This window comes from Rissa tridactyla, chromosome 1 (assembly GCF_028500815.1).
Source record: "Rissa tridactyla isolate bRisTri1 chromosome 1, bRisTri1.patW.cur.20221130, whole genome shotgun sequence".
In the NCBI taxonomy this organism is placed as follows: Eukaryota; Metazoa; Chordata; class Aves; order Charadriiformes; family Laridae; genus Rissa; species Rissa tridactyla.
In genome coordinates, this window is record NC_071466.1 from 125,620,527 (window position 1) to 126,197,242 (window position 576,716).

Here is a 576,716-nt window from a genome sequence, read left to right on the forward strand (position 1 = left end):
TATGGAAGCACTGACGACTCAGAACAGCAAATGAAGTCTGCTGAAGCAGCTAGTTAAAATATAAAGTGTCCTGAACAAATGTCAGGGCCAACAGAGTATGCAAAGAGGTGTAGCGAATCCCAATAAAAAGTTCCCAGTTCCCTGAAAATAGTACCACCTCGCCTTTAGTGCACACTGTGACGATAATCATGTTTGCCAATCACCCAGAGGCTGCGGGAAAGCTACCCCGGGAAAGCTACCCCAGAAAACCTCACGAAGCGGCTGGCACCTCTGAATTCAGCGCACTGTCTGGGTTGCACGGTGATAAATGGGGCTCGTAGCCACACGCTTAGTCCAGGAAATGTAGAGACCGGCTTCATTCCCAGACACTGTCCTGCTTTTACACTAAACGAGGCGCTAGTCCCATGGGAAAAAGAGTATGCAGTCAAATGACTAAATCATGTCACATAATACACATTGCGTGGGAGAAGGGGAGAGGGAGAGGGGGCTGAACTACGCTTCCAAAGGCAGCATTAGGTCTGGATTTGTCCGGCTTTGGAGAGTTTAACTTCATAAACCTAATGGTGTTCTTTCGACTTTTTTTATGATGCAACTTCGTCTTCCTCATTGTTTTGTTAATTTTTGTTCTCCCCGTCTCTCTCTGACTCACTTGCTGCGTTCAGCACGTACCTCGGGTGAGTCAGGAGAAAGGGCTAAGCCAGGGGAGGACACCAGGGTGAACAACCCTCTGGACGGAGACACGAGGCAGAAAGAACAGGCTGGGAAAACTGTCCAGTTGAGCAGTGACACGAAAAGCACCAGCTGTAGCCCGGCCTAGGGAGAAAAAGGGAAAAATGCTTTTCAGGGGAAGAGGGAAAGCGAGAGCAGGAGCACAGCTGTGGAAGGGGAGCATGGAGGGACGAGGAGGTCAGAAAGCCCATGTCGCTACACGGCATTGCCTCCTGTGACCCTTTTCCCTTGGTTTTGCTGCAGAATGGCAAGTATCCTCCCGCTTGCCGTACGGAACAGGGGCACATGGTTGTTGTGGTACCAGCCTTCATTCCATGGCACACCAGGGCCAGAAAAGCTCTGGTGCAAAAAATCTCCCCCCAAACACACGTTTATCACACACATGAAAGAAAAGGAGCATTAATAACAAAGGAGCGCATCCAAGTGTCATGAAAGTCTGTGTCCGGGTGCAATATTCCCTGGAGACAAACGCTTTCCGCTTGGTCACTGTCCTCCCAACCAGCTCCTTGCAGGCATGGCCACACCTCCTGTCTCACTGGGAACTGGATCCTTTGGTCTCCCACCTGGCTGTCACTTAGCGAATCTTTCCCCTCTCCAAGCACCTAAATGTACAGCACCCCCACCCCAGGTCCTTGCCATCCACCCAAAACACTTCTCCCAAACCAGCTCCCTCCCAAAGGCAGCTCTGGACACTCTCCATCACACTTCTCCCCAGGGGCATCCTAATCAGATGGCCCAAAACCCATCCTGAGCTCGTCATCCCTGGCCTTGCCGACCCTGTTCCCAAACCAGTGGCCAAGCCACAGCTGCAGCGGTGCCTCAGCGTTAACTCACTCGGCTCTTCCTCCCCTTTGCTTAAATCCAGAAGCAAGGTAGGCAGGCCCACTTCCACAGTGCTGGCTTCCCTCTGGTCCTGCCTCTCCACCAGGTTTCCCACAGCATCAAAATGTCCATTGGCCCAGGAGTTCGTATGTATTGTCACAGATGCCTTGTAAGCACAGGCACGCTTGAACGTGAGTTTGAACTCGCAGGGCGATGTTGGATGTAGTTGGGATCACAGGCAGTCAGCTAAGCAGCTTTATAGGAAAAGGCTGTGGTAGGGAAGCAGGGGAGTGACAGGGACAAGGCTGTTTCTGCACAAGAAAGTTGAAGGAAAATGGAGAAACCCAGGGACAGCTTGAAAAATGATAGTTTGTGGTCAGGCAGGGGGAGTGGTGGACAGAAACCCACAGGACGGCATACTTCTCCTGGGAGATGCAGAGGTACAAACATCTCATTGTCACCACATGTCAGTGTATATTTATGTATTTTATATATATATATATATGTGTGTATATATAAAAAATGTTATTTGGTACCTTGGTGAACAGGCACAATAAGAATGAAGTGACCAAGTAATTTAGGAAGACAGTGATTTCGGTAAAAGGGAAAGAGAATGATTTTTGATCCTACTGAAGTTCCCAGACAGAACATCCTCTTTAAATTGAAAAAGAAAGGCCAAAAAAAATAATCTATCAGCTATGTTTTGACATTCCTGTGACTTACTTCAAATATTTTAAGAAATACAGTCGTTTTACCTCCTTTTTTTTTCTGAGCAAATGTATTTCTTTATTTGACAGAACGCAGGAACGGATGCTGCCAACGTGTGCGTTTGTGCTTCATTTCACAACCATGACTAATCTTCCTGCAATTAGCATATTTGTATGCATTTGAAGAATGAAGTTCAGTATGGCTACATGTCTCCAAGTTTCCTCTGAAATAACAGTGAGAGACTGAGGGCTGTAACTCACGTTAACTGTGCAAACAAGCTGAGTGGTTTAAGACTCCCTGCTGCTCCCCAGCCGCTTATTTCTGTCCCTCTGCCAGGCGCACCCTCAGAGCAAAGCAGACCGACAGGAGCGCATCCCTGCCCTTCCCCGTCACAGTTCACAGCCCAGCAAAAGGACACAAACCTCCCGACATCGGTCTGACTCTGAGCTGGACCAGCTGAAATACGAGTGGATGTGCCACTCGGCTCACTTCGCTACAGACTGCGGTAGAGTAGAGGTTGCCTTTGATGAACGGAGATGTTTCGAAATGTATTTTAAAACATAGCTTATTTTCAGCTATGTTGTGCATGAGAAGTAGCCGTAAGGTGTTCATTGGTTTGTTTGTTTTTTTTCTGGGTGACATAGGAGAACAGGAGAAATGGAGATTTTTTTTACCAGTTGAGGCAGTGTGAGATCTGGGTTTGAAAAGTCCATCTGCACACCTGACAAGTAAAGAAGAGTCATGAAACTATTCATGGAAACCTGCATAGACCTGCTAAATGTAATTTACACACTCTGGAAGGAAAATGTTCCTATTAAAAAAAAATAAAAGTTGTTAAAAGCAAAGGCTTTGATTAATCATTCTACATTTATGTTTATAGAATAGCATGTGCTGCTTATAAGAAAAAAATGCTACTGCTTTTTCTCAATGAGAAACTTCTGACACCACATATACTTATTCTGGCAGAATAAACCTGGGGCAAGAAATATATTATCTTTCCTATAGTAAGGATTAAGAGAGAGCTTCCCAAAAGCTTTCTTGTATTTGACGTTGAAAATACAGAAAGCAAGACTGAGCACTGGGAGCAACAGATCCCTTAGTGGTGATAGGGACATTTTGGCCAACAGGAGCAGCTCACCAGCTATGGGCAGGCATCTGAGGAAGGTTTCGGAGAAGCGTAGGCAGACTACCCACCTTGGTTCTGGGTGCGGGGTGGAAGCTGCTGAACCCCAGGGCTGCCTCAGAGATGAAGAGCAGCTCCACTGGGTGTAAAGGAGGAGCAGCTCCCTCGGGAGGAGCTGGGTGAGCTGTCTCTGGTGTTGGCCACCCGTTGACCCCAAGGAAATGCAGCAGCCATGGGGACCTCCATCCCTCTGCAAGGGTTGCTTCTCATCCCTCCCTTCCAGCCTGGGCATTCAGTGGGCATGTGGGTGGCGGCACCTGAGGCTACACCAGCAACTCCCCAATGGATAAAGAGGGGGATGTGGTTGCATCATGGAAACAGAGGGCAGATCAAGAGGACAGTTTGGGAAACACCTGCAGTGAGGAGCTGCCAACTGGTGATTCAGCATTACGGGGTTTCAGGAGCGAGATCAAGCTGGCCACAGGGAAAATACCGCAGTCCCTAATACCAGACTGAATTCTGCCATGTGTTTCAGTGGGCATTGGTTTCCTTCGTATCAACAAAAGTCATACCTGAACAACACAACACAGGACAAAATTTGACCATACAGTCCTGTGCATTTTTTTTTTTTTTTTGCTGTTGTCTCCTACTGGCACTGTAATTAGTTTTAATCTCAAACTCATGCTTGCAGTGGACTACAGTGCATGTTCTCATTCTGTATCGACAGTCTCCCTCTGCTGGAAAATGGCTATATATGTTACCTAGCCATTTAACGATGGTAAGTGAAATAACTTGTAAACAATTTATTTTGTATCAAATGTGTAATTTTTATTTACACTGTGCAGAGAATTGTAAAAATATTTTTACCTCTTCCCTAAACACTGGCATGTTTTTATGACACACACAGGCAGAAGGAGCTGGGAGTTAGCTTTTATCTTCAAAGCTGGACTCTGAACTGTATAAAAAGCTACACCACTTACAATAACCTCGTAATGCGTTAATCCACCAGTAAACTTTTGTTTTCTTTCCTCCTTCTTCTGTAACTGGAATCAAGCCTTGAATATTTCCCCTCCGTAGTCCTAAAGGACCCTCTCTTCTTGACTTCTTCATCATGGATGACAAGAGTCTGCCACTGACTTTACACAAGCACCTGGACACGACATGTTGGACAAGTTGGTTTCTTTAGCAGCCACTTTTGAATACACTGTTAGAAACAAATGGAAAAGAGCACTAGCAAACTGCATTTTGATGCAGGAATTGATGTTATTTCCCAGGACTTCTGAGAGGTGTAGCTGACATATTTCCTTGATAAATTAAGGTCCCTCGTCCAAATAGTTACTTAAACAATATTAAGGAAATGAGGATACTGTCATTAGGTGAAGTCCTGCTATCCTCAGAATAACTTCATCAGGATCCAGACCAGATACATATTTTTTTTCCAGAAGAATGTGGTATCCACTACTTTCTTTTTGCTTATTTGACAACAGACCAAAAAGCCTTGAGACAAGGTTCTGTGTTTGAAAGTGCAGCTAGTGTAGCAGTTACACCTGCTTTTCTCACTCCACGCCACCAACATATCTCAGATGCCACCCACAGAAACAACCTCCAATGAGAGGAGTACTTAGTCCTCGGTCCCTTTCCTGAGGTCATCAATAGAGGCACAAACTATGCCAGACAATTTACCTCTGTGGAGAGGAGTGAGCCAGACTGACTGAACCCTTCAACATCGATTAGCCGGGGATTAGAAGAACTGTTTGCTCACCTCCGCAGTGCCAGCTCTGAACTGTGGCCATTGAAACACCCAGCTACTCGCAGCTCCTTCAGAGCACTGGTGTTCCCCTTTTCCGCTAAAGTACTCTCATATAAAGAATGACCCACACTGGCAGCAGCAGCTCCAGTGTGGCCCATCATCTTCAACTTTGGCCTTTCCACAGCACAAAATTTCCCTAAAAACCATCACGGATGATACTGAGGAGCCTCCCACCTTCTAGGCAGCATCTGATAACGTGGGATTACTACAGCAGCTCCACCACGCACACACACATTTCTTTCAAACGCTGGCATTCAAGGTTTAGTCAGGGTCTGGAGAAGTTGATATATAAACCCCTTCCTCTACTCTCTACATCGCATGTAATAGAAAATAAGGCCCTGGGAGTTTGTCACGATAGCTCTTTGTGAAAGCTGTGCATGCAGTGAAGTTCTGTGCTGCTGCCAGTCCCCAGATCATCATGACAAATAACACACAGATCCAGATCTTCCTCCTTCAAGTGAAAGGAAATTTTTATCAGTTTTAAACAAGTTCAACTCAGAATTGCTTTTGATTAGTTAGTCAAATTGTAATGAATAACCTGAATGAGCAATGAACACAATGAATGATGTTTGTTGACCATATAGTTGAGACACGGCTTATACTGCTGTGAGACTAAATTCTTTCCATGCAAAAGAAGTTAAAGGAAAATCTGAAGTTGTCTGAAGTGGTGTCATCTCCAGCTGTGGGTAGGTAGAACTTGGCGCTGAGGAGGAGTTCATGAAAATTTTGAGGGATCCCAAATTCTGTGCTAACCTGTGATTTCCATTCCTGCACAGGTGAGAGCAGCCCGAAGTTACTTTGTTCTCCATGAGGACTTTTTATTGCTGCTGGGGCCATCAGTACAAAGTAATGCCCTAACCATTCCTCTCTCCCAGGCGCAAACTTGTGCTAGCGGTGGGAAGACTAACCTAAAATCGCTCTAGCCGCTTTCTGACAGCCAAAATTATCTGTGTAAGAATCCTCAGGGAGCAGACCCACTAGATTTAAGATGCTTATGTGAGACATTTAACATGTATTTTGTGTTTATAGGAATAGCAGAATATCAACGGAGATCCATTGCATAAAGGTACAGGAAGGGTTGTTTTCCAAAGGACCAAAACCTTAGCATCCACCCCATATAGTGGCATATGGTTGCAGGAAAGCCCAGGGGAATAGTATTCATGAATCCTTCTGCTCAAGCTTTGGAGCAAAAGAGAGCTCCTTTTTGATATTTCAGTATCAGGAATAGGACCAATTCACCAGGCTGAGAGCTCTATGTAAGGACTCCATGTGCTTTCTGATGAAAATTCATGTGTGACTGTCACAAGTTTTGGTGGGTCTTCTCTATACAGTAAAACTCTATCAACCTGTTTAGAAATTGCATGAACTAAAACATTTCAACAAACATATAAGAAGGACAAGCATGCATCACATATGACAGAATATTAGTCTTTGATGCTCCCTGTACCACTTTTTTTCCTGTTTTCTGTCTGACCTGAGAGACAAGACACAGCTGAGAGTTGTCTTTTTCCAAAGTACAGTAGAGAATGGGCTAGGATTCAGAGGGATCCTTGTAACAGGAGGACTATCATCTATCAATCCAATCTAAAACAACAGACTAAATGAAAATCAACACCCTACAAGCAATGTTTTCTACAATGAGAGGGTTTATTTTAGCGTTTGTTCATACCCAGTTACCTAAAGCTCTGGCACAGAAACTGCAAGCAGGGCATTATCTATCAAGTTTGTTGGACTTCAATATTCACTTTTCTCATTGAATGACTATATTTTGGCTGCAGTATCCTACTGGACATATTTCAAGACCTGTTTGTTCTCAGCGGTTTTTGCAGATGGCCGTATAAACTCAAGGTCCCATGATTATGATTCATTTCTGTGCGAATAATTTTGGTTATCAGGTTTGATTATAACTCTATGTGATTTTATACTATTCATATATACACTGAATGCATTCAGAGCCAGGACTGTGCTTACCCAAATACCTTCTTTTGGGCCAAAGAACAAAAAAGTACAGATGAACATTTTCAGTGTTTGTATTTAATATTAGGTTTCTTTTTTAATAGGTAATATATTCTTGTTCAGTTATACATTGTGGTTGGTTTGTTTTATTTATGCATTTAAATATTTTCCTTTTTTTTCCTAGAAAGCGGTGTTGTGAGCATGTATATAAATACAGCTATTGCTTCCTTTTGCCTTTGTGGGGTCTGGCACTTTATAGACTAATATGTGATATGTTAACAAGTACCCAAAATTTAATCCATCCTCAAAACTATGCTGCAATTAAACAATACCTCAGAAGCACGCACGCATGAATATTTTGCTTTGGGTGGGAATGCGCACCTAAAAGATGAGGTAACCACACTTGACCTCCTCTTCTTAGCCCTCTCAAAAAACACTGGGGTATAACTGGATCTTGCTCTTGAAATCCTGGTACGTACCTGTGCCCTAATTCCCACAGGAACACTTTCTAGTTAGCCTGAAGCAGTGGGAAGGATCCAGAGAGAGGAGCGTTTTACCAGAGCATGGTCTCCCACCCATGAGACACAGCAAGTTCAAAATGTCCTTCACAGGCCTCTGGGTCAGGTCAGCTTTCAACAGCCAGCCCACCGTGGGAGCGTCCTGCACATTCCCCTCTGTTGGGAAACTGTTTCAGGTTTTCAAGAGTCTCTGTTAATAAGCATTTTGGAAATGGTATTTTTTGATCCCTTTGCCTTTGCTTCCCACTAACTGACCTCCTTCATGTCCGAAGTTTGGATTCTCATGCAACAAAAGCAAACAGTGTGTGCCTAGGAATGGACGGGTGTGCAGAAAACGCCCACAGCCAGCCCAGCTGGTCGGGGAATTGGGGGTGGGAATCAAGGCAGTGACTATTCTTTTTGTCAGTCACCACCGAACCAGTGACCTACTGTGAAAATGAAAACCCTCTGGAGTCTTTCTGACTGCTTCGTACATCCCAATCCCACTTTCTGTGGAAACAGAAATATCAGCCGTGATATTCCAATCAGATTGCTCTTCGGATGATTACCTTCCTTCCCAAATGCCCAATTAGTTATGGAATTGTTGATTTCTCTGGAGAATGATTTCATTCTATCATGCAAGTTTCAGTCTTTCTAAGTCATACTATTGTGTCAGACTACATGGGACTAAACTGGAAAGAGCTGTTGGTCCAACCAGGAATGATATGAAGCAAGAGGAAACACTTCTGAGTAAACAGTTTTTAGCAATTTAAGGAGGACAGTGTCAGAGGTGTTATTTAAAAGCTTGCATTTCCAGAGTCACACCACGGGGCTGATGGGCCAGTTCAGAAAGGACATAAACACTTACAAACTCTCCCATTTGAGAGACGGGGTTCGGTGATAAACATGGGAGCTGTTTGCAGGCAGACCTGCTAGGCTGCCTCCGTGGCACCGAGCCTTGCCTGTGCTTTGATGGAGATGGTAAACAGCAAGTCGTAGCCAGGAACACATGGGTTTTCTATTTTAGCTCTTTTTGGTGCTTTCTTTTCATCACGTGTGGTGTACCACCAACATGTTGGTCTCATGAATACAAGCTTTTTGCATATTGTGCTGGGATACAGCTGGACCTGTTGAGTTAACCTGGCTGGAAAACAGGAGGAGGAGGCTGGTGCTCTGAAATCGAGACAAAGCTGGTGCAGCCATGGTGTTCAGCTGTCATGAGATGTGAGGGCAGGCTGCTACATGAAAGGATGTATGTAAGAGGTTTTATCTGAGGCACTCAGGCATAGCTGGCCATGTCCCTTTCTATCCAGGTCTATTGTAATGCAGTCTTCAAATTAAGGCTGTAAAAGGAAAGCCATCTGCATGGAAGCTTTGGCTGACAGAAGAATTTACTGAAAATCCAAGCTGGATTGGAGAGGAGAGAAACTATGCACAGGAACAACACCTTTCATTCAGATTTATTAGTTTATAATATACGTCACCAGGCAAGAAGCAATTTACAAGCATCAGCAAGGGTGAGACTGTTTTCTTGTATATCCCCCCAAAGCCCTACTTAAAAAGAAAAACAATCCTTTAATGGAGATGTGTTACAAAGTTTTAAGGATACCCTAAGCTTTTAAAATGTTGAAGATTCAAAATTAAGGCTCTAAAGTAAAATAATAAGATCTTTGTTAATTACAGAAAGTCATAGGAAGAATAACCAGCAGACTTTGACTTTTTCTCATGACTTCATTAGTCTTCACTCTAACTGTACTATCCAAAGCAGGCTTTCTCTATACTAGGCCTGGGGAAATTATTCCCAAAGAGGGCAGCATTCTCTGTAGGGAAGACTTACATGTTGAAGAAGAGGGGCACCAGGGGAGGGGGTGTTGGGGGTGTGTATCTGTTTATGAGTGTGTGGAGGTGAATTTCCTCTGCATAGAAGGAAATCTTACTTATAGTTGGTGAGATCTACACCTGAGATTAGATCTTCGGCCAGAAGAAATAGAGTTTTTCTAAGCCCTGCTTATTATAGACAGAGCCAGTTCCAATTCCCTTGGTTTGGCCCTAGCTCTAGAAAAGGGAAAAAGTGAAAAGGGTTGCAATCCATCACCTGTGGCAAACTCCTTGAAGAGATTATGAAGAAGTGTGAGAGGCAGAACACCTCTGTTTTTGCTGGAGAGCTTTCAGCAAGGCTTAAATTTTGATGGGGCAAAACTAGACATGTAGCAAAAGATATTGATAGCTATGAGTCAAGGCTATAAGGTAGTAAATGGAGAGGGGAAAGGCCACAAAAGAGACAAGGTGATGAGGTTAAAGTTGGGAGAAAGAACTAGTTGTGCAACCAGGGAAATGGGACTGAGGACATGGGAAAGGACTGGGGATGCCAGAGAAACAAGAGTCATATTGCCTGTAGCAGTGAGGGAAAGCAGAGAAAAATGAAATATAAGGAAGGTGTAGAAAAGAACTCGGGGACTTCTCTTCTATTACTGCTGTAAATTTGGTGTTGAGAGAATATAGAAGAAAAAAGATACCTATTTCTGAGCCATACCAAAGTGAATGTCAGGGCCAGGAAGCAGGTGGCAGTTTCTGTGTAATTTTTCCTTCCTAAACCTACCAATAAGCCCATTTTCAATTAGAAGAGAAACATAAGGCTTTGGATGACTTTGCACAGCTCTGTAATACATACATGCCCTTCTCTTAAACGAACACATCCACCACTGTCCTGCTGCAATGCTAAATCTTCCTGAAACCCTCTTATGGTGGTTCATTGCTAACTTGGATCTTGCTCCAGATACACTCCTATGACAAGGATCACATTCCTAATGGAAAAAGTAGAGACAGGAAGGTAGTAACACGGTGTCAATGATGCAATTGAATTTTACCTTTATTCTACAGGTCAGGGTTTATTGTACCTAACAGGCCTCTTCTAGTCAAAACAAAACAAGAATGCTCCCTCTGCTCTTCAGGGAGAGTGTTAAAATTCATTATCCCAATGCATGCTAGCCTGTACATAAATAACTTTTCTCAGTGCTTGTTTGTGATGGAAACCGTTCGTTGAGTTTTGCAGATACAACTTCTGAACCTTCCTCTTCTTTCTGCGCTCTCCTTGGCTCTGATTTCTCTCCCATTCTCTTGTGAGACTTGCTTTTTCTCAAATGCAATCTCTCTCTTTCTGTTCTCTCCTTCGTGCCTTCAGGTTGCTAAAAGGCAGGAGAAAAATAGCAGGGGATTAAAAGCAACTCCCACATGAACAACAAAATCTCATTTTCTTATTTCGCTAGTAATATATAATAAAATATTCCAGTTACCTACCTCAGCCAGATCAGCTTTAACATGATGGGCTCATATTCAAGGCCCCAGCCAGTCACTCTAAAACTTGGCAAGAGACAACATGCTTTTAATTATACCCTGTGCCTGGGAGGAAGGTCACCTGTACGGAGGGCTTGAGGGGGAGAGAGGAGAAAGGAGGGGATAAGGGAGGGACTCTCAGATTTCAGCCCAGACTTCATGTTTCTGTCCTTTCACATGATCGGTCTTTATGTGCCGAAGACTATTCAGTGTTAGCTGCAAAGACCGCACTGAAAACAAGTGCTGAAGGCCATGAAGTGTCCTCAAGGCCACTTTTATAAGAGAAAAGCAATATGCAGGGAAGGAGATGAAATAGGATTACATTTCACCCACTTTTCTTTTCTTTTAACCTGTGTAGTCATGTAAATGGTGGTTTGAATTGCACCCATAGAGCTCTGAGTGCAAAAGTGCTCCATTTGGAGCTATGAGTCTAAGCCCCCTCCCAAATTTCCTTTCAGATCTCTAACACATATTGCTCAGTTCTTTGAGATTCTCAAGCCCTTCACATCTCCCAAACTTCAATAGTGACTGAAAGAATGACAACAATTTGGTCTACTTGAAAGGCAGATTAAAATAAAACCCAGCACACCCCACTGCAGATTACAGAAGGGTACCAGAATCCATGTTTTTAACTGGAACTGAAGCTGTATTTAGTGCATCATGCTCACTATATCTACCATACAACTATTATCCACTCACAGACTTTCTAGCCATAGGCACTTTTGAGAAATGATAAATGATAAACTAGACAACCACTAGTGAGGGTTGGCAAATGAGGCAATGTGAAGTTCCAAATGAAACAAATTGCGAGTAGTTCCTAAAGGGGAAAAAGAAGATTACAGAATGCACTTAAAATCTTAACAATTGCATAACAGAGTTGTCATCACCATAATTCTGCATATTCTTAAAAGACCGGGCATGCAAGGACGATAATTGTGGGACTGATCATGTAATGATACTGCTTATTGAAAGGAGATTTTTTTCTGCTCTTGTTGCTGTACAGAAGGTCTGCAAAGGGAGCTGAAAATTATTTCTCCATACAAAACTGTCAGTGTCAACAAACTGAAAAAAAGATACTTCCCTCTGTTGTTATTTGGTGCTGATGTCAAGTGTTATTCAAGCACAGGCTTTTTCAGTAGGGTGACTTAATTTGACAGCGTTCTTCTGATACTTAAAAGCAAGTTAGTGTTTATTACTCTTCCTTCCATTGTATGATACACCAGACAGTATGCATCATAATAATAAAAACATGTTAAAGTGTCATAGATAAAAGGTTGTTATTGGCTATTTCACCAACACAAACCATACAGAAAATGCTCGTGCCTCAGGATAGAATGATGGGGCGATGAGAAGGATGAAATGGGGGGAGAATCCCCTGCTTACAGAGAAAATACATTCAGCCACTTATAGCAATGGCTGCTGCTGCAGCTCTGTGGTGACATTGAAGGAAGCAGATGGATGGAGTCCCAAGGGGTAAAAGAGAAGCTTCTCAAACACCATGATGTCTGGCAGTCTCACAGATGACACTGTATATGGTTAAACCAGGTCAGCAGCAGCAAGAGAGCTGGGTCTTATGGCAAAAGTGAAAGAAACTTGTTTTTATATTGTCACGTTTTGTTGGCACAGCTGTAGAAACCTCTGAAAACATTGCTGCAGCCAGTGTGGTATTTTACTTTGAAGATACACATTTTTTAATAAGTCTAGATGCTAACACTACATCAAGAATTCTCATACTAACAATACTACCACTTTAACCTTTTTTGTGCTACTGTACGGACCACATCATTTGAGAAATTCTAATTCAAGTTTATTTCTGCTCTTCCCCCAGCAAAGCCACAGCAATTACACCAGGGATAAAGCTGGCCTGCTGGTTGGTTGGTTGATTGGTTGGTTGGGGTTTTTTCTTCTGAAGTGATCTTAAGTTGTTTTTTACCTACCAAAGAAATGGAGCGTTTGCTTTTGAGGTGCAATTGCTTTTCAAAGGACTCTGCAAATTCCTGCATGGAGTTTGATCTTGTCTCTGGGGATGAGCTGTCTGCTGAAGGTGTTCTGCTTGCCTTCCTGTGGCAGTGGCATTTGACATCTTGGTCTTCTTGAAATTCCTTGGAGCCCTTGAGATGGCCTGAAGATGAGCCTTTGGTAGAAGCATGAAGTCGTGTTGTATGGAGGGAGGAAAGCCTGGCCTGAAAAACAAGAGGTCTTTGTTGAGGATTGAATATTAAAGCAGAGCACACAGGGTAGATTCTCTCTGCCACAGAGTGCTCTCTGAACAATGGTTCAGAACGAATGACCTTGCCCAGACTCCTGTGTCTTTCCTTTCATGTGCAGGAGGATCACACTGCCAAGACCTTTCTTTCCAGGAGCAGCAGCAGAACTTCCTTTTATTTCTGTTTTTGAGTACCTAAGTTTTGGCATTTCAAATGTAAAGTGTGCTGGGCCCTTTTAGTGCCCACTAAAAGGAACCCGGACCCTTCATAACTTCAAAAATTCAGGCCTCGCATTTGGCGGCAGGCTCTAGGCAGGACTCTCAAGAAGCAAAGACGCAGACTTTTGTGTCCAGATGAGCCAGATACTGGGTTTGACTCACAGGTGCTCCGGGTCTTATCAGACATTCGAGTTCATTTAAGCGTGACAGGGACCATTTCTAGCTCAGTTGTGTCAAATTTGCAGCATGGCCTATGTGCAGACAAGATGCTTTATTGTCCAGGTCTGAATTTTCTGCTCGTTTCTTGGGCACGTTTGTCCTGAACTGATGAGGGAGCGCTTTCAGGGCACTGGGGGACACATCCCTAGCACAGAAATGGTAGGAAACAGGCTTCCTGCAATTACATTTGTAGGGCTAAAGCGAGGAGGGAGTAGAGAGTTGTTTAGTTTCCATGTGGTTCAGTTTTCCCAGGCCTGACATGGAGATAGAAGCTATTGATCTGCATCAGCTGTGTTTAATTGAATGTCTGTAAAGGAGACTAAACAGATACAGAACTGCTGTGACCTCTGGAGATTTATTTATTTACTTACTTATTTGTTTGTTTATTGGTGGGTTTAGAAATAGACAGACCTGTAGGCCACCACATAAAGGCAGGCATGCCCCAAACCCTGCCAGCTGTTGATGATTCTTCAGAGTAGCTGAACACCAGCAAGATGCAGGTAGTGAAATCTATGAGAGAGAGATGGGAGGTACCGAAAATGAGACCCCTGCAGGTGTCAGGTTAGGGCACTCCAGGCCCCCAGCTGCTGCATGCATGTTTGAATGCATGTATGTTTTGTATAACCCTGGTGCTAAGCCTTCAGCTACTGAGTAACCCTGAGAAGCTCTGCTGGCTTCGAGGGAGCTGTGATTGTTTATAACAACCGAATGTCTATCACACAGATCCCAAAATGCTTTCTAAGAAAATCCAGGAGAAAACCCTGCACTCAGAGTAGGGTTTGTTGTGGGTAGTGATGGTGGTGTTTGTTTTGGTTTTTTAACAGGCAATGGTGGAAAGCTAAACCAAGTTGGTACAGCGGCCACATGAATCTACAAACCTTGGACTTCAAGGGACCTGAAACATCTCCCATGTACATTTGCATTTATGCTGGTCCAGATGCTATTATAAATGTATTAGCACAACAGGGACACGTGTAGCCTTTTGATGAATGGTGAGACTGTGCATCCATATGGTTGTGATTACATCACATTAGATAGGCTTGACGAGGGGTGCTAAAAATAACAAATTTTACACCTGACAGAAGCACCTAATACTGAAGGGTTTTCAGATCATACAGTACTGGTTTAATTTCTTTTCCAGACAGAAGCTTACTTCAGTAACTAGTATTACGGACTGCCTCTGAGAGTAGTGGTAATGATTTCTGCCATACTATTTTTACTTTGGTTTCCAATCAATCAATACAGCTGTAATCTCTGTAAGGTCATATTGTATTGTTATTTTAAAAAGTGTCAAAGCAATCACATTGTGCTTGAGGGACAGGAGTACACATCCTATGTCAAGTTCAACAACCTAAATGTCTTCTGTGTCATTTTAATGGCATCAACATATATTGTTTCCTGGAAATAAAAATTGCTTCACACTAAAAATCACTGGTGTGGGGAAAAAGAACAGGAGGACAGCTGAAACGGGGGATGGTGTTTTATCAGTCTTGTTTTGTAATGTTTGTAAATGTTTTATTTTACTAAGACATTGATTTTTAATTTCCCTTCACAGAGAGAATTATAGTTAAGCCCTTAACAAAGAGACTGCAGTTCACATACTGATATGGCAGCAATGGTCCATGAAAAGGCACAGGCCTTCCTCTGAAATGTGTATCTGCCTCAGTGGACTAAGGGTAAAGCTACACATACATATCTATGCAATCATATTACCGTGGCTGTTCCTCCTCTCACAGGGCCTTTGCATGACACATACCGCAGTAGCTAGGAGGACAGGACACTCGTGCATGTTAGCATGTTGCTGTCTTACAGACACAGCCCTAAAGAGGACAGCAGCCTTAACGCGGCTGCTGAAGCACGAACATTTTGTGGCTAGTAACTTACACAGTACATTAGTCTTCTTTTATTTTTTTATTTTAAAATGGACTCCGTGGAGAACCGAGAGTCATAAAATGAAACTCAGCAATGAAGCAGATCTGGCACTGACTTTAGATAAAATCCATGTGGCTTCCTTCCTGTTTCTTAGATTTAATACATGTGTTTAATACATGCATTTGGTGCCAAATTGATTGCTTGGTAACACTGCAAATAAGAACAGCTAAAGAGACTCCTTTAATTTATGCTTCCCCTCCTGAAGTCTCAGCAGCTGCTGGCAACAGAGATTGCCTCTGTATCCGCACACTCTGTTGTCCACCCACTGCTGCTGTCTTCCCTTGCCAAAGGTCTCTGAGCTCAGCCGTGGTATCTGCTCCTGTCCTTGCCTCAGCAGCTGCCTTGTGCCTCTGGTACCTCTGGCGTACATCTGCTGCCTTTTTAGTGAGCTCCTCTTGGTCTCTGGCTCCTAGGATCTGCCCTTGAGTAGCTCTTAAACTGGAGAAGTGGGGAGGAGGTGAAACACGGGAAAAGGCATGGGAAGGAGGAATGAGAAATGCTGCCCTGTATCAAAATGGGGAATTTTTGCTGATGTTGGAAAGACAAAAGCATCCAGCATGTTCTCAGGGGTTGTTTCTCCCTGCCTTTACTACTCCCTTTTTCTGCTTGAGCCTTTGTGTAAAGACTAGTCATGCTTAATGTATTTATTTACACAACAGCTAAACTTTTGCTAATTGCCCAGCTAAAACACACAGAAAGTATACTAAAAAAAAAAAACAAACCCAAAACACAAACAACCTCAAGAAATAGATGTGAGTATAATTTGCCTATTCTCTTTCTCAGTTTCTGAAGGAGACAAGATAATTGCTTCCATCTTTTAGGCTTGATCTGAGGGCTTGCACAGCTGTCAGTAAGGAAATTAATCTTCAGAGTGTCAGCACGAGCATTGTTTGGTGAAGTTTACGCAATGACCCCAGTATTTTAGTGATATTTTGGAACATCTGACATTCAGATGCTGTCCCACAGCTTGCCTTCCTTAGGAAAAGCTTATAACCAGGCATATATTCCCATATTTTGGCCTAGGCTCCAACTCATCTGTACCAACGATATTGCGGTAGATGTTTGGTCTGACTTTAGATTAAATGTTAGTAACTTCGACAGCAGTCAGTTGCTCTGCTCCCACTCTCAGCTGTTTCTTATCAGATTTTTTTGCTGTGAGCAGCAATGTCTACTTGAAGGTTTATATGTTTATAGGGTTGTAAAACTCTTATCATTGCTCCTTTGCTTCCTATCGTTCCCCCACAACAAAATGTCTGGGAGGTAAGAAATTCTCCTGAACCAAAATGATGGAGGATAACTAGAATGTGTCAAGGAAAGTCATAGCCGAAGGCTTCAAAAAGCTGAAGGTCAAAAAGGCTTTAGACACAGTGAATGTGTCTAAACACAGTTTGCCTGGGGAACAAGTTAACTAAAGGAAATGAAAACAGATGACTTGGTTCTCCCCAGGCAGTTTTCACATTCAGTGTGGGGCCACAGCAACATATACAACTCTGACACTTTTCAGGGGAGCAGAGATAGAATGCAAGCTTTAGCTTGTCTTGCCTGTGTTGAATTCTTCTTGCCCGAAGGTTGAATATAGTTTTGTGTTCCCCTCTGCAAAATGGGAATGACAATAGCAAACACATTTTGCGAGGCTCATCTCAGTAATGTTTGTGAGGTATACTAAGATACTGAGGAAAAAAAAAACATAATAAAAATTGTTGTTAGTTTGGGAGTTGTTCTACAAAGCTTTATCCATATTTCGGGGGGGGGGCTCTACCATGATAGGATGCCACAGGAGTTTGCCATTGTGTTTGAGGTGAGAGCAGTGGCTTGAGTGTCTGTCTTCACCACAGGGAAAAGCTACAAAGACCAACATACTACTTTGGAGCTGAAAGTGATTTCCAGCGTTATGTAATACCACCTTTTGTGCTATACTGCTAGCATTTTGCTATGTAATACCAAAACGCTCCTAGTGCAGATGCAGTTCATGCAGGCAGGACTGCACTATTTCTGATGCGCCATATACTAGCCCTGGAAATGAGACAAAGTGTGCTGAAGTGCTGTTTTGGCAGCGCCATTGTATCTGCAAAAGGAACTTTTGCCAACAGCTGTGTCAGTCAGAACCTGATGATTTTATTTTCAGCAGGACATCGGGGTTACCTCCATTTACGATGTTGACACAGAAGAAAGGCTACACTGTTATCTGCAGTGGAGGGATTAACACAGTCTGATCCAAGTTATTAATCCTCCTAATTAATAGCACTGTTCTGACAAAATGAAGACAATATTTAACTAACACTGGTAAGTGTTTTGACTCTTACAGTAGTTATCATTTATAATAACTGTGTAAAAAATACACATCCAGGTCAAAGTTATTGCTCCCAACAAGGAAATGTTCTTTCAGAAGGTATTTCTAAGGAATTATTAGTGCCTGTTTGTTTAACTTCTATATTTGGTTTAAGACAACAGGTTTTAGTGGTCTTTACTACCAACTAGTCAGAGATTTCCAACTAAAAAAGCTTCATCTCAAAATTTATCCCGGAATCATAAAATTCCCAAACAAATCTTCCCTTCTCGTTCCTCCAGTCAATTTCTGGCACTGAGAAATAGAGCAGTTGAAACATATATCTTGTATAGTACTACTGAAGCAAGACAAATTTGTGTGGAGCATGAATGTAAAGGCCAGACATAATTAACTGTACAGGATAACTTTAGCTTGTTCAACAGTAATGTCAAAAGTCACTGTCTTAACTTTCTGTCAACAAACTTAATGCAGGTTCTAGGTGTTGATTCAGGAATGCAATTATAGCAAAGTATTTGAATAGCTATTAGCTAAGCATATAAATAGCTTTTGAACAAACTGAGTATAAAAACATGCTTCAAATGAAATGTATGTGTACACACAAAACGGCACACACAAATATATGTGAAGATGTGTTCAGCATCTTGCTGAATAGGCAGTGATTTAAAGTACATTCTTACACTTCAGTCTGTATTGGGGACAAAAGAAATAGACCTCTGAAGGACTAAATTAAAATACAGTAAAATTAATTTTAAAAAAATTAATAAATGTTCTGTTTTCAGGCATTTTGATGGAATCCATCAGCACAGCTCTAGCTCAAAGTCTGTCTTGCAATCTGTGACCAGGGTGAAATATAACTGTAAATAAAAAATGTGGCTGATCAGTTCAAAACTAATGAATGAAGGTTACCTCTCCAACTCATCTGTGAATTCGAAAAGGGGGGAGGTAGTTTTGGTCTATTTTGGTTTTGTTAGCCAAATTTTTTGAAAACGAAAAATCCCACAGCTTAGAACATGGCAGCTCCAGTGGAGGAGAACTTGCAACTGAAAATATAGCATGGCAGAAAAAAAAAAGTTTGGAAAAAGTTAGCTGTTTCTCCCCAGTATAACAGCATTTGCTTTGTTGCAGCCATAATGATCTAAAGATATAAGTGAAAAATGACTTGTAAGGAAACACAGTATCTTTAGTAAGCCAACTGATGTAGTTGGAAAAAAAAAGAGACAGGTTTGGACCACCTAGACATTTTTTTAGGGCTGAAATAAAAGCCACAGCCTTCAAGTAAAGAGCAGTCTGGGAACAGCTGCTTTCAGTTTAACTTCGTTTTGATAATCGGTTAGACAGTTGTGAGCTGCCTTAAAAAACTGCCTCTGCCTTTTCCCAACTGTTTTGTAGGTTTAAGAATAAAGAACGTGCTTCTCTTAAAATCTTACTTCACCATATAATGTTATGCGTTGTATCTTAATTTTCAGAGTTAGATGTTCTAAACAAGGGACCGCATCTTCTAGCTTAAATTAGAAGTTACACCTGCAAAATCCCAGGGAGTAAAGCATACATCTTCTTGGAGATGGTATAGTTGCAGAATTAGGTCCAAATCCTGTGATTATGTAGTTTTACACATGAGAAGAGACTCATTGAAACCAATGTTTGTGTGCCGGTTTCCAAAATGTTTTGATCTCTGCCAGGTCACGCTTAGCAGACAGAACAACACTGTGATACATAGTTAGGCAGTTATTACACCCTTTGCCTTACTTTTCTGGTCCTATCATCACTTATCTTGGAGTTTTCCACTTTTCTTGTATGCCGAAGGCACCAGAGGCCTGAGTCTGGCAGGGAGCTAAGTTCAAAACGCAACTAGCTGCTGCCAGTAAGAACTGAACTTACTGAGCAAGGTGTACCATACTCATCCTCATACATCTCTAGGGCCATGCCCCTGGGGATGACACTTAAATTTATACATAAACCATGCACGCACAGAGAGAAAACTGCACACAGCTCTTACCGGAAGGGAGGCTCTCCTTTCACTGAAGGGTCGTTTCTGACGTTTCTTGTGGCCTCTACCCTCTTTCTCATTCTCATCGATCAAGTTGTGGCCCCAGAAGCTGCTCATCCATTTTGCAAAGGAAATATCATCATCCTCTTCATAGTCCATGTACAGACCCTCCAAACTTGAGAGGGTCTCGAACCAGACAAGGAAAAGCAAGGTCAAATGCCACCGCTAAGCCAATAGCCTCACACTGTTCTGCCAACCAGAGGAAGCGGAGAAGCACTTCCAACCACTCTCTCTGCTCTCCATCCCCCAAACCCCATCCCACTGCAGCCCTGGGCACTGTCTAAACATAAAGTCAATCCTTTCTCATCTCTTTTCAACAAGGTTTCTTTTAACCTTTCCATTACAGTGATGTCCAATATGACACTGCCGCAGGGGCCTGGTGGGAAGGGAAATGTGTTGGCTACTCCCTGTGTGTTGCTGTTGAGGGCACCAGCTGTCAATACCAATGGAGAATTGCCCACAGTTACATGCCTGGGAGGCGCATACGTGAACTGAAAGTAGGCTTGTGATTTTGAGAAGCAGAATTGACGTATTGATGATGGTTAGAAGCTGGCACAGCTACTTGCAGAGGCCTAACTAGCTCTGTGGGAGGGAGGACAAATGGCCCGCTCTTCCCATCTGCCCTCCCTCCTGACTGCTGTTGTCTCTGCTCTTCCTTTGGCATTCAGGAAATGTGGTCTGTCTAGGTAGAAGAAAGCTCTCCCTGAAGAAACTGCTTGTTCATTTTTAGGTTATGACAGCCAGCATGAATTTGCATTGGCTGCTTTTTACCAGAGTCATTTCATCTGGCATATCAGGGTTGTGGGAGGCCCTGCCTCACTTGAAGGCACACGGAGTAAAAATGCGTCTGATTTCTCCTTTTCAGCCCTGGGTGTAAGCCATATAGGCTTTATCTATACCACTAAACAGAATAGGGCTGGAGACTGTTTTCTGGCCCTGAGACCAAGTGGCTAGACTAGTCATATCTATCCTACATGGTGCTTATGCTGTGGGTCTCCTAAAGGCTGTATGGACTGCGCTGTGGCTGTAATATTTTGTGTAGTTTTTGTGTCTTTTTTATGTCAAAATATCTAATATAAGAGGAAAACACTGTTTCGACCCATAAAACTGTTGTTTGTGTAGCATGAAACTGGAAGATGTGTTACATGCCTTGGGACACAGCAGAAGGACACAGAGGAGGCTGAGATGGAAGAGGAGGAAGAGACCCAATTCTAACTTTCTATTGGAAGCAGTCATTGTTGTGTGCTAGGTAGCTAGAGGTTCTCCTGGTGCCTAGGCATTGCTGTGGAGATACTAGTTGGCCTTGGCCTGAAGTAAGCCTAAATGCTCGCAATTTAGCATTACGGAGAATCAGTGGCTCAGCATTAAACCTTGCTCCTTGTCCCCAGACTATTTAGGAATACAGATGTAGTAACCAAACTCCAGCTTCATTGATGTGGGTGTAGGTGTGAGGTTTAAGTACAATACTCTGATGTAGGACTCTTCATTCTGAATAAGAGGGGTGAAGGGACCAATTGGTCATGAATGCCTGTGTGCCCGAGTTTTACCCTGTCCAGGGCAGACAAGACCATGATTAGCATGAGGACCTGAAGCACATGGGTGTGCAGACGGCATATCCTCAGATGTTGTATATTAGAGCTTGGAGGCACAACCAAACGCGCAGCAGGCTGCTTTCTCAGCAGAGGCACAGATGGACAGGAGCAAGAGGAATACCTAGAAAACAGTACAGTAAAAATACACCTGAAGCAATAAAAAGGATGTGTAGGTGGATTCTCCAGGTGCACTCCTGGCCATATTCTGACAGCCTAAATTTGACTTACACCCTTGAAGCTACCAATCTGTACAGGTAAGGCACATCTGAACGCCTATGCTAGCTCATAGGAAGCATCCTGTGGGTGGAATTTAGGTTGTCCCAGTAGGAAGCTATCAGCCTGTTGATACATATTTTCTATTTTATGGTTCAAGTTTCTTCTTTTCTGACACGTGAGGCAGAACTGCAGCACATCATGTGGAGCAGGAAATGCTCTGACGTGCTGGGACAGGTGACAGGGAAAAGTGGGAGAGAGGCTGTCCCACAGCTTTGGCAAAACAGGCTTACATAAATAGTAATAATCCATAAATTAAGGGAGACACAGCTCAAGCTGTTTACTACCAGGCACCAAGATATATTGACTCATAGTCCAGCAGAGAAAATTTTAATTGGGCTCCTGAGGTATTTGCTTTGCAATTTTACTGTTGTTTTTATTTTCAGTCCTTTTTTTTCCTCAGTGCAATATGTGTCTTAACACATTCCTTCCGTTTCCCTCCTGCCTACAATGAAATTTCTAGGTATGAGATGACTAGTGTTATCCGAGTATCAAAAAGTATCAAAGACAACTCCTCTTCACCCTCAGCTGAGTGCTGCAGGGAAATCAATGGAGACAGAAACATAAGCTTCCTCCGCCTGCAGGTAAGGATGCTGAGTAGGCATAGACATGCATATATATAATGCACATGTATACACAACATATATAAAATTCCAATATTGCATATTGAATTATTTTTATGACAGATTCAATTAATAATTTAAAGGGACAATATTTATAAAAAGGATAATTTTGCCTCAAGATCATAGAATCACAGAATGGTTAGAGTTGGAAAGGACCTTAAAGATCATCTAGTTCCAACCCCCCTGCCATGGGCAGGGACACCTCCCACTAGACCAGGCTGCTCAAAGCCCCATCCAGCCTGGCCTTGAACACTTCCAGGGATGGAGCATCCACAACTTGTCTAGGCAATCCGGGCAAGTAAAATGTTCCAGTACAAACTCCTGGAAACTTCGCATCAGGCCTGTGTGTTGGATGTTGGCCGTCCAGAACGTCCTCCTCCACAAAATTAATCCGAACCCAAAGATACGCTCAGAGTTTTTGGGGCTAACGACCCCCGTACAGCCAGCGCCGCCCCGTGCCCTTGCACACCCCCACGCCGCCCTGGCAGGTGGCGGCCGCTGGGGGCGCCCTGCGGTGACACCACCGCTCCAGCAGGTGGCGGGGCCGGGCGGAGCGGCGGCCGGAAGTGCTCGCCCGACCCCTGCCCTCCCGGCGTTCCCCGGGTGTCCGGTGACCCCTTCCCTTCCCTCCCTTCTCCTCCCGCGGGCGGCGGTGTGAGCGCGTCATGGCCGCCTCGAAGCCCGTGGAGGCGGCGGGCGGCGGCGGCGGCGCGGGGCTGTCCCGCTGGCAGCTGGCGTTGGTGCTGGGAGCGCCGATTCTGCTGGGCGCCGGCGCGCTCTACCTGTGGGGGCGGCGGGCGGCCCGCCGGGGCGGTGGCGGCGGCAAGGGCGCGAACGAGCGGAAGACCCCCGAGGGCCGGGCGAGCCCCGGGCCCTGCGGCGGCGGCGGCGGCGGGCAGCCCGATGGGCCCGGCCATGAGGAGATGGTGAGCGCGCGCCCGGCGGCCGTTGGCCCGGACCCCCTCCCCGCTCCGCGCGCGCGGCGGCCGTTAGTCCCCGCTGCTGTTGGGAGGGGGAGTGGGAGGAGGAGAGGGCGAAGAAGCGCCGGTTTTAACGGGAGGGACACGTCAAAGTGGCGGCCCCGGCCGCCGAGGACGCGTGTGAGGGAAGGGAGCCACGCTGGGGCGGCCTCCCCGTGGCGCGCGGCGTGGAGCAGGCGGCAGGTCGGGCCCGTGGTAACCGGGGAGCGCTCGTCACGCGGCAGCCGTTTAAGGCTCACGGCTTGCGCCCCGCTGCGCTGCCGTTGGCGGTGCTTTGGTCGGGGTGCGTGTATGTGTTGCGGGGCTGGTAGGTGGAAAAGTGCGTGGTTGGACGCATCTTGTCAGGAAGTCGGCATCAGGCAGGTGAGTGTGGATCCGACAGCGCCCTGCCGTTGGGCGAATGTACTTCTGCTTCCGAGGTGTAGAGTAGCTACGACTAAGTTGCTTCCAGGAGTAGTATTTCGAAAAGGAAGCCTGCGACCTATTGTGTGTTCATCTGAGATGCTGGATACAGCAGAGCAGAAAGAAAACACAATCAAAATCTCTTTAAAATTAAATATTTCCCATGAAAATGCGAAAGCCATACAGTTCAAGCGGCTGAGACTTTGCAGTAGAGTTTGCCTCAATAGATATGCTTTCAAAACTTACCGTTCTGAGAATTTTTGGATAAAACAGTCTGTACAAAAATTGGAGGACAACATGGAAAATCAGAGTCTAGATGAGATTCGTGATTCTCTTGTATACTTGTATGTGGAAAAATGCCTCTAAAATGCCCTTTCTACACAACTGCAGTCACAGATGTATCATGACGGTCATGTTGTATTACTGAGGTGAGGTTACAGTTGGCAAGCCTGTTTAAGGTGGTGAATTTGGTAAATTTGGTTATCTTACTTTGATAAGAAAATCGCATTAAGGTATTCCTGCATTTTCTTCTCCTATTCTTGTGTACCACCTGAAATGCTCAGAACTGTCAGACCATAGTTTAAACTTCCTGTCTGAAATGACCAGGAGAGGAAAAAACCAACTTCGGGAGACTGGAAAAGGTCAGTTTTAACCTTGAGCATTCTAGTGATGAAGACTAGTGTTATGCGAGTAGGCGGGCTGAAGCAGGAACACACGGGAGTGGTGAGGAGGGTGTCAACTTCCATAGCTAGTGAATCATAGGTACCCTCAGGCATTCCTGGAAGCTAGCAAGCTGCAAAACCTATGCTGGACCTGGAGGCAGTTACTTGAATACAGTGATTTGTTCCTTCATGGGCAACAGTACTGAGCAAGTAGTCTACAGAGGACAAATTCAGACTTTGTTTACTGTGGTAACTTTGGCTTGTGGCTGCAAACAGCATCTGGCGTATTTATGGCAGTGTGCTTGTTATGTGTGAGCTCTGGTTTGCAGGCTGCTCATGACCTTTGTGTAGCTGCAGTGACTTTGCTGTTAGTATGTCAGCTCTGGATTTCTTGATTGTATTTCTGGATTGCAGTATATACCATTAAGTGGTTTGTAGTCATTCTGTATTTGTACTTGAAGCAAGCTCTTACGACGTTTAAAACACTTACATAGCACTTGATGTAAAATATTGGGTGCCTAGCTCTTTTGGATCGCTCCACAAGTTAAATTACTGGAAGGCTCTGTGCATCTAAGAATAAGTATCTGGTTGAGTGGTATGATCCGTAGTTCCTTGAAGAGTGTCAGTGCTTACTGTAAAGAGATGAGAGTTGTTACTTAGGAAGACTGTACAAGATGGTATCAGGTTTGCCTGATTACATGAGGCAGTTGTCCAGCTGGTTAAAATATGTCTGCAGCAGGAAAATTAATATGGCTGCAGGTTCCCTTGACTGCTTTATGTGTGTGAGGATTGTCTTCCTGTTCCTCATATCCATAGAGTTGATGCTATGTAGTTTTCTTGTTTTCATATGTATTTTGTTACTTATGGATATTACTGAAAATACAGTCATTGCAGGTGCTTTACTTGTTAACTACCTGCATTGCATTGGTCTGCCTTTCTAATGCAGTGAGGTATTGTTTTAAACTCAGTCAGATTTCACATACAAATCTGTACAGTGAATAAGAGCCAATAATTCTTTTCACAGTACAAACACAAGAGAGAAGTCCTTTAGAAAACACATAGGTCAATAATGAATGGGTCACCAACAGCTCTGTGTGTGTGTGCATGAGGTAACTTAGTTTTATTCTCGTAATTGTAACTTAGGACCCAGACTTTTCTGTGCATTTAATTAAATCAGCTTTTGTATCCATTTGATGCTCTGTTACTGTTTCTGAAGACATAACCTTGAATTTTATTTAGGAAGTATCTCGGGTCTAAAATCTTCATTGCTACTTATTCAGACTTCTTACTATTCTGCATGCAGTTTAACCTTTTGTTTTACCTGCTGCAGAGGCCTTGCACTTTTTCCCCAGGCTGTGTCTGCACTAAAGGATTCTCCTGGCATAGATGCACTGTCCAAGTGTGTGATCTGTGACTGATGTTGTGTTGGCAGAAGCCCTTAGCATAGGTGCTATATTGGGAAAAGCTGAACTACTTCTGAGATTCCTTCTCCTGTAAACACAGCTCCTCAGCAGTACAGTAAACTGGTATTTTGGACCAGTTAAGTCCGATGATAAAACTGCATGTATGGATGACTCAAAGGTCAGGAAGTCAAACTGCATCTGTTAATTACAGAAGTTGTCATTATTTCTCATAATTTAGTTGGAATGTGTTTTGGTTGCTCAGTAACAGCAGTTGTTTTTTATGTGCTCTCTTAGTTTGTAGTGAATGTTGTATAATTTAAACACGTTGGAGAATTAAACTGCCTTGTGTTCATTGCAATCATTGTTTGATATCCACTTGATTCATGTTTTTTTACTTATTCCATGATAGCTGCTTAGCAAGTTTATTCCTTCCTTGTCTGTCAGGAGGAGGCACTGGTTAGTCAGTGAGGTAATGTGTTGGTTGCTTCAGTATTTTTTTCTCCCTAAGTTGAAATCATTTCCTTTCACAAGTCTGTGATAGTCCAAATCTCACCCCTTACCTCTTTCAGCAAGTTCCTAGGTTAACCCTCTGTTTTTGGTATGCGAGGAAGCATCGAGCAGAGGTTCTTGAATTGTTCAGTCAGCCACGTGGCATTGTGTATTGCAGACAAACCCGATGGTGTCCACAGCAGTTCACTGTCTTTGCGTGTTTTCCTTCAAGCTGGATATAGTCACTTGAGTGCGGTGGTGGGGTGAATGTGGCCAAACTCCTTGGCTTGTGTGGTGCCAGATATTGGGATCAACAGACAACTACTATGGCTTCTTTCCAGGATCTATTTTAATAGCAATCGCTGAATGTTGCCTATCTCACTGCTGTGGCATTAAATCACTATATGAACAAATTGAACTCCTTTGTCTAGATATATTAATGTTGACACTTATTCTGAATTGATCTAAGCAAAGTATGTAAAAAGCAATTTCTGTTGTGCTGTGCACCTGTTGCCTAATAAATCTCACTATCAACCTACTTTAAGTCTTCTATGTTTCATGCCAGCTGTAGTGGACCCGTGTAGAAACTCTTAAATGTGTATAATAGCAGTAGAACAATTGTTAGACTCTCTGCAGCTCACTTGTTCATGGTAGGCATGAGTGGCAAACTCATTTGAAAGGAAGTTGACTGATGGAGAACACTGACAAATTTTACTGTAATTTTAATTATTTCTTACTATAATACCTCCTTGCTTGCTTTATATCTTAAGCTTGTGTGGACATACTTTTTCTTGTAGTGGTTTTAGTGCTAAGGAGAAGCTTAAAACCACTTATACTTGGTTAGTACCTTTCAGTATAGGTCTGAGGTAAGACTTGGGATGAACATTAGTCAAAATGAAGAAGGAAGATAGGTAGTCAGTAGCAGCAAGTATTCAGAACACAACACTTCTTTTGGTGCGTCATCAAAAGGATCTCATCAGGAGGATCCTCTCACTTGGAGAAGAAAGAAGACCAGGGATTTTTTTGCAAGCTGATGATTTAAGATGGCTGAAACAGTAGTCCCTCTCCACGTCATCCGCCAGACAACGGCTCACGCAAATCCTTTTCAACCAAAAGAAAATGCTGAAACTCGCTGCTCGTGCCTCTGTTGTGAATCGCTGTCATCATTGGCTGGCAGCATATTTCTTGTTCTGCTTTAAAAAACAATCTCCCTCAAATACATAAACTTCTGAACTGCCAGTTCAGTTGCTGGGGGTTACCAAGCTTTATTATTCTCACAGCTGGCAGTCTGTTGGTGTTAAGTTGCTGTTGTTTGCATGAAATTTCTGAACATTTCATGAGGAAGGCATATTTGCTGAGGTTAAAGTAATAGTTCAGAAATCTTTGTCAGTGCTGTCTAGTCTTTAGACAGTTATCAATCTTGTTGTTTAGTTGCCTAGATAACTGAATGCTGCTCAAATACACAAGTGTCCTTTGGCTTAAACTCTGTAATAAGACTTGTTAGTGAACAGTTGCTGAAAGAGGTCCTAAGTATTGAGATGTTATTTTTTACGTAACTGCAGATAACTTCTGAGCTATTTGTTTATACTACCTTGGCAGGTAATTGATTATGAACTTCCATTCATTTTATTGAGCTAGTTTGCTTGCTGTACAGATTCTTTGACCAGAAGATGACAAACTGAGGTTTTTGTGCTCCATGTGGACCTTCACCTTAGGGACAAAAATTGCCCAGTGCACCACATAGAATGGCAGTGCATCAGGTAGGAGAAGCAGTGAAATTGGAAAATAATGTCTAGAATTATTACCGTTGCAAGGAAGTGGAAGAAGGTGTGAGGTTTTTTGGTTACTTGTGCATGAGGTACATGAAGTTTCCTTGCATAATGAGTTTTGTATTTGTGTGAATCTTTGTTGTAGTAACTGAGAAGGACAGGAAGGCTGAGAAGCAGCAGCTTTAAAATTTCATCAGGGTTAAATCTAAAGCTTGTCAAACTTTCAAAAACTGATATTATGTTAAGAATTAATTTCCGTGTTCTTATTTGTGCTATTATGAAAAGATATTGCAGCATATAATGTCACATGAGTTCTTTAATATCTTTTTTTCTAAAAAAAGCAACCACAAAAAATCTTCTACCAACAACAAACAACAAAAACATACCAAAGCAAAAGAAGAGACCTGTGATATTTAGCTTTTTAGTGGTTTTGGCTTCATCAGTTATTTAAATTTAATATGTAATTTAAACAGAAATCGACAATCTTTTTTGAAAAAAACAAAAGGTTATGAATATTCTTTAAAATTTCACAAAATTAAAATAAAAGCTGTATTTTTGTTTGTTTGTTTTGTTCCATCAGCTGATTGGTTATATAACAAAGCTGTAAATTAATCCACTATTTTCTGCTATGTGATCTATGGTAGAAGAGTTTTATGATTACTAAGGAAATAAATCTCGTCGGGATTGTTATTTAGAAAACGTGTTGAGCTTAAAACTTGGCATTGTGTTTTATCAGCATTTGGGCTTCAAGACATAGATGCAACACTTTCTGATTTTTTTAATGCACAATTTCTATACAGTCTGTGTGGGGTTTATTTTTCATGTGTATGAGATGCTGAGCGACTTTATTTTTTTTCATCAAAGTCCTTATCAAAATGGGCTTAGTGATGATACGGAGCTGTATCAGCCTTTGCGTTTAAAATGTTGGCCATTCAATTCAATGGTGTATTGCATGCATACTGAGGACTATTGGAGAATAGTGTGACTAAGGTTGCAGAAATAAACCGTCTAAGAGCCAGGAGTCTAGTTTAAGGCAGCATAAACAAACAAAAAGTTGATTTCTTTCTTGCCATGGGTATTATTACTGACTTTATTACATGATAGCATCTTGTGCTTTAATTCCTGGCTCCCTACCCCTGAATTTCTTACATCATGCAATGTATGGGGCAGAGAGTAACCATGGAGTTAGCAACTATTCGATGATTGATTTCTGTATAGTTGGTTGTGTGGTCTGTGGTCCTGCTACTGTTATTATATAACTCTGTTATAACAGAGTTACAAATTTTAAGGGGTTTTCCTGTGGCATCATTCCAATACTTTCTAAAGTTTTTGGTCCCTGTTGCATGTGCTTAGGCTTGTCTGAAGACTTCATGCTTCCCAAGAACCAGCAGAGCACCAGTGACAGCCCCAGAACTAGATTTCTTCCTTCCAGTTACAATTCCTATCCCACACCTGACACTGGAGCAGCCATTGAAGTCCTCATGTGTAGCATGTGTCTCTATGCAGGGACTGTGGTGCAGGACTATCAAAGCGCGTAGGATCGAGCAAGCTTGTTGTATTTGAAGCTAAATTTAGGACATACTTGAAGTAAATGTAACCTTTCTGACTTTGGTTGAGTTTTAAAGAAACAATGCATCAAATACACAGTTACTTGGCTCTCAGTAAAAATACTTGCACTCTGATTCTGGTTTATGTATCCATAGAGTTACGCACAGTGTACGAAAAACGGTGAAGTTAATAATCTTTTAGCAATTTGCATGTAAATCATTAAAGAACAAAAATGTAAAAGCCCTGCAGATCATCTTGTTTTGTGAACAATGGAGGTGGTGCAGATTAATTTGCTATAAGCCCAGTGATTGGTGGCCTGTGAGAGAAGAGCTTTTCTGGCAGTAGGGGTTTTGAAGAGATTCTCTCCCTTTTATGGTTGAACTGGTAAGTCTCTCCTCAGGAGAGTGCCTGTAGGATATTTCTGTTCTATTTGAATGCCCGTTTTTATGTAGGAACCAAGGCTGGCATCCATTATCTGATTCTCCAATGGTATGATTGGAAACCAGGCCTTAAAAGAGGGATAGTACAGCAACTCCTGGGTTCCCTTCAGGTTTTCAGTTTTAAAAATCATTTAGCTTCTAAAAATGACTGGCATGAAATGAGCAGACATCAAGGGAAACAGCCTGATGAAACGTAAAGATGCTTTGAAGTTTGTTTTATGGCAGTCTAGGTGTTGTTTGATGCTGGCAGTGGATGGGGCTGTGAGAGGAGGCAGAAGTATGGTCAAAGAGCAGCATTGACAATTGCCAGCAAATCCTAGATGATCTTTTCAGTGCGTGTGGCTCAACACAGGTGAGACATGGTGAATCCTGCAGCTATTGTTTTAGGTTTGTATTCTTTGCCTCCTCAGGGAGGTTGGTAGGATGCCACGTGTGCTCATACCTCTGTTCATTTCAGCCTGGTAGGTTACCCTGAATTGCCCCAGAATGTTGATCCCTGTAGCTAGTCTGTGAAAGAGGAGCAGAAATCCAGAAGATAAATGTTGGTGTCTTTTGCAGCTCTATTTCTTGAATGTGAGTCATATCCCTTTGATAAAGAGAGGCTTTTTACATCTGGTTCCTTATAAACCACAACATTTGATAATTGATCTGTAAATTTGGGGTTACAGGTAGCAGTGTTTGTTTTTGCAAGTATGAAGATGGTCAACAGACAGTTCAGAAAGTAAAGAATCATTTAGCACAGTCATATGCCATTTAGCAAAGTTTTCCATCCTCTGCTAAGAATGACAGACCATGATGGTACATCACTTTCTAATAGCAGTTGAGTGAAGCAGGTTCTCTGAAGTTGTAGAGGAGATAGCTGTAAAGTAAGTTAATTTGTCTAGTGCATGGAAGGCAAAACAACTTTCTTTTCCCTACAGGTTTTATTTTTCTTGCTCAGTAGGTCTTTCCACAGAGTGTTTTCCATGTTTAATTCATAGTTTGCCGAGTCAGCTCTGGTCTTATAGGCTGTATGTATTTCAGTAAGAAACTTGTCCTATTTTAATTGCTTTGAGGGCTTTGTTGTCTTCACGTATTTGGTCTGTGGAGAAATAACATCTCATTGGTTCTTCTCATTACTGGTCACATAAGGTTAAAACCTGTTTAGCTTTCCAAAGAGAAATCACTGCATTGTTTAATACCATCGTAGTGAATCTTTTGAAAAGTTTGTCTCCTATCTGATATGCTCATGAAAGAAAATCTGTTGTGTTTTTCCAGGAAATGGAAGGAGGGAGATTTTCAGAAGTCTAGGCTAGAGTTTACCACTCAGATCAATTTTATATCTTTGAAAATCAGCCCTTGAGTGCATAGTTTGCGTGCGGTGATGCTTTTCTTATTGAACTGACCTATCACCTTCTTTTTCAGAGCCCCCTTGATAGAGCCCAAGCAGCCAAGAACAAAGGAAACAAATATTTTAAAGCAGGAAAATATGAGCAAGCTATTCAGTGTTATACTGAGGCTATCAGCCTGTGCCCTCCTGAGAAAAACCTTGATCTTTCTACCTTCTATCAAAATAGGGCAGCTGCCTATGAACAACTGGTAAGAAATTAAAGATAATTATGCATTTATTCAAAGAAGTTGCATTGTAAATTGTGTATTTTATCACTTTTCCACTGAAAGATTCCAGGTGGTGATATCTGCTGCCTTCACAACAAGATGTCGTTGCTTGCAGGTTTTTTTGACTAGCTCATCATATTTTTCCATATATAAATAAAATTATTTTCTGTTAACTGTTTTCAGTCTATTTTATATGATTCTTACATATCCCTTTCTGGTAGAAGTTTTAGTTTCTTATCCTCTGGAACAATTCTCTTGTGTAGAAGTTAATTTTGCTTCTCTTTACTAGAGTGTTTCCTTAACTGTTAGGTAAAAGGCCACATATTTTGGAAGGATGCTACTTCAAAAATTAAACAAAAAAATCACAGAAATCCTACTAAAGCCCAAGACCTAAATTTTGCACATGTGGAAAGTAACATTTACTTGATAGCTGAGTATACTAGGTATTAGTTTTGGTAGTCAACCAGTGTTGTCTATTATGGTATCAGTAGATTTGCTTATGAGGTCAAGTTGGTGAGCTGTATAAAGGAGTGGAAAAATCGGCTTTGTACAGTATAACGTATCAAGTGAGAGACTGTGTGATTAGAGAAATCTAGACTTGAAATGTAGAGGAGAGATAAAACAGTTCTTGTCTAATTAAATGCTACTTGTAACACTAATTCATGGCATAATGAATCCCAAATGTGTGTGTTCTTCTTTTTCAGTTATGGAAAAAACTAGTTTTGATAATCAATTTTGCAGATAAATGGATTTTAAGTTCTTAATACCCTTGGCCACCTTTACTCCTACGTATTCATTTATCATCCCTTTGTAGCAACATAGTGTAGTAAATTGAAATAACAAATTTTTAAAAAAAAGTGTTTTAGCACTTTGTTAAACTTGTTTGTTGGTTTTCATTATGCTTTCATCTTTTTTTTTTCTTATTTGTTTTGTACCAGTCTTTCAGTCCCAATGTTACCTCCTGCGAGCATCTTCACATCAACTCATTATCTTCTCCCATGTGCTTTGTACAACTGTCTGGTTTCGTTTTTCTGTAGGAATTCCTTTTCTGTTTTGTGGCTCTTCTGGTGCAGGTGGCTTCCAGTGGTGCCTGGCAGTTTCTTACTGAGAAACTTGCAGCAATAGAAGCAAGCAGGTAGAACCAGAGCCCTGGGAACTGCAGCTACTGTTAGGTGGGCATGACCCTGGAGTTGGTAGTGGAAAGCTAATATAATGCAGCTGAGTAGGGCCTCTCTCATTGTGTTGTTTTTCTACCCACAGCAAAAATATACAGAAGTGGCACAAGACTGCACAAAGGCTGTTGAGCTTAATCCTAAATATGTAAAAGCTCTCTTCAGACGTGCGAAGGCTCATGAGAAGCTAGACAATAAGAAGGAATGTTTAGAAGGTGAGTGTCTCTTGACATGTATACTTAAAAGTGGAATTAGTTCAGGCGTTTTGGAGATGGTAACTTATGGGATTGTTTTGTTTTTACTTCTGTAACTACAGTAATACAGAATTATTTATTTAAACCATTCATAGCTACTGCAAATACATTTTCTTCTCTTGTAAGAAGAAACCTTTTCCCATTTTTCAAGCTGTCATCTGCTTACATGTGAAATAACTGCTGAGAAATTGATGTTACTGTAGCCATTCAAGGTATTCTTTTTCCAGGAAACTCCCTAAACTTTAGAATAGAATTTGTCTAACATGCTGAGTGTATAACCCAGACAATAGTCATTCTGCTTACATACAGTAAACACACTTTTTTTGCTGTTTGTTTTAGAGAAACGGTACTACTACAGAAACCAAGGTGTTTGTGGAGGTGGAGGTACATGGTCAGAAACAAGAGTATTACAGTCATTTAAATGCATTTGGCAGGTATTAAAGGGAAAACAGCTTCAGTAACATTTCATTCTGATGTATAACTGTTAAGGAAAATTGGAACAGGTTTAACCTTTTTTTTTTTAATATTAACACTATGTATTTGGCAAAAACTACTGTGTCAAATCCTTCCAAATACTATTCCTAACAGAATATATTTCGAAGTGTGAGGAAGATGTGACTGAGAATTCATGGAAAATTAAGGAGAACTACAGGTCAGGTGTGTTGTCTGAGAGCCATTTTGAACTAAGGGACACTGCTTGAAAGGACCCATTTAAATTTCATCAAGTGAAATCATTGCTGCTGATGTAAGATTAAAAGGCAAATGGAATTTTCAGCTGTGCTCGTTATCAAAGAAGGACAGAAGATAAGGCAATGCTCTGATTGGCAAACCTAACTGTTAAATTAATTTCATTATATGTAACAGCTAAGAACTAGGTCTGCTAAATTAGAAGTTAAATAAGCTGTGGAAATTTTATTTATCTATCTATTTATTTATGTGCTGGCAGAATGCCTTTCTGCCCTGTAAGACCATAGTGACTAGAAAAGGACTACTTCGGTCATTTGTTATAGTCCTTTGCAATCATTAATTAACTAACAGCGGCACTTTGGGTGGTATAATAAAATCTAAACCTCGTGTAGTTGCAATAAGCTGGCAGATGATAAAAGCCCCAAGAAAGATCGTGTCCCTGCCATAGTAGGATAGCTTTTAAATGTAACTCCTTTTTAATGTTTGTAGCAGTGATGTTTGTAGCAATTATTTTAAACCTTGATTTGTGTTTGATTTTTAGCTTGGATTTTTCAGATCTGAAAATTACTTACCTTTTTTGAACTACACTGGTTTTCTAATACAATACCGCTTTTACCTGCCAACCGCATACGGCCAGTAAAATCCCAGGACTAGGGTATGTCCATATAGTGGAGGAACGCAAAACCAAATAAAACCACAAAACATCCCCCACCACCAGCAAGAATGCCCTCCAGTAATCCCTGGTAGTATAATTTGGGAAAACGTTGCTGCTTCACCCAAGTCCAGGCACTAGTTTACATCTGCCTGCTTTAGGCAAACCATGTCTGCTAAGATCATATAGCACGGTATTACTGCACACTTTCACGCTCTTTCTGGGTGTAGCATGTTTTCCCGGGGACTCCAATGTTCTTGACTATACCAGCCAGAGTTGTGGGGAGATTCTGTGTAAATGATGGCATAATAGTACCTATAGCAGTGTAGAATTACAGTAACTATGCTAAAACTCCAGCGTAAAATACTTGCTTTTCAAGTGTATTCACAGTGTTTGAATTTCAAGTCCAAACTCTGTTCATCTTCACTGATGCTTAAGTGAAAATTAAACAGGAAAAATCAGTAGTAGTATTGCATTAACTAGAAGACCCATAGAATAATGTTAATTTACCATAAGAGCACATTTCACACTGCAAAGCATGATTTGGGCAGCAATGGGTTAAGATTTGCAGAGGTGTCTATGTGTGAATGAAAGTGATGTGATATGGGCTAGCACTTTAAATGGGCCAACAAGGTATTTCTGTTACACTTGCTCCATTCCAAAGTCCCAGAGGTGAGCAGAAAAATTTGAGATATAATACGGGAAGATTTCTTAAACTGAGGAAGAAGCAAGATATGATGGGACTGAATGTGAATTTTCAAAATAGAAAATTAGGATCAGTCCCAGAAGAGAAGCTGTCTTAGCACTTTTGATGCAAACATAATATGAACATAATTGCTGTCCTCAAAGTTTCAAAATGGTGAAAGTCCCTGCTGGAGGTAGACATTTTCACTGTTCATCTAAGCATGTTTGTCTCTAGATAAAAATAAGTGTAACTTCTTTCATTCAGTGTCACGAAGTCCTTTTATCACAAGATCATTTTGGATGCAAATTTGCGTCTTGGAAAACATGGTAAATACAGCGAACTGGAAACAGAGGTTTTTACCCTGAAGAGGACATGTACTAGTTTTGCAGTGACTCACTGTAACAATGGCACATGTTAGTGTACTCCAGTGACTAACAGAATTTGTCTTTAGTCTGACTTTTGTATGTTGTTTCCTAGACGTCACTGCAGTCTGCATTTTAGAAGCCTTCCAAAACCAGCAAAGTATGTTACTAGCTGATAAAGTTCTTAAACTCCTTGGAAAAGAAAAGGCCAAAGAGAAATACAAGGTAGGACTTGTGATATTGCTGACAAATTCTGATTTCACCTGACTGGTTGTTGAAATGTTGATTGTTGGCGTTCTGTCAATTGTAAGCAAGTCACTGTCTTCATCTGCTGAATTGTAAGAATCGACACAAATGGTTTTGTACAAAACTACCATTTTACTGGTGTTGTTTTCCTTTGGGACCTGTCCAAAGTTTTTGAAACCTCAGTAGGGAAAAGAGGTCTATTTCTACTGATTGTTTGCCTTTAATAATCAAATTTTTTATGACATTCAGGAGACACCCTAAGTTGGTGTGCTGCCCTACATGGGGCTTTTCTGGACTTGCAACATAATGGAAACAGGACATGTTGGAACAGCAGTAACCAAATTTTCAGTTGCACATCAGGTGGTTGAGTCAGGTATGTGTGTTGAGATAGGAAGATTTATAAATAATAGTTGAGAATATGTAAAAATGTTGGTTCCATTCATAATGAATAGCTTAAAATGAGAAGGAGGATGATTGAAGACTTGTCCCCACAAGTTATTCTTGGTTTTATAAATAGAAATTTCATGTAGGAAAGATTAAGTTGACACCAGAATTCCTAAGTTTTAGAAAGGGGCAAAATAATACAGTTTTAAGGTTGTGGTTTGTGTTTGGTTTTTTTTGTTGGACTTTTTTTGTTTGTTTTGATTTGGTTTGGTTTTCTTTTAAAAAGAATAAGAGAAGCAAAAAAGCATTGCTTAAAAAAAAAAATGATGCAGTGCAAAGTCACATCTTTTTATTAGTGGTCAGACTTCCTGATTCTGTCTTGAAAAATATGCCTTCATCTCCCAACTGCCACAGATTACTCGTGGCATTCAGTTGCAGGCTGTTTCTGTTCTATTTCTGTAAATAGGTGCTCATACTTGTACTTTACTGTTTTGGCACTCAGTTGTCTTTGTGTTAATGTTTGGAAACTGCAGAAAAGAGACCTATGGAAATGTAGGGGTAGCCAGGAGCAGTCATTTTAAGTGGCTGTAGGTTTACAAAAAAGTTGGGACAGACGTTACAACATTTTTGCTTGTTATTAAATCATTCCTGCCTTGTTTTTGTGACAGTCGTTGAAGTACTGAACTCAGTGTTGGTTTTGAGATGCTGAATTTCTTTCCTGTAGAACCTCAAATAAAGCTGTGATGTTGAGCTACCAAAAAATGAATTGTGCTATTAGTGTGGTGGTGGTAGCATCATCAAATAGGTGTGCTTCAACTAGGCAGTATCATGGTGTACCTTAATAAAGAGTTCAGAAGAGTGCATTCAGACTTTTCTTGCAGGAGACATTGAATTATAATTCTTTTGTGCAGTGTTCATTTTGAGCAAGAAATATTTCTTGGATTTTGTACCTGAGAGATGTTACTTCTGGGACTTCAAGTAAAACATGTAGTATCTGGGCCAAGCTCCATGTAGAATTAGGATCTCGCCTCATTAGTCTCCATTGTAGTGATAGACAGCAGCTTCTGTAGGACAAGTTGGAGAACAGGGCAAATTGCCATTCAGAATATTTGAATTCAGGCTCACGGTTAAACTGCCAGCTTGCATTTTCCACCCAATTTCTGTGCACGCATACTACTTTAGTGCCTCTACCCAATGTCTTACGATATCTTAAGAGTCCTCATTTCTAGCCACACGTGCAGAAAGATACTATCTCCCTTCTCGTTTGATTATCTTCACTTTATTTCTACTGGTGATCGGTATTGCATTGTGATCTGAAGCTTAAATAATTCCCAAATGTCAAACTGCCAGATCAAAAATATCAGACTATCAAATGAGATAATGGAAAGTCATACATTGGTTCTTTTATGAGTGATTTTTTTTTTATAGTTGTTTATCCATTTCCATATTTACCGTGTGATCTTGCCATCTAATGACTTGAAATAACATTATTTGTTTCAGAATCGTGAGCCTCTGATGCCCTCACCACAGTTCATTAAATCCTACTTCAGTTCTTTCACAGATGATATAATCTCCCAACCTTTGCTTAAGGGTGAGAAATCAGATGAAGATAAGGATAAGGAGGGAGAGGCTTCTGAAGTAAAAGAAAAGTGAGTACAGTACAGTTGGGAATTGTTTGGTATTGGAATTAAGTTTTCAGTGATTTTGATATTCTGCTCAGTGTTAACTTGCTGTTGGTTTTTATAGTACCTGGCATGGGAAATTCTGTGGTAATAAAGTGAGCCTATGAAATGAGAACAGTATTAAAAATGAAACTTTTATAAAAACTGAGTGGCTAGTTCCAAACTGGAGGTGTCCTTGATCCACTAAACAGAGAAAGGGCACTAAGATTGGGAAGATCTGCAGAATATTTATTACAGTACCATAGTAAAATTTAGGAGATGGGAGGACTGGATGGTGCTGAGTGATGCTTCTGCAGAGAGGAATGTTTTATACTGAGAGAGAGTTTCCAAGAAAGAGAGCAAGTTAGTCTTTGGATTGAAAGGGAGAAGACAATCTAGGAAAAGGGTCTCCGTTAACAAAACAATGAATTTACAGCAACTGAGGCTGAAAGGTGTTGGATCTTTCTGGAACCAAATTGCATATAAATGTGAGGTCTGTTCTGATAAAGAAAAAGCTTCAGCTTTTTTTTTTAAGTGGAGTTTGAGTACCACATAGGTGTTCCTTTAACTTACTATGCTGTTTTCCAGTTTATTTTTGGAAGATATCATTGCTGTCAGTATGGAAACCATTGGTACAACGTTATGATTTTTTTTTTTTTTTAAAAGTAAGACAGACTGTCCTGATGTACAGGCAGATTCACTGAATCCAGGACACTTAGCTGAGGACAAGGCAGTGCTTACTGTCATTTTTGCTGTGAAATCCTTGCTTCAATGTATAAACTGCACATTGCTGGTTTTAATATTTCACTTTTCTGACCTGGAATTCCATCCCAGACCTCTTGTAAGGCAGAGATCATCGCTGTCCTTAATGTGAAAAGAAATTTCAAGGGACAAATGAAGCTCAAGTTCAGGAGCTTTAAAACGTGTTTCTTCTTTATTTCCAATGTCATTTGGGTGTTTTTTGGTCTAAATTGTTTTCAGTCTGTGATGGCTCCATCCAGGAATATTTGTGACTTTACTTACGATGCTGGTGTTGTAACCGAATATGGCAAAAGTTAGTATTTGTTATGAGTTAATGAATAGTCTGAATTGAAATTGCAGTGTTCAGTAAATGCGTGTGTATATACAACTGTTCTTACATCATTTACAGCTCTGGCTATTTGAGAGCAAAACAATATATGGAAGAAGAGAACTATGACAAAATTATCAGTGAAAGCACAAAAGAAATTGAAGCAAAGGGAAAATACATGGCAGAAGCTTTGCTTCTGCGAGCTACTTTCTACTTACTTATTGGCAATGCAAATGCTGCCAAACCAGACCTAGATCAGGTCATCAGCATGGAAGATGCAAATGTGAAGGTAAGAATCTGTCACAGCTGGATTGAAGTTTGGATTGAGAAAATGTAGAAGTTAGATGATAAACTTGCAGTCTAGTTCAAGAGCTTGTTTTTCCAAGTTTTCAGATACTTTAATGGGAGTGTTCTGGTTTGTTTACCACTTTGTCTTTTTATTCCTGACAAATTGTTTTTCAAGGGCTGGTTTATTTTTGAGACAGCTGTGCTAAGTAGTACAAGCTAAAGTACAGAGGAAGTTAAATGAATCGGAGGCTTATCTAGTCTGAAAAATCAGTTCATAAATAAGAGAAAAAACATTAATTGTACTTGCATATTGAACTGCTTCAGAAAATGATGATCTATTTGTAAGCATAGGGAACCTGTCTTCTAAAGGATTTTTGGGGGGTTGAAAATCCACTGAGGTGGAAGCACAGGCTGACATATTTGAAATTAAGCGAGGGAGTTGATCGTTTAGAGTCAATATGAAATTTATTCCTGCTTAGAATGAATGAATTCTGTCAGTGGGAGAAACTAGTCAAATGAAAAATTTACTGTAATTGTAACAAAGCCTTAAATCTGGAGGAATGTTGGAGTGGCTAATGCTTCTTCAAACTCTTTTTTACAGCTCCGAGCTAATGCTCTGATCAAACGAGGAAGTATGTATATGCAGCAGCAGCAACCTGTGCTGTCCACTCAAGACTTTAACATGGCTGCTGATATTGACCCTCAGAATGCAGATGTTTACCACCATCGAGGACAAGTAAGAAACATTAGAGATTTTGTCCCAATACTTGAATATTTCAATTTATACTAAAAGAAAAATAAAGATCAGTACATCATCAGAGACACTTTGTACTGTTTGTGGGAGAAAAACACGAACTCCTAATTTGGAACTCTTGCAGAATAAACACACGGTCTAATTTGCAGGTTCAGGTCAGGCAGAAGCAGTTTATTTCTGTAGCTATAGGAAAGAACACAAATCGATATGAACTCTGACTAAAAAGCACTAGGGGCTTGTATACGTTTACAGCAGATAGACGCTGCTCCATGAAGGGGCCTGATATGGCAGAGCAGCATCTGCACAGAAGGAAACTTTGTTACAGCAGATGTAACATGTGTTCCTGATAACTCGCCATCTGCAACACGGTGGCCTGGACTTGTATCTGTTCAGCTCCTCCCGCTCTGGCTTGTGACACTGCTGTGTCCTTAACTAATTTCTAGGCATAGAAAGGCCTGCTTCCACTGAACGGTAATATAAAAGATGCTGGAAGAAAAAGGAGACACTACCATGTGCAGATATACTAAGTCATATTCATAAGGAAGACTTCCACAGATCAAGTGCCTCTCTCCATGAATTCGTTAGACCTTTTTTGTGCTCAGAAATAAAAATGGCATTACCTGTTGGTTGAAGGGAATGAAAATTTTCTGCAGATTGAAAAATTAGTGTTTTACAGTAGCTTCACAGTAAAGTAAGAGAATGATGAAGTGAGCTCCTCTCTTGTGGAGGCATGAGAATGTTAAAAAAAAAAAAAAAAGTTGAAATGCAAGCTGGGAAAGGCAAAATGTTTTGACATCCAAATAGTCCACAGACATTAACTACAGCAAGGCAAAGCGACTTGAGGAAATATAGCATAGTTTTGGAGACTGGACATAACGCTAAAGCAGTAATGGCAACAGTCTAAAATGCAAGCATTCTCAATCCCTTACACAGGGACATTGCCTTTTTGTGCATGAGGCCAAAGTTTCACTGGTGGCTCTGTTATTTTATGGCAGTGATTTTTAGTCATGGGTTTTGTGGGTTTCTGGGCAGTTCTAAAACTGAACTGGAGATGATATGGGTAACTGATGCTAACTGAATTATCACTTAAGCATCTGAAGCACGGATTAAATACAGAGATAGGATTTTCTTTCATTCTGGCTAGCTGAAAATCCTGCTTGACCAAATTGAAGAGGCTGTGGAAGACTTTGATGAATGTATCCGATTGCGACCCGATTCTGCCTTGGCTCAAGCACAGAAATGTTTCGCCTTGGTAGGTAACATGCTGGTGTTTATCTGGGTGCTTTTTCTTTTTAAAGAACTCTTGAAAACATACTGTGTTTCTCTGTTTTATTCCCATTTATTGGAAAAGTAGGGCAACAAACACCTTGATATCTTTTAATAATAAGGTAAAGAAATAATGAAAACGTTTCTTCAGTTGGAGTAAAGGTTTTCCACTTTCATTTTGCAATGTTTGTTATTCAAACAGTAGGTCATCACTTCTGTTTTGCGGTAGAGGAACGCAAATCTTTGCTCTAATTTTATCACATAAAATTGATTTAAATAAACTCTCAATGTTGTGGAAAATTGTCTTCAATAAATTGAAAGCAAACTTTCAAGCTAGTACAATGCCTCTGCGTGCAGGAATCTTCTGAGAACAGCTTTGCATGGTGTGAACAAGGAGGAAATCTAGGCTTGGAATTTCTAGGCTTTTGAAATAGAGGGAGGCTATTGGTAACTATCAGGCCTTATGGCTTCCTTCTTTCACCTTTCTCCTCTCCAAGTCCACTCTACCAGAGACTTGGACACATGGTAGGTTCCTAAGAACAGATTTGGTAGAACATACAGGCATGTCGTATTGTGGAAGCTGTAATTGTTGTGATGCATGCATGTCTTGGGGAAGTGGGTGGAGGTCTGAAGAGGTGCTTTTTTTTTCCTTGTGCGGTTGTTTCATTTTTTTTTTCTTTTTTTTCCTTTTTCTGTCTTGAATAGTATCGCCAAGCTTATACAGGAAATAATCCTTTGCCTGTGCAAGTAGCCATGAAAGGCTTTGAAGATGTCATAAAAAAATTTCCGAAGTGTGCTGAAGGCTATGCACTCTATGCTCAGGTACATTTTTCTCTGTCTTAAAGAAAATGTTGTATTTTCTTGCACCTTTTATCTTGGATAGCATACATTTCTTCAAATAATATATGAAGATCTTTGAGAATAAATTCTGAGATAACACATGCTGTCTTTAATAAGCTACCTGAATTTATGGGTATGAGTGTTTTGGGGTAGAGAGGAATTGGGGGATAAGAATATAAGTGATGAGTGTCAGGGGTGGTGGTTATTAGGAGACAGAGGTCTGGCATACACCTTCCCCCTGAATTCCTGCATGTGTGTGGTATCTCACTTGATGGACGTCAGGGATTCTCTAGGTAATTGGGGAGTTAAATGTATGGAACTAGGGTAACAGTTTTGTTCTGCTACAAATGCCATATACTGGTCAAGCAGAGTTTAGTACAAATCTTCAGAGTACACTTGAAACGGGAGACTGTCACTTTTTCTCCTAGAAAACATACTGCTGGTTCTAGTGTGAAGCATGCGGTGTTCTGGTTTTAAGTAGGTAGGCCGTATGGATCCATTTCTTCTTTTGAAAGAAGTATATTTGAAAAAGGAAGAAGTTGAGATGTACAGGTACAGAGTTCTTAGAGCAGTTTTTACTTGGAGTACGCTTACCATGTTGCTTGTGGATCTCCCACTGCAGATGGTACTGTGATCAGTAATTTTTGCACTTAAAGCCTAGCAGCTTTCTTCTACAAAGCCTCAATTCTGAAACTTAACTCTGGCAACTGGTGTGCCTAGCCTGCCTTTCAATAAGATAGCTATATTCAATCTCACATCATGAATATAGTTTTAATTAGTGTTACAACAACTAGCCTAGTGCGGAGCACATGTTTTGGTTGCGTATTGACATATAGGCTTCTCTTTTGATGCAGGCACTAACTGATCAACAGCAGTTTGGCAAGGCTGATGAAATGTATGATAAATGCATTGACCTTGAGCCAGACAATGCCACTACATATGTTCATAAAGGGTATGTATTGAGTTTGCAATCTTTTTGGTCAAGAGCAGTAGGACGTTTAGATGAATAAACCCTAATTGAATGTTTGTATTTGGGAGTTTAGCCAGGAGAAATAACCATGTGAAAACAGCTTAGTGCTGTTAAATGTACTTCTATAGTTTCTCTTGACTAAACTGTAAATTAAGTTTCAGTAAAGTTTTATTAGTGTTCATTCCTAATTCAGTATCTACTTGAAGTACATGACTCTTACTTTTGCCCCATTTAATTTAAGCTTGGTGCTGAAATTTTCTCTTTTGTAAAACAACTTGTAGCAAGTTGTCTTGAGAGGAATTTGTCTTTAGACTCATAAACTGTTAACATAGCTTATTGAAAATGACTTTCACATATACATTTTTTAAGAGCAGTGAAATTACTGTTGACCTTGCATTAGGAATTAGAAACATTTGGGATCTATTTTTGGCTTGCATGATCTTGGTTACGGGAGGAATATGTGAAGTTTGTTCTAAATTTTCTCTTTTTCTTCCAGTTTACTTCAGCTCCAGTGGAAGCAAGATTTAGACAAAGGGTTAGAACTCATAAGCAAGGCCATTGAGATCGATAACAAATGTGATTTTGCATATGAAACCATGGGAACGATTGAAGTGCAAAGGTAATGTTGAATTGCAGTCTTCAGAGTTCTTAGTTACTTTTGAAATTATAGCAGTCCTTTGGATTTCCCCATGAATCTTAAGCTTTTTGTAAGATCTTCTCCCCAGTGCTGTGCGAGGTCAGCTCTTACCCAAAATCCTGACTTATTTTCTGTAACTCTTAAGGAAGGCCTGCCTTTCTCTATGGCATAATTTTGCTTTATGATACGATAAGTTCCCATGTTTGCCAATTTCTAACTTACTGGACAGCATGCAGATGAGTCTGTCTGTGTTTAAATACATCCCTTCTGCATTTGAAATTACTTCCTTAATCATTACATCATTACTAGTGTATCTAATGTAGCCAGTAAACATACCTTACTGGACCTTTTGTACTGAGGATCCTGAGCTATAATCTGAAGCCTGACCATTGGGGTTTAATCATAGAATCATAGGGTTGGAAGGGACCTCTGGAGATCATCTAGTCCAACCCCCCTGCCAGACCAGGGTCATCTTAGAGCAGGTTGCACAGGAACACGTCCAGGCGGGTTTGGAATGTCTCCAGAGTTGGAGACTCCACCACCTTTCTGGGCAGCCTGTTCCAGTGCTCCATCACCCTCAAAGTAAAGAAGTTCCTCCTTATGTTTAAGTGGAACTTCCTATGCTCAAGTTTGTGCCCATTACCTCTTGTCCTGTCACTGGGCACCACTGAAAAGAGCCTGGCCCCATCCTCCTGACACCCACCCTTTAAGTATTTATAAGCGTTGATAAGGTCCCCCCTCAGCCGTCTTTTTTCCAGACTGAAGAGACCCAAATCCCTCAGCCTTTCTTCATAAGAGAGGTGTTCCAATCCCCTCATCATCTTGGTAGCCCTTTGCTGCACCTTCTCTAGCAGTTCCCTGTCCTTCTTGAACTGGGGAGCCCAGAACTGGACACAGTACTCCAGATGCGGCCTCACCAAGGCAGAGTGAGGGGGAGGATGACCTCCCTGGACCTGCTGGCCACACTCTTCTTGATGCACCCCAGGATGCCATTGGCCTTCTTGGCCACGAGGGAACATTGCTGGCTCATGGTCACCTTGTTGTCCACCAGGACTCCCAGGTCTCTTTCCACCGAGGTGCTCTCCAGCAGGTCAGCCCCCAACCCGTACTGGTGCGTGGGGTTATTCCTCCCCAGGTGCAGCACCCTACACTTGCCCTTGTTGAATTTCATAAGGTTCCTCTCTGCCCAACTCTCCAGCCTGTCCAGGTCTCTCTGTATGGCGGCACAGCCTTCCGGTGTGTCAGCCACCCCCCCAGCTTTGTGTCATCGGCAAACTTGCTGAGGGTGCACTCGATCCCCTCATCCAGGTCATTGATGAATATATTGAAGAGGACTGGACCCAGTACTGACCTCTGGGGAACACCACTCCTCACTGACCTCCAACTAGACTCTGCGCCCCTAATCACTACCCTCTGAGGTCTGTCTTTCAACCAGTTATCTATCCACCTTACTGTCCGTTCATCTAACCCACTCTTCCTAAGCTTCCCTATGAGGATGCTGTGGGAGATCGTGTCAAACGCCTTGCTTAAGTCAAGGTAGACCACATCTACCATCCTCCCCTCATCTATCCATCCAGTCACGCCATCGTAGAAGGCTATCAGATTAGTCAGACATGATTTCCCCTTGGTGAATCCATGTTGAGTACTTCTGATAGCTTTCTTTTCCTCCACATGCCTTGAGATGACATCCAGAACGAGCTGTTCCATCATCTTTCCAGGGATGGAGGTGAGGCTGACCGGCCTGTAGTTCCCCGGGTCCTCCTTCTTGCCTTTTTTGAAGACTGGAGTGACATTGGCTTTCGCCCAGTCCTCAAGCAGCTTGGCTGGTCTCCAGGACCTTTCAAAGATGATGGAGAGTGGCCCAGCAATGACTTCTGCCAGCTCCCTCAGCACTCTCAGGTGCATCCCATCAGGGCCCATGGACTTGTGAATATCTAATTGACCTAACTGATCCTTCACTCAATCAACTTGGAAGGAACTCGGTCTTCCTCTTTCCCTGTTACTTTCTCCAAAGCCTGGGTCTCCTGAGGGCTGGGCTGAGCAGTAAAGACCGAAGCAAAGAAGGCATTCAGTAACTCTGCCTTCTCCGCATCCTCCATCACCATGGCTCCTGTCTCATTCAACAGTGGGCCCACAACTTCTCTGGTCTTCCTTTTGCTTCCAATATACTTGTAGAAGCCCTTCCTGTTAAGCTTGACATCCCTGGCCAGGTTTAATTCCAGGGCGGCCTTGGCTTTCCTTGTTTCATCCCTGCACGCTCTGGCGGCATTCCTGTAACCCTCCCAAGGGGTCAGTCCGTTCTTCCACTTACTGTAGACCTCCTTCTTCCACTTGAGCTTTTTCAGAAGCTCCCTGCTCAACCATGCAGGTCTCCTGCGTCCCTTCGCTGATTTCTTTCTCTTAGGGATGCACCGATCCTGAGCTTGGAGGAAGTGGTCTTTGAATACCAGCCAGCTTTCTTGAGCCTCTTTGCCTTCCAGAGCCCTAGCCCACGGGATCTCTCCAAGCAGTTTCTTGAAGAGGTCAAAGTTAGCCCTCCTGAAATACAAGGTTGTAGTTTTACTTCTTGTTGTTTTGTGCGTAGTTCCCATGATCCTGAACTCTATCATTTCATGATCACTACAACCTAGGGTGCCCCCTACCTTAATGTCCTCCACCAGTCCCTCTGTGTTTGTCAGTACCAGGTCCAGAAGTGCTCCTCTCCTTGTTGCCTCCTGCACCACCTGTGTCAAAAAGTTATCATCAACGCACTGGAGGAGCCTCCTGGACTGTGCATGCCTGGCTGTGTGGACTTCCCAGCAGATATTGGGGTGATTGAAGTCCCCCATTAGAACCAAGGCCTGCGATTGTGAGGCTACCTTCAGCTGTCTGTAGAAAGCCTCATCAGCTTCCCCATCCTGATCAGGTGGCCTGTAATAAACACCCACAACAGTGTCCCTCATATTTGCCTGCCCCTTAATCCTTACCCATAAGCTCTCAACCCTCTCTTCATCCGCCCCTGGTGAGAGCTCGATGCATTCCAAATGCTCTCTCACATAGCACCACGCCTCGCTGGTCTGTCTTTCCTGAAAAGAACGTAGCCATCCATGACAGCATTCCAGTCATGTGAGCTGTCCCACCACGTCTCAGTAATTGCAATGAGATCGTGGCCCTGCAACCGCACACAGATCTCCAGCTCTTCCTGCTTATTCCCCGTGCTGCGTGCATTGTGTATAAGCATTTCAGAGAGGGAGTCGTGTGTGTAGTTTTGACTCTTGAGATGTGGTGTGCCTTCTGGCTTTCAGAAATACTGGCACACCGGCCCACGAGCGCTGAGCAACTACGCCCTGGCACCGCACCAGCAAGCCCAGTACCGTCCCCACCCCCCTTCAAATAATGCCAACATGACTGCAGTTTCCACACTCACAGGGTAGAGAGGAAAGACTAACACTGTTCTGTAACTGCATATTGTGTTACAGTTGGGCAAAAGTTTGGGGTGTAGCTGAGAGTATAGTAGAGTCTCTTTTTATGTGTCTAGCCCATCAAAAAGGCAGATGATTAAACTGCTGCCATCAGAAATTTTGCAAGCATTTCCTATTTAAATAATGTGAGCTCTTGTCTTTGCTAGTTTTCCTCTTAAGTATACAAACTCTTTTCAGGGGAGATGAGAGTTCATTTAATTGTCCCAGTATTATCTTTGTAGTAAACTTGGTGCCCTGTGGAGAATATTTTACCCCTTACTACCACCCGTGGGGGCTCTCAGGAGGAAGGCTGTTAAACAGCTGTCCTAGTTGCTTAGGCTTGGTAACAACTCCTCTCAGTTTGCTTATCATCATCGTCACAAGTTCTTGTGGTGGTTCCTCCTGAAGTCCATTTAAGCTGTTAGTAGTGGAGAATGTAAGTCCTGAAGGAAAAAAAGATGCTGTAGAGATGAAGATTGCTTTGCCAGTCTTAATTGGACTAATTTTGATTTATTTCAGAGGTAATCTGGATAAAGCCATTGAAATGTTCAACAAAGCTATCAACCTGGCCAAATCTGAAATGGAGATGGCCCACCTCTACTCACTCTGTGATGCTGCCTATGCCCAGACAGAAGTTGCAAAGAAGTATGGATTGAAACCACCAACACTGTAAAGAAATGAGGAGGAAACGACCTTCTAAAGTGAAGTTGCCCACTTCAGCCAGCCCTAAAGACGCTGTTGCAGACCATGTTGAATGGTGGAACTTAGTTTTTTCCCGTTCGTGGTGTTGTCATTTGCTACGTCTGTTAAATGTTTAGGTGTTGTGGGAGTGGTTGTTCAAGGAAGTATGCAGTGTTGCATCTTGTTCCTTCTGCAGCGAAAACCTTGAAGCGTGTTTAAGGGAAATAAAGTTGCAGGGGAACAAAAGGAAGATATTTTGGCCATGCAAATAAAAACTTCACACTGGTTCATTTGGGGTGACTATGTTGTGGGCGATTTTTGCTTTATCAAAGAATATTACAGCATGTGGGTTTTTTTCCTGTTGATTTTAAAGGTAATACTAGTCAGTGCTGTAAAATAGGTTTCTTTTTTATATGCAATTAATCCTTGAGGGTTGATTTTAATTTTGCAAAAAGGAAAAAATTAATTTTCAAACTGTTTAATAATAGAGGGGTTTTTTTAAGTCAGTAGATGTGGAGAGAATCCCTGTAAATATATGCAAGCATGCACAATCTTCACTTAAAGCCCTTCCCACCCTCTGCATAACGTACTTAGAAATAGTCCTGTGGCAGCTATTAGGAAATTAATTTGATAGCCCTTATCTTTACCCCGGAAAGCCCTGGCATACTGTGCAGGAGAGCTGGTACACAGGTTGGCTGGGGAAAGAGGTCAGGCGAGGCTGCTTCAGTGGAGACTTTACTGGAAGAAAGGCTGTGTTCCTCTGCAGCAGTCCTTATGTGAATGTCACAGGAAATTGTTCTGAAGGGTTCAGAGGGGCTTTCAAGAACAGAAAGCACCGCTGGGAGTAGAGCTGCCAAGGTAAGGTCATGCTTGCATATAATCTTTGTAATATCTGATGCTCTTGCTTCAATGTAACTGCTAATAGACAGTCTAAATTCTCCTCAGTCTCTAGGGGCTGCTGCGTTCTGATCTGCTCCTTGTAATAGCCCTTTGCAGGATTAAGTGAGATAAGGAACAAAGCATAGGCTAAAACTTCAAATAACGGATCTAGACTCTGTAATGGTTTCCTTGTTCTTTAGACCCTGTCTAGTCCAAGATTACAAATACTGTAGGAAGGAAGCAACTGTTCTGCAAATAGCAGACTGGCAAGTTATTAAATACTAATATCAACTGTCTTCCTCTAGCTCGGAACTTCTCAGAGGGCTGTCTTGCTTTAGTCAGTCCATCTTGCCTCTCCCTGGATTCATGTGGCTGGATAAACCTCATGCAAATACTTAACTGATGTAGCTTAATTTACCATACACTAATTTGGGCTTCTTCCCATCCTGAAATCATAGATTTGCTTGTGCTGAATTGTCTAATGTATTTCATCTCTTAAAGAAATTAACTGTGCTGTGGTCAAACTGTCTTGTTCTCTAGTTGTGCCAGCTTCTAGCAGCAGCTTGTATTTTCAACTTGACCTTCCTTTCTCCCAGCAACTACAGTTGAGAATTCAAGTGGTGGAGAGTAGACACAGAGCTCTAATGGTTCTATTTTAGCTAGCTCAGTAGGTGATCTGAAATCATAGCGTTCGTGTAGAACTGAAGGCATTGGAAGGTACTGGCAGCTTCTAAGGGCACTGCACATAACAAGTGTCAAACGTCTTCTGGAACTTCCAGTCTCTGCATCAATTACCCGAGAACAAAAACATGCCGGACTGGCTGATGTGTCCTGTTCTCCCAAGGAGTTTTTATTCGCATGGCCTTATTTACATTGGCATTTTCTCCTCTTCACCCTCCCTGTACCCCATTCCTTACCCCACCCAATCAATTAAGGGAAAAAAAGCATGTGCTGTCGAATACTAGCATTCCAAATCATCACAGACTTTTGCCTGGTCTTGAACTAGTTTGAAACTGCACTGAAAGGATGCATTGTCTGTAATTTTTTTTTTTTTTTGTAAATGACGTATCACCTGTAAACTGAAAAAAAATAAATATTACCTTCAAGTACCTCTCTCTGACATGTATAACAACAGGTTTTGATGAAAGTGTTCTCTGCAGTGGTGCTCTCTGTGCTTATTTGAGGAAGAACTAATAACGACTGACTCCCTGTCATCTTCTCTCACTTCAACTTTTAAGAAAAAGTGAAGAGATATGTAATTAACAAGTCTTATATCTGATGGCTTCCCTCACCCACAGAGGTATGATCTTGAGAGCTGGAGACTACAGGGGAAGAACTCCAGCCAGGAAAGCTGGGAATCTGAGTAGCTGACACCCTGCTAATGTGCATATGCGAGTGGATCCCTTTAGTGAAGGGGATTTTCTTTTTAAAGGGCTGATATAGCGTGCATGTGAACTTTGAGAAAAGCTTTCTTTAGTAGGGATCAACAGCTGAAGTGAACCAAGTATTACTGCTATTTAAAAAAAATATAAATTGTTGAAATAACATAAGAAGCTAGTACTAAAGAGTTGGATAAAACTGGTGTATCCTAGAGATTCTGTGAAGTCGCTTGCACACATAGTTGTCTTGCATCTTAATTCTGATCATGTAAAATCCTAGTTGTTCATGTTAGAGACAAGTTTGCTGGAATGGAGATTAGCAATTGTGACTTGAATCTAGGATCTAATTGCAGATGGAAAATGAAGAGGGAACTAACATATACTAAAGAGTTGTACTGTAACTTATTCTGGAACTATTAAGAGCAGCTTAGACGCAGCTTTAACCAGGCTCCCCAGCCGCAGGGGTAATAACACTGCCCCATACAACAGGCATTACTGTGTTTTCTGTCATTTCTTTTAAAAGAATTTAAACTCTGGCAGGCTGAAATTCTGGCGCTAGTTCAGAGCTGTTTAGTGGCTGGTTTTCTATACTTGCAGAATACTGGTGCATATGTATAATACGGATACTTTAAGTGCCTGTTTTCTACCAACACAGAGATTGAGTATTGACTGCTTTAAGCATTACCTAGCTGAAAACTGATTGTGTACTTTTTGCACTGAAACGCCCAAAAATTCAGAGTCCCATTTGTATCACTTCAGAGTGGATTGCACTGGTGACCCCTAAATCATCCCACTAAAACAAGGTGCTTAGATGTTGCCCTGACAGACTGAAGAGGACTGAGCTGGTGTCACCTCTTCAGCTGAGTTCACCAAAGTCACTTGCTACAGATTTTCATCCCTTCTCTCCATTTGGGATTCCAGGGGCAGAGGGCCCAGGCCATGGATTCCGTTGTCTGTTGCAGACTGCACTTTGTGTTTTTAAAATTAAGTGGTCAGCCCTTGAGAATCCTGCTCTACTTTAATCCTCCAAAGGTAGTATTTAGTTCCTGCTCTGCTGCATGTTAAACTAGTGTAGAGAGGAGAGGGAAAGACAGATGGAGTAGTTTAGAAGAATGGATGTATAATAGTTTCTATGATTTAGAAGTTGGAGCCCAGTGATGGCCATCTTGGATGCCAATTGTTGAGTATGTGGGAGGCATTAATCTAATGCAGGAGACTTGACTCAAATGGTAAATTGTTAATTTTTTTTATATTTATTTTTCAACAAATAAATCTTCATTTCACCTTATGCTCTGTGGCTTGTTTCTTAAGAGTTCCAGTACAGTATGCGCACCAAAATGCAGGGAAAAGTACAGACCAAGAAAGGCCTGCTGGAATAGATAATGCCACTGAGTGGCATGATTAATAATCAGTTTGTTAGTTTCTTCATCATGAGCAATGAAGTAAGGAGTATTTCCCATGCAGCTGATCGGAGTTGGCCTCCAGTAGCAATAATGCATTTAAACACTGAGCAATTCTAGTCCCTGTCATCTGGAAGACTTTGGGCAGAAACAAATGGTGCACAACTTTTCTAACCCTTTTGAGTGACTCCCCTCAGCCTTTTTGGGTGAAGAGGGCCAGGCAGCAGAATTAAAGCCCATTCAGACATTACATTAAGGAAGCAGTATGTAGAGCAAAGGTGTGGTGACATACAAATTCCTTTAATGCAACAGTAACCTGCATCACCTCAGCAATAAACAGGAATTGCAGTAAGGAGAATTTAATACGTACATATTCCCAGCAGGACATGTGAACCAAAACCTGTTACAGATTCTTCTATAGCAGTAGTTCTGTCTGGCAGCTTCTTGCCTTGTCCCCAAGTAGTACAGAGCAGAATTTATCCTTTTTTGCTTAGTGTGTTGAACTTTAAGATGTCCAAGTTAGAAGTTGGGCATTCAAGGACATAAGAAGGACAGAGATGGAAGAATCGTGTTTCTAGATTACCTCATAATTCACTGAAAATTCACAATACCAAAGCTGACATCAGACGATTTCCAGAGAGAACAAGGTTCCCATTTCTATGTTCTACAAAAAAGCCCCAAGAAGGTAACAAAAACATTGTGATGCATAAAAAGCAATGATGTTAACTACTACTGTGTTGAACTGATTTCACCTCCATCTTTAGTATTTTATAGTATTTTACAGATAGGATAAAGTATATGAGGAGATATAAAAACTGTATTTGAATCAATTTTAGAATTACACCACCAACTTGGGATTTGTTTTGTTGGGGGGGTGTGTGTGTGTTGTTTTTTTTTTTAATTAACTGGCACATTTAGCAGTAGATGGTGGAGCAACTAGTAAGGGAATTCTTCTGAAGGTGAAAGGAGCAGCCATTGTGTCAACTGAACCTTCCTTATTCACCCAGCTTCACTTTTTCATCTCTATGCCATAGAGATCACAACGCTTCTGGCTCAAAATAGGAATTTGTTGACGTATTTCTGCAAGCTTCTTCAGATCTACAGAAGGGGAAGAAAGAGCTATTAGAACAGCAGTCAAAAAGGAACACTCCTGACTTGCTCTGAGGTAAGCCATGGAAGAGAGCAGCTTCCATGGAGAATGGGGCTGCAGCGCACTGCAACTGGGCAGCCAGGGCTGAAGGAAGCCTCGACTTTGCTCTTTGCTAAGGTGGCAGCTTCCCAATAAGTAAGGAAACTGGAAGAGTACAGTCAAGCGCTGCTTGTTCTTGCTTTAATCTAGCAAAGGCGGAGGAGGGATGGGAACACTGCATCATCTGTAATTGCCTGTGCAAGCCCACAGACTTAAAAATCTCTCCTTAGTCTCATGACCTGTACTGAAGAAAAAAAGCAGGGGGACTTTACCCTTACCTATATCTGTGTATATAACTGTTTCCTCAGCCCCAGCTTTGGCTATGACTTCACCCCTGCAAAATTAAGCACATTTGTTCACAGCATTAACAGAGGTCTCAAGGCATCAGTCCAGTTGCTGCTGTATGTACAAAAGGGAGTTCCTACCCTTGATGTCTACAGCTGTAAAGACAGGGCTGTCCTAAAAATAGAGTCATCATTCATAACTCTGGCATGACAGAAATGGCTTCCAAGCTTTATATGAGGCACGCTTTATGTGTGACATACACATACTTAACATAAGGAAGATCAAGAATCACGGTAAGAGCAACTATGAGAACCAATGCATGTGAGCATGCAGTATACCTTGGGGGGACGAAACAACTTCAGGGACAGCCATATAGGGCAAAAACTAACACCTTCACCTTTCAGATCCTACTGGCTTTTAATAGGAGTATACTTTTACGCTGTATGAGCTACCTAACATTATTTATCATGTCTCCCACTAGGTGTTCTGTCACCACTTTCATCGTATGAAGTTAAAAGCTCAAGACATGGATAAAGCTTTTCTTACTTTGCAATCATCTGGAAGAGAACTATCAGTAGATTTATTTGAAAGAAAAAATCACTGCCTGAAGGTTTGGTCACTCTTACCTCCTGTGCACCTGCCTGACTTCTGCTTAAGTCAGAACATGTCTCTTATCTAGCTGAAGACATTCTTGTTCCTTCTTATTCAAAGCAGTGTTGTTCTTTGAGGAAAGGAAATAGTTTTGTGTAAGCTGTTTAAGATGGTTCAGCTTGGCACAGAGTCCATAATGCATAGTATGTAATGGACTGAACTCCAGGGACAAGTTGAAAACATCAGAAGCTTAACTAATGCTAAATATTAGGACTAAGTAGCTTCTTCACTACCAAAAAGAAAACATACTGTTAAACTAGCTATAGTTTCTTTCTTGTTTTTCAGTCAGACAGTTTTAAGGGATGATTTTGAGAATGTAGGCTTAAGTCTCAGGTGCTTTTTACCAAGAACTTATGACATTTTTAAGAGTAGATGGAAATGTGGGACTGAAATGTGACTGTCAAGTAAAACATATTTTTTAACCAAGAAAAGGTGGGGTTTGTGGGTTGTTTTTTTTTTTTTAATGAACTCACCATGGATTTACCACAGTGCTGTGTCCCCAGGCAACATAGGATGCTTTCTCATCTCTAGCAGGAGATACAGTAGCTACGTAGACTTGATTATCAACAGCTCTGTGTTCAAAGAAAGATGAGGGAAGGGGAAAGTTAATAGAATTTTTTTTTATACCAACAATTAACTAAGCAGAAGGGAAAGAATTCACTCTGAAGGGCAAGCTATATATTGTCCCCAGGCCTAGCCAAAATTGTAAATGATATGACGATCAGAGAAAGCAGAGCCTGGAAAGAGAAGTCTCTAGCACCTGCTCCAGAGTTAGTGGGTAGAATGAATTACATGTTCACTCAGTATGCAGCAAGGTTGATTGAAGCTGACCAAATGAATAAATAACACTGCATTCAGGAATCTCAGGGTCTATTTCTATCTGTAATTAGAGCAGTTCTCAAATGGTAATTGGCTCTTCTATCTACAAGTTCGTGTGAAGGGTGCTTACAGGGAAAAGGGTCCTTGAGAGGGCATTACTGCGGAGGGGCTGGCAGGAGTGAAGGATAAGCATTTCCTGCTTTTCTTCTTGACAATAGAATCATTTTGGTGTACCAAGCAAGGCTCCAAGGGCAGAGTGGCCCTGCAGCACCACTTCTGATGCATAGTGTCGTTTGGAACACAACAGCTCAGTTCCACATGCTAAATCTCCCTCTGGAACAGGAGGATAAGCTGTTACTTTGTTCTTACCGTCCCCTTTGCAGCAGCTCCCAATGAGCTGGTCCTGTTGTCATGTTAAAAGCCCCTGGATATATCAGCAGCTGGCAACCTTTGTTAAAAGAAAATTAGAACCCAACCATCATTAAGGGGAAGACTGTTTAACCCTAGAGTGGCCCTTCACATTGAGACTCACGGCGAGTATTCTTTCAGTACTTCCTGACCTCTGCCCAAAATGGAACTAAATGGAGCCTGTCCATGCACGATATGGGTGATTACTTATGTCAGCGAAGCCCTGTGATACATTACCAAGTGCGGGATAAACCCATCACTCCATCAGCAAACGTGTGTAGCAGGAAACAATTGTTACTTTACTCAAGGAGAACAGACACTCATTTGAATCACAGTCTTGGCCACAAGAGGCATGTTGTGTTACTGGGCAAGGGTAAGAGTGCTGGATCACGCAGGTTGCCCAGTATGTACCACCCTGAAACAGCCCCGCATAGTTCAGACCTCAGTGCTAACCATGCTCCATTGGGTGACCCAGCCTCACCTTTCTGCCCGTAGACTTGAGCCATCTCAGCAAATCTGATATCGTAGCAGATGCCCAGGCCCACTTTACAGTATGCTGTTCTCAAAACACAAGAGACAACAGTCAAATTGCTATCACAAGTACAAGAAAGCAATCATAAGACACCCTGCAGCCATCCTGCCAGCTGTTATTTTATGTGTCTCACAGTAACAAGAGGAACGATATTTAAATGTGTATCCTTCTCTGTAACAAGCCTTGGCTATTTGTGGGGGAGAATTCATGCTTCATGATGAGGGGAAGACTGTGAGCAGCAGTCCTATCTACACTTTAAAAAACAGCCATTTACACAAAATCCTGTTACAGCAGTTCTTTGTGTAATGTATTCCTCTCTGATTTAGCTGCGGGTTTTTCAATTATTTTATTTTCAAGAAAAGAATGCACTCACTGCTCTTCATGGACTAAAGAAAATACATGTACTTTTTTCCAGCACGCACACTGCAAGACGGAAAAAGTGACCAGGGGATATGAGATTCTTCAGAAAGCTCAGTAAACAGGAGGTGTTACTTTTTGAACACTGGGGATGGTGAGGGGAGTAGGTGTCTTGCTTTTTTATCTGATGTGTTTGGTTCAAGAACGTTGGAATGGGATTTACAGTTGTTATATCCATTATTATATCATCCTGACATGAAACAATGTGCCAATGTAGCTGTTTGCTACAGACATTCTTTTTCCAAACCATTTCTGTAAGAACCATTTTAAAGATGTAACTGCCATAAAAAATATACAGTAACTTCTCTTTAACAAATCAACAGAACCACTATTTATTAAGGGAAGTGCCATGCTGTATGCTTCAACCCTTTCTACTCCTCTGTCCTTTTGCAATCACATTGTCTTTTAAAAAGTTTCAGAAGTGACCCACGCACTTGGAACAAACTTAAACCTATATGTGCCATGGTTGTCAAATGCCTAATATAAATCTGATAGTCTAAAAATCCATTGAGGGGAGGAGAAGGGGGAAGGGAACTCCAGAATGACTGTAGTGTTATTGTGGTAGAGCTCCTTAAAGGGACACCTTGTCTTATACTCACGAGTATCAAACATGGAGAAGCTATTCCCTGGACTCAATGTTTCAGACTCTTTGAACTGTATCTTCCCAGGAATATTAATGTCAAACAAATGAACCTGTAATTATGGTATGAATAATAACAATTAATAACAATTTATCTGCTTGGTATTTGAGCCTCTTTCTATTAGGCGTGTGATTTCTAGTTATCATTATCTAGACTGCTTTTTTGTCAGGATCACAACTAACCACCATGTAAGATTGTGAGATCTCCTAAAGATAATTTAAAGCGGTTTTCTTCTTTACAGAAATATCCATGTCTAAAAAACAAACCAAAAAGGACTGACCATTTTAAAAACACATACAATCTGTGTGACCCAAGTGATGCACATATCAAATCTTTATATCGCTTACTGAATAGAATGCCCTATCCTCCCATTCAGTAATAGAGAGTAGTTAAAAATAGCTAAAAATATAACAATTACTTTGTAGTATGGCTCTATATCTTCCTCACGGAAAGAATCCCTGCAAAATAGCTAGATATCCTGATCTAACAAGTAAATTTGCAAAACAAAGGATACTTAATATTCTGCCATCTTACCTTCCTATGCTTTGCCAACATTGCACCATCAGGCCCAAAGACAGTACATGTATTATACAGCTTTCCACCATCCTCTTCTGGAATGGATCCTTTGTAAAGGCAAGAACAAAGGTTTCCCCCATTGTGTTACATGGAATTTTGATCCAATGGCACTGATAGACACTGCCCACTTTACCCTCAATGAGATGCTCACTAAAAGTAAACTACCTCCAATGAGATATATGCTGCACTCCCTTGCAACTTCTGAGAGCTTTTGTGTTGATTCCCCAGGGATCTTCTCTGCATACTCCTTAAAGTATTGGGTTCCATATGGAGAATTAAAGCATTCCTAGAATTTGGAAAAGGAAATGTTAAAATCCACCAACACCACTGCAAGGAAATGTACTTGACCTTTCAAACTCGTCTCTATCAAACAATGTTCTCATACAATCTTTAGTTACAGGAGTTTAGTTTACAGGAGCTCAACAAGCAAATCAGAAAACATCAGGAGGCCAGAGAGACCTTAACAATTATAGAAAATGCAGTGTGTGTGTCGGTGTGAACGCACGCCAAACAGAACACAAGCCAGGAGTATCGTGCAAGCTGCAAGTAACAAGGCTAACACATTTATCAGTCTAGACTTAGCAAGATCACAAGGGATGTTCTCATCAGAACAATAAACCAAGTCCTACCTAGCTCATTTGACAAGTTACAAGTCAAACAGATCCTCTCAAAACTGTGAAATGCTTGTGCTTGGCCACAGCCCACGATTTCTTAATTTTCAAAAGAACCTTTGCAAAAGCATGCGTTTCTCAAAATCACTTATTCTTTTGCTAAAACCATCCTTTAAACACCATTTCCTCACAACTGAACAGTGTCTCCTGTCCTAGGCTCCAGTTAAAGATTTGCCATCTCTCAGAATCAGGCATGTAATCTTTAGACAGCAAGATCAACAGAGCAGTTTAGATGCCTAAACTAGGTGGCTAGTGGTATTTGAGATGCCCAAGATACCCAGAACTCTGAGTTACATTTGCCAGCTCTGTGAGGCTGTGAGACATCCTCCCACCGCTTTTTTTGTCCCCTTAAAGGAGTGCAGCTGAAGAGCACAGATAGGCTATCAAACAGTACCAGCACCTACTCTTCAGCAAGTGATTCCAAGATGCCCAAGCATCCGCCTTGATTGTTACCTTTCCTTGCTGGAAGCTGTAACAAGATCCCCCAAAGAAAAAAAAATAATCAAGCTCTGAATAGCACAATAAGCATTTATGCCTTAGCTGCTCAAGCAAACTTCTTAACAACTGTATTAGATTCTACTGAACTGGAATAACTGAATCAAAACTGGATGGATGCTTTTGCTCCATATACAGACACTGGGACAGCAGGTGCCAGCTAACCCACAGCAGAATTTGTAGATGGAAGAGGCAGGGAGAGAAGTCTTTGCAGGCTGTCAAATGACCTTCCCAGGCTTTTGAAAGCTGGACCGAACTTCCAGGAAATGAAAGCAATGCCCCAGCTGCCTCCACCTTCATCTTGCCAATTGCAGTGTCAGTGCGGGTAGTACTGAAACCACGGGCTCAAGAGAAGAGGCAGAGCTCTGCACAAGTTTGTGGTAACAGTGCATGGGGCTGTTCATAAATTGATGCTGGAACAAAACTGCAGCCTGTCTGCACAGATCACCTAGTCCTGCGCTCTTCAAAGTGGTAAGAATACAGCAACAGATCATTGGATTGCTTTCTATCAAGTTCCAGATTCAAATGGATTCTGGTTTTATTTTTTATCGATAAACATTACAAATTGTTTTTCTCTCCCAAATTTTTCCTGGTTCAGAAATGAAAAAAGTTTAACGCATCAAGACAAACATGTCACAAGAAAACTGCCATATGCCTCCTCAGAGGTGCAGATTATATAGTCAGTGCACGTTACTTCTGTTCTTTATGTAGCGTGAGTTTAAAAAAAGAAAAAGTGGAGGGAAGAGAATATTTCATGCCCATGTCCTAATGCCAGTACAAAATTTACCTCCCAAAAGTCTGTGAAAAACCTTGCCTTTGTTTGACAAGTTTTACTCCAAAGGCATAAATTATCATTGGTAAAGTGAGTATCTCAACTAAATATGTCTGGAAAACCCAATGTTTGTACACTTGATGAAACTAGCAAATAATAGATAATCTCAATGTAGGAGGCCCAGACAGAATAATTAAAGGTCACATTTGCAACGCAAGAGCTGTGTTAGCGCAGAGGAGCTGGGAAGGTTGCTTAATACTTTGCCTGTGACAGCAGGAGGGAAAACATTCTGTGTGTAAAACATTCACAACAAAAGTTCACCCAGAGAACTTTGCACTCCTAAGTCAGGAGCTGCATGGCACAGGGGTAACACAAGAAGCCCCAGGAAGAGAGGAAAAAAGCTCAAAGCTGCACTAGGAAGGTCACCTCGCTGCCAGCACACTCATCTGTGTGAAAATTCAGCATGGTAATCACAGCTGAAGACCAAAATCAAACGTAAATCAGAAATGGTCAGTAACTTAAAGTGGCTTTATGTTGCCACACAACGCAGTCACAAGAGAACTGTGTTATAATCATAATTCAGCCACAAATGACCTGCTGGAAATGTCTTAAGTCTATTTTGTTTTTCATCTACTATCTCATCTGGAATGATTATGGCAAAGAGAGTCACGGTATACCTGTTTTCTTTCATCATCATATCAACACTCTTTAGCTGAAAAGCACCTTTTCCTACAATTCTAGTACAGAAGGCTTCTGCAGTGTCACTTTTGTGAATTCAGAACTTAGCAGTGATGGAACTGCCTGGGATTTAAACCAGCAAAAACTTAACCAGGATCTTATACCACAGAAAAGACAATCTGCTTTTTTTTTTTCTTGCTTCTTGTTTTCCCCTTTCTTAAGTGTGCTGCTAGACAGAACCCCTGTTTTTTTTTCCTATTTTGCAGCCTCATACAGCATCTAAGCTATCCAGAGAGAAACAGGAATATATAATGCATTAGTAACACTAGAAAGAGGTTTCCAAGGGTTTGAGGTGTAGGTGCTAAGTAGACCATGATCTTTACTCACAGGTAGAGCCACAACTTTTGCTCCTTTAGCTGATGCTTCTCTCACCAGTCCACAGGCTCGTTGAACGTTATCTGATTTAACAGTAGATACATGAAGCTGAATAAGAGCCAGACGGAAGTCTAACGGTAGAAAAGAAAAAATTAGTCAGCAGAATTCCCCCAGGAAACACGCCTCAAAATTTGAATTCACTAATGAGCATTTAACAAAATAAATTTGCTTACACATTAACACATACACGAACATCTTCCAACTCATTTTGCAGTCTGTCTATGACTCTGGAAACAGTCTCTTAACACAGGGAGAACATTCAAACCTAGGCTTGCTAATGGGAACTGTACATCATCATCATCACTCTGCTCAGGTCAAAGATCACACAGTTCACGTGCTAGTAACACTCAGTCCAGACAGTACCCAGCCCAAGTTCTAACAGAACATACTGTGTGACAGAAAGGGAGACCACTGGTCACCCAGACCTGCTTCTTCCTTCCCAGTTTGCTACACACTTTGTGAGCCTATCTTTTTGTTGCGCCTGTCACCTGATGACAACTGCATGTCCTAAAATGCCACTAGCAAACTAAAGGATTGGATAATACCAAAAGCACCAAATATGGGAATAGTTTCCTTTTATCTCTCAGATCACACCAGGCCTGGGAAATGGCTATAAAAAAAAACCAATAAAGGTAATATCTTTCCTGATCATTTCTTTGCAATATGGTTTCTAGCCAAGAGACAACTGCAAGTGTTATCATCAGTGTCCCTCATACAGTCAAAGACCACTATAGGATAAAGAAAAAGCTGCAGGCAACACAGCCTTAGTGGTCACAGAAACAGGAAGAACTGATTCAAGTGAAGATAAGATCAGATCAGGAACAGTCAGGCAGAACATCTATCTTCCTACTTTAGTTCTTACTTCAGTAGCCAAGCAGCTAGTTTCTAGAGGTTAAGCAAATGATTAATGTTCCCTTCACCACTCTTCATGTGAGATACTCTTAATATTTGCTTTATTGAGTAAACAAAGCTGCACTGAGATTTTGAACTGAAGTAACCATAGTTAGCTTCCAGACCCGCCTAGATAACCATACCAGGAATGTGTCTAAAACTTTACCACGTTTGTGGAATGTGTTTCAGCTCAGAGAAATTGGACACTTAGAGATTTGCATTTCAGCATAAATTCACTTTTGCAATAAAACCAAAAAAGTATCTACTAGGGGAAAATTTAACTAACTTTCTTCCCATAATGTTTAAAACACGAAGACACCATTAATCTTATTTTCCATATGCCACAGGTTTGGAGTTCGTTAAAAATCAAAACAAAAGCTCAGTCACAACAGAGTACACATACCCACAATTTTGTTTAAAAACACTGAGATGTAGAAGTAACAGAAATACAGAGAAATGTGGAACAGTGCTGTAGAGGCCCGAGATCTCTTCTTCCAGCCTTGCTAATCTGCCTCAAAAACTTCTTCAGAAGCAATTCTTAGGATAAGCCTCTAACGATGCAAACCACACCAAGATAAAAGTGTATCGGAGTCAAACAATGGTTTGTGTTCATACCACTGCAAAACTTGGTGGTTTTTTTTTTTTTTTTTTGGAAAACATCAGGAACTAAGCACATCTGGTTTGTTCAGCTCAAATTTCTTGACAAGCCGACCACTGCAGCAGTACCCAGAGATGCATAGCAAGCGGCTTCTACCAGCCTGTGGCAAAGCGGGAGTGCCCACGGCAGCTCCCTCTAGCAGCTCCATTATTTCACACCCCTTCGAAGGCTCGGAGACAGCACCCAGGAATGAGGCCTTGCCGGTCCCGAACAGGACTGCCCACGGCCCGTCCCCACGGTCAGACAAGAGTGTAAGGCCCCCACTGGGGACAGCGAGGGGCCGGCAGCGGCTGAGGGGGGGCCGGTGACTCCGCGGAATGGCCCGGGACGAGCGGGGAAGCTTCTCCTGAGGGCCCGGGGCGGAAGTCCGGAGCTCCGCTGGAGGGGCAGGTTCTACCCCATGTCTGCCCTTTTCCCCGCGTCCCCGAAGAAGGAAGGGAGGGAGGGAGGGAGGGAGGGAGGGAGCGAGAGGAGGATGATGATGAGGAGGGGTACGAGAGGAAGCGACCGTTCGAAGTAACCGTTGCTCCGCCCGCGCCGCCACTCACTGGCCATGGCTCCGCGCGCCGCCTGCATCCCCGCGCGACCCCGGCTCCGCCCTTATAGGGCCAGGCGGCGCGCCCGAGCGCATGCGTGCGGGGCCTGCCGCGGGGGCTGCTGGGAAATGTAGTCGCCCCCGTGTCCGCCCCCACTCTCCCCGCCCCCCGCCAGGCGGGCGGCGCCCCGGGTCCAAGGGGTGGTTTAAAAGCGACTCATATACTGCTCTTAACAAAGCCTGGCTGGGTCCTCGATCCCATGTCGCAGCACTTCCCCGCACAGTTTGGCGCAGCCGTAAAAACCCTGCTGTTTTCATTACTAGCTTTAAACACCGCGTGCTGCCCTTGACTCAACACAGAACACCGCTGCCTCAAGTGTATATTTGAACAATCTTAGGCCTTTTAAAAGCGTGTTTGTAGAATTGTAGATTCATGTCCGGAGGAGGGCCACGAAGATGAGAGGGCTGGAGCACCTCTCCTCTGAGGACAGGCTGAGAGAGCTGGGGGTGTTCAGCCTGGAGAAGAGAAGGCTCCGGGGAGACCTTATAGTGGCCTTCCACTACCTGAAGGGGGCCTACAGGAAGGATGGGGAGGGACTTTTTACAAGGGTATGCAGTGATAGGATGAGGGGTAATGGCTTTAAACTAAAAGAGGGTAGATTTAAACTAGATATAGGAGGAAATTCTTTACTGTGAGGGTGATGAGACACTGGCACAGGTTGCCCAGAGAGGTGGTAGATGCCCCATCCCTGGAAACATTCATGGTCAGGTTGGAGGGGGCTCTGAACAACCTGATCTAGTTGAAGATGTCCCTGCTCATCCACATGGGCTTGGACTAGATGACCTTTACAGGTCCCTCCCAAGCCAAACTATTCTATGATTCTATGTTGTGTAGAGGCAGTATTTCTCATGCAAGAGTATCTCCACAAGTTGAAAGCACGTGACAGCAGAAAGGGCAAAGATAAAACAAAATGGGTAACCCAGGGTGATTACTCTCTCACATGTGTTCACTTTCAGGAAACACGTGCAGAGAGATAAAGGATGGGAAGTGCATAACCACCATAAAATGCATAACCACCACTACTTGCAGCAGTTACAAACCTCCCTCCAACAGAAAAACTGTTCAATCTGTGCGCTGGAGCAGTAAAGGGAATGCCTCATCCCAAACCGACCAAGCCAAAGCATGGCATAATTACCAACAATGGACAACTGCAGATGAGGGGACGCAGCAGCTCTTTGGCAGGCCTCCCTCCCTTTTACACCTACCCATGGTAGTAGAAACAGCATATATGAACTTTTTTTTTTTTTTTTTAACAGCACACCTTGCAGGGGTCCAGGTGCAAAGAACAGCTGTCGCCTGAGTTCACACTCTTACAAAGAATAAGAAAGTGAAAAAGCAGTAAAGCAGTACCACCCCTTCAAGGCAAAAAGCTCAAGCTAAAAAGCCACCGTTTCCCAGGGTTCAGAGTGATACAGTGTATTTCTCAAGTTTCAAAACAGAAACATCTGAAAGCACTAGATACACCCAAAAGAACAAGTTACATACTATCACCCCCATTCCTTGCCAAAAAGGCGAAACTTTTCAGCCATGCAGCAGACTATGCCTATGTTAAAAAAGGTTATTTGACAGTATCAAAAGTTTTGAATCTTCAGCCAAAATGTAGGTGCAAGGAAAAGCTACAAACACTGCTGAGACCCAGGGGTAAGGCCTAACGGGAACTAAAGTGGAAGAACAGCAAGTAATCTTTACTTACACCTGATGAAGGCCATGTAAGTAAAAACACATCTCCACAGTCAGAGTATTTTTGGAGGTAATACATGGAAAGTTCTGTACAAATTCTCATACAGATCAGAATCTAAAAGAATTTGTGAGACAACTGAAGAGACGCCAGTGAGCACGGGAGCACTGACCCTGGCTACGAAACACATAGGTAAGAGCTTCCATTTGGCAGGAAAGCTTACTCTGAGAAGAGCATTTCTTTCCTGCTACAGACCTCATTTCTGTCCCCAAAATAAATAAAAATAAAACCCTAGCAACACAGCACCTGTCATCTTATATTCAACAATACAGACAGCAGTGCATGCAAAAGAAAACAAGAGCCTGCAAACTTCTGACAAATAATTTTAAAAAAATTCCTTGAAGATGAAAGGGACACGAAGTAGCATACTGACTATTTTGAATTTTCTTTTCAAAAACTGTCACTCCAGTACTATAATTGGAATTCCTGCTTAGCAATACAAGTTTTGTAACCAACATGCTAACAACAGATCCATACACTATGAGGAAAAAGCAGCCTCTGAACTGTGGGTAGAGATGTATAAACCACTACTGAATTTATTCATGGTTTGTACTGAGCTTTGTAATATAAGGAGCCTGATAATAACTTATACATTGCCTTACAAATTGCAAATAATTAGCCTCTTAATGGCTTGGATTATACATTTCTACACAGAAGAAACTTAAGAACTGACTTACTGCAGCTTTACCTACTGTAGATCTAAAAGCTATTTGTTGTCCTCATAGAGAAGCATACACATTACCCACTTTCCGCATTTAACACCCAAATACACCTATGTAACAAATGAGTGTACTTTTTACAATTTCACCTGCCCCAAGAACTAGGAGAAATGAGAGGTATCATTTTATCAACATTTTCATAATATAAAAAAAATGATGCTGAGAAGTCTGGTATTTATGCAGAGACCCTTTCTATAATTTGACCATGCGATAACTCATTTTTACCTTTCTAGGAATGCTTACTATGGCTCACTCAAAAGTATTTAATTAAATTAGTCTAAGTCTAAATTCCAGAATACTTACATTAAGATGTCACTGACGGTAGCTCCCTATGATCCATGATCAGCTTCTTCCATTCCAATGATCAAATTCACTTCCATTTACAAAATACCTTTAGGAAAAACTGTTAATTGATTCAGACGATTCACACAGTATGCAATTAAATGCTTTCTGACAGAACAAGTTATGTTCAAATTGTACTGGTTTATTTACAACTGTAGTTTATAAACAGTAACACAAACATCTTTACATGAAAAAAATCTCATTGCTGAAGTAGGCACAGAGTCAGAGACTCTTTAGGATATTTTCAGAAGGGAGCAGGAAGAGGAAAATGTAATACAACAGCTGCTGGGCAAAACTAAATACATGAGTGTTGGCCCAGGTGCAATTTCATGCAAATATCTCCAACAGTTCAAGTTCTATTGGTGTTTACTCAGTTACTAAGAAGAAAAAAAAAAAAAAAAGGAATTAGTTCCAGAAGTAAGGTGCCCTAGCTTGATTCCTAGTAAAATAACTTAGAATAACTGTTTTTTATAAAGGTCAGTTTAATTTATTTTACCTCCTGATGATCTACCAATTCACAGGTTTTGATTTAAATACTCAGAAGACTTCACGCAGCAAAGCTGATCCCTATTATCTTTACTTCACAGTTTTTGGTAATTTCCACATCGGTCTATAAAGGTGTGATGCCTCGGCCATAAGGACATCCCTGTACTGAGCTTTTTAACAGGAGAACCATTCTTGGAACAAGCGGAAATCTGCTGATAAACAATCACATAGCTGCCATCTCTCAAACATTAACTAATTTAGAAGATGTTAGTTAAAAGAATATAAGCAAATCCTCAAATCAATGAAGGCAACAGGTAATGAATACATCTATCACAGGTATATAGCACTTGAATCTCTTCGCTTTATTCGTGCGCGCTAATTTTCTTGCTGAACACACCTTCAATCAGCACATACACAATTCTGTGCTGAACTAAAGGTTTCTAAATGTCTAATTACTATCTTAAGACATCTTGTTTCTGAGGAGCAAGGTACCTTGTTTTAGACTGTCATATTCTGTCATTAAGCATTAGGTTCAATTTCAATGCACACACTGGTCTTTACAAGAGAAACGGCTTCAACCTATGAAATGTAAAATTTTGCATAATTAAAAAATCACAACCCTGTAGTAAAAGCTTATTGTGCACAGTTCGTTTTGATATTTAAAAATACCCTTACAACCAGTTCGAATTATTTAACCTAGTACTAGATAAGACTTTTTAAAAAGTTAATTTTACAAATTGCTTGCATTTTTCCCATTTATCTGTAGCCCAACCTGGACTTAACCATTTTTAATGAGAAGGAACCAGTATTTTTAATATTTTTATCTGCTCTGCACATAAACCCAAGTTTTTAATCGATCCTTGATATTACCCAGTAAGCAAAATCAAATTTATAGACTGTAGGCAGTGGAGACATTTTACTTTCAAGGGACAGTAATTAAAAAACCCATTCTGTTTTCAACTGCTTCTCCATATCTGGCAGTGCTTCATTCTTTTAACACACTTAATGTGAACACAGACCACTCACATTAAGGCTGCATTAAAAATGAAACAAACTGACCTTTATAATAAACATTTCAAAACAAAAAACCAGAACAATACAAAAATTAAAAATCCTGTTCAGAAATTGATAATAATTTACCCTATCTTAAGCCTGCTACTCAGGCACTCCCATCAGCAAACAGAAAAATTCTCTTAAGTTAGTATTCAAGTTGGGAAACAGTCAGCTTGTGTCCACATACAGTATCTTGGTTGCTTCTTCTTTATAAACTGTTCTCTACAAAGTCTTTAGTTATTAACTCTCCAAGGCATCCAATACTTTCATGATCTGTTGTTTTATGGCTTTGGTAGCATCACCTGCATTAGGAATCAAATACCTTAAAAAAAAAAAGATTAGAAAAAGCCATCATTAATTCACTATAAAATTTTTGAGTATCAATTCCATAATTCTTGTTTTGATTTTTCCTCTGGCACTAACTAGAAGGAAGGAGGAGGGGAATATATTAAAAATGAAAAACTACTGAGAAAATATTATTTATTTCCTGTTTATACTATGAAACACTTTCCATTTGTGAACTTAGAACTGCTTAGGAGTGCTTCACAGGCCATCCTGGAAAGGAAAAGTTCTTTATTAATTGACAACAGTATAGATCTGGCAGTTCCAAGATCTCTAGAGACAGCACTGTCCAACTGAAGCATGTCAGTTCTTGTTTGTTTGGGCTTTTTTAATTCTTACAGATAGCTCTAGATCATTTGTTTATGATCCTTTCCCTTCTAGATTTGCTCCAGTCAACAAGGTGGCGATGAAGTAATTCAACAAGCAGCAAAGTTCTCTGCAACATTTTAAATTATCATTGTCTGACCTACTAGCAAACTAATTTCACTGTAAGTAGCCAACAGGCAGAGAACAACTTCCCTAGTTAGCTGGGAAACTCATCTCCCACCTTTTATGGAAACAGAGCACCCACTGCACACAGTTCTCCCCAAGGAAGAGGATGAGTAAATGTCCAACTGATGTCAGCAACTTTGTTAAAACAGTGCCAAGAAACAACAGGCTACGCCAGTGGAAAAAAGCCCAATACACCCATCCCCTGGACTTCCCCCCAGCCTTAAGCAAGCAAATGTTGAGCATGGCAATATCTAACTTTCAGGAACCATGTTTCAGGGGTTCAGAGTTTTGAGGTCAGGCTTTTAGACTCCTTGTATAATGCATAGGAAGAGTTAGAAGTCTCAAAAAAGATACCACAGAAGAAAGATTACTCTCTTAAATCACTCTCTTCACAAATCCATACTTCAGGCTGCAGATAGCTGTCCACTTCATTTTCATTTAAGACACCTTACAGAAAGAAAACACTTCCACACATCCCATCCCCAACAACTGTCATTGCAGACCACGGAGTTCCCTTCTGCTGTGTCTTGTAAACTCTCCTCATTCCACTGGCAGATCTTTTTTCTAGTTCACATCTGAATTATCTATACCTAAATAAAAAAATACTACTTTTGAACTCAATTATGGGAACTACAGCATGCCCCTGATTTCCAGCTGACAGCATTCTGTAGATCATTACTACTTAGATCTTTGCTACTGAGATGGCTTACCTTTCAACCGCCAAAATTTCTATGCCTGAAGTATTGCTATTTCCATATTTAAAGGTGATCAGTTCCGGGTGTTTCTTCTTGGATGTGATTTTGACTACAGAGTTGAGTGCCTGTCGAGACTGTATGTAAGCCAGTCCCTTTCGTGATGGAATCTCTCTCAAACAATACATATGAGTTGCTGTCACTAGGAGATGACTTGAAGAAAAAGAAAAATACAAATTAAATTTGCTAATGAACTACATACCAGCTATTTAGAAAGCTAAATTCTACAAATAAGCTACAGGGAGAGAGCTACATAAAACAGTTCCCAAATCTAATTTGGAAAGGTCTACAAAATACTTCAGATTTTCCTTCACAGTACTGTATCATAGCTATTTTTGAAAACAAACATAGCATCCTCAACAGCATACAAAACCAGAGTGAGCAGTTAACATCACCACCTCAACACAACAGCCACGAATGCTATGAAAAATGATCCCAACGACCAGTAATGTGTCAGGAAATGCACAGAGTAGGGAAAACGCCTCCAGCCTCTCTTCCGTCCTTCAATCATACCCTAACCCCATCCCTCCACCTACTGAGCAGCAACTCTACATATGGAGTATCAGACCTAAGTTGAAAGGATGTGCTGGCACTCCATCATTGTCAATGAATGTACAAGCACTAACGTGCAGATGCTGACCTGCCATCTTAGCTCAATACCCACTTTTGCTTTCTTCACGGAAGGCATGCATGTTCAACTAGTGGTGGGAACACACTAGTTAAGTTCCAACTCTGCTTGAGAAGTCATACTATGACAGCTTACTAACCATACACCAAATAAAAATAAATCTAATGGGAAAATAAAATTAATAATAAAAGACAAGAACAGATCATGATGCAAGAGAACGCCCATCAAAATTTTCTGTAATCCAGATTCAACAGGATTTGTACTTTTTGTGGAAGATAAAATACAGCAAGCATCATGTTCTGCCCTTGGAGGATTAACAACGTCACTGAATATTAGGGGCAAGATGGGTGCGTAGTACAAGGCACAGAGACAAACAGACAAGAAAAAAGGAGGCACACGTACTTGGATCTACCTGGTCTTGAAAAATAAGGCTATGTATATTGAGAATATTTTTCTTTCTATCTTGTTTTGCAAAGCAAAACTTCATACAAGGACTTGTACATAATTACCATTCTATAAGACTGCAAATATAAGAATGCAAATATAGTGGTAATATTTTGTTCTAGGTTGTTCCGCACCTTCATTTCCTAGTTTAATATCAAGAATAACTTAAAAGCCCAATATTTTTTTTTAAATGTGTATCAAGACAGACATTTTCATTAAGCTTAGGACTAATTCCAGTACCTGGGAAACATATGTCCATTTTCTTTTACTTCATTACAGGGGAAGTTATACTTCACATCAGGTTTATTTATCCATGTTTGGATGTTGACAACCTCTTTTCGATCATCATCTGACATTGAGGAGCTATCAATTTCATCTATTTTGAAGGGAGGGGGTAAAAAGAAAAAAAAGAAAAGAAAAGAAAAAATTTTCACACATCAGACAACTTTTCAATTCACTTAAACCCAGAGTAGCTATACGGGTTCAAATCAAGGTCTACCTAGACATAAACAACTGTTCAGAGGGAAGAAAGAAAAAAGCACGAGTATCTGATATTCCTCTTTAATTCTCTCTCAGCAGACAACTATTTTCAGCTCAGGGGATTTATTAGGCTGTTCTGATTTATCCATTCAGTATAGTTTAATAGATCTCTTTTACATGGACTTGTCCAGACTATCCTTGAAGCCCTGTAAACTTTTTGTATCTACAACACCAATATCTTTCAGCATGAAGTACCAAAACCACTTTAACTACATTCCAGGAAAACCTCCTCTTGTGGCTTCTAGTTTTTTGTACAAGAAGAAACAAACATCTGTTGATGCCTTTCCATGCCAGGCATTATTTTTGCAGGCTGCTTTTCTTCCCTTAAATTGTCTATTTCACCTGACAGAAGTTCTAATATTCAGTTATGGCTGTTGTGAAAGCTATTTCACATCTTTCCTCACCCTTCTTATCCCTCTCTGAACCTCTCCTGTTCAAACATGCTGTTTCTGAGATAGAGGATCAAGATGCACAATATTCAATGTGTGGGTGAACCATAGGTTTATACAGTGACATAATGACCTCTGTTTTACTCTCTGTTCCTTTCCTTGTAATTCCTAGCATTTGATTTGCTTTTCTGACTGCTAATGAGCACTTACTTATTATAAACTTACTGCTCCTGGACACAGCCAAACCAGTCTACCATTTTGTATCTGAAGCTAGAACTGTTTTTGTTTCATGTCTGTCTTGTCTCACATTAATTCATACTGAATTTTATTGTCCCATCACTCAGACTAGCAAGACTCCTTCAATTCTTCAGTCTGCCCTTACTACCTCGAATAAACTTGTGTCATTAGCAAAAAATGGTTGTCTTCACAGTTAAAAAGATGTCACATTGTAAGACAAAGATGTAAAATACACTCATGATTTAGCGAAACTTAATAATTTTGTTTAAATAAGCTAATGTAAGTAAAGAGGAAAATCTTCTACTTACCAGTATCATATTCTTCTTCATCTCCGATGCTGAATACTGGTTTCACACCACGGTAGGGTTTTCCTACTCTGTCACTGCTGCTGATATGTCTGTTGGCAATGAAAAGGGCAGGAGAGGACATGGGATAGGAGAAGAAATGTAACTGTCAAGCTGATAGTATGACTCCTACAATAACACATCAGCAAAATGTAAACACAACTGTGCAACTGAGGAGGACAAGAGAGTTTCATGAAGCTGCTTGCAAGGAAGCTGTGACTGGGCCATCAAGCTATTTGGTTAGTGAAAGCACATATTTCAGTTACTTAGCGAGGCTGACTGCTGCAACAAATAAAAAGTGAAAAGAAATACTTCTTTGTTTCAGGAAGAACTTCTGGTCACTTTCTCAAATGGCAAAATACATTAGAGACCTGAAAACTGACAAAATGCTATGAAATTTCTAGCATGAAATTGAAATACTTCTGGACAGTCAGGACAGCTTTACAAGGATGCCAAATTGGGATGAAGGAAAAAAAATAAATTAAGACTATTAACGAACATGTCTGGAAGCTCATTTTTCTGGTTAATTCCTCAAAAGATAACAAAATACCTTAAGCACTTCAAAGTGGGCTTATAAACCACCCACTGTAGCGTGAACTCTGACTTCCTGTCCATTACTTTTTCCATCATGAACCAAATCCTGAAATCTTTTGTGAAGCAATCCCTACTGCTAAAATCCCAGCATCACTAGGATTTCTGCGAAGCTATTGACCTCAAAAATAACATTTAAATCTATTTCTACGGATTATATCAAATGACACAAACACACACAGTTGCATCTTAATGTTTTGACAGTAACAGTTACAAATCCTGAGATATTTTAACGGTCCAGCTCAGAGTACTGTGATTACATGGTCACAGCTGTCATGTTAAAAAGTTCTGGCCCTCAACTGCTGAAAATATCTCAAAAATATGAGAAAACCTAAAGGTTCAAAGCCACAAAATACATAATTCCTGAAAAAATAAACACTTCCTGATCTTAGCCTTTAGAATTGGCAACATGTAGTAGTCTAAAGAAACAAAACCAAACCAAACCCCACCTGTTCCTTTCCCCCATTTCAATTTCTATAACCTCCCTCCCCGCAATGTGTATTCATATTTCCTATGAACTACAAGCCCTGGTTCTTGTTCTAAGTGTATTCACAAACTCCAGTTTACATGCTACTGTAGAACCAAGTTGGAGAGGCAACCTCTTTAGTAATACATAAAGGAATGCCAGTACTTATGTATACCTGAAAGCATATTTGAAATTTTAAAAAAAGAAACCTGAATTTTCTACAGCTAATGTAGACAAAACAAGGAAATGTTTAATAGGAAAAAGAACCCCAACAAACAGAAATGCATTCTACAATGAAACAAAAAATAAACATACAAAAACATGCTCATTAGTGTTGAAGACAATAAGCATCAATGACACTGACAATTCAAGAAGGCAGTGCTTCCATATGGAGGATTTGTAAATATGCTTTAGTAATACATAACCAATTGAGTAAGAAGCAGCACATTTAAATAGTGTCAAATTGGATTACACAGAGAGGATTTAAGAGAAGATCTTCTGGGTGTTTATAGACCAAAGTTAGTCAAGACAAGAGAAAGTAAAAAGCTACTTTATAAAAACTGGGAACATCTTAAACTAGAAATGGATTTCCTTTAACCTGTTTGCATGGAAGGCTACCATTACATTGTTACAAATGGAATGTGTAATTCCATTTAGCGGCAAACCTGCAAAATTAAATATATCGGTGATAAACACAAAATGGATCTAATTGAATGGATGGGAAAAGAATGCCATTGCAGGTTTTTAAGAAGCGCAAATTTGAGAATAGTCTAGTGATCCACAGTGTGAGCAAATTTATTACTGCATCTTCCCAATGAAAGAAGATGAGCAATGTCAGTGAAAGGAGCAAGTAAATAACTGAACTATAATCTCAATATATCAAAACTTCTTGGTTACAAATACAGATTCAAGTGTCTTTCAGTTATCAAACAGAGCCATCAAGTGTTTTAAGTTGGAATTTTAAGACTTTCTTACCGTATTCTAAAAACTGATAAACAAAACGTGGGGAGAAATCCCCATGATTTCTAGGATTTGTAAATTAACAAAAATATATTATATGCTATTGGGATATTCCCCTTTTTTTTTTTTAAAAATACCGGTTAACATTACTGTTGGTTTTGCTCACACACCACCATTCTGTAATGCTTATGGATAAATCCTATCTCAAACTATTTGCAAACTACTTGAAAGAAGAATTGGTCCAAAATCCTTGAAAACCCAATCAGCATTTTAGATCTTCCTTAATTCTTCCAGCACCAATCTTCATGCTTTTCAGCCTATGAGGGTCAAGAGCTATAACAGAGTTCCTAAAGGATAACCAAAGTTCCAAGGTGATTACACATGAGCTGTCCTTCATTTATCATGAGTAATTTTATTTAACCTCAATTCACAATTTTTATTTCTGAAATAATAAGGCAATAAATCCGAGTCAAATGTGGGACTCCACGTTTGTGTGAAACACAGTAGTTACATGAAAAAGATGAGGGAGAGATGCAAGGCATGTTTACCTATAACTCAGCATTTTTCTTTCCCCAGTAATGAGCACCTCTGCTCTACCAATATGTTCTAACACCATGTGATGAGAACCATAAAAGTTCCAGATTTCCAGGCAGAATTTCTGTATGGATTCCCTGTCACGTCTAAGCTCTGATGATGCTTTATGAACAGTTTATAACAAGTCCCTTTCATAGTTTAGTCTCTCCTGTTAAAACCTTAAGGCATAATCTGTTCAGTAATTGCTCCTGGTGTCTTTCACTAGTACAAGTCACTAATAAAATGTATATAGGAAATGACAAGTAAAAAAAAAATCCATAAAAAGCAATAGTAAGGAAGAGAACAGAAATAACAAAGCAGAAACTAAGAAGAAAGCACTGCCAATACATTCTTTTCCTTCCTCTAGTCCCCTGACCAGTACTTGTAAAAACCAATAGCTTTAATATATTCAAAACCCCTAAATTAATATAAAAATATGTGAGCAATTTTGTCAGTGTAACCAATGCTTACAAATATTGCAATGCCATGCTAAATACAACAAAGGTGGTTTTAGTCAGACTGCTTAATTATCAAGCTTACCGCTCCAGGCTTGCTCTGTCTGGCCAGGAAATATTGAAAGGTATTCTACAGTACATTGGGGCAGAGGACAGAACAAAAGAATTAAAAAAAAAGTTTAAAGGAAAAATCTAGATAAATAATTGAAATGTTCTATATTGGCAATGTATCTTCTTCAAGGAGGATGCTTATAAAAGTGATGCTTCATGACAGCTAACCACGAGGTAGAGAAATATTTGTAAAAATTCTATTAAAAGATGCATTTTTTTCATGGTTTGTATGGCTTACATATAAGCCTTGCTTGAATTCGTCACACAATAGAAGCTACTACCAAGTTTTATTTAAGAAATTTTTGCCCCTCATTGTGAAATAATAATTAAAAAAAATAATTTTCCAACACCAAAAGAAGCAACAATCTGTACCTTCTGATTAGGTACAAGACTACTAAAAACTGCTGTTTGTTTGGCACGTGTTTAAAATCCTGCTATCAAACATACGCTAGCTCTGTAAGATTCTTGAATATCAATGTCTTAGCAACACAGAACTCCAAAGATTGCATTTTAACGAACTCTAAAACAGGCTATTCAATTAAAGCTTTGACAGATGAAAGCTGTTATTCTTTCACCTAGTTAAGGTAAGCGTTTGGAATGATTACTTCCAACTTTGAAAGTATCTTAACATTTTTGCACATTCTTGTTCCCAGCTCTACTTGAAAATACATAAAATTAAAAAGAGTGGATTCTGGGTTTGAAAAGCAGCTTTACATCAGGGCTTGAAAAATCAAGATCTTAAAAAAAAAATAAATTAACCTCAACTTGACAAAATGGGGCAATAAAAAAGAAAACCAAAACAGAACAAAACCAACAAAACAAAAAAACCTGTCCAGAATCTTTCTGTCATTCACCCATTCCATTAAAGTCAAGATGGAGAAATAAATGTGAAACCATTCTTGACTTTTATATTGAATACAGAATTGACATATTCTAAGAAGTCAAACTAACCATGCAGTGACAAATTCTAGACAGACATTCAAGAGAAAAGGCTGCTTACACTGGCCTTGCAATACTAAGGCAGCACAGTAGGCTTACAGTGTTATGATAAAATTGTGAGGAAGGTAGGGATAGGAAATCTAAAAGCTGCACCTGGAAGATAACTTTTTTCCTAATTAGCACAGTCTTCACATTTACAAAATAGCCACCTGAAATGGGAAGCCATTCTTCACTGCTAATTCATAAGTGACGCACCTGTCCACAGGAGTAGATGTATTTTCAATAAAACTAATAACTTTTTCTTTCACATTCACAGATTTAGTCTTCAAAGCAACCGTCATTTTGTTCACCAGGGACTTTACTCCTTTTCCATCACTTGAACCATTGGGAGAATCACCCTGTAAAAGTAACTCTTCTCAGGATTAATCATGTAAAAATACTGTTATTTCATCTCTAGTTTCTTAAGAAAGGCAACAGACTACAAAACAGCAGTCTACTTTTTGGTAGTCAGAAGAACATAAATTCCAGCATTAAGTTCTATTAAATGACAGCAACGATATGTGTCTGAGGTAAAGATGATCTAATAAAGTAAGCTTAACAAACCTTACTACTGAGCCCTCTGCCATGCAAATCTAGAGAGGAAGGAATTCTATTAATGATAAATTGTATCCAAATTAAAAGCCAAATTCCACGTACAACATATCAGCTATAAAACAGAGACAATTTTGAGCTTTCCCATGAAACTATATGGCAGTTTTATAGTAATTTATTCCCAGAGTGAAGAAGCGCCGGGAAAAGAATTGTCCATTACATACATTCTGCTGGAAAATGACTACATCAAGTTCCTCTCTACAAGCTCTTGCTGTCAAGAGGATAAAAATGTTTAGGTTGCCTCCAACTAGACAGCGAATATAGTCTGAAATTAAACACAGAACTGAAAACAATCGTGACTTGCAGCAACGTATTTTACAGAACAGAACGAGGAATATGAAGAAAAAACGCATTACACCTGGGGCTCCCATCCCACTGCCACTTGTGCTTAAAATTCACTTACATCAACAGAAGAGTTTACGCTACTTCTTGAGCCTGAGGTACTAGCAATCCAGTGGCCATATCCATTTTCTGGTCCTTCTACATTGATATCTGCTAAGTGCTGCTGGAGAGCTGTTGAAAGACCATTAAAAAAATATTCAGAACGACACTGGAATTAGTCTGTTGGTGAAAATACTGTGCATCCAAGACTAATCAGTAACAATTTTTGCTCCACATGATTTAATAAAATAGATAAATTCAGATACTTTTGCTAGTACAAAGGCACTAGGATAACCTTTATTTTACTGAAGATTACAGCTAAAATATAGCAGCAATTAAAAATAAATCACTGCTTTGATCCTAAAGATAGCTATTATGACACCACTCATATTGACCAGAGATGCTTCTATACTCTTGTACAAGAGTGCTACCCTTATTGTAGCACAGATCTCTCCGCTGTTGTAGAGCCCGACTGATTTCAGCAACACAAAGCGCTGAATTATGAACTGATGATTTAACAAAACACAGCAACAATTAATAGTAATTATGAAGTAGCATCTTCATATGGATCTGCGGCTAAACATAAAGAATAAGTTAGAATAAAGAGGGAATTCCCCCACTTCTTGTATTAATTTTTCACCATTCAGAAATGGTGGGTAAGCCATAACAGCTAACTACAAATGCGCAAGTGCAGAGTGTTGACTTACAGAAAACAAAAACCTGACAAATGAGACTTATTTGCTATTCATTTTGCTGATTTCTAGCCAAAGCCTTATAAAAATACCAACAGCGTTAAGATATCAAGTTTTGTCAAGTCAAAGCTCACTATTAATAAGCTTACCCATAAATCCTCCTTTGGCAATGCTTACATACTCCTTATTTTTCTGCAACAGAAAAGACATTTTTGGTTGAAGCAAAAATCTGTGGAATGGGTTTTGCAAGCATGGTAATGAAACGTGGGTTAATTTCATAAAAACTGTAAACTTGAGTAATGTAAAAAAACTCTTAAGATTTTAAGGGGAAAACACTTTGCCATTTAGTATCAGTGACATGTGCAGATACACTTTATTTCAGCTAATTAAAATCCACAGCAATTTAGCTGTACCTGTAAGAAGTGTGCTAGCACCATGTTCATATACATATCTTCTTCCTCTCTGCCACTTCCCATGAAGCAGAGATGTTCCCCACCAGCTATGGAGCCAGACTCAATAGACTGTTTTTGTGCTTCTAATAGGGATTTTACAGATTGTGCAAATTCTGATGGGTTTTGAAGCATCTGTGGAACGAACAAACAAGTGCTGTTTGACATCAACATACTGTAATACAACCTGTGAAAAGACAGAAACTTTCAAAACGATTATAATTTGTTGAGCACAAGCAAGGCAACACACACACACAAAAGACCGCCTGACCCAGATCTCATGTTATGTAAAGAACACTGAGAATGGTCCTTTTCTTCCTGACTCCACCTTGCTCTCCCCAGCTAATATTTGTTAGTTTATTTTTGCAGGCACCAAGTAATAGTGGAAAAAGTTTTTCCAATTTTCATGTTGCATTAAGTTGGCAATATGGCAGAGGGACTCGTTTCTATATCTACACATGCTTGAGCACAACATGTTCAAACTTTGCAGTTTTGAAACCCTTTACAATACCGAGAATTTCTATGTGACAGTAAGGTGATCCTCTTGTTGTGTGCCTGCTAGGCTTATTTCATTTAATTAGCGAGGTTTGGAAAAAAATTTACAACCAGGAGTATAGGGAGATACCTGGGATTCATAGTACTCTCAAAAAGTTAAGGTTGCGGTCTCCTCAAGGCCTATTATGCCTTTCTAAGTACAATATTAAGACTTTCTAAATACAGATGAAATTTGTGCTTCCCCCTGCTCTTGTGGGGAAGGCACTTATTTAAATTAATAAGGAAATATTGATCTGTACCTGGGGGGGCAGGGGGGGAGGTGAGGGGAGGAGGTTGAATTCTCATTATCTAGCCTTTACACAGGATTAAATGACTAAAAACAAAGTAACAAGCACACAACCAAACCATCAGTAAGTTAACCTGAATTTTAACTGGGGTTTTCCTAGAGCCAAATGCTGCTGCTTTATTATACAGGTGTTAAATCTCACTACTATCTAAGACTACCTATAAATGTGATGGATTTCAAGGTGCTTTCCCCATTGCCTCCTCTTAAAGTAAGTTGTGTGTACTTTGCACATACAAGCGTATAAAACACAATGAAGTTCTATTAATAGCTTTTAGTCGCAAAGATTATTCCCTACAATGTTTTCCTGTCATTAGACTCCTAATAACAGACGAATCTGGTGACATTCATCCAGCGTGGTTCATGAAGGATCCTAACCATGCCAACTGACACACACTGCAGAAGTTAATTCCAATATGCAATTTAAATATATATGAACTAATCCCATCCAATTTAAGAATTGTTTTCATGGCCTTCTTTTTCATATATTACTAGGTTTTTAAACTAATAATTTATAATGCTTATTTCTACTTTATTGAATATGATACTGAATTAAGGCTAGCAGAAGGACACCCATGTGTTATGGGGAAAGTTTTTTCCTAAATAATTTTTGAGCTATATTAAGATCCAGAACATTGCATCATAGAATTGTTTAGGTTGGAAAAGACCTTTGAAATCATTGAGTCCAACTGTTAATCTATCACTGCCAAGTCCACCACAAACCCACGCCCCCAAGTGCCACATCTACAAGTCTTTTAAATACCCCCAGGGATGGTGACTCAACCACCTCCCTGGGCAGCCTGTTCCAACGCTTGGCAATCCTTTTGGTGAAGAAGTGTTTCCTAATATCCAATCTGAACCTCCCCTGATGCAACTTGAGGCCACTTCCTCTTGTCCTGTCACTTGCTACTTGGGAGAAGAGACTGACACCTACCTCACTACAACCTCCTTTCAGGCAGTTCTAGAGAGCAGTAAGGTCTCCCCTCAGCCTCCTTTTCTCTCCTATATAAATACACTTGTGCAAATAATACTGAATAATACATCACTGTAATTAGAGAGGTAAAGATAACAGAGTCAGGACTGAGCTTCTTAACTAAGAAAGGTAAAAAAGCCTTTTTTGGGGTATATACATAAAAATCATTCCATGCAGCATCCATAGACTGCTTGAAATGAAATAGTAGAGGGTTAATCTAGAAGTGAAGAATACACTGTAAGTCAGCTGAACTATAAGTGATTTGGGGAAAAAAGGTCAGAGAAAAAAAAAATAGGATTGAATGTTCAGTTAGGAATTCATAATCAAATGGAAACTACAGCAAAATCTTTAATGAAGTAATTAGTCCGTAGTACATCTCAGTCCCAAAATTAATGCACTTTCTCTCTCATATTGTACTGCAAAAATTTTAAAGAAGCAACCAAATCCCTTCCAAGACATATGCTCCTTACAAGAAGGCTGTAGTAAAACTGGCTGGGGGAGGGAAGCTACTTGTTAAAATTAATGACACCTTTCATTAGAAATTTATGATGCTAAAAAGAAATTTCTCCTCCAAGCAATGCCTAGTCTGTAGCCTGTATGGGTTTTTCCAGTTCTAAGCAGAGATTTGGAATCCCAAATTCTAATGTCATTAAGGACTAAACTTCTCAGTAAGGTGATGGTTCCACCAGTCTCCTTTAGAGAAGCTAACTTTTGAAACCTCATCACATAGCTAGACACTGCAGTACATAGACTAGAGTCTAAATGAAGTATAATTTATTTTTCAAGACAAACATTTAGCTCTCCTTCTATTTCACTCAGGATTCAAAAATCAGTAAAGAAACAAAAAGTATACAAACCAAATCCGAGTCTAAATGAAACGCTGTTGATAAGTGTCCAGCATTGTATTGCTCTGCAGGACGACAATCCACTACAAAGAACCTTACTCCTTCCTGAAAGATAAAGATTTGACCTGTTAGAAAACGTTAAAATTTTTTAATTATTGATGGGAAAGTACATAATTCAATTATATTTTAATACTAATTCCAATACTACAAGCCCCCCTCAAAGGGGCTAACAGCTATCAGAAAGTCTTATTTAATTGGATTAACCTGAACATCTACAGTTACCAGACTAACAACCGTATTCTAATAGTGATTTCCCATTAATTCATCAGTTTGCACACCAGAAAGGTTCACCCAAGTGCATGCAGTGTAATTATTTCACCCCTCTGAGAAGAAATATAGTGGGTATAAGGGCACAAATCAACAAGACATCAGAAGGGACAACTCTGAAGTCCTAATTCAACAGTCCATTACTACTCAGCACAGCACATAAGGATAGCTTTATATCTCACTGGCTTAAGCAGGATATAAACAGACACTTAACTTTACTTGGACTAGGGAAAAAAAAAAAGCATGCATGATGAAACCAGGGCCTCGAAACTGCTACAAAAAGCCAGTAGTCAATAAGAAACGCTGTAGTCTACCTATACTATTATCCATATATTGGTCTTAAATACTCTAAGGGAAGTCCCTGCATCTAAGTATGTCTGTAATTAACTACAACAGAAATAGCTTGAATAGTATTTTTTTTGTTTAAACCTTTCATTGACAACAGACAGATATTTCATAATGTCATTCTCAAAAGGTACTGATAGCGGGTTTTAAATTTTCTCTACAATAGCTACATTTGGAAAGGAAATAAAATTAGTGAGATAATACTTTAGGCTCTCACTCCTCAGATTCAAATCAGCTACATTAAGCTCCCCTGTTCTGTAGCTCTAGTTGCTACAGCACAAATGCACTGTAGTCAGCAGATCACTTACAAGACAAGAACATATTTTCCTGAAATAGCAAATATTCATCAGTGTTGTTAGCACTCAAAAATATTTGTGATACGCAAAGTAGTAAGTGATTCTTTTCCTTTTCCATAAAATCGAGTGGGGGGAAGAAGAGAGTAATTCAGTATACTGACTCCTTGTTGCTGATTTGCTTGAAGAATCTCAGACACAGAAACCGCTAGACAGAGAGCCTGGCTCAAGTCTGTGTCATCATCTTTGAGGCCCAGCAAGCTGCTGCCAAAAAGACTGTGGTTGTCCTAATAAGGCAAGAGGAAAAAACAAAAAGTTAACTGAAGCCCATTGTCTTTAGATGTAAAGGCTTAAAATAAAACTATATCCACGTCACAAACATTAAGCCTGATACACGTGCATCTTGCCCAGCTAATCAGATTTTTGATCAACTGAAATTCTTTCTGAAAACCATGGCAAGGCCTGAACTTTCATTATAAACATGCTTGTTCACCACTCTGACCATGCTAACATGATGAAATACCACTGGGTATGGTACTGAGGTATGGTATGAGGCTGAGGTACTCAATGACTTTTTTGCCTCGGTCTTCATGGCAAGTGCTCTAGCCACACCGCCCAAGTTGCAGAAGGCAAAGACAGGGACTGGGAGATTGAGGAACCACCCACTGTAGGAGAAGACCAGGTTTGTGACCATCTAAGGAACTGGAAGATGCACAAGTCCATGGGACCTGATGAGATTCATTCATGGGTCTTGAGGGAACTGGCAGATGAAGTGGCTAGGCTCTCGTGAGACCCCACCGGGACTATCGCATCCAGCTCTGGGGCCCCCAACACAAGGACATGGACTTGTTGGAGCAAGTCCAGAGGAGGGCCACAAAGAGGATCAGAGGGCTGGAGCACCTCTGCTACGAAGACAAGCTGAGAGAGTTGGGGTTGTTCAGCCTGGAGAAGAGAAGGCTCCGGGGAGACCTTATAGCAGCCTTCCAGTACTTATAGGGGGCCTACAGGAAAGACGGCGAGGGACTCTTTATCAGGGAGTGTCGCGATAGGATGAGGGGTAACGGTTTCAAGCTGAAAGAGGGTGGATTAGATATTAGGAAGAAATTCTTTACTCTGAGGGTGGCGATGCACTGGAACAAGTTGTGGGCGCCCCATTCCTGGAAGTGTTCAAGGCTGGGTTGGATGGGGCTTTGAGCAACCTGGTCGAGTAGAAGGTGCTCCTACCCCATGGCAGGGGGGTTGGAACTAAATGATCTTTAAGGTCCCTTCCAGCTCTAACCATTCTACAATTCTATAACATGTTTCACTTAACCTTCTTAGCTTTCAATGATCCTCAACAGTAAATACCACCAGAGTAACACGATGAAAAAATTGTTTTAAAAAAAAAATCATTACAGTGAAATATTCAAAGTTACTGTCAGCAGAAGCTTAAACAGTCACCAAGAAGAGGAGGATTTCAAAATTACTTTGTTATTACCTTCCTGAAAGAAGCTGGAGTTTTGCTACAGTAATATTGTGCCAAAGAGAAGAGATCTTCTATATCCTCTAAATCGAGATTGGCTGGTGAAGTTTCTAAGAATTCTGAGATACACAAACAACATAAGCACACCATTATTTCAGACATCAAAAAGAAGCACAATACATCTTTTCACATCATAAAATGAGTTATTTTTAATACAGCCTAGCACAATTGAGTTTATTGATTAAACATGAATGTTGATTCACTCTCCAGGGGGAAAGAAAAGATAGAGGAAATACTCCTTATCTATAGGAAACCCATGCTATTTGCTAGAAGTTCAAGCATTCTACACAAATTATTTTTTACCACGCTCTTACCTCTGTATAATTTTAGCTTTCAGTTGTAATACTAAGTCAGCTGCCTTTTCTAGAGGGCTGACCAAGAGAATCCTCTAAAACAGAGTACTTAATCAGTAATACCTAGTACCTGAAACAATCAATACAGTATGTCCAAGATGGTACAAGGGCGTAGTTCTGCAGTATATAGCAAAGACGCGAAATTCAAGGCGCCCTCAATTTAACTACTAGGAGATTATTAATTATATTATGGAATGTAAAAAACATAAAAAAGGCTGGTGCAACAGGCTCACAAGAAATTTAGTGTAATTTCTATAAAAACAGAAGAGGGTAAGACAAGAACAACGAATTAGGCTCAAATCGAGTGCATACAAAGATAATAATCTTGAAAAAGCAAGAAGTGCAGTAGAGTTAAAGGATTTGAAAGTTCCTGCTTTGGGCTTAGAAACACGGTGATTGTTTCAACTACTCCAAACTGAAGTATAAAACTAGGTGTGGGAGTGCCAGAAGGAAACACAAGAAAACAATGTTAAGGACAGGGCAAATGTGATGCAACAAAAGAATACTAAGAAAGGATTTACTGTGTGAGGGAATTCATTAATGAGAAAATCACATGGAAATAATTAAATTATTCAGTTATTTAGTAATTAAAAATAATAATCAATGGGGATTATACTGGGTAAACATTTCAGTAGCAGCTATGTAAGAGAAGTACTTACTTATCATTTCTTCTTTATCTGATTGTTGTGCTAAGATAACATCTCTGAAAACAGTAGTCACAGACATAGATTAAGTCAGTAAAATCAAAATGAAACAACAGTGGATTAAAACTGTGTCAGCAAGGAATGTCCCAAAGAATTAACTATACACTTACTTTGCATTGACAAGGATGATTAACATTAGAAAATAAATAAAGAATGGATCTGCTTGTTGTAGATATCCATCCCATATTGCCTGAGTGACTTCAACTGAGCAGTAATATGAGAAGAGGCTTCCAAGCTAAAAATTTGAAAAATAGTGTGAGAAAAAGCAACATTTTTAACAGAGACACAAGATATCTAAATAAAATAAAACCAACAAAATTACATTAAAATATACATTTGTACCATGTATTGAAGGATGTTTCTACCCTCAGAAAAAATTTTTATTGAGACAGTGCAGTAATGCTACAGATTATCTGTGAATGAATATGCCTAGTGTGAAGGCAAACTCAGCTGTGCATTGTCAGCCTTGCAAATTCAACCAGAGATTAACACAATGAGGCTGGAATCCTGTTTACGCCATAGCCACTGCTAAATACCAATTATACCAACAAGACAATAATAAGAGAATATTATTTACGCAACTAGCTTAGCAAATAAGACTTTGAAAAGATCCTGTAAACAACATTCTTTTTATTTTTCACAGTAGAACCAAGCTAATTGAACATGGTTGCACATTAGTTTGACAACGTCACTTAACATCATGTTATGATGCTTTATGGCTGAGTAATTAAACATTTGCAAGCAACAGAAAATTTTCCTTACCATTTAACAAACTGTTTGCCTGCCCCCATGTTCCCATTTAAAAATACATCCTCTCTGATATGCAAAGTTCAGAGTGGATAAAAGGTAGGAACTTCTTTTCATACAAATGCATACCAGCTGGCTTCACTGCGGTCTTACTGAACTTGCTGACACATACAAACTCCATATCAACAGAGCTACAGCTTTCAAAAGCTCAGTATCTGGTTTTTAAACACGATATTTCAACACTTCCTAGTATACTTTTATAACAAAAGGTAAGAAGATCTATCCAATTCTGAGTCAAACACAACTGAAGACAAAATGTCCCTGACCAACAAGGCAATGAAGGTCTCTGAATGTTAGAAATACCTCTTTATAGATTAAATTTTTTGACAGATGAAACAAGGAATTTTAACATAATCTCATATTATAAAATGAGGTTTAAGTTTTGATTTTTTTTTTTTAAAGACCGTACACCAGAAAGCATAATATTAAGACTGCCAGCTACACTAGCTCATTTCCCTACCTCCTTCAAAGGGAAGATTTTTTCCTAATGAATCAATAAACTTTTAACAAACAACTTCAAAGCAGTTTGTATTTACTAAGGAAAAGACACGACTTTGAAGGCTGATGACTGGCAAAAGGCAGATTTTCCAAATATGGAAATTCTTCCTGGACACATTTTAATATTAAAATTGGTAGCAGCCTTAAAAAAAAAAATCACCTTTAAAAAAACCAAACCACAAATACAGATCTCGCAGGTTAATAATTCATTTCAGTCTTATTTCTTTAACTAAAAGTAATGAAGTTACAAAAAATTTTACAAAGTCATTGAAAGAGCCTAAAAGATTTCATCGGGCATATAAAGCCTTCTCTATTAATTTACAGAGTTTGCCTCTGCAAGCACTGTATCACAATTTTGTACCGCATATACTAAGTAGCATTGAAATATGAGAATTTTGCTGCTTTATGTTGTAGCCCTGCTACACAAACTTCATTAAAAAAAAATGATTGAGGAAAGCGTCTTTATAACTACCCCCAACTCGAGACAGTTTTCAAGTTAAGGTGAGGAGGAAATGACCAATTCTTGAAGAGATGTAAAATACACATGCCTAAATTCTAAAAGACAAAGCACTGTATCAGGCAGTCAAACATATCTATTAACATGGAGATTTTTAAAACAATCAGTAATTTGACTTTAAAAGACCCATTAGGCTATTTTTTAATCCATATCTACAATCGTACAGCTGCCCACTATAAAAACTAACATCATGGTTTCTTACTTTTTGAGTATGTCAGTTGCTCTCATTCTAACTTATTCCAAATACCTCCTAACACTAGTGGCTCAATTAACATCCAGCACAATAAAAACATGACATTAACAATATCTCATACCTTATTTTAAACCACCAAAGACAAAAAGCCCACACTATATAAAAACATGCAATTTATTTCAATATATGGAGTTTTAATCTCTTGTACTACTCTTCCATAAACTCGCAACATGTACTTAAATTTTAACAGAGATTTATTTCTCATTATGTTTCCCTACTTTCACTTTATTACCCAGTTGAGTGCATATGAGTCTGGAGTCATCTTCTTGGTATCAAGAAAGGAGCAGAGTTCAGGCTCGTGGTACTGAAGAAGCAGTCTAAATAGATGAAACGGTCTTCCTTTCATAGAACAATCCCTAAAAAGTAGCAGTGAAAATAATCATAAATCCCAAGTAATATTCCAGTTGTCAGACTTGCAGTAGCAATTCTTTATTAGTTGTGATTATGTAATTTCCCATATTGTTCTTTTAATTCACAGGGACTGATCATGAAGTCAACTTGCGTCAAGAGTTAAAAAAACAAACCAAAACAACAAAACACCCACAAACACTGAAAAGCCCACTATATTAATTATGCAGGAGAAAGAAGGAAATACTGCCAATACTTGACGGAGTATATAATACAGAAGTATTTTAAACAGATTTAAATATCAAAACGAGGCTAGCATGGTATCAGTGTTGTTAACTAAAAACAGAGTTAAAAAAATATAAATCATTCTAACATGGCAGTCAAAGGAAATTTAAAAGATGCTTATTTCATACATTAATAACAATTGTCAATTCATCAAGCAGGAAATACAGGAGTATTTAAAATGAAGAAATACTTGTTTAAAGACACTAAGAACAAATCTCAAGTGTTCAAAAAGTTAAGTAAACTTATGTGGGACTCGACACACAGATCTCCAAACACAAATATCACCCTAACTTGCTCAAACAAGGGTATGTCTGTGGTGGTAAAATGGAAACATTCACAGCAAATTAAACACGGGGATTCTTTTTTGAAATTATCACAACAACTCTGACTTTCCATTAAGTTAACAGGACAAAAACCGTGAAAAGAAGAAAAATATTCTATTAATGAATTTAGCATAAAATTCTAGACTTGCAAATTACTTTCTGTTCCAATTGTTAATATGGTCAATTATTCCAGTCACTCAGTCAGTCATTCTTTACCACCTTTTAACATTAAGAATGGTTATATACCCAAAAATAACTTTAAAAAGAATCTTTCCGCGTTTCTACTGACAGTGAAACAACCTTGTTTAGACATTTTTCTTAACTGTTTCGCTCCGCAGTTTTTTACTTCTGGTACCTACTGTAGTAATCAACCCCTAATAAATAACCAGTTAAAAAAAAAAAAAACCAACCAACACAACAAACTAAAACCAACCAACCAACAACCCCTCAAAAAAACAACAAAAAAACCCCACTTGTCAAGAATTGTGACTGCTTGTACCTATCCATCACCTCCTAGGCTAGAAGCCCCACGGAGGCATCAGGCTCAGCCATTAGAAGGACTGGTAAAAAACAAAAGCAAAGCAAAAACAATTAAAAAAAAAGTTTAGCTAAGGATAAAAAAATGAATTTCCCTGGAAACTAACCTAAGCTTTACTTTAGGAGAGAGTGGTTTATTGTTGTTGTTGGGGTTTTCTGTGAGGTTTTGTTTTGGTTCTTTTAACAACAACAAAAAAAGAAGCTATTTTCTACCCTCCATTAGAGGTAACATTGACATCAGGTAAGCAGATGAAATGGACTTTTCTCACCTGGCCCCTGGGATAAGACACACTTCCACTATCCACTTGCAGCTTTTTTATTAGTTCACTACCTTACAGGCTCTCACATAAATCATTGTCTACTCAGTTGCATATCTGAGATGGTGCTTTCTTCTACTTACGGCCCAAAAAAATACTTCCATATTAACTGTTTGTTAATTTTGAACAGTTCAGAAAACTCACTATTCTATAGGAAAGGCAGGACGAAAAGAAAGATAGGTACCCATAGGACACTTTATACCAAAAACCTTGAGAGTAACAGTGTTTCCAAAGAAAAAACAGCAAAACCTCCCTCATCTAAAATAACCTATTATGGTTTTTTTTCCCCTCATCTTCCTTTGACTTGCTAGAGACGCTCTTTAAAAAAAAAAAGATCAATATGGTTCCAACAGATTATACTGTACATTTCCCTCACCTGTTGTCAATATGTTGTTAGAATAAATTCCCAATAAATTTTTCACAACAGTTACAAAACATGAGAAAATGTGAATAAAATTGTATGATTTAAAAAACAAAAAAATAGCAATAAGTTAAAAATGAAACTTTTATTGAATAGTAATGATGGTCCAGCAGTCAAACGTCAAATTGAGACCAAAGTGACCTAAGCGGAGACTGGCAAGTCTACTATAAATTGCCTTTCTTTGCCTTTTATTCTCCCATTAGAAAAAAAAAAAGAAAAAAGAGAGAGAGAGAAAACAGTCTACATCTCATTGAAACACCACCCAGGTTCCTACAGGGAAACTCAAATACTAGACACTCTGAAAGCTTTCTACAGCTGAAAGTACACGAGTTACGTGACCATAATGCCACTATCCCCAAACAGTTCACAGAGCCCAGCAGTATTTTAAATCAGAAAGGGACACAAGCTGAGTCAAGTCACAGGACCAATAAATGTTTCCTGCCACAACACCAAACATGCACTTTTCCTAACAATTCTATGATGCAATATTACGGGCACACATCCACCAGCTGGGCCAGAATCTCCTCTCCAGGGAATCAGACTAAGCTCTTTAATTACAGACTATCCGTATATTATTTCACAAGGTCTTAATCAGAAGACCCTGTAGCCTCACTGGAGTGTCATGGTGCTACTCCAACATAAATAAAAAATTATTTTAGTGAGAGCACCCATATAACAGCACGAAGAGCTCCTATTTCATATTTTCTATTAAAAAAATACAAAATCTAACAACTTTAAAAAAAAAAGTCACTTCCTTCACAACTCAGTAGAATACAGGGAAAATATCAACTACTTCTTCTAAAGAGATTTTGAGACTTAATTAGTGCTTATGAAGTACATTGAAACGACAGGGATAGAAGTATTTCAGATATTAAGAATGCTAGGAAAGGAAATAAAAATGCTTTCACAGAACTTACATGAATTAGATATATTTTTTTAGGAACTATCTCAAATATTTTTGATATTGCATGAAATGACAGCTGTTTACTAAAAGACACATTTAATCGACATCAGTGACATGCTAACTCTTTACATCTTAAACCAACTCAATCATCTCCTGGACTTCAAATCAACAGGGAAAGATAGTTCAATTTATTATCAAATGCAGGAATTTGACAGCTTTGCTACAAACAGTGCTACTCTAGCCAAAACCAACATGCACATCCTTTCACGCTAATAAAAACGGTATATAGGCAAAATAAAAAGAGTTTTACCTTGGAATGAATTTATTCATGATAGCATAAAAGCAGTTGTACAAATCACTGCGTGGCAAACGAAGGTGCACCAGAGGTTTGAGTAGATGTATCCAGCCAAGACAAGAACTGTATTTGACATTGCGTGATTTACAATAAAAAGTAATAACAGACTCAATATCCACAAGTAATACTGACTTCTCCTCTTCTGGCACTGACAACTGGTCTGAAATAGGTACAGAAGCATAAACCATATTAATGGCCTTTCAAAGAAATGGAATGAGACTATTTCATATCACAATTGCACTAAGAAGGACTGCTTGGAAAGAAAAAAAAAAGGCAACAAAAACAGACAAAAAAATAGCAGGTTGGATTAAATGCTTACAGAAAGGCATTCAAAAAGGCATCAAAATACCAGTGATTTTATAACCCCAGTAGGATAAGGCATTTAAATATAATTTAAATATCACAACAACAGGATTAAAGCAGCTTGGCTTTTTCAGGATTTATATGAAACAAAGACGTAGATTCTTTTAATGCACAGAATGCCCCTCTTCTATTCCTATTTGATGTGCTCAACACATAACTTATGCTCAGCTCTACAACAAATTCATTTGAATCTCAACACAGATCAACCCACAATGCATACCTCCAATTCCTCAAAAGCCCACTGACATGCAAATTTATGAAAATCAGTAGCTTGAAATGAACTAAGCTTACAGACTTAAATTTTAGTATTAAAATATAAATCACATTTTTAATCTCTACTTCAAAGTAATTTGCCTAATGATACTTTAAATCTGGCGTTGTTAGGGTAACTATAAAAAGAGAAATTTATTTACATCTACACCTGGCTTTTAAATTTGATTTGGTACTGTTGCTATCAGAAGATACACTAACCATGAACATATAATCTTTTATACAACGTAGCACACGGTTTCAAATTCTTACAAATGTTGTAAGGTCTTAAATACTGTCATTATTCAGTTTGATACATACACAAAGCTCAGGTTTTCATTAGTTCCAAAGCATTGTTCTGCACAGACTCTTACTTAAAAGGCTGACAACGCTTCAGAAAAAATAGATTCATCGCCTCAAGTGAGGCGAATGCCAATAAGACATTCTGAAATATGTCAACACCATACCCCAAATTATGATTTCCTCCATGTGATGAAATAAATAACTACTTAGCTTGCTTAATTATACTGGTATTTATTTTACAGATTGTAGTGAAACCAGACTTTTGTGTAAATTCATACCATGTTCAGCTTAATATTAAATACCTCTTTATATTTTTAATAACAAATGTAATATTACACTTATGAATTATATATTTCAGAAATAAATTTGTTTTAATCCACTTAGATTATATTGATTTTACTACAGCTAAACTGACTAACAGTAAAAGAAGGGGAAGAGATGCCTATACACTATGTTAATACAGTGGCATTAAAAGTGACGTTTTCCCCCCTCGATTATGAGAAGCCCATGAGTCTCATTACTGTTAAAGAAAGTTTTTATTACTGAAGTCTTTAATATTTTCTCATCAAAGCCAGTCAATATTTGGTATTTCCTTTCCTCTACCTCGCAGGAAAAAAAAATAAAAAATTGTACATAAAATTCAAATGCCACCCAAAGAGTTACTTTAAATTTGGAGACTACTTGCTTTACTAAAACATTGAAATAGAGAGATTTAATCCAATCAAAATAGAAATCTCTATGTAAACTTCATTCTGAACTAACTTAATATTTATTACTTCAATAAGTTTAATATTGTTATGTATTACAGAATATTTGCAATAAAGACAAAAGGAGAACTAACAGACATTAAAGTGCTTAATTTTGTATGTTATGAATACTAATTGGGTGGTTTTGCTATCTGCCAGAAAAGACACTGTGGTTAAATAACACAGTAGAATTTTTCCCCCCCTTTCCTTTATAGGACAGAGAGAGAAGGAAAACAAGTCCCACTAGATTCTAGAGCTAGAAAATGTATAACTGCATTTTAAAAGTAGTATGTATGTGTGTATGCACACATCCATGCATGCAATAACTCTATTCTCTCCCTTAACTTTCAATTGTGCAAAAATAAATTAAAGCAGGTAAGAAAATATAAGTTTCTCTTACGGATGCCATAAGAAGTATCCCAATTTATAAGTCAGCATTGACTCCACCACCTGATGACTAACGCTGTTGCATGGTGTCAGGGATTTGGCCATTTTTGCAACGCATCGCCAACCAGATCTTGTGGCAGCTCCTCACAGACATACCGGAATATTATTTCCAATGTCCTGTCAGCATCTTGCTTTCACCAACACAACCTTTCATTTTTGCTGAAAACAGCATTAAAAAAAACCCCAAAACCTTTCAAAAAAATAGTCTTCAAATTCAAAGTGTTTAATATATTTCTTCCCTTAGAGGTTATATGCATTTTGGTGCTACACCAGCTTTTCAGATTAAGTACCAGTCATTAGACAATTAAAAAGTTGAATGACACTATAGAAAGAGCATCTGGTTTAAAAGATGGAGCTCGGAAAAAAAAAAAAACCTTATTTTTTTCAACTCCTGGAGCTTTCCTCCCATTTGGCTCTGACCATGCAAACCATCACTTAAAAGCTATCACTTCAAACTTTCATGACTTCCAGTCCTATTCAATATATTCATCAATGACCTGGATGAGGGGATCGAGTGCACCCTCAGCAAGTTTGCCGATGACACAAAGCTGTGGGGGGTGGCTGACACACCGGAAGGCTGTGCCGCCATACAGAGAGACCTGGACAGGCTGGAGAGTTGGGCAGAGAGGAACCTTATGAAATTCAACAAGGGCAAGTGTAGGGTGCTGCACCTGGGGAGGAATAACCCCACACACCAGTACAGGTTGGGGGCTGACCTGCTGGAGAGCACCTCGGTGGAGAGAGACCTGGGAGTCCTGGTGGACAACAGGGTGACCATGAGTCAGCAATGTGCCCTCGTGGCCAAGAAGGCCAATGGCATCCTGGGGTGCATGAAGAAGAGTGTGGCCAGCAGGTCCAGGGAGGTCATCCTCCCCCTCTACTCTGCCTTGGTGAGGCCGCACCTTGAGTACTGTGTCCAGTTCTGGGCTCCCCAGTTCAAGAAGGACAGGGAACTGCTAGAGAAGGTGCAGCAAAGGGCTACAAAGGTGATGAGGGGACTGGAACGCCTCTCCTATGAAGAAAGGCTGAGGGATTTGGGTCTCTTCAGTCTGGAAAAAAGACGACTGAGGGGGGCCTTATCAACGCTTATAAATACTTAAAGGGTGGGTGTCAGGAGGATGGGGCCAGGCTCTTTTCAGTGGTGCCCGGGGACAGGACAAGAGGTAATGGGCACAAACTTGAGCATAGGAAGTTCCACCTAAGCATGAGGAGAAACTTCTTTACTTTGAGGGTGGCAGAGCACTGGAACAGGCTGCCCAGAGAGGTGGTGGAGTCTCCAACTCTGGAGACATTCAAAACCCAGCTGGAAGCGTTCCTGTGCAACCTGCTCTAGATGACCCTGCTCTGGCAGGGGGGTTGGACTAGATGATCTCCAGAGGTCCCTTCCAACCCTACCATTCTGTGATTCTGTGACACCACCCATCTCAGAGTCAGAGTATAGGTAGGATACTACTGGTTTTTTACAAGTTCTTTCTGATTTTCTCTGCCCTCTCATAGCTTTCTCTAAAATGTAAACATCATTCTGGTTATTTAACTCAAATAGCAAAGCCCTAAGACAACTGAGAGCACAGAAGTTTTTGTGTAGGTGATCTAAACATAACTGAACTTACCAATTAGCTCTTGGCAATCCTTATGAATTATACTCTGTTCTGGTAGGTCTAAGGAGCCATCCCAGGATGCTAGGCTGTCCCCCTTTCCTACAACATTAAGCGCAATCTGGAAAAAAAAAAATAGAAAACCCTTTAAACAGTATCCTTTTGTAGTTACCAAATTATTGAACTCAATGAAGAGAAAAATCCTAAAACTGAATCAACATACATGCATATTAAAATTCCAGTACTACATCTCTTCTGTATAGATGCCTGGTAATTAAGTCATCTACCTCAAAACAAACACAATTTCAAGTATTTGCTGCTTCTTGATTTAAGTTTGTATTTACCTTCCAGACTTTGGCCCTCAAATCAGCAGGCAATTGCCTTCCTTGAATGATGTTTCTCACAGTTTCAAGATCACAGCCTCCTTCTTCCAGAGCGTCTGCAAGCTCTTTTTCCCTATAATAATGATATGCAATGTGCTTACTAAAAATTAATTATACAATATTATTTAATATTTATCTATTAAATAGCTGTTGACTGTAGGCTACTATCAGGCAAAACTCACATATATATGTAAACATATATTATAAGACAATTTGCCAATTACTGAAAATAAATATTTGCAAAATGTTATTTATTCCTTTGCTTTTAAGGCTGCTTGTTCAATTTCTAATTCCATTACATTAACATATGAGAAAATAGTAAGGTCAGAACATTTTTTGTTTGCTTTCATGAAGTGGCAGTGTTGCAAAATGTATCATAAAACCACAAATTTAGTTGTCATTTACAGATGCACAGCAAATTTTCACTCAGGCACAAACCACTCAAAGCGAACACTACACCTAAATTAGATGGCAGAGTTCTTTTAAATAAAATACTACATGACCTAGAAAACAGAAAACTTATTTCACAGGTTTAGAACAGTCAGATTTTAACCCCATCTTTCCCTGAAATGGGAAAGAATCTTTTAGTCAAACTCAGGTTTACTTAACTATAAAGTTCTAGTACCGTAAGTGTAGACATGTGCACAAAACTGAATCAAAACATACAAAAATGTTAATAATAGTGTAGAAAGTAGCAAAATACACAAATTCGCAAGACAGTCAAACAGTAATGATACTTAAATTGCCATAGTAAAACGGCAAAAGTTCAAAAGCATTATACGTAAGAAGGTACGCATTCAGAAATTATTACTTTACAATCTCTCCGATAACTTCTGCAGACTGTTTCAACAGTTCCATGCCTTCAACAATGAGAGAATCACATCTGATGACTTCAGGAATTTCAAGATTATGTAGCACGGCAGTGGCAAAACACCAGGTTCACTGGAAAAATAGCAATGGCAGTGATACATAGGTCCTGTAGGCAAAACATCTCCCTTACTGTGTATCCTCTTAATACTGTGATTCTCTTAATACTGTGTATTCTCTACTAGCTCTGACATATGCCTTAAGAAACCCTTTGCTTCATACACCTGAGGAGTTAAACACACAGCTGGGAGGTTTATAGCCAGGGCAAAACACAGAATGTGATTGTTCATTCAGGACAGATATTCAAGTATGAAGATGCATTCATCCATTGTGAACAACACATCTATTTATACATGTGCAATAACAGATGTTAAAGTGTTACCAGTACAATTCCCAATTAATCCACATGTTACATACTATGTAGCTGACTCCAAAACCCATCGAATGTCAGTTGTTGAGCTCTGTCTGTTTCTTTAATTTGCATATATCCACAACTAACTCCTTGATATAAAACTTCTCAAGTTTGGTCTTCTGAAAGCTAAACACAGATTACTAATTTTCTAAATATCACCCTTTTTGATAAATAGTTTAAAACCTCAATCCTGTAAGAATGCATGCATATACTTAACAATAAGCAATGAGCTAGTCTTAAGACATCTCAAAGTATTTACAAGTTTGCAGAGTAAGCATTTTCCTTGCATTGTATCAGCCAGTTTCTTTGACAGTACTTTTTGGTAGCACTTTAAATCATATTTCAAATATACACTAGGGCACAGCTAATAGTCTGTATTCTTGAAGCAATTTTGCAAATTTGGATGAAATAAAGTACAATTTACAAGGAGACTGACTTGCATTTTTTTCTTGTATTTTTATTATTTAAAAAAAATCCCAAAGCCCACTTATTATAGAACTACAGCCTGCACGGGTGAATATCCCTTTCCTGAGACAGAAATGGAGGTGGAAAAAATACATAAGCACACTTGCATATCCGTCACCTATCCTGTTGTCCAATTGTGTATATAACAACCAACACTGGAAGAATTAAATCACCATAACAGTTCAGCCTGAATAAAAATCAAGTATTTCCAGGACATTTACACAAAGAGACCTAGCACCCAGCAGAACTGTATGAACCCTGGGATGCTCTAACTTGAACAGAAGCCAAGACCAAACACCAGCTGAAGAGAGCTAGATGGTCTTAGATATATTGCAGGTTTCTGTGCACACTATGTATGGCACACAGAGTAGAGGGCAACAGCTAGGCCTTGAAGTATAGCACACAAAATACAATCAATTGCTATAAATACTATCCAAGTATTAAACGGGCACATAGAAATGAACGCAACAGCTGCATGGACATTGCATTTTAGGTGGAAAGTTCTTAAATTGCAATACTTAAATTTGGTTTCTATGTCCTCCAAAGAAAATTATCTGGGAAAAAAAAGTAATTTAATATATGTGAAACAACATTTAAAAATACATTTACACAAATTACAAAAACACATCTGACAAATAATGTTTTAGGGATCCATGAGTACTAATTCTACCAGTTACTTGTACCTAATATTCACAGCTTAAAAAGCCATGCATGGGTTAACATCAAGATCAACTTCAACATGTTATCTGCAAATGTGCGCTTCCTCTGTTTCTTTGATAATATATTACTATTTGCAAAATCTTCTTCCTAAGTACTGTCATCTGCATTTTATACACTGTGAAGATGACAGGCAAATGCTAGTTTTACTACTTCACTTTAAAAAGTAAGAATCTGATATGCCCATCTCCCACATGAAGAGATCTGATGCATTACCAAATTGAGTTAAACGAAGTAACAGCGGGGGGAGAAATTGTGTTATTCTAGTTATGATTTAATTAGCTATTCTTTTCCTCCATCAACTCCCAAGACTGCTCACAGGCTAGAAGTGAGGACTTCTCAAAGATTAAGAAAAATTATTTTCTAATAAGTATTCTATTCACAGTAACTTGCAAAGTACCATGAAAGTGATTTTGATACTTAACACATGTCCACTGGATGTGTTTTACCTTATTTCAGTTTGCACTACAAATGTTCCAGCAAACTGCTAGCAATCTGGATCTTTGTCTTTCATGAGTGAAGATCAGCTAGGAAGTCTTCTGTTCATACAGACAACAACTATTAAATTTATTTTGGAAAGAATGCAGCATTTCTCTTTACAGGTAAACTCCTCCACACAAGAACATCCTTCTCTCTGCCCTACCAGGGCTCCACTGCCTAACTCTAGGTGCTACCCTAAATTTTGGTGAGATGTGTACAATTCCAGCCTATATCCAAGCAATGGCCTGAAAGGTTAATTCCTACAAGACATACTGTTCCAAATGACACAGTGCATAATATTGTCATTATAGTGAAAATACTATGGGGTAAATTTCCGTACTTAAGAGAAGGGTCTCTGAAATTCATGCCAGTCCAGTGACATATTATAATCAACAGGTAAACTACCTATGCAGATATTTTTAAAGCCAAAACAATTAAGATGTGAGAGTGAGCTGAAGGCAATAAGAAAATAAAATTGATCAACTGATGGGAATTCAGCTTCACTTCTTTTTTTTAAGGTCCTATTTATTTTATTTACGTATGACTCTGAGGTAGTTAGTAATAATAAATTATAAATTAATGAAGAGATTAAGAAATCGTGGGGATGTGAACAGCAGGAAAAAGACAGTAGGAAGTGTTTTGATAAACTACAAATACATAGGAAAAGATGCATTGTATTAAGAAAAATACAATCAGTCAGTAGATTACAATGTCTGGAATGTATCTGCTGAAGTCATTACGCCTGCTAATTTGTTATAAGGAAAGACAGATAGATCCCTTTGAACTGCTTCTTACAAGTCAAAGTGCATTTTTGGAAAAAATGCTTCAAAAGTTTAAAGCTTTAATTTGTGATGGGCACACTACTAATACTAATTTATTACTTTAAAAGCCCAGCAGGTATTTTCTACATGTACCAAATTCATTATCTAAAATAATCTTATCGGTCCAAAACAAGATGATCGCTCTTTTCCCATATACACTGAATCTACTACTACACACCTGCCTGTTAAAGATATTACTCAGTGCCGTAAAAGAGGGTTAAAACACACTCCCACTTAGATATACTGCTTACCAAACTGCTTCCCATATACTTGACCACTGATCTGATGTTGGTGTAACACTTGAAAAGCTTCTTTGATTATTTTCTCCCACATTCTTCAAGTTACGCACTCATGGTAGCTGCTCACGATATCCTGTAGTATATCCACACTTGCAGTGTAAGAAACAGGATTTCTTAAACATCTTCACATATCATTCCTGTTTTCCTTAAATCAGAAGCAAGGCTGCTACCAGCTGAACCCTTGCCAAGAGTATCATCAGTTTTAGTTTCTGTAATTATCTTTAAGTTTCTGTTGTCATCTCCTAGGACATCAAACACATCCAATCTGCAAGATTTTGTGTATTTCTGATAACTGTAGCATGCAAAAAGAAAGACAGACACATATACCACAATACTGCCATCGGAATTATGAGGGCCGCCTGTACATATCCATGTTAGTGACAGATTGGACTAATTTATTCTAATATAATTTTATTACTTTTGTTACTAAGAAGGTAAAACTAAACTGCATTTTAAGCAAAGTACTTTACTTGAAAAAGCTCACAGTAGCATACAGGTTTATAACATGCAGTAATCACAAAAAAGCTTTGCTTAAAAGAAAACTGGGCAAGTGAATAGTGCTGATGAACATTTCCGAAGTCAATGGCTACTATCAATTTATTTTTATAGTCATCATTCTACCTTCCAACAGCAAAGAACATAGCTTCCCACCACAGAAAAGTATCTATATAAAACCTTCTTTTTTTTTCCCCTAGAAATATGCTTTTATATAATCTAGTTCTTGTGGTTCCTACTTTTAATTTAGGATTCTCCTAACTACCAGAAAAAAGCCTTAACAAGAGCTATATTAAATTGAAAGTGATGAGCAATGCGTGTTCTCTATTGAAAACAAACAAACAAAAATCAATCCCTCACATTTACTTCAAAATATCCATTGTATTCAGAACGCCATTGAATTTTCTTTTTTTTCCCCCAAATAGACTTTTGGAGAAAAACATTAATTGTGTGACATTTTTTACCTCTATTTTTTCCTTGAGTGTGTTAATTTCACATTTAACTGCAGAGGATATTTTGTTCATATGCTTTCAGAAGAAATACCATGGCTCCAAGCACTAATAAGCCAGATTCTGAATACAGAAAAAAAAAACCCAACACATATCTACTAGTTTTGTCACCCTGTTGTCTGAAACAGTTGGAGTGTATTTTTGGACCCATAAGATGAATGATTCCAATGCAAAGTTAAATGCACAGGAACAATTCCATCTGTGGTTAGATTTAGTTAGTTAGTTATATTTAGTTTAGGTCTTAACATTCAAAGTATAGATCTTAAAATAAAAATACTACTTGATCAAGTTGCCTGACGCTTGAGTATTAAACAAACATCTGCAAAAAGGTTTTAGAAATTAATTCATAATGGTTTATATCTTTATCTGTTTGAGAACCTGAACAAGAAACATGAAGTCTAAATAATTTATTTCCTTGATAAATGAGAAGAGACAAAACTGTAAGTATTGTATTGACTAAAATTAAGGTTAAAATAATGAAATAAATAGACCAAAAAAAAAAAATTAAGATTTTACAGCACAACTTGAAAGCAGTCTGCCTCCTTTGTGTTTTACAGTATTCTTAGCTCTGGACACAGATATGTTTTCCAGCATAAAATACAATACAGCCAGTAAATTCTCAGGTTAATTTTTGATAACATACCAAATAGCTAAAAATAAATATTTAATAGACAAGGTCTGACAGATTTTTCTAATTTTTAAATCAAAACTGTTGATGAACTTCCTGTATTTACTGAAGAAATAGCTGACAATCTCATCTTTTAATAACTCTGTACAAGAAGTCTGGGGTAGTGGGTGGGGTTTTTGTTTGGTTTTTAAATTGTATTGTACAGTGGCAAGTTTCCCTGGTTTTTATTAAACAAAACACCAAGCACTCTGTACGGATGTTGAGGGTTTTAACTCATCATTGGTTTGTGCCCCTTCAAATCACTTACACCAGCACTGCATGTCAAGTTGACACAGGAAAAATAAAAAGGGCTTTTTATGTTAATAAGCATGTCTAGATTCTACATACTCAAGGTGCAGTCACAGTCTCTGAACAAAAAATTACATCTGCCTTTGAATCCTCCTTAGGAAAGCTAAGCTCATTCAAAAGATACATATCACACTAGTAAAACAACAACTGCTCAGCAGCATTCAGATATGTATACAAGACAACAGGTTAAGTCAATAAATGAAAAAGAAAGTATTTCACTGAAACTTGCATTAAAAAAACCCAAACAAAACACAACAACAAAACCAAAAAGCCACATGAAATTTCTAAACAAGCAATAAGGAATACAATTTTATGTTGTTCACAGGGTTCAGCTCTAATAACAGGATATATTCTTGCATATTAATGAAGCATTTAAGCATAAACTTCTTGAACTGTTCCCATAAAGACTTACAAAATCTCTTCTAGTGATGTCTTCAAGTTTGCCTTTTCTAGTAGTACCAGCACATCAAATTTCCTGTAATTACATTTTGAAGCTACCAGTCAGAACGGCAAAATGCAGCTTGTGCCTTGAAATATGTCTGGAAATCCCATTTGTGCCTTGTTCTTAACCAGGAATTTTAGCAGTTTGTTGTGATCTGGGAGATTGTAATATTCTTTCAACATTAGTAATGAAAGAGATTTGAAGTATTTTTTCAGAAATATTTCAACACAATTCTTATTCAATGTCCAGGGTATCAAAGTGTCAAGACCACACTGTCAATGAGTCTATCCTTAACTTTGTAACTATAGGTCCCAACAGTCAGGTCTGTATTTAGAAATAATGCTTATGCAACACTGGATCTACAGAAAACGCTTCATAAATTTTGAAGCTGTAACTAAAAGAAAAAAAAAAAGGCTAAAAACCAGCACCGATTCATTTTCATTTGCTAGTAAGAGATACTTAGTTGTTTTATTCAAGAGCTGTATTTGTGGAACCAACCTACACAAAGAACAGATACCAGCTACACCTGCATGCATGTCAATTCCGGCTTCTTTCAGTGAGATAACTAAGCGCAAAGAAAGCTGAGAATAGTTAGCAAGAAACTTTGAACCTGCCACATAAAATAAAGCCTAGAAGCAAAAGCATCAGATTCGAAATGATCATAAAAAGCAGGTCTGTAATGTAATTGTTTGAAAAGCATCTACGTGGAAAGGACAAAGACCAATGCTGTGCCAGGGAACCACAGAAGGAAAAGAAATCACATGCAATGCAGAAGCGCAAAGAGAAAAACAAAGTGAAGATGCACAGGAATGGAGATGTGCTGTGCAATAAGAATAGCTTCAGTGTTTAAACACAATGTTTATTTAAGCCTCGGCAGTCTTAAGTGAATACACATGCACAAACACTAAAAATCACATCACTGTTACCACCAAAATGATCCTATACTCGCTCCAGAAATAGTCTCTATTCTTGTCCTATAGGTTCAATGTAAAATCCATTGTAAGTAATAGCTGCAACAGAGGAAAGTGGCGAGCAAAACCATTCAGAAAACAAGCCACGACCTACTGTTGTCACCTGTGCTTGAACAGGTACGCAGAGAAAGGGGGAAGCCGAACTGAACAAAGCAACCCCACTCCAGGCAGCCAGACGCACACATCCAGCAGCTCCTACCGCCCATTAAAGCCGTCATTTCAAACTGGAGCAACCGCCTGGCTCCAGCCTAGGCAGGGACAGAGGCCGCCCCGTCTCGCCCTCGTTTTGACGGCGGCGCTTCCTCTTTCGAGGCCGGGCAGCTGCTGACCGTCCGGAGGCGTCCGCCCGGTTCTCGGGCTCGCCCCAGCCTCCCACCGCGCTGGGGCCTGTCAGCCCGGCGGGCGGGGACACAGGGGAGCCGCCCTCGGCCCGGTCAGCTCCCCCAGCTACTCTACCCCGGCCCAGCGCTCCGCGGCGGCGGGGCCACGGCCTCACACTCCGAGCCCGGCGGGCCCCGGGGGAGTGGGCGAGGGGGAAAAGGCGACGTGCGGGGGAGAAGGAGTTAAGCCCCTCTCGCCCACCGACCTCTCCCCTTCCTCCCCCTCGACCCCGCTGCGGAGGGGACGGCAGGGAGCGGAGGGGAGAGCACCGGCACCCCCCGTAACTCACCAGCTACTCGACGGCGGCGCCTCTTCCCCTTCCGCCATAGCTGTTGACGTGCCTCCTCGCTTAGCCGTAAAGCGCGGACGGGTGGTGCTTTTTTTTTTTTCCCCCTGACGCCCTTCCTCACCACGCGCCGGCGCCCGTCCTCCGCCTCGCCCCGTGCTGTCGCGAAGTGAGGGGCGCCCGCCGCAAAGCGCGGAAGCCTGGCACAGGAGAAGGGCGGTGCCTGCCTGAGGAAAAGAGGCGGGAACCGGGAACTGGGACGGGACGGGAACCGGGGGCCAGGGCGGGTCGGGAATCGGGGCTGGGTCAGGGTCAGGGTCAGGGTCTGCCGCTGCTGCCGCGCCCCAACGGCATTCACCTGAGGCAGCTCAGGTCACCAGCAGCTGCCCAATGCCTTCCACTAGAAGGCTTCGGGATCGGTGTCCCCGGCAGGGAAGCCGTTCTGTGACGGATTTGAATTATTGTCGGTTTTTGTGTTACTTTCCGTTTTCATAAAGGCGGACTGCTATGCTTTGTGTAGGTTTGATTAACAAATTACTTCCCTCCCCAGAGTCAGCATCGTGCCAGGCTATGCTCCATGAGCCGCAGGTTAGAATTCACAGTTTTTACGCAGAACCCAGTTTCCAAAGACTACAAACACCGGAAGGCTGTGCCGCCATACAGAGAGACCTGGACAGGCTGGAGAGTTGGGCAGAGAGGAACCTTATGAAATTGAACAAGGGCAAGTGTAGGGTGCTGCACCTGGGGAGGAATAACCCCACGCACCAGTACAGGTTGGGGGCTGACCTGCTGGAGAGCACCTCGGTGGAAAGAGACCTGGGAGTCCTGGTGGACAACAGGGTGACCAGGAGCCAGCAATGTGCCCTCGTGGCCAAGGCGGCCAGTGGCATCCTGGGGTGCATGAAGAAGAGTGTGGCCAGCAGGTCCAGGGAGGTCATCCTCCCCCTCTACTCTGCCTTGGTGAGGCCGCACCTTGAGTACTGTGTCCAGTTCTGGGCTCCCCAGTTCAAGAAGGACAGGGAACTGCTAGAGAAGGTGCAGCAAAGGGCTACAAAGGTGATGAGGGGACTGGAACGCCTCTCTTATGAGGAAAGGCTGAGGGATTTGGGTCTCTTCAGTCTGGAAAAAAGACGGCTGAGGGGGGACCTTATCAATGTTTATAAATACTTAAAGGGTGGGTGTCAGGAGGATGGGGCCAGGCTCTTTTCAGTGGTGCCCGGGGACAGGACAAGAGGTAATGGGCACAAACTTGAGCATAGGAAGTTCCACCTAAACGTGAGGAGAAACTTCTTTACTTTGAGGGTGGCAGAGCACTGGAACAGGCTGCCCAGGGAGGTGGTGGAGTCTCCAACTCTGGAGACATTCAAAACCCGCCTGGACGTGTTCCTGTGCAACCTGCTCTAGGTGACCCTGCTCTGGCAGGGGGGTTGGACTAGGTGATCTCCAGAGGTCCCTTCCAACCCTATGGTTCTATGATTCCATGATACACCTATGAAAGTTCAGAGGAAAAAAAAAAAAAAAGGCTGAGGTAAGTAATACTTTGAGTAACAGTGCCACCTTATGGTAAGTTCACGTCCTTGCGCTTTGCCTGCTGCGGGGACAAACCCCACTCTACACACCCACACACCGCCCCCCTACCCCACACCCTCCACACTCACCCCGGTCCCGTCCCGTCCCATGCATACCGTCCCGTCACACATGCCGTCCCGTCAGCGGCCGGCGGGGCCCGGCGCCCCCGGAGGCGGGAGCGGCCGCTCGGGAGGTAACGCAAACTCCTCCTTCACGCGTGGTTTTGTCCCTCAGGAAAGACTGGGGGGGAATAATCTAAAGTCAAGGAAGTAGGTGTTTTACGGCATCGAAGCAGGTTCAGGCAATTAAAAAAAAATACATATCTATTGCGAAGAAGAGGGTAATATTTTTAATTCTTTTCCTCTATTTCACGCTTCATCTATATTTTTCACTAAAAAAAACCCCCACAAAAACAAACAAAAAAAACCCCCCAAAAAAGCCCCTATGCATTTCAAGCACCTACTTTTATTACTTAGGGGAAAAAAATAATATTTGTAAAACGCCCATGAGGCATCATTTTGCCCCCCCCGCCCGGGGCCGCCTGGAGGTGCTAATAGCGGAGGCGGGGGGCAGGGGGACGGGACAGTGACGGCCCCCAGCGGCCCCGCCGGGCGGGCGGTGCCAGTGCGCAGGCGCGGCCCGGGGCGGGGGCGCGGCCAGGCGCGGGCGGTGCGCGCCTGGCCCCGCCCTCCTCGCGTGGCGGCAGCGGGAGCGGTGCAGCAGCATCATGGGGGACACGCTGGAGGAGCCGTGGTGGGAGACTCCGACTGGGGCAGGCAGCGGTCCAGGTACTCCTCTCCTGGAGCTCCCCCCTCCTCACGCCGGGCTTGAAACAGTCTCCCCGAGGGCCGGTCCCCTCCTTCCCGGCCCTCCTCCTTCCTTTTCCTTCTTTATTTTTTTTCCACTTCCCCCCCTGTCCCTCCTTCCAGCCCCCCTCCCCCGCCTTTCCCCTCTCTGCTTTTAATTTGCTTCTTCAGGTTCTTCCCTGTCTCTGTTTTTCCCGGCTGGCTGCCGGTGGCGGTTTTGCTTGTAAACAAAATCTCCGCGGCCAGGTGAGGTCTCATCTCTGACCCTTCAGAGACCCCGGGATAGTTAGAGGGGGAAGCGGCAAACGAAAATCTCGGTACTCGAGTAACGACAGGAGCCCACTCGACAAAAATACTTTTAAGCGGATTTTAAAAAAAAAGGCGGGGGGGGGGGGGCGGCGGAGAGGAAGAAAACCTCTTGCCTTTGAGTTCAGAGCTTAGCTATCCCCTGCATTCATTTCGTTTCTGTGTTTTCTTCCAAACCGAGTTAGTATGATAAAAGGATGTTGCATAGTGTGTGTTGAGTGCCGTTACCGACGTGAAGTTACTTACGGTTCTGAAGGGCATCGGAGACAGTAAATCCATAGTAGAGAGCCTCTGGAGGGAAGAGCATCTGTGGTACTCGAAAAGCATCGCCCATGTGCTCACTGGGGTGTCTCCTATCCCCCTTGCCATGCGTTACTGTGAAAGGGCAGGAGTTAAACACCTTTTTCTCCAGACGTTGGTCTTTGGAGTATCATACTGTGGCTGATTTGTCTCTTTTCCTGATGGTTATGATATATGGCTCCTATACTTGGCTTTTTTCAGTGTGTCTTAAGGCACTTTACAGCCTGTGGTTGCATCTGTAATGTTGAGATTTAATGTGGAAATTTAGGTATATCTAGGCAACGAAAATTACTTTAAGAATTGATAGGGCCCTATTTTAATGATTTTTTTTAACGATTTTTTAAAAATATAATATTGGGAAGAGTTGGGAGTTATTGGGCGTTATCTGCACCTCTCTGAAGAATCCACATCTTCCAGTGTCTTGACGATGGTTGCTTATCTCCTGTGAAAAGGTAGTTGGAGAATAGTTTGAGAGGGAGTAATATGAAAATTGTATGTATGTAATAAAGAGGGGTCACAAGGCCTAATAAGGCTCCTGAGCATTCCATTTTTATTTTAGGCCTCAGGTAGGTTCCTTAAACAGTTCCAGTTTCCATGGTAAATGCTCTTCATTAGGAATTTTTCATTCAGGAGTCCTAAATATCTTAAGAGCCTACCTGCACATTATGCCAGCCAGAGGTTTCATTTGGGGTGGGTGGTAATCTGATTTTTATAATGTTGGCAGCTTTCCCTCAGAAACTGGATCCAAGCAGGACTTGGATGATAAAACATTTGACATCTGACTGTGAGATGAGACTGTGAATCACAACTCTTCTTCCAGTTAAGTAAAACTGCTTGGGAATTTTGCAATTGTGTTGTTGAGCTACTAAAATAATTTGGGTGGGAAGGAACCTATGGAGGTGTCTAATCCATCCCTGTGCTAAAAGCACTATGTACGCTTTACTCGAAGAGCGTTCTTTGAATGTGTTACGAGTAATGATTACAGGTGAGTGTTGTGCAAACCATATGTTCTGCTGTCTATATCCCACCTTTGTAAACTTGTTGGCAGGTTCTTTATGTGGAGCCTGTTGTTGTATTAAGTTGATACAAGGCATCAGTAAAGTAAGAAGAGCATCTGTTACTTTTATTTTGTGTAGCCATTTTTCATGTACAACAGATGTAAAATCAAAGGTTAATTTGTACCACATCTTATGGATATTGAAAAATGCTTTAAAATCAGTTGGCACGAAATAGGAAATCAGGGTTTATAGTGTACAATGTAAGCAGCAGTACAGGAAAATAATTGCCCAGTAGTGAGCACTTTTGACAGACCTGATCAAGTTTATCTTTGTGAAACATCAAGTTTCATTAACAAAAATGTTTGCTATCCAACTTCATTTGTTGACCTATTTTAAAAAAGCGTCTCTGCCACAACTGTAGGTGCAAAGCAGAAGAATTTGAAATGTACTTTTAAAATACTGATCATTTGCCAGCTCCTTTAAGATTAGCCCTAGAATAAGTCCTGACCAGTGGAATATTCTTCCTAATAACTCAGCCCTCAAAAGTGTCTTAGATTTTAGCAACTTTTAGTTAGAAGAGGCTATTTTTAAGATGAATTGTATGAAAGATGTTCAGACTCATTGAAAGGGTATGAAAACACAAAATACATATCCTAGTATATGGCTATATAAGTAATACTTAATTTGCTTTTGACCATGTTATTGGAAATCATTATTTTAAAATCCATATTAAAGGTAGTCAGTCTCACTTTGAGATGTGAATGTTTACACTGCTGCAGGTGGTTTATAGATGTAAAAAAAACAAACCTACCCAAAACCCAATAAAAAAACCGTGAAGGGATTAGCCATCTATTTACCTTGTCACATGACACAAACTAAATAATCTTGCTCAATAACTTCTTCAGCAAACCTTTAACTTTGACAGATTTATGGAGAGAGAGGTTAGAGATTGTTGTCTACTTATTAGTGTTGTTTAGTGTTGCGCATGTCCCAAGTCATTTAACTGCAGGGCTTCCTTCCCTCCCTTTTTCCAGCTTGTGTCACAACTATGTCCAGTCTTGAATGTGATTTTTACATTGCATTCAGAACTATAAGGGAGAGGATAAGGAATACTGAGGAGTTTGTTTAGTGCTGGTGAATGACAGCAACTTTTTCCTCTTCTCTCCATGAATGGAAAGAGCACTTCTCACAGCACTATAAATGTCCGTATCTTGCCTGTAGCCAGCATGCCACATCTCCCAAGCAGTTTGAGGGAGCAGGATGGACTTCTGTTTTTCATAAATTCGTCCAGTTTCCTCCTTTTATGTTACCACTCCTTGTCTTTCGTTCTCCATGCTTTCTTTGTCTCCCTTAATCCCGTAAGACCGTAGTATCCCCATTTGTCAGTTTTAGATCCTTAAGTAAAAGCCTACGTGGTCCATGTCCCTCATAGGAAGAAATTAACTGTATTCCAAGACAGGAGTAAAAGACAGGGAAACTCTTCTATGTCAGCAGTACAAATAGGTGAGAAGAATAATATGGTACCATGGAGGATGATTTGACAGTTCTTGTGGGCTCTACAGCAAAGGATGTTATTGTGGGAATTAATTTATTTTGCCAGAGGTTTTCTTTTCTTTCTGTAGACTGGCAATAAAGGGTGCCAAATAGCATCAATTTGTAATACGTGATTTGCAATTACTGAGAAGCAGACTGTTCATTGTAGGACATTCAGTGGGAGTTCTGTTGCTTGGTTGAACTGAGATCTGTTGGCAGACCTGTATATGGAGAAGTTTGGTGGTTGGTGGAGTTTTTTTTTTGGCTCATTCGTGAGTTGCCATACCTTCTGATGAAACTTGTTCTTGTATTGAAGATCTCTCTGATAAGCATTCCAAGTTGACAGCTGCTTTTTGAAATCTATGTTTCTTTGCATCTACATACAGTCATTCTGCAAGTTGCAGAACATATAATGGTGTGCTTCTGTGAACTTTATTTGGATCTGAGCATACATGACGTGGAGCCTCGTAACTTTTTAGTTACCTGCCAATTTAGTGAATAAAATTTGAAACCTTTTCTTTTTAATATGGAAGAGTCATTCTTTAAGTTTTGCATTTTGACACAAGTGGGTCTTGTAGGACATAAGCTGAAATAATTTTTCAGTAGACCGATCTTTTTAAACTTCATTTTTTAAATATTCCTAGAGAATTTCTTGTGGAGCTGTTGAAGTTTCTGTTGTGGGTTTGCAAAAATAGTCACGCAGCTGAGCTAATGTGTTGTACTGTCTCAGTGGTTAAGTTAAACTTTTAGCTGTGAAATAAAAGGGAAAAAATTGGGTAACTGAATGGATCAAAATCTCTCCTTGCTTCAGCAAAAGAATCGCGATTCTGGCTATGGCACTGTGATCACCACCAGCTTTTGCTTTATTTAGGAATTAGAATTTGGCAGTTCTTAAAGAAAGACCTATGCGAAAGGAGTTTTCCCACAAATTATCAGTTGAGCCATTTAGACTGTTGGAATGCACTCTGTTAGGGGAAGAAGAATGAGGGAGACATTAATACCAGGGAAATAAATTAAATTTTATATTCTAAAACAGTAACTCATGTTAGTTGGTATTACAGAATTCCTGTGGGAGGTTACTTGCAGTAATGGTATCTTGTTAGTTTTAACTTTCTAAAGTGGAATAGCGAGAAATTTTCTTGTCAGAGCAACGATTGCTATTTTTTGGAAAATTGAAAACAACGAACCTGTAGTCTCTTCGAATGTTTTGATTTTTTTGTGTGCATTGGCTGAAAGGAAACTCTGAGTGAATTTGAGTGAATGTCTTTTAAAGAAGTTGTGCTTTAAGAAAGGTGAAAAGGCAAATTCTCTCATGGATGAACTAGAACTACTTGTGCTAAGAGTTTGGTTAAGAAAAAAAACTTCACTAAGAGTTATGAATGCAGTTACCTATTCAACTTGAATGTGGGCAGTTGAAAGGAAGGACAAAATTGTGGAGGAATGCAAGAACAAAGTTGCACTTCTGTGTAAGTCACAGCTTACTGTTAAGCTTGGCACAAATTTTGATCAGTTCCAAAATACTGTTTAAGTGAACCAAAAAGCAAATACTATAGTCCAAATAAAATGGTGAAAGTTTATACAGCTAATACAAACATCAGCCATCTCAATTCTTGCATCTGTTTTTCCTAAGATAACATCTGCACGATTTGGAGTGGGGATAATCACAGTAGTTAACTCATTGAGGGGAGAATTGTTCATCTTAAAATGACACTTTTAAAGTGATGCTTGGCACAAGAAGGAGCTCTGCAGTTTCTTTAAGTTCTACACATTATAAAAGAGCAGATTTCTCCATACCTCTCTTCATTCTGTCTTTACTACTGAACGTGAGATACCAATACCGAAACGCTTGACTAGGCCAAATTTGAAAACAAAACGGTACCTCCTTCAAGCCATCTTCATTTGAGTGACCATATGTTTTTATAAATCTACTGAGACCAAATTAGTATTGTTATTTGTGGAACATGTTAAAAGTGAACTTACAGTAGAAATTTATTTATGTCTTGTGCATCTCTACTGTGAGGGCCAAATTCTGGAATTGTACCAGAAAAATGGGAGCAGAGTTTGGTCCCTGCAGACATGCAGCTACCTTTGCCTCCTAAGAATTTGGCTGTCTCTTGATGTATTGTGATTGGTGACCATTGACGTGCTGACCATGTGGATGGTTTCAGACATCTCCCCAGTGGAAACAACTACCATTGAGATTCAGATTCCTTAAATCCATTTTAATGTCATAGATTGTAGAAAATTATTTACCTTCTCCCTCCGCTTTGAAGACAGGTTTTAGACACAGTCCTTATAATGCGTAGCTTTCCAGAACTGCTGTCTTGGAGTGGTTTGTTGAGATGTCCGGCAGAAATTTTGATGGGTACTTTGGTTGTGCTCGTAGTCTTTGGTTTGGGGATCCGAGTTGGAATTGAATGACGGAACGTATCAGTAATCTTGAAATAAACCAAGAAAATAAGTCATGCATTAGGGAGGAAAGATTGTATATTTATCTTGTCAGTGTCTTTTCCACATTATAAAAGTAAATGCATCGTGCTTAGAACTGTTTGTCTGAACTTGCTTTCTCTCCTTGGTAATGAGAGTGTAGCTATGTATTTAACTTACCTACTTGACTGATGGATATCAAAGAATCTGAATTGATTGCAATCCAGAGTATAAATAAGAGGAGTATTCTGTCAGCCCACTGAGTAGGGCAGCAGCCCCAGGGGCTGAGTGGGTGATGTAGTGCAAAGGCTGTGAACTGTGTGACTTCTCTGGGTGAACAATCAGAGAACTTCAACATGCAGAAGCAGGTCTCGATTCAGTCCCGAGTAGCAGGTGCTACCTAGCTCATACTTTACTGTAAGAGATCACTCTTTGAAAGTGACCACAGTGTACACAAATTGAGTGTATTTGTAAGAGAGAACTCATATTTAATTGCAAAGAAGTAAGTAGACAAAAAGTTAAAACTAGCACTGAAAAGGGGCAAACACCTGTAAAGGCAAGGAGATTGTTTGAAAGGTACCATATCTGAAACTAGAGTTAAACATGCACTACCCATCAGAAAAGCTTTTTACATCACAGGCTTTTGTACCTTTTATAGTTGAGCAACAGAGTAGAAGTTCACTCTGGTGTATTAAGTACAAAGAAGAATGAGCTAGATCAAAACAAGTTTTGAGGAACAACTTTCTAGTAGCCATAAAAGCCTGTCTGGAATAAGTATTTCTTTTTTAAAAATGTATCAGAATTCAAAAGACTGCCATTTGGCTGTAGATAGAATCATAGAATTGTTAGGGTTGGAAGGGACCTTAAAGATCATCTAGTTCCAACCCCCCTGCCATGGGCAGGGACACCTCCCACTAGACGAGGCTGCTCAGAGCCCCATCCAGCCTGGCCTTAAAAGCTTCCAGGGATGGGGCTTCCACCACCTCTCTGGGCAACCTGTGCCAGTGTCTCACCACCCTCATGGTGAAGAACTTCTTCCTAACGTCCAATCTGAATCAACCCATCTCTAGTTTTAATCCATTCCCTCTAGTCCTACCATTACCCAACATCCTAAAAAGTCCCTCCCCAGCTTTCCTGTAGGCCCCCTGTAAGTACTGGAAGGCCACTGTAAGGTCTCCTTGGAGCCTTCTTTTCTCCAGACTGAACAACCCCAACTCTCTCAGCCCGTCCTCATAGGAGAGGTGCTCCAGCTCTCTCATCATCCTCGTGGCCCTTCTCTGGACGCGTTCCAGCACGTCCATATCTTTCTTTTAGTAGGGGCTCCAGAGCTGGATGCAGTACTCCGGGTGGGGTCTCACAAGAGTGGAGTAGAGGGGGAGAATCACCTCCCTCGACCTGCTGGCCACGCTTCTCCTGATGCAGCCCAGGATACGATTGGCTTTCTGCACTGCTGGTGCACACTGATGGCTCATGTTGAGCCTCTTGTCCACCAGCACCCCCAAGTCCTTTTCTTCAGGAGTGCTCTCAAGCCAGTCACTGCCCAGCCTATATTAGTGCTTGGGATTGCCCCGACCCAGATGGAGGACCTTGCACTTGGTCTTGTTGAACTTCATGAGGCTGGCATGGGCCCACCTCTCCAGCCTGTCAGGGTCCTTCTGGATGGCATCCCTTCCCTCCAGCGTGTCAGCTGCCCCACACAGCTTGGTGTCGTCAGCAAACTTGCTGAGGGTGCACTCTATGCCACTGTCCATGTCACTGACAAAGATGTTAAACAAGACCGGTTCCGGTACTGATCCTTGAGGGACTCTACTTGTCACCGGCCTCATTGTGTATGACAGGAGTTCTCAAAAGGATAAAGCTGAGCCAATATCATATCATTGCATGTGCTCAGTATGGAATAATTCAGGAAAGTTTGCACATCACAGGTGTGCTTAATGGATCATGAGTAATGGGAAAAAAAGCAGCCTGGGGTAACTGAAGTTTGAGAACAAAGAGATAGAAAGAAGAGTAACAATCTCCCAGAACAATGTGATATTTTTCCAAGAGTTCTGAAGGTGATGATTTTAAAATTGCTGAATCCTTATTAGTGATGTGCAATCTGCCACTGAAATTGCTGGTGATGCTAGAGGGATGTGATGCCACTTCTAGAGTAAAGCTTCACAGAATATTCGTAAGTATGACTGGTGAACTGATCAAACTGCAGAAATGACAATAAGAAAGCATGGTCACCAACATCTAATTTTGCGATGGGAAAATAGCCGCACTTCTCGTTGAGGATAATATTCAACTATGTGTTAGTCAGATATTGTTACATAGACATATGGTATCAGATTGTCTAATAATGAACCAGGCAGTATCTGTGAATGTTCCCAGGCAGTGGAACTGTTAAATTGTCAATAGTGTTGAGTTGTTTGAGTAGTCCACGCCCTGGATCTAGCTCTGGAACAATTCTGAGACATAGCTTGGGAGTTAGCCCAGAGGATGGTTCATTTTGAGGAGGTTATTTGTATCTGGGTAGGCTCTTTCGGAGGCTCAGGAAGTCTCTGGTAGTTTGGGTTGACCCATGTCTGAGGGACAGATGTAGGTGCCTTTAAGTTACTGTTATAGAAGTGACCATTTTATATTATGATTTTTCAAAAAAATGTGATAGTGGTCTCTAACAAAGGAATCTTGGGAGAGCAAAGTTTCTATGGGAAAAGAAGGAAAATTCTCATGGTTAAAAACTGGCAAGTGGATAGGAAGCAGACACCTCACAGACGCCTGTGATACTCAACATATAAACTGCATGGGAAGAGAGTTAGTACTGAAATTATGATATTTGCATACAGTATAAAAGGGAGGGTATTAGAAGAAAGAGATGACAGTAATTCATGGTGTTGAGTAACAAGGTGATAAAAACATGTGTCAGTTCAGTGATAACAAATGAAAAAATAATATATGTAGGGAAAACTAGTTTGCATACGGTAGTAAATATGACATCTCTTGTCACGCAGAACATAGATCCTGGAGTCCCTGTAAATGGTCCTCATTGCTCAGCAACTGGCAATTGACAAACAGGTAGAAGGCAGAGTAGGATTTACTCGGAAAATAATAGAAGAAAACAAAACACATCATTTTTTTTGGCGTGTAAGTCCAAACCATGACTACGTGGTGAATGTTTTGCAGAATTTTGTCCAAACAGCTCAGAAAAGAGTATGGCAAAATGCAGAAAAAGGTGGCAAAGATGATAAATTATGGAATGGCTTCTGCATGAAGATTAACAACAACATACACTAAACCTTTTCAAGTACGGAAAATAGATTGTGGAGAGAAAAAAAAATCAGAAAAATCTAGCATTATGGTGACTAGGGGAATTCTCTCTAATAACATGCCTGAGAGGGCATCCATTGAAGGTGGGTTAAAGATAAGTAAAAAGTATTTTCACTTGTCAATGAGCTATGAAACTCTTTGGGACAGACAGTTTTTGAGGTGGTGATATAAATTGGTTTGGAGAGAGTTTAGACTGATTCATGGCATCCATCAGGGACTGCTGAACACAAAGACATCATGTAGATTTCAGCTGTGGATAGCCGTAAGCTGTGGACTGCTAGAGGCTGCATTTATTACTCTGTTTGCCTGATATTTAATGTTTTTTTTTCATAAGCGTTTACTGCTGGTCGCTACCAAAGATGAGATACATAGATCCTGGGTCTGAATGTGTATAACTCCATTCATGATTTTATTTTCAAAATCAGAAATTTAAAATTTTTAGCTTTTTTTTAATAATATGTTGAGAAAGAAAAGAGTTTGACTTTGAAAGTGAGAAGGAAAAGGGAAAATGCTTCCTTTGCTCTGTGTTCCTTGAAGATTTTACCTCTAGATGGCAGCAAAGTTTGTCTTTTGTATTGCATCCTAGTAGTTTCACTAGAATCCGACTGAAACTTGTTAAATGCTGAATAAAAAAAGTCAACGTGCATTGTCATGGTACTCTTGAATTTTAGCACTCATATTGTTAGTGTGCATGGAGAAAAAAAAAAAAAACCAACCAATCGAAAACTGACCCCCAAACCAAAAAGCATTTTGCTTCAATTACCAAAGGCACAGTGTTAAGAAAGAAGGAGTTAATGTTAGAGGGGATAATTGTATTACTGCTGTATGTACTACTCCGGTGTACTACTCAGTACTTTGAACAGTTTGCCTTCTGACTATGTGGTATGGCCTGGTAGATGAGCCACAGTATTGAGAATAAAATGTTTGGGTGGGCTATTCCTAGCAGTGCTACTCTCTGATGTAAATTTAGAGACAATATAAAAGGTGTCTCAGTTTCCTAACTATAAAAAGAATTAGATTAACCATCATTTGCTAAGTATATTGAGATGAATAGATAAAAATATTTATGTAAAGTCTTGCATGCTAAAATGTGATTATAACTCTAAGAAAGAGTTGTGGGGTTTTGAGTTGGGTTTTATTTTTGTTTGGTTGGTTTTTGGGTGGGGTTTTTGGTTGGTGGTGGGATTTTTTGTTGTTTGGTTGGTTTGTTTTTTTTTTTTTTGAGAAGTGTTCCAGTTCAGAGATTCCATAGGGTACAAAGTGGTTGGAGGATTCTGTCTGTAGTTGATTGACATCAGTGTTAGTATTTCAAGAAGGTATTTGTAGGCCTAGATTTTTACAGGTTTTGTGCGTTTAACTGGTATTCAGGCTCTACGGCCTTTTAAATCAGAGGGAAGTTAGGTATGGAAACACCCCTGTGCTCTTGCCTATAGTTCGTGACGACTTCTAGCTCATTAAAACCATTCACAATATGGCCTTGTGAGCCATCAGATTTCATTTCAAGCAAAAATTTTTTTTGTGATTCAAAATGATGTTCTATTTTTGCAATTCTGAATGACAGTATTGAATACATCTGAAGTACTATCACAGTTCTGAGAATTGCATTGTAACTGATGACTTTGTCAAGGTTTGGTTTGCTTACAGTTGCTTTCTTTTGTGTGTTTTACGTTTGCTTATAGCCACAATAACTGAATTGATGCAACTCCTGGCATAGGCTCAAACCTGAGGTTAACAGCTGTATTATAGGGCTTTTTTTCTATGCGGGTAAACCATACCAGTTAAATTTCTGTGCCAGGACAATTAAACTCGCACTTCAGTGATTGTACCAGTCTAACTGTTGTAAGCAGGGATTTAACAAACTGTCCATCTAGTTCTCTTCCTCCTCTTTCAGCACTTAAAAATTGGTTTATTTTTCATCATTCATGATATAAATTCTGGAGAGGAAAAGCTGAATAACTTAAATTTAAGGAAAATACTTGTTGACACCTAACTTTTTGGGTTTAATTGCATGTGTAGCTAGACCACTGAACTTCGTTTACTTTTTAGAACTTGGTACTTGACAAAATACGAATCTTGGATATGAGTTGTAGAAAGAACATTTTGGGTCAGTTGACTAGATCAATGCTTAAGCTGTTCCTGTAAAGAGGGAATGGCATCATGTAGGAACTGGCTGGAAAGCACTTGGAAGTGGCTGTATATCAAGTTCTGCATTGGTTTAATTGATGTGTACTGAAAATTCTTGTGGGAATCCTCTTAGTTCCTTCCCTACTACTTAGTGTAGAGGCATGTAAGCAGATATGTTGGCTATGGCATGCTTGTATGTTGGGATCTTAATTTTGTTTTTTGGGCAGACCTGAATTACTAAAAGAAAAAACCCTCTATATAGATTTTGGTGGGCTTTTTCAATTTGGTTTTTAACTCTTATCTATGTATGGGAAGTCTGCATGCGCACCAAGAATCTCTTCAAATGCGTCCACCCTTTCTAACAATTTGTTTCCTTCTTCAAGATGAACGGTTTTCAGTCTCCCCCATTCTTTTTTTGACACTCACTTGTTTTCTGAATTTGCTGGCTCTGTGTTCATCTTTGCTGTTTAGTTATGGCTCCTTGAGTTCCCGTCTGTAGGCCGCTTTTTATTTTTGTTATCTTTCCAACTGATAGAAGAGGAAATAAGATACGTTTATCTTTCAAAAACCAAGCTGAGCTGCCTTTCATGTTCTGGGGAGCCCTTGTGAGTTCCCATCAGTGCTCTCAAAACATCCCTGGAAATGAAATGTTATTCTGGAGCTATCTGAGTAGTTGTGTGCTTTGCCTTTACTTAAAGAGTCTAAACATAGCTAAATAACTATCGGCGAAGACAACCAACTCCAAAGACATTAAACTAGCCACATTTTTTAAATGAGAAGATTATGTGGTATGTCTGTCATATTAGTCATATTAGCGTCATATTAGTCATATTAGCATCATATTAGTTTAAGGTGTTGGACTCATAAAATACCAAAGTTTTTGTCAGTAGTGCTTATGGTTGTAGAAATAAGCAGTTAAATCTCATTTTCAAGGCAAGCAATGATCTAAGAATTATGAAAGCTGCAGTTTTCATAAGGGTCTTTTAACTTCCTCAGTTTTAAATTAACTTCTGAAGTAGATGTCGATAGCCTGTAACAAGAATTGGCAGGAGAAAGGGTGACACTAACGAGTGAGAACTCCTGTGTAGTGGCTGTGTTTGTTATTTCATAATGAATGACAGCAGGTATTTCAGGGACTGGGACAAACACTCCACGTGTGATCCACATGTGACAATTGTGGAATTTTCACATATGACTGTGAAAATGGCCCTTCTTAATTTCAGGAAGTCAACTGTGGAAGCATCTTATTTATATGGGCCATCAGCTATTTTACCACAATACAATGCTTGTCTTCAGGGGAGTGGGCTAAAGTAAGTGTATGGGGGGCGGGGAGCCAAGGAGAGAAAATACGTCTGTTTCTGTGCTGGTCAAGTAGTTCTCCCGCCTTTGCTCCTAATCTTTTTTGGGGAAGTATGATGTATGCTTTGCTTCCTCTTTTAACTGTATTCATTTAAATAGGGGGGAGTATGTAGTACATGCTGTAAAAGTTTTCTTATTTACCTTCCTACAGTCATTATAGAACTTGATCTAGGAGAAGTAACTTTAGATAAGGTTCTTTCTCACTGCTTAAATTTTTAGTTTAAGAAATAAATTTTTAGTTTAAGAAGTTTGAGCAACAGAGAGTATCATTTTCAACCTCAGTGAAAGTGGCCAGGGAATGGTGCTGAAGATCCTTTACACAGAAGTCCACGTATCTGTACGTGCCTTTTGCCAGTTTGTTCCTGGATGATTGAATGCAGTCAGAATGTAAGCCAGGTCTGCAAATGAGAATGAGTGAAGATGAAGCGATAAACCTGAGTATTCCCTTTGGTTTCCCAACAAGGCAGCTTTGGCTGAAATTCCCAGTTAGGCCTCCTCAACTGCACAGGGCGTTCCAATATTTCCTTTTCTTTCACTAGGTCCTGGCATCTGTCTTCTAGGAATCCAGAGGGAAAATTCTCGGTTGCTTTGCATTTCCTTTTATGCAACCCACTTGTGTGCATGACTATATCGAGGAGCAGTGTAAATAATCCTTACACTTATTAATGTTGGTAAGACTTTATCCAGAGTATTGTCTGGCTTGGGGCAGTGCATTGTCACACCGTTATAAACAACTCTGCAGAGGGAAAATGATTAGTACAGTTGTAGTACTTGAGCTATTAAGTGGGAGAGCAGTTGGCTTCATTTAATCTGGAGAAAGCAAAACTGAGGAAAGACGTGATAATTGTCTACTAATATGTGAAAATCTGTTGCAGAGACAATAGTTTTTGAAGTCCAGTGGAGGGATAGGAAAGCAAATACTGGATTACAATTTCATCAAAGGAAATATAGTTTAGAAATTACCAAGATTCTTAATGGCAAGGATATTTCAGCCCTGCTATAGATTCCTGGGGTAACTGTGAACACATGGGAATAACAATTGTCATTGCAGAAGTTTTTTAGAATAGGATGAATCAGGCATTTGTTTGGAAGGATTTAAGTCAAGTTTTAGTAAGGGAATAGGCTGGAAAATGTCCCGAGGTCCCTTCCAAGCCCTGTTTTCTGTGATTGCTACTCTTCCTCTGATATTTGGCCTATTACAGCACTCTTGATTTCAATAATATGACGTATTTGACAGAAAAATCTATATTAATATCAGAAATAATTTTCATATATGTGACACGATTTGCACTCATGTACGCAAATGTACCACAGTGGTCTTATTTCCTGAACACCAAGTTTAAATCTACTTTCTGGTGGGAGGGAAAAGAAGCACGGTTGGACAGAGCTGGAGACAGGAGCTGTATTCCTAGTTACTAAAATTCTGTTATGTGCCTTGCTTTTCGTGGGACGTGTCTTCACTGTGAAATGTGATAACCTTTTAAACTCAAGCTAGTTAAAGACTCATTTTTAATAGATAATTGACAAGATGCAGAGAAAGGGAAGGTTATGTTGTGGGTCGACTGCCCTAGGGCAAGGATTTACCTGGCACTGGTTGATCAATATCTCCGTGCAGTTGCCTGCTCTCTGAAATGAACAGTTGCGTGTTGTTAGTTCTCTTCCCGTTGCCCCTTGAAACAAGGAGGGATCTCAAGCATCTTGTTAGGGCACCTGGGGTCCCTGAGAAGAGGACGGACTTTTTAAATACTAAGTACACTGCAGTATTAATTCTCTCCAGGTGAGGGCAGTGCCGGCACTTAAATGTTTCTGCTGCTGCCTAACTTGGTGTTTTTATTGAATAGAGTATTTTACAAGCCTGTGTGAGATCATCAGTTCACTTGGTTTAAAGCTGCGCTGCCACTTGCTGAGTAAGATTCTTGGCAGCGGTTCTTACTCTGTACAGATTGTGGGCAGGTAGGGATATATGTGTTTGCGTGTTCTTAAAAGTAGTGGAACTGTGCGCATACCTACACACACCTCTTAACGTGAAAATGTCTTCAGTAACAATACTGTCTGTTCAAAAACTTTGAATGTATTTTTCCCATATTAGTTAATATATATGTTGAAGAAGGATACGGGGTAACCAGGTTGGGCACAAATGTGTTTTGCATGGAGAAGGAAAAAAAAAAACCCTCTGCTTTTACCTTTGTGGCTTTTTTTTCTGTCTGGGAGCAGGCTGTTTTCTTCTGTGAAAGCCACATTTAAAGGTGTGTTAACTGGAGTCCTATTTTAAATATATACTTACATAAGTATATATATTCATATACGTATATAAAAAAAATGTTTAAAACCAAAACCTCTATCTCTTGTCCAGCCAAGATTGATGTTTCTATGGGATAAAATGTGACCTATAATGGCTTGAGTATGAAACAATAAAGGATAAGAAATTCTAGGTTCTAATTACGATTGAAGCTGCCTTGCTGTGATTTTCACAAGTCAATTAACTCCTCTCTTAAAAGAGGAGTAATTTCTTCTTACTACCCCAGAAGGATGTTAATGGGACTGGTGAATGTTTGTTGTATATTTGGAGTGCTTTGTAAAGTATTCGCATGCCAGATTGTATCTCTTCAGACAACAGTGGTAGCATCTCAAATGATGAGACCAGGGCTTTGGCAGTGATTCCACTATAAAGCGCTCATACTTTTTGCTTGCCCCTTCAGATATGCTGGTGTATCTCTTTTGTAGAGCTGTGCTGCTAAGTGGATCCTGCTTTTTTAATAAAGAATTGTGGAGTGCGGTAGGGTTTTTTGTCTTGTTTGTTTTGTTGTGTTTTTTTTTTTTGTTTAAAGTCCAGGTTAGTTTCTTGACCTGGTTCACAGTGGTGCCTTCCTGAGCATTGATGGCAGCGTAACTGAAAGGGGCCGTATTTTGTGATATGGGATGTGGTAGGGGTAAGGGAGGCGGGGGGAGCTTCTTTTGTCCATCCCTGTATGAAGACCCTGTGATGTCAGGCTGCTGCTTGGCAAGTGGAGAGTCATTGATTAAAACAGCTCTCTTTTGTACTCAAAATCTGTTTGACAGCTCTGATATTTGATGCTTTCTGGCTGCCCACAGCATGGTAGGTCATTGGGTGATGTACTAACGCAGAGAATTCAGCGACATCTTGGGGCCACTTGACTGCAGGTTTGTGAAAACACTTCATGCTGCTTAAACTCTTAAGGTTGGTCTTTTTGGGGGGGCAATTTCCCACTTACAGTACTTGGTGTTAATTTTAAAATGTCTTTATACACACGCTCATGCTGTACTTGACCCATGAGATCCTTTTCTCTTCTGTTTCTTGGTAACATAATGTTTTGGTAGTCTTTGCTTAAGCCTGGAGATTAGGCAGTTGTCAGTTTTTGTTTTGCCTGTCTCAATATCTGTTTCCTAGGGACAGAGTCATCCTGCAGATGGTTACTCCATTTCCATCACCTAACCCTGCAGCGTCCATTCAATCTTAATCAGAAAGAGTGCTGTACAACTCTGTTTCTGATTATTTTTTCCCCACTGTGGGGAGCACGCCTTTTTAAGCCTTGCATGAGAAATTTACATAAAGGTCTCTTCTTATTACAGCCTTACATTCTGTCCCCAGACACCATATTATCTACTGTGCTTTGGATAAGGAAGATTAGCTGGCTGCTCCTGTAATTTTTGTCAATTCTATTTCTTAATTAGCTTCTTGAAGAAGGTTTTTAAATAACTAGAAATACTACCTCTCAGTTGATGGATGGGCACTTTTCTCTCAGAATACCATCATTTCTTCTTATTCTCTTCTTTTTCTCTTTTCTTCCTTTTCCCTCCCTCCCCTCATCCATCCTCCCTGTAAGGACAAAACCTACAAATGTTTCTTCTGAAACATCTAACTGCATAAAAAGAATGACTTAAAAGTGCTGAGCGCCAAATGTTTGTGCTGCCCTTGCTTGTGTTCCTTTGCTCACTCACTGAAATAAAACTGAAAAGATGAAGGACAGTGAGCTGATAACTTCTGCCATTTTCTATCAGTTAATTCTCCCTTTCTTTTCCTGGGTACTTAACTCAGTATCCAGGGGAAAGGGTTGATTTTTAGACTTCAGAGGAGATGCCTGTTAAGAGTTTTGGAAAAGAGAAGCATCGATGATATGATCTGCTGAAAACTGCTTTTATGCTGTCTTTCACAGTTTAATCAATCCCTCTGATATATGCTACTTACTTTGTGCCCATATTTTCCTTTAACATTTAATTGAATTGTTACATAACTGTCAGATTTTAGGGTTTTGGGCAAACACTGAAAACAAAAGTGTCTCAGCCTCCAAATTAACAGCAATACTTACCATTTATGGAATGCTTGAAATTCCTGGAAAAGCTGCCTTACTCGTTTGAATTTTAATATGATTATGCTTGCTTATTTTTTTTTTCCAGAGTGTTTAAATCAATTTGCAGACAACTCATTTTATTTTCTCCTTGACCTGCTGTTTTCTCTTTGTCTGCCAAGAAAGTAGGTGAATATTCCCACTCAGCGAAATAGAAATAATCTGAAATATGGAGTGCTGAGCAACTTGAGGTTAATTTGTAATAGGTAATTTGCTGCTTATTATTAAGCTATACTTCCTATTTGTTATTTTGTGATAAAACTACAGGTAGCTTATTTCTGTTCATCAATTAAGTAAGTTTCAACTCTTGACAAATACATCCAGGTGTTTAATTTCTCTGCTGTGTGCTTTGAAATAGATCTCGGGAATTTGAACAGGATGAACAGGTTTTATTCTGCAAACCTTATTTTTAGTCAAAATAATTATTTGATTTTTCATCTGTTGAAACGAATGACAAAAATTCCACTGTGAAGTCAGTTAAGATCTACTCATAGATTGTTTCATCAGCAGGGGAATATAAGCATCCCTTAATCAAGGTGTGTTTTTAGGAAAATGTAGCAAGTTCATTTACAGGCAACGATGATGCTTCTTATTTAGGAGTTAATGGTCATGAATGGCTCCTTTCTTTGTCTTTTGTTAATTGGACAGTTACTGGTAAGCCATCATCAGTGTAAGGATTAAGACAGGAACAAAAGTACTGTCCTGTTTAATAATTAAACTCATAAGTGGTGTGAACTCTCACCGAGGTTTTGTATTCATAATAGCTTGGGAATTGTCCAAAGGACGAAGTGTGCTTATTGCTGTGTCCTGATTTGTGCTTTTCTTTTACAAGATGTAATAGACGGCCAGGTGGTTAATGATCAACACACTTCTGTGTATTTTGGAACACAGGTATAAAATGAAATTTTTTTTTCCTACAAGATTTTTAAGTCCAACTGAAGAAAATATTAGTGCTTCTGGAGGACAACTGTTAATCCTTTAATTCTTGGAAACTGTGGTGTCTGTCAGTACACTGGCAAGTGTGTACTTCAGATGCAGTTATTCAGTACCATGCTTGTAATGTGTCCCTGCAGAGATCTTGGGCATGGATCAGCAGGATATGCAGTAGAAGTGCAGAGAACGTGTTTTGAATGGACTGCTTTTTAATTTTGAATGAGCCGTGCGGTTAAGAATGTGTAACCTGAATGTAGCTAAGTAACTCATTCGTATAATTAGCACACTCTAAAATTATTACAGTCTTGACTTGCCTAAGTGCTGCCTGCTGTCTTGACCAGTAACTTTTGCTGAAGTTGGTGGGAGCCAAAGTTTGCTTTGCAGAATAAGAGTGTGTGCTTATTCTGAACCAGATCTTAGTCAGATCTTGCTTTTGCAGCCAGTGGAGATAAACTGAGACAAAACAAGTAAGAAGGACCTCTTATGAAGCCCAGTAACTTCAGGACATGTTGTATCAGCATGACATTAAGCTAGGCTTGTGCAGGCCCATGTTTTGTCTTTTGTAAATTGCCACTGTGCAGCTGCAATACATCTGTTATACCTATTTCTATCACATATCTTATAAGTTAATATTTTTCCTTCCCGTTGTTAATTTTACTGAGAAAAGCTTGTATGGGTGGCAGGCTTTGCTTTTCAATAGAAACTGTTCCTTCTAAAATCAGTTATTACCTACAGTTGCAATCATTAGATTCCTGTCTATCAAAAGGACTTCAAATGATAAAAGTTCCCTTGTTATGTGAAATGATGTGTCAAAGTTCTTTGCTGAATCAACTGCTAAGTTATACTACAGAAATGTTGGGGTTTTTTTTCCTCTAGATAATGGAAACACAATAAAGATAGGGGGTTAGTGAATAGGGACTTTCTGCTTACTTGCAAACTTCCTTGTTGATAAGGAGGTTGTGTTGTTTTTTTTTTTTAAAATAATTTCCCTACCTCCAAGAGCAAAAGATACATAGCATTTAACTTCTTAGAATAAGAAGCAGCTTTTCCAATTTATGTTTGCCGTTTGCAGCTTTTGAAAAAGAGACATTTGAAAATGCGTTTCAGGTCTTTTGGGCTGATTTACATTCTGTGTGAAGTTGGTCCACTACTAGCAATATTTTCTGTGAGTTTAGGATTGACTGCTTGGCACACACATAAAAGGTGGAATTGCTTGTGTTTTTGTCCTTTTCATAGGCACTAATGCTGTATCCATCATTGAAATACCTCAGCCTGTTTTGTCCATTCCGTATGGTACTCCTGTTTACTATGGTTCTAGAGGTGTACATGTTTGGAGAGTTGGTCTATTGCAACTGCATTATGCTTGTGTCAAGCCGATTATATGAAAAACATGAAGGTGTGCCATAGTTCGCTAAACTTGTTTCTTCTTCACTGTGCCTGTGTGATGTATGTTGATGGCTGGGAGCATAGATGAGATTTGAATATTATGTGTGAATCCATTCTTCTGAGTTATCCTTTGGGAATGTAAGTGTTGCTGTTTATTGTTTTACAGTGTACCTAGACAATAGCAGTTTTTCTGCTAAACACTAGCATTTGTATGGGAAAAATTGCTTGCCTTGTTTGGGGAGAATAATTTTGTGATACAGGCTTCTGAACTCAGTTCAAGGAAATGTTTAAAAAGAGTTTTAACCAAACAGTTAGAAAAAAAAAAAAAGGGAAAAAAGATGGGGAGAAAAAGTGGTGGTTGTGCTCTGGAACATATCAAATATACATCATAAATTTGTAATGAGAAACAATACATAAAAATTTTGAGTGTTTTTGTGTGATACACTGATAATTATCTGAAATGAGAGGGCTAGGAGGAGTTGGGAAATAGCAGGGAAGATAATGAATCAAGTCTTATCTGAAGTTAGCAGGCAATATTATGGCTTAATTCAAATTCTACCATACATGCAAAAAAAATACAAAACACATAACAAACAAAAATATTCTGCAAGCAATGATAAAAATAATCAATTATTTACTGTTTTTGTAATGTTAAAATATTTTATCAAGGCAAGTTGCAGTCAAAAGTAATGTGAGTTATTTTGAAAATGGAAATACATAAAGATGCATTTATACAAGTGCAAGACTAAATATTTTACATAACTGTATTTCAATGAGAAGATATACAGTAAGTGCACACTTGATAACACTAAGCAGGCAAAACTTAAAGTTAGTTCCATATACTGTTGTATAGTTCATGCACAGATCTCTCCCAAAGTAAAGGGGCTGTTCCAAATAACTCTTGCTGGGATGAGAAACAGGATGGGTTGCTGGTAAGGGTGTCAGCATGGATGGGGGTCAGTTATAGACATTACTTACTGTAATTTGTGATTGCCGTGGGAGAGGAGTGGCTGTTGGTGTGATAGTAATACTGCTGGTGATTTTATTGGTGGGCTTACTGGGTAGGCCATTAGCTAGTGCTGGAGTTCTGTTGTCTTGCACCGGATTACAAGGGTTGATGGGCTTGGAATTGGTGAGAGCTTGGACGTAAGGGCTTCCTAAATGGATGTGGATTTTGTTATCCTCAGTAGTTATTACACTTGATCCCGTACTGTTAGATCTCTGAAACTGCCATGATGACTGCCTGTCTGGGGATACTCTAAAAACGGTGTGCTTGGCTCCCATTTCCAAAGGCTCCGTGGAGATTATTTGTTCCTGAGAACTTGAGCCTGGTAAAGCCAAAGGGGACATTGTTCTTTCAGGAGTTAAAGAGCCACATGATTCAGGAGTTTGAGATCTTGCAAAAGTAGCCATAGTAATAGGAGAAATTACTTGCTCTGGGCTAATGTAACCTTCTGCTGCTTTTGATTTTACAGGTGTTAAGGAGGCGTTTTGAATAATGGTTATTCTTTGCTTTGGAGTGCCACAGTTGGGTATAACTGCTGTGCTTGTGTAGGAGTGAGGACTTTCAGTGGTAGGACTAGTTATTTCAAGTGTCGCTGTGTTCTGTCCGTGGTCTGGAGTTACTTTTATGTGAAGAGGTTGGCCAGGTGTATGGCTTAGCACTAGGTCTCCAGTCTGTGCACAGCTTCCATTTTGCTTTGTATGAATCTTTCCGTTTTGAGGATGGCTCTCTTTGGACTTCATCCAAGGGATCCATAATTTTTTATTCACAGTATTTGCAATGGATGAGTTGCTTTTGAAAGACACAGTTTGTTCCTCCTCATTGTTATCTTTGTCCTCATTATCACTGTCTTCATACAGCTGTCCATTAATGACTGTCCGCTCTAAAGGCATGAGGGTTTTGTAATCAGGTGGTTCATTGTCTGCTGGATCTGTCTGGACTTCTTTAGAAAGAACTTGCAAATCGGATATTCTTCTTCCATTGAGACCCGGCCTGAAGTTCTTGCTAAAGTGTCTGTACCTCTCCAATTCTTTTGTGAGGCTTTCCATTTCTCTTGCCAACTCCCTGTTCTTGTTTTCTTGCTGCAGGAGTTTCTTCTGTAAGACTGTGTGATCACCTCGGAGGTGACAGATTAGGTCTTCTGTTGCCATGTATTCATGAATCTTCTCTTTCAGTGCATCTACTTCTCTGGAAAGATGACTTGATTTAGCTTCCTCTTCTTTGAGCTTCCTAAAAAGACGCTGCTCTTGATTGGACTCTGCTTTTTCTGTTAATTTATACCTAGCCACTTCCATTTTCACAGCCTCCAGCTCCTCTGATAGAAGCTTGGCTCTGTCCCGTTCATTGACATATCTTCGTTCTAGAGACTCAAATTCATCTTCAGTTTTCATCAGATCATCTTCTATAGCCTTCATTTCTTTGAGCTTCTGCTTAAGCCTCTCAACTTCTTGAGAAAGCTCTTTGATTTTGTTGTTCTCCTGCTGCAAGGAGGTGCTGGATTTAGTACTCTCCTTAAGTTTATTTTTAAGAAACTCTTTTTCAACAGCTTCCAGTGACTGAAGTCTTTTTCTTAGAATATTCACTTTGGAAACAAGATCACTTCCTTTCTCCTCTTCTGCTTTGAGTTTGTTTTTCAGTTCATCTCTTTCTTTTGTAACACTGGACACTTTCTCCTCTGCATCAGATTTTGATTTCAGTGCCTTTTTGCTTTCCTCAATTAGTTTTTCTGTAACCGACATCACTTTGTTTTGTTCCACCTGAAGCTGAGAAGTTGCAGCTTGCAGCTTTTCTTCTGTTTGCTTTATTTTTTCACCCATAGTTTTTCTTTCATCCACAAGCATCACTGTTAGACTCTTTAGCTTTGTTAAATCTTCTTTAAGTGTAGACTCAGTTTTTTCTAACTTACTTTCAATTGCTTCAAGCTCGCCAATTCTAGCTTTTAAGCCATCCAGCTCATGGGACAACTGCTTTGTTAACATTTTTTCTCTTTCTAGGTTGCATTTCAGGGAGTAGCATTCCTGTTTGCTCTTGCTGAAAGCATCTTCTAATTTCTCCAGCTCCATAATTCTTTTGTTGAGTTTGTCAACTTCTCCTTTAAGGTTCTTGCTCTGTGATGCTTCTTTTTCTAACTTTCTATTAAGTTCTCTGCACTGATCTTCCATTTTTATGAGCTCTTCATCTTTTCCTTCCATCTCCAGCAGTCGTTTCCGTAGTTCTTCTACTTCAGTCATAAGTGTGGAGTTCCCACACTCTCCCTTATTTATCTTATCCCTTAGGTCTTGCAGTTCTTCTTCTGCTTTCCGTAAAGTTTTATTGGTCTCTTCCAGCTCATCAATTTGTCGGCTGAGAGCAGTTAATTTTAGCCGTAGCTGACGGTTCTGACTGTCTTCATTGGTTAGTTTGGCCATCATTGCTTCTTGGTCTTGGGAAATCTTACTGCTTTGGGCTGGAAGTTCAGCCTCCAGCCTGCTGGCTCTCTGTTCCTGTTCTTGAACTTTTGCTTCAGCAAAAGCCAGCTTCTCGTGTGCTTGTTCTGTGGAAGTGGTTAACTCTTGAATTTTTTGACTTTGTTGATTCAACTGCTCAGTGAGTCTTTGCTGTTCATCCACCACCATTAAAGCAAAGGACTTCAGTTTGGTCAATTCTTCTTTCAGTTTAGCTATTTTCTTGTTGCTTTCCTTCTCTTTTTTTGCCTGATATGCTGTTTCTTGTTCAAGAAGCTTTTTCAATCTGTGGGAGGAAATAATATTACATTTTGCAGCCATTTTAACGGGCATTTAAAAACACACCTGAAATACGACATTTCTGCCAGATGTGCATGAACATCCACTTGTAACTACAAGCAGACCTCGCATTGTAGTGTCTGGGGCCCATAGGCCTTACTTTACACGCTGGCAATGGACGCTTCACTATGATCATTTAGACTTAACAACTTATGTAATTATGCATCTTTTCAGCTTTTGGCGGGTATCAGTGCGACACAACTTTCTGCTATTCTGCAGTGGAACAACACTGATCTTGGCTGTTTGCTGAGGCTAGCTATGTGCATAAGAAATGTGATTATCGTAGGGATTGAGAAATTAAATCAGTGCAGCCCTCAAGGGCAGGTATAATTTACACCATCATAAATCTCCTAATACCTTTAAGTTACTTATAAACCATCCTGATGTTTTATGATCTTTTATGATTAAACCTTATGGATGTTAAAGTGCATGAAGGTAATGTAGCCACGCTAGGCGGTTAGTCAGGCCGCCTGATGTCAATTTCGAAGCAGCGCATCAGAGTAAAAGTAAACATTGTAGGTAAGCCAGTCCTCAGTGAAAATGCAGGCTTATGACCTTGTATCACACACAGACAAAAAAAATGCAGTCAGCAGATAAACAGGTGTCCAGGTTGTGCCTTTTGAACTTAAGAAAGCCCAAATGTCTTGCTGTCTGCCAGGTTTGGATTCAGTCTTATATCCAAAATTTGCAGATACACCTAAGTGCAACCCTGCTTGTACATGGTTATCGAAGGTTTTCGTAGTGGTTTTCCAAAATTAGTTTTACAAGTTTATGCTTATAATCAGTCTTTACCGAGACGCAAAGTACTTAATTTTTTAGAGACTTGGGATAAGGTTGTTCATTTGTTTATGTAAGATACTAAGCAGCCTCCAAATACCTCAAATAATGGGTTCTTTTGTAGACTTTTCTTTGTCAGGGAGTTGTTTGTGGAGTTGGTCTGAGGTATGATTGGTTTGGCCACCACATTTGCCTTCTTTCAATTAGATTTTTCCCACAGCCAACCTATAACTATGTTCTGGTATTAAAGAAAAGCGTGAAAAGCCTAGATTGAAGAAATGAAGTATTAGAATTTGTATGCTTCACTGTTCATATATATGGTAGGTATCCAGTTGTGTAGATTATGCAAGGGAAATTAATTACATAGCAGAACTGTACTTGCACAAAATGACTGCTTCAACACTTATTAGTTGAGGCCCCTTGCTTTTTTTTTTTTTTTTTTTTCCAGTTCTTCTTCCCCGCCTTCTGAAATATGATGATGACTCTCTAGAAGTTGCTGCTGGAACATAAGATTCCTGTTCCACATTTGTCTCTGGTCACTATTGTGATGCCCTTGACCATGTGGTGAGCCTTTACTGCTTCCCACTGACAAGTTCCTGTTGCAGCCATCCCTTTAGTTCAGGAAGAGCTTAGATAACAGCCTCCTTTGCACAGCTCTTTATTAGCTGTTGACTGACTGGAGGCATACATTTCTGGGCATTTAATAGGCTGCCTCAGCAACATCCCCTTTGGCAGCACTGTAGTTTTCCTGCGTGGAGAAAGGAAATCCCTGGCATTCTACAACTGTCCATCAGACTTGTCGGATTTAATGCTGATATTGTATAGAAGTCTATGACTATGAAACTTCTTACAACACCTTCACCATCTGCCCTCTTTTTATTCTAGTGCAGAGGTTGCACTATATTGAATGTAATGAAATGCTTTATATGAAAAATTGATGGAATGGGAAGTAGCAATAAACAGAGTTGATATCAAAGACTCAAACAGCCCCAAATTCTTTACAACAGTCAATTAACATAATGGGGAAAACAGACATGAAAAAGTATAAGTGGAGAGGGAGCGGTTTGTGGAATGAGCTTGAAAGAACGCTGCTGGGTGACAGAACAAATAAATGGGGAGAAGACTGCGCCATCTTCAGAGGCAGCTTTTTACTGTGTTGTTGCTGTATAAACTTTTGTCCGCTTTTCAGTGCTACTTTCAGTTTGAGTTCTTTTTGGTGTAAAAATCTCTCTTTCCTCTCCACCCTTGTCTCTAAATGCTTTAGTAGTGAAGTTCAATTGATGATCTACCGTTGCCATAGATATAAAACCATAACAGAAGCATAACTAACAATTTCATTTGGAATGAACTCAGTTTTTGTGTGTGCATGAAGTTAAGACATCTCATATTAATACTGCTAAAATAGACTTGGGCTTATAAGCACTTGATTTATTTTAGCTTGCTTCACTGTAATTTATTTTTGAAAGGCAAATTTAGCTGAAGTGATTAATACAAAAATTATTCGGTGTTTTACCCAACACTTCCGTATTAACTAGTTGATATCTTTCTGGCCAAATGAAACTGTAATGCTCCAGTGACTGACGCCCCTTAAATTGCTTTAGAAAGAAAAATCTTAAACCAAATGGTAACCAACAACTGTAATTTTCATAGGGATGCTGTGTAATTTTTTATGAAGCAAATAACTGATTTTATTTATTATTTATGCACAATTATTTTGACAGATGTTTGAGTAAATAATCCCAGCAGTCCTTGCAGTGAGCATCAATCTGTGTACAATTTTTATTTTTTTGTCTTCTCTTCTGTTTTTTTTTCTTCTATAACTTAATTCCTCAAGCTATCTGTAATGCTTAAGACTTGTTTCAGTAAAGCACTTGAGGTTCCAGCCCAAACTGAGTGCTTGAGTGAGCTAGTCTAACCCAACCTCTAATCAAGCCTGTGTTGCAAGGGTTATTTCAATGAAAGTGCCTAAATTATTGGTATCTGACCTGGATCACTGTATAAACTGAGAAGGATTTTCAAGAGATTCTGTTTCATTGGTCATGCCAAAAGACTTTAGTGTATTTAAAAATGTTTCCTTCATTCAAAAGATAAAATGCAATTTTAAGATTCAAACAGAAATGCAAGCAAATATTTCTAACCCCTGAGATCTATTTCTTTTGGAAAAAAATACTATAAAATCACTCCATTGAAGTTATGTTACAGAGCATAGTGCATAACTCACAGAAGCTGCGAGTTAAAAGGATTTTAACGTGTTTCTAAAAATAAGAAAGGGATGTATTAAGCATGGTATGTGTATTTTTTGATACTGTGTAGTTAAATAAGGTTTTGCACTTGTTTTTGATAACTATATGCTTATTCATGTATTCCTAGACAGAAATAGTCATGTATTCCTATACAGAAAATGCCTTCAACAATGCTGAATAGATAATGATTTCTTGGACAGAGTTGAGATTGATATTGGAAGAAGTCAACTGGGAATGTGTTAATATTTGCAGAAGAATTTTTCATTGGCTGCTGAATTCCCAGTTCATGGTTCAGTAGGTCACAGCAACTTTGTCTGCACACATTCACTTAAGAATAGTAGAGGACCCTAAAATCTTTGGGGGTTTTGTGTTTGTTTGTTTGTTTTTGTTGTTAGTGTGTTTATTTTCATAAATTCATCACTTGCTTTTGGTCAGCTCCTTTGGGGAACCTGACTCCTGCAGGTCAGGGCTTGATTATGTATATCATTTGAACTAAGGCAAATCGCGTGTTTAATTGAAGGACTGTTGTAACTGATAATAGCACTTTGTGATATTTTGCATACTTTTGTGACAGAATAAAAATACTTTGTGTTAAATTCATCCAAGATACTCTCTTCCTCAAGAAGAGTAACAGCGTATTTGAAAAAGCAATTTTACCAAAAATATGCAAAGGTCAAAAGAAGTTGACTTAAAAAAATAATAATTTAAAAAAGAACAGGCACTCCCCTATCCAATAAAATACTTTTATCATTTTCATTTTGAGTTGAATTTCATGTTCATATAATTTCACCTTAGGCAGAGGTAGGTATAGCATTTAGGCAAAGCTTTCACAGGTAATTCCAAGCAGTTGACTTCACAGGACTACAAGAACCCTTTCTGAATACAGGCCAGCAAAAACAGGCATTGGAAATTGGTTTTATGAACATGAATGTTAGATAGTTAAACAGTGTCAGGGCAGTGTCTTACTACTTTTTCTTCAGCACTTCTGTTATAAATGACTGCTTTATTGTGGGCTACTGTTGTACTTGTTTGCAATACCAGTTGCCTGCTTTTTTTATTTCCTTAAAGGAATTGTAGTTGTCATCTCTCCTCTGTTCACTGCAAGTGCTTTCCTCAGTATGCATATTATAGCTTCTTGGTGTTAATATCATGCATGAAATTGTGTTGTCTTGTTTTTCAGGTTTTTTTTTTTTTCAAGTGCATATAGCTTTGGCTACACTACATTAAATTTAGCAATGTCATAACTATGTGTTCTCTAAAAGACATCAGGACTCCCTAAACAGTTCATTGTCTTCTTGGTGTCATGTGATATTATTTTGACTTTAAGTGGGGTTTTCTGTTTTCATGGGGGTACCTGTGTTACATTGATGTTGTTTAGTTTATGTTTTTACAGGATTCTAAGGGGGCTGCTTTCCCTTTGAGATTCAGGGAAACTAAGGAAAGCATGGGAGACTGAGATTGCAAGACCTTTTTTTTTATTTTTTGAGTTTCTTCTAGAATGAATTGTTGTTCTTAGAATAATTATTCTAAGAATAAAAATGGTGATTTTTTTTTTTCCCCTTAAGCAATCTTGCAAAGATAACTTTAGAAAAGGCTGCATTCTTTAAGGATGCAAGTGAAATAGGTGTTGATTTGTAAAGCTGTACTTCTAGCATTCCTTCCACCAAAACATTGAGGAGATTTTAATATATACCTTATCAATATCTTGGGTTTTATCAGATCATTTTGCAGAAATGACTGAGACTTTGAATGTCTGTGACTTTTGTTTTGTAGATCATAAAAAAAATTAGGTTTTTTTTAATCTAGCTCATGTGCTCTTCACCCTTCCTCAGGTAAAAGATGTGGCTTACTAGAGGTTCTACAGGTTATAACATGAGGGAGACTTGCTTCTAAAGTTTTTGGACATGTGCTTGAATTTCCCTCTCTACAATGCAAGTAAAAACACTAAGCTGAAAGCTTTTAAAAGTAGATGAAGTCATGCCTCTTCGGCTGAGGCATTCTTCCCAGTTAGCAATAAGCCATGGTCTGGCCTTTAATAAGAGAAGGAACATGCTTCATCATTTCTGGTAAATCTTACAAGTTGTTGTAATTTTTGACACCAATACAGTTAAGTACTTATTTTTGGAAGTAAGCCAGTCTGTCTGTGCCTTCCACAGCTTATGGCAACAAAATTTGGATTTGTTAAAATGGCTTTGTGGTCTTGGGGTGGCTATGCATTTATTTCTTTTTTTGTTGCCTACAATTCTGCTTATTGATGTGTAATTTTTATGAAGACGTATGTTATAACTACTTTTATGGCTTCTTTATTATCTTTATTGATGCTTCTTTTTTCCCCCTGTCATAAGAAGGTCAAAAGCCTTTGAAATTACAGCAGCAACAACATACCATAGCTGTTGTGTAATCTGTTGGCTTTATCTGAATCAGTCAGCACTTCCCAACAGAATGTGAACACTTATTTTAAAATTTGTTTTTCAGTGTATTGTTTATATGTGTATATATTTTAAATCATTAGTTTATACTAAGATGCAAACCTCCACAAATGGTGTCTCAACTGTAAGAGACTGTGTATAAAGCAAATTTCCTGATAAGGAAACTTATTTTATAAAATGAGGACTTTTAATGAGGAGGGTGTGAGTTCTGCTTATTACTCCACAAACTACCACAGAGCAATCATTGTTTTATCTGATGCATAAAATGCTGACTTGCTTAACAAGTCTTAATAAAAGTCATATATGATGAATGGTGTTGCCAGTTCAGGGTTAACTTGGGCAAAATTTCAAATGGATAACCATTTTTAGCTGTGATGCTGAGTAAACATACGCAGATAATATATTCTTTTAAAAATTAATTAATCTGGAACAGTAATGTTGTTTGTGACCATGATTTCACAACTACTAAGCTGCTGAAAGTTCTTCCTGGTGATATAGGGATATTGATGCTCATAAATGTTTTGAAATCCTGTATGAATTTGGTGACAGTAAATGGCATGAGACATTTTTAACAAATTTATATTGGTTAATTTAAGATTTAAGACTGAATTAACATTCACTTTTAGTTGGAGTAATTTTAAATAAGCATTAAAATCCAGTTTTGTTTTATCATGAAACCTCAGTTTAAGAAAATAATTTTCTATCTTGAATTATATCCTTTCCTTATCTAGATGTTCTTGGAAATCACCAAGCAAAACATCAGTCTTGTGTAAAAAGTATTAATGCTTTCTGTGGCAGTAACTGTTCGAATGTGCAAGGTGATAATTATTAATTCTGTCCATTCATTTCTAATCTTGTAATGGTAGCCATCCGCAACATCTGCGATTATGATAGGAAGGTGCAGGACTTCTAGGTGGGAGTGAAGAAGTTGATACCTTATTAAAATGTTAGCAGGTTTGGTGGGGTTTTTTGTTGTTGTTTTTTTTTTTTTTTTTTCTGGACTGCATATCTTGAAAAACAATTGTAAATGAGTGCTGACCCGAGGAGATGACAATATTAATGAGCTTTACTTGACGTTAGCCTTAAAAACTCTGGGTCCCAGAGTTCAACTACTAGAAAACATAGCACAATGAATGGTGAACTGGACTCTGATGTGTCACCATTTTTGAGATGCGTTCTTCTTCCTCATCCCTCTTTCTAGATTTAACAGCTGTTTGAGTTATTCTTTGAAGTCAGTATCTATTACTGTTGGCATTTCAATGGTGTATAATTGTGCATGTAATGTAACTGTTAATCCTCCTCTGAATCTAAATGCATCAATAACTTAACCGACTCAAGGGAATATGACTTGGGTTTTGTTGGTTAGTAGTTTGGGATTTTTTCATATTACCATAGTGCATATTCATTCCCCCTGTCCCTCTCTGCCTCTCACTCCCTCTCTCCACACTGCCTGTAAAGTCGGAAATAAAGCAGTAATTTCAGATGCAACACCAGAATTTGGAACTCTTCAAATTTACGTCAGCCAGGAAATTATAGTTTTGCAGATGGAAAGCTTTCAGAAGGAAATGGAAAGATGAACCACAAGAGATGTGGTATAGGGGTCAAAGCAACAAGACTGAGGCAGAACGTCTCAGTTACTAATCCAGGTCCTGCTTTTGTCTTTTCTTCATTTTTAATAAGTAAAATTTTGGGCCTGAACTTCAGATTTATTAAAATGGAAAAGCAGTGTTGACTTACTGTAACAGATTATTTTGTGAATTAATATTGACACAGACGTTTTAATAGTATGGTAACTACATAAAATAAACCAAGACAACTACTGCTTTTTATAACTTGTGATTTTTAAATGACAGTGTCAGTGCAATGATTGCATTTGATGATTTGATATTTAATATTGTATGATAAATTAAATTGATGGGAGAGAGCCTGTGTCTTTATGAACCTAAGTTTTGTTTTAAATGTATACTTCAAGCATTACTGCTAGAACGCTATTGCTTGACCACAGTTAGTGAGATGTCTTTAAAATCACCAGTGTTATAAACCACTCAGTACTAGAGATAAACAGGACAGTGTTTTTCCATTTCTTTTTTTAATTTTTTTTTTTTCCCCCAGTTCGTGGGCAAGTGAATGTGTTTGCATTGTCTGTTCTGAGCGTCAGTACCAGTAATCGTTGCCATTGCAGCCTACTGCTAGGATTTAGCAAGTGAAAAATTGTAGCAGGAGTTAATTGAGCTCCAGAAAACTGTCTTTTAGAGCCCTGCCTGCCTTCCCCCCTGTTCCCCATCCAAAGATTAGGCACAAACAAGGCAGTGCAGCTTGCCCAAGTTCTGGAGATTTCTGGTCAGGCTGCTACTAGCACGGATTGCCCCAGCCATGTGTGTTTAGTTTCTATGAGGCAAATGGTACTTAGTTATCCCTGCAATGCTGTGTTTACTGTTGATGGAAGTGTAATAGTTAGAGGGCCGAGTTTTTTGTCTTGGCTATTTATTCTATATCCTTCAAGTGACTGAGGAGTTTGCAGGAGTTCCGATTCCCTGAATGAGTCAGTTCCTTCAGCTTTGTATAAGTTTGTAACCCTTAAGTCATCTTTCTACACTTTTCAATTTAATGATAATACTCATTTTAGATTAAGAGAACAATCTGAGCTTTTTTTTTTTCCTTTAAGCAGTATAAATAGATAAATCCTGTCTTTAATTTGATTGTGTTGTTTTTGTTTGTTTATTCTGTATATAACATCATAGTGTGTAGGTTCAAGGTGGACCTCTGTTTATGGATGCTTTTTCTGGGGGGCAGTTGGGAAAATAGATGCTTTTCTGGTGTCTGATTCACCTGGGGCTGTGCTAGTGCTGCTGCCTTGACCAGAACTGGGCATAATTGTGCAAGGATCCAATTCATACAAACTTTTTTAACTTCAATTAGTTAATATTTTTGGTATGACAGAAAATGGCACTCAGCCAACAATAACACATCATGTTACTCAGAGGAGACTGGTTAGTCGTAAATGTCATTTTCCCATAACATTTACAGGAACTGGATGTTCTCTAAAACAATTTTAACACACATTTTATATAGAAATAGATGTCTGGGGCCACATTTTCATCCATGGGCCTAACGGGCACTGTGCCTATCTCTTATGCTAACCACGGCCTTATTTGTATATTATCAGTCACCAGCAGTGGTAACATTTAGAACTTCCCATACTGCCACACGCACTTCCTCTGTTGAACCGAAGGCATCCTAAGACAAAAGTAAGCCATTTTTCTGGTGTGCTCACTTCCTGAAGTAGCTCTGTGTATATGTGTAATAAACTCTGAGTGTTTGAAGACTGGGATTGGGTGGCACCTCATTCCTTTTTTTTTTTTTTTTGGCAGAAAACATGAACCTTAACTGTTACTGCAAGTTTAGCTTGAGATATTTAAATTTTCCTTGATGCAAGGTTGCATGAAGCAGTGTAGTTGAGGGTTTCCAAATAGGCAAAAGACTTTAATCAGGTTTGCTGAGTTGCAACTTTTTCTAGTAGCCAAGACTGGAAGTAATAAGAGCCGTAATAGCACTAATGTCAAACAGAGAGACTTCACTTTGACACTAAACATGCGTCTTTGTCACATAGACCTGATAATGTGAGGGTGTCCATTTTCTCTAAGATGGACTTGGCCAGCACTTCATTTTGGAGGACACAGGTTAAAGGGAAGTTGTAGCAATGCATTGCAGCATTGTTAAGTAGCTAAAGATGGCTTTGAAGCTACAAGTGATGAAGAATGCTGCTAGTTTCCTGTTTTGCAGTATATGACCTTCAGAAATTGCATTTAAACTATTTCTGATGGATTACAAATTGCTTCTGGATACCATTCTAGGCATTGAAGCTCTGTAGTTCTGGGGTCTTTGCCACCTGGGAGATAAATCACTTTCTTGCTATCTGGCCTAATCCTGCTAAACATCTTGCTGTATGTCTCCTATATCTGAATGTGTCGGGACTTGAAATGTGGGATGTTTGGAAGTTGCATTTTCTCTTGTCTCAGTAGGACCTCGGGCCACATTGGCCTGGGAGCACTTGGTGAATCATCTAAAGGTGAAAAGTCAATGCGTGTTTGTTTGAAGTGTGTTAATCCTTAGCGTAGGTGCTCTTGATCAGGATTTAAGTTTATATGGTTTCTCCAAACTGATCTTCAAAGAGGACTAACACATTGTTTTAGACTACAGGATAGGAAGCTGCAGTGGAAAGCTAAAGGTGATAGTCTGAGAATTTTTTGAAATGGTTATAGTTCTAACCAAGGTTTACTTCACTAGATCTAATTCACATGTTTAAATAATAATTTAAATAACAGGTAATTTAAGTAGCCTCTTCACCTGTGATGAATTGTCTAACTAATGAACATCTTTTACTCTCAGATCTGTTGATTATGATGTGTTGAAGTAAGATTTTCCATTCTTCTGCAGCATTGGTAGTTGACTGCGTTAAAGACCAAATACCCTGCTTAAGCATATACCCGTGTATGCACTCAAAGTGCTAATAACAGTTTGTATCTATAATCAGCTTTTCTTTTTTCTTTTTTTTTTGTTTGTTTTTAGCTTCTTGCTAGAGCAACTGTTGCATGCTTTGGAAAATAAATGTTTCTCTATTTTTTTAGGAAAAAAACTCTAAATTGTTAGGACGAAAAAGTGGATTCAACTAGTTCTAGCTATTCTATGACCAATGGTTTCTTAAACTCTATTAAAATTGGTCTGAACAGTCTTCCTAAAGCCAAGAGAGATACTTACTTTTTCCGTCTTTAGTTGTTTTCCAGTTTTCTTTCTCTGCCTTTCAAAAACGGTAATTTCTATGACAGTTTTCTTTTTTAGGAAAAAAGACTCTCTTAGGAAAGAGGAGAGTCATGTGCATGTATGCTTCCTTTGCCCCTTCACATGAAAACTTTTAGACTCCAAGTGTTCCCTGTTCTTCAAACAACTGTTAATTCATTTGAACATTCTCTGCCTCGTTATTGTACCCCATACTGATTTATAACTCTATATCGTTATGTGACTGAAGGGCATTTGGCTACATGCCCTATTTGATCTCTTTCCTTGCCTCTTGGCTGATGGTCTGTGATGTTTAGGTTATATTTTCCTATTTTCAGATGTCACTCTGAAAATGAAGGAGCTGTAGCACGCTTTCATGTACAGTATGTTTCTGATGTAATACATTTTAGCTTTTATCAGTAATTTATAACATGGTTTCAAATACTGGAAATAAAAAGACAATTATCTCTAAACAGAACTTACTAGTTGTTTGGTTAGCTGCATTAGCCTAGATATATGAGAAGGTAATTTACAGGTTATAAAATGTTAACCTTGTCAAATTCTGATTCCCCCACCCAGTTACTCCTCGTTGAAATAGGACAATTTTGCTATTCACAAAGATGGCAGCAATCCACTAGAGCTTTAAGCAGACAATGGGAACACAGCAAGAGCAAGCAGACACTTTCCAAAGTAGCTGCTCCTTTGTACACCATGTTACAGTTTCTTCCCTCTCCCTTTATATAGGGGTTAGCAAAATACGTAAGCTTGAAGATTCTTGTCAGCAGTTGTCTGCTGCTTTCCTGAAAGGGAACTAATGTGTGCACCTCCGACCGCAGCCTAAACGTTCTCCAGTGGTTGGTGTCGTCCCCGCACCACCCTCATACTCGGTCTATTTTATGTCTTGAGTTGAGCTATATTGAAGCTGTACTTGCTGACTCTGCTTCAGAGGCTTTTTATCCCCCTGCTCTGCTTACACATATGCAAGCAAATGCACATACCCATTTATATATTAGATATGCTTTTAGTAACATGTATTTTAAGAGAAGTTTTAAGCCTGCCAAGGTTCATGGTGGCCTCTTCATTGGAGCCAATTAAGTATTTAATTTGGGAATGACATGGGCTGCAAGTGAAAAGACTTTCCTCTTTACATGAAAAAGTATATGGTACTATTTTGCAGGTTAAGAAAATTTTCAGCTTTGAGCATTAACAAATGACTTTTTTTTTTCCCCACCTTCCTACATCCAAGTTAGCCTGTTCAGCGTTGGATTTCAGATACTTAGGTCAGGGGGTGGCTGCCACAAATGTGGAGCTGTTGTACCCCCAGGTTCAAGTGACCAAAATTTAAAAAAGAAATTAGGATCATATAAGTCACTTTCCTCTTTTCTAGGTAGGAATCTGAAACAGAATGGCTCTACTGAGATTGAGAGTGTGCTTGACTGGAGGGGTGAGCATTTTGAAAACAAAACCAACTGTGGCATTTATTAGGCGGCTTCTGAGAAACCTCTGTGTAGCTAAGTAGAATAGAATCATGTTTGGGAATGTGGTGGGTGACATTATTTTCAGGCGAGCCAAGCTTAATATGGTGGTAAAATTTGCTAATTTTGTTCATAATTTGACTTAATGACTCAAAGTTATGCAGATTTTACCAGAATATTGATTAAATCCATAAAAAATTGACGGAATTCAGTCAGCTCATACTTTTTCTAAGATGGTTTTGTCCATGTGCTGAAATCCAATATGTAATTAAAATGTGAGTTTCATGACTGCATTACTTTCCATTTTTAAACAGCCAATCTTGTGTGTTTTTTCTCATGGTAGTAACAACATGCTGCTTCGTTTCAGTTTTTTAAATTTTTCCTCTTTCTCTTATGCTCCCATTGCAGTAGCTGCTATGCAAACACTAGATAAACTTTGTGCTCCACTAAAAAAGGATAAAGTTTTAAATCCAGTCTCTGCAATGAATTTGAAAAAAATTACTTTGAATATTAGATTTAAGGGAGACCTTTAAGAACTCTAACCTGTCATTTCTTTTAAGTGCAATTGTGTTCCTTCCCATGCCTTTGGAAGCCTATAAAGGACAATGAAATCTGTCTGATGTGTTGTTTCACATCCGTGAAATGTGTGCAAGATTAATGTTTTTCTTGTCAGAAGTATTTCGTTTTTCCATCCACGTTTTCAGTGATGTACACTGGAGCTTTGTGTACCCTACCTGAAATATATCTGTAAAGGTTTGTTGAAGCTTGAGCAGGAGTGGTTAGGTGGTTGTGTGCTCTGGCCGCTCAGCTTCTGTGAGCGTGCAGTGTGAAGCAAAATGGCCCAAGTTCTGTGTATTTACCTCAGCAGCCACTTTCTGGTGGTCGTCCATAGGTCCCCTGCCCCGCTTAAGGTTGAAGTCAAGCGGTTGTGTTAAATCACTGTGATATGCACGATGAGCTGTAGCAGAAAGGGTGACTTCTGCAACAGGCAAAAAGTACGTGCATTTATCAACTTGAGTGGCCAAGGTTATAGGACTTTGAGTTGTGTCGAAATGTTGTCTGGCAAGGTTGGTTTGAACTTGCACCCCCAAGCTTTCCATTTTATTATTAAAGAGGGTCATACAATAATGTTGCTGGGTGTTCACTCAGTGAGCGTTCATTTATTCCATGAACATTCACCTCTTCGCTGTCACCTCAGTTCTGTTGCTCTGGTGAGGAGGCAGTGCTTTGGGAGCTGCTGTTTTTGTACTGTTTTTAACTGGAGGCTACAGACTGACACAGAAGACCTTCAAATATATTTTCCTTGACTTTGTGAACACTTGAGGAAAGTGAGCTGTGAATGCCCGAGTGTGCTCCATCCGTCCACTAGTGTGAGTGCCGTTACTGACCTTCCAGAAACAACATGGTGCCCTGGACATGCAATCAAAGTGATTTTTGTCTCGCTGACAGAAAACACAGCAAACCTCAAAATCAGCATAACATACTGAGAGGTGTTAAGACTCAAAATGTCCATTACTTCACTTAAATCACAAGACTAGGCACTATATTTAGAATTTTTCAGCAATGCCCCTTGCCCTCTTGGAGCTGAGTAATACAGTTTAGTGAATGGTTGAACTAACCAAGCTTTCAACCACTTAAAAAAAGCTCAACATAAACCTCAAAGATGCCATGGCAGAATCCATTCAATATGAGAAAAACAAACCTAGGCAATTAAAAATAATTTATTTTTATTGGTAAGGCAGAGTTTCTAAGCTCAAATCAACTTGATGACAGGCTAAAGTATTAAGGGGAACTATTAATGAGTCAGAACTAAAATGTTATAGGATGTTTTTTAAAGATACATCTTCCTACATTGTAAACTCATTAGGATTCTCTGACTTAGATATTTTAATTGCTTCTCTGACTTAGATATTTTAATTGCTTCTTTAATGAACAGTATTCAGGTAATACCACACCCAGGAGCTGAGAGAAGCTGTTTGCAGGAGAGGTCCTGAGGATCAGTGGCTGCTCTCTTGCCTGCGCCAAGCTACACCTGGTGAGGAATTTTTCCTGAAGAAAAGTGCCAGCCTTTTAAGAACTGACACAAAGGGGAAACTCACTGTAAAACCAGGAGTAAAACCAGGCTGTCTTTTATCCCATGACAATGGCAAATGTGATAATTCATCACAATATTAGGTAAATAATATGAAAGTGTTGTTACTCAGCAAAAATCAAGCAATAACTTGATATTACCAGTACTGATGGGGAAAATAAAATAAGTGTAAGTTATATCCCTTGGTCTTCTGGGTCAAATCTCTAAAAACTCTACTGTCAGCAGTTACACTGTGTTTGTCCGTGGTGTGAGGGGAAGTGATGCTGGAGGAACAACAGGTCAATGCAGTTTGATAGGAAGTTGACTTTCATTTCTAGAGGATATACTTGTTATTAAAATGCTTTCTCTTTCCATTGGGTGTTGTAAAAAGTTACTGCAAAAAGAAATTTAAATAAAGAAATACAATTGTTGAAGACTGAATTATGTGATAATTCTTTTCCTTTACTGTTAAGTGATGCAAGCTAACGTTTTAATTGCTTAAAATTAAATAGTCTCAATACATATAAAGAAATCTGATAAAACAAAGGAGTATAATGCTGGGGGTGGGGGGGAAAGAGCAGTGAGACATTTTCATCATTATACCTCAGTCTAATTATTTTGGACTTCTACCAGTATAAATGAGAGCAAAATTGGACCTGTAAGTATTGAGTGAAGAATGTTCTCCCTTTCGATCTAAGGAAGACGGACTAGAGTTCTGGCTTTTAATAGATGTTATGATTCGTATTAGGCTAGCAGCATTCACAGTACAGATGGTACTTTGGCTATTGCTAAAGCAGTAATTAATGATAAATGTTACCCTCCTGTGTTGGATTTGGAGGAGCTGAAATAGTCTCTTATTTATGGGTAGGCTTTTTTTCTTTTTCTAGTTACTGCCTTTATCAACTATATATGTGTATTCCACGTGTAGCATTTCTATGAATATTTTTTCTTCATCATATAGTAGTCCTTTGACTACAGCTTATCCTTTCTACTCAGACACGTTTTTTGAGGTCTTTTACTTAAGTTTGGTTCATAACATATCTTTTCATAACATAGCTAACTTTTTCCACTTTATAACTTGACAGTGTATTTATTATTAAATCCACTGGATTTAGGATATGTAGGAAAACAATTAATCATTTATCAGGAAAGAGATCTAAAAATGCTAGGATATAGGCTTCAAGTCTGCAGATATGACAGAATAGTGCGCAGAAAACATTGTAAGGGGCTCAGGATACTGATCCGGGGTATTGGTTGTCTACTATAAACTTACATTTGTTCTGGTTGCTAGGATTCTTTTCGTTCTATATATACTATACAGTGCCCTTTTCCTAGATTCTATAGCCAGCCAGATTTAAGGCATCAACAGAGGTGTAAACTTTGCTTGTTACAAGAAAGATTATCTTGGAAACATGGATGTGACTTTTATCTAAATGCCAAGGTTAATAATACACAAATACCTGAATTATCTTTGAAATGAAATGTTTTTCTATATATTTTCATTTTTAGAAGCATGTGGAAAGTAGCTACTTAATATTTTCTTGTTGTTTAAAGCAAAAAAGAAGTGACGAAAATGTTCACATGTGCTATTTTGACTCAGTCTCTAATTCCATGTATGCTTGATAGTACAGCAATGCATATGATTGTATCAGCTTTGATTTTTCTTAAATACATACTTGAGCAAGGATTTTGCAGGATTTAAAACATAAAATGCAGGGGAAAAAAAGCCCTTTTTGCTAAACTAACATTTAATGCCTATTTAATTTTGTGTTAAGGAAAATCAAAGCATAGAACAAAAACATGTTTAACTTTTAAGAAGAGTTTGAGTTTAAAGGTCTTAAGGAGTCTAACTTTTCTAACATTTTAAATGACACATAAAACTGGAGAGCATTGCTTAGTAGTCTGAGTTTGCAAGTAGGACAGTACAATTGACTTAATTGCAGTTCCTATAAACAGGGATTTGATACCGTTTGGCCCTTTAATCAAGGGATAGGACAGAGTTGTTTTTTATACTACACAGTTGTGAATTATAAACACGCTAAGGTGTAATCTTTCAAGGTGCTTAGTGCCTCATCAGAATTGCTTTCCATTCTCTGTTTTTTGGAGTTAATAATTGCAATAGTGTTCAGCATCTTGCAGAATAAGCCCTGAAGACGCCAGGAGGGTTTCTGAATTTGAAAGCATTACAATTTGTTTGATGACCAGGATTTAAAGTTTGGGGTTTTTTTTGTTTTGTTTTGTTTTTTTTTTAAATCAAAATCTGACAGTTCTGTCCTCTTGTGATTTGACACTTGCACGCAAGACACAGAAGAGGGAAGCAGTGTGTAGGAGTTGAAAAGTTTGTTAGTAATTAAACTAGTTACAATTGTTTCTTTAAGACATAGCATAATCTTATCGCAAAGTAATGTTTGTGGCAGTTTTATACATCCCTCTGTTAACTACAGGAAAAGTCGTTCAAAAGTATAGTAAAAGCTTAGAGACATATGTGCATACATGTCTACTAATATGTAGCATATGCATATAAATGCAGCATAAAGAGAGGCAGTAGCTCTACCTAATATATTACAATACAGTTGGACTCTTTCCACAGCTTTAAATGCAATCATGATTTTATCCGACCATTTGGAAAGTGTCTGTAATTTATAACTACCTCCTTCTTCAGCGTTAAATTAATTCCTCATCTGTTGGCTCTGTAGGAATTGTTTAAAATGTAGTTTTTAACGCTTGAAAGAGTCATCTTACTTCCGAGTAACCAGGCATCTTCTAGATTTCCTGGAGCTGTTTTAGGGCACTTCATTGTTTTTGAAAAAGTATCTCAAAAGGGAAAAGCGAGAAGTGCCGGTGCGTGCCAGAAGAAGTTTGCTTCCCACCCTCTCCCTTACCTTGCGCTCCTGGACTATAGAAATCCTGGGTCAGCTATTGCTCCATGGCGCGAGGCATTCAGCTGTAGCATCAGAGATGTGAGCATTCCAGCAGTCCCACTAAACAATGAGAGATAGGCTCTTTGCATGCCCCAAGCCTATGGAGCATTACGTCATTGCCTTGCCATATAAGGCACTCCGTGTTGTGCAGACTCGTCGTGTCTGCCTGGTGTACTTCAGTGATAGCCAGAACTTAGAAAGCTTATTAATGTGTTCTGGCTCCAGCTGACGCTCAGGACTGTGTGAAATATTTCAGTTGTCTACTAGTTCATGGCCAAGAAGAATGTGCGGAAGGTTTGGGTTAGGGCAGTTCCTTTCTATTATTGATAATAAAGTCGTTAGAAGTTGTTAGCTGATTAGTTATAATGTTTTCCACTTAGTCTTGCAGCCTCGGATTTGAGAAGGGAAAAATTAAATTCAAGGTCATCTTTAATTAGTTGTTCTAAGGGAGCTTTTTCTTTTTTCTTACTTTCTTTTTTTTTTAATATGACAAAAAATTTGAATTTAGCTGAACTCCTCAGAGGGTGATACGAACTTCGAGCCTTCCTTTTTTTTTTTTTTTTTTTTTTTTTTCCTTCTGTAAAGAGTCGGGGTCCTCAGAGGATAGTATTTTATTTCCTGATGATGTAACTACAAAACAATTCTCTAAGTGATGATGGGAAGGCCAGATGAAATCTGATTTTTATTTTTTTTTTCTTCAGTGTTTTTCCTACAAAACCCTTTCCTTTTCGTATGTTTGTGTTTCAGCTAACACAATTAAGCCATCCAACCAACTATTTTTAGTAAGAAGGTCTTAAAGAAATGAGTCGGTTGTTTTAACGCTTAGGAAAGATGTAGGAAGCCAAAAAGCAGGATTTAGATTAAAGAGCCCAAAATGTATCTCTCGTATTCCCTGTCCTTCAGTGTACGCCCTGAATAAACATTGAGAACACAAGGGAGAAATACTTGAAATAGGCATAAAACTTCATGTTGAAATTCCACTAAGGGTTAACAGGAGGTAATGAAATAAACTCCTTTTGAGTCGATGGGTAAATTAGACCATTGAAAGGCATTCTACACTATTTTGTGCAGCTCTGTTAAAGTAGGTGCAACCACAATTCATTTATTTGCAGCATTTGCATTTTAGTCTTCAGATAAACTTCGGTATAGCTTAAGCTGTCCTACTGCCTGCTTTTTGTGTGTTGTATCATACTTGAACATAATGCTAACTTAAGGCAGTTTGCTTATTTGGGGGTGTTTTCTGTAGGTATGAAAACAAATGGTGATTAAAATGCTTGCATTTCATTAAAAAGACAGACATCTTTTAGCTACCTTGCACGTATTTACCTGCAGTGCAGCCTGAAAAAGATACTTATTCTTTAGTTGGAAAATTTCAGCCAGCCCTTTGCACTGTGACTAGGTAAAGACTTGCTCGGAAGTGTTGCTACTTGTGTGTGTGGATGATCCTGCTGTGTCCACTTTGTGAGTGTCTGGGGAAGACCGGATTTGGGTGCTTGATGAGAAAACTTCCACATCTATTTGATACTGCAATACCTGGATACTGACCCTTCCAAAATGGTTTCAGACATAATGAAATGTCTTATTTGAATATACCAATGGTGAGACCAGGATAATATTTTATTTTTTATTCTAGGGAGACTTAATAACCAAATCCAAACAAAAAAAATAATCTGTCCTTTAGCTAAAATTGGACTGTTCAGTTGCTTGGCTAATGTTTTTGGGAACTAACGTTTTTTTCAAAAGTATTGTGCCAATGTGGATCATTTGAATTGCATAAAAGCTCAACCAGGCGACCTTTGTATAGGAAACATGAAGTTGACTTAATCTTCAGCTACAAAAGACAGGACAACTGCAAGTGCAAGGTACTGTCTTAGAGCAGGCGTTAAGTGTGCATGCATTCTTTTTTACATATACGTGTGTGTGCGCTTTCAGTGAGAACTACTGTTTCTGTGTTTTACTTGGTTAATTTTTTTCTTTCCTTCCCTTCCCTTTGCAATTTTTTTTTTAGTGCATCTTCCCCTTTACCTGCACACCCCCTATCTCTCTAGTCTATCTCTGTATGAAAATTGCCTGTGCTTTTATCCTCCCACATGAAACAGTTGTTGTAGACCATAAACAGCTTTGAAGAAGAGGACTTCTCAAAAGCTGGTAATCAAAAATCCGTCCTTACAGTCCAGTTCTGTTCTGGAGTTGTTAGGAACGCAGCTCAGATAGTGCTGGTGATAAGTTTATTGGCAGTCTGGGGGCAGGCTAGAGCAGGGAATAGGGAATGCAAATCCTCCTGTTTCTGAGTCTGTGTTTACATCTGGGAATGGCCAAAGTATGAACTTCTAGTTTCTTAATTAATTCTCCTCTGCGATACAAAAGTGCACATCTGTGACCTTCTGCAAAACGGCTTTATCAAAGAGCATCAGCTGAGTGTGTAATGACCTGAGTTCCTTCTCTTGTATTGTCACAACTTAATAAAGGGCAGAGTACAGTACTATTCCAAGCCCCGTTAAGGAACTATATCATTAAAAATTCCATGGTTTGTATTCTTATAACATAAAAAGCTTATTTATATCTGAGGCAATTTAATAGAGTTGCTGAGAAGCCTTCCTTTATTGCTTTTTTTTTTTTTTTTTTTTACAGTGTCTTCCAGTATCTGTAGGTGGAATCCCTGGCGCTGGTGAACTTCACCAAAGGGGGAAAAAAAGCCTTTGGGCAGGCAGATATGCCTGTCTCATTCTTCATTGCTCCCTGAAAATGAATTCAGTTTCCTTAGTTAGTAGACATATTTGTTCAGAATTGGTGCATTTGCAAGTATTGTGACAGGAAAAGAAACTGGATTTGTAGAAATTAGATACCAAAGGAAGACCTTATTAGATCATTTGGCGCATCCCCTGACAATGAGGGGCTGCTCCCTGCAGCCTGCTTGCAGTGGCTTTCATCTAATCTTTCTGCTTATTGTTTTGTATTGTTATTTGTGGCCACATTCTCTCAGGATTTTCCTTGAAAAAAATAGAAGCTGGAAAGATGGAAGATTGTAGCAGGCAGGGAAAAGATAGGACAAATAAGCTAATAGACTTTGAGGCTGCTGTTAAGACTTTATATTAAACTATTAGAATTCCTCCCATTACTTCCATCGTTAAACGACTTCTCTTTCCTTTTTCTTCCCATGGCAATTCATAGCAGCAGTTCCAGTGTCCTTAAACCCATAACCTATCTATTGCAGCATTTGACCCCTTCCTTTAGCCATTTTGTATCTAAGATAAATAAAGGAAATTAGAACTTGGGCCTCAGTTCAACAAAGCACTTAAAACATAGTCCTGTGTATTTTTGTTGAGAAAGGAAAGGACTTCAGCATAAGCCTGATTTTAATGATATATTGAAATGCTTGGCTGAATCAGGCTCTTGGTCACATTTGCTTCGTGTAGATATTGTTGAAACTCAGGCTTTTGAAATTTTCCATGGGGTCTAAATCTTTAGGTTACTGTCATATTCCAAAAATAGGCATCTACAGAAGTACAAATACTATTAAAGCTTTTATTAGTATTTTACATTACTTAAAACTGCTTTTTTGGAGGTGGTCTGCTTAAGCTTTGCAAGTGGTACTGGAGAACTGAAACACATGCAAAATTGACAAGTTGAATTTTAATGACTTGCATAAATGGGATCTGATGTTTAATGTTTTAATAACTCATGTGACTTCATGTATTTTTCTCCAGTGTATGCTCAGCCTTGTCTCCGAAGTCTGTGAGTCTGTGAGAGTTTTGACATTAACTCGGTGGAAGAAGGCTCACTCTTTAATTATTTCTGGGATTGATAGCACTTTTCAAAAAATTTCTGTCCCATTAATCTTTATTACTTCTTCTAGCATTGTGATTGCCACTCTCTTAGATTTCATCAGTAAAGAGTGTTTTAGTGTTTTATATCCTAATGCATAGGTTAGGTTCTGAATATTCCAAAGAGAAATATGGAGACTGTTGTGGCTAAATGACACTCTGAAATGCACTGACAACTGATAAATTGCATGTGGAAGGCAAGGGGGAGAAGCAGGGGAAAGTTCTAAAGATAACATTCTTCAGATTCATGTGTCTTTTACTATGGACCATGGACGGAAAGAGATTCATATCTTCATTACTGTGTGTTTTTAATTTTTTTTGGCAGCAGGAAGAAATATTTTCCCAAACTCTCCTATTGTTTGCAGATTCCATTATTCTCCCTTTGTTGGCAGACACAAACAAAATTCCTAGCCAAATATTAGGGATAATTAGATCGCGTTTTGTTGGGCGCTGCCTTGAAAAGTTGATGACTGCATCGCTTAACTACTAATGACTTCTCTCCTAAGGAGAACTGGCAAGGGCTTCATATCTGCTTGTGAGATGGTTTCCTCTTGTATATGGGACCAAGATTATTTTTTATGAAAAAGACTTTTTTTGCACAGCAGAACTTACCATGAACAAAGATTAATAGAATTTAATTTTTATGCCTTCCCCTAGTCTGGATAAACTGTATATAGCCAAGTAATTTTTTCTTCATAAAGAAATGAGATAACGTTCGTTAGTCTTTGAAAACTGTGCACAATAGTGTATTTTAAGAAGCAGCTTGGGCTTGGAGGCTTGTTTTGTTTGTGGTATTCTGCACTGAGATTTTTTTTTTTTTTTCATTCCCTCCTCCCTCTGCAAATATGCCTGTCTAGTTGGGCTATTTCTGGAGGAATGGCAGCCACTTCAGTATTAATGCAATAGCACAAATGAGTTGTAATTGTGTGAAGACCTGCGGTGAGGTACCTTAGAAGGTACTAAGTTACACCTCTGTGAAGATGCTTGGAAGTAGAACATATTTTAAATGTCTGTCTTTAGTCATTAGACCTCAGAAAAAATATGTGACACTGTGTAATTAGTTGCCTACTTTTCTTCATCCATCTCCTTTGAAATTCAGTCAAAGCAAGATTCTTCTTGTAGAACTTCAGGGAAGTGGTGTGACTGAAACATTTTGAGCTTCAAATCTGACTCCACATGAATCCCCGTCCTGGATCTTTTGTATGTGTTAACCTAAGCTGTGAATTCAGTCATTTTGTTCAAAGTGATCGATCAAACCTCTTTCTGAGCAGTTTAATTCTTCCATAACAAACACACAGATCTGAGTGAAGTTGACACAACTTTTTGCATAGATGTGAATTGAACATCATGTCAGTGAGGATGCTCCTTTCAAAGCTTTCATGCAGATGAGGGGAAGAAGTAGATCAAGAGTTCTTGCAAGTTTCTTCAGTTCCTCCATATCACTGACCGTCTGTTCTGTTCTGCTTTTCCCTTCACATCTATTGTTTCTTCACTCCTTGAAGAAACTTCCTTCACTTCCCTTCACTTGCACCAGTGCCTTGGAGTGTAAAGCCCAGCACACAGGTAGAAGGGATTTGGCATTCAGTGTGTTTCCTACAGGTTGCAAGTTTTACAGGAGTCACTTCAGGCCATGATCTGCTTTGAGAGCACAAGCTTGTGAGGCACACAGGTGAATGCGGACTTGAGTGCAACTCAGGAACTGTAAGAAGGCTTGTTGGAGCCATTGATATTATACAGATAGGGGTACAAAGTTTTCATACTTTTTTCTTTTTTTTAGTGGTTAAGTAGAGAGAATCCAGGATCAAAATGTATCGTGAGTCTTCCATTTCATTGTTATAATTCTCTTGAGCAGGCTTATCTTGCTTCCTACAGATTAACCCAGTGAAAATGTAGTTCTTAAAGAGAGCTTATCTGAAAGGTAGTAAGGTTGTAAAAGAAGGACTGTGGATACTAAGGAAGGTGAACTTTGTAAGGAGAGAAAATATTTTTTGTTGGGCCACCTGCAATAGCAGAGTAAAACAAAAACATGCTCTTGCACCCACAGGCCCTACTTTGAGTCTTTAGGTGCTGGCATTCATGTTATGAAATGTGCATAATAAGAGACATTTTTTCTGCCTCAATAATTCCCCCCCCCTTTTTTTTTTTTGGGATACCTGCTCAAAAATACATTTTATAAGACTTTCCTTATTCACTACAGTTTCAGTCGCTATACACTAGTCCCTGTTTAAAGCACAGCACTTTCAGTTAGTGGTGATTTCAAGACCTGTCCAAGGAATCTGTATTGAAATAATGTAGGGGCAAACGTATCCTGTACAGGCCACTTTAGATTGTGGATTCCTGGGGATGTAATGTACCTTATAAAACTCTGATCCCTTTGGGATTCAGAATTGCTGAGCTATCTGATAAATTCATAGTTCAGAAATGTGACTGACTTGTGTGGTTCAATTCTCTAGTCTGGAAAAGTATTTATAGAATTTCTTGATCTCCTAAGTGTTTAGTCCCATGTAGTTCTTTGTGTTAGTATTGCCCACAACAGGTACTGTTCAAGGAGTCTCTTGGGCTTGGGGAAATGTATTTAGCAGACTCAGACACTCCATAGCTGCAGAGTGCAACAAAAATTGCACAAAACCCTTGAGTGAGGAAGGGGAATAAATACAAAAGGGTATTAATTTGGCTTTTTTATGGCAGCCCGCATGAAACATGTCAGCATTGAGAACTGTTACCTTAAACTCAGCAATACTAAAGGTGTGTCGTTATCTGGGAACACTTTTATTGATCTCATGTCTCTGTATGTTATGTCAACAGGATGGACTATTACTGAGAAAATCTTTCAGGAGATGAACTTAATGCTTGACTAACATATAGATTGCTTCATACTTGAAAATTGTACTCAAGCACAAAGTAGTGATTTAAGGAAATTCTCTTCAGCACCTAAAGGAAAGACAAAAATTCCTTTTTAGTCCCTAAAATCCTACGCTCTTTAAACAGTCTTCCCTGCAACCTTCCCCAGTGCTCTACAGTCTGCTTTATTTTGTGGGTCTTTTTTTTTTTTTTTTTTAGTTAAGTGCTTTATTTTTAATCTGTTTTGTTCGGTTACCTATTTTTAGTTGTAAGGATGTTTGTAAGGATAGTTGTAAGGATGTAAGTTTCTGTTCCTTTTAATGTTGTTTGTGCATGGTAACTTAGGTGAAAGCATTCTGACAGAGCATCGTTTCTGGCTTCTATTTGCTCTGGCTAGTAAACTCAGAAGCTCATAATATGAAGATTAATATTAATTAGATGAAAGGTAGTTACATAAAAGTCCATAAAAAGTTGTATGTATATTGTGTGATCATAGTGAACTGTGTAGAATTGATTAAATGTAGAGATATGTTGGATTCTTTCTTGTAGAGATATAATTTCATATAAAAGAAATATGAAGTGGCTTCTTTTGCTAATTGTTAACAATTCATCTTATAAACAGCCTGTGTTATTACTCAAGAAAAAATTAAACAAGCTGATTTCTTAAATGGACATATAACTTGAAGTTGTTCTCTTGCATATCTTTTTAATATAGCTGTGTTTTCCTAGCAAGGATAGTACCACAAAATACCATAGACTGTAGTACTCCTAGGTGACTCTACAGAACAAAGATTCAAGTGTGGTAAATTTGTTAATCTTCGGATTGTCCCCACATGTCCCATCTGTTCTGTCCTGTCCTGTGTCTTCCTCCTCAACGGTGACGTAAGTGTTTGTGCAAGTAAATATTTGTGCATAACTAGCCAGTAGCAAGGGCAGAGGGAGAAAAGTAATTTCAGTTAGTGTAATGTGGTACTTACGATAATACTTGCAGCCTTTTTATGGAAAATGATGACACTTATTATTCACTTTAACTTTTAAAGTGATACGTAAAGAAGTGTCTTTATGTATGACAAAGCGAGGCCTAGAACTAGATGTTGCAAAGTAATAAGTATTTTTCTAAATTCCTAAGGTATGTTGTGTTGGTTAAATGAGACCTTGTTGTGCGTGACCTCTTAGAATTTGATTAAAGTTCTCCTACTCTAAGATGCGTGTGTTTTGGGACACATGAAGTTTGTTTGGTTTTTTGATGCATTTTTGTTTTACCCTATTTTTCTCATTTTATTTGTTTTTATTTCAGAATCTCCATAGTAGGTGAGCAAAGGCTATTTTCACGGGAAACAAATCAGTCCTCCTTGATATTGCTGCTTAGTAAAGAGGAGCATACATGGATCCAACTCTACCAAAATAGGAGTTATTTTGCTAGCAGCCTAAGGTGTGTCCAGAGTGACGTAAGGTTATACAGAGCTTGACAAGAATAAACACTTTATTTGAGAGTTATAAAATGCCTTTGACCTTGGGGCTTGGGAATGTAAGTGGAGACTTAACTTGTAGCTATCCGTGTATATCTAAATCGGTGCAAGTCATGCCTGAAAGATTTTGCTATGTATAGTTTGCTCAGTGGTCAGAGAGGTGGGTGGTTAGAGTTCTTGGAGCAGTTCTGGTGGGGATAGGTATCCCCGGAGCAGGAACACACTCATACCTCAAAGGCTTGTGGAAACACTTACCAGTGGCTTTGCTTGGGGAGAGCAGGCTCTGAGTGGGAGTGAATTCTGAAATGCCTCCAGACCTTTTGGTAATTGCTCTGAAAAGTTTGCATTTGCAAATGTACACAAAGGAGTTGTGGATACTTCTGAGCATTTATGGATGATGGTTCCAAAGGATGTTGATTTCTTCCAGCTAGTTGTTCTTTAGAAGAAGTGACAAACGGCTTTTTGTGATAACTTAGCTTTAAATGCCATACCAGTATGTGTATTGATGTCACAGAATTTGAGTTGTTTAACCAAACTTTGACTCATTGCTTTCACTTCAGTATTGTGGAAAATACTTTCTTGGAAGCATCTTCTCTATTTTAGGTATCTCTCAAAAGCAGGAAAGCTGACCATTTTTGGTAGTGAATTCCTACAGGCTTCAAGGAATAGCATTAGTATCTTAAGTAATACAAAATGAAGATGGGAAATCACATTTGTGGATTCTTTTGCAAGTATAATTTATTTTTTTTCAGAACTGCAGGGGAACAGGTAGACTCAATCGCCCTGTGAAGTTGTTTTTTGGTTTTGTTGTTTGTTTTTTTTTTTTTTTTAAATTTAACCACTTCACCAGATATTAACAAGTCTCTTCTCTTCTCTCGTTGTGCTATTCAGTGCTTGTCTCTGATCTTTAAGTGCAAAAAAGCAATAGAAGAGGCTAACATTTGTCAGGTGAGGTTTCAGTTTGCCTTTGTCATGTTGAAAGAAGAAAATCCATGAGTGGATTATTGGAGGGTCGAGGGAGGACCATGCGAAGATGCTAGTGTCTGATGGAGTGACTAGGAAAGAATGATTAAGAGGCATTTTTAACATTTGTACTGGAATGCAGGGAGACTTACGATTGCACTTTTGTTCCCTAAGGGAGGTCAATGGGCAAGGGAAGAGGTCCAGAATCAAGAAGTAGTCCACACAGAGTCTCAAATGCATACTTTTCACTTTGGCATTAATCTGAGTTTAGAAAGGAAAATGGCCACGTCTTGCACCTCTGCATGGAATTGTCTTGGGAATCTTTTATTTCAAACAGGGCCAATTTATTCCTGTCAACTGCATGGCATTGAGGATGGTGAAAACGGTCACCTCTTTCGCAATGAAGAAAAATGTTAATTTTGTTTTCCAGTGGAGTTTTGGCTTGATTTGTTTGTCTGTCTTCATTTTTCTGACCTTGACGTTCTCTGTCTCTCACTGTTCATAGTAACCTCTTCAGTGGGAGCGATTTTACTGGGCTGATAATAGAATTTTATTGTCTTGCTGTGTGATTCTTCTGGTGAATGTTTGAATGTTTCACTGTCGGTAAGCTTTTTTTCTCTTTAAAAAACACTTTTTTCATTGACCTGAAATAATAAAGCTGCTATATATAGAGTCCTGTGAGGCGACAGCCCTTTTAAAACCGTATGTGTGTGTGCATGGTCTCATGACATTCATAGGCAATTACTGTTACTACTTTGATGAACAATGAATGTACTTCGTATGTGTTAACCTGCAACATTTGAATGTAAATCCCAAGTTAAACACTTTCATAACTCTTAAGCTACAGGTGTATTGATACAAGTTGGTTTTCCACCTATAATGTCTCTTTTAAGAATTGTACGAATCCTGCAGGTGTTCTTTTGACTGATGCCTTTTGGGCATGTGCATTGCTTAAAGTTATCTGGAAAACATTTTTCACATTCTTATTAATAAATACAAGTTGGGAGAGGGTTTTTATTCTGTTCTTTGAGACCCTGTTAATGTCAAATGAAGGTGGGCTGTTCTGGGGGGTTTTGTGTGTGACTAGTTTTGAAGAAAATTGTGATGCTGTTTTTGGTATCAGAAAGTTTGTGAGAGCTACAGAGAAACAAACCAGAAAGGGAGACCCAGCCCTCCAGCAACCGAATGGTTCAGGGTGAAATGTCCTTGGGCTTTTGAATCGTGTTGTTCACAATGGGCATGCTCAGATGTTTTGTTTCTTCCAAAGTAACATTACATCATCTTATTTGCAAAGTCACTATGCTATACTTGTCTTTACATCCAAAAGAGCTCCCAAGTGGGGTATCAAATATAAGCATTACATAATAAGAACAAAGTCTTTATTGGTTGATTGTACCCTTAGGGTGGGATGCTGAATGGTATTTGCATCTGGAAGACGTAATCTTGCAAAATTAACCATTTCCTAACCATCCTATTAACAACTATGAAGTGAAATAATAGACTGAGGATAGGATTCACTTGGGAAGGGTGTAGCTGAAGAAAATAAGAATTGAAATTGGTTAAGAGTTCACCTTTTTTCTGTAAATGTACTTAAATGTATTGAAACAAACAAAAAGTATCAGAAGAGTTTTACGGAGAAGTTCATAGACTGATATGCTGAAATTTCATGCGGTGTAGTTCCTGTTAATGAATTCAAAGGAGGCAGAGCAATTTCCACTCAGTCTGTGGTTTTAATTTATTGGAAAATGATGCACTTAAAAATACTGGAAAGAAACTTTTTTGGTTATGGAATATTAAATTTGTCTCTCTAAGCTAATTTAAGCTAATTATTCACTTGTTAAGGACCATATGTGCAAAATTATTATTATGTGTCTGGCAACTTTAATCAGCCCAGTTCAGAACTAATCTGGTTTTTAGCAAGACCTTTTTTGTAAAAGGTATGATATGGAGTTTATAGTTCTTACACTATATGACCAAACTTCGGTCTCTTATTGATTGGTGTGGTATTTTGTGATCTCACTCTAGTTTTAATGACCCTGGACTTCATAAACCTCATCTTAAATAGGTGGGTCCCTACTCTGTGGGAAATGAGACAGCATTGAAAAAAACCAAAACAAACCCAAACCAAATATTTGAGCTTTATGTTATGATGATCTACAGGTGACTTCCTGTGTTGTCTTTACATAGTTATTATGTGTGACTTCAGAGTAAAATTGCACCAAGCTTTCAAACTAAAACTGCTAGTCAACCTTTGGGTATGTATACCTTTAGGCCTTTAGAAGGCGTTCCTCAGTGAAAAGACTGACCGAATCCAAGGCCATGATGGGTTTTGTTCCTCTCTTTCCTCTTGCCCTCCTCCTAGACTAAATTAGGCACCAGTATGAGTCATCCATCAGCATTGACTTTGCTTTTGAGATATATTTGCGGAAGAGTGGGAACTTGTTGGCAACTTTTTTGCTAATGTGCCTGTCCCAACATATCCTCAGAAATAATAAATTTGATTTGGTCATTTCACAGAATCCCCCAGTTTCTTCTCCAGATCATTTCCAGATGGTCGTTCCTCCTGTAAAATCTTGAAACAAGATACAGATTTTGAACGTGTTGGCCTCAAAATATTCGTCTTGATGCTTCAACGACAACTGGGACATAAGTGTGTGTAATACTTAAGATCCTCAAGTGCAAAGGAAGGCACGCACTGTCAAGACCTATCTAAAACTTCATTGTATTTTTATCCGTTCACAGCAGACAGTGTAGTTCTCTAGACTTTTTTTTTTTTTGTGATTCATCCACAGCACAGAGCATGGATCAGTACTCAGGAGGCTTAATTAAGTGTAGTTAATATTCAATTTTTTGATGAAACAAAATTAATGCGAGTTCCACCTGTTATCCATTGGATAGGCAATAGGTGGTGTTTAGCATCCTGCCAGCTTGCTTTAGTTCTCAACAGTTCTGTTCAGAAAAGTTTTTGGGGTGCGCATATATGACATTTTTCTCCCTGATAGTTATTCATGTAGGCATCTTTCTGTTTCAGTCTCCCAGTGATCTTTATACAAGTTGTGAAGCAGGCATTGGGACAAAGGATTATTAGTTAATTTGGAGAGCTAAATTTACATGTTACTGATGCATCTTTAGGAAAACAAGATTAATAAACCCACACACTCTCACTTCCTGCCCCCCCCCTTTGGATTTTGGTAGAAAAACATCAGCCTGTGGGATTTCTCTCTTTTCTTGCCATGTGACTTCCCTGCCTTTTGGCCTCTCTGACTTACGTCTGAATATTCCTTTTTCTGCAAAAGGACCAAAGGACTTTTGCATCCCCTCACTAACAGTGGGTCATTTGAAACTTTCTGGGACCCAGTTGTTTGCTGCTTTACCCTGCTGACTGTCCCTTTTCTTTACATGCATTTTTGAAGAAAGTTAGAATTGAAAAACAACTTTAAGTGTGTTGTGGGGCCATTTTTGTTCATTTTAGTGATGGAAGTAAGTGGGGGAGGATTTCTTAAATTTTCACTGCTGAGTCAGCATAAATATGAGGGTTTGAGCTATGTTCTGCTATGTTTCTGTTTGTCAAGAAAAGTGATAGTTGCTTATTAACCTCCAGAAAAGATGAGGTTGATATCAGTAACGGCAGAAATTTGTGATACCAAAAAGGAATAAGAAGAACATAACATGTTTTCACTTTGGGGCCACTACCCTGAGAATTAAGGGAAAGCAGTATTGTGCATGAATTGTAGTTAGTTTCATACCACACCTTGGAAACAAGAAACGTAAAACCCCAGGATGATAATTATGTTTAAAAACCAGGTAAAAATAACCAAGCATGTCCAGGAAGAGTCAATAGCAAAACACAGTGTAAAAGAAAGATGTGTTGGATAATTTCCATTCTTAGCATGAACCCATGTCTTTAAGTAATTAACAATGTCCTTACAAAATTTAAAATTACCAGGTTTCAGGTTGTGCATCTTTATTGGTTTCATTATGCTCTTGAGAATTTAAATGGAGGCAAAAGGTAATTCTTTGGCCTCTGATCATGCCATTTAAGTAATTTTCTGGCATTGAATATATAGTTCCATTTTTTTTCCTTTTAAAACTTTTGTCTGTATCTCTTCACATTAACAAAAAGCAAAACAAAATCCAAATTAAAATAAAAAAGAAAAGGGAAAAAAAAAATCTAGTATTACCATATGGCAATTTTGGTGCTGATAATCAATGCAGGAGTATCAGAAGAAAATAGTGAAGGTATTAGTTTTATCTGAATCCATTTTAGTTTAGTAACACTTTTTATTTCATGAAATTGTTTTTTTTTTTTTTTGGTAACTTCTCTTGAAACTTTCCAACACATCTACTTCTGCACTGTGTTTATCATTGTGTGACTCCTTCTGGAAACGCTTGGTTATTTTTACCCTGTTTTAAAGAAATCTTGATGGACTAACTTCCTGTTATCCCTGTTTAATGTTAGCAAGGTTGAAAGGTAACTGCTGGCATACGTTTTAGAGGATAGCTTTTTTCCTAGTTAGTTATTAGAGTGCTGAAGATACTGTATCCTCATTGTGGGAATTTAAGTCATCAAACTGACTTGCTTTTTGGTTGTTTGTGCATCCTGGTTTTTCCCTCCATTGAGATTTTACTGATCCTCCTCCCCTTGAATAATTATGTTTATGACTTTATCTCTTCATGGTCATCTCTTGAGGAGAAAAAGAAGAGCACGGCTAGTGCTGTAGATGTTTTTTGAGGTCCACTGCACTGGAACTGTGAAGTGCGCACCCAGGCTGACCCCGGGAAGCAGGAGTTGCAGGGAGAGAGGCTGCAAACCACTGGTAAACTGAGCAGTGAGTTTACAAGAAAAGAATGTTGGATCACCAGTGTTGATGCTTGGGTAAGCGATTCACAAAAGAATCCTCCATCTGGAAACTGAAAGAAGAAAAAGTTTATTTAAGGTGGCCTTTAAAAATTTTTTTTAAAAAAAAATTGCTTCTCTGATACATGGCTGCAGCTATATATTTTGCAGCATGAGTCACGGATGGCTTTATAGTTCTACATCCCCTTGCATACGAGGAATAAACTTTGGAGAAGAGGAAGTTAAGAGAAAACAGAAGTGTGAATAACTGCTAATGGTGCTCTCTCTGGCTCCATTCAGTCTGCCATTTCATCATACATGAAGGGGGTAATTCAGAGATTCCTTTCTTGGCACATAAGTGGCAACATATGTTTGAAACAGTGAGTGGAAACTGTAGGGGAAAAAAATGACAGGCATATGGCAATAGGAAGGCAAGGGAAAATTTGTTGCCCTAATGTTAGCCACATAATTGGTACACTTAACTTCTCAGGGACTGATTTATTTAAAGACAAAAATGTATGCTCCATTTATTCAGGTTTCTATACGAAGCCCATATCTTGTAGTTCCTTCATAATGTCTGTCCAAAGAGCTCTCCGAGGGAGTGGAAGGTGATGTGCGAGGTTCAGAGCCTCTCTGCCAAGGAATAGAGGGGAAAATCTGGATGCAAAACCACAAACCTGTCTTCATTGATATTCTCATTTTAAAAGAGGAAAAATTGAAAACCTCCTGTATTCTAATATTGAGTTTTGTGGATTTTTTTTACCACGTTAAGTTAGCAAGAATGTTTATGGCTTAATGCAGTTTAAGATTTACTGCTTGGTGAAAAGAAGAGCAGTCCTGGAAACAGGCATCATCCAAATGATGTTTCCAGTGTGAAGTACATGCTGAGGTAACCTGCTAACTTTAGTCAGAGAAGCATTTCTGCCCCGCGCACACATCTGTGCACAATTGTAAGCAAAATGCACTCTCTCAAACTGCATGTGATGTGGAGAAAACATGGGCGGCTCTTTCTGTTTGCTCAGTAAATTTTGTACCTTGAGTTAAAGAATCAATTTCAAGTGAGAGTGTTGTTGGGAAGGTCAACATCAAACCTGGTCCTGTAGGGCTTCTGTTGACATGCAAAATGTGTGTTTAGGAACTTACTTTGGCCTGCAGCTGAAAACACTTCAATCCAGAGAATACGTTCTCAAAAATGCTTAGGAGGAAAGCAGTCTGCTTTCTTTCTATTGAAAAATGATTGATCAAAACCTGGGAGAATGTCTCCCATCGTGTTTGCCTTCAGAAGTACGGCTTCTTTTCTGAAGAGTGGTGGTGCCCTTGGAGAACTGCCACTCAGCAACTAGTCGGTCATGTACTCTGAGGGGATTGTAATCCTTGCATGTAAAAGGAAAATTGACTAAATGACATTTTAATTTTGTTCACTCTTCTCTCTGACCTCTTCTGGCTCTGGGTTTTTATGGTTTAGTGATTTAATTTTGAGACAGTAAGTCCTATGTGAGATTGTAAAGAATAGAGGGAATTTGTAAGTTCGTTGCATTATGCCAGCAAACGGAGCTTATTTTGGGGAGAAGGACAGATGCTTTACCAATTCTTACTTTACCAACTCTTACTTAAATTCAGAAAGTATGCAGTGTTAAACTTCTAAAAATAGATAAAAAGCCAGCTCTAGCTTTTTTCTTTTTTTGTTAAAAAACAAAACCCTCCATAATTAATACACTGTATTAACAACTAACACCCTGAAAACTTGAGAAATCTGAGCTAGTTACCAGAGTTAATGACATCACAAATTCTGTCAGCAAAAGGAATGAAACAAAATTTTTTGAAAGGAAACTTATTTATGTTATTTTGATTGTGACCCATGTTAGCAAAAAGCCAGGAAAATGCATCTGGAGTTTGTAGAAATCTGTGGAGTTGATTAGGGTTGTGTTGGTTTTTTTTTTTTTTTTTCTTCCTTTTTATAAATATGTGGGGAGGAACTTTTTTTTTCCCTTTTTGTTTTTAAACCACAAAAATTAATAACGTACTACTTGTTTGGAGGAAACAGGAGACATTTTTAAAGAAGTTTCAGGAAAATTATTAAATATACTCCATTTGGTAGCTTCTGTATGTCTTATTTTACTTTAGCATAAATGCATTTAGTTGTCCCATAGGTTTTTTGTTTTAGTAGGTTGACTTTGGTGGAATCACTTCTATGCTCACAGAATCCTGTAACTAATTATGTGTGGACTAGAGTGATGCAGTTCAGAGGGGACGAGGACAGGTATCCTTGTTGTGGGGCCCTGCTTCCTAATGATGAATCAGTTTCGTAGAGTGCATTTAAAGAAATTTGGTCTGTCTGCTCCTCAGTTTCAGTTTCTGAGCAAATAACCTCTAAGGAGATAACTACATTTTGTATCATAAACCCTTCAACTGATTTGAGTTTTTCCATGCATTGTCCATCACACCAGCATAAAATGCTGTGAGGACTTGTCCTGTTTGAGGTAGACCTCTTTGCTTCAGTGTGTTGGTTAAAACATATGAACTAATATCCACTGTCTAGTGGCAGAATGGCTCTTCTGTCAATGTATAGCTCTTACGTCATTGTATGCTACCGTCATGAAACTGTAGTCGCAAGATGTGATGTTTTTATGGCGTGGGAAACTTGAAATGGTTTGTACAGGCTTTTTAAGCAACAGGGTTGTGCTGTGCCTTGTGTGCCATGACTGGCAACCATCTCGCAGAAGAGCAATTTTCAAGCAGACGTGTGCAAGCTGCCTGCTGGGCATGGAACACACACGCATGGGTAGTTATTTCTTGTGTAATGCTCACAACCTTTTCAGCACAAGTGTACTCATCCTTTTTTCCTCCCTTTTCTCGTGTCCAACAGTAACTCTACTGCTCCGTGTTATACTCTATACTCTACTGCTCCGTCCCCATATAGCGAATGCTGGATGAGAGGCAGTCGCTGCTCCCATCCCTCCCTGATTGAAGGCTGAAATCTGTGTTGTTATGCCACTGGGAGTCTTGTCTTTTCCTAATAAGTTGACATATCCTTCTCTAGATAAGCTGAGCTTTGGGAACTTGTTCTTACTGTAAGACCTAGCAAATAGTTGCCTTATAAAGAGATTTTTTTTATGAGCTATTGGCAGCTTAAAACACATCTTTGGAGCTTTGAAAGAAGCTGCAAGCAGATGGGTAACTCTGGCTTCTGAAGGCGTGCCCAATTTCTGCCTACTTTGTAGAGAATTCAGACAGATAAGCTGTTCAAGCATCAGTGGAGTGATGCTGATGTTGAAGTTTGCGAATACGTTGTTTTTGAGAAAATTTTGTCAATTTGAATGAACTAATTCAGGAGCTGGTTTGTGTGTTTGTTGCAATAGTTAGATGGTGGGGAGGTCCTTCTTATTTTCCATGCTCTGAATTAAGATCCATTTGATGCTCTGTTTTCAGCAAATAGCTTTATTTGCAGACTGAACTAGTGGTACTGACAAAATTAGTATCTTCTACTATTTGTCTGGTTTGCCACCAGGGTATTGGGATAAACTCTTTTAGATTCTGGTCTACCTTTGACTTCTCAGCACTAGAATTGTGGAGCGTTGATCAGAAGTGTAGCTGTTTCCTTCGCTTACAGACCTGCTGATCTGAAACCCTTTTAAATTTGCCACCCAGAACTTGAAATGGAGCAATCTTATCATGCATCTTTCCCTACCTTCTTTAATTAATCCTTGTTCTTAGTTCACTTGATGCGTCTTTCTGCAGGACACAGGAAGATGTCTGAAGACCTAACATATTGTAAGGATGACTGCCAACAATTTAGCTGGTTCTAAAAACAGTGGCGTGATTAATCAGTGCTGATCTGTCTGCAGTGTGTCATACCTGTGCTGTTATACAGCAGTGGGTACAAGTTATTTTGAGGAGCGTCATAAATTGACTGGTTTGGAAATCACAGTTATGTTTGGGTTCAGGCTGCCTTTTCTAATGCTGAGAAGGTGGGATATTCTCTCAGCTGAGACTTCTAACCGGGGTAGATTTTGAGCTTCTCCAAAACTTGGAATTATCAAAATCCTTTTGTCCAGTGTCATTGGAGTTGTTTTTTCTGGACTTAATGTAGGCTGTGTTGGTTGGGTTTCTTCTGGGTTGGGGATCACTTTTATCGTTTACTTCCCCATCCTGCCCGGATTGCTGCTGCTGTTGTAGATTCTTTTCTATGTTGAAATATTGGCTAAATTAAGAATTGCATACTCTGAAGAGCTCGCTGGATAAACTAAAGAGACAACAAATCTAATGCTTTTGAGGCTTTATTGCAAATGACAATTTGAACTTTGTAAATATTGTAAGAGGAGGATGCAACATGATTAGAGTAGAGATCCTATGTAAATATTTGTTTTTTATAGTCTAGAATGTCCTCTGATGCTATTTTACACCACTTCCTTTTAAGCAGACAGTTTGTATGTTTTTAAAAGATGTAAACTCCTAGGATGTTAGCTAATTAGTGTGAAGATGTTAAAGTGTATAAAAATAGCTTACACGTAGACTAATGAGTTGAATATTTCAACAATACAAATAGATTACAGTGATTGAAACCTAAACTCACCTTTTGAGATTATGTTCACCAGGTCAGGATTTCTACGTTTATGATTGGTTCTCTTCCCACCCCCCAACAGGCATTGCAAACTCTTTCCCTTTACTCCCTTGCCCTTCCAGGAATCCAAAACATCCTAATTTCATTTTTTTTCATATTTGTTTTTGTGTACTTAGGGCACCAAAAACAGCCATTGCCATTTCATAGTGACTTGGTAGTCAAAAATTAAAAGATTGCCTAAACTAAGTTTAGTAAAATTCACTGTAATATCTCCTAGTCCTCATTTGATAATTTCATTTAGAGATTTTCTGGCCTTTTCAGAATGTTAGTAAAGAAAACTAAAAAAGAGGCGTGAAACATACTTCTGTTTTTAAGGGAGAAACGTAGCACATTACTGTGTGCGACTCATTTTATAGAGGCTGCAGCTTTTATTATTTGACGGATATCCTTGGAGATGAAATTCTATTTGTTGTGCTTGCGGTAAGAACTCCTGTTTTTCAAACAGCCAAAGTGTAAATGTTTCACTCTGTGTCATTTTTGACTCACTTTGATAATCTGCAGTAGTTCAAAGGGTAGCAGCACAAAAAAGACAAGTGGGGAGAGTAGTATAACCATTTCTACATGTAATCCTTTGTGGGTTTTGTTGACACTGCCAAATAAAAGACAATCTGTAAGTGCAAAGCTTACCCAAATCTAATCCTGTTTGTTTGGGAAAAAAAGAAAAATGGCAAAAATCACATAACAGATTCCTAAATGATATTTTTGATGAGAAATGACAGGTCAAACATTCTTGTATTCTTTATAAGGGGGGTAAGCAGTGTATGGTGCAGGTACCAAAGCTGGTGTCACGACGCATTCTAAAAGGGTGTGTGGCAGCACCAGGGGAGAGTCCTTGCCTCCTGTCTCTTACAGCTGCACTTGTTTCTTTCTCCTAGGCAATGTATTGCTAGTACAGATTATAAGAACAACAGATAAACTATGAGCTTGTAGGGTGTGTATTTCATACAGCACCGTCTGTAAGGAACCCTGTGCCCGGACCTCATTCCAAGTTTATGCATTTAAGGATAACTCGAGGCTTTTGCTTGATAAATATCTCCTCCCAATTTCTTTCTCCAGAACCTCATTTCAGATCAGGAGAGCCAGCCTGTGACCATCGGGGTTGGGCATGGCCTGCCAGAACACTTCACCAGGCTTTTTTTCTTTAACTATTACTCCTTAAGGCAAGGAGGCCTGTGTGGGCTTTTTGAATTGTCCTGCTGGCCTGTAGTCCTTTCTCTGCTGTCCCTTTCCATGAAAAGAACATGTCTGTCAGGTTGGAGGGCATGTGCATTATAGGGAACGCCAGCATTTTGGTTCTGATGTAGTTGCACAACCTTTCATGTGATATTAGGGAGACACAGGGATTTGGACCTTGAACAGCCTCATAGTAGACTTTGTTGGCCAACCCTGAGAGAAAGGCTAGGCACTTTTGATCCAATTTAGTAGAATCATTTCTTCTGTTCTGTTTTTAATTTGTACCTTCACTCTCTTCTGAAGCCTTCCTGACTCCTTTTCACAACCTGCTTTCTCCTAGATATGGCTCAAAGGCATTTACAGTTACTTAGAAGTTATTGGATACCCAGGAAGTACCTTTCATCATGTATTAGCAAATATCCTAATTGCGTTCAGTACTCTTTACATCTTGCTGGTCTTTACAGCTTGCTGATATGATGCTATCAGTAACACATAAGCTGGTTGCAGGAAAATGTGCGTGTGTACCTGTATATGTGTACAGATACGGTCTCCCTTTAGTCCTGATGCAGACTTCTAGATAAGATCCCAACTTTGGTAAGGCACTAAGTAAAACTCTCTTTCCCAGGAGAGGAAGGGTATTGATAATGTCTGTGAAAAGAGTGGCTAGGCTGACAGGGTAACTTTGGTGGCTCTGACTCTTATTCCAGACCATCAACAGAAGTTGTAGTTGGAGGCCATGAGGCCTCTGTTGAGCTGGCGGCTGAAATACGGGTAGAGCTGCATCTGAGCAGATGCTATTTCAAAGAATCGGATGTTGCCTGTGTGACATATGTACATAGGCCTTTAGAATGGGACAAGCATGAATGGCACATGTCAAAGGACGAGGACAGCTGTGCAGTAAGAAAGCATCCCTTATTGCGAACCCTCTGGCCTGTGCACCTTTCTTCTGCAAAACCGATGAAATGCTATATTTTGAGAAGCATCAGTATTGCCCACTCCTTAGACCTTGTGTGGTGTCCTGAATTTCTTACGGTGCACAATTAAAGAAACCACGCTCAGTTAACAGACACAGTGTATTCTGAAAGGCATGTATATGAAATGGCCCAACCTCTCTTTTGGTCCTAAATAAAACTTAAAAATGATGAATGGTTTTGATTGGAAGGGACCTTAAAGATCATCTAGTTCCATCTCCCCTGCCCTGGGCAGGGACACCTCCCACTAGACCAGGCTGCTCAAAGCCCCATCCAGCCTTGAACACTTTCAGGGATTGGGCGTCCACAGCTTCCCTGGGCAACCCATTCCAGTGCCTCATAGTGAATAATTTCTTCCTAATATCTAATCTAAATCTCCTGTCTTTCAGTTTAAAACCCATCACCCCTCATCCTATTGCTACACTCCCCGATACAGAGTCCCTCCCCATCTTTCCTGTAGGTCCCCTATAAGTACTGGAAGGCTGCTATAAGGTCTCCCCGGAGCCTTCTGTTGTCCAGGCTGAACAACCCCAGCTCTCTCAGCCTGTCCTCATAGGAGAGGTGCTCCAACCTTCTGATTATCTTCATGGCCCTCCTCTGGACCTGCTCCAACAGTTCCATGTCCTTCTTGTGTTGGGGGCGCCAGAGCTGGAAGCAGTACTTCAAGTGGGGTCTTACGTAATGATATGTGTTGAAACCAGACCCTACATACTGCTATGTTAGGACACATATTCTAGCATAATATCAGGACTCTTGAAGAATGACTGTCACAGGATGCCTAACAAAAGTGTAGGAGTCAAACTGTAGGGTAAGCAGGGGCGGAATAATATGTTCTATGATAACGTCTCATTTTGATTTCTAAGAAGAGATACATTTTATCTCAAAATGATAATTTTCCTTTCTTTTCCTGCTTGCTGCTGAATCCTCGGAAACAAATGATAACAATTTCAGTGTCTTTTGTTTTGCGTGTAAAGGCTTAACAGAATTTCCTAAATTCTTGGGTAAAAGTGAGTGTCATAACCTGATTATCAATGAAAGAAACATGAAGTTTTCCATATTCTTTTAGTTTTGGAGTTACCATGTTTTTGTGTTAATAGAGGCTCTCTTTCTGCATAATGTGAGATAAACTAAAGAACAGTTCCTGAACAGCCTTCACTCTCTGTTCATGGTGCATTGTGTATGATGCGTTTGATTGTGTCCTCTCGTAATATATAAAACAAGAAGTCCTACAGAGAGAGTAGATGGGCAAGTGAATGTATAAATGTTCACAGAAATTTACTGAATACGGACATTTCAGTTCAAAGATGGAATGCAGTAAAGAACATCAGATGTGCAAAACTGTCAAATAAAATGCATCCCGATGTACATATGTGCAAAAATATGAGCTTGTTGTATGTATATATACGGAACTATGTTCATCTAATGCATTAATATCAAATTCCCAAAAATGTGGTGATGAGAGAAGACCATTTTAACTCATGTCAAGACAATGTGCTCTAGTGATTTCTCCATCCCTGGAGAGCTAAACGAAATGTCTCAGAATGTAACTGATTGTTTTAAATTATTCACTTTTGTTTGGCTCTTGCCCAGCTCCTCATTGCAGAGGGCTATGGCAAACAAAACCTGTAATTTACACTGACAATGATAACACACAGTTTATTCTGCTAGCTTCTCAACTCAGAGTTTTTTATAAAGTGAACATTCAAACAAACCTTAGGTTCTTAATGTAACTCTAAACTTAGCCAAACAGTTAGAAATCAAATAGTGATTCTATTTTTTTTTCCCCATTCCATGAAAATGTCATTATATATTTCCTTTGCTGATAAATAAGGATATCCCAAATTGAATAATGAGAAAAGACAGCAGTAATCTAAGAACTCTTTTCTTTTTTTCATTCTCACATTTCTTTTTTTTTTTTTTTTTAATCATGGTGGTTTAGCACCAATTTCCTAACCATTTTATCTTTTACTGACAAGTGAGAATTGACACAACTTCCACCATACATTGCATATCTGCTCGTCATATTCCATTTGCTCCAAACTCAGAGTGCAGAAAGAAAATTAGTGGGCTTCTATAAAATCTGTAATTTTCAGGTATTTCTAGGATTTTGCTGTTTGGTTATTTTGGTTTGTTGGGTTTTTTTTTGGGGGGGTGGGATTGAGGTGGCTTGTGGTTTTTTTTCCATTTGCTGAATTAATTTTCTTCCAAAAGAAGATGTTTGTTCCTCCTTAAGAACTGAAACGTGAAATCTGATTGTGTAAACAGAAGTAAAGTGGTAACAAATCTGAATGGGCAGATGCAATAGATGTGAAATGGTGGAGTTGGGTCTGGGTCAGTGGTCAATACCAGCAGATGAGGGAGAGGTACAAGAAACTCTGCTGCAAATGATTTCGTTATAAATGCAGTAAGCAGCTCAGTAAAGATTTATCTTTCAAATTGCGTATTCAAAGAGGGATTACAGAAAGGAGTAGTCACCCTAGCTGAGTTATCTACAAGTTAGAACTATTGGAGTGGGATTTTAGTCCATGTGAAGACATCCATCTTCAGTCAACTGAGTGGAGCTGTCATGAGTACATTCCCATGGACCAGCGCTGGGAGCTTTGGTGCCTCCATCACAACAGAGACATCCGAACAAAGTCACTTACTTTAGAGGTCTTCATCTATTAGCTGAATCACACCTTTAATGTCAAACATGGAACAAAGTTTTACATTTTGTTTCTGAACATAATTTACAGCTGCAGTTGAAAGCAGGGAGGGGAACATGAGCACTAGGAGGGCAAAATTTGCTCCATGTTAAGAAGCGTACTAAAAGGTGATGTAATATACAGATTATAAGAAAGTCTGGGTATCTTGTATAGGAATGGAGAAACAAACATTATCTGAAGAGAGAGTGGGACTCGGGATTTCTTTTGGGGTGCAACCAAAAAATACATCTTTGGCCATAGTGCCTGCAAAACCAAGTACTCTTTATAGAGCTGATGAGAAGAACCAAAAAGGAAATGAAACTGAATTATTTTAATACTAAACACTGAAGTATCTGAGGACAGATAGATCGAAGAGAATAAACTTATTTAAAAAAAAAAATAGTGCACAGCGCTTTCGTAGGAATGTCTGTTTAGTATAACTTCATGAACTGTAGCTCATAGTTATATATACTCTCTTGCATTCAGGACAAATATATAAGACAATGACAGTGAATAAGACTTGCCACCAGTAATGACTTAGGGTGTTTTGTCATCCTTCCATTTTATGCTTGAGGAAAGTGAGGTGTTGTGTTAAAGAAGCATAATGACTTACTTGGTGTTATACAGCAAATAATCATTTTTCCCCTTTCCTTCTGTAATTATAACAGCTGAACAAACAAGATAACATGAGGAGAAGTTTCTTAATTAAGGTAGAGGGTCTGGATGCTATGAGACAGTGGAATGGAGAGCTCTGCTTTATTGGGAATAACTTTTAAAAGCCTAACTGTTCCAGTGAGCTCAGCATCTTCATTCCTCTCACTGTTATGAACTGCTGCATGCTTGAATGCATTGAGAAGTCTTGCTGCAGTTCTCTAAAAGGGTGGAGGCTGCATGCCTGAGCTCTTTAGAGACTATGACCCCACATGCTAGTACTTATTTCTTGAAAATTTGACTAAATATTTCGTTATAGATATTTTCAGGAGACTTTTGTATGGGTTCCTATAGTCTCTTAGAAAGCAAAGAAGGAAAAATTGAAGATTGGGATGTTCTACAACTATCCAAATAGCCAGCTTTTGCAATAGCAAATCAAGATTCTGATTTTACTTCTTCATTTGGGTGCAGTAAGTTAAGGGCAACTGTTCCCGTAAGGTTAGTAAAAACAACATTATTTGCTGTGGAAGGAACAAAAGCTATTTGTATAGTGAAACAAAATGAATTATGGAAGTTTGTTTCATGGCTGGATTTTTTTTAGTGTCCAATAATGTGCAAACTACTCTGCTTCCTCTGCTGTTAGGATGAACACAAAGTTTTTCTGCAATGCACTTTTACTGGGGTCATACTGGACTCTTGCTTAATATCCTGGATACTAAAAGATATCTGTCTTCAAGAACCCTTCAGGCATTTCATAATTTAGAGGTCTTTGCTGCTTTCTTGCATTTCATTTGAAATTAGCTGAGGGATGAGAAAATGGGATGATGATGGATAGGCATACAGCCATAAGAAACTCAATTAAAAATTGGCCTTTGTAAACATCTTTTTCAAATAATGGTAAGTAACTACTCAGACTCTTGAGTTTTGTTTTTACGCACGTCAAAGTGCATGAAAAACATGCTTATGCCGGGAAAGGGGTAAATGAACTGCTGTGAGCTCAGTTAGTCTTGCTTCAGTGCAGATACCAGGATTAACAGGAGGATAGAAGGGCAAAGCATTACTCAATTTAAGGACAGATGGGGAAGGAGAGCAGACTTGCCACATGATTCTGCTTTCCTCTCAACTGGCTGGAGTATTTAATGTTTGCCTGCTGCCTGTCAGTTCTCCTCTTTACTATAGTTTCTTCTAATTAGTTGGTGAATCAAATGAATTGGTGTTGCGTTCTGCTTGAGTTATTCCTAGAATCTCTTGTTAAAAACTAGTGCTGCCTCCCATTTCTCTGGCTTTTTTAAGGGAGGAGTTACCCACTAGCTAATAGTTCATCAGTTTCTCATGTACGTTTTTTTTGGAACACTTAAATACTGTTTATTCCTGGTAAGGTGCTAGTAAGCTTGTTGCTTTGTGTTGTACAAATTTGATATAAAGCTTTTTCTATTACCAGTTCAGCTTCAAATGGCTTCACGCTCTTTCTCCATAAAGAGAGTCTAATGTGAAAACCTCCTTGACTTCCCACACAGTGGAATCCAATGCTGTCAGTCAGGGAGAAAAAAACAAGTAAAAAAGAGCGAAGGTTGTGGCAAAAAAACAAATTAATTTTATGCCTCAATGTTCAGAGGAGATGGATGTCCAGAGAAATTCCATGTTCTCTGCTTTTAGTAGGGTTCAGACTTCCCACTTTTGATGGATGGATTTTAACATACTAGCATTTCTGTTTCTTGTGTGTTATCTTTGTTTGCACATATTTTCCCCTTTAAGATGTCTTTATACTTAATTTATTTTAATCTGTTGTTAAATTGCTTAGTTGGCTTTGGGAAAAGGATTTTAGTTGCTTTTGATTTGCTGGTACACATTTACATGAAATTTGTTTTGTCTGTGTTGTTAAATTTTTTTCTGTGGTGCCTTCAAGGGGTTCAGTTCTTTTAGATGCTCTGTTTAATTAGTTTCCATTAGTATTACATATATATCCAACCGAAAGCTAGCTGTGATAATTTCTTGTTTTCTTCCCTTTTGCCTCAAACAGGTTGAATTTGAGAACTTATTCATCTCTGGCTTTTCAATATTTACACTGTGGACTAGTTCATGGTTCCAGTGAGAACAAAACCCATAACTTGCTCCTCCTGTTGAAATTTATGATTAGATGCTTTACAAAAAGTTAAGAGTATTTAAATAGCTATTCTTTGTTGTACTCTAGTGTGACATTTATCCAAGATGTAAAAATAACTGCAGGTTTCTGCCCTTTCTACCTCTCATCACTATGTGGTAGGCATCATTATTTTGGATTCATGGTCAGTAGTCTAGCACTTATATGATTGTCTCTTTGAATATGAACTTCATCTCACAGGAAGTCTGTATATGCTTTTACACAGTTAAATATATTTATATTATTTCACTCTCTCCACTTCTATGCTTTCCTTTTTTTGTTATGGCTGTACAGCGCCTACATTAACATAATTAGTTTTCTTATTCTCATGTAGATACTTTATCAATAGTATAATCATATTACTTTGAATATTTTCTTCTCACACACTTTGAGAAGCACATTCTATCCGTGTCCACATTTAAAACTAGAGTGTGGTTTTTACATTGGATTCTTGGGCTTGCATTTGTATAGGGACCCTTACACGATTGTTCTTTGCCTGTAGTCTTTTTTCTTTTTTTTTTTTTAATTTAACTTTGGTTGAAATGCTGTTTGCTTAGACAGAGCTTTGCTATTTCCTGTCAAACTTCATTAGCTACTTTAATGCTTTATTTCCAAGAATACAGAGTTTTAATGATTGCATCCTTAATTGATATGTCATCCTGAACTGTGCGTGCCTTTGCACCTGCCAACTTTCTGCTAATTTTAAACAGTTTTCATCTTCATTTTCAACTTAAATACCAGCAGCCTGTTTTTGTGTTATATTAGGTAGAGTTTATGCATCCCATTCCAAAAGTCTTTCCACAGTCTAATAAAACTGAACCCTTTCTTCCTGCATCATTTGCTCAACGACTTACTGAAATGCTACCTTCCTGCCTGAACCTGCGCTTTGGTACTAGGATGGCTTCAAAGATGTAGCCATGGAGACAGTCTTGTAGTCAGGTGGCTAAAAAGCTAATTTTGTCTCCAAGCACTTTGCAAATTCCTTCATATGTTGTTATTTTTATCGTAAATGGCTCCTTCTCAGTTTTCTCCAAGAAATGCTCTGGATGCCTGCTGGGTATCACAAAGCCAACTATCTTTGCATTTAGTAATCAAAATACCCAAGGGTAAGATTGTGTACACTGTTTTGAGACTCAGCTCTTTACGTATGCAAGCGTTAAACTACGCTACACACTTTAATGAAATGCTGGCAGTGAAATCTGAAATGATATGAAACTAGCTTAATTTTAAGATTGGTTACAGGCAAGAAGTTTAGACCAGACTAATCTTAAAATTTGATAATGCTTATAAGCGTGTATGGAAAACAGCCCGATATATAATTAATATAAAAGAAATGTTTTCTTTTATGAAACTTAAGTAAAAGCTCTGTTGTTTGGAATGCCTTCTTTTCTTTCTTTGCATCTGAAGTTAATACAGAGCTAAAGGAGATGGGACTTCATAGAGGTCAGGGTCCTGAATCTGTAAGTACATTCCTGTAATAAAACTCTACAGAGTTACACACCGTGCTCTTTGGATGTTCACTATTGTAAGAAATGATGCTTTCCAAAAAGGTATTTTAAATCTCCTTACCCTTTGGTAAACTGAAGGCTTAGGAAGCTAAACCAGCTCAGTATTTGTGCCCGTCTACAGGTTCAGTACTGTATATTTCATCCATCTTTTATTTCTAGGCCAAATGCTACACTCCGGGAGACCTGAAGCCCATGCAGATGATAACAATAGTCTTCACTGTCTTTTCAGGAGAGTTGAACTGTATAAACTCTGGGTTTATTTGTTGCTCCTTCAGTCAGAGCTACAGTGTTGGCTGTTACATTGTGTTCACAGACCATGAGAAAACTGGGTTCTGAACCAAAGATGATCTATATAGGGCTGATATTTCAATAGGAGTTGTGGATGACTAGCAATTAATAACATGGATTTATGGATGTGGTGCTGTGTTACAACGGTGAAGCTTTGATGAGCATGTTTACAAGGTCCTTTGAGTTTTAATATAGTGGTTTTCATTAAGTTTATTTATAATCTATATTTTTTATTGGCTATACTTAAATCTAGTCTATAAGGATTTTGAAGGTTTATAGCAAACTTAAAGAGATATAAAAAGTTAAGTAACTTTATCCAGTGAGTGTGTTTATCCAAATATGTCATCAAACTTCTCAATTTCCTTTTTAGAAGGCCAGTTAGGGACAGACTGACTCATTCTCCTGTCTGACAGAACACAAAGACATCCAGAGTTTAGCTGGCAAGACTATTGAAAAAAGGGAGAATTTTAGGATTTCAGGGAGTGTGTCTTGCTTCTCAGTTCCCCAGTTGGATGTGAGATCAAATTTTCAAATGAGAAACATGTGAAATCTTGTCTAAACATCTGAATAAGCAATGTCCCAATTTCCTGATGACTTAAATGCAAATCGTAGGATCTGAACATTCCTAAAAGTCATCTTAGTAGTCATAAATTTATACGTCAGAATAAAATTTACAGTGCTAAGAATTTTCTGATAACCCACAAATTCTTAGCTTGCAAATCAAATTGAAGGGAGAGGAGGGTGCACAGTTTCCATTTCTGCTAGGCTTTATTTCCTTTTCCATAGGATTGTCTGGTTTTGTTCAGGTGTTTTCTCAGGTTATGAGGAAGAAGTAAGGAAGTGCAAGTGAGATGATGCATGCTTCTTCCATATGTGTATATAGTGCTCAGAGATTTTGTAGCTGGGCATAAATGCATTGAAGCTCATAGCATGCCATGGGAAACTTCATTATGAGTTTATACTGCATGTCTAACTCATAGACTGCGACTCTAACTGCATGTCTACTGCCTGTAACTAATGTGTGACCTGCATTCTCTGTTCTCAGGACCATTTTTTCTCTTGCCTGTTCTTAGGATATGAAACTAACTGTAGCATATATAAGTCACTTCAAATTTTCTGCCACGAGAAATGTCTTATCTTCATTGAGATTTCTCTTCCTCCACACTCAAACAGGGGTATAACTTTTCCCATAGCAGTGATTTTTTTTTTTTTTTTTTTTATGGAAAATTATGATAGTGTCAAACTTTCTATCTCAGAGAACGATTTGTGGCTCCTTGTCTCTATCTGATGTTGTGTGTTTTCTTTTCAAATTCTAGTTACAAAATCCTGTGCCAATTTCTCCCTCTCTCACAGCCCCACCCTGCAATGAATCAGAAGTGCACCGTGTCTTTTTTTGGTCACAGGTCTTGGTGCAGTCATCCGCTTCTATTGTTGCTTATGATTAGACTAGTTATGCTGTGCTGCACATGGAGCAGCGCACTCAGTCTTATTTGGAAATGTAAATTGGTGACTAGAACGAGTGCCCTATTACTGCGGGCAGTGCCTCACCATGAGCATATTTGGCCCGTGCTTCGTCGTCCGTGCTGGTCACTGGTTAGGTTCCAAACAGAGTATATGGAGTTGGTGTTGATTTACAAGAGCCATAAATATTCTGAGACTTGCCATCTTAGAAGGATCATCTTTCCCTTTGAGCTCTGACACTACAGTTGAAAGTGCTGACCAGAGCTGCCACCAGGGTGGTTTTCCGTGATCAACCCTTTCAGAAGAATTTATGCCCCACTCATGAGGGGAGAGAGGGTAGTAGTGTAGGAGAACATCGTTTGACTAAGGTTTTCCATTGTGTTCTCCCCAGTCTCAAAGTACGCAATGATAGTATTGATTGGTAATCATGACAGCGTACCCGAAGCAGTGAACAGGTATCTTATGTGCTCAGAATTTAAAGAAAATAAATATGAGCCTCACTCCTCTCTGTCATTCCACCAATGTAAGTGTAGTTGCATGAGAAATGGTTATCGCCTAGATCTTGCATCTGCTTGCTGATTACAGTAGGTGGAATAATTTAGAATTGCACCGCGGATCTAGAGAATTTCTCGGTTGTGTTAACACTGAGTTGAAAGCCCTGTTTCTATTTGTATTTATTCTTAATCTTTGTTTTGAATAAATATAATGAGACCTTATTTAAAAGTTTTTGGTTTTTTAATCCCTTTGTTAACCTGGATTTTATTCGTTTATTTGCTTGAAGATAAAGTATTTTAACCTTCCATCATGCACAGAAACTGTTATAGAAATCTTTGAATCCTTGAATTTTGACAAGGGTTTGATTTCACAACATCTGTTGAAAGTTATGTAGTGCAGCGGTACATAGTTTTTCACGTACGAGCATGAGGTAATTAATCTGTGTACATCACTTCCTTGAGTCTGCCTTCGTGCCTCAGTGGTATTATTAGTGGGACTGTCCCATTGGGGTGTAACGTAGAATAAGAGTGCTAATGTTTTGCTTGTGGCGGGTCTCTCTTATTCACCTACAGAACACTAGATACCCATGAAAAAGGTCAAATGTACAGAGATCTGGCATCCATTTCACAACTTGCAAGACATAGTCTCAGGCATATGTAATATATATAACTCATTGCCAGAAAGCTAAAAGGAAATGATTGCATTTGAGTACAATGCAATCTACAACAATAGTTCAGTGTGCATGAAATTAAAAACTGCTGGTAACACATGTAGAATAAATAAGTCGACAGTGTTTATTTTTACTGTAGTTTTCTGTAGAGATAAGATCCTGCTTCTTATAATATTTAATTGGCTTCATTAAGAAAAACAGCAAATATTAATTATACCCACTGTTATAGAATATTGAATTTTCCAGAGCTGGGCATGCAATATATTGTTATTCCAACGTGTGAATGTGTCAGAATGAAAGCACAACACTGTTACGCTGACAACACACTAACACACTTCACCTTTTAGCTGAGATGGTTCCTTCTCTCCTTGATGCCCTGTCCCAGTTTTCAAGCAATGCTCACTTGACCTACTGTGTGTAGAAATTACTTTCAACTGATGCTTTCAAAAGACCAAAACACTAGAGTGCTCAGTTTTATGAAATCACATTTCTTACCTACTCAATACCTGAGCAGTATTATAGTATGATTTAATTTTGGTACATTTTTAGTGTGATGTTTAGTCCATGTAATAACATTGCTTGAGAGAATAAGAGTGTACCATAACAGTACACAAGAGGAAATACCTAGCCTCAATGCAGTAAGAGTGCATCCAGTGAAGAGACACAGAGGGGCGAAATAGCTAATGTGGAAATTATATAAAAAAATATTTTTGAAGTGAGGGCCTAGAAAAGGATTTAGTTGTTTGGAGGGACAGAAAGATATGTTTGGCTTATTTGTGTAAGTTTGGTGTTTTGTTTTGGGGTTTGTTTTTTTTTGGGGGGGGGGGGGTGGTTCTTGTTTGTTTTTAATTTTATTTTTTATTTTCTTGGAGATGCTATGAAGAAGAATTTTTGAGCTCAGGTAGAAAATGTGGCTAGGTATGACAGGCTGAGTGATAAGCAGTATGACTTTGTTACCCCAGTTTTAACAACCGAGGTATTAGAGAATCTTAAGGATGAAGCCAAGAGCAGGGGTATAAAAGACTGAGTTTCCTTCTAGTCTCTACTGTCTCTCTTGGGATGATGGCAGGTTGCTCACAAATTGTGAGATTTGTTGTGGTGGTGGTGACTGGAGTAGACTTGAGTCATCAGCATAGAGATGGTGACTGGCTTTGAGTTTCTGTGAGGAGAAGCACTGAGTGAATGGATAAAGACCCAAAGAATAAGTCTTGTGGGGTCCTATGGACAGAGTGGAGGTAGACAATGAGAAGTTCCTAACTCGGATTACACAGTGGAGACACTTAAAGAAATGAGTCTAGCTGGAGTCGCAGATATACTGTGTGGGTAAGATGGAAAGGAAGTGCTTAAACCTCATTAATGTCCAAGGCAGCAAAAGATCAGAGACAGTGAAGACGGATTAGGTTCAGAGGTTTGCCAGAAGCGAAGTTATTCAGCCTTTAATGAGAGGAGTTTCAGTTGAACATGGGGCAGAGGGCAGACCAGACTGATGCCTACAGTGAAACTGAGGGAAAGGGTCTCCTGGTGAGGATGGCAGAGACTGCATCAAGAGCCCAGGCAGCCAAGAGAATCACTGACCCTTGGAGATCTTCGATAGTCAGCTGGACAGGGGTCTGAGCAACCAGATCTGACTGTGAAGCTAGCCCTGCGCTCAGCAGGTTGTGCTGGAGACCTCCAGAGATCCCTTCTAGCCTGTATCACTCAACAGGACATTGTATTAACTGCCTGACCTTGAGGGGGGGGGGCAGCAATTGGAGCAACAACCACAGTGTTTTATGGTGTTTTGTTAGATGAGAAAGACTACAGTTGTGAGACTTTTGCAGGTTAGGTTCCATTTTTTACGCTTGGTGAATGCTGACCCTTCAGATGGGTATAATAGTAACTTTTATCGTAACACTGAAAATGCCCTGTACTTAATGGTTTTAGGAGAAATGTCTGATACTGTGGTATAGAGTTTGGTTGGCTAGCTGATGTTTTTTTTACTTGCTTAGAGCATAAGGAGGAAGTTTCCTTTTAGGAAATGTTAGGATTATCTTATATGTAAACAGTTGTGTTTTCTTCTCTGGACTATGTTCTCTGTATGACCTTTGTGAGTGTGAATTAAGAGCTAAAGCAAAACCTTATGATGGCTTTCCTCCCTGTAGAAAAACATCCCTCATCTTAGTAGATGATCTTTAAACTAAAGATCTTATTAATTGCTGCTACACCAACCTGCACAGGTTTGTGCTAATATTTGAATTCCTGTGAGCAACATTTATTGTAACTGCCTTTAAAAATCTATTACATTGCTTACGAGCAAACTGCTATTTTTTCCTGTCCTGTTGAACAACGTTCACTTATTTAATGGGTGTATGTTCATAATAAAGCCTTACCCTTTGTATAGTTGAGAGTCTTATAAAGTATGCAGAAAGTTTGAAGATGGGACACACGTATACATTGGGAGATTTCTTCCTTTCCTGCAATTTAACCCTTGTACCCCAAGGTAACTGTGACTGGTTTCCTCCACTCATACCTTCATTTCCTTTCAGTATTCAGAAAATGAGGAATAACTATGCTTAAGTAAAATTTAAAACACCTTGAGATTTGCAGAAGTGTAAGTGCTAATAATTTTACTATTTTACTCTTTCATTTCTTTTTTTTTTTGGTGTGGGGTGGAGAATAATATGTAAACACGTAAATACTTGGATGCATATGGCATGTGCTATCAAGTTGGTAACATGCATATCTGGAACACCTTCTAGTTTCCTATTTTAGTTTTGTAAAATGTTTTCTAAAATAGCAGCTTTTATTATTTAATTGTACTGCAAAAGTCTGGAATGTGGATAAATGTATTGGGACAAGTAGGTACATCCTCAGGGAAGATACATTGGAATCTGCATTTGAATCTAAAGTAGATATTCTTCCTCTTCCTTAATCCTGCCCTCCATCCCCCAACCCCATGAAATGCAAGAGCTTCAAACAAGCTTGATGGTTTTCATGCTATGGTTCTTGCGGTGCAGCTAGTAGTCTCTGTATCTAGCTTCTGGATTTTTTTTATTTATTTTTTTTTACCTTCCTGTGACTTTGGGTGCTGCAATTTCTTTAGGCTCCAGCAATACAATAAAATTTTCCCTTCTAGACTCTAGTAGACTTGGGCTAGTACACTACCATGCACGTGTAGTTTGTCTTTGTGTTCCTGTCTGATGCACACACATACAGAGTACAATTCATGCTGAAGTGCAGGGAAGACCTATCCAGTCGTTGCCCATCAGCCTCCTTTTCTCCACAAAACTGTTGTGCCTTGTTTGGCTTGTGTGCATTCTGTACTCTTCAAGGATATGTTTTGCATATACTGTAGCCGTTGCTCTTTGATAAAAGGAAGACAATTTTTTTTTTTTTACGAATGGAATGGAAGTTCAGGACTTTGCTTTGAAACTGAAACACTGTTTGGAATCACAGGATCACAAAATGATAGGGGTTGGAAGGGACCTCTGGAGATCATCTAGTCCAACCCCCCTGCCAAAGCAGTTTCACCTGGATCAGGTTGCACAGGAACGCGTCCAGGCGGGTTTTGAATGTCTCCAGAGACGGAGATTCCGGTACCTCTCTGAGGGTTCCAGTGCTCTGCCACCCTCAAAGAAAAGAAGTTCCTCCTCATGTTTAGGTGGAACTTCCTATGTTCAAGCACTACCTCTTGTCCTGTCACTGGGCACCACTGGAAAAAGAATGTTATATACCCTTCCATACTTAGAAGAGAATACTGCTTCTGTCTGAAAAAAGAAGAAAGTTCATTCATGAATATTTAATGCTTCTCTGCATTATTTTTTAAAAAATTGAATTGTGGGGGAGCAAAAATTTGTCATTGCTTTATATATGAAGAATTTCGGAGTTCTATTTGTTCATAATCAAAATGCAAAATTCACATTCTGAGAAGACTTAAATTGGACTAAGGTTTTTGAAGTGGAAGAAACGGTCACCTTGTTGCATAGGGGCGTGTGTCCTGAATGTCAGTTCGGGCAGGCTAATGTAGAAAGAACTGTGCCTTAACTTGCTGTGGGGTTTTTTTGCTTGTGGGGTTTTTTTTGTTGGTGTTTTTTTTTCTTGTTTTGTTTTGGGTTTGGTTTGTTGGGTTTTGGTTTGGTTTTTTTTTCCCCTGTTATGGCAGGCAACTGCATGGAGATCTTGATGGCGACATTACTTGGCAAACATTTTGGAATCAGCTCAATATGTGACATCACACCCCCTTAAGGTTTTCCACATAAAATACGTCCTCCAAAGAAAATACAAAAATTGAGACTTAATCTGAAATCTGTTATTACATCCTCTAAGGTCTCATTAGGCACCTCAGTATTTCCCCTCCCCCGCTTTCCCTCTTTTTCCAGGCAGATAGACTAAATGTTGCAGATAACAGTGGTAAACATTTTATAGTCCTCTGGGAGGAATATGGAGGAGGAGCAATGAAGAGAGCTTTAATCCCATGTCTCCCCTGTTTTCACAAGAGAAAAATAGAAGGACTCTGATGCTTAGTCTTTCCTTCTGTGTAGCTTTTCACCCTGTGTGAGGACGTGTCTGATGTAACGTTTTGCCACTTTTAGCAACTGTAGTTGTTTAGCTTTGTGTCTAAGAGATGAGAGTCTCGGGTTTTGGTTCCTGATGTGATGATGCTTCACAAAAACAGTTCTTAGAGGGAAAAAAAGTCATTTCTATACCTTGTGGGGGGACTTGGTACGTGCTTTTTTTGTGTGTGCCTGTGCTTGCCTGCATCTGTATACATTTCTCTGAGAAGCAAAGGGGGTTTTTTTGCTCAGCCGCTTTAATTGCAATCCATAAATATGGCTGTGTACCCAGTGGGAAGCATATGTGCTAGCTTTGATAGACCTGCAGGAGAGAGGTGTAGTGTGGAGGCTGAACACTGCCAAAATACATGGAACATGATGTTACACAGGCGAAGCAGAGGAAGAATTATCTGTGCATAATGTGAGTTTAGAATAGGCTTGACATTCTCACACCCAAACATTTCCATCTGGAAGCCGTTCCTAAGCAAAAGGAAACAGAGACAATATTCTCCTATCTTCTGGAGTAGCTATCCAGGGAATAGGAAATGTTCTTCGATAATTTTTTTTTTTTTTCCTGCAGGTTCAGAGAAGCCACAGTTTAAAGAGGCTTTTTTAAAGACAGTAAATGATATTAAATTTTTCTTAATCCTTCTGAGAATTGGTAATGAAACCTTTCCACTGTGCTTAAACAAGCTGTGGCGCTTCTAGGTTACACTTAAAAATAAAGTTGGATTTCTGGCTTTTAGACCAATCCTGATATGAGAACTTTATGGCATTCTGATTTTCAAAGCTTTGTGTAAATTATCCTCTGCCTTTGCTTCCTCTCTCTGTATTTCTATGGTCTGTCCAAACACCACCTACTTTTCCTCATGTCTTTTGCTTCTGCCATCAAAGGCTACATGCCTGATTTCATATTCTGTTACGTACATACTATAGTGTACACTGAGCATCTTAAACATGCTGAAAGGTTCACCTGCTTTAAGTTCCTTGTAACTTTTGCCTATTTCCCTGTATTCTCTGTAGTGTAACACACCTGTCATCCTGCCACAGTGCAGATGAATCTGCTAACTGACTTACCTCACCTGCTTGTGGAGATGTAGGCACTACTGTTATTTGGGAGTAATTAGTCATATTTTCACAGCTGAACTCTCAAAATACAACTCGGCAAGTATTTCTGATTTTCAGTGGACGCAGAATAAGAAGGTGGACAGATCCTCAGATGAAATGTTAAATTGTAGGTATTTCTTAGTACTATGGCAAGAGGTAACCTTACCTTTCACGTTCTTGTTCCAGGAAGTTTGTAAACTCATCGCTTTTTTCCATGTATTTGCTGTGCTTCCTCTTCTCTTCTTCGAGTTCATACAGTGTCTGTCTGTGTGATTTTTCCACCATTAGAAGTTGCTCCAGCATTCGTTTGTGAGTTTCCTTCTGTTTCTCTACAACTTTATCAAGCTACAAAAAAAAACCAAAAAAAAGCAGAAAATCCTGAAGTCTTTTGAAACTCTTACTTGCTCAGGCTTTCATTAATGAAAGACTTTGAGAGGCTTAATAAGATTAAATGGATTTAATAGTCTAATGGTCAGATCCTTTGGTATCTGTTTGGAAAAGGTTATTTAGTTCTGTCAGTCTAATTCTGACAAATTAGAAAAATACGTTAAGGTACTGTTTTGCAGGACCCTCGGTCACCTTCTGTTCCTCCTCCTGCCAGGACTGATCCTCAACAGCTACTAATTAACAGTTACTGTTCCCAGGGCTGTGCTTTTCTCATTGATCATCGCGGTAGAGAAACAGATGTCTTGGCAGAAGAAGCCTTTGCTTCACACAGAAGTAGGCCGACTTGGTTGAATAGAAATAGCTGCCTCATTTGTAGCTGCATAGGAAATGAGAGCATTGAATTGTCTTTGTAAGGTAGACAGGTAGATCAAAAAGCAGTTTTCCTCTGGTTTTACGGTAACTGTGTGATAGAACCAAGCATGGAAGACAATTCTGCCTCCTGTGCGTACTCAGAGCATGGCTCTGGGTTTCTGGAATAAGTAAGTGCTAAATTTTGAAATGGTTGGAAGTATTTTTATTTCATGGTGGCATTTCCTGTTTTGTTCTTCAGATTTCACACATTGTAAAGGGGTTTGCCTTGCAGGTGGCACCTTTATAGCACACTCTGAACATCAGATTTCCTCTCCTTCCCCAAGGATTCCTTCTGAGCTTCTAAATATTATTATAAAGTGATGCTTTAATTCAAATAATGTGTTTTAGATTTTGGTAGTAATTTTTATTTTTTTCTAAACCACCGAGGTATTGGTGTAACTGTTCACTGGAGTTACACTGTTAAACAAATTGATTTCCACAAACTGAGAGAAAATTATCATTCTGAGGATTCCCTAAGAATTTTGAATTCATTATGTGATGGAGTTATGCAAGTGTGTATGTATGAAACCAGAAGGGGTTTTCTTCCTTAGGCATTACTGATCTAGCCGAAGTTTGAGGAATGCTCACTGGAGGCCATGTAAAGACCTGGGAAGAGTCTGTATTGGTGAGAATCTTTGTTCCCTGCTTGTTCCCCTTCCCATGTGGGGGCTGCCTCCCTCATCGGGTCAACACTGGAATCCTTGTACCCTTTTTGGAAAAGAGAAATTTTGAGCTTAAAGCCCAGTGCCTCCTTATAACCACAGTGTATTCTAGTAGGTCAAGCTGCTTCGCAGTGCTTCACTCTATTAATAGGAAAGAATTTACAAATGGGCAGTGTGGGAAGCAAGGCTGGTTCTGGTTCTCCAACATTTCCCCTACAAGGAATTTCATGTGCCACAAGAAACACTGGAGCTTCAGATTCTTAGGGCCACTGCTTATTTTGGACAATTTGATTCCAAGGAGTATGATTAATTATCTTTTCCTCATGTTTATTCACAGTTTGGCCAATAGAAACAATGATAGGAAGAGCTGGAATGCCTAAAATTGAGTTTCTTGAATGAATGAGAATTATCGTCAATTTCTGCATAGGCTTCTGAATCTCCTCCTGTTTGCCTCAACTTCTTTTAAAGCTTTATATATTCTCTTGTTTTTTGGTGACACTGATATGTATAAGGAAAAAGGAATCATTGGCAAGACTTTGAATATGGTTTGAGTCCAAAATATTCCAACAGAAATGTGGACCATTTTGAAAATTGCCTGTTCTTTCTGCTATTACTTTAGAGAGTGTCTTTTCTGTTCCAGCATAGCTGAGCTCATTTCATGAATGATCAAAAAACGTAAGGAAACCTATGACCGTCCTTTTTCGCTGTTTTGTGGTGCTTTTACAGCAGGTTGTTAAGGTTGTTTCTTTTCTCCCCTTATTCACGCATAATTTGCACACTTTTACACCAGCAAGGTCAGTGCTTTCTGGAATCATCATCCTGAAGTAGGACCTCTCTTGGGAAAACATTTCTTACCTAAACCCTTGCATATGCAAGCTTTGTCAATAAGCAAGTGCTGTCTTATACAGTAATCTCTTGGCTGTGTTTTCTATGTCTTTTACAGAGGTTGAGAACTGAATTGCCTTAAAAGGTCAGATTGAAGAAAACGGCCATTTTGACTTTCTCCACAATCTCCTTTCTTCCGCCAGAAGAGGAAATTTCAAAATATAAAATCTTTTTTTCAGCTGCTAACTTACCAGAATGAGAGAATTTTCAGTGTGTTTTATCAACCTTTCTCTTGGAGGGTTTTTTGGAACAGCTATTGCACAGGTGTATGAAGCACCATCACCCGAGTTTCTGATCCTCACCTTTTTAAAGGTCATGCTGTCAGGTGAATATATGCTGTTCTCAGAAGGAAACCCGCCTCCTGTTTTTTGACAAGTTTTGATGTGGTGCTGTTTGCAACTGTGGCCTTGTCTTACTTGAATTGATATCAACTGGGCATCAGCCTTGCATGATAGTGTTTGCTAGTCTCAGCTCTCAGTGCGACGTCAGGTGGGGAAGAAGGCAAGGGTGTGAACTTCTGATTTCTTTTGGCAGGCCGTCTGTATGGATGGGCTTAAGAAAGTAAAGTGATGTGTTTGTATGAATTGGACCAGTACTTCAAAAAGTATATGTAGGAAAACGTGAGGGCCTGTGTAAATTGCTATGATAAGAAAACACAGATTTCTGGCTACAAGCTGATCATAAATCGAATGAGTCCTGTTTCCAAACATATAAATGCCTGATGGAGATGAGGGTTAGTCATCAATGTAAACAACATTAAACTTTATCAAGGAGTGCAGTGATAGGATGAGGGGTAACAGTTTTAAACTGAAAGAGGGTAGGCTTAGATTAGTTATCAGGAAGAAATTCTTTACTGTGAAGGATGGTGAGGCACTGGAACAGGTTGCCCAGAGATGTTGTGGATGCCCCTTCCCTGGAAGTGTTCAAGGCCAGGCTGGATGGGGCTTTGAGCAGCCTGGTCTAGTGGGAGGTGTCCCTGCCCATGGCAGTGGGGTTGGAACTCGATGATCTTTACGGTCCCTTCCAACTCTAACCGTTCTATGATTCTAAGAAAATAGTCCTGCTTCTGCACTGTTGGGTGTGAAGGGTGAGGGACCTGCCAGCAGTGTTTTATGGGTTCAGTATATTTTGTTTGCTCTAGAGTATTTGTTGAATGGCTGTGAGAGTATAATTCAGGTGGTAATCCAAGCAGCAGGTATGCAAGAAGAAAGGTAGTCACTCCAGATTTTTGTTTTGCAGTTCTGAGTGAGCAATGCCAATGCCTTTTGCTTCACAGTTGTGCTTTTGTCAGTGTTGAGATTAGCAGTTTGGATTACAAACTGGTATTCAGAATGGGAGAGGTGTGTGCTCAAGGCAGGGAGAGGGAATGAGGAATTTGAAAGTGGGTAAAAGAACAGTAGTGTCCTGGGGAAACCTGCTTAATGTGAAAGAGTAAGAGAGACAAGTAACTAAGCTGCTGCCTCAGAGCTGTTTTCGTGTTGCAGTTTTCTCCTGTTGCTCATTTTAGATTATTCATTTGGGTTTTCTTTTCAAGAATGCTGTCAAATCAGTTCTACCGTGAGCATTTGCAGCTGGCATGCGACTGTTGTGGCTGGGAAACAAGGTAGAGAGCGAAAGCTTGGGATTCCACTTGGGAGAGAAGGGAAGAGGTGCTGGGCCTGTCTCCCGGTACAGGTGGGTGATAGGGAAGAGAACTGGAGAGGCAGCAGATCCTACATCGCAATTACTGCAGGCACTTGAGATCTGCATGTAAGCTGCTTAATGGGTACGGGCACTGGCCTTGTGACACTTGTGTGTGTATTACTGTGCAGCATGCCTCTCCCTCCCTGCAGGACCCGGCAGAGCAGAGTCTGGTTGCTGCACTACTGTGTGTTTTGTTTGGAAGTTCCGTTGTGTCCCTCTGCGAGATAAGGGCACGTCCCTGGGGAGCAAATGTGACTCCTGTGTTTTCCCTGTGAGATCTGGTGGCTGACTCCCACGTACCCAACAGAGAAGAGAGAGAAGTCGTGTGAACCCCTGTTAGTGTGAGATCCTCTCACAGGAGCGGTCTCCAGCAGCCCCTGGTTCCTCGAATTACTCTGTCCAAATGCTAAATCTGTGCATGGAGAAATATCCATTTATATCGACGCACACACGTTTGCTCAGCATATACAGTTCTTGGCTACAAACCACAGAGGACTAATAAGCAGCAGTATGAATGTCTTCTGTTGAAAATTAAAGTGATAAAATCTTAATTAAGTGATTTGTTGTTTTGTTCTTGCTAACTGTATGGGCTTTTTGTTTGAATTAATACTTGAACATACTGTACAATACAATGGAAAATAAGAGGCATGGTCTTACGTAACTGTGAATAGTTCAGCAAGCTAAAAATTCCCAGGAATTTAATCATTTACATACATTTTGCCACCAGCTCATGTCTGAAGTCAAATTAGGGTGGTGTGTCTCATATCCATTACCGAACTTTGGAACCGAACTTTTAATCTTTCTCTTTTTAGACTGTTTTGTGTTTGGCGCTGTGCCAGAATAAAATCCAGGTTCGTTACATTTCTTTACCCGAAGTTCAGTGCAATATTATTCCTGTTAATAATATCCTCATGATCACTGTTTATTAGTGTAGGATCTTGAGTTTAGGATTATTGGAGACTATGGGAGCAGTTCCTCTCCTGTCTTTTTCAAACCGAGCTGAGCCAAATTTCCAGGCGGCTGTGTTGGTCTGCTTTTCCTGCGCGCCATGTTGTCAACGTTAATTGTTTCTGTCTCTTCCTATGACTAACTTGTTGGTGCCCTACAGCTGACCAACCCTTGTAAGACGTTGTGAAGATGCAATCAGAACAAAGGCTGGTGAGGATGTATCTTTCCCTGAGTTGATTTGCACTAGGATTTTAAAAATGGATTCAATTTTGAAGTATTCTTGATGGATGCAGAATATAGGCTTTCCTCTAGTTTCAGTGCTTTTAGAGGAGCTTTCAAAGTGGTAGAAGGTATTGTTCATCACATTTCAAACAGTGAGGGACCAGATTTTTTTTCTTTGACTGTGTTATTGGAAGCTCGGGAGAGTTAGAAACCAGAATTGCCTTTCTAATTCTGTAAAGATTTGAAACATGAGAAAAAGATACCATAAATTATCCAGGATCTTCCTCTTTATCTCTCTATTTCTACATCACCTTCTCTGATGGGTTTTTGATTCTTTTAAAAAAATTTGTTTATTTTTGAATTTGGGAAAATTGTTCTTATGCTATTACTCTGCATTTACTAGCATGTTGAATACCATTCTTTTTATATTCAAGAGAAGTGGCAATTGATCTGAAGCCAGATTTTTTTCATCAATGACTGACTTGATCTAAATTAATAAACCGTGAAAAGATGGAAAACCTTTTCAGGCCTTTGTGTCAAACAGAAGCAAAACCAAAATAAAGTCAATTTTCTTTTCTTTAAGGCCCCTTTAAACATAAAGCAATTTATTGTATCCTCAAGTGTGAGGAATAAGAGTAAGCTTATCTGGCATTTGTTAGGTTGCAGAAAGAAATATCTGTAGAGCAAATTTGGCTGAAAAACCCCTCTGCTTTCAAAAATAATAATAATAATAAAAAAAATCTCCTCATAGCCAAGACAGACATGGTTTTGGTCTGTCACACTCCTCATAGGTTTTGCAAAGGAAGATGTATTACTGCTGTTTTGTATTTTGCTACATTTCTTCACCTATGAATCCTGTCCCTAGTAAGTGAAGCTGTCTGGTCACCAGATTTTCCCACTACGTTCTTAACCAAATTCTCCAAGAAACTTAATAAAATTTAGAATAGAACAGTGAGTTGTGAGAGGACGTTATAGGACCAGTAATCCTACAGATGCCTCCTGAAATTCACTGTATTTTTCAGTTGAGTTTTGGGAAGATCCTCTGTGTTCAGGGCTACAGGGCTAAATTGTCAAGGGTGGGAGACACGTGAATCTAGAGAAACTGGATCAGCAGAGAATTTCTAGGCAAAGGTTGTCATTGTCATTGCCACATTGTCATGGTGGCAAAGGGGGAATTTAAATGGCCAGTTCCCATACTTTGTGGCTGGTTCCACCTCTCCCTTGGTTTTTATAAATGTTTAAAAAATCCAAACAAAAACTAAATGGAACTCTGACTTAATCTGGGGGGGGGATTTTGAAACTGAAATTGTATAATGCCTGCCAATTACAGCATCCTTTGGTTTACCAAGATATACGAAGTGTCTGGGGGTCCTTCTGGCCTTTCGGTTGCTCTCAGGATGTTTACCTTTGCCTTTTGGAATTGCCAGATCCAGTGGTGTTAGAAATCCTTTCTCTGCCATTAAGTGTAAGAAGGAAAAAGCGTGTATAAACTTATGTAAAGTAACAGACTGGACTTATGTTTTCAAACTTTTTTGGAATTCTCTTCAGATCATTTCCATTTGTGCTCAAAGTTTCTGTGACATAATGCCACAATGTTCTAAAGTAAATTAACCTCCACAGTTGAACTTTATCTGTTTCAGATTGTAGTCAGAGATTTTAACCTCTGAGCCCCTGAAATGAGTGTTGACCTTTTGCCTGACATAATTTTCTCTGACATGAACTCTGTATCCTTAGGTACATTTCTGTTTGGAAAGCTTGGAAAACACTTGGTAGAAGAATTTTATTCATAATTTCTGCTTTAATTTTTATGATGATTATCTGTACTGAGCAGTATATTAAAAATGTTTATCTAAGTTTAAGAGGAGACATTTACTTTGGAAAAAAACATATTCTGATATGAAGGGAATTTTTATATCCAGTGATTTGCATTGCAGGGCTGAGATGCAATTCAGATAAATTTTGTTCAGAAAGTATGGCTGCTGCTGTAGTGTAGTTAAACTAACGGTTACTTAAGTATAATGTGAGAATATTAGATACCTGCCTGGATGAAGTTTCTGATGGCAGCTCATTACAGTAACTACTCAGACCGAGCAGGTATACCTGTGGCTCCCCCAGAATTAGTGGGAGCTGGGATATGTAAAGGCAGACAACTGTGCCATTACTACTGAATAGGCCCTTGCCAGCCATTGGTAAGATGGCCTCAATGAGACGAATGGGGAGGCGTCTGTTTGTAAGGGTTGTGAATTTGGATAACAGAAAGGGGAAAAAAAAGAAGACAGCGTCAAAAATAGAAGGCTGATTATCAGAATTTGAGTTAGACAAAATCATGTCTGTCCGTGTTTAAAGCTCCCAGTGTGCAGTATAAATGAGGATCGTTAGATACCTGTTTTTATTAGGCACCCACTGGACCCTGGACTTTGTTCTGCTGTCACTTACATTTTTGTTGGATTCTAGACTTAGAACTCATTTGCTTTCTTTCCCTGAAGTCAGTGGGAGATTTTCTGTTGATTTTGGTGGGAACTATGGTTAAATATCAATTATAAGTTCATACCTCTCCCATAGGCTTTTCATAGATATCTTCTTGCCATTGCTCAGACTTTGTTTGAATAGCATCTCGCTGGAGGGCCTCTAGCACCTTCTTGGGAGTAACAAAGCCGTATCGTGCTTCAAGCAAAGCCAAGTCAATTTTTTCAGCTTTCAGTACTCCTATAACTTCATCTTGAGCCTGCAGAGACACAAAGTAAGGTTTTATTTTGTTAAACTGTGTATGTGTATTTACAGGTTAGCTTTCTAGTTTTGATTTTGAAAAAACTAAATAACTTTTTAAAGAATCCTGTGTATGTAAAGTGTCCCAAAATAGTCAGTAACATGAAAACAGTTAAAAAGCATGAGGGGAAGTATAGGTCTTTGTGTTTTATTAGTTCTGCATAAACTCCAACATCTTCAGAACTGTTATCAATGATGAAGTACTTTGTTAGTGATTAGATCGTACCGCTGTTTCTCGACCAGCGTGTAGCATTCACAACGCAAAATTTCAGGGCAAAGCGTGACTAGTGATATTAGAAGCTGATTTTAAACTGCTAGTGAAAGATGTTAGAATGGTTCTTGAAGCCTGTGGGTGTTGCACATTCTGTATATTCTGGGTGCAAAGGTGTCTTCTGTAGTTTAAACCCACCTGGGGTTGTCTGCTTCTGTTCTTACACTGAGCTCGTTTGAGCAGTGAATGTAGCGAGGTGTGCGGTGCAGGGGATGTGACCCTTTGCAACATGCATTCCAAAGCCATGCAATAATGGCAGTTCTTTAAAACAAGATTAATTTCCTTCAAAGCTGGCAGTGGGGTCCTGTGTGCATGTATATGTACGCGTACATGGATGTGCGAGACCATGCCTGTATGTATTTGTAGACATGTAGATGTGCACACATTCATGTACTTGCCCTCAGGGAACAAGCAACGTTGCAGCATCAAGTCTTTTGGAAGTAACTGCTGTAAGGTTATTCTCAATTTGTGAGTGCATGCTTAAAAAAAGCATTTTAAAAGATCATGATTACAAGAAGGTGGTGTTATCTAGTTTCCAAAAGTCATGTCGCTTCAAAAAATATAGCCTAAAAATGTTCGTTATACTTTTCCTTTTTTAATGTCACTGTATTTGTTTCCTTAATCTCATAAAATATCTGATGACATCCTGTTACCAAAAAGTAGATACAATATGTTCTCAGGTATGTTTATAATATGTTCTTCTATGTATGTATTTCAGAAATTCTTGCACAAGCTGGCAGGTCATGTACCTTCTTCCTATCATACAGCACCGCTCTCTAAGTCCATGCTCCATGCTGGAGAAGCATGCTGTATGTATCTGCAATATTTTAAGTGATGTATAGATTCTCTTTGCTCTTTAAAAAAACAAAACAAAACAAACCACCAAGAACGCTTCTTTGCTATGAAGTTACTAGCTCCTAGACTTTAAGTTGGAAGGGACAGAACACCTGCTGTGAATATTGTGCTAATTGTCTCAAAGTCCCACTTCTGATGATAATGTTCTTTCATGAGAATATATGATTACGTGAATGTTTCCACTGGGGGGGGGAGACTGGTTTAGGTCACCACCTAAGAGATGGCTGCGTCCATCTCTTTCTTTCATTCTTTTTTTTTTTCTTTTTCTTTTTTTTTTGTCTTTCACCCCCCTGCATCCTCTGGTGGTGGAGGTTGCCCCCTGCCTCCCTTATGGTGAAGTAACTAAATGAACTGTCTCAAACATCCATTGTCTGCAGTGATCTCAATTAAAAACAAAACAACATACATGCTAATCCTAGAATAGTAGAAAAGGAAGGGAAGAAATTGGAAGGAGGAATATATATCTGGGGAGGGTAACACTTTCAGTCTGACTGCTCTTGGCTGGAGCACTTCTGTATCTCTATTTGTGACGGTGTTTAAAAAAATATAATCTATTTCTAATCCTTATCATTGTGGAAGAAACATACAAGAGTGATCTTTGTGCATTTTAAGTGTTCTGGAATCAGAGAGTAATGGCATTTAACTTTGAAACTTAATTATGGTTGGACTGACAGCAGATCTTCAGAGATTTGACTTGGCATTACAGGAGGTGGAAAATTAGGAATAAAATATGACTTTTCACTTTTTTCATTCGTAATGTTTCCTTTGGAATGTCGGATGTGATTTAAAGTGTTCATGTCGGGCTCATTGTTTTCGAGTTTTATTTCACTCTGTTCCAGTTTTAAATCTTAAGAATTGAAGTGTGTGTGTATTTATGTATATTTATATTACACAAACATAATGAAGTGTGTGTGTAATATAAATGTATGTATTTAAGTATATATACACACATCTCTTTTTTGAGAGGAAGAGAGAACTTTTTGAGGAGTGTGTGACATCTGAATTTCAATCTAAATTAAGAAAGGGCAAGTGAGCAGGAGAGAAGTGTTTCACAAACAGAAATCATTCTGTTTGCATAATTAAATGTTCTGTAGAAGTTTGCATTGGATCTGCCCTCAGAGATTGGTACATCTATCAGATATTCATATTGCATGTGTGTGTGTTCTGTTAAGCATGTATGTATTATTATGTAAATATATAGGCATATGTTAAGAATGGAACTACCCAGGTATTGTCTAGTTAATAAACTCTGAAACCATGTGATACACCCATTTATGCCACTTTGGCCAGTTTGCTCTTCCCTCTGCCTGTGAGCAGTTTTAAGTGGCCTTCACTACTTCTGTGCAATCAGCCTGCCACAGAAATATTCTCCCTGCTCACTGGAAATCTGGTTCCCACTTCCTGAAATTACATTTGGCCAGGTTAGCATCATTTACCGCTTGGCAGCTGGCTTGTTTTCCAAATAGAAAAATGCTCGCTCTTCAAATCCAGCATCTTGTGGGCTAAGTGGCATGCAATGCTTATGCTTCGTATTATGGGAAGTGAAATGGCTATTTTGATTTTTTTCTAGCAAAAGATGTTAGAATGCTGTTGAGCGAGTTACTTCTTGTGATCTGGCACATACTGATTCCTCAGGAGTAATGCTCATAACTTCATAGGAGAAGGGAGATAAGAAATAGTTAAGTAGCAAATCTTAAAGGTTTCTAATGTTTTCCATATAGGTTTTACAATGACAAATGCTTTGTATTCAATGTACTTGGAATGGGGCAGCAAAATAGGGAAGTTTTGTGAGTCGTCTGTTTTGAGTTACGTGATCCTTTACAGTGGACTATGAGTGTTTTTAGTGTGATACAGGTACATTGTGAGTAAATCTTAATTGCATTTAGGTATGGTGTAAAGATCACCTTTTCTGGCTAATAGCTATAATAACCAAAATTAGGTAGGGTGTTTATTTAACATGAAAGCAGCATGTTTTTGCAGTAAATTGCGGGGGCGGGGGACACGTGGAGAAGCGTGTTTTAATCTGAGATATAAAAGAAGATAATAAATCACCTGTAATTCACCCTCAAGGACACTAAGAAGAAATAGCAAGTCATCGCGAGAGAGATCCTCTCTTTTCTTGAAGGAACTTCTTTGTTTTTTCTCTGCCTTAGGGCTTCTTAGGATGGTACTGGCTTGGGCTACATCTTCCTCCTTCTGCCTTCTTTGCACGTTTTCTTTCCCAGTGTAACCAACCTCTTCTTTATGGTGGTCTTTCAGCCTTTGCTGGCTCAGCTTTGGTCTGGTTGGGCTTTCTGTGCTGTTACTTCTGGAACGCATGGCTTATATCTCTGAAGCTGAAGGAAGGCGGGGAAAAAAGTAATTGTTTTAACTAGCAGAGACTATAAAACTATTACCATACTTTATGGTGGGTATTATTCCCTCCAGACTGGTGGTTTTCCCTCCTGCACAAGGCTGTTTGTCATTTGACAAAAGCTGACAACCTCACGTAAGCCAACAGGACCGGGCAGCCATCCTTACAGGATGTCTGTAGGGAGGTGAGCTTTAACTGGTCTTACGCATTTGTAACAATTCCCTCCTCAATGTTTGCAAAGGCAGCAACTTTAGCAGCAGTGCTGTACACATCACCGCAGACCACGCTTCCCATTTGAAAGACAGCAACTACCTCACCTTTCAAGTAGACAGGCCTCCGATGATAAGGCAAGTTTAGGTTTAGAAGGTTTTCACTAGGAGGATCTTCCTGTTCCAATTTTGTAATGTCCCAGACCTTACTGTATAGCTGTGATTTGTTTTTTCTTTGTCTTTCCAAGGGTGAGCACAAAACCAGTCCTCCACTACTACAAGTTACGCAGTTGCATTCCCCACGTTTGGCAAAATACAGGGGTTAGCATATCCACACTGCAAAGGGTGAGCCTCATCGTAAACACTCCTTCCCCACCACCACCACCCCCAAAACCAAACTACCTTGCTGATAGTGGTGTCCCCCTCCAATAACCATGTACTATGAAACCTTCCTTCTTATTTAGTGCTAGACTCTAGCACTCCAGAGGTGTGACTACCTGGCCAAAGGGAGACCTGTCCTAACTAGGCCCCTTTGAAGTGCCTCTGTTAAGTAAACATACTGTAACGCCTTTGCAGATAAATGACTAACACTGTATAAATATTGATTAACCTCAGGAACTCTGTTTTGCTTATCGCCACTCAGATTAAGGTATGAATGGATGTCCACCTCGACAGGAAAACTGTGGTCATGCATACCGTCTAGCAGACAAAAGCCTGATCTCGTGATTCAAAAGTGAAATTAAACATGTTCCATGTACAAATAAGGCACATTTTTTTCTTATTAAACAGCAAAGTTAGTTCATGAAAGGTCCAGAACATTGTTACGGCCTATGGTTGGCAGGAGGTGATTTGGTTTCACAAATCTGTGGGACCCTTTCACCAGGTTCTGACTCTCAATCTTAAACTCTGTGACTGCACTCCTTAACTAGTGTTAGTTAAGGAGTAATTAGGTAATGGTAATTTTCCACTAACCATTACGAATACTTCCTTTTGTTTTTCTGCAAGAACAGAAGAGGTGGAAGAAGCCTTTGGTTTGTAATGGGTGATGGCTGAGACTGGTGAGAATTTACCAAAAACATTACAAGAAAAGCAAGTGACGTTTTCTATAATGCTGAAGTCGCTTCTAGTCTAATTTAAGGCACTCATAAGAAAAACTTGTTTCTCTAGGTCTCCAAAAACCAAGGTGTGTCAGATTTGTGTGGCAGTGTGCACTGGAATCTGCTTTGTGAAGCCGTGCATCAACAGCGTCAGGTTAGCATGGGAGCTTGTTCCAGTGCATGTTGGAAACAGAGGTGTTCTGATGATGCAGTGGTGCAAGAGTGATGTTAGCTAATGATGATTAGTTTAAGTTGGTGCTCATCCTGTCCTTCAGTTGAATGTAGTTCCTCTTTGTTCGCTGTGGTCTGCTCATTAGACTTACTCACTTTTTTGCATCTTGCTTATTGACTATTACTACTTTGGAAGAAGACCATTGGTTTCCTTTGAGCGTAAAATGCTGAATGCCTGCTTCGCTTTTGCGTACAGATAAAGGCTAGTGTTTATAAAATTGAATGCAGGAGTTAAGAGTTAAATCAGGTAACCCGAATGCACTCTGAGTTTGTCTGTGCACTTTGATGCAGCAAGCACAGGACAGTATGAAATGCATAAATAGTCCACGAAATCCTTGCATTTTCCCCCCCCCATTTGTGTGCCAGGTGCAGCAGCAGTCCTGATGGGACATCAAGCTGCTGTCAAACTTGCTGACAACAAGTGTCAATATGGCATTCCCTGCGGGAGGGAAGAGGAACTGGTGCATAAGGAAGAAGTTCATACCTTTTCAAGCTTTTTGAATTGGTTGCATTTGGAAATAGGATCCTGAAAGGACAGTAGTCTCAGCGATCCTGCCAAGAAGGACGCCCTCCCCCATGTTTTCTCGTACGCTGTACACATGCTGTTGGCTTCAAGGCCACATGCCACACACAGTTTTCACAGCTGCGGAGGGCTAGCTGTGACTCCCTTTTAAGCTTGTCACACCTGCTTCTTAATCAGGTAGATCAGTCCTTATTGCACTGACAAAAGGCACTTGGTCCATGAGGAGGCCAGCGGAGCTGCCAAATAGGTTACCCTCCTATGGAGATGGCGCCTTTGCGGTGTCCTGGAGTGGGTTTTTCTTCTTTTGTTGTTGGGCAGAGTTGTTGTGTACGCTTGCATTCTGTTCTGGCATTCCTGAATGCCAGTGCCTACTACTGAATCTCCTAATGCAAATATTTATCAGATTTAGCAATTAACATGAATGATTAGAGATCAAAGTGGCATACTAAATGTATGCTTCAAGCACTTTTTTATTGGTACTTGAATGTAGCTGACAAGAGAGGCACAAGCACTCTGGTATTAGTTGGCTGCCTTATTAATGTATTCTTTCTCTGACGCCTTATTACCTGTGCATTGGCTCACATTCTTCTTATTTGTAGTGTTGTCCATTTATGTAAGGATGTAAGTGCTAATGGGGTCGTCAAAGGATGTAGGTATGAGTAACAGAAGGGCCATTCAAAGCTTCAGATTACCGCAGACAGCGTAGCTGTTGGTGCAGCGAGCAAAGTGGGACCTCAGAAATGTATGAAAATAAACACCCTATCCACCTACCTCGAAACTCCTCACCACCTTCAAATTGTCAGACCCCCTGGATGTGGCACCATCTAAGGGACTAACCCTCAAAGTGCACCTGACATTTTGGGCAGACTATCAGCTTCAGTGTCATGCCCTGGTACGGAGGATGCTGGTTTTCTGCTATGTTATTAAGCCCTTCAGTGGCGCTAGTGTAACATTCAAGTTAGAAGCAGTGTCATTTGAAATTTTCCAGGTGTGTGTTTTGGTGTGTTGGATTATTTTCTACTTTGAACAACTCTTTCCATGTTCTTGAAGGTTGATGAAGAGCAACTTCTTTTTTCTCCCCCCGCCAAGGTAAAAACGTTAATAGGCTCATAAAATTTGTGGATATCAGTTGTCTCAAGGCACCCAGAAAAGTGTCTCATCCCTCCTGAGCTCAGGCTCTCAAGATCAGACTAATGAGTAGAAAATTTGCCATTTTGTATATGTGTGTCTCAGCTGGTTTTCGCTTTAAATTACATATTGATGGGGTCTGTATACAAGAAAGCTGTCTTGAAAAAAGGAGGTAAGGAAGAAGTGAAGTGTTCCTTCTTGTAACAGGCATTGTAGTTCACAAACAGTCTCTGGTTTCTTCTGGAGGACTGACTCTTGCATCTTATGGCAGACTTCTGGATAGAAGCTAATTTAAGCTGTGTTTCTCTGTACCACCAAGAAGGATGACAATATGAAGTACCTTAGTAAAGAGTAAACAACAACAACTGCGAAGAAAGAAGAAAGTAGGTGAGAAGATTTAGTTGGGTGTTATGTGCCTTGCGCTTGTAATCTTTCATCTGGTTTGGATCACTTACTATACAGTACGGATTGTAGCTACATGAATGGAAGAAACAAGGATGCTTGCAGCATTCTCTTGTGATGCTTTATGTACCATCTAGGCAATATCTGCTTGCATCAAAAATAGAAGAAGATTGAAAGGGATCATCCAGATCATGAAGTCACATCTCCTGAAATCACAGACCACCATGCAGTGGGTAGTTAACAAAGATTAATTTACTGTAAGTGTGCTAATTGAGGAGCACAAGGCCTGTGTTCTGCACTATTGTGCTTTCCTTCACGTTATAATGTGTCTGTTTTACTACAGATTTTGCAGTGGTATCTTGTTTGAAGTGGCAAGGTGATGGTTCCCAGGCTCATCAGGTTCAGTGCAGCTTGGTAGACTGGCTACAGATTCAAAATGGAGGTTAGGTTACATTGGAACAATCTTGTAAATCAAATTATTGCAAGTAACATACTCAGCAAAGTTTGAATCTATTCTCAGTGTTTGTGTTCTCATTCTTTTTATAGTTTGTTTTCTGTTCTGTTTTTTAAAGAGCCTTCTCATCTCTGAACATGTATGCTGTCCTTCTGCTTATAAAGGAGAAATTTTCTTCTCCTTGGTGATGAGCAAGTAATCTGAGGGATCAAAATATACTTTCCTGAAGAGCCGGATGAATAAATGACCGAATGTTTCTATGATGTTAACTCGGTCTCCACCCTCTCAATCATTTTCTGAATGAGATGAAACTGCATTTGTCTCTTTGGCAGCAGTGAACAAGCAGGTGGTTCAGAAATCCCCGCACTTTTCTGGGAGAGACTGAAATATCCTTCAGAGATGACTTCACCACAGACACCATTGGGTTTTAGAGACATCCATTTTTTTTTTCCCATCTATTTTTCCCTTTAGTGTTTTCTCTTTAGTCAGTGATTGACTTATGAGCTAACAAAATCCTTCACAGGACCAAATCTTCCCTTAATCCCAGGGTAAGGATCCTGAACAGTTAACAACTTGCCGTTTCTTCCAAAAATCCATGAGTAAGCAAGGAATTATGTCTTTAACATCCCTTAAAGCGATATGGCAATGCTTTGATCTGCTGAAATTGAAAGGACTCCTATCAAGAGCCTGATTTTTAAAAGGAGTTAGGATTTGATTGCTCAGCATGCTAATGTAATGGGAGAGCGTAAAGCACATGATATGTTTTGGAAGGAGGTCTGCAACCCTCTGCCCATCACCACAAATGTAGTCTGGGGCAAGAAAAAAGGTGGTCTCACCTTATTTGCTACAGGACATTTATTCCTTTCATGTGTAGCAAAACTACTTTGAAGCATCATGTTCAGCTCAGTGCCACACATACATGCCTGAGGAAAAATTAATCTCCTGTCCCTGTTCCTCTGCTTTCCTGTGTAGCTGTGTGCCAGCTAGTATCCAGGCACAGGAAGGGGCTTTTGGCTAGGCCACGTCATGTCTTCCACCAGAGAAAGTGGCAGATTTGTCTTGTTCTCCTTCTGTAGTCCTGATGTGGCCTGTGGGCTAGCAATATAGCCATGCTGAGCCATGGGAGAAGATGAAGAAGTCTCCTTGTTAATTGGAATCCCAGGATCTGGCCATTTCACAGCATCGCTGCGGCTTTTTTTGGAACCGGAACCTTCTGACAGAATGTGTTTAGGACGTTCATCTTTCCCCTGAGTGAGAATACATTGCTTTGTGGTAGATTTGCACCATTTCCAAAGATCCAGCCCTTCCTTTTGGGTAGACTGCTTTAGCGTTTTCCTGAAAACCGTTTGCAGTGGCTTCTATCCAGAGGAATATTCTATTGTACCATGGCTGACTACCTCATCTGGGCTGTGCTCTTATTCACAGTAGACTCTTGGGCTGTTTTGGTGCATGGGCTGGGCAGTAAGAGGGAGGAGACTTCTTTAATGGATTCTTTACCCAGGGACTCTGGGATAAGTAAGTGTTTCCATCCTGGCATCGAAACTGCAAGATTAAGCTGTTTATCTGGGAAAACTGATGCGGAAGTGCTTACCTGTGTAGTTTGATGCCTCTATTGGCATGTGGGAGTTGCAAGGAGTCAAACAGGAGGAAGAAAATAGATTAGCAGTCTGTTTCCCCTCTCATGGGATCTTGTCAAATTTTGGTCTTTGAAGCCCTTTGGGATCCTGCAAGAACAGCAATTACCCAAATGGGAAGAAAATCTTGATTCAATGGAGGATGTAAACACTCCCAGACAGGAAAAGTGCATGACTGAATATTGGATGTCATTTCTGTGCTGGTTGTGATTTATACTCATCTGACCACAAGTCAGATTTCTCATCCCTTGGAGACAGGGAGCCTCTTGTGAGACAGTAAGATGCCTTTTGGACTGTGTTAGAGAGCTGTCATGTTACTCTGCTGACAGTAAAGGTACTGTGTGAAATTTCTGCCATCTGTTGCCGCCTCCTCACCCTTCCAGTCCTGTTGTGTTTTGCACATATGCAGTGATTGTGGTTAGGTAAGATCTTCCCAAGTCCATTTTGCGTATGAGGTCTGTATAGGCTTACAGTTGTCTTTAGAAAGCTGTGTCTGTGTGGGAGGTTTTCACCAGGTCCTTTTGAAGAATGTATCTGTGTCAGTTGTCTGTCATTTCAGTATCAGTGTATGAACTTGTGATCCGTTCTTCACTCTTGTAATGTCTCTACGTAGATATATATACACACGATGGGATTTTGTGCCCAGAAGTAGAGAAAAGAGCCTGTATCATGTGGCCAGTTGCTGGTTTTGTGGCTCTGAGCTCAAGTTAAGCTCTTCCTGTAGACTAACTGATCTCAGCCCACCTCCTGCTGAGGCTCAGGTGGTGTTTGCCCGTATATTTGAGTTCATACTGTGACAGTTTAAAGCACCCGCATTCACAGTGCTCTGCATGAAATCATAAGATGCTCGCTTGGAACATACTTGAAACTTCGATATTAGGAAAATACAGTTAGTAATGTAAGGTCCTGTTCAGAGATGTCAAACCTTGTTCTAAGCAGAGTTCTTCAGATGGTCCATAAAACCAAGTGGTCTGGGTAGTAGACCTCTTCGTGGTGATCCATGAGAAAATCAGAAGTTTGGGCTCCCTGCTGTACCGCATAACATTTCTTTGGCAAAACTGGGGAGCTGTTCTGAAATCTGAAATGAAGACCTGGATTTCACAGAGGTTTTAGCTCAGAAATCAGTACTTTGAGAGTTTTCTGACATGGGCTGATTTTTCCCTTGACTCTTCTCGTACCTTGGAACAACTTCTGACTGTACCTAACATTCACTCGTTTTCTCTTCCTGTTAAACCCTTCCTCTCTCTCCTCCACAGGATTTCAGCTCTCCTGGTCTGTGATCCAGCATTTTGCTAGGTTGATGGTAGTCTTAGAAAATTACAGTATACTTATTGTATTATATATACACAATTTGTGTAGCAAATAGGTTAGACAACAGTAGATTTGAGGTGATTTGTCTTCTCAGTGAGGTGCTACACATGCAGTAAGGCCTCAATTCTGCTCTAGGGTTTTAGTTTTAGTGGGTGAATGACTCTGAATTTGTATGTGCACCGTAGCTTCAATGTGCTGCTGCAGGGCAACAACACTAATATAATCCCGTGTCTTGATGGGTTCAAAAGGTTGTTAAGGAATAAAAATTAAAATGGCTAGAATTTCTTTACATTTTTACTTCTGGGAATTGAAGTTTGTGTGGAATTTTACGCAATTACACTGAATTGCTTCTGAGAGATTAATATGGGAAACTTTTATCTGCTTACTTGGCTTTATGGTTGCTTTTTTGTTGGTTTTTTTTTTTCCTGTAATTAGACACTAGAAGTGGATTATTTATAAGGATTAGTGCAAGAGAGATTTTTCGTGCACATAAAAAAATGTTACTATAACATCAGATAGATCTAAGTGTTTGAAAAGGTAAACTCTGCAATGCTATGTGATCTGTTTCTCTTTCTAAATAAAAAAACCAGGAATCTTGCAGTTGTCTATGTGACAGATTTTTATTGGTAAGCTACACCAAAATAAAACTCAGCTGCTCCAATTTCAATTATATGAATTTGCTTTCCAAGTATAGAATTTTCTTTTTTTACGAGCATAAGAAACAGTTAACGTTCTTTAATACAGTGCTTGTGGTTTAATACTTATTATACAGCTGCTGTAATTTTGGCTCCAGTTTATAATTACTCTGTAATTACAGCATTATCCAAAGCAAAAATGGGAAATAGTGCTACCTGACAAGAAAATGTTCCTCTCTTAGAATCTGTGTATGTAAACTCATCCTTATTCCTGAATATCTTGAAGATAGACATTTACATAACAGGATAATTCAGCTCCAGTTTAGGTTAAGAACTGTAGTATATACAACCAAGTATATATTTAAAAATTTTTTAAAAAAAAAGGAAGATAGAAGCTGCATAGAGGGAAGTACTAGAGGAGCCTGGATTTACGTAGATCTCTGTCAATAGAAAAGCAAAGGCAGTAGTTCCTGCAGCTGAGTTCGAGTCCCACATTTCAGTTTTTCCTCACTGTGGCTATCTCTCAATTCTTTCTGCAGGCACCAATTTCCCTGAAATCTGTGGAAATGTCAGTATCTTGCCCTCTCTCTCTGGTCTTGAAATTGGCAGTGGTTCAGGATGGGACCCCTGGATAGACAAAGTTCAGGCTATCTTTAGGAAGAATACACTGGAAACTTTGATTGGCCTTTTCCCGGAATCATGTGTCATGAGGGTATTCATGAAGCTGAAGGGTGGCATATTCGAACTTGTGAAACAAATAGGTTTTTGCATGGTGTGTAGCATGTTTCAGTAAATCCCACAGGTGATAGCTAAAATAGGGTATTTGCGGACTTCAGAAGGGGTAGCTGTCTACTTGTAAAATAACAATATGCAATATTGAAAACAGAAAGAAAAAACCCCAAACCAAAAGCTTTTAGATTTTGGTTTTACGGGTGGGCTAACATTTTCTGTATGGTAGGTCACACACGTTCTGTCTACTGAATGGTAGGTTTGTTTGGGGTTTTTTGCAACTTTACTGAAGGCTTTTATGGCTTTTATTTTATGTTTTGCAGGTTAATTGATCTGATCTAGTTATACATTCATATCTCATTTCTCATTCTTTCACGTGAGATCCATGTGCCTCTCAGGTCAATACCTATGTTTCTGGCTTTTGCTTTCCCCCTTCCTACTAGAGACTTGCTAAATGAAATCTTACAGAGGCTCTGGTCAAGATTAGTATCTCCTTGTGCCAAACATGGTGCAAACATACCTGAAGGTATTGTCTCAGCAGTGAAATTAATTTTGTGCAACTACATGACACTTTTGGCAAAATTTAAAATCCAGGGGAAGTTTCTCAGTGCACAAGGCTCTCTAAATGCTCCATATATTTGCTTGTTTCCCAGCTGGCAGGTATGTGCCCTTCCTTCCCCAGGTTGAACATGCTTTTTGGTAAATGGGGAACCTGCAAAAGCAGCTATTTCTGACTTTCTGACAATATTGGTTATTGCCCACACTTCTTTTGATGTCCTCAGCAGACCTGATGTAGCCAAAATGCCATCGTTGCGTGGTAATCTTATAAATATTTCAGGGTAAGTTTTGTGATATCAGTTTAAAAAAAAGAAAAAAAAAATCCCATTCTTATAGTGTTTCCTCCCGCTTCCCAAAACTTCCTGTCACCCCCAAAATGGGAACATTTAATGTTCTATTTTAATCATCTAAGCAGAATTAAAATACTGTCAATTCAGTATTTTTCTTCTGATGTTTTTACTAGCATAACAGATATCTTCATTTTAAAACTATTTTTCAAAGTAATAAGAAGCAAACCACAAATATAGTGAAGAGAAGTCTGTAAGAATAAAAGACAAATGAAGTTCACACGGTCCGGTGCAATTTTTACATCTCTGACTTCGGTGATTAACTTTCCTTACACGTACACACATGCACATACAAAACCACAACTTCCCTGGCTGGTGTGTTTTCTATCATATGCTCCTTCTTTTCTGATGGAAGGTAAATTGACTTGCAAAGAAGCGTTTGTGACAAACCATCGTCTCGTGTGCCCTTAGACACACTGGTAATGTCGTATAAGGTCATTTTGAAAAGCACTCTGTAATCACAACTCTCCAAACAGAATCTAATTGAAGAAATACAATGTTATGATATTATTAGCTATAATAGCTGTGGGCAAAAGAGAAGCAAGACACCAATGGTATTTCTTGTATTTCAGTGTGTGTTTAGAGACTCGCACACACATACCGTTTTAAAGAATGTGTGTCTATGTACTTCTCATGCGATGAATACAAAATAAGTGGTCTTTTATAAGCTTTCAGCAAAAAAGCAGTAGTACACAGCGTTGAAGCACCTTGCTTTTGTTTTCAATGAAAAAAGTATGATTAGTTAGCAAGAATTATCTAGTATGTGTTATTTAGTGTAAATTAATTTGTTACTCCACAGTAATTGGCCTGGGTATCCAAGACTCAAACTTCTTAACCCTTGCAGCAATCTCCATTTCCATTTCACTTTTTCTTTTAATCTGCTTGGTATTTGCATGGAGTGCCGTATGTCCATGAGTCATGAAATAGGTAGCAGGGACCACAGTGAGGACTACAAAATAAAAATGTACACCTTCAAAGTGAGTATATATTAATTTTCTTCAAGGATATTTTTGACAAGCATAGCTTTGTTGAGACACTTCTTTGTGTGGGAGTGTTCGCCTCATTGTTGCTTTTCCCCACACATGAAAATAAACCACAGACTTTTAAATATCCTGAGAAAAGTTTCTTCAAAGAAAGATCAAAAGTCTTTACTAACATCTGAGGAAGCTGCATGGCTGCCTCTCTTGTGAACTCATGTCTATATAGAGCTGGCTAAGACAATCAAGATCATTATTCCATTGATTTGATCATTTGCAACCTACTCTGAGAGGAGATGCCTTGTTTGAAGAGGGAGGAGGTGGGGGAATCCACAGATACCCCTTAATTTTACCCAGACAGACATGAATGAAATAACTTTTCAAAGCCAACTCTGTTGTTTTTCCCGCTATATTGTGTGGGATGCTGTACTTCAAACAATTGTCTTTGGCAGTGCATGTTCAGGAGTTCTGTGTAAGAGTGCCTTGATTGACATTTTTAAATACACAATTTTATCTGCTTTTGTGGCTACTGAAGTTACGTGAAGTGTCCAGATACGGCTTTCAGGGCCTCACACAAATTGTATATCTGATATTTTTTTGTTTGTTTGCTTGATTGGTTTTGATTTTATTTGTCCAAAAATCTCTTTTCGTCTGTTTTTGTATCTAAGCAACACAGAACACATATTAGGCAAGCTTTGAAAGCTTGTGATCTTCTCCCTAATCTGGAATTCCCCACCTTTAGACAGCTTTCAGGAAAATAGATTAATTTTTGTTCTTCCTAACCCTGGGTTTTCTTTATGTTTGGTTTTTTTTAATGTTTGTTTGCCTTCATGAACTTCATCTTTTATGCTTCAGACCAAATCTTTACATGCTGTCTGATAGTAGAGAGTACTTAACTCATCGAAGCTGTTGAGAATAGCGGGTTTGTTTTTTTTTTTGAAGAATTTTACTGTTTTTGTCATGCTGGCACCAAGCATCTGTGGACAACACTAGGTAGGACTTCAGGCTTGCATCTAAATCTAGGATTTCTGAGGTGTTAGCATGGGATTTTTGTTTGTTTGGGGTTTAGTTTGTTGTTGTTTTAAACTGAGCTTCTTCATACCATCCCCATCAGTTACTATAGTCTGCTGTTATCTAGAAATCGGATAGTAATCTTTCATTGGTTTATCTGATCAGAAATGAAATCACTCAGGTTGCTTTTTTTTATTTCCTGGATTTTAGGGTTTTCTTTTAGCTGTGGGCTGATTTTCCTTTTATATCCTAAAGTTCAGATCTTTATTACATTCTGTGATTTGGTACTTTGTGTTCCTATAGTTGGGGAAATGCTGAGTTTTTCTTTGTGTCTTTGTAATTTTGTATTTCTGTGTATTTTGTAACAAAACCAGTGTGATTGCATGTTGTTATTCTCCTTGCTTTCTTTTGTCATTAATGGCAATACCTAAGTATGTAACAGCAGGCTGACATATTTTTTCAGACTGAGACAATTTTTAGTTGTGCAAGAAATCTGCTCTGGCATTTTCTTCTTCCAACTGCAGCTACAGGACGACAACGTGCAGACGGCAGTAGAAGATTCCTCAGCCCTCTCCCCTCGCCCACGTTCTCCCTATTTAACGTCCAAGAGAAGAACTTGGATAAATTACATAAATATCCTAAATCATTCTTTCACAGGAGTTTAATGGAAACAAATCTCTCTCAGATCTCCAGTCCTCTCATTGTGACCTTTTTGGCAGATTAGACCTTATTTCCTATGGAACAGAGGTTTTAGGTTTTGGGGTTTAGTGAAGGGAAGGGATGCTGCCATCGGGGCGAATGGCATGAGTTCTCTCCTCGCCTCCGAGCCCGGAGAACTGACTGGCAGTGCCCTGTATCCCCCTCATCCAAACCCACAAATGCTGATGGTGGGCATGATTCGTGGGGACAAGTTGCATGATTTTGACAACAGTGCCCTAGGGTCACAAGATGCTCCAAAGAAATTTTGAAAACTTTAATTTCTAGGCTTTGGTGGAAGTCAGTATTGCATTGTTGTTTTGAATCAAAATCTCTTTTTGTGACAGGCATGTGGATTTCTGCTTTTTGTTGTTTTGGAGGCCTTTTATGTTCTTTGGCTTTTGTTATTCTTTTGTTTTGTTCTTATTTATCTCGGTTTTACCTGGTGATTTTATGGCAGCAGGATTTTTTTAATTATCTGATGCTTATTCATCTCCACACAAGTGAACGCAAGGGAAACATGAGTTTCCAGGTAGATTCTCAAGTCAGCTTTGTAGTTCTTTTCTAGTTTTTGAAGACTTTTTTTTTTTTTTCATTAAGATTGATTGTTGCCTTAAGTCAGCCAAAGTAAAATTACAGCTTTGAGTGATGGCTTACATTTTTTATATTGTTCATATTAATTGGTGACTGTGGCTATATGTGTCTGCCAGGAAAATGTGAAAAGCACAGAGTTTTAAAAGTAACCGTACACAGTGAAATTAATTTTTGTATGTGTTCAGATAACAGGTTTTACTAGCCACGACATTCGTTATTATTTATTATAATGGGTTACAGTTTTGGGCCTTCAGCTCCCATAGGAATATACCCTGCTCTGATGGCGCAACTTTGGAAAATGCGGTAAAAATTAACTGGAAACAGCAGCTTTCTAATAGGAAGTTTCTTAGAAGCAGTTTCTTCTACACAGGAAAAAAAGGAAGTGGAATGGAGGTTGGTGAGCCAGGTAGATGTACCTCCTCTGTGTCTCTGGCTGTGCTTTCCTTTTTTTCCCCCCTTGTTTGAATTTGGTCTTGAGGCCATCATCTGTGCTTTGGCAGAGGGCAAGAGGAGAAAACTCGTCTTTTCCTTTCATTGCTGCATAAGGACCCCACAGTTTTGCTACATGAGGTTCATATGTAAAGGCAAATGTTGATTGTGGCTGCAGCTGCGACTTCACTCTGGTTTTGATTATGCTGTAGCTGAGTCCTCGGTGGGGAGGGCAAGGCATCCTTGAGAGGTGGCTTAGAGCACATACCGTTATTTGTTCCTCTCTGTGTTTTCCCACTTGTTCAAATAAAACATGGCTGTGGCCAGTTGCTAGCCCAGTGGCTAGTGGAAGTTGAGGACATGGATTTTTCAGACATAAATGGATGGATCTATCCAAATATTTCACAAGGTTCTGATGTTCAGAGAGGTCCTAAGGGAACATTAAAGTCTTGGATGCCTTCTTCCCCATTCCCTCCTCTCTAAAGGCCGCTCTGAAAAGCCCAGTTAAAACACTTGTTCATCTGTTTGGAAGAATGATAATTAAAATTAAAGCAAAATCTTGGTATTACCCAGTTTAGCTGCCCAGCACCAGTTGTCCTGTGTTTCACTTGAGCTCTGTTACCATGGTGCTGGAGAGACTTGCGGAAAGCTTGTCCACCTGCCTCTGTGACAAGCAGTGTGACACTAGACAGAGGCAAGGTGGGACCTGAGGGACACAGTAGGGGCCTTTCTCCTGCTTATGTTCAACCCTGCAATTATCATGGGAAGACTTGGAATGGAACGGCTCCCTAAGCAGCAGGTATCATAAATGGGTCGATCTGCCAGGAGAGTCCTTCTGGAGTGGCTTTTTCTGGTCTCAGTGGCAACGATATTAAGTTCCTACTGCTGCTTTCCTGGCAGCTGAGGACAGGTCTGCAGTTTTTCAGGTGTGTTAAGGAGGGCACGGATAGGTGACTACTAATGTTTGTGTTTAACATTCAAGTCCTTCCTAGCAAAGCAATGAGTCATATCCTGCAGGCACAGAGGGCCTCCTTGGAGCTGCTACTTAGTAAGACTTCACTGAGATTATTTTAACTGAAACTAATGTTTAGCTCCTGAGAGCACCATGCCTCTTCTGCACATAAATAGTGCTGACCTGTTATACATTAAGTCAGCGGATTAATGCCACTTCTGAAGGTACCTGTGCACCTCATCATCTGAATGTGTCCTCCTACTTCTGTGTTATATAGGTACAGACATTTCTTCTAGACATAGATGAAAAAAACACTTCCTGGTCAAACTTCTGACATGTAGGTTTGCTTGCGAACATTTGCTTAGCATTTAAAAAAAAAAATAATTCTAAAGCAGCCCCCAATTTGATTCCTGAGTGGCTGTAAAGGAGTAATTTTAACACACAGCAGGTGTGTGTGTAGTGATCGTATGTTCCCATGCATTAATAGAATTTACATTCTTTCTCTAAGAGGATAATTTTTCTTAGCGCGCTCTTCCAATGAATTCTGTTTTGAGTGAGCGAGTAAGTGGTTTTTAAAGTGTTAACAGTAGAGTGGATTTACCTTGATTAAGATGACACACAGCCTTGAATAGCTAGAATTGTTCCAGATAAATTTCTGGAGATAAAAGAAAGGAAAGGCTTTTAAAGGAAAGGCTAGAGAATCTTTCCTGCATCATTTAATACCAAAGACCCAGTAAATATCAGAGTGCATATGGTGGGGTTCTGCAAACTTTCCTTCTGCAGGTAGGCCCATTAAAATCTGTGGGGCTGCGTGTGTAAGATTGGATTACAGGGTTGGGGACTGTATTTTGTGACTCTTATTGCTAGTATAACTTTAAGTACCTGCATTTTCCTTTAAGTATAGTCTAGCCAGTCTCAAAATGTAGCGTTTTTAAAGGTCTGTTGTTAACACAAGCATATTTGTTAATTAAGGAAACAAATCTAGAGCAAGTAAGATGTTTTCTCATTATTTTAAGGTTTAGATGCTTTCTTGCCATATAGCCTTAAAAAAGAGAACAGGAAAAAAACCCATAAAATTCACTGGGATAGGAGAGGGGAAGGAATATTCATGATACCTGAGACAAAAAACTAACTGTCCAGTTTGGCTTTTAGGGTTAGAACTGAAATAAAAATCAGGAAGAAATGCATATATATGGTAACAGTGAGGTAGATTGTGACTCGTGACACTGGTATTAATAATGAGAACAGTACCATTTTATCATCCACATTCATCATTATTTTCTTACCTTGCATGAGCCTAAGACAAACTATGTAGATTTATCCTCAGAGCGTTTGCATAGTGAGATTGTCTTTGTCATAATTTCAGCTCCATGCAAATTAGAGCTGCAGAGCTGGAACTTGCCCATCCCTTTAAGGTTAGTTAGTGATTTCTTTAGAAGGTATATGATTCCAGGCAAATGCTTCAACAGTGAATAGTAGTGTTTAAGCATCAGGATTTGTTTCAGGAAACTGAATCAAATTGGAATCATTTTAACTTGTCTTTCTACAAATAAGCCGGGAGAACTGATTTTTGCTGCCTGTCAAAGGAGTTAAGTAAAATCTTGAGTCTCTGAAAATAGCCTTTTGCAAATAATATGTTCTAGTTTTAGTGTTGCTTTATTTGAAGAATGATATTTGCAACTTCTTAATATCCTGTTAGGTCCTAGACGAGGTTCTTGAATGCCACTGAAAAAATTAACAAGAGTCAATATTCAGAAACCTGATCATCTTTACCGTACCAGATCTGCATTGCGCATTTCAAAATGAAGTTGTTGCTAAGAGGGTGTCACAATGCACTGCATTTTTTCAGGGACTGAATGATTAAAAAGCCTTATGGCGAATTCTTGGTTCTTGTGGTGTTCTTCGTATGTCTCTTAAATCAACATTATTCCAGTTGATATTCTTTATGTTCTGTGATCAACAGCATTTGTCAGAGATGTGTGATTTTAAGGATCTGGACTAGATATAATTCAGTTTAGCAAGTTGAACTTGATCCTAAATGATTACTATTGTTCAGGGCCCGTAAAAATAGTTTGGAGGCTTAGTCAGAACTACAGTAATAAATGTAGTGAGCAAGCTTTGAAAAAAAAAATAAAAAAATTAAGAGCAGGATCCTGTGAAGTTATACAGGCCACCTGTGCAAGACGTAACCCTGCGGAGATTTAAGGCCGTCTTCCCAAAGGGCTTGTACAATACTTGTAAGAAATAGCTCTGTCGAATTTGCAGCTGCCTTGTTAAGCATGGACCCTGGTCATCCACTCCCCAGCTTGGCAGGTACAACAAAGGCAGCGTTTTGGCCATCGTCTAACCGCTGGAGCGGTGGTGTCTGCCAGCGCTGCTCCTAGGGGTGCCGCTGGCCCGTGCCGTGCCCCTGGCCCCGGGGTGGGCAGCCCTGCCTGGCTCCCAGTTTGCTGCTGTGTGCTGGAGCACAGAGCACCTCGGCACCTGCTAACCAGCTGCCCTGGGGGCAGGAGGGCTGCCTGGGAGGATGAAGGGACAGGAGAATCTGGCAGGAGGGAGGAAAGAAGCCCTTGGCATAATGTATATGACAATGTCAGGGAAGTGGCTGGCAACATTGGTGTTTCGACTTTCGACTCCGATGTATACAGGTCGAACTGGCCAGAGCATCTGGAAGCCTGTGAATAACACTGTGCCCTATTGTGGACAGAAATAAGGCTCTTATATATTTACATATATAAAATACATGTATCTTTTAAAATGCCTGAGTATATACATATGGAAACTTACTCCACTGTGAGGGAAAATTGTAAGGGCTGAGACCACAACACCTTGTAAAACAGGGTGGTTCTTTGTCCAGAATCAGATATCTTAAGATAAACCTTTGCTTTCACATGTGCAGAGGAGCGTGCGGGAAGGTTTTTGCGCTAGTTGCTCATGCATGCTTAGCCTAGCTGGCTGTAGGCAGTGAAGAGAGAAGGGGCTATCAGAGGGCACTTCCACAGATCCAAGGCTGGATTCCTGCTCAGGAGAAGCCCTGCTTTCTCGGTGAGGTGTAGCAGGAGACTGAAGAGACAAGTTGGTTAAGTACCTAAGCACTGAGGTGTGAAAACTGCTTCCTTCCCTATTCTGCACTCTTCCTTCCCACAGGAATCAGTGTTGCTTCTCAAAGATGTCAAACTGCTTGGCCAGTGCAACATACTGGAATTTGTTTTGCTGGAGCCCTGCAGAATTGATGTCAGAGTTGTAGCTGGAAAATTATTAAAACAAATGGATTATCAGCCTATTTCATTAGGTGCTTCTAATGATAGCTCTAAGAAAAAGTCCTGAGGTAGTTACTAGCAACTGTTTCTCAGCAAAGAGGGCTTGTAGGGGATCCCTCTTTGTTGTTCTGGGAATACTTAAGTTCAGTCTATATCACTGGTCAGAAACGCAAGAGCTTTAACAAAGCAAATAAGCTAAACTGGAAAGCATTATTATGCCTTCGTGCACATATATTTTGGGTGTTAGATGCAGTTGATTCCCTATCTCCATAAAATATAAAGTAGCACCAGATTACCTATGCTCTCTCTCCTCGGACTACTAGACCATGACTGTTCAAATGGGAAAGAAAATGTATGAGAGGCGTCCAATTTAAGACTCAGATATCCTGAGAAGCACACATGAAGTAAATGGAAATAATTATTTTCTCATAGCATGATAATCAAGGGACACTCAGTGAATCAGTTTGCCACAGGATTGAAACCAAGTAAAGTACTTCCTTGCACAGCCTGTAGTCAAATCGTAGAGGTCAGTGCCACAGGCCATCACCGAGGCCAGAGGTGTTAGTGCATTTGGTAAGGAGATTCACAAAGGATCAGTTTGGTGGTGGTAGTTTAGCAGGATATTCTGGAAGCAGCTTAAATCCTTAAATGGCAGCTGAAGGCATGCTAGGAGAAGGATCACTCTGTTGATGCTCCTGTTGCTCTCTTTGTTCAAGCATCTGCTTTTGGCCCCTGTCAGAAAGGTTTTGGAACTAGTTCAACCTCTGGCTTTCTTTCCTCATGCATTTATCCCGTACCATGGGTGAGACTCTGGACTATTAATTCTCCAGTACCTTTTAAAGCTAGGTAGTGAAAGACATTTTGTTGCAATCCACTAATTATTTACAGCAGGGAGTTAGGCGAACTTAACCCATGTGATACTTTATATATCAGAAGTTACAGCTGTCACAAGTCATGATTTCCATTCAGAACAGTGATTCATCTTTCCATGAGTCGTCAAGAGATCTCACAGTGGGAATGAAATTTTAGCTCATGTCACCATTCTGTGAGAGGAAATACATATGGAGACACGACATTATGTTTGGATACATGTGTTTTCAGTTGAACTGGGTTGTCTTTAAGAACTTTTGTCTCTGAAGTGTTTTGAGTGAATTTAGTATTTATTTGTCCGTGGTTAGCCTCAGCGTGACTCAGCTGTGGAGGAAGAAGGCTTGTTCTTACGGAAAAGTACACTTCAGTTTAGCCTCTCAAATGTGTCTCAGTCCAAATCAGGAAAACTAGCTTTTAGTGTGACAGAAGAATCTCTAGGAGATTTCAGTCTTTTTCTCCATGCTGTAGCTGCTGCTGGCGTTGGTGTTCCAATCAGTGTTTTAACTCGTAATGCATTTCTGCTGTATTCCTTTCATCTGTCTGGTGGAAATTTGCCTGCTTTTCTCTAATCACTTGTCAGAGTGGTCTATTAGAGATGTCTTGCATTGGAAAGGCCTCTTGGGCAAGAGATAACCACGCTGGCTCTGCCTTCTGCCTTACTGTAACTATGTATGAAATTCTGGAAAGAAAATCATTTGGAGAAGATAATTTCAGGATCTATAAATCCAGCGTATCACAAGTGACTTTGCACTTTGGTTTTCTCCTTGTGTTGAATTTTTTGTTTTTATTTTTTGCTTTGGTTGTCTTTTCAATGCTCAGTATACAAACTCGGTAGGGGAGTTGGAATGGAATTTGGAAAAATCTGAAGTCCAAATGTCACAGTTTTATAAAGAGAATAAATATGCTAACGAACAGCATCTGTATAAACTTGGGGTAACGTGCATATTTTCAAGTATTGTATTTCTCATGAAGAGATGTCTTTTATAAGAATGACGCTATGAACGTTAAATCAAAGGACAACATTTTGAGAGGGCTTTGAAACTGTGTACTGTGACAGGACACAAGACCTTGACCTTTCCTTTAAGAACTTAATTTTGTCCCAATTTGTCCCAAATTCTAGTCTTCAGGAGTCAGGACACTGACATCCTTAAAATGATTTTTACAATGTAATTTTGGTTGCTGGAGAATCTCTTTTCCTAGTGCACAGTCCTTAGCTTTGTGCAACCACGGAAGCGAAGACAGTCAGAGGAGCACTGTGAGAATGTTTTCAATCGCCTTTATCTTTCAGTGCTTCCTGCAGCACACTACTGCTTAGGCAACGGTTGCGGTAAGAGGCAATTAAATTGATGTAAAGACCAAGTTGATTTGACATGTTTTTTAAACCAAGTGTTTATTAGTTGAAATAATCTTGGGCGTTTTTTGGCATAATTTATGTTTGAGTGGGAACTTGACTCATTGTCAGAAGTCTGTGTGTATTTGAGCATGTTAAGCTGACGTTACCAAATGGAACCGTGGGAGGCTTTTGGCTTGTGTTTATGAAGTGTAAACCAAAGCTCCTACCTTGCTGCATCAAGAGCTACAAAAATGTTAACAGAAGTCAGAGACGCAAGAAAAAATTTATTCTGTATTGCCTGTCAAATTGCCAGTACTAGCTTTTTCCTTGGGTTACTTTCCACTATTTTGTTCCATCTAGTTTTTGGTATCACAAAGGATGAGACATCCTCTGCGTTCCTTTGGAAATTATTCTGCAGTCCTGATCAGACTTTGAGAAGCTTTTCCCTGATTTATATTTCCTGGTCATTAGATTTCCAAAGCAAAACCTGCCCCCAAACTGTCAGGGGTTGCCTTCCTCTTAGCTTTGGCAAAACGATTCAGGCTTCCTTCTTGCTGCTCTCTGGTTTTGTTCAACTGAATGAAGCAGTGAACATTTGCATGACTCAAACTACAAGTGTTTTAGGATAGGTATTGTGCTGCTCTCTGCTGAAGGGTGCTGTGAACATTTTAACTAAACCTGCATGTTGCAGGTGAAGTAGCTGTTAGAGTTTCATTTATTGTATTTTCTTTCGCTTCTCTCAGATTGGATTTTCTGCACGCAGTTTGGCATCTCTTGGATCCTCCTAACCAGTTTCCCTTGCGCTCCTCTTCCTGACCCCTTTCCCCTTTAACACTAAGGTACTTCTGCATAAGCCTTACCATAGGCACATGAAAAGGCCAATTATAGGTACTTCAAGCTAGATTAAGTTGAAGTTAGCTAGGTAGGAGGTAAAATTAATCATTTAAACTGCTTGTAAGATTGGACAGTTTTTCCCTACTTCATCAAAGATAATTTGTCCCTGAAGAACAGGGACAAACTGTTGTATCTCAACAGTTGCCAATATGTGTGGAACACAAGACAAACTAATTGAAGTTGTTGTTTGAGCCTGCAGGAACATGGCAGCTTTTCCAATTGTTTCAAAACCCAAAATGTTTCTGGTCTGTTATTTAATTAGTTCCCTTTATTTTTTTTTTCCATTATATGGATAAAACAGTAAATGTATATTTACTCTAATGATTATAGCTATGGAAAATGAAGGAAATTGAGGGCAACTGAATATCAAGTTTAAAAAATAGTATACATATTTTAATTTTTGGCTTTGGGAAATATTTTCTTGATTCCTAAGATTTAATAAGCCTTGTTTGCCTTCCAAAGTGTGGGGGGGTGTAAGCTAAATAGAAACTGCAAGGCATTGACTTTGTGGAGGCACGCCTATGCTACAGTTGGTTCTTTTAGGTTTCTGGAGCTGGAAAGGCAGGAAGTTTTGACCCTTGCACAAGGTTTCTGAAACAATTTCTTTCTAAATGAATTTTTAGTACCTGTTCAGAAATTCAGGCTAGAAGAAGGCATCTGACAACTTAGAAATGCTGGGTAGAAGCTCTGGGAGTCTTACGCTGTACATTCCCCGTTACCCACATGCTCTGCTAGCTTGCCTGTAAATCTTATTCCTTCATCGTCTCATTTGCAGAAATGTATTATCTTCAGCTTAGAAGAGAAGGGAGGGGAAAAGCCTATGAAAATGGACAATTTTGTCCATTTAGTTAGAGATAATTTTTTTTTTTTGCCTAGTTCTTAATTGAGCTTTGTCAATTCACGTACCTTCTTGCGCCAGAGATACTGACTGTGATCAGATGCCAGAAACAGCTGAATACAGTGTTCCTTCTTACTTTTTCTTTTGTTTTCCACAAAACTAACCGGATTTTTGACAGAAAATTGTTGTATCCATTAAAATATTGACTTAAAATGTATGTAATGATCAATTCATTTGAAAATTCTTTGTTGGGAACAGCAGCTTTTCCTTACTCAAGTCCATTCCCTGCGCTAAATAATGTATTTTAAAATCTAGCCAAAAATAAACAGAATAAAGCCCCAGTCCTATTAATGTGATGCTACATTGTGATATCAGCTTAAAGGAAGCATGCCCTAGCCATCTTGCTAGTTATCTGTGGCCCCTTAGGCCTTTAAATAAATGCTGCATAGGCCCCTAGCCTTTAAACTGCTGCATTCATCTGTTGTTTTTGTTTATGGCTTGGGGGGAAAAAACCCAACTTGTTTCATCTCACTTCTGTTACACTAAGTTCAGCTTTCAGGCCTTTTCCATTAGTTGTCCATAACTACAGAAATGTGGGATCTTATAAAGGAGCTGCTTGTTCGGTATGGCTGGTTATCCGGGCCATCCAAAAACCCAGACTCTCCTTTGCCAGGTGCAAACAGAACTTCGAGGCAACCTGTGGCTCCACACTGAGACCTGGCTAGTTTAAAAGAAAGGGGGCAGGAAGAGGTCTTCTACTGACAACGACGATGCCAGGTTGGCATTAACAATTTCTTTAGTTTAGAGCAGTGTAATATTTATTGCAGCACATCTTGGTACGGTGTTATGAGGCTACAATTTGATTCTTGAGCCAGGTGAAGTTGTTGGAAATCGCTTACTTTTGCATTTGTCTTTGCGTTTTGCTTTTCTTTTTACTGTAGACAAAATTGAGCTGATTTCTTATGTGTTAGCTCGCTTCTCAGCCTTTAGCTTGAGTTATTGTACACAATGAGGTACACGGTGGCAACTGCTTTTTGAAAATTTGCCACTTGGAAGGAAGCACAGAGGGTTGCCCCGCAGACCTGCACGCACATGCATAATATATTACACGTGGATACGCCCTACCTCAGGTGGGAACAGAAGCAGCCAAAAGCATATAGAGATTTTTTGCAAGACAGAATCAGTTATGTGAAAGATTATTTTTTTTTAATCTCTTTTTTTTTTCCAAGTTGAGTTTGTAAATGCTTCTTCGATCTGGTATGCACGCTGGAGTGTTACAGGATGATAACAGATGAGCTAAGTTGCTTGCTGCCAAAACCCTGCAAAGTGCAACCAGTACGCAGCCTAAGGAGGAACGCTGCTCTTTTAAAACTATGCCAGCCTTAATATTGCAACTAAATCATGGTTTAAATCACAAAATCATCACAGTATCCTTGAAACAAGATGTAAACTAGGTTCACTGTGCAAAAAGGGGGAGGATGTGCGTGACACCTGTGAACACAGAGTGAAAAAGGGAAGTAAGAAGCCGTGGAAATCACGTCTGATCAGGACATTTGTGCTGCATGACCACAGTCTCTTTGTCTCTCATCAGTCTCGTAACTGAGCCTTTTGAAACATGCCCTGCGCTCCCAGTTGCTGCTCTCTCTCAGCCTCTTCTGGTGCCTGTGCCGGAGAGACTGTGGCGTGGTGCAGCACTTTCCTCCTCATCCCCTCAACAGCTCTCACGCAGCGCGTCAACAAAACAGCAACGAAACTTGGGTTTGGTGAAGTGGTTAAGCCTGGATCATTTTAAAGCTTTTCAAAGGGAAACGGTGGCCGGTGCACGAGTTCAGTGAACTCATCGGGAGTAAATTTACACCATGAATGGAATTTTCTACTCTATTAAAAAAAATATATATAACGCATTAACTTTTATACAAGTAAATCTTGTATGCCCAGATATCATCAGTCTGCATCGTTAAGGCTCTGTCTGTCCTCCCACACCCAGTATAACGTGGGTGCAAATTTTGGCCCATTTAATGGAAATATGGGCACGATTGATACAGATCAATGTTAGTGATTGTGTGCATACAGCTTCATAAATGAATTGAAAAGGTTTCTGACAGCCTGCCTGACCTGAGGCAGCTAGTTTGAAAACATCAGGAAGGCTTTGTGAGGGTGTTGGGGATGGAAGTTTGTTGTGTCACATTATAACTAAGTTCTGTGCAAATTCAGGGTACTCTTTGCTGCTTATACAGGTTTAGTTTGGCGTTATTGGTCTTACTGAGCAACTGGACAGTTTTATGCGCTGAGAGTCAGCCAAGTGTGTCTCGTGGGAGAATGCTGATAAACCTTGCTATTTTAAACCTGGCTGTCTGTCTGTCTCTGCTTTTTTTTCAAGCACAATGTCTCTCTTTCTTCTGCATAAATGATGTTGTCTTGCCTCCCCTGCTCTGTTTGGGCCTGGCTGCTGCAAAGGTGGTAACACTTCTCAATTTCACAGCACGTGGCCTGTTTCATGATCTTTCTCATTTTTGCTCACCTGAAAAGCTTAGTCTTTTATTCCCCTCAGTTAAGCACTGTGAGACTGCTCAGTGGACGGCATGCTGTGCACCCTGAAAAGTCATTATTCTTCCAGTGTTCCTTCAAGACCACTCCTGCAATTGTTCCTGTCTGTTTTGGTGAGGCAGTTAAGGAGTTAAAGGCTTGCGGAGTTTCCAAGAAATGCCCAACAGCTACTGTAAAGTATCCCTGCAATCCTAGCTGACCTCTTTCTTGTCAGACAACAGTGATAATATCCAAAAACGGGTGCAAGAGTGGAAGTGTTTCAGGGAAGGTATCTGTTTCATGCAAAAACATCAGAAATGCTCTCTCTCTCAGGGCCACTTACCGTTAAGCTCCATATTAATTTAAATGGAATGGTGAAATTCCAGACTGTGTTTACAGAAACATTATTTTGGTCGGGGAAAAAAAAAGCATTGTTTGTTGTTCTAGTGTGTAAATGGCAAAAGCAGGTGAGTTAACCACTGTACATGTATTCAATATAACGACGTTGGCTATGTGAACCTACTTTTTAAATGTCAGGAGGATTCACATACTTTTTTGATAGTTTTGTTTACTATTTTTAAGTGGGGACGTTGACTTGAAAAAGTGGTACAGGAGAAATACAGATCTACTTGCAATATTTTTTTACGTTTACATTCAAAGACTGATTTGATATCTAACAAGCTTTTAATTAATTTAATCAACTAAGAGAGTCCCTTAGTAAGCTGAACAAAATCCTTTTTTTTTCCATTGCATCCTATGACTTGGGATTTAAAAGAATTGGATAAATAGAGTAATACCGACTATGTGTAGAAAGTGTGAGAAAGACTTCCAAATTTTTGCCAAGAAAGTAGGAATGGTTTGTTTTTTAAAAGATGAAACTTCTTTTACTAGTCAGTCTACCGAGTTATCTGCAAAAAGTGTCCTATATGTACAGGTTCCTATTATTTTAATTTTACTGAAAAAATAATTCATGAGAAATGAGCTTGTATTTTATTTATATTTTCCAGTAGGACCCACTTAAAAACATGCAAAAAAAACTTAAATAATTCTTACCAGTTCGGAGCTCTTATGTTGCTAGTTAGGGATATTTTCCCTAAATTGTGTCCAGAATGGACACAATTTATGTCTGGTTGTGTCCAGAATTGTTTCTCTCGTAGTATGAATCTGCAATAAAATTCAAAAGATGATTATGATTATTTTTTTTAACAAGCATAAGTAAATATTGCTTGAGAGATTCCTTTTGACTTGAGGTCTTTATTTCAGCATCAACTTGATACATTTCTATAAAATAATTTATTAAGGGTTAGACTAGATCCAGTAAAGATTCTAACATTCAAAAAGTTGCGCAGTAATAATATGCTCGTCTGACTAACTATTATGAAGTCTAGCAGATGCCTGTGAGAATATTAAATAGAGCACTCCTGTTTTACCTCTGATTTCTGTTTCATTTAGAGACTTGCTTGTTCTGCGCCTTTTTCTGTAATCTCCTATAGTTTCAAAAATATCTGTTTGCACTGTTAGGGAGTGCACAAATTCTAGTTGCTGGAACTTACATGGAGAATTTCATCTTTGGGAATTCACCGGTTCATCAAGGATCTCGAAGGGGCCTTTAAGAAGTGTAGCCCCCAGCCAGGGAGCTACAGGAGAGTGAAGAATGCCACGGTATCGATGTTGAATGGTATACTAGCAACAGTTTGTCTTTTTTATGGAGGTGTGACCAAGGAGCTCAAGTGAGGTGCAAGAGGAGATAGAGACAGGCTACTGGGAGGAAGACCTGAATGAAGCTGCACTCAGCCCTGCCACATCTTGAGGAGTGAAGCAAGTACAGTCTGTGCTTTTAGAAAATGATCCAAGGATGTAACAGAAGAGAAAGGGACAGAAAATGGGATTATTTGGACACAGGAAGGCATTTTTTGTTATTTGCTGGTAGCAACTCATTTAATACACACACACACACAGTTGTTTCAAACTGAATTATACTTTATATTTGCCTGCTGTTTCTGGAAGTTATTGCCAAGAGCGAAAACCACATAATATATTTCTAGTATTAAACCATCTATTACTGATAGATAATGACAGAGTAGAGGGAGAAGGCACCAGTTAGTCTGGGTTAGCTCATGTATTCTGGATAACTCTTTCTTGAACTCTTAGATTTCTAAATTTCTACCAGGCTAAGTTGATTTCCCACTGCTTTTTTGGACATGATGAATTGTCTCCACTCCCATGTCAATGTCAGGTAATCTCAACTACTCCCATGACGGTCTTCGTCATACTTTTTCAGGTAATATACCATTTGATCAATTTTCTATTAGCTATTATAATAAGATAACAAATACATCATGGCTGTAATAACACCTCTTAACAAAAGAAGCATTTTGGAGTTTTCAAGACTACAGATGCCCTGTGTTCTACTTACCTTTTATGTATTTTTGCTTTTTAACATTACAGGTGCTAGATTTTGGATCTGTAGTGACTTTCCAATTTAAGCTCCTAAGTTTTGGTGGTGAAGTGTGGAATTTGGTCTAAAGTCAAAAAGGGCTAACCTTTTGAGAAACTTTCTGTAATTACTGACCAGTTACTGATGAAGCCACAGGAGAGAGATAAAACCAGAATCCTGTTCTACTGATTGTTGGTTAAAACAATTTGGCTCTATTAGGAAAGTTTCTGTGAAGTGCTGTGTAAATACACTCTTTACAAAATCATCTAGTGATGTAAGATAGATTGATGGATAAACGTCCTTTCCCATATCTCCTTGACTTTTCAAGGTAATTTATCACGAAGCATATAATGAACTTGTTTTCTTGCAACAGTGAAGTTAAATGTGTTATTTAAGTTTCTTGTTTGTTTTTCTTCAAAGTATATTGCATTCGTTTTGACTAATAACAAGATGTATATAAGGAAATTCTACACTTCTGCTTCAAAGAAGAGAAGAAAATCTTTTCAGTATAGCACAATTAGATGCTTTGTGGTCCTTTTTTGTCTGTAGTCAGAGTGGGGGGTATTAAGACAATACTAGATGTGAATTGGTGCACTTGTTAAGACCAGTGACTTGTCCAATATGCTAAATTGCCAAGGAAATGATTGCGGGATCTTAGAGATTTCTTGCTAGAATTCAGCCTCCAAGCAGGGAGAAAGGAAACTTTTTACATAGTTTTCACATACTTGAGTGATACTATGATAATTTAATGCTTCTTAACACATTGTCGTAGTATTTTATTTAAGAACCAAAAAGCTCTTTACTATTTTGAGTCGCTCTTTGAGTAATGGCTTGCAGCAAGTTTAACTTTTGGCTTTCTGTTGCTTTTCTGGCAACTGTAGAGAGGTCTGTTCTATGTCTCACCCCTGTCCAAATTGTGGTGGGTTTCTTTCCTGTTCAGTTCATAGTTCCTGCCAGGTCCATGACTGTCCATTTTTGATCTTGGTGTATTCTGGTCTTTCTCCTTCATCTTTAGGCATCCAGCTGAAGCACTTGTAGGCGTTTACCTCCTCATCAAATATATAGAAGAATTTGGCACCTGACTTGTTTATCAGAAAGAAAATAAAACCTGTTTTGACTGTCCCCTTCAAAGGCTGTTCCACAGTGCACATGGAACATCAGGGAGGACAATGTCTTACTGGTCTGAAAGCTCTCTTTGAAAATCAGTGTATTTGTTAGTGAAAAAAGCAGGACTTCTTAATTGATTCTATTTATTATTTTTGTTATCATTATAAGTAAGGAACTAAGATTTTTGTTGAATTCATGTTTTAACCTTTGTGTTAGTGAGCTATTTAAGATGGGTAATTGAGAGAAGGCCTGGAATGAATGGGTTGGAAATGTCAGTTTTGTGAGTAGTTACACGTGAACGTAGAAATGTTCGAAATGACAACACACTGCTGTCTCTTGCATACTTGGAATGACGTCTACGTATGCATTAATAAACAAGCTGAAATATTGAAGTATATTGAAGAAATATTGAAATATTGAAGAAATATTGAAGGTGCATCCTAATAGTGGAAAAGGTAGGTAGTGTTTCAAAGGAGAAGGCTGTATTTAAGATGGTTAGACATGGCTTTCTTGAATGAATGGGATAAAATACTGAAGTCACTCCAATGTTGTCACCTCTCTCCACATTTATAGCCTGTTTATGTGCTCTTTTAGTAGTAGTTGTACAAGCTTCTGCTTTCTTACTGTAGTCTTGCAATCACTTTAAGAAATCCATTGGCACTGCACCAGCGGCGGTTTGGTAGGAGTTTGTGCTCTGCTCTGACTCGCTGCCCTTCATTAAGAGGGTTCAGCTTGATACTTCTGAGCCTGTTTCTGCTCCATTAAAAAGGGATAGGGGATAGCGATGCTGCCCTGCTTTGGTAGGGCGTCCTTCTGATCCGAGAGGTGCAAGAGGAGCTAGAGCCTTCTTTTTAATGGTCCCAAGAGAACCTGAATACAAACTGCGCAAAGGCCTGCAATCTCTGGAGGAAATTTAAGGCAATCCTGCTGGGACTTGATTCGGCAGCTGAGTCATTTCAGCCTGTTTTTCGACCTGTTAATAAACCCTTGTCACACTATTGCTATTGCTTTTTGTTATAGTCATTACATTCCTCTGGAGGCTCGATAGCCATTGTCTGTTTTGTTTCTTTGTTTTTGTTTTTCCTCGCTGGGGATGGATTTTTAAGTTGGCAGAGGTATCAAATTCAGTTCCCACCACCAGAAAACTGTGCATTTGCATGGGGCCTTATAACAACCATGCAAGCTCTGTTGCACGCTGCCTTGGGGAGGTAGGTATTCATACTGCGTGTTCGCATCCCAGGAGCCTGGCTACAGTAGGTGTGCAACCCAAGTGGGCTGTGGGTGTTCCTCCTCCTCCTCCTTGTCTTTCTACAGCCTGTGCTGGCAAAGTGCACGTGCATGTTGCTTCCAACTTGTGAGTAAATTCTTGAGACCCTTTTTAGATGTGGACATGGAAGGAAGCATTGCCACAGAGCAAGGAACAGGGAAAGGCCTCTAAGGGCCAGATGCGTGCTGTGGGATATTCAAGACTGTGGAAACCTTTCATGTGTGTGTAGAGGCACACACAGTCTGACCCCATGGGACAGATAAATTACGTATTTGAAAGAGTTTCTGGGAGCCTTGCTTTCTGCTGGGTGCACGTGGGTCGTTTGGAACAGATTGATGGCTTTCTCGGAGGGGACAAAGGTCAGTTTAAAATTCTTAGGTGTACTATGTAATGCAAGCTATTGACAGATTTGGGAGATATCCTTGAAGTCTTCGTCAGGGAAGGCCTTCTTTTCAAGAGAAAGCTTTGGATGCAGAATGGGAAGAGAAGTATTTGCTAGATATGTCTGAAATGTGTTTGTTTCGAAAGCCACCATTAGATTAGATGTAAACTGTAAGCCTGGTTTGTATTCCTCAAGGCAGGAGAAGATGTAATCTGTTGTTTATCAGAGTGCAGGTTTTCCCCAGGGTGCTCATATATGCTGTAGAATATGCATTAAGCTGTTGGGATTGTATCTCTCAATCTTTTCTTTGGTTTCAGAAGGTCTTAAAATAAAAAAAAGAACAATCCAGACACCCACACTCCTCCCAAAATAAACTGAAGTTGGGAAACTGTTCTTAGCACCTTTGCTGAATGAAGCACAAATAGATCACTCTTACCAACCTACCATTTTCTGGCAAACTCTGTTTATCTATATAGGGACTCTTCTGAGAGATTTTTCACTGTTGCCCACATAGTCTTTAGCTGACCTTCAAAAAGCTGATGAGAAAGGGAATAGTTGTAAGGCAGATTACTGCCTATTTCAGATTTGTGTTTACTAATGTTTTTTGCATATGACATTGAACAGCTATGAGGGACAAAACACTTTTTTGCTTCTCTCAAGTCAATGTTGGCTTTAAAGCAAGAAGCCAGGAAAGGGCCATGCCTGTTTACAGAAGTCGAGAACACCTTCAAAACATCTTGATTTGAATTTTAATGAGAGATTTAGGCCTACTGTCGTGGCATGATGGAGAAGCTTTACAAATCTTTTCTGAAGAAGATAAATGTTGTATTTTCTTTGTTATTTTGCATTCCACCAATATTCTCATATATTGTCTTAACATTTTAGCTATAAAATTAGTAATATCTTATATATGGTACTTTTAATATGGAGAAAGGGATGCCATGAATACTCAGTAAGAACAAAACAATTACCTGTTTGTAATGGATGTGACACATTTAACTATCAGTAGCTCACATGCAGCCATTGTAGTGGGTCACAGACAAAGAAGAAAAGGGAGAGATAAAATAGTTTTTTCTGACTTTGCTTTTCAATTTCTAGAGCTTTTCTTTATGATGGAAAGTTGACTTGCAACCCTGTGGTTTGAAGTCATGAAGCTAAGAAATCAATTTGGAAATTTCACGGGATTGATGCCAAGATCAAATGAAAGTGAGGGAAAAGGGAGTGTTCAATGGGAAGGGAACATTAAGAAAATAGGCAGCCTGGTTAGGAAGGCTTAGAAACAGAATGTGAACAAAACCCTATAAGCAATAGGGTTTCCATACGCTTAGAGAGACGTACGCACACATTTGCTGTGGGTGCTCTCCTGAGAATTGCTGCTGTGAAGTGGCTCTTGTGGACTTTTTTTAAATGCCGCTGCTGCTACCTGCACCCCTTGCATGTTTTGGGTGATAGTTTTCTTTGCTTCAAGAAACTTAAGGATGGTTTCATTCTGCTTTTAAAGTAATCTGCATGGGTTTTTATTTGCTTCAGAGTAAATGGAAGTAATCTGCCCTTCCTTCAAATGACCATTACTTTTTCGAGTTGTTTAAGGTGAAATAGCTATATACAATATATTAAATTATAGCTACATTTATTAAAGTGACCACTATCAATCCAGAGTGAGCAATAATTTTTAAAAGCAATTCTGAAATTTTACGTTTTTTCTTGCCCCAGTATTTCCTCTTGTCCTTCTTGATTTCGTGGAGTAACCAAGATACCTGGCTGGGACATGAATCTTTCCTAACAGTACACTTTGTACTCATTGTACAATTGATTCACAACTGTGTGCTATAAAAGACGTTAAAAACATCTAGACTAATGTGGAAATTACGTAACTGTGATGAAAACTTCAAAAGAAAGCTTGGGGTTTTTTTTTCTTCTTTGCCTTGTTTAGGTACGTGTTCGGGCTGGTTCTTTATCCGTGTGCTCTTGCATATCCTTCATATTTGTACTCTCTCAGTAACTGGTTCATCAGGAACTTTTAACGAACTACGCAATCTCACGGTGGGAAGATACCTCTTTTGGTTTTTCTTTTTCCTAGTTTTCTTGTTCTTCTAGGGTGTGGTTAGAGCTAAAATGAAATTTAGGTTGGTGTGTCCTTTTTTGACCTGCCAAAGCGTTTGTTCTGTTAGCATTGCTCTGCTCCCTGTAAATCAGACATTCTTCTCGAGTTGCGTCAGGTTACTAATGACATGATTAATGCAGGAAGGATAGGGAAGGATGACGTAGTGGCTCGTGCAAAGTTTACCTGAGAATTATCTCTAGCTCTCTACTGTTTAGTGTCTGTGTGAGTCATGGCCTGAAGCCCTGCCATTCCCTGTTCTTCAGCTGGGCAAGATCACACTTACCTCATTCTATGTATGCATTTCTCCTTTTCCTGCCAGATCTGATTAGAAGCACTTTTGTTTTAAAATCTATGTTTATGAAACATTAATACGCTTTTTACAGATAGCTGACCATAATGCTAAATGAAAAGTGCCATTAGATATCTGTGGTCCAGGCAGCTTTAGAAACTTCTCTGTCCTTATGTGAATTCTGATTTTGATCAAATAAAGTCCTTTTCATGTTCGTGGGTTTAGCAATGATAGCGTTATGACATTAGTAAGCTTTGCAACAGGAGCGTGAGTCAGTTGCTGTCTGTCAGTAAAGCCTCCTCTTTCTTCTTGTGTATTTGCGCAGATACAAGCTTACAAAATACAAATGGCGAGTTTGTGATGCTGTCTGCAGCTTTTGAAACTTCTTTGCGCTGCAGCTACAACTTTTCCCATTAAATTCATTCTACATATTGATTCCTTAAGGGAGTAGCAGGGAAATTGCTGATCAAGAAAACATGTGAGCATGTTCTTTGATACACTTGTTGTGGGCTGGCTGACTGGAGGAACCAGACTTCTTTTGTACCTGAAGATCAGTATTTGTTCTGCTATTTGTGTATATATTTTCTTTAACTATAGGTTCCTCATAGAGTGTTCGTATTCAAGTTCTACTAAATTTGCTAGAAAATGTCCTGTCAAGTGCTCTCAAGTCTCTTTTAGGAGACCAGCATGAAGCCAATGTAGAATTGGCAGGAAACACTGATTATTTTTTCAAGATTCCTGTGTTTTCTGTTTAAGACCGACACAGAGTCTTTGGCGTCCTTCAGGACTTTAGCTTTCTTCAGCTAAAACTGTGTTCTTTTCTCTGTGTGTGCCGCTCAATCTGAATTATCTTGTGCAAAAAGTGCTTAGTATTTAACAGAAGAAGGTTATGCTGAAAACAAGCTATCATTTTCCAGCCAGCTCATATCTCGCAACCTGCCAAAGCCTATATCAGGAACACAATGTGTGGGAAAAAGTTCTAAAATGATAGACAGAAAAATGTCTTGTGGGAAACCTAAATGCCATGAGACTCATTCTGTTAATAAAGAATGTTTTTACAAGCGCAGAATCATCTCCTTGCTTTTTGACATTTTCAAAAATGAAAGCTTGAAAGCGTAACATTTGTGTAGAATGTAAACAACCTTGCTACTTAGATAGGTGACATTTCTTGGAAATAACATTCCCTTAAGAGAAAAAAAAATGGTCAAAGTCAATCATTAGACAGAAAAAAACCCCCAACTTATTTCTATAAGGCATACCTCTCAACTACTTCTAATAAAGGCCATAGTGACGCCTGAGATAAAATTTTATATGCACTTCCTGATCACATTTTGTAAACATATTTTAAAGGAAAACAAACTCATCCTATGATCTGCTAGTCTCAAAAGATGCACCAGATGAGTAAATTCTTAATGTAAAAAATAATTTAAAAATCTTTAAAAAAAGCCAGTTCTCTAATGCAAAAAGCAACACCTTTTGTATGCATTGGAGTATATGCTAATGGAGTTAATGATTGTAATTGCAAAGATGCCTGAATGGAGATGGCAAAAGTTCATGTCCAGCTTAATGTTGCCTGTATTTCATTTTGCTGCTTTTAAAGGAACTGTTTACATAAAAGAGTAACATAGATTTTATTCAGTGAGTCAGTGTTTAAGAAAAACTCCAGCATATTGTTTGACACGTGCCTTTATGTAAGCTGTGTATCTAGAATCTGTCTTTCAGCTTCAGCAGTGAAATGGTATTTCTGGCTTTTGTTTTCTTCTGGCTAAATAGCCAGTGCCTTAGCTGTAGAACTGATTTTTTGCTTTTCATCTAACCCCCTCTTCTTCTGCACTTTCAACTGGAAAATTAATCAAACAAAGCTTAAAAGTTCATTTTTTTTTTCAAAATTAAAAGGCACTGAATGAAGTAAAAGTGAAAAAATAAACTGTCTCTAAACAACTTCTGTAAAACTTGTACTTTCACTTCTCCTGCAGGTTTATGAGGCAGGACGTTGCCCGCCTTCCAGTTCATGTCAAGTTGAAGTTGCATTTTGCTGCTCAAAGCAGCAAACAGTCTGCAGAGAGTGAGCGAGCTATGTCCAGCTCCTTGGCTCCATCAGACTTCTGAATCCAGTGGAAGCTCTGATTGAGGAAGAGCCCAAGAGGCAGGAAACAGATATTAACAGCAGTGTCCTGGCTCAGGTGGCCTGATAACAAGTGTACCAAGCCAAAATAACTTAGTGGGTTAGATGGCCAGGGGTATGGTTCATGGTCTTTTTTATTGGACTACTTAAATGTAGATTTACCTAAGGATTCATGTGACTTTTACACATGCTTTTCTTTGGTTGGCATTTGTGGTGTGTTGTCAAGCTTCAGGGAGCTTGTCTAGTAACACTGTGGGTCATAGTTTGTTTCTGTGTGCAGCTAGGTAGCTTTCTCCAAATGCTTTGTATGGTCTTTTTGGTACTTCAGTAGTTTTTATCCTATATTTGGCCAAAGATCAACATGCATACGGGGATGCAAAAGGCCAACATTAGAGTCCTACATATTCAGAAAAAGCCCCGTGAAGTCTCCAAAACAGTAAAGATTTAGTATTTTATTTTTGTTGTGTATGCCTTTCTTCCCGTAACCTTTTCTGGTGTAAAGGATACTTGGGTATATTAGTCATACCAGGACCATAGGAAGCCTACAGCAAACTCTTTAAATTGGGTGTTGACATCTTATCTTCCAGGGGGAGTGCACAGAAGTGCTTCTTCAAATCTGCTTTCAGATTTGTTCTGGTATCTGTTCATCAGTCGAGCAATCTGTGATTACAAGATACAAGAAGGATATGGGGAATCTCAGGGGTTAAAAAAAAAAAAAAAAAGAATAGAACAAGTGGAATTAAAGACAATTGTGATCTTGGGGGTAGGCATGATGCTCACAGGTTGTGCCATGAAGGCGTCAAAGAGAGATGGTTCATGCTTGCAATGCAGTGGAACAGTAGTGCAGAGGTCTGTGCCCGGAGCCTTTCTTTTGGCTCCCTCTGGCTTTTGAGATGGGCCCAGACACAGTCTCTGCCTTGGGATGTCTTTCAGTTCTTTTGAGACTCTATCTCTGTCAGGTCTTCTGCAGGAGCAAAGCCTTTGTTCCTGGTTCCTTTGGTGGTCTGCTGGTATTTTAAAACAGCGCCTTGCAGAGTTGTCACTGATAATGTTGAGTTTTCTGGCTTGCTGCTTCACCACCTGGGAGCCCTTGGTGAGCTCAAGTCGATAGATAGCTACAGGGTAATGCAGAGGCTTTCTGAATGCACTGTTGCTCTTTGGTTTAACAGCATGAGAAAAGTGCATAATTTAACCATCAGCGATCTTCCTTCATTCTTGTTCTAAGTTTCCTCCTGGGAATTGGGGGGTTTGTCTTGTTTTTAGAGAGGCCTGACTTTCCCTCATCTCCCATGACAGCTGCTGCAACCATTTTTCCATTTGAGAAGGTGTTTCCAGAGATAATCTCTTAAGCTTCCTGAGTGTAACTCTGTGACATTCTTAATTTGCACATGTTATTTTCTGCCATTTGTCTAGCTTTGGAAACTTCCATTTCCCAAATCCCTTTAGGAGAGATAGGAAAAAAACTCACTTTGTAAGGGTGATGAGCCACAGGTGGTATATTTGTGTTTCAGATCTCCATAACAAATATTTTCCATTTCTGACTTTACTAAAATCTCCTTGTAGGTAAATATGGGAATTTGCTGACCGTGGGTCTGTTTTAGCATCGTATAAAGGTTTTTCTCTTGTAGTGATCCTCCTAAATGTGTGTAAAAGATAACAAGAAGTCAGAAAACTTAAAACTGCTGTAGTGTTAAGAAGCTGATTCTTGGAGAGCAGGAAAATTCTTCTTCTTAGTTAAATGCTACTTTGAAAAAACAGAATGAATCTGTGTAAAAGGACTGGATCTGGTACTTCGCCCACTGGCTTGTTCTTGTAGGGAAGGAGGACTTACCTGTTTGACAGTTGTTCCCAGTCATGGGGATGGATCAGTTGAGAAACAGAGTTTTTTATTATAATCGGCTTCAATAACTTTCATGAGAATGGCTTCCCAGGTAGAAGAGAGAGATCTTAACGTGAGCTTGTGGACCTACTGAAGGTTTTTCAAATCCCTATAGGACACAAATTCACAGGAAGCCAAACCACATTGGTTCTGCTGTTCTTAAAGCTGCCTTGCTCTGTTCTGTGTTGGGTTTTTAAATCAAATTATGGTTCCCTTTGCTAAACTTTTGTTGTGTTGCTAGCTTTACTCTGTATGTTCTAGTTGCCAAAATACTAGAAACCACAAAGGGCACCAGTGTAATAAACAAGAACAAATAAGGACAGTCTGAAATGCTGTTACTTGCAGATAGTTGCCTTAATATCTGAAATAAAAATCGTTTCTGTTTTTAGTATTTATTTTAGTTACAGCTTTCTTACACCCCTATGAACTTCTTTTCTCCCACTGGAATACCAGTAAATACAAGAGGACTGCTGCTCACTCGCAGCTATTTTAAGAATCGCAAGCACTAAAAGGAAGCAAAAATTAATACTTCACATTTGAGAATGAGTTTTATGTAAAAAGTAATGCTTTTAAATTCTGAAAATTAGACCTGTTTTCAATTTTGTATGCATGTTTTTCATGGGGAATTCTGATAAAAAAAGTTTCTGACTTTTCATCTTTTCCCATTTCTGATTCTTCATCTTTTCCCATTTCTGATTCCCATTTAAGATAATGAAATAATCACCAAGATGCCTACTGTAACTAGTTATTTATAAATGGCAACCATTGGGCTTCAAAAGCTGTCATTATAAAATCAATTTAGCCTGCTAGATACCCTTCAAACTCCTCCTGATTATGTGTAAGTGCCAGCAGTATGAGAATACATTCAGTTTAAATTCAAGTCCTCTATTTAAAAGTTACTGGATTTCTGTGGTACAGCCTCTTCTTTGAAACCCTGAAGATGACCTGTTTGAAGTCTGTGTGTGCGTGAATCCTTATTACAGAATTGCTCCTGTTTTCTTTAGAAACTCATCACTTGTGTCAAACTCTTTTTATATTCCCTTGTTCCGCTGCTTTAAGACAGGTTTCCCTGTGGTAAAATGGTTTCCTTTATTACTTGTTTGTTTATATTAGTGGTGGTTTCCTTCTTAAGGTTAATTATTGTTTCAGAGAAATTGCAATTTCCTGTTCTGGTGTAGCTTGTTTTCTTTAGATTTGTTCCACGCTATCATGATGCCTGTAAAATATTGTTTGGGAATTCTTTGTGTTTTGAAGGTGCAATGCTCCAAGGGATGATTCTTAATCTTATTTACTTTCCTCTCTCTTTTCTTTCAATTTTAGGTAAGAATGACTTTTGCAGTGATTTTTTTTTTTGCTTTTGAAGAATTTCTCCTTTGGTAAAGTATTGATCACTTTTTCTATCTTCCTTTAAAAACGGTGGTATTTTTCTCTGTATTTAGGGGAGGAGGGGGAATCCTTGGCCTAGGCTGGTGCTGTGCCCTTTTAAATACTTCGATATGGTTGCTGAAGAGCATTTGAAAATTTCAAGTAGATGCTTGAGTTTTTTCTTAATATTTATCTATATGCAAGGTGATAGTACAAACGCACAAGCAAGTTATTAACTGTCACCTGCGGTAGTTTGAAGAAGTTTGAAATGGGTTTTCCTTTCATGAAGCAGAGTGTGCTGCTTCAGATTTCCTCTGGAATATCTGCATGCTTAAAGGCCTTGCCTGAGTATATACAGAAGCTTATGTAGTAGTAAGTTCTTTATTTATCTATACCCAAGAAGAGTTTAAAGCTAGATAGCATAAAGTAGGTAAGTTAAACACACTTTGTAAAATAAATGATGATTCAACAGAGTTGCAATACCAGGACTGCAGAGCTGTTTGGTTTTTTAATGTAAAACCAAAGTCTGATATGTCTTTGCTGCCTAATAATGATGTGGAGGCTGTACTGTCCTGTTTTCCCCTCCACAGCCATTACTAACTGTAGTTTTGGAAGCTTCCTGTTAAAAGGCTGCAATCCCAAGGAAATAGATCTTTCATTTAGCAGGCCTGGACACAACTTCTGATTATAAGAGAATTGGTATATTGTGGAGAGCAACGCAACTATAAATATGACTTCCTGTGCATTAGACATGTTTGCCAGTTGCTGGAAGCTTGAAAAAGGAGATCTTGTCTGGCTACAATTCACAATCAACCTATGGAGAGGAGCTGAGAACAGCAGTCCATTTCTTTTATCGGGGACACTCTTGGTTCATAGTATTGCAATTCTGCTTTTTTGTTCTTTTTCCTATACGTATGCAGTTTTAATTAATCAGTGAGTAGGCCCGGGCATGAGGTAATGCTGGAAATCAACAATTTGGATCCTGTGAGTCTTAATAGAGAGTTAATGGAAACAGAGGTATTGCTATCTCCTTGGTCAAAGTAGTATGTCATTTGGACAGTATCTAAAGGCAGGCTCTGGGCTGCTGTGTACATAATATTCCTTTGGGTTTTGTCTGTTTTTAGAAGACCAAAACTAAACCAAAAAATAGCGTAATTCATACTGGGAAATAATCCTGATCTTTAAAATCCTCTGGCTTCTGTATTGACACAACTTAGTCAGAAGGACCCTCTGTAGCCATTCAGTCTGATCCTTTGTGTAATGTAAGGCAAAAATCTCTTGCTTATTATTCAGACAGATTTTACGTGGGTTTCAGCCTCCAATAGAGTTAATGCAAGTTGTGTGAATTTTAATTTTCTCAGATCTTAAATGTGCTTCTTCCTTGCCATTCCATCTGAAAGGCAATTAGTGATGTTTTCAAATGAACTCTGGAGTTCGAGATGGTTCATTCCACGAGAGAAAGCTTGTAGTTGCCTAGAAGTGGGTGCATGGTGTTCATCCTTATCTTCACTGCTCCCCACACAACTGTTTCCCAGGTGGCAATGAGGAAGAGGTGGGAAGCAGTGTGACAAGGAGGGGAGGGTAGAGAGGCAGCGACACTGGTGGCATGAGGAGTAAGGAAAAGGTATGAAAAAGCTGGCATCAGTGAGTCCCTGCTTCAGAGAGGTGAGAAAACACTGACCTAGGATTTAAAAGGTAGGATTCCTCCAGTTGTTCTCTACATACTGGCCTTGCCATGTTCTTATTTTTAGGGTAACCAGACTTTGCAGTGATTCGAGCTCATAGGTGGCGGTTCTCAGCTGATGGGGGAAGCACATGAGTTCCATCTCCTGCGCACACTCTAGCTCATGCGCTCTTTCTCTCACTGTTGTCCTTTTCTGTCAGTCTCTTTTCTTGCTTAAAGACTTACCACATTTGAGAGTTTGAGGCTAAGCAAAGCTTTAATTACCAGGCAAGAGCATTGCATTTTTTTCCCTCTGTCAGCTACCCTCCTCCGTAGGCTCTTCCTGCCTCTGTCCAAACTGCCATGCAGCGTTACATTCTCCACAGAGGACCAGAAATCCGAACATTGTGGCACCTGCTCTGGGCCACAACAGAAGTAGAGAGGGAATGTTGCATCAGTGTGCAGTGCATGTACATGTACTGCACACACAGCACAAGCCTGAGACATATGGATGGCCTCGCTACAGTGCAATTGTCTTCCCCCCCGGCCCCGGCCCCGAATAGACATTAGCTTGGGGGCAGGGAGGAAAGAAGAATCCTCTGTGAAAAAAACATAGATTTCACTTCCTTGAGATCAGTTTTTGCCCTGGTTTTATAAAGTCACTTTATGTCATTCAGTTAAGAAAGTAGCGTATGGTCCTACATTTTGACTACAGGTAGAAACACTACTTTCTTTCAGCTGAGTTCTGTCCTGTGACCTAAAAGAGCCATGTTCCTAAAAACGAACAATCTATCTTTTCTGAAGGTTTTCATTGTCACCAGGCTCATAATCTGGGGTGGGGGAAAAATTGAAGTATGGAGTGCAGATTATTTATTTTGAAGTATAAATTTAACTATAAATATTCTGAGTTGGGTTTTTTTTGTTTCACCAGTCTTTGATTTTCGTATCCTTTCCTGAGCTTTCCTCTTTAATTAAAAAAAAAAAAAAGTAAAAATGAGTTAAATATAGATGTAGATTACATCAGTTGGTCCGTACTACTTACATTTTCTACAAGGATAGCAGTTTACTGCCAAAATATGACTCAAAAGATCAATAGCAAACAATCTGTACAAGTTTACACAAGAGAACTGAAGTATGTCATTCCGTAAGCATTGTGTTTTAAAAGCACACATTGCAAAAATAGATACTTCTTTGGGAAGGCTGCTTTCTTAATTTTCACTGTTGCTTTCAGAAGTATGTCCAAATAGTTACAGGTTTGTTTTTTTCCCCCTGATAAATCTGTTGCTGCATACTGAGAATCTAAGGGAATTGCAAGGGCTATGGCTCCAAATGCTTGCACTTAACAGAGTTCAGTCATAATGTTTCTGTCCACAACGACAGTCTTAAATGAAAAATAAAAATTCTTAATTTACAAGTTTGCATGTTTATTGTAACAAAGAACTCAAATGGAGTTCTGAAAAATGCTTTCCCATTTAAGGATACTCTGATCGTGGTGGTTATGGTTGTGGGAGGTGCATTTGCCATGTCTTTATAAAGATTGTTATGCAGTGCATGTAATATTTAATGTGCTTTGATTCCTTAAAAACCCTTTGGATTATTTAATTTAAAATCTAAGTATTAAGAAGTGAATGACGCTTTCACTTTGTGCTTGGTTATCATTCTATACAAACTTATTTGTAAAACATAATACTACACTAATAGATAAATCTCTCATTTTTCTATAGTCCTTTTTTGTTGACAGTGTCAAACATTTTGCTCCTCAGTCATTGCCTTTATAGTTCTAATCCTCCCTATGTTGGTCCATTTAGCAAATCAAATGTCAGAAGGGAAAAGGAAAGCAAGCTGCCTATTCCTTTCTTTTTTAATCTGAGATTAAAAAATTACATACAAATCTCTCAAGCTCTAGGAGGAAAAACTTGCAGTTTAGGAATGAATCCTGTTCCTTTTGTTCAGCTCATGCTTTTTATTAAACTCTTTGGCTCTTAATTTAACATTATCTACCCAGTTAACTGATAGTCAAAGTCTCCACAGCATTTCCAACAATTCCAGAGGCGTCCTGTCGATCTACGGATAGTAATGTTTGATAGCACTGGGTTTTTTTAGGCTGTAAATGTTTAAGCATGTCATAGCTTTTAGATTTGAGAAAAAGCATGCATTTTAGAAAAACAACAGGGAAGAGAGAAGTAGAAATTGGAAAATTAAAAATTGGGGTAGGTAGGAAAGAAGGGCAATTCAGGTAGTCAGGGGTTTCAGCTCTGGGTTTACTGCTGAGTGTTCCTTAAATTTGGCACTCGTCTTTTGAGGGTTGTGAGAAGAACCTTCATTATTCTTAGCAGTTTACCCACCACAAAGTTTTGTTCTTCTTTTACAGAGGACTTGTCAAAATGCTATGACAACTAGGCTGGTTTTAGACAAACAGACCCTGGCTCTAAAAAGACAGTAAGTCTGCAAGTCAAACGTGGAGGGCAGCCATTGGCACTGGAAGAAGTAAGAAACCACAGATTGTTTTCTCGTTGGATGAAGAGCTTAAAGCAACGTAAAGTTAATTGAAGAATTCCTTGAAAGTGAAGTCAGCCTAAAATAAAAGCTTAGGGGTCTATAATTTACTAAATGTGAAGGCTTTGTAAGCAGTAGTGAACCTAAAAGTTTGAAAAGAACATATTTTAGTAAACATATCTGGCTTGTGTTACAGACTGTCCTGTTTTAATTATTTGTCCAAATAATGTAGATTTGCAGTAGGATCTCTAATTAGGCACGGTTTGATTTATTGAGCTGGCCCCATATAAACCATGATGTCATGCTGTACTGCTCAAAATTACAGCTCTGCTCTTGCAGTTTAAAGACGATTATTTTTAACTTTGGAATGTTTCAGTTTTGTGCATCTTGGCTTTTGGCTTTGTGAACTTAAGATGTTCTCTGCTCCCCTCCTCCTCCCTCCCCCAGATCAAAGCAATTTGCTGTAATGTAACCAGAACAAAACCCATTGAAACGGACTTCTGAACACTCTTGGCTTTAAATGTTGTTGGTAAATAAGAAGAAAGGCAAGAATATTCATGTTTGCTGTCAGTGGGGTTGAGAAATAGGTACAGTAGGTATTGAACTATGTTTTGCCAGGTGTCCAGATGCTGATGCTGTTCCAGAGCAGGAATGCTTCATTTATGTCTCTATAAGGTCTTGGGTTTCTTTTGATGCTCTAATTGAAGGAAAAGAAAAAAGGGAAAAAGAAAAAAAAGCAGGGTAAGAGGGAAGGGAGAGAGAGGCAGGATCTGCACTGCCTGTTACTGCAGGTAATAATTATTTACTAGGAACAGGAACTCTCACGCACATGAGTTTTTACTCATGTGTGTTGCATTTTCTGCTCGTTTTCCATTTGAATAGGAAAATTGGCCTTTAGTTAAACCCAGGTCTGTTCCAAATGCAAAGGGAAGGCTTTTCACAGGAGGGTTTCTGCATTTCCATACAGAGGAGGTCTCACTTCTGCAGAAGTGAGCAGCATCCCTTCCTGCCAGCATCCTTGATCTGGACTTGCGGGCAAAGGGACAATGCACAGCAGGGTGTGGAGGAAGGGAGGACTCAAAGTTAGGTCAGAGTACAGTCTCTCCTGCCAACCTCTTCTAGCATGTTAAGAAAAGACCAGGCATTTCAGGGCACAAGGAGTCTTTCTGTGGAGGTGTCAAGACTAATTTAGGCTAGGATGGAGCCTGACAGCAAACTGGGGAGGGAACACGAATAAAGGCATGGAGGTGTGGCACTTGGTTACCAGTAGATGTCAAAAGGTGGGAGTTGTGCTTGGGAGGCAGTAGCTGTGGCAGAGAAAGCCAGACTCCATTTTCTAACAGAGCAACGAGGAGAGTTTTCAGAGTGGATGGGACAGAGTGGGATGGGAAGGTGAAAATGTCTTCCTGTGGATTTTAAAGGGAAGACACGGTGAGCTGCCCGTGGTAATGATTGCAGTGTTTCAGACTCGCGTAGGTTGACAACAATGCACGTTGAGTCATTGCAAAGCTATACTTCTCATGAGGAGCCTTGATTACATAGCAGCTGACTCAGTTTCTATGCTATAAATTGTGTACATAAACTAGATTACAGCTTAAAAGACTCATAAAAAGTCATGGGATTTCTTAGGGTTTTTTATAAGGGTATTCTCAAATGAGTATCACATTTTTAATATAATCAGTTGTTGACTAATGTATTGGGTTTAGATGTGTAACTGCTTTTAGTCGTCCTATAACTAGTTTCAGTTTAGCTAATGAAGGTTGGAGAGAATGCTGCTTGGGGGGGAAAGGGGAAAGGAGTTCATTCTCTCTGCTCCGGTGCCAGTAAACATAAATGTATGGAAAGTATGTGCAAGTTTGCTAACAAATGGTATGTATAGTGGAAAGATTTCATGTCTGAGTTCACTTTAAAAAAGTACATATTAACTTGCTTGTTTTGACCTGACAAAGTGGCCAACTGAAAACAAATTTAACTGTTTAGAACAAGATGAAAAGCTTAATCCTTTGAGTGTTCAGGTCTCCGGTTTGCAGTCAGTAGCAGGGGGCCTGGAATGTCTTATTGTAACATAATATCAATAGAAATGTAATGAAGTTTAACATTCATCGAGTTTCCATCTCTTGTTGATTGCAACTCTCTGGGAAGCTTTTCACAGTGTCTGAAATCTCTGAGAACAGCCAGCTTTTGGTGACGAGCAGACCACCTGTCTTGTTTTGATGAAATTAAAGTGGTAGATTCCACGATGAGAAGCTCGTGTTTTGTCTTGCATTAGCAACAAATATATATATATATTTTTTTTTTAATCACAAAATCTGAATATAATCTCTTTCCAGAATGGTAATTAGCAGATAGTTGAAATGGACCTTGCCATGAGAGTCGAGTGACTATCATCCACTGTGAGTGTGTCTGCACACATGCACACACGTGCAGTGGTTTTGTCCTCACTTTCTTTAATGGATCTGGCAATATACTTGGCACTGAAACACAAACAGTCAGACCTTAAGGAACTTATGACTGACAGCAGTTTAATTCTTTTCTGTGTAATAAATGACTGAGGTAGGTTTAACTATTTTTTTTTTTTTTTTTTTTTTTTTGGTGGCAGTTCTTTTCCTGACATTTACTTGCTAAAACTGGTCTTGGAACTTAGAGGAACAGCTTGCCTCTGAGAGGCATAACAGCTTCTCCATCGCTACATCTTGTCATTACAGCTTGGACATTCACCCACAAGCTGCCTCACAACTCTGAAGTTACAGGTTTGAAATGACTTAGTGAGGATCTTTAGCCTGCAGTGTATGATGAGGTGATCCTAATGGCCAGACAAGATAAGATGGTGATGATGACTGTAGTGAGAAACTACACAGCGAGGTGGGACAGGAACATGCCTGCTGTGATACCTCTGGAATTGCCAGGAGGTCACCCGATGGAAAGTAATGGCACTTTCCAGTTACAGTACTTCCAGTAGCTTCCTTTTCCTTTTGCTCTACAGTGTAAAGCTGTTTAGTGTCACATAAAAAAACAGTCTCTTCAGTAACACGTGCCTGAAATTATTTTCTTGATACTGATGCCAAAAACCAACTGGGATCACAGCATACAAAAGTACTTGAACAGAGAGATGGAGGTGATCAAATCTAGTGCACAGGGAGTCAGTCTCATGAATGTGAAGTCATGTGAATGACACGAAGGCACAGGGAGGAACACATCTGGCAGCTGTGTAATTTGAACAAGTCCCTTGGCATTGAATAATGGTATGGTGGTTGCGTACAAGAACTTACCACGCACCTCTTGCGATATTCCTCTACCCCCTCATTCGCACTTTCTCAGATGTGATTGTTCTCTGGCCCATTTTAGGTAGAATGAGCAGGCTCAACCAAAAAAGCTGAAGGAGCTCATCTGTGCTAACCTCTCTTGGGTGGAAACGATTAGGGAGTGATCATGCAAGCGGCTCAGCTTGCCTTGTGGTGGTGGGTAGGAAAGAGGAGACGTCCTCTGAGGAGAGGTGACTCCTGGCAGAGGGTGCATGCTCACAACCAGCGATAGCGTCTGCTCTGTGTCTGGGGTTTGAGAAGGCAGGTACGCATAGCTTATCACCTGACTGCAGTATTTTAGTTTGCTAACTCGAGCGTGGTTAGCAGAGAAGCTGTGAAGCCAGAGGTCAGAGTGCAGGCTGTATGAAAGCTTAACAGCGTAAGTGGCCGCACTCTTAAAGGCAGACTACTGCACTTGTTGGCAGACGTTAAAAATAGCATGGCTTTGGTTTTGGTGTTTTGCAAGACCAATTCTGCCTAGCATAGTGGAAAGCGTGCTTTTCCTCAAATGCAGCTGCAGTTTTGACCGAGTGAAACTTTAGCTCATTATTGGTTATATCTAGAATTCAGGAGGCAATGCTAGGATGATTCAGCTTCATTAATTAAAGCTCTCGCACCATCCTGGGAGGCAAGTTTAGAGAGGAGGAAATGGAGATGAGTAGCCTAAAGGTGCAGAGGGGAATCTGCTTCAGAGATGAAATTAAACTTTGGCTCTAGGCATCGTGCCTCTGGAAATTCCTAAACTACTCGAGTTTCATGTCAACACTGTCCAATTACAGCACTGTAATTTAGAGTAATTTATAAATCTGTATCTGTAGTGGATAAGATTTGCGTAAACCACATCCATTAACAATAAAAGGGCTTCCATTAAATAATTAGGTAATAAAAAGATCACACCATCATTAACATGATTGAACTGTCTAAGAAAGGCTATCGCTTTTTTCTATCTGGCTTCTCCTGAGCACTGAGGAGCAGATGTATTGTGTTGGACCAGTGTCCATCTAGCTCTGTATCTCGTCTCCAGCCGTAGCAGTTAGGCACAGAAAGATTACAGGAATGAGGCAAGCGTACAGTCACACTTTATTTTTCTCTTTTTTTGCCGCATCTTGCTGTTTTCAGCAATTCTGCTCAAATTCTATTCTGAAGTCTATTTCCTACTTTGAGTTTTGGAAATTATGCATCATTGTGGCAACATATTCATAGTAATCTGTCTTTTCTTGTAGAACAGTATGACTAAGCACACCCAAGCCTCCCTCATACACATTTTATAATCGCCATCTGTTAGCAGTGTGGTGTGTTATATACTTGCATTTTAGAAGTTTATTTACAGCATGATAAAATAATTGTCCACCACAGCCTAGAAAACTCCAGAAGTGGAGTAATGGTGGGTCCCATTGCTGTGTTTGTCCTTCTATCCATTTTATAGAAGAATTAGTGGTTTTGGAAACTACCAAAAGACCCCTTCCTTAGGGATTTGAAGGGAGATAAGGAAGTCCCTTATAAAATGCAGAAGTCACTGTGCTTCATGTTTTCTTCCCAGAGCTCTGTAGCTGCCTCCTTGCCATGGGTAGGCCTTGCCATGGGATGCCATATGTTGGCATCATGACATGCTTGCAGTGAATGGCTTTTGCATTGATCAGGGGCCATCCAATCCACTTAGTGATCTTTGAGAAAAGCCTTCAATGGCTTTGTTTGAAGTTCTTCTGTGAGCATTGTTCTTTAAGAAGAGCATCATAAAATGGCTCTATTAAAAATGACAAAAGTGGGTAATTAATTGGAAAAATGTATAAGATTTTTAAAAGATTTTTTTAGTAGTTATACTTTATTATGTATGGCTGCTCTTAAATGTTGATGGAACAAGGGAAATCAGAAAAACAAATTTCCCCTGGTTTTCATTGCAGGGCACATGGGTCAAACACCCAGCATGTTGTTCTCGGAAGAAACAGTTTCATTTTTCCTAATGTGGACATGCAGTACTAAAGCTTGCTGTTTTATGACTGAGCAGTACTAAAATGCTGTTTATTGTCAGTCTTTTCACATCTGAATCATGTTATTTCATCCAGATTTTCTTTGAAACCACTGCCAGACGTGCAGTATGGATGAATGCTTGGAGAAACCGATGGGTGTTAGGCACTCTGATGCTTTTAATTGCTTAGACTAATCATGAATTTGACATGTGGAGGGAAAATGCATATTTCCGTTCTCTGTCTATTTAGATTTGAATGAAGAGTATAGATTATTTTTTTTAATTCTTTTTTTTTTTGTTAAAGGAAACGATAATTATGGGAAATATAGTAGGTGTTTGCTTTGCTTATGCTACGCATTTGGAAACAATGCGTGTTGAGTTAGTTTTATGCAGCGCCTTTGTAATCAATGAACGCATTTCTTCCTTTGTTTTCTGTGAGTCTTTCATGTGGAGGCAGGTGAGGAGCATAAACAAGGATAACAAAGTGTCTATACCCTTCCTTTACACTTCCTAATCCCATTTTCTTAGTTTTTATTGGCTTGTTTGCTTGGTTTAAAGCATGGGAGTGAAAAGGAGAAGTGATCCTGTAATAATATAAGTAATCTCAGGTGGTTCCTTTAGTAGACTCTTGGAAAAACCTGAGTACCCCTACTTTGTGTAGATGTTAAAGACAAAATTGTGACTTGTATCTTTGCTTCTTATTTCCTGCACAGTGACCAATCATATTGTCATTTTTTTCCACCACATGCTTGTCTTTGTTAGCGTTATTCATAGCCATAATTAATTACTGTCAGTAACACTGGCCAGTGTATACTATAAAACAGGATTTGCTTTTATCAATAAATTGTCATATGCTTACAGCTTGAGCCTCCATCTGCGTTAAAGTTCTTGTTGTTCCTACTGCTGTGTCTTTGCACTCGGAACCGATAAGTTGCTGAAGAAGCTAATGCAGTCTCTGCTGCTGCCTTCTCCATGGGGAGCAGTCATTTGGGTGGAACGAGCATTTTGCTGGGAAACAGAGTGGCTTTTGGTTTCTTTGCACCTTCATCCAAATTTTATCAACCAGCCCGAGCAGGAGGAGAAAAAAATATTTGCTGGGCTCCTTTCAGATGGTGACACCCTCTTTTCCTGCAAACAAACACCAACATATCTTGACTCCTCATGTGCAAATCAAAGGCAAGGGCTTCTCATTCCATCGGTCAAATAAAGGGTTTGTGTGTTCTTCGTTGCATCCTGACCTGACACAGGTTGTTTTTCCCTTCTGCATCTCACCCCTTTATGAAAAGTGTTTCTTTTCCTTTCGTCCCTTACTTGACAAAAGTGACTGAAACATGAAGAAGGGCTTTGGTACCTGTAAATTGGGCTTTTAGCTATAGCAATTAAATCCAGTAGTAGATACTGTCTCTTTGCAAGAACCTTATGGTACCTGTATTTTGTGAAGTATTTCAACAGCTTTCGTATGATCCTGTGTGTATGAACTTCTGATTTATTTTTCTTGTTTCTAGACCTAGTCTTTATCAATTATAAGTAATGAAAAAATACCGAAGAAACAGGAGTTTCATTTCTGTTTGGAACATATGTGCCCAGTCATGATTGCAAAGGTTCTTTTTTGCGTTCTTTTCTTTTTTTTAAAACTCATGGCTAGAACACAGCATATGCTGTAATACTTTCCATTTGCAGAGCCCTCCGTTTGATGATTGCAAGCTGCTCTGTAAACATTTCTTGGTCTGGCAATCATTTTTCAGATCTGGAGCCTTCTCCGTTTTTGGTGGGAATGTGGCTAAGTGATTTGCTCAGGGTCACCCAGTGTATCAGCTGGAGCACAGTGGTAACATGGACCTGTACGTTTTTTGGTGTCTTGATTGTATTTTTCTCTGCATTATATAGAATAGTGTAGTGCAACATACCTAGACAATGACTAGAAAAATTCTTTAGGCTGAAAGTAAAAAAGTATAGAGAATAACTTGAGAGAGTTTGGAATAATTAATTATTAGTTCCTTATACATTTTAAAAATAATGATCATCAAGAATAATAAATGAACTGGGCTACGCTAACAGTCTTACAAAGATATTTCCTTTGGGGCTTTTTTTAGATCATACGCAGGTACTATATATTGCTGATGTGTAACCTTTGAGGTTAGGAGACAGTTTGACAACTCGCCCTTTCCCTACTTATTTTTCTTTCTTGATAATGCTAGGAGTATATTAGTAGGAACATGTTCTTCCCTGTGTTGCCCAAACCCTTGTGTCAGTGTCAGGCCATTGTTTGGCCCAACTACTTGTCTCTTTGGGCTGGGTCCCACTGAGGATCTCAGGCTGTGTGTCCCCCTTTCCTTCCCGGGAGAGGGGTGTCCCTTCCTCTCCCACCAGTCCATGAACGTCTATTGTTAGTGGCCTTGATGCAAAGGAGGGTTGATGAGGATGAAAATTAAGTCAACATAAATTTATTTTACAGAAATTAGAGTGCTTTCTGACATGTTTCTGGTGTTGGTTTCCAATAGTTTCAGCTGTAATCTTTTCACAGATTGTTACACAAGTTAAATCAGGTACACTTACATATAATCATAACACTGGGAAGAGGAACGCATTTCCATCTGTCCTCTTCCCTGTGCCCAAACCCTTCTCATTTTTAGTGTCAGGATCTTCTGGCCCAGGTACTTTTCTCCTTCTGTATGTAAATACAGACCTCAGATATTTTATTGATTGTGTTGATAGGGTATTCCCCTAGACATGCAACACTATTTCTGAGGTTGGTGGAAGTATTATAAATGTTACCTCACACAATCAATTGGAAAATACTCCTAGCGTGTAAAAACGAGGCTGTTCTGATATTTGCTGAATTATCCCCTAAGAGGAGATTGAGGAGAGTATTTATTTCCTGTTCCATTTGCATAACCCGTTACCGAGTTTAGCATGTTACATTTATTGAGCTTTTCAGTTTCTAAGGACAGATGTGGCGCTTGACAGGCTTACAGATGATATATTGAGGTTTCTCCCGTAAGTAAACTATGTATGGTTGCAGTTAATAACACTAGTATTCAGTAAGGAGGAGAGCAGACATGATAGTGGTTTGGAAGGCAGCTGGGGTAACATCTGGGAACAGCTGATGGAAGCTTCCCTAGCAGCTCAAGTAACTACATGGATGCTAAATGTTTTTTCCCCATATTCTGCCCAACTTTGTTTATTATGTTTATATGTTCTTCACTAGAATGGGCACCCCCATCCCCCAGTATATGATTTACGTTCGAATCAATGAAAGCTTGCCTATGAAGCTGAGGAGAATGCTTTCGAGAGTTTGGAAATGCTTTACTTAAAATTGCATCAGTCAGTGTAATAAGAAAGCTTTTGGCCATTTGTCTCCTGCATCCACTAATGATGCTATGTAAGGGAGCCTGTACTACCTTGTATTAAAATCCTCTGTCTTTCACATTAGGTCACAGATGTTATTTTACTAACCTAGAGCCATCTCTGAGCCATTAATGTATGTAGAAGCAGTTTCAGCTTGGCTGTTACCTGTTCTCAGAGAGTTTGAGCCGTTTTTTGGTTTGTTTTTTTTTCATAGACCTTCTCTACATGGAAATTTGAAGATTTATTTTTTTTTCCCCACATAAGAATGGGTTTTGCCAGCTGTTAGCTTGATTGCTGAGACTAGAAAAGTAAAAAACAAATTAATTGACTGTCTTCCTTCCCCTCCGCCCCCCACCAAAATGCTGTCTTTTTTTTTGGGGGGGGGGGGGGGGAACTCAGCTTCATTAAGGTTATGACAAGAGCTGGGAATGTAATTACACATTGATTATTTAATTATATTTTTTTTTTCAGTAGCATCTTATCACAAGTATTTTTGGAAACCTTATCAGTCAGTCATCACACATGTACAAGCCGCATTAACTCATTCTATCATCACAGCAGAACGAGGACAGACATTCCTACGAGTTTCAGAGCAGCGGCAAGGCTGCCTGGGGTGCCAGCAGCACAGTCACGCGTCCCAGCCTACATGGTCAGAGCTACTTTACTGTTGGGCGCACAGTTTCCATTCAGAGTGCTATGTTGATGGGGAAGCACAGCAACTCTCTTCAAAATTCCAAACTTGCTGCGTTCTTCATGGTTTAAATTGGCCATTTAAGTTGGTCAGTGTCTAAGGAAGCCTGTGAAGATACTGGGTGCTGCCCTGTGGTTAGAGCAGCAGTGGAGCTCATTTCCAAATACTCCTGTCTCCTTTGGTTGGCCTGAATGAAAGCTGGTTGGTGGTGCAAGCTAAACATGGACGGGAGACAGTGAAATGCCCTCCGGCATGGCCATGAAGAATTACCAGCGATCATAGTGATGTTCTCATTTGAGAAATCTCATCTAGAGTTTTTTCAAGAATGCATAATTTGAAGTCACGTTGTCATGTCCCTTGGCTATCCCACTTAATGTTTGGAAGATAGACATGAATGTCAATTAATTTTAAAGAGGCTTAACCTTCGTGAGTCGTGAATGTGCCACTTCTCAGATTTAGCTTACCATGGTGGAGTCACCATCCCTGGAGGTATTTAAAAGATGGGTAGACATAGCACTTAGAGATATGGTTTAGTGATGGTTTTTGTCAGAGTTAGGTTAATGGTTGGACCAGATGATCTGAAAGGTCCCTTCTAACCTGGGCAATTCTATGATGATTGTAATTGGCTGATTTCAGTTACTGGTTAGAGGCTCCAGCAGGTGCTAGGGGCACCTATTTCTGAGCACTGCAGGGTTTTCCTGCCAGTTGAATACAGACTGAGGGAATTGAGGAGTTTCTCTTCTATTTATTAAGTGACAATTTAGGTAAATTGGAGTAGTTCGCAAATGTGAACGGTGATTTGATTCTTGCTATAACCATCCATCCAACTTTTCTTGTGGGACTGAAGCAGTGCAAGATTCCAAGCTCTTCGTCATGTGTTTTGAACTTAGTATATCTGAGAAATTCAGGCTACCATGTACTTTGCACATTGCCCCCAAGTGGAGGAAGGATAGGGAGCTGAAAAGTCCTTCATATTGCTGGTTACAATCTGAAAAGTGTTATGCTACCCTATGCAATAATTCTACCTCACAGGTTACTTGTTTGGTGCTTTTGGTTTCTTTCTATTCTCTTCCGGTTTACATTTTCCTACTTTTTTTTTTTTCTGACTACTAATTGCGGTATGTTTTTGAAACGGTGATATGGGGAGCTACTAATTAAAAGGAAAAAACTGAGTTTTAATATGTGCCAAGTTTCACTTGCCAACAGCTTTGGCCACATGACCAATTTTGGGAGGGGAAAGAAGGAAGCAGCCCCTTCCCTCCATGAAGTCTTAATTATGATAAATGAGTTGCTGTATTATTAGGAACATACCCTAATGGCCATACAGCTAAATATTTACTTGAGAGTTTATTTCGTACAGCTTGCTTTCTTTTTAAGCTATAGATTTCTTCGTTGCATCCTCTATTCAACTGTTTGGTCTTCCTAAATTCATAATCTCGGTGTCTGTGATGTTAAAGAAACCAGAGTGTGAGGTCAAAATTTCCATTACATAGCCAGAGAGGAATTTCAAGGAACAATGCCAAAATCACTTAAAAAAATAAATTTACAGGAAAGATGACTCATCAATCAACAATTGCAGTTCTAGAAAACAGAATTAGTTGTATATGTTCTGGGTACAGAGAGAGACAAAATGCACCCGGCCTGACAGGCAGGGGTAAATCAGGGTGATTGCTTGTTTGTTTGTTTCCAGAGATTTTTACCTTGACCTCTGCTTCTTTTTTCACCCTAAAAGGAGGACCCTAAATAGTCCACAGCTTCACGTTGCAGGAATCCTTGCCTTCTCAGAGCTACCACTGTCTAGCAAACAGAAAAAAGATTTTTCTGGCTTGTGGTGGCTTGCGCTAATTAGCCAAGCAACTGAAGGACAAGGGGAACAGTCTCTTCCTGTACTTAAACTTCTCTTGTAACAGTAAGAAATCTAACTGTGAGGCCACCCGAGAGACCAAAATACAGCATTTTGTAGTTGATGGAGGTGACAGACTTCTGCTTTAGTATGCGGTAACACGAGCATGAAAAAGACGTGATAAAGGGCAGTTTCCTTCCTTCTTAAATACTGAATAAACAGCACGCGGGAGTGAAGGCCCTTCTGAAAGGGAAGTCTGTTGAGCTATGGCAGTGTCTCTGGGGGAATGGGGCAGGCCTGCTGCTTGTGACATTTTGTGTCACGCCAGCCCTTCAGTGGGGAAGGCACATCTCTTTCTCCCTTGAGCTGCATGGTCTTTGTGCTGTGTTAACCTTACATGTTAAGAAAGTAATGAGTGCTGGGATTTTAGGGAGATGAATCTGCCACATCCTGTGTTGGGTTTTTTTTGGTTTTGTTTGTTTTTTTTTTTTTGTAACCCTGTTTGCTTTCTCATCTTAACAGGGGGAAGGGAAGGGAATGGTGTAACCACTCACTGTACCTCTCACAGATGGTAGACTGGGCAGTTTGCGTGTCTGGATGTCTCTCCCGGGCACTAGACATCATGGTTCTGTAAAGCTTTTGCTGCTCATGAGAAACCGCAGCAGAATAGCATGCCGACTAAAGGTGACTTCTGACTGTATCGCTCTTTGGCTTAAAATTAATTTAGTCAATACTGTAATTATTTGTAAGTAGGAAGCATGCTCTTGTACCCTCCAAGTCTATATGTTGTTTTTATGCATTTCCCTTTGCTACCCATTCTTTCCTGGAATAATAGTGCAGCAACAGTGGGATATGAGCAACCTTACAGTACATAGTTTCTGAAAGTGGATGGGAACTGCAAGCAAACCCTGTCTGCCATATGTGTTTTACTGCATTTAAACTTGATGCTTCTCTGCATTAGAATTCTGAAGATGTTATAGCATATTTTGAGCTCACTTCACTTACTGAAGCAGATAACGTTTACAAGTGTGTGCAGGCAGTTCTTTCTAGACCCCAAGCCTGGCAAAGGCATGGGGACATTCTCTCTCCCAGCGTTGATGAGGGAGAGTGCTACAGGTAGAGGGTTGCACTGCTCAGACTCAGTAATTGTGAAAATACTTGTGAGAAACAGCTGAGACTCTTCTGGGTAGGGAAACGGTCATTGAACTGTTCCCTGGTTCCCACCGTTGCTGTCAGAAGCGTCTGCAGCAGGGCACTGTGGGGCTCAGTGAGGGCAGGTCTGTGCCATCTGCTGATGCTGGAGGCCCTTCTGCAGGGCAGGGTTCAGTGCATCTCAGCAAACGTCTCATTTTAGGTGAATGTGAATGGAGGCAGCAGTGATGTGGTTGAAGAGTCCTGTTGAGGGTTAAATGAGAGTGCTGAAGAAAGCAATGCATTCCTTCCTCCGATTCCCTTTTGCTTAGGTTTTGTCCCTTCACAGCTTGGATTTCTGCTTTTTTATGTAAGTGCTAGTGCCGAGAATTGGGTCATGGATGACGGATTTGAGTGATGGCCACAATACTTGCAGCTTTCAGAACACAATATGAGGCCCATCTCTTGACTTAGCCTCGCCCTCAAGGGTGATAAGGAAACAAAACCAAAACAGTTTCTCCCACTCTTCCTCAAGAAGTATTCCCTTTTATCCTTAGAGGTTGGAGAGCCTAGCAACTATCTGACTGTTTTATTTTCCTTAAGATGCTGTGATACCATGGTGATGAGTTATTAATAAAACTCCAGGCAGATGGAGAGAGCTTTTAACTGAGTAACTTCTTGGTTTGGGTTTTTTTTTTTCTTTCCATGCATCAGAGAATAACCATATATGAACAAATGTCATGATTTGGTTTGTGGGGCAGAGTAGCTGAGCATTTAGCACAAAAATACAACTTAATCTGCAAATAAATCAGAGCAGACTTTTTGCTTAAATGTCAAAATACTACCATGTTTATGGAAGAGCAAATAATTGTAAAGCATTGCATGCATTATTTTAAATATATGAACATGATGGATTAGATCTGAGATTTTTTTTCTGATTTGTTGCATTTCTGAAGGTATTATAAGTGCAGTAACAGAGTTTCCCATACAGCGCAGTGCTCTGCTTCAATAGTACTGACTCAAAATTCTGTAAATCTTTGTACTAATGTACAGTAATCTGTATAACAGTGACACTAATTCCCTCTTCTAATATGGATGTTGAATTAAAAAAATCTGTGAAAGTTAGCTTTAAAGCAGCTTTTGGGATTTATTAATTTGTAAATCCTACATCGGTCATCCACGCTAATCAGAATGCCTTTGTAACAACAGAGCAAAGGGGTAGTCACGTTTAGGAAAAGCAGTGAAGCCTTAGGGGTTTTGCCTTTTTTTTTTTTTTTTCTTTGTAAAAATGTGAATGGCATTAATTGCATAACACAAGCAGCAAGAAGTTGGTTACAAATGGTGTAAAATCGTTATGTTGTTCCTACCCAAATGATGCATAGTGACTCTCTTGTCCGATTGTAGCATACTGCAGTCAGTTTACAGTGTGCTTAAGCTGCTGTTAAAGGTTTGGGGTGATAATGTCTTACGTGGTAACATTACAAGCTTCCTGAAGCTCTCATTTATCGGCTGCTCAGTTGCTGGTGGAAAAAAAGCAGACATCTCCACAAATGTTGAAAGCTGGACAGACAATTTCTTTTTAATATTTGACTTATTAATTTCAGATGATTGTAGCTATTGAAAGAATAGGCCCTTAGAAGTCTCCCAATGCCTTGACTTCCAAAAAAAGTTTGTTTCCCGTTTCGTGGCCTTGAGCAGGAGTTGAACCACGCTCTAAAACCCCCGAGTAAACAGATAAGACAAACCATGACATGCATTTGTGATGTCTGCCTGTAACACCCAGTGACACAGATAATGTTACGTCCCCTTATGCTTTACACATGTTGTGAGAGGGATTGTCTGTGGCTAATATTTTCTTTGAATAAAGTGCAGCCCTGGTTGGAAGTCTGTAGCTCATGTGTTGGGGGGGTTCCAGGTAATCAGTATGGGGACAGCATCTAGGTCATATTGGGCTCCTCAATCCCATTGAAATTTCATGGGATTAAATTTGTAACTCACGTAGGAAATTCTGAAAACATCATCCATGATACATAACCTTATTTTCTTCCTTTCCTCTTTACTCTCCAGTATGATAATCCACGTCCTTTAAATGGAACCCATTTTCTCTATAATCTGAAAATTGCCTTAAAAATACTCCAGAAAGATCAAAGCACACTGAAGAACTGAGAGCAAAATTTACATGACCTCTTAACTGAGGTATTTGTAAAATATAGGTGAAGTGCCGAGAACTGTTGTGACATTTTATTCCATATGAGGATGTAAGTGATTTTGTGAAGCATTCCAGCAGAGTGAAACAACCAACAGTCTTTCGTCTGTGTGCGTGAGGTACTTTTACTTCCCTCCCCCCCCACAAGAATGCTTCTTCCAAGTGGATTTTTTTTATTGTCATTTTGGGTTGGTTTTTTGGTTTGGGTTTTTCTTTTTTTTTTTTTTTTAAATTTGTTTTTTTAGCAAACAAACAAAGAAGAAAAACAAGATGCTCCATCTGAAAAATGCACTATTATTCTCCAAAGTGGCCTTTTTAGTAGAAAGAGGTAGGAAAAGGGACATTCTTGATGAAGCAATGGTTAGGGAAGCTGGAGGAAGAAGTATGTATGTGCATGAAAATGTTTTGCTTTCCTTTGGAACAATGGTGCTTTTATGCTTTTGATGTTTCACCAACTCACAGGATAAAATGTTTCTGACTTAGTAAACTATCTCCCTTTGAAGAAACTTTACCTATAAGAAAACTTTTGGCTAGGTTTAACATCAGCTGTGGCCTTGCTGCGTTTGGGTATGGCTGCATTGTGGTAAAGAAATAGGAATGAGCTATTAAAAGGCGGCATTTTCTTGTCTCTGTTTTAGGTTGGAGTTCTTGTAGGTTGGGCTGGGCTCTGTCCCCCATGCATGGCCTTCTGCGGGTTTGTGTTGTGTTGCGACTCCTCTGTCCCCGTTCTATTGTCGAGAACCACACTGGCATGTTATTTTATCATAGGAAAAGGGAAAACATTTCTCTCAGCAGCCATCTAAGTGTGCTTGTGTTTGTTTAGGAATATACAAGAGGGCTCTGTTTCTACTGATTATTGTTTTTATTTGTGCAGCGCTTAGGGGCTTCACTTCTGAGCCTTGATGCTAAACAAGGTGCTTTATACAAACAGCAGAAAGATTATTTCTTCTTTAGAGAGCCCGATTCCATAGTGCAGTGCAAAGATGTGCAGAAATACCTCCCCTAGTTTTGCATGCCTTTACCCAGACACTGGAAATGTAAGCGTGCTAGTGTTGCATGTCATGCTTGTGTGTTGCATTTGTGTAGACGTGCTACAAACTGATGCCCGATTCAGGGCTTTACAGTGCTGTGTTGGGCTGTGCAAATACCCTCAGAGAGAGGACAGTGGAGTACAAGAGATGACAGAAAGATGCAGATATGTGCAGTGGAATAGAAAGGAGCAGCAGGAGGTAAAACAAACTTGGGTTAGGGTTGTGGCAGTGGCGTTTCCTATAGATTTAGCATAGGATTTTTCTTCCCTTGAAGTGTAATGCCTTTAGGAGGAACCATAAACTTGGCAAACCAGGGAGTAAAGAATGATTTGAGGTCAGGCATCATACCCAAGAATCAAAGGACTGAGCTGAGCAGCGTGTGGCTGAGGAGTTCTTCCCATTACATGCTAATGATGTGAATTTCATGTACAGGTAGAGGCAGACACCCTCTGGAAAAACAGTTTGTGATAGGAGTTGGAATATTTTTTTTCCTACAACTCATTATTTCTCCAGTTTACGAGTTACTTCACCATATTTGGGATCCTGGACGCTTATTGCCTGATAAGGAGAAGTTGTTACTATTTATAATTTGGGGTTTTATTGCTCAGACTGCTGTGATGTCTAAGTGCTTCTGTAAGAAGGAATATAACATGGAAGATAATACAAACTGTAAAACTAATGAGGGAATTGCAGTACAGATGGCATTGTGTGTCTGCTTTACAGACTGTATTTTACACTGTTGACTTTAAATTTCTATTCAAGGAACCAGAAAACCATTGAATGTGCGGTAGGAAGTGGCTTACTAAAGGTGTCCTCTAGAACAGACTATAATGCTAACGAAGTTTCAGCACTAGTGCAAATGCACAAATCAACTTTTAAGGTAATCATGGAAGCAGTACATTCATTGGTTTGATGGAACATTAGGCAGCTTTCTTAAAGGTGTAGTATGAACTGTACTAGACTGATGTTAATTGCATGTAGGATAGGGTGGGTGTACTTTTGTCTTCTAGCCATCTCCTCCGTCACTGACTGCGAAGTTTGTAAAAGCTGCATGATTCCTTCTCCTAGGGCTGTTGATTTCTTTTACAAAGAGCAGAAGCTGTACTACCTTCATCTCTTATGTTGTACTGGCAGACAGCGAATTCCAGATTCAAACCTTTCTTTAATTTTCGCCGATATGACATAAACGGACATTGCACATAAAAGAGCGAGCCATTGCATATGGCTCCTGGTACAAAGAGTATTACAGTAACAGAAATGCCCTGGTCATAAATTTATGTGAATGGTAACCATGTGTCTCTGAATGCCTCCTGTTTCTCATTCGAGTTAAATGTTACTCTATCAATACTTGCCAGATATCTTGCACTCTCGTGTCTCCACAATATTTTTAAGCCTTTTGATGCCTCGCAGTTTTTGAAGTAGTCATATTATTTTTAAGTTCCTTAAATTAGGTCATAACAAAAATATTTCTATTTATCTAATCCATTTCCCTGTGTTCAAACTGCTTGGTGTACTGGAGCATGTAATAAAGTAGAGAGATTTAAATGGCTTACTTGACTATGAGAAGAAAATGTTATGAAAATCGCAAGTTTCCTTTTAAAACTGAGGCCTTTTCAACAGACTGCAGTGCGATGGGAGTGGCTGTGAATGATTAAACTTCCTTGCAGGGGGTAAGATTTGTAGCATACAGAGCTAGTGAGTCACTATTTCCAATTTTTGACCAAAAAAAAAAAGAAAAGAAGGGAAAAAGAATTTCTATAGCTGGTGACTACTGTGCGTCTTGAGTAAAGTAAGTGTTGTGGTCTCATATCAGTTTTCGAGTTGCTTTTGTCAACTTAGGTTGGAATCATGAAACCATCCCGTTGTCAGTGCTCACAGAGAGAATACAGGGGTTGTGCAGGTTTTTTTATACAGGGGTTGTGCAGGTTTTTTTATACAGGGGTTGTGCAGGTTTTTTTATACAGGGGTTGTGCAGGTTTTTTTAATCTCACAGATCGTCGTCTCTTGTTCTTCTCACTTCCTCTTGGCCATAAACGCGAGTACAACTCCCCTAGTGCTTGTCACTGTCGTCTTGTACATGGTGAGCATCCTGCTCAAGTGTGTGAGAGCAAACGGTAGTTCCCTCATCACTTTTGCTCGAGGCTCTGGTCCTGCTGAGGGCAGACGATATTCACAGCTCAGAATCCAGTCAAAACTTTTGAGATGCTGTTTGGTCCTGGAGAGACTCTCCATTTAACGTCACCCATGCCCTGCCTGTCTAGCTAACAACTTTTCATCCCAGATATGTTCTTCTGAGTTATCTTTCAAGTTGGATTTACTCAAGTCAATGGGTAGATGGGAGCCTAGAGCTCCAAAGTAAAGATCTTGTTAGGAGGCAGTGAGCTGATGAAGCATTTTGTCTGGATCCTGCTTATTTCAGAATAAGCAGTGCTTTCTCAAACAAAGCGTGACTATACTCAATATCTATTAAAAGCACCCACTAGGTTGGTTTGGTTTTTTTGGGTTTTTTTTTTTTTTAAAAAAGAGGTCTACTGGAATCACATAATCTTCTGAAATGTCTCAAAACTATTCAGATGCTGGCAGCCAGCATAAAGCCTTTGCCTGATCCTAATCTCCAGAATGCAACAGGCATCATTGCCTGGCTATTTTCAATCAGTTCTGTGTACTGCACATCTAAAACTAGAATAAAACTATCACAGCTCTGCTTTGATTTCCAACCTCAACTGCTGCAACAGCCCTGTCCTCCTATGTTTTTTTTTGCCCCCTTCAGATATTTATAACAAAATTAGGCACTTCAACCTTAGGGTTTTTTTTAAGGTTGCAATATTATTCTGCGGTAGAAGCCTGCCATTTTTTGTTGGTAGGCATTTGTCTCCTATCTTTCCTTTTACTTAAATAAGCATCTGTTTCAATAGCATATTTATTCATATTCATAATTCCCATATACTACCTGTCAAGTTTTCAGAACAAACCTGAATGTGTTCTGGAAGATTTTTTTGGGATTTAATCGCAGAGTTGGTGATCTCCCATGGGCTATACAGCTCAGTATTGCTTTGTGGTCCTTTGTCACGTTCTTTATTTTTTTCTGCTTTGCTTTTCTCCTCCAAATTCCAAACTTTGCCAGTCTTTACTCCTATTTGTACTTTAATTACTTGGTGATGGGTTGTCACTCGTAGCTGTTGTCCTATGGTAGTTCTTACCCTCTAAGTTAGGAGCAAGCTGACTCCCCTGACACTGCTGGTGAACTACAGATTTTTTTTCTCTCTCTCTCCAAAAAAAAAAAAAAAAAAAGAAAAAAAAAAAAAGAAAAGGATTTAAATATGACCTATGGCCTCTACAACTTCCTTCTAGAGAACAAGCAAAGGTTACAATAGTTGAGCTGTCATTTGTGCCAGAAGCAGAATACCTAGTCCTTTAATTTTGTGTCATTTGCTCTGGCACGTAATAGGTGAAAGTACCTCTTTAGTATGTGGGTAGAAAGAGAAGAGGAGGAAAGTCTGTTACAATTTTTTTTATTTTTAAGGAAAATCAGGAAAAAGTGCTTGAACACAGAGGAAAAATACAAGAGTCCATGAGCAAAACTTCCAGCTTACGTTAGACAGCTCAGTGGAACTGGGCACTAAAGCACAGAAAGGGTGAGTGAACGTACAGTGATTGAGAGATTTTGAGGCAAGCAGGGGAATTTTATGTGGTGATATAATGCATACTAATAATGCATATGAGATATATGTATATATATGATCACCTAAGGTACATTAAGTAAATTTTTAAAAAATTGAAGTCTACTATGCAGTTGTGTAAGACAGAATAGCATGCGGTTGGAAGCTCCCTTCTCTAGGATCTTTCTTAACTCTCCCTGTCCTGCCCTCACACCATCAGTGGTTGGCAAGAACGGAGAGGGAGAGATAGAGCAGTGTCTTTGGTGGACAGGGTTTCCAAAAGCTGAATTTGGAGCACTACATGGAGGCAAAGTCAGTTGGCTTGTTCACATTATCCTTCTGCACTACCACTACCCTTGTGTTTCTCTAAAAAGATTTTTTTGTTGGATTTAGGTGAAGATTTGGTCTCACCTATTTTCTAATCCCTCTGCAAGCTTTTAATATAAGCCCACAATATCAAGACATTCTAGGATTGATGTTTTGTTTACCTGGTTCGGATTAGACTTCTTGCATCACTTAAATAGGTTTTTATGGTTTTCTTTCTATAACTGCGTTTGAGTGCTTTTAAAAAAATATATTTTTTTATTGGACGTAATATTTGAGGCAATATATTGGCTAATTGTTTAAATGTGCATTTAGACAATTGCTAAAATGAACGCTATTTGTGTTATGTAATATTATAAACCACACATGCACTACAGTCTCTTCTCTAATTAAGAAACAATTAAAATTACAGAAAGTCCACTTCTTGACACCAAATTTTAATTACTTTATGCTTGAGTTGCAGCAAGCTATCAGGACATTTTAAACCCTTTTAAAGCTACTATGAATGCCTGCATAGGAGTTGCAAACATATATTCTTTCAGTCTAATTCATTATGGAATTAAACTGCAAGGACTGCTCCTAAATTCAGTTGCTGCGTTTCTAACATGACTGTGATGTGTAGTCTTCACAAGGTAGAAGATTGCAGAAGTTCATTGGCACTTTTTCAGCCCCCGTAACAGAAAAGCATTGAATGTCTGTCTTATGTAATTGAATAGCTCTCTAAAATATTTAGGCTTGGAGTCTCAATTTGTCAGAAAGTAAGACTCACCAATATGCTTCATATTTGACCATGCATCACATCATCCACAGTATAAATTAGCTGTTTTTTGGTTCACTTCAGTTCAACAGTTTAATTAAATGGTAAAACACAAATAGCTACAGGCCCAAATAATTCTCTCTGTGGACTGCTGATGTTTTTTCCTTTTTAGATGATGGAAACTGCCTACAGTGTTGAGACAATGAAAGAATGTAAGACTTCATGTACAAAAGTCACTGAAGAAATACTGGAGTGCACCCTCAGGCCGGTTATTTCATTCCCTCCCTTTCTTCCTCGCAGAACACATGTATCTCAGGCCATGGTCTGAGCATCTATTGAACTATTGCTTACATTCTCATATAGGTTTTTGCTCTTTTGTTTAAGATGCATAGGTTGGACAGGAGTTGTATTACACTGTCCAGTTGGGGATGAAATTGAGGTCACAGTTCAGCCTTCTACCACCTCTGTGACGCTGCCCATTTGGGGTCATGATTCATCCTTCCATCAGTTCTGTCTTCCAGTAGCTCTGAGGATGTCTATGTAATCGCTTAGGGCATGGGCACGGTGTTTATTAACATGTTCATGCATGTTGTTCATGCACAAAAGCCCGTGCAGAACCACAGGCAGCCTGACTGATCAATTCTCCCTGGGCTTCCACGGCACAAATCACATCTGTATCATGTGGGGGTCTCCTGTCTACTTCTAATACTCTTTTCTTTTAAAATCTCTGACTGGATTTGATCTCTTCTCAGTCATGAGGGTAGGTAAATAGAGATTGGATTTACCTAAACTACAAGCACAGCAAAAATCAGTACTAGCTGACCACATTGTTTTGCTTTGTAGCGCAGATGGGATGCAAACTGCATTTTATACGCAGGCATAATTTACCCAGGTGCCAAGTTCCATATACTCAGTTCCTGCCCTTATTAAAGCACTTGGACGTGGTAGGACATTAATCAGGGGCTTCATATAAATATGTGTATTTCATGCCCTTGTTGGAGTTGACATCCATCCTGAATTTGTCAAACGTTTTACTGTTGCGTAAAGATTTGGTCTTGTACTTGAGCTGAAACTGGTTGTTTTGAGACGGGCTCCCAATTGTATGGCTTTCCATGCCACCAAACGCATCAACTCACGTAGCCATGACGTAGTTGCTTGGAGAAGGACTGAGTGGACAGAACAAACAAGTGACTTTTGGACTGAAGTACAGAAGTTTTTATGGTATTAATTTGACTTTAAAACATAATCCTGTTTTAATGCCTGGGTGTATATATAATTTTTACCCTAGGAAAAAGAGAGGTTGCAGAAACTATGACAAGGATTTTAGGTTGCAGGCTTGAGGTCTAATTTGTTCCTGACTGACAGATGAGAAAATCAGTGAATGATTTTGTAGCTCAGGGTTGCTGTGTCCCTTGTTTGCAGCAACTCCAGAATCCTTTGCAGCCAAAACTTTTTTTTGGTCCTTGCACGTGCAGAGTTCAGATACGTAGACCCCTGTTTAAAGCTTATCCTTGGTGTTTGAAGTTGTCCAACTTCACAGACTGAATCAGAGATGCAGTTTTCTGATTCTGCCCAACAGGGGGCTGTTTCTGCTTTCAAAAAAATTCTCATAGGGATGAAAGGGTCTTGTTCATCCCCCGCAGCATTAAGTTCCCCGTACTCTCACACTATGTTTTTACCACTGTGAGAGAGTCACTGTTGGCAGATGAGGATTACTAGCAAGGCTGATAGGTGATGAGCTAATAAATTGCACTCTGTTCTTGTAGCCACAGCTGGGCTGCTCCCGTACCCAACCTTCACATTGCTATTGCAGTCTCTCTAGTTTAGACATGTCTTTGGACCTGTGTTAGTTGCCTACGTGCAATGAGAGCTCTGCATTCTCCTCCTTTGTGCTTGCAACATCTTCAGCTTTTTCCTCCTCTCCTACTTCTCTGATTAGATTCATACAAGGACAGAATTCTGTCATTTTGTCCTGCATGCTCTTTGAATATTGACTGCCAGTTCATTTCTTGTCTTAGACACTGATTTTGCTTATTTTAGGGGACTTTAAAGTTTGGCAAGGCTAGTATTATAATGACAGTTAAGTTCTTTCACCAAGTTCTTCCTCTTAGCTTGACTGCTTTTCTGTCAATAGTGAGAGCAATAGTGAATTTTCCTTTTTTGCTTTCACTGCTCAGCTTGATGCTAGTCTGCCAGCATTTCTTTCTCTGATCTCTTATTGTCTGCCCAGCCTTCAGTCTTGCTTCCTTTATTCTGACAGCTGCTCCAGACTCATCTTCTTCTTTTATGTCCTTCTCTTGTATTTGTTTGTGTGCCATCTTCGTTGCTGCCTTTGATGTTTGGGATGACCTTACTGAGATCTCTACTTGAAGGAACTTGCTTTTCTAGTGGCCCAGAAGGCACTGAAGACGCAAACCAAGGAGAGGAATCATCTGAAACCAATGAGTATATGGGCCTGCTATGACCAAATCGTTTTCCTTCTAGGTCTTATCCCTTTCCCCTTATCCCTTTTCCATTATATAGGGCAATGTGCAACTACTTATGTCTTCAGTGTATAACTTGCACACTGTGTATGCTTCTGCACTGTCGAAAGTGACCAGGTACCAAAATGGAATGGGGCTTGCAGCTGAATGTTTCATTTTGTATAAGCAGCTGGTGGATTATTTTTTTTTTCTCCATTATGTGACAAACTTGTTTTAAGGACAGACAGCCTTGAGCTGCCTTTCTCTCCCTTTGCAAGATGCAAATATTTTATTCCTCAAAATATGAGGTATTAAATTTTAAAATACTATGTTTTTAGACCAGTTGTGGTGATTTCATCATGGAATTATAGGGGTTTCAAAATTACATTTTGCCCAGTGAGGTTAGAATAAGCATCTCTTCATTGTGGTATTTTAAGGAAGTGATAGGCAGACTTCTATATGCAATTCAGCAGTCTGTGATGATATTGTATTGAATTTAGAGTATTTGGCCAGGAAATAGGTTTATGAATAAACCAATGGAGTAACTGTATAGCCAGCTGCTTTGAAGTAGTGCTCAGTCATTTAATTTCTCATTAATTTTTAATAATAAATCAAACCTGTTTAGTGTATTAAAATTCCGCTTGGTGTGGATTCTTAGACCTCTGCGGTCTTTCAGTGACAGGAGGGATTTTGAGACATTAAACTGTTTACTTTCTGAACTTTCATTTGTATTGCATTCTACTCCTTTTAATAATTAAACGATCATTTAATACAATTATAATATCTGAGGTTGGGATTGGAAGCAGTTCTTTTTCATCTGTTTCTCATCGTCAGCACAGCTGAAGTTTCTCAAAAGAAAAGAAATAAGATCTGAATAACCTAAACTATCCAAATTAGTGCACTTTTTCTTGGTGACAAATAGCCCCCTGGAAGGTATCAGTTAATTCTGTCTCAAATCTTTAAGAGGTAATTTTGACAGAGTTGTGTAAATGTAGAAAGTTAAACAGAGTAACCAGAGAAAGGTTCCTAATGGAATCTTGGCTTTGGTGGTGAAAACGTCTGACTAGTTTTAATAAAAGCTTGATTACACTGCATTCATGAGGATTCTGCAAGTCTGCCCTGATGACATATAAACTTTAAATTAGGCGTAGTCAATAAAAGGCCACCTAATATGGTTTCATATTTTGAGAGGTTTCCCCATAATTACCCCAGCTAGTTAGTCTGTTTTCTAACCGTTTTGGAATCTGCGTGTGCTGAAAGAAATTGTCCTGTGAAAGACGGTGCTTGTACAGCATGTAATGGTGTGAAGTGACCTGGCAGAGACCTCCCCTCCCGCCTCCTTATTCAGTGACCTTCCACTAGTGATGAGACTGCGGCCCTGCTCCCAGCAGCTGGTTTCTAAATTTGGTCTGACAAATGGTATCATAAAGGTGGCAGGTGAGGTTAGGAGATCTGATCAGAACATACCAATTTAACAGCCACCAAAAGGTACAAAAGAGTATAAGGAAAAGCAATCAAGTGCTGTCTCTTTATCATTGTATCAGCTTTCTTTGAGCGGTCCCTTGTGAAAGCCTTTACTGATGGCTTTCAGCTATGTATCATTATAATACCTACAATAAGCATGACATAATAGGAAAAATATGCCACACTGAGCAATGAAACTGGTGTTAGCCAGTGCTGTGGCCCATATCAAAATGCTCTCACTAGCATTCCCTGTAACAACACTTCCTCAGATGTAATGGACTACGGCATATCATCAACTTAAAGTTCATACATCTGCCTTAATGTTTTTTGCATATCCCTGTTACAAGTAATGGCTGTGACTACTCGAGGGGAAAAAAGAATCCATTTTTTTTTGTCTTTTAATGGTGGTTTAGGTATTCTTCAAGCATATCCTCTGTTGTTGCTGTGTTCACATGGCTAGATAGGCAAATCTTGTGTGTGTGTGTGTGTGTGTGTTCATGTTTCTCAGGCAGTAAGGAAGGGGGAGAAAACCAATTAAAAGAAAAGGGAAAACACAGTAATGGTAAAACCACAAGGGTTAACTACAACAACTGTGTAGGCAGCTAGAAGCGCGTAATTGATTTTTGCTGTTGGGTCTCTTTTTCAGTAGATTCAAAGTTGTCTCCTATTAATGGTGGTGTTTTATGAGAAGGCATTTGCAGAATAAATGCATCTGAGGTGCTTTCACTAGGAGGGCAAGCGCTTGTTTCGGAAGGAGCTTTGGAACAGGTCTTCTCCCTTACTACAGAGTGTTAAAGCATCAAAGTTACTTTCTGTGTGGGATTCAAAGATTGGAAGCTTTCTGCAGGTTACAGATTTTCACTTGTCATTTTGAAGAGTTTTGAAGAATATAATTCCACATACAGGTAGGTGGGATATACGTAGGCTTAGAGATCTTTAGTCATATATCTTCAGTTTAAAAAGTACCTTAAAAAACCACTGATATATTCCTAAAATGTTGAGTTATTAAAGGCACATGCCTTTAAATGTGAATGCCAGTTTTGGCCAAATGTGACACAGAGTACTAATGTAATAGATGATTAGTTTTTCACAGTAATGCCTCAGTGAATTCTAGCACACAGATATCATAAAGGGGAAAATAGCCGGTGACAGTGGAATGGACAAATAGACTTTTAAATGCTTGCAGTGAGGGCTGGAGAGGTGTAGAATTGATACTGATTTCTTAAAAGCAACAAGTCTAACCACTAACAGACCATTTTTGGTCATGATTGTTTTATTTAAGTCTTAGATAATTATCTGAGAGGGTAAATTGGCTCCATAAAATCAGTTATGAAGGATGGTGAAAGGCATGATACTGTAGCCACAATCAGGGTCCATCTGGCATTTAGGACGTGAAGAGAAGTGGAAAGTTGTACCTGTAGCTGTGCATGGCGTTGGCATACAGTGTGGGAACGACTTGCTTCAGCTGGCTGAGAAGCTCGGTATCTGCTGAGTGCACCTAGGTCATCACCTTCTTCTAAGCATAAGCGGGCACCCATCATCCTGTCCAGGACTTGCTCCGCTCCTGCCAGGCAAAACGGTGGGAGGGACAGCCCAGGGGCACCTACCCATGCACAGCAGTGACTGCTGTAAACATTTACGTCTGCTTCAGCCTGTGCATTGGTAAGCAGGACGTAACAGAGAGCCAGCTACAATCTTGTTTACCCAGTCAACATATTTTAAGATATAAATATTTTTATTCTTTTTTTGGATATTTGTCAGCCGCATCTTAGGTTCAGTGGGAAATTTATACTGTAATGTTTGGCAGCAGTCCTGTGTTATGAGGATGGTGCCGTGAGAAACAGGATGCCCAGGTCCTAGCTTGTTTAAACAATCTCTCCAGGTTTTACTGCCATGCTCAACACCATGGTATGCAAGTGCTTACCGAGCCCTCTGAGCTGCAGAGGCAAGGGCTGGGTCGGCACTCAGCCTTATATTTTTTTTTTTAAGGATGGAATTTAGAGGCCTTTTGCTCTGTACCTCGGAAGAGTTTTCCCTGATACAGCGGTTTTGCCTCTTGCCTGGATCTGAAATGGAATTCCTCAACCGCCTTTAAAGTTGCTGGCAAAGTGACCTTGACAAAATTGCATCAGGTATTGTGCCGGGGGATGATGCAGTATTAACGTGTTGACCTAAAACTTCAAATCCTAAGGTGGAGTAGCATGGTGGCTGTGCAAGAAGCAAGTTATCCAACTAGTGTCGTTAAGTGCCTTTTGTTCAGGGTATGCTGCAGGGCCAGACAAGATCTTCTGGGTGCTGTTTTGCAAAGCACAGCTCAAATTTGAGCAGGCCTTGGCCCAAAGGGCTTGTGGACAGTGTCAATGCAGGGAAAAGTGTGGGGAATACAAAAGTAAAATCAACTGTGCTACGCTTGTGAAATCAGACTAGTGTTATGACTTTTGTTGTGTTAGTGGGCGAGTAACATGCCAGAAGGAAGGGCTGTTTTAGTGAAGAGGAGGAAAACTAGAGAGAATGAAGGCAAAGCAGAAAAGGGTAGAGCATATGGTTAATGTAGCTAAGATTGAAATACTGAAAGAGGGTGCAGAGGTTAGAGGAGGCAGAGAAATTGAACATTTAAATAAGGAATAAGAGCAAACCTAACACTTGTACGATGTTTCCAAATTTTGGAGTGCATCCTGAATGCTGTACATTTGCACTCCTACAATAGCTTTCTCTGAAATGTTGCGTTGGGAAGGAGGGATGCTAAACTGTCCAAAGGACAAGCAGAACCTGCTGAAAATAGTTGTGCCTATTGGATGGAAGCTTGAGCTTTGGCATCTCTCTAGTCTCTGCATGGGTCTGGAAGTAGTTTTGCTTTTCCTTCCCAATCTCAAATGCTTCACAATCAGAATTCCTAACACTGCAATCACACCATTATAAGAAAGTTGCAGACAAGACCTGTTTTTCCTGTGTTGTCTGCAAGAGGGACGGGACCTTTCTGTAGACACCAGTTTCACTGAGGCTAGGAGACAGCTACTATCTTATAGTTTGTCCCAGGTCCAGCCCCCTCACCTCTGGCTTTGGAGTCCAGCCCTTCACAGCTTTCTGACTCTTTTGGGTTAACTTGATCTTGCCATAGGATGAGTCCCAGACTCTCCAGGTCGCTGGGTGTCTCCAAACAAGACCTAGTCCAGGCCTGCATCCCTTCCCACCATATCCCACCCTGAGATATGTCCTGAAAAGGGACTCTAGACCTTTTTGTCTCTGCTGGATGAAAGATTCACTTCAGTGGGTAAGAGTGAAAACCTGAGGGACAGAGAAGCAGCACTTGGTGTCAGCTTCTCCTGATTCAAAACCAGTTGACTGTTCCTGTCTCTGTTGCCTCCTGTATAGGATGCTTGTTGATCCTCCATTGTATATGGGCAGCTTTGAAGGTGTGCCTACAATATTTGCAAGGAATATAGCATGTAGGTGGTAATAATCTGGTGGCCGGCAATATTTACAATAGCGGGTGAAGCTAAGGAAGAAATTTGAGGCTATTTCTATCCTTTTTGTCCTAGTTCCCCTTTCCATCCCATTTTGGCACCCAGGATTTAGAAAATTACCCAGCTAGAGTGATTTGGCTCTGTTTTTTGTGCAAGTTGTGCTTCTTCTGTTAATATACTGAAGAGAGCGTTGTCACAGCCTGTGTCCTGCTTTCCCATAGCTCTATGTCATTTGGATAATACCACTGTAACAGGCCATTTTAGCCTCCCAAGAGCTGGCCTTGCCAGTCTATTGCACAAAATGGTGTCTTTCAACCTTCACTGGAGATGGAGACATGTGTGCTACAGTAAATAGACCATAGCTTGTTTTCATAACCTTTGTCTAGCTGTATTTCAAAACTTATAATTTATCTAGCAACTTCATCAGGAATGGGAGGCTGGGATGTTTCTGGGCAGCGCAAGCATAGATATCGCGTCATAGAGTTGGTTGGGAGAGGGTGACTAATGGGAATGGAAAGATCCACCATGACTGTGGTTTTTAACTCCCAGATTTCCAGTGTGAAACTTGTGAACTTATTCTGGAAGCTGCTAGGCTCTCTCCTTCCCCTTGGTGTGCTGGGATCTCTCTGCTTCAGGGCTCAGCACCCACCTTGCTATGTCCTGTCCCAGCTTTACTCCTGGTTTTCCTCCCTCAGCCTTGGGCCCACTTCAGTGTGGTTGCTTCTGCCCCACCGTGGTAGACACAGCAGAGAGCTGCGGTGCAGGTCTGGAACTGGGGATAGCTGCTAAATCTTTCCAAAGGAGCAAAACGTGCACATTTAAAATATAAAAGTGGCCTTTCCAGTGGGTGCTATGACAGAAGCACTTTCAGCTTTGCCTTTATTAGCGCCTCACCCCCTAACTAGCCCCATTATCTCCAATGGATTTAATGTTTTCTTTCTGCATTTTTTTTCTTACTCTGTATATTCAAGACTCCTACATTCTGTGAATATTTAAAATAGGAATATAGAGCTTGCAAAGCTAAATATGTACACACGATAGCAGTGGTAAAGTTGTTTTTTTTTTAGTTGGTGGTGTGTGTTGGCTTTACAGTATACAGGCTTCTATTCTTGGAGACGTTTGGGATGGTATTCTTTCTTCCTCCATGCGTATTCTGTCCAGCAAGTTGACAGTCTGATTTTGATTAGGGCTTTTACATGCAACAGGAATACAGCTAATAAGAAAATAATGAATTGGTGTGTATTCGTGTGCAGTGCTATCACCTAATGAATTTCCTGAATGCCAAATATGTGAAGAGGTTAACAACTCAGAAGTGTTCTCCTAGAGGGGTAGTGATGGAGCCCGGTGGCTTTACAACTGAAGAGTGAGGGGTTTAAAGCCAGCTGTGCCAGCATATTATATATCTCTATATTGTGCCCATTATCATGAATTAGTTATGCTAAGGTGATACTCAGCAAGAGGCAGCTCGTAGTGAGACCAGAAGGGTCTTCATGGTTAATGATGGGGGGAAGAGGAAGGAAAATAATTTTCCAGTATATACTGCCTGTTCCGCTTAACATTTCTGTGCAGCAAATAATCCCATAGTCATAGTTAACTATCAGTAATTTACCATATTTGGATTCCTGAAACAAAATGCAATGTTTAGTTCAGCGTTGAATGGCAAGCAGTTCCTTATGAAGCTTAATTGTTTTGTTTACATGTAGCTAGTTACTTACCATGTGGTAAGAACAATAGGCTGACTGGCTTGCTTAACTCGTGATCAGAATGAGATAAAACACGGAAAACACCGAGGACTGTATTTCTTAAACAGACCACATGTCAGATGCGGCCTCCTTGGCTGGTTGCAATGTAGAAAACCTGCTGCATGGCATACCCTTTGTTGCAGCCGGGCGACTGTGCCGTATGTCCTCGCCGTCTGATCTTCAGCTAAAAGCAAGGGATATTTCTTGGGCCTTTCTATTTCATGTGGACTGGGCACCTTTCTGAGAGTTGTCTGACTTGGTGACCAGACCTGGCAGAGTGCGTGCGGTGAACACAAGACCATCACGTGAGGCTTTGGCCTCACTTTCCCCCACAGCTTAACCTGCATCGCACCCATTTTGCAACAGAAGGCAGCTGCTTCTCCTCGGGAAGGAGGCAGGGCAGATACTTAGGGCAGCATAAGTCTTGACTTCTCGACCAGCCACACCTGCCATGTGGGATGGAGAGCAAAAAGGAGGTTGCTCCACTTAAGCCGGATCTCTGCCAGCCAGCCATACTTGCTGTCGACAGGAGACCTTTTAACAGGGGTTCTCCAACCGTAGCAGCGCACTGTTCTTGTCACTCAGTCCTCCAACCACAGGCACTACCCTGTGATCCAGCGTGACAGAAGTGCATGACCCAACACGTGCTTTCCTGCCCAGAACTTGAGATGTTCATTGGCAGGGCTGCCAGACTAACAGAGACAAAATAAATTTTTTGCTCAAGGACTGGAGCTCGCACCCTGGTGGAGTCCCCCTGCTTCTTGGGGAGTGTGGGGATGACACCCGGTCCCCCGGCTTAGCAGAGCTCTTCTGAGCTCTGAGCAGAGAGGACGCTCCAGAGATTTTTATCTGTTTGCTTCTTCATTTCACTGGTAGCTTTTCCCCTCAAAACATCTGAACTAAACGTCAGAAAGTTTCCTGAGAAAGACTTACAGTTTGTTCTTCAAGTAGTTTCTGTTGCTGGAAGGGAATTCTCTGTTGCACCTACTTGTACCTAAAGACTAAAGTAGATGTTCTCCATTAACTTGCCTGAAGTTAGGTAGGCTGCAGCCTTGTTAATAGCAAACACTGGCTTACCAGCTGAGTGAGCCTTCCTGCCAACCCTTCAAACTGGAGAACAAGTTTCTCACATCTCTTTTTTTTTTTTTTTTTTTTTGTGAATCTGTGTGCAACTGAGAATGAGAGACCATTGAAAATATGCACAGAAAGTGTAAGCGCAGGAGAGTGCCTGTAAGCCTAAATCTTCTTTATCTTACTTTTCCATGATTGCATTGTCATTTGACTGGCACAGTTGTGTGCTCAAATCTCAGATGCAGTTTACAGTTGTCACCTCCACTTGAAGAGATGTGAATGGAGGCTGATATCCTTTAGGGCAGTATATCTCCATAGCAGTTACTTTTCCCTCTGTAGGCTCTCTCTCGCTTGCAGAGATAATGCAAGGCAGATGTATTTCCTCTTTCTGTATGTTTGAGGCACAGAGAAGCCACATCGTGCAAATAACTCAACAAGACCACAATGAGAGTGGTATTCTAGAGAATACTAAAAGTTGCCATTACCTTCCCAAGCCTTCAGATTATGAAAACAAACTTTAAAAGTCTACTGAAGATTTAAGCAGTAGGAGCCCCCACCCTTCCACCACCACCCGAATATAACGTGAGCTGCTTCTAGAGCTGGAGGCCTTCTCAATAAATATCGGCTATCACTTGTTTTGAGCTTATAAGCGTTCACAAGTACATTATAAATTCGAAAGGTTAGCATGTCTGCTCTTGCCTTGTCAGTCTTTTGCTTAGCACAGAGACCAGTAGTCATCATAAAAAAAAAAAAAAAAAAAAACCTCCCGAAATGTGTCTTTGAAGAAGAAAACCCCCCACAAGGGGATCAGTTATATTCCTCACAAGAATTCAGCATCTGAGTCAGGAGTTCCCAGAGGCTGACCTGGAAAGCTGCTAAGTATGACCCTCAGAGGGACTTTCAAATTGTGGCTGTTTTGCACTGTCATGCAGATTGATTTTTGTTACGCAGCCACTAGCCCGATGTCCCACCCATTAATTTGCCCTCCATGGACAAAACTCTGGGAACCCCTGAGTTTATCGTCCAAGAAAATCTTTATTTTGGAAGACGGAGTGAAAAAGATGATCTGTTTTGTCAAGTATTACCACACTTCTGCAAATATACAGTCTCCTCATCTGGATGATCTCATGCATATAAGTTCTTGCTTTGCTTTGAGACAGCAATTGCAGCAAAACAGTAATATATGCAATATATAAAAAGTTTTTGGGCAAGATCCAGTACAAGCATCTCATGGTGAAATCATTCTCTATATTATTTAACAGCTACCTGGTGTCTGGTCCAGAGGAACTGGTCACAACTACATCTTCGTTTCGACACTTAAGCGAATGGAACACGTGAGATTGAATGTTGTGTGAATGTAGGGCAAGGAGAACATGGATCATAATTTGTCTCTCACTAAGAATTATCAAGCACATTCCTTCTCCATTTTTTGGCAATGGATTGTTGATACAGCCATAGCTGCTAAACAGGTACAAGCTCTTCGGCACTCCTTACCAAAATAACCTTGTCTGGAAACTCTCACCTTCCTCATTGGGAGGAGAAAGAAGGAAAATTGGAAATCTCTGGTTTAAGGAAAAGCATTTAGTACTATAGAAGTTAAGTGAAGATGAACTAACCTGCTGGAGCATCAGGCTGGAAACCTGAATGTTCTGGCAGATGCCGTCATTTTGGGAACGGAGCAGGTGGCAGTCCCGCAAAGTCCTCATGATCTTTCTCATGTAGTAGGAAGTGGCATTGCTGCCCTGGATACAAGCATCCTAAGAGAGAAGTAAATGAGGTAGCGAGTGACTCCACAGAAGTAAATGCTTGGGCGCAGTTGATACCGTGAGTCTTGGAGTGCAAGGTAGCAATATGAGTCTTTTGGAAAGAGTATCAGTGTTTCCAGTGAAAGAGGTAATACCTACCTATGATTAAGTCTTAACAAACAAACAAACAGAAAAAAACACCAAACCCATCAGTCTTACACAGTCATTGTTTTTTAGCTTTCAAAACTCCTATTCTGAAGAGTTTTTGCTAATGGGTGGTCTGACACCCAGGCTGATTAAATATCTGATTGGCCTTCCATCGCCTTGGAAACAGAGAATGCCTACTGTGAAAACAATCTGACCCTGGAGGATCCAGGATGGAAGTTCACAAGTAAAACAGATTTTCTCCCCTTTTTTTGTTGCTCAGAGCAATAATACAAGAGTCTGCAGTAAGGTCTGCATTTCCAGCCATGTGTATAGCATGACAGGTACACTGAAGTTGCTTATGGCAGACAGCACTTTATGGTAAATGCGGCATTGGAACTAGGATTGCCTGTGTCTCTATTGCTGAAACTAGGGAAAAAACCTACCTTCACATTCCATAATGCAGAGCATGCACCTTTGAGCTCCTTATTTATGCAGTTTTAGCTCCTTATTTACTCCAGCCAGTTTATTGTCGGCCATGGTAACTATCTATGTTACATGTCTATTCTTGTTTGCATCCCTGGGAGATAATGTGATTGTGCAGTGGATATATTGACAGCAGGTTTTTTTCCAAATTCCTTTGCCTTTGTTCTGTTTTCCATGCAGCCCACTTAAATCATCTCTTTCTGTACTGCTGAGTCCTACAGCTTCTTGAAGAGATTTTTTCTTTTTTTGCTGGGCACATCCATAAAAAGCAAGGAGTTCTACCTTGTAGTCCCAGGGCAGTTTTGTTCCCTCAAAACACCAGTCTGCATCCACCCATGTAAGTCATCTTAGTTTTGTCCCTAATCTGTTTTAGTATCTCCAGGCAACCAAGAGACTGGCTTTTCATCTGTCTTCAACTCTTGAGAGTTACTAAACAGTTCAGAAAGCTTTTTTTTTTTTTTCTTCCTCCTGCAGTGAAGATAGCACCGAGTTAGGAGTGTGTAATGGGCTAGGCTTTTCACTTTTGCCAGGGGCTGTAATGTGGTGGGTCTGAAGATGGAGACAGACGTTTCTCGTGGCATGGAGAGCTGTGAGTCCTTTGGGCCTTTCAAGGTTGTCATTGTCCCACAGGAACTTTGTTCCCCAGCCCTCCTGCCCCTCTGCTTTGTGGCCAGGCAGATATTGAGGGATATACAGAGCCAATGTGGATAGTAGCCCTAAAAGATAGTGGAAAGAAATTGAGCTAATACATTATGTCTGGTTTTCTTGCTCCTCTGCCAGGGACCATTATGGATTTAACAGTTTGTGGTAACTAAAAAGTTACCCTTCTAATACTGGTTTGGTTTTTTTTTAATGAATGTTTCAAGAGAGATGCCAGATTTACCACCTCTGGTTTGATTTGGGGATTGTAATCTCAAGATTTGTGATTACAGTAAGGTAGGATCCTGAAATTTATTCCATAGCTTGATGTCCTCTTACCCTGGAAATGAAGCTGTGCCAAATGAAATATTTGCATCAGTGTTCTTTCCAAGATGCGCAGCTTGGTTTTAAAGACAAATGCTTGGTTCACTTAGTTGGTTCACTAGGTAGTCACTTGGTTCACTAGTTCACTTAGCAAAACTTTTTTATTGGAGTGGCTCATGTAACTTGTTAACATGCAAGAAATTATTAAACTTTCACTTCCTCCACTCCCATTTCCTGTTTGGATGTTGAAAGGAAGCCCTGATTGCTAATTTGTGATTAGCCAGCAACCCAGAGTGAACTTAATCCAGTGGGTTTGCGTGGCACTTGCCTATGCAGATATGCAGATACTGCCTCTTTTAAGAGCGGGCTGCTGAATCTCACGTTTCATGGTGAAAGCTGTAAACAATCTGCTCTTTCTGTGAATTCATGGCCTGCCTTCTGAGAACAGAGGTAACGCCTGGCCTGCTAGCGCACAGGAGACGATGCTAAAATGTTGGATGCTGCAAGAGAAAAGGGAGGCATTGAGGGTTTTTTTTCCAGTCTTGCTTCCCCAGGAGATGGCACTGTGCAATAGTGGGATTTTTACCTGCAGCGTTTGTGGTGTAACTGGATCATGGTTGTTTGAGACATGACAGATGAGTGAGGCTCTTAGTCAGTAAGAGCAGACTGACTTGTACTTCTTTTAGGATGCCTCAGCACTCTCTTCTGCGCAAAATACATCATACTGTTAATGCTGTAGGCAGGCTGGGTTTAAATCTGCTTTGCACCCCAGCATTAGGGAACTGACCTTCGTGCATACTCTAGTGCAGTCAGGATCAGAACTGAGTTTTGTGGGTGAAATTAATCTGGCCATGAATGAAGTGGTGATGCCTTTGGAGCACGCTTACTTTTATGCAAGTCCTTTGTGTCCACCTTGATAATTCCCAGACCTACTGACAAAGGAGCCAAAACAAAGAGGTATATACAAGTAGCACGCCCTAGAAAATTAGAAGGTTTTGTGGAGCCTCCGTATGATCCCTCTTTCTGTCCTGCATGCGGTGTGCTATGCTCCTGTTATAATACCAAGTGGTTTGATTTAGTGCTTGTATATAAAACACACTACAATTTTTTAAAGAATCTCTGACCCCACCTGCAAATGCCTGACCTGACCTGTGCTGTCAAGTGCAGGCCAATGCAGCTGAGATAAACCTAGAAGATCTTCTTGGTCTTCCTTTTTTTAATGTTGATAAATTGAGACCATTGCCACTTTCCCCTCCAAAAACAGCCTGGGAACTCGGAGCACATACAGATCTGCAGGGAATTCTCATCTTGGAATGGATATACTACTTTACAAAATCTTGGGCAAGCTGATTAACCTTCTTATTTTAATTCTCAAAAAGGTGAAGAGGGGTAATTCTGTCTTAACACAGAAGTGTTACAAATATGTTCATAATATACCTTAAAGCAAGAAATGTTACGTGAATGCTAAATACTTCTGTTATTATTAATCGAATCTTAAGTGGCCTATACGTCTATAACAAAGGCTTCTTAGCAAACACATGCCCTTTGAAATAGCCTGACCCTTTCCACTTTTTCAGAACATTAATAGTTTCCTGGCTTGGTGTTTTAGGAAATGTCGTCATAGTCTGGAGGAACCAATAAAAACATAAGTCACCTATTTTGTCTGATCATTTTATGCCAGGATATTTGAGGCTGGAAGCTGTGGAGGAATAGGAGGGGACTGCTCAATTTGTGTGGGTGGAAGATGTAAAACTTTTAATACCGTTGTAGTATAACTTTGCATATTAAGACTCTAAAGCCGTGTGAGAAATAGCATTTTTTAAGTTCACAGGCAGGGGCTGTAGATAGTTTTAGCAACTAGTTAACTAGTTTTTCCCCTTCCTAAGCCATTTATTGCTTCAGTGCCTGATGAAAGGTATGTTGTCTTTGGGGAATAATATTTCGTTAGTTTCAGGCTTATGTTGTCCTCTAACAGAGGCAAGAGGGCTCTTAAGAAAGGGCAGTGCCTTAAAACAAATGTTGGTAAACAATTATGGAAATAAGATTGGTGGGACAATAGCTTATTGGGTATGGTAAATGCAGACCATTTCCCACTAGTAGAAAATGCAGTTACTTAAATTAAGGAACTACTGTATGAAGTCTCCGTACAAAGCATCATTACATGACATTGTGAAGAGCACACCATGAGTGTCTGTAACAGGCATCCAGTGACATTCTGTTCTCCATTATAAACCCCAGCATTTACGAAGGGCCAAACCCCACCATCCTTACATGGTTTTGATTCTCTCCTTTCTGAGGCAAAGCCTCCAGCAAGCATGTTAATGAGTACTAACCATGATCTCTTGGGTCTGTGGAAAACAGACATGCATGCCAGTTTTTCCCCTACTGTGCTGTCTCCTCCTGCAAGCTTCAGACAGTCCCTTAGAGGTGGGGAGATCTCTGTTACGCGTGGTTGCATGGAGCTGGAAAAGACTGCCAGACCCCATTCATCCTCCACCTCTTCCCAGAGCATCCTCCAGAGACACCCAAAGTTTTTGCCCGTTTTTGGAAGGTCATGCACTGTATTTTCTCTTCTGTATTCCATCAGTGTTGGAGACCAGTCTAATGTTTGTCAGCAGTCTAGAGAAACTGAAGGATAACACTTACTTCATCCTGCACAGCTATCTTTTTGGAAATGAACTGCGGCACCAAGAGAGACAACCACCAGCACTGCAAGCTGCACCGTAATGTATTATGCAGACTCTTCCCCTACTCACCTGCCACCCAAACTAGAAGAACTAAACATGGTTTCATTTCAGCTTCTGCTGTAGCCTCAAATGGAGCTGCTACTTTTACTTTTATGAATCCAATTAAGGTGTTACCACGGGAGTTATACAGGAGGCCTACGCCCCACAAATGAACCTTGATGTTAACTCTGGCCAGAATCTGTCCCTTGTGGTTTTTTGGAGGTTTTTCTCTCCACCTCTCAATTTAAAGTGCTAAATGCTGGTTCTTATTCTTTCTCTGACCCAAGCTGAGTGTGTATGCATCAGCCCCATGGCGGAGATGCTGTGCCCTGCTGCCCCCACTCATGATCACCACTTGGAGATGTCGCACGTAGATTAGCAGCAGTGGCTTTCCCTTTGTACTTGTTAGGATCCCTTATCCTTTTCTTCTTTGTGTGTGTGTTTTGTCAGGTCAGGCCTAGATTCGTGTCCCCGTTTGAGCAACACAGGACTTATTTCTCTTTTAATGCTTGGGAAAACTGCACTTTTAGAAGAGTCTAGTGTCTGAATTTGTGAAAATATTTACTTTACAGCCAGCTGTGGTATGTGCCCAGCTTCCTACTGATATAATTGTCTGAGTATAATCCTTGTATATTTTATATTGGTGTCGGTATCAATATTAGTTCTTTAGTTTTTAATATATTAATATATATTTAATATATTAATAACATTTATTAATGTTAATTATCTAGTCTTATTCTATTTAATCTGTTTATATTTCAACTCTCGGATTCCCTTGATTTTTCCCCGATTGCCTTTCCTGGATGGGGAGGAGTCATCGGGTGATAAAGTAGTTGTCTAAATGACAATAAATTGTTGCGGGTTCCTCAAACCCTAACAGTTTGTCACTGTACTGTGCCATGAGATACCCCTTTTAAATGCCCTCTTAAACTGGGACTGGATCTGTGTGCGGAGGAGTCAGGATCCCTGAGCACTGGGTGAGAACAACAGGGTTCTTGCTCAGGCCCAGAGCACAACGTGCAGTTCCCAAAGCTTTTAAGTATCTTGGAATGGCCAAGTTGAGGCACATTTTTTTTCCCCAAAGTAACACCGTCAGAATCCTGAAGAAACGTGTGCATTCAGCAGGATGCGTAGGTGAAGGGGTGAATACAACACTGCTGCTGTTGTTGCTCATCCCCATAACAAATTCAGAAAAAAATACCCATGTCAGGTGCTCCTACTAGCTACTCTGGGGCTTCTGAGTAGGCAAGGCTCCCCTTCTGACTGCTGTCTGACGTGCTCTGATTTCATCCCAGTTAAGGAGGTGCAGGCCTCAGGGAAGGAGAAATTTGTCTTTTTCTCTGATCCCTCCTTCTTGGATTGTTGGAGTTTGGGGAAGGAACAGTTCTTCTAGTTATGTACCTAGTTCAGTCATTTGCAAATGGGAATTTTTTGATTTTTATTGGTATGCGGTTAAACTGTCATGAGCTGTGCATGTACCTGTACTTTTAAAATAAATATACCACTCTCTCATCCGTCAGAAGAAATGTGACCTCAACAAGAAGCAGACTTAAAAACACTATCATTTTTAATCCTCATCTTGCCTCCTGCTCCCCTCAGGGTTTTGATGATGGCTGGAATTTCTTCATTGACTGGAGGTGGTTTGTTTTTTTTTAAAAAAAAAAAAAAAACAAAAAAAAACAAAAAAAAAAACAAACAGGGACATTCTCCCAAACCAGAAACTATCCAATCCCACCCGAAGAGATTTAGTGAAATTGAAACTGTAGCAAAGATGAAGGCAAGCTATTCCTTAGGCTGTATTCATATTCTTGTGTCCTAACATACAACTTGGCCGTAGCAGTTGTGTGAAAATGCATCTGACTTGTTCTATTAGGCTGAGTACCCTGTGGTCTCAGTGTTTACAGCAGATACAAGGAGAAGGCCTTGTCTTCAGATGTGTCCATGCAGGGCTTAGAACACTTTTGGCTTTACGTAAGAAATAATAATAATAGTAAGGCCAAAACCTCTCTGCCAGCTAGTGAAATGAAAATGCTGTACTTCACAGCTATGTCATTGGAGAATTATATTTCATTAGAGCTGATATTAAAAACCCTGATGTCAGATGTGAAATGTGGCTGACTTCAAATTTGCAAAACGCATAGGAAATTTTTTCGTAATGTGTTGTCACTTTAGAAGTCTGGCAGTCCTTTAGGTTAACTCATAAAACTTTAATCTCTCAGAAGGGGAAAACCCCAAGTCTATTTCCCCCAAACTTTAAAAGCTTTGCTTCTACTAGCAAATGCCATTTTTATAAAGTATGTGCAAGTAACATTCTGGATGCTTCAAACAGCAGCAGTTGTTAGACTTTCAGATAGGAGAACTGGATCAAGTAGTTGTGAGAAACACGGTATTCTTGACATTTAAATGACAGCTTTTTTAAAAGTCATTGAGCAGGGTAGAGAATAGCACTCCCAACTATTAAGGATTATTCAATGAAAAAAAAAAACCTGTTGTTTTGCCTTTTTTTCCTTCCAATTTGGTGGCTTACAGGCTTGCATTACTAGGAAGGAAAACGTGCACAGCAGTTGCATTGAGTTGGTTGCAATGGGTCACTGAGCTGCAGAACAGTTTCCATGTTGATCTTGTTTTCACAAAATCCTGAAGTACTTGTAAATCAGACTGTTGTCTGTCGTAGTCACAGTAAAGGCACAACGGGTATATGTATGCATGCGACAGCTTTTCAAAGCGTCACACTTGTATGAGGTTTTTAAAAGGAAAAAAAAAATCTAATCGGCTCTTATTTTTGTTTGCTAGACAATATTTAAATGTCCAGTGCAGTATGTGAGTAAGCCTACTTCTGTTACAGTTAGATTTATTGTAGGAGATGGTAAATAATACTTCGTTCTAGGCAGGTTTTTCTGGTTTGGGTTTTTGCTCAGATGTGGAGAACCGATGAACATACATACATTGTCATTTGCTAGTAGAAAAATATGTTATGGTTAAACAAGCAAATACAAACCGTTTGTGGCCTGAAGCTGTACTAATGACTAGATGTGTGTCCTTTTCTGCCTGGGTACCTCCAACTCTGCAGTAACCTCAGCTTCACATTGCGCTCACCGTTGAAACCTCTACTATGCAATAGCCAGCGTCTGCTACATCCAGTCAGAAGTAATGTTGGTGCTGAACCACCAAATAAGACTTACAATGGCAGAGTTCACCTGTTATGGGTTTTTTTTTCGTACATGCTTTGATTATAATTTCCATTCTTTGCATTTATTTCTCACCAGATTTTTAGGAGCTTACTGTCTTCAGGATTTCTCTCTCTTATTTGAAATTGGCCAGCAGTGGTAAGGGACAGTATCTGATATACAGTTGTAAAGCATACCATGTAAGACTTTCTTGAGGAAAGAGTCTCAAATAAGCCTTGTAAAACCATTCTTACAGGTCTATCCAACTGTGCATAGCATTTCTTACAAAGTCATTGCAGTTAGCAGAAGGCTGTTCAGTGGGCAGGCAGAGCTGAATGAAATGCAGGTTAATCCCTGACCGGACAGATTCAGCTGTTTCATTTTGAGTTTGTCAGCTGATCTGTGTGAGCAGTCATTGTCCCTTTGGTGAGGGAAAGGAGTGGGATGCTTACGGAAGGGTTAGGTCAGCCTGTGGGATCAGGGTCTGCTTCAGGGAATGTGTATTTATCAGCAGCCTCCAAGGTGGGTGGAAACGTGACGGTTTGGATTAGGAGAAGTCCCTCAAGCGTGCATCTGTTCAGCTTGTTAACTTCATTCACTCAGGGACTGAAAAATCGGGGACAAACCCACCTTTTTTCTTTTCTTTGCTATTTTCATTTTTTTCTCCCCCTCCCCCCCACCCCCTTTTTTTTTTTTTTTTTGGAATAGCAAAGGCATTGAAACACTGTCTGGAAACAGAAAACATTCCTAGCTTTTATGGATATGTGGTCAGCCGGCTCTTGCTTGTTCCCTTATAAGCAATGTTCTTAATTGGACGAAGTTGCTACTATTTCAGGTCAGTGTATGTGTTTTCTCTTACAGTTGCCATGGTGCTGGTAAGACAGATATGTTCTGTAGTTGTGTTTGTCCTCTTTTAATATGTGATTTTTTTATTTTCAGCACTGTATTTGCAGCATAGTAGTGCTTGCAGTATTTTTCCATACCTCAACGAAGTTGCCCCTGTTGGAGTTACTGCATTCAATTATTTCTCCTTTGTCATATAGCAGTCTGTTTTACATGCCCACCTTTGCATCCATTAGAGTTAGTAGCTCCTAGGGCCTTTGTATTTTGTGTATTTTATAGCTTAGTGGATACTTAACGTTGGAGACATTATGTCATGGTTGTGATCTTACATAAACATAAACCATAGAGCCTAATCTAGCAGTTTGTTACAGACCTCAGTAAACTTGGCTGAGCTACAGCTTATCTTCTAGGGAGGTGGCTAATATTGATACAAAGGCTTCAGGTGATGGAGAATCTAACAAAGATTAACTATACAAGTTATAGCTAATAAGTTGGTATCGAGCTTTGTCACCATTAAAAAAATGTATCTTTACTTACAACAAAGTGGAGCAAAACAACAGCAGCAGCAACCACAGCCAAAGTCAACCATCTCTCTTTTTTTTTTTCTTTTTCCTTCTCTCCCTATAGTGAGATTCTTATCACAGTGATTAAAATCAAATATCTCAGTACATTAGCTGTTACTTTTTGCTATGACAGAAATAACTTTAGGGAAGTCTGAAAGGTTTCCCAAGTAAATTTCACAATTTGGAGCATGTTGGAATATCTAGGAATGAGTCAAGTGTAGAGTAGCCCAAGACACAATGACACTTGGTTTTGAGCCCTAGCTTTCTCCTGCTATGGGTTCCCATTACTTTAATGACACCCATAGTTGACTTACTGAGAATGGGAGAGTTTTACTGGCTGACATTAGTCTGCTTACTACAGAAAAAATTGTAGTTAGGTGTCTGGAAGTGTCTTAAGTCTTTCTTACTGTTACCCCTACATGCAGGATTGAGGAGGAATATAATATTGAGGGAAGCAAGAATTTTATAGCAATTTTTTTAAAGCAGGATTGTTATGTTGCTGGTTTATGCTTAGCCCGACCAAGTAAAGCAAACCTTTTCAGCCTTTGTGTCTTTTTGTTTTGCTTTTTTGTTTGTTTTTTTTGTTTGTTTGTTTTTAAAGTAGCGTGCCTAGGAGTTGCTGGTGACTCTCATTGAAGTCACTGGGAACACTAGAAATATGGATCAGCTTTGGAGGAAACAGTAAAAAGGGAAGAAGCCCACAGTTACCAAAACACACCTGGCTGATACTGAGTCAGCGGAGAGTTGTAGACAGTTCATCAAGTTTATTAGCAGTGGATGTAAGAAAAATGCAGAAGCATTATCTGTAGAATGCTGGTTTTGAGAATAGCAAAAACTCAATTGCCCCTTTCAGTTACAGCAGTGACAGACCCAGATTTTGGATTGGGAGTGGCACTAATTGGCTGTCCCTTTTATGGCATCTCTAAAATGTAATTGGGAGAAAGGGGAACACAAAAAAACCTGTGTTTAGTTTAAATTTGCTCATTGCTGGACAGTGTTTAGGGGCCTTTGAATTAAAAATAGTTAAAAATGGAACTGCTGCTCTCAGCTCTTTCCTTAACCTTGCTAACCTGAAGTCATCCCTCAGTAGTCATATGGGCAGAGAAGTCTGCAATAATCCCTTTATGCTTTGCCAACCAAAGCTATTTAAAGAAGAAGGAGCTAGAGTTTTTTTTATCATGCCTATTCACATTGGTATGTCCTCATGGGTTGTTTTCTTTTAAGGTATCATGAGATAAACAGAAGAGGCTCTTTTATTCCCTAGATATGTATACAACAATTAAGTTTCTAAACTTGAGACATTGGTGTTCTGAGCATTAATACGATCAACTGTCATTCAAGTTAATAGAAACTTGACTTGAGTGAAAGTAAGAATCAACCCAAACTCAGTCACAGTGGAAGCAGGTGAGTTGACACCCTTTTCTTGGATGAGCCATTTCTCATCGCAGAAGTAAATCTGAAGCCTATTGCCATTGTTTTGTTCTTAATTTAACTGCAGTTTATAAGCCAGTTCTTGTACTTGGTAAGAACATGTGGTCTTGGACCATGATAGAGTTCAGGATCATGGGTACTATGCACAAAACATCAAGAAGTAAAATTACAACCCTGGATTTCCGGAGGGCTAACTTCAACCTCTTCAAGAAACTGCTTGGAGGGATCCCGTGGGCTAGGGCTCTGGAAGGCAAAAGGGGCTCAAGAAAGCTGGTTGATAGTCAAAGACCAATTCCTCCAAGCTCAGGATCGGTGCACCCCAAGAGAAAGAAATTGGCCAGGGGAAGCAGGAGACCTGCGTGGTTGAGCAGGGAGCTTCTGAAAAAGCTCAAGTGGAAGAAGGAAGTCTACAATAAGTGGAAGAAGGGACTGACCTCTTGGGAGGATTACAGGAATGCTGCCAGAGCGTGCAGGGATAAAACAAGGAAAAGCCAAGGCTGCCTTGGAATTAAACCTGGCAAGGGATGTCAAGCTCAACAGGAAGGGCTTCTACAAGTATATTGGAAGCAAAAGGAAGACCAGAGAAGTTGTGGGCCCACTGTTGAATGAGACAGGAGCCATGGTGACAGAGGATGCGGAGAAGGCGGAGTTACTGAATGCCTTCTTTGCTTCGGTCTTTACTGCTCAGCCCAGCCCTCAAGAGTCCCAGGCACTAGGGGAATTAATGGGGAAAGAAGAATTCCCTTGGGTTGAGGAGGATCGAGTGAGGGATCAATTAGATATTCACAAGTCCATGGGCCCTGATGGGATGCACCCAAGAGTGCTGAGGGAGCTGGCGGAAGTCATTGCTGGGCCGCTCTCCATCATCTTTGAAAGGTCCTGGAGAACAGGTGAGGTGCCTGAGGACTGGGGGAAAGCCAATGTCACTCCAGTCTTCAAAAAAGGCAAGAAGGAGGACCCGGGGAACTACAGGCCGGTCAGCCTCACCTCCATCCCTGGAAAGGTGATGGAACAGCTCGTTCTGGATGTCATCTCAAGGCATGTGGAGGAAAAGAAAGCTATCAGAAGTACTCAACATCTCATCAATGCTTATAAATACTTAAAGGGTGGGTGTCAGGAGGATGGGACCAGGCTCTTTTCAGTGGTGCCCGGGGACAGGACAAGAGGTAATGGGCACAAACTTGAGCATAGGAAGTTCCACCTAAATATGAGGAGGAACTTCTTTACTTTGAGGGTGATGGAGCACTGGAACAGGCTGCCCAGAGAGGTGGTGGAGTCTCCGTCTCTGGAGGCATTCAAAACCTGCCTCTCAAAAGGTTGCGTTCCTGTGCAACCTGCTCTAGATGACCCTGCTCTGGCAGGGGGGTTGGACTAGATGATCTCCAGAGGTCCCTTCCAACCCTATGATTCTATGATTTTAAGTCTTTCAGGATTTGGGGTTTATTGCTGCTGTAAAAGGCTTTCATAAGAGCCTTCCTTCAATTGATTTTCTGCATTTATTTAATGCTTATTATTTTGAAATTGATACACATCACTGCCATTTCCTGACAAATTATGAAACGGGCTTTTAAGTGATCAGTATGTCGGTTTTGTAAAGGGGAGGTCCTTCTTACTTGCCTCTGTTTTTTCTTTTCTTGGCTTATATGTCTTGTGGTGTGCTTTTTAAGTGATACATAATTTTATTAAGTAGTATAGAAACCCAAGAACTCAACATAATTAACTTCTTCAAGGGATATGCTACGAACAAACTGCATGTAAAACAATACAATTATATGCTGTCAATTAAGAGGTTAAATAAGTTTCCAATTTAAGAAACAAGGTGGAAAGGTTGCAAGTTGTCTGGAGATGCTTGGAGTTGCCTCTTCCCGGGAGCAAGGTAGCCCACCATCATATGCGTAAAGCAGGTATCACATACTACCTTCTGAACTGTACCTTAAATGAAACGCCTTGCTTGATCCTAATGGTGTAAATGGCACTTAAGACTGCGATGTAAGTTTCTAGCAGAATCTATAGTCATCAGAGGAAGCCAGAAGAGCATCAGAGTGCGAGATGTTTTGGCTCTTTAACTGAAGACAAGCTAACGTCAGCTCAGCTGAGCTCCCAGATTCATGTTTGGCAAAAGACAGATTGCACAAGCAGCAGTAATTTTCCCCACGCTTGGAAAGAATTGGTCGAAACGCTTTACTGTTCCGCACAAGCGCACCAGGCTGGTGCGTACAGTGCTCGGTCAGAAAGCAAAATATACCTTTTGGCAGGAGTGCGGTCAGCCAGCCCGGCTCTGCCTGCCCTCTGTGTTGGCCAGGGAGCCAGCCTCTGCTTGCGCTGGCTGCCGCTCTTCCTCTTCCCCAAGGTGATGTGCTAGACCAGCTGAAAGGATCCCATGTGTCAAAGCCAGCTCCTGAGCTCCGGGTTGGGCCAGGCTGAAGGTACCCACGGTCAGGGGGAATGTTAAAAGAGAGTTATGGTTTTCTTTGCCTGATAATAAACTAAAAGTTTAAGAAGACCACAGACAAATGTTTAATGTATCCCCTCCTAAAAAAAGGAGTACTGGAATTTGGAAAATTCACCTTTGCTTTTAGCTGGAATTTATTTTCATGCTTTCTGTGAGGATTGTTTGGTCTGATCTCAGTGCCTCTGTTTGTGTTTCTAATACAGATGCCTTTCATTCTTCCTCTAAATTATACTAAATGCTCAATAGGAAGAGCAGATGTTCACCAATTATAAATAAATAAATTGAAAAGGAAAAAAAAGCTGACGGGGGTGGGGGGCAGGGCGTTCTAGTTGCCAGGTCACTCTTGCATGGGAAGATCTGCTAGGTTATGTGAGCATGGACAAAGGCAGACGGGGGATCCCAACTAGTGCCCTGCCCTGGGCTCCTCCCAGGCCATCAAAGTGGCCATCAGCCCACCAAAGGCCCTCCTCTGCAATCCCAGAGGAGCACATGGGCACGGTGGCAGGCAGGAACTCACGTTAAGGACCGAGAGGAAGGGACATCTGCTCTGGGACCTTCCCAGGACTGTCCGAAGGAAGCCTCAGCCCCAGGGACCAGACCTGAAACCCATCTAGATGAGTCAAGGCCAGAGCACCTTTTGAACTGAGAGGGGGTTGCTGCTGTGGTATAGGGCACACATGATGGGATGCAGGGGGAGAGCATTTTGGGATTGCACAGGACTATTTATGGGATGTTTAGGGGGGGAACCAAAGACAAGCAAAGGGAGAGGTTTGAGTGAGTGGGGTTGTGGGGGGAAACAAGTGTGGGGAAATAGAGGGATAAGGACATAAAACAGACCAGTTGCATCTGAATACTTTACTGGTCAGTATGCTTATGTGGCCATGCCGTGCACCTGAGCAGTGCAGTCTGTCGTGTTATCTTATTAAATTCCTTTCTTCCTTGGGGGCTTGTATGTCCAGGTGCCAGCAGCTGGGGAGACTGGGACCCAGGGGCAGCTACTGGGCAGACTGAGCTTGTGAGACCAGCTGCTGGAAGGGTTCGTATTGTCTGTGTCTGTGGACACGTGTGTGTGCGCGCGCGTATGTACGCACACATATAGTAAGTACCTGTGTATATATCAAATATATATATTCTCACTAGCAGACCTTTTCCTGCTCAGCCAGAGAGGGGCTGTGTGTTGCCTGTGTAGCTGGCTGTATCTATCTGTATATACGCCGTGTGTGCATGTGCTCTGAGTGTGTGTACCTACCGAAAATACATTTTCAGCCTCGCTGCTGGTTGCACCTGGGAGCCTGGAGCTGCGGCAGCGTCACCTCTTTTGGGCTGTCAGATTGGGCCTATTCTCCTAACTCTTCTGACTCTCAAAATGTGCCTTCACATTTTGGCTGTTCCACATCATGCTGTGATTGGTGTCTTATCAAATACTTTGATAGGAGGATTAGTAATGTTAGAACACAGCTTCCATCTCTTGAGGGACATGACTATAACAATTCATTCCAGGAAATGGAAATAAAATCTGTCTATGAATTCCAAAGATTGTTAAAAAGAAAAAAATCATTTTAAAATACTGCTTATTTTGCCGATGGATACAACTACCTCTTTCCTTGATCATTAGCTAATTTGACTTGTTAGAATTTGCCTGGTGGCTAGTTTTTACTCACCACTGCTCTTGTAAAAGCATCTGTTAATCGCAGTTACTTTCCTTTGAATTTTAAAACCTTACTAGTCTGGGTGACCCATATACCATGCATTTTTGAAAGTTAAAACCAAGAGCAGCTTCCTTGACCCTCTCCTCCCTTCTTCCTCATACTTCACCCTCCCTAAAAGGAGAAGCTTTCAAAACAAGTTTCTAGCTTGACTTTTCCTCTATTTGAGAAACGTCTTGGCAGTTCAATTAGAAAAAAAGACAGAAGAAACAGAGTTGAGTGGAGAAAATACAACTACTTGTTCAGGTGTCACAAAAGGGGAAATCTGGAGAGGCAAAAATAATTTAAGTTGGAATATGGACAAGCTAGCAGTGGGGGAAGATGAATGAGTTCATTTCATGTGGTGAGCATAAGTGGCCAAGAATTAAGTTTTTTTATGTCTTTAGCAGAAGAATACACCCTGAAGAACTCTATGAAGGAGGGAACATGGAACCAGGGCTTTCGTTGTTAGTTTAGGAGAAAGAAGCATTGTTTGTAAAGCACTGAATTAATCTTAATACCATATGAGATGACTTCACGATGCTTGTTCGCTGAGGTCACATGAGGTGACTAAGTATATTTTATGATAGCACACTTTTTTTGAGGGCTTTCTGTAAGCTCCTATGTGAGAATGCTTTAGTGTAGGTCTGTTGGTTTAATAATATCCCATCAGGTGCTGATGTGAAATTTGGCTGCTACTTTTTAAGGGATTTGATGATGGATTGCCTGAAATCTGTGAGCTGTGACCTTTGGAATAGCATCAGTTTGAATCCTGTCTTTATGGGCATACTAAAACTATTAAATTTGGTAACTGAAGCAGGATTTGAGATCCCATCATTTGACTAAGTGGCTGTGCTAAGGCCCTTATCTTGTCATGCCCTTTGTAGCATTTGTTTTCATTCTAGCAATGGAATCTAGATTTGGAACATTGTTTTCATTGCAATTGAGAAATCCCTTGGGAAGAGGGTGCCCTACAATAGCTTATTTAAGGGGTTAACTCCTTGTTATGTTAGTCAGCTCTCATTTAACTCTGATGGCTCTCTGGGTTTTGGATTAGCAAGACCATGGCTTCGCCCAACACCTTCTGGTGCATCAAATTGTTGTGAAAAGTACAAGTGCAGTGTAAGGGCTGCTCTACTTCCAGTGCCCACTGCTCCTTAAACCTGCATCTGCTTCTTACGGAAATCTAGCCACTATGTTTTTTCAAAGAATATAATATGACATGAGTGTGCTTTAGCCTAATTTTACGTGTGGTTTGTTTGATTTATGTTTTTGTCTTTTCTCGTCACCTTTTCACAGTTTGCCTGCATAATTAGAAGTTGACTTGAGGCAGTTCTGGGCTTTTGTGAACACTGACTAGTATCAAAATTAAACTATACGGTGCATCTGATTTGAGCAAGTCCTGAACTTTTGTTTTCTTCGTATTCTACCTGAACTCTTTTACCTTTTGTGTGTTAAAACCTGAGAAATTATAAACCCACTAGTGGTTCGTTTGTTTTTAGTGTACATTTGACGTTATTTGTCTCTCCACAAAAGAGAGACACCTCTGAAATAGAGGAACCCAGTTTTCCGGGCCAATAACCAATTCTATTGTTTGCTGGAAAAGCCATAAAAGGAAACATCAAATTAAATATTTGTCTCTTTTGGAAGGAAATAACTATTCAAAATCTGTAATAAAATAATATTCATAAATTCTGTAAGTATAGTTATAGGATTACTTAAATTTTGTTTGTATTTTGTGGGTGCATATGAGGCCCTTTGAGGCAATTACAGCCACATGGAGGAATTTATTTAGTTTCATATTTGAGGCCTGTCTTTCAATACAAGAAAGTTACCGCTCAGCAGGATGGTCACCAGTTGTTGAATTAACAGTTCGTAAATGCACTTCAACTTAGTCAAAATGAGGAGAACTAACCACTCATTTTGATTTTTAGAATGCTGCATGGAAAGTAGCGAGGTTAGATTTCCTCTAAAGAAGAGTGCTTAGTCCTTGAAAAATAATTAAAAAAAAAAAATTAAAGTCTGGTTGTAGTCTGAAAAGAAACTTGAAACACAGCAGCATTTTATTTGATATTGCTGCATTTCATTAATTTCCTCTATTTGTTGACTATTTGCTTTTTATTCCCACTAACCCTGTGGTGTTTGGGTGAAAAGAGCTTGCTGAGCTGATCGGTGCAACATGAGAGGTGTTAGTGAGCAAAGGTCGGATTTGGGTGTCAGGGACATCTTACGTTTTTGTGCTCGTTTGAAGACTATAGAATTGTGGAGGTGCTGGGGAAAAACAGTCATCAAATTTGTCTATTTTCAATTCCTTCGAGTTCGTACCTAATGTATAGACTGAGCGCATTTCACAAATAGTCACAGAAACATAACAAACGTACGCCTTCTAACTGACATCGCATTTTCACTACATGATGAAAGTCCTACTCCCTCTCCTGACAGCTGTTTTCTTAGCTGGTAATTTGAGAGTCTGGTTTATTCCCTTCCGTGTCTTACGCCTTTCACCTTGCCTGTTCACCTTTGACAAATTAAAAAATAGCAGAGCCAGCTGGGTTTAGCAAAAGGCATGTGAGCATCACTTGACCATCTCCTAACGTACTCTGAGCCATGTTTGCAGTAACCAGCCTGGAGAGATGAGCATTGCGTGTCACTGTTTAGATCAGTAGGACTTTAGGATGAAGCATGGCTTGATATAAAACCTGTGTTCAGCAGTTACTGGCAGGCATATTACATACAGCCTCTACTGAGGCTGATGACTTCTGCAGACATTTCTATTGCTGATTTTATTTGGGTCTAGGCTGAAGAGGAAGAAAGTATACAGTGGGCTTCTCACAGTTTAGCGAAGTCACATAGACATCAAACTGAGTCATTTTGGGGAGGTTCCATTACAGCTCGCTTTCCTGATCTCTGTTTGTTCTTTTGGGAGTTTGCTGAGGCCAGTAACTTGGTGAGGGCATGAAGGTTTACCACCTGGGCATGCTCACACTGTTGGGTAGATGTAGACTGGATTGATGCCTGGTGGTTGGCTCTTAGCTCAGAGCTGCTGCAGGCATCTCCAGTGGTTGCGAGGTGGGAGCTATGGAAAGATGCTGCTCTCCTGTCTGCATCCTGAATCTGCACCATGGTTCTCCCCACCCAGCAAGTTCTTTTTTTATCTCTTGGGATCCCCTGTTTTCCTGGGCATTAAAAACACACGTGCAATGCACACATCTTTATTCAGTCATGCTCTATTTAATGCTTGACTCGAAAAAATCTGGGAAATGAAACTCATTGAGTGAAGCTCACGCAGTGAGCAGAAAACACCTACTGTCAGAAGCACTTTTTCCTGTCTCTGATACCATCTCACTTTCACTGTGAACAGCTCTTCTCCAGTGTCGTCTTTTCTCCTCCTCTTTGCGGACAAGGTTCCTGCTGGCTAGCTTTTGTTAGCTGGGAGGTTATGGTATGAGTGTGGATGTGGCTACATGTGGCTTCTTTACCTGGAGAATGAGAGGCAGCAGTAGCAAGTACTGAGCTGTGCTGACTGAGCGCTTTCTGGGCTTGCAAGGGAAACCAGAAGCTTTTCTAAGAAATGAGTAATTCTGTTTTGTTATCTCTATACTTGGTGAATGCAGATAACAGTTTGCCCCTGTGTGCAATGCTTCTGCTTCTGGTGCATCAGCTTCAGAGTTGCTGCTTCTCTTACAGCTATCTGAAAACCTGTCCAACACACATGATGTGGAGTATGTTTACCATCGGTATTGAAAATGGATGCTTTTCTGCTGCTTTCTCCTTGGTGGAAAGCACAAAGGGGTTTTTTTGTGGGTTTTTGGTCGTGGTTTTTTTTTTTTTTAACAGAGTATTTGATAAAATATGTTATTTCAGAATAAAGTGGTTCCTGGTAATGTCTAGACTGGTCAAACATCTTTATAGTTAATAAATTACTCTGTGCTTAAACATCAGCCTTTTGTGAGATTAAACTCAGATCTTTCCGTGTGTATCAGAGACTTTGTTTGAGGCATTTTTTTGGTTCATGATTCGACATTTTTGATTCACTTTAAACTGTCCTCAGAGACTTTTAAAACGTCTCTAACTGTTCCTACTGGGGGCAGAAAGATGCACTCATGGAACCATGTCAGATAAGCTGGAGACTGTATAGTTCAGTGAGTAAGATGCTCGTAATTCCAGCAGATGTGTAAGCACTTACTCGTTCTTCCTTCAGCTGTAACTTTTTTTGAGAATATTTTTTTCCTCTTTTTTCCATGCAAAAGCAAATGCAGTACTTATTTTGGGGTTTGTCTGGTTTTTAATGAAGCTCATTAGCCATCAATATTTTCTCTAAGAAGTTAAGAAATAATATTCAAATTATATGTGTAGATGTAAAGTGCTGCTTTACATTTTTTGTGGGAAAGACTAACTTAGCTGCTTAGAGGAAAAAGTACTAAACTGCCCACAGAATTTGTGATTTCACCTTCTTTGAGAGAACTCTACTGTATGTGATGAATTTTACATTTGATGTATTGTTTTATGATGTTAAAACCTGCTTATAAAGTACCAGGAGTGTGGGAAGGTGGAATACTTTGTAAGAAATACTAAAGGATGTGAATTTTTAATTTTGGAAGAACATTTTCAACATCAGGTGTTTGTGCTAGTGTAGCAAAATGCTCTACCTTAGTATATATATTGAGGAAGTCTAATGTCAGATTCTTTTTGTGTTTTTTAATCAATAAGGTTCCGTAACTAGAAACTAAATTTTGGATTGTACAAAATCAATAGGTAGTTTGCCATTGAATTATGTGTGACTAAGATTTGGCTTACGGTGTTTATGGCGCTTGGGCTAGAATCTTCTCTGTCACACTGGTGGAGCTTCAAAACCATTTGCTGACCACTGGCCGTAGTCCACAGTGGTGAGTTACTGTGTACATAAAAGCTCTCCAAAGGGATTTAGCTTTTGATAAGGAAAGCTTTGGAAAGATTGTCTCTACTAATGGCAAGTCTCAGGCCATCCCATCAGAAGAAGTAAGGCGAGGCATTCCTTATGTAGTTAGCACAGAGATACAGGGAACCTTATAGATCAAAACCAGCTTATTAAGCTTCACCCAAGAATTGCTTAATAGTAAATGCGAAATATGCTTCAAAATTGTTTGCTTTCCCTTTGTGTGGATCAGAAGTGAAATACTAGTTCAGATGCTTCGAGGAAGGAGACGTCTCAGATGTTTCTTCTGGGTCTGCACTACCCGTTTGGACAGGTCTTTGGGGGCAGAACTAGAGGAGGATTCGACTTCTGGTGTTGCTGAAGTGCTAGAACGTCAATGTGCTAGCCAAAGCAAGCAAGTGGTTAATAATTCAGCCCTTCTACTTTTGGCATTAATTATAAGAGGAGAATTGATAGACATGTTAATTATTCTGTTACATTTTTCCCAAAAGTAAAATTCCCGAATTACAGTAATTTCATGGAAGTATTGCAGCAATGCTCTTTAATCAGAGATCTTCATAACAAGAGGATGAAAATGACTATCTGTAGTGGGAATGCATGACAGACCACCAAACATCAAGAAATATCCATAATAGGAATTTTGTTTTATAGTCTTTTTAGTTTGAAGCCAACAGATCTAACAATCCTGTTACACAACATACTTGTGCACTTTGCTAAGTTTTGATCACTAGACTCCCCAAGGAGTTTAAAAGAAAGGAAATAAAAAGCCCCTGACACTAGTTTTCTTGACCTCCTTCCAACCTGCTAGCAGCTCTTGTGATATTTTTATTGTTTAGGGAATAAAATACAAAAGCTGTCTGCCAGGGCATGGGATCCCAGCTATTCTGCAAAAGATAAAAGTTTCTGATTATTTTATAGGAAGCGAATTGCCAGGGCTAAAGGCTGTGAAATTTGCACTTCAGTTTTTTGGAACGCAACTTCGGACGGTTGCCAGTGAAATACTTTAAGAAATGTACTTTACCTAGAATTTTAAGTGAATCTCACAAGGCTTTAAATAACCTATATCATAGCATCACTGTGGTTACACGTGAGGATACTTCATAATGCCGTGTTCAATCTACTACATGACTGGCAGAGCTTCAGAAACACTGTGCTTTGGAAAATCGTGTTAAATATTTTCCCATGCTTCAGTTGACTGTAAGTCTTTACTTTTAAAACACAAAAGAAATTATTATTCACTGTAAGAAAATGTAATTGATCTAACTGCTGTTGGTCCAATTTTAAGGTTTATTGTACTTAGCTGTAAGCGTATGTATTGGTCTCATTTGAAGACTTTGGTTAGGATTTCTTTGCACTAACAGAAAAATTCCTGTAGAAGTCAAAGGCCCAGTAAAGACCCCCAGTAGGCTACCTGAGCTAATAGGATTGAGGTGTGAGAGAGATGTGAATGACCAGGATCAGCTAAAAGATGGGAAAAGCTAGCAGATTCAGGCTGAGAGACTCAGGAGAAAACAAGAACATGATCGGTTTTAAAATAGACTACATAGCAATGCAGAGCAATACAATTTTACAGGCTTGCGAAGACAGGGCTTCCTTTCCTTCTTTGTGGGTGTTCCTCCCATGTCTTCAGCGTTCTTCCTAACAGGATGGCAGTTTACTTCCTTTACAGTATCACAGGTTCATCCTGGAGCCGTTTAACTGGATGAACCAATTAAAATGTCACAGTAGGAAAAATTTTGTGAAATATCACATTATTTGAGCTCTTAAAGCGTAAACAAGATGTTTGCTTACCTGACTCTGTACCCACTTGCCTGCCTTTGAGACCTAGCCCTCCTGGCATGGTGATGCAAGGTGTTGCCAACCTACTAGTTCATTTCTTTAGGTAGCTGATACTTCCTTAGGAATGTAATTTTTTGCTTTTGTGCTTACTTTTCTGCAGCCATGTCCATGCAATGCAACATGAACTTCAGCTACGATGAAGCGGGTCAAAGCTGTGTACTGTCTTTCGCATAAGGGGCTATGTCTCTGGGTCATCTCTGAATACAACATGCGGGGGGCGGGAACCCAAAAAACAATTAGCCTGTAGGCTTTCTTCCCCCCAACTCTTGTGTTTTCATGGCTAATCTTGGTGGTAGATCTCTACAGCTTTTTGCCAAGGAGTGATCGGAGGGTGTTACTGTGAGCTAGCTGTGAAGAACTCCTGTTTACATGTAAAGTGGAAGCCAACTCAAGTCAATCTGCAAAATTTACAGTCTTTTTTTATTGCAAAGGCATCTTAAGGAACTGGAGTTCAAAAGCAAGTTAAAAGTAGAATGAAACAACCTTGTTACCAATAATAGTTAGCTATAGCCAAGGTTACTGTAGCCTGAATATATTTTTCCTTATTTGTAGTTTGAATGAAACAAATGTGCAAACAAGGCTTGGCCTCAAAATTAAGCAAAACCCATCAAACTATATAACTTTGGCAAAGATAAGACGAACATCCATTTTTCGGGTTTTTTTTTTTTTTAGATGTCTTTTAAACTGCTTGCTACATTTTCTTGCTTTGGATTTTCATTTATATTGGATTAAATTTTTCAGTTGGAGGGACTGCCTTACTCCTCTGAATTAAACATAGCATAATGAAACCAAGTCGCTCAGTGCCGATGCACTGGGTAATAGCTGCATTGATGCTTCATTTTTGCATAACTGTAGTCACTTCCTTTGTCAGTGGCTATAGAAAAGTTTAGTCCATCTGTTTCCATTTTGTCTTTGAGATGTCTCATATTCCTAATTACTGCATGATTTGTAACTCTCCCCATTCCTCACCCCCACACCAACCATAAGAAAGTGTCATTTCTGATCTGGGATTAAACTATTGCTTCCTAATGGTTTTATGTACATCCCGACATATCAAAACGGCTGAAGGAATTCTTTAGAGAATCAAGGGCAGGACCTCCTGAATTTCCTTTTAATTTAATAATGTGTGCCCACTTTAGAGCAGTTTCTTTTACTGGACTGTAAAAATATGCCCAAAATGGAGGGGGAGCGGGGAGGGGAGCTATTGAACTGCTCACTAGCTATGCTGAAGTTATTTAAAAAAAAATAAAAATCCAAACCTGTAAATTTTTTGGAGAAAAAATGAACTACAGAACACAGTATAATCTGCCAGAGTATTATACGTATGTATTTGGGAGTGCTGTAACTGTAAACACGTTATGTTGGATTAATGTTAAGGGTCACCCCAGAAGAAAAGCTGCAGGAATTCTATCCCGTAGTGTCCCTGTGCTTGGAGGATCCTGCTGGTACTCTTGATCCTTGACAATATAAGATCATCATGTCATCAGCAATATAAGATCAGCTCATCACAGGAATTTGTCCTAATATGCTGGATAGTCTTTTAAATTTGGTAAGAATCAAACAGCTGCAACTCTAAACTACGCCTGGTAGGGGAAAAATGTACTCTCCGCTATGATGTGTGTTCTCCCTTGATGTGTGTTTATGCTGCCATTGGAGCTGGAGAAGCTTTAGAGCTAGCGGTGTCTACAAAGAGGGATCCTGTGTACCTCCTCCCTCCCTCCCTCCCTTCTGCACATAGGCAGCCAGAGCGGATGGCCCTCGCCCCTGCGTGCTTGGCTGCTCCTCTTGTCTTGGCAAGCCAGAGCTCCTCTGGGATTTGTTGCTCTTCGCTTGAGGTTACTTGCGCCTTTGTAATTTGCATCACTTCATTTGTGAATTTTACCTTTTTTTTTTTTTTTTTTTTTTTTGGCATCTTCTTTGTAGTTTTTAATTGCTGCTCCATTGGAACAGCCCGGTGTCCAACCTCGTGTTTCTCACTTAGCAGAGCTGTAGCCAGATATAAGCTATAAGAGCTCCATTCCTTGCTGAGGAGATGCACCTTCTTGTTCGTGGGTGAAGAGCATAACCCGCTTTAGATGTGGTGTGCCGGGGTTTAGAGCCCAGGGCCAGAGTGCGTTGCCAAGGAATGATCCGAAGCTTCCTTCTCAGCAGGCTGTTTCCGTCTCTTTGACACACAAGCGGTCAGACTGAGCATCTTCACTCACAAAAGAAAACGCAGGATGATGACACTAGCTGATAGTATCTATGTTGTGGCAGGGGATTGCTTCACATGAAGAAATCTGTTTCATCACTGTGGTTTGGCCATTCACAGAAAGTGCCTCTGGTTCATAGTGAACCATGATGACTAATGAGGGGATCCCCACGGGCACCAGTTAGAGCCTTGCAATGGCTCCCTCCTCAGAAGGAGCAGAGCAAAAGCTGTATTTTCCACCTTAGCGACTCATTGGAAGTGAGTAGGGTGGTTTTTTGAAGCCGACTTTATGTTCCCTATAGACCATGCCTCATATCTGCATCTGCCTGCATTCCTAAACCTTCACACCTTAATCTTTTTAAGGTCCATCATACACAGTTGGCACAAGTCAGGGAGGGCTTGTGTTCACTGTGACCATTTTGAAGACTTTGAAGAGGGCTGTGTCAGTGCTTGGAGCCTTGCCATGCTGCAGGTGGCAGCCCATCCAGCTCTGCCCTTTCTCTGTGACTCCGTTGGCCAGCGTGCCTGTGTCCTGCATGTAGGCTGGCCTGTTTGCAGTCCCAAAGACACTATATTCTTGGTAAACCACTGTCCTGCAGCCTGTTTTAAATTCCTGTTCTCGGCTAGTCTCATTCACTGTCCTCAGGGGACAGCTTGTGGGGAAGGAATAGACTTGTTCCTGGAGCCCCTGCAAGACATGGTTATAGAACCAAGGTTATTGGTTTTCCAGAGGTAGATCCCTGTCACCCAGGGTCCTACATTCATATCTGGAACTTTAGACGGGTGCCTCTTTAATCTGGAAGGTGTTTGTTTTGAGGTCACTTCAGCCCCATGTCTAAAAAGATATTTTTCTGAATCTGTGGTATACTGTGTGTTTCTGTGCTAATACACACAGAATCACAGAATGGTTCACATTAGAAGGGACCTTAAAGATCACATAGTTCCAACCCCCCTACCCTGGGCAGGGACACCTCCCACTAGACCAGGCTGCTCAGAGCCCCATCCAGCCTGGCCTTGAACACTTCCAGGGATGCAGAAACATAGCATAAACTGAGCTCTTTACATCTATAACTATGGGTTATAGTTAAGTTTCTGAATGATCTGGTGACGCTTTCTGAGAGGAATGGGATAAGTCTGTGTCACCTTTATTGGATCTTGAAAGTCCTCACACAAAAATAAATGAGTGCAAGACTGCCTGCTCCCTACTGGTTTGCAGAGGATTAGGTTTTTGATGGGCTAGCCTTTCTGCTAAAAAGAAAATCTGAAGAGGCTGAGACTTTAATTACTGACCAGCTCTCTCAGTGCCGTGTCCCTGGTACGCAGACATTTTCCTGGTTGCAGCATTTCTTGTGGACTAACTTCCTTTCAGTGCCTGTCAAGTTTCATGTCAGGTCAGGAAATGAAGCTGCTGTCTTTTGCTTCATTCCCTTCTTCTCAGGTCTTTCCATCCTTGCCTGAAGAGCTTGCACGCTGCCAGTAGGCTTTTTTCTCCACCAACCCCCAAGCGGGTAAAGCTGTAGGAGAATGCATTCCTGTGCATTAAAAAGGGCCTTATATACCACTTGCTCAGCTTGGAGGTGATCACATAGTGTGGCGGATTGTCATTTGTACATCGCTACTAGTGTGCTGGGGTAGAGCTGTTGGTGGGGGCTGGGGTTTGTTACTTCTATGAATGCAGGTAACCTCCAGTAGTATCTCTAAATGAATATTCCTGGTCCTAAGGTCTGCAGCGCAGCTAACGAGATCCACCTCTCCGCTAAGCACTGTTGAAAAGGATGCCAGGTGGGATTTGGTTCTTGCTGCAGAATGGCTCTGCAGTCACTGTGCTGCTGGAGAATTGGATGCCCTATTTTGGGTGAGCTGGGCAGGGGAATGACATACTGATGAGGTCCTTCATAACATTACCATGCAGGTGAACAGTCATTTAGAGAAGAAAGGAACATTATTCTCCAGTAACTGGAGTTCGTTCTCGTTAGGCATGAACACAACCAACATTCCTGTCTCTTTGCCCCCGGGATCACAGTAGGAAAATTATGGGATTGCACATTTTAGAGAAACAAGCGTGATCCACTGGTTCTTTTAATCACATGCCCATAGCGCAGAAGGCAGCCTGAAGATGCTGGTGCTGCCGGTCCTCACAGGAACCGGGCCTGAGTGACTGTTCCAATGCACAGCCATGGCATGAGAAGTATTAAGGCCACACGTTACAAGGAGGTCCTTAGTCATGAGGCAGTAACCATTTATTATTCTTCTTTAAATTAAGATAAAAAATGTGAACTATCTCTTCTTTGATTGCCAGCACAGACAAATCAAAATGTAGGTTGCATTAACTGGCTGAGGTAAACAGTTGGCCTGACCTGTACTGATGTTGTTTGTTAAGATATGTCAGCTCCCCATTTTTCCTCTGGCAAAATAAGCTTTAAGTAGTTTTTTCATATAGCTACCTTCAAGTTACCTTTTCTGTCTCTCTCCTATGTACATCTAGTCTCTTTTTTTCTTCTTTTTTTCTTTTTTTTTTTTTTTTTAGCACCTCATCTTAAGAAAAGTGGGGAGGGGAGGAGAAAAGAGAAAACTACATTTGCTCACAGTCCTGATGACTGTGCTATTTTTCTTTCCTCTAATTAGTTTAGGACCAAACGTAGGAGAGCAGCTCTGGGAAAGGTCAGTGATGGCATCATGCAGGGAGCTAAAACTTGTGTAGCAATGCTGTAAAATATATTGAAGAAAACACAGAAAAGACTAATTTCTTGATTTTTCTATCCAAAAGTGGGGATAACAGTGTTTTCTTAGTCTATGGGATTGGCTGTGATCACTAATGCTTGGTGATTAACTTGTGTGGGGAATAGACGATAGAGGGGCCTTTGGATCCTTCTCTGAAAATGCATAATTTTGAGCTATTTTGCATCTGGAAGCAAGAAAGTTCCAAATTTTGAGGTCAACTGTATTAACAAACCTCTGCAGATATATTTTTAGTTCACCAACTGAAAGTCAGATTTGGCTGGTGAAGAACGTGTTTCCTTCTGCTAAGTATGTTAGCTGATACTTTATTACAAAATGAAGTGTTTTGTTTCCCATTTTTCTTGCAACTGGCAAAGTGTAAAACTTCCAGTTTGTACTTGGCCTGGGAAAAGACTTCCCCCTGCTTTCCCCTCAAATTCTTGTATGTAGTTTGTCAGTAGCTTTATGGTGTTGTGGAAAAGTCACTGTTCTTGTGAAGAAAATGGAAAAATTGCTAATTCTTGTGTAGATTCAAAGTTGCAGATGTTTGCTATTGTCTTCTCAAGAATGAAGTTTAATTGTTATATGCTACTAAGACTTTAAGATCGTCAAGGGAACATTATCTCACTGTAAAAATAATTGAAACCTCCTTTCAGGATAATGCACGTGTAGCTAATATAGACATTGGCCACAGACGTTGCATCTGGGGATTTTAAGATTTAAGGTATTTCTTGAGTGCCGTGTTGTGATCTCATGTCAGTGGGTATAATTCCATTGACTTCAGTTGAATTTGTTCTGTTCTCATCTATGAGATCACAGTCCCTAAAACCTAATTGCTAATATTTTTGTCATGTTTTATGCCTGTCTCCTTAGGACATGGGAACATATGAATAGAACAACTTTTTAGTACGCTGAGTTTTCAGAATGCTGCTTTGAGCTGGAATTATTTCAGTTCTATGTAGAATTATAAATCCAGGGGGACAGAGCAGGAGGCTGGCCTTGGGATGCGCTGGGGTTTGTGTCTGCTCTTTTGCAGAAACTAATGTGGATGCTTATGTTTTGTAAGGTGTGAGCTTGGAGCTGAGAGGTTCTCAGTGCCCTCGTGGTGTACCTGCCACCATTGCGATTTTGTGTCCTATCAGCATTTTGATAGAATTCCAGATTTTTGTGAACCAAGTGGTCCAGGCACCAGGAGAATACCCCGATCACAGTGTAGCTTAGCTACATCAAGAAAATTCTTTCTTTTTAGTTGGGTGTGAGACTTTGGCCACATGAGATGGGACTGATCAAAAGATGTTTACCTTCCTGTGGTCCTAAAAACTGTGGCTTTTTAGTGCTGAAAAACCAAAAAGGTTTTTTTGCTAGAAGCTGATATCTTTTGTGAAAGTAATTGCAAGTCCAGTCTTTTGGATTTGTGGTTGATCAGTGTAATAAAAAAGTATATGCCACTCTGAGTTCTTCTGATAAAAGACACTGTATAAACACTGAGTATTGTACTTTTAAAATTATTTCTTCCTCGTTTTTTAATTCACCTTTAAGGGAAGAAAAAACAAAAATGTTGAGCTCAGAGTATTTAGTGAGTATCCAGTCTTCCTCAGCTGCTCAGAGCAGCTTGCAACTTAGTGGAAAAAAAATAAAAGGTTTAGGGAAAGTCACTCTAAACCCGTTTAACCCAAGTGAAAAAAAAAAGCCCACTAGTATAGCCCAAAAGTATTTTCCCTGAAATAATCGTTCCGTGATGTTCTTCTACTTCAGTGTAATTGTTCTGGTTTTACTTCATCCTAAGACTAATTGTTAGGACAGCCAAAAATAAGAGTGATGGTCCGTTTTTTTTATGTGCTAGTTAGTGTGAAATTGGTGGGTTTTCCAGCAGTCAAGGTGACAGGGAACCAATACAGGACTTATATTGTTTCTGTTATGAATTGTCAGTGTGGTCCTCATGAGCTCGTCATGGAGTATACAAAATTAGAATGATGCCATATGCCTCCAACTATGGGTCCTAATGCTGCCTGTGTTTTAAAGTGTACAGATACTTGTCCCTGAGGTCATCACAGTAGAAAAAAGTTAAGAAATTTGAATATAAGATCACAGCTTCCTGCAACAATATGCATCGAATTCTAGGCCCATCGTATGTTTGTTCTGATTTTTTCTGTATTGTTGATGTTTCTCAAACCTTTTAATTTTCTGATGGATTTCCCCTGAAAGTCTGTGGCATGTGAGAACAGGAGGATAATCTTCGGTATTAGAGGATGTTTAGAGTGCATACTTTAAAGATATAGAGTCGATTTCTTCCATGTGTAGAGGGAGAAACCCAGGGGTGAGGCTCGTCTGCATGGGACAGACCTCAAAGTGGACAAAAGCAGAAATGCTTGACAGCTCATGCAGCTTGCACTCAGCAGAGCGTGTTAGTAGGATGGGGAGGGTTTTCAGAAGTACTCATATGTAACTTGATTTTCTTCCCACTGAAGTGGATTGTTTGTTTTGGAGGTTTTTGTTGTTGTTTTTTCTACTCACTTCTCTGGGAGTAGAGCTGGACTGAACCAAGTGCTTCTGTAATTCTTGTTTTTTCTAATGTAGTGACCATGTTTCTTGAATAGCATTGGAAAGCTATGTCTGCAGTTCTGTCTATACCTTCACAAGTGTGCACATGTGCGTATGCTACAAGTGTGGATTTTGCCATGACCTGCTCCATCTGTGTTCCCTTACAGGATCTAAGTACCGCTTTAACCCTAGCATGATTTGTATGTGGGGTTTGTGTTTTCAATTTCTTTGAATAATAAATGTGTTTAATTCCTGCTAAACATTGTTTACTTCCTGACTATGAATGGTAAAACCTCAATGTCTGTTTTTCATATAATGCTTTCAGGAACCTCATGTGGTCCTAATGGTGTGCCCTAGGGAACAGCTTATGAGGTCAGCCCTGCTGCTTACTTATCTTGGGATTCAGCCCTTCCGCCCTTGTTCTTCAATAGTAACATTCTTGGTTCAAAGCCACTATTGAAAGATGGAGATAGCATGGAGAACTCATATGGTTCACCTGGAGCTGGTGATGTTGCAGCGTGGGGAAGGCGTTACAGGCAGCCGTGCCCCTCTTGGGGGGCATATGGTAACTTTTTATGCCCTGTATTTTCTCCTTTGATGAGGATCAGATGGAATTTCAGACACCTCTGGCGGGTTACATATTAACATGTATCTTGGTCCTTCATCAATAGCATCGTAACGCAGCTGAAGGGTAAGACATGCAGTACTTTGAAGAGCATAGTGGCACAGTAAGCTGCAAGTGAAAAGGGCACTCGGCCACCCTTTAAAATGATTGCTTATGTTTATATGCAAGATCTGCCATGCTTTTTCTGATAGGTAACTTTTTAAAATCTTTCTTACGTGCTGACTTCATTGTTCTCTTATTTATTGCACATCTTAACTATATTTTAAAAGAATTTGAGCCGATGCCAGAAACAACATATCTGAGCAGCCTTGATGCAACTTAGGTAACTTCAGGCTTGAGATCATTTGAGAAATGTTGCTTTGGGGACTAAAGTCTTAAATGTTATCCCAGCAGGAGGTTCTTTAGAGATTTCAAGAAGAGTATTGTGCTAGTAATTCCCTAGAGTTGAGTGCAATAGCATTTGTGTTACCTGCTTTATAAACTCAGGGATTAAATGTAGTGGTTTTTTGGAATGAGTATATTGGGGTTGGAATAGGGGGAAGAACCTGAGATGGCGGTTAAGGTTTTGCAAAATGTTGATTCGACATAATACTGAGTTATAGATTGCTTAAATTACATTGTCACTAGGAGAATGTGTTCTGACTCTATTTGCAATTAAAAATAGTAACAGGAATAAAAAAAACCACTGAAGTATTTTTCAGCTAATCCCCATATTTGTGCTCCCTTTTTTTTTTTTCTCTTGAATACTTTTGTTATTGCTATTGGCAACTTTCAGATACTAGTTGGAAGGAAATAACTGACTTTGTTTTGGAAGTGACACTGTGCAATGTCTTGTCTTAAGATAACAGAGTCCTTCAGTGCTGGCAGAGCTTTTTGTTTCTTGGCATACCTATTAAAACCAGTCATCCCTCCAAAAGCTTTACTCTTAAATGGGGTGGTTAAAAGATTTGCTCCTAATCTAGATGAGTAAGTAGGAGCCTTGCTCTGAACAAGTGTCATCCGCAGCTCCCTCCATCCAGCCAGCTGTAAATGCCATGGGTACCTCTCAAAGCACCTGGCCTTTCTGGATGGGCAAGTCAAATTAATTGTTTTCCTGTGTCCTGTTGGCTGCACGGTTTCTGTGCCACTGCCTCACAGCGTCACCTCGCCCTGGACCTGAGGCCTTTGAACTTTTTCATTCCCCTTACCCACTGAAGATCTGAGAAATTTGATGCTGTTAGGTTTTGTTCAGGCAATAATACAGGAGTTCTTCTGAGCAGAGCTAGTGTTATCAACCTACAATATCAATGCCTAATGCTGTAATTGTGTGCTTTGTAGTCTGTTACTGAAGTTCTGAGATGTTGGACCATCCATTTCTACTGTCATATTTTTAAAGCAAAGAAGATGCAGAGGGAATCAGAAGACACAGGGGGAAAAAAAGCATTCTTTTTCGAGGATAAAATATTGGAAGGGCTGTTGGCTTTTTTCTTTTTTTTTTTTTTTTTATTTATACTGATTTTTATACTTGTGAGGTTCTACCTTGTTGCAAAAAAGAAGCCCCAGGGAGCTTGAGCACAATAGGTAATTAAAAAAAAAAGATGAGAAAGTCTAATATACCATGAAGAAACACTTCAACGTACAGAAAATATCTAATGTGACATTCCCGCACAGTGTTCAGCATAGTCCAGTCTGCTGGTAGAATGTTTTCATCATCCATGTGTTGCTGTCGCTTCAGCTTGTTAATGTCTGTTGCACAGTGGGATAAGGCGGAGGTGGCAATTGGTGTGTTTGGATTGACTGTGGTAATGAAAAACATGTCCTGAACACTTCTTTTAGAGTGTCGCTGTTGTGTTGTGTTTGGCTGCCAGCAAGTTTGCTCATCAGAGTCAGGTAACGTGTAAATGACATCAGCTCCTTCGGCGTTTTCCCCTGAAGGGAATGGCCGAGCCTTTCAGGCAGCCCCAGCCGCGACACCCCTGGCTGCACATTGGCTCCAGTAAGGCACCATTCGGAGGAGGTTGGCGGACTCTGCAGTCAGGATCATGGTGTAATTTAGGTAGGAATGATAATCTTCCTCACTCCAAAAAGCGCAAGTGCAGTTGAGTCCGCTGGTTAAGCCAAAAATCCATTGCGCTCTGTGCTGATTCACAGCGGGAGCTGACATGAAGTATCAAGGAGGGATTAGTGTGTGCAGCGTGCTGTTGTTAAAGGCTGTGGTTAAGGGCTTGTGCCACTTGGTCAGACCACGACGTGAAATTGCGGTGAGTGTTGAGTTGCTAATGTCTCCTCAGGTTACTCAACTTGGGTTTGCGTGCGAGCAGAGCAAGGTGGCTGATTGGCAGGCTGGCTGCATGGCCGGGGATTAGAGAGCCTTGCTGAGGAGCAGGCCTGAAATATCGCCCCTTCCACTGCCTCGCTAACAAGCACAGCTACACGGGGCCTTACTGAGAAGGGAGAACCGGCCTGGATTTAAACTGATGTTTTAACAATATTTTGCTACTTCTTTTCTTCCACGTAGATTCCCATGTTCTGGTGAGCTAACCAGGCTCTCCTGGGCAAAGAGGGGTTTAAGTGTTTTGTTGAGCTTCCCACCTGGGAGCCTCACATTGCTGTGCAGGAGTGTATGAATGGAGGAGGATTTTTTTAGAAAAAGATATGTTGCAGCCTGTGCATTTCTCTATGCTAAACTCCATTCTTTTCAAGTTCTCTGTATTATTGGGGAGAAATGTTCTCCCATCCGCTTGCCTCACACGAGTGTCTTTCGGGCACACTTCATTTTACATCAGGGATCTGGCTTGCTCAGGAGGCCCCTCTCGCCTGTATTCACTGCCAGTATCGTGACCCAGCCCTGCCAGAAGAACTTTGCTGGAATAGTTTGCCTATTACGTGCCACAGAAAAGGCGCACAGTGCCTGTTTTGGTAGTGGCAGGCAGGCCCAAAGCCTGGCATGGAAAGAAATGCATGTTCATCTCATTCCTAAAATGAGAAGTGGCTGTAGACTTCGGGAGTGTGAAAGCAAAAGAAATCCAGTGCAAAAAGATTAAACTGAGGTCCTTGCCTGATTTTTCTATTACAAGTTTCAGAGAGGTGTAGGAACTGTTGTGTTTTGGTCCTTTCTCTACACTTCAGACACCAGATCTTTGTCCTTGTTGTGGGTTATCCGCAGATGAATTCAAGCCATTCAGACTGTGCTTAAATAACCAGATCAAAACATTGTGGGAGGTTATGGTGTGAAGAAGCTGCTCCTAAAGCTTTTTCTTATGCTGGAGTCTTTGAGGAGGGAAGTACGCATTTGTGTTAGGTTATCATCATCAAGTATCTGAACTCCCTCTCCCTGTTGTTGGCTCTCAAATACTTTATTATTGCCAACTCACTGACCTCTCCTACGCTGATTGCGCAAGATCAGGTTGAAGGTCTGTCATGTCATCACCTGAGAAACTAGAAAATAAATTTAATAAATCCCATTAAAGTATTTATAGATACTGAGTCATAGGGACTGGAGTAGATATGTATTTTTTTAAAACATTTAAAAAAAAAAAAAGTGATGTAAGAATTATACCAGTATTGGTAATTTCTACTTGTGAAAAACAGCATTTGGAGTTTCACAGGGAGGAAGAAAGGAAGCTATCTGTGGGGTGGAGAGAGGGTGGTGGTATTAGGTACCTAGACATGATGCAGGTGAGGTAGGTGGACAGAGTTGTAGGGAGTCCACAGCGCTCCTGCCGTACTGTGTTCAATGTCTGGGAGGGTGAAGGTTCAAGAGAAAGCGTGCCAAAGCTCAGTTCTCACTAACCAGTGAGGCCCTCTGGTCTGAGTCTCCTGTCCTCTGTAGTGTGCTGCCTGTATCCCAAGGGCTGTCTTATGTTGTTAACAGCCTGGTTCACGGAGGAGTATTGCTGTGGCAGGCAATGTGATATGTGCCAGGCCAGGCCTGAACTCCTCGAGGGACGGAAGAGCTGTGGTCTGTCACAACTCTCTTAGCCTGGAAGTTCATGCGTCCTTTTGTACTGAGGCTACATCCTTGTATAGTAAACTGCCGGTGGGAAATAGCCTCCCCTTGCATTATTATGCCAATGTGGAAGTTTTCTTTTGCATGATAAGGTTTGTTCAAGCACTGTCTTCCTGCTGTGGTTTTTGCTGGCTGAAAAGGTCACTGCCTGCTTCCCACAGGCGCCTGCAGATCTGCCAGGTGAGTGGCTTGTGTTTGCTCTGTGGCTGCCTTGAATCGTCATGAGCAGGGTTAGTTGTAAACAGCATGACTAATGGGTCGTTGCCAGGTTGGTTTGTTGCGGCTGAACCCGGCACAGGCAACTAAGGGGCAGGACTTGAACAAAGGTGATAATGGGGGTCAGGCTTCCCCTTTCCCCCTTTACTTAAGCAGCCACGGCCAGTGCTGGTTGGGGATGTGTGGTCAAAATATTCATAATTGTTATCTCTGCTCTGGTATACAGGCCTTGAGAAAATAAACTTGGCTATCCCAAAACACATAGAATTGCTGAGATTGGAAGGGACCTTTCAGATCTAGTTCAACCATCAACCTAACTCTGACAAAAACCATCACTAATCTAAACTGTATCTCTAACCCTGATGCTTCTTTCAGAATGGATGCTTTTCTGTATTTGAAAGTATAAGCATGCAAAGACAGGCTTAGAAACAAACAGGATCCCTTGCCACACCCTGTCACTGGCTTTTTTTCTTCTTAATTTGGAAAATACAAAATCTGCTTTTATAAAGTTCCTTTATGTGCTAGCAAACATGTGTGTCACCCACCAGTTTGCTCCCTCCTGTTCCAGTGCTGGGAAAGATTTCTTAGAAGAAAGAATGAAATAAATCATTCAAATGACTATGTTTTACAGTGCCTGCCTAGCCAGACACTAGTAGTTTTCTGAGCAGTGGGGCTGAACATGACTACTTTCCTATAAATTTGTGTGCAGTGGTTGACTGTGAGTCTCAACTGAAACTTTTTCCCATGGTTGAGGAATCTGTTGGGATTCTCCCCTCTCTCTGGGATTGCACATGCCGGTCTCGCCTTCCACAAGGATAATTATAGAATCGCCTCCCTGCCTGTTTTCACAAAACTTGTAAGAACTTGCAAGAATTTGCTTTCTCCAACCCTTTGTCAAACCTTGATGTAGCGACTGTGCACTGAGACAAAAATTCTGGGACCAGCACACAGACATAAACATATACACACAGATACTGTGGTCATATATAAGCCCTGTTTCCCAAAGAAGCAAAGCAAAGGGGGTGGGCAGTGGGAACCACATTCTGGGCTCTGTGTGGGACAAGGAGTCGCTGACAGTGACCTGAGAAACAGGGATCTTGCACATGCAGGGCAAGGAGTAGGAGGAGTACAGCAGCTTCTCTTTCCCTGCCTGTTTGAGCTTCCCTGCCTGTGTGCCACTAACTCTACAGGGGATGCTCGATAGCTTGCTTTCTCTTTTTTTGTGAGTCTAGCTTGTCACTCAAACTTAACCTTGTGGACTTCAGCACAGTGGGCACTTGTATGAGTAGTAAGGGGAGGGGATGGATTTGTCCTGTATAACCACACAGTTTTCAGAAGTAAGAAATAAGGTAATATTTCTAGTAACCATAAGAGAAATATGGTAACTGCAAGCATAAAGGCCTGGGATTTTAATTGAACTAAGACTGTTCAAAGGTATGAGTCCCCCACTCCAGTGGTAATTCACTCCGTGATAATGACAAGCAGTTACATGTAAGACTTCCCAAGTTCTTGCATAATCAGCGTGTGAAAAATAAGTAGATGTAGAGACGCATACAATAAAAAAGCAGAAAAGCCGCACGTGAGCTTATTGATGTTTTACCATGTCAGTGAGATTTGCATACTGTTTCTGGCTTTGCTGTTAACTCGGTGTGTGAGATTGGAGGAAAATCATCTTATATCCTTATGAGTCAGGAGTGGTAGTGCAGTGGCGTTTCCCAGAAACAGACTGTCTTCCAGCACAATGGCCTGTGTCACCCTGTTAAGAAACTGCATGTCAGGGTCTGAAACAGAGCTCAAGTTTACAGGAGGGCGTTAGACGGCATTCACCTTGAGCATGGGGTCTGCTTTCATGGGTGATACTCAGGTGTATGGCAGTTCTAGGAAGAGAGGTTTGTGGGTGTGGTGATAAATTGCTCTGCTATTTACCGACAGACTCGCCTCCTTTTGTGGAAATGGACTTTAAAGGGGGCCCATATAATCATGTTAGCAACTGCTGTAGCTGAGAGCAAGCAATAGTGTCCCTTCCCACATCTTCAGCTGCTCAAAAGTTGTTGTGAGAAATTCCACGTCTGAGGCTAAAATTTCCCTACATGTACCAGCATTTATTTATTTTTGGCTGTCCTGAGAATAGAAGGTTTCAGCCACACTTCAATAATGAGAACAGAATGAAATGAGATTTTCTTTGTCCCCAGAAATGTTGGTTTTAAACATCCTTTCAGCTGAGTGGATGAAATTGGAAAACGGGATATGACAGTGGTGCTCCAGAATTCTCCGGGGGGCTTTGGGCTTGACTTCATGGTTTCATGCAGTTTTTTGTGGCTGATATGGAGCCTATGAAGCAGACTTTTCCAGTTCATTTTTTTTCTGAAGCACACTACTAAGGAAAGATTTACTACAGAAGCATCTGCAACTAATTTAGCAGAGTAGCCCAATGAAGTATATTGCTGCAAATTGGTATGGAGACCTGGCATGGTTGGTGGCGAGGCCAGGGAAGATGGTCTTTAGCATGGCTGTTGAAATCAGGAGGTACGTCAGTCCCTCTTGTGCTCTTGCTGAACTGAAGCAGAGGCAGCACTTTACTAAAGAGTTGTCCTGTGGTCTGAGATGGAAGATCGTTTCTCAACAGCGAGGTGTTGTTTCTCCTTCTGCTTTTCCTTGACCCCCCTAGGAAGTTCTTCGATCAAGGAAAGAGGACTAGAGTGGAGCAGAGTATTTTGCCCACCACACTTAATGCTGAGGTGACAGCTGAGCCCTCAGTGCTTTCCTCAAGTGGGCAATTAGAAAAGGTTGTCTAGTAAAAGTCTTATCCAAACTAGTGAGAAGAAGAGAGTGCAGAGAGTAGCTGATGTCTGAGGAGAAGTGTGGGTGTTCTTAAAGTCTTTCCAAGAAAAGACCTGGCCACTGTTGCTGCTCTGACCTTTCTGATTATCTCACTCCTCTTTTGCTAGCTCACGTTTGAGTAGTGGGATATGACCCCTCTTGCATTACCCCGTCTCATTTCACAGTTCGCAGTTCAACATATGTCTTTTTCTTTCCTTAGTTTTTGTCATGTTGTTTTAAAAAAAAAAAACAACAACAAAATTATTTGATGGCACCACATGGGCAGAAAAATGTCTGGAGGATCACATCATTGAGTCTACACAATGCCTGGACCTAAGCCATTCTTTGAGTTCATTGCTTACATGACCTCTAAATATTTATTTTTGAAATGGGTTTACAAATTGCTGTGATTGATTAAAAGACTCCTGAAAGATGTGTATTCTTCTAAACACATGCTGAATGGTGGTTGACCAAAACAAAACAACAAAAAAAGCAAATAACTTGTTTAATTTTCCGTGAAGTAACAGATCTCTACAAAACTGAATGTTGTTTTATTCTTTAAATCTTGTGACCGGTGTCTGAACAGCCAATGCATATTCAGGATGACATTAACCTTTGCAGCAGTTCTGTACGCTTTTATCAACATTTCTAACATGAGAGATATGACCGTAATTTTCTTTTAACAGCCAAGTTGGGGCGGGGGTGGGGGGTAATTTGTTATGTTTTTTAATGTACTCCCCTTGTGCTTTTGCTTGGACAAATACTGTGCCTAATGTAATTAAAATCAAACTCTCTCTATTAGTGTATATTTAAATTGATTTGTCCTGTATAAACAGGCAGATCCTGGCTCCAACTCTCTACTTTAATATGTGAGACGTGACACTCTTAAGACCACTGGGTAACTGGAAATCAGGTAATGGAGGAAACTAATTGTCATTGCCTTGTGATGAAAGCTTAGTGAACGTATCTTAATAGAAATACACACTCTACAATAGAAATGCAGACTCTAAGGGTTAAACCCAGATACGAGTGCAGGGAAGCCTATAGCTAACTCGATGAGAGATAGATGCTTATCTTGTCTTCCTCTGCAACGATGATAAACGGGATTATTTCAGATCTAGTCAAACACCCTCGTACATACTTATGAGTAGGTTTGCCTGGCGGATGAATAAGTGTGCCTGGTGGAACTTGGGTATGGATGTGTAGTATGTTTCAGCCTTCTACTGGGAAATCTTTATTTTTTCAAGTACTTTATACTCGGGATTAAGCCCGGGACTTCATGCTGCAAAACTATCAAGCTACTCCAAGAGGCATAAAGAGCCCTGTCAAACAGCTCTGAGGCTATCACAGGTTTAAGGCAATTTTTATTTGCCATGCCTGAAGCTATGTGGTAAATATGGCAATGTAAAAAGCACAGTACTTGAGGAGGTAAATGGCTTAATCTCCTATCTTGCTTTCTAAACAGTACCTGAAAGAACAGAGGACTTGCTTTGCCAAAAACAAACTTTAGAAAATAAAAGTAATGATGTCATCTTGTTTTGGTGGTGTAAATGAGTGAGAGTAATGCTATTCAGCCATAGTGTTTCATTATAATTACTGATTTTAAAAAAAAATAACAAAATCTCGGGAGCATGTTATTACGCTAACATGCTTCAAATTCAACTTTCATCAGAGAGCCCAGCTGTGTAAAATGAGCTGTATCTTTGAAGTTAATACTCACTTACCACACGATGCCTCCCCACACAAAGGCAATAACGTCTGTATTATGAGGCATTTCTGCTGCTTTAATCATCACCTACTGCACTCTTACTGGTAGTCAATGATTAATTCTAGAGATTAATGACACAAACTTGGATTTATTAGTGCTGTAAACCTGTGGGAAATAGTGAGCAGAATTAGTGTATTTTCCATAATAACAAATAATGTAGCTTTATGAGACCTGAACATGGTGTGTCGACTTCTACAGTGAAAAAGACTGCGTGAGAGCCATTCAAGTTGCTTGAATGATTTTTTTCATCAGCTTGGCTGTAACATTTCAAATTGTAGAACACTTCCCTACTTGCTAGCGGAGCCTTGTTCCCTGATTTAGGGGATCAAAAGCTGTTTGGAAATCCTTTTACCCCCAGAATAAAAGGCTTTTATTTAAAAATAGCTCTTACATACATGTGATGTTGCCACAGTAGAGATCCCTATTTTTCTTGAGAGGATGGGATATGCAAGGTACGCGTGTCTTGATGTTACCGTTCATAAACCAACTCACTGCTGGACTGCATCCTGAAATGCAAAACTCGTCCAAGAAACAAGTTTCTGGTGCAAAATTAGCTACAGTGCTTAGTGTTCTTTGGTTTTAAGGGCTTAATCTACCCGTCGAGCCATGTAGTTGTATTGCACCAGTCTATGCCACGTCTACGCAACTGTTGAAACATCTTTGAGATTGTTAGAGGCTTTGAAAGGTCTGTAAGTCAGTAAAGGTCCACTTGTTCCTTGTTTTTCTGTAGTTTGCCATCCAATTGATTGTGACCCCTTTTAAGAAGGGCTGATGAGTATGAGTCTTATCCAGTACCCGTTATGGACCAGTTCTTAAGTTCTAGGTAAAAAGTTCTTCCTCAACTTGCTTGCTGTTCAGTAGGAAGGAACTTTTTTATTCACACCACTAGCAATTACATGGTATCTACTGGTTGTAATGCTACAAGGCTGATGAAGAAAAAGGACCATAGAGATTGTTCAGCCTTAGAACCAAGTCCATGCAGGATTTCTAAGAGGTAAAAGCTAAGGAATCGTGGAGTACAGTAATTTTCTTTAGTATCCATTCCTGTGCTCTGGAATGTGTGCTGCCGCATCTTCCACTGGCTGCATAATCTGGGCATCTCCTTCTGTTGGTCTGATAAAGACAGTCTTGCAGTAACCCACCCCAAAGAAACCTCAAATGAATGGGCTGTTGGGCCAGTCTGAGAGGAAGTGACACAGTTATCTTGTAAGCGAAAGATACAAAAAGGAGTCTCTTGCACCTGGGCATGCAGAGAGATGGAGTGGGGTATGAATCCCAGGCAGTTGTTATAATAGTGCATAGGAAAAAGAAGAGGGGAAGGATTCTGAATCCTGCAAAGTTTTAAGAAATATTTCCTCTTGATGCATGCACACATTCTCTCCAGTTACTCAGGCTGAGCTGGAGACAGCTGGTATTCTTCCAGACACTGAGGAAGCTGGGTGTCAGCACTGTCTGCTTCAGATAAGATTAATAATGTATAGCTTCATGGGGAATGGAGCCTAATCTGTTGGGATGCCATGGCAAGCACTCCTAGTGAGGAGGAGCAGCTGCCTGTTTTGGGGCTCCTGAGAAGAGTGAGATGAACCATCTGAGACAGATTCAGATCGACTCCTGTTTGGTTCTGCAGGCAAGTTGCTTGCACCTTGTAGTCGACTGTGTTGAGTGCAGCAGACAGCTCTATGGACTTCTGATCATGTCCAACTCCTAGCTCTGTACACTTCAAAACTCTCTTTGAAAAAAAACCCTGTAATTCAACACAGGAATACAGCAGAAGGATCTTTGTTTCTTACTTGTATGGCAGAGTACCAGGGTACTGTGAGCTTCCTGAAGTACGTGCTAGCAGAAGTCTTGACTGACGAACCAGAAGAGTGGCAGTTTTTTTGCATGAAAATCCTCCGCAGTCACTTCTGCTTCCCATTTTGAGTTTGGAGGTTTAAAAAAGATTGTTTGATCTCTTGAACATTTTCTGTGTTGAGCACAGGTTGGAGGATTTTGACCTACCTCTCTTGCACCCTGTGTATTACAGCGCGACTGAGGCTGGTCTGTGCAATGAAGGCATGGTCTTCGTCTTCCTCAAATGGTGGAGACAAAAATGATTCCCCTTGACAAAATTTTGCCCGTCTTAAGTGGTGTTAAAATAGGCCAGAAGCTGTCCAAAAATGCTTTGCTTTGTCTGAGATGTGTTTTGCCCCCATGTGCCCTGTAGTTTTGTCTGTATTTTCCTTGCTCTTAAATGCAATCGGAATGGCTGAATGGATTTTTCCAGTGACCCTGTGGGAGGCAGGTGCTGCGTGTGTAGGCAGCTTGAAGACTCTTGTGCATTTACTTTCACCCTCATCCCTGCAAGGTTTACTTGGTAGGCATCCTTGTAATTCGGTCATTTCAAATGCAGTCTCCACTCCCAACATGTGCATGAGCAATTTAAGGAGATGTGCAGATTCTCTAGTTTTAAAAAAAAATCAAACAAACCAAACCCCATAAAACCAATGCTTGCACTAAGGCAGCATTTTTTCCTGTCCCTTTCCTCTTTGGGACATGAGTTCTCATGATCATAGAATCATTTAGGTTGGAAAAGACCTTTAAGATCACAGAGTCCAACTGTTAACCTAACACTGCTAAGTCCATCACTAAATAGATGATAGGTGATGTATACAGTTCAGAGTTATGAGCATCTTTGTTACTATTGCACGTGTTCATAAAGCACTGGTGCTGTGTACTGGTACTTTACTGGTGCACTGGTACTCTTACTGGTAGAAGAGTAAAGACAACAGTTCTGTGTCTAGAAGAAGCTCTCCCTCCCTGCATTCAGCAACTCAGGGCGAGTAGCTGCAGGTGGGAGATTTTTAACACAACCATGGGTTTACCTGCAATATGTTTTTTTTAGGGCAGACCTCCTGCCAGGGTATGTTTCCTGGGGCTCTAAGCCTAAAGGGAGCTGAGAAAACCTGACTTCTGTCAAGATCACCTAGGCCATAGGGTGGCATGCTTTGGCTTCCCACCCTCCTTTAATTTATCTTCAGTTTCTTAATGAGTGCCATGTAGAAAAATCCTGGAACATTAGTGGCTCTTGATATTGCAGAGGAGCTTGGTTAATCGCCAGAGTATTGTTCAGAGCCGTGGAGTGATGAGGCTTTGCAGGCTCAAGCTCTTTTGGACTCCCTTCAGAGATCCTGGCTAGAATCCGCCCAAGCTTGCAGTTTTGAAGTGGCTTTTAGGGTCAGCCCCAGGTAAAGCGTGCCACGTTATTTACCTTTGCTCATCCTTGGATGCAGTTAAAAGACAAAGCATGAGTGAAGAAGAGAAAATTAGGAGGGGAATTCTAGATCACTGGAGGCTGCAGCATGTGAGTGCTGGTGCTTTCACACACTTCTGGTGGGGGGTTCCCACTCCTGGTGCTTAACCTGCCGCAGGAAGAGCGATAGCAGCTGTTCCTTTCCCTCTGGTTTGAACACAGTGTAAGTGGCGGTGTACCCAGTGGGTGTTACATACATCACTTCTGAAACCTGAACTAAGTACTCAGTTGGTAACCCAGTGTGGGGAAAAAAATGAATTAAAAAAATGCTTCAGGCTTGCAAATCTGTGCCTCTCCAAATCAAAAAGTCAGGTTTTCTGCCTTGGTCTGTGGCAATAATTTGATGCTTTTTTCTCTTTGAGGTTTTCAGTCCAAACTCTCTAAGCATTGGTTTCACAATCAATTATTGCTAGGCATTCCAGGTTTTCAGCCTGGAATAATTTTACATGGTTTTGAGAAAGCCAATTCTGGGATTATTTACTGTAGCAAATTATTCCTGTAATATTTTGTGGTAATGACAACTGTAAAATAGAATATCTGTAGTACCTTTAGGTTAGCAGAAACTAAAAGAAAGTAGCGATTGCTGAACTAGATGCCTTGACAGAGATGTGAGCTTAGGTCTGTACCTTTCCCATTGTCAAAGGAAATTCATTATCATTCTCTTAAACCACACTTTGCTTCATTGCTTCTACACAAAGTGAGCTACACTTTTTTTTTATCCTACACAGAACAGTTTCACCCTGGAAAACTAATCTAATCGGTATTTTATTTTGGGTTGGGTTTTGACAGCTTTATGGATACACTGGGGTAAAGGTCCATGTGAAGTAACTTACTCTTTCTTGCCCCCAGCCTCCTCTTATGTAGGCAAAAAGTCATGATTATGGTGCCTTCTCAAAAGCTTTCAGTAGTGAAATTGTGAGCAGCTGGCAGAGGTGGGCTGCATCTCTGCTAGTGGTGTAGCAGTTAGGGGCTCATCACCCCTTGGTAGTAGGGGTGGGTACTACTAGGAGCAAGTCTGTTTCTGCAACTGTATGACAAACGGTGCATTGAGGCAGGAGGATTCACACCTTCTACTGTTCCCCCACGCAGGGACCAAGGAACAGCCCCGTGGTCCCCCCACATGGAGCAGGTGGTGCAGCGGCTCACCCTATTGAGTGGGAGGGGAGAGCATTGGTTTTTGTAGAAAATGAAGCATGATGGATATGGAGAAGTGTACTGGCTCAGACCTAGGGCTCCATGTCCATTGTCCTCACCCCCTTTCCTACCACCACTGCCACTAGCTTCCGCGGTGTGCTCTGCCCTTCCCTTGGGTTTAGCCCTCTCTGCTTGATGCCTGTCTTCAGGGTTTTCCCCTGGTCCTTTTCTGGATCTTACATCCCTCTTGGAGGAAGAGTTGGTATCTACTACTGCTGCTGGGCAGCGGCGGTGTACAGCCACCTCTGCAGGTCATGCTTAGCTGATACTGGGGACTGCAGCGTCTGAGTAGAAACCAGGAGAGTCCTGGGCAGTTTAGCATTCTTTTTTCCATACAGAAGCAAAACACTGGTGGATTCAGGATGCAGAAGAATATGCAAAGGAAAATTTACTTGCTTTGTGAATTTAAAGATATAAATTACATCATCTCTGCTGGGTCTTATGATGTATTGGCTCAAAACTGGCATATTTTGAGATCTGGTTCTTCGTTTGCCATGTATTTCTCAGACTACACATATTTTGTCGGTCCTTAAGCATGGCTCACTTCAGCCTGGGTTTTACAGATAATGTAGACACCGCACTGTGTGTTGAAGCCTGAACATCCTGCTTTTCTTTTGGCATTGACGACTTCTGTGTTTATGTTATAGTGGATGACATCTAATATTATGCTGGCTCACTACTGAGCTTTTTAACCAAATGCTACTGTGACTTATCTTTATTATAATAGAGATGTATTTTAAATTAAAATGCTTTATCAATGTGAAAAAACTTCTTTTGATTTGTAATTATAAAATTCACTGTGCTTTTAATGAATACAAGTATTGAAGAGGTAGTTGGTTTCTGAGTCTATTTTTGGCATTCCACAGCCACATCATTTTAGTGATTTATAGATGAAATACCTATTGAAAGCCTCCATAATAAAAATAAAAAAGAAATTAGATTGCCTCTGAGACTTAAAAGAACTGTTGAAGAATTTATTAGAACAATGTTAAAATATGCCCTAAAACAAGTCATGTTAGTCTGCAGGTTGAAATGGGATACCTGGGAATTCAGAGTGCTCTACTACTCTGATTAATTAAAATGTAGTCAGCTGAAACCTCCACTATAATCAAAATGGTTCCCCAGGGCTTTACCTTCATTACAGTCCTGGTGCAGCCTTCCAGTCCCAACCATTGCTGAGCTAAGTAATTAGTTCAGTTTAAAAAAAATAAACAAAAGGATAAAATTACTATGACAGTACATAGGATTTATTTTTTTTCTTGCTATGCCAGGCTCTGTTTGATAGTATTAATTGTATATAGCCCTTCCACTTGCTGACAAACAGAAACAGTGAGAGACAAAGTATCTCTGATTTGAGGGCTATGCTGTTTTCCATATTGTAAGACTTGGATTATTTTACAATTGCTGTTTTCTGTAACTTTGGCTGAGACGACGATCTTCCCTCCGCAGATGTGCTGCCTATCTCGTCCCTGTTGTGCTGTGGGTAGTGTTCTGCTACAGCGGGGTTTCCTTATCAGCAATTCTGCAGTAAATCAAGCAGGAGGAGACTAGGTTTCCCAGCAGGGTCTCAAATGAAGAATTCATAGCATGTTGAATTCATACGGGATACCGGAGGACATCTGCCTTACGAGGCTGTCGCCAGAGTTGAGACCTCAGGGTCTGGATAAAGCACTGCTTCTGTCCCTCCCATACCATTTATATTCTAACCCCAGCTTTGCATAGTCTGTCATCGGTTTGTCCTTGAGCTGGATGCCCTCTTTGGATAGGGGTAACTCTTATCATTCTCTTGTCTCATGTCAGGACACTCTCCCAGAAGCTGATGAATAGCAAAGCCATGACAAAGAAGCCTTTGATTGTGGCTGTTGATACTGAAACTGGAGAATTGTAACTCCAAATTAAAAGGGATCCCACTGAGCTGTGTGTCTCTGACATAGTGAGCCCCAAGTTTGTTTTTCATCTTAATGATCTGAATGCAACAGGTTTGGATTCTCGAAAATGTTTTTAAAAACTCTGAGGCTTTTTCAGGTGTTAAAGAATGGGACTTCATGTCCTTTCTGTCTGAATTATAATTAAAAACTATTATTTTATTCTACTGTAGCACTCTCTTCAAAAATCCTGTAGCACTTAGATATGTTATTTAGGCTCTAAGACACCCCGTTAAGGGATATTTCTGCATATTGTTTTTTGCAGTAAGACAAACTGAGATGGAAGAAGTGCTAGTGATTTGCTAAAGGCTAAGCAGTCCCTGTCAGATGTAGAAATGCATACTCCCAAGCTCTTTAATGTAACAAAGCACGTACACGCACCTGACCTCCATCCGAATAAATCTTGTAAGATTCCCTCCTCTGACCACATGTACTGGGTATGTACACAAAGTGCAAAGAAAACACAGCTTATCAACTCATACGTAGAATATCCTTCACAACTGTTAAGTGTGAAACTGCTCAATATATGCCGTAGCTTTTCACTTTTGATAATAAAAACGCCTTCGGTGTTAACAGGTCTTTTTAAGTGACAAGTCACGGGAAAGGACAGTAGAGAAGAAACTAGATGTGCATTCTCCAGTGGTCACTCCATACCCTGCATTTCTTGATGAAACCTGTCGTTTCTTCCTTTTGTTTCACTGGCGAGGAGCAAACTTGATGGGGAACCCACCTTGCACATTCGTGATAGGGCAGAAGAAGGGTCTAAAATGGAGGATGATCTGGGCTCTGAAAGAGATTCATGAGATTCTTTGCCTACGTAAGGGGACAATCTCTAGTAGGACTAAAGAGACCTATAATTAGACTACACGTTGTCCTCCTCGGACAGCTGGAGGCCGGGTGAAAGTTGGTGTGAGGGGGAGCAAGTGCTCTGGTTTTTCACCTTCAAGATTCTCAAGTTTCTGGCTGCGAAAGAGTTGAGAGGTCATGTTGTTTCAATCTCTCGGTGTCTGCTCGTTTGTATCAAGAAATTTAGAGCCGTCTTGGCTTCTGAGTGGGCCGGTGCTGGTCAGTGGGTGAACTTACAGTGGGGAACATGCAGCCCGTTGGCTTGGCTGCATGAGACAGACTGCACAGCAACAGCGTGCACTCAAGCGCATGAGTCCTGATCAATCATTTCAACCCTTCCTTTTTCTCGTATACTGACAAGCTCGTCCTGTACAGCCTCACTGCCTTCCCAAGTGGGATTCCTTTGTCTCAGGCAGGTATTGTGTGAGTGAACATCCGATGGTACGCATGGAGTTGTATTGGTTGGCATCTCTAACCATTATGTTAGCAGAATGAAACCTAGTAACAGGAAGAATGGCTGCCACTCACTTTCTATTTAAATTGAGTGTTCTTAAAGACGGATGAGACTTGATGTAAAATGCCTGTTTTTCACTGTGTCTTGCACATGATTTTTAAATCGTATCTTTAGGGAGAGCATCTAAAACATTTGCCATTCATTTGGGGATTATTTTACATTCTTTTCATCCTTTGCTCTTTTATTCTTCTGCAATATTATTAGTGATTAATAAAGCTGCATGAGTACTGCGTTAAATACAAACATGCTATAAATACTGATTTTTTTAATGCTGTTCATGTGCTAGAGATTGGACACTGTTCTGTTCAAGTGAATGCCTGCGGAACAGGTTGGCATACTAAAAAGCTGGTTATGAGTGAAAAATGGAAGAGTTCACCTCTAAGGATTTCTTTTAACAGGACTATGTTTAGTCCAAGTTTCATTTTATGTAAAATTGTAATTTACAGTTTAGCAGCTGTGTATATGAACTTTCACTCTCTGACGTCTGAGACAAAAGAATTCAATTCAACGTTGTTGGATTACTTGCTGTGGCGTTTTAGCCCCAGCAGTGATCACTGTGAATTCGCTGCAATTGAAATAATTTAGGTTTATGTAATAGAAGGTAAGAAATTTGTGTTAGAGTTTTGTGTAATCCCAGTTTTAACTAATTCTCCCTGCATAACTATGCCACGTTGTACAGGTGGGATTTTCATTGGGAATTATTTTTAAAATTAACCACCTTCGTCTCCAAAGAAATGTACGGGTACAATCTAGCTTTGCATATGATCCTTTTCCTTGGCAGTTGTCACAGAGCAGCAGAAAGCTGTGCGTACGCCATTCCTAGAGAAACTGCTTCAGCAAAGCCCAGCCATTGCTGTGCTGGTGCTTTCCCAGGCTCCCAGCTCCTGCTGAGCTCCCCTGAGAGAGCAAAGGTCTTTAAGCATGCCATGTCCCTCCATTACAGCCATAAGAAACGCGTCCCCCACTGGAGCACTCTGTTTTCAGCTTACTTCTGTAGCTGTGACTAAACTTCAAGTTGGGAACAGCTTTATGAAAATGACAAAACAATCTGTGCGGCTGGCCAGCTGTATGTCCTCAATTTTTAAGTACTTTTGAAAGCATGTTTCAGGTATAGATAACCACTCTGGATATATACATGCTGTCTCATACCCCTGCACACTGTTTTAGAACATCCCAGGTAAACTACTTTCTGTTGTTTAATTTCATTCTCATCATTTCTAGGCAACGCTGTCATAGTTGCTCTCCATTTCATCTAGCCAAACTGAAAACCCATATAAAATAAATGCATTTTTCAAAGTAGATGCTTCATCTTAGCCTAAAATACTATGTTTTCCTGTTAATGGTTAGAGAGTGGGTCTCCAAACCCCGCAACTTTGTCTGTATGCAGCTGGGTACATATGTATGTACATTTGTGTGACTGTGAAAGAGAGATGTGGATGTGACCGGGGGAAAGCAAGCTGCATCCGCTGTGTCCTCCCTTGCACTGGTGGTCAAGGTCTGAGGTCAGGTGGGGCCACTCCTTCTGCCTCCCCTTCCCCTGCACTGAGAAGCCCCCCAGTTCCTTTTCTATGTGCACAGCGGACCTTATCTGCCATGAATGGGTTATGTACCAAGCCTGAATAATCACTGGGACTCATAAAACCATACTGAGTGGGACCACAAAGATGTCTGGGTGAGAAGGAAGGCACCAAGTGTAGCAGACAATGGTCTGCCTGCAGTTTTCACCAGTCTGGAGCTGGCAATTGCAGCCGCAAAGCAGCGTGGTACTGCAGGCCTTTAGAGTGCCTAGATCTTCAAGTGAATTTATTTTTTTTTATGTGCCTTATTCTGCTTAGATATGAGCATGAAGCTTTATTGTTTTTTGGGTAGACAAAAGTGTTAAATACAAACATGCTATAAATACTGATTTTTTTAAATGTTATTTATGTGCTGTGGTTAAAACTAATGTTTTCTAATGCAAAGTGTTGGAGATCTTTCCATTAGTCCCAACACTGTGTCAGACTGCAAGAAAATGGAGGTTGCTGAGGCTATTCCTCACCTCAAAGCAGGCTGTTTTCTGCAACAAGATATCACTATACCTCTGGTGCACAGAGGGCAAAATGCAGCAGGAGACCCTATGGAAAAGTTCCGTTGTTGGATTTTTCCTTCTATTCTTTGGAGATGGATTTGTAAAAGCAGGTCAGACAAAGCTTGGGGCTATGTGACTTGTTGCAGGTATGAACTTTGATTTTCTTCCCCTTCCCTGTTACCAGTAAGTCTCAGGGGACAATATTCTTAAGCAGAACGAGTACAATTATTTAATTAACTGTTTGCGTAAGAGTTCTGTTATTTTTCTTATTTTGTTATATTTAACAGCTTTGTGATTTTTCTGTGCCCACAAGTATCTCGCTTTCCTATACAGCACGTATTGGCACATCATCGTCTGTCACTTCCTTCCTGGAACGTATATTCATGACAATAGTCATGAAAGATTTTGGAAGAGAATTACTGTGCAGAAATTTCTATGATATTTTCATACCAAATATCACGTTACCTCCTCATGCAGGCGTACACACAGAGAACTGCACCCAAATAATCTTGGACTGGGTCTCTAGGTGCTAAAGGCACTTGTTCCAGGATGAGTTGAGGTACGCTTTGACACTCCCCTCAAAGTTTCCATCAGTCCAATTTGTCTGAGTGATAGCAGGGAGGGAGGAAAATCCCAGCACCATTTGTTGTTTGGAGAAAGCCCTCGGGCAGGAATATAAATACGGTGAGCAGTAGTAGGGATCTGACTGACGGTGGGACTTAATCATCCCCCTGGCGCTCTTTGGATTTAACCATCTGGCTCTGGCCTTGCTTACACCTGTCAGCTGAGGGTGACGGTGCCAATATCAGGAGTTCGTGAATGTCCCCTTGGAGCTTTGCCTGGCCAGCTGGGAGCGTATATCATCAGCCAAGCCTCGTCTTCCTCCTCATCCACAACCTTAGGCAGAGGTCAATCAACACATATAGCCATGACCTCCCACCTTCAGTGAGGAAAGTGAATTTCAGCCCCATCTGAGCCCCCTTAATAGAAGCCAAGGGTTTCACTCTTTCTTTTCTTCACTAGGGGAGGAAATAAAGATCCTTTCCTTTTTTTAAATTTTTTTTCTTTTTTTTCCCTTCTGTGGTGGTCTCCACTAGGATGGGCACATCATGCCCAATGGAGGCCACACGTTAGCAGGATGAAGCCAGCTTATGCTGGTGCTGGAAATTTATAATGTAGAGCAGAGAATAGGAAGAGGAGGATCCTACCAAGCAGGATTGATCCCAACCAGAAAGAGGTTAGAAGCAGATTTAGGTTTCTCTATGTGAAGACATGAGGCCTGTTCATTCAGATGTGCTTCTCTGTAACTTCTTCCACTAATGCCATACTCATATCTATCATCACAACGGTACTGCCATTTTCCATTACTGTTGTCCTGTCATCTGTTTGCCAACAAATCTCCCACTGGTTTGGGTGACAGAGACCTTTTAGACTCAGCTCCTGTGAGGAAGATGTGATGACCCAACCTTCAAAACAAGCCCGTCCCCGGCTGCTACTGGGATGCAGCAGTGCTCCTGCCCCTCTGCTGGGGCATGTGTATGTGTCTTTGTGAATGCTGTGTTTGTAAGATAGAGTCACCCCCATGCTGCTTTATTCTAAGCCACCTCCCACCCCCTCAGTGTCTTTAACGCTGATGGGGAAATAACATATTCCCATGCACAAGTGGAGTATTGATGCCACAGTGTCACAAAACCTAAGTTGATTCATTAAGCGATAACTTTAGGCATAGTCACTTATAACTTTTTAAAGGTATATTTGTTTCTCTTCTCTTCTATCAGTGTGTAACAACTGTTTATAAAAGACTGTGGTCAATCTTAGGCTGCACTAGTTCCTTTTATACTGTGAAGCCTTTTACTTGCTGATGAACTTGATGAATGCATTCGCAGTACTGGAGTAACCCTCCCGTAACAGCCTCTTCTTTGAGCTCTTGCAATAAAAACTTTCTAGATGAATCTGAATTATCACGTGTCACAGCCCAAGTTGGCTCCACGTCATGTTGCCTTAATTATTATTTGTTGAAGAGTCTTAGGACTGCTAGAAAGATATTTTCTGTGAAATGCATGGTGTTTATTACATCCTCCAAATAAACTTAACATTCATGACTGAGCATAAATTATCAAACAAAAGTCAGAAAGAAAGGAAGACAGGATGATCTTATACAGAGTTGAGAGTAACCAAAATGAGAAGGATCTTCAGTAGGTAAGACTTTTGCCACCTTTACTTTTTCAGCCCAATGTATGGCATTGTTTAACCAGCAGAAGTGTTAAGAAAAGATGACCTGAACTAAGTGCAGGAATTCACGCAGTCGTCGTGGCTTAGGTGAACTCCCAGTGAGTTGCTCACTGTTAATCTAGAACCCATCTGCCTTTCTTCAGATGTTTCTGATGAGACTTTTACATGGTGTTGCTTATATGAACAACTTTTTGGGGTGCCAGCCAGGTGGTTGGACCTTTGGGTCAAGTGGACCTTTCTACCCTGTTTCTTCAGGTTACCATTCCTGTGTGTTTGCGTTGCAGGAAGCTATGTGTGTGTGTGCCAGTGCTAAATCCATGGCTCCAGAGTGTCTTTACATGATAACAATCTCCTCATGTTGGAGTCCACACCACAGTATCATGATGTCCATGTGACCTGAAGTGTGTTAGGATCTCCTTACAGACAGGCATGCCATGCTGTACTCTGTCCAGGTTCTTTTCCCCTTAAGAATCACAACAGTTTAAAATGGTGCTGAGGAAAACTGTTCAGCCATAGGTTTTAAAAGGAGAAGCAATGCAGGACCAGTGTAAAGCATTCAGTGGAAAGGAGACCAAATTCAATATGAACTTTAATCCTGCCTGTACTCTGGCTGAAGCTGAGCAACTTCTTTGGAACTGTGAAGGAATTTGAGCATATGTTCATCTATTAATTTTTTTTTTTATATCTGTGCTATTTGCAGCAAGCCTTATATTGCAACCCTGAAGCCATACTTTCTCACATCATACAAAATAATGTGGATAAAACATCACTCAGCACATCTAAATGCAGATATATATATATGTAATCATTATGTACATAGTCATACATCTGTTTTTCTCTTACTTTCAGAATGATACAGTCTATTGGTGTAGCTGTGTGCTTTTTACATTAATCTAAACAGGTAAAATCAGACAGTGTATATTCTATTACACATGCTGATATCCTTTTATTTTCCCATTTCCTTTAGACAGTGATAATGAAAATTGATGTTTTGAAATTGAGAATTTCATTATCCAAAAAAACCCTTAATGCTGACATGCAGATCTGGTCTCACAGGAAAAAGCATATCTGATCCAAGTCATCATCAATTGCTCTTTAATTATGGTGACAGCACAAAAAATGAAGCAAGCTTACCTTAGCTCAGGAGACTATTTTTTGCTGTATCCCAGGCAGTTTCCTCTCCTTATTCACTTGGAAGGGGCAAATCCACTTGAATAAAGAAAAATTAATACTAGAAGAGCCGAGGGATTTAAGGAGCTCCTGATCCGCTTGTTTCCAGCGAACTGCAGAAAACCTCGACCCAGTAGTAGCTCAGAGCGACTTTTCTCTCCTCGTGTTTTCTGTGTGTGGGCTGAGAATCTGCAAGAATAGACCTGAGACGGTGCTGCAAGAGAGAGACAGTGGGGGGACCTTGGCACGGAGTTGGACCAAACTCTAAATATAGCCCAACCCACTTTCCGTGCAGTTCCCTTCATACTCTGAAGGCAGATGACCTTGTCAGAAAACTGACCTCCCAGCATGTCACTCTCTACAAAGAGAGGATCTAAGGGAACAGGACCACAATGTAAAAGGACAGAAAAGCAATCAACCATCTGCTTGCAGCAAATTAATGTAGGTATGAGCTCTATTTTTATGGCAGTTGCAACTGATCGAGTCATAATGTGCTTTATTTGATTGTTTAGACAAATGAGCCGCATGCCAGTTCACAAAAGACCTGTACAGATGAGAGATTGCATTGCAATTGCTAGTCTTAAAAGGAGAGCACTGACATATATGAAAAGCCTATCAGTTTTCCTCCTCTCAGAAACCTTAATGCAGCAGTGTGTGTAGTATTTCCCTAAAAAGCTTCTGTCTATAAGAAATTATCCTTCCTTGCACTTGCTCTTATAGTAAGACTTTTCGGAAAAGTGAGTTAAATCCACAAATGTATATTCTGCTACTGTATAAATCTGAGATGCTAGGGTAGCTTGAAAGGGCAGTTTGGTCTCTGATATTGCAGGCTGTACTGCCCTTTCAATGTGTAGTATATGCAGAGGAGGAAGCAAGAGAGTAAGAGGCGTAGAAATATAACCCTTGGGCCTTAGATAGGGAACTGCTTTTCAACAGATGTTTTATAATCCGGGGAATTTGCCACTCCAAGTCTACGTGGCAACATGTCAGGGTATTTTGTTCTTAACCTGAAGGAGAGTTTAACTTGGTATGAGTCAACCTGATACTCTGTCAATCAGGGACCTGATACTGCTATGTCATATGAATATTTCTTCTGAATAAAAAAAAAGCTGCAGAAATTTGAGCAACTCAAAATGTCTTCTCTCACATTTTGTGTTAAGACATGTAGGAGAGTTGGGGTAAAAGCTTGTTTGCAGTTTTGTTCTTCAGTGGAGTATATTTGTTGATGGTGACATACATCTCAGTGTATGCTACATAATATGCATGTGTGCAATTTCCAATATTCAGAGAAAACCTGAGAAAACATCAGGACTGTGATAACCCCATACTGTAGATGTGCATGTCCGCAAAATAAGCGTGAGCCAAAAAGGTGTGAATGGTATCAGTGGTCAGTAAAGTAGCAATGTGTATCTATGAACAATAATTTGGGCAGTTAAGTTTTTATGAAGTGTTCTATATGTTTTTTTAATTGAAGCCTACTATTTTTGGCAAGTTCCACTCTGTAATTTTGTCATGATCTATCGGCTTGAAGTCCACAGGGTCAGCCAGACTCTGTGTGTTATCTTCACAGCAAGAACTACAGCTGTGCGCCACAGCTGCTTCCCAAGATAGTGAGAGAACAGTAGAAAATATGGATCTCCTGCAGCATTAAGGGAGACATCACATCTGGGACCGTACTATGTTCCTGGGCAAAAATTGCTCGTAGTCAGATGTAGACTAGAGCCCACCCATTAAGTAGTTTTATGGAGTTATCCAAGTTCCTCTTTCCTCCCAGTTTACCTATTTCTTCCCCATTAACAAGAATAATTGTTTGTTAGGAGTCAGTATTATAACAAATGAAGGATGCTGGTGGTTGACTTTGGAGAGAGGACCCGAAAAAGGGATCAGTCAAGTCTGCCTCAAGATAGACAAATCTTGAGTGGCGTACTAGCACTGTGTAAGTAGTGAAGTTCTAACTTACAAATAAAAGTCTCCCACTTCCCTGTCTCTCTAGGAATACACTTTTAAACTCAATTTGGAGATTTAAGGAGATTGTTGGAAGTTTCAGCATAGAGGATAGTTTTTGAGAGAACAAAAGAAAGAGTAATGAGGAGACGGCAGTGACTTGTGGGTGACGTCTGAGCCTTTACTCGTGGTGTCATTGGTGAAGGGTACTAGACCAGACAACAGAACTGATTTGCACTCTGTGCTGATGTATTTTTCTGTCTTCAGGCTCTGGTTGCTCTTGTTTGTCAGGCCCGTCATGAAGAAATTAAGTTGGATAGCAACCAATAAAAGGGCCTGTCATATTCCTAACGTGTCAAATCTTTGTGTTTGCCCTTTGCTTACCATGGGTTTTAAAACTACAGTGACTAAAAGAATATTCAGTTCTTCCTTCTTGCCTTGGTGATGCCATTATTCCTTGTGCGAGGCAGTGATAAAATATCAAATTCAACTCTTGTTTTGCAGGAGAAAAAGTTATTTGTATTTGAAGGAGGGTGACCTACTACTTTTACGTCTGATCAGTCACTTTCTGTGATTTTTTTTCTAGTGTGTTTCTGTTTTATAAGGCAATATATAAAAATAAAAAAGTCAAATTATGAATGGGCCTGGCTAGTAGCTGTACTACAAGCTAGGCCTAACCTTGATCATGTAAAGCTTATTCTGTGCTTACATGGGTACAGCAGAGGATTTCCTCTGCTCTTGTTCTCCAATATGCCCTTTATTTTGTCTTTTGGTTCACTTTAAGTCAACAAGTCAAGATGTGTCAAAAATGAGTTTGGAAGCATCCATTTTGAATATTAAAGAGAACATGTTAAAAGTAAGGAAGCAAGGAGAGGTAGTTGTTAGAAATGTTCGGTGGGAGTTCCTTTGCATGGCAGGCAGTTACGTCTGTGTGCTAAAAGTTTTCTATCCTATCACAGCATATTGAAAATAAATTTGATATTATTCCATTAAGACCTGCTCTTTTTTGCTTGAATGGGCAGTGATTTTAATTTAAGTTGCCATTCAGTGTAAGAAAGAGGAACCTAAACTGAATATCCTGTCTCCAGGTGTATTGGGGAAAAAAAATTGTTTGTGGCAGATGTGCCTTCTGAACTGCCCAGGGAAGGGGTTTACATTTTTGTAAGAATGTTGTCTTTGCAGTTCAATCTATTGCCAGGACTTAGAAACTATTACATGCAAGTCCTGCAGACTGTTTGCAAGAAACTCTGGCTTGGCTTAGGCTGGATAGAATGGAAGGAGCTTGTGCTGTCTGGATGTTACCTAATGGGACAAAATTGCAGGCCTTTTCATTCTTTGATAGGCCTGGGGCTGTTTCTGCTCATTCGCTTATTGTATGCCCTTCAGGTACACCTCACAAGTACACCTTAAAATACCTTTTTTAAAGTATCTTGGCAGGTAAAGTCTGCAGGTGTGAAAACTTACAGTTGTGCTGGAATAGGCCTGTTCTGGAAAAAAGGGTCCTTAGCTCATAGAGATGTGAAGGGAAAACAGTGACCAGACCTTGAGGGACTGTGCCTGGTTTGGGATGATGGAGCATCAGCACCGCGTGTAATTACCATGGAGATTATCTCAGCCCAGGCAGGTAGGCAGCTCTGTTCTCTGACAGGGAAGGTCGACAAAGGGACAATAACTAACTGGCAGTCACCTGTAACACAGCTTCACATGCAACTTCGTACCTCCTACTAACAATAACAGATTCCAGTTCATTCACAGTTTTTCCTCTTTAGTTCCAAAATACCCAAATATTTTAAGGCCTTATGAGTGAACTCACTTCATGTGATTCATGATCCTGGTGAGAAATGTATAAAAACTTTGTCAGTGTTTTAAAAATGGAGTTGCAAAAACTAAAAGGAAGAAAGCAAAAAAAAAGCCACAAAGATCTTCATTAATTTTTGAAGTGGCACTCTCGGCCACGTTGTCATTCTCCCTTGCATCAAAGATTTCCACTGAGCTGTAATATTATGTCTTTTGATGCAATTAAATATCCATTTTTAATTTCCTTTCAGTATATTTGTTTTCTTACTGATTTCTAAGACTAAGTCTTGTTCTCCTGCACTGTTTAAAGTGATTTAGCAAATCACAGGCTTTTTTTTGTTGGCTTTGTGGGTTTTTTTGTAGTTCGTCATCTGGATTTCTTAGTCGCGACACTGCAGATGATGCGTGCTCGTGATGGGGAGAATTATTTATCTTTCTGGGGTTGCCAGTGGACCCTTTCTAAGTTAATCAGAGCAATTTGAGAAATGAAGATGGTACTGACACTGTTGTAGCTATTTTTGATGCAATGGTTACGTGGTGATCTTTGCCAAGGACAGATTACTTTTGTAACTAACGTTTTATCTCATTTACTAGCAATTTCTAAAGTATTTACCATCGCCATGGTAAATAGCCAGCAACTGCTCTGAAGAACCATATTAATAATAAAATTTGCATTCTTAGCCATTCCATGTGGCTGGTCTGGAGGTCCCCGAGAGCTTCACAGCTACTGCTTGGCCAGTTGGTTTTACACCTTGGGCTCCAGGGTATCTGAACTATTATTAGGCTTCTCAACAGGAAAATTCAAAGCTGTCCATTGCCTACAGAAAGGGAATTCAGAGAGGATTGTCCTGGTAGACGTGAAAGAGATCCTCCTTTTGGGATTAGCGGTGCTGGTGACACACAGCTGACTAATTTGGGATGTGGCCAGGAGGTAGTTTGAACTGCTGCTTGCCTATTGCCGCTGTGCACCACTGGCTTCCGGACCTCCTTCTTCCACTGCTACATGGCACCTTTCCATCCCTTCCGACGGCCTCTCCTTGTCTCTCTATCCCTTTCCTTTTGTGAGGGATGTAGCTGAGCTTGGAATGCTCTAAAATATTAAAAATGTTAATCCTTTTTTTCTTAATCAGCCCACCAGCCAGGCCTGTTGTATTTAAAAGACCCCATCTTTTTCCTTTGGATATTGGCGGGAAGCATGGCAGGACCCGCCTGAGCTCCATGCTTCCTGCTGCCTTGAGGAGTCATACCGTCATGGTATGTTAAAATACCATCGTCACCACTTTTAGCCCGGTTACTGTGATCAGCAAGAGGAGGCTTCTCAACTGAGCAAGGATGATCAGGGACCTGGGAGCCAATTTTGCTGACAGCTGTTACATTTTACGGAAAATTAATTGACCTTGCACTGTGTGTACCTGATGGGACAAGCAGGGGAGACGCAGTGAGAAAATTTCAAAGTAGTGCATTGGCATTAAGATTACTTAGTCTGATTCACTGAAGATTTAGGCCAGTTTTTAATGGCAAAACTATGAGAACAATAAGGAAGTCTCAGACTTCAGTTTTGTTCTTTTCCTTGACCTCCTCTCTGCCCCTGTCTTCCCTTCCTCCCAAACAAAAGGAATCTTAAATGGCAACTAAAAAACTAGAGATGCACCCACCACGCTTGGCATTTTACTCAGCATTAAATATTTTTTCAATCTGCTGAATTTAAAGCTGGGAGCCCTGAGAAATATTTTCCCCCCAGATTAATGAACACAGATCAGTACTGTTTAATCAACCACTAAATATAAATGGCCTGCAAAGCAGCCTGAATTTAATCCAACATAGCATACCCAAATTGAATGAACTATGCCCACCTACAGAGTAATGACAAGCACATACTTTCCTATAACGTAACTGAAACTAGAAAGAGAACACAGCAAATATAAAACCTGTTTCCACAGCGTACAGGGCTTTTGTTAAAAATCAGAAAACACAGACCTTATTCAAAGTCTGGTTTCAGATATGAGGCAATTTTAGAACAGTCAGAGGAAGATGGAAGTTGGCAGGAGAGGGGCAAAAGCAGGGGGGGAACAATAAAATTGACAATAATAAATTACATACAAACTTTGTTTTCATGTAACAGTACTGATATGTAGCCCTGATGGGAGCGTAAAGGAGAAAGCGGCAATTTCTTTTCAGATCCAGGGACTCTTCTGACCAGGAGCGTGCCTCTGACTGTGGGCAGTGCCAGAGATGTTAAATAAAAGTTGAGGGAGTCTCCCTCATGTGCACGTGTCGCAGATTCCCTCCAAATTCCACCACAGAGATTAATTTAGTGGTAAGAAATGAACTTACCCTGTAGTGGCCTGTGTCACTGGGGGTCTTCTGGATACCAAATAGATGTCTGATCTCATATAGCTTCCAGATAAAAACAAAAACCTAGTGGAAATTATTCCCTCAGTTACCCTTGGGTATGTACACAAAAGAATATTTTTTCTGTTCCGAGCTTTCTTTTAAATTGCATGTTCATTGTTCCTGTAGTATGAAGAGTTGTAAGCATGTAAGCACCATGCCTTTTTTTTTTTTTTTTTTTCTCAAAAAAAACCCACTTCTGTTCTCTTCCTCCTCTTTTCCTGTGAGGAACTTCCCATAGCTGCCATCATTTCTGGGAGCTTCCTTTATCTTTATTTCAGTTGTAGGCTGGCTGGCACCACAGGTCACATTTTCCAAAGAATTTTAAGATTATTTTTTGTTCCTTTTCAGTTGTAACTTTTTTATTATTATTTTGGGGCATTCGGAGTTGTGCTGCCTGGAAGAGTTTCACTTTTTCAGTCAGCCTTAGTCCTTAAAAGAATTTATTATTTATGTTGTGATCACTGTAACTCCTTTATTAATCACTTCAGAGTAGAAAAGTGGCATGTGAAGGTCAGAACTCTCAGTAATGGTGAATCAGCCTAGCAAACACTAATTTGTATGTACTAGCTATTTTATACGATCAAAATTGTATTTACATCAAAGAACGCGTCATTACCTCCTATATCATTAAGGTCTTGTCTGCCTTTAAAAGAACTAGTATAAATAACCAAGCAAATGTGCATTCTTTGTGAATATATTAGTTAATAAAGGTGATGATTAAAGGGAACTTGTTAAATTATCTAAATATCTGTGTGCTTATCTATTTATGTGCATGTGTATAAACATGCAGACGTGTATGTATTACTATGGGTGTGTATATGTATATATTTAGTACACATTTAAGTACATTAATATGTATATATATCAATATTAAATTTGAAAGAAGTTAGAAGCCATTGCACTGCATGATTTTAAGTAGTGATCAATATCATAAATGAGAAAGTCTAATTCCTATATGTGTGCGTGTGTTAAGCATAAATGACGTTTTCCATTTCAGCATGGTTCAAAATAAAATCAAATATAAGTACCTAATGACGGGGAAGCCTGTTAGCATGTACCGTGTCGCTGATGTAATACCAAAGGAAAAAAAAAAAAAACATGAAGAGCTGTGGAATTCACATTTATTTATCTATATCGAGAGCATTACGTGACCGTTCAGGCGTCTTTGACGACCTTGTGATTGCATAAGGTCTGTGCGTTGCAGGAAAGCAGATGCAGAGGATTGCTGCGCTCAACAACATCACCCCTTCAGCGGCCTATTCCGTCAGTGCCTGCCTGCCTGCTCATTTGCACCGCAAGGGAGATGAAAGTCAACGTTGTATTAATCAATTAGGTTCTGCATTTGCGCCAACTTATTATTAAGGAAGAATTTGTGTACTCTCCTGTTCTGGCAGCTTGACACCTCACAGCAGGGCAAGCAGTTCTACTCTGATACAGACGTGTTTGGGATGTGTGAGCTAGGTGCTTCTGTATTTATTGGCATCAAGTTATGATTTATTTTGTGAATAACCCCGCTGACATAGAGGTAACTATTTGCAGAGGAAAGTACGTTGTTTAATGTGAGCATGGTTGGCAGAGTCTGGCCTGTGGTACTTTGATGCCCACAACAAAACGCTTCTGTCGTCACGGGAGCTGACATGGTGTCACAAACAATCACAGCTTGAAACTAGCTGCTGTCTCGACTGGGACGTGAGTGGCGGTTTTTGGAACAGATAAAAATTTCTGCTGCTGTATGAAGTGAAGATATTCAGGTACTGCATAAAGATGCTCAAAATTGAACTATTTTCAGAGATATTTGTCGAGCTTGGGGCTGGACGCCGGCTCCCTCTTCTCTCGCTTCTTGCTGAAAGCGGAGGCCGTTGCATCACGCAGGGCAGTCCAAAGCTCAGATGGGCAGTGAACAGGTGGTACATTGTTTGTCAGGCTATTTCAGATCATGGAAACCATTTGTCCAGTTTTAGATTGGTATTGCTAGCAGTGTGTCTTTTAGTTATGAGAAAGAGAAGAGGTTATTTAAAACTTAGAAAACTCCTGTTTGCCTTTCAGAGCATGCCAAGTGGGATTTAAGAAGGAATGCTTAAAGATCACAGGCAGCTTCCCCTGATTCTATTTCATGTAATTCTCGTTATTTCCAATGTGAAGTAAATACGCTGAGAAAGAGCTGGCTCAGCAATTCAGTTCAGTGAGACATGTATAGATACCCTTTGGAATAGGTGTTTGGGGCTCAAGCACTGTGAGCAAGAGAGACAAAGAGGTGATTAGTTCTGATTTCTTTGAGGTACTTCATTTATATCATCGCTCCACAGCCTGCTTGGATGTAATGCATCCAGGACCCTGGGGGGATAGAGCTAGTGTGTGTAAAAGCTGGTCACTCCTCCAGTATCTCTGGAGTCAGGGCGGAAGAGACAAAAGTCAGTGATGGATTCTCAAACACAGAAGCTACTCCACCAAAATGCAGCACAAGAAATTTGCCAGAGGAAGGGTGATATGGAGGGAAACAAGCCCATGGTAATGCATGGTGCTAACACTGAGTTACCAAGAAACCTTTTAAACCTTCAGGAGTATGCTGGATGATGTAATTTTCCAGCTTCCTCAAATGAAGTATCATTTGATTTTTGAGATTCCAAAGTGGAAGACATAAGTGGTTAGTGACTTCGGAGAAGAACAGGCCAGGGAGGGAGCTGTTGGTGTGCAGGGGCAGGTGTATGCCTGCAGCAACACTCGGACATCCTCAGGAGAACAGAAAGGAAGAACCCAGTACATTGACAGATATTTGAGCAGTCATATAGGGAAGAGATTTGTTAGTCTCCCAAACCTTTGGAATACTCTCTCCTTTTCACTTCTGTTGGCCAATAAACTTTCCCAGAAAACTTTTCACCTTCAGCCAATGTCTGATCAACACTTTTGGGACAGTAACAGTGATGTTCTAGCAAAAGTGGCAGTCGTACTGGGGATGGCTGCTCATTCTTCTTGCTCATGATCCAAATGGCAGCTCAGAAGAAGAGTCAATCAGACTCGTTTTTCCCTCAGAAGACAGGGAAAATAGCTCATGAGCGCAACTCATGGAGATCAGTGCCATATATTTCCTAACGTACAAGTAAGCCTGAGATTTAATCTTGTCACGTCCCTTTCTTGTGCCCTTTGAGAAGAGACCCCAGAATGGATGGCCACCTAGTGTCCTCTGAGGTTGACTTAGCACCAGTTTAAGGGGCAGCTTAAAGTTACAGCTAGCCTGTGGTAAAGGCCTGCCAGGGGTGACGTCTCTGCTCTTCCCCTGCCACCAGCCACTCACCCCACATGGGATCTAGCACTCCCATGTGTGTGGCCACAGTCCATTCACCTGCTGATGTTGATGGCTGTGCCTGCGAAGAGAAGGAAGCAAATAGGCCAGCTGAGCTGCAATGTCCACTTGGTGCACGCATATATGCATTTACTCTACATCTAGAAAGCAGGGGCTTTTCTTGGTGTGTTCCCATTTCAGATTTCAGAATATGTCTTCATCCTGCACTGAGATGCCAATGAGTGTTGTCATTTCTTCCATGGTGTTTGTTTGCATCTGAATTAAGTTCATTAACATGTTTATCCTTCACTTAGGAGTCTCTTGGTTGTACTGGACAGAAAACAAATTCTCTTCTCAGTTGCTACTCTGTTTCTAAAGTTCTTGCTGTTTGCCAAGAATCTAATCTGTATCAAATAAGATTTCATGACAGATGACATCCAACCTGCTAAAACATTCATTGGTTTTCTTCAACTTCCCAAATTTTTTTGAACTCTGAAACAGCTGTCACAACCTGACCTTAGGATGCTGACTGTTACACAAGCTTTTCAAAGTGGGAAAAGGAGTGGAAGTTACAATTTGTAAGTTCCAATTAACTTCCAAGTACAATTAACAAGTTCCAATATGTACCCATTTTGCCACCTGTTCTGTTGCATTAGGATTTTCAAAGCCACTGCCTTGTTGCCCTATAATATATCATGTTGCATTCGTGGATGAACAAAGATTTCTTTTTCCTCTTCATATCCTTTTACTTACCTTTCACTTAAATCCTTTGACGTATTTTTCACATATCCTTCTACTTATCTCTTTCCAATAGGTACCTGTTTCAACATGGAATTAGCAAATACCAGCCTTGGTTGATTTTCTCTCTCTCTCATGTTCTCTGGCCATCAGTTTACTCTGCTCACAGCTAGCGATTGTATAAATGCAGTTACGTCATCCATACTTAGGGTGACGCTTAAGAAATCCTACTGTTCCTCTTCATTCAAAATAAATAACTTAATCTTGAAGCTGTCAATTTACAACTTCAGAATACCAGAGATTGCAATAGTGACTAAGTACCGGTTGGGTGGAAATCTTGCAGATACAGAAATTGAAATTATTCAGTTCGATGGATGATAATGCTTCTGGCAATGATCAGGGAAGTAATTCAGTCCCCAGCAGAAACTTCTGTGTTTGAATACAACATCTTGAGCGCTAATATAGCACTATTAGAGGGAACTGTTGCTGTGGTTATTTTTTTTTCCACAAAAGTCTCACTGTAGATAAGAGATGAAGAAGAAAATGAGTAGAAACATCTTGATTTAAATAGTTTTCTTTCAAAACAAAGCCTTAAAAAAGGAAAGTCTTGTGGACATTCTGCTTAAACTTTGGGAATGGTGCCTTTGCCTAATTGTTACTGAAGTAAGAGACACACAGTTAAAATGTACTTGCAGAAAATATTTGCATATATTTTTATACAATAGGACATTATACCAATCTTGTAATTTCTCCGCTAGGTAATTGGTGTCAGTAAGGCATTTTGGGCTTTTAGATGGAGGCTGGGGTGGGTTTTGTGTGCATTTTTGCATGTGTTTGGTTTGGTTTATTTTTTTCCTTCCTTCATCTGCAAGACTTGTTTTAGTAGGAGGAGATGACTTATTCTGAAAGAAGTGTCAGCAAACTTAGCAAGAAAGATGTGTTTTTACAGTGATCCTATGAACCATAGTGCCATTAGTCTTCAGTACCGGTGCTATTGCTTGTTTTGGAGTCTAATGAGATAGGTCTCTAATTATATACGGTGACTGCAGTGCTGTGGATCCAAGATTATGTTTTACTTGCTTTGAAATACTGCAGAGAGATGTCAAGATGTAGTTTATCAAAAACATCTTCTTGCATTGTTCACTGCTTAGCTTAATTGAACGGAGGTTTTGGAAAGATTAGATATTTCTACCTGTGATGCTGCAGCTGGCTCTGACTGTGCAGCATTCCAGAAAGACAGAGAAATATGTTGCCTACTAGATGTAATACTGTGAAGAGGAGAGGAAACCTGGGATTTTTCTTAGAATAAATTTCAGATACCAGTGTTCTAAAATGATAAAAAATTCAATTACAGCTGTACTTATTGCCAGTCTTGAGATTGTAGTATTTTTGAATGCAAAGATAGGAGGTGGATTTGAAAAACAGTAACAAAACCCCTTCTTTTTTCTTATTAGATCCTTCAGATGATGAAGCTATTGAGAAAGCAAGTGATAGCAGGACAGCAATACATCAAGTTTCGGATTCCAAACCTGCTGTGACAAAGAAAAGAAAACAGGTTTGTAAGTTTAGCAATTGTGTAGAGCACAGAGATGATACTGTGTAGGGAAGCAGAGTCCCCTCTCATTCAGTAAAGGGACGCTTTTCTTCAATCTTTATCTGATCTGTTCATGTAATAAGATTGTTTTATTAAATTATTTTGCCTTATTTGGAAGTGATCGCATTCCAGTACATTTCAATAATAACATCACTCTTGTGTTTTGTGAGTTGAGATTGCCAGGTGCGTCTCCTACAAAGTGACTGTCTAGTGATAAAAGCCTGGGTGGTGCCACGCAGTGTCCTCCCCTCTCTTCTTTTCCCTTTCCCTGCACACACGAGGTCTTGAAAGCGATATTTAAATGTTGTGCAGCATCTCTACCCAAGCATGTCCCCAGTGCAAAGTCCAAGTGAAGAAGAATTTAGATCTACGTGGACTGACGTTTTCATAGCCTTGCACTACTAAAAGCTTCCTTTAAAACCAGTAGGAACTGTGTTGTCAGCATTACATGGAATATGATAAGGAAAAGGCAGCAAAGTCTTTGACAGTTATCATCAGCCCAACTTGAGCAAAAAAGAGTCATCTAGAGGTCTGCTGATTTGAAGTCTCTTGTTTGAAAGTAAATTTCTTCTGCCTTCCTGATACCCTAAAGGAGAATCGACGGAATGGCTGTCAAAGAGCTCAAATGACTTTGGAAGCTATCTCTCCTTGAGGTTGTGGATATTAATTTTGACCCCTAAGTCAACAGTAAATTCCCTGTGTGATGCCTGGGCAGTTGCCCAAGTGAAAACCATTTGCAGGGATGTTCTTTTTCTGTAACAGAGAAGTGTAAACAACACAGTAGCAATTACTATGCTTTTGGGTGTCTTTCCAAGGAGACCAAAGGTGAAGCAAGCCAACTATCTGAACTCATTCCACGTTTTGATTAGGAAAGAGAGGACCGAGCAATACAGGAGAAAGCTGTATTGCCTTTGTACGTGCTCTACTGAGGGCTGAGGGTGCTGGTGGAGCCACTTTTTATCACCATTACCTTCACTTAAGCGTTTAGAACTAAGTTAAGACAGTTTGTGTGGAGGAGTTGCTTTGCTCTTTCCATGAGAACATCAGAAAGGATAACAAACACAGGTTATCCTGCCAAGGTGGACTGGGACTGCTCAGCTGTAGCATAACACCTGCCACAGCTCTTCCTGTTGTATAAAGAGTATCAGTCTGCATTTTGGAATTGGGTCATTTGATGTTTAGCCACAAAACTCCAGGAGGCAATGCTTTACGGGAGATCAGCGTCATGGATGTATTATTGCATGTCTTTTAGCGCAAAATACTTGCAAAGTCAGATGTATTTACAGAAAGCTAGTAGTTTTTTGTTCTGGTGCATGTAACATAACCCATTTTACTCATCCCTGCTTTATTCACAGGCTGGAAGCTGTTCTGCAGTGGACTTGGCACTTTAAAGCCAGTCAGAAGACAACTAAATAGAATTACAAACATTTATGTTTCTAGTCTGCAGGCTGTCCTCAGGCTTACAATGAAATGGCTAATTCGCCTCTAATCTGAATGACACGTTGATGTCTTTACTTTGTCACAAAATCCAAAAGTCAGAGTATAAGTCTGACCTAGAATGGAAACTTTCACACACACGCAAGAATGTTTTCACTCTACATATGAATTTGCAGTCACTTGGCAACACGTAAAGAAAAAAAAAATTGTTAGAAATATAATACAGGAAATATTTTATGTTCTGCCTATGATTAATAAACAAGGAATTTATGATATTTTAGTTCATAAATCAATGGTCTCCACATAAATTTCCTGTTTTCTGCATTTTAAGAACTTCCATGTAAAAATAGCATAAAAACACAGCGCACAAGGGAGCCGTGTCAAGAACCAGTAGGTTGTCTGCTTTGTGTCTTGCATAAGAAAAACATGCAAATAACCTTTTCTTAATGGTGGCGTGCAAAGAGCTATTGAACGCGTAGGTAGGCAACTAACATTTGGATAAGGGTCAGAAGTTCAGTCTAGATCAGATGCCTAAATATTTCAGACTGCAGATCATCAAAGATCTGTAAGTTTACGGCTATTCACCACCATGAAGTTTCTCTTTTTGTTGTGGCATTAATGTCTGAATAAAGTGGACTTATTTTTGCTGGGCTAATAGTATATTATGCCTAAATACATATAAATGCTGTTGTAAAGGAGATAGTTTTGAGTCTTAACATGCTTCTCTGAGGAAGCAAGGCTTTGACCATAACCCTCCTGTGTACTTCTGTTGCTGTTGAAAGAAAGGGTTACATACTGCCTTCGAAAATGAAGCCGTAGCATGTTGGTGAAACATCTGAATGAAGGGTTATCAGTGAGAAAATTTTGTTTCTCTTAGAGAAAATTTTTCAGCTCTGTGGCACAGCTTTATTTTCTTCTCATGCAGATACAAGTTGTGAGTGTTTACAGATTTATGTACAACAATTCACAATGTATATGAAGGAAGAAATGGGCCCAAAGTGAATGAGTGGCATTTTTCAATATGCTGAAAGAGTGGTAGCACTTTCTAGGATAGGGAACCATCATGTTCTACTGGAGGAAAGAGATTCAGGTTTGCCCCTTTTTGACTTTTTGTGTAGTACCTGTTGTCATGAAAGTGTCCTCCGGTTAAGAGAGGGGGGAGGGGGCAGTGCAAGGAGGGCTGAGAAAGGCTCGGATACTCTGAACTTCTGTTAGCTTTCCTTTGGTCCTCTTGGCCCTGTTGAAGCTGCCCTCACAAGGGAACAGAGGAGCAGCTTCTCTGACTTTCGACTGGGCTCCCTTTCCTGCTGATACTATTCTTCCAGGCTTTCCCCAGGGACCACCACTGGATTTGCTGTTCCTGAGCTTTTAATGCTCCGTGTGGTAAGACTTCTCCACAGTTTCTCACAGGAGCAAATTTTTCTAGCCAAATGCATCTTAGTATCAAGGGGCTTTTTCCTGCAGCTCAGCCTGTTTTCCCATTGCTCTTCATCAAGTCCCTTGTTAAGCTCTAAAGCCCATCTTTGTAGATTAATTTGCGTTTCCATGAAGTGAAGGCAAAAGAAAAGCAAATTGCCGTGCTCAAAACAAGGAAAGCCTGTGCCTGTCTTCCTCCATTTTGGACAATTTTAGGTGGCTAAGGACGAATCCTAACCCTGATTTATGTGAACAGGGGCTCTGGTACAAATGGACCAATTCATCCTGCTCACTCAGGCACAAAAGAGGGTTAATAATAGCAACATGTGTTGGATGAAGATTATTCTGAAATGCACCATGTATTTTTCTTGTGTGTATTTGACCCTGTCTGCTATGAGGAGACAAAGCAAGAATGGGGCAGAACAAATTTGAAACATGTTTTCCTAAATTTTGCATTACAAATGTAAAAGGAAATCCAGACCATGATTGTTTCCAATTATTCTTGCCCAGTTCAGTGGTACCTTTCACTGTGATGACCTTAGACACAGTTATTTTAGAGCAAAGTTTAGAAAAAAAATCACACAGTAATGTTAATGTTATATATATAAAAAATAATGTTAATATATTTTTATATTAAAAATATAAAGTTTGTGAAAGGTTTTATTCATTTTTTCGTCTTGATTTTTTTTTAAATGTATCAGAACCTGCTTTTCACCATTTTATGGAATTGTGACTGCAACCTGTATGTTTCAATTTTCTTTTTTTTTATTCCCCTCTTGGTTATAGCAACATAGATCTCAATTCCAAAATCAGTCTGGATATATGTAACTGTAATATTTTGATCCCTTCTACAGGCAAGGAAGTTTGGTTTTGTTTGTTTTTCCCTAACCCAGCCTTATACTTTCTATATCCCCTCTTGCCTCCCTTTGGTGACTTTTTTTTTTCCCAAGGTGAACAGATGCCTGATGTTGAATCCTTTTTTCTTACCTTTTTTTTTTTTTTTTTAATATGTGCTTTGCAGCCTACAGAGTGTTTTCTAAGTCAGCCTGAAGAAAAACAAGAGAGCACTGTAAAGGCAAAGAAGAGAAAGAAGGTATGAATGTCCTAGAGTGTGTTTGGGGACTGGGCAGTGGGTGTATGTGCTATGACAAGATGCAGAATTGGGACAACCCTGTGACGATGAGAAGTAATGTGGTCATAATGTTGCAGCCTCTTTTAAAGAAGAATAGAAATTCCTACTTTTTTGACTTCACTCAAAATACGCGCTCCCAACCTGAACTGTGGCATTGTGTCTATCCTCTGCTCAAGGGTTGTATATGTCTACGCCCCACTTGCAAGTGTTGCACACCAGGAAAATGGAACTGCCTCAAAGAAAGGTGGAATTTCAGTTGCTGGAGAATCTGCCCCATTTCAGTGGTGTGGTCAGGCTCCAGCTGCTGTTACGTCTTTTGAGCCAAGAACTGTCCTTGTTCACTCTTCTCATAGCATAAGTATATAAATAAATACTCTGTATTGTCCCTCTGGCCATGCTCCATCTTCACCTTCAACAACAAACACACTCTGCAGTCTAGATGGAAATTATATGGCACCAGGCAAGTTAATTGTCTTTCAGGACAGACTGTAAATAGTTGGCTCCCTCATAAGGCTGAGAGGTGGCCTTTTTATATTATGTCAGGCCTCTTAATCATCCAGGGAATGGGAAGAGGGAAGAGTGGGATTTAGCTTTAAATGCAGCTCTGGCAGAAATGACCGCAGTACTTGTTCTACTGCTGCCAGATTGAAAGCATCCCATGACAGAGACTGGTGAACCAGACCTAACAAAAAGACCCCGTTCTCAGACAAACAATAGGCGCTTAGTTACACCTTTGGTTTCAATGGAGCTAGGCCACTAAGTTGACACACACAGCCTGTCAAAAAATCCATCAGGAAATATTTATCAGGTTGATCTATGGGTTCCAAACAAAGTGCTTTCTCCAAAAATAAGGAAAAGCGGGGGGATAAAACCCTTTGCTTTTAAGCATCTGGAATGAATTGGAAGAAAAATAATAAAACTTCCTGCATGAGGAACATATCCCCACAGCTCTCCTTCAATGAAGAGAGTTTGCTCAGGTGTCCTTGCTCTTGCTCTTACGGAATTTCTCGTTAGTATCAGGCTTCTCCCCTCTAGAGTGCCATAATTTTCCTGAAGGAACCAAGTGGCGCAACGAATGATGTAATGATCCTGTGGAACGACACCTTAAGCTGAATTACCAAGTAAAATGAGCCTGATAGTTCTGTCTTGCTGTCTGCTAAATCAGAGGCTACCAAATGTGGGTCACTTAAGAGGCAGGTTGTGGGGCTGGAGAAGAGCTTTTGTGTGGTCAATAAGAAGAACAATGAAGAGGTTCAGTTGTGGGCCTCACGCAAAGGCGGCGTGTGTTGCAAGTTGGCCTCTGGTCGTTCTTTGGGAAGACAGTTGTTGCATGGCAGAAAAATACAATGGTGCTAAATGAGGGTGAAACTTGGGAAGGAATGCTGCAGATTCAGGCACTGCAAAAACCTGCCAAACAGCCAGACATCCACTGGCAGGTCTTCTGGGGACTGCAGAAGGCTTTGCGCCAGGCCAAAGGCAGACTGAGAGTAAGGCATAAGCACTCCATATCCACGTATCATAGAATCATAGAATGTGTTGGGTTGGAAGGTACCTTTAAAGGTCACCTAGTCCAAGCCCCCTGCAGTAAGCAGGGACATCAACTAGATCAGGTTGCTCAGAGCCTCGTCAAGCCTGACCTTGAATGTCTCCAGGGATGGGGCCTCCACCACCTCTCTGGGCAACTTGTGCCAGTGTCTCACCACCCTCCTTGTAAAGCACTTTATCCTAATGTCTAATCTAAACCTACCCTGCTCTAGTTTAAAACCATTGCCTCTCGTCCTATCACTACATGTCCTTGCAAACAGCCCCTCCCCGTCTCTCCTGTACCCTTTAGGTACTGGAAGGCTGCTATAAGGTCTCCCTGGAGCCTTCTCTTCTCCAGGCTGAACAACCCCAACTCTCTCAGCCTGTCCTCATAGGAGAGGTGCTCCAGCCCTCGGATCATCTTCATGGCCCTCCTCTGGACCTGCTCCAACAGGTCCATGTCCTTCTTGTGCTGAGGGCTGCAGAGCTGGACGCAGTACTGCAGGTAGGGTCTCACCAGAGCAGAGTAGAGGGGCAGAATCTCCTCCCTGGATCTGCTGGCCACAGTTCTTTTGATGCAGCCGAGGATGCGACTGGCTTTCTGGGCTGCAAGTGCACGTTGTTGGCTCATGTCCAGCTTTTCATCCTGCTGTCAAAGATTCATTTGGGGTCTTGCAGACACACAGCTGGCTTTTAGCAGAGGTGAAAGGCAGTGGCCAAAGTGGCAGATGGTCGGGAGAGGCAGGTGCCTACTTTGCCTTTGCTGTGGGGTGGAGTGGCTTCAGCAGCCCCTGTATGGCCTTCTGCCCCTTATGCCGCCGTTATGGGAGTGTTTGGGGTGTATTGGGAAAGATGGAGTGGTGAGGAATGGAAGAGAAGGAGGGTGTGGGTGCTGGGATGGAGTGAGGGAAAGAGGGATGGAAAAAGATGTCCCTTACATTGAAATTCCTGCTACAGCTCTCTCCAAAATTTCCATTGATCTTTGCTGCCCTAGACCTTAGCCTGCTGAACTTGCACTGAAGGTACCCACCACCGCTCCAAAGCTGTCAAAAATGCTTCCAGGCCCACCTCATCTCTCTCTGAAATCTCACTTTGCCGTGCAGCTGTATATGCTGTTGCTCCGTCCTAACCACGCTCTCTTGCTCCTTTTCGCTTCTAGGCTAATGCTGCCATGCGTCCTGATGAAGGCAAGTTCAGTTTGGCTTACGCAGCTGAGAAACCTTGAGCTGGCCTTTCACAAATGAGTCACTTCTCAGTGAGAACAAGAGAGGCTTCACATTCTGGCTGTTCTCTCCAGGCTGGCTCTATCCTTGAAAATTTGCTGTTTTCTTAAATGTTGGCAGATCATTCAGAATAATGGGAATCCTGGACTATTCTACCCCCATGACCCATTTAATTGTGGGGAAATACACAGCAACACTTTCACTTCAGTGAAAATTCGGACCTGTTATTTGCTAACATTCCTAAGGTGTAAAACACAATAATTATGAACTCATGTCCAGGCTCTACAAATTATTAGTTTGGTTTAAAAAATTATACATTTTGGAAGAACAAAGCAGCTGCTGAATTCTTTCTGCTTGACTTCTGGTTTTGTGAGCTTTTAACTCATTTTCATCACACTTGTGTGGTATTCTGTGAACATAGCTAACCATCTTTCCTTCCAAAAGATAGATAGTTACCCTGTCTTAATCAAAATATAACCAAGATTTATATAAACATGCAATTCCTGTTGTTATACTTTAAGACTAATAAATTAAAACAAATGATGACAAAACCCTGAATTTTTGAACTGATATTTAAGTGTAACAATAGCAAAACTCACAAAACCAGCTTTCAGTTATGTTTTTGTTACGGCAGCATTTCAGGTGAGTGCACAAGATTTTTTGTCATCAGGCTCACAGACAATCTCATCAAAGTATCTGAACTTGCATCTGAAGTCTGCATCCCCACTAAAGATGAAGGGAATCTTGTCCCATTGTAAGATGTTTTTCTAATTAAGCTATAATTAAGCCAATGTAATTGTATGAAGTTATGGAGGCGAAGAGCAGAAATTAGAGAAATGCCATACTTACCCATTTTACTTGTTTTTTCAGAAAAAAATTTCTGATATTCTGGAAAAATCCACTCCAAAACCTGGCGTCCCTGCGGATCTACAAAATCTCCTTAGTCAACACTTTGGTGAAAACCGTTCAGTGATTGAAATAGAGGAATTAAAGCTGTCAGGTAACTTATCCTATATGTAATATATAAAGAATGGGTTTTTGGTGTTACTGTTGAGTTCTTTTTCTGCAGAAGAAAAAGGATTTTAGGGACAGGTTTTGAGTTGTACTTTTTTATGGAAATACTTTCTTATACTGTATATTAATTTGCCGTTTAAGTATAGATGTTAGTTTCTTCAGAATAAATGTGAGGTTTCTCGGAATTACATAAATGAAAAGAAACATTGTTTAAATGTGTCCTTTTACTATAAAGTAGTCATTTCAGGAGCTTACTTTTCTAACAGAAGTTATATGATTCCTAATAATAGCTTCCAAAATGCTAACTGGGAGAACGAAGATGTATTTTGTTTCGGGGACTATCTGAGCCGATCCGGATGCATAATAGGAGGGCTGACAGGAGTAGACAAAGAAATAATAAGACATCATTCTGATGTGGTTGTGAGATGTTGAACGCAGTGTTTTTTCAGGGAGTGGCATGAAATGAGATGATGGTTTTGGTCCAAGTGTAAAGTGACTGAGTTTTAACCATGATGAGGACCCTCTTGGTTTCCCATATTCTGTCTCCAGTTAAAAGCCAGTGATAGAAAAGGCAAAGCAGGACAGAGCAGGTTTAGCTTCTGTCACTTGGAGGTTACATTGCAGATGAAGGCAGCATTGAACTTCTCTGCCTCTTACTCTGCAGATAAAGAGGCGCTGTCATTTTCTAGGCACTATTCATTATTTGTTGATGATGGTTATGAAGAGCAAACGGCCTGGTAACTAACCTGCATACATCTTTGATATTTCTTGAATTTGAACCTCTGGTGTTAGTGACCTGTGGCCAATATAGGAGGCTTCTAGCCCAGCAGTGGTTGGTTTCTTTTAATGTTTAAGCCTGTCTTTCTATATAGATACTCTCCTCCTTAACATCCGTGATTATAGGCTGACCCTTCTTTATTTCTATGGGGCAAGTTCAGCTTTCTCGTTGAATCAAGAAAACCTGGAGAAGTCCCACATATATTGCTTTGAAAAGGTTGTGTTAAATATCTTTAGACCTTTAGGTTTTTTAGCAAATAATAAATTGCTTTGGTTTCTTTCTTATTAAAAGAGCCCTTTGGGCTAGTGAAGTGACCCATTTTCATATGGATTGGTTCTTGGGTTGGATGGAGATATTTTTTCTTTCTTTTTGTGCTGGGAGTTGGAGGCTTGGAGTGCCAAGGAGTTCATGAACTTCTACAGCTGTCATTCATGTCAAAGCACTGAGCAAATAACAAGCAACTACTTGGAGTTGTGTGTTCTCGTTAACTGACATGGTGCAGGTCAGGTTTGTAGTCAGCAGGGTCTCTTGCTGCAGTCTGGAGCTATGCGTTCCCTCCCCCCCCCGCCTTTCTGAAACTTTAATTTAAAATTGTTGTTAATGCTCCAGTGTTGCTGGACTGTTGGTGAAAAATCAGTGACTGAAGCTCGTGTCCTTTAGAAACCGTCTTTCGGATTGTTCAGTCATTAATGAGACAATGTATTCAGAAGAAGAAAACAGCAAAGATATTTTACCACTGTGAGGAAAGGCCAATGGTGGGTGTGAAGAGCTCTCCTATTACCACCAAATGCTTACGGAAGGGTAGCCCCTGCCCTTCCCCACCAGCATCAAGTGCATCCTTTAAAAATGATTTTAAAATCATTTTAAAATCAGCTGCTGATCTTTCAGTTGTACACATTCATTCCGGTTGGAGCTCAAGTCCCAGTAAATGTCAGTCTCTGTATTTAATAGAAGGGATTAGTGCAAATCAAAAGTTTTTAGCAAGACAATGCTCATTAAATGGAAGATAGCAGAGATGGAGAGTGGCTATGCTCAAGAAACTACACAGGCAGGACTTCGGCCAGGCATCAGCCACAAACCAAGTTTGTCACACTGTGTGTTCCAGTGGAAGTCGTGGATTGATGTTGCCAGCATTAGCACAGTGTGCCGTCCCTGTGAACATGAATAATGTCTGTAAGGAAACCTCCTTAATTTAGTTAAAATATATCAGCAAACATGTCATTCCATAGACAGGCACTCTGAGGTGCTCTTCTTCATGCAGTTTTTTAGATTATCTAATTTTAATCGCCGTTTTAAGAACTTAGGCTTTCTATATAGATGCTGGAGAAAGGAAAGGCCTTCCAAAAAACCTGTTAGGACCGTCTCTTTCTTCATTGCCTCTATATGAAGCTTAAAGTTAAACGGCATGTCTGCCACAGAGTGCTTTTAAGACTTACTAGTTAACATAGTGACCAGGTAAAAGCTACACGCTTAGTGGGAAATGAAGGAAGAGGAAGGCATTAAAATGCAGTGTAACTGTTACCATTAGAGTTGATAGAATTAGGTAGATTAACACAATATGAAAGGCCAGAAAGAGGAACTAACTTACTTGCAGGTAGATTGTTGGTAGGTTCTTGCATTTACACAGCATGAATTGTTCGGGTGATCTAAAAATGTATTCCATTGTAGGTAGATTGGAGGAACAGTCTAGCAGGTTAATTGTAAGGCATTTGGCTAAGATTTTTGATTGATTGTGGCAAAGACATAGGAAAACTTGCTTTAAAATATGTGATAATACCTGCACAGTCGTGTATTCAAAGTTTCATGTTGGGAGAAAAGAAAGGAATTGCAATTGAGTTGAGAGATGTTACATTCATTGATTTATCCAATATAAAGCTTCTTGTATATGAGGTATACATTAATCTTTGTTTCACAAATGATAATTTATTGATGGTGGATTTTAACACAGTTTTGAATTCATCAGTATAACTAGTGGTTATGCTGCAAAAATATGTATTCCTTTTGCTGTTAAAAATAGATCAATGAAAGTATTTTTTCCTTTTATGTTTTCAGATTCCTGTTTTTTGCCAGCCAATGATCTCACCCATAGTTTTTCTTCATACCTGAAAGAAAGTGAGTTGAAATGTTGAATGAGATGAAAGCTGTATGAAAAAATTGTTGACGTAATAGTATTGCAGTTTTTATCTGCACCTCCAAATATTTTTAATTATGAAATATTAATAACTTTAAGGATTTTTTTTTTTTTCATGACAGGTCTTGTTTTTCTGACTCTTTCTTACTCTATCACTTTTTTGTATCAAAATGTTTTAGAGTTTCTTTTAATTGCTAGGGATTATTTGTCAGTAATTTATTGTGGCTTCATAAGTAGGTGTATGTATTATCCTGCAGTAAAAATTCTGCAGCTGTCCACTGACATGAACTAAGAGAATTTTTATTCTCTTATATTTATATAGAAGTTCTGGTCTGGTAAATACATCTTTTCAATTGGTTTTCTCTGATACAAATTACCGTATGTGGGAAATGAAGACAATGCACTTCTCGTCTTGCAAACCATTGATTCTTAATGCTTATCTAATTTGTTCAGTTATGTGATATTTCTGTACTTTATTTATTTTGGGCATTTTATTTTCCAATTTCTCAGCCATGACTAAATGTTAAAGTGTTGCCAGAGATCCAGACCTCATAGAAGTCAGTATGTGTGTTCTTGCTGCTGGCTACCATTCATCATGTAGTCTTGTAATTTAAAATTGCGGCATGTAGTACTTTGTGTGTGTACATGGGCTTTTTCATTGCAGTCTGCCCTAAGTGGGCAAAACTCCGTAAAAACCACAAGGAGAAGAAGTCGGTGGTGATGCTGGTTATCTGCAGTTCTGCCCTTCGTTCCTTGGAACTCATCAAGTATGTCGATAGCAAATGCTGTGTTGAGGTTGGCAGTCAGTCAGAGGTTTTGTCTTGGAACCACAGACATAAAGGCAAAACTGGGACACTGTCCTCTGCTAGCCAACAAATTCACTGACTCAAACTGATGCAATATCCCTTGCTTCTTTAAACTGTGGGAGTGTGGTGTTTGGTTTTAGACTGAAGTAACACTTAGTACTTCAGTTGCATGGAAGTGCTATTTTTGTTTAAAACCAAAAATAAAGTGTAACCAATTTGGGGGGAAACATGCAACATGTTATACTTGGGAACAGAGTAAACCCGTAAAGCATCACGATCCGCCACCAGAAATCGTGACTTTGCACCAAAGACAATGAGGACATGGCGTTCCAGGGCCTCAAGTGCCAACAACTGTGTCTGGCCTGAGTGCCTCCAGGTCCATGTCCATGTTCTCAGCTGGCTCAGGCTGGCAAAACAGCTGTGCAGAAATTACCATCTGAGACTTAGGTGGTTTTTATATATACACAGTTGTATATAAACCTTTAGCTTTGCACAAGAGAAAATCTAAAATTTGGTGCACTGCAAAAAAACATGCAGAGAAAGCTGTCTTAAATGACATTCAGTAAGTACTGCTTGATTAATACAGAACACAGAATAGTCAGTGCGTGCCAAAATGGAGTGTCAGAAAAACAAGTCAGGTTTTTAGACAAATTAGTTTTGGTTAACTGGATTGTGGGCAATCTCTGCAATAACAAAGCCTGTGGCAGCCTAGATTTTCCCAGCAGCCACATTGCAGGAAGATGCTGTAAAATGTATATTCGTCCATACACGGATCTTTCATTTGTTGTGCACGTATGTGCATGTTCATTCACACCTGTATCTCAGTAACTGAGATGTTTTTTAATTAGAATTTGGTGATCAGTCAGTTTTGAACTAAGTTAGCTGTGAAAGCACAGGCCATAACTTTTAAATATTATCTGAAAAGCTATCTAAACAATGTTGCCCCTACTGATATCTGCTATTGTGTTTGTCCAGTTGTTGATAGCTGTTGATCAAGTAGCAAACAAGAATGTACATAGTGTTCAAAGTACAAGCAGGGGTCATTGGGGAACTGTGGGTCTCAAGCAAATTGAGAAATGCCAGCTAGATTTGCTTTCCTTCTGTGTGGTCTTAATCCCAGCCCTGATGCTTGCATTTCCTTTTTCAATTTTTTTATTGCTAGGTCAATGACAGCATTTAAAGGAGACTGCAGAGTTCTCAAGCTGTTTGCAAAGCACATAAAGGTAAGAAAGCTGCAAGGGCATTTTGATAGAACAGCTAACTAGTGTCATACCATTTTCTTTTTAAAGCATTCAGCAATAGCTCCTTTCATTAGAGCGTTCCTTTCTCTAAGTAAAGCTTCCTTTGGTAACCTATTGTTGCAGTTTGACAAATACTGACAAACAACATCTCTAGTGGCTCTGATGCAATCCTGTGCAGAATGTAGATGCTCATGCATGTGCTATGTTTTAAAGATGTCCCATATTCCTTTCAGGTCCTCATTCAAGTGGCTTTTGCCTGTTTAAATAGAAGGCTCACACATATAGGTTTGTAGAAGCAAACTATACCAGCACCCATATTTGCATTCTGTCAATTGGATGCCTGAATACCCAACATCCATACCTGTTGGAGAGCAGAAATTACAGGGATGTTGGAAGTAATGAGCATACATTTGGCCTTTGATATAAACACTGCCAAACACACAAATGTCACTTGCTTTATTTCACCCTTTTTCAGTGTCTCCATCTTGAAGGAGTGCTAATTCACTCTGTGAATTAGCCAAAGCTAATTCACTTTGTCAATTTTCCAGATATTTCCAGAGACTTTGTTTAAATGCTGAAGGAAGGATACTGTTCTCACCTGCAGAAATAGTTGGTGCAATAGCAGATTTTTAAAGCTGAAAATGACTGAACTTCTCGAGAAGTGTGATGCCCAGCTGGCTGTTGTATTTCTTAAATTTTCTCTCAGGTAGATCAGTTTCACAGTTTGAAAGATGAATAGCATTTGTTACTTGATGGTATTCTAGAAAGAGATACTATGAGATCTTGAATTTACGTCCAGCTCTTTGAGGAGAAAATTTAAAACAATCATTTGAGTTTGTGTTTTTTTCACTATGGTTTGTCTTTCTCTCTTCCAATTAGATCAAGGAACAGATGAATATGTTGGAGAAAGGCGTGTTCCATATTGGGGTTGGAACTCCTGGGAGAGTAAAAGCACTGGTGGAGCAAGGTAGGAGAACAAGAAGGGATTTCTCCATAGGTGTCTTATTCTTGGTCTCTTGAGAAAAAAGACTTCAATTGTTTTTTGAAGCGCTTAGGTTAAACGTGAATCTGTGGATTTGGATACCAATCTGTAATGTTCTATTTCTCCGCTTCTACTATGTCAGTCAAAATGAGGTCAGGATTGTAGCAGTTGCTTGTATGATCACTTTAATCTAGCATAAATCAGTATTACCAGAGAAAGGCAGAGTAATACTTGCCCCCTTCCTAGGGCCCCCCAGTCAGTGCCCACTTATTCCCCCTTCCTGCTTCTTGTGCTAACCCAAGAGTCTGCTTGGCAGCTCAGTGAACTGATCCCAATTAGGTCTGATCCCAATTAAAACAAAACCAGTGTGCACACAAAATCAGGTAATGAGCAGGCAGAGGTGGGGGACTTCCTCTTTTGGCAGGAATACTGATTTATGCTGACTTGAGAGTGATTGCAAAACCATGATGTAAGATTTAAAGCTTCAGGAAACCAAACACTGCAAGTAAATCAAGAGGAAATAATGGCAGAAGTCATTGTATCATATGTCACTCTGAGCTTGGGGTAAACTTTTGTGAGCGGTGAATAAAAGATCTGCTTGCTGATTTGATTTTATTTCTGATTTGCCTGTAATGAAATTAATTATGCTGTATAAATCTCCTTTTCCCAAATTTTGAGTAGTTTTTCTTGCTCAATAGACATTATGTATACAAAGAAAAACAAACAACAAAATAACAAGATGATAAGGTGATTCTTTCCATTCCTCTTTCTAAACACTGCTTTTCTCTGACTCTGTTTTCTTTTTGTCAGAGACTGGCTGTGAATAGGGACTCTACCACTCCTTCCAAAAGAGGGTACAGGAATAACATAATTTTGTTTCTTCCTGTGCCCTATACACCAACATTAAGTCATTACTGCTCAGCATATCAGCACATTGCCACGTTAGATGGGGCAGTTTATAGCAGGGGCACAAGGTGTATCATCTTATCCTAAAGTCTAGTCCTTTTCTTACACCTTAATGTTGCAGTGCCAGGTCACTAGAGAATGGAGAGGAGCCAAAACTGATATGAAAAATTGCGGACATCGTGTAGAAGACCAGAGAAAAAATAGGCAAGAGCTGGAGGGTCGGTTCAGAAAGGATCTTTTCTTCTTTCACCACCATTTGTTTGGAGGATAAAGGAATTCTTCAGCAGCACCACTGACCTGATTCACATTCACATAGCACCCAGTCCTGTAAATTGCTAAACACTGTCAGTTCCCATTAACAGGATTTTTCAGGCTAGGGTCCTTGTAACTACCAGCTCCTCATCAGCTGTGGAAATTCAACTCCTGTGGTTTCAACAGGAGGAAGCTTGAGGAATTATTTTCTGGCAGGATGTTAGCTCTTGACAAGCCTGGCAACAGTAGTTGTTCTGCTTTTGTGTTTATCTTCCAAAAAGGCATGGGATTATGTGGTTAAGGGGGTTTGCAGTGTCACTGCATTAGTTTTCCAACCAGCGAATGTAGTACTTAAGTGTTCAAAGATTAGTTTCCTTGGGAACAGACAGCAAAAGATGTAAAAGCCAAAAATCATTTTGATAAGCACATGTTATATTGTCTCGGTAGTAAAATTTATGTTGTCTTTTTAGATGGCCTGTGCTTGAACTCCACAAAATATATGATTCTGGATTGGAACTGGAGAGATCAAAAACTAAGGAGAATGATGGATATCCCTGAGGTACTGTATAAGCACCTGTATATATTATATTCTGTGTATTCATAACTTCTGATTCTAGCGTCCAGATCTTGGTCCGTAAGATTTTATTTCTGTAAAACTGACTTCAGTGGTCTAGAAACACAAAGAAGTCAACATTTCACTAGTAAGTCTGGACTCTCAGGTCTCAAAATTACCTCCTGAGGAAGACTTTTTTCCCTTTTTGTTGCAAGTCACAGGTGTGAGATCTATGGCTGTGCTGTGAATTTCTCCTGTTTATGCTAGAAGGTTATTCTACCTGTTCCTATCAAGTTCTCTCAGTAAGAGGACTTTGTGCAAAAGTTTCCTCAAACACTAAATAAAACTTGGGAGAAGCATTTATTTGTCTCCATCTGAGAGTAACAGAACTTCTTGTGCGTAAATCTACAGGATTTTTGGGTGTGTGTGTGTTTTTTTGGCAAGAGGTAGGATGCAAATTGTATAGAGCTATCCATCAGTTGAAGACTCCTTTTAAGATAATTCCCCATTCTTTTCAATTCTATAATCCAGTTTTCACATTTACTGCTGTGACAAGGCGTGTTTACCAGATGCTCTGGGGCATCAGCTGGTATTTAGCTAGCAGAGAGTGGAAGAGGCAGATTCCTCCACCAGTCATTATTAAAAAGCTCCCAGTTTCCTACACAGTGTTCCTATTTTTCTGCACATTTAGAGCAGGCCGATATGCGGAATCTCCAGGGATAAAGAACTTTCTGTGCATATAAACATTAAGCTGTTTCACAAGTGAAACAAATTGTCAGTCATTAATCCTTCTCTGCACTTGTCTGTATATTTGAATGTGCTGTATTTTACAGTCCCACATACACAAAGATACACGTTCCTAATAATCTTGGGTAAAGTGCCCCGCAAAAAATATACTTTGCAGAAATGAAGTAGCAAAAAAAAAAAAAAACAAACCAGCTTTGCTTTTTGAGGCAAGGAGGCTCCCTCTTGTGGTTTTTTTTGTACAGTGCTTGCACTTACCTGTAAGTTTTTTTAAAGAAGGGATAACATGAATTCATGGACATATTAGCACAAGACAATAGTATAAAAGGTGCTTATTGCAGTGGGATGGATTTTTTTTAAGTCAGCTGAAGCAAATATACATGCAGTAGACTATAGGTGATCCACCTCAAAAACCTGAAGATTATGTTGCTAATATTTGATTTTGGGCTATTGCAAACCTGAGCTATCCCTGTCAGCTCCCTGTAGGTAGCATCACAGCATTTCTGCATGTCTGTCTAGGAACATGAGCCAAAATTTGTGAATCCAGCTGTATTTTATCAAGGGAAAATCTTAAGGCTATCTTAACATCAAGATGTTAAGGCTTAGTTCAAGTTGAAACCAAGTAAGAAAGAATGTTATACCTTCATAGATAGCATTAGCACAAGGAATAGATGTGTGATTACAGAATAGTGAATATGTGATTTCAGAAGAGTCTTCAAAACTGCATTTTATACAGGTGACACAACATACAGAAAGGTTTTTGGCATCTTGAGCTACGTAAGTGGAGCATCTTGCAGCTATTTGTCCTGCTGCAGACAGCAGGCAGATTCCTGAAAGATTCATTGTAATTACACCAGGAAGCAAGAGCAGGTGGAAGCACATGTTCATTCTACTTGCTGTTTTTGTACTCACCAGATGTTCAGTGGAGAATTATGTACACAGTGGTATATTCTGATATATATATATGAATTTAAAAACACATGAATCTTCCCACGTGACAGTCCTGTATCCCATCATATCCACATAATGGACAGTGCCCTCATCCATTGCTCTTTCACTAACCTTAACATCTCATTAGTTAACGCTGTTGGATTTCTTTTCTCTTTCTGTGTCTCCCACTTTATTCATCCCAAACAATGGAGAGAAGAAAATAAAAAGAAAGCTCATAGAGAACCCAGAGGTGGGGTGAATGAGTTTATCAGTCTCTGTCTTGGCACACTTGGTTATACCAAAGCTTAAAGGGTTAAATAAAAATTGATTGTATACTTTCTGATCTGACCAAAGGACAAGCTTCCCACTTTGAAAGCTTTGTGTGTAGAGTGATGGCAATAGAGAGCTGTCTCGTCTCCTCAGATTGCTTGTTTGTAAGATTCAAATGCAGTTTTTTCAACAAAAACCAATATTGTATTGTCTGCAAACAATACAAACACTGAGCCTTGAGTAAGTTTGAAAATACAGAAAGTTTAAGTTTCGAGCTTCATGAAACTAAAAATGTTTGTAAGAAATGGTCTTGTGATAGAAAGACAACTGTTTTCACCCTCGCATACCACATCCAGTGTGGAATAGAGAGTCATCAGACTTTCTCACATCATTTATTCCTGTGCAAAGTGGAGGCACAGATGGATATAATCCCAAGACAAAACCTGCAGTAAAGTTATTCACAAGTGGAAAGAGGAAGCTGTAAGGAGACTCTGAACGAACCACAACGATAGAGAATCTTGTGTTCCTGCTGAAGTATGTAGTCAATATTTACTCTTAAGTACCTTTGTCTTTTATTTTTAGATAAGTAATAAGCTACAGCCATATCCGTGTTATAAACCAAAGTACTTTGCATGCAACACCTGTAGACCTGACCTTCATGCTCACTTTCATTCAGGTGTCTCAGACGCAGACAACGCTGTGGCTGTTGCAGTGCAGTACTGCCTTTGGATCACTTGATACCGGTCGATACTCTGGAAAGTCCTGTAGGATTTTGCTGCCCAGGATGGACCCCCCCTTGCTGTGGCATGCTTTATCCACGCCATACCAGTGACAACTTTTCTGTAGCCATGTTAGATGGAACTTCACGAGCCGTAGTTGTACTTTAGGATTGCAGAGCAAATGCTAGATATTTTATAAAATGGAATCATTCTAGAGCCCAGGACCTTGTATGATTCATGTCTAGTCCTATAGTAAGGTGCCCGAGTAAAGAAAAAAAGGTATTTAGCCAAAGCATTATCAGTAACTTTTGATGATTTCTTTGATTTTTGTTTTCTTCAGATAAAGAAAGAAACAATTGACCTACTGGAGATGAGTATTATAAAGCTGTGCAGAGAGGGGACTGTGAAGCTCGGACTCTTTTAATGGTTTCACCAACAAGGAAGTAATTTTCAGCTGCATTTTAATATTATCCTGTCTGCAATTGGCAAGTCATTAACAGGTGATGGAATCAAGAATTTTGACTTTTCAGAGGTCTATCAATACAGAAAGAATGCATGTTGCAACTGTTTCTGAGTCTCCTTTTCTTCTAATAATAAAACAGAAGTTTTGTTTGTGATTTTAGTATGGTTTTCATTACAGGAACAATGTGATACTGAAATTAGAGTTACATTGCATTCACCTGATAGATTTACTACTATATGTTACTTTTAAGACTTTGAAGATGAGCAAACGTGGGTGTGAAATTCTTTGTACAACTCAGTTCGCTGTTATCTCCCTCTGCTGTCCCAAAGGAGACGTTTACTTCTCTCATGAGAGTGGTAATCTAGTTCTTGCCTTCGAGGGTCTTTGAAACAGTATGAATGTCGGTAATTTGTCAAACGGTATTTTTCACCTGTCTGTTCTAGAGCTGGCCAAATGCTATTTTTTTGGTATTACATGATAAATTTACTGTATATTGAGACTTTATTTTGGTTAAACTGTTGAAGTGTGCAAAAAATATTCTTCTGTTTGTCCATTTAAATTAAAAGGAGATGATCTCTGGGTGATTCTTTTGTCATTGTGGTTAGTAGGGAATGGATGGATTTTTTTTCAGAGGACAAGATGAACAGAGGTGAGCAAATCGTCATCATCTTGGAAAGCCATTGATCCAAATCAGACGTTCTGAGAATTAGTTGCCCTTTTGTGATAAAAAACAGGTCACCTTTTTACGACTTTAAATTGAATCTGAATCAACAGCAATGAATGTAGTAGGTTAAGAAAATTGGCTTTGTCTTCCAAAGCAATTTTTTCTGTCCAGTGCTGTCTCAGCCCCTGCAGTACTCCGCAGTGGCATCCAGTGCAATTGGAGTAGAGCTCCTTTCATTGTACACCATGCCTGTTAGCTGGGCAGCTATGGAAGTGAAGGGAGAAGAAATAATGCATCTGAGATTACACAGAAATTCCAGTATAGCTGACGGTATCCCTGCAAATTAATAAGACGTAAAATATCCTACTGAATTGTGGTGCAGGAAAAAGCATATATTTAAGCTTTTCCAGGAGCCACAAACTGGACACCCTGACCAAAGTACACAATTGTTTGATTGCTACACACTGATCATGGGGATCCAGGCACAAATATAGAAAATGAGGAAGAGAGAGATCTAGTTAATAAGTAATTCCTGGCCGTAATGCAAGTTTGAACAAACAATACAGTCTCACAACAGTAAGGACAGTGTTTCAGTTTAAACGCTCTCCAGCACAAGTATATTATTCTTTCCTCTCACCAAGAAGAAAATGAAAAACAAGACGAGTCTTTCTCCACAAGAAGGAGAGGTGCGTCCTTCCAGATGCCCGGATAACAGTGCGTTCAAACAACAGAAGCTACCAGCTTGGAAGCCCCAACTTACCATTGAGTCTGTTCTCTCCAGCTTCTTTCTCATAGGCGGGTTCTGCCTTTCTGTGGGAGTCTGCCTCATACTGTCCGCAAAGAGCGTCAGAGAAATCCAGGTTTGTTTGGGGGTAGTGTTGTTCTTAGCTATTCTATGAAGAAGAAACTGGGATGGGAGGGAGGGAAAAGACTTTGAGTTTTTGCTTCTGGTTAAAGATGATAGGAACAGCTTCATGCCCTGGATATGTGTCCAGCAGCTAGTGTTCCTGTGAAAATCCTCAGAGATAGTTGGTCACTGATAAAATCCAAGCACTGGGTGGTTAACTGGGTGGTAATATCTGAAAAATGGGTGGTAATTACTGCCACTGGCTGGTAATACCTGAAATGTCATTATTTCCTGGGTTTTTGAAGGGAAATAAACTAAGCCCTTTGACAGTGTTTGGTACTAGAAGAACACACATGTTTGCTGGGGCAAAAATCTTAAAATGCAGGCAGCCCTTATATTTAAATACCTCCTGGAGGCAAGGTTGGTTAGACTTGTGGTGAAGTTAATGGACTCCTGGTTGAAGCCAATGCTCAGTGCCACATCCTGGCTGATCAAGAGCGGTGGGCCATAATGCGTGTGGGGATTTGTCAAGCATTACTTGGTCAGCCAGACCAAGCTGCAGAAGTGTTCTTCACTCAGCGCTCCTTTGCCGAGGAGGAGATGTGAAAATTCTGCAGCAGTCATCAAAAGGCTCTAAAACAGCTTTAAACTAGGGATAAAATTCGTGAATGTTCATTGAGGCCAAGTCCTGGTTCTCTGTCTCTGTTGAATTTTTGCAATGTTTCTGGCAGTCCGGAGTCACTTAGAAGCGAAGCGCTCTGAGAAGCCCTGGAGCTAAACCAGTAACTTTTTCCTGTGTGCATGTTCTTTATTACAATATCTCTGCATGTTCACTTCTCTGACAGATTGATTATTCAGATAAATGCTCAGATTGTTCAAAACTCCGGGAAAATTCCTCTAATTGGAATAAGGAATGCCACTGTTCTGTTAATTTCATGCTAAAGGAAGATATATTGGTAAGTGTATGCGAGAAACCAGCTGAAGTTTCTTAGTACCTCCAGTCACTTATATCCCTGCGTGATAAAATACACTAATTCTGCTCTGTAGAGCTCCTGACTAAATTTTCTTTGTACTTTTTAAAAACATGAAATATTCAAAATTTTACACTTTTGCCTTTGCAATTCGTGTTGGTACGTGTTAAATGTAGTCAACGTCAGGCTATCTCTGCCCTTGGTTGGGAGATGTCCAAGGAGAAGATGGGGATGGAAATGGTGTTTGATTGTGGAGGTGGCTTCTCTCTGTATCTCTCTCTCTCTCTCTGAGTTAGTAGCAAACTCCTGCCCTTGACCCGGGCTTAGTTGTTACTGTGCTGCTAAGCTCTCAAATGAGAAGGAAATCTGAAGCTCTGACCACTTGTCCTAAGTAAACCCCTGTAGTCTTTTTTACAAGGGTTATGCGGTTAATCCCCAAGGTCCTTGGAATAATTCAAGTCTAGCAATGTCATTCTGCAGTTTCATTTGGGAAAAGTATCCTTCATTTCCTGTCCTAAACTACTGGGGTCATGTTGCTGCGACTGTTAAAATGCTTCATGTTCCGCCAAAGAGATCTTATGCTTAGTACCGCATGAATGATCCCTTAAAATCACAGTGCAATTTAAATTGTAAAGTCACTTTGGGGTTACTCAGTATTGAAGAGGCTGTGAGAATACTCTGTAATTCTTCACATTACAGTGATGTTTGAGATGATAAGTTTACTCAACAGAATAATGTTTTTTAATAGTTTAATAACCCTCTTTTTTTACTTGTATTTGCCTGCCTAGCATTCTCCTTTTAATTACAGGACTAAACTTCCCAAAGCGTTCAAATAATTGACGAGAAGCAGCCTTATTTTTCAAAAAATCTGAAGGAATTAGGAGCTAATGGGTACTTTTTGAAGTTTTTTGTGTGCGTTCTTTTATGGAAAATTAGTGTCTTGTCTTCACAAAATTATTCATAGTCATTGTAGGTTCATGACCAGCCGTGCCATCTTGAGTAAAATAATAATCGGGGTTTTTTATTTTAGGTTTCAATTGGTGATTTAAAGTATGCTTAATTTTGTGCCAAAATGCTAAAACTTTCAGCTGGGGTAAAGACTAGATTCTAGCCAGTGTCCGCTGAAGTAATTGCTTAGAGTTGTCTTCTGAAGTAATCGCTTAGGTTGTAGTTACCAACACTTAAATATGAATTGAGAACTCTCTTCCTCTCTCTTTTTTAGCAAGTAATAGGATTTCTCTTTGTCTGCATGAACTCATCTTATTGAAGGGATTTATCCTTGAATTCTAGGGTGATGTTTTTATGTACTATGGTCTGCAAAACTTCTATCAAAACCACCGTCGATATGTGATATCAAGAAGTGACGCACAATTGCTGGGTCGAAATGTAAATGTAAGTTTTCTTCTTTATATTATGAGACTGTCAGTATTTCCATCAGGTGCATCTTTGACCATATGGAGAGCTAACTAGGCGGAACTGTAAGTGTGTTAAGATGGCTCTAGGGAATAATAAGAAGGTACATATTTTCAGTGTTTGTTCTCAGCTTTTGTGATTGTTAGGACCATTATGTCTAATAAGTTAATAAGAGAGGAAGATTGAGGAGATAAATAAAAGATGTCAGTCTAATGTTGCAATTCTCAAACTTGTGCTTTGTAGAGATGCTGATTAAAAATACATTGTCTTTTTCAATTGAATTTACAGAAAGCTTTTCCTCCTAGTGTTTTCAGTCATCTTAGCCAGAAATTTTTAAAGCTCTGTGTTTATTATAGGTTTAGGGAATTAAGTTATTCTAAGTCTTTCATTTTCCCATCTGGCTTTGGAAGCAGACAAGAAGCAGGAAAAGGTTTACGGTGAAACAGATGATCATGTAGCATTCTGAAGTATGCAATTTAGAGGTCTAAAGAGGAGGCTAGACAGCATCACCTGCGTAAAGAAACTGGAGAATGCAATCATTGCATTCAGTTTTATTACTTACAAATCTAAAACATGCCTTTTTTGGCTTAAAAGTAGCACTTCTTAATATACACACAGTCCACGCACTGTCCTCTCAGTACATATGATGGTTGTGCAATAATAACCTGTTGTTTTTATAAAATGCTCTTGTAACTCTCAAGACATGTTCCCCATACATCTGCTTCTCCAGGTGTCCACTCAACTTGTTTGTTTGCATCCAGGTGCAACCGCTTTTGGCTTTTGTGCCAACCAGATACAGAGCTTTTTAGAGTTATTTGAAAATGTTTCTGTGTTTAAATCTGAAGATTTATGGTTTCTTATGAACTGGGATAGGAGAAAAGTGATAAATTTGAGATGGGCTTTTTTTTTTCATGCTGTGTCTTCATACTTCAAGACTTACACACACACAACTGCAGTAATATGGCTAACTGCATCTGCTGTCCTCCACCAGTGAAGCAGTCCAGGTCAAAATTAAAAAGAAGGAGAAATAAGATGTTCTAAGGGTAAGCCAAGGCTTCATGGGAACGTTTTAACATAGCTATGTTACAATAGCAGATCCCCAAATGAGTTTTTGTGGTCTGGAGTTTGCAAGTCCACAGCACGGAATTCAGTGAAGACCTTAAGTTTATTTACTGTGATACAGAAGGTGTTCTTCAAATACAAACCCATTCATTTGGATGCATCTCTAATGTGACCAAAAGGTACTGGAGAGTTAATTATTCAGTGGCTTTTCAGAAGAAGGAATGGGAGGAGAACATTAACACCAGCAAACCAAAACAAAACCCCCAGGTTCTGTGCCTGATTGTTCTGTGACCTTGAATGCAGATTCAGAAGAGCTACTGCGCGCCCTTCACCACCTACCGAAATGGGACGCCCATGGCTCCATGCGGTGCTATTGCCAACAGCATGTTCAATGGTAAGTAGGTACCTTCCACATCTGCTTACTAATTTCCACTTGAAACTATTCCGTTACCCAAATGCAACTGAGTCCTGATACTGCAAGATCTCTGTCTTTCTCCCACAAAAGGTTTTCTTTGGCAGTGCTACTGTGGTGAATATGGGGCTCTGTTTCCTACTGTTTAGTAACTTGCCCCTCATTTTGAAACTGAGGAAGATTTTTCATTTACTAGGTCCTTCTTCAACGTGAATATACAACAGGACTGAGGAATCAAGTCCCTGGTGAAATAAAAAATGATGATACAACAGATTTAGTGTACTTCCTTGCTAAAAAATACTTTCTTGTACAGTGATGGGAGAACAGTGGTGTGCTTAGAAGGAGGTAGCATGTTCTTCACATTGTTTTGGACCTTTGGATCTGTGTGGTTGCAGAGAACTAGGGGTTGTAAGATTTTAAAATGCTGAGGGTAAACCTCCCAGCGTCTGCCTTTGCATCAGTCCTTACTGCACAATGTGATGAAATGTTCCAGCTGCTGGTGATGTGGGGGAAAGGGGTGATGTCTGAATCCCAACTCTGGTAGGTCATCTCTGTCCCGCTGCTGTGGAAGAGGGTGCTTCCCATTCACTTTTGACAGTTCAGCTGGTTGTCTAATTGCTCTCTAACCTTGTTTGTAAAATGAGGAAGATGGCCAAGTTCCTGCCATGAGAAAGGTTTTTAGCCCAAGCTAGAAGGTAAGGGAGCAGTCAGACAAGCAGTTATGCAGGCAGAACTCAGAGAATATCAACTCCTGTTAATAAACCAGTCACAAACAGCTGGGGACATAGTGGGGTGCAGAGAATGATCACTTACTCAGAAGTGTCTGAGCCTTAAGGAGCTGTGTGAACACAGGTTTTGTAGCAGGATTTTAAAATGTTATGTTTTCATTGTTGCTCATGCAGTTGAATTGTGGTTTTCATGTTTCCTAAAAAGCAGCCTGTCCCCATCTATATCATCTAACTGTCCCTGGCCATCATCTCATTGGCTGCCTAGGTGTTTACATAGACCTATAATGTTTTTGCCTTGTGTTAAATTACTCTAACTAGGAAAATAAAATGGATAAAACCGAGTGCTTTTTGCACACTGAAACAGGATGGCACGGTTAAGCACAATTTTAACTACATGTTTTTTCATTGAAGGAAGTGTTCATGTCCAAGTTGGTAGACATGGTCTAATTAGCATAAAACCAAAGCAAATTTTCTCCAGAGGATCGCGGAATCCCTTGATGTGCTTTCACCTCTCCCCTGTTCCCTGAAAACACGTTATATATAGCAAAGCAATCAGTTTAGGACAACTGTCAAAAAAATGCTAGGGAAAGCTAACTAGGAGAGTAATTTCTGTAGCTACCTAGAAAGCTCCAAAAGTGATTTGCAAAGAAGTTAGTCACACAGGAGTTTATGGACATGAGACACTTGCATATATTTCTATGCAGGGATTCAAAGGGATTATTGGTTAGGAGTATGTTCAGTCTTTAAAACTTAAGAAGTTCTAAGACTCGGGAACCTTTATTCTTCTTGTGGAGTGTACACTGTGCTGGGTTTTTTTTGTTTTCTATTCACTTTTGAATATTCTTTTTTCTAGTCACATGCTTCAATGTGACAGTTTTTGTTAGTCATGCTGGCAATTAGAATGACTGTCTTTTACTCATACATATTACTTCCTGTATTCCCTGCAGATACTATTGATCTTTTTTACAATCTTAACTCATCTGTTATTGAAGTACCACTGCTGAAGACTGGAAACAGTTGGTGGACAGATAAAAATGTGAAATTTCGCAATCCAAAATCATACAATCTCTCTTCTGCATTTGCAGGTAAGAATGGTTCCACTGGTATTCCTTATTTTTCAATGGCTTCCCTGCCTCCCTGCTGTGTGTGAAGGTCTCACATTCTCAGATGAATTGCCTTTGGGAGAAATACCTCCCAAAGCAGGTTGGAGAAGCAACTTTAGAGGGTGACTGAGAGCAGAAGACAGATTTAGCCAAAATATCACTGTTTCTTTTTATCACTGACCATAGAAATTGGGAGAAAGTGGTTTTGGAAGACTGAAGTTAGCCCACGTCAACACACTTCTGTATAGTTTCTTGTAACGCTTAATCTGTCTGGAGGAAGCAAGGGTGCAGTCACTTTATTTTTTCATATTGAAAACATCTATGAGGAGAACTGCATGTCATGGCTTTCCTTCTTCATGCCTTTGCATGAAGGCATTCTTAGGCAGTTGTGAGACAAGTGAGGCTGCCATCCTCACTAGTTCTTTCAAACAGCTGTTTCCTAGGGCTGTTTTCCTTGTTACAGTTGATCTGTATTGAAGTGGGACTAAAAGCTCCCTCTTCTGGGTCAGGGCAATGCTGTGCTGGATGCAATACGCAAGAGTTAGTTATCTAAGTAGTTTTCATATGACAGATTCTAAATATCATAGGCTGTGCCATTAGACTGCAAAAAGGTGCCTTTCTGGTTGTACAGGAACAAATTAACGTATAGAAATAAAGGCAAGCTCCTCATTATAGCGAGCGTGTTACTTGCTGAAGAGGCAAGAATCCAGAATAAACCGTATTTTCATTTGTGCGAGTCACTTTGTTTCTCCTGTGCTTGAAGTTTCTAACGTGTAGCAACCCCTGGGTACTGTTAGGCTCTGTTCATTCATGTTTGAGGTGAGTGGAGATGCTTGGGTGAAAAGTGTTACCTAGCATATATAATTTTTCAATACTGGACAGAGTCTTCTGTCTTTTGTGTATCTCGTATTCTGTGTTTGTTGTGAGTAGGCCCAGAAATTAGTCTCCAACCACTATTTTTACTGACAGTTTGTCTTTCCTGATTTTGTTCTTTCCCATCAGGGACAGCAAGACCTCCTTACTGGCAGAAGCCAGTATATCTGTTAGACGAGGAAGATGAAAGGAACAACGGTTATGTAAATGATGACTTCATTATCTGGATGCGAGTGTCAGCCTTTGCTACATTCAGAAATCTTTACCGTCGCATCAGACGGATAAGGCAGTTTGCGGATGGTCTCCCAGCAGGCAATTACACTTTTCGTATTTCCTATAGTATCCTTTCATACTATCCAAGACTATTAGATAGTTACAGTGAGATGGAAGTGGATGAGGTTTGTATAGGAAAATGGCAAAGAAACTGAGCAACACACCCCAAACTAAATCACCATGAAAAGACCTAGTTTTGAGGTTGATGAGACACTACGAGTGCATTTTCTTTAGCCCGAGCGGATGGAGTTAAGACATGTTACTCAAATGGCAGCACGTGACTGTGGATTTGACTTCTGAGGGGGTACTTTTGTCTGGAGACAGCACATGGGAGCTTTACACAAAGGGTAACACTGAAGAGTAGGAACCTGAAGAGATGGTTGAAGATGTTGTTTTAGTTGAAATATTTAATAGTGGTCTAATCAGATGTGTAGACACCCTGACTGGGGTGCAGGAAGTGCCAGAGGTATCCCTGCCGTTGAGAGCTGCGTGGGATGCCTGTGTCAGCAGATTCCCTCTGGCGCATTTGGGCCATGTGCTGACAGAAACTTTTGTGCTGGTGAAAATGCCCTCTCACGCTGAACAGCGTGAACTTTGCTGACTAAAGCACTTGTTTTGTCAGCAGGAGTTATGTCAAGATGACTATAAATTTCTCTTCTTTCTCAGCCGATAGAGCTATGATTTTAAATGTTGTAGCACAGTTCTGTTCTGAAAGCTTCCACGTGGGGAGATGAAAAGTAAAATCATACAACATTCTGGGTATGCAACATTAGGTAGAGGTGAGCACTTCCCCTCAGTGAGAATATGTGGAGTATCACCATGATAAGCTGCCCAAAAGGCTCATTTTCATCTGATTTTTCATAGCAAATTAACACAATTGCAGTTACATAAATTAGAATCTGAAATATATAATGTAAAGAAAAGTACTTCCACGTTCTCACAGACTGTATCTAAAATAACTGGATTTTTTTACCACCAGCTGCTACTGGGTTTTTGGACCCAGAATAGTAGGGACATCACAGGTCAGTTAAAGGAATTTTTGCAGCAAATGCAGAACTGCAGACAATGCCTTGGTAAGGTTTTTGAGCATTTACTACTACTTTTTTTTTTCCTCCTGGAAATAACGCTAACTTTGTTAGTGAAACCTTAACATCCTTCTATCAGATTTCCCTGTTACCAAATTCAAGGGGAGGAAGCATGTGATTCTTTCAACCGTGGTATGGAGCGGAGGAAGTAACCCATTCCTGGGAATTGCCTACGTGGTTACTGGCACAGCAGCAACCCTGACAGGTTTTGTCATAACTGCCATCCACTTGAAGCTCAGAAAAAAGAAAACATACTTTCAGAAGTAATAAGGTTCACCGGCTTTCTGAACAAAGGCAAAGGTGTGGCGTGAACGAAGAACACACAGCACAGACCTTTCATTCTTTCCCCTGAGCTCTGGATCTGTTTCAGTAACAGGTTTGGTGAACGTAAGCAAATGGAGGGGCAGTGCTATTCCATCATCCAAAACCAAACTTGCCTGAGGCTGCATTCTTATTAATGTATGTGTGCTCCTAAGTTTGTTTCCTAGGAAACTTGTAGTGAGATGAGTTTCAAACAACAGATAGCGTAGTGGTTTAAAATTGCAATGGCAAAGAAATTGCAGGGTACTAATGTCTGGCCAGAAGTAAGGGTCCATACTCATTTTGTACTCAGCCCTTAATTCAGACAATATTTCTCTTGTCTTAAATGGAGCTTTGGATGAGTAAAAAGTGAGATCTTGAGCCAACAAAAAGCTTGAGCAGGTAGAATGTGGTGCTAAAGTCTGTTTGTGGGCCATGTGTGTGGGCTGAATGGCTTGGCTTAGGTTTTATATACCTTTTTTAGCTATCCTGAAAAAGCAATCAATTTAGCGCAGCGTATTCATAACAGTTTGATACTTGGTTTGTGATAGAGTACAGGGCACTTTTTAGGAGTTTGGAGTTTGTTTAAACCCACTTATTGGTTTTATCTAGGTACTGAGACTAACATGCAAAGCTAGAAGGCATCAAAACACTGATTTACATTTTTAAAATTATGATTTAATAGAAAGCTTAAATTAAAAACTCCTTTAATGCTGAACATTTTAGCAGAAACATCTACCTAATGTTAGGCCGCAATTGCACTCCTGCCTACCCCACCCTTCCACGCAAAAGTTCACAGACTCTTATGTGACATGAAATGTCTCTTCCCCTTTCAAGCCCCCGTTTCTGTGGTGTCTTGACTTATTGTCAATAGAAAACAAAGCATCAGAAAATCTGTCAGCTTCATTTGCAGAAAGTAAACGCTGCAGCGCGTGAATAGGCTTATCAGTTTTCATGTTTCATGTTCAAAATTTTACACACTTAGGAGTTATTTCAAGTTTCACAACATGTAGGAGCAGCACTGAAGAATTTAGGTCAAGTATACAATGGTACGTCTGAATTTTTTTGAATAATTTTCCTGTTGCAAAAGTGGAAATGGAATAAAACACTAATTCCTTTCATAAGTATTCTGTGTGCCTTACCTCCCCCTCCCTTAAAAAAAAAAAACCTCCACACTAAAACAAGAAAAAAATCACGGACCTAGGGCAAGAGAAGGGACTGTGGTACAGGGAGGCTGCGTGCCACTGTCAAGGGCACCCACGTCTGCTTTCTAAAGTGTCTCACGCACTTAGGAGCTTGTGACCTTTGAGAGAAGGCCTCTGCTGAATCTGTTCACAGCCACAGAAGGTACTGTGTCCTTTAATCTCTGCTTCGTAATCGTGCCATGAGCAGCAGAAGGAGTGCTGCTCGAGTTCACAGCCCGGCCTGTTAGTTACCATCTCTCTCCGTTGCTGGTTTACGCTGACCTGCTGGGATAAGGTGCCTGTCCCCGTCTGCTTTTCCTGGTCGGAACCAGTCACCTCCATCAGAAAGCCGTAGAAACAGGGTTCCAGTATTTCAAACCCTTGCATCTAAATCCATCAGGAGCTGTGGGAGAACCCTGCCCCTTATTGGGCTGGACAAGACAGAGCATGAAGCAGTACATTTAGCAATGCTTAAGCTCATTAGTCTAAATCACTTTTAACAATGAGACATGCTCCTAAACCTTTTAAGTCCTTTTGAAAATGTAATCCCATGGAGCCCTCTGGAAAGCCCTGGTGGGAGTTGCTGCCAAAGCTGAACTTAGGATTCCTGGCTCCAAACAGACCACATTTGCCTCTTTCTTTTTCTCTCTCTTTTCTTTTTTTTTTTTTTTTTAATAAATCCTCCAAGAAACTGGCTTTCAGGAAATGATATGTCATCTGGGTGGTTAAGTCACAGTGCAATTATCATGAAGATTTTATTTCTTCATGAAGTATCTGGTAAAAATGTTAGTAAGAGGAGACTGAATAATGAGGTATGTATTTCAGTGAGTCAGTGTTGTCCAGGAAAAAAAAAAACAAACTTATTTAGAAAACACAGTCTAGCAAGCAGTGCTTACAGTTTGCCCATTATCTCCCAGAGGTTTGTGCAAGGACCTCTTCTCTTGAAATGTACAGTGTTTTCCAACCCCTCCACAGGGTAAACCTGTCTTCAAACAAACCTTCCTCTTTCTGTTATTCCGGAAGATGTCCAAGTCTTCGTTTATAAACCCAAAACCTGTTTTTTCGTCTTACCACAGCTTTAAACACATCTTGCATCATTCTTGTATCCTCTGAGCAGTGTCCTTGGAAGCCACTGCTTGAGCTCCGGCAGTTGCTGTTGTTAACTCTTGAGCAGCTCTGCAGCATCTGACTTGTCATTCGGGATTGTCCTGCCCAGGCCAGAGCAAGGGGAATAGCAGTTTTGATGAACTACTCCCAGCAGATGGAATCTGCCTTGCTCAAAAGGGTGGAAAATAAAGTTTTAGCAACCTCCTTACATCACCTTTGGTGCCAGTGCTACAGCTCTGCCGCTGGCTGGCCCCTTGTGCCACAGCTTGCATGAATGTGCCTTTTTAAGAAAATTTTGTCAATGCGTTCCTCGGTGCCCATATTGGGGAATACTACCTATACGAAATGTTCACTGGAATTGTTTTATGCTGTTGCTGCTGCCTTGTTCCCTCTTGTGCAGGAGCTGAAACAGAAGTGAGAGCCCTGGCTGAAGGACTGGCCTACCATTACAGAGGGACAGTAAAAGCCGTCACTAACCTCCTCATTGTGGCATGTCTCAGGGGATTGTCCCCTTTTGTCAGCTCCTGATACCTGCAGGAAGCATGATTCCAGACAAAAATCCAATGTGATTTTTTAATTAGTTTATTCTGGCCATTAGGAAATCGTTAAGTCAAATTGATCAGGGAAAGCGTACTGAGATTTGGAGAGCAGAGGTATGAAGGAACAGAGATGTTGCACTTTTACTGAGGTACGAATTCCTTTTAAAATACCTGGGGTGTCATGACCAATACTGTGTGTTTGTCACAGCGCTGATTTTGCCTTGCACATTCAATTTTATGAATTAAGAGTATGTGTGTTAAGAAAAAAACAAGACTTCGCAACACTTTTCAAAATTTAATTTTAATTAGTTTATCTATCAAGCATACTTCACCAGTACTAAGTGGGGCTTTTTCTATGAGAGATTAATTTATGTAGACTTGTCAATTCAGTACAAAGATGTCCCGGTTTAAGAATTGCTGAATAAAATTAAGAACTGTACCTGGAAAGTGTAAGTCAAGAGCCCCACTCTGAGTGCTACATCACTAAGGCATAAAAGACTTATCACCATTATTTGTAATGTTTTGGCATATCAAAATTATCAAATTACCTACAGATGCTAGCACTTCAGAAAATAGCGTAACACTAAAAAATTTATTTTGCTTTCAAAGGAAAATGCCGATTCCTTTGTTGCTGCTACTTAAAGCCATTATTGCATCATTGCCATATATTCAGTCCCTTTGAGCTGATGGAACTTTGCCTGCTTCCCTCACTCTCAAAAAAAAGAAGCATGTCAGAAATGGGGTTTAAGTTTAGTGGACCGAAATGTATGATATCATACATGTTTAAAGTACTAGAAAGTGTTTTGGTTTTTTTTTCCTTTTCTCCATCTTTTTTCTAGAACAGATAATTAAAGGAGGACATTATTTATTGATTATTTTTTTTTACTTTTGGTGAATGGGCTAAATAGTATATAGGTTTCTGGGTTTTGGTTTTTTTAATATATGTTTTCATTTGTAATTTTGAAGATGACAGTTATACATGGGAGCATTTTATTTTCCGGAGTTCTGTAGATCAGTTTTAACAATGGTAAAAATATCTGAAGGTGAAAAGATCCCATTATTATGAAAAACTTATATGCAATTTAAATCTCATTTCTAAATTACAGGGAGGTATGAGAGCGAGCTTTATTTTAATGTCAAAAACTGTTGTACTACTTTTGGTTGCCAGCTCCCTTTAGGATTGAATTTCATTAATGGGATGTATATCTATATATAGAGACATAAAAGTGAAGCAGGAGTTACAGGATATTTCAGTAGCACTTCAGTTACAGGATTTTTCCAAGTCTTTTTCAGGCTTTACACTTTCATGCATATGTCCAGTATCTGTCTGCCTTGGTTGGGTTTTCTGTATTCTAAACATAGACATTTGGTTAACTCATCCCATCTAAAAATAAAGGGATGTGTCCTTCATGTGAAACAGATTTACATGATCACAGACCTATAGAATCTGGAAAAATTAGTTACATGCTGCATCTATTTTATATAAACAGCTGTGTTGCATGGAGATTATTAATAATAGTGTTTGGATGGGGTGCCATGTATTTTAATGACACATTGCAATATAAAAGCTTTCTCTCCTCCCTCTGAGAAATCAAAGTAATACCATAGTAAAGTCGAAGATAGCAGTTCAGAGGAGGGAGGGCTTGGAAGGTTTTGATAGTGTAAAGAGAGATTGCATACCAATTTGGATTTAAGTTTAGATCTAAAATAGGAGAGCGCAGTTGCTTGTCACATGATAAGAAGGTGCTCTCTTCCTCTGTTGGGAGCAGTGTAGTGTGAGGCAGAGCTGATTTGAGGAAAAACTGTAATCGCACAATGAGGGAGAATGGTGGAAGGGGCAAAGTACTTTTTCTGCTCTTTGATATGGAGGCAAAGAAATTTGGCTGAGTTGCTGAAGATGATGGATCACCTGACGTGATCTGGAAAGCCCATATGATTTTGGGGAGCAGCGAAGTAAAGTAAAAAAAAATCTCAATTTTCAATGGAAAGTACACCCTCTCTGACCAACGGTGCATAGTTTTTGAGCTAAGGTGTTTTTGACTCCGTTCTTGCTAATTGCATTGTTCCCTGCAATTCCAAGAACAATTTTGTTGGGAGTGCCCTGGGCAGCTGCCTTCGCTTTGGTGGCCTCTTGTTTGCAAGAGAGGGATTGTTGAGTAGTTTTTGTTTGCTCTGTGTCCTGCTTTCTCCCCAGGCTATGGGAAGCGAGGCAGAGGAAGAGGGAGGCTTGTTTGGCTTTTCCTTACATTCGTGAGTCCATGAAAGAAGTTTTCTCCATTTCCCTGTATAGCCAACTAGGAGAGGAAAAGGACAACAGGGATGGTTCTGGTCCGATGCAAGTAGAGGCAATATTTAAATGATATCAAACGGTAATTGCCATAGGTAAAGAAATCAAAATAGCTCATACCCTGCAAACCTTATATTTTGGACTGCTCTAATCAAAATACCCGTGTATCCACTGAGTATGTACTGTGTACTATGTTGACAAATACACAGCATGAAACAAGATGAAAAAAGGTTTAGTTATACTCCCACTGAATTGCAGCCATTGTCTTTTTGTATTAAAGCGTCTAAAATGATCCCTTTCAAACTGAAACAATTTAAAAAACTTGTGAAAAAACGATGTTTTCTAGTGTGTCAGACCCAGCTACCCAAAGTTATTTGCCTTTTTCCCCATGATGATTCCTGCATGTCATGAGAAACTGTTCCATGAACAGCTCTGTTAACCCAGTTATAGTACTGAGGGATTCAGGGTTTAAGATTAGGTTTAAAGTTCTTGAGGTTTCTCAAATAACTTATATGAACCCCCAGGCTTTCTGTGGACTGTATTATTAATGATAATGAACCTGGAAACACTGGAAAAAGAAATATGTCAAAAAAACCGGAGCATTTAAAAGGGAAAGGAAGGAAGTAGTATCTGCCCATAGCCATTATTGTCATAATGAGTTAACGTTTGGGGGATGTGCACTGAGCTGCTGTCACTGCCTCTGAGGTAAAATATGGCAGTTATTTGACAGTGCAGAGAGCGGCTTCTCAACAGCTTATGACAATAATAACATCTGCAGTTAATAACACTCCTCCCCACAGTGGGTGTGCTGAGAAATCTGTCCTGGTGGCAGAGGACAACGGGACCACGTCCCCCAGCGCTGGGTGGAAGCAGTGATTTAACACTGGACGCTAAGGAAGCGCGCTGGCGGTGCTTCATCCTGGTGGGTGGCAGGGTGTTTCGAAGTCATGTAATTAGGTTACAGTCCCCGCATGGGCTGGCTTTTGCTGGCCTGGGTTGTGCCATCCAAATGTGGGACATCCAGAAGGAGTTTGAGACCCCTCCCAGGTGTTCGCTGAAAGCAGTGTGTGCTGCCAGGACGTCTCTATGGCTTGCTGTGCTTCTGACCTCTGTAGTGGTCTGAGTTGCCTGCAGAGTTGAAGTAGGGAAGTGTAGAAAAGGTGAAGGAGTGGGGAGAGCACTAAGGTAGTGCTGTGTGCAGTTTGTCTATTTTAGAGGCTGACAAAATGAGATACAGTCATAAGAAAAGCAGACCATGGACAAATCAAGTGGTGGCATGAGTGCTTTGGCTGATCTGTCTTAGTCCAGATCCTGGGAATTTTATTTACAAATAGAATTTAAACAGTAGTAAGCAACTTCTGAAGTACTGTCAGTTTTGTGAAAGAGGGGCCTTGCTTCAGTTTTTACCTTGGTTCTGTGCTCAGTGTGTTGCTTTGGCTGCAGCGCTGTTACTTTAAATTAAAGTCACTAAAAGTAAAGTAATAAAAGAATAATCAGTGAGTCATCAGCTACACCTTACAAGAATTAGAAGGCCTATAAAGCACATAGGTTTCTGCATCTAAGGTCTTCCATAGTATTATCTTCTGATGACTAATAAGCCATGGCTGGGGATCAGCCATCAGAATCCAGGACTGACAAACATCAGTGGTGTTCACATGTAATTTTGGTGTCAGCCATTCTTGTTTTGAATGACCTAAACAAAGAACGGGTTTTTATTTGCCGAGTTCGGCAAAGAAAAAAAATCCAGTGCTTATAGTCAAATTTCCGTGTTTTAAGCTCGGTCTTCCTGGGTCTCATGGGAGATCCAGCAACGATCACAGAAAGTCTTTAAACAAGCTTTCTTCATGAACTGTCATTTCTGGCTTTGCAGTTGAAAATAAAAAAAAGGCATTGATCCTGAATGAAGTTGATGAGCTAAGAAACAAAGCTATGGATAAGATTTTATCTCTGCATATTTTTGTTACTGATAAAGTGAATTAAATACAAGAATTGCTTAACAGATGTATAAACTGTAATTGTGCCAATGGGTTTTAGGCTGTAGCTTGAGGAATTTATCATTCAGATTTCTTAAGTTAGTAATTCACCTTAGGCAACCAGTGGAAAGCCAAGTCTTAACTAAAAAGGTCAAGAGTTGCTTTTCAAAGGGAGGTAAGAAAAGTAGAAGACAGAGCACAAGCCTGTTGGGCATTTTCATAATTTTTGGCTTTCGGGGGGTTTTGATTGAAATGGAATGGCTCACACAGGGTAAGTACATAGGCTAAATTTTTTAATTTAGGATTTGCCCTGAAACCTACTTTTTTTGTCAGGAATTCTCCTGTCTGCCTAACAGGTGATAGTGATCATGTCATAGAAAGAAATGAAGTATGAATGTGTCAGGTGTAATTTTAAGTGTTCTCAGCTGTTGAAAGATTGTTTCCCATAATTGCTTCAATTCAATAATGCTGAGTGCTGGGGAAAAAATGTTCTCTTCCTGCTGGCAGGGTTTAATTTTAAAGGTTCAGGAGCATACCAAAGTTAACTGGCCCATTTTGGGTCCTGGGCTTTATTTCTTTTGTAAGAAGTAGACCAGTAGCTCTTAATTTGTAACACTGTCTGCACTCTCTCTTGTTCACTTCTGCTTTCATAAAACTTATTAACAACTGTGACATCATGGACGTGTTGGCAGGTTTTCCGTGGCAAATGTTACTCTAAAATTATTTGGTGGGAGATACAGGCAGGCAGAGCATGATTTTCATAGAAATTGATGGAAAAGACAAGTCTTTTGTAGTCAACCACTTTTTGTAGTCAAGTCTTTAGCATATTTGTTCTTTAGATTTCACTGTCAGAGGCGAGTTGCGCATTATCTACTTTCTGGTTTATCTGGCACAACCTGTCCCATGTTTCCGGCCGTAGGATCCCTTGCCATCCTCCTGCTCCCCGCCGGTTTGGCCACCAGCCTATCTTTATTTTGGTTAATTAGCCATCTCTTGCCCGCCCAGCCGCTCGGCCGCCGCGCTGCCGCCAGGGGTCGCCTTCTCGCGCTGATCGGCGGGAGCCTGAGCCAATCGGCGAGCAGAGTTGCTCGTGACAGCCAATGGGGGCCCCGAGCGGCTGGGGGTTGGGTGGGACTTAACGGTCGCGGCAACGGCTCCGGAGTAGCTCCGGGCCGGCCTGAGGCGGGAGGGCCTAACCGCCGGCAGCAGGCCGGGCTCGGGCTGTGTGGTTGCAGCTGCTGGGCCCGAGGGACTTGGCTGTGGTCCCTGTGGGAACATGTCTGTGTGAAAACGCTGCCTCGTCACACTGGATCCGGAAAGCGCTCTGTGGAGCTGGTGCTTGTGGTGGTGCTTTCACTGTGTCACCGTTGGCAGCCTGTAAGGCCTGGGCCTCGCCTGAACCTGCGGTGGAGCACTTGGTACCTGCCAGACGTATTGCTCTGCTGTACCAGGGCTCACGAGTCTGCCACACAGGAATGTGTGGTAGTCATAGCCTTAGAAGAGATACCAGTGTTGGATCACACCTGCTTCAGCGCTGTGTCTGTATGAATGCAGTACAGGTCCTTTCTCTTTTATTTCTTTTTGCATTTATTAGTATGGTCAGACAACAGCTGTCTTGGACTTTCTGTGTATGAACAGCCATTGCGAATGCAAGTCCAGAGACTCCCAAATCACAGGTAGCACCTGGCAAAATTGGTAACGTGTGAACGACTTTGAGTGGGTCCATCTAGTATGGTATTACCTTCCAGTGCTAGCCATGAGCTAGGGAAGAGTGGGGGGGGGGGGGAAAAAAAAAAAGCAAATACCGGAAGATACTTGTGACAACTGCATCCCAACCAATGTACCGTATCTAATCTTGTATCTTCTGTGTTTAGATTTACATCACTAAACCAATACATCTGCATCTATTTCAGCTGTTCCAGATGCCTTTATATGAAAGGGGCACATTTGGACACAACTTATTCTTTACTATAACAGAATCAGGGAAATTGTTGTGTTTTGTAGGCCTAAAAAAACCACATGCAGCCGAAATAAACTGTATGCTTCTCTTGAACTCAGTTCACTCTTGAACTCAGTTCACACATAGTATGTGTGATCCTCATTGATCAATAAAGCGCCTGAGAGGAAAATGCTGGCTTGATCCTGGCATTTGCCAGGCATTAATGCATTCTTTCTCTAGTAGAAAAAATAGGAATTCTGTGGTTCACTTATTTTTGAGGCCTTTTGAATACAGTTTTCATCTGAAAGTAGTTCTGTTAATAAAAAGATGTACAGTAATGTCTTGTAATAATATAAGTATAAAATGCTTTTTTGTATAAATAATGATCTGAGCCGAATAATACCTCACTTGATACGAGAGCAAAAATTTTATTTTTCTTTTTTAAAGCTGAAATAACCCACATTCAGAAGGCAGGCTATTTTAAGTTTGACTCAGTCGGTTTTTTCATAAGTATTTACCATTGCATATTTAGAGTCTACAATCAAGGTCTTACCTTGCTAATCACCTTCAAAGTAGCTGGTAATAGAATCCACTTGGTTTGTTTCCATGGAGTTGTCAATGCTATGATGAATTAAACTTGAGTTCATGGCAAAACTGGCTTGCAAGTGTACCGGAGAAAACCTGATTAAGACAGTTTCACATGCTGTTTTTCCCCAGGTTATGTGAGAATAAGGGCTTAGTTTTATTTTGCAAAACTTTGTAACACTATCTTGAAATAGAACTATATGTGGCATATAACTGCATATAACTATATAAACGAGTATTGTAAATACATTCTTCATGCATGTGTTTATAGATAAATGATCAGTTAGAAAATCAACTTTTAAAGTTAAATTTCTGTTTGGTTCTATATGAAGCTTCATGGTTAGAAGACATGCAAACCATCTGAGGCTATACTCAAGCAAAGTCTGAAGACACGCAAAAAGCAAAGCATTTATTTAACTATGAGTGAAGATATTCTGAAAATATTTCTGTTTGAACAGCAGAACTTGAAAATAGTGTATTTGTCAAATATATCTTACAACGTAAAATGAAAGGGACAAAAACCTTGCTGAAATAGGGTAAAATTATATATACAGCTCCTCAGAACTCTTATGTGTCGGTGTGTTGGCTCTGAGAAGTCGTGCCGCCAAGATCCTGCAGAAGTCTGACATCTCATAACTAGTGATTTTTTCCTAAAAAAACACCTAAATTAAAGTATAATAGTGTTGTTCCCACAGGAAAATGGCTTCCTCTTACCCCTCTCTGTACCAACAAACTGTCATTTATGAAGAAGGATTCAACTGCTATATAACTGGACCTAGTCATTCCAACTGTTAGGCATCTATCCCGCAGACTGATAAATCAGAGAAGTCATTGGTGGTGGAGACAGACAAAAAAGTGTCTCAAATGCACAGATATATGTTAAGGAAAAAGATTGGCTATGCCAACAAAAGATTTCCTATACCAATATATGTTAGAGTCTCTTGGTGTCCAAATTCTACTGGCATTACAGAAAACAAAAAGGTGATAGCATCTTCTACAGCTGAGAGTAAGGAAGGATATATTTTTAAAATTTATTTTTAAAAAGGGCTGGTATCATGACTTATGGAAAGAAATATTCTTGGAATTATTTGGTGGTAACTCAGTCATACACATGCCTTATAAAAAATCAAATTTGGAAATATGCATAGGTTTTGAAAATAGTAATACAGTTGTATTTCAAGTCGTCTTTGAGGTCAACTCAGTGGGAACTCATTTTTCCAGGCAGCTTTATTAGTATTCCGTATCATGTGGCTGTTTGTTTCATTATTTTATGAGTTTAAAATCTGATACAGATGCAAAAAACGTTAAAACTTTTGGAATAGTGAATAATGGTTTCAGTCTCTTGATACTGACAAATCTAGTATATGCCACTGTTCGGAGTGGGAATACTGCCAGTGGAGGTCTAGTTTTATGAGAGAAGTTTGGTTTAATAATCAGCATTTTTTTGTTTGTTTTATGTAGCAAACCAGTTCTTTGTGTGTGTGGTTTCATCTTCCTCTACTGTGTTGAAAAAATGCTATAAAATATGCATAGAAGCATAAATTATTTTGCTGTGAAAACATAATTGAAACATCACTGGTTATAGTCTGCTGTTAGGAACTGGAATTTGGGAAGATATTGGGGTTTTGTTCCTTTACATCAAAGTACTGGATTTTGATCCCACTTAATTTTGGGAAATGAAGATAATTGACAAAATAACCACCGTATTGTGGCTTACTATAATTATTAAAAAGCTGAGCTGGAAGACAACTCTGAGAATTCTGGAAGTCGGTGGTACTGGAGGAGTGGTTTAAGTGGTTGGTGTTAACTTCCTTGGAGCCTGTTGTATGTTCAGCCCCTGCCATACATTGCCTGAGCAGATTCTGGGACCTGATTATTCCAGTGGTGTGCTGGACCTTCCCCCGTGAAATCAATACGGAAGCTGTCCTACATTAACCTAGTTGCAAAATCAGGACCTAACATTATGTTGGGGGTCTAGCTGCTGCTGGGAAAGAGAGTGTCCTCATCACAAGTGTCACTTATTTGAAGCCTTAGAAACTTTACTGATGCAAGAGCAGGGGAGGGGTGAGCTTGCTTTTTGCATGTGTTATACCTGAAAAGTTTGTCAGTATTTGGAAAGCTGTTCTTCACTAGTGATTAATGAAGTATTATTAGTGTTTGAATCTCTGAAATAATTTTGTGTCTTGAATAATTTAAGATAGTGAGATTTATCTAGTAGGATCGAATGCTGCATATTATATGTGGTACATGCTCATTTATGTGGTGCGTATTGTGACAGATGTGACTTAAGACAGGATGCCCGGTAATTATTTGAGAACAGTAACATGAGGTGGTTTTGCCCACTTGTCTGAAGGAAGATGACTTTCCAGGATTATAGCTTACGTGGGCTGAGAACTACAAACCCTGTTCTGCCTACCTTTTTACATTAATGATTTTTTTTGGACCAGTGTGATGCTTTCTTGTTGCATGAAACTGTGGCTGGAAAATCTCTTAAAAGTTACGAAACATTTATTTGAGCTTTAGTGAAAAAGGCAAGTTTTTGCTTCCAATGAATCAGTCATCTTGGGCAGAAGGAGACATTGGTATGAGTTACCTTTTAATATAGATGGCTTAGGGACTTTCTTTGGGATTTAATTGTTTTTCTCCATTTTGTTTTTTGTTCCAAAATTGTCATTGTAAAACCTGAAGAAAAAAAGCAGTGCCTTGTTTTCAGTATTTTGTTTCGGGGTCTGGAGAGTGTTCTAATTTTTGTTCTGCAAATGTAGTCCTGAATGAATCCTGAATATATTCTGTCATAGCTGTTTTACGTACACAAATGAGTTTACAGTTTTGTGTGTATTTTACAATGCTGTTATCTCTGATACAGAATATTACTTTGTGTTCACAGCAGGAGCTAAAAACAAATCTTGAATCTCAGCAAGATTCTTGTGAATCAGAAATTTTCACTGCTGTGTCACGAGATTGAAAGATGTATCAAATACGAGTTCAAGACAGGTACTATTTTCATGTCTGTATGCAATCCTGTTTAAGGTGCTGTTATCTGCTAGGCTGCAGTGAATGTAAATTATACATTCCTTTTTCGGTTCGCATGCGAATTATGTAGGTTTGTGATGGGATCCTGTGTGGGGTGGAGTTTTGAGATAGATTTCCTTGGACCTCTATGTACGATGACCTCCCTAGAGAACGGAAAGGCTTTTCAATTTTCAAAAAAAACTGGAGCAACTTAAAAAGGAGAGTATCAAAGTTAAGGCAGAACAAATAAAGACATCATAAATCCCTTGTGTTCTTGTGTTGTAGGTGTCAGCTTTCTGTCAGCATGGTTCGGGCTTCTGTTTGTTTTTAGGCTTGGTTTCAGGGCTGCCTGGGTTTCGCACTCCAGCCCATAGGATGCGTCTCTGCCACGCATGTGCTTCGGTGGTGCCTGTCTGCTCTTCTCCGTGGAGTCTACCTGTCATCTTTACAGCACCCTTTCTTAGCTTGAATGGTAGAATTTGAAGTGTAGATAATCGTAGATAATTGTAAAAGACCTTTGCTCTTATTTTTTTCTGGTCAGTTTCTTTATAGTGTATTTTGTATGACAGTCCATGCTGGTTTTAAAGTCTTTTACTTGTACTGAGTTTCCCAGCAGTTTGTCCAATTTTCATCTTTCCTTTAAATTAAGTTTACTATGGTAGAGCAGAGATGACTGTTAAAACTAAGGTTCTGTTTTCTCTCCCTTTGAAGTATGAAGGAGTATAAAATATCACTGCCCTTTTTGGTTTATTCGCATCAGGCTCTTAATTATTTTCTTTATTGCCTCTTAGAGGTATGTGTGAAACTTGTCTGCCTTTTGATCTTAAAACTACAAAAACTACTATGTTAGAGGTCCTCATCATTTAAAATTCCCTCTGCTGTTTTCTTTGTAGCTATTCATCATTTATTCCTAATAATTGCTATAAAAAACCTTTTCTTGTCCCTTTAGTTCATGAAATGCAAAACAGATAGCTTTTCATGACTTTGGCAGCTAAGGAACGTCATTTAATTGTTGAAATGACATTTACCTTTTAAACTATTCCACTAAAAACAGGACTGCAAAATTTTGTAGTCATTGACAGATCAGGGAGTGACCAGCTTTTCAAAGCTATTAATATAGACATACGTGTTGTCACAGTTGTTTCACTGCACTGTCTTCCTCTGTCTGTCTCCACCTGCTTTCCTTTTCTGAGCAGATTCATAAGAAGCCTTGACAGAGGCTGCACTTCAGTGCTTTGCTTGCACTGGTGGAAATTCTTGACTAATTATGGAGCTTTCACAAATTGTTTTTATTATCATTTCTTGAAGGAATTGAGGCTTTCCGTGTGGTCTGTCTGCTGTGCTGTCTCCTTTGCCAAAAGCCATGGGCTAATTTCAGCCAAACTTGAAAAAGCACAGGCTTCAGATTTTGGGGGGTTTTGTTTTGTTTTGTTTTGTTTTGTTTTGTTTTTAAAAAGTGGATGGCTGGGTGAAGGAAACTCAACTGAGTACTCCTTAGAGCGGCGGACAGAACTCACCTGACCATTATGCTCCAACTGGTCAGATATTTTGGAGGAGAGCATGCACAAGGAGACAAAAGACAGAAGGTTGTATTTCACTTCTTTTAGATTATTAATAATACAGTGCAGTGACCTGAGCTCTTCTCTGATGGGGGCATATTTTAGCAATTATTTTTCCTCTCCTGTTTAAGCACTAGGCATCCTGGTAGTAAAAAAGTTGGCATAACTCATCCCATTAGACAAAAAAACCCATGCATGCATTTCTTTGTGACCAGGCTGCAGTGAAGTGAGTATAGGAAGAGTATAAAGAATAAAAGGTTAGATGCATGAGGGAGGATTTAGAATTTCTTCAACACATGAAAAAATAATTCTCAGCGTAGATATTTCAGGTAAGCTTATTCTAATGCTAATTAGAATTATGCTAATTCATTATGCTAACTATCCCCCCCCAAAAAAACAACAAGAAAAAAAACCAACACATGAGCAAGACATGAGAAACTACTCCATACTTCTGCATACCTCTTTATCAAATTCTAATCATGGATATCTTTTCAGCAGAGAGGCAGTTGCTCACCTGAATTGCAGGTGACCTTATTGGATGATCCTGTCCCTTCCTATTCCACATTCATATCCTGGTGGTTGTAAACTGTGCGACACGCACCTACAAAATTCAGGTTACAGTGGGGTAGCAACTTGCCTGCCTTGGTATTACCATGATTGTTGCTGGTGGCCTCCTGAAGGCTTTACAGGTAGAACTGAGTTCTAAGGTGAGATTTATTTTTTTTTCCTTACACCAAGTACTATTGTGTTTGCGCTCTGACAAAATTAAAGCTAGTAACTTGGCGTTGAAAGGTGGAGGGGCTGGGCTGTGTGGGACAAAGATGCTGTTGATTAACAGCTCAAAAATATATATACCAGTAGAAGTAAAATAATGTGGACTCATGACTGCTGATGCTGAGAAAAACAGCTCTGCTCTGGTGTCCAATTTACTTTCTCAGCATAGTTGGGGATTTCTGGTGAAACAAAAAAATCAGCTACTTTCTAGAAAAGAATAGCTCTAATTCTCCACATACTCTAGTTTTCATTCTTTGAAGTGTTCATATTTACAGAATATTTTGTACATATTACATCTCGGTATCTTACATGTTAATAGCTAATGTCCTTTCACAGGCAAAATACTTCATTCACTAAATAGGAGTTTTTCCACGCAAAAACTCCTTCCACAGGCAGTTTCTCCTCTACAGGGGGAACTAACACCTGTACTAATATTCTGTACAGCAGGCAATGGCGCTTTTACCAGTACAACAGAAAGGAATGCAAGAACTTGTAGAAACGGTAAGGAAGTAATTCCCAGTGTGTGAGAGGCAGTATAAGGTGAATGCTGAAAGTTGCTTTTTTCCTTAATGTGAAATGAAGTAATTATTGGTGCAAGAACTTCAACTGTTCATCAGTATTGGGTTTTAATACTGCTGAGGGGTTTTGTGTGAGCAAACAAAACCTTTTCTGTGATTCCCTGAGTCAATGTGTGGCGATGCTGAGTGGCTGTTGTGGTGCCGGAAGGTGACAGGCAGTGAGGCGCAGTTCCTGCCTCAGCCCCTGTGTTCCCTGTGCCTGGAGACGCTGCAGCAGGATTCTGGCAGTTTCCAGGCGCAGAAAGCGGGTCACTACTGACTCTGGAAGTGACAATAAGCCACAGTAGCAGTAGGCAGTCATGCTGCTGGACATCCTGCTTTCCAGGTGAGACGCTAAAACAAAATCTGATTAGCTTAACTTCATTGTAAAAATCCTACTTTTTGGTAATTTCTCCTAATAATAATTACAGCGTTTAAACATGTAAGTGGTGTGGTCTGCTTCAGAGGTGGGTTAAGTGACAAAGCACTGTTGTCAGTAACAAGGCTGCCTTTGGTTTTTTTGATGCAGGAAAAAAAAATAAATCTTCGTACAATTACTGAAGGTACAGCAGTACAGACCACATCTTTAAATCTACTTTTGAGAGGTTATAAAGTAAACCTATAGAATGGCTTGAGCTAGACCTATTTCTGTGACTTATGAAGGAATATTTTAATTAATCACCCATGCCTTTGTATCAGCTGGCTTAGATGCGTATCAGCTGCTTGATACATAAAGCATGGATTCTTTTTTACTAATAAAATTAAATGGTTTTTGCCTTTGTTTCAGAAAGAATTATGTATATTAGAATAAGCCAATATGAAGGAGCCTTCCTGAGCAGAATGGATTCTGGCACTCAGCCCATTGTCACCAAAACCTGGTTTTGGAGAACTAAAGTCATGTGAAGCTGCAGCATGTTCAGGAGCAAGGCAGGTGAACTCCAGGCACTTGGTAAATAATTTATAGACAACTTTATAATTGTCTATAAATAATTCTTAGGTATTGTGGTATTGTATTAAATGTAAAAGCTGACCTGTAGACTTTCACTGTCCCCTTCAGTGGCATCCTGACTGGTTTTGACTCTGTCTTGTTTAAAGCCACATACAAAGGTAAAAATTCTAAAAGACTCACAACATTATTTAACCTTGAGTTTCTTTTTAGGTAGACTGTGTTCTGCTGTAATTTGACTATAGAGTCATTTGTGTTGTCACTCTTGGTGAGTTCAGCATGCAGACAGTACACTTAAAAGTTCTAGTCTTCTACCATTTAAATGTGAACGTAGGTAGGAGTTTTTCTTCCAATTTCATGTGTGATACTGTCATTACATGTGCAAAAAAAAAGAAGTGTTTCTTTTCCTTTTGCAAGGCAGCAAACAGTTGGTATAAACTTCTGGCTGTGCTGAAAACTGACACCAGTTTCAAGTTTTATATGCCTGCGTCAGATCAGAATTTGGTTACTGATCATGTGGTTTCATAAAAGGGACACCTGAACCATGGTATATTTGATTACGTTATCAATAATTGCTTTAAGAAAACTTTGAGAAACTTAAGAAAGTTTGAACAGACAACTTCCAAAGTTGATGTTCCCCGGACAATCATGTACAGTAAAATTCCTTAGTGCTAGTCACCTCACAGGTCAGCATCACCCATTTTAAGTATGTGCATTTCGTTGAAGTTTTAATGCTAAGAGACAGCTGAAGGGTCTAGTAGAGTGACAGGAGTTTCTTCCAGCTTGCAACAAGACACCTGTGAACTCCCAGTACAGGAGAAGAGAGTTTACTGCAAACTATAAGTATATTCCATTTTCATCAGTACAAAACAAAAACAGTACAAATGTTGAACACTTATTCTTAGGGATGAAGGACAAATTTTATTCATTTACTTTTCCAGGAACTTTTCTTCCTAGAAATAATGTGCTATTTGTGTAGTGAACAGAATACTTGGCCTTTTAATTTAACCACTTCTCGTGGTCTTTCACTATTTCTATACAGCATGTGTGGCAAAGTAATTAAAAAAGTAGTATGTCAGGAGACTTTGACGCACACTAAGGTGTGTGAAAGCAGGGTGTTTTCTGCTCCTGAAACGTCTTCAAGGATCTAGATACATTTTTACTTCAGTGTTTTTGTGTTGGTTGTTTTTGGGTTTTTTTCCCTCCCCTCCATCACCCAAGATGTGGAAACCTTAAACATGAAGCTGAGACAGCCCAAGCAGCATTATTTCAGGTAAGCTGTGTTTCATACAGAATGTATGTTTAGCAAGATGCAGAGACAGATAAGGAAAGAGCAAGTGTTCTGCCTCACACAGATGGCTGTCCCACTTGAGAACAGTCCCTGTAGGACACGGGTCACCTAAAGCAGGGATGCTTGTAGGCATGCTGGCATTCATTTTCTGAAGATAAGTCAGTCTGCTTGTAATGTTACAAGGATGTTTCAGTTTGACAAGGACAGAACAAAGCCACTTATGATCCAATTTTAATCTTCTACTTGCAAAAAAAACCTAATTATGATTTCCTTATTTTAGGTACTGCGGTGCTAGAATTAAGAGAAAAGCTTTGGAAGCAAAAGCAGCTCTTTTTTCCAATAATTGGAAAATAGTCATGGTCTAGCTGAAGAATAAACTAGCAACCCTCCACCAGTACAGAGGTGGTGTGCTGACTTGGGGTTGAGGCGGCATTTTCTCTGCATCTAATAATACTGGACGGGAGCCTGACTTTCTCATTACGTTAACAGAGGGCAGCTGCCTGTACTGTGCCTTAGCTTCTCGTCAAATAGGACTCTAGAGCCAGTGTTCTGCCAGCAGCAGGTAACACCGGCGAAGCTCTTCTAAATACTGCTTGCCCCTGCAGCAGCCTCCAGCAGCGAGGACTGGTCCGGTAAGTGTCAGTTCACTACTTGTAGCACTTGATGAGATGGGGCAGGGACCAACCCGCCCTCTGTGGGTGGTTGTTACATACACCTCCTGCCAGGAAACGGTACAGTGTCACTCTGGGAGGCAGGGATAATCCCCCTTGCAATATGGTCACTCATAAATAAGCCTTGTATGAATTAGATATAAGGTAGGTGTTAAATGCAAACATAATGAGTAAGACGTATGTACAATTTATTTAAAATACTTTTTAACATACATATAAAAACCCCTCACTATTTATACAGTCTAAGTTCTAGCAACATATACAAATACTGAGCAACTACAATACATGCTGAGGTAAGAACATACATTCTGGGAGAATACCCAAGCCAAACAAGATTGAAATACATTTTATATCCATATGTCTTCACATGTAAGAGAGTGCCATTAAATGTACCTCTGCTTGTATTGTACACAGGAGAATTCTAATCTTAAGTGTGTCATGCAACTCACATTTGAGAATCAGTGTTCAACAGTTTGTAGCATACATTTTAAAGCCAACCGTTACACATTCAAACTTATCTTAGCCCTAGCAGATAACCTGTTTAAAGTTGAAAGCAAGGAGCACAACTTGGGACCTATTTCTTTCAGAAAAAGGATTTAAATTCTTAAAAACATCCATTCCAGTCGACAGCTCATGCTGCTTAGATAATGAAACTGCATTATGGTTGCTTAAAAAATAAGCTACTGTAGAGAAACCGTTTAATCAGTACACCATCTTAGCCTGCAGTATATCCACACTTCCACCATATCTGGCCTAGAGTAAAAATTAAATCCAAGAGTGTTAATTTTACCGACTTGAACACATCCATTTATTTTTATGGTAGATTAATTTTTCTAAGCCTAAACTGGGACAGTTTGAGAATGCAGAGGTTTCTTAACTTGGCTGGAGTAAGTATGGCACATTTTGGTGCAAACAAATAACCTCCCATCCCTTTCAATTAAAATCAGCTTAGATAATTTCAACCTCAGAGTTGCTGCTGATGGGTCTGAACACTTACCTGCTTAAGCAAAACTACAAAGATTGCAAGCTAGCTTTATCAAGCAGAAAAAGTTGGAGTGACATACAAAGTACAACTAGAGGCAGGAATTTCTTTTTTGTGAATGGGTCTTATATACTGCCCTTACTTACATTCACATTTAGGCTTAAGACACCCAATTCTAAAAAAATAAAAAATTAAAAAAAAAAAAAAAATCATTCTCAATGAATGAGAATGAAAGATCACAAAATTGTAGAACTGGGCTTTAAGGTATCACAGGGTACGTAATAACACATTCTAGATGCTGAACAGGCAACAAGTAATTTTGAATTACTGAGTTTATATATAGCCCCTGTGCAAACACATTTTCAAGTGGTAAGTCAGGATACGCCACTGGTATAAGGACATGGTGGCAGCCCTCTTGAACAATATTTTAGTTTTGATTTTAATGTTCTCCACCCAGTTTAAGGACCCCTGGCAATAAACAAGGCTGACTTGAATTATATCACAGAAACAAACAGTAACAACTGAAGTCCATAAAACTGGGCTAATGTGTAGGTAGGGGTGGGAGTCACATGTATAAATTAATTCAGCATCCTCCCAACAGTGCTGTAACAATAAAAATAAAGCATTTTTACTGTGGGGTTTTTCTACTACTTAGGTTAAAAAGCTGTGCTTTGTTTCTAACAAGATAAAAAATGGCAAATATGACATCCAAATTGTTTTCATTTTGTGATTACCTAGCTAAAACTAGTCTAAATTATCCCAAATAGAAGACTGACTGCAATGTTTTCATAGTAGAGAACACTGGAACATTCGAAAGACACAAATTCCATTAAATGCTTCTGAAATGGACACTCTTTGGAACAGTACTGGTTCTCTTGCAAAGCTTTTGGAATCTTTTATACTTCTAATAAGAACAATCATAAGAAAAGCCCTAAGGCTAAAGTTTTTCAGTTGTGCTAAAACGTACCATATGTGCTAAATGCGTGTATAACACAAACTGTGCACCATTAGAATATTTGTGTGCTTCCTTATGCACTCACAAAAGTATATACACATCTTTCTTTGTATATGCTCACATCTTAACACACAACAATAGGTACTCTGGCAGAAGGGAGACGACAGGGGGACGGGACAGCACAGGGAGAACCTTTCTGAATTCAGTCACCTCAAACACCTGGATGCTTCTTGCACACAGACCATCAGGGAAGTCTGAATTTGAGGCAAACGCTATTCAGAGTAGCCTTCATTTAGTAGGGAGAAATGTAAAAGCAGTTGCCGTGCAGTTTGCTTCTATGACTTAGTCTGTGCCTCCCGGATCCCTAGGAAGGAACAAGACTGAGTGGCTTAAGGAGGTGAGGCAGAAAACAGATTGTACGGACAGCAGATTCTAGTTTTGGAAGGCTAACAAAAATGGTGGGACCCTTTTGAGGAACACACAGCTGATGACTTCTAATTCTGTGAACAAAACCCGATATAACCTAATTTAGAATTTAAGCTATTTTATGCCATGAAGTTAATGGGATTTTTGACATCAGTCCTGACAGTAGTTTTTAAACTCCAAAGTTGTGCAGGCATTTTATAGGGTAAAATGAATTTCAGAAGAAGCTATAGTGCTTACACTATAACACTATGACTGCTTTGGGTTTTGAGGTGTCCCGTCGTCCATCCCCCCCCCCCCCCCCCCCGAAATAGTACCATTAGCAAGAAATTACTGGCTTTCGTACTTTTAACTGTTTCTCCCAACTTATCATTCACATCTATGAATTACTGAAGCTAAGTTTGAAGAGTTCTTCTCTCATGTCTGACAGACAATTGTACAGCAGTAATAAAAAAAGTCCACGGTTTTGCAGGAGACAAGCTGTAATTATATATACAGCTTAAAGAAAGGCAGAATTACCGGTTTCCCAGACCTCCGATAACACATCTTTTGGTTCAACATTGTATTATTTAAGACTAACAATATCAAAACAATGCAATTAAAAAAATGAAACTGTCAGCGTTATGGAACTGGCTTTTAAAAACAAGCCATCATTCTACCTTACTCGTGAGCTAACTTAGTTCATCCTTACTCCCAGCGGAATGAGCCACACTCTGTGGTACCTGATACACCAATTCGTCGGCAGCACCTGGCCCTGGCTGCCCCTTTGGTGTATCGTACAGCGCCTGTGCTGATGACGTGCTGTCTGTCCTAGATAAGAGTTTATTGTAAGTTCCAACCAGTGGAGGAGCTTGATTCCCTGCAGCTTTGAAGGTGGAAATGGAAGGAACACCAAGAGGTGTGCTGGGATGGCTGGACATGTCCATGATTATTGGAGTAGCATATTCCGGTCCAGTTATAGGTAGTGGTTCAGCATAAGCATGGTAAACTTCTTGTATGGGTGAATTGTAAGGGTCCAAATCGGCGTAACTTGCTTCTTTCCCTTCCTCTGGTTTAAAGGTTGATCTCTGATGAAGCGTGCCAACAATTCCCCCTACCAGTGGCTGAGCATACTCTGTGTTGAAAGCCCCAACAAAACAAAATAAAAAGACACTTAATGGATTTTATTTTTTTTTTTTACACTAGCATCACATTAAATACAACCTGTCATTAGTTTCACAGAAATTATTATCCTAGATCAAACCAGTACCAACTGATTTGGAAAAAATGTAATTTCCACCCAATAGTTAAAGCCACCGGGATAGCCACAACATCTGAATTTCTCAGGTTTATGCTTCTTCCCTTGTAAGCTGCAATTTCCCATGCTGTAAATCTGCTTCAAAACCAAGTTTTTTTGAAACATTCTCCCCTGCAAAATTAAAATTAAATGAAATTATCTGGCCTGGCTTTGGGTGAAAAGTAGTCCTTGAGGCGGAGGGTTTGTCCTCTGAGGGGGGGGAGCCTGCATGTGGTCCGCTAAGGTGTTTTAGTCCAACAGATAATCTGATTTACAAAAACTGGAGGTGAGAAACCTGGCTAGCTGGGTAAAAACAGACAAGCAGCCGAAAAGAGAAAAGTAATTCTGCCTCCTGTGAAGCTGTAATTTCTGCCATCAGCACGTAAGCACAGAACAAAAGGCATAGTCAGTCATCTTCCTCTAATGACTGGTTCAGCAAGGAAAGGGCATATGCCGTTATCACTAACTCCTCCTTTTCTGGATCAAAAGAATGATTTAATCTATAGAGTCAGCATAAGGAACCAAGTGCCATATTACAGATTTGTGCATAAAGATAACAGGGTGAAATTATTTCCACTGCATGAAGACATAACAACAACAAAAAATATCTTCAACTCTTTATGGCGTTTAAGAACAAGTACAAGTAAAGAAATTTTCAGTTATTGCGTTAACTTGGGAAAGTGTCTATGCACAGTACGTCAAGTCACTCAATACATACTTCTATGATACTCCGAGAACAGTTTTGAAAAAGCCTGCATTTTAAGAAATGCCCTTACCAACAGAACTAATCATTTCTCCTCTGTTCCCCAAAACAAACAGGAAATAATTAAGTGTAGCCAAATTCCTGTCATTTTTTAGCACATCATATATATATATAGTTAGACAGATATATAAAAACATGCCCACAAACCCAGTAAAATGTACCTGCAGACTCTGTTTGGAGCATTGTTGGGACTTCTCTTGGTCTTAGGTGACTAATTTCACTGCTGCTGTAGCGTACAGGAGTTTCTTCGTGTTCTGCTGATTTGGTCGGGAGAAACTGCTTCATTCCTTTCCACCATCCTTCACATTTAAAGAAAAAAAAAACAAAACACCCAAGACTGCGTATATACTGTGTTTTATGCTACTAAAATATTTTTACACCACATCTTTTATTTTGTAGTAGCAGGTAAACCACTCAATTATCAGTATTTGTATAACCCTAAGGTTACAAGATATTTTAACATTTTCTGGCAGATTCAGAGGTGACAACATAACTCTCACCCAGTCAACTTGCCCAAATGTTCCCCCTTCAAACACCTGCAGAACTGCTGCAGTCTGGGGAATCTATCCTCGAATGCTCATTAGCAGTGGTTGGTGGGGCTACTCATCACATTAATAAACTCATAAAACACAGAAAATACTAAAATGTCAGCCCTGATTCCAGTTTGTAAATCAAATATTTACACAAAATTTTAGACAATCTCAGATATGATCTAAGAGTAGTGATTTCAGGCTGCTAACGTCATGGTTTTAACTCGCATTGTTGAAAAAGGTTCATCAGTGAATATTTGCAAAAACCTGAAGTTAAAGTGGTCTTTATTCAGTGGAAATGAAAAGGAGTGACTGTGGTCATGAACATTTTCTTGAGAGAAGGTAGGGAGGGTTGGTTTTGTTAGGTCCGCCTCCCTCCCCCCAGCAGCCAGAGCCATTGTCATTTTGCCGGCCATTAACATATTTCGTTGCAGCTGTAAGAGACGATCCTGTAGGTAAAGCCCGGGAAACAGGAGATTCAAAACCACAGAACAATGTTAAACAAAACTGGAGGTACCCTGTGGGAGGGGACAGAGGTTGCACAGAGAAGCGCAGCAATGTTATTTTGATATTGCATTTTGCCAAATTTCCTTTTAAAACAGACCTGCAGACCGAACGTTTAAATTTAAGCAAACAGGAAAAACATCTGGCACATCCATCATTGACATTTAAATACAAGATATTTTGAGCCTAATATTCTAAGACAACAGGGCTGTGACCTATCAGAAACAGACACGTAAGAAATATAAATAAGGCCATTAAAAGGTTTCTTGTCTAAAGGATAAGGCGTACTTAAAACTGCCAGCGAGCAAACACCCAGATGTGGAAATTTTCAGCATGAGGCCAGAGAAGAGAAGCCCGGTCATACAGACAGTACAAACCCAGCTGCTGCGGCAGCCCCTCACGCTGTAGCACTGGCCTTTTCAAGACACTTGCTAAGTGCTGCTTGGTGGGATTGTCTGATCCCAAGTTAATGGGGCACAAGACAGTAGGATGGAAAATACGCCTAAAAGGGGCTGCAAACAATCCCCCATGCTTAGTAGGCCAACAAAGGCCTTACACAGTAAGGCAAAAGACTTTTTTCCAGGACAAAAAAAAAAGTACCAAATACATTATCAAATGTATAAAGACATTCCTCATAAATGATTTTTCCCCTCGTGTTGTTTAAGTAAGAGGTTCTAAAACTTTGTTTACAAAAAAAAAAAACCAAACAACCTCTGAAGCTGTAACAGAAGACAAGGCATTTTCTATTTCTGAAAAAAATTCAGAGAATGAAGCAGTTGAGTCTATCCAGAAAAAAAATTCAGTGTTCACTATGCCTACATTGGTTAGAACTAGAGAAGCTTCTGATGGTGGAAACTGTCTGTGTTAATGCAATCTGAAATATACGCATCAAACCAAAAATGCCAAGTAAAGGATTTCATAAAACCATTTTGTTACCTGCACGATCCCAGTAAGGTAGATCATAAGCGCCCTCACTTTTTTTCTTGCTGTGGAAAAAAGAAAAAGGGGATATTTCAGCTAGTCTGCTTATAGGACAATGCATTCATTAATGCTCAGCAACGATCACCTTGGCTGTAACTGGTCCTCAAATTTAAGGTATAAGCACCAGTAACCTGGCTTGCCATCACCAGTCTGCTGCTACTGGAGAAACCAGTTTTCAGTAAAAGCAATTCTAATGAAGATAGTTACAAAACGCTGTTTTGGTTACGGAAGTGAACACTTTCTCATAGAGAATACAATTCTGAGACAAAGCCCTTCCCCAAGTGTGGACTGGGTAGTTCCCACAGCGATACATGCAGCATTTCACTCCCACACACCAGGCGAACAGTCATTTACAGCACTTTCATTCATCTGGTCATTTACCGGTTTCTCCAATGCCACGCACAAACTAAGATAAGAATCAGAGTAGTGAAGACCATCACCAGCACTGGAACCAGAACTGCTGCCAATGCCACATCTGAAAGCCATTAAATTGAGTGGTGTCAGACAGAAGAGCTTTTCATAAATCAATTTTTAATTTGAAAATTACTTGTGTAAAGCACATAGTTTTTACGTATAGCGTCTATCACACCAGATCCCCCAGCTAAGCTACCCTGCTGGACGCTCCCACAGCGCAGATGGCAATCAACATCTAGCTCTTCTACATGTATGCAGAGCTGCTATTTTTGCAAGGTTTTTCATCAAAATCAAGAGATTTGTTTTAATAGAAGTAAGATTTTTCGGTTAGAACAATGTATGTTATTATTAACAAGAAAAATCAAAGGAGCCCAGGAATACGCAACCACTTAAGCTTGAACTTCCTATGAGAAGTAAATACCACCGTACCTTAACAGTTAATCACAACCAGCCTGTGCTGGGTCTGCCTGTGACATGAGACCATCCTGTCCCCTGCCATCCAAAGGACACCTCACCAATGCCGCATCTGCAGTGATCTTGCTCCCTTTTCTGACAATTTTCTTTGATAAACAAAATGATGATGCCAGATGATGTTTTTCAAATTTCAAACCATGACTGCTCCGTAAAAGATTAACTATGTTGAAAGTGTTTTGTCCTCAGAAATTATCAAATTAAATAACAAAGCAGTTACATCTGATCAATTCTAAAGGGAAGTCCAAGTTGCAACTTCTCCTTATGACAAAATTTGTTCAGTAATTAAAAGCTGGACTCAGTTTGAAGAAGTTTTGAAAGACGGAACTTAACATCTATGTGACTTGGAAGATTGGTTTTGTTTCTGCATGCAGTTTTTTATCATATGTATATTTAATAACTGGTAAATATTAAAAAGAAAAGATTGGTAATTTGCTGTAGTAAATGTTGAGAAAATTTAAATTCCCAAACCACACTTAACATAGGCCAAAGTACTGTAAGAAGTTCCCAAAGCCTTCTACTGCTTAATGGTGGGTACCTTTGGTTACACTTGGAGTCACTGTGGTGTTTTTTATTTCAGGTGTGAAAGTTGTTTTATCTGTCTGCAACGAAGTCTTCACTGAATGAATGAAGTCATCACTGAAGTCATCATTCTTGTCATCGTTCTTGTTCTGAGGTGGTGGTGGCATGGTGATTTTAGGAGCACGGCCTTCAGAAGAAAAGAATTTATATAAAAAAAAAAATTGTTGAAGTGCTACTTTTCCCTATTTCCTTTTCAGGAGAAGCAGCTGGAACAGCTGGTTCAAAGCTTTTCTCATGTTATATGTCATTATATATGAGGGGAAAAAACCCACAAGTCAATAACATGGAAAGCAAGCGACTGGTGTTCTTTGAAACACTTATTTTCTAAATTACCATGTTTACGCTTAAACTAGGTATTCACCAGGTTGAGGGTAATAACTTTGGAAGAAATTCAGACGTATTAGTTACAGAAGGATTATGCAGTTACGAAGTACTTTTTCTCCTCATTGAAAATATACCCCCAGTGTAATCTTTGCCGAATTATTTCATTGCTTGTCTTGCACAGTCGAAAGGTTTTCAGTTGCCTTACCTATACTAAACTGACATCCTAGCAATTCTACTTTCATTGCAATTTTCTGGTGCCATTTTAAGGGGTTAATCCGGAAAAAGCGTGCAATAATAGGTGGAATGAAATTATTGCGAACTTCGTGGTACAATTCAGTGTTCCCTTGAAATATCTGGGGGGTGGGGAAAAAAAAAAAGACAAACATTATGTTATACAAATGCAATAGCAACTAAGTAATTACAACCAATTTTGATATTTTATTTAGGAAAAATAAGCAGTGCAGAATCCTGAAAATTCACCCCAGAACAGTGCTGCTGCCTGCACATCTCCACTGAGATGATGCCTATTAAATATATAACTAAATAAAACAAAGGGGTGTTAGTGTGCGTGTATGCACTCAACTACTTACTTCAGAATAAAGGTACCATGTAATATTCTACAGCTGCTCCCCAGGCAATGGCTGCTGGTAAAGACATCTCATATGTTTATGGCCCTGCATAATTCTAACTTGGTCCTTTTCTGGTATTTTGCACTTAACTCTTCAGGTGTATATAGCACGCAGTTGCAACAATGTGAAAGCAGGAATTACGTGGTGCCTTCGCACAGCCTCATAGTTTAAGCATAGTCTGTCCTGAGACTGGGTACGGCATTTATTAGAAAGCATTAAGAGACACAGCCAAGTATGTAATCACACTGTCCTCTAGCGGTTGCGTCTGCAAGGGCTGAACCACAAGCAAAATCAGAAGGATTCAGGTTCAGAATGTGAGCGCTCTTTTCAGAGTCCCACCTGAAGCCCTGAGGTTCTGCAAGAGAAGGGCTCAGGCTTTGGTCCTTCACTGCTGGGCCTCGCACACAAGGAGCTCATCAAAACTTGACAATACAGAACGGGTTTGTCTGGTTGAAATTTAAAACCGGTAAGCAGGTAGTCACTGTATGACGCAGCGTAAGCACACTTACACATTTACAGCCAACTACAGATTTTGCACTGAGCCGCTTAATACAGAAACTAGGCCCAGTACTGCAACCCAGCAGAGCCATCCCATCATCTTCTTTGGGAGGGCTGGTTTGGTATTACTGTGTCTTCGGATAGGAAGCGAACTGTCTCTCCATGTCAGGGCGCAGCAGTTGGGCTTTGGCTCTGCAAATGCAGCTCTTGGGTGCTGCTGCAACACATCACCATAGAGGTGGCAGTAAATGAGTAACACGTTTGCTTACAGTGGTTTTTGTATTGCACTCTTGTGTTGAAATTTTTGTACCAAAACAATTAGAATATCCCTACAGGGATATTCCAGGAAACTATCCATTCAAAAGTCAAAAAAAACCCAAACAACCCCAGGGACCTTTAAGGGACTCACGCCTGGGCTCCCTGACGTACATTACCTGCCTCCGCTCTCAGAAGACACACAAGCCCCATTACTGTTGCTTAAGCGTAAGAATTTTGGTTTGTCCTTACATAGGCATTAATTCTCTTCATGTTTGAAAGCACTGACTGACCAAATAAGACACATAATTTTGTTTGGCATAGAAAAATAAATCACTTGGTAACTTAAATGCACTACTTCATCTTTGAGTGCATTGGTTTTTCTACATCTTCAATTAGTAACGGGCATTTTCATTCTTAGGTACGCAAGTAATGCTGTCAAACTAACTGCTAACCTAGTCATGATACTAAAAATCTAGGTAGGCAAACCCAAGGGATTTGCCTTGAAAGCGTACAGTCTCTCTTCTTCCCCAGCTTAGCGCAGAACAGATTTACAAGCACATGGCCCTCAGTGATATTGTCCTGCTCTGAATTAAGGCTTATTGTTCTCAAATATACTTACTAGCAATGAATTAAAACAGTTTAAAGGTGGGAGCAAGTCTATGGTGTTATTTTGGAAATAAGTGAATAATACAAAGCAGGCACAGTTAGCGTGTCCAGGTGTTCGCAATCTAATGAGACGTGGCAAGAACACAGAAGACCAGGTTCCAATTTACAGCCACTTTTCCCCAAAACTAAGGCAAAATTATTAATTTACTTACTAATCTGACAGGATTGTAGCTACAGACCTCAACAGAGAATTATTTGTTTTGGTAAAGATGTAAATGAGAAGCAAAATATAGAGGTGACTCTTTGAGGGGAACGCGCCCAGCCCACACTGCTGTCCTGTATCCTTGTTTGCGCTGTGCCATGCCAGGGCCCATGACTACAAGAAGGTACAAGCTGCCCCCGGCTCACCAAGCAACAAATGCAAAAGTTACAGATTAGGAAATAGACGCCCGACACTAAAAGTCTCACATCGGGTTTCTGAGGATGAGCATGGAACAGCAAAGGCAACACGAATCATCAACATTGACTATAATCTTCAAGAAAGCTTAACAGTAAAGTAGTTCTTTACTCCAGGCTTTTATTGGTCGAGCTTTTGATGTCAAGTGTTATGCAAGCAACTTAACTTTATTTGCAGCTCTGTATTTTTTGTTCATTTAATTTTTCGCTCAAAAAAAATGCTCGAGATCAATACAGTGCAAGTTTTTTGATAAGGACTTTCATATTCTGTTTATTATCAAACTCTCTCCATTTGCCTCTGTACCGTCAAACAAAACTTTGCCAATGCTGCAGCTTTGATTTGTCAGTTTTCCCCCAATTGAAGCATTTTATTCCCTTTTTTCATAGACAAAAGTTTTAAGAAAAGCTTTTCCTGAGTACTGACAGATCTCTAGAAGCTATTTCAAAGAGGACTACAGGAAAGCCTTGGAAAAGCTTCTAGTCTCATGAACAACGTTAGGAATGTCAAACATTTTTCAAAAAAAGGGGGAATAGCACCTCCTGGTCTGTCTGGTGTGCAATTATGTAAGGCTCAGAGGGGGAAGCCCACAGGCATGTGCATCCAAAAGCAAAGCTGTATCAAGGGAGATGATGTCAGACAGAGGAAAAATCTGCTATTTTGAAGTGTAAGAGATAACTGAACCCTTATTTCTGTCGTTTAACTACAGCTGGCGCTTCTGGGTACGTCTGGTTTTTCATGCATTGTACCTAATACAAGGTACATACAAGGAGTGCAAAAAAAGATCTGTTGCCTGTAATTTCAAGCTCCACAATTCGTTTAATTTCATGAACTTGCAAGAAAAACAATATGCTCAAATTAAAAGGCAACAGCTGCAGAAGTTTTCTAAGAAAATAATCGAACTACACATGAAGCTAAATCTAGGCAGCTCACTAGCTGAGGTTTTATTTTACGACCAGGAGAGGGCACTCGAAAACTAGCAAAAGATGCTGGATTTTGATTTGTTTTTCCTTGAATACTTCATACTAACAGTCTGGTAGTTCACGTGTAGGTTCAAGGAGATGGACCAGCCCTGACAGTGAAGTCTCCTCCTTTCAGGAAAGTTTCCTACTCTGGTTACGTTCAGTGTTCAAAAACGTCTTAATTTAACAAACAAAATACTTCAGCCTTTCACTTCATCAACAGGACGCTACATCAGACCTTGAAACATTCTTAACCCACAGTAAAGAGAAGAAACTAAGTACAGCTAAAGAGTGACCATTCTTCCGATCCTTTCCTAAAAAGTTACTACGTTACTAGTTACTATTACATGGAGGTAATACCACAGGCCTCTGGAAGTAAGGTAAATTACATCCAAGAATTTTAAGAAAGGGCAGGAAATTCTAGTTCCAGTCAGGTTACTGCGAATCCTCTCCTTTGTTTAAGAAAATCTGATCTGAACCCCTGGGAAGACCAGGTAGGACGTTAATCTTCTCATTTTTACTGCAAAACTGTAAACATGAGGAAAATAAGATTATCTTGCTGCTAACGTTAGGTAACTTTTGTGTGTGGCTAAGGATTTGCAATCTGAACGTACCATTTCATTTTTTAAGAATGAAATTAATGAATTTTTTAAGCCTCTCTGCAAGGGCTCTTCTATTATACCAGAAACAAACTTGCCAGTATTTTGTCAAAAACTAAGTTTAACAGAAACATTATAAAAGACATAAAATTATACAATCCCTAACATTTATTCTGTAACCACAAGAGGATAAGAAAGTAAACCTTAATTTTGAAACATACAACCTATTTTGAAAGAAATCTGGTTATTCTTACAGGGAGGCAGTACCAGACAGCCTACCGCTGGCAACAGAAGTTTCTTGTAGAGAATATTCCCATCCCAAAACAGTAGGAAGAATACCTCTGAATTTCAGAACTGTTCAAATCCTCACGTATTTTCATATTTTCTTCTGCATAGAGGCTGCTTATGATTCAAAATTACACTGAAAAGGACAGCTATTTAATGCTTCCTCACTGTATCAAAATTAGTTGTATTTACAATTGTGAAATCTCCGCAGGACATACCTAGAAAGTGTGTGGTATTTTTACCTTATCTTTATCCATGCCAGGTTCTCTGTACACTGTCCATTTCTGTGCATCATCACTGTATAAAATTCTGTAGGCTGAGACGTAGTAGTAGTACTCTGCTAAGGTTGATCCAGTAGTTATGATACCTGTGAAAATGAAGGTGCCCAGTTACAACAAAAAACTGGTACCAGTTTGTAACAATTAATAGATCAGCTTCTGAATCCAGAGTTACGTAGTTGTGATCTCCACTGGTCCAGTTACATTTCAGAAAAATTTATCCAAGGTGCCAAGGTCAGACACTTCTGCAGTGACTGAAACTTAATAATCATTTTACTTACTTTTGTATTTTAATTCTCATTTTATATAACCTTGCTAAGCACTTTTCCCCCCATTCCTTGATGGAGACGGCCTCTTGATTTGACCGTGGCCCACTCCTGTCTCCACCTGCCCAGACGGCACCACGCTTCCCTGCTTTTGTACTCCCAATGGAAAAGCAAGCTTGAAAGACCCGTAGCTTCCTAAAGCTGACACTTCAGCGCTGCGGAACGACTCACACAGGAAAGCTGTTTTGTAAAAGCTTATTAGCACAGGAATTAGAGGAGTAATGTAAAATCCAAATAGTCCCCAGGGAGGTAATAACAAATGCTGCTGGTAATCCCGAGTCGCTTAACGATAGGAAGCCAGGCTGCTGATGTGCATGTGCGGCTGAGTTTCCAGAGACCAGCTCCTGCATTTGAGAGAGACAAACCCAAACTGATCAAAGGAAGACGTTTCACGATAGCCTTAAAGCCTGGGACTCGACGAAGCACTCTACTTAAAGCCACTTTATTTTTGACTTAAGTCAGATTGCAAACATGCCAATTAACAACAGCAAATCACCCCTGACCAATTAACTCTATATAGAAAACACTTAAGGTCAGCACAGAAGACACAATAGCTGCACTGTCGCTACTCAGGCTACCCTCCCGCCCCCCCCCCCCCCCGAGATTAACCCCAAAATGCAAATGCCTCAGCAGGTCACTAGGAGCAGGGGGCCACACTGTGATCAGCAGGAACAAGTAACCATGAGCTCGCTCGCTCAGCACCCAGCATGTGAGGCAAACATCCAGAGCGGACTGGGAAACGGCACCTCCAGCTGCCTCGCCAAATAAACACAGCAACTAAAATCAAGATGGCTGGTCCTTCACAATCTCCGTGAAGGAGGAGCAGAGCCTAACCCAGACTCTGGCTGCATCCGTCTGCACTGTCCGGTCCACTTGCTGAGGGGCCACCACCTCAGCCCAAGCTCCACTTCAGGCAAGGAGGTGAAGGGGAGGGAGGCTGCCAGCTGCTTTACTCTGTCCGCTGCTTATCTCACATTGCACTCCAACTGTTCCCATCTCCACTGCTGGATTCACTACAGGCGTGACAGGCAGTAGGGAAAACCTAGAAACTGAAGTCAGTATACCCGCATCAGAAGTACTGGTGGACTGAGCTGACCGCATAGGGATTTGCACCTCCAAGGAGACAAACAGCAGGGAAAGGGAAGCATCCAATATCCAATAAAACCACAGTAAACACAAATTCTGATGGAAGAGGTGTTTTCTACTGTGAAACTCCATCTGTTTAACTCCAGGCTTCTCAGTGTATTAGCTAGGACATGGAACCAACTTTGCTGTAATGGTAATTAAACGTTACCTGGACTTTAAGATCAAGCAGTGGAAAAAAGGATGTCAGTAACCAAACTTTTGGAATGCTGCTTAAAAGCCACATCAGATTCACTTACCTGTTATTCTCTTTTCTTTATTCAAGTCAATCTGCAACCACTGATGTTCATCACTGATAAATGCAGCCCAAGAAGGACCAACCCTTTTTAATCTGGCATTTTCAGGTTTCCAAATGTTCACTTGTCCTGTTTGGTCAGACCACTCAAGAATAGAGGATGCCGTGATCTGGGAATCAGGGATTACCCCAGATTCCATCCCCAGTGTCCCATAGCAACCTGAGCAACAGAAAAGGTGAGGATTCAAAATGAAAATTCAAGTTACACAATTATTTTACCTGCTTGGAGTTTAACACTTCATATGCAAATATTAAACTGCCATCTAAATTTATTCCATAACCACCCTACCAACAAAACACACTGTTGTCTGCTTTCTAAAAGTGATGCTGGAACCAAACTTATGGTTTTGAGTACTGCACGGTTTATGCGTGCTCAATATTAATGCAGATATTCTCTCAACCACCACCCACACAGAGCACTAGACGAGAAGCTTTGGGGGAGCTGCCGTGGTTTAATAGTATGTATGGTTGATGCAGAAATGGGAAACAGACTACTTGGTCATTCTTTCCTTTTTTGTGTCTATATAACTTCTTGTTTTTTAAACCCACCTCAGTATCACAACAATAATTCAAACAATACACCAAAGGTAGGAAGCCATCATAATCCTGGCCCTGAGCTCAAACACATTCTTGAAATCAGTTGTAATTTTTTGTCACCGTTCTTACTAGAGGTTTCTTCCCATATTGCATTTTCCTGTATTCCTGGCTAAATTTCCTTGCGGCTGTTGATATCCATTTGCTCTTTGCTAAAATCTTGTTCTGTAGTGCCAACGGATTTCCCCTTTCACACGTGTATTCCCCAGACAGGTCAGCAGAGAGCAATCTTTGCCTTCCGTCAGGCAGCCTGAACCACCCAGCCAGGTTTCCCCTTTGCTGTGAGCTGCCCCGCTCCGTGCACCAAGGTCGGGTGCTCATCCCTCAAGGGAGGCGCAGGGGGCAGAGCCCATGTGCGACTGGATCCCAGACCAAGCCTTACTAATGTCCCCTACGATGGCATTAATAATTCGTTCTCTGTACTGGACACGCTTCACCTGCTACAGCACAGGATCACGTTAGCACTTCACTAACCTCATCTGTCGTTTCCATCTAACACGCTGCCGGTTTGAAGCAGGAACGCCTCAGTCTCTACGTACCTGACCTTACACTTTTTGCTCTGTGATTCTTCAGTGAAATTTCTATTACTCAAGTCTTGAAGTCAGACAGGTCCTCCTGTACGAATAGTTTCATCTTCCTCTGCACTGACCACATCTCTAGCATTAATAGCACACTCCTCTATTTCGTACCAAGTCATGAAACCAACTATTACAGAAAAATCACACTAGTAACTTCAACACAGTCTGATAAACCTCCTTTGAGCATACTACAGTCCTCTTTTTTCCTTCAGCTAGCTCCTAGGCCACCCAACTCCGTACATTTTAATCTGGACCTGCATCTTGTTTCCAGCTTATTCAATTATTTCTCAAATGTGTCAGTGAAATCCATAGTCTAGATCAGCATTTTGTCCTATCGCTTCGTATCTCCAGGCCGCATAATTACTTTCATATACACTATCAGATCACGTTTTGAAAGACAAAGAACCCCAACAAACCCTGCCTCGATCACTGTTTGATATTCTCCATGCATAACATCACCAGATACGCTATTCTTCTTTCCAGCTCTTACAGAGGTCTGGGAGATAGATTATTTTAATATTACATGAACTGTATTTTCTAATTTTTGCTTATTTGTATGCATTTCCATTTCCAAGCACTCCTGCCCGCCAGCTTCAGATTCCTGCTTTTACATCCCTATTCAGCATCACTTTTACTTATGTAAGGGGGGGAATCATACATACACTCCTTTTTTTGTTGGTTTTAACTTTATCCTTACAGAAAACAGATGTAATGCTTTCATTAGTTTTTTGTGGTTATTTTTTCTTTTTTTTTCTTTTTTTAATATTGTTATTAAAATAGTTAAACAGACTAAGGAAAGGCCATTGTCTTCACAATATTTCCAACATCCACTCAAAGACGGCATTTAAAGTGACTTAGAGAAAAGCTGACTTCCATTTAGAAAACTACAGCTAATTTATTTTGGAAAACAGATAATTGATAGAAAGTAAAAACATGCAAAGCAGTAAAGCTTTAAGAAGAGGGAAACACTTGTTAAACCAACCAGCAACCTGGTACACACTTACGAAACAAAACATGGCAGCCAAGAAGGAACACAACTTACACACAGAGCAAGGCCCAAGAGATGCCTTTCCAGAGCAAGAGAGACAAGTAATTTATCACCCAGCATTCAGTTGAAAGAATACAGAAGGAAAAAAAAAAAGTACAAGAGGGTGGAAAGAGCTGAGGAATCATTTTGGGATTTCCACTAGCTTTCTTAGCAGGCAACAAGGAAAGTGTAAGGAGTAAACCCAGAAAAAACCTAGAATGTACCTAGCTGGTACAAATAAGAGCAACTCTTAAGTGCCCAACTCTGCTTTAGCAGTGTATTTGAAATATGGGGCTCAAGTCACTTTAAACCAGCCTGCAGTAGAGGAACATACCCTGGAAGAATCTGTTTCTGCAGCTAAGCAAGGCTTACTTTATACATGACGTATGTACGTAGTGTTCATTAATCATCAAAATGAGACAGTAAAATGATTCTAAAATATACATTACTGAGGAATGCACTAAAAAAAAAGTCTCACTAACTAGAACAAAAATTAAGCACGCTTCTTTCTACTTACAAAATTTGTATCAAAGTACCAACATGCAATATATGTGATAACGCTTACCACTTGTCTTAAATGTGAAGAGACCTGTAGATAACGGCCCCCTGCAGAGAACAAAAGATGTTTTTTGTGGTAGTCAGTGAGGAAAATTGAAACAAACTGTCTTCCATTTATTTTTCTTGTCTGACCGCTTGGCACTGAAACTTATGCGCATATGCCTGAACAAGCGCTTCACAATTAAAGTAACACCTCCTGTCACCAAGTTGCAGGGCTTTCAGTACAAAAACCTTTTCAACTGAAGTCCAGCCCAGAGATACTATCTGAGCTAAAGGCTTTCAAACAAGCATCTGCCCAGCAAAACGCAAGACTTCATTAAAATGCTTCCCATTTAAATTAAGCTAATCATAATAACAAAAACCAATCTCCTCTGCTTTCATTCCTTGGACTTCTGAGATAAAATGACAAGTTACACTCTTTCCCCTGCAACTAAAAAGTTGCCTCTAAATTACCATTTTTCCACAGACCGTTAGGAATTTATGGTCATGCCATGCATTTTGTAAGATACAACCCAACCTCCCTGAAGAATTTGGAAAATTAATCTTTATGGTCTAGAGGTAAAAAATATCTGGTAAAACAATCACACTGTAGCAAAAGACCATTGTGAGAACCTTACCGAAGAGAACCCATCCATGGAATACATGGCTCCCCCAGCTGAAATTAATCTCACGATGAAACACTACCAAGATCTAAAGTGCTAAAGATAAAAAGAATACCAGAAGGACACTTACACTTTTGAGGTGACATTGTTAGCCAGGGAGCCTTCATAGTATGGAATGCCCTTGCTGATTACAACATTAATTTGGCCACCCAGAGTATTTGACACAACGCCTGCGTGAACACCAGCCATACAAAGTGATGATGACTTGAAGAGGGGGGGGAAAAGAAAATTTTAATACTATATTGTAAATAAATTAAATACTACACTGTATATTGAAAATGCTATATTGTCCAGTTATAGTTTTTGTTACTATTACATTAAGAAACTGTTCTTATTTAACTGTTACCTCTGTTATTTAGAAGCCATTCATCTTTGGTTTATTATGGGATTTATAAAAACACAAAAAGAAGCTCCTATATTTCACTGCATCCTTGCCCGGATGTATTTGGAATGTAACCCTTGTAATAAAACAGCCTCAAACAAACAGCAAGGTGTATTAGTTTGAAAAGGCCAGACAGCCAGACTTTCAGCCTACAATAAGTCTATTATGCAAGACAACAGAAGTTGAATATATAAATACATAGAAAAACTTTTACTAGAAAGCACACTGCAAGTAGGTTCATTCCTTTTCTCACAATTAAGGAGTGATGCACTGCAGATTTTGTAACTTTTAGCCAATGGGCTATATTTTTTACTTTAACTCATGGTTAAACGTGGTTTAACCATCCAGCAATCTGATCCATATAAACCCACACAAATACGTGAATACAATTCATTCTGAAGAAGCCGACTACCTAGGTTGTACAGGTCAATGGAGATCAGTTATGCAAAAAGTTTTTGCAGTATATCCTGTTCTTTCCTTCTCTCCCTGGATGACTGTTAGCCCAGATCCGCTAACAAATGTGACAGTGACACTTCAGTTCCCTGGATGCAGGTTAGCTGTGCCATAGAGAGCAGGGCTGACTCGCTACACCAAGTCCTTCGGGCGCAGCACAGAGTGAGCAGAGCAAGATGCCACTGTCTCCTGGACCAAAACTAGCCCAGGAGATCTTCTCAGCTGGGAAGCAAACCCTTCCAGGCCAAAGGGGCTTGACCAAGAAACATCCTAGTGCTCAGGAGCAGAGACACAGTCTAGTTCCAAAAAAGGCTTAGCAGCAGTGGCTTTGCACCCATGCACCAAGAAGCATTGCTGGCTACGCACAGGGCAACAGGCATATACAGGGCTATTCACTGGCGTTCCTGCAGCGTGCAGCAACGGGGTATGCACAGACACACCGCAATTCTGCAGCCCCTCCCTCACATCCAACGAGACTGGGATCGCCCGGAATTTGAGAAATTGAGGGGGTCCGGGCCGTCTGTGAAGGACCACCTGGGTATCTCCCAATATACCTTCCATAAACCACGTTTAGGTTGTTATTACTAGTGTGGTATCCCAGCGCAGGCTTGCCCAAGTCGATAAACAACAGACGATGACTGCAGATTTTTATTTACTGTTAACAGTTGCTCCCCCAAATGAAGTCCACTGCTAGCTGTTGCTACTAAACACATTTGCCACACTGCTCTGCCAGCCAGTCCACTGGAGGCTACAGAGCCTCACCACAACTCTTTAAGAAGGAATCAGGAAGAGGCCCTTTCCAAAGAAGGAAGACTTAATGAATGATTTTCTTTCTTACATTATTTTAAAAACAGAACAACTTTCTCCATTGTACCTTCTTTAGAAATAACTGCATGGTGCAGCAGGCCAGGATGCCTGTACATCTCACCTCACTGGAAAAAAACCAAACTGCTCACCAAGACCTTCCCAAACATAATTCTCCTCAGCATATTCACACATAAAACCTCCAACCCTACTACCCACCCCCCAAATATCCCAAAAGCTTTCTAAATAAATGTAATTATGTCTTGCTCATGCACACAGCTCCCCTTTCCTTTCCTACTTTCCCTTGAAAGAGCAAGATAGGATTCTGCAATAGATGCAGATCTCTCCTCCCTGCTCACCAGAAGATGTCAGCAATGAGCGCTCCAAGTGCTCAAGGACTGTGGACATTAGGGTGACACACAAAAGAACGAAATTTAGGGGGTTTTTTGAAGCAGCAAGCAGCTGCCGATCATTTGAAAGAGACGCGTGAGAAATCTCTACCTGAAACTCTGTCTAGAGTGCTGGACAATTTGTTTTCTTTCCACACAACTTTTTATTCAGAGCAATAAAGTATACCAAAAAAAGAATCACAGGGCATTTATTTCCTAACGTTTCCTTTTTCCTCCATAGAAAACAGATTTTCCAGATTTTGGAAAAAAACTCCCAACAAGCAGAGCTCCGACAAATGCTGCAAACACATTAGGCAGAGAATCAACTTCGTCTTATTACTAGCTACAAAAATTACCTCGCAGCCATTTAGCGAGGACTCACTGTGGACCAGAACACATAACACAGTTATGCTGTGGTGACATTTTTACATATGGGTAATTATTTAAGCAGGCAGTCTAGGATTTACAGACATTTAATAAAATCAGAGAGGCACACTTTAGGTTCATATATTGAATATTAAAATCTTTGCTTACCAATGTTTTAAATTGTCTTCTGTCTGTGCTAGATCTAATGGCTTATTAAAAATGTATTTTAACATAAACAAAGAGATTTAATGTAATTTTTTATTAGATTGCTGGCAAAATTATAATCACTAACAAATAAACAAAGCAAACACCCTCCAGTCCTATGGCAGGTATGCTAATTCAGTTATAAAAGCTTACATCAGAAAAAGCATATATAGGTTTTGGTACTGTTCTAAGTAAGTAGTACATTATTAAATATTTTCATTTACAATTTATAGAATTATTAATGTTACAGTATTAACTCTGTTTTGCAAATGTTTTTATAGCTGCTGAGCATAAATAGTATTTAATCTCTCATGTTGCAATAAAAAAAATTAAGATAACCACTGAAATTCTGTTTAGAGATGTGTTACAGCATCAAAAACAAGAAGACACCATTAAAAGAACTGGTTCTCTCTTTATAAATCCGAATTTCCCAACTTGAGAAAGCCAACAACAACAAAACAGGAAGTATAAAACAATATTTTGATTGATCCACCCTTCTCAGCAGTTCTTACTGTGTTACTTCACTTCTTGGAGATGGCAACATCTGAAGCACCAGCCATTTAGCAGCTGTGCAAAAAAATGCTATTCACTTTAGGAGGTACAAATTCCAGAACCCAGGCAGCAGAACTAATGTGTACAACTGTAATGGACTTTTAATTACACTTGAATTTTGGTAAAACACGCACAGTAAGACCACAGTATTTTCACTTACATCTCTGTATCCATGGGGAATAGTGCCTGAAATATCAGCAAAAGGAATCACACATCCAGCTGGACAATACTTACTGGAAGAGAACAAAATATCAAGTCAAGATACGTGTGCAACTACAACTCTTATGTTAGTCACTACTTTTTTCATTTACGATATACCGTTATCATTCGCATGTCACTATTTAAGGATATATCCTAATTGAAGACATAACATAAATACTGCATGGCTTCTGTAAATTAGAAGTCATATAGGTAGCAATATTAATGAATTTTATTTTATAAATTAGAGACTTGCACATCCATCTGTTTCGCGCACTTAAATAATACATCTGGAAAGTAACACTTCATAATACCTCCTTGCAATGCTTTGGTTATAAAAAACTAGCCAAATTCAGTTAATAACACTAGCTCATGAAAAGCAAGAGGCAAGACATCTGCACCTCTGATGCAAGCCCGTGTTCATGTTCTAGTGCCACTTCTTAGTGCACGTACAAAAACCCTTAAATCTTCAAGATTTAACAGTGAACTGGAGTAAACTATTAATATTTTCACTGCATTACAACAACAGTTGAAGCAACCTTGCAGGTACCACAAAAACAGTGGAATTTAGAGACTTCAACACATGTTGAGTAAGGCCCAAACCTACAATTACAGCTGTATTTTGGAACTTGGGAAAATGAAAGCAAAATGCAAAGGTTGCACTTTGAAACGTTTTGTGACACTAGGGGTGAAGCTCTCCAAAACATAAGTTTATGTACTTAACAATAGTCTGCAGCTTTAAACACTGCCCTTGCTTCAGATGGAAACGGAGAAGGAGAAAACATGGAAATTACATATGTTTCCCCCATCAGAAGGTACAGAATTTTATGTCTCCACAGAACCTCATTAATTCACACCAAACTGTGAAATGGGCTTGCAATTTTTAACACATTGCATAGTTTTAGTGCTCCTTAGGTAACTGTAATATGAATTTCAGTATTTAAGGTGTACACTTATGCTGTAATATGGGTTTACATGAAAGCAATATTCTTTTTATGGGATTGAGATATTAGCTCTTATTTGTTAGTGCAAATTAACGAGGTTCTACTGTATACTGCATGTAAATAACAAAAATGGGGGAGTGAGAGGAAGGAGTGCAAATGTCAAAACTATTCAGCTCTAACCCAAGTTAGTTTGTTTCTTAAGTTCTCCGGACAGCCAATTTTCAAGCTCCATCAGGTGTAAGTAACAAAGTGAAGTAGAAAGACTAAAATGACTTCATTAAAGAGATTGGGGGGAAACAGATAAAATCAGTCTTACTTGAATTCTGGTTCGGAAAAGTGACTTGCATTGTCTAAACAGGTGATTAGGTCTGGAAAGAAAAAACGTTAGGTCAAGAAGATGATAAAGACAACAAGCTTAAGTATGCTTTTTTAAAGCGCACAAAAATATACGTTTGAGACTCTGTGGCTTAACCAAAAGTCTCAGAATGAAAAAAACACCATATTCCCACTCAATTTTCTTGCAACAGATTTTGTATTACAGTAGAACCTTGATAATTTGTCTGAATAACTGAGAAATCCACTGAGAACGTGACACAGACAAGAAGAGAAACACTACAAACATTCATTTTTTGTGCAGCTCAATTTTAATTTACAGCTATACTTCAGAGAAGTACCTGACATAATTCAGAAACACAAACATACACACTTTTCACAAAATTAAATTAATACACTAGCTAAACGGGCTGTGTTTTCAGCATTTAACAGTCCTACAGTACTGGAACCAGGCAGCATAAGGAGCAAACATTAGAGTGCCATGTAAATGGCATTCATAACCGATATCTCAAATTTTATGTTCAGTCTGCCGTGTATCAGTACATACAGTTCCGAAACACAGAGGAAAAAAACCACCAGAAGACCCACAAACACAAATTAAAAATGAAAACTCTTTATCTTCTCTTTTTGGAATTACTTCTAGAAAGGGTTTTCTCAAGCCTTTTGCCTTGTGAAGCTATTACAATGACTGGACAGAGATGCAAAACAAATACAGCAGCCTCCTTTAGAGGCAAGAATAACCAAAAAGATGAAAAAAACAGAAGAAATGGCAAAAAACCTAAAAAGTAGTCAGCAGATTACATAATTAAAGAGTTGAGGGAGTATAAGAAACCGTTACTGTAATAAAATTTTCCACAAGGTTGGTCTGTATAAGATACATGGAGTTTAAGAAGAAAAATTTTGTGTTATCTGCCACCTTGATTACTACCTGAAAAAAATGCATTTTGTCCTTCATCTGAAGCAGCTCTTTCATTCATAACAGATAACTATGAATAACAGATAACTGTGATTATTGCCTTGCTATCCAGGCTAAGCTTTGACATCATTTATTTAGAACTACAGTAACTTAAATAGTATATGGACAGTACAATTTCCTATGCAGAAGTATCAGAAAGACTGTATTAAAACTCTTAATTTTTAGAAGTTAATTTGTGAGAACATGGGAATAAATTAGTTCTGTGGTTTTACTAGGCAGCTCTAATTTTACCAGCACAGAAAAATTACCAAATTATAAATACCTGATTTGTCAGTGGTTGAATAAGCTGCAAGAAATCCACGTCCAGAAGTGTGTGTTCCACTCATGAACTGTACTGTGACTTCATTACTTTTTGAAGTAATTAAACCATCCATTTGAAAGCCAAACCCACAGTATTTTCCTATGCAGAAAAGAGGGAGAACAGACACGGACCAAAACCAACATATGTAATAAGCTTCTTTTTTCATTTGCAGTGTAATTTCACATTACTTCTGGCATATATTCAAAAACAATACACATGCGTGACACTAAATAATGTAGTCGGTGTCCATTTAAAGCAAATGGCAGAGTTTGGGTACCACATTTATTTTGCCACTGTCAACAGGTGAGGGTCTCTCATACCCTTAACACTTGCAAATAAATGTGACCTTATCCCATTCACCTCCAGCCACACATAACCCCCCCAGTCAGTTCTTCAAAGACCATGAGAAATCTGTCAAGGAAAAGGATCAAGCTAGGGCAACAAGAATCATCTACAGAAGCAAATGAGAAAAAAAGCCCTTCTCTTCCCTCAGCTGTTGGGGCATTTTTCCTTGTTGACTATTGCATGGTTTCTGTCAACTACTTTTGTTAATTTTGGACAACAGCAGGCACGATGACTGCACTTCAGCATTAACATACAAGCATATGTGAGTTAATACAAACTGCTAGTTGGTTCACTTTCTGTTTTGCTACGCCTATATGACCTAACAGAGGTTCTGCATCTGGATACTTCTCGCGCCATCCAAAATGACCAAAAATAATACATTTTAAACTGAGATGCTGAAGTCCACAGACGTTGACAATATTTGCCCTATGAAGTCCTAGAATTACTACCAAATGGCATTACCTGGAGGAATGACAGTTAAACAGACCCGAGTCAACACGGAATTCTCCAGTCTTACTAACTAGAAACTTTAATGAAATACTGAGCAGTTTATTAACCTGTTAAGAAAAAAAAAAAAAACATCTTCTGTTCTATAGGCTGCCTTGATCATTCAATGTTGTAAACCATCTATAACCCTACTTAAGATTCTGCAGTGGATAATCAAAGTAGATAATCACCAGCAGCAAATGACATTGCATATGTTTCACTTTACCATTCATTTATTTGCATTCTTGATAATAAGTATGTTATCATACTTCAACATAGCAAGAGAAGACACCAGACTCCCTTCTCAACTGAAGGCAAATGACAATAAAGTAGAGGGAGTGGAATAATAGTGCCCTGCAGGAATAGTTTGTAACAAATACAATACAAAACAAATATAACACAAACAAACAAAGCGTGCATGTCAAATTCCTTTAAAAAGTGAACTGTACTCTCAAGTACTAATAAAATAATAAAAAAATTAGAAATACAAGTTTCTATCATTATTCAGAGCTTTCCAAATGTTGCTCATTCAGGTATTTTAGAACAAAGCAAGGCTATTTTCTAATGAAAAAAAAAGAAAATAGATTTTACAATACTTTAATTAAATTTATAACATTATGCAAATATAACCTTACATCAATTCGCTATTTAAACTGGTTATCAGCAAGAGTTACAAAGTAAGTTCTTTTTTACCAAGGCTCCACACTGACCCTATGTTTTGCTCTAAGTCGTGTTTCAATGATTAATTGCATTCATCATGATGAAGTGCATCATTTTTCCAGCTACCACTTTTCTTTTCCTTTTTTAATTTTTGTTTTCAGCCACTGGATCTTGTTACACAATTGACCAGCATGAAACTCCTCTCAGGATAGTTCAGGCTGTCCTCAAGACATCAGTTATCCTCTCTGGGCAAATACACAGGGCAAGACATTTAAATCTAGCTTGGATAAACTATCTGCATAGTGCAAGCAGCCCTGGATACAGCCTTTGACAAACTGTAGACTGATGCACCTTATGATTCATGGCAACATGTACTTTTGAGACTATAAATCATTTTTCTAACTCTTCCTTGGCCTCTTGTCAGATTTTTAGCAATCTTTTTAAAAAGTGGGCACTAGAAATGGACAAAACGACTGCTGTGATGCCTCTGTCAGTGGTATGTGCAGAAAATGCAATATTACTATTTTGTCTGTACTTACGTATTGAAGGACCCCAAGTGCAACATGACAGGAGGAGAGTAGCTTATATTCTCTGTTCCTATAGATCTGGGCTTACACTGTATGTATTAAATAAGTACATCTGACTGTAGACACACAGTGATTGAACTGTGACGAAATCTAATACAGAACACCTCTAGATTTTACTTAAAGGATTTGAATCTTCTTCTTGAATCTTGAAGATTCAAGGATTTGAATCTTCTTTTGATTTATTGATCAATATTCGAAAGTCTTGAAATGAGAATTAGCCCTTAAAAGCTTAATTAGAAACTTTCTGTGTTTAACAATGAACTAACCCACTAACGATTCATTTTTTGATCTAATCAACCAATTTTTAAGTCATTTTGGATTAAAGTAGATATCATTGAATTTTAAATTTTATGCGATACAAGTATTTTAATGTTAGACCATGTCAGTTGTCTTGAATGGAAAAAACTGTGATAACTCCAGATTTCTTCCAAACAAATTCGGGTCACTTCAGTCTCTCCACTGTTTGCTGCTTCAAGCATGAACATTCAAGAATCTGCATCATCTGTATCTCTCACTGTTAATATCACTGTTTGCTCTGTGATTTAATTTATTAAGAGCAGAACAACGCACACATTTTTGCTCAACATACTGCGCTACTACACCAGCTGGGAACAGCTGAAAGTCAAGAGAAACAAATGAAGTAGAAAATTTACTCGAACCCATTAAGTCACTTGTAAAAGTGAATAATAGACTTATCAGAACTGGACGTTCCTTGCCATTTAAGGACTTCAGTGTTTCCTATTTTAGACCAAGTCTGGCTCAACAGCTCCAAGCACACACTTATTTTCACATACACTTACCTAGGTTGGAAAAGAAGGTTAACAAAGCTAACATTCCACTAGCCTCTTTATAAAAAGACTCAATTTAGTGGGATTGGCATTTGAGTTGCACAAAAAGAATCTTGGCGAAGCAAATCTTTCTTTCCCTCCCTCTCCAAATTATAGCTTTAGGAAAGAAAAGAAAATTAATCTGCACAATACCAACTAATTTTAGTGAAGGAAGAATGACAACTTATTTTGAGTTTTATGCAAAGCAATCACAAGGGTCTTAAATACCTACATATACCTTGAGGTAGATGATAATGTCACACTGCTATTTGGGAAAAAAAAAAAAAGAAAAACAAACAACTGCATTATAGTAACGAAATTCAATTTTTCCCCTTAAAGGGGACAAAACAAAACATTACAGTGGAGTTTCCTTTGAGAATCTGAAGAGTAAAAGATTATTATAGGATCTGTGTTGCATTTAGCATCTAGCTGTATGCATGAACAAAATGTAGCATGTTCTGCTATCATTATTACTCATAATTTTTTCAGTACATTTTTAGGATATAAGAACTGTGTCAAGATGACAGACATTTACATATGCTTTAATAACAGTAAACAAAATGGAATTACTTGAGAATAATTACATTAAGAACACTCTGGCATTACAAACAGAGAGGTCATCTGCTGAGGAACAACAGTAAGCGTACTTCAAATGAGCAGTCACCAAAGAGAAAAATCACACTACTGTTTTCTTCACCACTTTTATTTTTCTATAGTTACAGTTGCACCTGTATTCCCTCCCTGTACTGAAGACCTGTAGGGCATACACAAGAATCTCTCCTTAGCCGTGCTTTCTAGCAGCACTACCAGTGGTATATTTACTAAAACTGGTCCCTGATAGCTGTTTTTCTACTGTGGTGAGGTACACGCAGCACCCCTCAAAGTTTGGCTGTGTTTCCTTGATATGAAGCTCAGGAAAAACACAACTCTGATTACAGCATTACTAAAATTCCTTTCTTTTCCTTATTTGAGATTCCTGTAAATAATAAACACTTCTTTCTTTTCATCACTTCTCATAAGACTCACAACGTACACTGTACAAAGCAGTGTATGATGTATTCAGGTAAGGTCTCACCGGGCCCAATAGCCAACTGAATTATAAAAGTTTTATAGGGCTACAAAAGAGAACTTCACTAATACCATACACCTAGTAGTTATTCTATGCCCAAAGCAGGCAAACAAGGAGAAATTTAAAAAGGAACAAAGGTACCAACAGTATCTTCCAAATTCTGTAAAAGACAATAGCTTTCGAATACCAATAATAAAAGCTCCTACCTATCTCCGTCCTGGTGGGGCCAATGCCATTATGAACTCTTAAGTAACTGGAATGACAGGAATCTGAGTCATCAATATCAAAATCGCCAAATTTGAGCTGCACTCGCTGCCCAGGCTTTACACGAATTTCCCATTCACACACTGTGCTATTGGGAGAGGTCTGTGGGTAGTTTATCGAAGCAAGAGTTCCACTTTCAGGGCCCAGAACAGTGTGTCCACATCCATCACCTACAAAAGAACAAAAATAAATCAAATACGTTCATCTTCATGGCTTCACTGGTGTTTTATTCACCCTGGGTTTTAGCAGTGGCATGAATTCTGTTGGTTTTTTAACCATACTCATGTTGAAAAAAAAAAAAAAAAAACACCAAAAAAAAAACCAAACTCCAAGGTAAGTCACATGCAGATGAAACAGTACTTGTAAGAAAATAACATTCAACTAGTGTTGCGTAATGTTTAACTTCTCATGATAGGTGACCAGACAGCTGCTACAACTTCCACAATGAGATAAAAATTTATTCATAATGACTTAAAAAATTGCACAGGCAGTACAGAAAGCGTCCCTGCTATTTCATGTTCCCTCAACACCCATGCAGAGAAGAAAACAGGTTCTGAGGAGGGAGAAACCCACCATTAAAACAAAAGCACATCAGTTTTACTGTTATTACTGTGTTCACAACACGATGAAAAAGAAGAGAAGTGGAAAGGCAATGGACAGCAAATACTTTACTGAAAATAACTGCCAGGTCTGATCATCATCAAACTGCAAGGCATTGTTTTCTACTGTATCACAATTTTAATGTTATTAATTTTTCCATCTCTTTAGAGAACACACTCAATTTTTCTGGATTTCTACAACAAATTAAATTATAAGTCCAACCTGCAGCCCTCTACCTAACACTTGAGTATTAATTTTAAACCGCAGTAACAATACTAAAGAAGAATTGTTAACAAGTGGAAAAAATAGCACAAATTGTGTATTCTCAAAATCAAATTATAAACAGTAAACTGAAAAATCTATTCACTCAACAGCTAGACATGTATTTCCCCCAGTATGTAGTACAAGAAGTGTTAAGAGTTTGTGTGTTGTTTTGGAAATAAGAATGTTCTTTAAGTAACATCCACCCTCACTGGCTCTTTATAGATTTCTGTATCAAGATGAAACAAAGTATTCTTGAGCACAAGGACACATCCAACAAAATTAACACCTGAAATAACGTAAACCCCACAAAATAAGCCTCGTAATGTCTCTGATTAATTTTTGTTAGCACTGGAGGTTAAAAAGCCTATTTATTGACTTTAGTCCCATGAAATGAGTAGGCCAGGAACAGCATTATCATTTTCAGGATTTGACACTAGAAAGTCCAGAGATCTAAAAGAGATCTATACACGTTATCCTAAAAGCAGCCAGGACCTTTCAGGATCTTAAACAAAGTAACGTAAGAAAAAATAGCAAAGACAAGAATCAGATTAGATATGCTGCTAAAAAATGTCTTTGACATCACTCCAAACATACTATCTGTAGGTCCATCTCACCCTTCAAAATTCATGCCTGTGTATGCAGTTCCTACCAAATGACTACAACACATTTAACATTACATTAAGATTTCACACTCTAGAAATCCACAATTGTCAACATCGTTTATATTGACTGATGTTTGTTTTGACAGCTAAAAAGCAACTGTCTGAAAGTGTTTCGTATTACACACTAATACGTATAGTTCCTCTGCCAAACACGAAAAAGTAAGCAAAGCTTTAGGGACAAAAGTTGTACACATACTTAGGAATTTTAACTAAATTTCAAAATTCTTAAGTCTATTTCATGCAAGACTGAATGGAAAAGTAAGTCCAATGCACTGAAGTGACGTGGTAAAAACAAACTGTGATACTGAACTAGGTCGGATTAATCTGTTTGCAAAAGCACCTATTTCTAGTAACAAAACCTACTCTCTTTACAACCTGAGCACATTGAAAGATAGCTGCGTGTTCAAAAGCTAAAGTGCTGCTGGTATACACAGAATCACAAACAGATGCAAACTGCAACTTTTTTCTTGTTAACAATCTCGAAACAAAATGATGCATCCTCTTTTGGAATATCTGCTTCAGTAAAATCAAAACTTTTATTTGTAAAGCTGTTGTTTAGCCATGTTTTTCTTCATCCAATTTTAGCAATTTGCTTTAAAATACTTTGTTCCATCCCATGACAAATATTATTTCCATTTGGGTGACAGCCGATAAATTACTTTCCTAAATTACTCTTGTTCTAATATACGAGACAACTGTCCAACGTTACAAAGAGGTAACTTAAACCGTATGTTTTGTGTATCATTTTAATCCTGGTTTCTTTCCAAAGGCACATTATAAACCTGAGAGTAAGTGAAATGTTTATCATTCAAAACCTGTAAGGCCTTGGTTCATTAGCCAGTAAACATTTAAATGTCAGATTCCTTATTAGTCACAATACGCTTAATAGTCAAGAAAAATACTGATTCCTTTGCGAGTAAACTGGCTTTTCGCAAGCAAGTATTCACACACATTACAAAATACATGGAACTTATTATACTAAAAACAATAAAAACAACAAATACGTACTAGGTCTTCATGGTGATATTTGTGGCTAGTATTTCAAAACTCTTTATAGTGCAGACATATAAAATTAATTTTGAACATAAGCAGCAGTCAGTTTTAGGTTAAATGCAAAATAAAAACATTGAGCCATTTAACCAGTTCTGTGCTTTTCCTACCCTGTGACAGGGGTGAGCAACTGTTTACTCATTTACAGATTGAAAATATTTTGCAGATACACTAATACAGTGGCCTTTTGAACATGGAATCATAGTAGCTTTCACCTCTATGGGCAGATACATTGTTCTGAGAACATTTTAAGGAAAATTAAAATGTTTGCACGATCTAGAATACTTGGTAGTTAATTAATTCTCATTTCAATGAGCCTGTTATTGCAAGGCAGTAACCACACAAATGATGTTTCTTGCAACCAGAAGTATCAATAATGCACATAATTACGTACCTTTGATCCCTCCCCACACTTCTGCATCTTAAGCCTAAACTGCTGAAAGTCAAAGACAAAGGACAGCTTGGATCTCTTCTTCTACCTAAACTGTACTTAAACTGTTAATTTCTCCAGTTAAAAGTAGAAAAGATCACGCCTAACATTCATTTAAACCGTTCTCTTCACTAGTTTGCTGTTCAGTTGTCTCAAGCATGAAACAATACCAGCACTGCATTTGTATGATGACCAGGGCACACCTTTCTGATGAGAAAAGCGAAAAGAACTCCAAAAACACTCTTACACATTTAGGTGATAAAATGCAAATAAAATAAAAGACATTGAGACTTTCTTTTTTAAAGACACATCACTAAGAAATGTCAAATTTCCCCTTGTAGCTTGGAACAATCAGTCGTGTTTCCAGTGGCTAGATAGAAAAACTTTCTAATCTGTCTCACAAAATTTAATGGAAATGCAAATCTCAAATCTCCCTTTTGTTGTAGGCTTTCTTGAGAACATGCAAGGAAAAATACTCCTCCAACCTACCCACATTAAAGAACCTGCTGTCAAATCATACTAGAAAGGAATGGAAAGGAAAAAAAAGTTGTGCTGAACTGCATCTACGCCATCATCTTACCAGGAAGCCAATTTTTAAAAGTAGCTGATTGTGACTGGACATTTTAGATCTCATCTTGTTGTGTGTTTCACTTAGGTTAGTGATAGCAGAAGTGCAAGACACTTCATGCTCGAAGAATTTAAAGATTACCATTGCATGTCTGGCATGCAATATACAGTCTGCCAAGGGCAGCAGCATCACTCAGGAGCTGTTTGGAAATTTCTAAAAATCACACTTACAGTGAAACTGGCAGAAAAATGAAACCTCATTTTATTTTATCAGTCCTATACAAGTGTAGCTCTTGAGCCTCTCTGCATAAGTGGTGCTTCATCATTTCTGCCAAAGTTGTATAAAGACCACCGATCAACCCCGGAGACACATACATACATCCTGTATCAGAGGAGCAATCTGCAATACTCAGCAATTTCCCCAAGAAAAAGAGAAAGTACAATTCTTTTCACTACAGCCACATATACAGGAACATTAGCTACTTCATTTGGAAGTCATTAATTAAGTGCCAGAGAACCTTTTGAGTCTGTTAATCTGTGTGCATGAGAGTGGAATATCCGAGAACACAAAGAAGAGAGAGACGTCAATTCCTAAATCAATTATTCCTGCATGGGCTGACAACTTCTGTTGTCAGCACACAGCTGAAGGAGCCTCTTGCTTTCTTCCAGCCCTCTCTGTCACACAACAGACCCACTGCACTTGCACAATGGAATCATAGAATGGTTTAGGTTGGAAGGGACCTTAAAGATCATCTAGTTGCAGAACAGATCAAGCTCTTCACAGAAGCACCAGATCACTTGCACATACACGTTACATCTGACACTAGCTGGAAGATCTGCAGATGTGCATTGAATTTCATGTGTCCTGAGGACCATGTTCACAGCAAAGATGACTAAGCTCGGCTCCTCACCAAAACGTGTGTTAGAAACATGGGTGCCTCTTAAGAAGCCAGCAGAGGAAAGCAGACTGCTGCCGTCAGGAGAACCATTCATCTCTTCTGCAGGCGCCTTCGAATGCAGTCTGGATGAGTTATCCTGACAGATTACATATGACCCCGAGGCTATGGCACATTGATGTCTGATGCAATCATGCAGATGATTTAAAACAATTTCTCATACCCAAGTTCTTTACATCAACAAAATACAGAAGTTGAACCAATACAAACATACCAAAAGACACTGGATAAGAAGAAAATGTGAAATTTAATAAAATGAAAGGATATTGCACATGCAGGAGTGGGTGCTAAGTACTCTATTAATCCCCACAAAAAAGATTAATTGTTCTTTATAGTTGTTGAAGTCAATTAATCAGAACTTTTTCCCCCTGAGACTGGCTGCTGTTAGTGCCTGCTAATCTTGTTCTCACTACCAAAACATGTTAAAAATTAATCTTTAAGACTAGAGAATGTTTTCCCGTTCCTTACTTGGAGAAGAGAGAATGATAAAGACATCAGACAGTTTAAGATTACCGTCTATAAGGCATAACTGATGTATATCAAAACACTGATCTCAATTTTTACACGTGGCACTGTCTTTTGAGCAGACTCATTTTAACCAGTGGGTTTCCTGAAAAGATTTTACGTATATAAGCTATGATTTTCTGTAAGTTTGTGACTATATACAGGATGTAATTAAATTTTTCTTAACTAAGCAAAGGTAGAACCAAATCTATTAGAGTTACATAAGCAAAAAGATATTTTAAAGCACTCATTTTAACTCCAAATACACAGCTTTCTGATTCAATGCAATACTATAATTTCTCCTCTTCTGTTTAGCTCCTGTGCTCTGCATTTCCCTGCTCTTTATCAGTGTGCCACTAAAAGACACTGCACCTTTTTGCTTTTCTCAGTGTGGGCCAGAAAGTTTACACGACCAACAAAACAGTTCCATGAACAAGAAACACTGATGAATTAAGACCACAGAGACATCAAATTCTAAATAGCTTTTTCAGGTTATTTTCAAATGCCCTTATTTATGTCCTCCAAACTCATTACTGTTTCCACCAAAACCCACAGAACTATGCTCTTCAGGAAGGAATCTGCTCCTCTGTCAGAATTAATTTTCTTAACAAGCCAACAAGCACACAGTCCACCTTCATCTTTAGACCATTTTTTGCCTCAGTAACACACCAGTTTGAGCATTTCATCCCATTACAGATGTCTGACAACATAAAATACCCAACACTTCCACAAGCGAGGCCATAGCTCAATAAACACTTGAAGGCACTTTAATTTAGTGCAGCCACAGACAAAAGCAAGCCTTGTCTGCCTCTCGCTTTCGGCCACTTGTTCTCACACCCTTCCTGGCACTGGAGGTAAACACTTCTACAGCCACATGGTAAAGCAGACCAGGGACTTGAGATAAAAATAGCTGTTAGTTTTACCCTAGAGCAATCCCCTAATTTATTTTAGTGTGCACATGCAGCAGTGCCTTCCCCAACAGAGGGACAGGACAGTGTGAGAGTAGGGAAACACCAACTAACCGCTCCTTTCAGCAGCACTGCCAGCCTGCATTTGCATTTTAAACAACCTTGAATCCCAACCAAAAATGTAGAAACCACCACTCCCCAGGGAAGACCAGTCACACAAGAGCGGAGCACTGGCTTCAGGAACTGAGCTGGCTGAAGACGGACCAGTGCCCCTACCCATTCCCACGGCACAGTGTTGGATTTCAGACATCTCGCCTCTCTGAGACAGCTCTTTGTGCCACTGCCAGTGGTAGAGGGCAAGGAAAGGAGGGCAGGTGGGATTACTGGTGTCTCGGCTTGGATTGATTTACTGGCTGTGGGGCACCCTTAGAAGGGTAATGAAATTACGGGTTGAGGTTTAACAAAGACAGGAACAGGACGAAAGGTAAAGCACAATAAGCATTTTGCCTTTCAAAATGCTGGCAGCTCAAGGGTGGGGGGGAGACAGAGGCTGATTCTTGCTCTTATAGCAAAAGTACAAAATTTAAGATGCCATTACAACAAAATTTTACTGTTTTCATTTACAGCGCTAGCCACATGCTGGGCTAGTGATAATTAGCACTTTATTATTTTCATCTGTACACGCAGCTTTTCAATCACCATCTCTGGAAAAGCAGTCTTAGCTTTCAGCCACTGAATTTTACACCAGAGAGTAAGTAACACTTAGCCTTGCTAAATTTAACATCCAAAATACGGTAACATTTTAAAACAAATTATCTTAAATTATTAAATTGTCGGAGTAGGTAAGACATTTGCTTCCTCTGCCATCATGTACTAACCAGACTGCTTCAAAAGAACAGAAAAGAAAGATCAGCCGTATAAGACTGTGTTGTAGAGCTTTTGCTTACTGATGTCAGGGAAATGATGTGAATAAGTCCCCGGGGACAGCTATGACTTGCTTAAATAGTACGCAGGCAAAAGCAGCCCAAAAGACCACAGTGAAAAGTGATTTACATGAGGACTGTGTAAGAGGGCTCCGCATTCAATGATACATAATGCAGAAGCCCTCCTGATCTGCTGCCCATGCTGAATCTTACAGACAGCTCGTGCTGCATGCCGTCTTTTGTCTGGCACACGCAACTTGCCCGCATCCCAGGACATATCATTTACTTTGCAATCTGCACCAACACTTTTGTAAAAATAAACACTGTTATGCTTCATTGCTCCAAGTGCTACACAGCAGAAACACAGCTGATGAAGGAAATGAAAAATAACACACAGATGGTCAAGCAAAACTCTATGAGAATAAGCAGTAGTCATGGTCAGAAAAGGCTTCACATCTCTTGTAAGGTCTTCAAACTCCTCACCACACCAGGACCAAATGAAATTTCACAAGTCTTACAAACGTCAACGAAGCAGCAAAAAATTCTCCGAACGTACCAGTAATTCACATGTTAAATTAACACTACAGTCATCTTTTTCTCTCTTCCATTGTCAGTTCATAAATGAGACTGCACAGCCTACACTGCAGATCCATGGTGGCATACGTTGATCTAAGTACCAGACACAGCAGAACCATCTTGCCTTTTATAAGAACAGCTGGGACTTCCCACCCTACCCACTGCCAGTGCTTATCGTACCCTTGTTGAGCTGTACGGCAGTTTCATACCCAAGTCACCACCTCATCTGCCTTTTACTGAGTAAGGGTACAGGTAGGGGTCAACAAGGGTCTAACAATCACTGGAGCCTGCACAATGGAGAGGATGCAAGGTAGGGACAGGGAGGAGAAGGTGAGACAGCAACAGCCAGTGGTAAAAATCACGTTTGGCTACCGTGAAATCAACAGAAGCTGGGAGGAAGGAAGTCGATGGTTTGGGTACCTGAACAAAGAACAGTGGGGCATCTAGATGCTTTCAAAAAACAGCTGCTGTAGCTGCATCAAGAACAGTGACTTTAAATGTCAGTTTCTAACCCTCTTCAAAGCTTGTTGTCCAACTGATGAAACAGTAACGCTGCATCTCTACACCAGTATTTCCTTCTACCTGCGTAGGTGACATACGGCATCATCTTAATTTCTAACACTCATTTCCAATTCTTATTGCAAAATTACAATGGCGACCGTTTGGGGTTTTCCTATTGTGAACAACATGGCTTCATTCTAGCACCATGAAACATAATACACAATCTGTTCTAAAAGGTAATTCATTCCTAATGTTGCCTTATAGGTGTTCCCTTAAAAGGAAGGTATTTTCACACTTGTGACCCTCTACAAATACAATCAATAAACCAAACATTATGTACTACTGAATACTAAAATTAACTAGGAAGATGACAATAAATTCACACATTTGAGTCACTGTTTTTTAAGTGCTAAATTTATCACAAAAGTATAGCAAGAGCACGCAGGAAATTGGTAGTGTATGAAGCTCCAGTAAAAACTGTGAACTTTAAACTTGCCCATCAGCTTTGCTATAACTTCTTCATAGCAAGAAGAAAAGGATGCCCTGTGTTAATAGAACTGGAGACCTTGAAAACAGCTTTTTAAAAATTAAGAGATAAAGTAATGAAAATGCTTTATTTGAAGTTTTCAAATACCCTTGAGAAAAAGATAACTGCTGATCACCACTGGACTTCATATGTAAATGTTGAAAAGCATTCCATTTAGTGCACCTCTCTTTCCACCCTTGTGATACTGAGACATATTTTGACACCTGTATACAATGCCATAAAAATAGAAATTAACAGAAAATGTGGCTTCCTGGTTTCACAAAACTCACAGACTTGTAAAAGAAAAATCAAGCACCAGTGGCTTCTTTCTACCACACTGAATGAGGTAAGATGTCTTTTCCCCACATCTTAATCATTTTGGAGCAAAGTTAAAATGACCAGATATGGATTTAACTGGCTACAGTCCTGCTAAAGATGCAACATCTGCCAACTATGAAAAACCTTTGTGGACTTGCTGGCAAACAGAAGTGCACAACATACTCCAAATACATGCTAGATCACTGCAGTAAACTATCCTTTCAGAGTCAGAATCTCCTAACTCTGGGAAGTAAGAAGCAAAATTGCACCACTGTAACTTGCCTTCTGTTTCCATTGCTTTCCTAATTCATCTTTCCACTCAAGATACTGAGGATCTTTCATTTGCCTCATTCCTGTGGGGTTTCTCTGTACAAAAAAAATTTACAGCCAAGCAGCTATACAACTTGCTTGCCTTGCCAAGTCTAATTAATATACCTCTTTGGTTTCACCTCAATATAAAACTAAAAGTGCAAAAAAAGGATGTGTAAAGAGAACTGTGACAAAATTGCTAAACCAGTTCAGTGTTTCTATCCCCCTCCATCAATATCTGAAGTTGCAACTGAGCACTGAAACAACTACTACTTCTACTCCAAGAAACAGCAATTAAGAGACCTGAAAAAATTTGCTCTTCACAGTTAAGCAACATTTGAGGTTTTGGGATTGCCCAATCTAAATCTGGGAAAATCATAAATATATCACTGAATACGAGCAGAAAATGGCATTCAGGGATGAAAAATAATTAACCTTTTGCAAATCTGGAATAATTTTACAAAATATTTATTTACAAGCTATGTTTAAATACCAGATCAACAGTATAAGTGTAATATGACTGACGGCATCTCCCTAGGAAGCTTTTACACCATCTTTTTTGAAACTGCGACAGGAAAGTTATCTGCTCGCAACCATTCACAGAAGCATACCAAGCTTTTCAAGTTCCCTCTTCCACCACTAATAACACTTCTCAAGGACATATCAAATGGTTATCTCCCACAGCGCTTCAAGTAAAGAACCAAGAAAATCAGTGTACTGTTTGAAGAAATGGTTCTATCTGAAGAACCGCTGTAGGGGAGAAAACTTAAAAAAAAGAATCCATGTGACCTCATGCACAATACATCAAATTTCAGCAAGGCTGATGATCCAAAGATCAGTTGCTGGAAGGATTATCGTTCTGATGGATACTATTCCAATCTTGGATGACAAAACCTCTTCCTTGAGCTAAAAGCAAATTTGGAAAGAACTTCAAAAGCCTCAGAAGAAGATTTACAGGGGGGACTAACAAGGGAAGTTATAAAGTGGGGAGGAGAGTGTTTAATAAAGCATATAGATGATCCGACCACTGATTTTATTTTCATTTTTTAGTACATAAATGATGCATAATCTCTGGAATATGGTTAATAAGGCAGCCTCCTGTGATTTTGCTGGAGCTGAATTGAATTTTCACATCATAAAGAATTTAGGAAAGTTAAAAATGTAATACATTTATCTAAAAATTTTACTGATCAACAAAAAATGTTAACAAAAACAAAGATATCCACACAGAACAGAAAAAAAAACACAACTGAAAATATCCAATTTTCCTTTTTTTTTTTTTTAATATTGCAATTAATAAAACTGATGTAATACAGCCTTGCCAATGAAATAAAAACTCTGTCATAAAGAAACCACTGGAGAAATGTTTCTAACAAAAAAACAACACACAAACAAACCTCCATACTTTGCCTCTGAAAAAGACAAAAAGTGCCAAGTTTGAAACTCCCCGATCCTAATTTATAGGTCATTTTACAGAAAGATGGATTCACAGTGCTGAAGACCAGAAGGGCCCTTTCAAGTATAATTTTTTGCATACCACAACTACTTACAGTTGGCTAGTCATGATTCTAACCAAAGGGAATTTAGGATGTTGCATTAAATTTCACTTTCCAGAAAGTTTTCAGACTTGATTTAAAGGTATCTTGAGAGAGAGAATTTTTAACTACAGCTAGCATGTTTTAAACACTTGGAGAGGAAGCTCCCCCCCCCCCAAAACAAACAAACAAACAAACAAAAACACCACACCACCAAACCAACTGTTTCTAACTTATTCTTAAAAAATACACCTACTTTATTTATGGCATATGGGTTAATTCCTTATTATTCAGTACTACTATTGCCAAGAATGACACAATTAAGTTCATAAACTTTATACAGCTTACACAAAAACATTTACTAATGCAACAGCTATGTATGCTATTGTAACAATGGTGCAGAACTGGAACTCCTCTAATTCTGTTACCCTTCAAAAACAAGATGCGTGGAATTTCTATTATTAGGACAGAAGGTCATTCAGTCAAAAACTTAAAACTTAGTACTTTCAGCAAGATACGAAGAACAGAGGTTCTTAAGATCAGCAGTCAAATAATTGTAAGAAAATAATGACTACCTGAGACAAAACACAGAACACCTGTCATACAGAGACCAGTAAACAGGCCAAAACATCCCCTCCATGTCAGCAAAAACTAAAAGTGAGCACATCTGACAAGTACATATCCAAACCCCATTTACACATATTTGACTTCCAGGAATCTTTTTACTCTAAAAGGATTTACCTTATTAAAATGATTACCAGTAACTGCTAAAAATCCTTGCACTTCTAATGGCTCATGCACTTAGAATTATATGTTACATTGTTACTGTACATGTATTTCAATTGTTTTCTATCCAGAGGTTAACTCAAATCTCAGTCTCACTGCAAACTCGCAAGGAACCATTTAAAAGTATGAGTTATCACTCATTGTCAAAGATAAACACTCGTGTGCTTGATTTTCAGGGTGCAACTAGTCTTACCGAAGTCAAAGGGATAACTAATGACTGAGCTTCAGCTCCCGTGAGCTGCTTGCTCGCCTAAGCCTTACACACTGCTAACTCATAGTAAATTATTTTTATTCAAGTACTTGCAGAGAAAACACGAATCTAACACAAACAGAACTGAAAACTATAAACATACATATTTTGTAAGAAATGCCAACAGGAAGCATCCAAATGCCATAAGCAATATCAAGTGCCTGTGTATCAATTCCAAGATCCAACTGATTGAAACAACTGAGATACCAGTAGCTAAACAGGTATGAACTATCTGCCTTAAATTCATTTTTGAAGAGCTTAGCAACCATAAAGAAATGTTATCCTTTTACAGCTCTTCACCAATGGAAACTAAGTGGTCATGCAGAAAAACAGCAGAAATGACATGCCCAAAAAGAAACAGCACAGGTTAAATGTTTCTTACTCATCTAAGGGTCAGGGTTTGTCATCTTTTTCAAATGCTAGACAAGGAATTCTTCAAACAAAAGCCACTTTCAAAATCAATGCTATTCTGTGGTCCAAATGTCAAATCACTATGACATTATCAACTGTAACTTTTAATTCAAGTAACATAAAAAGTGTTCAAATATAAAGCAACAAGCCCAAATAGAATACGAATAGCACAGCTCAAGCTGTTTGCCTCAAATAATGGAAGGCAAAGCATAAAGCTTAGCAAAATCTGGTATTTCACAGTCTGACCACATTAATGAATAGGCTTCATAGACAATAACCCACCACTCTGTGTAAAAAACAATACTGCAAATTTTATAGATCCTATTTTAAAGCAAGTTGCTACATGGCCTTTTACATTAGCATTACTACTGCTCCCCCTCTCCACCCATCCTAACATCAGTTTAGTAACAAACCCACAGCCTATGCTTGGACAAGGGTTTCAACTCTACCACTATTTAACAAAAAGGATCACACGTGTTCCATAATATTTGGTTAAAAAAATTAATCTAAAAGCAATTCTTAATCAGAAGGCAGAGAGGGAAATCCTTTGGCTACAAAACAAATTCTAGGTAACAGTAACTGCCTCCCCAAAGCACAAGGTGCAGCTACAAAGGTGGGGGTGACACACATCAGCTTATTTAAAAACCTTTCAAAATATGGATAAAATAACCAATATAGAAACAGCTGCCAATACGTCGAGCAGCAATTCCAACAAGGATCGCATTTGTACTGATGATTGTCTGAGCTACCAAGGCTGATGCATTCAAGGCAGCACTTAACTAGCTGATGACTGAAACTATACAGATCAGCAGTGATCACATTAAAAACCTAATGCATCATTTCCGCAGGTGGCAGAATTGCAGAAAAGGAGATGGATTATTTTCCTTTTATGTGACTAACATAAGAAAACATTCCTCCAAATCTTGAAAGCTGAACATCTTTGTTTAGTAGCAGGAAAATAATTTTCCTAAAGACTGCACTAATATGCTAGAAGGTCACTGGCTTGAGATGCACAACGTAACACCATACAAGCTTCTGAAAGAACATTTATGTTACCTTTTTATCACTAGCTGAGGTTTTTCTAGCCATGTACACACACACAAATATATAAAACCAACGTGCATTGTACTGCTTCAACCCGAAGCAAAATGCAATACATTCTGGGATCAAGTATGAGAACTCTAAGAGTGTTTACACAAAATGGTGACTCCTGCTTTCTTCACAGGAAGGGACTAGGCTAGCACAACCTCAGCAGGTTTCCAAAGACGAGCTTGGCTGAACAGAATCAGTACTGCGAGGCAACCTCCCTGAAAGGATGGCTCTGCAGAACACATGTATGTACCTTCTGCCCACCAGACCCACTTAACCACTTCAAATAAGGCTCAGTAACTGGAAGAGGAAAAATAACTTTGCTGAGATTCTTGTTTTCAAAGGCGAAGAATATTCACCATTTTTAGGTCTATACTTCCAACAGCAGCTCACTTCCCCCCGGGAAGAGCATTCCTCCACACAGTTCTGTAGAGCACTCCTCCTCCTCCTCACCATATCTATCTTCAAGGTGCAATGTTGGGAAGTGAAAAAGAGCATCAGAAAACCTGAAGCAGCAGACATGTCACCTAAGCTTGGCAGAACTTCAAGCCCCAGTTTTGAAAAATTATTCCATACTTCTTAGCACAAGGATGAAGGGGATTTGCCACAGCACTCCTGTCTACAATCGCCAAGAGCCTGCATTCTGCACAACTGCATCTTCAAAACACTCTGCATTCCTAAGTTAAATCGTCCTATCAGCAAAACCAAATAGTTCAATGGAGCACTGCCCTCCCCATCATAAAAGACTTATTCTAATGTTAAGTTGAGGGATAATAAATCTCTCATCCAAAGAGCTGGGGGTCTTTTTAATCAAAATAATTCCTTGTGGGTTTGGCTGTGACTCTCTTCCTCCCAGATGAGCCCAGCCAAGGACAATGGATACAAACGGCAATGAGACACCACCCAATCTAATTTAGCAAGGGTTGAAAATGGGACTTTGTATGAAGGGCAACGCACGACAATTGCTCATACGACAGATGGTTTTGTGGGAGTCCTTTATACCCATATGCCAGGAGCTCTCTGCAGCAGAAAAAGACACCTGCAATGGGCTACCTTGGCAGCTGGAACCCTCAATCAGTCCCCTGTTGCAGAAGGAAATTATCGCTTCCAGGACATCTAAGGAGATCCTACAGCCTGTCTCCCTCTCTTCCGCTCTTGCCCAGTTAACAGATACGTAGCTAGAGCCACCTTCTCTTTGTCTGCTTCCTTCTCCCCAAATCACGCCACCTCTCTTCCAAACCTGTAGTTGGACATTGTTAGATCCTTTCAGGCTTGAAGTTCACAATTGGAAGGTTATCTTAGTGGCCAAAAGGGACAGACAGTTATTTCCAAGTCTGAAACATAGTTTAAGGAAATAAAGTTCACAAAATTACACAGCTAGTCTTCCCACCTGTCCCAGGAACTTCTGAACTCAGCATACTGCAAGCAAGATGCAGCAACTTCCGTGAAAAAGGCACTGCGATACCCTTGTACAGTAAGTGGTCAGGAAGTCACAACAGTCACTGCAGTTGTTTGGTTCCACCACCAACATCTGAATGATCACAAGCTATTTCAGATCCTACAGAAAGGCAAAGGCTAGGTTCATGGATCAGCATGTGCCTAATTCGTTGTCTACTGTCTTACTGGATGGACAAGCAGAGGTGAGCCCAGGAGCACTGTGGACAGAAGGGGAGGGCACACAGAGGAATCAAAGAACAGGGAACACACAACAGATCCAGGAATACTGCAGTTCCACAACAAAACACAAGGCCACGGAAAACCGTTTCATTAGGCTCAATGTATACAGAGCCATTTCACTGAGCTTTTTAGGTCATGGTAACTCAGCACCATATATTTAAAAATTCTTTTTCTCTGCTACACTGAAGCAAACAGTTTTAAGCTACTGTGATGAACCACTTTCTTGTACCTTCTTCAATGAGGTCTGAGTATATAACAACACCCTTATGGGTCAGTATTTGTTTGGAACAAAATGTGGCAATCACATTCAAAAACAAACATCCAGAGTTATTTTTTTTTAATAAAAAGTTGCAAACAAATCTGCTTCAGATCACTTGGGTATCCACTTCAGAATCTAAAGTTTATTTCTAACTTAAGGCTTTTTTCACGTTTCATATGCAAATCAGTATCCACTAGGAATCCCAACAGATAACTACCAAACTACATGTGTGATAACAAAGCTCTTGCTCCACAGACCCTACAACCTTTGTACCTTCAGAATAACTGAGACATTACTCGACTTCTATTTTGATGAAAGCTAAGCAACCATTTCCCTCTTAGCTGTTTTATAATGTTTCTCTACATCCGAAAAAAAGGTTAAACTTAACTAATAAACAGGCCATACTGAATTTATGTCAATAGCTCGACATCTGTTAAGAGCACTGTTTCTCAAAATGCAATCCACAAAGGGCAGGAAGCTTATATGGTGCTGGCTTGCTTTCATTCACACCTGCTTAATTACATGAAAAACAACTAAAACACTTTAAGTATTTTTCAAATATCAATTTCCTTGCAACCAGGAGCTAGAGCCACTACAGAATTGTTTCCAAATCCCAAGAGCTGACTTGCACAGCACTGAACAATCCCTGATGCACAAGACTATGAAATGCAGCACAGGATACTTTTCTTTTGAGTCTTTTTCAGTGTTTCTGAAGGTGTTCAACCTCACATAAAATGCTTATATTTTCCAAGACAGTGAGGTGCTCAAGTTCAAGACCTTGACCAAAGAATGCTGAATTACATATACTGAATGACTTTTCAATAGACTGAAAAAAATCCCACTCGAATCCTACAAGATAATACAGTGCTCTACTAAGTGAAGAGCACATTCATCACAGCATTACCTGCACCTTTTCATTCCTCAGTTTGCAGCTACCTGGAAGCGCAGGGGAGGAGGAGGAGAACATTTGACCCAATATTCAAAACAAGTTTCACGTTGACCAAACCCATACTGTTATTTTTAAATCAGTTCATACTGGTGAGGTGCTCTACAGAAAAGCATGTGAGAAATGAAAACACTCTATCTTCAGAACAAGATTTAAATACCATGTAGTATGTGAGGCTTAGAGCTACTGAACAGTGGAAAAGAAAATTAATAGTTGCTTATTAAGAGAGGATCAGCCTCCCTAATGTAACGAATGAGAGTAGGCTCCTACAGAGTACCACTTAGTCTGTTTTTATAAAAGAGCTTAAAAGCAACTTTAACTGTGGAATTTCCTAAGCCTTGGGTACTTTCATTGGCAATCAACATATTCTCTTTGAAGCCTGGGCATATATTTAATCCACCAATTTAGGAACAACTTTGTGCAGACCATTTATGAGCAAGACAGCGGTTTCATTTCTGTATGGGACTCCTTACCCAAATTATAACTATACCAGCATTTAAAGATACAGGATATGAGCTCCCCAACCTTCTCTGGAATAAGATAAATGAAAATATTTTGGCAAGGAAACAGTCCCTCACAAGCAGAACTTTTCTTAGAAGCTCCAAGTTTGTCACACTGAAGAGCACTGTATTCAACAACATCAGAGGCTCTAACCTTAAAACAAGCTCTGCTTTTTTGTTGCCAAATAAAATGAAGCTGGACAATAAAGATGTTCCCCTCCTGCTCAAAAGCGAGACTTCTATGCAAACTTTAAGCGTTAACTAGAGGGACACTGTAAATTGAAATTCTGGATAGGAGCTCTTCAGCCATTTCTCAGAGTACAGAAAGATAAAGTGAACAACATATCTAAAAGCCTGCCGTCCACGCAGTCCCACTTCTCACTGCATGGTCCCACCCCCTCTAGCATACCTCTGACCACTCACTTGAGCCAATTTGACTCAATAATCTGGAGGAGAATTATGACTCTTTCCTCCCCCGCCCAGTTACTTTGGTTTTCTCCTAGAATAACAAAATCAGTCTGCTCACCAAAAGGTCAGACAAGTGTCAGGCCAGCACAAGTATTTGGAGTGTGATGCTTCTACAGCATGAACTAACACCTTGCTGCTGCCTCACTCACCCAGGAGCAGCCTTCAAAAGGGTAAATGTTAAAATTGCCCAATTTCCTCTCAAAAGCAAACGGGTCTTCTCCTCCTCCATTAGAAATTGAAACAAAACAAAATAAAACCAGGCATGCCAAATGCTTATTACCATTAGCTTCATAGGTGAATAGGAACATAACGTAAAATTAATTGCAATTAGCTGGAAATAAGATGAAAAGGTAAGTCAATGTGACTAGCTTGCTCTATGGACACATCTCTGACCTTTTTCCATTCAAAAAATTAATTAAAATGTAAGCTACATATACTTCTGATTCCCTTTATGCACTTAAATACAGCATTTGTGATGTTCAAACACATTTTCATCTCTCTTTGAGATGCACAGAAAGTTAAATGAAAACTGAGTTGAGTTTCTGAAGTGAAGCAAGACCAGTGCAAGAAGCAAGCAGAACTGAAAACCATAAAATTTCTTTTCTCAACCCCTGTATTCACAGCAATGAAAGTTTCAAGATGCTGTCAAAACATTCACTCCCACCACTTTCTCCCAAGCATATGATCAAAGTGACAGTTACTGTGGCATCCTCTGATCTTCCGCCATGAAGTGACCAAACTGTGCCTTGTAACTTTCAAAGTCCTAAAGCCTGATCAGTAATTTCACCGGAGGAGGAGAAATCTCGACAATTTCTCTAAATAAACAAAAAAAAAAAAAAAAAAAGAGAACACCCTGTCTATCACACATTCTGGGCAATACCGCACCCCTACAGTGGGCTTCTACTCTTGGTCACGCGTAAATTTATTTTCAGAGCAAGCAGAATCTCCCCTTTACCTGCCTCCTGGCTCACATCACTCCACGCAGAACCTAAGGAGGACAAACCCGGGGGTCACCCGCGGCTGGGGGGGACCCTTCCCCGGGGGGGACCCTCCCCCAGAAAGCGGGATGCCGTTCCAGTCGACAAACCCCACGGCACCCTCCGCCTCCGGACTGCCCTTGTGCCCCCAACGCCACCCCGGCCTCTTCCCCGGTCCCCCGGGTCGCGCCCCTCCCGGGCGAAGCCCTCCCGCCCCCAGCTGCCCCGCGCCGGGGTCGGAGCTCGGGGGTGGCCCAGGCCCGACAAACCTCCCCGCACTGTGGGGGGCGCGGGGGCTGCCCGAGGGACCCCCCCACGCTCCCCGACCGGGCGGGCACCCCACAACGCGGGGAGCGGGGAGGACGAAAAGGGGATTTCCAAGAACGGGGTTTTTTTTCTTTCGCCCTCCGTTGGCAACGAAGGGGGCAGGCTCAGGGTGCGGGGCCGCACGCCGGGTGGGGGGAGACCAGAGGCGGGGGCTCTGGTCTCCCAGAGGCGGGGGGTCCCTCTCCCCCGCAGCGCAGCCCCGAAGGGTCGGTCTCCCTCGCCCGCCCGGCCGGCTCCCCTTCTCCCCAGCCGCCGGGCAGCGCGGCTCGCCCGCCCGCTCCCGCACCCACCTTTCTGCGCCCCGGTACCCCTCAGCAGGAGCAGGAGGAGGAGGCGGCTGAGGCGAAGCAGCGAGGCCGCCTGCCGGGTCCCCGCGGGGAGCGGCCGCCCCGGGCTCACCATGCCCCGCGGCGTGGCCAGCGCGGCCGGCAGTCCCAGGGCATCGCGGGCTGCGGGGCGGCAGGGGCCGGGCCGCTTCTCTGCCCTGCGCCCCGCGGCCGCCAGCGGGACGCCGCCTGCCTGCCCGCCCGCCCGTCAGCCGCCAACCGCCCCCTTCCAACCGGCCCAACCGCTTCCGGGTGCGCGGCGCGGCCCCCGGCGGCCGCGGGGCTGCCCCGCTTCCTGCCGCCGCCCACAGGCAGCCGGAGGAGCGGCGGGGGTGCCGGCGGCTCGGGGCGGGGGAAGCCCCCGGCGGCGGCCCCGCAGAGCCCGGTCGCCCCCCTCCACCTCTCCTGGGCGCTGCGGGGGTGCGCGGGGAGGGGAGGGCGGCGCCTCCGGGGCGGCCTGCTCGGGGTTAGCCGCCCCGAAACGGAGCCCCCCCTGGGACTCAACCCCTAAATTTCCGCTTTATCCCACCTCCGTCCTCCCGAACGAGTTGGCCAAGAATATTTAACTTTTTTTTTTTCTTTTTTCAAGGTAGCGATTAAGTGAGGCAGAATTGCCTGGAAAAGCAAAACTCCTTGGAAACACGGGTGTTGCCGTTGTCGATAGAAGAGGACAAGTTGGTGTGGCAGATCTCCACACGGAAACGCCGATGGAGCTGTAGAAAAGCGAGGGCTTGGGTGGCTACGAAGTCCCGAGGCGTCACAATTCTAGTTGTGGTCATCTAGCTTTTGAACGTTTACAGTGTGTAATCGGGAGAGGTTTGCTTTAGGAGGCTAAATTCACCCATGAGGAATAAATACATTTTAAAAAAAAAAAAGTACCTTTCAAGTTTTAAAATCGCAATAAGAACACAAAATAGCACATTCAGAGAGACTTACGTTAGCTCTTACTCTACCAAATCAGTTCCCCGTGGTTATCAACAAAGCATGTTTTGGGGGGAAAGCACCCTAAGCACTGGTAGGGTCAAAGAATCACCTTTGTAATACCATCATAGAATCATAGAATGTGTTGGGTTGGAAGGGACCTTTGAAAATCATCTAGTCCAACCCCCCTGCAGTAAGCAGGGACATCTTCAACTAGATCAGGTTGCTCAGAGCCTCATCACGCCTGGCCTTGAATGTCTCCAGGGATGGGGCCTGGAGCATCATGGAAGGGAGCACCTCATTACATGTCTTTCAGTGGTAGATGAAATTAATGTATTTTTCAGATGCTGATGAAACATGTCCACGCTTCCATAGCCACAGTCCCAGCCATGCATCCTCCTGGCAACGTTGGAGGGATGAGGGGAAGGGCAGGAGCAGCACCCAGATGGACGTCATTTCATGTTCCTTTCAGCTTCAGAATCGAAACCTTCTCAGCCCTCCACTGACTACGCTCACTCTCACCACAAGGCAGAGGGGATTTGGGACTCCATAGCTTCCAAAGATTGGCCTCTCTGCCAGTGGTTCAACCTTTCTGCTGTGGAAGGGCTGTTGCAAGTCAACCCCATGTCCTGGTGCCGTCCAGCTCCAGTGGAGCTGTAAAAAGTGTCTTCAGGAAGAAATTGTTCTCCACTTCCTCTTCCCAAAAAGCTCTGTGAAACAGACACTGCTTTCCTGGCCAGTGGTGTCCAGTGCTGACCACACCAAAATGGCAGGAAGAGCATCTCAGGAGTCAGACTCAGCCAGCCCACTGAGTTGCCTGAAGAACTATTTAGATGATGTTTACTAATTGTTTTAACATTATTGTCCCTTGTTAAGATGCTGAAAACTGAACTACATCCAAGTCTATGCTCAGGGCTGATTAAGGCTTTTCTCACAAAGAAACATGCAGAGCTTTAGTTCTCCTTCCTTGAGGATATCAACCATACCACTTGTACCAAATCATGGAAGAATCCAGAACAGATTTGGTTGCTAAGACTAAAGAGAGCAAATTTTTGATGCACATTTTTTACTTGTTTGGCCTACAGTGGTGCCAGAGCTGCCAGGAGGTGGCTTCTCGTGTATTTCGTGAATGTTAAAAATGAGGATTTTAATACATTTCACATTTTTCTCCTTTTGAAACCTTTTTAGTAATGCACGAAGAGACCCCAACGAAAGCAAAGTCAATGGAAGGAGGTCTCAGATAAGGCTGTTTTAAGTCACTTTGTAAGATGTAATAGTCACCAAGACATCCTGCAACATGTAATGGAAATGAATCAAAAGTAATTTATATGCGTTCCTTTGTCTTCCATTCACCAGACGCAGAGTTTCGTGCCACAGGTCACGTGAAGCAGCTATATCACTACAATAACATCCTTTCTGTACTACAGAGAGCACATTCCTAAGATCACTAATCATTAGTGGTATTTGTTGTGTACTGGAAAAATCGCTCCTTGAATAATTTGTGGCTTAGTAGTGCCATGCATTAACAGGAGCATCCTACACATAAATCAATAACAGTCTCTGGTAGACCTCATAGAGGTTTCCTCCTGTGTCCTTTTCTGTTATGAAGGCGGTGTGGGATGTTTTGTTAGCTTGATTTGACTGCTCTAAAGGTTTTTATTTGTTCATGTAAAAAGGATATCTGGATCTGTGAGAGGGTTGATTTCTAATAGGGGTGTGAAAACTTGCAGAATTCCTAAAAGCAGCCAGAGGCTGAATTTGCTTAATCTGTCCTGGAAGTTTGTCCTGAAGCCACATTCCCTGACCACAAATGGTTTATGTGGAGCCCTAGGTTACATATTTTGCAAAGGGGACACCATCCTGACGGAAGTGGTGCCAAACTGTGAAAGGGTATACACACTAAAAGCCTTAAAGATTTATGGAATCTACAGAGCCAAAAAATTGGGAATATGGTTCCATTAGCAATGCAACTGTTTGGATGGCTTATCTTAATATATGCTTTTTATGCAACAAAAAAATCTGAAGAATTAGATAAATCCAGATGCTCTCCCTGGCTTTCAGAATCTTTCTTCTTCGAAAAAGATTTCAGCACAAAACGAGTTTAAATAGAACAGCTGCAGAGTACTGCACATTTTGGTCCATGAGAGTTCCCAGGCATCTCCTTTGGGGGAAACAGAACTGTATAATAAAGGCTCCATTTTAGTTCGTGACTTATAACTGTCCCTGTCGTCAAGTCAAAGCAGATACAGAATTAAAATGTTGTGGGAAGCAAATGCAAATATAATATCGTACAATACCAATATCATAAGGCAAATTGCCAATGCATCTTAAGAAATCAGCCCCAATATTTTTTTTCAAGATGGTAAGACAGAAGGTCAAATCAACTTCTTTCTGCTGATAGAAGAACACTTAGCCAACTAAGCATTTCTGTAATATTTCCTTCCCGTTACAAGTAACATCTAGAGGTAAATGAAACTATGATCTCCATCTGGTTCTCTAATTTCCCTTGGGAGGCTTCTGATGCACAGGGCTTCTTTCCCACCATGGCTCTCTAGCTTTTACATTCTTTTATTGCATTTCGAAAGCTGAATTCAGCTGGAGGGCAGGGCTGCTATTCAGAGGGAGCTCCACAGTCTGGAGAAACAGGCTGATGCGAACCTCCCTGGAGTCCAACAAGAGCAATTGCAAGGTCTTGCATCTGGGAAGGATGGGGGCTGTTTGGAAGCAACTCTGCAGAAAAGGACCTGGGCGTCCTAGCGGACAACGTGAGTACAAGTCAGCACTGTGCCCTCGCAGCAAAGGCGGCCAACAAGCGTCTTGAGCTGTATTAACAGGAGGGCCAGGGAAGTGATCTTTCATAAGACTTCATCTGAGTATTGTGCACAAGAGGCAACAGATACAAGTTGCAACATGATAAATTCCATATTCCGGATAAAATGGAAAAAAAAAATACCATCAGCGTGGTCAAGCACTGGAACAGGTTGCCTGGAGAAGTTGTAGAATCTCAATCTGTGGACATGTTCAGGACTGTCCTGAATGTGGCCCTCATCAGCCTGACCTGATTAGACATGTTTTGAGCAGGGAGTTGAAAACTAGATATCCCCTGAAGGTCCCTTCCAACCTGAATTATGATTGCATGATTCTAAGGCACCAGATAACATACTACGGAGGACAGTTCTGCACTGAGAGGGCGTGTTCTAAATCAGCAACAGAGATCTTCAACTTTCCAGTTTCAGTAGTTACTTATCCGTATTCTCTAATTGACATAAGAATTTATTCTGAGAAGGTTGATTCTTCTGCACTTGAAGAAAAGGAATAATGCATTTAAAGCAGACAAATTGTTAACTTTCTTTGTGATATGAACACAGTAGGTCTTTGCTAGCACCTCCATCTTCTTATCCCTTAAATCTTTGAATGTCACATATGCATCAGATTTTTTCTGTGACGTTAAACACAAAGGCCCACCCACCCAGCCAATACAAGTGCTACATGTGCATCTAAGGGCCATATGTCTCCTTTTTGATGTCAGCAGACACCTGAAGGTTATTACTAGCCCTGTTCCCAGATAATCACTCGTGAGCAAGTCCAGATCTGTACTCAGGTTCACAGTTTCTCTCTGCTGTCCACTGAAGTATTAGATCACTTTACCTCTTTTTTCCAGAAAACAAATTCCACTGCTTATGGTGGAATTCCATCCAAAAGAATTATTCTGTCTGCTTAATGGGTGTATTCTTAGAGTGGTTTAGATTACAGCTACTGTGGCAGTATAGTCAAATTTGGCTGATAAATTTAGAGGTTTTAGCACCAGAAAAACAAATGCCTCCCTATTGCACATTAACTTTGTGGAAGTGCTTTCTAAAAAGTCCAGTACATAGGTTAGATCTTGAGTCTGCTGATAGGTAATACTTAAGTATGCAAATAATATTAAGCATATACTACTCAAAACTAAACTAAATTGCATAATTTTCTTTAGCCAAAATGCTTTCTAGCATTTACAAGACTTTAACAAGGGTAAAGTTCGCTCTAGAGTGAGGGACCTGAATAAGGTCTGCTCTCTTTAATTTCCTCCTAGCATTCTTGTGAAGCTGTGTTGGATTAAACGCTCCTGGACACCATGAAACATGCAGCATATATTGAAAATATAAACTTCTTTACCACAATACAAGAATGTCTGGGTGCCACTCTAAAAATGACTTTAATGTAAAAGGAAATCTTTAACTTCTGTGTTCATTAGGTGAGTAGCCCTTTTACTTGAGAGTAGATAGATCCAGTGTCCTGCCCATGAATAACTGGACCCAGCTCAGCAGGTGTGTTTGACATATGCCATGGAAAAAACATGCCATCTCTAAAACTGTCCAAGCTTCATAGTATGTAAAGGGATTTTTCATTCAAATACAGTTTTATAATTTAACAGCTACAACACTGGAACAAAACCCCCCCTTTTCTTATTATTTTTAATTGCTAAATTATGTGCATTAAAACAGAAACTGTTATTGAAAAAGTTATTGTTTTCCTGTGCCATAATTCTGCTTTTTGGGAAACTCATTTTAATAAATGGTTCTATAGTATTTTAAATTAAATATCCAAAGAAAACCCATGAAAAATTGTAAGTAATTTAGACTATCATGAGTTGTACAGAATGGAAACATCTCTGGAGCTTCGGGAGTTTACATGATATTGCAAATGTTATTTTATAAACTGTTGTTACTACTAACCTACAGCCAAGCTGAATGGTTGGTCTTGCAAACACCTCCAGAATCCTGTAGTATGCTCTGTGGCATTAGCTAAAGGTGTGGTACTAAAAGACTGCAGGATCTAGGCCTTAGGATCTAGCTTGTGTTGCTCTTGGCTACTCATGTTAATCTCATTTGGGATTTCTAGGTTTTGTTATAGCGTTCAATAAAAATCCTTCTACTGTTCTCTTTGTTTTCATTTTTCCTTTGTTCCGGTTTTAATTGCCTATTATGCTGATCTTTTTTGAAGAATAACAACAAAATCCCCGTTGCTGAATGGATTTGATTTCATCCTTTTAGAAAGGAAAAGGAGTATTGATTGTATATTATTCACATCAATGGTTGTAATTAATCTCATCCTCAGAAACACATTTACAAAACCACCATGATATATTTACCTTAGATTAATTTTTAATTCACTTCAGATAGGACCTTCATGATTATACATAAAACACATTTATTTGACACTCTAGAGTTATAGTTGATGATTGGTTTGTGTTTTTAAAAAGAGAATAAACACTTAATGTTTAGTTCTGGGTTATTTTGGTAAGAAACATCTGTTAATTTTACTGTGCCTAAGGTCGTTATCAGGGAAAAATGGTAGCATAAATTCCAAGAACAATTTTCTTTTACATTTTTACTGCATTGTATATGTGAAACAATTCAGGGCTGCTGAGGAAAAAATTAAGCTATTTTTTGCTTATTTAAACATGGTAACATCGAGGAGGAAAATATTAGGGAGGGTCTCATACTGTCTTCTACCCATGAACGAGTTTATGTTTATTGGATCAATGCCCAGTACTACTAAGATCCTTCAAGTAAAAACAGTTAGAAAAACGTTAAAGACCAATTCTGTCTTATAACTATGGATTTGGTACTCTTAAATAAAAACAGTACTTTGAAGTACTGAGCAGTCTAATTCCCTGGATGCAGTGAATCCTATGGCTCAGTGAAAGCTGAAGAAGGAGACTATAATTACTACGGGATTAACTCAGCACATAAGCACAGGCAGGACTTTAACCACGGATTTAGCTTCTGTGGGAATGAAGAGCACACTTAAACTTAAGTCTGTAGCTCTTTTGCTGAATCAGGAACCCTAAGTCTGCTGCTTTGATTATTTCTGTACATTTCATCTCCATTTTATAGTTAATGTATTGTTCTCCGCGTTCTTTTCAATATTTTACGTTTTTGTGAGGACTTTAGTTTCCTTTTTTAGCTTTACTCCTTTTATGCAAACCCCAGGTTGAAACAATCCGTCATCACCTGTGCACCTCCTCCAAATTCTCTGTCTTGCCTATATTGTTCTAGTCCTCTGCCTGCATCTGAATTACTTTAGTCACTCTACCAGGTTGAATCAGAATTTGATTTTACACAGATTATTCCTTCCAATCGCATTGACCAGTGGTAACTAGAAAAATTTTAGATGTCTGGCTCCTCAAAAGATGCAGCTCTTTACTGATATGTTTACGTGCTTGAGGAGAAGAGATCACATTTATGAAATCGGGAAAATAATTAAAAGCACCCTTTCTTTCACCCTTATGAAGGTGAAAGAGAGGGCTTAAGTGTCACATGTTTCAGGCCCTTATATCCAGAAAATATTATGTCCGTACATCAATGTCAGAGAACAATATAATGTTTAGTTGTAATATATTTGTGCCTAATGCTATCCACAGGGGAGCCTCAGGTGTAAGCAGAAACTTGAGGTGAGACTACAATGCTACAGTCTGAGACCTGTGAAGACAACGTTTGGAAGCTAAGATCCAAAAGGAAGAACTTCAAGCAAAATTTTCTGTTTCAGAAATAGAGGCGTTTTCCTGTTTTTGTAGATGAGATTAGTAATCTCCATAGCAAATAAATTCATTTTTTTCAAGAATTTATACTTTGCCTGCTCTTAACATTGTGAATCAGAGCATGAACGTATTGGTATCAGCTCTGTCTCTTCCAGATAAAGAATTGGGAGAGCAGCCTAATTTTTTTTGTCTGATTGTAGTCCCACTAAAGCAAAATGAGATGAGCTGGGCTGCAACCACAGCAGTACTGTGATCAGTAAAATGATTTGTACTGAAAAGAGGAGAGCCAAAATGTGAAAATATATTCTAGAAACACCAGATCAATGATAAAAGGCCAGTTATATCTTTTGTACAGGTTTAAGTAATGTGCTGCTGATGAACAGCCCTAATGGGTGCTGATGAAATGCAGAGCTAGAACTGCAAGCAAAAATGACACAGCTTCAAGAAAACTGGTGTAGTGTTGTCCTGGATTTGGATGAGACAGGTTTAATTTTCTTGCTAACGGCTGCTATAGTGCTATATTTTGGATTTAGGATGAGAATAAACTTTGATAACACGCTAATGTTTTTAGTTATCGCTGAGCAGTGCTTACACAGAGTCAAGGCCTTTTCTGCTCCTCACACTGCCCCAGCAGCGAGTAGGCTGGGGGTGCACAAGGAGTTGGGAGGAGACACAGCTGGGACAGCTGGACCCAAGTGACCAAAGAGATATCCCACACCATATGACATCATGCTCAGTATATAAAACGGGGGGAAGAAGAAGGAAGGGGGTATGTTCAGAGTTATGTCGTTTGTCTTCCCAAGTAACCATTACTCATGATGGAGCCCTGCTTTCCTGGAGATGTCTGAACACCTGCCTGACAATGGGAAGCAGGGAATGAATTCCTTGTTTTGCTTTGTTTGTGTGTGTGGCTTTTGGTTTACTCATTAAACTGTCTTTATCTCAACCCACGAGTTCTCTCACTTTTACTCTTCCAATTCTCTCCCCCATGCTACTGCTTAGTCACTGTCTGGGGTTAAACCATGACAAACGTTTAACTGAAATAGCAAAGAATTATAATTATAAATGAGAGGAAGTCTGAAAATATTAAAAGCCTTAAAAGAAATATCATATTATACTAATAAAGATATACATGAACATATAAGCAAATTTAAAGAAGAAATAGGGCTGTTTCATATGTAATCCAAGCTTTATGCACAGGGCTAATGCTTCTCCCTGGAGAATGCCATTGCCAGTTACTATAAAACGTAGGAAATTTGTGTTGGTTTGCGTTGTTGCCAGCGCTTGGATGCTGGCAAGTAATGACTGTGCAAGAGTTTGAAGAACCAAAATCCAATTTATTTATTTTATTTTTTAAAAGAGAGAGAGAAAAGATGATACAAAAGAGTAAGTTTCTGGCCATTATGATTGTTGAAATAGTTTTAAAAGATGGCTCAAATCAACCAGAAAGTTTGATAAAACCAAAAGACAGAAGAAAGACTTGCATTCCCTGGCCTCACATCTTTTTTAAAATATCATTGGTTTTGGCCCTACTGTTTTTTGAAATTTATGACTGGCAATACTCAGTTCCATAGCTCCTTTCCATTTCAGATATGTGAGGCAAATATGATACACACTTCTCTTAAAGCGCAACGCCACAGCTTCTCTGCTGACACATGCTCCAACATGCTTCATGCAAGACTTCATGAGAAAGATGTTAGTTGCTGGACGAGATTGCAACCTTGTAGTATCAATCTCTCCTTCTGTGAATGGGATGTGACTTATACAAATGTTAGTTAAAATTGATTTGGAGAGAGTCATGAAGAACTTGGACAGCCAGTTGTGGCAGATGGGAAGAAAAAAGTTTACTAAGTCACATTTTATGGGCAAGCTGAAAGGGGAAAGGGATTACCATATTGAACATCAGAAGGTTAGAGCAGTAACTGACAGACTTCCTGAAAGGAGGCACAGCAACATAGATATGCGCCTTTTTCCTGGGAAGTCCTGGCCTGAGTGTGTATGTGCAGCAGTTCTGTTAAGTGATAGAGCAGGCATGGCATCCTAGCCTGCTCTAGTGAAAACAAAAGGTAGCGAATCCTGGTCAAAAGTTGAGTAGGAGTGTGGTCGATACTTTTCTGTTTATTTTTAAATGTTAGGAATAAAAGTCTGCAGCTGGTTTTGTGTTGAGAAGGAAAATAGCGTCTTACCAGAGAACCTTGAAATATATTCTAAGCGGAATGGCTCAGTAAAATGTTGCAGATCAGGAGGGCCTTTTCAATAGGTTTGGTGCTTAAAATAAGGCCATTAAGTACATAATTATATCTCGATGTAAGCAGAAATCTCCCAGCTTGGAGTCCAATTCAGTCCAAGAGTATGTCAAAAATGGGAATGGTTTTAGTGGCAAATTATATACTGAAATATGAAGTCCTGTCTTTTAAACAACTTTACCGCAATGGGAGAAGGGAGATGAACTAACAGAAACACTTCTTTCACCAAGACTGTGAACTCCTCCTGCAGCCTCTCATACAAGTTGTAACAATAAGAGTCAATCAGCAACATTAATATTTTTCTTTTGTCACCTCCAGTATCCCTAGGCAGCACTAGGACCTTCATTTGTATGCCAGTGTGAAGAGTTGCCTAGGATGTATTTTATGTTTCAGTAACTGATTTGCATTCACTCTGCCACAATAAAGGCCAGATGATCATCTCTATTATGGAAATTAATGCATGGAGACAGCAAGGAAGTGAGTAACTTGAAGTGGCAGAAGGAACAAGTGCCATTCTGTTCAGGGTCCTGCTTCTCTCTATCCCTTGACCTTTCAATAGCTTTCTTGATTGCAAATTCTTATTCAAAGGGAAGGGTACAGTCAACTGGAAGGCGATGAATTCGGTTAGCAACCACTTTATGTCACAATTAAGACTCAGCTTACACAGGGAAAGACACACTGAGGATATAAATGGTGTTCAATAGGTAAAAGCCTCATTACCTTTAGGCTTTTAGTGCATATAAACTCTCAATAGTTTAAATGAACAGGCTTCAAATGTGTTGGTTGTTAAGACAAAGAAGGACTTATTTTAATGAAATGTAAGTAACTAGGATTCCAATGCTTAGGGAAAGAAATATAAACAACCTACATGTAATTATCAGGAAAATACACTTAATAGAGAAGATGGTCTAGTTATAGTTACATGGCTTTGTCATTTTATGTTTGTCTTTTTAGAGAGGTGAATGACATACTGAATGAAGTATTAATCATACCCTTCAAAAGCAGAGAGTGAACCATGGACCTCCAGAGCTGAATACATTCTCTTCAGCTTAAGCTAAATAACAAAGCTCCCAGGAATTTATCGGACAAGAACAGCTATAAAGGAAGAGGTTTTTCTGCCCAGCAGAATTGTGTCAATATAATTGTGCCATTCTAGGTGAAATACTCAACATTATTTTATAAAACCTCATTTGAAGAGTTAATACTGGGCATTAATAGACATTCAGTTGGGAGGTACTCCCTGAGCCTTAGAGATGGCTGTAAGATCTGAGAGCATTGTGAATATTTGTATCTTGCATCCACTGAAATAAAGTTTTACCTGTATGGGATTAATTGTAGAATTTCTATTTTCTTTCTTCTTTTTACCTAGAATGGAGAAAGAATTTTTTGGAAAAAAAAACACCCCACATGGGAATTAGCAAGTTAATATATTAATAATTGCACACATACATATATATATAAAAGTTAATATATTAGTAAATTAAAGAAAATGAATAATTCCATTGGATTTTCAGAAGGTAGGGAGATAATCGTTCTATTTCTATCTGGGAGAGTAGTATATTCAAAATTTTTCTCCCAGGACAACAGATAAAGGTAGGCTTACAGCCTCCATTTTGTAAATTATGTGAGAAGGGTCCAAGAGCCCTGATTCTGAAGACTTCCAGAACTTTGGGAAACTTCAGATCTGACTCAGACTTTGTGGCATAGGCCCATTTCTGAAATCTGTATCAATGCACTTGGTTCTTCTCTGCCAGTGTCAAACAGCTGTAGTTCTACTTCAGCGGGTTCATTCCTGAAGTTTAGCCCATGTTGCAGGAAAAAGCTTATGTGCAGCTTATCATCTCTTCTCTTGCCAACATTTCCTTTATCCTAGGGGTGCTTACCCATATATTTTGGAAGAACTGTTCCCTTCTCACTCTGTATTGAGCTTGAAGTTTGTGGTTTCCATTTCAGACCTAAAGAGGGACTTGCATGCCTGAAACTTACTTTTGTTACGTCCCATTGGCTTGATGAAAAGGCGTTACTTCTCCTTACAGACGTTGCCTGCGTGCCTGCTGAGAGAGAAAATGCACGGTATAATGAGAGCAACTCACAACCAGTTCAACCTGGAAGCCCTCACAGGGAAAATTGCCCTTGGAGTCAGCAGACATTTTGCCTAGTCTGACACATCAGGTTTTGGCCCTGCGCTTCTAATATAAAGCCCCTCCCAGAAGACCTGAATCAAAATATCTAAGATTAATCAATATCATATTTATGTATAAAACAGACTAAGGGACAGTATTTGACCTTTTGGTAACTGACCTACTAACAAAAGCAAGGTCTCACAGGATTTACCTCTTCATGCTCAGTGTGGGGCAACAAGCCAGTATAACATCTGCTTAGTATTCATTGCAAAGAAAATGTACAATGCTGACACCATTAATCAGCTTGTCCAAGTGAATAGAATGTCAAAAGCTGATGTAAGAAAGCTTGGCTTTAAAAGCAAACATTTCATATGGATCTGCATGGATCCATCTAATGATGGATTAGTTAACCCTGGAAGATGAAGAATGACTCCAGCCTAATGTTTGCGGGGGACTGCATGTAAATCTAACAATGTACAGAGAAAGATTGTAAAGAAATTAGAGATATGGGAACTAGTTCTACAAAAATCAATCAACTACCATTGGTGCCTCGAATTTCAGTATGTGATATTAAACACAATTAATAAAAACACATTTTGTTTTAAGTCCTACCAGCAGGTTGCAAGCTGTGCCTTAAAAGTAAGTTTTTTCATTCAGAGAACTGCTAAACGGTAGGTAGCATTTCTTCCTCCTTCCCCTGCTTTGCCGAGCCACAGACAGGAACAGTACCTAAAAGACAGAAATTATCTGGAATTAATTTCAGTGGAATAAGTGCAAGGCAATGCAGCAGTACTTGAAATCTGGGGTTAAATTATAGATGAAAACAGAGGAACAGTCAGTAAAGGGTGCTGTTACTTCCCTATTTAATGAGGAGTAGAACATCTGTCAGGGAAAGAGGAGGTAGGGAACACAGACACATGGAAGCTAGAGATGGAAAAAGTCTCTGCTAGCCAGCTTAAAAATGCAGGACCTATTCTATTGCTTTGTCAAATCTGCTTTTAAAAGTACAAGGCTTTTCTGCTTCCAAGATTCCCTTTGGAAGATGTCTCTGGACTGTAGTGTATTTTGGTCTCAGTATATTTTTTCCTGATACCTTTTTTTTTTTTACCTGAAAAAGCTTGAGAATTTACTGTAAAGTGCTATTGAGTAAGGACTGTGGTCTTTGCTCCAACTGACTAAGGAACAGCAGTAGCATAAAATAATTTTGGGTCTGATGCTCATGAGTTAGATCAGATCAATATAAATGAAATTATTTTAAACAAACAAAAAGCAATGTTGGGAAAATGAAGAAATTTTATAAAACAAAGAGAACCATTTGGTGAAGTAGGCTGGACTGAATAGCTCAAAGTCCTGAATGTTGAGACAATTTGGGAGCATTTGTAAATAGGAGATGCAAAAACCCTCTGTAACTTGAGTCCCAAGAAAAGAAAAACACTTTTAGAGGAAGGGTCTGACAGTAACTGGATGAGCAGCTACCTGAAAAAATATATTAGAGGTAAAGAAAAGCTTAGAAAAAATGGAAAAGAAAATCAATCAACTAAAATTTCTCTGCCTTGGAGATCAGAAAAAATAGCAATACAGTACAAATTGCCAAAAAGACCAAAATAAAAAAAAGAGAGAGAGAAAAAAAAGGAGTCTTTAATCATTAAAAAAAAATGGATCACTGTGCGATCCTAACAAATCAGAAATTAATGATTATCTGCTGAAGATACCAAAAGAAAATGGGGGCTATTTTTTCCATCTTGTACAGCAAACACTACTTCTGTATTTAACAATATAGAAAGAACATGATGATGCACTTGTAAAATTCAATAGTATACAAGGCTTCATAACCTGTTGTAAAGGAAAATATTGTAGAAAGCATAAAGGTAATGAAAAAGAGGAAAAAATGCAGTCTAGGTTTATGAAAGATAACAGATTGCTCTGGCATTGTTTTTGACAAAAATCAGCTTTTTTTCAGGAAAAGAAAATGCAGTAAATCTATCGTGACTTCCGTAAAGCATTCTCATACAGTTCATCAATTAAAGTGGAGAAGATATGAAATAGTACAGGAATTGCCTGCATATGTGAATACAAATGAGTATGATAATAACAAGAGGGTTTGGCAGGGAGAGTAAGGGGGAGAGAGGGAGAGAGAGAGAACAAGGGTTTATCCCTGATGGTTCAAGGAGGATTACAGAGACATCCTTCAGGACTGTTTATGGAACTTGGTAATATAAAATATTCTCATGAATGGCCTTGGAGCAAAGACTATTAATGAAATCTGTTGATGGCACATTTGGAGGCATTTTCAGTACAGTGGCAAAATATTGTATAAAGAGAGGGAACAGATTATCATACAAGAAGGATTGATTTTTTCAGTCAGGGGTAGTAGAAATGTGATGAACTACAATGAAATGCAAAGACTAATATGAATTTCTCATTTAAGTTGGCAGTTTAGCAATTGGAGGTGTCCAGAGACAATGACCCGTGGTCCAACTATGAGATGTGACTGACATGAAGACATGAAAAAGACAAATGTGATCCTCATCTGACAGGCAAGATATTTTAACACATGTAAGGAAATATTAAGTTAATTTTATATGAAATGATAAAACATCCCTTGGAATATCATGTACTAGTCACAATTGTTTAAAAAATTAATTTGATCTGGATTGGGTACACAGAACACATTCAGAGACTGGACGCTAGGCTGATCAGGAGGCTGCATACTACAGTCACGAAGAGCCTATCTTGCTAAGGTGCCTAAAAGTGATATTGTTCAAAGGAGCAACTAGATAAGCTCACAGATAAGAGGAATTTGATCTTCATTGCAAAAGATGATACTGGCAAAATGACCGCTAAAAGAAGGTTTCTAAAGAGCAGAGCAGGGAGTTACTAAACCAGCCTTTTGAGATAATAGGTGCAAGAAGACCAATTATATTTTAAGAGGATTGCCAACAGTTTGTGAGTAGATTTTTATTAAATGACTGTTTGTCATAACAGGAGATTGCACTTTGTGGACCTCAAGGTTTTTATACAGAACCTGAAGTCCTTTTTTTCCCACTTTCTCCCATAGGAAAGAAAAAAAAGCCAAAAAGGAAAAAAGACATTTAAAGTTGCCACTGCTGTTAGGACTGAGGAATCTACTTTAATACAGATAGTTTGAAAAACTCGCAAAGGCCTCAGAAAGCTTTAAGTAATGTGTAGATTCCCCTCAGGCTCTAATGGATTCACTACTTGTTCTTTGACTCCTGAATGCCTCTGTGCTTCGTTCTGTAGGATTCCTCCTCCTTGTTATAGTGCTCCTCTAGATTCAGCTTTTTCTGGTGAGGCTCAAATAGTTCTTGGACTAGGCTGTGTATAGGTACAATCTTGAAAGACTTTGGAAATCCTATAATAACATACCTGATCATGCTCTGCCTATGTCTGATCATGGCCTGCCTACAAAATCAGATACACCCTTGGCTTTTGCCATCCCAAGATAATCTGCTCCCCTGTCTTAGTTTTCTTAACGTGACTCTATTAGCTTTTGATAACTGTCAGATGGCCCCCAAACACACGCTAGCCCAATCACAGCAGGACAGACAACTGCTCATCTAGTGGAGCTGTGCCAGTCTGGAACCTTCTCAGTCAAATTTGGGATTCATAAAATCACATTTAGAAGAATATGCATAAGGCAGAGACATATCCACAGGTTTACTTTCCACACATCACAGACCAACTCTTAGAAAAACTCCCGCAGAGATTGGGAAAGTGACCCTGAGAAATGCCCTTGTAAACCGCAGTGCCAAACTCACCGAACCGGAGTGCCAGTGCAGTACACTGCTCCATTAACATGGGTTACTTCCGTCCTGTTTGGCAAGATCGTCCTACACTTGACTCACATCCAGGTTGCTGCTGGCTTCGTCTTCCCCTTCTTGGGCTGCGGGCAGGTTCTGCACAGAGCTACTTGTGTCCTGGTGGGATGGTGCGGCTGCAGTGTCTGCAGTCTGTTTCCAAACTGAGGCTGCACAATGCAAAACGTAACCAACAAACAGATGTCAAAATTGAAATAAAATGAGAAAGGAATGGTCTGGGCCTCGGTTAGCCCCACAACATATCATCCAGAGTAAGTATGAATGAGTCCTAGACCTGCTAACTGGCAGTTGTGGATTGAACTTTAAGATAAAGCTATTTAAAGAAGTTGGATTTAAATTGAACATAAGATCTGAACCAGTTCTTAAATCAAATGCAACTGTTTGTTTGACTGGTTAGGCAATTATGTGCACAAGAAGAAAACCAGTACCTTTAATTATAAATATACCAACTCAGAAATAATGAAGGCTTACTTAACTTTGAGTCTTAGCTGTGGTCTCAAAATACTTCCTGATAGGAAGTGTGTAGTGCAACTCAAATACTTTCACAGCCATCTAAGAGAACGCTTCAGGCTATGGAGACGTGTCTAGGACTATAAAACAATACATGCGTAATTTGTATTTTGTGTATTACTTTTGGAAAAAATTGTACAAAGTGCCTCTTTTTTTCCCAGGTAAGATGTAATCACAGTACACAGGCTGGCCTGTTTCCAGGATTCTGGAATGTGACCTGTGTCACCAAATTTCAATTATATTACTAATTTTGGTATCCATGATTAATTAAAAAACATCGTATTCACATTTGATGTGTACCTAAGAACTCAGGTATGAAAGGTTCTGGAATAGCAAAGTAGAAATCTCACAGCTGTTTGATTTATATTTTAAAAAATAAGAGTTCCTAAAAAATATTTTGAGCATTAACTCAAACAGTTCAAAGAAGCTCTTCAGTTTCATACTCATTATAAATTAATTTTATGCCTTCTCCATATGTTTTCATATTCAGCTATTGGCAGTTCCAACATTTGCATGGCAAGAGCTGGAAATTCTGGCAATTAGACAAAGAGCAGAGGGGACTTTTCACACCTGTAATGGTAGGGAAGGCAGCCTGGGCTTGGGGGATGAATACTGCTAGAAGACAGTTAGAAAATTACTCCACAGTGATATGGTTAATTGTGCCGTTTCTAAGTGAACATTTTTCCTTTCCAAATTCACGTTCCATCCCTGCCAGGTGATGAGGAGCTCATCCTTCTCACAGCTAACATTAAAAGCATAGTTTAGTCCACTGATGATTCTTGGCTAGCATTGTCAAAGGTATTTGAACACTCATATAGATTAGAAACCTATTCACTTTATACACTTCCCCCCACTTTACCCCCCTCACCCCCCGTTTTTTTTTCCTTTTCATCACAGCTATTGCAACTACTATTGTGATTTACACCTTCTGGTGCATCTTTCCGTTCTGTAGTCTGTGTTCATTTAGAAACGGGACTGTCCTTTACTAGATGTCTGCAAAATGCCCACCACAGAGACTTCCCTGAGGACTTCCAAAATCTTTCTCATTCCCTTTCATATAGTATCTAATAATAAGCAAGAGTCAAGAGCGCAATTCTTCAGCAAATTCCATTGCTATGGAATCACGATATACACAAGGCCCTGATAACGTGTACGTATTTTGTACATAATTTTTTTCCTAGACAACTGCACACAGGGTCAAGTGCCTTGGGAGTTTAGATCATTTTGTTTCCTATGCATTATCTAAGTGAGGAATTGCATGCAGGCACAGAGTGCCTCCCACATTATCAGGAAGCATCTGGAAATTTGACCTATATTTGAGAATAAAGTTCTCTGCACTGTGTTTCAGATGTAAAAGTCCTGCTTGTTTACAATATGTGTCACCAGACTTTCTTATTTGATCTACCTTTTATTGTCTTTCAAGATGCTACTTTAGCTTTTCAGTTTACACATTTTCACATAGATGGAATCTTCACTCTTACTCGTTCAAATCTATTTAGCTATCTGGATCATTGTTCTGAAAAAAATTCATTAAATTCTCTCTTTTTACACCAGAATTGACAGTGGCTTCAAAGAAGGACTTGATTTATAACACAGGCCTGATTCTCACTTCATGTAAAGCAGAAAAAGTCTACTGAAGCTGTTGGAGGTTCATAGATTTTCACAAGCTGGTCCTTTCTACCCTCTTTGTCTAAGGAGTCCGTAACAGCATTAAAATGTGGCAGCATTGCTGTAGCTACAGTAGCCTAAGGCTGTAAGTGAGGCAAGGAGGTAATCTCTTTCTAGACCAGCTGATGTAGCTAGCCAAACTCAGACTTGTTTTCACATTACAAACCTTTTCTAAAAAGGATAATCTAATGAAAATCACAACTTTCTAAAAACTATGCCTAGTACTTAAAAGTAGCTTCTAAGCGATGGTTCACCCTAGAACCAGCCAACACTGTCCCTTTATTTGTTTACTAAGCATTTCTAGACTGGTGTGAAGGGATTCTTGTCTTCCACCTGAATATGCACGCGCTTGTCCAAACATTCCCATCCCTGGTTGCTCCCTCGTTATTAACTTTTCTTCATATTCTGCTTTCCAGAAGCAGGTGCTCTGTTGTATTATCTGATCATCCTCATCTCAAAACTCACCTCAATAAAAATATTAGTGGTTATTTCCCCAGGGCTAAGGGGAGTCGTGAAAAAAGCCTTCGGTTTCCTGTGTCAGAAAGTACTTCGGGGTTTCCATGAGTGAGATCCTGAGGAACCCCACGACACATGGTGTGCTTCTAGAGAGAGTATGGCCAGATCTGCATGTGATTTCCTGATGTCTTATGCATTCTTTCAGGACATCTAGCTTAGCATTTCATCAATCCAAATATTCACCTTTAAATTACTAGAAAATGTTTGTTTCTGAGAAAGCAGAGTGTGCTCTGTGTTTATCAGGAATAGCCTGTCTTGTGGAATGTCTATTGCTGTGAGTAAGAACACTGGAATGAAAAGCTGAATCCTTCCTCAAAAGCTGCTTGCTTGCTTTCCTTTTGTTTTTCAGCTCAAGGAGGATATTGACGCCATTTGCTCAGTGCTCCACAGAATTGCTGAGCCCTGCATTACTGTGAAAAAAAAATCCTTCATTACAGAAAAATATGACCCTTCAGTTAGAAGGAGGCAGTAACAGGACCAGCACACAGTTTAAAGAAATACTGTATTATAAACATGTTTGTTGCGACATTTGAATCTGTAATTTGGAGAATACAGTTTCTTGTTCTTCAGTGAAAGAGTAAAAAGAAAGATTCATAGGACTATAAGAACAGGACCAGATAATTAGCATATTTACATTTGGAAAAGTAACCATCCTGTGTAGCAATTTAAAACATTTTCCTCAACTAACCTACAATAGGAATTATCAGCCTTAAGGAGATGTCTGCATCATTTGTTCCAAACAATCAGCTCCCTTATAGAAAAGTAGACTTCTTAGTAAGTTGTCAGTCCACATCAGATCATTTCCAGCCAGGACCGATCTCCCCGGTGCTCTGTAGGCTGAGATTGTAATCTTGCTGAAAAATTATCAGGAAGCCATAGAAATGATAAAATCTTTGGAAGGAAAGATGTAGCCCAGAGTGGATGGTAAGAAGACTTAGTTTCCTGTGACGGCTCCACCTATTTGAGGAGTTGATTCAAATATTTCTCCTGTTTCACAACTTGACTTTCTGATGGGCTGTTGGCCGAGGGCCAGCATTCCAATTAGGCACAAGCTGGAAGACAGCCTGCAGGTCGATGCCTTTCCCTGGATACCAAAGGCACTGTTAAGATAAAATCTTAACTGCATTCTGGCCAAGATCAGACTGCAGCCATCATTTACTCATTCCTCCTCTCTCACGCTGTTGCAGCTGGATTTGTACATCTGAAATTTTGGAGATAATGAAGTGTGAAATCTGAATGAACTTTTTCGTATTGGACACAACAGGGAAGAAGCTCTGTGAGCAGCAGCAGCAAAACTGACAGCTAAAGGACTCTTATGCAAAAGATACCTTAGTGGATGGGGTTCATGTGAAGTCCTTTCCATCTTTACAGCACATTTCTTTGTCTAAGGACCAGGAAGCATTGCAAACAACTTACTCACACAACTGCCGTTGGAAGTAAGAAAGCAGCATGATTCTCAAATTACAGATAGCAATATTGGGAGAGATACTTTCAAGCCACAGAAAACAGTGATAGAGCTGGGACTGGATACTCTGAGTATCTGGTAATGAAACCTCGTCCACAGCTTAAAGTCACATTTTCATTGAACTGGGCCATGCAGGTACTCACATAGTCTCCATGAACTGACCACCTCTGTAAAACAATAAAACAGCGTGATTCCTGCCTAGTAGATAGGGAATTGAAGTGCAAATACATTTTGTCACACAGGAAGTTTATGGAAAAGGCAGGAACTGAACCAGATGTTCGAAGATCTGGCCCAGTGCCTTCAGCACAAAATAATGCTTTTAACTCATAAAAGTGCTCAAGACAAAACTGCTCTTTCTCACCTTTTATGATCTGGTTTGGTTAAGAGAATAGAGAAAGATCAAGAAGTATGCTGTTAACCCAAAGCCTACTCTGTGATAAGAGAACGTGCTTTGATGACTGTGGAATGTTATTTTGCTTTTACTTAAATCAGGAAAGAAAAAAGTGCCTGTTTTGCGGAGACAATTTCCAGACTTGGATCTGCTTTCCTCCTTTCCTTCTGTAAACTCCTTTTCTCTTTGATATGTCTTTTCCAAAAGTACTCAGGGCTGACCCGTATGGATGGTACTGGATAAACTGCATAAGCTGCTTTTCAAACACTGCAAATTGTTGTGAAAACTTGATAGAACAACTACATGGCTCCATTATCTACACGTCCCAGCCTGCACTGGGAAGAAATCTGTTTTAAAAGCATTGTTTCTCTAGAACGTGTAAATAAATTTGGCTAGAGCAGCTGTGCAGAGCAATACTGTTGTGCTGTCATCTCCTCACCCCGCTGGATGCAACCTGGCCCTGATAATTAGCCTTGGCTCCCGTGGGAACAGAAATGTGCTGCCTAAATGATTGCTCCTGTTATCCGGGTTTCCTACTGTGCTGGGAGTTCTTTGCTTTAATTTCATTAACTGCCTTAAAGCTCAGCCATGTGCAAAATGTCATCTTTTTTTCCCAACAGAATCTGCATTAAGGTAAATGCAATTGTTTAATATCCAAGTTGGTGGGGTGAAGGGAACAAAGAGCTGCACGCCAGGTTCTTCACGTGAGTGAGTGCCAATTCAAATCTATTTAACTACTGTAAATTGATTTGAAGGCAGCACCAGATGTGCCACTAGATTTCCATTTATTCCTCACAGAAAGTCGATGAAATGCATGTCGTCTGGAAATCGTCCCAGGGAAGCAGATGTAATGTGTTTATCGAGGCTTTGACTAAAGACCAATCCTTGAAGCTTCAGATAGGAGTTAAGGGTGCTCAGCATCTCCCAGGAGACTCCCAGCATAATGGTAGGCCACATTGTAAGTGGAATCTGCTTTTTGTAATACAACATAGATTCAAAAAGTCTTTTGAGTAATTCTGTGAATGGAAGACTAAGATCAAGTCAGATATTTAAACCATAATAATCCTTTCCTACTGAATCTGGATGAGAATACTTTGCTTCAGTGATCAACATCATAATTCTCTGGTTCAATTTTCTTTTCTTTTGAAAAGTTCATTTCCTGTGGCCATTTTCTAAGATCTCAATGTTTACAGGAAACCTAACTCTCTAACACATCCCACTCGGAGAGACTTTCCACTGCTCACAGAAAGGTACTGAAAGGTACAAAAGTTCAAACGTACTCAGCTGCAGATGAGCTCACCCTCACCAGTTCTCTGCAGCTGATTATAATAAAAACATCACCTCCCATGTGACCAGCTCTTGCCATTGAAAAGCAATAATGTAATCTCCGGTGGGATCCTGGATGACATACAGCTAGTATTAAAACACAGATATTTCTCCAGATTTCCCCGCAGCCTGTAATTTCCTTTAGTGGAAGGACTATGTGACTGAGCAGAGTTTGAAGAGGGTAAAGGAATAAACACTCTATTAATATTAAAGGGAAAAACGAAAAGATGACCACCTAAGTAACACAGATTGTAGCTTGGCAGTTGGGGTAAACACATGGGACTGCACTGATAATAAGAGTTGATTTTTATTCTTATTTATTACATAAGAAAGTGTAGGGCTTTGAATAAAAAAAAAAATTGCTATTATTAGCATTTATTTCTTTCAGCTAAAAAAGTTATTATTGGGTCTGATCAAATACTTCATGGAAATATTAGCTTTATTGGGCATTTGATCAAGCCATCAGAGCATTTAGATGAGCGTCTCTAATACAAGAAATTTGCCTTTCCGTGCAAGAATGCTATTCTAAGAAATATCACAGACTTCTAAATTCTACTGTGCCTGGTGGCCTCAAGGAAGAGCAGAGGCATTCCTATGAAAAGAATAAAGAGCAAAATGCTTGCTGAGTAGCTGTCCTTGCTCATTACAGATGGCTGATTACTTGCCTAGCATTTAATTAGTGGCATTCTTTTTTCCTTTCTAGAAAAAAAGGACCATTATATTTTGCATATCTGTCATGAAAGCGGAGATGAAATACTGTTACTCACAAACAAAAGAATTCAGATATCCTAAGGAACATCAGATAAGGATTACAATATACCCCAGAGCTTGCTTGAGACAACCAAAGCCATGGGGAGGCTATGCAATTTCCAGTCACTCCTCTCAGCTAGATTCCATCACCAGGCAGGGAGATGTGTTGTAATAAAAATGTAATATCATCCCTCATGGTTTTAAGAACCTATCTCCCATCTCTCTGAGTAAGCAGTATTTACAGAAAGCTAAGATAGGAATCTCTTCAGAAATATCCCACCCAACCTAGAGAGTCTGAATGCAATAAATATTGTCAGTAAATATTCATATTGAGTGGGATTCTTTGTGTACACAGACAACAGATTTTCAAAATAAAGGATACTGTTATTTTAACAGAGCAAGAGGAATTGCTAGCATTGCAGACTTATCAGTGCATTGGAAATTGCTGAGTAGGTATTGCTTTATCTTCACAAAACACAAACAGACCTTAGAATGTGTATTAGCTGCTGACAGTTTCAATAACTTCCCTGAAGCCATTTATAGCTCTTCCCAGCTCTTTATGATTTTTCTGAAGAGAGATCACTGGACTAAGTGGGCCTGAGAAAATGCATAACTTAGAGCATACCATCTATCATGATTTGCTAGGATTACTTTTAAGAGGCTACAGAAAGTGCAAAGTGGGCCTATACTTGACACACAGCTCAAAGTGTGAGGAGGGAAGATGGGGCGCTTGAAAAGAAGTCTTCAAGGTATGTTACTGCTGCCCATATCATCAAAGAACAACCAGAGAAATTAAGATTTGCCAGTCTCAGAAAGGTTGGGCTAAACCCTCTGTGCTTATTCCCCACAAGTCCTCAGAGGACCTCAGTAATGTGCATCCACTATAAAATGATGTCTATTACAGTTCTCCATAGAAAAAATATTCTTATCAAACACATTCCTATATGCACAAATAGTACCGTACTCTGTTTTGAAATGAGACTTACTGGTTGTGCCACAAACTGCTACAATGTCCTGCTAGAACATCCTTGTGTGTGCTAAATATTTGCCTTCAACTGCTGTGGTATATAGTGGTTTGACTTATGCTGTTGTATGTGTTGGGTTGGTTTGAATACCAGTAACTAACCATATGACACTCTTATAACAAGAAGTTGGTCTTGTTTCCACGTTTCATTTTCCAAGAGTGTTCTGACCCAACTAGAATCGAAACCTTATTTGTACTTAATGTAACTAATTCCCTAAACTGTTCTGCAATAAATAATTATGATTTTTGATTCTGTATAGTTCTTAATTTGCCATCTGGTACTTTTTAAAAGAAAAATAGCTGGCATGTATGTACACAATCAATTTGGTATGGTTTCCAAAAATGTTTAGCTTTGGTCTAACTTCATGCTAGTCATGTCTGAAAACCCCACCTGCCATGAATTATTTTTGCTCTTTCCTGCTTGTGGAAGAAAAGAGGCACATAGGCTGAGGTGGAGGAAAGCTAGCCAAAAATGTCTGGAAACACAATGATGTTGACTGGAGCATAAAAGTTAAGGTGACGTATTTCAAAACAAACAAATTACTGGTAGGAATTTTTCATTTGTTACACTTCTTCCTCATTTTGTTAAGGAATAGCTGATACCCCCCCACCCCCAAAAAACAACAACCCAGAATCCACAAAGAGCCGCCGATGAAAGATCAGTGTCACTATGAGATGACAGAACTAATGCTCAGTGCCCATGAAGACGTTGCATGCAACAAGTTTGAGAGGTCTTCATGTACCTCACTAATTGAACATAGTATGCCAAATCCAAAGTGACAGAATGACATGTCCCAGCATTAGCAAGGAACACAGTAGACAGCCCCAAAGGTGAATCTTTCACAAACTAGCCAGATGCATTCCCTTACCAGGTAAGAATGCAAAAAGGCTGAACCTTGAAAGGCCTTGAAGTCTTGGGACAGGAAATCTGTGCATGTGTCTCAGGAAACTGAAGGCTCTTTGAGCACAAAACTCCCTTTAAAAAGGTTGTAGGTAAACTAACTTGTGGTTCAGAAGAGAAGTACAACAAAGTAGGAGGAATGTTGTTACCTCAAGAGTTACATCTCTATCTGGTGGAAGAAATTGTTTATAATCTTTATTTATAATCTCTTGTTTTGTTGGCCAGACCTGGACTCCCTGTAAGGCTTAGGAAGGCTCTGCTAGCTGCTAAAGCAGTAGTACCACATCTTCTAAGCTAGGAAAGCCACTTTATCTGTAACTACTTCTTGCCTAGAATGTATTGACTACAGTTTTGAATTTCTGGGTAAAAAAAGTGTGGGAGTAGACTATTTTCAGGTCACAGAACAGTCCATTTGACAGAATGATTTTTTAAAAAAAAATCTTTTCATTAAAGCAGCTTGGCTTGGAAAAATTCTTGTCACACACTTCAAAAAAAAACCAAACCCAAACTTAAATAAACAGGACTCATGCAAGCAGGGAGCTAGAGTACTGCCCAGGCTGTATACAAAGGAAAACTTAAATGTTTCTGTGTATCATTTCTCTGCAGATTCTGAGCTGGTGTGAGGTGGGTGAGTGTCAGGACACAGTGAAGGCCAGCTGTTCCCTAAAGGCTGGGGAGCTGTGAGCCAGGCATGATAACAAGGACAGTAGGGCAGGAGCCTTATCAGCCATGTGCCACCGGAGTGAGCGGAGCAGGGCCAGCCTGGGCATGGCAGCCAAGGACAGCCCAGAGCCTGGATCGGTAGGTTTGAGGAACGCAAGCCAGAATTAATGCAAAAGCTGAAATAATGAGGGGTTTAGAGCAGTTCACTGCATCTCATGAGTTCTGCCGGTCAAGCCCGAGGTAGAAAGGAAGCACCAGGCACTGCCTGTGATTATCCTCTGTTAACAGCAGTGCAGAATCTGCAGCTTATCTCCTTGCCAGGATTCTCTCTACTTGCCTGCATGGGTCATATGTGTTTAAGGTAAGATAAAATATGTTTCAGGACAAAGACCCTGTTTTCCTGTGTATTTGTTAAGGCTGGTGCAGCTCTGTGATTCCCATCTTGGTCAGTCCATGGAAAAGCAATATTAAATGAAAAGCAAACTTCAGGCAACACAGCATGTTTGTCTGCCTGTCAGGCTCACGTTTAGCTTCTGTCTTGTCTGTGTCTGTGAGAAATGTTAGAGGGTCTCCCAGGTAAAGTGTACCCTGGAAAGAAGAAAACAGGCACAACAGCAGTTTTGTGAGTAGGGTGATCTTTAGAGATTTCTGCCAGTGATAAAGCAAATGCTTAAGTTTTACTTCACTGCCAAACATTCAGTAACGAGGCCAGGTATTCCACTTGAAAAAGGTAAGGAGGAAACTTCCATTGACTTTAGCTGTTGCATGAAGAAAGGAGGAAAAAAGTAGAGCAACTTTTGCATTGAGGCAATAGTTAGGCTAGGGCTGCTCTCTACTGGCGCAGAACACACATTGCTCTAGCAGTGCCTGGGTATTTGTGTAAGCGGTGGTTGAATGGTATGCGAGCTATTTTAATAAACTTTAAATTAAACAAAAGCTGCAAATTAATATATTGTCACTAATAAAAATAAATACTTACCATTTAACTTTTGTGTGTGTCTAAAAACTTGGTTTCATCTTCTGACTTCAGTTGCTTCAAGTAAATCCAGCAGCTAAATGTAAACATTCTGCCATTACTGTACATGCAAAAAATGTTTCCCATTGGTAATAATTCTCTTTCCTCCTTTCTTTCTTTTTTTTATAGAAAATTTCATGAATTTACACTTAAATGGGAATTTGAATGGTCTGAATTGTAGCTGAAAATTTAGAGGCTATATTTAAGAATGTTTGAAAATGGGATCCCAGAGGTTTACTTTAGGAACAAATAAAATCACACCCATTTGCTCTTTAAAACAAACAAGAAAAAAGTGCTGCTCTGTTTATCGTATGACACAGGTATTTTCAACTACTTAAAGATGGATAGTCATAGAATCATAGAATGTGTTGGGTTGGAAGGGACATTTAAAGGTCTTCTAGTCCAACCCTCCTGCAATAAGCAGGGACATCTTCAACTAGATCAGATTGTTCAGAGCTGCGTCCAACCTGACCTTGAATGTTTCCAGGGGTGGGGCATCTACCACCTCTCTGGGCAACCTGTGCCAGTGTTTCACCACCCTCAGCATAAAACACTCTTCCTTATATTATTCTGAATCTTCCCTCTTTACAGTTTCAGACCCTAGAGATTCAGTCTTACTTAAGGTGAGGATAAGAAGATAAATATAACGCTCAGAATTTAATCTTGGGTAAAATAATAACTGAGTTTGTGTCTCACAGAGCCATGGCTGAACTAGGTGACAGGCAAAGATAAGAGCATTAGCACTTTGGATTTTTGTTGCAAAGTGGCCAGTAATTTCTTACTATCTTTTCCTGTAAATTTTGAAACATGTAAAATTTCTGGAAATGCACGTGTTGGTTTCAGCCTACCCCCTGCCCTGTGTTCCCTTGGGTGGGAGGTACACGAGGAAGAAGGGGCTGGGAAGAGGGACATGGGCAGAGCCTTCAGCCTCTGCAACCTTTGTGGTAGTTTCGTCCAGAATTGTGAAAGGACTCAGCACTTCCTGGCCTTGCCCACCTCTTCCATCTTCACCCCAGGTGTTTCTGTCAGGACCACAGCCCAGCAGAAACAGTGCAGGCATACCTGGATGGGGAAACCTTGTGTTATTTGCCTGGAGCCCCTGGAGGAGAAAATCTGTCCTACCAGGCTGTGGTGTTCCCCCCATGTAGGCACACGTGGTTCCATCAGTGCTGCATCCAGGCACGAGGCCCTTCATGTGCTTGTTCACACTGGTCATGTCTCTCTTGCAGTGACAGGCTCTACGCACAGGGAGAAATTCTTGCCAAAAATGTCTTCCGTGAGGATCTGAGTCCCCATCATGTTGGTTCTCTTCTGCCCTTCCACTGTGCCCACAAGACATAAGAAGTGTACAAGAGTGTGGGGTCAGCACAGGGGCTCTCTCACCAAGCTCCGTCTCCAAAAAGAAGGGCTTCTGAGAGGACAGGAGGATGTAGGATACTACGCAGGGATGCTCCAGGCCCTGGGAGCTCAAATTGCTGAGCAGGAAGTGGGGTGCTGGTGGCTGTGAGGTCTGGAGGGATTTGTTCTTCCCAGAACTTGCCCAGCTGATAGAGGCAAGGCTTCTGCAAAAAGCTGGGGAGGTGGCGCCTGTCCCTCTTCTCTTGGATAAAAGTACTTCAGACTTTCACTTCTTCCTGTAGTCTGTCACAGCCCCTGTTTGCCACCTGTGAAGCTACTCTGCTTTCAGTGTCGCAGCACCCCAGGCTCTGGCCTCTGCCTCCCAGGTGACAGCTTTGTATCCCTCACCTACTTTGTCTGCGGCCAACATACAGCTTCAAACACACATCTCGCTCACCATCCAGTTCACACTGGTCAGACCTCTGCCCTGGGCTCCTGCTCACTTCCCATGGCCCATGTCAAGTTCCTTCTTCTCAGAGCGCCGCATTTCCCCATCTTGCACACTCCTCTGGTCCCCTCTTTTTCTGGAGTCTCCCCACGTACTTCTCTATACAGACAATAATGAGAATTCAGAAAGGAGTCTGATTGCCAAGATAGCACAGCACTCTCTTTTACTGCACGAGGATACAGTTTTGGCTGGAATTGCTCAAAGATTTATGGTCTGGTTCACCTCAGGCGTGCTCAGAATCTTAATGCAACACCTCACTTGCCTCACAGCACCCACAGGATATATTCTTATGGTAGTTCTCCCAAGTGTCTTCAGCATCCTTCTCTGCAGCCTTTTCTCACAGTAATCTGTGAGATGCTGTAATCTGGATGCCCATGTATTCACTACTTCCATTTAAAAATCCATCTATGTAATACAATCTGCCAAAGTAAAACAGAAAAAATGAAGCAGTATAGTGCCTATACAAGCAAATACCCCTTTCTCTTTCAGCTTCTGTCTCATCAGGCAACCTGATGGGCAGCATTTGTTTAAGCAGAGGTGCTTGCAAAGGTTGTCTAGGAAAGGCTGACAGTGCTTTTTGATAGAAGTGGGTTGTGTTTGTGTGGTCCTCTCCCTCACTCTACTCGTGAACTAAGAGAACAGAGGAGCACCAATTCAAATGGTGTTTGCTGAGCCCAGCATGGTCACCCAGCTAAGTGCCTCCATGCAGTAAGGTAACAGTAGTACTATATATTCACGCAGAACAACAAATGAGTCTCCAAAAGACATTAGGAAATGTCCTGCAGTGCCTTGTTTAACTGCAAGAGTAAACTGCAGATGAGAGAGAAGGGCACGGTACACAGGGAGCATTCATCATAAACAGATTGCTCATTGTTTTACCTAAAGTGAGATCTGGAAAGTTTAAATGTCCCCCTCTCTCCTGGAAGGCTTGGGTCACAAAGTCTGTTGTGGGACTCTGCACAGAGCTGAAGAATTTACAGCTAGAGAATCTCAAGCACAGTGGCCTTGGTGGTCCTATTGCTGAATCTATGTAATGATTTTAATTCTTTTTTGACTTATTGATGTGTGGCTGAGATATGAGTTTAGTACTTTGTTCTACCTTTCTCTATGGCAGCCCTGTTTCTTGCCACCCTCAGGAAGGATTCACAGTGATCATGAACCGCCTCTTCTGTGTAATCATGGCAGCATACTAGGACTGATGAGAAATTGCAAGAGTCCAAGAAAGAGTTGCATCTACTGTGATATGTATAAGACCATCAAACTTTTTTTCCCTACTTAGATGGAGGCTTTTGAGCTATACTGCTGCCCAGAAACAGCTGTAAACTACCACCAGAAAGGAACAATTTAGCCTCAGGGCAACCTAGAGGGTACATGAGACAACATAAAGTGCCTTCATATAGCCCTAAGCTGTGCTTGCATTGAACAGCATTACACCTTGAGGACAGAAACGGAACTGATGAAAATGTCAGCTTTGTTGTGTTGGCTTTCTGAAAAAAAAAATAAAAATCCACAGAGGTTATCAGAGGAACAATTTTATTTTTAGAATACTCTTGTTCCCATGAAACTCAAGAGAATTTTTATCTTTGACATTGCCCTTGGGGAATGACTTCTTACATTACCAAAAAAGAAATATGATTAGGAAAACCTGTGGAGTACATTTTCTCCAGTGAATTGCTCTTGAAGAAATGTATCTATAGAGAGAAGTGTTTATGTTAATTCTGAAACATTATTTTGTCATACTGTTAGTTTTATAGGCTATGGGTTTGCAATTTCTTCCAGTGCCTATAAAAATTAATGGGAATCACAAGTTTTTAGTCAGCACTGGATTAAAAGAGTGAGTGCTCTTAGCAGAATTTTACAGATTAAAAGAGAGAATATGATTTTATTAATTTATTCAATGCTTTTGGAATAAATTAAAGTATCTTCCAACACATACAAATGTAAGGAAAGATAAAGATAAAAATCCCATCCAACAAAGCTCTATACAGCTTAGATCTGGAAAAGCATTTTTGCATTTACTGGAGATTGTGTATTTGCCCTTGCACAGCATTCCTTATATTGAAGAAGCTTTCATATTTTTTCCTTTCTCTACTAATCCACAAAACAATGGTTGTCTGTTAGCCTAGGTTTTCTTAAAGCACTGATAAGCTACACTAAAACTAAAACTTGGGGCTCCAAACAAAAGCACAGTTAAAACGGGCAATAGATGCCTTTAAAAACATGTTTTCAAGTAACAACAGAAAAAAATCACTGGAAGATAATTTTCCTGTATCGGCATTTTGCTTCCTGTAAACCTAATTTCAGATATTGTCAATCTAGCAGTGGAGAGATGATTAGTCTCCCCGTGATTAGTTCTGTGGTAGAGGGAAGCGACTGGTTACAGTTAAGGTTACAATTACGGCTGGGAGTAGGGTTGATGCTCTGGAGTGGCGGGGGGCGAGCTGCGTGGCTACAGTTAATGTTAGGCTTCAGGAAAGGAAGAGCCGGACAAATACATTTACTGCAGGATCTTGTCAATGTGGTGGGTCTAGGATGAGGGCTGGTGATAGCAAGGACTTATGCCTTTTGGCTAGTTGTGATGGGAACTGGTGGCAAGAGTGTTTTTATTAAAGGCAGTATAAAGGTTGGATGTATGGTCTGGATTTAAGAAAGCAGTCTGTGGAACTGTGTTTATCACTGTGTCACATCAGTCCTTATTTCAGATGTTTTTTTAGGAGTGAAGATCTGATGATGCATCCTAGAGGCAACAGGACTAACTATAATGAAGGTGATTGTCTTGGTTGTGATTAGGATTAGGATTCTGGAGGGACAAGGTGGGAGATCTGCTGGGTCTGCTGGGAGATGTGGGGTCCTGGAGAAGTGTAATGATGTCTGAAATGACGATTGGTTCTGATCCAGGAGTTGATAAGTCTGTAATGAAGCATGTGGTTGGAGTTAGGGGGTAAGAAAGAAGAGGACAGAGAACTGGGAGTATTAATGAATCCCGTCCATCAGGGGCAGGGCTGAAGTTGGCAAGGAACAGTGCAGTCTGTATGCTACAGCACTGAAAAGAGGATGGGTAGGATTATTATTATGATAAGATATTATTAAGATTAGGGTTAGGTGAAGGACCAGGTTTCAAGAAAGCAGAGATCATAAACAAAAATTTATTGCTGAATCCTACCAGTCTTTAACTCTTCATTTAGAGGTGATTTTGCAGCAACAAAGTCAATGGTTAAGGTGTGACAGGACTACAGATAAAGCATTTGTCAGTTATGCAGATAGAGTTTGGGGTAGAAGAGGACAAAGACCTGAATTTACTGGTAGGTCCTACAGAATTTAGAGACACAGTTGGGACTGATGCCAGAAAGCTATTTAGCTTAGCATTAATTCAGAAGTTTGTGGCCGTTGTTAGTCTGTCCAGAAGCCTATCCTAAGGGTAGCACTCCTTTTTTCTGCGAAAGAAAGCATGGAGAGCTAAGCTGAGTCTTGGATCCCTGAGAAGAGATGACTGCGGAGAGGATTGGTGCTTGCAGAGATCAACAACATCTGGATAGTATTGGCTTAGGACAGGGTGAGTAAGGTTACCTTCAAGTGAAGGCCATATTTAGTTATCTGTTTTCCATTTGGAAAGCAGAGGTACCTGTTGCTGGATCCTGCCAACCTCAGGCTCCAGTTTCAGGACTAGTTCTCTTAGCAATGAAAAATGTATAATTCACCCTGTGAGAGAAAACAGTAACTGGGATAAGGATGTTAGACCGTTACCTCTTAGTATGGTGTAGGATCACAGGTGTGGTAAAAGATGCTTTTAAGGTCTTGATTTTACATTAGTTTCTTAAGAAACTAAGGAAGAAGGGCAAACTTTGCTACCAGAGAAGTCAGTCATTGTGGTATGAACTCTGTAGTACAGATCAGTATTTAGAAAACATCCTTATCATTAATGCCTATGTTATGGTCCAGGAAAGGGGAGGCTGGAAGAGCAAGTTAATAGGTGGACCTATTAAGTCCTGTAGAAATAGCATGTGGGCTATTATTTGTAGCGAGCTGTGTATTTCTCTCCAAACTTAATTTTCAGGGTGTCCAAGTTAGTGGGTTTTTATTTTGTTTGTTGGCTAAAGCTGTGTTTAGGTTTAAGGTAAAGAAAGCTGAATTTAGATACTCAGATACTTGCAGGATCCTAACAGGTTGTGGCTGGTCCTACCTGTGAGTAACGGATGATCAATGCCATGGCAGGAAAAGTTGAATGGGTTTTGGATATGGTGATCAATAGGACTGAATTTGGAGATAGGGATCTGTGCAGCAAAATTCAAATATTAGTGTGGTTTCTTACAGGGCATTGAGGCCTAGAACAAGGAGTGGTTCTAACACAGGAGAAGATCTTTTGGGAATTTATGAAGAAATTTAGACTTAGTGTTACAATTGCAGTTCAGGAAAGTGGGGACTGCAGAGGTCAGGTTATTATTGGAGCTTTTCTGTTCTGTAAGGCAGCATGAAAGCTACTGTTAAGCAGGGGGCACGCTTTCTGCGTGGGCAAATAAGGTTTTTACTGAGGGGAGAGCAATGGATGGTGCTGTTTTAGGTAAACAAAGTCTTAAAAGCTTGTTCTGTTGCTGGGTTCTGTGAGAGAGACCAATAATTCCCATTTCACTGTTGCTCTTTTCAGTCGTGAAGAGCAGGTATGTAGTATGTGACAGAAACTGGGGCACGAATTAGACTCCAGACAATTTTAAATTGGGATTTGCTTTAGGTCTTTGGTAATTGCTCCGTGTTCAACATGGGTTTCTATAAAACTGAGATGAAGACTGACATCAAGAAAGGTGAATTACTATTCATTTCAGTATGGCTGGAAAGGAGGATCTGGAGAAATGTGATGCTGCCAGTTCTGTTGGGGTAGGATAGGGATTGGACTTGGGGAAGGATATTGGATTTATGTCTTCTAGTTATTTTTGGAGAGAGGCAGGTGTTAACAGGGGTCTGATGAAGGATAAGATAATACTTTTGTGATCCCTTTATGGATTATTTTTGAGACTGAATTATTTGCTGTAAAGAAAACAAGCAAGAAATCACAGTTTTGAGCTGTTTGTGAGGCTGGCAAGTAGCATTGCCATTGTTTCATCCTATTCATGCATGTTTCATTTGCATATTTAAAAAGAAATATTTATATTCTTTCTTGGTTTTAATTAGAAATGCATATATATTTTAATATTTCAAAAAAACTTGTTAAACCAAACACTAAATGAAATCCTTATAGCTTGGATAAAAAATATTGCTTACCCCAACCCTCATTTTTTATTTCATTTCCTGTGTCAGGTTTTACAAAATAATTTTTTCTCCCCAACTTTTCCATTTGGCCAAGAAGGATAAAAACTTTTTTCACAGTGCTAAATTCCTTTGCCATACCAGATTTAACTTCATGCATGAAGGCTGATACAGATACAAAAATTAAAGAGAAAAATAGAATAATCCATAGTATTAGTGAAACAGTAAACACTTTACCTGTTTTCTGTATCACCATAGCACGACACAGAGGAGCACATGAAGTGTGTTAATAGGGTACCCTGCCTAAGCCTCCACTGTTCACCTCTGTTGCTTTCCGTGTTTTGCAGATGAATGCAAAGTTTCAACATTCAGAGCATCCTTCTGGCAAATGTTATGAATATTAAATATTCATGTATGAAATCTGTTCAGATCCAACCTTGGAATCATTTTGAGTTTGTTTACGACCAATTAAAATGCCATATAAATTTCAGATTCTGCCATGCGAGTAGCCTGAATGCAGAGAATGAAGGACAATATCCTGTACTCCTAATTTAATTTTCCCATCAGTGTTTGTTTGAACTCTGTCTGTGGGTCAAGACAATGGATGTCTGTGCAAATATTTTCTGCTTACGCCAGCCAGGACTGTGTGCATAATTCCAGCTAAAATTTCAGCAACAGTTTATAGTCAGATAAGCTGACTTCCCACATAGAAAATAACACTTTCAGATTGAGAACTTTATTAATGAGCTATATGTGTCCCTTGCCTATGGCACAGCTTTGATTTTATGCAAACTGGACCCCCCTCTGGCTCCAGATCTTGACCGGAGTTTGAGGAATCTTATAACCCTCAGAAAATGAAATTTTATTGAACTTGGAACGGTCCCACGAGCATCAGAGATTTGCTGTGCACACAGTAAAAACAGAAGATAAGTAAATGGCAGAAGAACATAGTGAGTCACTTAACCTGAAGAAAGAAGGTAAAACATGTGGAGGAAGACATTAGCAGATAGAGGATGCAGCTCCCCTTTGGGTCAGCTGGATGTGTTTTTCCATTCACTTGTATATTTTATCACTGAGTCCAGGCATCATCGGCCTTGAACTTGTGAGTGACAGGGAAGTGGAAAGAGGTGGAAAAGGTACTTCCATGCTTCTCAGCCTGGAAAAACAAAGTGGTAATGTCTGCCAAAGAAATCTGGACACTTTGGATTTTCTTGAAAGACCCAAACACTGTTATTTCCTCTGATTTTGTATGCGGTATCTGAAAGAGATTGACTTACTTATAAGTGTTCCCATGGTCTTTGCGTACACAAAGAGGAATGAGACAATTTCAATGACATTTATTTTAGGCCAATGGAAGGAACAAAGTTCCAGACAGCTTCCAAGAGGGTGTTTCCTCAGCGTGACCCTGAACATAGTTTGAGAACAGTCTGGCTGCTCCCTCTGAGCCCAGGCACAGCTCCTGGAAACTGAAAAAGTGCCTACTATGAGCAGTAGACAGACACAACTGTCTGCCTCTGTGGGCAAGATCATGCAGCAAAATTCAGATATTAACATGAAAGCGTCCTCAAAACAGGGACAGCTGGAGTTGGGATTTTGTTCTGGATCACTGAGAGGCCCATTGGAGAGACAGGCCCATTTGCAAAAGCTGGATGCGTAGTCAGATTTCAGGCAACTTGAACGCTCAAAAGATATGCAGAAATCAAAAGTGGTTTAGGTCCTTAGAAATACAGCATCAACTGTTTTTATATTTTTGCTGCCAGTAGTGTGTACAGAATAAATGTGAAATGAATTCGGATAACTCCCACTATCAAAAAGAAAACTAATTCCTTTCCCACACTGTGTGTCTCATACCAAGACCACTTCGAGCACTGACCACTTCAAACCTCCACCTAAGTTGCAATGGTTTGCAAACAGTTTCAGGCCCTGTCTGCTCGGTCTGTATTTGACATCACTTCAGGTTTTTTGCAGGACAGTCAGTGCTACTTTAGGTAAATACACCATCCAATCCTCTTCTAAAATTATATAATTCTTTTGGTTCCCTCATAAATTAGACAGAAACTAACAGAAATTTAGTAAACACGTTGTAGATCTCTGCTTATTGAAACAGTAACATCCAGAGCAACTGGCAGACTCACACAATCCTCCAGATGTAGGCTTGGTATGAAGATCATAGGAGTTTAAATTTCATCCATTACAGAGCAGAACATGAAGAAAATGTATCATACTTAAGAGAAACCCAAGAATATTTAAAGTAACTGGTCATTGCCCAGCTTACTTCTTCTTCCAATATAGAGAAGTTTTTTCATGGCTAAGATCCTGTTTCCAAGTAATCCAGATTCTTCCAGCCCATTTCTAAAACATCAGTTTACTAGACCTTTCATGACAATTACACTCTTCCCATGCTGCTGAACTATGGAGCTTTTCACAGTCATGATTTTCCTTAGGATGGAAATTGGAGAGTGATGGAATGAAGAGGGGAAAGGAAATAATACCACCTCAGAAGGAAAAATAGGAAATCTGAAGTTGGTTTTGGAAGAGAAAGTATAAAAACCCCAACAATCTAAATGTTATATTTTGGCAGTATCAAAACAAAATTATCTTGACTGCAGACTTGGAGGTGTTTGGCTCCATTTGCCTTCTTAAACTTCTACATATATTTGAAGTCTATGAATAGTGAATCCTGGAAGACCGAGTTTTCAAATCGTAAGAGGGAACCTTGAAGCTGTCCAGATTTTGAGCTCTATTTTAGAAAAAAACTGTTCAAGACGTTACTGGCTGGTACCTATAACATTCTTGTCCCCAAAGCTATTCAGATGGCGAATGTGCTCCAGAGCTGTGACTCAGGAAATGAGGGCTCCCAGGTGAGTTTTTCTCACTGACTAAATCCAGCCAAAATCCAGGTTTAGCACCAGAGCAGGCTTCTATTGGAAGCATGTTAGAGTAATGATGGATCCCTCTGAGATACACTAGGATGACAACCACGATGACATTAGCTCTTCCCAGTCAGTTTTCCTCTGCCTCCGTTCAGTGACCCTCAGATAAACAACATGAAAGCTGACAACCACATTCCATTAACGTTACTTGAGATACATTTCAGTGACTTCAGCTACAAAAATTTCCTCCCATTTTTCTCATTGTCGTAATCATTGCATGACTTCAATAGCTGTAAATAATCACTATCACAATTGTTTTAACCTTTCTGCTTTATACCAGCCAACCTATCTGCTTCTAATTTCTTTTTGCTTTCAAAACAAGTTTATGTAACAGGCTAAGATGGATTTTTGTAATTTCCGACAACTCTGGACAACCAATCCAGACTTCTATGCATCTCAATCACTTGTAGATACTCATGGGATACTATCTCTAAATGAAACTTCGCCATGACAGCAGAGTGGCAGGCCAAAGTGCATAAATGAAGGGGCTGCAGAGAAATACTTGGCAGAAAAAAACAGTATATTGAAGAGTTGTAACTGTTCAGTTCAGTATACCAGTACAGAAGTCCAAATGGAAAAGGACTGGCATTAATACTTTTGGAATTGGAAAGGGATGCCTGATTTTGTTTGTCAGCATTTCTGATTCTCTGGCTGCAAGCTCGGCAGACCTGCAGATCTGGCTTTAAAGTGCATTAAACCTATTAAAATGCAACTGAATGGCAGCACGTTTGCTGAGGGGAACATTTCTGCCAAGAGGAGGGAGAAGTAGCAGCAGCACCTGCCATGTCATTTATAGCAGCTGTCGCCTTTCTAAAGCTACAAGTTTCTTTCCACCTACAAAAGTAACTCTATTTTCTTCTCATCCCTTTGAAATATTTGAAATATTAAGAGCCAGTGCAATTGTCTTGTTTTCCCCTAAGTCTGTTCCTTCTAGCTTCTGTTCTGTCTGTATTACTCTATATATCAACACAGTCTTTCCTATACCATTTTCCCAGTTACTGGATGCAGGACTTTGTGAGAAATTCTTAAAGCAATTGTCATGGGTAAAATGAATTCCAGATTAAAAAAAACACCCCCAAACAACCCAAAACCATATCTAAAGAGTTCTGTATCTCTACAATCTTCAGAAGCATTTCAGAACAATGTCCAAAATCTTTAATGCAATTAAGATATTGTATTCTGGAAATGGCACAGCTGAGACTAATCCTCTTCAATGCTCTAAATCAATGGTAAGTATTTCTAATGGCTGTGTTTATTGCAAACTTGGGGCTCCTTGTATCTGGACACGATTCCTATCAGACAGTTTAAAGCCTTGTATTAACCTTCAAGCAATCAAAGCATTAAGTCTTTTTGATTGTGAAAAACTAACTTCCCCAGCAGTGAGTAAGTATACGGCTCTTAGCTAGTTCTTAGGTATATTTTACATTTTACAAATGAGAAAATGGAGACAAAGCAGCTGTTTGCTTTTTCTTTTTTTTTGTTCTGAAACAAAAAGGCATGAAGAGCCTTTTTGCTCCTGTTTTGTTCTGAAACAGAAAGGCCTGAAGAGCTCCGAACTATGGGAGCAAGAGCTTATAGGAAATTTCATGTTTTAATTTACTCCACCAATATTCTGCAAGTATAATTTTTGATAGTTTATGTGACTACATTTCAAAAATAAATGAAATACACCAATTGTGCCCAGAACTAGCTGAGACAAATACAATGTAGGGTTTATTTTCCTTAAATAAACAAAGCTTATTTTTCTCATTTTTTTCATTCATTTTTGTATATGATTCTATACCTGTAAAAAATTAAATGATGAATGGAAACCTCTCCAGGCTGTTCAGCTGCAATGAATGCAGCATCTGTCATTTGGTAATGAAAGAAGAAAAAGCTTTTGCGTTCTTTGCGAGCCAGATGCAAAAGTGTTTGATATTGAAACCTCAAATAGAGTAGGGGAAAATGGTAGATTTTTTAGAGGTAGATTTTTCCCCTTTGATGCAAGATAAATTTTTATTTAATTTTGAAAATTAAACTGAACATAAAAGTCTTTGGAGTACAGCCACCAATACCAAGGCTGTCATTAAATGTATCTCGTTAGAGTTGAGGAGAGATTCCCTATAATGCAAGTACTTGGAATAACATCTTACCAATTCTGTCTGAAGCACAGACCTGTTTACATAAGTGGGTTGATCACAGTTAGTTTCTGGCCAAACAAATGTTCAAGAAGATTAATGACGAACACATGTTGTATTTTGTTATCTAAAACAACACCCAAATTCTCAACTGAAATCTAGGTTATGTGATGACATAGAGTGTTGGTTAGGGGTATTTCCTGTTTTCGGAGTGTTAACTCACTGTGTCCACTTCTGCAGTTGTGTTTTTGTAGAAGGATTTCATTCCATTACTAGGGAAAGGGTGAATTTTCCTTTCTGCTGTAGGGCTAAAAAATGTAGGCCTGAGAGGTGGCCCAAATTTGTATGCAGAGAACATGTCATTGTTTGGTCCATAAGAAGGACAACAACCAGATTACTAGGAAAAGCAGCTCCTCCCTCAATTCAAGCTATTCTGGAGTTGTTAGGATGCCATTAAAGCTTATGGCATAGCAAGAGGTTTCGTATTATCCTTGTTCAACAGAAAACACAGTAACTTGCTGCTGCCTCTGTTTGCTCTAGGCAGTTAAGTACGCATCCAGTCTGCTAAACTAGTCAAACAACCTGGAGGCCTTTTTAGACGTCTCAATACTACTGGATAATTAAATAGCATTGATGCATAAACAGTCCGTGTTTTTCAACAGACCAGGCATGTTCATCTCTGTATTAGAGAGAAACTCAAGCCATTAAATCCAGGAAGCTGAAGAAAGCTACTGCTGTGACTAGACATTAACATAGAACTGGACATCAGATTGCAGACCTGGGTGTCCTGGTGTACATGAGCCAACAATGTACTTTTGCAGCAAAGATGGCCAACAGTGTCTGTGGCTGCATAAGGAAGAGTGTGGCCAGTAGGTCAAAGGAGGTGATTCTTCCCCTCCACTCAGCCCTGGTGAGGCCACATCTGGAGTTCTGGATCCAGTGCTGAGCTCTTCAGTACAAGAGAGACATGAACATACTGAAGCCAGTCCGGTGAAGGGTCACAAAAATGACAAACGGATTGGAGCCTCCAACATAGTAAGAGAGGCTGAGGAGTGGGATTGTTTACCCTTGGGAAGAGAAGGATCAGAGGAAATTCTTAATAATAGGTATGAATACCTGATACGGTGGGTGTAAAGAAAAGAAAGACAGACTTTTCTCAGTGGTATCATGTGGAAGGACAAGAGGCAATGGGCACAAACTGAAATGCAAGAAATTCTATTTAAACACCAGAAAACACCAGAAAACTTTTTTTTTTTTTTTCCTGCAGCGTGATTCAGGACTGGAGCAGGTGGACTGGAGCAGGCTGCCCAGAGAGGTTGTGAGTCTCCATCCTTGGAGATACTCAAATCCAGCTGAGTATGGTCCTGAGCAATTTGTTCTAGTTGAGCCTGCTTTGAACAGGGAGTTTGGACTAGTTGATCTCCAGATGTCCCTTCTCACCCTAACCATTGTGTGATTCTGTGATTGCAGGCTTAGCCATGCAAGTGAGTCTGATACACTAGGAATTCACTATTCATATCACCTCTGCACTCAATACAGAGAATAGCTTAAAAAGCACATCCTAGCTGAGTATTCCAAGTCCTAGGCAAGTGAATATCACCTAGATATTTACTTCTCAGTGCTGTCTTTGACAGCTACTTTATAGCTCACAACTCTTGTTGTGTCCCATCCGTCAGTAGGGGAAACATGAAAATGCAAGAGAAAGAGATAGCAGAGGTTCTGGTGTACCCATGTAACACAGACTGCAGCAGACAGTCCTGCCTGGCATGAGAATAATCAAAAACATTGTTATTGCTGGACCTACAGCCCAAAGTCATGTCTTCTATTTGGCACTCCAAAAAATTTGGCTAGCACAGCCATGCTAAGTACTGTGCAACTTCCCTTCGCGTATAAACCTGTCATGATATTTCTCCTAGAGAGAGTCCAGGAGAAGAAAGATTTACTTCTGTTTGTGACTGTTTTGGGGCTCCTTAGAGTCTGTAGCAACAATGGCAAATACAAAATAGAACAAGTGGCACCCAAGGATTTAGCAGAACCTAACTTTCTGCTCTGCCAGATATTGCACTTGTTCTGTCCAGGACTGCATTACATATTTCAGGTTATAGGGCTGCCAGCATTAGTATTGCTTTTCCATTTTGTACTGTTTCTCTTCAGCAATGGCGGTGGTATCACTGACAGTGAAGACTGAAGTAATACTAGCCCTTGGCCAATACCATGGACTTTAGACAAGCTTCTCATGCATCAGTTGGTGGCCATCTCCATTTTACAGAGGGGAAAAACAAAGGCAAATGATAAACTAGCACACCTATGGGCTCCAACTCATGACTGCAAGTGTTTCTAGGAGCGGCAGCTGAACAGGGCACTTAACATCATCCCCACAGCTTACAACCCAGTGTAAAAAAGTAAATGGTGTGATCTGGGATGACTGGGGCTAGTAACTGCCTACACCATTGCGGTTAGGCCTGCCTATGTCAGAGCAGCATGGGAAATGTATAGTACAGTGGAAAGAGAACCCAGGACTCCCAGTTGCTGGATCTGATCTCCACTTGATGTTTTCTCCAACAATATGTCCATTCCTTGCCAACTAGTTCTAAATGATTCATTTTGTTACTGGATAGTCATATTTTGTGGGTAGCCACTAGTCAGTTTGAGTTATTCACTTTTACAAAATACTTCCTCTAGAAGGTACTGTAAACAGAATTAATTTTTAAATAGTTTGAGTTGTTTGAAAGCCATGAGCAATGGTTATTAATATTGGCACAGAATAGGTCACACGCTGATGATTCAAAGGATGGAAACTGGAACATTTTGGACAGAACCGATGTTTTTACATTCACTTGCCTTATATCCAGACACTCTGGTGGTAGAAGTGTTAATTATACCCAAGACAGCAAACTGGGGAAGTTACAGGTACTAATACATGTGGACATGTGGTAAAATAAATCTTTAGATGAAGAAAATCATGTATATTCAAGTAATCTCGTTTCCATTTCTTGGTTACAACATGTAATTTTATCATACATCTCTTCTGAAAGACAGAGGAGGAGGAAGGAGTTTGTCTCATTGAAGGCAACGGAAATTATGCTTGATATAGCATGCACAAATATGGACATGAAACTGGGAGGCTGCACTGTTAACAGCTCTTACAGATGCAAAGAAGCATGCACCCAGATTCCCGAACAACATACAGTGGTGTTTTGACTTGAAATTTCTTGTACCGAAGCTCATTCTTGTGATAAAAAATGGCAGGTCCCCAACCAGCTAGCTCAACAAGCCAAGAAAGCTTGCCACTTGGTGATTGCATCCTAGTTACCGCTAGCGCAACTCAACACTGTTCTGCTTCCCTAAAAAAACAAAACCCAAAAACATCTCTAAGGCTTGCCACTGTTTGGAAAGAACCTGTAACTTTTTTGTACATGTCTAGACTGGTTTACTGCTTTTCAGTGCGACTTCTTGTCATGGTATCACAGCCAGTATGTACTTTTTGACTGCTGCTGACCAAGGCAGACTCTGAGTAGTCTTCAAAAGCAGAAGAATTTGCCAGCAACTGAGTCAGTTTAAACTGCCTGCCAGGAATTTGCAGCGTGCCATACAATACATTTTTGAGTCACCTTCTAAAAACAGCCTTGGTGAATAAGTGCTCGACCAGAAAAGAAGTCCAAAACTTGGTCTTACGCCAGGATTCTGCCATGCTCCCTTTTCTCTCCAACATCAATGCACTTAACCTGATCTCAGTATAAATGGCTATTCGAAATGTCACGTTCAATAAGGAACATAACCAGGGGCTGCACACTGGGCCTTAATGAATGGTGCCTTTTGTGGAGCTGTGCTGCAGTCTGATGCAACAAGACACATACACACACACCACGTGAGACTGTCACAGAAATGAGGGGCTGCCTGGATGGCTAGAGTCATGAGGGTAATGCCCACACCTCTCACATTACAATCTGACCAAGAACAATGTGCCTATGCAAAACAAGTGTGAATTCTGTTGGAAATACAAGTTATGACTGTTTAACTCACCGCTAGGTGTCACGACTTCTTCATTTTTAAGCAGGCTGCTGAGTTTTTCTATGCCTAGGGGAAAAAAAAAAGTTCAAGGTGAAGGCAGGAAGCCAGTGTATCAGCAAAATACCCGGGCCGGCTCCAATCTAAATTCTTTTCAGTAAAGTCAGGTTGGTAGATAGCACATTCAGAGAAAAATAAGAAATCATTTCCATCCCTTTTACTGCCGTCCCAGACCATATTGAAATACTAAAAAAGTCATGAGTGCAGGTAGCTGTGAAGTTCAGCGTGCTTAGCACACCATGGAGTCCTCCTCATATTTCTTTGCTTTACCCTGGCAGAAATCAGTCCCAGACGCATAGAGCTACAGGTATATATGAAAGTGAAAACAGTTTTCCCCACATCTATGAAACAACTCTTCAGTGTGGCTCAGAACAGCTGATTTTGTTAAAGTCCGTCCCTGTTGTTACTGACAAATGCTGTACTTTTGGTAGCTTTGGAGACTGATAAATACATGGACACACAAATCTATGTATATATTTTAATGTATATTCAAAGGAAAAATATGGCTCAGGAAATGCTAGTGCAACCACCCCTCCCTATGCCGTGCACTTTTCCTATGTTGCCATGCTCTCCAGGGAGGTTTCCCCACCTCCTGCTTTGCTGGCTTTTCTGCTGAGATTGAATGCAGTGGAAGTGGGCTGTTTTTATGCTCTCCACTGAACCGAGAATCTTATCTCCTTTCTTGTAAGTAGACAAATTGTCATCAGGGTAAGGCTGGGACATACTTGATTTTTAAGCCTGTGTCCTGGACGCAAACCTGCAAAGGAGTGAGGAGCTCGCCCTCCCTCTCAAGGTTTCCACAATCCCCTTCAAGCCGGGATTAAAAATTTAACATGAGGTGCAGCCTTGTCAGGAGAAAGACAAGCAAATGCTGCATGAGTGCACTTCCCCTTCTTTCTGCATATTCCACGTCACATTTAATGCACAAGGGTCTGGGGTGGAAATGAACCCACAAGCCCAGGAAGAAGCAGGAGACCTGGTACATCAGACTAGGTGCTTCTGGGCATTTTTTAGGAACTTGGCAACAAGAGGGAACTGAAGTGGCTGCCCAGTATGGGCAGATGTTTTTTCCTCTGACCCCTTGTAGAGTACACATTTTCTGGATGATTTACAGCTTGCTCTCCGAGCCAAAGGAAAAATCCAAACATTGCTGGCTGCAGCCAGATTTTGTTTGACCTCTTAAGTAGTTTAACATGGTACTGGCCTTCTTTCCCATTTTAGGTCTTTCCCTTCCAGAACAGCAGAATGGATTCAATGATTCAGCTTCTTAAGCACCTACATAATGCCCTGGGCTGGAAGTAGTGGATGTGTGATAATTGCCTTTAAGATAAGTGGTCTTTTTTTTTCCTTTTGGGTACATCCCAGAGAAGCATAGGGAAACCCAGAAGGGAACCTCACAAGTGACTTTTTCTCTTCTAGGTGCAGAGGGTGTTTTTGTTGTAATATGCTATTAGTTTCCATCTTCCTATTCTGTAAGTTAGGAATTTGAGAATCAGCATTTGCATGAGAATTTAAGACTACACAGTTTCCTCCATCCTTCAAAGTAAAGCCATATCACTGGGTGGTCTTGGCCCCAAGCTCTCATATGAGGCCAATAAAGGTGATTTTTGTAAGTACAGAACCTGAGAAATCTGATTCACATTAAAAATGGGTAATTAATCTACTGCATAAATTAAGATTGATTCATATTCCATATTCTGTGTTGAAGGAACACAGAAAGATTCCACCCGTTAGGATTCAGTGGACATTTTGGACATTTGTTTTAAAAGGACACTGTTCAACTTTTTACCTTTCTTGTTAGAATCATTTCTTAATTTAATATTGTTCACTTAATATTCCCTTTGCTATCACAGAAAATTACATATAATTTTCTTAATATTTTTCCGCTTTATTTACCTTGGGCATTTGACAATACCTGTGTCTAGTCTGCTTCACTTCTTTTAAAATTGGAAAATGTAATAGTAAAACCACAGAAAAGCAGGGGAATTCAACAGCAGGTGCTGGGACTAAGAATATTTTCCACTCGTTCTTCAAATAAATGGAGTGAATTTCAAACTGCCAGAGTCTTTAATCTATAGCCATAGTTTATTGATTGCCATACTTAACAAATATAGGGTAACCTGAATATCAGTTATTATTTATTTATTCCTTCTTACAGGGAACTGGAATATAACACCTCCACTTCTTTTCTGACCCTTCATTTCCATCTCCTGAAGCACTGATGCAAAGCCCCGTGCCTCCTAGATCTCAAACCCTGCCATTTCTACAACTGTATGCTCATTCTCTTCCAAATGTATTCTACCTGTGTCTTCTCTGGTGCAAATGAGGTGGCTTCTGGTTCCCAGTAAACACTTGTTGCCTTTCATAAGGACAAATTAATCAGTAGTATTTTTGCCCTACAGGAAGTAATGCCTGTCTGATGAGAAGATATTGGAAACATCTTCAGGACATCCAGATGTTTTGCTTTAGCCAAAATGATGTGTGAACAACAACTCTAAGTACAAAAAATAAGTGTTTTTTCAAGAATTTCAGGCAAATTAGATGAACTGCTCAGGAGTAAACCCTGGAGATCTGCTAATGCTCCTACAGTAGCATTATTAACACTACAAATTGGCTTGACCTGCCATACATAAATCCTACCAAAACCAGTTTATAAATGATACCTGAATTAGATCGCAGCAGAAGGAACGGATAGGAATCAGCAGAGACATCAGATTAAGCTCTTGAATAGCAGACCTAGGGGTGAATGAGCCTTGCCAAATCAGAAGCTGTCCTAAGCACATGCAGAAACACAGGTTTAGCACTTGGGAGACCCCTTCTTGGCAAAGCTAGAGGATGTGAGTGCTTAACAAAGTCAGATTCCACACCTGGATTTGGCACCTGAACTCTATTCTCACTTCAGAGCTAAAAAGGGGCATTTTGCACTTGATCTGTACTCTTTTGTTTCTTTTGAAAAACAGGGAAAACGGTTTCTAGTGTTCCTGTAGAGCTACTGCCAAATAGCACCTCATAAGAGGTAGGGAGTGTTACCTGTGCAAGGAGTACTAGCTGTTACCTACTTTACAGCAGTGAAGTAATGGTAGCTATCCTAAGGACTACGAAGTACTTGTACACTATGACAAAAGGGACAATGACAAGGACCTCAGGCCTGTTGTTCTGGGACCTCTTATTCTCATACAACACAACCTGAAAGGTGAAGAGGAATAGACGAATACCTGGAGGGCAATTAGTGAGGTTTCCCCGAAGCCTTGAAGAGAGACAACTGCTGATTCTGAATAACACTTTTGACTCCTTAGGCGCAAGTTTGCTTAAAAGTAGGAGATACATAAGCACAGACAGACCAGTTTGTAGACAGGAGTAAAATTATGGTACTTCCTACCATATTATTAGAGTGCCTCTGAGTCTTTGAAAAGTTACGCCTTAAAATACCAGACTGTAAGATGAGGGAGGCTGTAGCATTCTCATTATACAAAGAGGGATCTGCAGCACTGAGAGATCAAACAACAAAGCAAGAAACATAAGAATATGGCCTTGATAAACTGGGAGTTGAACAGCAGTCCCTGGAGACTTTGAGTAGGCAGCTGGACTGTTCTTCTCTTGCAAGCTTTCTTAAGTGCTGAATGGAGACCTGTGTATCTCTTCATGAGAGATGGCTGCAATCTAGGACATCACTCTGGCTTGTAAAAATTTGACTAACAATTTGTGTGTGTATTGGTTTTTGTCAGGCAGACCAACATGTAACCCATGGATATGGTTAATTATAATGCCTCTGAAAAAAAGAAAACTAGTCAGGACTGCATTGTTAGAACACTGTCCTCTGCATGCATGGTAAAGTCAGAAAAAGTCTCTTAGAAAGCAAAAAAATGTGGCCGAAGGCTAAAGCCATCAGAAGGGGTGTCATTCAGGGAGCTAAAATAAAACCACTGAAATACTTTAGTGACCCCAGCAGCAGGCAGTCAGAGCTACATCTTGGAGGGCCCACTTAACCCTGGAATATGTCACTCTATCAGCACAAGCATCTGTTTCAAAAATGCATGTTATCAAAGAGGCCGCTGAGATGAAATTGCAACTATTAGCCAAACACATGCTTCATAAAAAATGCACTCAAAGCCCAGAACCCAAACTAAATAAAAAAAAAGTTCTCACTGTTGTTCCATAATGTTCCTTAACAGCAGATGGGGAAAATAGTTGCATGCAAATCGTAATGAATGAAATCCAAACGGCTATCTCCAAGCTTTCGACTGAGTGCCACTGGTGGGTCATTCACCAATAACACCGTTCAGTTTATTGGCCTTTTTTTTCCAGACTTGTGCGCCTAAAGCACTCAATTACGACAATGGCCTGATTTTCATGGCAACTGTTCCCATATGCTCCTGCTGGAATTGTAGCTTTCAGAGTCTCTAAAGCAAGTCTGCTGTTTTGAGTGGTTAAAGATGGCTTTTAGTTGTGTAACTTTCAGGCATCCCATATCAGAGAGTTTAGGCCAAGTGGAGAAAGTTACAGCAGATCTCAGGCAGTTAGTAAGCCCTGCCAAACCCCAGGGGACAGCTTATTCATCAGATTTTATAAACTGAAAATTGTGTCTTAGCTATCTGGGAGTTGCATAGTCAGTCAGAAATCTCGTCAGGCGTGACCACCGCGAGCAGCACTGGAAACATTTTTATTTTTTTTTAAATGGCACATCTCCAGCCAGCTGGACTAAACGTGCTGGGCAGCCCTAATGTGGACTGGCCTCCCTGATGACCACAGAAGCTGCTGATACCAAAGCAGAACACATTTTGGGCATCATAGAGAAATGATCTCCTGAATGGTACCCTGCTGACCAATGCAAGCACTGAGCAACTTGGCCTTGATTAACATTTTGCCAGTCAATGTTAACTGATCAAACTTGAATTCTGCTTCACTTTGGGCATGCTCTTCTTGCTTTGCTGTGGTCTCTTGGCTTTGTAGACGTGTCTTGGAATGTTAATGAAATGCTATTCAAGAAATTCAGGTGGTATTCACATTATTTGGGCTTTCTATGGTAAGTAGGCATAAATTTCGACCTGCTTGTCTTGTTCCTTTACCACGGGTCCAGGAATTTTTCACGCACTTTATTTTCCTTCTTTTGTCAAGTAGGGCAAGACAGATGTGCTGGTATCTGCTTTTTAAAAATAGACAGCTGCATCTGATTGGCCTCACTAGGATCAAGCTGTCAAGCTTATGGAGTGCCTGATGGAGATCCATTCAGGAGTAAGTAGTGAAGATGGGATTTAGTTTGTTTTCAGACTTTTTTTCAGAGTGTGTGTTGGCCAAGCTGTGTCAGTTTGAGCACACTGAGCTTATGGTGCAGCAAATAGCTTCTATATAGTCTGAGAGAAATGACATCTGTAAAATACCATCTCTAATTTATCAGGCCATCTAAGGCAGGCTCTCAGAGATGTCACTTTGGTGCTGGTGTCACAGTTCTGGGATATGAGCTCCTGTTACTGCCAATTAGCCACTAATCAGATAAACTTGCTGGCCATATTCGCTCTCATGCCATTCCGTCACAATCAGTACAGGTGAGGATTTACTCAAGGCTGCTTCTTGGCTGAGCAATAATAGCTCCAATAGGCCACCAAAATCTAGCACACAATCTCCCAACTTTCTGGGACAAGAGCTGAAATGTGGCTATCTCTGCTTCACGTATTTGGAGATGGAGCATGTATTTGGAGACAGCATCATGTCTTCTGACCTTTAAAATAACACTGTACAATTCAATATATGCCTTTGCTTGCTCATCTTCAGAGCTGGCTGTGGTACAGGCCACATAGGCAGTTGCCTAGGTCAGTGAAGTGTTGGGAGATAACAAAGCAGGCATGGACCTACTGCTTGGTGTGCCCATGTTGGTCAATGAAAGACACGCACTTGCAGCTTATGCTGTGCTTTGAGGCTTATGCATGTCTAAACTGCCATCTCTGTCCAACCCTTTTCTATGGCAACAGTGGCAGAGCAGGAAACTGTATTCCAGCTCCCTATTCTCTTGACTTTTGCCATGACCAGAAGCAGCCAGCCCCAGGCAGATCCCACTCTTTGGTCCTTGTGTGGCAATATTCCACATCACCTCTGCAAGGAGGGGGCACAATTACCAGGCAGAGTGCATCATCTTTGCAGACATCCATTAAAATGCAACAGTGTCACTTGTGCATTGGCTGGCTATCACCAGAATGATCAGCCTTGTTTGTATTTACAAAAGGTGGGCTAGGATCCTTCCTTGGCCTTTTTCCCTCAGAGGAATATTGTTACACATACATGCTCAACCAGAGCAGCAAATTAAACACTTTCCTGCCCGGGTACCTGCGGCTTTGAGGAGACACAAAGAACTCCCCTCAAGAATCTGTGTAATTTAAATCACTTTCAGGAGATAGCAAAGCAGGAAAAACGTGTCTCATTTGGAAGTGCAGAAGCCAAAGGGAAGGAAAGTTTACTCTTTTCATAGAAATACGGGGACTTTACAGTTTCACTCCCTTGTGAAAAAAAAAGCCAGAGAGATACAGTGTCAGTGAAGAAGAGCAGAAGCTCTCTTGAATCCACTGGGCTAGCATCCACTGCCAGCAATGAGTCAAATCCCAAATATTTCGCTATTTTAAGCAGACTGAGGTTCCTATAAGCCCCTGATAGTACTGTTATGGATAAATGCCAAGTGTTAAAATCCAAAGAACAATAGTATGCAAGAAACGGGATGTATGGGAAGTACTACATGCTTTCCTTATAATTTACCTGCACTATCTTTCTTACGATTAGGCATCCTTGCTCTGAGTGCCAACTGGGTCATATGAGGTAAACCATCTACTGAGCAGATTTTTCTCGCCAGACATTGGCAGCAAGAATTGAATCTGACATCTTTTACTAGACATTAGTTTCTGGTTCTCTGGCTCTGGCTCACAAATGTGGTCGCCAAGAAGCTTTGGCATTCTTTTATAACTAGTATTATTCAGAGTTATAATTTGAGCTCCTGTGCTCTTCTTGCCTTGACTGGAATAAAATAAATTCCAGAGATGTCACATTTCTGTTTATGACCAAGAAAAATACTTTCAAGGTAAAGAGGTAGAGGGGACAGAATACCCAGAAATAAGAGGAGGAAGTTTTAGGAAATTAAATTGATCCATATAGCTAACACAGCAGTCTTTGAAAAGGTCACTTTGAAGTAAGGTATCTCATACTTCTGAAAGGGCAGGACAAATGTGATGTTAATAAGACATATCCACTTAAAGAAGCAGCATTGCTTTTAAAATCTGTGCTTGAACTTATTCTATAAGCAATCAATTCCATTAAGGGATTGTGTACACAGATTGAAAGGCAAGAGTTTAGTGGAAATGTGTTTCTGCAAAAATTAGTTCTACACTCATAAAAACCCTCAGGATCTTGTCATTAACCTGGGCCCTCAGTGGAAATAGATTTAAGATCTAGAAAACTTGTCTTTTAACTAGTTTGGCCATTAGTGTGTGCTATGCTCATTTTCCTTGTGGTAGTGTCATTCCAAAAAATTGACATACCTTAGATAATCAATATCCCTAATTGTAGGACTACTTTTGATCTCCTTCTCTGTTAATCAGATGCATATTTTTAAGGCAGTTTTCAATACCAGTTTTGCACATTGCTGTCCACATGATCCTGATTTGTCTATCCTTAAAAAAAACCTCCTTCTAGGCAATCTAGAGTTGGTAACTTCTCCAGATCCTGCAGAAAGCTAACAGATGGCACAGGTAAATGCTCTGCTTATGTTTGTTCCAGGTTTTTTCAAGTATCATAGGACACAGTCACCAAAAGGCAGTTCTTTGAATCCAGGTTGCTCTGCATTTTTATCAAAATGCCTTGATTATCAAAATCTTTTTGTCTTGTCTATTCAAAAATGTTTGGAAGGCACAGTCTCCAAAAACCGAGAAGTTCTGCAAAGATGAGATGTATATACTGTTCTCCATAGTGCACTATGGCAGGAAAAAAGATGGAGATTCAGAGAAGATGCAGGAAAATTTTCCAAAGCTTCAACTTATTTCATCCTGGAACACAGAGCATGGGAAAGCAACAGTTTTCATGGAACATTTTTAGTATCAAGCTGGATTTTTTTGCGTCAGGAACAGCTAAAAGAATAGAAGAGAAGAGAAGAGAAGAGAAGAGAAGAGAAGAGAAGAGAAGAGAAGAGAAGAGAAGAGAAGAGAAGAGAAGAGAAGAGAAGAGAATAGTGGAGTGGAGTGGAGTGGAGTGGAGTGGAGTGGAGTGGAGTGGAGTACACCAGAGTCTAGTTCATCCTGCCCATGCAAAAGAGTAGAAAGAGTAGATTAAACAACCTTCTACAGTCCCTTTCTTTTTCCATGAGTGTAGAATTGCAAGGACAAAGTATATCTACATATTGAAACTCAATCTTTTGATTTTATTACCAGGTTTGAAAATATTGTCATATAACTATAGGAAGTGTGGATCGCTCAGTTTCATAGACATTGCTATCTATACTCAATGATTCCTTAACCAAGTACTACATGTTGAAAAGAATTCAGTTACCTTGGACAAAATAAGACAGACATTGACCACACACTGCTATTATTCCAAGGATTTGGGGTCTACTACAGACTACTGATGAATTCTCAAAAGCAAATGTTATCTATGTAACATTTTAATTACAGAAGAATTTCATACACTAACAACATGCCCAGCATGCTATTAAAGACCAGTTTTTGACAGGCCTAATCATAGAAAATTAGAGGAACATCGGTGAACTTGCATATCAAGACAAGAATTATGCTCAATTGCAGAGTAAGGTCTATAAATCTTCACCTAACCAACTTTATTTTTGCACATATGACCGAATAAAGGGAACATACAGCTCTTCACCACTGCTACTGATAAAATTATTAGCAGGTACCGTGGTTACTACATGCCCTATTTGTTCTACAGATTCCGTGGGAGAGATAAACAACAAGTAAGTTTGTGTCATGCCTCAATACAAATCTAGAGAAACCCTGCTGAAGTTAATTGTGTGTGACAGGATTAAATTTGGTGCAAAACCAAACTTTGGCCCAGTATCTGTACTAAAAATATAGCTGCAGCGGGAAAAATAGGAATGTTCCTAACAACTTAACATTTATTGGACAAGGAGAGGTCTGAAGAGCACAGAATGGAAAATGGCAAACATCTTTCACAAAAATAAGAATTGTCCCTCCTTCACAGGCCTGGATAGCTTGCATGTGTGGTACAAGAATGTGTAATGGAAACCCGGGAAACAAAGAAGGCTTTTCAGGCTGAGGATTCCAGCTGTTCGCAGACTGTGGAGGAGAAAACAGACTTTATTCAATGTCTGCAGATGTTTCCAAACTTCCATAGTTCTAAAATTTAAATTCAGTTACCTAATCAATATTAAATATCTGAGGGAAAATATGTTGCCCATTGGATACAGTTTAGATGGTGAGGAAAACAAAGGCTTCAAACATTCTCAGGCAGAAAGAGCTGGTGGCTCAGAGGCAGCAGCAGATGAAAACAATGACTGGAGACAGCCCGTGCTGGAATGATAAATGAACGTTAATTTCTCAGCTACACTGATGCAACTCCACTGGCTTTTACTGGAGTGCAGTGCAACTCAAGTGTAGTTTATCTACTAGGCCTGATCAGCTGTAAATAAGGACAAATTCTGTTCATGTTTACATAGTTATGCTCTTCTAGAACAATGCTAAGTGAAAGGAGAATAGGTTTCAGAGCCCTTTGCCTGACACCCTCAGAGCACAAAAATTCCCGCAAGAGGACGTGCAGGAAGATGTACAAGTAGGGATCATATAAGGTTGCACTGTAGGAGGCACTGAATAAGGATCAGGAGTGGGACAGAACTGTATTTCTGTTGTGACCACTACTTTTGTACTACCTCAAAACCCCATGCAAGTCGTGATTTGCTGGTGCCACAGCTCAGTCTTTTAGTAAATGACCAAAACTCCCAAATTACAACTTTAGTGGGGCCAGGATATAATCCAGGATTCACAGCTGACAAAACACCATCATCAGTGTGTTTTATAAATTTGGCAACAAACTTACATGCAGCCTGAGACTGAAGCATATGGATTTTCTGGTGGCCTCTCAAGCAGATATTAACTTTGACATTTTACAGGTAATAACTTCACGTTTTCACATAGCATCAACAATATCAACTATTCCTCTACTGGTAAAGCATGCACGGAAGGAATGAGTCCTCTTTTCATCTGACAAGATGGACGTATTTTCAGCTGGTGTGCACAACTTCCCTTTGCCACGCATTTGACTTGCTGCAATGTCTATGCTGAAGATTGGTATCACTGTTCCCCCCAAAACAATTTGATCTTTGAAGCACTCCATTTCATGGAAACAAACCAAGCAAATCCCTTTACAAAATTATTCCCAAGGACAGATGAAGCTCCAGTGTTAAAAGGGACCTAAATACATCTCACCTCAACCCTACCGTGCTAGACTGCATTATGGGATACAGAAAATCCTTTCCTTGCTACCATCTCACATGATGACATCAGCCCAGAGATGCTGAAAAAAATATGGGAACAGTGGCAGCCCCTCTCTGAATTTGTTAAACACAGAGAGAAGGTGGTGCCCTTTGCAATTTGTGAGATTTTCGGTTGCTACTAGTATGGAAACTAAGGAAATTTCATATTCATATGCTTCTTAATGATTTCTGAAAAGGACCAAGCACTGTATGAGTTAAAGCCTCTGGATAAGAGCAGTTCAGGTAAATAGCTGTTCTTCGGAAAACGAAATTCATATGAGAATGAATCCAGAAGTTTTAGCATGATCTACATCAGGTAGTTCAGTAAAACAATACAGGTTTATTTGTCTATTGTTATATATAGTTTAAAGATTTCTAATTTTCTTCACATGTATGAGAGAAATTATTTCAATTCACCCATATTTGCATTCAGGGTTCAAATCAATATTATACTGCTGAAGACCAGATTTTAGTAACTGTATTTGTTAGAAAATAATGAAGAAAAAAATGACAATGCTGAAGCGTGCTGCTGGGGATTCAGGGGAGATTACATGAGGAGAGAAATCAGAGCATATTGTTCTGTATACATGGGCAGGCAAATAGGTTTATGTTCCTAGTTTTTAATGATGGTGAGACACATCTTTCTACCACATTACTGTATAAGAGGGGAGTGAAGTAGGGTAAATTTACATTACCACTCTGTCCAAGGCCCCTTTAGAAAACTCAAGCTGCTAAGTCTGTGAGAAACAGGCTTTACCTTGTTCAAATATGTTCAAAAAACCTCTATATTATAACTGGACAAAAATCAAAGCTTTAATGTTTTTTGGAGAAGGAATGGTTTTTTGCCCTGTGTTTGTACCAAACCTAGTGTGCCCATAAGTGGGGCATCTATTACCAATTCTACTTCTCCTAGTAGCGAACATGGAAACATGTAACCAACCTTGCCCCCCAAATCCTGAGTTACACCGCATCAGTCCAAGACCTCTTCACACAGTGTGAATGTGTGCCTCTATGTGTTACTCTCCAAATAAAAGTTATACTCAATTTTGTAAATTTTTTTGAGAGCAATCAGTAAGAAAACCACCACAACAAAATCCCTTTCCTGATGATGTCATAAATGGCTTTGTACTGCACGTGAACCACAGGTCCTTATGACTGAATAACTTCTGTCCTGATGCCAAAATTATCTGATGCGAAATTTTCTTTCATTTTAGTGGGATTCTTATTGGTGAAGGTAGGCAGGGACTGAAAATCCTGTTGCCGTTAAGACAGCAACATACTTTGCTCATTGTACCCTTCCAGATCTTAGAAACATGTTGATTTGTTTCTCACCTCAAATGGCCTTTGTTACATCTCATCTTCTGACACAATCTCCATTTTTTATGCATTTTTTGGTCATTGTTTAGTATCTTTTTATAGCGTGACTAGCTCAAAACCCTTCCTTCCTCACAAATATAAATTTTCTTATTGCTTCACTGTCCAGGGTTGGCACAATTATTTCAAATGATCTACTTTTCAGATGATTCCCAGATCATTCCCAGACTGTGAGACAGCCTGTTTATGTGATGGAAAGTACAGAGGTAACCTTACACCGATATGTTAATTGTTTGCATGAGTGAAAAAAATCAAAGTAATTAGAATTTCATACTCTGCACATACCCAGGCTTCTGTCTGATTGAATCACCCTTGGTTTCCTGTACTCTTTGCAGAGTGCCATCAGTATCACTCTGTCAAGTTTACTTCTTCCCCTTCACCTCTTCACTGTGGAGTATACTCCCTGTACAAGCCACCTTACTTTCTTGAAGACCTCTGGCTTTCTAAGCAAGGAGCTAAGCAGATGGTATAATTAATATCTCAATATTCTTGTGGACAAGACAGGACAACTGTAAGGAAGTAGCAGGGTGATGACACTGAATGGAGAGTGAACTGATGCAGGCAAAAAAGAGGGAACTGAATCATGGTAGGAGGCTAAAGGATAGGGCATGTGTACATCTAGAAGAAAAAAGTCACTATTAGCCAGCCAGCCAAAAATTTTGTACCTGTCTCTGCCCTAGTCCCTTAATTCTATATTAGAGCGTGCTCTCTCACCCTTTGTTTTCAATACTATTAAGATCTGTAAGAGAGGAACAATTAATCTACTTGTGAAAAGCAACTTTTTACATTCTTGTCATATTTTGTCCAGAAAATTGGGCCCTGACACTGTCACTGTTTAAGCGAACTGGGAATCTCCCACTGCTGTTGACTGAGGCTTTTGTTACTATGTGTCTGGAGAAAACAATTTCCCAGTTTTTCTTTGTGGTCTTGGCATGCACATTTCACTCTTCACTTGGAATCGTTTCTCTCTTATTTGTCTATTTCTATTATTCTCAGAGCTAAATTTAGTTTTTCCTGCTATTTCTTTTCTGAGACTAGAGCAGCTACTAATCTGTCTCCACCTAGTCTGTCACTCGTTGTTTATGGAGTTGGTAAGGAGCATCTAGGAAGCGAGGTACTGCAGAAGAGGATGAGAAAGATATAACTAGACACTAGAAATAGTCACAGGGAAACCCATCCTGCAGTGGAGCAAAATGAATGTCAATGGAAGTTCTATATTAAATGTTTCTGGGAATTTTTAGAAACAAAAATAGAACTGACGATACCTGAACTCTTTTATAAAGCAAATTAGGACATTTTGATGAACTTGCCCATGAAACACAGTTGACATTCACTTATATGTTTTTCTTTGTGGAAAAACATTGGAAATCTTTCTTTGGTTTGCATTCTAGCTTTTATTTTTTCAGCACTCAGGTAATTTTAGACCATGCTTTATAAATTATGTGCTGAAAAGTCAGAGGAAACAAAGTTGCTTGAGGGGTGGAAGAACCATTTCAGATCTGATCAAAAGTTCTAGTCCAGCTGGCTTCAGCCCTGCAGTGCCCTCTGCATCGAACAGCTTCTCTGTGGTAAGGGGAGAGAGAAAAAAAAAATGAGAGAACAAACAAACTTCAGCTGAATTAGTCATGACAGCTGAATTTGCGCTTTGTTCAGTGAAATGTAAAGTGCATGATTCTGTTGCATTAACTAGGACAAATCTAATACCATCCCAACTAACAGATTTGTAATCTATAAAGGTTCATTTCTAACCTTTGCAATGTGAAAGGAGAAAAGAGGTAGCTATGCTTGTCCAGGATGACTTTGTATCTTTCCATTGACCTTGCTATCAGATTTGATTAAAATAGTCTTTATGCCTTTTCCAGCTCAGAGGCAATTGTTTTAGAAATTGCTTTCTAAGAGATAATGTTAGGAATCAAAATAATGTTAGGCTTTACATGGTTGAGTGCTCTTACCTCCCATTGAGTTGTTTTGTTTTACTCCAGCCTTGCTGGTGATACTCTATTACAAGAAGTTAAAGTGCAAGAGAGAGTAAACTAAACAATAAAATATCTTGCTAAATCAAACCAGACAAATCTGTTTGTGCATGTATGTTTTCTGGACCACCTTCGACTATGAACTATCCTAGCTTTTGAGAACACACAGATCCTTCCACTGAAGGAGAAGAAGAAATTGCATTTGTTCTGCACTAGGCAGGTTTGGGAGACAAAGTCGAGTTGTCAGTAAAGGAAATGCTTCACACCGATGCTTGGTGAACAGAACTAGCAGCTGGGTCATGCTAGATGAAGGAAAAAGCCTCGAAGCTAAAAAAAAAACCAAAAAAACCCAAACCAAACCAGGACTCCAAGAATTCTCTTTCAGGTCAATTCTGTCAATTTTTTGCTGTCAGCTGGGATACAAACAGTTCATTGATGTTGTGGTTTAGGCCGAATCAGCCAATCATGGACGACAGATCCTCTCCCTGACCTGTCGCTCCAAGGAGAGGAGGAGGAGGGATAAAGAGAATTATGCGTTTAGAAGGAACTAAACTAATGAAATATTAATAATAAAATAAAAAGGAAATAATGAAATAGATACAATATGTACAGAACCATATCAAGCTCCCAGGATGACGTCACCAGCAGGCACTGGGTAAACCCCAGACTGGACTCAGCAACGGGTGGGAACTGGATTCCAGAGCTGGAGTCAGGAACACACAGATTGGGATCAAAGGCAGATGAACAGACAGAGTCCTCCTTGGATGTCGGCCACTGAAGAAAGCGCTGACCCTTCGATCCCTCAGCTTTTATACTGAGCATGGGGCAGATGGGATAGACACCCTGTTGGTCAGTTTTGGGTCACCTGTCCTGTCCACTCCTCCCTGCAGGCGGGACCCCTCTACGCTTTTCCATTTCTGACCTTCCAGTGGGGCAAATAATGAAGTTAGCTGACCTTGGTGGTTATAGCAATAAGTATAAGCAAGAGCCTCTCTGCGTACCATTCCTTGGCATCAACTATACACATTGGTCTTATCACTCTGAGAACGAACAGTTTTCTGCACAATATACTGTTAATTTCAGAGAGTTATAAGAGGCTTAGCTAAAAAGTAAAATTACTGAGCAGAAAGTTGGTTCTGTTCTACCTCAAACCAGGACAATTGAATATACTTGAACTGTATGAGAGATGTGCAGCAATTGAAATAGTTTTCTACATTTTCTTGGCACAAATTTTATGACACAAAAGAAGGTCTGAAAGCAAACCTCTGTGACACTGCGAAAACTCTGCCCTCCCAAGGTTTGCATGAACTTGCACTGTAGACAAACACCTGCTCGGGTGTTAATCAACAGAATTGCACCTCATCAACATCAGCTTTCACAGGAAAATTTTAGTAAAATGGGTTTTAGTGCTCAATTTTAATGCCCCTGGGGTAAGGTCCCATTTTTGTCCCAAGGCTGGAGTAGAAAGCAGTGTGTAATTACAATGATGCAGTGGCACAGCAAGGGCTACCTGGGGATCCCCTTGCTCTTTATAAGCAATAATCACAAGCTGTCCCACTGATTTCAGTAAGCACTGTAATGTTCAAAATAAGCAAAAGAGAAAACTGGGAAATAAATTAGTCTGATTTTCTAATTCTCACAACCTAACCGTAGGGCTACAGTATTTAAGTTCTAGTTACTGTAGAGGCAGGATAATATTCTTTCCCTCCTAGAATTAAAATAATAATAATTGTTGGTCTTAATTTATGGAAATAATTCTCCCAAACAACTTTCTTTTTATCCAGCCTAACTTTAAGAAATGCGGCTCTGGAATGGAACTTGAAAATTAGTCAGTCTGAAGCGTGTAGGACACACAGTGCTGGGACAATATACTCGTGTCTGTGAGAGCCTACAACTAGACTTGGGTGTGTCTGAAGTCAGGCTCATAAATCCATATTTAGACAGTTAAATAAGTGGCCTGATTTTCAAAAATGTTTATGACCTAGCTTCTCCAGCTGACTTCAATAAAATGTGTGTGTATGTCTGTGTGCATGTGTGTGTGTGTTCAGTACTTCTAAAATCAAGCCACATATTTAGATGCTTAAATCTAGGCATCTAAGGTTTGAAAATGTTGCCAATAATAATTCTCCCCGCTTCACCACAGGGATAACACACAGAATGGATTTTAAATACAGGTGCTTCTACAGGAGAATAACGCCTGATGTAACTACTGTTTTTTGATTCTTTCTAAAGCAGTTAGGGAATTGTGGTTTTGATCTATCACCACTGCCTTTCCTACACCTGAGCAAACAGCCCATAGCAAAGCTATCACAGAGAATTCTCTGGCTCCCTGGCTCATCCTTCTGATCAATGTCAAATAAAACCAATCATAACACATTGCTTTGCATGAATAACATGTAACGACAGAAAATGTTTCCTTAAACTATTTTTCTGATAATCATGTTTGAAGGAAACTCTCCTTAAAAAAAAAAAATTAACCTGTAGATATTCATACCTTCTTCTTTAGTTTGAAGTAGTAACAGCAGGTTACCACTTTAAACAGGCTACATGTTTTAACAAACCTTCATGGACTGCAATATATGCTTCTGGGGAATGGCTGACTGGTTCTTTTGGAAAATAATGCAGCTGTTAACCTAATCCTTGAGCCAACCTTGTGCTGAGGAACTTAAATTTAGTCAGTGACTTTTAGTTAGCAGCTATACAGATCTGAGCACTGTGCAACAATTTACAACCAAAAGGAAGAATACACTTTTTAAATTGAAGATAAAAAAGAAAGTGTCTCACTCAATAACCTTTGCATGCTAGTTCTCTATGTGTAAAATGACCTGCTCATTTCTGTGAGTCACTTGAGCTTTGGGATAATACACAATGGAAAACACTGTGCTTCAGGTTAAAAACCTGTGTTCAAGCAGAAGACATTTGCTTGGCAGAATTTGCCAAACACTGACCAGCTCCCCACCATACTCTTCACAGAGAAGGCAACTTCAGCAAAAAAAAATCAGCAGGACTGTATAGAGCAATCTGGCTTCTGGTTATGTTGCAGTTAGAAAACTTTTTAGTTGTATTATGAAAAAAATCTTCCAAGAAAAATAACAAACATTTCTAATTTTATGCTTACAGAACTATTCCACTGGAAAAAATTATGTGAAGCCTAAGCACAGGTATCCAACAACAGCTGTAATCAAGCTTACCACAGAAGGCATTTAAACTAATAGGCTAGTGTCTGCAAAACTCATGTTTCTTTGATTTCCTCTAGGGAGAATGATGCTGGTGAGAAGTGGGCCAGCATTCTCCTTGCTCCCTACTTTCTCCACTTTCTTCTTACACCTTCATTTCCATGCTACATTTTCAGATTAAATCCACCGACAACACAGAGGCGGATGCGTCTGCTGGAGTGTGCAAACACAACTACCCCAGCAAGGCAGTGATGTTGTGGGAGGTCAAGGTCCCACTTTCTATTATTGCCACTGTCAAAAGCACTCAGATCCTGCAAAGCACTGGGCACTGTACGCTCAGTGCAATCTTTGAGACACAGTCAGAATATTACCATAGGGTAGATCTTGTCATTTCTACTCCTTTTACAAATGCATAGGGGACCTGATGTGCAGTGCTACTAGACAATTTGCCCAAGGCCACACATAATATCAGTGGCAAACTGGATGTTGTATGTGGGAACTCCTGCCATCTGGCCTTGTTCTCAAACCATTGGCCACACAACTTCTCCCAGTGTTAGCAATACATCTTAAGTGAAAAGGAAAACAATGCACAAAGCAGCCAGGAAGGTAATGAGTAATATTAAAAAGGCAGCTATGAAAATAATATTTTTGAAATAAAAGCACCAAAATGAGGACTGAAAGAAAAATTGTATTTGTGTTTTTAATGTTTTCAGTTGTCAGGAGGGCATTAGTCTTCCTGAGCTATAGCAGCAGGAAGTCTCTAAGTCCTTCATATGGAGTCCAATGGCCAGGCAACCTGAGAAGATCGCTGTGGCAGGGAAAATAACATCCTCTAAAGTAGAAAAATGAATGAACCTTAGAGAAGACCCTGACTGTCCTGGGAAGGGCCTTTACTCTTCTTTCTTTAGATGGTGGTGAATCCAAGAGGAAAAGTGGAGAAATGTGAAGTCACTGTGAAAATGAAGGGACTGGAGTGGGCCTTGCCTCAGCCTCTCACTGTTGCTCTCAAGTTACTCTATATGCCAGAGCCACATGCCCATATGCTGCAGTGCCACTGCGTGTGTGAGCCACGTAATAGGAGCGGGGCTTAGGGAAGATGAGGCAAGGGGCCTGGCTGGGATGCACAGCTCAGCACCTCAGCATTTCTCTCTGGGTTCAGAGTGCAGCATCCCATGTGCAGCCCAGGCCAGGAGACATGCTGTGGGGCAAAGGATGGAGCTGCAGAAGCTGAGGCTGGTGAGTGGGGAACAGGGACAAGTGTCTCAGTCTCATACCAGCAGCATGAGATCTGTTATGTCTGTACATGGTGGTCCCACTATATTTAGTTTCACTGTGCTGCTAAGCATGGTAGTACAGAGCACCGTAAGGCAGAAAAACAAAGCCTCTTATTAATACCATGTTTCAGCTCCCATAGCTGTCTTGAGGTGCTAAGCCATATTAACACAGGCATTTTCACTTCTCACCTCCTGTGCCACGTGTCTCAGGAGGTGCAACAAATAAATATGTGAGAACTCATATTGCACTGTAAATGACCTTCACTGAGTGGACATAGGGGAGATTTTCATGTAACAAAATGCTAAGAAAGATATACGTGCATTTTACACACGGACTGAAGCCTGAGACAAGGTCTCTAGCGGCAGGGGAACAGTGAGGTTGCCACTGAATTAGGCAGAACCAACTCACTGTACGCCTTAGTCCCTTGGTGACCCCAGTTAACTTAGGACAGCGATAGCACAAATGGGATGAAGCCTTTCTGTATATACAATAGAATAGACTGTGTTTCTTTAGCATTAATGAAGACAACATTTTCTCGTTTAGGTAAGCTGCCACACAAGGTCTCTTAAAGCAATCCAAATCTCTTGTATAATTCCCAGCAATAATTGCTTTCTGAGGCTTTGCAAAATACACACTTTCATGACCTTGAAAATCTACTTCTTCAAAGCTATTCTTTCTTTGTTCATGTTCTAGAGTAACTCCCCGCGTATTCCTGATGCCAAGTCTTTGGTCCAGTGTCTTGTTACATGTTTGTCTGCTTTAAACCTTCATCATTCAAGACCTACAGATGTTGTTCACTTTAGCATTAGTGGAATTTTAGTTGTTGGTACTATATAAATAACGATGCATGCTGATATACTAGCCTGTTGGAGCATGTAACTGAAAACTTCACCATAATGGTGTATGAGCACAATTTATTACCCCAAATCATGATAAATTAACTTGCTGGAAATCAGAATTGTAACTTCTATATTGTAAATATAGTTCCACATCCTTCTTAACATTAAGCTTGTACTGCAGATGTAAGCTGAATGGAGATTTTCCTCCAAGGAATGCCACTAGTCTAATGAGACTGTTTAGATAGGGGACACGCTACCACTAGACTCTGGTTTTGGTCAGGTAAGTCAGGAAGTGAATTATATAGCACATCATTAATTTCAACATACTGTCCCAATTTTAGTGGATTAGTTGTTCAGCAATTTGGAGAAGCAATTTCAGGCTTTTTTATGAAGGAAAAAACAGAGGAGCTCCTGTAGTATTCCAGATTATAGTACATAATTGGCAAAACATTCAAGTGTCCTGAAAAAAACCTGAACATACTGATAAGAACTTATAATAAAGGGACATGTTTGTTTCACATTAGGATTTGTCCTTTTCAAGAGATGTTTGATAATGATTTAAACATGGAACATACAGAATTTGACTTTGGCATCTTTTGAAAACAGGGCTAGTAGGTAGTCATGTAGCAAAAGGGAAAATACTTCTGGGTTAGGTGACATCAGATCAGAAAAATTCTTCATGCTGTAATAAAAATTCTCTCCTGTGGCCAAGTAGCAAGAATGGGTTTTTTGAAAAATAATTCACAAAGTTATGGGAACTGCAGAAAAAAATATGTGAATTAAGAAGAAAGCAATATGGCATCTAAAAAGAGAACATAATAGTCATGTGAATGCACTAGACTTAGGCCCAATGTCGCCTCAACTGATGCTCCCTTTTTCCTGAGAGAACTTAAACACAGTATCATCTCTGCTTCAGATAGTTTCTGAATTGCAGATTGCTAGAAAACATGACTATGCTGACAATTAGTGTGAAGTTGCCCCTTTCTGATGGTCTTCTCTAGGTATGTGGTGTTAGTCACTTTTTGGTTGCAGGATCCTGGACTTGCTAGAGTTCAACTCAACTCAGTTCAATCTGATACAGCCATTCATCTTTCCATATATATTAATCCCAAAATGCAAAACGTCAGGATAGAGGTAATTTTAAAATTACCTTCTTCAAGACTGAAAAGAAGGCTGCAGCTGTTCCAATAACAGTGAATAAAAGGGAGGCAGTTTCTTATTAGTAGCAATTATTTTGCATTGAATGCTTTTGTTATCCCTAGTTTTAAAGGATGCAGTGGGGACTTCTTTTTGGCAGAGAAGTGATGTATTGAACATTGTCAGTAGGAAATAAGACATTGAAGAGCTTCAAAGGTCTTCCTCTCTCTAGCATTTTGAAACCTGCTAATTGATACTCCACTGGGGCTCTGGGCTTCCCATATTAGTGAAGATTCAGGCTACTTTGCAGCCAGGAGAAAACTCCAAGGCACTCTGAAGCTAGCCATCTGCCCTTTTGGAAGCAGGACAACTGTACAAACCAAATCTTGACTGATTATTTACACGAGAAAATTATGGCTCTGTAAGCAAGCCATAAGTTGCTTGTGTAATAGGTTTGGTGTATTATCTCTAAGTGTGGAGGAGACACTAACAGCCTGCAGAGCAGCTACTTCATCCCAAAGCGGAGTTTAGAAGGAGCTTTCGGTTGCAGAGATGTAATCATGTGGGACTCACTCATGCTGAATAAGGCAAATAGGTACCCTAATAATAGGTGCTGCTACGCATAAGATGTATTAAAGATAGGGGTTTCTTAAAAAAACTCATGATCTAAAACTCAGCTCCCTCTCACCCCCATAGTAAAACTGTGGCTGACTGAAGGGAGAGCAGAGTGCTTCTCCAAAATCCACCCCAAAGAAACCACCCCGTCATTTGGTGCTCTCACATGGTGGTGTCGGTGCCCTTGCAGGGGCAGCGTGGCTTTCTGCTCAGTGCAAAGGGTATCACCCACAAGTCCCAAATTCTGATCCTGGCTCTTCTGCTAGTGTTTGGGGTAATCCTTTGCAGGCAGTTTACGGCCGGTATCTCACTTATTCCATCTGCAAAATGCAGATAAAATGAGAGACTTGCTTTGTGAAACACTTAAACACCAAGTCAGAAAAAATGCCAATTTTTTGGACTAGTAAGTCCAAATTTGGACTATAATGCCAAAATTTGGACTAATAAGTCCAAATAAGAACTAAATTTTATTACTATAAATAATATTATCTCCAAGTCTATAGGGGTGCCACATTACTGCAACACAGAGCCTCTTAATTTCCAGAACGATACAACATAATTAGTTCTTCCACTGTTTTTTTTAAGGATACTTTTGGCAAACCTCTCAGGAGTTAAGCTTTCCAGGGCCTCTGCTATATTGATAACACAATGCAAAAGCCTGAATAAATAGTTTTCTTTCTATTCTCTCCACCCCACACCCCCCCATTTGCTAAAAAGTATATGTGATTGGGTGAGAAAAGAAAATTACATTTGCTGTTCCAGGAAGAGTGATCTTTCTCCCCACGCTACAGCCAGACTCTACATAACAGGTCATTGCTGGGCAGAAGAGACAATTTTAAACTAATTGTTTGAGTTCACAACGGAAAAATTTTCAACAAGGAGAAGTGAGAAAACATAATTTGAGAAGGAACGAACCAGCTTATTTCTAAGGACGGAACAGAGGCTGACTGGGGCAGCACAGTTGGGTTTCTGTTTTACTTTAGGGTCTGATCTCTGTTTAAGTATTTGAGGCAATTGTAATGGTAGGTGTTCGACGCAGCAAACAGCCAGGTGCTGCAACAAGCACTGAGCTGCTAACGTCAGAAATGATCAATATCCTTTCAAGTTCAGTATCTGTGTGTGAAATTCCTGTTTCATGGTTATATGGATTGATTCTTTCTGTTGCACTAAAGAAATTATGACAAACGAGGTGGGGCTTCTCAGCTCCAAAGAGCCCAACTGAATGTCAGTTTCTGTCCCTTACAAAAGATGGTAGGAAATTGAAGATCCTAATACTTATTTTACTGGTTTTATCCAAGAAAAGCTCTAATTGGGAATTCAGTGCAGAGACTGAGAGAGGGAAAGGGCCTGCTGCAGCCAATGAGTTATGCTGAGGTTGTTAAACTGCAGTAAAGTAGGATCTTAGTATCTTCCTTATGGTCAGTTTTGAACAATCTCACCGCATCACTCAGCCCATCTCATCCTCTCCCTCTGACCCCTCAGATAGCTTTTCTTTGAAAAGAGCTATGGAATATGCAGTATTAGCTATCCTTAGGACAGCACAGTCCCTGCACATTATGCCTCTTGGTACACACAGAGAAACAATGTAGACAATTGGAAGTCTTTTGTTTTAATTTTGTCACCCCTTGAAAAAAACATCAAGGTAGTTAGCCAGCCTTAGATCTTCTATGAATAATAGTAATAAACAGTCTCCACCAGAAACAGACATCTTTGTGGCTTCTAAAACTACTATTTTCAAATATTTATAAAAAGTGAACGTAAGCACCGTGACAGCATCCTTTGTCCTGTAGGTTTGGCCGCCAGGGTCCAGGGCTGACTTAGAGGTAGTGCAGCTGAGGGCTGGCCCCTTCCTTTGGTGACCACGAGGAGGACTCAACCAGGGTTGACTCCCCTTCCTGTGGGAGCTGCTCCAAGCTGAGGCTCTGCTTGGCCCCAGCCTGAGCTATGGCCCCCGGTGCGACAGCCTGTGCCAGCCCATAGACCCCACTGATCCAGACCCATAGACTGACCTCGTGCCTGCCCATCGGGATGGATGTGTCTGGTGACCACTGAGCTGTGTGTGTCTGGCCCTGATTACCCTCCCCAGACCCGATCCTGACCCTGACTCACTGGCTTACATTTCTAGCTTGGCCTTGGACCTGCCATATCACCACAGAGCTGCCCGATGCCCAGGGCTGGGGCTACCCTCAGTTGCCCCCCAGCCTGGCCTGCTCCCTGGCTAGGGGTGGTGGGATGGACCAATGCCTGAGGAGCCCCCCCTACTCCCAGCATCCCAACCCTTAGGGAGCAGCTGATCCTTGTTGCTCCCTGACAATGAACTGCAGGTATTTCACCTTCCTTTGGCAAAAGGACAAAGATTATTAAAAAATAAAACGGAGCATACATCCTATGGGAAAATCCTGCTTTAATGAGATTTTTATCTCCAGATAATTATCTTTTTGCCGAAAATTTTCTGAAGGAAATAAAAATAGCTCCTTAATAAAATCTAATTAGTATTTTCAGATTATAGTTTCACAAATAAAATATATAGCCGTTCATATCCATGACAATAACTAGGATGCCTAATCCTGCATCATAGGGATATTAGATATAAAGGATGAGGCATCTTTTCACTTGATGTTTTGATATTATATGTGGAAATGACACAGCTGAGAAAAGGCTTGTTAGAACAGGCTGGTAATATTGATCAGGTACAGACAAAAGAGAGACAGAAAAGTAATGGCTGTTCAAAAAGAAACGTTTGAAGGGAATTTCCTAATTTGATATAATTTTAAAGGGGACCCTTTTCAGAATCTGTATCTCCTGAAAACCAGGTTCATTTAGAGTATCTAATGGTGCCCTCCCCTCCTCCCAAACTGAGAGATGCAGCATCAGCAGTTTTTCTAAAAAGCCTTGCTTAGTATACTTTCTGTTACAGAGTCCAGAAGCTTGGTTTAGAGCTCTGGTACATTTCTATTAAATCTGTCCCTCAATTTCAAGGGCTTTTAATTGGCAGCAGATGCCGGACAGAGCAAAAAGGTCATAACCCTTTTGCCCACTGAGAGGAAGCCATTTTGCTATCACTCAGCACAAAGGACAAGCAGAGAAGCCAGTGCAAATCTTGCTGGAAAACACACAGCGGGACAGAGCCCACAGGCAGGCTAAAGTGAAAATTTGTGTTGTCCCTAAGATGTGCCCAAATGCAAAAAATAAAAATCATTATTGCTTTAACTTTAGAGATGCAAACAGGAATATATTGGAAACACTGACCAATTCATAAGCATTGCTTTTCTAATAACTGTGAGATGAAAAAGTAACCAACTCTGTATAAAATTATTAAGATCATTCTTTGCCGGAATAGTAGATGCCAAAGAAAAACAGTCAGAAAGGTTGACTTCCAGAAACACTAGCAAAAAGATATCATATTTAGAAGCTGGTCTCTGTTAAAAAGTTGGAAATAAAAGTACTGTTTTGAACTGAGTACAGCTTTTCCCAAGCTTTTGACAGACGTGACTGGCTTATTACTGCAGCACAGCTATTATTTAGAGCCTTAATAAAGGCTGGTTTATCTAATAGATTCTACAGTCAAGTTTTATGATAAACAGGAACAGATATAGACAGATCTCTAAATGATAGACACTGAGTTCAGTGTCTGTGTCTCTCAGGGCAGACTTTGTGTGGTAACATCCCCTGGGGAGTGGGATGAATATTTATCTGTTTGCAAGACTGCTTGCATGCCTTACCACAGCCGACGCAGAAATGTAGATGCACAGCGCTTTTGCCTGTGGATCGATTACTGTCAGAGACTGATGAATTGTCAGTTAACACAGGGCCCCTGATTTTTCTTGACATAGTGAAGAGGGAGCTTTGCTGGCATGCTGGCCTCCCTCTCTGGTGATTCAGACTCACATCTTCGTACCGGTGGGCAAACCTCCCATGCTTCTGTTTTGAGTTTAGAGATCCATCAGACTATTTTGAATTGGTGAACTTTTTCTTCTTGCAATTTAAACACATTTGTTTGCTTTTCCCTCAAGGGAGGTTCAATGTGAAATAGAACATGTTCTTTTTCTAGCTAAACAGAAACATATTGCTGGTAGCGTTGAATGAAGAACATACCCAAAAGACAAACAGGTACGAGTGGTCCTTTTGTGCACACACACGGAGACGCACTCAGCAGACCTCCTCAGGGCTGGAGTCAGATGGAGTGGAAGCTGGCAGGAGGAAAGGGAATGAGAATTTGGATAGCTGTTAGTTTATCATGTGAACTTTGAGTGGGAGAGCCGTATAGGGTATTTACATTAGGGAATTACCATTTCCTTGGCCTGCTCCCTCCTCCCCCTTCCCGCACTGAGTTGCTTCTCTTCTCTCTTTCTCCGCTTGTTTGCTTCACATGCTTGAAGCATTTCTCATTTGGTCCCATGTCCATCAGATGACCTTTTTATAACACATGATATGAGTTAAGAGCTGTATGAAAATTTCTGTGTAGTCTGTGCTTTCATAGAGTTGCATGGCATGTAGGTAGCATCTATTAATATTTTAAACATGTTGAAAGGAAGGCTATACTGGAGCCAGATCCCATGTCTTGGCTGGTTTCGGTGCATATAGAGCATTTCACTACATTTATCCTCTGTTTCTGTTTTTCCAATGAGAAATATGAACCCAGTAATTTTCACAACCTGTCTTAAAGGATCATCTCTGACATCCTAGAGCACACCTACAGAGCGGGACTATTCCATGGGGAAGCAGCAATGTTGAAGGAGCCCTGATGGGGACAATGAATGATAAATTTCTACAGCTGCACTGTAATATAAATTCAGGAAAGGAAAGTTAAATGCACTTCTGTCCTGTTTTTGCAAAAGTACCTCATCACAGAGCAAGGGAAAAATAACCTAAATTCTTCTTGGCTCCAGTACACATGGGCTTTGAAGGCGCTGCTTAGTTCCACATGCCCAGTGATCAAAAAGACGGCAAGGCTTCAGAGAAGCAAAAAACGGCTGGGAAGAGCAATACCCAGAGGAAAATGAAGGTGATAACATATAAGCTGCTAAATGAATGAGAAATATTTAAACACAAGGAGGGAGACGGGTATATTAAGATAACATGTGAGATAGAATTATTAAGAGGAAAAGATAAGAGGAGACACTTAGGTTGGGATTAGGGAAAATTTCATGAGATTGAGCTGTCTCTGGTATTTAATAATTAGATCGGCAAAAGCGGTAGTGGAATCCCTGTCATTTAGGAGATTTAAAATGAGACAAGGAAAAGCACTATCAGCATGCAATAGGGAAGATTCTTCCACTGCTTGGAGGTGAAATGAACCATTCATTAGGACGTTCATCTATGATAATTCAATTGGCAAAGTGCCAGCAAAATTGGTGGAAGATGGAGGCCGATGCTTTACTTTCATCAAAAAGAAAAAGGAATTAGGCCCATTAGCCATGGAGAGACAGTAATGACCTTCCTGGTACAAATGACGGTGAATTCAGTCTATGGTAACTTGGTGAAATATTTTGTGTCACTGTAAGCAATATTCAGAGGGAAAATTTTAGTATTATAATTTTATTGCTGTCCTTAAAAAAATCAGATTTTATAAGCCTTTGTATGCTAGCACTTGCTTCACAAACTATTGACAAAAGAGCAGAATATTCTCAGAATCTGAGAATGATTTAGGTTGGAAGGAACCTCTGGAGGTCATCTAGTCCAAGTCCCTGCTAAAGCAGATCCGTCTTTGAAGTCAGAGAAGGTTGCTCAGGATCACATCCAGCCAAATCTAGAATATTTCCAAGGATGAAGATTTTAATATTTCTTTGGGCATCTTGTTCCAGTGTTTGATCTCCTTCACTGTGAACTCCTTTTTCTGGAATCAAACCAGATTTTTCCCGTGCTATCTCTATTCTCCTGTGTCATTAAGCTGCCCCTTGAAGTGATGACAGTGAACAGACCTAGTAACACACACCTAAACATTAAGTGAAAACAAAGCTAGAAAAAATAGTTTAAAAACATTACTGTGAAGGCAGAACAGCGTGGCATGATGACATTCAGGTAGCAACTTCATCAATTTGTAAGTTACATTGATTGATTACAATAAAAAAATGAAATGAGACAGAAAGTGCACTAAAGAGTGGTAATCATTATGAAATTTCCTACTGAGACAAGTCCTATTTCTTGGCAAGTTGGCGTCAGTTAAATTGGTCTGTGGACAACCTAAACAACGAGAAGCACCCAGACAAATGTCAATATTTGAAGTGAGGGAACAACAGGCATTTTGGACAGCAAGCACATTTTCTTTGGATCACCCACCTTTTTAGCTTAATATTGCCCTGGAAGAAATTTCAACAATGTATATTTTAAATGAATATGTACGTGTCAGAATAGGAGCACAGGTCTGTCAGAAGAATCATCCAGCAGTTTAGAACAAGTCCTGTATCTTTTCTACAGTCTGAAAACAGAGACATCCTAAAAAGAGACTTTTTTTTTTCCTATGCTTCTTTTGTGGTTGTTCAGTATAAGTTTGTATTGAAATACTGTGTTGATTCTTTCTAAACTATCCCGTGACATTTCTATGTAAGCTGTAATACAAAAGGTTTTGAACACCTTGATGCAGCATTACTCTGGTTAAAAATACATAAATACATCAAATTGTAAATTTGCCTCCAGTACCCATGTCTATGCCTCAGAACTTTTCAAGGAAAAAAATTCATATATTATTTCTATCTTTTTCTTCACTTTAGTTTGCAGCAAGACACTCCCAGGAGCCAGGACAGATAATTGTCTCCGGGGTGTTTACAAGGGTGCTCACATGGAAGAGCTCAGGGGTAAATATATGGAGACTGCACTGGGCAAGTCTTTGTCATTTTAATAAGGAATAAAGGAGCATTCATACACATTGCTTACTGTCTTTCCCCAAATTCAGTGACAGAATTCAGTCTCTGTTATTATCAGTCTGCGAATTTAATGAAACTTTCACTGCCTAATGACTCTGCATGTAGTCAAACATAGATATTGTGCTATATAGAATTCCTCATAAAATTTTCTGTTGGTTATTATTACCATCTTGTCTGTCAGCTTGAACACCTGCTGTTTGGGGAAGCAACTGCCAGTTCTGACATCTGAATGCAATCCATAAAATTATAACCATGCATCACTCAAAACATCCTTTTCAAAGGCGCAGTCCAAGCATCATAATTTCCTTGGTTGGTCGCCTGTTAGTATCATTTGTACTAAGATCTTGGAGATAAGTAGAAAAAGTTTCCAGATGCACAGCCATATATCCTAACTCTCAGATCATAAGGAAAACCATTACAACTAGGGGCAGGGGTGTGCATGTGTGTGTAATTAAATTTTTGGAGCTCCTATATGATTATAGAGAAAGGGCTAACAAGGTCTTGCTTTATAGGAAATTTTGTCCATATGTTGGGTCGAACAAGGCAGAGAACTATCTTGATTGCTTTTGCATTAAGCATCCAGTTAAGATTTTGACTGAAAATTCACAAAACACATTTTGTAATATTTGCCCAGGTTTGTATGGAAAGAAGAGATAATTCTCAAAGGGTTTATTAATTTTAAGAAATTTTAGATTTTTTTTTAGTAAGTTTTCTTTCTCTTGAAGGCTACATGGAGAACCCACTGCTTTTAATTGACCTTTGGGTCAATACTTAAATAAGTACACTAAAGCAAGGTAATCCATCTTGACAGTAGAAGCTAGCAGCATGGATTTACTTAGTGAGGGTAACAAGAAAGGCTTTAGTACCCCTTTAAATGTGCGGCTCATGCTCCTCCACCATGTGATACGGCAACAGAGTAAAATAGCTTTCTCTTTCAACCCAACAGAGCAGTACTTTGCCTGTAAATTTTCCTACCCTGCCTGAAAAACATCCCTGTGTCACAAAGCCTCTCTGTTTCTGCTAAGTTAAGTAATGGAGATAGCTTTGTACAATGGCAAGAGGAATAAAGTTTAGAGGGTTAAAGATTTTGAGCAACAAGGAAGAAACGTCTTATTTGCAAACATAAAAATAAAAAGCTCATGTTCGTAATCCTGACTGTTCTTACACCATAAGGAAGTTTTGGTGGACAGAGAAATCACCCACCTTGGTTGAAGCTTTAAAATATTTTCATGCTGGTTTTAAGATTTCAATGTTATAAGTTGTTGCAGTTATGCCCAACTTACTAAATACAGACTTAACGAACAATAATGCTGAAGCATTTGTCACATCTTACCTCAGCAATGTGAACTTGGATGGATGAACAGCATGATAAAGTCTATAAGTGATTCAAATTGCAGGTCTCTAGTCCCAAAGTCACTACTGAATAAATGACTTGGTGAACATCTCAACAACTCATGCTGCTGAAGATCCTTTCTTTTCACTAGCACCTGTAGCACACCAATCTACTAAATGAGGACCCTGCTGGTCTCCTTCAGATCTCTTAATAATATATACATTCAAGTAAATCTGAAAGCTCATAAGGTTTGGTACTATTGGTCACCATAACCATAAAATATGAAGATGAGCTGTAGATGAAGGTGGACAAATGAGGTTTGATTCACTGGATCCCTGGTACGTGGCTGGGTACTCCCATTATAACGGCACTGTGTTAACTCACCTTTAGGGAATTGAATAACCTGAATAGCAACTCAACATCCTAACTTAGGTGACAAATCTTGAATCTTTTGCTTCCTGGACAAGCTGAACATTGATGTAATTCTCCTGAAATTAATGGCCTCAATTATTTGGGGTGGCTGCTGGCCCAGTGATTCAGCTGGATTTGATCTGAAATGTCTGTGAAAATGAAGTTCTCAAAAAGCATTTATTTTAAGATAGACATAATTATGTCACCTAGTAAAACTAAAAAATAGCACCCACACATCTCTGCAATAAATAACAATGAGATCTTCCTTTCAAGCCATCTCATTGCAAGAAAAACTTCCAGTCAGGAAAGGCAGGAAATACTTGACCAGAGAGATATATCTTATGCTGAAGTCTGGGAGCCTCTTTCCAAGTGGAATCAATTCCACTGCTCAAATCTTGCAGCTACTCAAAAGTGAATATCTAAGCTAAATCATCAGGCGGGAGCAAAGGCAATTTAACATGTACTGTAATAAGTAATAATCACCAACCACCATGAAAAATCCAATTCAGAAGGTTTTAATTTAATCTATAATGTTTCCCAGCTGCCCATTACATTGAAACCTCTCCAGCATTTCATGGAAGAATATTTTCTCTTGTCCATATTGTATAAAATTCTCAACGATAAAAAAAAAAATATCATTTTTCTGAAAATATTCTGCCTGAGGGATTTTTTTTATTTTTTATTTTTAAACCACAAATCATCGATTTCACAGAATCAGAGTCTGTAGTAATAATTTTCCACCCCCTCAACCTAGAGAATTTTAAAATTTTTATTCTTTCACTGAGACTATGAGGACACAGGTTCAGCAAACTGACTTCATTATATTTTTCAACCACAGCAGAAAAAAAATAGTAAAAACCCAGGACAGGTTAAATGTTGGTTCTCAAATAGAAGAGAAACAAGATAATAAAATAACTCAGACTAAACATTTACACACTGTCTGCTTGGGCTGGAGTGTAGGGACATTTGAGTTCTTTGGATTTCTGGTGGAGTCCTAAGCTATAGCAAAGCGTTTGGCTGAACTGCCAACAGCACCAGTTTACCCAGGAGGCTGCAGGCATCCTTCCATCATTTCAAGATTCAGATTGTCTGAACAAACAGAAAAAATGTGGAAAAGAAGCTGAAGAATGTCAACGCAGAAAAGAGAATGAAGTTGGCCTTTGTGCTAGCTGGACAACAATACAGCATATTTCCTATCACACCTACTACGCAGACTGAGCAACATGCTTTTCCTGTGAAATGCATGTCCATCTGCTAAACAATTTGGTCTGAGACATCTGGGTTTGGAGGTTATAACGGCTATCAGAAGGTTCTAATATGTGACAAATGGCTAGATTGGTTCCTCACATTTTAGCTGGACTAACAGCAAAATAATTTTAACAACATGGAGTATCCATCTGAATTTCAGGCTACATACTAAGTCAGCTTTTTTTCAGGAGAGCTAAAAAACATTGGGGACTTAAAAAGACATAAAGCTCTACTGCCTACCGAAAGCTCATTCCATACTTCCTAGCAACATATGCAAAATCAAGTTTTGTTGTCCTAATGATGGGGGGGGAGGAACAAAGCCAAAAATTCCTTTTCTGTCCTCAGCCCAGATGTGGCAAAATTCAGCCTTACATCAGCAGTAGAGCAGTTCCCCTCTTCACCCTTCTTCCCCAGACACCTCTGGACCCGAACCCTCCAGCTTCAAGAGACAACACCAGCCCAGGGGACAAGAAAAGCAGAGAGATTAACCATGGGAACTGCTGATATTCCCCCCACCGTAGGGTGCCTACTGGGCTCCCCCCTGACAGCGGATGGGGACAGATGGGGGGTGGACATGGGAGACAGGTGGCCCTGCCCAGCCCTGGTCTCCCTTCCCTGGGGCTGTGCCTTCACTCAGGCTTAGTGCCCTGAGCTGCTCAGGGAAAACAGTGCTTCGGGTACAGGTCTGCTTCTGTTGCTGAACCAGACCTAGGCTGAGATGGATGTACAATCCTGGGGTGTGCTGTCTCAACACGAAGTCAAAATTTTGCTGTACAGGACATCATTTAGCTGCTGTTACCAGCTTCCTTCGACAGTGTGGAAAGTTTACTGTGTCTATTGGAACAGGCCTACTGACCAGCAGGGCCTGCAAGCTGGACGTTTGTACAGGGGCTGGCACCATGGGGCTGCTAAATGTTATCTCAAAAAAGGCGTAAGTGGATAGAGAAAAATTGCCAGGAAAAGACTAATAATACAGTTGGGTCCACATTGTCCAAACCCCAGTATTACCTTGCTGAAAATATTTAAAACTTCCATGAGGCAGTTGGGCAAATGGGAGCTTTCACAGGCTGAACAGAGAGCTGTTTATGTTCCCCAAGAGGTGCCACAGGGAAATCATGAGAGTGGATATAAGAGAATACAGACAAGGCAGACTTTACTGAGAGATGCCTTAGCTCTGGGGCCTCTTACAATAATAGTTGCTAAACTATTATTTAACCTAAACTAAACTGTGGGTGGTTGGATACTTCATTTTCCTTACAGAATACTGAGGGATAATATAGAAAACCATCAAGACACTGTGTGACCTAGGCGTCAATAAGTGAGCGTCACATCCCCCTCTCTGTGGATGAGGCATGACGGGGAATAAGAGTGCCGAGTGACACAAAGTGCTCCTTGGCTTGAACTTGATGGGTCCTCCCCATGCCTGTTTCTTTTCCTGGGCAGCTATTTATTCTGCATAGGATAGCTCTTACTGGTAAAAATAATTACAACTTCCTAATTATAGGTGTAACATGAAACAAAACCCTAATGTTTCACATTTTGGTCAAACATTTCAGTTGCTTTTATCACACACTGAACACGCTTGGCAACAAGCTGAATGTAGGATCAAAAGAACATTCAGCTACTAACTCTCCCCCTGCAATTCTTATTTTTAGTACGAGCTTTAAATACGGTATGTACTGACCACATTCCTGTTTTGTATTCTTGCATTCCCCCTGAATTTTCCCTTGCATATACTATTACTCATTCTGTCCTCTCCTAACCCATTTTGAAATGTTAATGTTTGCTATTTTATAGCTGCCATGTTTCACCTCAGAATTGGCTGCATTTCAGTTGTGGTTACTCATTATATTTAGTTTATCAGTCTCTGAAGCACTATGGGAAGAAAGGTGTTAAAAGGAATAAAAATTACTATTATTATTTTTGGTGAATAGAACTTTCATGACATTTTAATGAGAATCACGCTGTAAAAAACACTGGGAGCTTTAAAAGTTTAATGAAGTCCATTCACCATTTCTGTCCACATTGAAAAGAATGGAAACATTCATTTTATGAGAATGTTTTCTGTCTCTGTATATCAGGCCCAAGAGATGCAAAGCTGCAGCTAAGAAAGGTATTGGCTACTAAAAAATAAGTTGGATCTTGAAAACCTGACATCCCTGATGAATAAACCATTAGATTTTTGCTGTGACTGAGTCTTCAACCACACCAGCAACTCAAGTATATGCAATACAGAGTCCCTAAAGAACAGTGTCAAAGAGGTCAAAACATAAGAAAAAATGAGTCAAATTCAGCATAGAAAAGCCAAGAAGGTTTGGCAAAAGAACCCACACTTTCCACATCTCCCTGCTGCTAAAACATTCAGCCTATATTCTGCTTCCTACAGCTTCCTCCAGACTGCAAGAAAGACCATTTTTGAAGGGTTGACAATATAGCCCTAAAAGGAGGCACCTGGAGAAATTTCGCAAATTGGTTGATAAATCCAAAACTACAGCCATGGGACAGCAGACCTCCCATCAGTAGGAACAGTAATCCTCTTTGCCCCACCAACTAGTTTAAACTCCTACCTGCTTTGGATCACACTAGCTGTTAAAAGCAATGCGCTTTTCAGAATGAACCCATGGGCTATGTCAGCTGTCCAGCTGATACATCGCTTTTCAGCCTTAGCTGCTGACGGTTCCTTGACTGCCCCTTCTGGGGGAAGGGGACAGCTGTATCTCACCTTCCCCAGGGAATTTCCTGCTGCTGTTTTCCAGCAGTACATTCACCAGCACTAGTGAATCTGGCTGTAGACGCAGGAGTACTTTAGTACTCTGAAAGCTTGGGCTTTATTAGCTAAACCTAGGGAAGGTGAACTCAGCTGGCCTGGATCTATCACTCACCAAAATCCTTACTAATGATTAGGTGAGCCCGTGCTACTTGGATCTTGCCCCTCCATTATGCATTCCAAACCATCAGAAACAACCCTAGCAGCCCTCAGGTAACCAACTTTATAATGATCATCTCATTGCAAACCTACAGATGGTTTCAGCACATAGCAGTGGGTAGTAACAGCAAATGACAGTAGCATGAATGGAGCTGGTGCTCGAACAGATGCCACTGGCTTCTTAATCTGCAGTTAAACTGTTGTGATTTTGATGCTAACAGCATCTTCGTTGGCATCATCTTTCAAATCAAAATATCAGAATAAGCTAAGCTTTTTTTCCTAGGCTAAATTTTTCCTATAGGTGTCTGGTGTCTTCTGGGAAATAGGAACTCGTAGCTTAGTAGACAGTGCTCTTTGTGGATTTCGGAGAGATGATAAAGTTTTACAAGCGAATAAAGAAGTAACAGCAGTCCTAGTATGTTTTATAGGATGTAGCAGTAGTGTTTAAAACAAGCCACAAGTAAACTTACAATTTAAAGATCTTTACATTTGGAGGTCTGATGCCTTTCTGACCCTGTCCAAACCTTTTGGCCTGGCGAAAAAATGGGGGCTGCCTGAGGCTTCCAACATGCTCCAAGCTCAGCAGTTGTGGATGCAGGCACCCAAACTCAGGCTGTATGAGGACACTGATTTTTCTAGCCTGGAGCATAGACTAGATTTTTTTAGAGTCTGTAAAAATTATATTCATGAAAAAGCCTCAAAGTTCTTCCTGCCTGAACTGTATTACCTTGGATTAAATGTTTCCTGAACAGGAAGAGTAATCTTTTCATGAAGAATAAATTCACTCATACATGCCCCACCATTTTAGTAAGAAAATCCATAAAGTTTTCACCTCTTGGCTGTTGCAATCTTGAGCTGCAATTCCTCTATATTGCTCTAATTTCATAGGCAGGGAAATTTCAAATTAAAAGAGTAGAGTCATGATGGTGTGAAAGGACATTTATGGGGTCAGCATTATAACTTTTGAGACCACTGTAAATAAGACCATTTATTATACATATGCTGATGCCAAGCCATGCCTTCAGCTGGACACATCTAGAATTTAATTCAGTCATCTTCTTGCAAGCCCAGAAACTGAAAAAATTTGGGGGGTTTGCTTGGTTTTGTGAGGAAATGGGACTTATATAAAAGTGTTGTCTACATGTCTGTCTGCCCAGCTCAATCACTTTTTTCTTATGGACATTTGCGATTGATTTCAACCAATCCCTCTTCTACCCAGCCAGTCATGCCATCATAGAAGGCTATCAGATTGGTCAAGCATGATTTCCCCTTGGTGAATCCATGTTGACCACTTCTGACAACTTCCTCTTCCTCTACATGCTTAGATATGGCATCCAGAATGAGCTCTGCCATACTGTATACTCACATACTGTATAACAAAGTCCTGCATCAGCTAGATAAAACAGGCTACATCATGCTATCACGGATTTTATAGACTTCATGTGCTGGATGAATGCCAGCGTGGGTAATTCCATGATGCCACCGTATACTTCCTCATTTACTCTTCACTTTTTGTCACAAAGTTATGTGTGATACTGCACTGCTACATGCTTGGGTGCTGAGTCCTACGTGTACTATCAGCTCTGTCAGAAAAGAAAGCATAGCCACATCCAGGTGGTGACACTGGGTGATACAGTCCAAAACTTTGTGTTAATGTAACTTTATCAGGCCTGTGTCTGTGCTCTGCTCAGTATTTCAAACATTTGCAATCTTTCAAGATCTCAATTCAAACCCAACTTAAATGCAATCTGACAGAAAATTTTTTTTCCTCTTCCCCCTCTTTTGTCTTCATGAGAAAGAAACACACTTGCCCAAGGAGAAAAAGAATAACATTTACTCCTAGATGTCTGATAAATTAAAAATCCAATACTTCATGCCCATTTACAGGATCGTCCAATGGAGCGGGTGGCATTCTGGCTTGCCACAGTGGGGGAGGTGCTTCTTTTTCTTCCTTAAGTGATACCATACTTTAAAATCATCTCCTCAGAATTTATGCAGACAAGCAAAAGAACATTTCAAATGAGACGGGGAAAAAAAGCACCAGTTACACTTCCCTCTTGTAACTCAGACATCCATAAAATGTATTCATGATCCTAAGGCTACTGGCTTTATGGGTAGACATATATTTTAAAAGAATTGACCTTAGTGATTTTAAATTGCTGCCAAACATTTCAAAGCATTTTTTTTCCCTCCTGTAAACCATTTGGAAGAAAGTGAAGAACGGTGGTATGGTACAGCAGAACAGCCTGCATTTGTGATTGATTAGTCACTGGGTAAAACTCACTTACTGCCTCCATTTAGGATAAGATCATTGCAAATTTTGTGTATAGAGTGGAGATTTTCCTAGTGATTGTTGCACCCATGTGAGAGGTGTATGAAAAACCGTTACAAGTCTGACACATGTGGTTCCTTTTTCTGCTTGAAAGGTATTTGCAGAAAGGATGCCATCTTCCTGAGCTTACCCATTACTTACTGAGTCTCAGTTTGTCATTTGTTTGTGCTGCTGTCTGTTGCAAGCATACAACAATTTATTTCTTTGGACAGAGCATTATAGTCATGGGATAAACTTAAAACTCAGGTTCAGGTTTCTGGTTAAAACGTCTAAATTAATTTCCTGTGAATAATTTTATTTTTTTTTTAAAGAAGTTCATTTACTAAAATATTCCTGGCAAGTGGGCCTCAAATGGACTGAACACTTTCAATATTTTTGCGAAAAGCAAATTACAATTTGCTTTAAAAATTACAAAGACTTTTGGAAAAGTGTTTTGTAGAAGCAGTCTGTCTGACCAGTGGTACTTAAGCTTACAGGTTGTGTCTACTGCCTTCCTGTCTGTGTGACTATTTATTAAACACTGGTATGCCTGACATGTTCCCTTGCTCTGTAGTCTTCTGAAAAAAAAAAATATAAATTAATGGTGTAAGGAGCTGAACCATGTTTTTTAAGATTCACTGTGGAGACACTAAGCTGGCCATGGAGATTCCAATTTAAAATATGGAAGCATATGAAGAAATTATATTTCATGCCTAAGAAGTGGGTTCTCTGCATTGGAGGTACTTAAAACTGGACCACATGAGGCCATGAGCAACCAGAAATAACTTTAAAATCAACCCTGCTCTACAGGTCCCTTCTAACCCCAAATTATTTTATGATTCTTTGGTTTTACATTTATATTCACACACATACATAAACCTGCGACTTCCAAAGTGAAGTGAGACACACTTCTATCAAACTAATACTTCAGGTTATTGAATTATTGAGACCTTTCCCAGTTTGTGAGAGAATAGCATATTTATTCTTCTACTATGTTCAGGATAATTTCGGTGGAAAAAAGTAGTGTAGATGCATATATTAATGTGCACGCAAAAAGGAAGTGTGCATTAGATCACCTTTCTGTCCACAACCCATAGAGCAGCTGTGCTCCACTGAGACAATATGTGAAAAGAAAGACGTATTGTGGCTTTTAGGCAGTGTTCGGGCAGAGTGTTTAGGGGATTAGAATTACTGGATATGGAATTCTTTATGGGAGAGCAGACCAAGTCCTAAGCTCATGTAGGTCAAAGGAATAAAAAGGCCACTTCTTCAGCAGGGTTTTCTTCAAAACCGAAACAAAACAAACGAAAACAAACAAAACTGTCCTTTTGTCTCCCATATATTAATGATGGCCATCTCAGCTCTCCACAGGGGGAAAAAAGTACTGCTTACTAGTACTTCACACACTTCAAAACACTTGCTAAAAACATTGGTTCTCAAACATTAGCATTCATAGTGAATCATAAACTCTGCCTTCACCCTTTTTTATAAACTAGATCTTTTTTCTTTGAAGTTACTAGCACTTTTGTCATAATATACTTACTATACTTTGCTGTTCTTATTTGTTGACACATTAAAAAATAAATACACAAGCCAGAACTAACAAAAAATCCAACAGAAATATAAATAGGAATACAGTTTTCAGAAACTTCCTCCATTATTTATAGAAAATAATTCTGTATGCATCTGTTCAGACGAAGACAGCGTTGGTGGTCTTGGACTCCCCATCGCTTACCTCAAAGTACAAATAATAACAAGAGAAACTGATAAGCACCTATTCACAAAGAAATGGCTTAAACCCAAACAGAGTTGTGGCAGATGGCTTGCACATTTCAGGGGAAGCACAATGTGTGATTGCAATTTGGAAAGTTCTGCGTGGGATTGGATGTGTGTTGATGTGTGCAAAGTGGTGAGGAGAAGGGATTGAGACAAAATCACTTTATCTCTGACTTCCCTGGTGGCTGGTAGCATGTGTGTGGTATTCGGTACAACATTAGCAATCAGTCCGGGCTGCAAAGCTTTTTGATGCCCTAAAGCAGTGCTTTGCAAACTCTAGGAAGAAGGTTTCCTCACGCATCTGTTCATGGTTGTCACAGGAATCGGTTATTTTTGCCATACCTGTGGACAGCAGTTATTTTCATTCTAGTTTATTTACTGTCTAAGTGGAAAGGGGATATTTTGTTAGTCATTATTCAGAGCAACTTTCTAAATTTTTCCAGACAAGCCCTGTGCCTGTCTTGATATCTGGACATTTCAGCTTCTGTTTTAAGTTACAAGCACTTCAGTACGTTGCTTATAACAGCAGTATCACCACCATAAGAGTAGTTCTTCATAAGCGGAAAAAAGAACTTCTGTTCCAAGGTGAAGAACTAAAATGAAGACCCCACAACATACACAGACACAATTGCCTCTAAATTGAAGGCTTAAAATATTTTTCATGATGCATTATCAGGATTTGGAACTTCAAGCAAATATTTCTGAAGACAGGCCAGCTTTTACAATTCATATTAGACATTCCTCATCAAAAGTTAGGAAAGCTCCTTCTCTTCCCTTTGCCTCTTTTTGTTCTTTGCTTTTAATCTATTCTCTCCCAGTATGACTCCTCGTGAACTGTGGATCAGACCTGTCTAGATCACAGGGTGCATAACATAGGAGAGCCAACATAACTGAAACATGCTGGGATTTCTCATGTTTTGCAGGCTCTGTAACAGAGTCTGTGAAGTGTTCAGCTATAGTTTCAGACCAATTTTATTTCCTTCTTCCTTCTGCCAAGTATCTCCCGTGGGACAGCACGTTCTCTTTCATAATAATGGTATGTTTTCCTCTATGAGCATCTTATAGTATGATGGAAGCTGGATGACATGCTCAGAATATGCTGACAGTCTGCGTGAAGCAGAACGTCACACCGAGAAAATCAGGAGAGTCAGAGGTTGAGAGGGTGTGAGCAACCACACCTTCACAAAGATTTTCTTTTTGCTTTTGAAAGAAAACCCATCTAATTTTTAAAATCCTAAGGCAGAACTTGTTGGCGCCTTTCACAAATTGGACTCTGAATTCCAGGGTGATTTGGGGTGAATTATATGGGCTTTGCCATTTTTAGGATATAGGAACTTTTATACTTCACAATTAGGCAACTGGCATTCACATGAGTAAGCTAGCTGAAGCAGACTTTATATGCAGTCCTCCTGATTATTAAAGCCTGTCAACATGCAGGAAAGCTACAGGCCTTCTTGACCACATTAGAGTTTTACAGTGTCTGTGGTCAGAAGACAAATGCTCAGAAAACCCTGTCCTTAGTTTGATTTACAAGGACATTTTACACTCTCCCAGTACTAAAGTGAGGGTTTAAAGTGATCTATATCCACTTTAAGACCAGACAAATGTACTGCCAACTTTAAATGCTAATGAAAATCAAGGCATTCATATTTCTGTGTCCTGTTTCCCTAGTAGATGCAAAATACTGTTTCCTTTGTCTCTTATCTTCTTACAACTGGGACTGTGCTTTATTATGTTTTGCAGCACTGAATGCAAGAAAGCCATTAGCTTGGTTTGACATGCGAGATGGTGTGATAACAATAAAGAACACAAAACTACAAAAGACACACCGTTCTTTTTTAAAGACCCCATTTGGATTCAGTGATCCTATTGTGCTTCCAGTCTGAGTTAATAATGTATAAAAAAGGTTTAAAGTCATAAACAGCTCCTAAGCACGTTTTTGTAACGTGTGCTCTGAATCATACCTGGATGCCAACCAACACTGCTGAATCCCTCCCCTGCTGCAAGATGCTTCCCCTTCCCTGTGTCTCCTCAGGACTGACAGAGAGTGGGAGGATAGGTCGAAGCCAGACCCCCTCTGCCCTCTTGCCTCATCCTTTAGAGGATGGAAATGAGGAAGCCCTCCTTTGGCTTCACTTGGAGGAGGATGGGGAGCGATTGGCCTTGAATCTACACCCACGCCATCCGCTGTACGCTGTCTGATGTAGGAAATAGAGCTTCTTAGCTCAAAGGAGGCTGTTAAATGGAGTGTGGTGCTTATCTCAAAGACAAACAGCCTTTGGGAGAAGGCACAGAGGACACTACTAAACATTTAAGGCAAGGTCAGGGAAAAGCGGTAAGCAGGTAATTCACAAAGGAAAGAACAAAGGGACGGGTGAAATATTAAACTGCACAGCGGCAGTCCCAAGCATACTTTGTAAATCATTATCTGAATCAGAAATCAATGAACATCGTAGGTTGCTTGTGCTCTTTAAAATGGTGAAGTTCATTTTTTGTTATGGCCTTGTGTTGAACCAGAAGTGGTTCCATTCATAGTTCCGAAGCATATCTGGAAAATATATTGCACATTTCTTAGTAAAAAAAAAAAAAAAAGAAAGGGAAAATGGATACAATAAATTGCCCACCAAACCGTGTGCACAAAGAAAATAAAAAGACTGTTTGAACAGCTGGAATTTAAAACTTATTATATTGCTGAATTATTTATTTTAATAAATGAACAGCTATAATTAAGGTTAAAATGATCACACAAGCAGGAAGAGAAACAATCCTGTTATTACGGCTTCCAAGAACTTGTACCCTGCGACAGTGCTGGTAGAGGGCCCTGTGTTATTGGTGGTAACTTTAGATATAAATAAAGGCATTTTTAACCACAACCACTTGAAGCATATGAACCACTGTCCCAGATAGTGGGGATCAAGTGAATGGAGGGCTGAAGCTGACACATTTCTGGTTTTATATTTAGTACCTTAATACATTTTTGAAGTATAGCTTCAGTACTGAAATCAGAAAAATAAGTCTCAGTAGTAGTCACAACAGTGGTGAGGAATCAACCTCACACAATTGTATGCACAGACTTTTTTTCCTGTTTGTCACTGTAGTCATTTATGGGTAGACAGTACTTTACTTCAACCTAAGGGAGAAAATGTAGTCTTCAGTATCCCATTTTTTTCTGAGATAATTGGCTATTATAAAAAGTATCCAGGTTTTTACTCCCACCCCTAAAGGAGAAAAAACAGGTCACAGGTTAGTGTAGCACCATTTAAAACATGGTGATACCTTTCCAACCCGCAGCCGGGAGCCCTGACCCTGTGAGAAGCAGGGAGCCGTGTGGATTGCTGTGCCTGCACAGAGCACCATGGAGGAGGAGGAGGACAGAAATTCCTTAGGAGAATCAAACATAAGGAAAAAAATCCTCAGCATCTGCAAGATTTTGGTAAGAGGGATGTAGGCATTCACCAGGATTGCTCAAAGTACGTTCATCAATAAATACATTTGATTCAATGTATAGTTGTCTGAGTTCTTGTTCCACTTTGCCAATGGGGTTGGTATGTGGCAAATAAAGAGAAGCTCCCCATTTTTTGAAGAAATGCTCCAAAGGTAGTAAACACTTCTATGTGGACGTCATCCAAGAACCGCTGAAGTTAGTGAGGGCAGGATTTCAACCTCAAAGTCATTTTTAAAGGTCAGTGAAGTAAAAAGAAAGACTGCCATTGATTTTTATGGGCTTCCAATGCACTTGTTTTTCACCCTTGGGAATTTGAGTCAGATCAGAACTTTGTAAGTCTGATTTGAGAAGCAAGACATTTTCCTTTTGGTAGGTATTTTCCCACACCCAAAACCACTAAAACCTTTCCCACATTTCAGTAAGATTAGCCGTTGCTGTTCAGGATACGTCCAGGTCTGTGGAGAAGGTCCAACCAGAAAAAATAAATCCAGGAGAGAAAGCTATATGTTTTGCAATCGTATTTCATCATTTATGCCGCAATATGCATTTTTTTCCAAATGACATTTAATTGCTTTCTTCTGAGGAACTCCCTTTAAAGTTATGTTTTCCTAAATAAGTCCAGAAGTTTCTACATCTCAGATGAATGACACATCCTGCATCTACTCTGATTCCACATAATTCCATTTGAAAACATGTTTTCTCATTTCATTATACAAGTAAAATGAAGATAATCAGACTTGAGAAAAAGTATTATTTTTCCCCAGTTCTTTCAGTCAAACTGCGTGTCTGCTTTTTTGATTCTCTTTTGTTGTTTTTTTAATGCTTTGCAAAAGAAGCATAAAACCCACATCTTAGGGCAAGAGATGAAGGAGATGCACCACGTGCACATGCTTAATAAGGGCTCAAGAAAGTAGTAAGCATTCTAGAAATCCTCGGCTTTCCTGTCCACTTCCTCCCTTCCACACACATGGAGCAACCTTTTTGAGTGGGAGAGTGTGATTATGGCAAGTCTAGCAGGCACTTCCTATTGCCCACAAAAAAGTAGCTGAAGACATCATGCAATTTCAGGAACTGTACCCGTAAGGACAGAACTAAGAAACATTCATGGTACAGTATTTAGTGATAACAACAAACTGGTTTGTTTCAGCAGTAATAGCTAATTGTACAGGCTGTGGTCTGACCTCAGACCTCAGACAGACCGATCCTAACAAGCTGGTGCCAGTCACTCTAGAATTTTCCTGCAGGATGAATCTTCCCAGAAGTGCTGCTGTATTCCTCATGCAAAACATTCAGCATTGCCCTTAGTCCAAGGCTGGCTTCTTTTGGAGCATGTTATTGTCCCGCTGTGCTTCCCTTCACTACATTTAATCAAAAGCCATTGACTTCAGCGGATAGGTAGGTATTGGAGCAGACTAGCTGATGCTATCAGCTGTGATGCAAAGCTCTGGCTAAGCTCCTTTGTGGACTCTGTGTACGAGGCAGCAACTGCCTACTCCCGCACAAACGCTTCTGCAGTTTCAGAGAAGCTGGTTAGATCCTTTGGGTCACCACATGGAGCAGGTCCCCTGTGTGTGTGGAAGTGCTGCAGATTTGCTCAAAGCCAGGAGTGTAGAACAAGATGAAGCGACTTGAACAAGTGCCGTAATGAATCTACATCATTACAGCATATAGTACCTGTACGAGCAGGTTTTCAAAACAGAGTGCTAAGGCAAAAGGGTTTTCATGGCATGAATTTTGATGGGTTTATGTTGAATGGAGTTGGGCCTTTTTTTTTTCCCCCTTTTTTTTTTTTCCCCTAGGTGAGCAGTAGATGTGTTAGAAGAAATGGGGCTCCAGAGGCAGTGAGACAGTCCAAAATTTATGCCAAGATCAACTGAAAGCATTTTGAAGACTAAAAGGTTATTTCCCCGGTTCTGTTTTTATGAAATATTTGTCTAGGGAGAGACAGAGTGGTCTGCTTTGACATTTTTACTTCTGGTTTTAAAATGTCCTTCTTCCATTAGAAAGACCTACCTTATAAGTAAGGAAGGACAAAAAGCTTGTTAAAAAGCAACAACGATGATGACAAATGAATCCAAATGTTCTATTTCAGAGTAAATGAAACATTTGGAGTGATCCAAAAACACCTGTCTGTTGTTTCTATTTTCCTGAGCCCTCCAAATTGAATCTAAATAATATTTCTTCAGCTTTTTCCACTCAGGCACAGAGTAAAATCCCCATTTTTCTCCCAACTGTATTAAGAAGTTGTCAAACCTTACATGAGTTATGTGAATTCTCTTAAACAGGTACAGCTAAAATCTACAACTTATCAGGCCAACCATCAGGTCTTCTGCATGTTTGAAGAGAGATTTTAAAGGAGAAATGTGCTGAGTGTTTTAAATTTTCTTATTCTCCTACCTATAGCTACAATGGATCTCAAACAGAGATAGAATCTGCAGTTAACGCAGTTTAGAAATTTCTAAAAAAAATAAAGTGTTTCTTTTTTCATAAACTCCTTCTTCAAGTTCTTAGAGATTTCAGAGTGCCATCAAAATATCTCATCGAGAGCTGTGAAGCTTCCATGTCTAGCTCTGGTGAGATACTGGATCGGAAATCTGCCATTAGTTCAGACCTGCTTATTGCCTGTCTTACACCTCAGGTCAATGCAGTTTAGAGTAAATGAACACATGGGAAATATCCTGTGTTGGTATGACTGAAAGAAAAAGTCTATGATTAAAAGAAAATTTCTTCGGTTTTAGAAGTTAGACGTGGTCCTTGAGCAAGACTGAGAGGACCAAGGACAGTAAAAGTACAAAATTACATTTTCCTTCAGTACATAGACATTATTTTTCAACATCCAAAAGGTTTGTTACCTTTGTGCCCTCTCAAGTGCCCTGCTCTTCAGAGTCTACAATATGAATGAACAGGGCCCCACAGGTTATAAGAACTTCATCCTATTATGCGATCCTTACCAAAAAGATTACCTGCTGTTTGCTACAGCAGCGGATGCTACGTTTTCTTTGTGCAACCCAACAGGCAAAGGGCTGCTCACAGCAACTATGCCATAGCTACATCATTCATGTCTGCAAGATTTTAAGTTGACCTCAGGCACTGCCATCCTAAAGACAGTCTGTCAGATATTTCCCGAACATGTTTGCTGTGCCACAGCTATGCTTATACTTCAGCAGTAACAGAGTGCCACTACAGCTGACAATGAAAAAGATGACTTTAATTGTATCCCTTTTTTTCATCCCCTAAAAGAGGCAGGGGGGGAAACAAAGGAATCTTGATCTCTGGACTGAACTAGCTAAGAGAAGCAAGGTATTAACGTGTATACAATCGGTGTGTGCATGTATGTATGCATGCGTTTAGTTAGCATGCGTACTTGCAGCAGTCAATACCTGTATCAGGTACATTCCGTGGGACTCTTCACAGTCCTGGTACCTTGACTGCTCAGCCTGGTGACCTGGCTCTGATCCTCTCGCATCCACAGTTCTCTGCATTTCTAACAAGGAGTGACAGTGTGTATCCCTGGGAGTCAGGATACAGCCAGAGTAGGTACTGAGCCGAGAAGTTATCCTAGATCTGATTGATGAGAGAGTGCCTACATAAATGGTCCACAATGCTAAGTCTTATAGTAAAATTTATTATCTCAATTTTGCATCAACACGTTTCATGGAGGGTTATGGTTACACTCTTCTTATCCCATTCCACGGACAAGAAAGACAAAGTGAGCACTGGGAGGACAGATACACTCTAGTAGGTATTCCCCAGTAGGTTAGCAGCAGAGATAGAAAGAGAACTTGTACCTTTTTAGTTCTAATCCAGTGCCCTAGTGCACTGTCAGCCTTATCATTACAAAGATGAAGAGCACTACTACAGGACTCTGAGGTATCTTGCTGAAGTGTGTTGTATATTAATTACATGAAGAGACTACAGAAACGTTAAATACAGAAGTACAACGTAGATTAAATTCAAATATATCATATTGGAAACACACATACTATTTTGAAAGTGCTTAAGTCAATATGGAGACTGAATCTCTCTGATTTTCAGTCGCTTAGACCCCTTAAAAAGGGAGGGGAAAAGCCATCCAACTCTATGCAACTAAAATAGCAGACCAAAGGCCTGCCTAGGTTCTCCCTGTGATAAGAGCAGACAGAGCAGCTCTTCCAAGAGCAACTCAGAGCATCAGTGCTCTGGATCAATCCCTCCAGGAACCTTTCTCTGAATACTGACAAGAAGTATTCGTGAAAATAAGGAATCAACTAGTTAACTTACATAAAATATATGTGGTGAAGATAACATCTTAATACTTCCATGGCTTTTACCGAACACTAACAACTGAATTTATTGTTTTATTTTCTTTTTAATGTTTAGGATATGTACTGACCTCCCAGTGGTCAAATGCTACAACTGCTAAGTGGCGATGTGCAAATCCAGACCAGCGTACAGAGAAAATACAGACTTTTTGTACTGGTTTTGGCTGGGATAGAGTTAATTTTCTTCATAGCAGTCCTATGGTGCTATGTTTTGGATTCGTGATGAGAACAGTGTTGAGAACATAGGAATGTTTTAGCTATTGCTGAACAGTGCTTATGCAGCATCAATGCCTTTTCTGTTTCTCACACTGCCCCGCCAGAGAGGCAGCTGAGAGTGCACAAGAGTTTGGGAGGGGACACGGCTGGGACAGCTGAACCCACGTGACTGAAGGGATATCCCATACTGTATGATGTCATGATCAGCAACAAAAGCTGGGGGAAGAAGGAGGAAGGGGGAATGTTTGGAGTTATGGCGTTTTACTTCCCAAGTAACCCTTATGCGTGATGGAGCCCTGCTTTCCTGGAGAAGGCTGAGTCCTGCCTGGTGATGGGAAATAGTGAATGAATTCCTTATTTTGCTTTGCTTGCACACACAACTGTCTTTATTATTAAACTGTCTTTATCTCAACCCACAAATTTTCTCACTGTTGCCCTCCCAATTCTGTCCCTCATCCCGCCAGGGAGGAGCGAGTAAGTGTCTGGGTGGCGCTGAGCTGGCCACCGGGGCTAACCCACTCCACCTTCTAACATGCATTTTACGGTATATGTTTCCTCTCTGGTACTCATTGTACACACACATCTACCATGACACAGCTCAGATACACTTAGAAATCATCAGCTTTGTATTTCTGAGCTTTCCCAGCTTCTGTCCTGAAGGGTGACATGAAGGTTACTGCTATTTTTCATAGTCTTCGACACACACTGTAAGAGAAAATAAATGAGCCTCTGAAGGGCACGTTTTTGCTACTGTGAGATAGGAATGGAGGCTGTGATGTGAATTTACCAAAAGAAAAGCTCGTACACATTCTGCTGAAGAGGTATCTCAACTAATATCTGGTAACTCAAATCAACAACCTACAGAAACTGGAAGCTAAATGGGACAGGTGCTATGCTTGTACTGTATACCTATCCAGGTAATAGTCATTGTTAGAAAGAGACAAATGCATCCACGCAAAGAATTTGTACAGCTTGTTTTCAACACGTGGTCAGCACGAAAGTTTGATGGATCCTTGGCAGAAATTAAGTTGGCAGGGTTTTGATCCAATGAGCAAAAATCAAAGACTGAATTCTGGATATTGAAATATTTGATCAATGACCAGAGAGCTCTGCCACTGTTCAGCTAAGAAAAGACTCATCATATGCCAATCTAAACTATTCGTATTCTGATTTTGTGACGATTATGCATGGAGCGAATTACTATTCATTGCTGTTCAGTTCCCTCCCCCAGAACACCCCCAGGAGCAAAAGCAGATGTTGTTACAATCCAGCAGATGGCCACTTACAAAGCTAAGTTCAATTGCAATTTGGTGCTGTTGAAGTCTGTAAAGATAAACCCATGCTCACCAGCTAAAAGATCCAGCCCCTTAAGTTCTTGAAAAGACTACTCATGTACACATTGATCGGGTTACTTCTTTTGAATAAAAAGAATTTTGTTTAACCTTTTGGAACTGTTGCGATCCCATCTACTCCTTTTGCCTCATCTGTCTTGGTGTGACTCCATGAGTGAGCTGCAGCTCATTTTCTCCAGGGCAGAGACTCAAGGACTTGCTGCAATTACTACATGAAGGGACATTGCAGAGAGTAACATTTCACATGGGTGCAAGGGGAAAGAGAAATTCATAGAAGAGAAGAGAAATCCACTGAGGATTGCCAAATTGAACCACATGTAGCTCAGAAAGTCCCTGGGCTGCAAGTGGCTGGCAGCAGGGATGGTATTTGGGGAAAGTACTATGTATGCCTGCTTTCTTTGTACAATTCCTGGCTCCTGCTGGAGGCAGGACACAGTGCTAATAAGAGCATTGGTCTGACCCAGAACGGCTGCTAGTATATGTTGTATTAGTTAAACGCTTACATCTTCCATGCAGACAAACTGCCTGCAATTAAGTCAATTAGTAGTTTCCTGGCTAGTCTAAAAACTGCAGCAAGTAGTTAGAGCCTCCTCTTTCCCCCACACTGAATGATCTCACACTACCTGCTCCCAGTTGGTGGCTATGTTGCTTAAACTGGTGTCAACAGCTTGCGCGCTCCCCTCCGCAGAGCTTCTTGTTCTTACCCTGTGCCGCAGCCTGCACGAAGCCAACAGACACTTCCGTATTTAGTGGCTGCATGGAGCACTGGGCTTGGAAACAGATCTGACTGTGACAGAGCGCATGTTTGCTTGGCAGAGCATTTCATCAGCCAGGTCGACCCCTTGATCTGCTTCACGGTGGTGTGGCTCCACAGACACATACTGGAGCCTCCCAGAGGCTGGTGTGCAGGAGAGGAGCCGACAGCCGAGAGGAAGGACGGGATGACTGCTCGCACCACGGCCACAGTCAAAGCAAAACCAGTGGAACCACAGCTGGGACTGCTAGTGATTAACACCACTTCTCCTGCAACTTCCAACCAGCTCTTTGATCCTTTCCACAGCCCTCAAGGGGACCATGACCTTCACTTTGAAAAACACTGCTGCAGCACAACCAGGCTGAGAGGGGAAGTCCACTGACAATATGCAGCTGTAAATCTGGGTTAAATTACAAGTTATCCTGTATTAATGGCTGCTTGCTCTTCCTGGTGCACAGAGGCGAATGTCACCCATTAACAGCCGATGTATATTTCCATAAATTAGCCTGCTAGAGTAATAGCCAAATGTAAGTGAAACCAAAAGCAAGGTTTTGGGCTTCAAAAGGATGTGAAAGAGAAGGAGTGTATATAAACTGTAGCACAGGAAGCCATTTTTTCCTTAGGCAGAAACAAGAACAAAGATTAATAATTTGACCAACGAATGTGAGAAAGCAAGATGATAACTTTTGCTTATAATAAATTTACTGTTGGTTGTTTTTTTTTAAAGTAATGGCCACAGTCCTTTCCCCTGACTTTTTACCTTGGGTAAAATAGAGCCTAATCTTTGGGGATATCAGCTCCTGAAATGGCAGTGATCACTAATAATGACTGTGTGCAGCCATTACTATGTAGGTCACCTGATGCTCCTTGAAATTTTTTTTTGTTATATAACACAAAACACAATAAAAAGGACACAGTCCCTCTGCCATCAGAATTACGTCAGGTTGAAAATGACACTAAAATATTTCACAGAAGATGCAGCTTTCCAGTTGAGGGTGGAAAAAAACCAACACTGACTGATATGCAGTACTTTTGTGAGAACATGTCCAACTGTAAAAAAAAAAAAAGATCATATGAATAAATCAGCAGATAATTAACATGTCTTGGCTGCAAGACTGGTTGAAATGTATTGTGTCATGTCTGGCAAGGTCAGTAGCGTATCAACCTAGTGAAAACTAACCCAATTTTTTGAAAGTTCTCTCTGTTGATAAATACTCCTTAGACGATCATTGTCTCTCCCCCAAGCTGGTCTGAACCATTTACCAGCGAGTTTCTAAAGACATATCTGCCACGTCCGCTGCCCAACTAGAAAGCAATCTGGTTTTACCTCATTCAATAAATGTGCATATTTGGAAAATCAAATCTTGGCAAGTGGGAAAATATTATGATGCATTCCACTGTTTCATGTTAAAGACACAGTATGAAATTAAATTAAGCCTTTTGGGGAAAAGTATACTGGAGGACAAATTAAGCCCAAACCAAGAGAAATATTCTCAGGGAATTAAATATAACTACGTACTTTTCTTTGGAATATGTTTTTCTACTCTTTTGTCAGAATGTTCTGCATTTGGCATACCACAAAACTCCAGCTTTCATAAAGACTTTCAGACAGGCAATGTTGCCTAAAGGACTGTACCCTGTGTGGACTGGGACTTACTCCTTTCTATTTCAACAGAAGAAAATATAATTTTTTTCTCTTGTTGTATGTTCTAACTCATTACTGCTGAAAATACTGAAAGTTGCACCAGATTCTATTCTGAGGTCCAGCTGGATTTACAGCTGCTTGCACAGAGTCTTGAGTTACTGCTTCTTTTTTTGGTCTATTCAAATAAATCTCTAGGATCTGGGGGGAAACCCATAGCATAGGATAAAGGAGCAAATTTGGCTGACAGAACAGACTGGTTAGAAGGGACCAGCCTGAGCTGATACTCTCCTAAACACACAAACAGCTCTTCCAAGAATAGGTGAGAGAGAATGTGTACAGCTGTCCCAGGTTATTCTATTCTACCCAAGAACTGTCTAATGAGAAGGCCAAAGTGTCTCATTCGTATGGATGCACATCCATATGAATAATCTGCACTGCAGGAAGATAACAAGAGGGACCAAGAATCTGTGTAAAAAATTACTCCTGAATCCTAGACAAGAGCAGGTCCCAAGAAACAAGGAAATTCAGTGGTTTTGGTAGGTTCTGGATTGACAGCCCAGGGACTGATGACCTTTCATAAGCCACAGTGTGGATAGAGTATAGATCATGACAGTAAATGGTTACCCCATCTTCGTTGCTAACACACTTTGATCCTCAGAAGGAAAAACTACCTGTAAACTGCTAGACAAAGAACTTCGGGTAGAGCCTGTTCATCTTTGTGAATTACTAGTTATTTTTTGCTCTGATGTAAAACCCCTTCTGGAGAGAAAAGAAAGGGAATCTGTTCTTCACGTTTCAGAAACAGAAAAGAGGATGCATCCACTGTAGGTGAAATAGATGGGAAAACCAAGCACAAGAGAGACCCAGACGTATACTGGTAGTGTCATCCATATCTAAAAAACCATACACTACGATGCATCGGAAAGGCTGATTTACAGGTAATTTTGTTTCCTGCAATGGAGAGTTTTCTGTGCCATGGATGGGAGGAATGGGACTTATACAACTGCAATGGGAGCTGCTGCCACAGAGTTAACTGCCATACATTAGCCTGGTTTACAAAAATATCAGACTGGAATGACAAAGTCAAAAGATCACCCAAGATATTATTCCTTACCATTAAAAGAGTTAGATGTTTGAAAGCATTCCTCACTTTATCATCACTTTATAACATTCCAGTGTGTTTTATATTTTTTCTTACTGTAGGAAAGATGAGGTTAAAAGTTATTAAATCTGCCACTAATATTTCTTGTGATTAGAAAAGAATATATGAAGAAAAGCAGACTCTGAAGTGCTTTCTAGATTTTCTAAAACTCCTATAGCTTGTGTGTGCTACCTATTACTACCCACCATTCATTTATTTCCATTTATTCCTCCCGTGATGTTATTCACTCCCTAATCAATCCTCCATAGAAATACTGGATTTGGTTCACTGTTATTCTATTGTTATTAAGAGACTTTTTGACATTTCATGTTATAAGACACTATTATAACTTAGTTAAACTTTTACAAGTTCAGTTGAAATTTTCCATGCCTGGTGTTTGCTCCAGGCTGTTGTTATTCATCTGTTTTTAAATTTCAAGAGTCATGGTACAGTTGTTTCTGAGAAGAAAGTTAGGGGAAAATAAGTTTTGCCCACATATAAAAAAAATAGAGACCATTTCTTGTATGCAATTTGTTTAATGCTTTAAAACGTGTATAAAATTTAGCAGGGGAAGGGGTACTCCTGCCAGGAGTCCTTTTTGCTGTCTTTGCGAAAGTCTTTTTAAAAAATGCATTTCACACATACTTAGTTAAACCCTTGATTTTCTAGTAGATGTGATCTCTGAGGGCTCTTGCCCCACAGAGCGTGGTCAGACTGCTCCCAGCTCCTGGTGATTACTAGCTGGGCTGTGCTGCCAAGCCAGACTAGGGTTACTAGGGTCAGGACAGTAACGGCAACTCAAAATTATTCTAGACCATGTATAGGAACTTAAAGCAAGGAGCTTCTTTCTCTCTCTGTTAATACTGTGACTTTCAGTAACCTATAGCATGGAAGAGGAAACCCACTGAAGCAAATTCAGAAGGGATATGTGCTGGACAGTATGGGATAATGAAGAGAGTAATGAATCTAATGACAGAATGAAACCAGTACTGGGTGCTGCAAGAGGATGGATGAACTGAGAGCCAACTGGCTGAAGGGAGGGTCATCGGGATCAGACAAGAAACCAAAGGGTTGCAGCCTTCAAGGTTTTTTTTCATGGTTTTACTGTAAAAACTGAAAAAAGTTATGTCTAGAAGCTGATGTCTGATTTTTACATTACATTTACATTACATTACAGTGTAACAATTTTGCTGATTTCAAGTGGAGTTACTCTCACTTTTCAGCAGCAGTTTGAAGAGCAGAATTGGATTCTTCAGTTGCACTAGAAAATGTTCTGCTTTCCAAATGCACCGGTAAGAGTTATGACTTTGCATACGGCTGTTACAAGTGTGTTTAGTTCTGGAATGCATCAAGTTGTTCTACAAACCTCCAACACTTCTCAAATGTCATGCATGTGCAGAAAACTAGGGTTTGTTTAGCAAGAACAGTCAAGCAGGGCAGAAACGCATGACCCTTCAGAAACTTCAAATGATGTTCCAATTGAATCATGACATATTTGTTCTGCTACATTTTTCTTTATATTGAAGATGCCCTCATAGCAGATGAAGAAAAGAAGAAAACGGGTTGCTTATTGTATGGGTTAAGCCACACAGAAATGTTTGAATTAGAAATGACATGAAAACACTGACTTAGAAGCTTTGTTCCATTATGGATGGCATTAGTCTATTTAATCTACTTTGGTGAGTGTTTGTATTTGGAGCTACATGAATAGGGTATGTATACCTAAGTAAAACAAATAAAACTGCCACATCTGGCCATACTCTCAACAGTATATACAAAGCACTTGATGTGGTGCAAAGTTCACTCTGGGATGGAGCGCTAGAATAGGAGCTGAGAGGGGCATAAGGCCTCCAAGCCTTATGCCTCACAAAGAGCCCACACCCTGCTCCCTAAACATGGCTGGCTGTTGACCATGTCTTGCCCATAAAACTGGAAGCCGAATGGATTATTGAGCTCAGAGAGGCTCCGCCAGTCAGGTTTCTGTTAAAACTGCCTTCCTCACTTGACCACCCATAGGGGTAAATGTTATGACTTCCCACGAAAAGAAGACCATAAGGCCTGGGACTTGCATCCATTTTTAGAGAAAGAGATTTAAAAAGAAAAAAATGAACCCCTGAACAAAACCATCTTACGACACATACAATAAAGTTTGCAAACACACGCTGGGCCAACATCTGATCTCAGCTGAACTGAGAAACTCTGCTAAAACAGAGGGAGCTGGAAGAGAGGCAGAGAACAGATGGGAGAAGCAGATGAAACGAAGAACAAATGTAGACAGGATGATTAATCTATTTCAGGACGGACAGAACCACTTATCCATAACTGCCTGTAATGGAACACACACATTTTTCTGTGTATACAATTTTTTGAGTTGGTACAGAGACATTATGTGATTGTGAATGGCAGGGCAAAAGGGAATGAGACAGTCTCTGGCCGTGGTTCAGAAAAGGATGTGCTTTGTCTTCTGTGGAACTTAAGAACATACTGTAACATTTTCCTGAACTGAAGTTTCTATCAAGAGATACTTCATACTATGAAAATGTTCAGAAGTCTCTAGTTAGTTATCAGTGGTACTTTGCACTAATAAGCAAATGATATTTTGAAACTTTCTCTAAGTGCTGTTTTATCACTCACTAACATCAAAACAAAGATTTGTTTATACACTCTAGGCCCATTGTGCAGTTTTATGCTGTTATAATTCAATTGAGTGGATTTAAACTAGGAAAAAAAAACCACAGTATGTATGTAGAACTTTTGATTAAAGAAAATATCCAGAAATAACACTATTAGGACAACAAAATCAAGCACTAAAACATGAGGGAATGTCAGAATCAAGTGCTGTTTGATCAACATGAACGTGGCCCTCCTGCATGCATGTGTTCTACCTTTAATCATAGGTTATCTTTTATATTTTCCACGCAGAAACTCTGTCTCATTCCAACGGACAGAAAGGATGGTGTCAATTTTATTAAACCAAAATACTGAATTGTTGTCTTCATCATCTGGTGTGCAACTGCCTCACTCCTGGAATGCTTCCATTTCTCAGAGCAAATGACATCGATCTCCCAGCAAAGGACCACAAGGCCTGCTGATTAAAGCATTACACAAGATCGGTATTGCTAATACCTTAAGATAAAGCTAGATGACAAACAGAGAAAACAATCAGAAAGACTCTATGGAGAATCCATTAATGACTGATAGAAGCAGCTAAAGCTAGTGCAGGAAAATATAGAATTTTAGCCATATTCTGGATTTTGTGTGTAATGGCCACAAGTTCTGCCCATAACTCCCTTGCTTAGCTGATACAAAACTATTAAGATGTTACTATCATGCTATTTGACATTTGTCACAGGAAAGTCACATAAAAAATGCTAGCTCTATTAAAATAACTTTGGGGAGGGGGTGGGTGGGGTGGGGGGGAAGGGCCTATGCAGGTGACAGGAGCTCTTCTGGAAACAGCATTGCTGTCTGCCTCCCCATCAGCAAAGCTGGATTTCAAGGGTAGTGATTTTTGACAGCTGGCCTATATAGCACTGGCTATAGGTAGACATGGCTTTTTTGATCAATGAATTTTAACGCACTTTCTTAGTAGCAGTGATAGAAACAGTAGTTACAGTGACGTTCGCTATAATTTTAACATCATATATATATGGGCTATATTTTGGCTTTTATGACAATGGGACATTCTTCAACGACTACAGCCTGCTAGGGAGGGATGGGATCCACCTGTCTAGAAGTGGCAAAGGAATCTTTGGCAGGAGGCTGGCCAACTTGGTGAGGTGAGCTTTAAACTGAAGGACTGAAGGAAGAGGTGAATTAGTCACAAACAATGCTGAAAAGGCAGAGGTTCTCAACACTTCCTTCACTTCTGTCTTTACCAGCACTGTTGTGCCACAGGCCTTGGGAACAAAAATCCAGGTTGACGCAAACACAGACGTTTTCCATCAGTGAAGGAAGAGCTGGTATGTGAACTATTACAGGAGCTTGACCCCTACAAATCAAAGGTCCCTGATGTTATCCACTCGAGGGTGTTAAGAGAGCTGGCTGACGTCGTTGCGAGGCCATTCATCATAATCTTTGAGAAGTTGTGGAGATCAGGGGATGTCCCAGAAGACTGGAAGAAGGCTAATGTCACCCCCATCTACAAGAAGGGCTTGAAGGAGGATCCAGGAAATTATAGGCCAATCAGTCTTACTTCAGTCCCTGGGAAAGTTATGGAACAAATCCTCCTGGGGGCTATCACAAGTCAAATGAAGCATGGGATTGGGAAAAGCCATCACGGATTCACCAAGGGCAAATCGAGTTTGACAAACCTGATTGCCTTCTACAACAAAGTAGCCTGTTTGGTTGGTGAGCTGTGAGCAGTAGACATTCTCTACCTGGATTTCTCCAAGGCTTTCGATACAGTTCCCCACAGCCTCCTCCTAGAGAATCTGATGTGTTACAGTCTAGACAAGTCGTCTGCGCAGTGGTAGGGAACTGGCTGACAGGCTGCACCCAGAGGGTGGTGGTAAATAGCTCCTTTTCAAACTGGCAACCTGTCAGAAGTGGGGTCCCCCAGGCACTGATACTGCCCAATGCTGTTTAATGTCTTCATGATGGGACCAAGAAGCTTGCTGATGATACCAAACTCAGTGGGAAAGTGGACACTTGACAAGGGAGAGCCACCCTGCAGGAAGACCTGGATAGGCAGAAAGAGAGGGCTAACAAGAACCTTACGGAGTTCAACAAGGACAAGTGTAAGGTCTTGCACCTGGGATAACATAATCCAGGAGCGCAGCACAGGCTGGGATCTACCCGGCTGGGGAGGAGCTCTGTGGAAAGGGACCTGCGGGTCCTGGTGATCAACAAGGTCAATACGAGTGAACAGTGTGCTGCTGCGGCAAAGCAAGGCAAAGGATGCTGGGCTGCATCAACAAGGGCTTCACCAGCAGAGATAAAGAAGTCATTATACCACTCTACTCAGCACTTGTCAGGCCACACCTGGGACACTGTGTTCAGTTTTGGTCCTCGCTATGCAAAAAAAAATGTGGACAAGCTGGAGAGGGTCCAGAGAAGGGCCACCAAGATGATCAAAACACTGAGAAGCCTGCCATATGAGGAAAGGCTGAGAGAACTGGGTTTATTTAGCCTTGAGAAAAGGAGTCTTAGGGGAGATCTTACCACCATATTCCAGTATTTAAAGGGTGGCTACAAAGAACATGGAGACTCCCTTTTTACTAGGAGTCACATGGAAAAGACAAGGGGTAATGGGTGCAAGTTACTCTTGGGGAGATTATGATTGGACACAAGAGGAAATTTTTTCACAATGAGAATAATCAGCCATTGGAATAATCTCCCCAGGGAAGTGGTGGATTCACAACTATTGGACACTTTTAAGATTCAGATGGACAGGCTGCTGGGATTAGGCTTTTACCAAGAAAGGTTGGACCACATGATCCTTGAGGTCCCTGCCAACCTGGTATTCTATGATTCTATGATTCTACGATATAAATACACATTATCATATTCAGAAGACACTCATTCTTGTACTGTTGCAAAAGTGACAATTGAAGTGACAATTGAACTGTGAGCTGAAAACTTTTTGTGAAGGGTTTTCAAAGACCAATTGAGAACTGCTGTGCTTGAAAATAGCAAGAAGAAAGTAATTGCCAAGGGAGGATTCTTTCTTCCAGAATTGACTCAAGTAAGGCATCAACTTTGTCATCACTTTCAGATCTTTTAACAAGCTCTCTTACTCTCAGTACAGACACTGTCCTAATAAGTTTGGAGCAGTGATTCCCTGACCACCCTCTCTCTACTGAGTTTTCAAGTACCCGGTTATCAGCGAGATAATAGTCAGAAGCCATCTGCTAAAAATGCATAAAAGGATGTAAAACATGGGAGATACAGTGTTGGCATGGGTATTGTGAGAACTGGAATTTACTTTTAGTTTTGGTGTGGCCTTTCAGGATGACTTTGTCAAGATTTTCTCCAGATGAAAATCTTTGAAAGGCTAGGGCTTACATCTCTCTGTAAAATAAACTTCCTCTTTTCCTTCTATGACATATATATTCTTATTGCGGCAGAGATGGTTTCATTATTTTTTGGGAGATTATTACAAGTGGGGTTCCTAAGTGGCCTTGTCTATTATGCCTTGTCCTCAACATGCATCCCCATTTCTTGAGCTGTCTCTATGTCTTGGGATAGATTCTACAAATGGATGGATACAGCACAGTTCAGTGATTTCAGCTGTCGCATCGAAAAGTCTTTGTGGGTGTGTATATTGAGGCTGTTACAGTACAGCTTCTCAGAGGTGTTATCCTTTCTTTTTGAAGGCTGAAAGAAATAAATGGCCAAAATCTGGGCTGTGGAAGATCCTAGAAATTTAGTGCAGCATCTTACGGAGAATAAAATTTGCAAAGATCAATAATTCACAGTATCAGTCTAAAACATTACGTCAATGAGCATTGGGGAGTCTGTACTGGAGAGAATGTTGCAAAACCATCAACCTGAAATATTTCTGGAGAACTTTATGTTCAGCACAATGTCTGCACTGATCTATATTTTGTCTTGAAGGAATGAGTGGAATTATTTGCTTTGTCTGCCTCTCAAGCCTTTTTTGGCCCACTGGAGAAGAGTACTTGTTTTTCTATTCTGATCAATAAATGCATGGATTTCCCTTTTCCTTAGGTGTCTATTCATAACCCTGCTTCATGCATACAGAGGTCATCTCTGGGCACCTTGAAATTAATTGTACTGATGGGAAAATACGTTCTACTTTCTCACATTTGAAAAGCGTTTTTAAAATGCTGACATTGTTAGTCAACTAAATATTGCTTTTTATGAGGAAGGCTGTTGGGAAAATTTCCAGTGCTGGTAAGAACCATGTTTTCATGGATTTAGTAAGAAACAAACATCAAAGTATTGGCTGTATTGTTTCATTTTTATTGCCATTTGGGGGAATAGTTAAAGCCATGGTGCTAGACTTAGTGCAGTGCCCAGTAACCCTGGATACAGATAATGCAGAAAGGGATGCAGTGAATGAAAGCACATCAAGCTAACAGTTACAGTGTCCAGAAACTAGAGCCACTTCAGTGTTAAGCCGAGCAAGGATTAGCGATCTCTTTCTTGACTGAGAACAGTATTCAGGAGATGTTATACATGGCAGGGGCCATGAGAATCACAGAATGGTTAGAGTTGGAAAGGACCTTAAAGATCATCTAGTTCCAACCCCCTGCCATGGGCAGGGACACCTCCCACTAGACCAGGCTGCTCAAAGCCCCATCCAACCTGGCCTTGAACACTTCTAGGGATGGGGCATCTGCAACTTCCCTGGGCAACATGTTCCAGTGTCTTACCACCCTGAAAGCAAAGAATTTCTTCCTAATACACAATCTACATCTCCCCTCTTTCAGTTTAAAACCATTACCTCTCGTCCTATCGCTGCACTCCCTGATAAAGAGTTCCTCCCCATCTTTCCTGTAGGCCCCCTATAAGTACTGGGAGGCTGCTATAAGGTCTCCCCGGAGCCTTTCCTTCTCCAGGCTCAACAACCCCAACTCTCTCCGCCTGTCTTCATAGCAGAGGTGCTCCAGCCCTGTGATCATCTTTATGGCCCTCCTCTGGACTCACTCCAGCAGGTCCATTCTTTCTTATGTTGGGGGCCCCAGAGCTGGATACAATACTCCAGGCGAGTTCTCACCAGGAAGGAATAGAGAATCACATCCTTCAACCTGCTGGCCACTCTGCTTTTCATGCAGCCCAGGATGCGGGTGGCTTTCTGGGCTGCAAGCGCGCATTGATGGATCATGTTGAGCTTTTCATCAACCAACACCCCCAAGTCCTTCTCCTCAGGGCTGCTCTCAATCCATTCTCCACCCAGCCTGTACGTGTGCTTGGGACTGCCACAACCCAGATGCAGGACCTTGCACTTGGCCTTGTTGAATTTCATGAGGTTTGCACAGGCACACCTCTCAAGTCTGTCCAGGTCCCTCTAGATGGCATCCCTTCCCTCCAGCGTGTGGACCGCACCACACAGCAGATACACAGCAGATACAGTATCTTTATATCTGTGCTTATTGTATCAGCACCTTCCCTTACTGAGAGAGACCTGAAGTGGATGGGGTGACACCAGAGCTGGAGGAGCAACTGTGGGAAGTTCAACTGGGGTTCTATTGAGCTCTATATGAAATGGCTTAAGAGAAAGTTAGTGGCTAAATCCATCAGTGATATTTGGCACGGCCCTAAAACAGACCAGGCGTAGAGACCAAAAGTAACCTAGAATTGCAATAGTTTTAACTCGTTGTCTAATAAAAGAAAAAGTGGATACCAGGAAGCTGGAGACACCTACCAAGGTTTCAGTCAGAGAGACTACAAGAAGAAAGGTGATTAGAAGAGAACACAATTCAAAGGGGTTATCAAGGGGAAACTTCTCCAAGACGCCTAGGAAAATAAGGTAGAAATAACGTAATTTCACCTTCTCTTGTCTTGCAGGGAAGTTCAACTTAACACCACAATGCTCTGTTAAGAACATGAGATGGGCACCTTTTATGTCTGACATGACATTATGGTATAAGTGTAATTGTGTTAATCATATAATTAATACTATATTGGACATAATATAATGGTAGGATATTCTGTACATATAACCTAAATGTAAGATACTCTGTCTTATCTCCTTTATTCACTGCATTTTTGTTATAGGATTATCAAAGTACAACTACATTTTTTTAAAGAGATGGAAGTATGTAAATACTATATTAATGTGTTTTCATTATCTGACACCTATTACCCAAACTAATAAATTTTTTAAAAGATTTCCATGGATGATACATTTCTATTATTGCATGTGGATAATACTCTTCATCTTTCCACATTCATCATTCAAGGCCTGTGAATCTGCTGTGGAGTAAAGGCCCAACTCAGTGATGTTCCTGCTGCTTGAAGTTTCACTCATGCCTCAGCAGAGCAAGTGGATCCTCAGCCCAAAATGCTACAAAAATCAGAGGAATGCTGCATAACCCCTTCTTCTGCAGTGGTACAAATAAGCCACTGTTTAGCAGGTTTGGTGCTGGTGTCGGCGGCATTTATGAAGGTCTTTCTCTGCCTTGGTTTCTCTGTGGACAGCTGCCAGCCTAGCACTCACACTGTTTCTGCTCATGCAGTGGGCAGCTTTCTCAATGCCTGCAGAAAATCAGGTCCAGCAGACCTGTGGGCCTCAGCCATCATCACCATACGGCACTTGCCCAACCACAGTTCCTAGATCCTAACCCCATCATTTGCACAATCCACAGCACTGACTCCCACCTTGAAGTCATACCCTTGAGAATAAAAAACTTACTGAGTGGTGAGTTCAGTGAGCACACTTTTCACAACATGCCTTCATACTGTGCTTACTTGACTGCTCGGATGAAATTATGCTTTCTGGGGCCAAACTCTCCCCTTGGCAGGAGGCCAGAATAACTCCACCAGTTTAACTGTAGTTCCTCCAGATTAACATCAGGGCAGCACACAGGAGAATGTTGCTCAGCAGTGTAGCTCTAAGCAACTTTTAATTTAGAAAAATAAAAGAAAGGAATATTTACAATTTTTTTTTTCCCCCAAGAAAGCAACCTCCCTGGGCAGCCTGTTCCAGTGCTCTGCCACCCTCCAAGTAAAGAAGTTTTTTTCTCATATTTGATCGTAACTTCCTATGTTCCAGCTTGTGCCCGTTACCCCTTGTCCTGTTACTGGAACCACTGAAAAGAGCCTGGCTCCATCCTCCTCAAACCCACCCTTTAGATACTTGTAAACGTTAATAAGGTCTCCCCTCAGCCTTCTCTTCTCCAGGCTAAAGAGTCCCAGCTCTCTCAGCCTTTCCTCATAAGGGAGATGCTCCAATCCCTCAATCATCTTAGTTGCCCTACGCTGGACTCCCTCCAGTAGTCCCCTGTCTCTCTTGAACTGGGGAGCCCAGAGCTGGACACAGTATTCCAGTTGTGGCCTCACCAGTGCAGAGTAGAGGGGGAGAATGACCTCCCTTGACCTGCTGGCCACACTCTTCCCTATGCAGCCCAGAATTCCGTTGGCCTTCTTGGCGACAAGGGCACATTGTTTGCTCATGGATAGTTTACTGTCTACCAAGACCCCCAGATCCTTTTCTTCAGAGCTGCTTTCCAGCAGGTCCACCCCTAACCTATACTGGTGCCTGACATTCTTCCTCCCCAGGTGCAGGACCCTACACTTCTCCTTGTTGAACATTAGGTTCTTCTCTCCCCAGCTCTCCAGCCTGTCTACGTCACACTGGATGGCAGCACGGCCCTCTGGGGTGTCAGCCACCCCACCCAGTTTGGTATCATCAGCGAACTTGCTGAGCATACACTCTGTTCCCTGGTCCAGGTGGTTAATGAATATGTTAAACAATACTGGTCCAAGTATTGACAGGCCTCCAACTCGACCCTGCTCCATTAATCACAGCCCTCTGAGTCCTGTCACACAGCCAGCTCTCAATCCACCTCACTGTCCCCTCATCTAGTCCACACTTCCTCTGTTTCCTAAGGAGGATGTTATGAGAGACAGTGTCAAAAGCCTTGCTAAGGTCAAGGTAGATGACATCTGCTGCTCTGCCCTCATCTAGCCAACCAGTTATAACATCGTAGAAGGCTATGAGATTGGTCAAGCAGGATTTACCCTTGGTAAATCCATGTTGACCACTTCCAATAACTTCCTGCTCTTGAACGTGCTTGGATATGACATCCAGAATGAGTCACTCCATTACCTTCCCAGGGATGGAGGTAAGACTAACCGGTCTGTAGTTCCCTGGGTCGTCCTTCCTGCCCTTTTTGAAGACCGGAGTGATATCAGCCTTCCTCCAGTCCTCAGGCACCTCTCCTGTTCTCCATAACCTTTCAAAGGTGATGGAGAGTGGCCAAGCAATAAGATCTGCCAGCTCCCTCAGCACTTACAGGTGCATCTCATCAGGGCCCATGGCCTTATGGATGTCCAGATTGGCCAAGTGGTCTCTAACCTGATCTTCCTCTACTGGGGAAAACTCTTCCTCTCCCCAGACCATCCCCCTTGCCTCCAGGGCCTGGGATTCGTGAGGGACAGCTTTAGCAGTGAAGACTGAAGAAAAGAAGGCATTCAGTAGCTCTGCCTTCTCTGTGTCTTCCACCACTAGGGCGCCCATCTCGTTCGTTAGTGGGCCTACATTTTCCCTAGTCTTCCTTTTTCTATTGATATACTGAAAGAACCTCTTATTATCTTTAACCGTGGTGGCCAAGACGAGTTCTGCTTGAGCTTTGGCCCTTCTAATTTTCGCCCTGCATAGCTTCAATACCTCTTGGTATTCTTCATAAGTAGCCAACTCTCTTTTCCAAAGATCATAAACTTTCCTTTTTTTCCTGAGGTCCAGCCAAATCTCTCTATTTAGCCAGGCTGGTCTTCTTCCCTGTCTGCTCGTTTTTTGGGACTTGGGGATGGCCTTCTCCTGAGCTTTTAAGAGTTCCTCCTTTAAGTAAGGCCAGCCTTCCTGGGCACCTTTGCCCTTCAGGACTGTCCCCCAAGGGACGCTCTCAACCATGCTCCTAAGCAGGCCAAAGTTTGCCCTTCGAAAATCTAAGGTGGCAGTTCTGCTGGCTCCCTGCGTTGCTTCACCAAGAATTGAAAATTCTATCATTTCATGGCCAGTCTGCCCAAGATGACCTCCAATCTTCACATCCCCTACAAGACCTTCTCTGTTAACAAGCAGCAGATCCAGTAGGGCACTTTCCCTAGTTGGCTCCCTCACCAGCTGTGTTAGGAAGTTGTCTTCCACACACTCCAGGAACCTCCGGGACTGTTCCCTCTCTGCTGTGTTATATTTCCAGCAGACATCTGGGAAGTTGAAGTCCCCCACAAGAACAAGGGCAAGCGATCGCGAGACCTCTGCCAGCTGCTTATAGAATATTTCATCAGCCTCTACATCCTGGTTGGGGGAGTCTATAACAAACTCCCACCACAATGTCCAGCTTATTGACCTTCCCCTTGATTCTTACCCATAAACACTCAACAATGTTGTCATGCACATTGTTAAGTTCTTGGCATTCAAAACTGCCCCTGACATAGAGGGCCACCCCACCACCTCTCCTTCCTTGCCTATCCCTTCTGAAGAGTTGGTAGCTATCAATCACTGCACTCCAGTTGTGCATGTCTTCCCACCACGTTTCTGTGATGGCAACTGTATCATAGTTTCCCTGCTGTACAATGGCCTCCAACTCTTCCTGTTTGTTGCCCATGCTGCGTGCATGCATCTCTTGTGTATAACCCATTAGATATAGACACAACAGATGAAACATATCAGGAAAGGGATGTCAGTAGCTAATAGGAATGGCTAATGCTCTGACACCTTACTTTTTCTGTCACATTGATATGCAAGCTGTGTGAACCTTGATTTCCTCATATCCCCTTTCTAGAAGTGAGGGGCTTGTGCCAGCATTCCTCAGCATCTCTCATTTTGTCTCTGACATGGGGCATGAACAGATGGCTGCCTTTCCAGTTTACTAACAATTTAAAGGAGGAATGAAACACCATCTATGACACCAAATCAACAACAAATGGAGGCATCATCTGTAATAGTCTGTAAATTAGTTTTGAGAATAAAGTCTTATCAACTGGGATCTTTAAGAATATGATTGATAAGAAAAAAACCCAAATGTCCAGTAGCTTAGTATGCACTCAGAATTTAAGAAGGGACCTAGCGTTCCATGGCAAATGATCATATTTTGTCTAACAGAAAAATATCCAAGGGAATATCAGTGATTCCATGGGAATATCAGCAATCATCTTGATCAATCTAGTTTGCAAAGGAGGTAACATTGTATCTCTTCCTAGAAGGGCTTCCTCCCATGGGTACTGATCCTAAACTGCCTTTGAGCTGGGGCAATTTTATCAAGAAAATATCACCTTTTCCTCATTCGAGACTTAGATAGCCAATAAGAAAATAAGCATGCATTACAGCTGGACCAAGACTGATAATACCAGATATATCAGTCGTGAGGGTCAATACCCATGACTCTGAAGGCTACCACAAGACTATTTTTTTCTTTAAGAGGTAAGAATAACCATCTCTTCAAAAGAAGACTTGTAGCCAATATATTTGGAGGGGTTTTTTGCAGGCTTCTCACATTATACGACCCTTTTAATTGATGTTCATGTTGAGGAGAGATCAAAGGAGGGAGAGGAACACAGATGGGGAAAGAGTTGCAATATATCTTAGCAAGGGCTGTCTTTCCCCAATTGCTGGAGTGCAAATGCCATGAAGAGATATGCTCAGTTTTGTGGGACAAAGCAAGTTTTAGAAACTCATTGCATTTCTTTGTGATTTCTTCATACTAATTTGTCTTTCTACTAATGTTCTGATTTAGCTTAAATAGTTTTTGCCCTTCCATAATGTTCTGTATGTGAAAAGAATAATATTCCACTCTCAAAATTAAACTCACTAAGCCAAACTAACCCAGCTCCTCTAATCTTCCTTTCTAAAACAGATTCTTCACTTCCTATTTTATTTACCAACTCTCCTCTACATGTCTTCCAGTGTGAGTTCATCTTCCTGAAGTGCAGATGACTTGAAATCTTCGCTATTGCCTTGTACAGTGGTGTGCAAGGAGAGATGCTGTGTTGATTGGAAATGCTTGTCCTAGCTCCATCCACACATTGCTTTTATAGTGACTCTCACTGTGACAACTGACAGTCATCTTCAGGCTGGTTGGTCTGCCCTCCTTAGGTGTTCTGAACTAATGGGCTTCTTGCTTAAAGTGAAAATTCCTATCAGACCCTGGGGATGGAATTATAGCGCTTGACTTTAAATCACCCAACAATCTCGTATCTAATCCAACTTAGTTGTCTAGGTTTCCTCTACTGTCAATGGTGGGAGTGATGAACTGAAGTCAATTTATCCTTTCCAACAGAATGGTATCTGAGATAATTGGCCAGAATTAATAATTAATAATTAATAATTAAATAATTGTCCCCTTAACAGGGGCCTCTGCCTCTCTCAACCGATCTCAGAGAGGATCTAGGGAAGCATTTTAGGCTATGTATCTGCCTTTCAGATGGCGACAATTAGGTGTCAGGACTCCCTGTTATAGGGGAATGTAGTTGCTGCCATGATTTTTAGACACTGAGTTTTCAGGACAGCAATTCACAGCCCCAAGTGAGTTCGTTACTCAGGGAATGCTGAAAAGTTAAGCACACAGCAATACAAGTAAGAAAAAACAGCGTGCTGAGCAAGAGCTGCCTAAATGCAGCAAATGAACAGAAATGATCAAAAGAGAGAAGCAGCTACAGTCCTGCCACTGACACAATTATGTGAGAACAGCAGAAATCTCATGGGTTTAGCTATGTGATTGGTCCCTTTTGGCAACTGGGGTTACTGCTATTGTTTCCTTTAGAAAAAAAGAAAGATGGACAAAGGCTAGAATAGTGCTTTGTTTCCTATCGCGGCACAAGGAGTGGAACACAGGCTCAGAAAGGAGAAGCCCCACAGGTCCAGGGGGCTCAAGTCTACTTCTCTCCTCTCCCAGGGTACTACTCTCACCCCCAGGGATCTAGCTGTGATGTGGAAACTGCAATTCTGAGAAAAGCCATACAAGACTGCCAAGGCCAGAGCGTGAGCAAATAGAGAGGACCTGGGGTTTTATTTTAATTGTTTTGCTTGCTTGTTTTTGTCTTGGTCCTGAACACAGGCACTCAGATTTCCGCTGTGCTTCAGACTAGGGGCCTCATTTTTTTTCTAGATTTCAGACCTCAGTTCCTCACTCAGCAAAATTTTCAGGGATGCTCTCAGGCTTCCCTGGATTGCCAGGACTGCAACTCTGTTCCTAAAGATCTAAAGAGGCTGCCAGAATTTTAGAGGAAATGAACAAATTTACAGCCTCTGGGGAATTGGGTGGAAAACCCGAGTTGTTCCACACCTCTTAAAAAGCAGACCCCTGTTTATTTTGATGCCTAAATATGGATTTATATGTTTAACTTCAGGCTGTGCACTTGAAAACTCTGGCTTTAAAAACACCTTTAAAAATGCTTTTCTTGGTGGTGTAGGGTCACCAACTCTCATCTGGCCTTCCCATAATGTATAATTTCCCCCTTGATGGCTAACGAGCAGCAGAGTACCAGGACAGCCAAAGTGCAGCTAGCCCCAGGGGTGGCCAGTGAAAGCCATCAGCAGGGCCCAGGGTGGCAGAGGGCCAGGTGCGGTGGTGGGGCAACCCAGGAGGGAGAAAGGACAATCTGCCTGTTCTGCGATGTGGGGGAGGAATAATCTGATTTTGATTAAATAAACCCTGTTACTTTTATTTATGAAACACCTTTGTAGTGGCAACGTGAGCCTCCTGAGACACAGTAATGCTTACTAGCAGCTGCCAACCTCCAGCTGGGCCCTCTGTAATCATCCCCCGTATAATTTCTTTTTTTATTGGGCAGCCTGTTCCTGCCTGCGTGCACCAGTCAAGTGAGGAGAACGAAGCTCAGTCTCAGAGGCTGGCCAGGACAGGAGCACAGCAAGACCCTCCACTGCTGTGTAGGTGCTGATAGCTGTGCAAAGAGGGGTACAGTCTGTCAATGCGCACTGGCTGGAAAAGAGCTAGCCACCTGGAAGCAGATAAAAAAATTTGACCATACTTTACTTCCATAATTTTCCATCTGCTCACCTTGCAGAAATTCATGATGGCTGGACACAGGATACCATCTTGTGTTTGCCCTGAAGACAGAGCATGTTACTGTTCTCTAGATCATGTTTTGGCAATAACTGCTTTTAACATTTTAAGATAATGTTTTTTTGTTTTGTTTCTTTTTCTCTCAGTGAAACGTGCTGTGCTGGTAGTCTTTTGGACTGAAGCCCTTTATTGAACACAGAGCACTTACTGGGATGACACAGCCAGAAGTGACACTGTCCCCTCCCATTTTATACTGCACAAAATGAAGAGGCTGCTGTACTAACGTAAACTGTATCCAATTACGAATAAAAATACTATGGTCCCACCACTAAAGCTGCTCCTGGAAACCCTCAGGGTTCCCTTATTTTTATGACCTGTCTGTAAGCAGTTACTTTAACCCTTTGATGATATTTATAAACTGATATACAGTACTATAAAAGATAGCCTTCCTTTACAATTCTGGATGATTGCCCATGGGCTTGCAATCCCTCCCTTAATAGCCATCTTACTATTCCTCTTCAAGTACAATATTTACTACACAAAGTTTACTATTCAGAGCACGTTTGGATATCATTCAGTGGAAATCACCCATACCCTCCCTACCAGTTCCTGTCTGGGCTTCTTGGTGTGGCGGTTACATTACACTGAGCAAAGACTCTGAAAATGTTTTCAGGCTTCAAGAAGAACTAGGTTGGTACAAGAACTCAGGAATGCCAGAGGTAGCCAGGATACTACCATACACACACCCAGAGAGCGCAATCCTGACATGATGGACCTTTCGGCTCTATGGGTATTTCATCTTCTTGAATCACTTCCCACAAATTGTGGCTGGTCTGCCTAGCAGGGATTTCCCTAGAAGATCCGGCTCCTGAAATTCTCACTGACTACAGTTACATGGGATTTGCAGCATCTTCAGAGTCAAAGCATGAGTTAGGATAAAATATCTGAGCCAAAGTCTAAACTTAGGGAACTTCTGAGCTTTGGTTACATTGAGGTATTCTTCTAAACAGCTATCACTTCACTCCCTAGTTCTAGAAATTTGAACTCATTCCTAAAACGGTCCTTCCTTGGGCTTCAGCTCTAAATATCCTGTAATTCTGAGCAATCATATTTGGAGTACTGGACCTGGCCTAGCTATAATCTTTACCAGCTTCCTGGAGCATTTCTAGAAGCATCAACTGGATCTTTATCCTCCATTGTCAGATTACCATAGCATCATATATCCCATGGGATTCACTACTAAAGCCACAGCTCTCTTCTATTTTCCATATTCTTTCCAACCAGAACATTTTCTGGAGGGAGAAGAGACAGCTTGAACATGTAGCCCCAGCTTGGAACCACCAAGGACAAACTCCTTAGGTACCATGGACCGGGGTGGTGGACCAGCATTTGTCTTGAATAAATTGCGGGGGGGGAGGGGGGAAGGATGATAGGTCAGAAGTTTAAGCCTTTTACTTGACCCAGAGCGGAGCTTTTCAATATGAGGACCAGACACCTTATTTGGCATCTAGGTAAGACTATTCCTTTTCAGAGGACAAGAGATGTTCAAGCCACAGGCTACAGCTTTAGTGAACGATGAACCAACTTGCGGGACCATTACATTGCCAAACTCTCAAATACTCCCTTGCGGAGCCCGGTTCATGTAACAGGTCATTCAGCTGTATTTTAATGAAGTTCTGCCTAGACTTCCTGGCCTAGTGAAATAACATTGCTTAAGCTCTCACAGCACCAGTTAGAAAGAAAAAAAAACCAGACTGGACTATGTTATCATCTGTAATACTATAACACACATTTTTCTTTTTTGGCAGTTTCAACAGCATTTAAAATCTTGCTGTAAAGTCCAAGGATATCAGAATATGAGACCTTTGTTGAGAACTTTTCTTCTGATATATATGTTTCTCAAAAAAGTGCTGACTTGGAGCTCAGAGAATTGAGAAAATTGAAAAATACACGGTTTAAAGATACCGAGAATTGCTTTTTTGCTTTGGAGACCTGGGCAGGTTGAGGGAAATGTCAGTGTAATAACGCAATAATTTTGCCGATGAAGGCCTACTGGTAATTGTTGATCTGTACCTCATCAGTGGTTTAAAAGCACCAATCCCCCCAGGCCTAACTTCTGAGTAGGAAATAATGTAACTATGTAACTTCTTTTTTCTTTTTTCTTTTTTTTTTGGTAAGCAATTTTGTCTCATAGAGGCCAGGCATGATCTTCTACATCTTTGTTGTTATTTTGTTCCAGTGAGTTAAGCTTGGACATTGAGCAATCAAATTGCCAGTGCTCATGAGATGTAATTTTCAGTTTTCTAAGGAAGATACATGAAATGGAAATTGGCAAACTTGTGATTCCGCTTCAGGGTGTCTGGTGAAAATATTTTGGATCGGTAACATATCTGAGAGAAGACTGGAGAATTGGCCAGACGTCCTGTATGTAACATGCCAGAAAAGCCAGAGCAGCATGCACTCACAATTCAAATGTTTTTTAAGGTTTCAGAAAAGTTTAATTAGAAGAGTACTCACTCTTTATGAAGTATGACTTATAGAACAGGGTTATATAGGAAAGCTGAAATTACCCATTAATTGACAGCTCTGTCCTGGGGATTTTTTCCCCCTTCAACATAAACATTTGTCTTGAGCATTTTTTAAAAATTACAGTAGACTAGAAGGTTGCCAAATATTTAGTGGTTTTGTGAAGTTGTTTGGTATTCATGTCTACTACAGTTCTACAGAAAACAGTTCTGAGAGCTATTTCTTTCACCATACGGCAATCTAGAGAGGGGTGCAGGATAACAAACTTTAAAGATGTGATAAAGAAAAATGTGATTTGAGATGCTTTTATAATTATTTAAAAAAGGAAGCCTTTTCAGAGGCTGGATTCATGTCCTGCCAGTATTTATTACAGTGTTTATCATTAGGACAGTGACTTTGCACATGTTCAGTCAATTCCAAAAGACTGTAATGTGTTCAGCTCTCAGTCTTCCCGCCTTCCTGAGAGTAGATCGGCGGCTGGCGGAAGCTCTCCCTTTCCCCACCCTTGTTTACATCCCGACTGGTCCACCACAGAACCAGGACAGCAGAACGCCAGAGCTCCAGCTCTCTGGTTCCCCTCCAGACACATCCCACACGGAGCAAAGGTCGGGCCATGTCTGGCCTTTGAGGATTGCAGGCAAGGGGTGAGAGGCCTGTCCTGCATTTTGCCCTATGGTGTAATCAGATGTAAACATCGATAAACACAGGTTGCTCCCTTCTCATTCAGGCAGTGTAGAGGTTAGTCACTTCGTAGTGCAGTCTCCAACCCAGAGCTGCACTGACCCACCTTCTCTTTTAACCAAACGGGTGACTTGATCCACCTTATTCAGACCCCTAACTCACTGCATTTACTCTTCAACTTCTGAGCTGGTCAGAGCTGTAGTCTTAGTGCCGGTCACAGCTCCCGGCCGGCTACCACTACATTTAAAACAGCAGCCTAGACCCAATGCCAAGGACAGGTTCCTCATCAGCTAGCATCTGTTGCTGGCTGGACAGGACAGAGTATGCTGCAGCCCCACACCTGCACACAGTGGAGCTCTGAGAAACACAGTTTCCTGCTGTCCTGTGATGGCTCTTTACTACCTTTTTATTTTATTTTTTTAAGTGCAAAAACTGTGCATGGAAGACAGGTTCAGCTGGTAGGCTTTGGTACAATAATTTATACCACTTGAGTGTAAAAGTTAAAATTGGGAGCATCAAGGACAGAACTGAATTTATTTTAAACTGTAGCTAGGCTCCCAAATTAGCTATTCTGTAATCCCAGTTCAGTTTCAGGAATGCCTGCCTGGGAAATCCTGCAGACCGTCTGAGGACAGCTTTCCTTTCAGTAACCACATGTTGCATGGAAGAGAGTTTGCCTGGAAAACCTGGAGAAAAGTCGCCAGAGACAGTGATCTCTCAGGAAGAAGTGACAACCCATAGGAAGCGACACAATTCATTACTGTCAGTGCAGTTTTGAATTCCCTGAGGGGCTCAAAGGAAGGTTTCTGTTACGCTACTGTGAATCATCTCACTGGAGACTCTTTATGAAGTGTCTTAGAGACTTATGGTCACAAATGAGCAAACTTGTTTCTTGCTACCTGCATTTCAAAAATCAGGTGCTAAGTGTTTTTGTACATGCGCTATAAACTGTCATATGGAAAACACCCTTAAGCCTTTTGTGGCAGGAATGAAGTGAGAACAAGCTTAGTTTATTTTTATCAAGTAGTGATGATATGCAAAAGCAGCTTTCCTATTTACAGGCCTGGCCTTTTTTTCGCACAGACTGTTTGTAAGGAATATGAAGAGAGGCCAGATTGCAGGACAGACAGCAACATTTCCTCCACTGTATCTACTGTGAAGAGAAAAAGTAACAGCTTCTTACCAAAGAATCACTACTAACTAAAGAATCATTAGTTCACTTTCAGTTCTTAAGCATTTATCCTTAATTAGTATTTACTTGCACATTCAGGAACATGGAAGTGGCCATAGACAACAACCCGGACATTCACAGTCTTTGACATTTGGTGTTCGCGCTAGCAGGAAAAAAAAAAAAAAAAAAAAAAAAAAAAAAGAAAAGAAAGCCAACACTGACTTCTCTCAGTGCCAGACAGCTGCTTGCTCTGCTCCCTCTGTGTCTGACTTCAGCTTTTGATACACCCTCATTCAGTTCTGCTGTGTCGTCTCCTCTTGCTCTGCCTTCTCACCTCGTTGCAAGAGCTGACATGATACCTGGACTTCCAGCTTGGCTTGCAGAATTTAAGGGGTCAGTCAAGACCATCTGAGACCTCTGTGTTCAGTTCCCAACTCTACTAAAAAGCTACCACACTACCACATCTCTCTGATACATACAGATTAATAATTTAAATAACATAATTTTCCACTTGTTAGGTAGTTAGGTTATTTATTTATTTCTCTCACCAGCATAAGATTGCTGGGCTTTTTGGTCCAGCTAACTCTCTACCACACTGTGGTTCCGACTATATGTAGCTGCCTTTCTGAAAATCCATTTCTGCTTTAGGATCTCAGCAACTTAGTTCCACAGTAAAGATACAACATGGAACTACTGGTGGATTAACTGCATCCTGGCTAGGCCACAACTGAAGGGTTTTCGTTAACACCTAAACATATTTTGTCATTATCTGACTAATTGCCAATGCTTTAAATATATTTTGTGCTATTCCCTTCCAAGCTCCTAAAGCATGGTGCAACTCTTTATACCTGGTGCATAATTCATACTTTGTGAGAGATGATTCTTGAAGACACGCAGCCAAACCTAGATTCAGAAATCCTAACACCCTCTTGAACTTTACTTCCATCCACAAACAAAAGAAATATTTGCTGTCTGTCAGATGCCCTTATTTGAGAGAACTTGTATCGGTATTTATGTTGGTGCAATTCCACATCCTTTACTAGGAATAGGATCAGATATGCAGCAAGCTTCCCCACTGGAGATGTTCCAATAGCTGGAGCAATACGCCATTAACTACTATAAATGTCTGCAGTGATACTAGCTGTATCACATGCACAGGGTACAAAGAGTAGAAAGGGCAAAATTCAGTAATTCTAAGTCTCTATACCCCAACCATTGCACTTCTGCTAACACAGGCTATTAAATTAAAATATGCAGGGGAATTAAAAGGAATAATTGTCACCATCCTGAACACATGTAAGGCCAAGAGAGTAATCTAATATGGATACAATCAGATTATCATAAGATATATTTAATTCAGGGCTTGATGACAGGCATATTTCTAAGAGCTTTCACCTAAGGAACAATGAAACCTCATTTTGAATTCAAGCCCCTTTGCTATATCTCAGATTTCTCATTTTTTGTACAGAAAAATCAGATCTCTTTTACTTCCTACCTGGTGCTGAGTATTTTCTTGTCTTACTGAAGATAGTGGAAATTCAGTGTATTCTTCAAGTCCAAGGGGCTTTCAGCTCCTCTCAAGGGCAGTACCTCTGTCAACACAAACACAGTCTTAGGTTATACTTTAGAAAACATATTCTGGGAGATGTTTGACCCCAAAACTTCTATGTGTGCCTAAAGTCAGAACCAGATGCAACAGGATTCTTTTAATGACCTATGAATTTCCATCCTTTATGCCCATTAACATCTTAATACCTAAGCATCTCCCTAGTCTTGCCACAGAGTCTGACACAAATTAGAGAGAAATGCCTTTTTTTCCTCCCCGTAAACTCTATTTCAGGGTTGATCTTAAAGTTGTGAGTATGTTTATCTCTTCTTGAATTCAACAAAAGTGTAGGATCAGCATGAATTAGAGCATTCTGTCTACTGGTGCACTTACTTCAGGATCTGGCACTTCCATATTATAGATGAAGTTTTAAGCAACAGCCTCCTTCTGTCAGCGCTCTTTAAAATATCTGCAGATGTAGGCTATTTCCCAGAAAAGACACTGACATTTACAAGTGAGTCCTTGTATGTGCATTTGCAGTTGTGCCAAGAAAACTCCAATCCTTGCATTTCTGAAAATGCTTCATGTATTACTGTGACTGCAATAATGACTATACAAAGCGAGATGTACATTAGATTTTTCATTCTTTCTAAACATAAGCAGCATTTTTCCTTTTCATGTACTTTCCCCCTTACATACTTTTAATGCAATTTCCATCCCTCTCCTTATAACATTGCTGATGGTAAATCAGTTTCCTAGGCCATGTGGAATGCAGGGGGAATCACTGTTATTCTGAATTCTTTCACCATTATTTCATGTTTTCAGATAACCAGAATTACAAGAAGTACAGTTGCATGATTTTTGACAATTGAATAATATGCTAAAACACAAAAGGGAGATATAACTATCTTCAGTTCATCATCATTACTAGCGTCGGGCAACTGGATAAATTTCAGAACCTGAATTCTCAGAGTTTTTTTTGTTAACAGTTCTACATTACATATACATGACAAGGGGAGTTAGTTCTCAAGTTAGCTAGCTGATTCTAGATTCATGAGAACTGGATTTTGGCAGCTGTGTTCTGTTCTTAACAAAATCTCATCTGTTATATTTTGCTTTTGCTATGACAAAATTAAAAAGCCAATCACCGGACTTTTATCCTATAAGAAAGAGAAACATTATACTCTTTCCAAGACTTGCCTCAAATAAAACATTAATTATTGCCTTTTAAAAACATTTTTCCATACTTCTAAGACAATGTCAGACATTAAATATGCATGCTATATGTACGTCACTAGTACAAGTGTAGGTGCTCACACCTAAAAATAACCCCAAACGCCATCAACTTAAATACAGATGTGAGCAATTAATAAATCTTCTTATTGCTCAAATACATAGAAAATAAACCAGTATTCAGTAAGGTTGCAATTGCAACAGCCTTCTGAAAACTGTGTCTCCTAAGTTTAACTTGAGCTAGATGTTATTCCTGTACTGTATTATTTGCTATTCAAATTCTAGCGTTTCTTCCATCTTCTCATCCAGCCTGAATGTTTTCTCACCCCAGATCCTGTATTTTCGGAAGTACAATGTCTGCTATACTGAGAACCTGAAGTGACACATCTGCCAACGTAGCTATTTCTGTATAAATATCCTAAGGACTCCTTAATTACTGAGGTTTTTGTTATCAGCATAATGTTCACTCTGCTAGGAACAACAAGACAGTGTCTCTTAGATAAATCTACAATACCTTTCTCTCATTAGCTTGTGCATGCAAGCTTTGGTGTTCTGGGGCAGTGTCAGCCTCCGGGTAACTGACACTCAAATGCAGCAGATGGAGTTATCGCTACAGCCTGTCCCCATGGTTATAAAGAGAGATTGGTATTCTTTTTTCTTTCCAAGTAAGAAACTCAAAAAAACATTTACCAGAAAGGGGAAAAATAACAAAAATTACATCCTATCATTTCAGATAGCTATAACTGCAACTTCCAACTCATTTGTAACAAGATTCATCCAAACAGAGAGAGATGCAGAATGTCCTTGCTGCTCCAATGGAAAGAAAGGAGGTAGGGAGGGCAGGCTGCCTACAGCTTCAGGGGAAGTAGCCATTCTGGGGGGCTTCTCTGTGCCTTTATAGCAAAGGATCTGCACATGTGTGCTGGCTCCCAGTCAAGAGGTGTGAACAGAAGGGGAGTTCACCTGCGAGATGTGCTCAGCAGTCCTGGCCGAGCTCTTCTCAAATACTCCATATTCCTTTTTAAAACAATTTTTTTATGGGAGAGACAGAGGATTTTCATATATATATTTTCTCCCCGTGTCACAAGGCATTGATGCATGTATGAAAGGTGGAAGTTATCAGGCAAGTCTTGGTAAGGACTTTTTATAAGGGCTCCGCGCACTTTATATTTCATGCTAGCTCTCCCATGCAACTGTCAGGCCTATGGTTAGTTAGTCCAGCACTGAGGAAAAACAATCGCAGTACTTCCAGGCTTGCTATTTCTGTGTATTGCAAAGAGTTCCCTCTCCTGTCCACTCTGTCAGGGAATGGGAAGAGTTCTTTGCTTTCTGCCTTTATAATCTTATACAACAAGAGGTGATGGCTGCGCTGCGCTTGTCTATACCCTACCATAAGAGGGCTGACGTTTAAAGTGCCTGAGACTAGAGATGCTGAGTGCGCTGCTGAACCTGCCTTCTGCATAGTTTTGAAGAGAGAGTCCTTATAGACTTCACTTCTGTCTACAGGACAGAAGAATTTGTAGCACATTGGCTAAGAAAAGGACAAAAACCCAAGGAGTTTCATAATGTTAGCATTGAGCTTTTTGGCTGAATGTTTCAAGTCTGTGTGCTTAAAATTTACATAACCAAGGGAAGTCACTGTGTTCAGGTACTTGTTTCAGTATACATATAGAGTTGATGTTTGCTAAATTTGCGAAAATGTAAATGTTTTGGCCCTTCTGAGGACAACATTAGGGACACAAAGCTATCCATTTCAGTAGGTTAAAATAACAATCTGCTTGCATCACAGCTTAAAAATCTTCACAGTAGCAAAATAGTTTCCATCCAAAACTTAATGAAATTAGAAGGCGAGTGTCCATGTGGACACCAGGGAAATAAGAGCTATTTGGCAACATTCTTCTTGGCTATTACTCCTCTAGATCATGCCTTAGTTTCCATTCATTTTCCTTTACCCACCTTAATCAATCACTACCCATCTAATTATCCGAGATGACCATCTCAAATTAATTTTTAGATCATTACAAAAAAATCATACTTGAAATAAGATTTGTTCCTTCTGATTCAGGGATCAAAAACCGGGCTTGAAAATTCAGTATATAACTGACTTCAGCAAGGAACAAGTCAGGTCCTGCACTGACGGGAGCAACCCTTGTCTCCTGGGAAAGGAATGTATGACACAGAAGTGCCCTTTTATCTCATGACCGTATTTTCCTTAGACAGGGTAGAAAAATACTAAATGAGAGAGGTTAGGGCATAAACACAGACTCCACAAGGCAAAAATAGAAAACAAAGTTGATAAGAAAAACCATAATAAATGAATGGAAGTGATGAAAAGTGACTATAGACCAGAAAGAAAGAGAACAGAAAGAAAGAACAGATGAAACTAATCACTTGAAAAGGATCTAAATGTTATGGAAAATAAATCAGTAAAATATCAAGAGGAAAAATATGTAAAAAACAAGATGCCCCTGAGAACTGCAGGCTGGGGGAAGGAAAGCTATCAACAGGGAACTAGGTAGGAGTAAGTAAGAAAGATCAGAAAATGAAGCATGTATTTGAATTGGCACCAACAAGAGAAAATGACTACAAATATGGCAAAAATATTTAATGCCCTGTAAAATACCAGCTTTATGCATGTAACAGGCTGGCTGGTATTAACATGTTTTTCTAGCTCCAGGCTTCACTTGACATTAAAAATTCTTGGAAAGGTAGGCTACAGCTCTGCTTTTTCTACTCCAGGCCTTTTCCAAATATGCTAGGAAGTACATGCTGCTTTTTCTGAGCAATCTCGTGTGGGTGCCTCATTTTGACCAGCCTGTTAAGCATGCTTCTTCCATACCAACCTAGACTATAGAAAAAGTACATAATCCGAGAAGAGCTGACCAAACACCGAATGTACCAGCCCAGTACAATTGCTCCAGTAAATGTCAGCATTTGTGAATACATGATGATGATTTTTCCATATGTACCACGATCAAAATAAGAACCATGACCTAAGGAATGCTCTCCTAGTGGGAACTCTTCGCTATTTCTATGCAGTCAAAAGTATTTTAAGACCACTTCATGATTCAATTTCCTATTAAATATGCAATACTTAGCACTTCTGTTTTATCCTTAAAAAACCCTAAGTGTTAGAGTGACCCTCTTGAAAGTGTGCTTTGACATGTAAGAAACCGGTAAGAAACCAGGTGAAGAAATCAGTATGCAATTCAAGTGAGTGAGAGGGCTCAGTGTCAGGGTCAAGGGCAAATATCAAAGTTCACTTCAGCCTTCACCAAAATATACTGACTTCGGTTTTTTATGTGTGTTCCAGTTCTCTCTGTTGAAAAGCAGTCCTCTTGAGAAACGTCCTTTGAATACTGTGATAGAAGTCAGGAGTTTGGGTCATTGTTTTTTGTTTGGTTGGGTTGGGGCTTTTTGGTTGTGTTTTTAGGTTTTGAATACAGTGCCTGCACTTTGACAGCCATTTGCTTGCTACATTAGTACAGTCAGATTCCAGGGTATGGCACGATGTCTGGTTACACGAGCTCCTTAGTGAACAGAACATAATGCACATAGGAAAGGGGAGCTTTCCAAAACCTCACTGAAGCATATGATGTTTTATGTTTTCCTGATGGGTAAGCAATTATCCAGCTTTGCCCAGCAAGTTTTGTCAAGGAAGGCCTGATAGATGAGGGCACTAACTTGCAGATGTGCTCTTGCTCACTGTACTCATGGTGAAACATTCTGAGAAATAGCTTGGGTTTGTTTGTCTTGGGGGATTTTTGGTGGTGTTTTTTTTTGTTTTGTTTTGTTTTTATAAGTGCTGTATAAACCATGGAAAAAAACCCTGTGATTCCCAGAACTGTCATGCAGGTAATTAGCCGTGATTTTGTAAAGACAGGCTTTCATCCGTAACACTGGAAGTTGTCCTAAACTTACAAGACGACAATTTGCTAATAAAATGACCCCTAAAATGACCAAAGTACAAAAATTCTTATTGTGGTGGTGTCACCACACATACAAGCAGCTGCAAAGCGAGGGTCCTTTCTCACCTTTACTACTACACCAAAAACTGTGGGACAGGGTTTGCAGAAGTGATCAGAAAGACAGTTTTTACCATGTTGTAGGCACCAAACTTCCAATGGGCATAGCACTTTAGCTAGATAGTGAAGTCAGACGGTGTTAACCCCCCTTGAAATACACCTTTAAATACCACATACTCCCAGAAAATTAGCTCCCTAGTTTCTAACCCCTTCCTCCTCCTTAGTGTTATCATACTACTTATCATAAAGGTATAGCGCCCAAAAATCATGAGTATCTGGATAATCTGAGCCACAGATTATAATCTTGCCACCTATACATGCTCCATATAAAATAGATTTGTTGTTGTTGTTGTTGTTTTGTGGGCATCCCGTGATCCAGATAATTCTGTCTCAGTGTGGAAATGCAAGAAGAAAGAACAGCAGCTTGCTGGCAGCCTTACTGATGTATAGTGCTGACAAACAAAATGTAAAGCAAGTCTCTGATCATTTGCCAGGGTCACATCTGGGTGCAGAGAAAGCAGTAAGATCACAGAAAGAGATTTTTCCTTGTTCCTATTACCTGAATGGATTATGACATGTGTTTTACATTGGGTAGGCAAATTGATTCATATAAAATGAAAGCTTAAATGTAGTCTATTTCTTAAGCCATGCTTTCCTTAGGTTTGTTCAGATTCAGAGAGGTATGTCTTACTTTCCTTTTCAAGCCTTCCTGCTTGCTGCCTGCGTTTATCAAAATATTTTCCTAGGGGACTGAGTAGAGGAGAGTTTCACTATTTTTAGCTGTTTCTGCCTCTCTCTAAGTATCATGGGATATCGTTATGAGCAAAGAAGCCCATGAATTCTGTGACCTTACAGGTTAGGAGAAGCAACAACAAGAAAAGATTGTTTAAATATTAAAAATAGATGAAAATTAATTAGGAAAGCCTCGTATCTATGAAATACCCTTTTGTTACTTGCTCAGCATTATTTTAGAAGTATGTAAGGAAATACAGAGCTTTCCTAAAGGTAAATATTGCACTTGAACTTAGGAGCACTACTTCTATTTGTCTGTGGGTCACTGGCCCCACATCTGTTGAATTTGCTTGGTATGCTACCAGATGGCTTAATGTGGACTTAGTAGCCTCAGACCAATTCCGTGCCACAGAACACTCCCATGGCAAAAGCCATTAACATATTGGGAACACTGACAATTCCTCTGGGAACCTCAGCAGTGGAGCCAGAAAGTCACTTAACGTTTCTTGACTTCGATTTCTCTCTTTGTAAGTCAGGCTTTGGGCGCATGGGGCACTTTCTAATGCAGGTTTGCCTGTGCAAACATAAAGAGCTGCTATGTTGAAGCTGCACAAGAAGATAAGAAATAAAAAGATCTCCTGTAGTTATTCCTCTGTGACTAACACTGATGTGTCAAGAAGGGGTAGCCTGCACCAATGGAGTAAGGAGGGCTCCATACGCACCCAGGCATCCTTGCATGGACCCACAAGAGGGCTTACAAAACTGTTCTTTGTGTTCATACGTAAGTTTGTTTTCTTTTTGGAACTTAACTCATTTTTATTAAGTTGCTCAATAAAATTTAATGGGATTGGAGTCTCATGCTGTGCTGAAGAGTTTATAATGTACAAAATACTGGCACTGAGAGGAAAAAATGACAAACTCATTAAAATATTTAGACATTGTACTGATGTAGCCGCTTTCATTCAAGAATTTCAAAAACACATTCTGATCATTAATCACTGCTCTCAGATGCCCTGTATAAAAAGTATTACTGAACCAAATACAGATGAGACATAGCAAAGATACTAATTGACTTGGCTGAGCTCATTTGGGATCTAATCCAAATATTCTGTTCAAATACATGGGTCTTGCTGTTGCTATTGCCTTAAAATGGATCCTGAGAATTGACTACAGCTCTGGAAAAGAATCGATGAATCCATACTCCCAGCCAGCCTGCTCTGGTCACCATACCCAGCCTGAGCCCAGAATGAAAAAGGAGAATGGGTATTGTAGGTCTATGCTGAAAAATGGCTTAAAAGTTGTTACTGTGTGAATTCATGTTTTTGATGGATCTCCTATTTCTGAGCAGCTTTGGCATGTGCACATCCATATTTTTCTGTGGTTTCTTTCTTTTTCATACATCATTCTGTGAGTAATTCCCCAAGCCAGGTATCTTGAACCTGTCTGCAACCTGATGAAGGAAAAAAAAGAGGTGGCACATGTCTGTGAGGGCACAGTTCAGCCTGGAGCCCCACTAATATGGGAGACTGAAACAAAGAGATTCCAAAGCCAAAGAAGCTCTAAGCCTGAGCTAAGTCTGCATCTCTAGTAGTTAGGGACAGCAATCTTTCTGTATGAAGTCTGATACAGCACCACCGACACGGAGTAAAATATTCAAGCCATTTTGACACCCACCCTCTAGAGAGCTGTACTGGAGTGGAACAGCGAGTCAGTTGTGAGAGGATGACATTTGTTCCAGGCAGGAAGAAGCTGTTTTTTTGGTAGTATAGATGACATCCCACTTCCTAGATGACATCCCACTTTCTGGGTAGTATGTTGCTGAGCTTCCCATAGTCGTCATGTGTTGCTCCCTATTGCTGACAGGGATGCAACAAGGTAGTAACTGACAGGTTAGATCCAGGAATATGGCTGCACTGCTTCAGATGCATGTGGACCTCCCTGCATGGACCTGCAACAAACCTCTTGTTGGGAGATCATCCTTTATGTTCACATTTCCGGGATTTGTTTACCATTCTGTATGCAAAGCATTTTTGCTCAACTACTTGGTGGCCCTCAAGTACGGGGCATCTATACATCCAAATGGCTTACTTTATTGTCAGACTTGTTTGTAGTAAAGCTGTCCAAGGAACACTGCCACAGCAGCTAAAGGCCCTCTGGGGAAGCACACACTGCAGGGTAAGCCCACAGGTACCATGTCACACACTCCCACACAATCTTTCCTTGTCAAAGGACATGCATACATTCTTCACACAGATGCTGTGTATTTTGATTTCCATCCTACATAAATTCTCAATATAAAGTCAAGAAACTATGTACATGCATTACCCAAATTCTTATAGACCATTTCACTTCTTGGAAAACAATAACACAGTCAGAAATGGTGATTAATTTTTTTAGCCTTCTCTCCCCTTTCTCAGTGACTTCTGCTGGAATGGGGAAAACAGCTAGTCTTAAGAGGTCAAGATTTTATGCTAATCTGTCATACAAGGTGTAAAGCATGTAAATGTTGTTCCACAGGACTCCTTCAGAAGCTGCTAATTCCAATAATGTCACTGTCTAAGATCTGTTCAAAACTTACAGATTGCCCACAGTGAAAACCCATGGGAAACTCATAGCAGAAGAATGGCTGCTAATACAGCAGTGCTCCTTTCAAAACAGAAGTGGGAGCCAATAGGTTGACAGGATCTGTTCTTGACTTAAGACAAGTTTATTATTTCAAACTGCTTTTGAGAATTTCCCTGCGTTTTAGTTGGTAAAAATAGCAAGCTCTGCAGAGACACAACATAAGAATTACAATAAATAACCCTTTTTTAAATCATTGGTCTTATTGTTCCTTCACAAGTCTAAAACCCAAAGAGAAATTTGCTTAAGGCCATGGTATCATTCACAGTAATATCCAAAGCATTAACAAAATAACTATGTTTGTGTGTTCATAAGTAATTTAGCCTTAGTCTGAGAAAGAAACTCTTAACTATGAGACATTCAGGAAAAGGCGGTTAAGAAGTTACTGCCAAAGACTCATATGTAACAAATGCCCCTCTGTGTTAAAAGTGTATTAAGTAACAGCAAGATCTTTCTGGTTTGGAAACTGTAATTTTCATCTAGCTATCAGTTCCTAAGAGATTATTACAGATGATCTTTGGCCCACTCAATAGGACTCATGGTAGGTGCTTATGCCATCAGAAACAGGCCTCTGTAATAAATACTGTACCTTGAAGTCAACTTTCCAAGCAACCTGGGGTCTCTTCAAAGTGCAAGGAAAGCACTGCTGTAGTTTTCACAGTCCCTCACACAGAACCTCATGAAGAATATTGCTGCATCCAGAAGAACCCTGTAAGAACGAGGTTCACAAATCTCATTCGTAGTGTATTAACAATTGCTATGTATGGTAAAGGTGTTGGGTGAAGAGGATCCTGCAATGAGATACTCTGCTGTTAGCATATTTTGCCAATCAGACAAAGAGCCTCCTAGCTCCTACACCAGAACACACAAGTCCTTCTCAAGCCTTATCAAGGCTTTTATGCAGCAGAAGTATTAGGAGTCAAGGACAGAAAAGGAAGTTACAATTTGAAAAAAAAATACGCTCAGGAGAACACATAGCTGATGTGCCTCCTCCTTGTTGTGAATCCAGTTGTATAACATCTGCTGAGTGCAATTGCCGTGCCATTTCTGCATACTGAGAAAGATCTGCAATATGGACACAGGTGGGCAAAGGAAGGACTAATAGGTCTACTGCTGTGCAGGTTATACATGCAAGAGCAAGGAAAGTTCTTGCCTTTTAAGCAGGAGGAAGTGCAGCTCCCACTTCTGCTTTACTGACAGCAGTTAATGGGTGTTACTCTCTTCTGTAGATTGTTTTGGTGTCTTGTCGAGACACACATGCAGAGCTCCAAGATTTTTTCTTTAGTATTTCTTCATCTTCTTAGATATTGCATAACTTTGTGGCTGATGTCATGGAACAACCACAGGACAGGCAAATGCTGACAGCTCCAGCATGCCATAAGGCACAAAGAGTCCAGGTCTACAGGTAGAGTCAAGTATTGTGGCCCATGACCAGTCAGAAGCCAAGAACAAGGGAATCAGAGATAAGTGGAGTTTAGCATAAGGCAAACCCCTTATGCTTTGTCCTTCCTATTGAGGACAAAGTCAGTTATTATACTGCATTATATATATTATATACTGCATATATATATTATAACTGCAGTTATTATAGTGCTGGGATTATAATATGAGGTAGGAAGGCCTGGCTAAGATGATGCTAGTTGAGCAGGACCTACAGCAGAGAGGTAAGAAAGAAGAAAAAGAGGACCAGGGAGAAACGGGCCAGACTCAGGATTCATTGCTTCACCTTACTGAGTGTCTTCTCTATTTGTAACTACAGAATGGAGCCAACTAGACACCACAGTCAGAAGTGGGAAGGATGTGGCTGAGTGCACCCAGCTACAGACCCACATGTAAGCGCAAGTTCTCATACTCTGCTACAAAAAGCATCCTCATGTATCTTTAGTCTACACAGCTGCACCATCCTCCTCAGGCAGAGAAAGGAGACAAGTTATTTGATTCCTAAGAGCTACAAGGCATGTGAGAGTCATCTTCTGATGATGCTCCGGCAATATGAAGAAGCCTTTTAAGTGAATTTAACTTACATTGATTCTCTGTGACCCTTCACTCTACCAAAGAAGAATAAAGTCTCCCTACATAAACTAGGAATTAGGCCTATAGTGGCTCTGAATTGCTTCTGGAGTATTGGGTTTTGATATCTTCTTTGGAGGGTGGGGGAAGTCCATGATCGGTACTGGCAGAACTACTGGACAAAACAGACTGAACAACCTAGTGCTCAGCAAGATGGTGCATGAAGCATGCTTTTGCTCCCACATCATACATCCAAGGCAAAAGGCAAACTTCTGAACATATCAGCTGAATGAAGGATGAGTTTTAGGTCTGTATTATAAACAGTAAAAATATTCACAAAATATGTAGAGGAAAGTTATGATTACACATGACTCTATCCATCACAAAAAAAAATCAGAAAAGTGTACTTCTTATTCAGACGTGGAGCATAGGTAGCAAGCAACAGGAGGCAGTCAGTATTTGTATTAAGACTTCAAATATGAATTGTCAAATTAATACATGGTGAGCTTTCTTACCTCTTTCCCGCCTCTCCTCTAAAAACAGCAATACATTCTCAACCTAATGTCAATGTTACTTACATCAAGGAACGTGAACCAAGTAAAACCTAAATATTTTTAAAGCTAACATCAGTAAAAAATAGGTGCTTTGAACTTTATAAAGATGTGTTCTACCAGTTGTTGCCTCCTAGGACTATACTATGATGGAGTTAACTTTATTTCAGCTTAAATGAAGCAAACATAGGTCTAGTAGATTCATGGGAGTTGTCAGCTTTGGCAATATAGTACAAATGTGATGCACTGAAGTGTTGACAGAGCTATAGCCTTTTGTACCAACGATTCATTTTAAAAGGACCTGGAAACAAACCTGCCTTTTGCCATTGTATCTCTGACACCATTAAAGCCAGGCAGAGAAAATGTGAGGGTGAGTTTATTCCCAAGTTAAGCAAACTGGATGATTAGCTCCTTTGACTGCTGAAATCCCAAAACAACTCTTTGACTGAAAGGCAACAAATTATTTGGAAGGGATCCTGGCTTGGAATCTGATTTTCCTCCCGGAATTACATGATACTGAAGAGATATTAAAAGTGGTAAAACTCTTTATATTATGTGGGAAGTCAACCCAAACATTTAGAAAATCTAAAATACTTTTCAGTCTGAGCTTCAGAAAGAAATTGATAGGCAAAACCTTTTTCAATTGCCCAGAATACCAGTGGTTGATTAGATACTACTTGGTAAGTCTGTAATTTAAAGGAAATCACAAACCTCTCTATAATTAATCAGCTGTGAGAGGCCACGTATACCCAGGCAAAAGCACAGAAGGTTCAGTGCCTTTCTTTTAAGCAAGAAAACAAAAGAAACCATCAGGATTTGGAGATGTATTTGGCCCTAGGTGTGTAGTGTAAACAGCAAGGAGAAAAACAGAAAGAAGGAGACAAACAGCAAGGCAGAGCACCAGCTTTTTAGACTGCAGCCTGCCAGAAGGACAGGCGTGGAGCTACCAGCCAAGTAACTGCTTTTGTTCAAATATGGTCAGATGAACACGATTTGTGTACATCCTTTATGCATAAGCAGGACTGCATCACATGTGTACCCTACCATCATGCGGTCATTTTTTACAAATGGAAATAACATGTAGGAACTTTGTATCACCTGATAGCTGGCATTTAAAAAGGGATATCAACTTTCCTTGCAAAAGGAAATCACTTTGTTAATTCTCATTTGCCCTACAAGAAACTAATTGTAAGATGATACGGTTAGCTATTTGGTTAAATGCCTACATTAAAAAAGGGGTAAGAATTCAGACAGCTAACAGTATAATATATTACAGTCTGTATTGAACACAGAAAAAATGACAAACCTCCTCAAAAACCTTCAGATTATAATCAGAGCAAGGCTGTTGAGCTCCACCCCCCAAAACAGTTTGCAAAGAACAGTGATATCCACAGAGCTAGTAAAAGCTGTCAGCAAACAAACTAAGCATCACCTAGTTATCAATGCACCAGGAGGAAATAAAGTGAGAACATAATGACAAATCAAAATCAGCCAGTAGATTTGACTGGAACACAAGTGAAAGGCATCACACCACATGACTAACAAGTCACAGTAAGGGGAAAGTGTCACACGTGCCACACAAAGCAAGTGTTTGGAACTGACTATGGGGAACAAAGGAAAAACCATATTCAGTAACGGGTCAGTTGGAGCTTTGACCTGGAAACCAATGAGATGCAATAAAGGACCCTCAGTGTCATTTTCGCTGTCACTTTTTGGAGCAGGACCTGGGAATTGCTAACCAAGAGAAAGCCTGCCCCTTCAGATAACCATTGCATTGCTCAGAATACAGTGTAATTGTTTATAAGATAACTTTCTTAGATGTTTGAAAAGTTCAGTATAGACCATTAAGAAACAGAAAATGCTTTAATTGCCACAATGCCAGCTCTACTATAAAAGGGGCCAAGCACTCATCACTAACACAGTGCAAAAGGGTAGAGGATAAAGGAAAGATGGTTGTGGCCAATTTTTGTGAAGTAGAGTTATTGATAACGTGGAAGTGAAATGATGGAAACAGCTTTCCCTGCTGCTCCTTTTCTTTTTTTCACAGTGCCTTGAGATGTCAAGCCTTCTTAGGTTCTTATATTGTGCCATGGAGATGGTTTTGTTTGGGTTTTTTTTTTGTTTATCCTGTTTCCATGTTCCTCAAGGAGAACAAACAGGTAGGCCTTCTCTCCCAATATCAATGGATTCCCCTATACCATAACATTTTAAACAGGTGTAATTTCTTTCGGATGTTGACTCTTTTTTCAGTTAACAAAAGGCATATCCTGTTATGACTACGTTCTACTTATTGTATGTATTTGAACTTTCCCTAAACCTTCCTTTCTAGGGAAATTTTTAAGTGTGTGTGGCAGGTTCTTTAATTCATTTTTAGCTGTAGCACAATATTGTATTTGGCTGCCTGATTAAGACTAACATTTACATGACATTTAGGGTGCACTATTTTCTAGACTGTCTGTCACAAGTTGATGGACGGCAAAAAAGCCTGGATGTGAAGTCTTGTATATTCATTTGGAAGAAGGGAGTGGGGACTGCTTGGACTGGAGGGGTAAAGAATCTGGGGTTTAGACAGCCCTGTGCTGCTCCATGCAAATGTGTGGGGGAAGAAACATCGGAATGGAACTCATGTTCCTATCTTACACCCAGATCCTTTTTCACTTTAGATGAATACATCTTTCTTAAAAACTTTGGAGTATCTTTTAACATTTATAGACTAATATAACATATTTAAGAACTATGGCTGGGAATTCCAAATTGAGTTTAAGGTATTCAAATCTCACCAAAACGGGTATTTGGCACCCATTTCCCTTTGCAAATTCCAGTTTTCATTCACTGACTATCAGTACCTGCACACAATGACAAATAAAAAAATAAATATTCCCTATAAACAAATCATTTTGGTGTCAAATTCTTAACATTGTTTTAACAACTTACTGTATTTGATAGATGCTAATGTTAAGACAAAAAGACAAGAATTTATTTAAACACTAGACTCTATGTGGACTGTTGCTTATGTGCAACTTGATTTTCCCATGAGAACTGCTTCTGAACCAACCCACAGGAAGCTCTACCCGTTTGTCAAAGGATACTGTCTGGTATTCATTTTAGCAAGTTTCAAAGAGAAAAAAAGAGACAGAAGGAAAAGGGAGGAGGGAATGGGCTTGCACTTTATCTTGATCCTTGTAACAGACTTATAGCATTCTGTTCCAAATAGATACATTTGATTTAAAAGTAAAAATTGCCCTATGATTTCGAACTCTGTGATGAGTTAAATTCTTAGCCCATCGAGCTAGCTAGCTAGCTAAACCAACACAAAAATAGGCAAGAGAATTGATCTGGAGATTATCAGGAATACTCCTTACCTTTCTGCCTTTTCTCAGATACTCAACCAGAGCAAGAGCAAAGCAACAGCAGGTTAGGCAAGGCAGCTTCACAGGCTGTGTCTGTGTCTTAGTATTTTGAGTCTTGAAACTAACCATGCTCCATGCCAGATGGAGGGTGGCCCTAATAGCTTGTCTTCTCCTCCACTTCCAAAATATTCCCATTTTGCTTTTTACCCAGGTAAGTTTGCCTTCAGATGGCGAGTTATGCCTAACCCTTGTGCTCAGAAACCCTTCCTGCTTGCCACACCAGAAGGTTTTTTTAACATATCTTCAGCCCATTTGTTCCTTTTGCAGAGTATGGGGAAGAATGTGTAGACCTACAAAAAGAGACACATTCATGCTGAAATCATAACAAATCACATTGTCTTCCACCTCTGCCACTTTATGTCCATTCAAATCTGAATGCATATTACAGATATGACTTGTATGTACAAGCATGTCAGCCCAAAGCAACATACACCCTTCCACATACTCTCTTGAAAGTTTGATTCATTCTATACGTGTGTGTATAGTTCCAAATTTAAAATTAATAATAGACTCAAACACTCAAAAATTGGGAAATGTCAAAAGCAAGGTTAAGTTGGTCTAGTTCTGTACATGCGTGATGTTAGCATGCTTAGTTATGTGATCCTATCTTTTTTCTCCAGACCATTACAGAGTCTTTGATATACCTCCTCAGTCTTCCTGCCTTCTGCCTCACCTTTCCCATTGAGCCTTCTTCCCAGCGTTTTCTCTTTCCTTCATTTGGGTTTTTCAGGCTCGTCCTTTTCATTAGATCTAGATAGTCTGAGCAACTTTGGGAACAGCTGCTCTACTGCCACTGTGGGACACAATTGTTTTGGGTAACTGTGTGATGCTGTTAGGACATCGGCAGGTCCTATCTCTGTATCTGACTAGTAAATCATGTTCAATGGACGATTGTGTTCCTGAAACTTTTCCAGACTCGGAGATCTTTGTCACAAGAAATATAATTTTTACTCATCTTTGGCTATGCTTTGTGGCAATGCAGAAATGTGAAATATTCTGGACTACATGAACGGGAAGTGTTTTCAAAGCACCAGTTTTCTTCCCCACAGTCATGTGGGACTGTGAGCCAAAGATGCAGAAAGTGTTAGCAGAGGTTTATGACAACAATAAACTTCCTGGCCTTTACAAAAAAAAAAAATATAAAAATACCCTGAGTTGTCTTTGTATTATTGATCTGTTTAGATCTGTGAAAGAATTTTCTTTGACAAATTTATTTTCCATTACATAATCTGCCCTAAAAATTGAACCACAGAATAGGGTTCCCCCTCACCCACCCCTGATATGTGGCTTCTTATTCTTTTCCTGGCTAACGCTTTGACATTTATTTTGGAAGGAGACTTTAATTACTGATGGGTGCAAGACTGAACCATGTGTGTCACACAGAATTGCCAGGGAAAAATACCAAGCTCTGCAGAACCAGTGGTGTTTTGTTGACTAGAATATGTGATATATTGCAAGATACGAAATCTCTGCTTGCAAAGGAATAACGACTCTTTATGTGTTCTGTAAAGACCAAAAACTTAATGTGAGAAAATGTCCCCTAGGAAAACAATACAAACTGAGGTTTGTTATCTTAGCAAAAGCAAGCATAAGTCAAAGCTTAAAAAGAAAAAAAAAATCATTTTTTTTATCAGAGGTGCATGCAGGAATTAGAAAATTTATACATGACATTACAGTCTCTTATGCTGGTAAGAGCCATCTGAAAACAAGTACCCATATGAGCCCTATTTTCAATCCTCCATTTTTCCTAGACGGAGTCTATAGCTATGTAATAGCTTTATATTAAAAAAAAAAAAAAACGACTAACAATTATTTTATATACCTCCTTTGTTAATCTTTGTACTGCCCTTGTCATCTTCTGCATTACTATTCTTCCTATGTTGCATCAGCCCTTGCACTACAATATGAGCTCTCTGCAGAAGTGCATTTCTTTCTTCAACTTTGCATTGCATTAACTGCATTTGGAATACCCTCATGATACACTACATGCATACCCATACAAAAGGAAAAAAGGTTAAAATCATGTTAGTTACAATCCAGAGCATTTTTAAAAATAACCCAAAAATGCCAGAATGAAGACTGCCCAAGTGACATCAGCATGTGCCTAAAAGAGGGCAATAATCATTTTCCAAAATGTCTCAAAACTAATTGCTGAGAGCAAAGGAAACTAAATACTTGGGACTCACAGGTTCAAAACAACATTCATAAGGAGAGCATTGTTTAGATAGACTGCTTGATCCCTTAGGGCTTGTTTCCATCTCATTTCTTCTTGCACCTCCTCCTCATGGCTTTCCTCTTATCCTAATGCTTCAAATCTTTGCTCCAGAGAATGGAAGACTCTAGAGATTCCTGATGGACTTATGAAAAAAATCAACAATGGAGAAAAACAATGCAGTTTTCCCTAATCTTGTTCTTGGAAACATCTGTACCATTTAATCTGAAACATTAAAACAAAAAATTCAGGCTAAGACAGACATGGAAAATATCTGTATAAACAGTTCAAATTTGGCAAAGTTAATTCAAATGAAAATAGAGCCTTATAAAGAGATCTCTTAGGAAACCTTGAATTTTAAAGGGGGGCATTTAACAGCTTTACATGTAGTAAAAGACTATATAAAAAATGGTATAATGACTCTACATAGCACGCATCACAGCAATGCGTTATGCAATTTTTGTGAATGTATGGCATTTGTAAGCCCAATTTACATGCAAGTAAGAAACAGCAGACTGTCCAGAATTAGAAAAAAACAGATTAGTAATAACAAAATAAAGACAAATCTGATGAAAACCTCAGAAATCCCAAGCCAACCATTACTTCAAAAAGCAAAGGAATTCAAGGAGTGAGTCACTTTTTAATTGCTGGCAGTAATCTGCATGAGTGAGAATTTCAGTCTAGAAGAAAACAATGCCACAAATTGGCGATGCACCAGCTGTGTTTGTCGGCTTAGAAGCACTTTTCTGTCATTGAAAACCTGTAAGTAGGACTCTCCAGCTCCGATATTATTTCCGTCTTAACAAACGAACACATAACCTTGAATTCTATCAGATACATAGACAACTAAAAATCTTCACAGGCAAATCACTTAGAAATGCATTAGGTATTAAGTGGAATGCATTTGCAACAGATTCCCGTATCTGTCAGAGCTAAATGTTTCCTTATCTTTTTCTTTATGCACAAAAGAAGATAAAAATGTTTAGAGCAGACAGAAGTATGAGCCCACAACATGTGCCATGGGAAACCTAAACCTGAACACAGCTGAAGGATCATCCAAAAGGGACCAACCCAAAGAATCCCTCCATCACACAGCAGCTGAAGAGGAAAACTAGATGGGACTCACTGACAGAAAAGAAGTCTAGTGAGTGTCCTGGGAGACAAAGAGAATGACCACACACTTTAAGAAGACCCCTGTGTTACAGGAATATTCCAGAAAAAATCTATTCTATTTCTAACCCAGCCTCCATTCTGGTACCGAGCACATACCCTAAGCCACCCTTGTAAGCCCCCCCACTACCAAAACCTTGCCACGCAAACCCCATACATCAAGTAACTAGTACTAGGGAACTAAACCACTAAGAGGATGCTCTTCATTCTTAGAACTGTAACACCCCTATATATTGGGCATAGTGAGTGGGTCATCTCAGAAACTTGATTCCTCCCTCTGTAGCTGCATGCAAGAAGCTATTAAGGAACATCATTCTTACAGAGGGAGTCAGCAACAACAAAAATGAAGTAGTCTCTGTGTACCATCTGTCCACCCTAGAATAGCAAAACTTCACCCACCTGCTCCTCTCAAGAAAACAGTGAACCCCTAAAGCCTACACCTGAAAATTATTAGTTGTTACATTGCAGGAGAACCCTTTTATCCAAGGTGCTGTGATTTCTCTCACTACAGCTAAAGCAGATACATAAAAATCAGATCAGTCTCACCTGAAGCCACTAAGAAGCTACTGGTGCCAGTTTAAGTAGTTCAGAGGTATAATTCATATAAGAGTTAAATGACCAGCACTTGGCCAACATCAAATGCCAGTCAGCTGCATCTACTGTGGAGAGAGGTCCCAGAAAACCCCCAGCAATGACCTGCTAAGTGATACAAGAGTATGAAGATGTCTTGTGATTATATGAGTAAATCTTGTGGTAGAGAACGAAGCTGTCCCGAAGTCCCTCTCTCCTCTAAAATTTGAAGGGCTGCCACCTTAGTTCAGAAAAGGAAAGTAAATTTTGCATTTTAGGACAATGAAATTACGGTCCCTTCTTCCTCCATGTGCCTAATAATACTGTATGTGTCTGCTTCCTGGATGGATGAACAAAACTTAGAATCTATATCAGGGGAAATACATCTACCAATATAAGCCCCAAAACAATCAGGTAAGTATAAACCCTTGAACCTGCTAGCCAGTGTTCCCTGCAGTTCTTCAGTATTAATTAATTTCTGCTGTTTCCATACACTATTTGGCCTGGGAAATTGATTTAAAACAAGGAGGGTACATTCATCTTCCTGTGTAAACTGGGCTTGTTTGTTAATTTGTGCTGGCACCCAGGTGTTTGTCCAGCTCTCACAGGTAAGCACTGAATCTCCCAGAATGGGATCTATAAGTAGATCCCCCATTGGACCAGGGAAGAGACAATGCTCCCATTTATTCAATAAATGCTGGTCTCTCTGTCAGAGCGTGGAAGTCCTACAGATCCAGTGGAATATCGTTCCTTCAAATGGGTTCCTGAAAGTCTGTTTTTGTCATAAGTCTCTGGCAGTGCAACTTGGAAAATCCAAATCAAATTTCCTCTTAATTCATTACAAAAGCAAAAATCAAAGCCATTGTAAAGTCCAAAAGAAAGTCTCCTTAATTTTAGTTGTGACAGGCTTTCGCCTCACCTTATCAAGTGTGTGAAGTTTCTTTTTATGAGATTCTTTTCCATCTTCACAGAAAAAAAAAGTCTTGAAGTTATTAGTCATTTAATCACAGTACTTGATTTGCATTAAGGTCATATATAGTGTCTTGCAATTCCTGGAGAACCACATGTCTCTGAAACAGAGACTGAAACAGTATTAGCTGTCTGTTTTCACTTATCCCATTCTAAAGTTCCTTTTTACTTAAGCTGCGGCTGGCTTGCTTGGCATGAAACTTCTCACAGCGCTCATCGGTATTTTCAGCCAAATACTGAAGGTGGGGTACAGTTAGTAGCCTTGGCATCTGAATAAGTATTCTAGGCTAAAAAGCAAAAGTTAGCTACTAATTTGGGGGTCCATCTTTTTTTTTTTCCACTCATGTAAGACCAGACATTTGTCACTTTGCATGAAAAACTATTAATGTGCTTAGAGCTAAGCATAGTTTCAAGGAACTTGCTGTTTGGCACATATAACTTTTTTGCAATATGAGTTTATAAGACACATTTACACCACATCACCTCTAGTTTTCACTCAGCAACTCCTCCTTCCAGACCTCACAGAACAGAACAAAATGCATGTGGAAGTTACCCAGGCAACAAAAACAATGAATCCAACCTCATGTGCTTTATACATGAACAAAAGAACATACGTATGGTTGGATGCTGTGTTTGCGTGGATCTCCACTGGAAATGTAGTGGATGCATGCCTCTAAAACCCTTACAGAAAAGGGGGGTTCAAGTGAAAAAACGGTACGTGAGACTACAGTCTAGGTCATTCTACCATTGTGTTAGTTATAGTACTTTCATTACTATCTCATAAGAGTGTCTTTAGGAAGACTACATAATTTTTTCTGTCAATACCGGGCACACTAAATTGAGTACTGTAACGAATGTTACTCTGTTTATGTTCAGACTGTGAATTTAGGGCCACTGAACTGCTTCTCTGGAGTCTGCGAAAGGTAACAATGAAACTTACAGATAGTATAAACTACAACACAATCTCAATATGAAAGGATCAAAAAATTTGAGTGTTGAAATCAATTGCTCGAAATGAATAAATGTTTGCAGATCACAAAAGCTAGACATCCACCTTACCATGGTGTTTTGCAAGAAGGCTCTTCACACAAGGCAAAACTAACAGTTCACATTCCTATTGAGATATAAGCATTCTAACATTGTATTTTTAAAATAAAACCATGCCTTTCTGTCCTAAAATTGGTATTCTTAGTTCCACTGTTTTAAAAAGTACAAATCAGACTAGATGAAAGGTAATTTGCATTTAGTTTTGTGGGCAATTCGATCTTACCAAAATTAACTAATTTCTAACATACCAAGCTTCTGTCCTCCTGGATATGCTGCTGTCAGTTTCCATTTTTCTTGAAAGAGTTTTGGTAGAATATTACTTTTTGCAAATATTAAACACAATTCCAAAAAATAAAATTTTTATGGTTTGCAGGAAACACAAAACAAAGAAACTGAAAAAAAAAACCAAAATCAAAGCAAGACCTGAAGCACCGTCAACTTTGTTTACAAGATTTAATTTTTTAAAATAATTATATTTCCAAATATGTTGTCACTTTGAGTTAAAAGAATATTACTTTTTATTTCAAATTTTTAAAAGTATTCTCTTACCTACCATAGATGAAAATCTGATTAATCTAGATGGCCATAATTAGCATTTTTTACCAATAATATTGTTTAAGTGATATTCTGAACATTTTTTAAATCCACCCCAAGTTGTATGTATGAAACTGCATGTGTATAAAGGCGTGCTGTGCACAGCTGGTGTAAAGCGAATTACTCTGTATGAAAGCCATGCTGTTTATAGCACGGTTCCTCACAGGCAGATATACAGAAGAAGACATTAACAAGAGAGCAGTTGCCAGTGATTCTCACACTAGCATAGCCCTCTGGACCATCTGCAGGACACCTGATGCAGCATCAGAATTCAAAAGCACTTGAATTTACTTGTGGAAACAAATGAAAGCTCTGGACTGTGATTTATTTCTACTTCACTCCAGCTTATATTGCTGAATCTTTCAGAGAAAGCAAGAGAACTAAACTGAGAGGAGCCTGAAATCATCCATGCAATCTGACCAAACCAGGATTGGGGAGCTAATTTTGGTCTCCTTGCAGAAGTGAACACAGTTCTGGTCTGATGACATGTGCTGTCCAGCCACTCTGTGCCAGCTGAACAGAGTATGTGCTCGGTACAGGACACCACCAAGAGCAGAGGGATGTGGCCTTCACTCTCCCTGACGAGCATGTGTACCTGCAAATCAGTAAGTTCAACGGACTTACTCCTCAGGCTGCCACTGCGGCTCTTAAGTAGTATGGTAAACTTACTTATAGGCAAAATCACAAAATCTCGCTTATCTTCCATGGAGCAAACAGCATTCCAGAAGGAGGTATGTTTGTAAAGGACAAAGAACGTTTCTCATGCTCAGTGTTGCCTTAACTGTGTGGCCTCGTGCATCTAAACCTAGACAGCTAAGAGACTTCATAGCAAAAGCATTTCCCATATTGTTTGGTGTAAGATAGGAGTTTTCCAACAGTGCAATAAGTATTGCAAGCCTGGGCTCTTTAACGAGCTGCAAACATGGTATGAAATCTGTATATCCCCATTTGCACTTCACACACAGCGCTACTATCAGATTTAACCAGGACAAATTGGAAAAGCCATTAAGCAATATAAAACAGTGACTACAATTTGAAATAGAGCTTCATAAGTCCCTAAAAAAGCACATACAATTATCAGGTTGTAAAAAAGACTGAAATGCACTTGGTGTTGATATTTCTTCTGAGACGGCAGGTTTATAGAAGTGCTTAAATGTGTGTTTGCTGGAAGGATCCCAAAAGGCGATAGCAGTGGAACAGAAGTCCCCCTTCCTTCCAACTTTTTTCTTATGCTCATCTCCCCAGTAGTGGTTGATCCCTAGCTTGTAGATGAGATGCATACCTTTTCATTGTAAATATTAAAAATTTGGTAAGAAAAAAATCCAGGTTCTATACCATACACAAACTGATTTTCCATTATAAAGCTGACAAATATATTAGCCAAACTTCTTGGCAGAGAAATATAATAGGATGATATGCAGAGAGGTCTTCGATGACCTGCCATTTAAATGAAAGGCATGAGGTCATTCAGAGACGCTAGACTGTCACTTAATTTAGCTCATCTGGTACATAAATCTCCACTGTATCCCTCTCTGTGAATGCTGAAAAGGGATATAAATGGTGAATTAGGAGATTCTGCTGTTAGCACATAGCTTTGTGGCTTTGTATAGTATTTCTGTAAAGAGTGTAGTTTGTATCCTGTTCTCTGACCTCTCCTGTTGCAAGCAGTAATACGTATTGGTATTTCCAAGTAGTTTAATCTGGGAAGGATAATGCAGCAGTAGTGCCTGTTCTGTCTTTTGATTATCTTCTCTTGAATCCTTGCCAGTGCACATACATAATGTGAAATCAATTCAATATATGGAAAGAAATAAGGGAAAACATCAGAAAAGCTGAGCACTTATGTTTCAGATCTTGGTCTTGCCATCTGAACCCTGGTTGAAACCGTAAAGGATTCAAGCTATGATATTGGCCTCTGCACTCTGCATGTCTGAAGATGTTTGAAGCCAATAGCCCAGTGTGGATGAGGTGCTGGTTTTGGTTTGGGGGTTTTTTAAGACTGCTAAAACAGCAGTTTGAGGTGGATTTCAGACCCACCTCAAACTGAAGCATATTAACTTGTATCCACTTTTGCAGGATTGCCAAATCGGAAATACAAAGGCTGCAGAAATAACAGATATTTTTATGTTTTCTACAAAATGAGATGTAAGGGTAAAATAGTGTGTCCAAGCATTCAGAGAGGAAAATGGCAGAGCTGGACTTTGAATCTGTCAGTTTTCCTGGCTGCCAATATAACGCTCCTACATTATACAAGTACCTCTGCTTTTCTGCTTTCTCAAAGGCTGCCACTGTTATACTCAGTACCTTCAGGTCTCTTTCCATATACCTAATGCTGGTACTCCAGGAGTCAGTCTTTCTCTGTGCACATGTTCTCCAACATACGTATACCCATGCCCATGCCCTGTGGTCAGTTGTCCATTTTTATCAAGGTAAGAAGGCAACAGCAGTTAAGATCTACAAACTGCATGCATACAGTCTATCCATGATTTCTCCTACAGGATCTGAAGTGAATTTAGTGGATTTCCTTTTTACAGTGACAGCACTGCTACAAAGACCAGACTTGTTCAGGTCTCTCTGACCTTATCTACAGTCTCTTGACTACTACGTGGAGACTACTGAAACTATAGTTTGGCTGCGTAACCAGCAGGTATCTTCCTGATGTCTTTATGGATCACAGTCAAGAAAAATGTAGTGTGGCCTTGATAAACTCCTGAGCTGTATATCCTTTTTGGCAATTCTCCCTTGCATGTGGAAAAAAACATATCTTAAATCGATATGCCACCATTCTTGATGTTCTCAGCAGGCCACACAATAGAAATCAATGAAGATGTTGAATAGTCAAGCTCATTATTCCATTTCATTCCTAGTTTAGGTGTGAACTGTTCTCACATACCCCCTTCCCTGACTGTGCCCCTTCCTCAGGATGATAACTACAGCATGACTTTCCACTGGGTGGGGAGGATGATAAGATGCCAACTTTCCAAATGCTTGCAACGGCTCTTGCACATGGTCCGGGAATGACAACAAGGAAACTGATTTGGTGATTTGTCAATACTGAGACAGAAGCTAGGGCTATGCAGAGTACTGATGTGCAGTCGTCTTGGAAGAATTTAATAAGAGACCAAGGAGACAATGTCACCTGACTTAACAGTCTACAAGGATTGAAAGTTATTTTTCTTAAAACAAGGATATATGAACAAAAGTGCTTTTCCTGTGTCCAAGGCATCTATCTTTCTACACGCTTACTTCAGGTCTGGCTCTTTTGGGCCAACAGCTAAGAAGATCAATTAACCATCCAAATCTGTTTTCATTTGTTTGGTGCTTCTCTCTGATAACAATACTTTGTGAAACAAAACACTTAAAAACGCAAACCTAGACTTCGTTACTGAATTTTTTTTTGACACAGTAGGCCCTTCCACTGTCACTAGTCAATAGAAAGATCAGATGTGCCATGTCCCTCAAAAGGACAAAAGACAATGTCTTTCCTCTTATACAAGACCTTTTCCCCCAAATCATCTGCGTTCACTCTCTACCTCATTTCTCTGAAACTCCTCCTCTCTGGGCCACCCACTGCCCTTTAGACAGTGGCACTTATCCAATAACATGCTGAGAAAACTTTTCAAGTGCTGGCTTTTCCTCATCTATAGCCTCTCAGATCCTGCTCTTCCACCTACTAAAGCCACTGGCAAAACTCCATATGACTTCAATGGAAGCAGAATCAGGTTGCTGATGGATAACTGCACCTCTTCCACCAAATCCCAACAACAAATATAGAGCTGGTAACTCTGTGGGCCAGTTATTTTTCTCTATTGTATTATAAGAATACTGCAAAAATATCGTAACTGTATAATGCTGTACGTGTCTCTAACACTATTTTTTGAATCTTACATGAAGTACTTGGCTTCTTCCATTTTATTTCTTTCAATTTCAGGTTCACATGCCAACAACCACTTTCAGAAGAAAAAAGGACTGACTCTCCTGGCCAAATGAAAAAGTACATTCCTGATATGGCATCCAGCTGAGGACTTGAATAGGAAGCAATATACTCAACAGGCATCCTGTGTCTTCCTCCAACCCATCATCCCACCAATTTTCTGTTCTCTCAACAGTCTCAGAGACTAAGCATCAGCAGTTCCTTTACAGGATGAGCCTCCTCCAAGATATTTTATTACCTTAACCATTTGTTTGTACCAGCAGTTGCTGAATGCAACCCTACAAAGGCATCGATGAAGAGAGAGGAAAAGGTCTGAATACAATAAGCTCACCTGAATGTCAGCCTAGAATGTGTGCTGAACTGCTTTTTGAATTTCAGATTTATGAAGTGTCTCTGCATCCTTCTCTTCTAGTGCATTGCTTGGTTGATTTTTTTCACCTAGTTCTGTGTGGTTAATGTCAGGTGCTGGTCTGCCCACCAGAATTTCCCTGCTGTTGGCCTCCCAAGTAACAGCCCTTTTCTGCAATTCCTCTTCCTTGTCCTGCTGCAACAGCAGACATTCCTGATGAGACCGAATGCAGCACTCCTTGCAGAAACATGTGTCCATGATACATGTACAACCTCCAGGAAGGCTTACAGGCCTTTCTGAATAGTCAGACATTTATTTTGCTATGATTGGCAAACTTTGCTGAAAAGGGGAATAAAAACAGTCATATAGGCTCAATATTGGATATCATCAAAACGGCCATCAAAGTAAACTCTAGAAGTGAGAATAAGCAATGGTTGTTAAGACCTGTGCTGTGAGCCTCCACCAGAACAGAGACCCTGGATCTGGGAGTTCTCCTCAATCTGTTATGGAGCTGGCTAGTTAAACAGGGAAAGGTTGACTGCTCTCATCAGAGATTTTGGTATGCCTTTTACCATCCCAAAGTGCATTAATTATGGAGACAAAAATCAAGTCTACTTGCCAAAACGTCATTATGGAAAATCTAAAATATGATGAAAGGTAGACTGACATTCCTGTAGGCTTGCTTAATCACATTTAAGTGTTTTTTTTACCAGTGAATTCCAATTAATGTGTTATGATGTCAAGTGCACGATTTAATGGGAACTAAGATTATCCAACCAGTATTTGTGAATTTGCAATGTTGAGTAATGTTCACTGTTGTTTTTTATTAATAATATCCTGTTGCAGAAGAGGCACAGATCAGTGTGTGCTCTACCCATTTTCATCTTGGGCCAAAACTGTTTTCATTTATTCCATGTTCAAATGAAGTGAACTGTTTAGTCAGAGTCAGACAAGATACCATTACTGCTCCCTGCACATCTGCCACGTTTAAGTATAGTTACATAAAGATGAATGTGGTTTTTATATATTGTCATAAGTCAAAGAGAATGAAAAGTACTTGGATTTTATTTTTTTTATTATAATTTTATTTTATTATAATTATTATCTTATCTGGCTTTTATCTTGCGAAAGAATCACTGTAGTTTGGATTTTGGAAATAAGAGCTACAAACCCTATCTGGAGTTCTAATAAAACGCTGAACTAAACAAACCCCAAATTAAAACAAACAATCAAACGAACAAACAAACAAAAAAGGTCTTCAAGATTTTAAGAAAATTCCAGCTGTGACAGACATTTTGTGTCTGGGATCCATTTTGGTACAATACTCCATGGGAGCCCTAGCAGACCTAGAGTTAGTGATCTTACACACAAGAGCTCAGTAATGCCCCACAAAGAACTGAAGAAAACCCATGTCTTTCTGATTCAGCCCACCCTCACAGACAGCCAACTTAGCATCTCTAATAACTAAGCTTAACAAAAATCTGCGGGGATATAACAGACACGGCAGGTCACAGGCCACCAGAGATGTGGCACTGCATCAGAACAGTAGGAAAACATTGCACGTATCTTTGTCAGACCCACAGTTTCTGTGAGATGCTGTGCAGGTATCAGATGTCAGTTTCCTTTCTTCAGAAACCTTGATAATTCAAGCACAAACCTCCTCAGGTTGACCACATACCTATTTTGGCCTCCTCAACATTAACAGTGCAAGACATTTTTTTTAAAATCTCACCAGAATTATTCTTTGCTTTTTCCATCGCCCTATCCCAGTCCCACAGGAGACACAGAAAGAATCTTACCCTACAGTCATAACAGGAAGAAAAATAATTGCACTTTATCAGGACTTCTCCCTATGGGGAAAAAATCCTCTTTCATGCATTCTTTGACATCTAAGCAAAACTTCTAGCTGCTTCAAGCAGCCCAGGACCTCATTCTTGTTTTTGTAGAAAATACCGGTGTTACTGAGAGGCTACAAAGAAAGCCCAAATGACAAATACAAAAGAGAGAGTGAGAGAGAAAGAGTAGTTTGACCACTGAGAAAACATGTGATACAGCAGTGGAAGCCAGAACTATTTTCCCTCATGATAGAAGGGCACCAGCCACACTGTGGCACATAAGCAATACCAATAGCAATGCCAAAGGATATGCGATAATGAGGAACAGGAATATGTGCTTTTCTGCGCTTCACAATGGGGCAAGATTTTCCAAAACAAATGTTTCGAAGGCAGAAATACCCATGCAAACCACTCAACATGCTGAGTGATAAATCACCATCTGGGAATTTGCTCTGCAGTGTTTATTTCTCTACAAGCAGTGCATATTTTTTTTTTCTTTTTTATATTATAATCAAAACCTAAATTCAGATGCTTAAAATTTCCTTTAGAACTAGATAACTATCTTAATACAGCTGATTCCACAACACTGTGCTGGGAGTGCCTCAGGAACTGTGATGGCAACGTCAGCCGAGCGTCCTCATAGACTCCAAGTGATTCAGAACTGGAAAAGCCATTTTGACTTCAGTCCTTTGAATCTCTCTGCATGCTGTCTTTCTCTCCCTAGCCCTCAGAAAGCCAGAAAAAAATGGCAGAGATTGATATTCAAGCTGAAAGGCAAAGATCCTGAATGGTGCAGTAATTAGTGTAGTGAAATCCCACTGCAGTAGTTGCACGTTTCTAAAGCATTTTAGAGCAGGACTGCTACCTATGAACTACAACATGGTGATTTTACATAGCCATGGCTATGTAACAAATTTTTTGCTCATACAAATGTAACTCCATTACATCACAAAGGGAAAATGAATGGGGTATCTGAATGGCAGGGTAAGGGAAAGAAACAGCTGGACATCATATGGTGAGATGGAAAACGGCTGGACCACACTACTGAAGGCATATAGTTGTTTCAACAGGACTACGTCCTATCAACCTCTAAACCTCTGCCAGACACCAAAAAGGAAATTAATAACGTTATAAACCAAAAAAGTGAAAAACACAAACCACACTCCTTCCAGCGTTTTGATACTCAGTAAGTTAATGACAGACTATTTCATGTAAAATGGGGTCCCCATTAGTGACTTAAAGGACTCTCATACAGTATGATGATGGGCTGCAAGTAAAACTAAAAAATAGACATTAGCACTTAGGAAAACATGGGAGAAGTATAAACACGAGCAAGTCCTGGAATACTAAGAAATTGGCTACTCAGTTTTCAGTAGTTCACAAAGTAACTGCAACACCTCATTAGAGAGGTGTGTGAGAGAGGAAAACCAGAACTACACACAAAGGACCTAAGTTTATAAACAGTGAGTAAGCAGCAATGGCTTCCAGCATCATTTTATCAGCCTGCACAGATGAGGCCAAACATTGGTCTTCATTCAGGTGTATTAACTATTCACAACGGATGATGAATTCAACAAAGTTAGCACTTTTTGTCTGTTCGCAGGTTGTAGGCACCTTCAATGTCATGAAATAAGTTAGGCAAACTAATGTTGACCTGTAACCTGGTCACAGCATATTTGAAGTAACTACTGCTTTACGTTTTCATTCCTCCTACTGTGATGGTTGTCCGAGTCACACGGTTTCACGTTACTGCTCGAACAGATAACCCTTCCAAACAAACACATGTGAAAGTGGGATCTGAATAGTTCTGGTGAGAATTTTGATACATGTGTATGTTCACATTTCATGATGTTGTTCAGCAGTCTCCCCACTAAATTTTTTGGTTTGTACAAATAGTGGTGGAAAACTAATAGGAGGCATCATGACTTCTGTGTAAAATTTTGTATTTTGTTTAAACGGATATTCAAAATATTTTTTGCACGCAATCTGCCTATTTCTACTTCTAATGAAATTTGGTTCCAATGGAATTAGTAGGAATCATCAAATTAGAATTCCACTTACCAAACTATTTAAATACTCTCTAATCTCCCTTTTCCAAATTCTTCTGTGATGTGCTTTCATCTTTCAGGAAATGATAAACCTACACAAACATGTCCCTAAAACAGATTTATGAGCAGAGTTGCGATGTGAAAGAAATTGCTTGCCTTTTTACTTTGTTAATAGAATGACCCTACACAAGAAAAACACGGTATTTTTTCAACATCATATGAAATAACTTCCGGGTTTTTTTAACATAGCCTGCTCAATTTCACTGTGACTACTTGATCTAAAAGTATTTGGGACAAAGAATAAATATATTCTTATAAAATATAGCACCACATTCTATAATAATGATATAAAACATTAATAGGAATAATGCTGCATAATTCTATAGCATAGTGTAACATTTTTTTTCAGAGAAAAAAGCTAATAGGACATGGGGCATTTTATGGGAATAATGGTCTTCTTCAAATCAACCTAAAATCAAGTATTATCTGACTGTATGTAGTTGGGAAATTACTACTGACTGCTGTTGCTTGGTGGATATTCTTAATTGCACTCAAATTACAAAAAGCTAGTCAGTGGTAATGAGAAAATAATTGCTTTTCATTTGACAGGATTTTTTTAAATATTAGACTGAACCTTTTTTTTTTAATCTTTTTTACTTTAGAGGAAAAACTGGGGAAAATAAGTATTTTCCTGCACACAGAACATTTAATTCGAGCATCAACAGAATGCCATGTTCTGTGACAGTTGTACAAAAAGCAAAGAAAAAGCCAAAGGGAGAATAATCCTTTATCTCAGAGCCCCAAACTCTCCTCACCAGTTTTGTTCACATTCCTCAAGTCTAGTCATTCATCTCCACTTATCTGTTCTTTTTTAATGCCAAAATGTTAATTTGACCTACAAAACCCCCATCGTTTATTCACATTGGGCATGAATAGAAAATTCAATTTAGATCTGACTTTTTAAATATTCAGCTTTTGAAACAAAAATCAGTCGTTAGCACAATCCTCAGTGGAGGAAATCTGAGCTGAAGTTAGTATTTTTATTTGATGGAAGACCTAACTTTGTGAGGGTTTACATGGGGAATATCTAAGTACTACAAATGCATACACACTATATTTGGAGAAGAGTGGAAAGACCATCTATCTACAAAGAATAACAAAATATTTCCATTTTCAACTATGAAGTTATACACTTGAAGCTTAGTCTAAGAGAACTGTTTCCCATTTAGACAAGAAAATGCTTTTGGAATGATAAGGACAGAAGTTAGTTTCCTGAGTGACCAAAGCTGAACTCACAGCTGGACTGTTCAAAGTTTATATTTTCTTTAATTGTAATTTTATAATCTCACAGGTTATAAATCACCATTAATTTGACAGTCTGGCTTTATGTAGGTTTAGTTTAACACGCTGGCATGCTGTATTTGACTCAGGAGTTAAAATAAATTATAACAAAGCTCCAAATTCAAACTAGTTTCCTTCATATTATCAAATCTTAGCATGTTTTTAAAAATCTGCTTACCAGATTTAAAAGGTCAGCTGACTTGACTTCCCTTATTACTGTCTCCTCTGGAGTTCACACTTTGTTCACACTCCTGGCATGCGTATTAGCAGGACATGATTTAAAGTTTTCACTCCTATGAACTTACAAAGTCTTTGGAAAGGGCAAATAACTCTCATATCTTAAGACCAGAGACTAGCTTGAAGAAAGAAAATGAAATGCTGAAATATACTGTAGCAACGGATGTAATGCTAAACCTGAATTTTGCAGCTCAGTGTTTGACACCCTTGTTGCACCAATGTGTTCTGCACCCTGTAATGCCACTTTTTATCAAAGTTCTGTTATCAAAGCTCCCTTCAGTTTTTTGTCAGCATAGGAGTATTTTCTAGTATCTGGATACTATTGTCCCTATGTCCTCCAAATAAACTTCAAATCTCTGCCACCATCTAAATAGTGTGCTGCAGTAACCTACTCTGTGTAAACAATAGCCCATGTCCCATTCTTCTCTCAGTCGAGAAGTAAGAAGATGCCTGATCCTATTCCCCTCTAAGCTATTTGCCTTTCTGTCTAGAGCTCCTTTTCTCCAGAGAAGACTTTCTTCTGGCACCGTTTCCCTTTCTCCAGCTTCAAGCCAATGCTGAGCTGAATACTGAGTTCAACTCCCTGTCAGCGCTGTCAGAGAAGCCCAGGAGAGAGCTCCTGCCCATGCTCAGCCCATTTCCTCCCCTGACAATACCCCTCTGCCTTGGGGCACTTGTCTCCCAAGCACAGGCAGTCTTATGACTCCAGGCAGACTTATCTTGTAGTCAGCCAGCACTTCCTAGGGTTTTTTCACTGCGGCGGCCCTCTCTCTCTCTAACATTTGATAGGATAACCAGCTGAGGGAATAAAAAAGGAGGAGGAGGACCTTATCGAAGAAAAGGGGGGATTTTATCAATATGTATAAATACCCGAGGGGAGGGAGTAAAAAAGATGGAGCCAGACTCTTCTCAGAGATACGCACTGGCAGAAGAAGAGGCAATAGGCACAAACTGAAATACAGAACGTTCCATTTAAATTTAAGAAAAATTTTTTTTATTCTCAGGGTAGGCAGATATTGGAACAGGTGCCCAGAGACTTTGTGGAGTCTCCATCCTTGGGTATGTTCAAAACGCAACTGGACATGGTCCTAAGCAGCCTCTTCTAGCTGACCCTGCTTTGAACACGCAGACTGCACTAGAGACCTCCAGAGAGGTTCAACCTCAGCTACTCGGTGCCACTCTGTGATTCAGTGGCAAAGATTGGTAGGAGTGGATGCAGGTGCAAGGAAGGAGAGATGAGAACCAGAATAAGAATGAATGAAAATACATATTTAAATTATGCAGGATGAAGGATAAAAATACACTTTAGGAAGCTTGAGAGAGAAAAAGAGAGGCAATATAGAGGAAAAAATTGGACAGAAGCATGGTAGGAGATCCTACCAGGCAAATCCAGAACCTCAAGGTACCAATACTCATTTAAACATCTAAGCCAGCATTCTTGATGAACTGGCACATCAACCTGGTGGGACTGTAAAGTTTTGTTTGGGCACTTCTCAAGCTACCAATCAGTGGGTGACAACCGAAACATCATTTAGGTAGATGCTAAGGAACGCATTGAACTAATTTATTATTGTGAAATGTCTTGAAACATGGAAGATGTGCCAAATTCCAGAAAGTAGAGAGATCTGCATGAGGTCTGAAAAAAGAATACACATCTCCACATATTCTGGCTCTTGCTTCCACCCACTCTAACCCATATTTCCCCATCCCTTACTCCTCTCCCCGCCAACTCTGACTAGTAGGTAACACTGCCACCTCAGTGCTGTACTGTAGGGACAAAAGCCCATCCAGAGGGACAGGAATGCTCTGATCCTACACAGCTGCTCTCTACCTGGTACCAAGGTGCTGACTCTTCCCTCCCAAGTTCCTTCCCTGCGTATGCATTAATTACCTTATTGTGTTACTGAAGATTCATCTAAGTTTTGAAGCTCTAGCACAGTTTCCCTTAGCTATCACCAAAAAAGCCTTCTCTTCCCTCCCTAGCAGTTTCTGAAATCCCCAGTTTGTGAAAGCTCAGCCCAATGCAGGAAAAAGGTGGCATGTAAACAGATGAGGAACATGTGTTTCCAAATGGGAAAAGGGGTAATGCAGACAGTGAAATTAGTACAGCTAGGCCTGAGCTGGCAGCTGTGGTAACAGAGGAATCGGAGGGTTGCCAAGGCATTAGAGGGAGCTGACAAGGGAGCGGGAGGTAAAAACTCAGATACTAGACGATCGCTTTATTTCCCAGACCCAGTCAGGCCTGGATTTTTATTTTATTTCTCTTTGATGCAACTAATGTGGACTTTTCTGTCTTCTAGTGGCTATTTGCTTAACTCAAAAAGCAGTCATATGGGAATGATTTCCACTCTGTCCACAACCAGCAGGACCAGAATGGCAGGCGGTTGCAGGGATGGGCTCCGAGGCATGGGAAGAATCAAAGGCAGCACCTGCCTGGGTGAAATACTGTTTCTACTTCTTCATTTCCATCCATATTGAAACTATTTTTTAAGGTTATGCTTATGGTACACATGCTCTAGTCATTCAAAAAATCAGCCTAAAGCATAATTACTATGTTTCTGAGGGGCTACTATCAGTACATCCCTCTAAACCTCCCTTAGAAACAAACATTATTTTCCTCTCTGAGCACACACACTGTGAGAGAAGCATAGAATATATTATTTTCAGATACATATATCCGATTAGCAACATAGCTGGCCCTAAGGGAGTGCTTACTCAGTGACTGTTTAACATCTGACTACAGCATACAACCTTAGAGACTGTGGCTTCTACTTAGACAATGGCCATTATACCCCATGTAGGAGGGCAAGACTTAGCACTTGCTTCATAGCATTTTTCCTCTCTCAGTATCAGAGAGCTCTTGGAGGGAAAGTAATGCACAACCCCACTTTACAGTGAGGAAAAATGAAGCAGAGATAAGCTGAGCTATTGACACACCTAAAATCAAAAAGCAAGGCAGGGCTAGAGTAAGCAGTAGGACCCAGATCTCCTGACTCCCAGGCTGCACCCTCCCACACTTCCTTTGGCAGCTTAAATCTGCTAACTTCCCTACATACTTTGCCGAGCACCACTCAGGGTTTGTAAGCCTTTGATGGGTTAATTAGCACCAAAGCATTTTTTCTTCTGTGGTCTAGACATAGAAATATCCAGATTTTGTTTCCCTTGAAAGGCAGCCCATCCTGGAAACTGTACTCGATCACCCATTTCCATGTTTTTCTAGGGCCAGATGGGGCTAAACATGATTTGAAGATTTTTTTCCTTTCCTTTCTTTAATGTTTCTTTTCCTTTCTTTCACTGACTAGCAGCTTGTTTGTTTTCTTTTGAGGAGGATGCCAACTATAAAATAAAAAATGCAATTTCCAAGGTGGGGAAATTAGAGAATGATGGATTTGCTGTTGCCAAGAAGAAATAATAATTCCTGGACCTAACAAATAAGTCTGAAAATAAAGAAGGGATTATTAAATGTTATATAATTTCAATAGTATAAAAGCAGAGAGAACTTTCAAGAGACTGCCCTCATTTTTTTTTTAACACTCTGGAGATCATGGACCATATTGTTCACTTAGTCATGCAGCTGTAAATACATGATTCTTCCTACTTCACTTGAATTAACGCACATATCTCTGATGTGACAAAACAGGATCTCCCTTTCACCCTTCTCTCCTACATGTACATACTGGACTATAGGCCTGGGCCTCAGCCAGACACTATGGAATTAGATTTGAATGTTTGGTGGTTTTTGTCTCCAAATTGAGGGGTCCAAATCTACACACTTCAAAATCTGGTTAAGTATCAATTCCAATTTAATTCTGAATTTTAATGTCACTGCTATTCTATTTATTTCTTAATATTTTATTTTAAATTGCAAATACAATTTAAACACATTCCTGAATAGTATACATACAATAAATACTAACAGTAAGTTTTAAAAAAGGTGCCACTGGCACTCATTTGGGATTAGCAGTGCAATTCTTTCCTGATGTTCCCATTAGACAAAATGTTCCACGTCTGTACTTATAAACTGTGTATGCCACGCCACACAATTTCATATTCTCCCTACATTACAAGTCACTACCTGCTATAAACTGCTGCACTCCACTAGTTTCATTTCTTTTAGTTACAGAGACACTGTCCTACCCAGCTAAGCAGTCATCTTGCCAGTACTCAGAAAAGCACTGACCATCTGAATGTCAAAGCTGGTTGATCAAGAAAATAGCATATAGCAGAGGTGGTGGTGTTTTTTTTTTCAAATCAGCTATGCATCTGTTGACACAAACTGCGCTCTGGATTTGTTAATAAGATTTTATCTTTTTATGTCAAACGTGGGTTACTGCATAAAATAATCACCTAATGTACAGCCAGAAACAAATTACTTTCATGCACTACGATATGAATGTACAATATTAGGATTCACTCCAGACACTAATGCCTGGGGGACTCCACTCATATTTATGGGAGATAAACATTGTATTGTGTTTCTATCGAAATCAAGTTTATGAATGCTGACGTACAGTAGTGACATTTACATTCTTGATCGGGACTTGAAAAACCCACTTCAACGGTAAAGCATATGTCAACGTGATACATTTTTATGAAAACATACTATTTGACCCCTAAAATAGTAGGATAAATGTTCAGAAATGTAGTTCATTTTAGCCACATTCAGAACACTCTTTCCTGATCTGCCAAGGCTTAATTACAGTTCTTTGTTACTGTTACAGCCATGACTACAGTGGTGTAAAACTATAGTAATGAAGTGTGAAACCAAGCCAGAGGAGTTACACAGAAATGATAAGCATGCAATTTTATGGTTCTGCATCCTGATCTCGTTTGTGAAGACACAACCCAACCCCTTCCCTTCTGATTTCTCTCAAGACAGGCTCCCAGTATGTCTTATCAAAAAATAACCAATTAACAATGTAAAGGTCAAAGACCACCTGGAAATGACAGATATTTCAGATGACGACATTTTTCATGTCTTTGACTGCTGTCAGTGGGATCCGTATGTGAGTCAGAACAACAAGAGTGGTGCTGCTTCACGAAGGGGAGCCAGGAGCTGGAGTGACAGAAAGACAAGCAGGTATAGTGCCCTCGCCACGATAGGGTGCAGTCCTACAGCATCCAAACAGGAGCAGAACAGGCCTGGTGATGGCAGCCAGGTTCCGTCAAGAGCCCAGACTGCCAGACAAGTCCGTAGCGACGAGGCAGGTCTGAGGTCAAGCCAGGATGTCAAGTTTGCAGGTGTGGATGAACAAGAGACACGGTCAGTCACGGGCACAGCTGCAACACAGCTCAGGAAAGAACTAAGGGCAAAACCCCCAGCTTAAAAGCAATTCCTGAGGAAAGCGGGCAAGAGCTCATCAAGACTCCACTTTGATTCAAGGCCAGCTGTGGACAGTGCACTAGCAAAGCGCAGTGTCCACAGATCTTGAGCCCTAGCAGACATACCCACAGAAAAGAGGAAGACATGCTTAGGGCCCTAACAAAATCTGCCTGTTGCCTCTCTAGGGATAATGCTGGTGCTTGTTCAGGGCTGACCTGTGAAGAAAAGATGTGACCCATGTCAAATTGCCAAAGTGAGTGCTGAGGAGTAGGATATCCTGCTCCTGCAGAAACTTGGAGATTAGAGATTTAGGAGAAGCACATGCTGCTTTGCATATCCTATCTCCTACTTCATCATCCTCAGAAGCCTGTCAACCTTTCAAGGCTTTGGCATAGGCAAAATAAGCAGAAACTAAATGGACTTTGCTCTCCTAAGTATTTTGCTTATGTCTAGGGCCAGGCCTGCAGTTTCTCTTCCTTCGCTAATCTGTTGCCTGAAGCCATTCCTCAGGATTCCAAACCTAGCATCCATCTTCTGGTTCAGGAAGTCATAGTTTCATTCCTTTAGATCTTCTTTCCTTATTCCTGTCTCCTTGACTAGCCATGGACAATTCCTCCATCCCAGCTCTATATTTGAATAACATTCACATTTGTCTCCTTGTTCAGCTCCCTACCTACTCCCATCTCCTGTCATGGGCTCCACTTTTAGTGTCCCTTTCCCCCTTCATCTCCATTAGCCTTACTCAGCCTCTTTTTCCCAGCAATCCCAGTACATACTTAAAAGAAAATCTTACTACCAGGTCTGCCTCCTCATTCCCAGCAGTTCTCTGTTCCAGTCTCCTTCGCTACCAGTGCTAATTTCTCCCTTCATATTTCACGTAACTGTTAGATATTGCATCTCTGTCCACTTCCCTGTTTCTGCCCTTGTCTGAGTCACAAGCATAACTGGTTCTGTTTTCTCTGCCTTGATTTTCTTCCCCTCTTTGCTCTGAATCTTTTCCTCTTGTCCCCATACAGGTTCAACTCTTTGTTTTCCTTGCCGTTACCTAGATCAGACATAGCACACATCTGTACTTGCAAAGAAAGTCTTGCCAAACCCCAAAGTGCAAAATGGCCTGTGCAGAGATAGATCTTGGGAATATTAAACTGTTACATTCAAGTAGGTCTTTTCAGAGCACATGCAAAATGTGCTCTCTTAGAGGCTTATATCTTGGCCATACATGCTCAGCGTTGAGTGGAACAAGAGAAGTTATATTACTGACGTGACAATTTTCCTTTCTGCTTCCAGCCTCATCACCCTAGAAAATGCTACATCTATGCCTTAAGGCATTGGAGTTCTAGAGCTTTTCAAGGAAAAGTTTGCCATGGCTTTTTAGACATGGTCAGAACCGACATATTTTCCTCTAGTCTTATTTTTGGAAATGGCTGAACTGAGTTTTCCAAAATAATCAGCCTTGGGCAGACACCTGACATGGAAATTTTCAGACCAAACTGTGTAAGTTTGACAAAGTTCTAAAGCAATAAAAAGCAAAGTTTTATTATGGGAAGAGTGTGGGCAGACAGATAGTACTACCAACCACACCTGTGATACTGACATGTTAGAGTTTACATCATTAATATCTATCTATCTTAGCATAGGCTATCAAGTAATCTCCATTATAATCCCTCAACTTTGTAAACTATTCGTCTTTTTGGACAAAGTCTTCCATGCTTGGTATTTGACCAAAGGCAATTTTTTTTAAGAACATTTGAAAAAGAACAAAACAAAAAATCTACTGAGACACTTCTGAGTTATGTGTGTGAGAAAGAAACATACTGAAGATTTTGCCCATTGTTAGAAAGTTTTTCCAGGACAACTATTCAAGGATGGCTAAACAACAAAACATGAAACTTGGCATTTGAATAGTCTGTAATGAGCAGTACTTGTCTGGATAAACTGTGAGGGAGGGTGAGGAGCAGGGGGGAAGATCACCACATATGGCTTGTCCCACCAAAACCTGAAGACTAAGGTGAGGGAATTTTCTGCAGTTTCAGAACTTCTCACTGGGTGTGAATCCACATTTGCCTCCCCTCTGGTACTGTGAGAATGAACTCACACCCTGGGTTGCTCTGCTGAGCTCCAACTGAATCTCCACTCTTTAGCAAACTCTTGGATCCTGCATTTATAAATGGGTGATGATTATAAATGAGTCACCATAGGTTGCTGTCCCTGAGGTGATAATTACATCTGCAGGACAGACTCACCAGATAGATTAGATAGCCCCCAATCAGCTGCTGAGAAGAATGTTATCTATACACAAACCAGTGCCTTACCCTCTGCTTGGCATGCTGTGAGCACTGTGGGACCTCAGTCATTTCTTCAAACTGCTCCCTTATTTTCTAACTATTTGTCAGTTTCTTACACCAACATTACTGTTTTTCCTTTATCTTTAAATCTTCCCCCCCCCCGAGCCTTCTTTGGAAGTGCCCACTTTACGTACATTAAAACTGAGTATTATCAAATCTCTATTGTTTCAAACACTTTGGGCTGGCACATCTTGCTGCCCTTGACGTTATTTCAAACATGATGTGATGCCATTTTGAAGCATGAAATTAGGATTACTAAACCTGTCATACTGGTTCATCTCTAGTGAGAATAAAAAATACTGGATAACGGGATGCCATTTCTCTCAGTTCTGTGAAAAAAAACACGCTGCCTGCATCTTCAATGTTTTTCCTCCGTTCTTTTAGCTAGTAGGTATTGTCTAGTAAGTTGCTTTTTGTTCAATCTAGAAGAAATTTTGAGGGAGGGTGCAAAATATAGTGGAAGAGGAATCTAGAGGACCAGGCTATATTCACATGGCTAGGACTAGCTATAGCATAGCTTGGACATTGTTTTTGTTTATCACCGAATATACAATGCAAGAAATAGTGGGGTAAAAATGCTGGAGCGTGTGGTGTGGGGAGACCTAACCGGTCCATTTCCCCTCTCTGCACCTGTTCTTCCCTCCCTTTTTCTTTCCTCCACAGAGTACAAGATATGCCTTTATGAAAAATCCGTGGCTTGCAACATAAATGCAGATCAAACAAATCTGCAAGGAAAATTGCCTAGAGAGAGACCTGTAACATTTTTTTTAGGCAGCAACCACTCTGCCTGCCAGATACAGCCTGTTCTACTTCGCATCTGCCACCACCTAAATTCTTAAGGTATCTCGCTCTATCTCATTTGAGTGGAATCGAGCCCTTTTTTCTACTTCTAGATGCAAGAATTTCAGACTGTGACATTTTATAGATATAAGGTTAATTTTTCATCAGTTTGGTTTGGTTTTATTTCAGAAGGAAGATCTTCTCTACCTCATAATCCTGTGCAACTGACTTTGTATCTGCCAAAGCAGCCAGCATTTCAGCAGACTACCCAAAACAGTCTGCAGAAAACTTTGTGACATTCCGAGAACATGTTTTCTGAAACAGATGCAGTGTGATCAAATAGTAATTTAGTATGAGTTTGGGGCATGACTAAAAACATCCAAGCACATGCATTTACAAATTTTCTACATCACACACCAGGCAAAACAAGTCACTGATGTACGAGGGTGCACATGTGGTTAAAGAGTTATTCTCCACTTTGTGAGGCAAGGTTCTAGGCTGCAGAAATGGGACAAATTTGGGATAAGCCACAGTTGACAGGAAGTTGTCTGTGCGCTGTGTGTTAACAACAAATCCCCTGTGCCACACTGTATCACACCACTTTGCATTCTCTATGCTCTTCAAGTTCTCTGTGCTGCATATGTACATATACTTACAGTACCTGGTGGATTTATCATAGATAATTGTAGTCAAGTCACTTAGGCGTCTAGACTTGGCTGATTGTATAGGCTTCCTCTGTAGTCAATGAAGAGAGACAGACACCTCGGGGAAATTCACCAGATCCCAGCATAGATGTCAAAGGTAAGTAGAATAATTGCCTTCTGGAACTGCTGAACTTATGCTGACCACACAAAAAGCCTATATAAGGCTTACAATATAGACTAATTGTCTATACTGTAAGGCAGCTCATATTAGCTGAAATAAACACTCCCCACCATGTTGGCATCTACATACACACACTACAGAAACCTCCTTGATCTATTTTCATTTAAATCCTGTATCCCTGATGGTCAGAATACATCCAGCTTTCTAATACATTCTGAAAGACGACCATCAGCCAATGATTTCTTTTTCCAGGAACATCTTTACTGTAGTTTAGAGTGGAATCAGACTAACACTGAGCAGTAAGTGGCAGAAATATTTATTTTGGCTCCTAAATATGAAATTTAGCTCATTCAGCATTCAGAGATGTTGGCAGGAGAAATGGCATACTGAAAGCTTTTATTTTTAAAGAGTGTCTACCCCACCTGACACAATGGAAAATATTAAGGACTTTCCTTGTACCTATGAGCTTAGAGGAAGAATGCTGCAAAGTTCCGAAATTATTTAACAGAATCTATGAATGTATGTAGCACCTTTAAAATGGCAGAGGTTGATAAAGAACACTACAGAGCAAGTACAATCAATTGCTTTTGCATGAAAAAATATATTGTCAATGACAGGATAGTACCTATGTGTCTGCCAGCGTAGTTCTCAAATTCACTGAGGCTTTTGCTGAAGATACGGTTTTACTAAGTATTTCTTTCTTACATCTTACCTAGCAAATGCCAAAATAATATGAATACTCCCAACGAGACAAACTCCGAGATTACAGCTGAATAATTCAGACACAAGAAGATTGTGCCACGGTCCCACAGCCAGCAGTAAAAGTCAGGTGTTCTCAATTTCATGGCTGTGCATCTTGCACAGAGCCCTCTCCCCTCCTCTGCAGTGTTTGTATCAATGCCATTCATATGCTTGGTTCAAAATCTCATGGTATTTTTTTCTTTGCTACCATCAGCCCTCACTACCCACTCTACACGGCCCCTCCCAGCTCCAGCACCTTCAGTTTATCTTTTGGACCTTTCCCTGAGCTTCACTGAAACTTTGTTCTCCCCTCCTTACACAGAGGCTGCTTGTGGCAGCTTTGTCTCTTCACTGGGCTGAGCAGGTGGTGTGCTCCCTTTCTGAGATTGCTTCCAGATTGCTGCGGAGGGCTCAAAGTCTATTATTGTGCCCAGCCTCGCTTGCAGAAGGCCTTCAGTTCTTCAGCATCCTGAATACCACCAGTCACGAACCTCTGCCCTCTCAAACTGTGAAGACCTTGGAGATTTCTTTTGCCTTTGATGAGTTTCTTCCTATATTTTAAGACATATAAACCACCTTGCTTACAACGACATAAAGACATTTTTTTCAAATGTTTGCCTCTGAAAAGTATCAAGTTTCTTCTGGGTAGCAGACCGTATTTTCAAAAGAAGGATACTGCTCTCAGCACTATTTTGCACAATAGTATACACGGTACACATTGTAATATTATATCATACTGTTTCAGGAACAGAGACTGCACCATTTTTGGAAAATCACAATATCATAGGTAATTGCTTAGTGGAAGATCAAAAAGCATTTTCCAATTCCTTACCTACTCCTGCCTCCTAAGGTTGATCACACAAAACTGGATCAGTCTCCAGAAACAGAAGGCATATTTCTGAAGCAGCAGAGGATCAAATAAACTGGACTCTGGGAGAGCTGAAAGGCTTAAGGAGAATCTTGAGAGTCCTAAGTTGATAACAGACAATTTATTTTTTTGTCAGATGTTTTCATTAAAGAGGAGCTGCACTGCAAGCTCTGCTGGGCAGTGGGGAGGCAGGAAGCATAGCTTGTGTAACAAGGAGCAGGAGCAGCACATGTTTTGTATTCCGCCTTTTGCCCGACTGAACAGCAGTGTTGAACGGCCCTGCTGGGAGCCACATCCAGAACTTTTTGGCCAAGAAGGACAGTTAGCAGAGTGCCAAGGTCTGCAAAGGTAAAGTAAGAGGGAACAGAGGGGGCTCTCAGAGATCTGAGAGTTTGCAGAGAAATAACCTGTGAAGGGAGAGAGAGAATTACCCCCTTCCAAAGAACTGTACCAACCAAGTGTTCAGCCTGAGGAAGGCTCAGAGAAGTAATGTAAACAGAACAGTGGAACAGTGGAAAATTAAGCTAATATCTCTCACTTTGGATCAAACCACATCCTATTTTCAGGATTGTTGAGCCTAGCCACATTAGACATGCAGCTGGCCTACTATGCTTTTCTGAGCCCAGCAGTACCATAGCAGACATACAGTTTAGCTCCCAGAAACTGTTACATTCCAGTTTTCTACCATTAGGGACTGAAAAAATTAGCATGACAGGATAGCCCAAAGTGTCCAGGCAGGACTTAAATGCACAAAATCCTTTTAAGTCTCAAACAGGCTTGATCTTTAATCACCTAGATACTTTAAATCCCATGCTTGGTCTGAAAGATATCAGGAAGGCAGATCACAGACA

At 40.1% G+C, this 576,716-nt stretch overlaps 8 protein-coding genes and 2 long non-coding RNA genes across 23 annotated transcripts; 5 read left to right on the forward strand and 5 right to left on the reverse strand.

The window, feature by feature from the left end:
* Positions 1-10,629: 10,629 nt before the first annotated feature.
* On the reverse strand, positions 10,630-19,987 carry LNP1 (leukemia NUP98 fusion partner 1). Its single transcript, XM_054219274.1, has 3 exons — positions 19,838-19,987; positions 12,916-13,161; positions 10,630-10,830 (listed from the first exon to the last, which is right to left on the reverse strand). The coding sequence occupies exons 1-3, from the start codon at positions 19,985-19,987 to the stop codon at positions 10,630-10,632; spliced, it is 597 nt and encodes a 198-aa protein (XP_054075249.1).
* A 2,979-nt stretch (positions 19,988-22,966) lies between these two features.
* Positions 22,967-51,259, forward strand: TOMM70 (translocase of outer mitochondrial membrane 70). The gene is made up of 12 exons (XM_054188374.1): positions 22,967-23,302; positions 31,474-31,647; positions 32,926-33,052; positions 35,593-35,702; positions 37,608-37,756; positions 38,919-39,126; positions 39,727-39,861; positions 41,024-41,131; positions 41,851-41,967; positions 42,840-42,937; positions 43,452-43,574; positions 47,552-51,259. Exons 1-12 carry the CDS (start codon positions 23,042-23,044, stop codon positions 47,703-47,705), a joined length of 1,764 nt encoding a protein of 587 aa, XP_054044349.1. The 5' UTR covers positions 22,967-23,041; the 3' UTR covers positions 47,706-51,259.
* Positions 51,260-52,256: 997 nt separating this feature from the next.
* NIT2 (nitrilase family member 2) lies at positions 52,257-62,099 on the reverse strand. The gene is made up of 10 exons (XM_054188375.1): positions 62,038-62,099; positions 59,893-60,011; positions 57,055-57,175; positions 56,848-56,936; positions 56,272-56,365; positions 55,205-55,279; positions 54,685-54,763; positions 53,970-54,068; positions 52,839-52,894; positions 52,257-52,469 (listed from the first exon to the last, which is right to left on the reverse strand). The coding sequence occupies exons 1-10, from the start codon at positions 62,063-62,065 to the stop codon at positions 52,381-52,383; spliced, it is 849 nt and encodes a 282-aa protein (XP_054044350.1). The 5' UTR covers positions 62,066-62,099; the 3' UTR covers positions 52,257-52,380.
* On the forward strand, positions 52,406-55,967 carry LOC128904275 (uncharacterized). The gene is made up of 3 exons (XR_008464459.1): positions 52,406-52,536; positions 53,327-53,455; positions 55,671-55,967. It is a non-coding gene; the product is annotated as an uncharacterized LOC128904275 (long non-coding RNA).
* Positions 62,100-65,005: 2,906 nt separating the features above from the next.
* Positions 65,006-100,930, reverse strand: TBC1D23 (TBC1 domain family member 23). 6 transcript variants are annotated; one of them, XM_054188368.1, is made up of 20 exons: positions 100,835-100,910; positions 93,522-93,652; positions 92,672-92,783; positions 92,343-92,448; positions 88,580-88,784; positions 85,367-85,490; positions 83,170-83,294; positions 83,015-83,058; positions 81,958-82,061; positions 80,645-80,767; positions 79,528-79,620; positions 76,824-76,994; positions 76,560-76,602; positions 75,741-75,850; positions 74,942-75,084; positions 73,722-73,766; positions 70,556-70,644; positions 69,322-69,457; positions 67,968-68,162; positions 65,006-66,745 (listed from the first exon to the last, which is right to left on the reverse strand). In XM_054188368.1, the coding sequence occupies exons 2-20, from the start codon at positions 93,566-93,568 to the stop codon at positions 66,664-66,666; spliced, it is 2,097 nt and encodes a 698-aa protein (XP_054044343.1). In that variant the 5' UTR covers positions 93,569-93,652; positions 100,835-100,910; the 3' UTR covers positions 65,006-66,663. The 6 variants fall into 6 exon arrangements, with proteins under 6 accessions (XP_054044343.1, XP_054044344.1, XP_054044342.1 ...); XM_054188369.1 differs by lacking the exon at positions 100,835-100,910 and adding an exon at positions 100,120-100,164; XM_054188367.1 differs by lacking the exon at positions 100,835-100,910 and adding an exon at positions 96,724-98,195.
* A 2,155-nt stretch (positions 100,931-103,085) lies between these two features.
* CMSS1 (cms1 ribosomal small subunit homolog) lies at positions 103,086-345,516 on the forward strand. Of its 5 annotated transcripts, XM_054207590.1 has the most exons (11): positions 103,120-103,188; positions 251,587-251,626; positions 326,292-326,392; positions 330,306-330,377; positions 334,034-334,163; positions 337,008-337,067; positions 337,751-337,853; positions 339,055-339,115; positions 340,013-340,100; positions 341,744-341,832; positions 344,830-345,516. In XM_054207590.1, exons 2-11 carry the CDS (start codon positions 251,587-251,589, stop codon positions 344,911-344,913), a joined length of 828 nt encoding a protein of 275 aa, XP_054063565.1. In that variant the 5' UTR covers positions 103,120-103,188; the 3' UTR covers positions 344,914-345,516. The 5 variants fall into 5 exon arrangements, with proteins under 5 accessions (XP_054063549.1, XP_054063565.1, XP_054063557.1 ...); XM_054207574.1 differs by lacking the exon at positions 251,587-251,626 and having other exon boundaries at positions 103,086-103,188; positions 344,830-345,512; XM_054207582.1 differs by lacking the exons at positions 103,120-103,188; positions 251,587-251,626 and adding an exon at positions 223,943-226,952 and having other exon boundaries at positions 344,830-345,514.
* Positions 105,041-314,784, reverse strand: FILIP1L (filamin A interacting protein 1 like). 3 transcript variants are annotated; one of them, XM_054207512.1, is made up of 9 exons: positions 314,649-314,784; positions 263,234-263,374; positions 215,096-215,206; positions 190,104-190,387; positions 186,711-186,884; positions 179,128-179,306; positions 123,227-125,981; positions 108,597-108,781; positions 105,041-107,093 (listed from the first exon to the last, which is right to left on the reverse strand). In XM_054207512.1, exons 4-9 carry the CDS (start codon positions 190,368-190,370, stop codon positions 107,090-107,092), a joined length of 3,564 nt encoding a protein of 1,187 aa, XP_054063487.1. In that variant the 5' UTR covers positions 190,371-190,387; positions 215,096-215,206; positions 263,234-263,374; positions 314,649-314,784; the 3' UTR covers positions 105,041-107,089. The 3 variants fall into 3 exon arrangements, with proteins under 3 accessions (XP_054063487.1, XP_054063480.1, XP_054063494.1); XM_054207505.1 differs by having other exon boundaries at positions 105,041-107,308; XM_054207519.1 differs by lacking the exons at positions 179,128-179,306; positions 186,711-186,884; positions 190,104-190,387; ... (1 more) ...; positions 263,234-263,374; positions 314,649-314,784 and adding an exon at positions 142,688-142,814 and having other exon boundaries at positions 105,041-107,308.
* A 610-nt stretch (positions 345,517-346,126) lies between the features above and the next one.
* Positions 346,127-356,510, forward strand: LOC128911932 (cell cycle control protein 50C-like). The gene is made up of 7 exons (XM_054207543.1): positions 346,127-346,476; positions 347,309-347,419; positions 348,725-348,826; positions 350,213-350,303; positions 351,997-352,134; positions 353,155-353,364; positions 354,463-356,510. The coding sequence occupies exons 1-7, from the start codon at positions 346,264-346,266 to the stop codon at positions 354,648-354,650; spliced, it is 1,053 nt and encodes a 350-aa protein (XP_054063518.1). The 5' UTR covers positions 346,127-346,263; the 3' UTR covers positions 354,651-356,510.
* Positions 356,511-356,592: 82 nt separating this feature from the next.
* Positions 356,593-381,116, forward strand: LOC128911959 (uncharacterized). Of its 3 annotated transcripts, none has more exons than XR_008467247.1 (3): positions 356,593-363,332; positions 367,185-373,068; positions 380,987-381,116. It is a non-coding gene; the product is annotated as an uncharacterized LOC128911959 (long non-coding RNA). The 3 variants fall into 3 exon arrangements; XR_008467245.1 differs by lacking the exon at positions 356,593-363,332 and having other exon boundaries at positions 363,897-372,418; positions 372,717-373,068; XR_008467248.1 differs by lacking the exon at positions 356,593-363,332 and having other exon boundaries at positions 363,897-370,545; positions 370,987-373,068.
* Positions 373,064-420,047, reverse strand: DCBLD2 (discoidin, CUB and LCCL domain containing 2). Its single transcript, XM_054207531.1, has 15 exons — positions 419,814-420,047; positions 401,147-401,374; positions 396,928-397,065; positions 395,673-395,724; positions 394,375-394,447; positions 391,135-391,268; positions 390,410-390,450; positions 387,590-387,805; positions 385,846-385,970; positions 381,518-381,665; positions 380,945-381,115; positions 379,903-379,996; positions 379,477-379,526; positions 377,668-377,805; positions 373,064-376,581 (listed from the first exon to the last, which is right to left on the reverse strand). The coding sequence occupies exons 1-15, from the start codon at positions 419,923-419,925 to the stop codon at positions 376,139-376,141; spliced, it is 2,163 nt and encodes a 720-aa protein (XP_054063506.1). The 5' UTR covers positions 419,926-420,047; the 3' UTR covers positions 373,064-376,138.
* Between the last annotated feature and the right edge of the window lie 156,669 nt (positions 420,048-576,716).

Bases quoted from the DNA above. Each gene is read 5' to 3' on its own strand.
- LOC128911932 (XM_054207543.1), top strand. From the start codon at position 346,264: ATGAAAAACAAGACGAGTCTTTCTCCACAAGAAGGAGAGGTGCGTCCT. The intron at 346,477-347,308 runs GTTTGTTTGGGG...CTTCTCTGACAG, and splicing joins AGAGCGTCAGAGAAATCCAG to ATTGATTATTCAGATAAATG. The intron at 347,420-348,724 runs GTAAGTGTATGC...CTTGAATTCTAG, and splicing joins TGCTAAAGGAAGATATATTG to GGTGATGTTTTTATGTACTA.
- TBC1D23 (XM_054188368.1), bottom strand. From the start codon at position 93,568: ATGGAACTGTTGAAACAGTCTGCAGAAGTTATCGGAGAGATTGTAAA. The intron at 79,621-80,644 runs GTCAGTATACTG...TTTATCTTTCAG, and splicing joins AAGCAAATCAGCAACAAGGA to GAAGGAGTAAGGTTCTTTGT. The intron at 66,746-67,967 runs GTAAGCCATCTC...TTTTTTTTTAAG, and splicing joins GAAATTTTGGCGGTTGAAAG to GTATTTGATTCCTAATGCAG.
- FILIP1L (XM_054207505.1), bottom strand. From the start codon at position 190,370: ATGCGTTCCAGAAGTAACAGCACAGAAAGCCCAACCAGACCAAAGCTG. The intron at 108,782-123,226 runs GTAAGTAATGTC...GTTTATTTCAAG, and splicing joins CACGGCAATCACAAATTACA to ATTACTGATACGTTCCGTCA. The intron at 107,309-108,596 runs GTAAATAATTTT...TTCCCCTAACAG, and splicing joins CTTCAAAGCGGAGGGAGAAG to AGTGCATTCCAACAGTCTAA.
- DCBLD2 (XM_054207531.1), bottom strand. From the start codon at position 419,925: ATGGTGAGCCCGGGGCGGCCGCTCCCCGCGGGGACCCGGCAGGCGGCC. The intron at 381,116-381,517 runs GTAAGGCAACTG...TTTCTTCTGAAG, and splicing joins AGGATGTCAGTTTAGTATAG to GCCGTGCTCCTAAAATCACC. The intron at 377,806-379,476 runs GTAACAAAATGG...TTAAATGTGAAG, and splicing joins ACCTTACTGGGATCGTGCAG to GATGGTGGAAAGGAATGAAG.
- LNP1 (XM_054219274.1), bottom strand. From the start codon at position 19,987: ATGGACTATGAAGAGGATGATGATATTTCCTTTGCAAAATGGATGAGC. The intron at 13,162-19,837 runs GTAAGAGCTGTG...CTTGTTTTTCAG, and splicing joins AAAGGAGAGCCTCCCTTCCG to GCCAGGCTTTCCTCCCTCCA. The intron at 10,831-12,915 runs GTAGGTAAAAAA...CCTGCCTTTTAG, and splicing joins GCAAACGCTCCATTTCTTTG to CAACCTGAAGGCACGAAGGA.
- NIT2 (XM_054188375.1), bottom strand. From the start codon at position 62,065: ATGCAGGCGGCGCGCGGAGCCATGGCCA. The intron at 56,937-57,054 runs GTAGTTTACTTT...GCCTTTACAAAG, and splicing joins CAGCATATATCTCATTGGAG to GATCCATTCCAGAAGAGGAT. The intron at 56,366-56,847 runs GTAAGATGGCAG...CCATAATTACAG, and splicing joins TGTTGGCAAAGCATAGGAAG to GTTCATTTGTTTGACATTAA.
- TOMM70 (XM_054188374.1), top strand. From the start codon at position 23,042: ATGGCCGCCTCGAAGCCCGTGGAGGCGGCGGGCGGCGGCGGCGGCGCG. The intron at 37,757-38,918 runs GTGAGTACAGTA...CATCATTTACAG, and splicing joins GCTTCTGAAGTAAAAGAAAA to CTCTGGCTATTTGAGAGCAA. The intron at 41,968-42,839 runs GTACATTTTTCT...CTTTTGATGCAG, and splicing joins GCTATGCACTCTATGCTCAG to GCACTAACTGATCAACAGCA.
- CMSS1 (XM_054207559.1), top strand. From the start codon at position 315,033: ATGTCACTCTCTACAAAGAGAGGATCTAAGGGAACAGGACCACAATGT. The intron at 337,068-337,750 runs GTGAGTTGAAAT...TTTTCATTGCAG, and splicing joins TTCTTCATACCTGAAAGAAA to TCTGCCCTAAGTGGGCAAAA. The intron at 337,854-339,054 runs GTATGTCGATAG...TTTTATTGCTAG, and splicing joins CGTTCCTTGGAACTCATCAA to GTCAATGACAGCATTTAAAG.